The sequence below is a fragment of the Argiope bruennichi genome, chromosome 5 (assembly GCF_947563725.1).
Source record: "Argiope bruennichi chromosome 5, qqArgBrue1.1, whole genome shotgun sequence".
NCBI lineage: Eukaryota > Metazoa > Arthropoda > Arachnida > Araneae > Araneidae > Argiope > Argiope bruennichi.
This window is the reverse complement of record NC_079155.1, coordinates 61604269-62180984: the sequence shown is the minus strand read 5'-3', so window position 1 is coordinate 62180984 and position 576716 is coordinate 61604269. Positions and strand designations below refer to the sequence as shown.

Sequence of the window (576716 nt, the reverse complement as noted above, 5' to 3'; positions counted from 1 at the left end):
AATAAGATTTACCTTTATAAAACATACCATTGTTTCACAATACAATTGAAAGGCTTTTTAGGTCTTATGTCGATGATACTTCTAACCGAAAATTGTTCTAAGATTTTTAATCATTCTATGAAGATTTTCATCAAAATATAAGAATCGGCTAAGTATACACACTCGTTGAACCATGCAAATTCTTTCAATTTAAAGAATTCTCTTTTTTTCAAAAATTAATTTTCTCTACAACATTTAAGTCATTTTTGAAATCGAACACGAGGTCGAGAATGCAAAAGTGGATGATCTTCGTCAGTGAATTAAGAAAAGTGTAAACCAAATAAAGAGTAAGGGAACACAAATTACAACAACACATTTCCCTAAATAAAAATGGTAAAAAATAAACGAAGCATGATTTATAAAACAATGGTAAATATTACATAGTATTAAAAAAAACTTTTATAGTAGAATTTAAAGAAGTTGCAACGAAACGATACATGTTTAGTATGTTATTATTCATAAAACTTGATTGCTTCGCTATTATAAATTTTTATTCCGTTAAGCATGTTGTTCATTTCATCTTGAGTATCTTTATCCTTTAATGAATTCCTTAATCAAGAGTTATCTCTACTTATGCTCTTTTACTTTTTGTATCCATATCCCATAGTAAAATTGATTTATTTCTCTTTGTCTGACTTAAAGTTCTTTTCGCAATTTTGGAAATATTCTATTTAGATAAACTTTTAAATGACTGCTGAATTTTTTCAATTCTGTCAAAATCGTTAACAGGTAAGCGTTAATTCTAAGAAGTGTGTTGTCATCCAAAAAATTGGCCATTTTCAGAAAACATTTCACATTTTTAATATAAATGGTGGCTATTATCTGAGGATTTATCTCGATAATATTTTAACTTTCATTCGAGATGAAACATTTTAGATACATTTTATTACTATTGCAAGGGATTTGGTGAGAATTTTAACTGTCACGCTTGTTTTCTTTTAACACTTGTGCTATCATTTAAACATTTTCAGTTCCATTGCGGCTAAATTGCCTTAAGTAAGATTTCAAAAACATTGAAAAACTGAAAAAAACCAAATGGAAATCATATTATTAATGGAAAAATTGCTATTTTCTATATGTGTAGTAAGTGAGCAGGGAAAAAAATATGTAAATTTATTCTGTGAAAATTGCTCTAAATATTTTATACTATAGAAAAGCATTAGTAAAGCGGTTTTATTATTATCCCTTTATTTGTTAGTTCCTTCTTGTTTTTTCCCTTTTTGATCACAATAAAAATACGAACACTTTTTCATTCCATTCACTTCATTCTGAGTGTGCTTGTGTGCTTCAAATAATTCTTGTCTGTATCGCGTTCTTACTTTATTCTGTGCCCAATCTCAATTAAAACTATTTGCTTTGGTTCCCTCTTGTTATTTAAATCTGCTATATTTATATTCATAAACATCAAAAATCGGAAGCAATGTAGCGGGTGGTTTAATTTATAAAGGTACTGTGATATTCTTTAACTACTTTTATTGGATATTACTAGGCAGCTGCAAATATCGTTATAGACTGAAGTAGTATTTGTTTTGTTTAGTATAAAGCAACCTTATAATTGTAGGATGTGAAAAAATTATCTTTCACAATTATATTCAAAGAATCGTTTATTAAAAAAGAATAATCCTAAACAGTGAAATTAGGTTCGAATGAAGAAAGATGGTGTTGTGGAAGCTATGCTATATATCAAAAGCGATCATAATTCTCATATGAAAACGACTTATTATTTCTAATAGCGAATCTTAGAATTTAGAGAATTTATTCCGAGTACCAAGACGGGGTGCAAAAAAAAATCACATAATTTTGTAATTTTCCCTAAAACATATACCATTAATTTAATTAGAAGCTATGAAATTTCTTCTGACGCCGGGCGCTTTCAGCAAGCATTGTTAATGTTTTGTAATTATTAACATAATATGGTTCAAGAGTATTCATTTGTATTTTTCTTCTTCCTAGCATCCTGTTGTTATATAAATTGCTGACAAAAATTTTGGATTTATTAATTAAAATTAATCCTCCTTAAAATATCAAACTTTTTCACTCGATGTAAATTTGACTGTGATTGGATATTGTGAAGGAATTTGATAACATTATCCAAATAGATAGAGAACCATTTTACTGTAAAACTCAGATGTTACTTTTTCTCTGATATGTGTCCTGATTTGTGAGATATTATCTCAAACTTCTAAAATTCGCCTCTATGGGAACAGCGATCTGACCCAGAAAACTTTTTTATAGACAGGCATTATTTTAATTTCAGAAGTTTTCTTCCTAAGTAAGAATATATTTTCTCTTTGATAAAGATGTTATACTATATTTATTTGTCTTTATTTAAATATGATTCTTTTTAATATATTATAATATCGTGAGGTTTTCATTTGAAAATATGATTCCAACACTCAGAAAATTACATAGAGCACTTCTAAAAGATTAAAAAAAAATCATTGCACCATAATTTAGATCAATAATTTTACTAAAGAAAAGTAAAACTTTTAGTGCCCGCAAACAGATTATTTTCAACAAAAGATTTCAATTTCAGATTATAACTATTTGTATATGAATATGATAAGTCAAAATATAACAAACCACACGGATGTAATTTAGCCTAAAGTCTAAAATCGTATCAAATTTTGTTTCAAATATATCAATAGAAAATGGTATTACTCCAAAATACATTTTCCGTTTTCCTTTTTTACATAATAAAATTAAAAAAATCGTCATGTTTGCAACAATGCCTTTAAAATCCTTTTTGCTAATCATGTCCAAAAAAATGCTGTATGCATTTTTAATTATTTCATTAATTTAAACGTGTATTTTTTTTTCTTCTCTTAGAAAATATATTAAATGTGTGTATCTAATTTTTTTTAAAAAAATTTTGGAAAAAAGAATGAAAGAAAAAAATAACTTTGAATTTCGGGAAAGTATAAAAAATATTTTATTATATTGACAGCCTGTGAAATCATTTCCGAAAACTTAAAATTTGCAAAATAAAAAAAAAATTCATTAAAAAAATGTTAACCCCTTAATTTTCGCATTCTTGCGTCATATGTGTATTTAATAATAAATTCCCAAATTTATAAGTTAAAATCAAATCAGTTTAATATTAAAAAAATTATACAGAATACATAAACACATTATGCATTTCATGAATACTTAATTGAATGAAAAGATACCACATTCCTGAAACATAACGAAAGAGAAAACAAAACAGTTAAAAAGTTAAGGGATCTTTTATCAATCCCAAACTAGGGAGTTTGGTAGCATAACACGAAAATATAATCATTTTTTGATCATTAGTTACAAGAAATTATTCTTAAATAAAAATAAATAAATAAATCAAGAAGAGAACATTACTAATTTTTTAACATTATTCTTATATAATAGTTGAAACGTTCTTTTTAATTTAATTTCATGGAATTTTAATTATAACATTTATTATACAATTTTAAAACTGAAATCCTAACCTAACTATAACTTAGTAATTTCCCTTTCTTTTTTTCTTACAAACCTTTTATTTTAACCATATTTGTATTTATAAATGATTATAAGTTGGTTTAACTTACAAATCAGAATAACATTCGAATGCTAATGAAATAATTTTCAACTTAAAAACTTAGTAGCATAATAAAATTACAGCTGATGGTATATTATGGGATAAAGGCGTTACATTACTTGGAGTTTCAACTTATTTATTGTGAAGTTTTCACCTCCACATTAGCATTAATTTGAATTTAAATATCATTTCTACTTTTACAAAGAAAAGAAAGCGAAAACGGTTCCATTTTACATAGGGAGACGTTTCCGCGAGAGAAAAAAGTTTTGATGTAGAAAGAGAAATGGTCTCTAGATATTTACTACGGTTTTAATTAATAAATATAAAAGATCTATTCAAGTTTTTCTATTCCTCAATTCTGGAAAGAAAGCACATAAGAATTTGAAAGAACCGTTGATATTTAGAAATTCATGCAAATGATTGCAACACGCAAACTACTTTAAATATTGGTAAAAATGAGGCATCCACTTTTGTCGATATTGACTTTAGTTCTTCAGTTAACGATCCAAAGATGTGATAATTGACCATGAAATGAAATATTTAATAATGATTGCGAAATCAACTGCAAAAAATGCTTTATGACGGTGCGGAGTTATAGGTATATCGTTTATATTAAAGAGAATGGACGAAATACGCTTCTCCAAGTGACTCTACTATTCACAGTTGCAGGAGAAGAGATAATGATACCTTCCACTTGTATTAGGAAATTGCGAGATTCAAAACCAACGTAAATAAGAGCAGGTTCTATACGAGGTTATAAACACCTTCCAACATTGGATATTAAATAATTTCTAGTATCGTGTGGATATCGTTTCAATATCAAGCGTTGGTCATTTGCACTGGAAGATGTTCTTATGTTCATCTATTTTTTACATAGTCTCGTAAAAGAAAGTCTGTGAAATAGAGTGAAAAGAAGTCTCGAAAATTAGCAATATGCGGTTCGTTTTGGACATATAGTTGCACAGCAAGATTCAATTTACAGTCGTTAATGAGATAAATAGCCATTTGGTACATCTCATTTTTTTAAAAAAATGAGCTAAATAGAACAAGACGACAATACCTCTTTGGCAGCAACAACTGCAACTTGTTGCTGCCTATCCTTCAATTGACTCATTGGAAATGGCAAATGTTGGATTATGTTTAATTGGATCAAACATTTCCCACACAATATAGTAAAAACACTTGCATCTGCAACCAATGAACCATTTGACTAAAACATCGAATCTAATGTTTGAGTCAAGGTTCCAGGCACGTGCAGCGCCGGCTTCAATTGAACCAAAAGTTAAAATAACTTGTGTTTAAAAATCAAGACATTGAGCCAAATGTAATCAAGGTTTTTCTATATCCAAAAAACGTGGATTTCTAGTTTCTTACTTCGAAAAACAATTGTTAATTAACTTCATATCATATAATAGAGCGTGACTGGTGATTAGTTTTTTCTTAGAACCAATTTAATTAGCTCTGGTTACGTTCTTATAATCACAGTGATGCTACTGCTTTCATCAATGACGGTTTAATTTAATCGAAGACCTGTTAAAAGTTTACTACAAAAGGTTTCCATCCTGATTTTGCATAAAATACTGCAAGTGAAAATGCCGTAGGTTTATTCGCAAATGGAAACATTATGCATTATAAATTGTAACAGCAAAGTGGACTCAACAAATATTGACTGATTTCTTAACATATAAGACTCGAAATAATCTAATATTTCTTCTGGTAAGTAGATTTGAGTTCAATTATTTATTTTTTCCAAGGTATAAAACATTCTTCTATGCATTTGAAAATTTTGGAGGTAATTACTAAAGTTTGCTTTTTGTCAAAAATATTTTAACTAATCTGAAGTTGCTTATCTTTGCTTGTTACTCTTTCTGCTGATTCCTTATTGGGTCCTTTTTATCACCAACTGTAGTATATACATACAGAAAATAGAAAAAACAATTAGAAGGAGCAATTAACAAACATGAAGAAGAAGTTTTAGAATATATTTATTTTTAGAAATATTTAGGGCCAAGGTAACACTGAGAATAACGATAATTCTTTAATATACTGAGTGTTAATTGTTTTTTTTTCTTTTTTTAGCGCTTTCATTAACTATTTTCCTTTCAAATGAAAATGTGGCAAAAATTATTTATTAGTGAATATTACCCCAAAAATATTAAGCTGTTAATCTTAGAAACTGTAGACCTGAGCACTCGAATACTACAACCGAAATTCAGTTAACGTTGTTGTTTCATTCAAACTTAATGATCTGAACTCTTTCAATTCTTTAACATTAAATTTGCAGCAACTGGGTAAATGCTGTTATTCTATAAGCGATTTCAAGGTTTAGGTGAAATTCTGATACCTTAGCACTGCTACATTACAAAAAAAAAAAAAAAAAAAAATAGCACTGTTACAATACTAAAAAAGCGCTGTTACATTATTAACAAATAGCGCGGTAACATTAAAAAAATGAATAAATAAAAAGAACTCTTTAATTTTCATCGTCATTTTCAATAATTTTTATATATTTCATTCATTAATTTCCATTTAGGATTGCAATTTCCTACTTGATCAATATCAATAGTTTTCAATATTGTTGACTGCTACTTTGAAAAATCGATTTTTTTTTTTTTTTGCCAAAATATTAAATATTTTTTCTTAATTTCTGAAAAGGTTTCTTCCTAAAACCGTTTGAATTGTGTTTCTTTGAGAAATCACATTGATTTTTATATTTTCAGAAAAAACGTTTTAATGTGATTTTTTCATTTTTAAAAGCTATTTTCTCAAATTCTAATATAATAAAGTAGGAATTAGAATTTTCCTACGAAAACACATATAAATTAAAATCATTTGTTCAAATTTGGCATGATAATTTTTCAATATAATCTGCAGTTCCTGAACTAGAGAATAAGTAATATGTGCATGTAGAATTTATATGTGCATTCTATAGTTGCTTTACTGCTTCACAATGCGAAAAAAAAAACATTTGAAAATTTCATGCTATTTATCAGTTAAAGCCCAATATTTAAAGATTGGGTTACAGCTCATTTTGTAGTTCAAAAGCTAGGAAATATGTTTCTTAAATCATCTGCAAAATTTTGTACAAATTATTATCTAAGTTTTTGAAATAGAAGGTTTTTGTCTTACATCTGTTTTTGGTTAAAAAAAAATGGCATTTGGCTGGTTATTTTGAATTCGGATATGATTTTCCAATCTGTTTCATGCAAAAATTCAAAAAAATATAAGCATTTTACAGCATTTTTCAAACCTTTCATACTGAGCATAATGACGATAAAACTCATTTAAGCCATCTCAAATTAATGAACCCGACATTTATTCACCTGGATTCATATGATTGTATAAACACTTCTATAGCTTAAATAAGGTTTCTTTGCCATTTTATGCTACGATGAGGATATGATGAGGATATCTTTCAGAAGTCATTAAAATTCTAAATTATGGTTTGTATGATTAAGAGCAGGATACTGTGCACCAGAAAAAAACTCGGAACACGTGAGCAAATGAGACGGGAAAAAGCAACGGAACGTAAAAATTCCACTTGTAAAATAGATTACATGCTTCATCTGCTATAAATCCGTGAAAGAACAAAAAGAAAAAGTGGTTCTTGGGGTAAAACTCTCTGAGAAATTTCACATGACATACCGGCAAAATCAGCATTAAAAAGTCCAGCCATTTCAATAAATTTAAAAATTAAGATGTTTTGTAGAATCTGTTCACCTTACTACTGGAACATAAGGTCACCACCTTCCCCTCGAAGGAGGGCTATTTTTAAAGCTACTTTTTTCTGAATGGTTGTAGCCTGAATGGGAACGTTCTGACCTGTCTTGTCTATCAAATCGGAGAAAGTCAGCGTGAAAACCTCAGAAAATTATTTACAACTTTTTTCTCTCTTCGCTGCTTTAATTCGACCAGCCATGAAATTCAATTGTTTTTATCATCAAACATCCGGTGATTTTTTTTTCCTCGTTTATTTTACTACACTAATATATCATGAATACACTTGATTCGAAAATAGTGCTTCATTGATTTTATAATTATAGCTATCAAAAGAGTGAACGTAAGGGAAATATATTGATTTTTTTCAAATCTTTTGGTCTTTGGTTTATAATTTAATTTAAGCGTAAAAATTATTCTGAATGTATGAGTTAAAAGCCGAGTTTGTATCTTCGACATTCAAATTTTTGTAACGCAATGATTGATATACAATTTTATAAATTTTGCAAAGTTTAACATTTTAACTGGTTTATTAAGATACTTTTATGTGACAATCAAAATTATTTCTTCTTTAATAATCAAAATTATCTAAATCCTTAATTTCTTTTATTCTTCTTCAACAAATACATCTGTAAAATACTTACAAGAAGAAATAACTCAGTAAAAAAAAGATTATTTAAATAAGTTTATCTAACTTTACCAATCAGGTGTGACGGACTAGTTAGGCAATTTCAGTATGTGATTTCTTATCTGTAATAGAATAAAAATACATTTGTCATAATTTAGAGTAAACTATTCTTAAAACATCTTGTTTTTTACTTTTAAATACAAATTAAATTTTATAATTTATTTTTAGATCAGCTTGAATTAATTTTTAAAAATTTACTTTTCAAAATTTATATATCCTTATTATTATTTTTCTTTAAATAAGGTTAATCCATATAAATAAGAAATGGCTGTTTCATAATGTAATTCCTCCTTTAAATATAGCATAGTTAAATCCTAGTGCAAGCTCCTGCTGTCATTAATACAATTAATAAAGTTACCAAATTGTTAGATTAGCCAGGACATTTTCGGTTTCTGATTTAATGAATGAGTTTGAATCCTTCCCAAAATATTAAAATATCTGGTTTAAAGTTCAAAAATATGTATACTTTAGTTTATCGAATAAGCTGTCAGCATACATACATAACATAGTAAAAGATTTTTTCATAAAAAATAATTTTAAAAAATTGTTTTTCTAATTATTAACAGGACTTGTAATATTTATTTGAAATATACATTAGCAATATCCTGAATATTAAAATAAGTTAATTTTCATTAAATATATACCAATATAAAAATTATACTAAATTCATATTTCAATAATTGACTCTAGCATATTTGCTTCTGCAATTTTTCTTTTTTCAATAAATTTTTTTTCATTCATTTTTTCTTATTCAATGAAAATTAATGATGCTGTAAATTTAGAATTTATGTATGGGATAAAAATCAACGTCTAAAGATTTTTAAAGGCAATCTGTCCCCACTCTTGTCCAATTAGAGGAGGGTATTGCAGTTCGAGAAACAGGAATGTATGTCGGTATACAATTCAGTCAAATTTCCATATATCGAATTGCAAGATTAATGGAAAAACATTCGATATGTAGAAATTTTTATATATAAAAATGCATACTGCAAAAGACAATCATTCATAATTATTTTATGATTAAAGAAGAGTTCAAAAAGTTGGAGTGCCACCGAAGCTTATTTTTAAAAATATATAAATAAAAAAAAGAAAACGAAATTTTTTTTTTAAATTCTTAATGTCGAAATTTCCTAAAAATTATATAGATAAAAATATAGATAAAAAAACGAAAAGATTTTTTTAAATTCTTAAAGTCGAAATTTCATAGTTTTTTGCCATGTTTTCGTTCTGCATCTTACTTTTTCATATCTAAAGATTTCTATGTAGGAGGCATGCTCATTATATTTAATATAAACAGAATTTAAAACAAACAACCTCACCTCATGTTAGAAAAACATTCTTAGAACAGATGCTAAAAATAACATATGACTCTAGCAAATGTTTATTGTATAGGGTGCGGCACAAAAACACGGACAAAGTTATTACATCATAGAATAGAAGTTAATTAATTTCATTTCAATTTTTATTCATTTTTTTGTCTACCACTTCAATTGTAACATATTTTATAATGTATCTTTTAGTTTATATACTGATTTTTGGCTTTTTTACAGTGAAAAGATATGCTATTTTAAAGTTGGGAAACGAACAGTATGAAGTCATTTGATTAATGTTCTTCGGCAAACAATGCCTGATGCAATATATCGTTTCAAAGAGCTTGGCAATGATGGTCAAAGTCCAGGAAGTGAACTAAAACGTATAGTGAACACTGTCAGTAGCCGTATGTTATAAAAAAGCGAGTTCAATGAAATTCGAAGGTTTCTATGAGAAAGATCGCTCTTGAACTGAAAATAAGGGACCGATAAGAGCAACGAATAGCAAAATCAGAGCTTGGACTGAAGCCTTATAAAGTCCAGAAAATTCAGCTTCTTACTGAAGAAAACAAACTGGTGCAGCTCCAAAGACGTCGAAAACTTTTGGAACTGGTCGCATGTCAGAACTCAGAGAAATTCCTTTTCACTAATGAGAAGCTCTTTACCGTCCAAAAGTTCGCAACTCCTAGAGCTATAGGATCTGGTCTGTAGACGCACCAAACACTTCAGCAATTGGTGAGCATCGCAAAAATCCAAAGTCGGTCATGGTCTGAGGCGAAATTTGCGAAAGCTGCAAAATATCTCTGGTTTTTGTGGATGAGGGAGCTAAAATAATTCAAAAAGTTAACCAGTAGGACATTCTAGAAACTGTTATATTTCCGTGGGCCAAAACGCACTTCGGCAATGTAAAGTTAGAGTTTCAAGAAGACTTTGCATCAGCTCACAAGGTTAAAAAGACAGAAAAGTGGTGGAAGGAACATTTTTTGGACGTGGCACAATACTCGCCGAATTTTAATCCCATGATTAAAGTGTATGGTCCATTTAAGATTATAGGGCTTGCATTAAACTACATAAAAGTTTGGACTCTCTAAAGCAATGGCTTCTGCTGGAATGGGATAGATTAAAGGAAGAAGACTTGCGGCCCATTGCTGAAAATTTCAATACGCATTTGCGCCTCTGCATCACTGCAAAAGCCGGCCACTTTGAAGTCAATTAAATTTATTTATCAGTAAAAGTCTACTCTTGTTATTATTTGTTATATTTTGATAATTTATTAATTTTTAATCAAGTTACATTAAAATTTGTTTGTCAGGGTTTTTCTGCCACACCCTCTATTTCCGTAAACAGTTTGTTTACGGAAAAAGAGTTAAACAATTTGTTAAAATTTGTTTTAAATTAAAAGTTTTTAATTTTAAAAATTTTAAATTTTAACAATTTGTTTGTTAATTTAACAAACAATTTCTTAAAATTTGTTTCTAAGAATTATTGTAGCAATTAGAATTGATGAAACATTTTTTTTTCTTGCTTATTTTCTTTCTTTAGAACAAAATCAAACCCTTGCTTTCTAACAGAATTGCTGTTCGTTATATAGAAATTTTATTTTAATGCATTTATCAAATTCTGTATTTATCTATATCTCAATATATTTTTCAAATTTGATATTTATTTGTATTTCAATGTATTAATTCTGTATTTAACTAATGTAGAAAGTATTTTTAAATGCAATTATTTTTCTATTATTGAGATTTCCGAATACAATTCCATCTTCAGAGATTTTAGATGTGAAGAGTCCCAATGTACTTACATCAATATAAGTAAAATTTCAATATTGTGAATTTGAACATCAATTAGAGAGATAATTTAATTTTTTCAGGTTGTCTGCACACCTTTTTCTAGTTAGGAATGGGCTTCATTGATTGCGTGTTAGAAATTCTTGCTAAAATGTGAGCGTCTTAGAGAAATAGAATAATCTTTGAAGAACATTTTAAACATGTCTGTTTTAATAAGTTTGAAGATCACTGCTATCCTATACTACACACCTAGAGCACAGATAGCTCCCAATTGTCTTAGCTAAAGAATATATCACAAGCAGAAATTGCACGCTTTGAAATATAAAATGTCGCACAATTTTGTATCACATGAATACATAGCTTTTGTAATGTGTGTGCGTGTGTGTGTGTGTGTGTGTGTGTGTGTGTGTGTGTGTGTGTGTGTGTGTGTGTGTGTGTGTGTGTGTGTGTGTGTGTGTGTGTGTGTGTGTGTGCGTGCGTGTGTGCACTCTTGCGTGCTGTGTGAATATTCTCATGGTGCCTATTCTATGAATCGTAAATAAAATGATCTGTGTAAAGTACCAAACTTTCTAATAGTAATCTTGGTTAGCAATACTATTGCCGATTAATAGCAATCCATTCTACATAGTTTAAAATAGCTGTAGCTTTTTAAGTACATGATTTCTTAAGAAATCATTCATTTTAAAGGTAGGTCAGATATACAGAAATAAATCAATTTTAAAATAGATTTCGGGGGTCTCTAGCACAAGGAGCAAATATTACTGGAGGCTCTTTGCTAGCTAATTAAGTAAAAGAAAATGATACAACAAATAAAATGAAAAGCACTAGTTTAAATGAATGCAGAATTACAATAGCACAATCCCACTGATGCATGAAAGAATATATGAAGCAGTAAAGTTTTGGTCTGAAATTTCTTTAAACATTTACTTTAAATACTCCAAAGGTTTATTGTTTATATTGTTTCCTATTTTTCAGGGTGCGAGTGGAATATTATCTGTCATTCAAGCAATTGTATCATTATGCAACCGTGAATTTTAATTCGTTTAAACTTGTACATTTACTGGTTATTTCTTTTCTTTTTCTAATTTGATAACAAACAGCTGTTGTAACTGTCATCCTTTGTATTTGCAATCCAGTTGCATATTTTGAAAATAAAATATTTCTGAATGCGAAAATACTTCAAATTTTGTGAACGATCTTTTGGGATAACAGGTATTTACGAAGGAAAAACCCTCCTCCCCTATGCATTCACTGAATGATCATTTCAATTCCAACTTTCCAATAAATTAGACACATAAGAACGGGAAAAAAATAGGCATTCCAAATGAGAATGAAAACAACTACAGCACCATTATGTATAACAGATTATATGTCATTTTTCTTTTCTTTAGAAATTCTATTTTCAGAAATTTAATTTAGAATTTATTTATTTATTTGAGCAGTAACAAACAATAGTAGAGTAGTAAAATATGTTCTTTGTTTGGCTGGTATAAAATCAACAATTGTTATTCAAAGTAGGTATAAAAGCTAAAAGAAGGGTCGTAATGGAAATGCACTTTCAAGTGGATAAAAATAATTAGACTGACAACCATCTTTCATTTTCTTCTAGTGAAGCAAATATCAACTGTGACTCGGAAAATCAAATGACTTTTCTATTAAACTTTTAAAAATCATGCATAACTTTAAAAATATTTTTTAATTTAATCGAGAATTTTATACATACCTTACATAACACTTTAATAAACTAAGAAATTCTCATTTTCTCGAAGCGTTTCCTATCTGTGAAAAACGGTTTTGATCATCAAAGGTAATTTTTAAAAATTATGAAGCGTTTCTGTTGCAGGAATATCACTGCAAAAGATATAAACTAATGTTTGGTCTTTGAATTTTCTAATTAATTTCATTCTAAATCAGAATTATTTTCATTCATCTGTAAGTCATTTATCAGAATCAATATAAGCAAATATTCTTTACTCATAAAAAATTTATTTGTTTATAATAGAAGAAAAAGAAGCAATTTTTACCAAAAGCAGTTAAGGGTTTAAAGCTTTTTGGGTAAAAATTATTCCTTTTTACCCAATAAGTAGTAGTTATTGTAGTTTAGCTTGTTAATCTCAAAATTTTGTTTTCCTAAATAAAATATCTCTGATTCTGAAGTACCAATGAGCCCTTTTCAAATATCCATTCCTTGTTAATACCCTGCTGGACATAGAAAAATTTGCAAATATGCCATTTAATTTAATTTTTCTATCTTATAATAATTCAAGTTGAGGAAGGTAGCTTGCTTTTCAAAATCAAAGTAAATATTCTATAATCAATGGTAATTCAAAGCGACATAACGAGAATAAGTATGAATGGCCTCGTCATTGATGAAGATTGTGTTTTAGAACGGTAGGAAGATCACTTTGAAATTTAACAACAATCCTGCCCAATTTTAGATTTTATTATCCAAAATATTTATAGCTGATGGTTAAATTTAACTCTTGATCAAATATATAATCTAATTTTAAATATATTGGGTTACAATCAGGACTGTTTAACTAGGGATGATGCACATGGTGAGAAGCCTTGCCACCAGTCGAGGTGATGTAGCACTCCCATCATGCCAAAAAAAAAAATCTTTGGGAAAAAAATTTACTTTGAAAAAACTTTCGCAATTTTTTTCATTCTGGCAACATTTTTTTTTTCACTAGAAACATTACATGATTTACTACTTACACAAAGATAGATGAGCATTGGTTGCCTTTAGACATAACAACTTTAGCACCATAGTCACCAATATCTTTGAAGACAGAAAATATCGTTGCTTTTGCCAATTGTATTCCAGCAAATCACAAGATTTAAAAATCGATATGGAAAATATGCTTCATGCTTTTATAACAAAGCAAGATGTATCCTAAAAATATTATTAACTAAAATTAACTAAATTAATTAACTAAAAATATTATTAAAACTGCAACAGTATACTATTTCTCGAGTTACTTAATCGAGTCGAGTTATTTCTTAAAAGTTACGAAATATTACATTCGCCACAAAAATGTTATGAAATGAATAGATTGATAAAAATTGCAAGCATTCTACTAGTACTAACAAGTGCATGAGAAAAAGCTTGAGTACTTTACCAGTTGTTAAAATACTATGCACACTATTATGGTTCAGAATAGACTTCATAATTTCATAATCTTAAGAGTATATAGAAGAAAGGCAAAAAAATTAGATTTGCATCGCATAGTAGAAAGGTTTCATATAATTAATACTAAAAGCCGAATTCAACTGAACCAATGTCATTAGACCCTACTATCATTATGGGTTAGATTTTTATATTTTTCAAGGAAGCATAATAAATTTTCCCATTTGTGTGATTATCTATTACAATTATATTTGTATATTGTAATGATAAAGCCCTATATTTTTTCTTTTTTAATATGACATGTACCATTAGATATCTGGAAATGGACGCAATACTTGCAAAAACTTAAATAATTTTCTCACTTTTAAATATTTATCATAAGCTGTAATCTTGCTACATATAAAAATCTTCGGATGAATAAATTAATTAAAAAGATAAAATGCTGTTTAAAGTAAGTTCTTGAGATAAACAAACAACACTCATTATTGTAATAGAATTCAAAGATATATAATTTGACTGTCGGTTCCTATTACTAGGTTTTGTTTGAGCTTGAGTTAAATTTAAAACAGCTCTAACTAAGGAGATAGAATTATGGAATTTGAAGTTAATTTTATTAGTGGTGGAAGTAAATATTTCTTTTGAAATATGTTCTACTGAAATAATGAAAAAAAATATTTCAATATAGATTTTTACAATGTTTTTATACCCAGTTCACACAAGTTATTCAAGAAAATAAATAAATATCTTGCGAAAATTTAAAAGGGTGATCATTCTCCCTACAAGAGATCGTGCCACCACCATTCGCACTCGGACTTTATCGGGTGGACTCTTAACATCATTTCTGTATTTAACTGTATGTAGCGATACTATGAGAAATTCTGTCCTGTAAATGCTCCTATTGCAGCCAACTTGACTGGTCTTTGACTATTGATAAATTCTTAGTTTAATACAGTATAAAAAATTACACTTTACAAAATTTTAAAATATAGTTTCAGCTTTGTATCATTTTGTAAAGTTTATTATTGCGTATGCTAACTCAACTGCAAATTATGTTTTGATGACCTTGTAAACACACTGAGTTTTAAAAATTGTATTTATTATTCAAGCAGACTTTTTTTTTCCCCGACAAGTTGAAAATACGATATTTTTGCGGAAATAGAAGTTCTTTATTGGAAATTTTGAGGTTTTATTTTAAACAAATAGGATAGTTTTTTCCACTCTAAATTAAATATTTTCATTTATGCAATTGCTGTTTTTCTTTTTCTTTTGGAAATACTAAAATTTATTTCCGTTCGAAAATATCCTGTAATCCTGTTTTAGAGGGTGAAGAGTTAACAAGTATATATTTTTTTTCATCTCATTCTGCCTTCTTATATCCGTACTTTAAAATTTCCGGTTTCGAAACATAAAATCTGCAATTTATCGGCTTCCAGCTGACAAGTTGACTGTTGAACTCCATCCGCGGGCCTTTTTGTTTCACTCAGAATTACCCTAGATACTCAAGCGCTGACGTTAATTAAGATTGCCTTCCTGAAATCTGTCAAGTTCAAATTGCAGTTCCGTTAGGAATATCGCTTGTGAGGTCGAAGCAAAAATCTAGCAAGTTTCAGGGTATTTTTTGTTTAGGGCAGGTGGTGAACCTTAAAAGAATCAAAATAAACTAATTACTAAAAACTTTATTTTTAGACACTTATAACTAATCGTCTATTCGATTTCCAAAGTATTGTATTTGTTATTTCCCTGAAAATATAGTTCTTTTTCTGTCTACTATTCCAATTAAAGTAGTACATTTGGCAAATATCTGTATTAATTAAATATAAATATTATATTAAAGAAACAATAGTTTTCTTTAGAGTGAAAATGATTTTAATTCATAGAAAAAATACAAAAAAAAAAATGTAAGGAGGTTTTAATACATTTCTTTACTTTTAACAGAAATAAGTTGCTGAAGAAGGAAGGGGCTTGTAAATCACTCGCGATTAATTGTTTAAAATAATCTTATAACTCCATAATATTAAGGCATATGAAGTAGTATTGTGGGTATATGGTAGTGAGAATTTTTTTAAATTAAAGTTTGCATCGGTTTTAAAATGATTAATTTGAGCATACTGTATGTGAATTGGATTTATTTTAATTTAATCCATTACAACATTTCTGCTTTCCAGTTCTATGTTAAAGAAAAAAAAGTCAAAATTCAGGAAATCGTTTTGACAAATACAATATTTTTTAGCATATTGATGATAATATTTAGGCTGTTTTGGATAATAAATGAAAAAAATTATATAAAAAATATCGAAACTTCCTTTTGGCGAAATGTGCATCCTGTCGGTTCAAATCTTACTGTGTTATAAAGTGTTCAAAGGAATCTACACAAAATTTTGAAAATGCAGAATAATTCTCACTAATTTTCAAAAAAATTCATCATGTGAAAAAATTGGTGACATAATGAAATGAATAAAACAAGATGCGTTTATATTCAATACCATTCATTTTTTGCATTTTGTAGCATTTTTTTTTAATTCAGGGATAATAATAATAAAAAAAAGAACGCCCAAAATTTGTCTATGCAATGAATGTAATTTTATCATAATATTGTTACGTACTTTCCTACTTCATAATTTTCTATGTTGAGAATTAATATCGAGTCTTTTGAATTAAAATAATTTTAAAAAACTTATCCAGCGATTAATTTTAAAGGCCAATGAAGTAGATTTTGTTCAGTAATCAATTATCCTGGAAAGTGAGGAGGTATTTTATTTGACAAATTTCGGAGATATCATCAAAATATCAGTGTCGTTTATTTAGGTGCAAATTTCTGGAATGGTCTTAAAAAATCAGAAGATTAAAGGTGTAATGGAAAACGCGAAGTACTGAGTTGCCATCATAAACTTAACAGAAGAACAATGAAATATTTTTGTTAAATCACAGTATTTAAATGCTTTAATTTTATTCAAAAAACGTATAAAAGTGCTTGCACAGATACATAATTGATTAAGTGATCTTGAAATGAAATAAGGGTGTGAAAAAAAGAAACAGTTTTCTAAAGAGCAGAAAGAAGTCCGTATTAAAAAAATGTTAATGGGCCTAAAATATTCAGCAAAACCGCTTATTTTAATAAATTTAACACTTATCAATTAAAGCAACTATCTTTAAACCAACGAAATTTGATGTAACTATCTGAAAAAAAATAGATTAGAACATGAAATTAAAGAATTTATCAAAACTGTTAAATATTAAGAGAGTGTGATAATGCGGATAAGTGTAAATTCTTCAGTGAAAATCGAAAAAGTGAAATCAATTGCGGTTATAATCCGTAAATTTATATTTTTTATGTATCAGCAACATTGGCTCATCATCTAAAAAATGAAGAGTTTCGATATTTTTTTTTAAATGTCTTAAAATTTCTATTAAATAAAAACTTTTTTAAATTAAAATGTTTCCCCATTTGACATTACTAACTAGTTGTTGTTACTTGTGGCACTTTACAAGCCCTCTAACCAACAGTCAGCGATTTAATTCAAATGTGCAGTGGCTTCTGAGAGCAAAGCCCCTGAGCACCCAAGGGCAGAAGTCTGACTTCTATCTCTACGAAGATGAATCACACATTCGCTTGCACAGCCCCTTTTTACAGGGGGTTCTTTCACACATCTTACAGATAGAACACAGTGTAAAGACCAACCATGCCTGAAACAGGACTCGATCCCTGGATGCCCAGTTGACGGGGAAGACATGTTACTCCTAGGCCAGGACGCCGGAACTAACTAGTGTTTAAATATGCTAAATCAGTTCTACCGTTAGTTAACGTAGAAACTCGTTTTAGAAATGCACTTAAACATATATTTACTTTTCTTCTCATGGACAGTAATTATTATATGAACAATCCATAACGTTCAGAAATAAATAATGTTTTAAAATAATTTGTAATAAAAAAGGATATAAATATTAAAATGAAGTTATTAACAAATTATCTGAAATTAGAAGAAAAAAGAATCGGAGGGGTGATTGAAATCGTGCCGGTTACCGAATTTTCTATGATTAGCGGCTGGCTGTTTAGAAATGCAGCTTCAACTATACAATTTCTTCCTATTTACATATGGCTTCGATAAACACATTAAACGTTTTTAATAGTGATTTCAAACTACAGCGAAAGAATGCTGTGGTAAAGCGCTTTTTCGAATTGAATTGAGATTTCATGAAATTATTATAGGTATTCACAACCAAATTTCGGTTCTAAAATGTGATTTAAAAATATTTTTTAACTCTAATTTTAAGAGATAATTGGTAGCGATACGATAAGTGATAAATGAAGAGAATAATACTGTCTTAACAAAGAAGTCTAGAAAATTTTATGAAAAAATAAATAATTTGTTATGATATCAAAGAATATTGCAGTTGAGGGAGTCGGAACTGACTACAGTCAAAATGTTCATTACAAATTTTTCTCTCTAGGATCAATTATTTTTCTGTTGAAATGACTAATGATCTCTTTGAAATGATAATGACTAATGATTTCTTTGAAATGATAATGACTAATGATTTCTTTGAAATGATAATGACTAATGATTTCTTTGAAATGATAATGGTACATAACAGGAAATTTCGAATATTTACTTCTATACTAAACATCACGATACTTTAATTGTATTAAATGTTGAGACCATTAGAGCATGTTTAAAATGAAATCTAGAGCATTACGTGGAAATTCAGAAAAATCTCGAAATAGAGCATTTTGACGATAAAAATTTTATATGAATATCGCATACGAAAAATCAAAATGGATCATATGACGTTTCTCATAACTTCAGAATGCTCTTTAACCACAGGATAAATTCACCTATTCCACAAAATAGAACGAAAACAATACAGACAAAAATAGATTTATATTGATACTTATGAATAATTTTTCAGGAAAAAAATTACTATTCTGAAGATATTAATCAAGACTTTACTTAGGTAGATCTTGTCTTTTAAAAAAAATTTAACTTATGCAGTTATGATCATTTTGTTAAAAACTTTTTTATTTATTATCAAAAAATAGAAAAGCATTGTCTTCATTTGAATTAGATGTTTGAAAATTTTATTATTAATTGTATATTCAAATACTGTCATGCTCTGAATAAATTAATCTTTAAATTTTTAATATTTCTCTTCTTTTTATGTTATCTTCTTTTTTTTTTGCCTTCCAAAAAAAATATGCATATTTTAAATAATTAATTTAAAATAATCACCCAGCGCTTTATTTCCTAAAACTAATCACTCGTTAATAAGATTATTCGTGTACATATTCAACAATCTTGAGAACAATTCTTTTCCACTTTCTGCCTCTGAATAAATCAAAAGTTGCATCTTATTAAATATCATTTAGTTCAAGAAGATTTAAAAGTTTTAAAGTTATTTATAAGAAATCTATTTTTTCTCTTAAGAACGAAATCTTAATTGTTGCTAAACTTCTTCGGCGCAAAGATTTAATAGAAACTTAATGTTAGAAATAAAGTAAAATTTAGTGAACACGTTTCACAGTTCGTTAAACTTGCGTGGGTTTCTTTATTGCTGGGCTAAACCATAATCAAATCAATTTCCCGCATTTCTTTCCTATAATTTCCCGCCATTGTGTAACGTTTAAAAGAACGAAAAAAGTCGTCTGACAGGAAGGAGAAAAAAAGCGCACCTAATCTTTTAATAACATCACCCCCGCTATCCCCCATAATGGTCGGTCAAAACTCCTGTAGGAGAGAATTAAGGAATCTAATTTCAGAAAAATTCGTAAATCTCTTGAGTGCTCAATATCCTGGGTGACCAGTTAGAAAACGAGCTCTTCGTTCCTTGTTCGAACCTTTTATTCTTTGCTTTGTTCTATTTTTTTCAATAGCCCTCCGCTGCTCGCTTGAACTGCCTCGCTCAAAAGTTTTACCACCTTCAAGTTCAAGGCCGATTGTTAAATCACACGTTATTTCATTGTTTTCTGTTGATGGTCTGAAAAAACGAAATATCCGCTAGGCCTTTGTTGGACCTCATACGTGTAATATAAGAGGCTTAAATTCAGACCTATACCTCAGAACAGCACGGTAAGTGTCTAATCTGGAAATTGTTGCCTTTGCCTTGTTTTTTCTGGTTAGTTTCAACTTAATACGGGAAGTCGTGAAAAATATTTACACCTGAAAACAAAAGCTTTGAAATAATCGATTTCTAACGGATAAAAAACTTTCAAATTTTCAACCGTCTTATAGAATGGTCAGTTGCGTCTGGATTGAATTAAGTTTCATTGAATGAAGTTTTACTTATAATTCCATCTGCTGTATTTTATCAATGATGCTTCAAACATACTTTCATATAATAAAAGTTTTGATGGCTACTTTTAGAGGTCGATTGATTGATTTGTTAGATTACAATCGCACTTCTTAAAGTCTACTTTGAATAATAACCGGAAATGTTAAAGTTGTCTAAGATTAAAAAATTTTTAATACGAGTTTGAAATGAATTATTTTTAAAAAATAAATTTATTTTTTGAATTTAATCATTAATCCTTGAGGAATGATTGGGATTTTTAGGGCTCTTAATGCTTGGATTGATTGCATCTTCTTATTTTTAAGATTCACTTACAAATGGTATTTCTTTTATTGGTTGATGAATCATAAGCAATCCGTGTGCAAGATTTTGTGTTTTTATTAAACAAAAAAACTTTTATAAATATTATGTTAATCAGTTTGTCCATTAAAGATTTTAGTCCGTCATATTTGCCGAACTCAATTTTTAATCTAGGATTTAAAATATCATTCAGGATGCATTCAAATTTTCTTGCGGATCGTTTTCATTAAAACATTATCTTGTTCAATAAACTATATACAAACGAGTATTTTCATGAGGTTAAAAAAAAATCTGACTTTTCGCCAAAATCTTTAAATTCTGAAACTTTAATTTTTCAGGAAAGTGAAAAATCTACCAGCCTTGGAGCTAAGATGACGATGATTCATCGAGCGGAATTAGGGGGAATAAGTTATTTAGCAAGTGGTGCGCGCCATTGATCAGGGTGTAATTTGCTTTGGGGTCCTATTCTATTCTCGATAAATGGTGAATTTCCAGCTAAGCAGACGATGTAGTTGCCTAAGAAATCCAAGCTAAGAATGGTTATAAGCAAGTTGATTAAAAAAACGTTTTTTCTAGTGATCGAATAAATAAATTTGTGAAAAATGTTCATTCTGGAAATGATCAAATATTAGAATAATACCAATACTTAATCAAGTAAAACCGACTTTTACTTGATTAAGTTTTTTTACTTAGAAGTAAAATTGGTCAGGTTCTTTTATATTTCATTGCACTTACTTAGTTATTAGATTATTCAAAAAACACCGAGCCGCTGCTTCAATAGCATTGTATACAAACGTGGATGCCGAGTAGTCTGGAATCATAATAGATAAAGATATATATTTTCAAAAAGTTAATAAAATAAAATAAAACAGATTAATCTGGTATAAATCATTAATACTCTAAAAATATGATGAAATGTAAAATTAAACTGTACTCATAATGTGCACTGCAAACGACAGAGAAAGATCTAAATCCGCCACTGTTTTCTTTGACCCTGAATTCGTCCCCTGAGTTGCACCAGCAGCAATCTGTGTTTCATGATTGGCATTCAAAATTCTGTTGCATTAAAACTTTATTATGTATGAGATATTGGCAAACATTACATTTGACAAGAAAAGTCCTCTTAAAGAATAACCATTTATTAAATTTAACACAGAGCATTACTCAATAGAATAAATGAATGAAACTTTTAAGAAAATTTGAATAAAAGAAGAGTAATCAAGTATGGATCGAGTCTTTTTTTTAAATGATTCCTGATTGTAGGATTTAATTCATTCCTGATTGTAGGATCCAATTATGTACACCCTACCTCTATGGGGAGCTCGAGTATTAAACGATTTAATCCCTTAAAATGCATTTTTATAATGGAATGTTAATATAACAAAATAAATCAAACTGTTTCATTAATTTAATTGTTCAAATGATTATCTTTCAGTTTTAAAACTCTTATTCAGAAATTGTCATCTAAATTTCAATATATGTCGTTATAATATATCTGTCTTATACATTATCTAATATTTCACCTTTCTCTCAGTATAAATTGAAATATGATAAATCCAATCCATTCCACCTGGCATTTAAATGTAGCGAGGAAATGTTTTTTTTTATATTTAAAGTTTTCATAGCGCCCATTCATAAAATGCAGAAGTTTTTATTTTAGTTTTATGCCATAATTTGCAAGAGTAATTTTAGTGAAATGGTGGCATTTGTTTCAAACGGAGCTATAAAAACTGAGCTACACAAACTATTTGCGTTTTCTCACAACATAAAGGTAACTGTGGATGGAATCTCACATTTAACTGCACAAGATATCATTACCATAATCCTTTTCCTTCCACAAGATATAAGAGGCATTACAAAATGGAAGTTGTTGAGTGCATTTAATATAAGTCATATAAATATGAATTGATCCTATTATTTATTCCAACCAAAAATTAAATACATAAAAATTTTTTTAGCTTTTTTCTAACGGTATTAACAGTAATCTCTTTATTAATAAGATAATTAAATCCAAATTTTAAAAAATCATAATTTTGAGGAATTTTTCAAAGACAGGCCTCGAGCAGTGATTAATATTTTCTACGAATACCTATAAGTATATACCGTATTATTTGTAATCTAAAGTTATCTATATAAGAAAGTTATGTACTAAGAGATATTAAAGACACTAGCAACAAGAAACAAAATATTGATCTTGGTGTTATAAGGGCCTCAGTTTTACTGCTACTTAACATGCCACATCGACAATTTTATCACATTCTTGTAGAACCTTGTGAGTACAAGATCAATGAGCCACACAGTTTCGCATTACTTTTCTTCAAAAAAAAAAAAAAAAACTCGAAGTATTTCCTGTCAAATAACTGGATTAAGGTAAAAACAAAATTTTCTTTTTTTTGTGTGTGTATGTGTATTTAACACTTCAATTTAACAGCTTTTTTTTCAATGTGAACCGCCTTTTTAAGATGATGTGCTCTGTTAGAAACCTAAAAATAAAAATTAAAGCATCCAACATTACAAATCTTTTTAACGTAAACACGATAATTTCCCACTTAATGCCTCCACTCCTTTAATTCAAAACAAATGGAGTTTTCTTTGTCTCGAGAGGAGAAATTAGCAAGACCATCAGGGACAATTTAATTTCAACCTTTTCTCGATTTGCTTTTCTTCTCTCCCCCACCCAAAATTTAATTCTGGCTTATCCATAGGATTTTATCCAGGAAATTGAATGTAGTCGTGTTTGAAATGGATCTTTTATTTAGATTATAATAGACAATCACCATTTTTTGTTATAAAACTATTTGTTTTAAGGATAAAACAACAATCAGTCTATGTTTTTTTTTAAACAAATGCCGCAGAACACTAAAGAGGACAAAGCTTCGGGGGGAAAATGATTGCATGCGGTTATTTTTATCTAATTAACTATAGTTGATTCACTATTGTAAGTTTTACTTAATATGGCTGCGTATAGCTCATTTTGGTATATGGTTGACTTCTCAAAATTGAAAATCAATTTAGCTGAAATCCATCTCTGGTCCAAAATTTAATTTAGCAAAATGATAGCGTTGAAGTTTTTATTGTTGTGTTTTATACGAAAATGGAAAAAAATGTATATTTTGAAATGCTTTCTCGATTGCATATCTTCTATTGAAAAGAAAAGAAAGCAAAAACTGTATTATGAATGCAATTTTTCCATTTTTAATTGGGTAGTTTAAATTATCCACACTATTTTTAATGCATTTTTTTTACCATATTAAAAATTAAAGAAATAAAATTCATTTTCTCCACAAGAACGAAAATTTCTGCGTCATGTGTGTATGTGTGTGTGTGTGAGAGAGAGAGGGGGGGGGAGAGTAAAACAATTCATGAAGAAACAGGCGTTAAGCTCTTTGAAAAGGCTTATCCTTCATAATTTTAATGGAATAGTCCTTTTTTGTTGCTGTTGTTAAAGATCGGATGAGAGCAGTGCAGCGAACAGAGTATGAAAGCAGAATACTGAGCAGAAAGAAAGCACTAGAAAGTATTTTGAATTTATATAGTTTAAGAAGTAAATTTGCCGATGCAACATTTTGGTTCTGAGGGGAAAAATCATAGACAGCAATTCGTAACTTAAAGATATAGCAAAGCATATATATATGTAAACAAAAAATAACATGGGATTTAAAATGTATTTTGATAAATATTTTTTAATTCAGAAATATTTATTCAAAAATGAATCGGTTTTAATTGACTCATATATCCCTTATTATACAAAATAATTGAATTCTAAGTAACTGTTTAGTAAAGCAATAAAAAGAAATTGTAAAAGGTCTTTTATTCTACTGAAGAAGCAAATTTGTTTATTAATTTTTAAATTACATCGATTTGCTTTATTCGCTTGTCTTTGAAATATTTTTTAAAAATTATTTTTCATTTAGAAATGAATTTAAAATTAACTTTATGATATTTTTTTAAAAATTTTAAATTATAAAAAAATGCATGAAATAAATTTTTAATTAATTATGAAATACATTTTTCAATCATTTGTATATATTTATTATCTTAATTGTTTTGTTACTTTTATGTGATATAAGAATATTGTCCTCCGAAGTTCATTGAAGCTCTTTCACACACTACACAGATAGAACACAGGGCAAAGAACAACCAGACCCGAGTCAGGACTCGAACCGGAAAGCCCGATCACGGGGGAAACGCGCTATCCCTAGGCCAGGACGCCAGCACTGCATGAAATAAAAATAAAATATTGTATTAAATATTCGCAAAAGGAAAAAAAAGGAAAGCAGGTCAAATTTCTAATTGCCAATTTGCAGTAGGAAGATTCTATATTGGTAGCAGTTTTAGGAAAAGAGATTTTAAATAAAATCACTTTCTCTTTATAAGTTTATATATGTCATGTTGCCAAATATATTAAGTGATCTTGCTTATTCCGTGCTATATATTCAATTTAAATTTACATTATTATTTGCTTATTTTCCTCTTGACTCAACCGATAATCAATTTTTTTATGTTTTTTTTTATTTCCAAATAAAAGTGATTTTTGCTGCGTTTGTGTTGGATCATCCAACATTATGAAAAAAAAGAAGTATTTCAAGTGACCACAAAGAAGTATTTCAAGTCTGATTCTGCAGCTTCAGAGGAAATGGCAATTGCATTTGATTTATCAAATCCTTATCAAAGTGTAATATATTTTTTATTCAATTCTTGTTGCTTTCATATGCAGAAGCATATTTAAAGTAAAAAAAAAATTAACAAAAAATGATTTTTTTTTCTAAAATTCTAAATAAAACTATAGAAAAAACCTTAGATGAATTGAAAAAAACTTTAGATATTTGAGAAACTATCACCAAATATTTCTTTCAAAAATTTTCAAAAAAATCGTATACATTTTCTCCGGTCAAATTGCTTTATATTAACAACATATTTATTTATTCTGCATTTCCTGTTTGCGATAATGTGATTTTATATAGCAGTATTATGAAAACGTATAAATATTGTTTTATAATTTTTTTAAAAAATTTTCAGATAAGAATACAATAGAAAACTAATTAAAATATGGGCATTGTGTTTATTCAAATGGATCTTAACAACATGTGATTTCATAAATTACGCAAATATTGTAATAATTCTAAGATTAAGAAGCCATCTAGTATCCAAAACTTATGACGACAACGGGAAAATTTAGCGAACTTACTGGATGCAATAACATTCAGAAATTATCCATCAAATTTTCATGACTTTCTTATTATATATGAATTAGTTTTTTAGTTTTGTGGCAATAGAGACAGAAGCCAACAAATGGCCAAACAAAAAAAAAATCCTCTATTTATTATGCACTTTTCGCACTTATTTAATTCTATAACAATTGATATTTATATAATCAGAATGAGTTTATATAACGCCATTCTGATATTTTTGTTCGATTTTAAATAATAATTTAGATGTCACTGTTTCTACAACTTGAAAAAAAAAAGTGAAAGTAGTAAAGATGATCAGTTGATGTAAGTTGAGGTCTAACTTTAAGTGTAAATACACGCTTATTTTAAGTAATTCAAGGAATGCTCTAAGAAAGCAGCTATATGGAAGAAATATATCATATTTTTCACAAATATAAATACAAAACTGAATATATTAAAATAAAAGTTTTACACTGAACGGAATTATTTCGTTGTCTGTCGATGGTTTCTCAAAATTTAACAAACTCGTTTGACTGCTCAATATTTTTCACCTCCTGATGTATAATTTCTTCATGGCAAACTATTTTCTTTAATTATTATTTATAGTCATTATTATTTTATTATTAGTTTAATTATTATTTATAGTTTAATTATTGTTTTGTATTTTATTTAATATTATTAATTATTGACAATTTTCTTGTAGTTAGAATTAGTTTATCAATGGAGTGTATTTATTCTAAGTTTTGCAACTCCTTTTACAAATGAATCTCTCTCTGTCTCTCTCTCTCTCTCTGTGTGTGTGTGTGTGTGTGTGTGTGTGTGTGTGTGTGTGTGTGTGTGTGTGTGTGTGTGTGTGTGTGTGTGTGTGTGAATCCTTTTTAGATGAGCAATTTGAACTTTTTCTGATGCCATTTGAGCATGTTTTTAAAAGGATAATTTTTTTTGATATTTCCGTCATTTATTTATATGTCTGAATTTTGAGTTTAATTAAAAATATTCTAAGTGGGGTGAAAAAAATAAAGAATTGCGTAGTTATTATTATATCTTGGAAGAATATAATGCTTCTGTAATGAGTATGAAAAAGTAAAAAATCTCCGACATTTTCAAGTAGGAAGAAGGAGCCGCAAAATCATAACAATTACAATTATAATAAGACATTTTTAAACTTTTGGTTGCCATTTCAAAGCCATATTTTGGGGTAAGTCATTTTAAATTGCTAAATGCTCTATTGCAAAAACTTCTCACAGAAATTACTTAATAATATCCCTTTCGTGCGTATGCTTCCACTATTTTTGTTCGTTATCACTATTAATGTATTACTAATAATATAACTGAAATTAGAATTCATAATTCTTTGATTCCTTCTTTTATTTCCAAATGCCCTTTGAGTTTATTAAAAGAGTTTATTATTATTATTTAAATTTTAATTGAGTAGAAGTAAAAGAAAATAATTATTAATTTTTGGGTTTATTTAGCAATGGTAGAAGAATAGCAGTTATATTTTTCAGTCTTTCTTTGTAATACATATTGCGAAACAGTTTTATCTACTCGAAAGTGTCATATCAAGCTAACTCAACTAAGCTGTCATATCAATTAGAATCAGCAATATTTATTAAATACTAGCCGCCTTTGACGACCAGACAATAAATCTAATGATTAATGTTTAAGAAGAATCAGGAATATCGATACTTCAATGGAAAGGTTTCACGTTACGTCATTATTTTTTCACAAATAAAACTGTGCATGCCTTTTAACAGATAGTTTCACTTTATGTAGATATTTTCCCCTTCAAGTTGCGCAGTAGATTCTGAAAATAAATTAGAAATCCACGCTTGATAAGTATTACAAAACCAAAAATTACCTCCACATTTAGAAAATAATGTAACAGTGCCCATCTTTTATATTTTTCAAAAGAGACGCGGGAATTGTGCTGTAAATGGTAAGAAAATATTAAATCGCAGGAGGCGTCTAAACAAAATGCTCAGGAAACCAACAAGTAATATTTTCCCCAAAACAGTCCCATACTTTGTAATAAAATTGATGAGTTGAAGGCTGGATCTTAGGACCATAACTCATTTTTTTTTTATTTGAATTGCACATTAAGTTCAAAGTGTAGTAAGGAAATTTAAATATGCAATTTGGATGACTTTTTCCCCCGACCGATTGAAATCAACATTCGAAATAGGATTACAATTTTAGTCAAAATATCACATACCAAATTTAATTTATTTTTGAAATTTTGAATACTTGTGTTTATATGAATTCAAAATTATAGACCGACATTCAATGAATCCTTTAACATATTTAATTCAAAATTTCATATAAAGCTACATTTTAGATATTAAAGCAATGTAGCAAATTTCATTTATATTAGTCATTGTTTTATCTAATTTATCGCATTTACATTCATGCGGAATTGCATGGATGTTGACACTCCATAGGTCTGACCGTTTGAATTAAGAGATACCAAACTTGGCACATATATGTAGTGACGAGCGCCTGTTGGCGAGCGCCATCTGCTGGTTGTTAGACGGAGTGCAGATCAGACGGATCTGGACGACAGTAAAGACGTGTGAGATCAGACAGATCTGGACGAGAGAAAAGACGAGTCAGATCAGACGGATCTGGACGAGAGTAAAGACGAATCAGATCAGACGGATCTGGACGAGAGTAAAGACGAGTCAGATCAGACGGATCTGGACGAGAGTAAAGACGAGTCAGATCAGACGGATCTGGACGAAAGTAAAGACGAGACGAGACGCGACGTATTCGACGAAATCTACTGAATGTTCAATTCTTTTATGTTAATGTATATATATCCTAAATGTCCTAATCGTCCTAAATGTAATTAAATGTGCGTTCTAAAATAGTAGTGATTTCTCAGTCCTACATATATATCTTTGAGGGTGAAAATATGTACCTGGATGCTTTTCGGAAATTTTAATTAAGCGAGATTTTGGCATTTTTCTGCGATAATGTCCGAAAAAAATATCGCAAAAAAATAAATTTTACACCATTCCAAAATTTAAAGAATTGTCAATAACACCCATTTAATAAGCGTGCGAATTTTTCTTGAATGTTGGCAAATTTGTTAAAAATGCTTTTCAGTAATTTCCAAAAAATAGTCTATATTATTTTTCAAAAAATTCAAACCATTTTTATTGTTTCATTCATCAAACATTTAATCACATTATATATATATTTTTTACAATGCTGAAAACAAAAGAAACAAAACTTTGCTAAATAACTGTGTAGTTTACAAGACAGATTAAAAGGTGGTTGCTGTATCACGAAATTTAAATTAGTATTTACATTTTTCACATCACGTTTACGTGTTGAAGCATTTACGATGATGCTATGAGGTTATCTTCATTAGAAAGGTTCGTATACAAAATAAATGAAACTTAAGTATGACAATTCAAATAACATGTCCTCAAAATCAGACAGTTAGGAGGAATCATGGACACATTATATCTTGACGATTTATCTTATATCAAATACAACTAATATTCTCGGAGAATCAGCTGGTCGCCTGAGGCGATAAGTTAATAGTATTAGCAAACGTTTATTCTAAATAACAAAAACATACACAATTACTCTTCCTGCCGAAATTATTCGAAAATGTACTTTTTTTGGCACTTCCTTTTGCTCTTAATTTGTTTATAAAGATTATCAGAGTTATTTTCTGCCCCCACTATAGATGATAACATAATTACACGGGTCATTCCTAATTGGTTACAGAGCCATTTGGATTCGATTTAATAAATATAATAATATCATAAAGCATAAAATTTCATAAAACTAAATTTGAAAATTTAAATACGTTATAAACATTGAAAATCTGTTATGATCAACTGAAAAAGTGTTGTTATCAATGGGAAAACTTCAAAGACGAAACATAAAAATAGGGTTAATATTATATATTAAGAGTCGTCTTATATATAAAACTACTTCCGCCTAATTAAATAAAAATCATTATAGTCTGCTCTAAAACTGGAAATGCAGAACTGCACAACTGATACATTTCATCAATTGAACTCAAATTCGGTTGAGCAGCTACCGTATACATGCTTTAATTCCATTCTTCCGCGTTCTTCATTTTTAAAACAGTTCCATTGTTATAGAATGTCACGTAAATTCGAAATAGAGCATCTGGAAGATACGCGACGGCCATCTGTCTTCTCCATTCATCTTCAGTGCTTCCATTCTTTTTTTTTAAAGAAATCGATGTTTATTTTATGATCGATAAAACGTGACAGGTACGTAAGGGGTCGTTGTGTTAATGGTAAATTTGCTTTATGAATTCATGAGAACACAATAAACTGGAAATCTCGATGTAATAACTGCGATAAACGCTTTTGTTTCTCTTATTTTGTTTTCCATTTTAATCTGCATGGTTGATTGTAGTATTGTTAATCAATTTTATTGTTAAATGATATGTAAGTTCATTGTTTGATCAGTGAATCTTTCAAACGATAGTGATAAACATGTATATTCAATGAATGGTATGATTTATGATATGTTGCTTGATAGGACTCATTAATGAGATTAAAAGGTACAATAGGATTGACACGGAGATTCTCAACCCCTTTTGGTGCATTATCTCCAAAAAGAAAATTAGATGGCCTGGATTATTCAGGGCTACATCAGGTTTTGTTTTCTCATTCGAAATTGAATAAAACATTGACATTTTCCCGCTTCTGATAAAAACATTCCAATTGCCTCTTTTTACTTGTTGTTGTTTCTTATGACACTTGCCACGGCCAATCCCGCTGTTCAAAGCCATCCGATTTAAGCCTAAGGGGGAGTGCCTCTTGGTCGTAGAGCCAACTTGGGCCAAGAGTACGATTTGACTACTCACGCCTCACTCATTCGCTTGCACAACCCCTTTTTACAGGAGGGCACATTCACACAACTCACAGACAGAAGAGGAAGAACAACCATGCCCAAACCGGGACTCGAACCCGGGAAGTCCATATCACGGGGAAGATGCGCTACCCCTATGCCAGGACCCCGACTCTTTCTCCTAAAAATAGGAATTCCGGTAAAATGTTTTGAAACATTTTTATTAAAGATTCCTATTTTAATTCGAAATATCGTAGCATTATAATGTTTCAAGCTTTATTTATTTTTTATTTAAAAAAATTTCATTATTTAGCAACTTTTTAATATTATAAAATAAAAAAAAATTGTATGATATTATTGCAACATGTAAATGTCAATCCAATAACAAAAACGATGATAAGTTTTGTTATAAAATTTTCTTACAAATATGTTTGTTAAAATATATTAAAGAAAAAATTTTATGGAAATAAAATTGACATTACAGAATAACATAAATATTACTTAAAATTATTTTGGTATAAGTAGTGAAAAAAATAGCTTAAGCCGAAGCTACTGAAGAAAAGCACGAAAAGTTTTATTAATAGTCAATTAAAAATCCAGTTAAAAAAATTAATTTTAATGAGCACCTACTGCCAAAATACTGCCAAATGAATTTGATATCTCTACATCCAGCAATTTACTCTGTAACGAGCTTCGAATTTTTATTTTTTATCATGTATATCGCAATTTACAGATAGTAAGTCACCCTGGCAACATGATCAATATAGTAACTAGATATAATTTTTAAAAATGGCTTCAAAAACTTCTCTTTTCCAACTTTTCCGACATATTCTGTACATAAAATAACAATATTCCTTTCTTCTCTACAAATAATTAAGGGGAGATTAGAAAGAAATATACTTTAGAAATCGTAATTTACAGATTAGGAAGAAATATATTTGGAAAGGTGAAATGTGCATCATCTCTTAATATCAATATTTTAAATTTTAATTAATTAAAAATTAAGTTAGAATTTTGTCTTTTTTCATTATAAGTTTTGAAAATGTTATTACACAAAAATAATTTTGAAGTCATTTTTTAAGCCATTTTTTTAAAAAATTATCTTTTAAATAATATCATTTTAATTTTCATTTCAATGAAACACATACCAGTATAAATCGTAACAAATTTAAAGCAAAGAGAAATCTATTTGAGATTTCACATAGTTTTTATAGGCTGATGCAATATATACGAGTCAAGATTTTCCTGCAAAAATAGATTTCGTTCAGATAGCTATGCTGCATAATGCTTGATAGATGCTACAAGTCAAATACTTAATAGAGCAAATTCCTTCCATTGCTCAAAGTTATGAAAAAAAAGACTTAATTTATTCAGTTTGGAATTAACAATCAGAATAAGAAATTTCAGTGCCATGAAAGACATTTTATAATGATGTTGTAATGTCATAAAATTATTAAGATAATACGGCTTTAACTTTTATCACAATTTCCTGCTTAAAAATACTTTATTGGTTGAATGAAGTTTCATGAAGTTATGCATAAGAGATTTAATTAAAAACGCAACCGATATTCCTGGCGATCTAGCTGACAGACAAACATGATTAGTTAATAAAATAATTGAAATGTCGTAAGGTTTTTGAACGCAGTTAATTTTCTTTATGTAGTTTAGAATTGAATACAATTTTGTTTCTTTCGCTCTGGCTAACAGTTATGAATCGCCCAGTAACAAACCATTCCAGGAAAGCTAAGACATTGCAGATTTCCAGTTCTTTATCTGACTTGATGCGTCTCCCACCCCAATAAATAGAGCATCTCGGGTTGAAGTTCAAGAAATCTCGTCGCATTTTTTGTTCTTCAAAATAATAATAATAACAGAAAAAAGGTATGAAAGATGAAACTAAAAAAAACCAATAATTGATGCAAAAGGAAAGAATATTTTCTATTAATAAAAAAATAATAGCACCCTAAAAGATACTTTTGAGAGAAATAATGGAAAATTGGACTAATTCGAAACATTTGATCACTTTAATTTGCCAAAAAGAGAAATTCATAATATTCAAATAAGTAACGAAACTTCATTACTATCATGCTTTAAAAAATGATCCTTCAATTTATTATTAAAATCCGTTAAATAATTCTACAAATGCTAATTTTTTAAAAAAATTAAATCTGGTTTGCATTTTTATGTAATTGCTTATATGTGAATTCTTTTCACAAGTAAAGAGAAATGGGAAAAACCGGGCTATTTAATTTCAATTTGGAAGCAATTTGCCTTTTTTAATTTATGGCAAAAAGTAAAAATACAGATAGTTTCAGATGTCTGGAATGCCAGATAATTTTACGAACGGTCCAATTATTTTATTTTATTTAGTTTTATTTATTTATTTAATTATTTTGTTACTACTTTAATACAAAATTCTATGTCAGCGTATGCGTTAAAATGTCACCATAATTCTTATTTCATTATTGCGTTGTATTATATTACTGACGTTATTTATTTTTCAGATATTTTACTATTTGCTTAGTTATTATTTAAAAGACTTTATATTTTATGTATTTTCTGGGCAGATGGCGTGTTGAATGATTTATGAAAAATTTCCTATAAAATATGAAAAAAAAAATCCAATTTTATTGAAATAATACATTTCAAAATACAAATGAATCATAATCACTGAGTTTATGTTGAGATTGGAATAAAATTTGAATTCCACTTAATTATCTTTATAAATATTTTGCTAAAAATTAGTTCCCACATAGAATAAGGGAAATATTAAACGTCCAATTACATGAAGGCAAAATATGGGAGCTTTCTTAACGTTTTCCGAAACGGTGATTCCATATGGCATTATAGTAATCTAGTTTAAGTGATAAACAAATGTCATCGTCTCTTTATATTGTATTTTCAAGTTCTTAAGATGGTAAAATGATCTGAATACTTATCAATAGTTAATAAAAAATCTTAATAAATTAACTGGATGATGTGAATAATTTTAAACATGAAATATTATTTTAAAAAATTAATTTTAAATAGTTGTCTTTGGCGACTAATTGGTTTGTGAGGAATATTGTTATGTTTCAGTTCAATTAAGTCATTTAGAAACACTGAGTTTGGGTAAGCGCTAGAAATGCACACGAATACAGACCGATATATGATCCGCTTTTAGATAAATTTGATCGTATATTTTTTTATAGATAGTACGATAAAAATGATTCTGCCAAACTATCAGGTATTAAAGCCGTTATTTTAATTATCTGACATATGTTATCAGGTATTAAAGCCGTTATTTTAATTATCTGACATATGTTATCAGGTATTAAAGCCGTTATTTTAATTATCTTACATATGTTATCAGGTATTAAAGCCGTTATTTTAATTATCTTACATATGTTATCAGGTATTAAAGCCGTTATTTTAATTATCTGACATATGTTATCAGGTATTAAAGCCGTTATTTTAATTATCTGACATATGTTATCAGGTATTAAAGCCGTTATTTTAATTATCTGACATATGTTATCAGGTATTAAAGCCGTTATTTTAATTATCTTACATATGTTATCAGGTATTAAAGCCGTTATTTTAATTATCTTACATATGTTATCAGGTATTAAAGCCGTTATTTTAATTATCTTACATATGTTATCAGGTATTAAAGCCGTTATTTTAATTATCTTACATATGTTATCAGGTATTAAAGCCGTTATTTTAATTATCTTACATATGTTCTGCTCAGTATATGCATGAATTTTTTTAATGGAGACCAATGGCGTGAAATCATGGTGATATTAAAAACGCATTCATTCTAAATTTTGAGGTATCGTAATTTCGCTTGGTAATTTGTCTTGTGAACGACATTAATACTAAATAGAATTCTTTTTTATCTTTCAACAATGAAAGAAAATTAGGAGGTTAAATATTTAATGAAACAATAAAAACGGTTTGAAATTCAAGGCAATAATATTTTCTATTGTTGGAAATTATTAGACAAAAAAAGTATTTTAATTGTCAAAAATTAACGAACATTTTTCACGACTATTAAACTGGAATCATTAAAAAGAATTTTTCTACTTTTGGAATAGTGCAGAATTTTTTATTTTGCAATAATATTTTCTGAAGTTATCGTGGGGAAAAAATGCCATAATTCAGTTAATTTTTTAATTAATTAAAATTTCAAAAAATCGCACATTCCTACCCATCAAGATCTCAATATTCCAAATTCGGCATAATGATTTTAATTTCTTATACCTCTAATCTACTGGTTTTCTTATCCCTCCATTGATAAAATTATCTCATCCTTGCAATTTATCATCACATGCATGATGAATAAGTTTATTGCTAATGATGAAACTCAGGGTACGGTTTGGTTCACTCCATATCTCCAAAAGTGCTCAGAAGGTATGTGAGATGTTATTTTCTAACGAAGTGCAAAAAATGAGATAAGGCGTATGCCCATTCATTATTCTCCAGTGAAATCCCAATCCAAATTTGAACATTTTCCAGTCCAAAATCCAAATTAATACTCTCAGTCAAAATTGCTATTTGTTAATAAAAATAAATTACACATCTATATTAATAAAAAAGATGAATGTATGAACGAATTAGCGCTCTATAGGCCAAACCATTTTTGACCTACTGGAGAAAGAATACCAACCTAGAGAAATAAATAAATGATCAGTCAATGTAAATTTGTCATGGACAGTCCCGAATTTTCCACATGTACCAGATCTGACTCAATTTTTAATATAATGTCCTAGTTTGTCCCAAATTTTACTTATAAATAAGAAATAAATACTAAAAAAGTAGGCTCATATAAATAATTTCAATAACTCGTATGGAATTTTTCAAAATTTATTATTAAACTCCGAAGTGTTGCTGTGCATATAAAATGATCACATGTCCCTCATTAACAGGGGAATAATTTAATTTTCTTGCTGTGTTTTGGTTTAAAAAAAGTTCCAAAAGTTCTGGAAAATGGTTCGGTTTTTCCGGAACATGGCCTGATGAAATTGACTTCACGTTCTTTACCTCTTCATAATTTCAAAGAAATTGTCCAATTTTTATCTTTTCTAAAGAATTTTTTTTAAAGATTTTTATATCTTTTTTTATTATAAAGCCATGATGAGAGTAATGTAGCGATCCCAGTATAAAGGCACAAAGAAGGGCAGAAAGAGAAAACGAATATCTAGAATATATAATTTTTGAGAGCTCAGACACGGTATTTCAGCGCCCTTTAAAAAATAATAGCCCTTGCAACTCAGAAGTTAAGATGAAGCCGGAGTTCCAAAGATACGGAAATTATTTTTAACGCGTATACTAATTAGAAATTATTACACACACACACACATATTATATTATATTATATTATATTATATTATATTATATATATATATATATATATATATATATATATTTGATGTGTACAATTCATTGAATTATTTAAATAAATTATTGAATAAAAAAAACTTATTCACTAACTAAACTTATTGAATATACACTAAAAATCTATAATTTAAAAAATGTCTGAACTTATTAATTATTAAAACATAGAACTTTTGTTTTGCATTTCGCATACTTATAAATATGATGATATCAGATAGTTGAAAAATAATTCAACAACACATTTTCTATTCTAACACCTTCTTTCAAGATCAAGTTCGTCTTTGCGCTAAAACTTTCCCACAAGTCAAGAGTGACTAATCAATTTTGTTCCTGACTTTTATCATCCATTACATTAAAATTAAACAGGAAGAACTATGGATAAAAGCAAATATTCGAACTCGGCACAACAAAAATGCGTATAAAAATGGCGATTTCTACATTTCACGGTGGAGAGGTTTCAAGCATGCTTCCCGAGGATAATGTTTTAAAGAACAAAAGTTGAAACGAAACCGAGTGAAGTGCAAATGAATATAAGAAAAAAAAGAATCGAAGAATCGAAGGGAGGAATCCAAATCGACCTTTCTGTAGGTCGTTTACCCGGCGGCATCTGCCGATCCGTGAACTTCTTTCTACAGCAAGCAGCATCCATAGTTTCTTACTTTGCTTTTTTCTTCCTTTTTTTGCATCTAATGCATGAATTATTCGATTGATACTACCAACAAGATTAATAAAGAAAAAGTTGCGAAAAATGTAAAAAAAATTAATGCGCATCTCTTGCCCAGAGAAAATTAACGGTGATTGAAAAGTTATCCTAAATTTTGAATGAAATGGAATTTGATCATACTCAGATGATATACATAAGGCGCACAAGGCACTGCAGTCAGTGATTGATTTAGGCATTTTGAGGCCCTGGTTAATAGACATTATAAGGACTCATAATATCCATTATGATATGTTATCTCTTATATGTTTATAATAAACTAGTCTATTTAATTTCACATTTCAATGCATTTTTATCTTTAACAGTATGATAATGATTTGTTTTAGGCTAATTTTTTTTTATTAACTTTTAAAATTGTATTTATTTTCAAGACTGCCTGGTATTCCCGATTGTGTATAATATTGTTGAAGACGTCGGTGGTTATAAATATTGTATTAACTAAGTTAATATATTGAAGCATATAAGAACCTAACCAAATAGATATATTCCATAAAGTGTCAATATTATCTTAACATTTTATAAGTCACATAATTTGTATTTTTTAAAAAATTATTTATTTGTAAATTAGAAAAATTTTAATTTTTTTAATTAATCTTCCCTATGGCATCACTCAGTTTAACAATTCTGCCAAGTCGGAAATTGGCAGTGACTGTAATTATGAAATCATTCGCATATCTCGCTGAGGAAATATTAATTAACAACGTAGCACACTATAAAAGAATATTTAGTTATGTATAAACATGCCAAATTATGTCTATCACGTGACACTCAGCTGACACGAAATAACCCCACCGAACTTCAATATCTCTTATATGTTTATTATAAAGCTTTGATTTAGTTTTATTTATATTTGCATTCCGTTTCAAAGCAACCCTTGGCTGTTTGGTGGCTATTCTGAGCGGTGATTGGGTAGCGGGGACAGCTGTTGATCCAGCATCACCTTCTCCAGGTTCCCACGCCAAGTTAGTGTTAGTTGCCGGATCTACTCTGAATGGAAAAAGGTCTTTCAGAATTTACTGTTTTAACGCAAAGACCTCTATTTTTCTCAAAAAATTTTATTGAATTATTCGCAATGTATAAAATTGAAGTATTTTATAGAACCGTAAAGTGAAGAAATGTATATTTCAAATTAGCATTTCGTGTGCGTTTCTTAGATGTTAGAAAGCTTGTATCAGCAGATCAACTGTATAGATAGAGCAGTTCAGTGCAATTCTAAATTGCTAAAATACTGGATAAGGAGTAGCATTTAAACTAAGATAATGACTGAAAAAATGCTATTTTGTTATCTTTACAGCAATAATTAGCTACTAGAATTATCCGAGACAATCCAGATTTCAAGTGTTTGTTTTGATTGAAAAGATACCCCAAATTTAACTTAAATGAGTTCTATTTTTCTGTCTTTTACTTATCAATAAAAATCCATATTTAAATTTTGGATTCAATTTTTTTCATTCTCCTTAGCTTTTGCAGAATTTTCCTTCCGATTGTGTGTGTGTGTGTGTGTGTGTGTGTGTGTGTGTGTGTGTGTGTGTGTGTGTGTGTGTGTGTGTGTGTGTGTGTGTGTGTGTGTGTGTGTGTGAGTGAGTGAGTGTGTGTGTGTGTGAGTGAGTGAGTGTGTGTGAAGAGGAGTAAGTATTATAATTTTAAAAAAAATTCGAACTCAAGATTCTTAGTCCTAAAAAACACATTTGAGGGGGGGGGGGGGGATTAGGCTTGTCTGTTTATCTGCGAACTCTTAAAAACGCTTTGAATTAAAGAAATGTAGTTTGAATGTTGTCTTTATTTTAAATTTTGAACGAAATCTATTCGCGAGAAATGTGTCGGTCTGGTTGTTCGAATAGAAGAGATAACGATAAGTTCAAAACATAAAGAGCTAGATAAATAAAATTTGGTACACAGATTTACAGTCGAAAGTGTAGTTTTGCATTGCAGCCAAAGGATTCACCGTCTGTCTGTCTGTACTTTAGGATGCCTGTGAACGTTAATTATCTAAATTGGTGCATTTCTTAGTTATCACTTTACAACTTTATTTGTGAAATTAGTTATATAGTTTTGAATCTAATGTCTAGATTTTTATTTTGAATCAAATCAGTCAAAGTATTGATGTCTGTTAATCTATAAATTCTAATTCACAATAACAGGGATTAGTAAAATCTGGCATGTGATCCTGCTATTAAAATTGCAATTTTGTATATTTAAGCTTCAAATGATCACAAAAATGCTTTTCAAAATGCATATTCAGTTGTTTTTTTCAATAAGTTACGTCACGTATGGGACTCTAAAAATAAAAATGCTAAGACAAATCACTCATGGCTGTGTCCAAAGTCCATAGTTTGATAAAGGGGAAAGGGAGGTGACAGACACCTTTTTTTTAGGCAGTTTCAGAGAATATTTCTGCGTGACCGCCCTCACTGGTTTTTATGTCACAAATTTCTATTTTTCAATATAAGAAATGTGGAAAAAATAACTAAAGGCAATAACAAAATATATTATCGATAATTTTTTTGTCTTTTTATTATTTATTTATTATTTTTATTCAATTATTCATGCATTGAATTTTTTTCATTGTTTCTCTTTTTCTTTATTTACCTTACATTTTTATTTGTTAACTTTAACTATTATTCCTGGGAATGAATTTCAGAGAAACTGGCCACTTTAATTCAGAAATCGCCATTTTCTCATCTGTTGACCTGTTCTACCTGCCATTTTTTAGAACATTTGCCATGCATTTTTAAAAATATTACTTATACATATATTTTACACTTTGAAGAATTAATTGCTATTCTGTGTAATATCTGCACATTTATCTACATAATCCAGGTAATTCCATAATATCTACATAGGCAGATAAATATTAGAATAAAACACTTTTCGAAGGTATTTCAAAAATTTACAATTTGGCAATGTCAATAATATCTACATTTATTCATTTACTTCTATATAAAATGCACTAAAAGAATATGGTAAAATATTTAATCGAATCTTAAACATTAAGCATAAGTAACTTTCAATAAATTCATTTGGTAATTTCCTTATAATAATTTCTCTTAAAACATTATTTGAGGTTGGATTAAAATTAGATCTCAAAATGATGCATTCAAAATTGTTGACCTTTGTTAAATTCAAATTGTTGAAGTATACAATATTATTTGGGATGTTTGGTCTTAGGTTCTACCACAAAATTGAAGGGAACTAACTTTTACGTCACAATTACGGACGGAATCAATACTTTATTGAAAGAATATGCTTTATTAAACAAGTTATAAGAAATCTCATCGAGTTATGATGCATGAAGAAACTATGTTACTTTTCTTCATCTTCAAAATGATGTTGTTCTTTAAAAATCAATCACATTACTAACTTTTTAATCATTATAATATTAATATATTTATGTTTATAGATTGGCATACTATCTACAAATTTCTACATATGGCATGCCTGTCGCCAAAATTGTTGGAAACTTTCTACAGGACAAATGTTGGTAAGCTACCAAACAGTCTACAGCTACAGAATTCTGTATGTAGCTACTTCCTTGGTTTTCCAACATATTACTTTTAAATTTTTTAATTAAGAATTAAAAAGGCATATTATTGCACAAAAATCATCTTTATGCCGCTTTAAAATTTAAAAAATAAGCTTTTTGGTGATATCAGAGTAGAATTTTTAATTTTTTTAAAAAGTATTTTAATCATATTTTATAAAAATATTTTGCGGCATACTGGGATAAGGGTAGCGCGTCTTACATGTGATCTGGGCGTCCTGGGTTCGAGTCCCGGTTCGGGCATGGTTGTTCTTCATCTGTTTTATCTGTGAGATGTGAGAATGTGCCCCCCCCCCCCCCTGTAAAAAGAGGTTGTGCAAGCGAATGTGATGCGTGAGCAGCTGAGACGTACTCTTGGCCCTAGTTGACGCTACTAAAACAAGAGACGCTCCCTTGGCTAAAAATCGCTAACTTTATCGGCGAACTTGTCCATGGCAAGTGCCATTAGAAACAACAATAATATTGTTCATAGTGTTAATAAATGCTATTATAATGTGATAAACTATATTAAATCCATGTTTTTGAGTATATGTTATCGCTTTTACATAATTAACAGCAAATTTTAAAACCTAAATAAAAATGGGGGAATCAAATCTAAAACATAATCAGGTTGCAATATTTCAGATTATAAGTTCAAATCTCCTATAGTTTTTTTTCTTCCTTTAAATAAAAAAAATCTAGAAGTTTTAAACTTTTTTTTTACTTATATAGCAGTAAAATTTAATTGCTATATGCTATGTCCATTATTGTCTAAAAGTGCTCACAATCGACTCGTTTTTCAAGAAATCCAATTTAAAATAACGAGTGCTTTTTCTTTGTTTTGTTTTTTAAAAGAAAAAAGTAATTTACAACTGATGAGTCGGAAGTCACGTTAATAGGTCTGAAAGTCAAATACATTCCAACATCTTCTCAATTAAAAGAAAAGCATCTAAACGGCCTGTTGCGCAACGTTTTTATTTATTTATTTTTTCTCTCCTTCGTGAGTAAGCATCAAAGTTTAACAGCTTTCAAGGCATGTACTAGAAATGGCGAGAATTATTTTGATAGCCATTAAAAAAGCTTTTAAAATCTTGACCTAGAAGAATCACGATGCCCGAATCCTTTCTCCCTCTTACACACATGGTTCACGAGTTCACTTCCTCAACCTCTGAGTTATGGGAAAGGAGCCGTTATGTTAACGGTTCCTATCCATATTTATAAAGAATTGAACAAACGCTGGTTGTGTTTTACAGCTATTAACCCTTCAGAAGGCGAATATGGTTAATGAGTGACAGTGGGTCACCATTTGTTTCATCAAGTTCATCACTAATTGGACGCTCCTACCGTAACTGAAAAACCTTTTTGATTAGGGCACTTTCCACTAGGGTCAAGGTAACTAAACCATCACCTTGAAAACTGAGTATTAGGATTATGTGGATGATGGAACTTGAAACAACTCATCTTTTAATGCAAGAATAATGCCAATGAAAGAAGACTATGCACTATCTTATCACATTCGTCCATGCCTATAACCATGACATCTGTTTCCATGAATGGATTTGTTTCACCGTAAAATGTTACAACATTATAAAATTTGTTCGTGCTACGAATGAATCTCATAAAAGAATTTTTTTCATCATTATTGTTATTGAAATTCCATGATTAAGAAGAACGTGAAATTCAGAAAGTATTTTCTGGTGAATGTTTTCAACAAGAATTAAAAAGAAATTTAAAAATACTATTTGCGTATATTAAATAATTGATTTTATTAACAGTATTCCTGTCAGTGATAAGCTAAAATGATCATATGGCGAAAATCCGAATATCAGGAAAAGAATTTAACAGAATTTAGGAGAGGGAATTTAACAGAAAAATGCAGTAAATAGTGGGGAAATCAAAATCAGGGATTTCCCAAGTAACTGCGATACTCTTTGTAATGTTACAAGAAATTAAAAAGCTACAAAATAAAAATAATAAAAAAAAGATGCGTACGTGATTATCTTTTTATACTTAATTACTTTGAAATTATATGATTTAAAACCTGCCAATTATTCTAAGAATGGGAAACCAAAATCGAAAAAGAGCAATAAGATAAGCATTTTAATGGCTAATTATGCTAAGAGAAAACTGTATACATTATGACTTATGAACAATTACTAGAGAAAGGCCGTTTATTCGAGACTCAGTCTGATTAATGAGTAGAAAGGTAAATAAAAAATGAAATTTTCCGAGAATCAAACGTTTTATCATTTCTGTGGGTAGAAATTTATTTTGTGTATTTTTCAATAGACTAATATCAAATTTTGAAGCTACATGTTATTTTGCATTAGTATTGATCCTGAAATTTTAAATCAGTGTCAAATACTCTGGCATTAACAAAACTAGCAATCTTCCATGCCACTCCCCCGGAAATACTTTTGACCATCGATAGAATAAATATATCCTAAACCCTACACACTGCAGGTCTTCCTTTGAATCGATTCTTGAATTCGCCTATCTACAATTTCGATAATCACAAACTAACTTCTTCCTCCCCGCCCGAAGGCGGCATACGGAAAAATTAAATAATCTGAAAGCCACAATAGCACTGGTAGGAATTATGGTTGAATCCAAAGGGCCATCACCACACACTGTATAACCTTTCCTGTAATAAGCACGTTCGGTCATCTGCAAGGGTAGCTAACCTCACACTTTGTTGTTTCTTATGGCACTTGCCATCGACAAGCTCGCTGTTACGAAGACAGTGATTTTAAGCCGGTGGGGGAGTGTCCCTTGTTTTTTAATAGCGCCAACTAGGGCCAAGAGTACGACTTAGCTACTCACGCATCACTCATTCGCTTGCACAACCCCTTTTTACAGGGGGGGGCACATTCACGCATCTCACAGATAGAACAGATGAAGAACAACCAAGCCCGAACCGGGACTCGAACCCAGGACGGCGTCCTTACATAGGATAAGAAGCGCTACTCCTATGTAAGGACGCCGGCTCCTCACACCTTAATTATACCTACCAAGGTGGCGAGAACTGACAACCACATATCCCCAAATCTAAGGTGCTTCCCAGTGGAACCTCCAGTTTCGATGAAAATATTTGGAAACCAGGACTTTGAGTATAGTTGAGACTCATGAGGCCCAATAAGAAACATCAATGGCTCAGAAGCCATGCTGTCAAAATATATGATGCAATCAAAAGGGAAATGAGGAGCAATTATCGCGAAATATAAGTAATTTCTTGAATAATGATAAACATCAGGATCAAAGTGATATAACTAGCTCAGACGAATAAGACAATTTTAAATAAAGACTATTTTAAGGTGTTTCAGCTATTTCTGAAACATGTAAAAAGATACTATTCCTGAGAGAGATATAACGAATTCCATGTGCCTTATCATGCACATCATCTATAATAGAAGGATTACAACTTACATTGTATAAATTACAGAAACAAGTACTGGAATAGGAAACGAATCAAGTGAACCGCTATAAGAAGTTGCACCATTGTATATTGCTTCATGTTCATCTATCGGTTCACTTAGTTTATTTTCCATTTCCTTCCTTGTTTCTGTAATTTATGCAATAATCACTTGTCAGGTAATGGTTAAAAAAGATCTTATAATTTCCTAGTTACATTCGTATTCTTTTTTTCAATCATATTTTTTTAAATCGTGATTATTCAACTCATTATCAGATTAGTTTCATCTTAAAATTTGATTTAAAATTGTATTTGCCATCTTCATATTTGCTCACACACCTTTGTAAAACTTCATGTCAACTGCGGAAAAGCTGAAAATGATGATCATGTTTATTCTGCGAAAGTTGTAACTTCCTAACTGTTAAAAAAACAGATTAGAATCGTCAGTTGGGTAAAGTTCAAGACGATAAGGAATTGAGAATTTGGTGTTCAAATAATGCAGTTGAAACTACAATTAATTAAGCTTTTCACTACAAAAAATAAAAATGTTTTGAATTCGATGTTAGTCCAAAAAAGAAGAAGAAGAGAAGAGAAACTGAGTTGTTAAATTCGAATGGTAAAGCGTCAATTTAACAGTTTATTGTAATGGCATTGTGTAGCAAGAACCTCTTAAATTTTTTTTTTATTTTCTCCTGTTTTATAAGTGCAAGAATAATCGAGTGTCTTTTATATTTAACGATTTTTTTACATTACCAAAATGTGAAAGGATTTGGTTTCTGTGAAATTTTGCTTAAAATTAATAAATTCATATATGAAAGCATTTAATATGCTCCAATAAGTTTATGGAAATTATCGGTTGAGCCTGTCCCAGTACTATGATGATGATGATGTCGTGTCCGCGTTACCACGAAAAGGGGTTGCAGTAGCTTCTGAGGGTAAAGACCCCTGAGCACCCAAGGGCAGAAGTCTGACTTCTAGCTCATATGAAGATGACACTCACACACATTCGCTTGCACAACCCCGTTTTACAAGGGGTGGGGTACATTCACACACCTCACAGATAGAACACAGAGCAACCATGCCCGAACCGGGACACGAACCCAGGATGCCCGGATCACTAGAAAGACACGCTTCCCCTATGCCAGGACGCCGGCGTCTTAAGACTATGAATCATGAAAAAGTTTTAAATTGACCTTAAAACCTCACAACAAGGATGATTTTAAAATTGGGCGTCAGTCCTCCACGTTATCATTTGATCCAATTAAAAATTGTTCAGTTTTAAAGTTTTTCTTACTGCTTTTTACTATATATCATAAACACTGACAAGTCATAATAAATAATAAGATTTTATCTAAAAGTTTATAAAACAATGTTTTAATTAATACCATACGTTTGGCGCAGCATAATCAAGAATGATTTATGCGTCACTAAACTCCACTAAGTCAAATCAAATCAAACCCAGGTGAATGAGCCCTCTTCATGTCGAAAAAGTTGATGTAAATAATCATCATTTTGATCTGCATGATATTGGTGAAGATCAGACATCAGCAGGAGCTCATTTTACATCATTCTGACTTTAGATGCATAAATTAAAGTAAAATGTGCTCATTGTTATCTTTCGACTGAGGAGAAAACAGAGTTCCCAGATCATTCAGAATATGGATCAAAATTTTGTATTAGGTGTTCAGTATTTGACCCTGTTGACCTTTCTTTTGCTCTTAAGATTGAAACCTACTTGAAAAGGGTTTGAAAGAGCAGAGAACACAGAAGAAAATTCGCTCCAACAGTGTTAGGCGACTCCGAAACAGAATTCTCAGAAGCCATTCCAGAAATGTCAGTTACGTTGAGAGAAGTATAGAAGTACAGAAGGAAAATATTTTGGAACCGGCACTCTCATTAAAAAGCAATCAGCGATTTTTTTTCTTCTAACAAATTATAAACGAAATTAAAATAAAAACAATTAACGATTGTTCTAAATGGAATATTCTGTCTTTGTTACAACAATGTAAAGGCAGTGTGTGATATATCGTAGAAACTCTTTGAGGTTCAGAGAATGGTTTTAAATTGGACTTGGATATGTAATATTTTATAGAAGTGATTATATTTATCTTAATATTCAAATGTGCAAGATGCTAAGTCTTTTTATAAAACACTGAGGTGGGAACGAAAGTTGAATCATAATGGCCGTCATTCACCACAGCATATCCTCTTCCTCAAGAAATAAATCGCGTCATAGGAGTGGAGGTAGCACAACCCTATACGATTTCCGTATCCACTAGCGAAGTGGGTATATACCACTATACCAGAAACTTCTCATTTCCATATTTGATATGCCCCCTGATGCGATAACTTCAATGACGAGAGGTTTTAACTGTAAATTAAAGGCAATTTTCATCTTGATTACTTATTTGCTTCTTTCTTAATCCGTTTTCAAGCTGGTCTTTCAATGAGATTTGTATGTCAATTATAACAATTTAATGTAAAATTTATAAAAGATGAATAATATTTTGTGTCAAGATTTACAGCATTTCGAATAGTTCTACGAAATTTAAGCTAAATGGCATTGATCTGTATTCAATGAGAGCTATTTTTGATAGAAATACACTGCGTAAAAAAAGTAGAAGGACAGTGTCTTTTTACCAATTAATATCTCTTATTTTCTCCTAACTACCAGATATTTATGCAGATTTAGTTTAATGATCCTTGTTTTCATTTTAGGCAAAAATTAAACATCTACCACTAATATTATTAAGAAAATTAGTATATATAATTTCCCATGCGTAAAAAAAAGTAGAAGGACACTTGCTAATATATTTAATTTAGTAAGTTGTTCTTTATTTAAATAGTGATTTCGTACTTTGTTTATCCTTTTCTGTCAAAAAAATCTAATTTGTTTAAAAGTTACGTTGTTTCTCCGTTCTCAGAAATGCCTAAAGGAATCAAAATATCAAAATGATGGTAAAGGTGTCAGAGAGATTGCTCGATTGTTGCAAGTGAGCCTCAATACAGTTTCAAACTTTATCAGAAATCCTTATAAAAATGGAAATAAAAAGAAGACTGGTAGACCGAAGAAGTTAAGACCACGTGATGAAAGAAAACTTGCTCGTGTGCTGAAGAAGAACAAAGGAAGTGTTTCAAAGGCAAGAAACCAAGCAGGACTTAATCATGTGACGAAACAAACAGTTTACAACTATATTAAAAGATCTAAAAAATTCATTTTCAAAAAACGGAAACATCATCCTAAGTGGAAACAAGCTCACATTGATAACCGTTTAGCGTGGGCTAAGGAGCACATGTCCTGGACTACAGAATGGACTTCTGTGATATTTTCCGATGAAAAGAAATTTAACTTAGACGATCCAGACGGATATCAGCACTACTGGCGTTGTCTGGGGACTGAAGGCGAATACTATTCAACACGACAAATGGGAGGAGGGAGTTTAATGGTTTGGTTGGCTGTTGGATACGGAGGAAGGACAAGTCTGGTTTTCTTAAATGGTAGGCAAAAACATACAGACTACATTCAAGTGCTGAATTCTGAGCTTCTTCCTTATGCCTCTGACATGGGGGGTGAAGAGTGGAAGTTTCATCAAGACGGAGCGTCCATTCACACCGCGACTGGAGTCAAAAATTGTTCCTAACAAATATATTAGGATATTTACCATGGCCAGCCAAAAGTCCTGACCTTAATATAGTGGAAAACATCTGGGCAATGCTAGTTCGTCGAGTTTATGCTGATGGAAGGCAATTTGATTCGCAAACTCAGCTTCGAGAAGCATTGAATGACTCGTGGGACAATTTTTGTTAAACTGAAATTCAAACTCTATACAATTCACTTCCAAACAGAATATTTGAAATTATAAAGGCCAATGGGAAGACCATTCCTTATTAAAGTCACTATTTTTTCATTCATTATAATGCTGTCCTTCTACTTTTTTTACAAAGTTTCAAAAAAGAGAAACTATTTTTGTTGCCATTAATATTTTATGTTTGAACATTATAATTCTGATGTTAAAATTGTATTTTTGAAATATTTGTAATATATTTCTAATAAAAAATTTTAGTAAAAATAAAATATTTTTCGGTTATTGTTACAAAATCAAGTGTCCTTCTACTTTTTTTACGCAGTGTATCACGAATATAATGTTGTTGTTGTCTTGTCCATGGAAATACAATAAGTGAGGAAAGAAAGTCTCAGATATTGTCAAAAGTCCGGAGAACCACTACCGCCAGCTTTGGTGCCTCAGAATTGTAAAGGATCTCCCGAAGTGGATCCATCAGCAGTAACCAGCCAAGCTTTAAGATATCTGCGGTAATAGATGAGCACTCGAAGTTGTGTCTTGGTGTGAGCTGAGTTTCCGGACAGTTCTTGCAGTAAATATAGGTTCTTGTCCCATCAGGAAGAATCCATTCCCTTATAGTGATTTGTTCTTAATCTAGCCAGTAAAGTTGTTACATTTCTAGGAAAATCAAAGTTAGTGATTAAAGGCTTCCTAGAGGGCTGATTTATAAGTCTACATCTGGCCACAGCGTTCGCATCTGCAAGTGTGATGGTGGAACTAGGTTGGACAAGATTGCTTTCCTCTTTGGCCAAAGCATTCGCACTCTCATTACCCTCGATGTTTACATGTGCGGGTATCCACTGCAGCACACAATATTTCCTCTTGCAATGAAAATATAATGCACGAATATAATGAAAGTAGGAAATATATCTTTGTTATAACCCTATTATTTATCCACGACACTTTCCCATTTTATACTTACCATCTCTCAGAAATTACACTCGACTGTTTAAAGTCGATGATCAGCCACCAGCTCCTCAGTGTCAAGCTATATCAGTGTTTTTCATTTTTAACCAAAAATATGGGTTAGCACGCTTACTAGAGGCAAGCATTCGCCTTTTAAGAAGCTTTGATACAGGCCGCTCTCAAACTCAGACGACTTTCAAAACTTTTTCGAGTTACAAGTTACAGCGGCTCAATGAACCAACATTCCGAAGCGAAACTGTGAGTTTACTTTCGCAGTAAAAAAAATAAATATTGTCATTTATTAGATTTATCATACGTTCTTAAATAAAAAATAAAATACGCATTTAAATTTTTGTTTTTACTTTATCGCATATTTTTCTAAATCACCTAAGCAGAAAGTGTTTATATTACATTAAAAGTATTTAATCAAAGATTTTGTTTGTTTAATGCTCTGTCACACGAGTATTTGTTGAACAAAATGCTTTGGCGAACACCCAGCGAAACCAGCCATCTGTGAAAGAAACTAATTGTTAATTGTTTGGGAATGGAGGTATTAAAGAATTAGTCAATGTTAGTTTTATTATCTCTATTTAATATTTTAGTTTTGTAATGTCTTATAAATTATAAAAGTTTTTAAAATATAAAGCATTTTTCATAGTTTTGTTCGAGACCATACAAAATTTAGTTTTTAATGAAAATATCATTTACGTTATTTAATATCAATCCTAATAAAATTAATTTCATTTTGATAAATCATCAGTTATTGTAGAATTTATGCAAAATAATCATTCTACTTGGTTTCAAAGTAGTATCTGAGTTACGCTTTGCTTCGTTTATTTCAAAATTTTCTGTATTCAAATGTGTATAAAATTAAGTTTTTCCCATTTTCAAATATGTGTGTATTAAGTCAAAAAGCGTTGTTCCAAATTGTTTGAAAACAAAATCGGAACAGTATTTGTTAAGTATGCAGTTTTGGTAAATATGCATATCTTTAGTTTTTATTCTATCGAAATATCACATTTTATCGTAATTGGTTTAAAATTCTATGCATTTGCTTTATATTACAAGACATTTACAAAAATTGCACAAATGCATTTTCAACCTTAGTTTCTTAAATGGAACTTAAACGGTCAGGAAAATGGCATAGAAAATGAAATTATTAAAAACAAAGATAGAAATTTGATTTTAGATATGCATAGATTCTTATGGATCGGCAAAATTGAAATTCATCATTTAATGAGCACGAAATAATGTATGCATTTAATTATAGAACTGCAAAATACTCAGTATAGCACAAATATATTTTCTATCGGATCACATTTTTGCTTTTTCACAAGATATTGATTTTAAACACATATCAAAAAATTTCAATTTATTCATAGTATAAAAAGAAAATCTGTTATCTTTACAAATTCATTCATTTAAATAAATAAAAGATACAAAATAAGATAACATTATGGAAAAAGGCAATCTTCTTGATATTAAAAAAAACTACTAATTTCTTGGTGTGAATTAAAGAATTTTAAAAAATCATAGACAAATCTAATTTCTGATTTTTGTAGAATATACAGACTGAAAATCAATGCAATGTTGTTGTATATTCTATTATTCCAAACTAAAAAAGTATCACTATGGTTCCGGAAGCTATTTCCCCTGAGGTAACCCTATCCCATTATTTCCAAATTAAAAACATAAAACATGATTTTTAAACTGCGATTAAATCAATTTTCTATCGCTTTTGGGAAATTAAATACGAAAACAAGTTTTGAAACTTGAAATTGAAACCTTAATTGAATTTTGGAACAAAATAAACATAAATTGAATTTAATTTTCCTGTTTTGCGCAAGCAATGTTTATTTGCACTCAAAAATATCATCAAAATTCCTAGAATGTTTTTAAACAAAATATATTAAAATAAAAACTAATGGTGTGAATGTACTAAAATATTTTGTTTAATACGATTTCAAGAACTTGTATTAAACCAGTTTGCTACTTTAAATCATTCCTTTTCTGTTGGTATTTTAATAAATAAATTTAATGCTGTGAAAGATTTGTAGTTTAAAGAAAACACTTTCTTATATATTTACTTTCCATGTTTATTTAAATTATTTGTTTTATGCTTGTAATTTTAAAATTTTGTAATCGATTTTTAATTCTTTTACTGATATTTAAAGTTTTTATTTCAAAAGCTTGAACATCAAACACATATTCCTATTGAAAATTGTTCATCGTGTTTATTTTATCGATAGTAAATTTAATTTCTTAAAAATAACTTGATGTACTTAAAGAAGTTTTACGTTCATTTTATATATCTTAACTTCTTCTTATTAAGTTAAAATATTTTTATATCTTAACTTCTCCATATTTAATGAAAGGAATTTTTCACTCATTTATTGATATTTTAGAATTCTAAGGTTTTGTCCTATAATATATTTCTGACGAAAATACTCTAAAGTAATATTTTTAGAATTTATTTATCGAATAAATGATTAATTTTAAATAAATTTTTAATTAAATGAAATATGTCATTTATTAGTGAATTTAAGAAAGAAATTATTCCAAAATTTCATAATTTGAATTATTTAATACATTTTGAATAAAATCAGATGCTTAAAAATAATAATATAATAATATGAAAAATAATAATATGAAATAATTTTTAAAATCAATTTTTACTAATGTGTTTTAAAAATTGGAAATTATTTTATAAAATATATGGATGTTAAATTAAATTAGTTAAAGCTTGAGGAGTTAAAGTATTTAAAAAATTTTAATCAAAATGGATATCATACAAAACAAAACTGCAAAATTTTCATTAAAAATAAAAAATTTACAATAAATGTTATTTTTCTGAAATTTTTTCTAAAAGTATCTCGCGCTTTTATAATTAGATTTTGATACCTATATTTCTAATTAAAATTAAATTTGATTTTTAACCTCTTAAACTGGAATTTATTTTCCGTTAGCAATATTCAGTTAAACAACTTTTTTTTTTAGTTTTAAAAAGAGGCACTGATATAGATATTTGCTATTTTTTTACATGGAAACAATTTCTGGCAACAGCAACTTGTCATTGTCAGTTTTTTTCAAAAAAGTTCCTGGCAATACTAGACTTATTTTTATTCTTCAAGTGGTTAATCTTCAATGGGGCATTCAGTAATAAAAAAAGATTTTAAAAATATTTCAGTTTTCATTATGATTATTTCCAGAATATTTGCGAATTATTTTGCGCTATCCATTTCAAAACTACAAAGACTTAAACATGCATTTCACTGGCCTATTACTAAAATAAAAGTTTACTCGTAAAGGCAAAGAGCAAAAATATGCCACCGTTTAAAAGTAAAATCCCTTTTAAAAAATAAATATATATAAATGACACAAAAACCATTAATTAAAATACTACACATATAGTGGCCTCTTTGAGATCAGTCGGGCAAATCTAAGTTTGTTTTAACCTTTGTTTTCTCGATTATATGAATAGGTTACTCTCTTCTGTTTTGGAAATACCTTTTTCATACTAATCTAACTCAATGTCCATGAACATGTGACAGCCTTAATGATCACATGCGATTTCTGAACCGAATTATAATGTCTGTGAAAGACAATTTCAATTTATTAAATTTGATCAGCGGGAGCGATTTCGTCTAAATTTTCTCTCGTACTTTCTAATAAATGCACATGCATATTATCACCCGCATGTCATTGGTGAGCAGTGATTAAGAAAGAGTCAGTTAACATCCGATTTTGGTGATTCATCACTGGGATGCGGTTAATACACAAGCACCAAAACACTTAATGTTTATTTTGAAGACATTTTCCCCAGTCGATTGAAACCAAAGTTTCATTCAGGCCTACATTAACAGTAATTATACAATATTAACACTCTTCATTTTTCTTTTTTAACACTTTTATGATTTTTACACACTCTGTTGATTTTTAATATACTCTACTAAATTAAAAACACAAGTAAAAGGGTAATGTATCTTTATCACAGCTAATATTATTCAAAATCTCGAAGTTGAAGTTTTTGTAACAATTTGATCGTCTGAAGGAATGACATGCTTCTTCACAGGCTCAAATTATTTGTTTATATACAACGGATTTCACGAATCTCCAAACAAAGGAAGTCTAATAGAATCAAATCTGGAAGCAAATGAGCCCCCTATATAATAAATATTACAAAATTTAATCCATACTCCTACTGTTTACAGCGCATTAAAGTCAATATCCGCATACAGCGACTTATTTTCACTTCAACGTCAGCCCCCCTTCTCCCACTCAGCTATAAATACAAGACTAACAGCCTTTTGCATTTGGCTGGTGCCGCTCACTCGCCATTCAAGACGGTGCATTATTTCGACGTTTCATTTATTTATTTTCCAATTTTGATTGTTAGAAACATCCGCAGAATGGTGAAAAGATGTAGATCAACTTTTCGGGGAAATTCAACTTAAAACAATTATTTATATATATGGAACAATAGACAAGCCCTTCTATTAGGAGAATAATCATGCATCGGATTACTTTTCCGAGTGTAAAGGGTTAAAGGAGACGGATTGCACAGAATTGGATTACTGAGAATCTACCGTACTGTGTACACGAAGAAATAAAAAGATTCAATTTTTGAAAAATAGATGATGATGTTTCGAAGTACTGCAAGATTCTGCTGTTCTCGTAAATTTTTAGCCAGATTTTCACATACGAACAGTAAAATTTAATGTTCAAAAAATCATTGGAATAGACTCTATTCAATAGAGAAATAAACTATTAAAACTTCTGAAGAGAAAATTCGAATGTCATATACTAAAAGTCTGAGAACCGCTTTCTTACACGCAAAAGTTATAAACCGAATGCTACCTTAGCATCGATTATATAACAATAAAAGCTAAACTTTCGCATGAATTTCTTTTAGAAAGACCACACCTGTGGTAATTTCATAGCAGAGCAATTACTCAAGAAAGTATATAACTCAATTTGCATGCAAAATGAGGTAAATTCAAAATTTTAATGATGTAAATTTTTTAAAGAGTGCAGAAACCGAACGAAGAAAGCCTTTATTTAAGTATGCAATTATAAGTATCCCTGTATTCTATACGCCAGCGCATCATTATCTTTTATTACCGTTGTAGTAGTTAGTTCCGCTCTGGAGGTAGGATGTGTTTCCTGGCTTGTACTCGGAGATGTAGGATGGTTTTTCGCATATCTTTCATGGTTAGCTAGCTGCACAGACCCTCTTGATTACTTACGCGAATGAAAAGTTCAGCAAATTGATATGTGGTCTTCTTCCTGAATCTGTATGCATAGCTTAGGATCATTAAATGAAATATAAAAGTGGATTGGATATAAAAATTTATAAAAAGAGATATTTGAAGGTATTCTTTGTTAGGTATTTAAATATCTGAGGTCAACTTGAAATTCGTGATTGGTATTGAAAAATTACTCCTATATGAATAATCATATATGCTTTCTTCTTGCATAAGTTTTAATATTTTCCATTATTTTATTTATAGTAGATCCTTTAACCTTATTTTTTTATATAATTGCTTTCTCTCTGACTTTTCAATTTATCATATAATGTAAAGTTCTCATTTTTATTTTATTATCAAACTAGCCGCCTTTGGCGACCAGCCGGTTCGCCAATCTTAATGTTCGTTTAAATTTTAATAATTAAATATTTTGCGCAATTCCAACTTTAATAGATTCTTCATCAAAATATTTTAAAACTTGAAATTTTGATAGTCATATAATTCACTCATAATATTATAAAGGCCTTTAGTCATAACGTAATATGTATCTCTCTAATTTTCTGTTACCTCTCGTAGAATTTATGTTTTAAATTAAAGTGGAAAGAATTAATCTGCAATTAATAAAATAATATTTTTTACTGAAACAAAGCATTTTTTTAATAATATGATTACTGATAACAGACTCACTGAGCGTTTAAACTTTAAGGGCACTAAAGAATATCTTTCTTAATTTATGTAATATCTCAAGAATTTGTCAACAAAATTTTCTCAGATTCATCATGAACAGATCGATTCATTGACAATGTTTAATTTTAAATGCATCAAACACTAAGAAAATAAAATGAATCGTTTAAAATAATCGGTCGAAAACAGGTTTAAAAAAACTAATTAAAAAACTATGTACTTAAAACTATAAGCATATACAAAAAAATATATAACTAACATAAATACAATTTAATTACAAAAGCATGCAACGAACCTAAAAATAATTTAAATCATCCGTTGATAATGGTTGTCATGTCAACAATCAGAACACAATGCGCATGCGTGAATTTTCAACGCCAGTTACGGTAACGGAAATGCGTGAATTTTTCTGCGCCAGTTGGGGTAACGCTATGCAGATTAGACATTTTTAATTTCCTTTATTCTGTGTTATTTTAATTCAAAAGTACTTCAGAATGAATCTGAAAGATGGATTAATTAACAATGTTTCATTTTAAATGCATAAAACATTAAGAAAATAAACAGAATCGTTTGAAATAATCGGCCGAAAAATGTTAACCCTAGCCTCATTACTGTTGGGGGAAAAAAACTGAAGCCTTACTCATTTGGCGGTGGGGAAAATTGAAGATTTTTTTGGCGGGAAAGTTAGTTTTTAATTAATAATTAAAATTCTAATTAAAAATTCGAAAAAAGGGATCCCAGGTGCACATTCCCGACCTCTAAGGTATACATATACCAAATCTGGTAGCTGTAGGTCAAATGACCTGGCCTGTAGAGCCCCAACACACACACACACATTGAGCTTTATTTATAAGTATAGATTACCCAATTCTTCGCTTTTTATTCATTTCATTATGTATACTACACATAATTATTCGTTTACTATTTACTTATTACTCATTTATCATTTAAGACATTGTCAAAAAATTTTCATTATCATTGTTGTCAATATAATAATTTTTTAACTTTTTCTATTATGTTTATACATTTCCATATCCATTCATTCAGAATTCTTATATTCAAGACATTGTCAAAATTTCCTTTCCATCATATTGTCAGTGTGATATTTTTTTTTTTTTTTTTTTTCTTTTTAATAAAATCCACCCAATTTATACAATTCCTGATAGGAGTAACATGAGCTCTAAAAACGAAGGTCTGTGGTATGTTGCGTTAAGTACTTGAGATTTCGTAGAATATAGAAGGCATAAAATCTATAAGTATTTTTTACTATTTTAAAGATGATTATGTTGACGATATAGCCGAAATTCTAAAAATTTTACATTCTCAAATCCCGAAATATTCGATCTCCGAAATGTAAGATTATAATTTTGCTCAAATTTTATTTTAGAATACATATATTTTTCAGAGACTAATTAGATTAATTGTATTGCGATTGAATGAAGAATACTTTTGAACACCGATAATTTTAAATATTAACAGCTTAGATTGCATATATCAGAGGTTTCCAAATTTGTAACACTTAAACAAGAAGCACAAATATATATGCTAGTATCATAAGCTTTAAGACCCGAATCGGAAGCATGAAATTATGTTAACTTTTCAAAAATGTTAAAAGGCACGCCATATTACATTCCTTTTTAAACCTTTTTTCTTGTGTGTGTGTGTGTGTGTGTGTGTGTGTGTGTGTGTGTGTGTGTGTGTGTGTGTGTGTGTGTGTGTGTGTGTGTGTGTGTATGTGTGTGTGTGTGTGTGCGTGCGTGCGTGTGTGTGTCTGTGTGCGTGCGTACGTGCGCGCGTGTGTGTGTGTAAATATTTTAATATTTGTAATATTGAACATAATGTAATGTGCCATTTGAGATATTTTATCATATATAGTTTGAGTATAATGGTTGTATAAAAAATAATTCTGCCCATTTTTAATAGATGGAATTAATAGTTGGTAAATAAACTTACCCGATTTATTTCAGTTGCTTGTCTGAAAATAAATCGGGAAAGTTGTATTTAAAAAGTGTAACAACAGCTTTTAAAAATTTGGTACGTGACTTTTGGTTAATATTTTAAATACAGCATTTCCAGCTCATAAAATATGTCGAATTTTATACAAACACAAACGGCATTTGCTAGAAGTTATATTGCTATTTCATTGCAAAGGAAACTGCAACATAGAGGCATTGGTTGCTATTGGATATTTGGATTGATCATGCCTTATCGAATACAACTTGTGAAGAGTGGTTACAGATATTTAAAAATGATACACATGACAAAGAACATGGTAAACCAACAAAAAAAATCCAAAGATTTAGAAGCATTATTTGATAAAACCGCCAAAGGTGAACTATATAAGAAAGTAGGTATATTTCAATAAAGCTTTGAAGGAGAAACGTCCAGATTACAGCGAAGAATATGATGAGGCGATTTTTCAATACGACAATGTCCGCAGTACAATATTAGAAAGCGGTATTACAAATTATGTTTGAATTTTAAGAAGAAAAAATTGAATAGCATTTAAATTAGTATCATTAAAAAGATATTTGTTTGCTTTTATCATGGCTTATGAATCCTTTCCTTGTGATAATCACTTTAATATTAATGGGTGACAAATTCAGCAAAATCGGCGAGATTTATTTTTGTTATTTAATTGGATAAGAATTAAATGATTTTGATGTTTCAAAATAACACAGTTGTTCCGGAAGTGGACCCCAGAATGGCATCTGTAAATTTCATGTCGTTATGGTTCTTAGTATTGAAAGAGAAAGTTCTTGTGGCAAACAGACACATGTATTTTTTGCTGTTTAAGTTATTGAATGGAAACAATTAATCTCGCATTATGAGTATAAAAAAACAATAAAATTTAAATTCCTTTTTGTGTGTGTGTGTGTGTGTGTGTGTGTGTGTGTGTGTGTGTGTGTGTGTGTGTGTGTGTGTGTGCGTGTGCGTGCGTGTGTGTGTGTGTGCGTGCGCGCTTCGAGTGTAGCAATTTCTTGTAGCAATATAAAACTTTTTTTTACTTTCAAAAACAAGCATGCACTTTTTCTTTTATATTTCCGTATCATTTTCCCGATCACAGGCAAATTCACACAAAATCTGCTAATACACCCAAGACGTTTCATTAGCACTATTTATTCAATATTTAAGATATTTGTTATAAAAATTCGCATTTGTCTAAAACGATTTCATTCTTCCTAAAATAATCGTTTTAATTGCATTTCAGTTTGATTTTAAAAAAAGATTTACTCTTTTTTTATATAAATATATATTATATATAATTGCTTCAAATATATCAATAACTTTCTTGATTGTTCGGTTATTCAAAAGCTATAATATGTTCTTCCCGCATTATGGAAGAAAATTAGAAACAGTAAGACAGCAGTGTAAGAAAAATAAACATAAAGATAGTTATGAAATTCAATTATTGAACATATTCAACATTACTATATTTTTAATTTTCACAACGGGAACATAATATACAAAAATTTTACTTCTTCTCTGAATTTTAATTACTTTTTTTTTAATTTTACGAGATTAGTTTGGTATGCGATTCTATTTTAAATTTGCAGACCAAAAAGAAAATTGTGAAAGGCAATTATGGAATAATTGCATTCAGTCAACGGTTATTAAGTTTGCCATTTTCAGTTTAGAAACATCATTTACATATTTTTCAATTCTTCATTGAACTATGTGAGTTTTATTTATTTTATTTTTTTCATTCCTCGTGTGAAGACGAGTTTGGTATGCGGTTCTTTTATGTGCAATCAGTCAAGTGTTAACCGCTCAGTTCATCCATGGGCTTTTATTACCACTCAAAATGAGAAGAAAAAAAATCGAAGGTTAACGTTCCTTCGCTTACCTTAAAATATTTCATCTTCGAATATTTCCTTCTTACAAAAAAAAAAAAAAAAATGGCAAGCGGAAGAATTGAAATCATTTTTTTTAACTGAAAATTCGAAATAATAGACATTTAATACTGATATGTTAGTTGTTGATATGCAGTATTCTTTAATACAAAATCAGATCTCCTTTTGATTTTTTTTTATTCTCCTATTTAAACGTTGAAATTTATTTCCGTGTAGGCATCAAACAAAATTTACAACTCAAACCATCAATTTTTGATATTTAATTTAGTTACATAAACATCCCTTTTAAAGTTGGGGCTATTTTGGGACGGACCTCGTAATATTGAACCGTGGTCAGATGGCGATCAATTTTTTGATATTTTCCTGGATAATTTAAATATCGACATCAATGTTTTCGATTGTTTATGAATGTACGTGTTATTCGAAACTTCTCATCATAGGGGAATTTATAGATCATAAATAAAAGCATAGATTTATATAAACGAAATTATTAACAACAAAAGGATATAGTAAATATAAGTTAAATGCGAATAATAACACAATCATTATTCAATAGTCTTTTAAATTTTTTTTTTCATATTGTGAAATTTAAAAGTATTATTTTATTGCTTTCTTATTGTAATTTTTTAAATTAAATTCTAAAAATGCACTTAAAAATAATTAATTCTGAAAAGGTTCTGAAAATTCACCATCATTTTCTTATGATCAATTTGATTATAACTGCTTTTCAATCGCCGATAAATATTTTCTACCTACTCAAATTGGAATGCAAGTACGAAAATTTCGCAATAAAATCTTTTTTTTCTTTTTTTTTTTTTTTGACATTTAAATAACATAAAGAGGACCGTTCCGAAAAGCTTCCTTTAAATTTGAATGTTGAATTACAAACATTATATGGCTATCAGATCGAAAATTGTAGATAAATATAAGAACTGGAATTTTTGCGTATATTTATATAGTCTTTCCATTTAGTTATTGTTTTCCTTTTATTTTTCCCACAGAAAAAGATCCTTCTCTGTGATTTTTCCTATTATTTCCTGTTTTCCTATTATTTTTATTTTAATTTCTAATTTCTATTTACAATATTTGAAATGTCAACAAATATTGGTTTACTAAAGACTGCTGCGGTTAAGTTTCATTTTCTTTTTTTCCGAAAATTAATATAACGCAAAAGATAGTGTATAATTCAGTATGTTTGCTTTATAATATTCATTTCAGTCTCTTGCACCCAGGGCGTAGAGATATAATTGAATTAAATTTGTGCTTTAGTTACAATTTTAAACATTCCGTTTTAAAAATGATTTACACTACTGTAACTTTAACATGTCCATGTATGTTTCTTCATTTTCAGTTACAATTTTTATTCGTTTTCATTCATTCTTTGAGTTTGTCTCTAGAATATCTGAACGTTTCTATAAAATAGATGCTTAATGTAATCTTTTAATTTGTTTCCAGGTATTTTGTCTATTCCTTTGTATAATAACAATAATAATTTAATTAACTTTTACTGTAAATAGCTTAGAATTTAATTCTATGTTACATGTTACATTCATGAGAATAAATTAGCATGTGTTAGATTAGAGTCTTTTAGTTTATTTTTTCCCCTTCTTCAAGTTGTCAAAGTTAATCTACCTAATAGCTAATTCTGACACAATTTTCACATATTAATTGATAAATATCGACGAATATAAATTAAATATGTTTTTCTAATCTTTTTGCTCAATTCTTTTCTGTATTCATCTAGAAAAAAATCATTTAATAGGTTGAATTATTATCTAATAATTTATTTTACTTCAGGTTTGAAAAAATAGAACGTATATCTGGAAAATAAATGGTGCTCTTCTAACTACAAATAAACCCTGACAAATGAATTTGTTAGATTTCTATTTACAAGTCTTGTTGTGTAAATCTGTTTTATATGTAAAAAAACTAATACATTGAAGAAGACTAATTTCTAAACGTTTCGCAGGAAAAAATACTATATTATAATTTGATTTTTTAAAATAGGTGACTACATTAAAAAGTCTTTTTTTTTTTTTTTGCGAAATTATGAACTTTTTTTTATTTAATATTCTTAATGTTTAAGCAGATTTTTTTATAAAACCGTTAGAATTTTGTTTCTAAATCTATTTTTTGGGAAGTTACACTAATTTTTATATTTGTATTTATATGTTTTAATGCTAATTTGCATCTTTAGAAGCCCTTTCCTCAAATTCTAATCTTTTATAGAATTTTCTTATGAGAAACATCATGAATTAAAATCTAATGCATAATTTTTATTCAAATTTTTTATAGTAATTCTTCTATAATTCTGTAGTTTCTGAACTATAAAATAAGTAATATATTCATTTAGGAATATTTCATAGTTTTTCCTGTGCTTCACAATGTGAAAAAAATAGGAAGTTTCGTGTGATTTATCATTTGAACACCAGTATTTAAGGAATGGATTGAAATACAGCTTATGTTTTAGTTCAGATATAGATATATATGTCTTAATATGTATATAGGTTATATATATATATATCTTAAATTATCTGCAAAATTTTAAGCAAATCCTTCGATAAACCTCTAAACTAGAAGATTTTTGCTTTATACACTTTTTAGCCAAAAAACGTCCTTTTTCCATTTTTTTTTTTATTGCGATTTAATTTGTATATTTTGGTTTCATAGATGTTTTTTCAGTTGTTTTTATGCAAATATTCAAAAATATAATTATTTTCGAACGTTTTTGAAAAAATTCATTCCAAACGAACCTTAAAAAAATATTTTATTAAAGGAATTTCTAATAACATTATGGTTTGTTAATGTGTATTAAACTGCTTTTTCGCTGTCCACTAATTTTGCTTTTTACAGCTCTTATATGCCATGTTATCTGGGAAGTTCTGTAAAATTTTGAGATGTATTAGTTTAAAACCCTGTTTTTAGGTCAGAATATTATACTGGAAACAGTTTTATCCATTTTTGACGGAAACATTGCTATAGAAATCCATGTTGTTCGAAAGTTATAATTAATTAATCTCTGTTAATAATTAACAGGAATAATTTTAAATTAATGTCTGCTAACAAAACAACATTGCTTTTATATTGTCTTCCACCATATAATTTAAACACTCACCAATCCACTGCACATTACTGAATGGTAATCAGACTTCACAACACCGCAGCAACCATTAATTAAATAAGAAATTCACGGGAAGCCGGCAGCAGACTTTCCCGCCCTCTTATCAGAAAAGCCGCACGCTGATTTCCCAGTTCTGCTTTGTTGCTGATGCAAAAATCCCAAACAGACAAACCTTTTTTGCAGAATCTTGTAAACTGCGGCAACAATCGCCGTGCATCGAGTAATGCCTCGTTTATGACATTCCAGCTATAGGGATGTAATTAAACGCCGTATTATCCTTACTTTTCCGCTGGTAATTTGTAAAACAGTTCTACGAGAAAAAAGGAAACATTTTATTGCTATAATATGTATTCTGTTTCATTCATACAGATGGGCTGAAGTCTCTGAGCCGTGTTTTATGGATACAGAGAGTGAAGCAACTCCTTTCCCTGGGAAAATTAATGTTTTGGATGATAAGACAGATGAGATCGTGTTACAATGAAAATGTTAATTTATGTGCGGCTTAATCCTCCGTGGATTTTAGTAGGGGAAATGCCTGTTGAGAAAATCGGACAACGCTTCGAGGTTTAATAAACTACTTTCACATAGAATTAATTATATATGACGTTTCGGATGACAAAAGATTGCAGCAGAAACACAAAGAAAGAACGTTTAAACTTTAATATATAGATAAGCACCCTATGTATGAATATTCAGTTGCGTGGTCATACTGTTATACTGTTCCTGAAGAAGATAAGAAAGGATAATTGGAAATTTTGGAATCGTTTATCTTTAAATTATATCAATGTAATGAGGCTCTTATTGATGATTAAATCAAAATCCACAAATATTGATTCTTAAATTACAAAGAATTCTACAATTTCATAGGAATCTACTTCTCAAATTTCACAGAAATAGAGTTCATCAGATTTTGAACAGATGAGCTGAAGTCTAAATATTCTCTATCTGTATATATAAAGTAAATAGGCAATTAAAGTATCTTTCAAAAAATTATAAACATGACGCACATTCCCTTCTATAATATAGAAATAATTAGAGTCAATAAATATTTCTAAAATGATTTGTTGAAAGGAGGTTGTTGCGGATTGTACATAGACAGCGCTCCCGCCTGTTATTTACTTCCTGTTTGTAAACATCCACCCCCATGAACGGGGACTTGCGTGGCAGGCACGGACCCCAGCGGTAATGGAATTTACCCTGAGCTTTAAACTCTGTTGTTATTGTTAATAAAAAAATATCTAAAGGCACCGACCACAGTTGCAACATGGTGCATCGGCCGGGAAACGAACGCGGGCCGCCCGCGTGGCAGGCGAGCATTCTACCACTGAACCACCGATCCACCATGTTGCAACTGTGGTCAGTGGTGGTGTTAATACAAAAAATATCTAAAGGCACCGAGAGTTGGAATTTCTTCATTAAGCACCACCACTGACCACAGTTGCAACATGGTGCATCAACCGGGAAACAAACCCGGGACGCCCGCGTGGCAGGCGAGCATTCTACCACTGAACCACCGATCCACCATGTTGCAACTGTGGTCAGTGGTGGTGTTAATACAAAAAATATCTAAAGGCACCGAGAGTTGGAATTTCTTCATTAAGCACCACCACTGACCACAGTTGCAACATGGTGCATCAACCGGGAAACAAACCCGGGCCGCCCGCGTGGCAGGCGAGCATTCTACCACTGAACCACCGATGTACCATGTTGCAACTGTGGTCAGTGGTGGTGTTAATACAAAAAATATCTAAAGGCACCGAGAGTTGGAATTTCTTCATTAAGCACCACCACTGACCACAGTTGCAACATGGTGCATCGGCCGGGAAACGAACCCGGGCCGCCCGCGTGGCAGGCGAGCATTCTACCACTGAACCACCGATGCACCATGTTGCAACTGTGGTCAGTGGTGGTGTTAATCAAAAAAATTTCTAAAGGCACCGAGAGTTGGAATTTCTTCATTAAGCACCACCACTGACCACAGTTGCAACAGAGGTTAATAATGAATTTTTGTGTTTATATTATTATTATTATTATGAATTGTTCTTTTAGTAATGACTTAGTAATAAATCATTGCTTAAGTAACTTTTATAACTCAAAAAGCTTTATTATGAGAATGAGATGACCCTCCTCATTGTTTTTGATAGAAAAATAATTTCTTCAAAAATAACATATTTCTTTTCAAAACAAAATAATGAATTGCATTATAAATCAATGAAATCAAACTAGGTTTATAAAAGTTTCACGCTTGATTCATCATTCATTTTATTTTCCCCCAATTTCAACACAAAAATCGACATTCTTTAGTATGATTCATAGGATAGATGGATTGTATAAAATTGAACCTTTATAATTTTTCCAGTAGTATATTTAATGATTGAAACAAAATAAATTATTATTATTTATGATCATTTAAATCTCTTTAAAAGTCAAACAGAAAGCTGAATTGTGCTGTGATTCAGAGAAATGCGTGACTCATCCTACAGATATCGCATACTTTTGTGAAAATGCATGAATTTTTATTCAAAATTCTGTAGCATACATAATACTTCAGCACTGAAAAAAATTAAATTTTTATATTCATAGTTTTAAAAAAAAAATTTTAGATTTCAGCAAAAAAAAAATGTATTTGTTGAAGATTGATTACTTCTGCTTTAAATTTAAGTTCGAATTTATGAGCAGATAGCAAAAATAATAATAATAATGCATAAGAATTCATAAATAACAAATTAAATAAAATGCTTAATTGAAAATTTTGGCTATCATTAATCCTTAGGGATTAGCTGGTCGCCAAAGGTGGCTGGTTTTACGTCAAATCAGCAAATATTATGTTTCTTCCAAATAACATTCTCAGAAAAATTTGTAATAATATGCGAATGGGGTAACGTGAATCACTTTATATAGTGAAATCAACAGAGTATTTCCGGTAACAGATCAGTTTATTTTGCTGGTAACCTGTAAGTCTCCGGACATAACAAAGATAATCAGATGTCGATCACCCCTGCCCCATGGCGGTCAATGTATTTAAGAAATAAAATTCGAATTTGAAAAATATAATTTATGAAAAAGAAGGTAATCAAAGAGAAATACGACTCTAGAAAAGTTGAACATTTAAAATAAGCATGTGCTAACTTTTTTTTTTTTTTTTTACTAATAGCCATCTTTGGTGGCTAACTGGGTGGAGGTTTACCTGGAATATTGGTTAAATTTAATTTGATCTTAATTAATTCTTTTATGCATAGCTTAACATTTGTGGTTCCTTTAAAAAAATGTTTAACTGAGTTAAACGTCAAATTTCAAACTGAGAAATTTCAGAAATTTTATTTCAGTTATCATGTCCCTGTTCTATTCAATATGTACGTGATTTTCTTAATGGAACCGAATCAAATGTCAAAACAGAAATCTTAACTGTATGCATTATCGAATATCTAGTTACACGTTGTTTCATGATGCGCTATATTTTCACTTTCTTGTTCTTTAATATAATTGATTCTAACCTTAAATTGGTACGGTGCAATTATGGTGTGTAGTTTAAGTACATCCAACAGCCTGTTAGCTGTATTAAAACACGCTGATAAAAAATTAAAAATTAGCTGGGGAAATCAATATAAGGGGTTAATTTCTTAATATACTTAATATCTTAGTAGATCATCAGATTCCTCAAAAGAACAATTGTCTGAAAAGTCTGGAAAAAAATAAGAAAGTAAAAAATCTTTTTAAAAAATTGCCAAGGAATCCAATATATAAACAAAATTTACAGTCCTAGGCTTTTAAAACGGGAAACAAAACACGCATTTAAATATTTGACGAAACAGTTTCATTGCCACAATAAAAACGATTGTTGTAAATTTTACATAAAAATGTTTTTATAAATGGATTATATATATAAATAAAAAGAATTATATATAAATGAAATATATTAGAATTATGGTGAATTTGGACACAGTAAAATCATTAATATACCATTAAAAGTTTTTTTTAATTTTAAAATAATTTCAATATTATTTTTGTGCAGTAATATCATTGGAAGTTACCGCGGGAAAACATCAAAATCTCACTTAGACTTTTAATGAACTAAATTAATTAACTAATCTCAAAGAATCGTTCCAAGATCTACATTATCACACTCCAAAATATATCTGTACCGAATTCGGTAGCACTACATCAAATGGTCTACCCTGTAGAGCGTCAACACACACTGATTCTTCTTTATCAAAGTAGAAAATAGAGAAATTAAATAATAACGATTAGAGAAATTAACAAATATTAACAGGAACTTGTGCACAACAGTGCACTACATTCAACTTAGATTCTTTTCAAGAAAATACTATTTTAATTTTATACAACTTTATTCAGATTACATTACGGTGAAAATACTCTATAATCATTTAAAATAAAAAAAAAGTAAATATTATTGGCTCTATGAATGATTTGCAAAACAAGCAATTAAATTTAAGAAAGATTAAGTTCCTTTTTTTTTTTTTTTTTTTTTTTTTTGCATTCATTTGTCACGCAAAGAAATTTATATGAGAGCATTTCACTTTATGATTGCTTTTGAACGTATTTCATCACGGGTCCTTTCAGACTCCATCAAAAACTGTCATTATGCAGCTCTTTAATTCTGTAAGTTCTCATCTAATGTGCCTTCCTCTTTTCAAAAAATGATTACACTTTTATAAAGTAAATAACGGAAGAAAAGGTTCTCGCAAAACGAATGAAAAGCGAACCCTTTCATTATGCAAACAAATCGTTGTCATAAATGCCACTCAAAAACGCATTCTCGTGACTGCTGTGTTAAACGCCTGTATAATTTGAGTTCACCTCTTCATGGTCAACAACGTGAGAGCACCCTGTTCTCCAAAGTGAAAACCTGCAGCAACAAAATTCGTCTTCCCGGTTGACCATCCCCGCAGAATGTTTCCACTGCTTTCCCCTGCGTGGTCAGTGGTCCGGCAGAAATGCCATGCGGGCGCGTCGCGTGCGTTTTGTTCGTCCCAGTCACGGAGGGATGCGCTTGACCTTCCCCACAAGCACGCGTCCATGCTTTATAACGGTAACAAAAAAGGTCGGAAAGTAAAGGGTTCTCGTTGTTGTTTTCCCCCTTTTGTGTCGAAATCTAAAGAAACTTGCGCTGAAAGGCGTCGGGCATATGTTACGCTTTTCAGAAGCGAAATGTAAGAAAGTGTGGTTTTACAACGTTTAACAAATGTAGGTAACAATAACGTCGTTATATTTCCGGAGAAGATGGTTCAGTTCCTTATTTTTGTCCTCGACTGGACATTATTTAGAGAAACAAAATGCTTCGAAGCAATAAGAAAACTATGTTGTTATTTCTAACCACAAAAAGTCTGCATAGTTAAATTGATGCTATAATCTGGAACATATCATTTTCTATAACAATTGTCAAATCTAAGGAAAAGGCAGATAATACGCTTTTCAGAAATGAAGTATAAGAAAAAGAAGTTAAATAACTTCTTTTACAAAAGAGTTTTACAAATGTAGGTAATAATAATATCTTTATATTTCTAAGAAAGTAGCACGATTTCTTATTTTTGGCTTCGACTGGACATTCTTTATTATACTTCGAAGCATGCGTTGTATATGTAACACTGTATTATTGCTCCCATCTGGCATTGAATTATCTGGAATATATCAAAATTTTGCATCTGTTTGCAATTTTCAGAAAATTAAAAAATAGAAAGAAATCTATTCGGCATTTAGTACTTATTATGAACAATGATAAAAAAAAAAAAAAAATCTTAAGAGTACGCTAAGATGAGAGAATTTTAATTTAACCGTTTCCCATTCTTTTAACTTAACACTTTCATTCCAAATGATTCACAAACATTTCTTTTCTGCCACCGGAATTTATTTCAAAGTTAATCATTAAAAGGTAGAAATATAAAGTTCAAAATTCTGTACAATATAATAAACTTTGCTACTTTTTATGAAATGATTTGTGAAAATAAATTGATTTATGAAAATTATTGGGGAAAAACATTAAAATATATCATAGCTTCATTATAATCTTTTTTTATTAAACTCCTCTTAAAATAAAATAATACAATTTCAAACAAAATTCTGTGTACATTTAATATTTCTCTTTTTGAAGATAGGTAGTAAAACAGTCTCCCAAATATAACGCAACTTTGCAAGATTTACTCACCAAATTTGTGGTTTTTCTCATCTAATATGAACAGGATACGCGATATACGGCATATCACCAAATGTATACCAATGGTACACCAAATATATGCCATTGGTATACATCTAGTGTTGGCATGCCAATGATGTCACGTTGCTGTCACCGGTAAGTAACGACCTGTTTACTAATGGCACTGGACGTAAAAATATTACGAAATTCAGATTCAATATATCAGTCCAAATCGGATTTAGTGAGGCATTTCGCTTTTTTCAACTGAGGAAACAAACACGAAACAGAAGTAAATGAAGTGTTTTCATTAATAAAATGTCCAGGGTAAAGATTAGAAAAATAATTAAATTTCAAACAGGTAAACTAATAAAACAGTTCCAGGTATATATATATTCGATAGTTTCATACATATATATATAACAAGATTTCCAGAATGAAATATGGTTGCATAATTATAAACCAACCATTTTACCAACCATTAGCCAATGGTAATGGTTTCCCCAAAACTTTCTCGCATACTCTCTAATAAACTTGCCATGTCAAAGAACGCCTAACTTGGCATTGGTGTACAATTAAGAAATATTAGCCTCTGGCGTGAATTTAGCACTTTTACTAAATCTATCGAGTCATGCTTGGCGAATTTTTGACGATTCATCACTGACATTAATAGTATTTAAAAATCGAAATTATGTTTTAGACAAGTTTTCCTCAACCGATTGAAATAAAAATTTGACACAAAACCACAAAATCCTATTTCAAATTTGATATATTTAAGTCATTGTGTTTTTGAATTAACGCGTTTACATGTTTCTGACCGAAAGATGATCAACTGCTTGTTGGATTTGGCTCAACATTTGATAGATGTTTACACTATAGATTTAAATCTATATGCTACATTTTATCTATCTAGCTTTCTACATTTCATAATTATCGTATTAACTTATATTCGAATAGCCGGACGGACGGACTCTGCAAATTTTGTATAGGTTGTATACGGAATTTCAGCCGTCCAACTAAAAATGTTTTTGAGTTATCTTTGTCACAGACAGACGGACGGACCTTTTCCAAAAATGTGCTTTTCGAACTCGGGGATGCCTAAAACGTGGAGATTTGTCAAAATTTCCAATTCGAATTTCTTAGCAATTACTATACTTACTCTATACTACATATACGAGAAAGTAAAAATCCAATTACTACAATACAATATATGATTTTCTCTCAGACTACTTTCGATTCATATTCAGATTTAAATTCCATCATACACGGGAATTTTTTAAAATTTCTGTCACTATTCCAAGCCGAAACCTTAACAAAACTGTTTAGATTAATCCTCTTAGCGACAGAAAGACCAAGAAATATGTTGTCCCAAATGTAAATCTTAGAAGTTACATTAGAGCAAAACTAATGCGATAAGGAAACAAGAAAATATAAAAGTGTTCACCTTAGAGACAAAACTTGAATGAAGCAGGGAGGCAAGGAAGTACAGATGACCCAATTGTCAATTTTATGGGTCACTATAATGGTAAATTTTAGCACTACAAGAAGGCAAGGATGCATAGATGCCCTAATATCAGTCTTGGGAGTCATCATTAAGGGAAAACTTTAATGCAACAGGAAACAAAGAAGTATAATGTCCCAATCGGGGAGGTCTATCGGTCCCTCTATTGAGGGTCACAATAGAAACAAAACTTTAGGGCGACAGGGAGGCAAAGAAGTATAATGTCCCAATATTCAGGCTTAGGAGTCACCATAAAGACAAATTTTAATGTGTTTATGCCCCCTTTTTCTAAATGAAGTATGATAAGGGGAAAAAAGATCATATTATGTTCCAGCTGGTACATATTCTACGTCACTGAACCTTTTTCACATAATAAAATAGAAATCAGTTTCAATCATTCCACTTAATTTCACGTTTGATTTGAATTTATTATACAGGGTGGCCAAGAAATAACTTTCCCTGTTTGGCGACATCTGCAGCTGAAACGAATGAACGAAATGAAACCACATTTCATATGCAGATTATGAAAGTCACAAAAAGATGAATTCCGCAGAAAGAAAGAAAATTAGTTCTAAAAGCTGCCGCTAAGAGAAACACTGCCGCTGCTGTCACGTACGAACGAGGAAATTTGCATATCGGAATGGATTATGCAAAATTCCTAGTACATGCGAACATGCACTAGGAATTTACAAGGTATTCATGACAACAGCGCCATGAATTACTTGTAAAAAGGGAAGAGCAAACTACCTGCTAGCAGTTCGTTCTTGATTATTGATGTGTTCTTGACTTATTCGTAATGGATTGTTGATGTGTTCTTAATATAGGTCCAACTTACCTCAGCGAGCTTTACTCGTAAAACTGTTCTACACTAGACAGTGTAATACCGTGGCTGCTCTTAAGCAAACCTGCATGTCTTATGTGCAGAACGTAAAACGAGCTGTTATGAACATCGAAACTGACAGTTTACACGCAGTGGAAAACGTCATACACAGTATGCAAAATATTGTACACAAGGAAGGTCAGCATACTGAAAATGTTGCACGGTGTTTAGGAGACTTTAATATTGATGAATAAAAAATATTATTTTCTGTGAATTTCATTAATTGACTCATAACTGTACTCCAATAGCACCAGTATTTTCCCTATCGACGACTGTTGGTACTATTTTTTTTTTCTGCGGAATTCATTTTTGCATGCCTTTCACAGTCTGTATATGAAATGTAGTTTCTTTTCGTTCATTAGTTTTAGCTGCAGTTGCCGCCAAACAGGGAAAGTTATTCTACTGCCATTTTGTATTATTGTTTTTTTTTTTAAACAAATTGAAGTTGAAAAGTTCAAGTCGTACTTCGCAATTCTGAATCCCGATAAGCTGACAAGAACCTGAATCAGTATCCGACTCTGTAAACTTTCAAACCAAGTCAACAAAAAAACCGTGGCCAAAGTTTAACAATGCCCCATAATCAAATGCAGGACAAATCATGGAAAAGAAATCGAATGTTGACTATACGATCTTTCGATCACAAAACCATGAATGTATATTCTTAAGTCATCGTAGAAACAGCTTCTTCCGTAAAAAGATATTACGATACTTCGAGCTATTTATTTTTAGAAAGAAAAAAAAAAAATAAGGCAATCTTTCAGAAACCTAGAATTCTCTAAATTAGGAAGTCTCGGGGAAAGAGAAAAAAAAACATCCTCTCCATTGATAAAGAATAATACACGACAATTACGGCGAATCGCCTCACCGTTACCAAATGCCTTTCTACCACCGTTATAAATACAAAGAGCTTGGCTCCAGCGATTCCCGTCCAGCTAATTGGGTAACAAGAAAGATGCTGAATGAAAACTTTTTGTAGATGTTTACGAATCTACTGATGCGGTAATCTTTACGCGGTCAGTGCATAGGTATTTTGGGCATGTCATTGGCCGCACTGACCACACATAGTAAACTTTTGTCTAACTAATGGAATAAAAACAGGGTTTTGACAGAGAATAACACTGAGTGGTTACCGTACAACTATTGGTTTAATTTAATGAATCAGAGAAAATCCATGAAAAGCAATTACATCACCAGAGTCCTTTTCAAGTTGGAACACATCGAGTTAGAAAAGAAGCGTTAAATAAATAAGCGTAAGAAATCTCTCCATTCGTTATAAACTGATATCACCTTGATTGCTAAAAATCTATAAATTTTGAGTAGCAAAAGTATCTGACTCTCTAATATACTCTCTAATATATCTGACTCTCTAATATAACAAGTGTTGTGCATTTCAAAAAGTAATGTATTGAAATAGTGGTTTTGGAGAGACTTTAGAAATGTGCAGTCTTTTGAAGCACATAAAAAATAAAAACAAACTCTCTGGCATTTTGTTCTCATCTCTTCATCATACAGGATGGCCTAACTACAAAAAACTATTGTAATACAAATTAATAAAAAAATATGTTTGAACATGTTTCAATACAATGTAAAAACGTTCATGGAGTTTTTAATAAAACCACCTACACCAGTAAGTTTCAATGTGAGAAAACTTGACAGTTCGAAGAACATGAAGATGGCATCCAATTCCCTCCAAGTATTATCCAATATTGTCGGTCGTCACAAAAGATACAGACTCTGCGATCCTGACTATGAGTGTATCAATATCTTCAACTGGCGTTCTCCTTTATGTAACTCCAAAATAGGCATTACGCAGTAACAGCAGAATTTGAATTCATGGAATTAAAGAATACATTGAACTTTTTCTTTTCGATGGTAATCAAAAGAAGAGAATCGATGTTTTTGATGAAATCCTTTTGATAATAAACGAAATTAAAATGACTATTTCTGCAATAATTCCTGAACTAAAAAAATTTAGAAAAACGAATATTTCTTTCATATTAGAAAAAATTAGGAGACTCTAATGACATATTATTTTTTATCATATTGAGGAATAAAGACAAAACAGTGAGAGTGGTAAATTATACTTCAAAGCGACTTCTTAATTGCCAGTGCTTCTGTAGTTCAAAAATTTCACAAAAAAAGGTTTACAGAATTTTTTTTTTCTGGATCTTTTTTATAAATGATATAACACTTTCAATTGCATTATCTTCTCATTTTCGATTTATAATTGAAACTGCTCAACTTGAATTCATTTTTTTGTTTCATCCAACTAAAACAAAATTGCGTTGTCTCAGACTGTAAATTATCCAAATGTGGGTGCTATTGCCAAGGATTGTCTGATTTTGCGCCCACATAAGCTGAATCTTCTTATGAACGATTCCTCAACATTTTCGTTTTCCCTAACTTCTCATTTCCGACCATTTCGATCGTTCATCAGAACTGCTCGACTTAAAATGGGTCTTCATCAGAAAAGTTCATATATACAATAAACAGAACACATGTACGACTATTAAAATAACATTGCTTTTAATGTCTGAAAATTTGACGGCATCATGGACATGATATTTTATCTAAGCAATTTAATTAAATATAACCAATATCTCCGCCAAACCAACTGGTCGTGAAAGGCGACTAGATACGAATAAAAAAATGAAATTAGAAAATAAATAAATCAGATATTTACGTTTTTAAGTATTAAGATATCATTGAGCTTGATTCTAATACGCTAATTCATATACATAAGCAGGTATTAGTTTATTAAACTTGCATGGTATTAATTTTTTACCTTTTTGATATTTAAAAGCTTGTATTTTTAAAAAGTCGTGAATATTAAGCTATGCATTGGAGGTTTAATTGAAAATAAATACAACCAAAATCCTGCCTAAACAGCTAGTCGTCAAAAGCTTCTAGTATTTCATAATTCATAGAATCTGAGGGTTTTCCCCCACTTTTTGCAAATTTATTTATTTGGCAAAAGTCTAATAATATGTTTTTAATCAACCTGACTGCGGCCTCCTCTCATCCCAACAGCCTTAAGAAATCAGGGATATTCGGGAATTTCGCAGGTGTGCACAAGCGCGATCAAAAATAATCCACGTTTTCAAACATAAAGTAAAAAATCGCCGAATTTTATCTAAATATGTTTTTCAAAAGTATAATTTTCTTCGTTTGTACTATAGAGAGATTGGTAACAGGTATAGAAGAAAATATATGCTAACAAACTTTATACTAATATTTCATATTTCCAATGCTGATTTATGCATAAAATTTAAATCATAGTTTCACCGTTAATGATTTAAGCTCAAAAAATAAACATTGGTCCATAGTGGAACATGTGTAAACTTATAAACTTGTCATGTTAGAAATATTAACTGTGACTTAACAATATTGTTAAGTGCATTAATTGCAACATTGTAAAGTTGCATCTCATAACGATCTTAAAATGATAATAAATTGCATATTTATGATCATTACTGAGATTTAAATGTGCTTAAAGAGAACAAAACTACTATTTGTTTCAATTCTTAAACTACTTTCAACAGAGACAAATGATTCTGTCAGAAATTTTATTACATAGAATTGCTTGGTTATATTTAATTTAATTTGATTAATTTCCCTTTTTGAAGTAGGGCGACAAGTATTTTGAAACGAATTTCATAATTTTAGACAATGAGCCGGAACCCTCTCTTTTTCAACTTCTAAATCCACTAGTGGGAAATTTGATATTTCGAATCCGAGATTCTACCAGGCAATCTTTATTTCGAAAATATTTATATTTTCCCTTAAGTTCATTGGTGATTGTTGTTAAAAAATACATTTGTTGTTAAAAAATACACATACAAAATTTGTTGTTAAAAAAGCATTTGTTGTTAAAAAATACACATACAAAAGTTATGTTTCAGATGTTATTTAAAATATCTAAGTGAATTATTTTAAAAACAAAAGAATTTTCGTTTAAATTTTTTCTTGTGATCTAAATACAAAAAAAAAATTAAAAATTAACAAATAAATAAATAAAACTTCATTCAAAGAATTGAAAATGTAAAATTGCTACAAAATATCTTTCTAAACAATATTATGAAATTCTTAAAGATATATTGTTATTTTATAATTATTTTCAAAGTAATATATAATTTAAGTTATATGTAAATTATATAATTCAAGGCTTTTTGTGCTTAAAAATAATCAGTATTATTTTGAAGCACGGGAAACAGCATAAATTATACCTTATGCAGCGACTTAAAAAAAATTAAAATATCGTTAAATAAGAAAATATTCATAATATATATAAATTTTTATCAGTCTTTTTTTTTTCAAATCATATAAAAAAGCATCTACAAATACCATAAAATACAAGAGATAAAATATAACATAAATAAAAAATGTTATATCTTGCATGTTTTGATTCAATACAAATATAGTACTAAAATTCATGTCTGAAACAAGCAAGATATAATATCAATGAAAAATAAACCTATGTTTTACAATTAACGAGCAATTGCATGAGTTTCATCATAGTAGAGTATTTTTTATAAGAAACATGAATGAGTAATTTATATATACTTTTCAACTAAATTTTATACACAAAAAATAATTTAATTTATATAAATATATAATTTATTTCATTTTGTTCTCAATATATTATTTTTGTACAAATATGAAAGAAAGATCCAAACCACAAGTAGAAGAATATACAGAAAAGATTTTTGGGTATGTTTTAAATTAGTCATAATCAATGAATATTGTTAATAAATATTTTTAATTCAAAATTTGAACAAATTTCTTTTCTTAAAAATAAAATTTTGATATAGAAAAGATAGGAAAAGCTTTTTTCAGCAAATTCCCAAAAAATATCAATTACTAGTTTTGGAAACAACTGTACAATATTTAAGTTGGCATTGTTTGAATACACAATAAATATAATTAAATATTTTAATACAGTTGTATTTTGAATCTTCACTATCATTTATCTAAACATAATAAGAGAATGTTCCACATAAACACTTCACAATTCAAATGAAAAATACCACAATATTAAAAGTACAAAAGTTGTTTTTTCAAATGTAGCAATACAAGTTTTTACAATACAATTTCCATTTTAAATTTTGTTCTTTGTAAGCTAAAAAAATTATTACTTTATAATTAATTACTTAGAATCCAGCATCCTCATTTGAGAGCAATAATAATTTCATTTTCATGGCTAATACAATCATTCACATTAACTTGTTTATTTACTCTTTCTTTAACATATCAATATGTTTTCCCAAATTGTTAAGCAATTTAAATGGATATATAACACCCATTAGCTGATAAATATTTAAGACTTAACAGATTTAAAGTAAAATACATAACTGTATTAACAATGAAGAGTTATATAGTAGAAAAACTAAGAATAAAACTCAAATAAATTCAAATCAATAATGATGGAAATAAAAGCAAAAATTTCAGCTGCCATCCATCCAGTTGAACACAGTCTATTTCACAAATAACATACAAGAGCAAAATGATGTAAAAACAAGAAGAGATAAATATATTTTATTCATTAATTTTATATAATTGACATTTTTGAGGAAGTAACATTAAAACTAATAGTCTAGATATTTTTTTTAATCTATTTAAAATTCTTCTCAATAAGTTAAGCCAATTTAATAAATAACTTTAAAAACATATTTTCTAAACAACTAAAAACCATCAATATAGATAATTTTTCTATTCCAACACACAATATGACTAGAACTTAAAAATTAAATTAATTAAGCTTAAATGTTTTACAAAACAAATAATAAGAAAAAAATAATGAATTTTAGATATTTATCCATTAGCTTATGTAACTTTTTATTTAACTTTTTTCCATGTCTTTTGACATTTTGAACAATAGAAATAATTAAAGGTACTAGTGTATTAACGACATATTAGTGATTAATCATGAAAAAAATATTAAACATATCTTATTTAAACCAATGATTAATCAACAAAGATCTTATACCTTTTGCAATCAGCAATTATTTACCATAGATGCTATGTTATCAATTGACTATATTAACCTAATGACAAGTGGTCAAACCTGAAATTCATCAAAAGATATGCATTTCAGCAAAAAAGTTCCCAATATCATGAGATTAATGCACTAGTACCAATAAAAGTTTGACATTATGAAAATAACTGATTCAGATAATTTGCTCATTGTTCTTGATATGAGGATAATGTTTAATTTTGTCACACTTTACATAGTGACAGCTATGTCAAAATAAAATAGATTTTAAATGTGTGCAAGCTTGGTCAAATGAAAGCTATAAGATTAAACATTACACCTAACATAATGTAAAAAAACGTCATTATTATTCTCATCAAAAACTTAATTATTCTATACCACAACTACACCAAAAAATGATATTAATTTCTTAAGAGTGGTCTTCTTTATACTTTATCTTCAAACATCAGCTTTCAACCTCAACATCCCAAAACCTGAGTTAACAGAAACATAATAAAATGAATTTCAGAATTCAAGGAATTTGTTTAAACTACAAGTATAAAAGACCAATGATTTGCACACCAAATACCATCAGTATGCAACTTCATCGCCAACACTTAAATACTCAAACGAACCAAGAAATAGTAAAATAAAAACTATTTAACATTATTAGCCACCTTGTTCATTATAAAGATGGAATAACGCCAACACCTACTCCTCCCTCATGTGCACACATTGATGCAATAAAATCCCACCGATCTTTTTCTGGGTTGTAAACTTCGACAGAGCTGAGATTTGTTGTTCCATCATATCCACCAATAGCATACAGTTTTCCACAGTTCGCTACAAGGGCAACTCGACTTCGCATCACATTCATTGGTGCAATGTAAGACCACACTCTTGTAGCAGGATTGTAAACTTCTGCTGTAAGTAGGAATGTAGAGCCATCATATCCCCCACAGATATAAATTTTACCATTTAGAGTGGCCACTCCCAACCTGCATCGTCTTGTTTGCATAGGAGGCATTAGCGACCACTGACCACTTAGAGGATTGTATCTTTCAACCTAATAAAAAATAAAATGTCTTCTTCAAAATAAATAAATTTCATTATATTGGTGAACTAATTAACTCACCCAGCATTACTCAGGATTAAAAAACCCTTTGTTGTATAATAATTTTAATGAAGATCTTCTTTTATATAAAATATTTATAGTATGAAAAATCTTTTTGTTGTCTGAAATATTTTTAATTAAAGTTTAGAATATAAAATAGAGCCAGAATGATTTTTAAAAACCAATGATAGCTAATTTTCTCTGTAAATCTGTACTAATAATAAAGATTTTGTGTACGTGTGTGAAAAAATAGTGACAGAGTACTTAAAGTCTTATAGTGCCTAGCTAAAATGAGCCTATATACTCTCTTATTTCAAAATTAAATTTTTTAAAGTTAATAACAATTGAAAAAACTGCACAGAAAATAAAATCGATATTAATGAAAAGATAAAATTTTGAATTTTAAAATGGTATAAAAAATATTTTTGCAAAATTTTGAATAATTTCTAATTAATTGAAAATTTAATTAATTTTTGAACTTTGAAAATTGTTTGTATGTTGTTCTAAATAATCAGTGCACAAAATTTGGATGAATTCAACCTGGTTGTTTAGGAGGAGATGTGGAATATACTGCATACATAGCCAAAATGGCTTTCGTTTATTTTAAAATTAAGCATTTAAGTAAATAGTACATTTAATGCAAAAATAATGACAATGACCAATAATCTCCCACCTTTCTCAACATTCATATGAAAAAAATTTGATTTCAAAAAATTAAAGACAAATTTTTAATTATAAGTGTTTCACATAATTATTGTTAAATCATTACATTTTTAGTGTTTTTAACTATTAAATAGTTAATACAAGCAAAATTATAGTAGTTGTGTGTGTGTGTGTGCATATGCATGTGTGTGGACAAAAAAAAAGGTTAAATTGATTCTTTTTAATACTAGTAATACTTTTTTAAAACCAATATAATTTATAAATTCATAAAATTTCTTACTTTCCATAAAAAGTAATGCTATTTATGATTACATGTTGTTTCAATAAAAAGATATCAGAAAATATATTAAATGTCTTTATGATTATATTTTAATAAAAGCAAATAAATTTATATGATTCATTTATATTTCCTCAAAGAAGAAAAAACACATTTGATATAACTTAAATATTTGCTTCATGAAGGGACACATAATCTGAAATACTTTCAGAAATATTAGGATAATGCATCTTAAATAACAATGAACAGAGAAAATAGAATAACAATTTAAGAAACTGTCAGAAACTAATGAAAGCAACAAAAAAGTTCTGAAAAATTATGAAAATGGCTCAAATGTTTCAAACAGTGTAATCCTTGTTTGCAGTGAAATCCTTTTTTCAATAAATATACTTTAAAGTTGGAGAATTTCTGAAAATATTAAGGGCAATAAAAACTTTTTTAATTTGAAAAAATCACATTTTTAATATTTTTAATTCAAACATGAACTCTGAAAGGTTTATATCTATAACTTACTAACTGGATATAAGGAAATATTTCAATGTGAAATAAGTTGATTGTAAGTTAATTATATGATTAACAGGTTAATTACTATGCTCAGATATTAAATGTGCATCAAATTTTTAAATTTGTAAGCTAAAACTGAAGACGTTCATAGACATTTGATACAAACATTATATGGAATGCATAAACACAACAAGTTTTCAATGCATTAATGAATGTATCAAAATTGCAAATCATTCTCAAAGTTAAAAGTGACATTTTGCTACATAGTATTGGGGGGGGGGAGGGTACAGAAGAGCATAAAATAATTTTCCTGCTTTGGGGCATCTGCAGGTAAAACTTATGAGTGGAATAAAATCAAATAACATAAGCAGACTGTGAAAGACAGAAGAAGATTAATTTTACACAAAAAACAGCAGAAAAAGCTGCCAATTACAGAATACATTTCTATTCCAACAGGAAAAATCTTTTGCGAGATTTATTCAAAAAATCAATGCTAAATATCAACTCATACCACATTAGATGATCATTTCTTATCTACAAATAAGAAATAAATATTAATTTTTGGTTCTGATAGGCATATAAGCATTCAGAAAGGTGGGGGGAGGAGAAGGAGAGGAAGAAACATCATTTAAAAATGAAGTCCAGCATTAGTTTTTGTTAATTGCATATTGGCACTGATTAGTTAATGTATCGTTTATTGATGTCATTATAAATCATTTTATTTGATTAAATATTTTATATCAGTTCCTGGAAAAAAAATATTCACAAACAGTATTTGGAATTACAATAATGCCAATTTCAGGGTTTATCTTTGGTATGTTTCTAGCAGTACAGAAGTTATAACACCATGACATCAATGGCTGGATTTAAATTTATTTAAGCGTTTTTAATGAGAACTAAATATTAGAGCACATAAAACAAGACAAAGAAATCAAAATTGAATTAAAAGCAATGATAACTGAAAAACGAAAGTACAATGAAAAAGAAATTATGAAAAATCTACAGCAAATTATATACTCAAATTTTCAGCAGTTGTTGTGGGTACTCAAGGATACCCTGTCAAGTAAATTTTAAAATTTTATCAATAACTAGAACATTATCTCAAAAATTCCAAATGTCTTTTCAGGTTCAATATCTTTTACCAAGCCATTTTATATTAAAAATTAAGAAAATTATTATCATTATTCATCTTAACTAGCTTGAATAAGATTTTATCTCTACTAATAATAAAGATGTTTGTTTGTTTGCTGGTGTGGTCTATGTGCATGCGTCCATTTTACTCTACGAATCCCTCTGTTTGACTTGCAGCTATGAAACTTGAACATTTGTACCTCAGAGAGTGGGAATACACACCTCAGAGCGTGTTTCTTTAATTTTAATTATAAATTTTTAAAATTAAAAATTAACATGAATTCCCGAGTTGAGATAACTTTTGAATATGTAGCACAAAAATGAATTTTACGCCATATCAAAATTTAAAAAATACTGTCTTTTAAATGGCAATAATTTAACAATTCAACAAATTTTAATTGAATTTGGGGAATTTTTTTAAATATATTTTTCTTTAATTTCAAATAACAGATTACATGTTGCCTTGAAATTCAAACAGTTTTCATTTTTTTATACTATCTGATTGCATGATTTTCTTCCATTGTTAAAATTTAAAAAGGATTTTTTTATATATATATATATTTGGATAGTTTTTAAGATGCATAAAAAAGTGAAGCTACAATGCTGCAAAATTTAAAAGACATAAACCAGATATTTATGTTTTTAACAAAACTTTGATGTCATGGAACTGTCTGGATGAGAAAGGATTAGGTACTGAGTAAGTAAGAAAATTTAAGAAAAACAATTAAAATAACACAGATTTAATGTCAAATAAAATGGTGAAATCATGAGTTTGAAGCTATGTCTAAAAGAATGATTCATTTGAATAGAAATATAACCAATATTCCTGGCAAATCTGTCGGTCACTTGAGGCAACTAGTTACATTATTAAGGAAATTTTAATTATTAATATTGCTTCACTATTTAACTGAAATTTAATTATAAAAAATACAGTATGTAAGAGTTAGCTATGTGTTGAGGACTCAAAGGAACATGTTGGATAAGCATTCTGTCATTAAATATATGTATACCCAATATTATGCAGTCAAAAAATCTATTTGTTACATAGTGATTGGAAGAAATACAATATTTTTTTTTATTTTTTGCATTTGCATTCTTTTATTTGTGCATATTTTTTTTATAAATAACCTTCATTTGTGCCTTGATTAGATGGAAACATAAAATGATTAAATTTGTGGGATATGATTTAACATATAGATGTACATATACAATTCATATTTTCAACATTATCAAGCAATTCTTTAAAAAATATGAAACCCACAATAATCTTTGAAAATCCAAAAGAAAGAGAAAAAAGAAGGAAATAAATCCTAAAAAGTCAAAACTAGAATATTCTGATGTTAACATAACCATGAATGATTTCCTTAAAATTAAGTTATTACAAAAACAGTTTGTTTTGAAAAATAAAAGCATTCAGTCAATATAATATCCAGTTTTATAGTTAAAAAAGACTTTTATGAATTCTTTAAATAAAAATATATAAAAGTTTAATTTCATCAAAGTAATAACTTACAGAATCAAAAATAGAAAGCCCATCATGACCTCCTAAAGCATAGATATGATCTTCAAATGCTACAACACCAGCAGCACTTCTATGCTTAGACATACTGGTCACCATTGTCCATCTAATGAACAAACATGTAGATTAATTAAGAAACAAGCATTTATTATTTAAATAAAATAAAATCAGAACATAAATGCAATACAGGCTAAATGAAAAATAAATTATGGAATATATTTAAAATTATTCATTCCAAAAAAAATTCTTCCAATAAATTTAATATTAAAAAAAAAAAGCTCTGAATAAAATAGTAGTAGCATTATTTTACAAAGAAGAAATCTAGATGTAAAAAAATTTATTCCATTTGGTAATTCATCTCCAGTGAGCATAACTGTTAAAATAAAAAATTTCCAATTACATCAGTTATATTGTTACAGATTGATCTATGTGGAAGGAAGCTAGCTTTCCTGGATATCAAAGCTACGACTCTTTGGGCCAAACATATAGCGCAATTCTATCTCCATGACATAAAGATTAACTAACTTTCTTGTTGGTAAATAGAATGGACTTTAGTACCTAAGAAATAAAACAATCATATCAGAGAGTAGAGCTTAATCTCTTTATGGCTCTCTGTTTCACAAACTTATATGTTCTCAAAAAGAAGAAGAAAGGAAGCTGGAAGAATAATTGATCATCGTTGCAACTTATTACACTGAAATTATTATATTTTTAAAATATAGTTTTAAAAACTGGGACATAAACAACATAAAAAAATATAAAAATAACATAAACATAAGAAAAAAAAGAGAGAGATTTGGTTCTTCAAAAAATTTAACAAGATATCCAGAAAAAAAAAAATTGATGGCATATAAAACCATTCTAATGGCCATTCAATAAGTAATGTAAGAGATTTTTGTATAGAAAATGATGCAAGGAAATAATTAATTCTGGAAACATATATCAAATTGTAGCCCTTAATAAGTATGCCAAATATACTAATAACATTATAAAATAAGGTCTCAGAAGATTCAACAGCAAACATCAGTTACACTACCAGTGAACAACATTGATTTTTTCAAATATAAACAAAATTGTATTTCTTCTTTTCATTGTACAAAAATGTTATATCATAACTCTTCATTTAATAACCCCCTCTAATTTTTTTATTTTAATTATTTCCTGATTAAAAAATTTAATTTATTTAAATACAGTATAATAATTATAAACAAAAATTAGTCAACTTCTTGCATTCATGATTTACTAATTAAAATGAAAGCAGCTAATAATTTGACATCATTTAAAAAATGAAATATTTTATAAAAGAACAAATTCACAAGAGAATAGATAGATGCAATGTTTAATTCAAAATGGAAAACCATAAAATAAAATTTAAATAAAAAAAATGAAACTGCTATATTTAAAATTGCTGCATCTATAATTTTGTTTTTGTGCGCTAAAACAAAATGTTACTGTAAAAGGAAAGAATTGATTTAATAAGAATTTCAGAATTCTTTCATAAAAATAATTATTCTTTTAAAGCTTTCTTTCAAAAGACACAAAGAAAAATACTGTACAAAATAAATAAGAGCATAATTCATTCAATTTTGCCTAGCATTGACTAAAAAATTAGCTCATATTTATTAAACACATATCATTTATTAAATAAATACAAATTCCATCATATTTCTTTGCTAATTATCAAAAATATTGCTGTAAAATTTAGAATGATAGAAATTGTAATATTAATTATTATATTATCATTAATTGGCATTATTCTATAAAAATATCTTTAGTCATTCATATAAATGAAATTATACAGAACTTACATATTTTCTTCTGGATCATAACACTCAACTGTATTTAAAGAAGATATGCCATCATATCCACCACATACATATAGTCTATTAAAAAGTGTTGCAGCTCCCACAGCACTAAAATAGTAATTATTTTGCAGAAATCAATTTGGATACACTTTTTGATATGAACATTTCGATTTATTAAATGAAGTATATTCTATAAAAAATATATGATAAGAATTCTTTATAATGTATGTTGTATATCACTATATATAAGAAATATTTTCAAATGAAATGCTTTTAGCATGAAATTAACTCTCCAAATTCAGATTTTGAGCTGAAGTAAATCAATTTGATTTTTAAATTATCCTATTTCAGTACAGATAGATCTTATTATTTACATCAGTTTATATTTCAGAAAATTACTATAATGATATCTATGTTAATAATAATTGCTCATTTATTTAAATAAACTGTTTAAAAAATTCATATTAATTTATTAAAATGCAAACAATTATCATTATTTCAACAATTTATCTCTTATTTTTCATTATTTTGTAAACACAATATTAAAAGTCTATGAATTCATTGTTTAGATACTGATTTAAATGGAGTTTTTTAATCTATAATCTCAATAAGACAATCAAAAAATTGTATCTTCCCAGACTTGAAACATACTTGAAACAAAAAACAAAATTTCATAAAATAATGAATTGAGCCAAACATCTACACTGAGAAATGAAATAAATATGATTAATTAAATAATAAAATAATTAAGTCTATACAAAAAAATGCTTGAGATATTAAAAATAGATTAGACGATAGATTAAAAGAAAATTAAACAATCTGAGAATACTAAATTTGATTTCCAAAACACTGAAATCTGAATTTCTGTGGAAGAGTATCATACATGTGCTTTTCAATTATATGAATTTTTGTCATATCTTCTCTTTCTATTTATAGTTTAAAAAAATTTAAATATTTTATGCATATTTTATAATAAAATTTTTATTTGAAGTGAACCTCAAATCATTTCCATTATTGTTGCTTATAATTCATTCTGTCTTTTTTTCTGTTATTATTGGCAATCAAAATATTAAGATCTGACGTATTTTTATTTTTTTTATGTTGGATAGAGTTTAATAAAAGATCAACTTTTAAAAAATGAGTAGATTTTAGTAGAAGATATACTTTTAAAAAATAAATAGATTTTAGTAGAAGATATACTTTTAAAAAATTAGTAGATTTTAATAGAGGACATACTTTAAAAAAGTTTTTGAAATCCTATTGTCTCTTCAATTAAAATTTAACTTCTGAATTCAGTAATAATGAAATTTAAAGTGCATTCATATTTTTAAATACTGCTATGCTTTCCTTGACACAACTGCATCAGTAAAAATATGAGCAAAAAATTTTTAAAAAATGTAAAGCACAATGAATAAAATGATGTAAAGGCTACTAAAATAATATAAGGTTCATAAAAATCTAAAATTATAACATTGTTTACGCAGGAAGTAATTAAAATCAACTTATACAAGATTGAAGATTAATTGAAAATTTTAGCAGCTATCTGTCATGGTGAAGTAAGTTGTCACCAAAGACAGCTAGTTTCTACTAATAATAGAAGAGAATGTACATATACTAGTGCTCTACAAACTAGACTATTTGAACTTGAGCCACCAAATTCTGCACATATATCGATGGAGAGTGGGTATGTGCACAGTCTAATAATTTTTTGAAAAATTAATTAGGATTATAGTTAATTAAAAAAAAATTTGCCCTTTCCTGAAATAACTTTTGAACATAGTAATGACTAATATAATTTGTACATAATCTAAAAATTTAAAGTTTTCTTTTCAATGAAACTCGGTTACTGAAGAAAAAAAAAAAATTCTATTTTTAATTATTTTTTTAATATTTTAAAGATCTTTTATAATAAAATATTTTATTGCTGAAGTGACACTTAAATATTTTTCAAAATTGCTACAAATATTTAATTCTTGCTTTTCCTCATTATTGATAATTGAAAGGTGAAGATTCAGTTTATTTTTTACACTTAGAAACAATCAATCAATATTATGCTAAGCATTCAACATTTGTGGCTGAAACTAAGTACAATGCATTACTTATCTGAAACTCTTCATTCACCGAACTACAAACGATGTATCAAACAAGGGGTATTCTTCGTGTTTCTTATTTTATCTCAAAACTGTTTTCATGGTTTGAAAAAAGTTTCCAAACCATTTCTGTTTTTAAAAAAAAACAATAATAAATGACTAAATGTTATTATGCAAGTTGAAAATACATACTACCCCTCACTTATTATATTTTTAGAATAATATGTTTATAGAAAGGGCAACATTTTATTTCTATCTTTAAAAATTGCAATAGAAATAAAATAATATTTAGTTAATGAAAGGCAAATAATTATTTACAGTTTATTATAACAAGCAATTAATATTTTGATAATAACCAAATCGGATATATGTATATTGTTCACGAAATTACATAATAATATTTAACAGTAAGGAACAGTGCACAAACCTTCTTTTACAGTTCATAGAAGCAGCAGTTGACCATTCTCGAGACTCTGGGTCAAAAACTTCTACAGTGCTTAGACGTTCTGAACCATTGTATCCTCCAATGGCATATAATTTGTTATGCATAACAGCTACACCAACTCTACTTCGAAGCATATTCATTGCCTCACTCATCATCCACCTTCCAACTTTTGGATCGAACCTCTCAACTGTACTTAAAGAATCACCTTCAGTAAAAGAGCGAGAAAAAATTGTGATGAATATAAGCATGAATTTATTGCTTCAATAAAAATCTCACTGTCCATTAACAACTGTAAAGGAAAAAACATTAAGAATTTTCTTTGCAACTGAAACAACCAGCAGCAATACAAAACATACTGTTACAAAAAATGTCCGATGGACGTATGATGGCAGAAGTATGACATGCGGGTTATAGTGAAACGATACTGTATTTTACAACAAAACACGAAGCACAAGTGACAAAAATATAGCCGAGGAACACACAAAAAACAAAATCTCACAACACAAATAGATAAAAAACAGCAATAGCACTTGAAAACAAATTGAGAATTTGCACCGTAATCAATACTCCAAACAAACAAAACAAAAACAAACAAAAAAACTATCCTTGTGTAAGCGTTTTATTTTTTAATAGTTTGTTTTTCAGAAGAATCCTTAAAAACAAAATTGTTTTCAACAGAACCTTATTTTTGTAATCAATATCTGAAGTCATTGAGCTGGATACATTAGTAGTGAACAACAGGTACATAAACTATGTACAAGTACAAATAAATGCCTAGTAGTGTATATCAGGTATATACACTATGTACAAGCACAAATAAATGCCTATAGTAATGCACATACACTACTAATGTAACCTGACATACATATTAGTGCAAATCTCTTTTTAACCACGCCATCAACTTGGCAGGAAAGTTGTATTACAGATTCGTAAAACTGCTCTCCTCTTCAAAGACTGCACGCCCCAGCTATCTCAAATATGTTTAAAAACTATGATCAATAGCCTGGTATGGAGCTAATCAATTTACGTGCATGACTTTTGATTTGACATTGGAAGACCTCTGCATTCTTTAGCACAACACTGTACAGTTTCTTGACAATATTATAAAAGTCTTTCCAATTCCATTGCGGTGTGAAGCTCTGACTTCATCTTTTTAAGTTATACATCCAGGCTTCATAACTATATATAAATGATCTATTAATTTTAAATGATCTGTTTAATTGTTTTGATCTACTTAAAATTTTGATTTTGATTTGATTTGTTCGCTGGACTGATTGCATTCGGTAAAGAGAGCATATCATTCAGTCGCCCGAAGAGCAATCGTAACGTTTGACCAAAAAGTAACTCTAATGGAGTCCATCCAGTTACTTCATGCATCACATTCCTATGGATCAGAAGACAATGTGGCAAATACTTATCCCATACAGTCCGATTACTTGAAGTAAATGAGGAAAGACAATTTTATATCTTTTGATTATACCTTTCGACCATGTCATTAGACTCAGGATGTAACATCGTCGTTCAAGTCTTCAACATACCCAAAAGTTTGCAAAGCTCAGTAAAATGGGAGAAATAAAATTTTGTACTCTGATCCTAATGTTATACCATAAGCACACCTTAACGTGAGATCCACCTTTCAATGAATTCCTCAGTTTCTCTAATTTTCTTGATGGAAGCTGCTTCAGACTACTTGGCAAAATAGTTCATAATTATATCAGAACATGCTGATGACTCTTTGAAATGGCAAGGAAAGTGCCCAGAATATATAAAACCATTCTTTCGAAGAGTGTATTATAATTTAATGATCTTTAGCTCTCCTTTTAAATATTATTTCGGTTCCATAAAGATTAAAAACATGGCATGCTCAGTACCATAATTTAACGTCCACACACAAAGTCGATCCCAATGAAATCAGCTGGATAAACTTAGAATTCTCATGCCTCCAGAATGCTCTCCATTTGGGCTGTCATAATTCTTGCAGAACTTGAATTCTTTTCTTAGACAAGAACTTTCATCATTATTCTACGATATTAAACGCCATACAGAGGGGGGAAAACAGTATCGTTTTGTTTCTGGACTCTCCAGAGCAATTACTTGCCAAAATAGTGGATCTACCGTTTTTAGATTTCATCTCCAGAAATTGTCTAATAACTGGATTTTCATGCTAAGGTTTTTTTTTTTTTTTTCTTGTTTGATGACAGATCCGCAACAGTCCTTGTTAAAATGTTCATGAAAACATCTGTCTTTCTTCTAGTCATTTTTAAAATGTTCATGGAAACATATGTTTTCCTTCCAAACTCTTTCTCGGTATTGAAGCAATGGTTGCAACTCTTAATACAGGGTCTCTAAGGCAAGGTTTTTTCATCTCCATAAGAAGTTCCTCTGAAATGCTATGAAACCAATGCTTACAGATAGCGTTAAAGGTTGCTGAATGGATGTCGAATCAATGACCCAGTTATGATGACAAATATTTCAATATCTCCAATAGAATTCGAGTTCCAACGCTTGTAGAGTATGAGTCACGGAAGCATTAAAGCAAAAGAACACAAACTCGACACAAAGAAAAAGTACTCGAACACCCAGCAAGAAAATAAAATTCTTTACCCTCACTTGTGTGCTTTCTAAAAGAATGACATAGTATTTCAATAACAAGGAACATTTAGATATATTCACGATTTTCAGTGAATATAATAGATTGCAAAAAGTATTCATTTTGAACAATTTTTAAAGTATTTCAATAAATACATTAATTGACATTTCTTTTAAACTTAATGAATGTAAAAAAAAGTTCTATTATTATTATTTTTATTTATTCTGCCCTTTTAATAATTTCTTATCATGTGTATATTATCTCTGAAAACTATAAAGAAAATCTGACTCAAACACTAGTCAGAGAATGGAATTATTACCCATGTCTATAAATTTGCCTTTTAATATCAGCAGATTTTACAGATAAAAGCATGAAACTTTCTGCCCTTCTAATTGAGTGTAAGAAAAACATTTTACTCACTGATAATTTTTCGTTAGGAGAACCGCACAAAAATTTAATTTTGTTAACTCGTTATTATTTTTCTCTTCAAAAGCCAAAATATGTTCATAGAATCAGGATACTACTTTGCATAGGATGCATACTTAGAATACTACTTATTTGATGAAGTTTTCCAGTCGGAAGTATATGTTCTATTACAATAAAATAAATGATTGTTCTACTTTTTTAAGATACCTTACACACTGTCCGTGACTGGGTATGGAATCTTCTAGAAATAGAATTTTCGCCGAAATTTTAGTACTTTTGAGAATATTCAAGTTTTGTCGCCAAGCTCAAAAATCACTAACAGACATTCACTCGCCGTCATTATAATATACGTAAAACTCTCTTCCTTTACTATAATACTAACTGCGCAGGGAAGCAATATTACAGATTCATAATAATATATTCAAAACGTGCACAAAATCTCTCAACAATATGGCATTTGTTAATCTGTATAAACTGTTCGTTTCTGTATCCTGAGACGACCACTTTTCGACGATTCTCAGAAACGCGGAAGGATGTGCGCATTTCTGGAATTTATTTTTAAACATCTTTTCCTTTCATCTTTCCTCTCACCCTTATTTTGACGAATAAACCCATTTTAACGCATGCGCACAAGCTTGGAGGTTTTAAAATCCGTTGACCAAGCAATACAAGAATGTATGTAAATCCTGTAATTCAAAAAGCGCAATAACTTTAATGCATATATCTTTAAAATACATATCTGTTGATACGTATATCTTCAAAATTTGAACCCGACTGGTAAAAAAAGGAAACTCCAAAAAATTCATACACAACTTTTTTTATTACTACAAACACAAATCGCTGCACGTTAAGTCACTATACGTGGAAAGCAGAATGTGAAGTACACTCCCGCTTGCAAATAATCGTGAAGATATTTCGTCTACGTTCTAAGAAAATTAAAAAAATTGTGGGAAAACATTCCCGCTGGTTATAAAAGACTCTTGCATATAATTTATCATAAAATCAAACTCAAAATTTCAGGATTTTTTTTTTTTTTTTTTTTTTTTTGAGAGAGAGAGAGAAAGAGATTGCAGTTTTCAACAACAACAATGATAATAATTTTAAAAAAAAGACCATAGAACTTTTTTACGAAAAAATCTTGCTAGTACCCAATATTTATTTCAAAGTAATAAGATTCAATTACGCTTTTTTTTTATATAAAAAGTTTTTCATTTTTACGAAAATACTTTCAAACGGATTAAAGAATAAATAAGATACAAATAAAGGCTGAGCGTGAAGATGAATGTAAATACTTTTAAACTGGTCTCGAAAATTAATATCAAGAATCAAATAATCGGAAATAGATAAGAAAGATGTCATCCCAAATGAATTAAAAATTAAATACAAAATTACAAAGAAAAGTATAAGATGCTTCATTTATTATAAAACTTTCTTTGCTTTGAAATATATAAAATTTATTTAATATTTTTATTTATTCTAAATTAATGTTAGCCACCTTCGATTACTAGCTATTCGTTCGCCATCTATATTTATAAAATAATAATAGGGGGGAAAAAAACCAAAGAACCAATCCTCCAGTCTTAACCACTGTATTGATTTCAGCAATTTTTATATATACTAGCCACATTTAGCATCCAATGGATTCGTTGAAATAACCGATTACATAAAATTTCAATTGAATTTTTTGTAGCCAACTTAAGTCTTAATAGCTTCTTCACCGCAGTAAGTACTTTTAAATTTCGAATTTTAATAGTTATGTAACTCGCACTATTTTAGAAGTTTTACACATTTATATTCATTGTGTTACACACCTCTATAATTTTCAATCATTTCATCATAACTACGAAGTTTAGTTTGAAAGGGAAATGATTAAATTCCCTTGCCCGTGATATATTTTGGATGCATTAAAATTCAGAAGGAAAATGCATAACATAATGAACAGAATGATATAAACTTTCTAAAATAGTATGTTACGTGTCGAACATAATTTTTTTTTTTAAATTATTTTGCTGAAGAAGCCCTTCAAACCAAGTTACATAAAATATTTGAAATTTTTAGTAACCATTCATCTCAGCAAACCAAATGGTTGTAAAAGATGACTAGTGAAAAGTAAACCTAATCTCCATAGCTTGATCGACAATACTGAAAGAAAAAAACGAAGTATAAGAACAATGAAAATGATTAGAGCTTCATTAACGAGAAACAAATTATTGTTGCATAATATACTTAAAAACACCTTTAAAAATTAATTAAATCTACACTTAAATATTTAAGGGAAACAAAATTAAAATCATTGGAAAAAATTTAAAAATCGTTAAAATGGTTTAAATTAGTATTGTGCAATAATAATCTCGGCAATTATCGGGGAAAAGTACGTAAGTTTCGCCTAATTTTTAATTAAAAACTTAATTTCAAAAAATATGTCTCCTCCAAAATATTACAAACCATATTCGGTAGCTCTAAATCCAACATCTGGCCAATGCATGCAAAAAAACCCAAACATTATCTTATTATTAATAAAGATATTACAAACATTTAAATACATCTATTGCAGATTCGAATTTATAAAATTCATATGATTTCACTCCTACAACGAACATCGAAACATTTCGGAGCTAATAATAACTTTAAAATGTCATGTGATAAAAGCAGAATGTAAAAAGTATAAACAAATGATAAAAGCAAAAAGAGCGAGGTAAAACATATACGTGATAAAACGAGAAGGAATTTCATGGGTTTTTTCCCTCTCTCTTTGTACATAATTCATTTACGTTAAGTATTCTTTAGTTTAATTTTTTTTAAATTGTTTGGTTTATTTTTTAATTAAAAGGCATAGTACTTGTTTTAACGGTGCTTATTTTTTTCAACTCTTTTTAAAACATTGTGTCGAACCCCGGCAACTGACCTTTAAATCTGAAAATATAAAAGATGTCTATAAACAAAATTTACTAAACGTTATCGGAAGATAAATTCTATACGCTTATGAAAATAATAATGGAAACTTAAAAAGTATTAAAATGAAGAATGGCATTTTAATATAATCATAATCAAATTTAATATCTCTACTAATAGTATAGATGCATGTATATGTTGCCGCTCTAAAGGTTATTTACGAAAATAACACTTTGAAATGAATGCACAAAATAAATCTTGCACCCTTTCAAAATTACAAAATGTCTTTTTAATACCAATTTCTAAGTCATGCACTTTTTTTAGCGGAATCCCCCCCCCCTCCTTAATTTCCACCAATAGATTAAATTGTTGTCCTGAAATTGAAACAGTTTTCATAGTTTCCTCAAATATTTCGCGTGGTTTTCTTCAATTGTTGAAAGCTTAAGAAGAAGGATTCTGTTTCATATCTGCGTAGAGTACAAGGGTCTCCCTTAAACTTTCTCGCATACACTCTAATAAAGATCTTTATTCACATAAAATTTTTGACATTAGGTAAAACCGTGAATGCTTTGCATGTCATTGGCAAACAACAGAAACGAAATATTTATCTTCAGCGTGAATTCAGCACTTTTACTTAATTACCTTGGTGTTTTTTTTCCCCTTCTTCTCCCCCCCCATGAATACCTTGCAGGTTTTAATAGAACCCGAAAGCCAAATTTGTGTTTTAGACGTGTTTTTTCGAACCGAACGAAACCAAAATTTGACACGGAATTAAAACTACAATCATGAAATCACATGCCTAATTTGACATATTTAAAACACTGTGTTTTTGAGTTTTCATACGTATGAAACAACAGACTGACTAGAAGCCAATCCCTTGAAGAATTTGGTTTCAAATTTAATAGGTATCTAAACTTTAGATGCTAAATCTGCATGCACAATTTATCCAATTAGATTTCTTCATTTTGTAGCTACTGTGTAAACTTAGATTTTGACAGCGAGGCAGGTAACCTCTGAATGAATTTCTGTCAAAATTGATAGAAATCTCCAAATTTGGAGAAAAGATCATACACAAAATTTCCTCTAGCTCAAAACGTTTCTGTGTTCTTCATCGCAGACTGACAAACAGACAGACATAATGCCAAAAATGCGTTTTTCGAATGCTGGGAGGTTTCAAACATGGAGATTCATCGAAATTTCAAGTTATGATTTTTTGATAATTACAATATTTTCTCTATGCTTCGTATACAAGAAAATAATAAAAATATGGAATTATAATACCACAAAAATTAGAAAATAATTGAACCCGACAATTAAATTTTTTTATACCATTATGAAGTTACGCACCTGGTCTCCAATAGAAAGATTCATGTACACAATCAGCATAATGTATTCAAGGCAATTAAAATAGCACAGCTTTAATGTTTAACAATTTGGTGGAATCATGCACATGAAGCTACATCTAAACAAGTTATTTGAAATGAAATATAATTTCAGTTAAATGCCTAAGATGATTAGTAATGAATATAAACATTTTTCGTTTCATCAATTTATTCTTTTTTCAAGCACTATAGATAATTGTCTTCATACCACCAGAGGAAAAAAACTTAAGGATATAAATTTATTATTAATTTAAATCTGCAAAAAATTTCGAAAACTTTAACAAAATCTTTCAAATATAGAAAATATACAATCTATTTAATCCTGTCACTGCACAAGATGCCAATATTTTCACTAATCTAAAAATTAAGTTGTGAGAGAAGAATAATTAGTATTCCTTGCATTTAAATGGCATTGTTTGGTATTGCAAAAAAAAAATATTTTTCTTGCAAAAGCAATGAAATTAACAAACACAACAAATATATTCCAACTTTAAGTAGTAAGGGAAACTAGTTTCTAATACTTTAAAAATAATTGCAAATTGTATATATTTTCAACTTGTTTTGACAAATTTTCAATGTATTTCGACATATTTTTATCAAATTGTCATTGTTTTACATTAAAAAAAAACTTGTAAAGGCTGAAAATTCTTTTCTTACTTAACTAATAGTGATTGATGGAATACTCAAAATGGAAGTATTAGCAATGTCTTTTAACCACAATTTAATTAAGCAATTTCTTAAAAGTATTAATTTTGTCTTTATATTTCTGTAAAAAATATGAACTAAAAATAATTAACTTATTAAAATTAGTGAACAAAATAAAAACTACTAAATGACTGCAAAGTAGAAGGTTTAATAATTCAAATATATATGAATGAACATCTTTTTAAGTTTCTTCAGATTAAATTAGATGTACTATTTCGGTTGAGTTTCAGAACTGGATAAGCTGGCTTTACAGATAAGAGCCGTCTTTCAGAATCTAAATAAAAACCATAAAAGCATTGGTAATTATTCTAATTCTGGTATTTTATAGAGATAATTATTCAGGAAGGAGCATTATGCTTAATAGGTGACTAAAGGTGTTTAAAAATTATCCCAATAATAATGAATAAAAAGAAATCTGAAATCTTTGGAACTTAATATCAAAATTCACTAACTAATTAAGAATTCCTTAAAAGATTAAATATGGTACTTTTACATCTAATTTAAATCTTAATTAATGTCTTACCTTAAATTAGTTCATGTTAACTTCATTCTAAAATGTTCTCTTATTTCCTGATCCAATTCTCCTTTTTTATTTAATTATTTCCAACACACACTCAAGAAAACTGATGACATTTGCATTTTCTCATACTCCAAGTAAAGGGATAAAAATATCTAATAGTCATACATAAGATCCAAAGATATCCAAAATTTCCTTTCCTAAGTCTACATGCATCAAAGAAATCCCTATCAGAATCTCATAGTAAAATAATTGGAGGGTAAAATGTCTTGCTCCTGTATCATGATGTAAACAGACTTCAATTCCCTGTACAAATTATACTTTTGGCATAAAATAAATTAAAGTTAATATCAAAGGTTTTCAGTCATGCATCAGCAAAATTATGTTTATATATTTTATATATAACTTTCACCCATACTCTCCAATTGAAATTTCCCCCCATCTCCCACATTAAAATTGTGGGCCTTAGGTAAGCAGCAAATACTTTGCTTGGCACAGGCAAACAATGCTTAAAATATAGATATTTGACAAGATATTTGAATATAGATATTTGAATCTAATATTTTTAATGAATCCATGCAAATATGTATTTTAGATGACCATTTATTGAAAGACTGACACCAATATTTGACAAAGAATTACAATTGCAATCCCAAGATCATATACCAAAATTCATTGATTTAAATCATTGTACTTTAATGCATGTGAAAATACACACTGACAGATACTGGCTTGATTGATTTGGTTTGAAATTTGATACATATTTATACTTTAGATAAATCTATGAAGCAAATTTATCCATCTAGCTTTTTTTGTTTTCTAATTTTGTGTTAAATTATATTCGAACAATTGCACAAACAGACTTTCTTTGATTAAATTTCATTAAAAATTTTATAGAAATCTAAAAAATTGGAATAGAAACTGTATATAAAATTTCATTCTTACAGCATAAAACGTTTTTGAATTATCATGTTCATAGAAAGACGGACATAATGGCAAAAATGTATTTTTCAAAATCTTCATGCTTCAAACCTTCTTGTCTAAAACATAGAGATTATCAAAATCTGGAATTTAAATTCTTTGATGATTACCATAATTTCTCTATACTTCATATATGAGATAGTAAAAATGTAAACAAAACATGCAATTTGCAGCTCAACTTTGTCTCCAATAAGCATTTTCACATTCAAAAAAATCAGACTGAATTTGCAAGGGGCCATGGAAATATTTTCTTATTTCATTGAAAACACTGTTGGTCCTTTTTTGTATTTTAAATTTTAACAACTTTTTTTAAAATTTAGATTATGTTTTAATACATTAAATAGTGTGAATCTTCAACATCTCTTACCTAAGATGAGGTGAGTAATCATTAGCTATATCCAAACAATATATATTTTCTTAAAGAGTAACTGAAGCCTTCTTTTCCTTCACAAAGTAATGAATCATTTGAATTATATGCTTTCAAAAAATAGTCTCCTATTGGATGAAACATATTTCCTTTGTTCCTCTAGGAAATACAGCTATGCTATGCAGTTGCTGGCTTCCTATTTCTACTTTTTCATATGTTAGGATATTATTATTTGTCATCAAAAAAAAGGAATTCCAAGGTGAGATATTATGTTGTTACAGTTTCATATTTTAAGCTGTTACAATATTCTCATCTCATTTTGATCAAAAAGATTTCTATACTTTGAAAAATGTAAAAGATTTTAATCTGGCTATTGCTGAAAATAAATTATTTGGCCTTTATTAATTATGTTGCCTGTTTATTAATGCCAAAAAACATGTGTGACCCATAATGTATTTATTACCTTGACTTTCAAACAATGTAATTCTAAATTACACTGTTACCGTAAATTTGTATTGTATAATAAAAAACAGTATCTTTTCCTATCAGAATTTGGAATAGAATCAGTGTTGATGAAATTGCAGTGGCTAAATCATACACGAGATCTAAATGAATCATCAGCCTGTCAGTTATAGATGAAAGCAGAAACATATGAGAATAAATTTCTAATTAATCTCCTCAAATGTAAATTTCCAATCCATAGAGGAATGAGAAATGGAAAATTTACTTCAGGTTCCCAAAATATATTTACTTACTCACACTTACAACAGTTTTTAAGAATAGAATGGAAATCCCTTGCAAAAGGCTTTATGACAAGGGTAAAATAAGAGATGGCACATACAAATTGCCACCTATCTCTCAATTTCAGAAAATATCTACAAGCAAATAGCCTTAGTTTCACCTAAATAAGAAATAATGCACCTTTAATTCGGCCATAAAATCAATACATCACAATGGTCTAAGGTACATTTTTGCATTTAAATATCTATATCTCATTTTTGGTTCGAAACAGAAAAACTAGTTTTCACAAAATAAGATTATCAATCTGTTTATAGTATGCACCCCATTAATATCATTTCTTAATTGTATCAAAAAATGTTACAAGGCAAAAAGTAATGTTTCTAAAACTTATTTTACAATAGTGAAATCAGATAAGTACTTTTCTTCTGCAAAGTAAGAATTTATTTGAGATAGTAGCGTATTAAATAATTGATGGATGATTTTTGTAAAAAACTTTCTAATTTTGCCCCAGCTATCAGTACAGTCAAAAGTGACCAACAATAATTATATATATATAAATACTATGAATTAGTCGTATTTTATTATGTTGGATATTGTAGCAGAGTGAGGATATTGAAAGTATATTAACAAGGTTAACTACATATATCTAAATATAGTTAAAGTGCATTAGAGAGACAAAAGAGATACAAAAATTAACTTTTGTCTTAAGAACTGACATTTAACTAAGAATATATATTATAAGAATCAGTCTCTTCAAAAAAAAAAACATATTTCCTATACATAGTAATACTTAGCAATATGGTGTGTTGAACTACAATGAAAGAACTGCTGAATCTTTACTAATTTTTTATTGTTTTTTTTTTTTTTTAGGTAAGAGTATTTTCCCATTTGTATTCTCTTATATTTTTGTAAATCTACTAAACACAAATTTTTCTACTATATAAAAGATTGATATTCTATAAGGTTTTGATTTTTTTTTTCAGATTGAATCAAATTTTAACAAATGGTTACTTGTCTTTAATCCTTCAGTCTATTATCAAAATAATCACTACATTTCATCAAAACAATTGCATCTTATTTTAATTTTATTAATATATTTATTAATGTAAATGTGTAAAAAGAAGATTGATGGAGTTAAATCACAAAAATTTCAAATGCACTATCAAATCAAATCTGGTTTTAAATTCTAACTTTTCTCTGATGCTAAATTCTGTATTTTGCAGCAGAAACAGTATTCCTGTGTGAAACAATTTTACATAGAAATACTGTGCGATTAACCTTCAGCCTCAGACAGACAAGTGCATCTGCTAAGAAGGAATGGTGTGTATATATATATATATGTATGAAGGGACTTTATACCATTTTTAATAATTATATTCATCTAATATTACATTAATTAAATTATATGCAATTATATTTATCTATCCATTATAAACTAAATGAATTTCTCTAATCAAATGAACATTAACATAGAGTTGCCATATTATTAGACATGCAAGGAAAAAAATTACATTTTTTAATAAATTTAACTCTTTCTTCCATCAAAAGAACATTCTGTTATTAAGAAATCAGTGCAAGAACTTTTTCTATATATTTATTTTTTTAATAAATAAACAAATTAGCTTCCTTCACAGTATTATTATTTAAATTACAGTAAATATGCACACATAGTATCATCTATCTGCAGTCAAGAATACAACCATAAATAATAACCTACTTCTATAAAATCACATTTGAATGATTTTTTTAACATATCAATTGTATATTGAAAATTTTGGAGACTTACATAATAATTCTAATCAGCTATCAAGCATCTTAATAAAATTTTAGGCTTCAAAAAAAAAAAATCCTGTCGATACTGCTACGTTCAGTGGTGGCGGGGTGGTAGGCTGTACGCAAGAAGAAGAAGGCTTCAAAAATATATACTAGAAGTCCTAGAATAATGTTACTTAATCCTACACTTCAATTTAAGGAAATTATTTGTAGTTTTGACAAAATATTAGAAAAATGGTACATATTTTCAGATTAAGCCACACTGTATTAACAATTGTCAGTTTTTACAACGAATACAAAGAGCAATGGTAATGGCATGGAGTAATGCTTCAATATTGTATAGTAAATTTTGCATTTTTAGGTAGAATTTGCAATAGTCACATGAAATCCACAAAATGGTGATTAGGTTCTTATAGATCAAGAAAGTTTCATAAACTAACAGTTCATAATTACAAGATTTAAATGTAAGATTAAGAATTTAAAACATGAAAATTAATGCTGAGCACAAATTTAAAATAATTCCTTCAACCTGCATCCCACTAACTAATCCCTTTATCTTTTGTGACAGCAACACAAAGAAGTTCAGAATATTAACCTGCATTGGTAATAACCTAATCTCAAATTTTTGGTTCAATTAGACACTGTGTTTGCCACCCCCATACCTAGACTACAAAATAAGAAATTAGCTAGAAAGGAGTAATAAATTCTACCTGATTTTGTGAGTCCACCAACAGCATAAATGCAACCTATGATATCTGGACAGCATCGAGGTCTTGTACGAAAACTCTGCAATAGAGGCCTACGCTCTGGCATAAGATGATAGTCTTTAGCTTCATCCAATAAGTCTCTGCATTGATGGGAAGTTCTTATGAGTTCTTCTGTAGAAACATGGTCTGTCAAATACTGAGGAGTTAGTAAAGGCATTCGAACTTCAGTCAATAATTCTGGCAGATAAGCACTTCTATTTGAATCAGACTTTACCCAAGTTATAACAGCTTCAAAAACCTGATAAAATACATTTAATTAATTCATATAAATCATTCAATAAACAGGAAGTAAAATTATTTGAGAATATGCAACATGGACAAAAAAATTAGACTTCTTTATAATGAGTAAGACTTGTTTTTTATTTAATGCATAAAAGCAAATTATTTTCATGTAAAAACATTTCTGTAAAATATTGACAATAAATATAAAAAACATTAAAATAATATTTGTCTTAATTTTTAATAAAATGAAATTTTAGGGGAAAAATGTCTTTGATGCATGCATCTTTGGTATCCAAAACATATTAGTGAGAAACAATAGATATTTATAAATCATTATTTTGCAAAATGCATATTAAATATGTTTATTCATGGAAATTAATGATAGAAAATACACAAAAAATATATAAAAGGGATACCATTATCTCTCTTATATATTTGATAAAATAGAGTAATATATGAACAAATGTATTAGGCATGCTTACTTGTAAAAATCGCAAGGAAAATATTTTAATAAAAATACTTTTAAAGCATTTGAGCCTTTTTTTTTTTTTTTATTTTTCAAATTACTATATTTTTATAATGGCGTGACCATTTTTTACAAATGAATATTCATACAGAAAGTACTTGGTTTTCGTATATCAAAAGAAAAGATATGAATGCATAACATACTTAAAAATGCATTTTTCTATTTTCTATTCAAAAGTATAGTCAAAGAATATATTTATTTAATTACTAAAAAGATAAAAAATTAATTAAAAAGTTGATTATCTATTAGCATACGGTAATCAAGTCAATAAAAGTCTGCACATATCAATGCAGTATTTTTTTACATCATACGAAGAAATGAAAATGGAAATATTTGTATTTTTTAAACTCAAGATTTTCCAAATACTCAATAAACTAATCTAAAAATCTTCACAATCAATATCTTAAAAAGCATTTTATAATTCAAAAAGTTCCCATATATTTTTATTCAACAAAAATTGTCATAGATTGTAGAACATATATTCAATTAATGTACAAGAATGTTTTATATACTATCATATAATTCATATTTGGACGATATATTTTTCTAAATCAAAATGTAAGAATTTTAAAATTTTACAAAAAAGGAAAAGCAGGTTTTTTTTTTTTTTTTTTTTTTTTTTTTTTTTTTTTTTAAATATAGAACTTTAGTTATATTCAAAATACTTCTGATATATGGATATTAAAAGAGAATGAAAAAATAAGCAATGGAGTCTATAAGTCCATGTCTTGTTCTACAAATATATTCAAATGAAAAACCATACATTACATAGAGATAATACAATTTCAAAGAAAAGTATCTCATTTTCAGACAAATATAAAATTGTAACTAATTCACATTTTATCATCAATTTTGAAATGTTAAATGATTAATTGTAAATTGAATTGAAGAACCAGAATTGAAATTAATGTCCAAAAAAATAGCTAGGAATTTGCTTAATGAAATCAATATGTAATTCTTCAGATATTTTTTCATTTTTGAAATAACAAATTTCAAACATAGTATTTGTTCATCAAAAAAAATACTAAAGGAAGCACAAGAAAAAAAAACACTTACTTGTTCTTCATTTGCTATATGCAGCTCATCTCTACTTATTATGTCTTTAATTTCCTCAAACTTCAAGTTCAGAAACTCTTCAGAGCGTGCTACATCACTGAAATACATCTGAATATAACGATTAGTTGCTTCAACAAGTGATGTACAGCCCAGAACATCTGCAAAGGATTGAACACCCAAAACATTATTTGGATGCAATCTGAAAAAAAAAAAAATTATTATTTATTATTATTATTGACTCCACTGAAAAAAAACTATTTACAAGTATCCAAAAAGTATTTAATAAAAAATTATCATAAAAAATAATGAAAACTATCAATGACAAAAAAGTAATAATTCCTTATAACAAGAATGGATCACAAATTTTATTTTTGAGATATATTTACTTTTTGAAACTATTATTTCTAATGAAACCATAAATTTTAACAGCAGATAAATGCGCATCATATTTATCTATTAAAAACAATTTGCTTCTTGATATAATACAATTCACAAGACAAGGTATATTTACTTGGAGCTTCATAATTATTCAATCATTAATACTAATTCTTATCTGTGGTTTTCATTGTTTGGCCCAAACTGAATCTTTGAAACAAATATAAAATATGCCTATATCTATACTGAAAAATTTGTTGAAAGTAAAATTAATATATAATAAGTTCTTTTGGTAAACAAGCAAGAGAGAAATTTCTTTAAATTACAGATTTATTCTTTAATATTAGATAGAATACATATCCTTGAAGAGTTTTCAAAAGTGCTTCTTTAAGACATAAACAGAGCTCACAGAGAAGCAGAAAACAGAACAAGAGATTGTTACAATATATCAGATTTCAGATAGTTTTGAAAAGAGTATATACCCAAATATTGCTGAATAAGAATTTACTTTAACCATATGATACTGCAACTTAAAAATGGACAGTTAAAGTTACAAAAATTAGTTTCTGAGATGTGCAAGAAAGATAAATGTCCCTGCAGCTTAGAAATTACAGCACTTTTTTAAGCTTGAAATGGTTAGTAAATAATTAAGCAAATAATTTAAAATTATTGCATATAATCAAGGACAAGGAAAAGAAAATATCCACAAAACTAGTTTCTGTATAATAATAATAATATAATACTAACATAACTGATAGTTTTAGAAAATTATTTTTAAAATAACTTTCCCATGATAGTAAAAAAACCCAATAAATCAGTGATTAATACAAGCAATATAAAAAATAAGCAAAAGCTAAGTACAATATACCAAAAGCTTAAAAACATTTAAACAAATTGCCAAAAATCTGGGATGAAATACTAAAATTCCTTAGAAGGATTTAAATTATACAAGTTATAAAATGAGGTACATTTATATATCACAATTTTCAGATGAAATCATAAATTCTATATATATCAACTAAACACACACACACACACACATATTATTATTATTATGTACTATGATATCAAACTCTCCAATCTCTTATAAAAAATAAAATGGATTCCAAAATTAGTGCATAATACTTGACATGCAAATAAACATGGACTTATTCATTATAAAAAAAAGCAATCAAGTAAAAATTTTTGAAGAACTAAACAATTTATATTGTTAAAATTTTAAACAATTTGTATTGTTCTATATTAAAAATAGTACTATAAGTCATTCAGATTGTTTCAAAATCATCACTAAGTGCATTCCAAAAATGTAATTTTTCAAAAAAAAAAAAAGTGAAAAATTTCAAATATAAATATTTACAGCTAATAAATATTTTTCAAACTTCAAAAAATTTTCTGTCTGTATGCCTATTTACTTTTTTTTTAAATTGATTTCACGAGATTGAAATCTTTACCTTTTCTTTAAAAAATCACAACAAGCATCTCTAACTTTAAGAAGTTGCAGAAACGATGATCCCACAAGTAAAGATTGAACATTTGAGGTACTAATGACAACTTTTCCACTGTATGCAAAATCTATCAATAATTCCAAGGCACTAAAAAGAAGAAAAAAATCAATGAGAGTTGTAAAATCAAATTAAGTTCGTCCAAACAAGATATTTTATACAAAAAAGTCACTATATTCTAATAATTAAATAGGTATTCCTATATTAACTACATGAACAACACGTTGTTGGGGAATTTTTGGCTCCCCAATATGTCTTTGGAAACATATAAAATAAACTAAAATAACACTTTTAGCAATGAATCACTAGTTACAATAAGTATATCTTTTGCATTTTCTTTATTAATTATTGGCATGTGATTAATACTCTTTAATTACGTTATTAGGAATTTATTCTAATTTTAAGTTTCATAAATGCAACTTTAACCAACTATCTGAATTTTATTTATATTATATATATGTGTGTGTGTGTGGATAAGAAATTCACAGATAAATTTAATATTTTTTAGAATATAAAATTCTTTTAAAGAGAACATCAAAATTGTGTAACAAATTAAGTAAATATTGAAATAATTTAAGCTTTTATATCCAAATACTACTGTAAGCAAGAATATTACTGATCTGAAAAAACATTATTTCAAACATTACAACTAGTTCCATCAGTATGTAAAAAACATCACACAAAAAAACAATTTTACAATTTAAAATACCTGAAAAAGTACAAAAAGTATATTTTTAAAAAAATTAAATTTGAATAAATATGAAAAATGAATGCTAAAAAAATACAAAAAGGTAAATTTTTAAAAAAATCAAATATATATAGTTTTTATTTTAATTGGCAGAAATGATTAAAATTAAATAATATGCCTTTGCTACATAATATTAAATGATAGAATATTAATAATATTTTATATAACTTTTCTTTGAATGCAAAAATTAAATTTCAGCAGAATTTCTTTAATTTCTGTTTACATCAATTATAAAATTAAAATATGGAAGTTAAAAACTAGCACTTCAAAATAATATCCTCTATCCCTCATTTTTTAACCCTCCCTTTTTAATAATATTATATCTAAAGATTCATAAGTCAACCATAGGCATAATGAAATGTAAACTTAAAAAGACTACACAGGTGTATAAAATTAAAGTTCATCTATTCAGAGCAGCTTATAACCATAAATCGTCATTAAAAATTTATCAAATTTGAAATGTGTCTCAATGAGTAGAAGAAAAATAAAAATTGACCCTTTTAAAAATTAGAATTGCTGCCAGAGGTGTGTTATCATTTTATTCAGAGTTTTAAAAATTAGAATTGATGCATAAAGACATACATGAAGAATTTGTTCAACACTGTCGACTGCATTTAAAAATACTATTATTAATGGCAGAGCAGATCAAATTCATTGAAATATTGAGGCGATAATGAATATTCAAATAAAAATAAACTTACTCAGGATCTATTTCTTTTATTGTAATTTCTTCTTGGGTACTTTCGACCATATCATTCATAAACATTGCATGAAAATATGGTATAGTACCAGCTAAAATAATTCTATGAGCATAAAAATGTCGATCTTCAACCTGAAAATGTCAAAATATGTTTCATTATAATTTTCTGCTTCAAACTTTATTCTTTTCTAGCTTGATCCTACTATAAATACTGCATGTACAAAATTTTAAAATTACAAAATATAAAACCTTAAAAGCATACATAACTTGGGAAAACTTTTTTTTAAAATTTCAAATATGCATTCATTAGAAACAAAACATTAATAATAAGCAGGAAAATAAGGAAGGAAATGATTATTTTCAATGGATTTCCAACTCGGGCGGCTGCTCAGTAGAAAAGAAGCTGCATATACATCAATAAAAAAAACCTAATTTGTCAGTTGCAACATAAATAAGTTTGTTAAAAATACAAATGCTATGAATAAAAAAAATATTATATTAATTATCAACCATAAATGGTTAGCTTCATTAATATTGTGTTCAAATGTGGATGCCAGGTAATGTGGAAGAAAAAATAGATAAACACAGATACATGTTCACAAAATAAAAAAGTATTAACTTAAGATAAATTATTGGCATGTTTAAATGTTGAGAAAGAAAAATTAAACTGATTATGTAATCAAAAGAAGGATATAATGAGCAGGGTCTAGAGTCAATGATATAGTTTAGAGTCACAAAATATCTAAATCAAGAAGTGATTTTTTTCATATGTATCAAATTTGAAAGCAAACATATATTGCAAAGCAAAATTATAAGCAAATTTAATGAAACTTTAAAAAATAGGTTCAGTCTGTTTCTCTCCATTTATTTTCATTGTCAACTGTCACTGTGTCATTCATTTTCACTGTCAATTGTTGATACAAAAAAAAGAAATATAGATAATTATTGAAAACGATAAATCATCAGGTTTATTTATATATTAAAACCAAATCTCCAATTCCGCTAATCCTTTTTAAATTAATGCAAAATATTTTTTGTTTTTAATATGCAATATTAATTCTTAAAAAAAATCAAAACAAAATTAAATGAAACCATAATTCTATGTAAGAAGCATGGTTGTCAAAATTAAAATCCTAAAATAAATAATATATATAAAAAAATTTATTCTGTAAGTACAGTTTATGAAATGTGTTTATTTCTTCAATTGAATCTAGAATCTCACTTAGCATTATTATTATTAGGCAAAATGTAGTTTCAAACAGTACTTTTCAAAATATAAAAAAATTCAATATTTTCTTTCTTTAAAGTTGGCCTTTTTGAAATATAGCAACTTTTTTTTTATCATAACATTCAGAGCAAGAAGACATGACTTTCCACATTAGTTTCAAAATGAGCTTGAAATTTAGGAAATGACAAATTTAAGATATTGTTTATTCTTCCATGAAATTAGAATTAGTTCACACTTATTGAAAAGACAGTTGGTTTACTGAAAATCCTCGATACAATCTTGAATAAAAGAATAACCAAAAAATAACTACATTAAATAATATGTTTGTTGAGAAAATGTCTATCGGCAAAACTTAATATTTTTTCACACCATTTAATCAAGATCATTAGAGTAAAATTATAATACTATAATATGATACTTTTGCATAAATTGATGTCTGTGTGTTGCAAAAACATACATTATTCTTTTCTTAGTTCTACTATTCAGTCTTCCAGATATTAGATTCCAAGATATTATCATTCTTCATTCATTATACTTAATTTTACTAAACATGACAGTTTTAATTTTATCTAATGCATGCTTAGTTCGTTTCAGGGTATTTATATGTCAAGAAACAAAAATAAATATTTTTATTCCATTTTGAGTTAACCAAAAAGGTTATCTTTATTTTAGAATTTGTCATAATCCATTATCTAGCTCAATTAAAATTACCTAGTTGAGCCACATATAGAACTCTGAATGATTTGTGCAAATTTTATGTCACTGTTTACTATTTTGTAAGAATGCTTGTGACAGATAAACATTCATCTAATAAAGCATTTAATATAAACATTGTTGCTTTATTTTAAATATATGAGATATTTTACTATAGCTACTAACATTCTATGAATATGAATAAATGCCTGATATATTTGCATGCAAAACTCCAATGAATATTCAGAGAATATTGAATAATTTTTCTCAAAAGAATATATACACTGAAAAAATCAAACACAAATATGTCATCAAATATCCGAATTAAAACTCTCATTTAAGTATAAGTTTTCACGTTTCTTGGGCTTTTAAATTTACACATAAATTTTTTCAGGCATTTGGATCTTCCATTTAGAAAGAAATTTTGAAAAATGGAAATATTAATAAGATAATTGTTACAAAATGATTAATGAATCAAGCAGATAAAAAATTAAAATTAACTCTCACATACCTTTAAAGTCACATCACATAATTTTCCCAAGCGTTTAACTTCTTCGAAGATTGGGAATGAATTACCAGATAAATCTTTTTGTACAAATGTAATTCTATCATCACCTGCCATGATTAGTTTCTTTTATATCTTATTGCATGTCTTTTAAACACTATTAAAGTTATTTATTTATGATTATATTTGGACATAATGAAATACAGTTGTGCAGCAACCTTTTAGATAGATAGTAATTTGACCGAAATTTCTCAGTGTTTTCTGTTTTTATTGGTTTCCGGTATCTCACGTTCCAAACAAACAAGCGCTGTCATCAATGGAAAAGAAACATAAACAAAGCATTTAAATAGCTACTTGTGACGTAAATACTTGAAAGGCAATGAAATTACAACGGAAATGACGTCATGTCATTGATGTTGGAGGACCAAACAATATTTATACCCACCATGTCTTTTCAGGGGAATTTATCACTAAATCTAAAGACCTTATCTAACTGACTAACAAAAAATTCAATAAAAAATTAGTATTCTAAAATTATGCACATAAAATGAGACACAGTCTGTGAAAAATTTGGTAGCCAAAGATTGATGCACCAAAACAATGGCGAAAGACTGCAAAGCTTCAGCAACATGTGATATTATTTTTTGAACTTATTTTTCTGTTCTTTTTAATTTCATTTGGTTATTTTTCTCTTTTGAGAATTTGATGAACGATGAAAATTGGAAAAGAATAATAAAAATGAAGACAGAAAGGGAATCAATAAATAGAATATATAAACATTGAGCTGCACATCAAACAGCCTTTGGAAGCCACAAAATACGCTCACTAATCGAAAATTTTCAGATGTATTCAGATGTATTTTTTCTAATGGTTCTTGCCATAAACAAGCCCACTGATTTTAGAAGTCAGTGATAAGTCAAGGTTGCGTCTTTTGTTTGTTCAGTAGCACCATCTAGGGCCAACAGTCTATCTAAACACATGCCACAACCCTTTTTACGGGGCGGACTTCATTCATGCATTTCATTCACAGATCGTAATTTTAGACCGGAATCAGAAAACGATCACCGCTGACCAGTACTCTCAGTGGTATTACTCTCGACTTGGAGGACTTGTGACCACAACAGTTTTATACGTGCGCCAGCCGCCACACACGAGGAGTCTTTGCCCGGCGGGGTTCAACCTCGCAACCCATTCACGCGAATTCAACGCCCTACCAACCAGACTATCCCGACCCATAAACCGAATATTCATATGTTGATTATCAATAATGAAAAAAGAGCCAGAATGAAATATTAGAAGTAACAACAAACGTTATTTGAGTTTCACTTCATCAATTAAACACATTGTTGTAGAACATGCTTAGAATATTTAAAGGTTAAGGCATATTTTCACTTTTAACCTTTTTAAGGTGTAAATGATACTTCATACACTTGAAATAATGAAAGGTCATTTTCATATTTTTACGATAACCATAAGCTTGCTATTCGTGATAGATAAGCTTGTTATTTGTAATTTGTGTTGCTATTAATAATTTTTTGAAAATAATAGTTCTGGAAAGATTTCCCTTGTAAATAAACTTCTATTTCGTGCTTCCCACCAAATCTTGTAGTTTTGACTGACAATAAAACTCATCTCCTCCCCCTCAGAAAAAAGGAAAATTCCATTTAAGTACAATTTATTTTTTAAATATATATATTAATTTTATAAAATATGGAGATAAATTATTTTTTTAAATATATAAGGATAAATACTTAATTAAAAACTTTCGTGACCAATAATCCAGGTGAATCAGCCGGTAGCCAAAGATGGTTAGTATTAAAAAAATTATTTTTTCATTTAACAGAAAAGAATACTTTCAATATAATTAAATTTTAATAATTTTTCAGAATTAGCTTAAAACTAAATTATAACAATGCTTTTTATTGTTGCAATGAAATTCAAACCAATCTCATTATCTATTTTTTTTTTACTTTTTTTTTATATATATATTTTGATGGAGGGGGAAAAATAATATTATTTTTAAAGCAAAATTTTCATTTTAGTTTTTTTAGCAACAAAATAATAATTTTAAACTGGTATTTTTTCTGAATTTTGAGTGATGTTAAAATCTGTATGCACTGAATATAGTGGCTGATACAACCGAGCTTAAACCATTATCATAGAACAATGTTTTGAATTAGAACTTCGAATTGTCCTTATTTTTATTTGTTTATCTTCCATAAACATCCTTCTTTCGCTTCTTTCGTAATAAGATTAAAATGAATCTTTTTCTGAGATAATGCAATTGACATAAAACAATAGAATTCATCCGAATAAATTTTTAAGCCACTTTTTTATGATATTCGTTATTTTTACTTTCTCGTATACAAAGCATAGTGAAAAAATTTTGATTGTTAAAAAATTCGAATTCGAGATGTTGATAATGTTGATCTCCACATTCCATACTTCACTGTGTTTGAAAAACGTATCTTTGGCATTATGTCTGCAAACATGATAACTAAAAAAAAAAAAAACTGGTGAGCTAGAAGGGTGAAAATTGGTATATGAACTTTAAACAAAATTTAGCTTACTGTCGCAGTAAACAGACGGACGGACATTTCCCAAAAATGAATTTTTCGAACTCAAAGGTGGTCAGAAACTTAGAGATTCGTCGGAATTTCGAGTTGGAATTTTCTAAAGATTAATATACTTTCTCTATACTATGTGTACGAGCAGGTAAAAAGCTAGGTAGATAAAATTTGGTACATAAATTTTAAACCAAACCTGTTCAAGCCTTTACTGTCTATCGATCTGTATTTTTGCACGCATGTAAACGTAATAATTCTTAACTCAATAAAACTGGTATATAATCTAATGACTACAAACTATAGTTTCGTCTCAAATTTCGGTTTCAATCGATCAGAATAAAGGCGTCCAAAATACATATTCGCACGCTAAAATAAGTAAAAATGCTAAATTCAGGCCAAAGATCTATATTTTGTAAATATTGTTCACCAACATCAAGGTTTCGGGATCTTATCTAAGATCCATAATTTTATACAGAATTAGAAAGATAAAGCCTTTATTGGAGAGTATTCGAGAAAATTTCGGGGAGAGATCCTTTGCTGTTACTTTATGGATTATATAATGAATTTATGAGTCGTTTCAAATCATTTTAATATTGTTATTAAGTACCACTCTTTAACACATTACCATACTCGCAGTTTTTTTTATGATTTTTTAAATCAGTTTGTCACAATAAAATTATCACATATTAAGTATACTTCTCTGTTTCTAACGAACGATATATTTATAAGCAAATCAAAATTTCATTAATGAACTATTTATTATTGCATTAAAAATTGTTTATGGTTTTTAATTGAATTTAATAACATCATTAACGGTTTTATTTAATATCTTGATTCATTTTTAAAAGGAATAATAAAAATTTATATTAGCATGCAAACGATTATTTTTCACACTTCTAATAATATTAATGGGATAATTCTAATAATATTGAATTTTGTAGAAATGCACAGAAAAAATATTTATTCATATGTCTCATTCTTTCTTCTTAATATTTATCTTAATTATGATTATACTGAATGGCGATAACGTTCTCTTAATTGTGATATACTCTGTAATACTAGGAGTGAAAATAACATATTTGAAAAGTATTCTATTTTATCGTAATTAATATAAATAAAGCATTAACATCTTTACAAGATATAATTCGTTTACTATAAAGATTGAATATTTCTAAAAGCTTTAAAATACTTTTAATAACATTCACCTGGATGAGATGCAATATATATATATATATATATATATATATATATATATATATATATATATATATATATATATATATATATATATATATATATATATATATATATAATGATATCTCTTAACTTAAATTAAATCGTAAATAATTTCCACATTTTTATTTTAATTAGGCCCATATTCACTTCATTCTAAAATGTTCTCTTATTTCCTGATTCAATTCCACCTTTTTTAATTTAATTAATGCTACACGTAATCTATAAAAATGCTTACTGTTGCAAGTTCTTACGTTCCGAGTGAAGGGGTAAAAATCCTTAATGTTTACCGCATTCTTTTAAAGATACCTAAAATTTCCTTACCTAAATCGACACTTGTCAAAGAAATCCCGATCTGAATTTCATAGCATAAAATCACTGAAAAAAAAATTTAGGATTTTTTTTTTCTGCTTTTTTGCTCTTATGTCGCGATATAGACTGACATATTTCTTACCATTATTTTTTCTATATAATATGCCTCCCGGGGTGGAATAAATCGAGTTTCAAAATTCAAGAGTGTCTTCTCTTCATCTGGTAAAAAATATGTCTACATATATAAAGCTTGTTTAATTTTCATTATATATAAAACATGGAATTAATTGTGATTAATTCCATGTTTTTAAATAAAAATAAACTTAAATAGAAAAATGTTATATCGAACTTACTGGGTTAAAAATATTAAGGCCGATCTCGTCACCCATTCAGTATGTCCCTATTTCTTGAAAAGAATATATCGATAATTTTTTCTTAAGTGGTAAGCACTATTAGCGGAATAAATTTTTATTTTACATGAAAAAATAAGGTTTCAATACAAATAGATGGTAATGTGAATGGATCTGTCCACATTAATAAAATATTTGAAAGCCAATTTTACACAAGAATACTAAGCAACAACACTTCTCAAATACGTAACATTTTTTTAGTATTGTTTTATTTTCATTTTTGCAAAGAAGATTCAGAATGGAAAGAATTAAACTGTGTTATTTTCGTAATCAAAAATAAAGTTTAATAATATTTTGTTTGCTATTAAATAAAAAGATGTTAGAATTTAATCTTAGATGCAATAAAAATATATATTGAAAGAATTTTTCAAAAAAATATCTTTCTCTTACAATTAATTGTTTAAAAAAAGATGATAAAATAGTATTATTTTAGTTTTATTTAGTAAAAAATTATTTTGTTGTATTTCCTCCTGAAATAAAATCTAATAAAGGAACATTTATATTAGGAGGAAAAATTTATGTTTTCTACCAAAAGAATTTATTTCTATAATTAAAATAATACAATAAAAGATGTTAGAATTTCTTTAAAGTTATTATTTTTTAAAACAATAGTTATTTTTTTGCCAATATTATATAAAATTTTAGACTCAAAAGTAGATATTTATTATCCATTATTATTATTTCACATTGAAAAGAAAAACAGCTGAAAGTCAAATATTGATTTAATCTTATTTTCATATAGAATATAATATTCTAAGATTTTTCTCCGGGAAATTCAAAACTACGTGAAGTTTATAATATGTATAAATGTTTTCCATTTCTTAGTAGATAATTTATTTGGAAAGGATAATTCAACAAACAACCAAATCTTTTTTCTGCAGTGAAAAAGGGGAAAAAAATGAAAAATATGATTATTATTTCTCATATACAAGAGTAGACAGATGAAAAAAATTGCAATTATCAAAAATCTCGAATTTGAAAATTTAATGAACCTCCCTGCTTTGCACCTCATAAAATCCTAAAATAGACTCTTTTGGGATTGATTATATTTGTCTCTATCTAGGCATAAAATAACTCAAAAACATATAAAGCTAAACGAATGAATTTAGGTATGTAGCATTAACATTAAATATGTAATGAAATTTATTATGAATTATGAAGTTATGAGTGAATTATTTATGAAATGTTTGTAATGTTATTTATTAAACTACGTCTAATCTAAAATTTAAAGAAGGGCGCATTAATTTTGTGACATGATATGTTTCGAAGATACTGAATAAAATTTTCAATTTTCAATAAATTTCTATTTTATTAAAGATCAAATTAAATTTTGAAAAATCTTTCCTTAGAACCTACTACCCAAGAAGTAACTATATGCTAGTAGGATGTTCTATGCCAACCGATATGTTTCGTTGAATGTTTTGTACCAATTTTACTATCTCGTATAAGAAGCATAGAGGAAATATAGTAATCGTAAAAAAATTCGAACTGGAGATTTTGACAAATCTCCATGTTTTGGACCTCCTTTAAGTTCGAAACATTTATTTTTAGGAAATGTCCGTCAGTATGTTTTCTGTGACAAACATAATTCACAAGTGATTTGAGCTAGACTGTTGAAATTTGGTATACTAACTTTACACCAAATTTGCAAATTTCTATCACATTTTAAGTAAAAATCTATTCAGAGCAAGTTCTTCTGCCCGGTTGTTCGTTTATAAGTTAACACAATAATTACAAAACGAAGAGAGATAGATAGATAGATAAAATTTGGTAGACGAATTTAAGAGCCAAATCGTCTGTCTGTCTGTACTTTCACAATCATGTAAATGATGTAACTCAAAAATGCAGTGACTTAAATATATCAAATTTGGTATGAGATTTTGTGACTACAATTGCAATGTTGTGTCAAATTTTTGTTTCAGTCGGTTGTGAATAAAATGTCTAAAACATAAATTCGATTTTTAAATATTATTAACGCATGCCATGGATTAATAGCCAAGGATGACACGATAAATTCGGTAAAAATGCTAAATTCAGGTCAAAAGTTAATATTTCGCAACTATTGTACACCAGTGCTATTTAAAGCGTTCTCTAGCATGATAAGTTTATTAGGAATATGCGAGAAAGTTTTGGTGAGACAACTCTCGCTGGTTGTATTTTGCAATTTAAATATCTATGTCTACTTATAGATATCATCATGTTAAAATATTTCTTAAAAAATTATTTTTCATCATATTTCAAAAATATAGCCTAACTTTAGGGAAGCAAGATTATCAAAATGGCAGCTGGCCTCGGTCTTATAGCTTTAAGAGGTTTGGTCAGGTAAGCTACCTAGATACATAGAAATTGCTCTTATCTAATCTTCCAAGACTGAAAAATAAATACATTCATAGACTGATGTCATACCAAATAACACAAAATTAAATTACCGGTCCCTAACATTGTCCACACTCAATTGGGATACTGTTATAATGTAAAGTGTAATTCAGTATTTATCTGGACTTTTTTAAAAGTCTAGATAAATACTGAATTATTTCTTTGCCCTTTTAAGTTTTTTTAAATTACAAGAGCTATTAAAACTCTATTGACAATAAAATGGTGATTTATCCACTCGAAACACGAAATAATTAAGTTTAATATAATAGATGGCTAATTTATATTTTCTGCGAGTTCCATTCTAAGCACTTGTCGGAGAACCCCTATGTAACGCCATTGATGGAAAATATTTATTTATACAGCAAAAAATTAAACTTTCATTAATAAAAAAAAATCTTGCGCCTTCTAAAAAAAAGATTAACATTCATTCCACTATTTCCGCAACAAATAACCGAAAAATGTTAAAAATTACAAATCTGGTCCCTTCCTATCTTTCACTATCTACCCGACCCCTAAAAAAAATGGGAGAAGAGAATCGACTCGAGTCAAATATCCGGATCCTTGATAGTTATGCGCAACTCACAAAGAATTTTCAAAAATGATGACAGAATAACTGCGCATGCGGCTTTTCACAGTTCCCGCGGCTATGACTTCTTTCTATACTCAATACTCTTCATTATGGGATTCGAAAATCCTTCTTGCTTTTGAATATGCGTTCGTCAGAAAAAGGGGAGGGGAAAATTGGAAGGAGACGTTTACATTTGGCAGTAAGGAGAATGCAGATTATTTGTGGAATTAGGGAGGGGTAGTAACCGCTCATCTTTCAGCGTACCACCCTCAACGAATTCGTCGAAAATAGTCTCAGGATCCTGAAAGGATAAAGGATCAGTACCAGTTTGGTCAGTGATATAGAATCACAAACAATGACCGAAACAGTCAAATTGTTCGTTTTCGAATGAAAGGAGCCAAATCGTCTGTTCGTTTTGAAATCAATGGGACAATATGGTGAACAAACGGTTTTGTGTCATATCATTCAACTGAAACTAATTTTCACATCACTAAAAGACATCGGAATTCGAGAAGGTCATACAGAATATCTAGCGAAAAGATTTTTCCTATTGTCCGTTTTCCACCCTGAGTCATGAGATACTCGACCCTTCCTAAATCCTTTATGTGGAAATGACAGGAAGGGTAAGAAAATTATACCCCCCTGGATGCTAGGACCCCCCCCCCCCCCTTCGAATGTAAGAATGAAGAAATAATGATTGAAGAAGAAAATTTGTGAATTTTTGGAAGGGGAAAACGATGTGTTTTCTGCATTGCAATCTTTGCAATTTCTGCGTCGCATAAGAGAATTGTATATCAGCGTTTACGAATTCATTACAATGTTACGAATAAATAAAGACTCATTACAATGGTAATGAATGAATTGAAACTGTGATGTCATGGTATATAAAGGAGAAAATATAAACGATGCTTTTTTAATTAGTTTGTAGCCGTTATTTGCTTGAAATTCCAATTTTATCTATCATCTTAAAATAAATTAAGTATAAAAATAAAAACTGAAAATTATCTCGTCGGATAGTTAAAAAAATTAATGAATTATTTTAAACTATAAGCAACCATTTTTAAATTTTTGGAAATTTAAAATATAACAGATGTAATTAAATCAATTATAAACTAGGCAATCCCGGCAGTCACCGAAGGCGGATGGCTAATACTAAAGTTAATGATTTATAATAATATAAAATATTTTCTAAGGCTAGTTTAAATTTATAATCAAAATTTATTCAATTGTATATCATAAGCTAACATGGGAATAGAAAATTTGCAATATTAATCAGAAAAAGAAAACTATATCTTACTAAAAATGCTATTTTCAAAAACCTTTTAGCAATTTTTTTTTCTTCTGAAATTTCGAATATATTCTTTCTTTATCTCTAAAAAATAATTTTGTGCTCATGCGTCAGCCAGCTGTTGATACATTAAAGCTAATATTTTGAATTTCTATAAAAAGAACGCAATTTTTTAAAAACATTTTTTTTTATGCAAGTAGCAGTCGCTGAAATTCTTGAAGCTAAATCGCGAAATCAAGGCTGAAAACTCTGAATTCAACTTTAATTTGTTACACACATTTATTTAGCTCATAAATAAACGCAGAACTATGAGAAACTAAAAGTTATATGTACAGATCCGACTTTAAATGGAGTTGTGTCCATTGAAAACAATATAGTTAGTTAGCTGCCCTGATTTCCTGTAAACTTTCATGGCATGATGAAATCCCCTCTTCTTGTTATATTTTCTAATTTATGATAAATTTAAAACAAAACTTTGGCTTGGAAAGAAAAATAATGCATGTTGAAGATTTCTTTGGCATACTTATTTTTACAACTTTTAAAAATTTGGCTTTTTTTTTTTTTTCTTTATTTTTAATGTATTTTGTTTGTACAGAGTTTTGACTTTTCAATAAAAGGTGAAAAAAAAAATTAATTTAAATCGAAAAATCTACAAGATTAATCAAACTAGATCTCCAAGATCCGGCTGTGAAATGAAGACTATGCATTCATTTCTTCCTGATTAAATTGGAACCATATATATAATTGAAAGATTCTAAATAAAGAAAATAATAGATTATTTCTTAAATTCTTAATAATTTTGAATCCTTTGTAATGGTTCATCAGGCAATATTTCCTTTTGCCCTAGTCTAGTTAGGCCACTGAATTGTGGGGAGATTACACTTTGACGTAGGGTTCTTTAGAAGTGGGCCTATTTGAGAATAATGGGCCCAATCGGCTAAAAGCCGGCTTTGTATACGCAAGTCCCACTTTGTGATTAGTGGTAAGAATTTTCGGACGATCTGACATTCACAACTATTTCGGATTATTTTATCTCATTTGGGACATTATTATTGTTAGTTATCTGGGACTTCAATAACTGCCCGAGATACATAATTTTTTTTATTCCTTCAATTTCATCCTATTAAATTTTAATTATTCCATAGTTATAAATGAGAAAGAAAAACCCAGCAAATTTCAACTATACATGTTAGTGAAGGGTCGGTCCTTTTCATTTGGTCTCTCTCTACGCAGATTCGGGCCTAAAACTGAAATGGAATTATTGTCCGAAATTATTTTAATAATAATATTTTCAATGTTATAATTTTAATAATAATTAAATCAATTGTTTAACGAATTATCATTAATAAAAATATAAATTTCATACGATCCATTATATTAATATTTTATCTGAAATAGCTTCATTTGTTTATTTAATTAAAAACTTTGTTAAAAAATAACCAAAATTCTGCTTTTTCTGTACTTTAGATTATGAAATTTAAGATTACTTTACGATATTTCTCGAAATTTGGATGAAAAAATGCAACCCTTTTTATTTGTATTATCCGATTGTGGGTGATGTCTTTCCATTAATTTGAATTTTATTTGCAGGTGGCAAATAATTTATTAACTGAAACGCTCAGTGATGAAATTTATTTTCAAATTTCTAATCAAAAATCAAATTTTCAGTGCAGACTAATTCCATATTCCAAAGTAGGAACCGGATTATTAAATAAGCAATTATCTAAAGGCGCTGAAATTTTGGAGATTTCAATCCTTTCAGATTTTTTTTTATGTGTATTTCTTTCTTTCTGCGCCCCTTCCTTTTTTTTTTTTTTTTTTTTTTTTTTTGTGTGAGGCAGTGAGAGATTTTAATTTTGCGCCTTCACTGAATGATAAAGACCATGCACTTGAATTTATTCAAATTAAAATATTTAAATTCAATTCAATAATTAAATTCAAATTAATCGTATATTTTTTAAATTTTGAAATTTTATTCTAACAGCAATCCCAGTCAGTTATCGTGTGCAAGTTTCATATTATAAACAGAGGTTTTAGATATGAACTTGTAAGCAGGCAAGCTTTTTGTCTAAAAAATATAACTTTTCACATTTTAAAAAACATTCATTCTATAAATAAATATTATTTAGATGGCGTTAATAAAGTTTGATATTTTTTTGGTATTTTATTTATTTATTTGGTATTAAAGCACAGTTTTAAATTTTAACTGCGCTTTTTTGTATACGCAATATATTGAAACCAAGTTGAAAGTTATGTTATCCGTAATTAAATGTTTTGGTATTTCAGTTTGTCAAAAAATAAGTTTAAATTTTTTTTTATTGAGATTAAATTAAAATTAATAAAAAATATCTGATTTTGAAAGTTGAGAGGGTGGAGGAGAAAAGGAGATTTTAAGATATATATTGCCTAAAGATCCCTGGAAAGCTTAATCCGGGCTTTCCAAAAGATTTTTTATTCATTATCAAGGAATTTTAAGCAGCTTTCGGAAATTGTTGATAGTTAAGTATATCAATATTAAAAAAATTCTCTATTGACCAAACGAATTCATTTCTAAACAATTTACTAAAATTTAACCAAAATACAAGCTATCTCAATATGCCTTGATACTCCATGAAGTAAGTCCAATTGGCAAAAGAGAAAATGCAACAGTATACCAACTCAAAAAATGCAGGTTCGATCTTAACTGGTTAAAAAGATATGATTTTTTTTTTTTTTTCATTCTGTCGCTTGCATGTTAAATATTTTTAAGTTTTGTATAACCCCAGTTAAAAGTTATCATAAAATTCAATATTTTATTGAATTTTATTCTTGTTTCCAAATTTAGATCATCATTTAAAAAAAAACTTAATTCTAATTTAAATCCTTGACAATTCTAAAATGAAACTATAAATATCCGTTTCGTTATATCTTAGCGAAATATTGAATCAGAAATAAATGCCTGCAAATAAAGTTCTATGCTTTTTTATTTTGATATTTTATTTACAGTCCTACCAATTAACATTAACCATTAATTATTCATGCTATTTCTAATATTTATTTCTGTATAATAGTTAAAAATTCCGCAATAATTTCGGAATTGATTTCTACTTTAGTAACTATAACTTAAATTTCTATACCAAAAACCCTATTATTTCAAAAAATATTAACTCCCCATCTCTCCTGAATCTATTGATATATTTTTAAAATAAGTGTGGTGGGGAGGGAACAAATAAAATAGTCATCCAGCTATAACCATTGAACCGATATTGATAATTTTTTTGTCATACGTAAGCTCATGACCATTATATACATCAGTAATCGCTCGTCCCTCACCACTCTTTATTTTTGACTTTTGAGAGAAATTAAAAAAAAAAAAAAACACTATAAAAGTGAAATCTACGATCACAAATTTCAAGTTATCATGTGAGAACATTATTATTTTTAAGTCATAAGTTATAATTTAAGTCATTAGTCAGTTTAAATCGGTTTGAAACAATCACGAGACTTCTTTATCGGTCTCTATCCCTCTCTTACTCTCTCTCTCTCTCTCTCTCTCTATATATATATATATATATATAATGATAATTTTTTTAAACTTTCATTTTTAATTTTTCTAGTTGGCAAACAAAGTTTTGGAGCTTGACCGATTTTGAGAAGGAAAAAAACTCTCGTTTTTCTAAATATCGACACATGCGTAATTTGATAGTCTCGTGATTGCTTCAAACCGATTTAAACTTTTTATTGACTTAAATTAATTGAGACAATTCGTAAGAATTCAGAGAAAGAATAATTTGAAAATCAAGTTATAACTTTAGTTGGCGATAATGACAACCTTCAGCATTATTTTCTAGTCATCCGAAAAGCGAAAAATTGATGCCTCAAAAGCGATAAATCGCCAATTTGTTGCCTACGCATTTTGGGGCTTCAAAAATCTCAAACCAAAATAACATCATGTTCTCACATGATAATAATACTTACCTTTATTCATATTATTGGAATCATGCTTTTCCTTAGATGAGATGTATTTCGTAAAATTTGATTGACACGACTAAATCAATCTTATTAATAAGATTAATATTGTCTTGTCAGCCAATTTTGATGAATACATTTTATCAAAACAAAAGAAAATAGTATTTTAAATTATGGTTGTATCATAATGGTATAGCATTCTGGTAAGTTATACTTGGTAAGAGGCGAAAATTGGTTTAATCTAAGAGTTTTCAGTCTACGTTTTATTTTGCAATAATTCTCAAAAATGAAAGCAGAGGAGGCAAACGATCCTTGATGGAATAAAAATTGGCGAAATCGGTACATTAAATATTTTATTAATGGTTATGATTGGAAAATCTATCAAGGTTTTTCTCTGCTTAAATTGTATACCAAAATAGTATTTTTGCGATCTTTCTCGAAAATAGATAATGATTAAAAGAAAGTGATAACTGATGACATGTTTAGGTGTTATTGTCTATTAGATAAAGATTGTAGTAAACAATTCAGTGTTGTAGCTGATGGACCTATAATGATGACATGATGACTATATAAATAATGAGTGACTAGTTGATTGCCGAAGACTGCTAGTTAATTTTAATTTTATTTTATCAAAATGTATCAGTTTTTTTATCAAGTTTATAAAAAAGGAAATGATTTTTGTAAATGTGATATTTTAGGATAAAAAAAAATAATATTTCTTTAGCGGCATGTTTTCTTTTATTAAATTCTGAATAAAACAAAGCAATTTATTAATTTTTGAGAAACATTGAGCCTACAATTTTTCCCGTTTTGTCAATGCCTCAAATTTTTTAATTTTTTTTTTTTTTTTTTTCTAATAGAAGAAAAGATTATTTTAAGTTACCGATACATTCGTCTCAAAAGAAAACAAGATTTACAGCTTGATATAGCACTCAACAAAGTAATTCAAATAACATTTTTGGTTTATAAAATGAAAAATAATTCTTTACAAAGAAATATTTCTTAAAATTTTGTTTAAGAAATATTTAATTTCAATAAATGTGATAGTATGTTTTGACCAGGATAAAGTTCTATTATGATGTTCAAATATTTAAATAAAGTATGCTATTTAAAAATAATAAAAATTTTCAATAGATGATTTTACGTTTAAACATAAATTTTATAGGAATTGACTCATTGCAATAATTATAAAATCTTGGACAAAATAAGGTTTTGTTTGTTAATTTAATTTAGATTTTGCTTTGAAACAACACGAGGCGTTATTTTGAAACGAACATCGTAGTAAATTGAAGTCATGTTTAATGTGTTAATGTAGCGAAGTTGAAACCTCTACCGCCTCCTTCCATAATCTACGATATTACTTGCTGGATCCGGATTCATTCACTTTGTAGATACGAAACCATTCTGGAATGATCTAATCGCTATCGCCATGATTCTATCAACATATCTTGGTCGAGGAATATGCTAATAAGATTTGGATTAAAGGTTGGTGTACTCAATATTATTTCAGAAAATATATTTTTATTAACTATTTTCTAATGCTTTTTTATTATTATGCTAATGCATTTTAATATTTTAATTTAGAAAGTAGCTAAAATTACTTTTTTTCCATGGCATTCAATCAACCATTTCATTATAGACGAGAAAAATCCTAATCTGGCTGTAATGAATATCTTAAAACATCCTTGTTACAAGTTTTAATATAAATGTTAATATATTCTCAACCGTGTTCCTATTGACTATACTTTTCAATATATAGCTTATGTTCTAAGAATAAAATTATGTTTTTGTAACAGAGTAGTGTTTGCAGGCTGGATAATATCTGTAAATTTAGAGATGTAAAATAGATTCTATATGTTCAAAACGATTTTAAAAGATCAAAATATTCTATTTTTAAATGCCGAATGTTACACTTTTTTTTTTGAAAGGTGAGTTGTAGAAAAATTGTATGGATGTGAACCTGCGCCATTGGCCACTCTGCTTCAACTGCACTTCCCTCCATAATTAAATGCTTTATTTCAGTTAATTTTTCATCTTCTCTGTAAACTCTTCTCTTTTCCAGAAAAAAAAAAAAAAAAAAAAAATTTTTTTTACTTCACAGATTTTCAAAATTTTTTTTTAATTTTATAAGTTGATATAATAAAAATGATGTATTCCTTACAATTAATAATTTGATTAACTTACTAATGAAAATTATTGTGAAAAACAAATTAAATTTACAACTGCAGTAAATAAAATACAAATCATTAATATTTTCTTTAAGATTGAAAGTAAAACAAAATAACTATCTTATTGCTTATGAAAGCTACCAAATACCAATATTTGTGTGACTATATAATAATGAATACCTTTTCTACTGGCATACTAAATTTTTAGCTGTCTGATTATTGATAATTGCTTAAAAAATGCTAAAACTGAGTGAATAATTAATTAGTAGGAAATGCTTACTCTATTTACTTTCGAAATAATGTTGATCCAATTTAATTGTTGATGGTGAATAAATTAGAAATGCACAATATGAATGTCTTATTGATATAAGAGGAAATATATAACGAAATATAAATGTCTGAGAATTGTATTTATTATTAATATAATGAATAAAAATCACTAAGTTAATGTAATCAATAATTTAAAATCATACTGTAGAAATTACGAATTTATGATATATAAATTCGAATTTATAATTAAATTTTAAGCAATATATCGGTGAGTATATAACCAGGGTACGGTCATTTTGGAAGTACATATTGTTAATTTTTAAGAACACTAAAAATAAACTTTTTATAAAAGTTGCTGAATTTTGAAGCAAGCCGAAAAAAATAAGTTGTAGCTACTTAACATTTTGTTGTTTCAGCTAAGATTATTCAAGATAAGGGGATAGCACTATGTATGAAAATGTGATCATGTTAATGCTCATTTTATATCAACAGGTTTATTTTATAAACTTTTGTACTGTCCATGAGATTTTTATTTTTAATATATTACTAACTAGCCGCCTTTGGCGATCAGCCGGATCACCAATCTTAATGTTCGTTAAAATTTTAATAATTAAATATTTTATGCAATTCCTACTTTAATAGCTTCTTCATCAAAATATTTTAAAACTTCAAATTTTGATAGTTATATAATTCACTCATAACATTATAAAGGCCTTCAGTCATAACGTAATATGTATCTCTCTAATTTTCTTTTAGCTCAGGTAGAATTTATACTTTAAATTAAAGTGAAAAGGATTAATCTGCAATTAATATAATAATATTTTTTTACTGAAAAAAAGTATTTTTTTGGAATATGATTACTGAAAACAGTCACTGAGCGTTTAAACTTTATGGGCACTATCTTTCTTAATTTATGTAATATTTTAAGAATTTGTCAACAAAATTTTCTCAGATTCATCATGAGCAGATCGATTAATTAACAATGTTTAATTTTAAATGCATCAAACACTAAGAAAATAAAACGAATCATTTGAAATAATCGGCCGAAAAATGTTAAGTCTAGCCTCATTAGCGTGGGGAAAAAACTAAAATCTTACTCATTTGGCGTGGAGAAAATAAAGATTTTTTTGGCGGGAAAGCTATTTTTTAATTAATAATTAAAATTATAATTAAAAATTCAAAAAAAGGGACCCCAGGTGCACATTCCCGACCTCCAAGGTATACATGTACCAAATTTGGTAGCTGTAGGTCAAACGGTCTGGCCTATAGAGCGCCAACACACGTACACACATTGAGCTTTATATAAGTACATAATTAATTAATTAACTGTTTTTGCAACCAATTTGTTTGATCGGAATATTGATTATTTAGCTGTTAAATACTTAATGGAAAATTTTTTCTACATTCGGTGTTTGATAAAATTGAAAAATATGAATTTAATTTTATATTAAATTAATTCACCTTTTTCTTCGATCGCTTGCAAAATGAAGTATTTTAATATTAAATGTTTTGAATTTAATATCTGTGTATTGTAGAACTAAACAATAATAATAAAAAATACCAGACGAGAAAGTTTCAATAGAACCTACTCATCATTTTACATATTGAATAGAAGTATAATATGATGCTTCGAAAACCCCGAAATATAGACTAAATTTTCAAAAATAGTATAGAAAAAGGTTAATATCATTTAAAACCAGCTAACTTCTAAAATTTTTCAAATAATGCGTTTTGTAAAGAGTAAAAATTCCTTGAAATTTTTTCTTAATTATAACTTTTAACCCTCCGGAGACATGTTTTTCCATAAATCAGATCCGCTTCCAAATGGTCAGAAATTTCACCCATTTAGTCTTATTTCGACCTCTTCGGTTGTTTTCAATATGAGTTCAATGAGTTTGTTCTTATTATGTTTTTTGCTATTGAAAATGGCGAAGACATCTTTTCCACCTTTACCATCCCTCACCATTAATGACTTCTTTAACAGTGACGCATTAGAATATCAGCAGGTTGTCCGGATGGAACTAATTTGCGTTGACAAACGAATTCCTTATCTTGAAAACGATTTAAGTTGAAAGGTATGTTGTTTTCAAAATGGAATAGATTTTTTCTTAAATCATTATTACGAATGCAAAATTTTATAAGCACTTATTTTCAAAAGTAAAACAAAATCTTTTTGAAGATCTTATTACAAAAAGATATGATTAAACTTTCTTAAAACATATCGATTCGCATCAAGTAATAATAAAAAAATTGGCGCCCCCCCCTTGTTATATATTTTTTTAAAAAACAACTTCTTAGCATCAAAATTTATTCATAATTTAAATACTTAGGTAGAAATCTCATTGCACAAAATAGAAATGGGCATCTATTATGATATCAAGAGGGTTTTGTTAAATTTATATTTTGACATAAAGGTGGCAAGATTTTCTCTATTCATAAATTTTTCTTTGCTTTTTTAATACTGAATAAAGCTAAGAAAGAAATTTTGTGCTCCATTAATTAAGAAACAGAATTTTGTTTCATATTTAAAACACATCATAATATCAAGTGCGTTTAAGAATTAAATTTAGGAAGAAATTCATTTCCAATAAATGTTCAATGAAAATTATTTTATGAAGAGATTTAGGAATTTATTCTTATATGTTTTTTTAAAAACGGCATTCATATTTCATTCTATTTTTTAATAATAGCAAGTTTATTTGTTCTCAAAAATTAAGGAAATAAAAAAAAACATAAATGAATTTGTTTTTAGAGAAATGGGGCTATAATTATTTCACAGTAATATATAAGTGTTGACAAATAATTCGTAAATCTAATTGAAAAAACAGCAATTTATGAAATTTTGCGACTTTTTTGAACTTTTTTTGTCGTTTATAAAGATAAACGACCTTGCATAATATACTTGTAATGCTTGTAAACACTTAATAAATTTTCGCTATCACCTGACACTTTTTTTTTTTTTTTTTAACATTTTACAAAAAGGTATCAAGGAGTAGACAAAAATTTCGTTTAAGAATTTTTGATGTAAATGTTTTTCGATTGGCATATTTTCTGTGAATTGCGAGAAGCAAAAATCAATGAAAAATGCTCTCTATAAGACAATTGCACTGAATGCTATTACAATTTACTATTTTTAGTAAATAATTAACATATTATTTAAAATAATTAAAAGTAGAAATTTTTATCAAAATTAAAAAATTTTATACGTAGTATCATTCATGTTCAGGATATTTTTAAGTTATATCAGAATTTTCCCTTTCTCTTAACAAATAGATTTGTTTGGAAAAACCAAGCTCTCAGTGAAAATCATGTTGAAAATTTGTAGAAATACATCTGCAGTAGATAGAATACCTGATAGTTAACATGCATTTGTGAGAACGTTTTTGTAAAAACTGTGCAATTGTGTTGTAGATATTCCACCAGTATTCATTCCCTTGTATAATATAGCATTGAACACCTTACGAGTGGGATGGGGCTCGAGTGCACTACACGTAATTTGATAACTTCAAAAAAGTTAGTGAAAAATTCCTCAGTTTTTAGCTCAAAATTGAAATATCCCACTGTTATTGATTGAAGGAATGTGCTTAAATTAAATTACATTTCCAAGTTTATGTAAAAAATAAAAATATCTGTATTTAAAAAAAAAAAAAAAAAAAAAAAAAAAAAAGGTTGTCAGAGAATGATAGAAGTACGTACTCCTCTGCAAATGACAAAGATAAAAATTAATAGGATTCTATCATTAAGATGTAAAAATTTCTCCTTTTAACGCAAAAGATATATTAAATTAAAATTCTCTTGTAAAAAATAAAGCATAAGAGAGACAGAGTTTGAAATTAATATTTACTTGAAATTATATACTTGCGCTAGACTTTATTTCTAAAAAGTATAATGTGTAGCATTATTTTGGCACATTTAAATCTCTGAATGCCTTTTTTTTTTTTTTTTTTTTTTTTTTTTTTCGTTTTTATATGATATTATTAATGAAAACACAAATTGTGACATCGAGTTTCCTTTGTTAAATCGCTATAAAGGAAGATATGTAATAATCAATTTAATTGTAGAAAAATTTGAAAAGTCTCAGTTTGAAAAATCAAGACCACCAACGGAAAATTTTTTTTTCCCTATCCGAAATGCGTTAGGTTTTCGGAAAACGAATTCAGATCAGGTTTAGTTAGGAACTATAAATCACTAATGTGAGAGAAAAGTTGGGGAACGAAAGGGAGGGGCAGTCAGTCACTGATAAAATTCCGACGGTCTTCCCGCTGTGGTATTCGGACCTCCCTCCCAGATGAGAAAGAAGGGGGAGAAAAAATGCTCGTTTTAGCTCGTGAAGCTGATATTTTTTGAAATAAGCTTTTGACGAAATTTTAGATAAGCTATTCTCAGAATAATTAGCTGTTTAGAGAATTGAAAGAAAGAAAGAAAGCCGAATTGCGAAATTAAAGTGAAATTACTGCTAATCCTGGAAAAAATATTTTAAGACATTTATTAAAATTATGCCGGAAATTATATGGCGAATAAATTAATATCATTACAAATGTTAAAATGGTTTAAAGATAATTTTATGATAGAATATTTTTGGAAGACATCACAGAAAATGTCAAAATCCTGATTAATTTCTATAAACTTTTGGAAGATGATATAGATTTCTCTCTCTTGATATGATATAGATTTTTCTTACATTCAAAACAAATAAGCTTATGAACTTGATATAGTTGTCTAGCTTAAGCACTAAACTCAAACACAAAATACCAATGCTATTAGCTTTTAACCATACTTTCATATGAAGTTTTTTATCATATAAAAAAAATAATGAGCATATAACTGACTGTTAGTGTTTTACAAGACAGAATGATGAGACTATAAAGTAAACTGACGAGCAAGAGTATGCACTTCGGTGAGTATATTTTTAATTATAAGTAATTAAACAAGAATTTTATATTTTATAGTGACATCTTATATAAGTATTATATAAAAAATCATAAAAAATTTTACCACATAAATATTTTTTTTAAATTATTTTTTTTAATGATACCAATTATTGCTACGTTGTTCTTAAATTTCACCATCTTTTAAAAAACTTTCTGCATAAGTATAAAATCATGCTTTGTTGTAATGAAATACAAATAATTTCATTGTTCCGTCTAATGTTCCACTTCTGCTAAACAGCTTGATGCAAGAAGTTACTTTAAAACGCCAGCTCTTATCCATAAATTTTTCAAAAGAATACAGCTTAAAAAAAAAAAAAAAAGCACGTTGTTTGGTCCTTTTTGTAAGACTTGTATACAAGAAGAATTGTCCGGGGATTTCTCCCCCCCCCCCCCCGTATGATATTCATCGTTGTCCCCCGAGGCCCCTTCTCACCCAGGGATTCTACCGACAATAAAACTCCGAGAACTCAGTGCGGCACAAATGAGATTGTGTATTTAACAACCTCATGTGTGAATGTGGTGATGACCTCATGTGTGAAAGTGGACTACATGCCACTGGCTAATCTGGCTCCAAAATCGTACAGCCCCGAAATCGTCCGAAAATTGTGTAAGGATCCTTTATATGTTGCACATACATGCGAATTGTTGAGTTTGAAAAATAAGCAGCACATGTAGATATTAAATTGAGAAAAACGCGTACGTGTAAATAATGTATTTATGATGCGAATTGAGCCATTCTATAATCTGTAAGTGATATCAAAACACTCGAGGATTATGTAAGCCCCAACTATTTTTGGAAATGATTAGGCTTTCCAGGAGATGAGAAAAGGTGATAAAGTAAAACAATTCATATTTAACGCAATAAATCAATCTTAAGCAAATAGCGTGAATTCATTTCATAAAAAAAGAAAGAACTGTTTGCTGTTTAACTGATAAACTGAGTTAAATGCTTCAGTATCATGGAGCATTTATTAGCATTTTTCGAGTATTGATTTGTGGGATAGATAGTCGATTGATTTCAAAATTTGTATTAGCTTACATTTTAATTGCTCTTACGCTATTGAACAAAGATAAGTATTAGATTTTTCGATTTATTAATAACAATGCTTTAACGTTCTTATAAACAATGAATGTTTTTTCCCAGTATGATAGAGGGGGGGGGGGTACCAGTTCAGGTGTCGTCCTCGTCATCTGACAGCGGTTCACAATTACGAGGTCCGTTCCAAAATAGCCCTAGTGTTGCTTTAAAACGGGACCTTAATATAACTAAACTAAACTAAATTCCCACCATGATATTGCTTTTAATTATTAAATATTTTTTTTCTGCAAATTGCATGATGCAGAAGTAGTTACGTGCGAAAGCACTGGCTGATGCAGTCAAGCCAAATATCGAAAACAGATAAATAAAGTCTAAAATATAACCTCTTTAAAAAAAAAAAAATGTAATACTAGAAATAGGAGCGTCTTGATACGCTTGGAAGGAAAGAGGAATATCAAATTTTTCAAAATTAATTTACAGAATGCAAATATGCAAGTGATGTGCCATAGTGCACTATAATATTAGCGAACCAAAAAATTTTGGAGGAATTCATTAGCTTTGTAACAATTCGATTTCTTAAGATCTAATTCAAAATCACTTAAATAGTGTAATGTTCTTTTTGTGATTTATTTCGTGTTTTCGATGCTATAAGTAGTTGTTTTTAAAGCAGTAGAATTCACTTTCAAAGAATTTTATTTCTATTCTTAGAATCTGATTTCCTTACACTTCACAAAAAATCATTTAAAAAATTACCCATGGTTTGTGTGTATGTGTGTAATTTAGCTAGGCCATAGGGTGCAATTTAAGATTATCTTTTCAGTCACGGACCTGGAGTTTCACTGAGTTCTGATTTCGGCAATAATATTTCTAATTTTAATAAAAGAAATTTTTAAAAACAGTTTTATTAGTGCACTAACTAGCAGTTCGTTTTTTAAGAGAGGGATTTAATTTTTAATTTATTATTTTGAAAAAAAGAATCTAGAAATCAATTTTTCTCGGGTTCATAGTTAATAGATTGAATTATAATTAAGTTTCGAAAAAAAATTGGGTGTCCCATAAGTTTCTTTCCTATTTCTAATATGAAATGAATACACAATATTTACTGTTTAAGATATTATTTATTTTGTTATATAAGAACCCGTTTGCTCTATTACCTTCTTCCATCTCACAGGAACCCTCATTATGCCTTCTTTCCAAAATTGTTGTGTTTTGGACAAGAAATAATCCTCGAGGAGCGCTTTTATTCCCCTGAGGGATTTAAAGATCTTATCGTGGAGAGAAATTTTTAAGGACAGAAAGAAGTAATAGTCAGATGGAGCGAGATCTGGAGAGTATGCAGAATGCGGTAAAACATCCCAATCAAACTGTAAGAGCTTCTCTCTTACGACTAATGCGATATATGGTCTCACGTTGTCATGATGAAAAACAACGGCTCGTCGGTTCATTAATTTTGACCGTTTTTTGCTATGGCACAAAATTACGCCTTTTCAATCCCACCAAAGGACAAACGAACTTTTAGTCAGATAAAGCCATTCATAGCGCGATGAGAAAGAAACTTTTTGGAACCCTAATATTAAATTAGTGAACTGTCAATCTGAAATAACAGAATACAAAGCCTAGAAATTCTGGCACATAAAGAAATGGGTGAAAAATCGATTACAAAATTTCATCTTTAAAACTTGAAACAAATCAAGTTAAATAAAAGCCTATAAAATTGGTTAAAATAAGAGAGTTTAAGTTGATAAGTAAATACAGCCTTAAATATTTCAGAAAAGAACTGAAATGATTACCAACAATATTTTCGAAGTAAATAAGAGAGTACTTGAGGAAATATGATTATTTATCGTAAATAATTTTCAATTGCATCTACGAAATATAGGAAATTTTTTCTTCCATAATTTCAAAGTTAGATATTTATGATGGCTTGTAAAAGAATTTTAAATGAATACCTTTAAGATTCAGAAAAATTTTGTTAGTGCAGCGTGCTGAATTCCAGTTGTTCGTTTTTTGTTTCTTTTCCCTTAAAAAAAAGTAGATAATGCGGCTTTTTCCTGAAATTGATATATTTTTTTTTAAATAAGAATCTTCTAAATAACAAAAAGATGAGAAGTATGCTAAAGCACACTTAAAAATAAGTGCAAAATTTAAATTGTCTTAAATTAGGGGTAAAAACTAACAATAATGTTATTCATATGAAGCATAAACTTCAGGATTGTAACACTATATAACATGATATGCATTATATAATTAAAAGCATCCAGATATGTTTATGTTATGTTTATTATAAATGTACGTCAATTACTACTATAAAGTGTACCCACTTTGACTACAATGACGGTTGCGATTCGATAAGTGAAGCTATTCACTGATTACTTTCTCGTAAACGAAACATACCAAAAGAAAGCATTGTGATCGTCAAAAAATTCGAACTCGGGATTTTGACGAATCTCTACTTTCAGACCCCCTGGGTACAAAAAAAAAAAAAAAAAAAAAAAAAAAAAAATTTTGGAATCAAGTCATTATCTGTCTGTGAATATTATAATTCAAAAATGTTTCGAGCTAGAAGAATAAAATTTGGCATGCAGGTTTTACATAAAATGTGTAGATTTTTTTTCTGTCAAATTTGGAATGAAATCCATTCTGTGGATGTCTATCTGTCTTTCTGATAGCCTGAATACAAGTCCGCATGATAATTACAAAACGCAAACAGCTAGATAGATGAAACTTAGTAAACATATTTAGAATCTAAATTTTAGATCCGTAGAAATGTATCAAATTTTGAACGAAATCCATTACCAGGAAATCTGTCTGTCTGGTTATACGAATACAAATCAGCATAATAACTACAAAACGCAAACAGCTAGATAGATAAGATTTAGTAAACATATTTAGAATCTAAACTTCAGATCCATAGAAATGAATCAGGTTTTGAACAAACTCCCACAAGCCATTTATTGACTGTCGGTCTATATTTTCGTATGCATGTAAACACAATGACAAATAAATGAAACTTGTTATGCGATTTTTGTGATTATAATTGTAGTTAATATGAAATTTTAGCTTCAGTCAGAGAGAAAAAAGGCGTCCAAAATGCATTTCAAGTACTTGCGTATTAACTGCCTCCCAGCGATTAATCGTTTAAAAATTGCCTCATTAAAGATCGCACACTAATGGGATCTTTCGTAATTATTAGCGACCTTTGGCAACTAGCTTGGTTCCCTATATTTTTGACTCGTTAGTCTGTTAAATATTAATATGGAATATATATATTTTTAAAAATTCACATTTAATAAAATCTACACCCATGTATTTAACTTAAATAAATCAAAACAAATTATAATGCGTGCAAATTAAAGAGTGTATATACTATGAAATAAAAGAGGAAGTGAAAATCTTACTGCGGAATTAATAACCACAGAAAGCACTTTTTTTTAAACCTTAACACCTTAACTTTAATATTAGCAAAAGGCGCTATTGAATATTTTAGTGAATTAATTTTCATTTCAACCTAATATTAAAAATTAATTTTTCTCAACCTATTGAAATAAAAATTTGACACAAAACTACACTTGCAGTCACAAAATCCCATACCAAATTTGATAAATTTAAATTATTGCATTTTTGAGTTATCGCTTTTATATGGATGATACGATAGATGGTTAATCGTTTGACAGATTTTGTTTGAAATCTGATACGAATCTATATTTTAAATGCCAAACAGTGCACCAAATTTCATTTACATAGCTGTTCGCATTTTGCAATTATTGTTTTCATGTGCCCAAGCAGCAGGACAGACAAACTTCCTCTGAATGGATTTTGCTCAAAATTTGATAGAAATCTACAAATTTGATGTGAAAATCATATACCAAATTTCATCCGTCTAGCTCAAAGAAATTTTGTCACAGATATGGAAGTCTAAAGCATGAAGATTTGTCTAAATTTCGAGTTCAAATTTTTTGATGATTGCTATACTTTCTCTATACTATGTACACGAGAAAGTAAAAAGGTGGGTCCATTTTTACTCATTGTTGCTCTTTAATTCAATATAACTGGATATATAAAAATGTATTATCCCGTTGGCACTTACAACTCCTTTCTTGTTTTAGCGTCTGATTTTTTTAAAAAAATTAAATTATAGAAATCTTTATTGAACAATTTTCTGAGTATTTTACACAAATTGAGAATAATATTCAATGCTACATTAACATTTTAATATCGACCGATTATAGTTTCTGACTTTTATAATTTAAAATATCAAAATGCTCAATTTTATCAAAAAGAAAGTTTTCGTGTTAGTTCAAAATTCAGACGCATCCGTTTTCCAAATTAAATTCAGATTTTAAATGAGTCGACATAAAATTATTTATATGCATTGAGCATTGATGCAGCGGTGTAAAGATTTTAACTCCCCGAGCATTCTAGTTATACTGAGTATAACTTCTCAAAAATCTATCTCTATTTCACAACATTACTTCAAAAAATATCTGCTTCATGCGATATATTGTTCCAAAACGGAACGAGCGTTTTTCTCGCCCCTCCCCTCCTTTTCCCCATCTGCAGGAGTTCTGCTTCAGTACAGCTGTGAACCACGTTTCTTTGTCATTGATTGACCGCCGCCGCCCCTACTTCGTTCCCCAACTCTTTTCCCACATCAGTAAATTGTAATTCCAAACTACGTTCTCAGACCACAGTCCGTTTTTCGAAAACCTGTTACATCTCGAAGGGGAGGTGGAGGAGATAGAAAAAAAATTTTCATTAATAATTTTAATTTTTAAAACTAAAAATTAAAAATTCAATAATTAAATTGAATATTACAGGTTCTCCTTTATTTCAAGATTTTTACAAGAGAAACGATATTTTACAAATTTTATAATAATGAAAAGAAAAACAGAGAAAATATATGCGGTAATTATTACGTATCGAATTCACGTTTTTTTTCGACGAAATTCAGGTAGGTTGGTTGTTTGATTTAAGTTTAATGGCACAAGAACCAAAAATAAGCTATACTGCGCCAAACGAAATTCAGAACGTCTCGTGCAAATAAAGGATTTTCTTTCGATCGCATATTAATTTTCAATATCTGCGTCTCATTTGCTTTTTTTTTTCAAAATTTTTTGCATTAAAAAAATATAAATTCTATATCTTAATGATGAAAATTCAATTTTTTGTCTTTTTATGATTTGCAGAAAGGGATATACCTCGACTATTTTTTGACAAACTTTAAAAAAGTAAATTCATGCGCTTGGAATACAAATTGCATATAGGTTGAAAAATATCCTTTAAAGGGATTCAAATCCTACAATTGATAACAGTGAAAATTTTCAATTTTGAATTCACAATTATTCATGAATTTTTCACTAAATTTTCTGAAAATTTCAAAAGAATAGCATAAATATTTAGTAAAATATGAAGTGCTATTAAATTTATTCCAGGTAAAGGCATTTTTCATTGTTTATTTTATATTTTAGCGCTTCAGTCATCTATATTTTGCAATAAAATGAAGTAAAACATTTTTATTAATTTTATTTTTAAATATTTCATTGCGTATCATACTTATATTTAAAGTTATAATAATTTTCTTTTTAAGGATATTTTTTAATTGCTATATTCCAAAAATTCTATTCATGTTCATTCAATTTAATTTTTATTTGTGTATAACGTATTTTGTATATAATAATTCTGTTTGTTACCAATTTACTTCAAATTTTGAAAAACGTTAAAAATGACAAAAAAAGTACAAAACATACACACACACATTTATTTGTAGAAAATTCCATTAATCTTGCATATTTAATAAACATTGCAAGGAAAAAAAATTAAAATACATTTTATACCAAATTGTAATGGAAAATAATGTGTATAATATATAAAAATAGCACATAGGGTGTCGAAATAAAAACATAATGCATACTAATAGCATTACTGTAGCAGAACTGCTGGTAGGGTGATATATTTTTCTCCTAATCAAAAGCGAAACAAGTTGAAGAGATTACCTATCGGTATCAATATGAAACACAGAACTGATACAGAGTGCCTGATAACTCAGGTGTTAATGTTTCAGGTTTGCGTATCTATTACAAAGTATCAGGCAAATACAATATCAAACAACCCTATCTTAGAACTTGTATGGTACTTTAAAGTTACGGGTAGATTAGATACTTCAAAATTTCTTTTTTTATTTATTACTATTATTACATTCCTGTAATATTTCAAGACCTACAGAATATCTGCACCCACATGGTCGAAAAATCCTAGGGGACACTAGGAAGGCGGCTAAACATTTACATTAGATGGCTGGTGCATTTACGCCACTTTTTAAAACTAATTTTGATAAAGGGGTGAAAAACCAAAACCATACTTTGGACGCCACTATCTCTTGCTACGACACAGACGACTTCAGATGCATTTTAAACAAATTAATTTATTTTGTTAATTCTTTAATGCAAATAAAATATCAAAATAAAGGAAATGTTTTTCGGCGAGAGATCAAATATATCCTACAGTTCTATAAATTAACAAAAGTTTAATACTTCCCTTTGCAAAACGCTTTAGAAATTAATTAATTCGGGTTCCTAAAAAATGGTTACAAGGTGCTTTTTTTTTTTTTTTTTTTTTTTGTGCAAAATATTTAAAAACAAAAATGTTTGTCTTATTTTCACAAACTTTTATTTAACTTCACTTGTTTCATTAAAAAAAAAAATGAAATTTGTAATAAATTTTTCACTCATTTCCTCATGTGATAGAGTTTTGAAACTTTATAAACTCGTGTATTCTCGGTGACAATACAGTATTTTAATATTTTCAAAACTTAATAATCATCGAACAGTTAATTAATAGACCACGTTGGTTAAATATCAAAAAGCATTAAAAGAATGCTTTCTCGTAGTGCCTGATGTTGTATGAATTGAGTGGAAGATTTGTTTAAAAACCTGTGGTCCAGCTGGCCAATCTTGTCGATAAATCATAATCAGTGGGCATAATGTTAATTATATTCTAGGGAAAGGTGTTTCCCACAAAGGCCGTCACTCAGATGACTGCATGACTCTCACATATGTCACATATGCATACCAGCCTCAAAACTATCAATCAATGGCCTTTTGATAGGGTATTGTGTTACTAATAAGAATCAGTTCTGGAAAGGTTACAACATTATAAACGTTATCCACAAGTGTGCGGTTTGGTGAAATTGTGCATAATTTTTAATGAAATTTGAATTTTTCTGAATAATTTACATATCTCTTAAATGAATTTGTGTGAAAGATGTATAGAGAAAATCAGAGACGAATGATACCGTTTCTCATGTAAATAAATACTATCGAAGCAATAAAAATGTCTGATATTTTAGATAGTTAGCATTTCGATTTTACTGAAATATAACTACTTTCAATAATCGAAAACTATTGGGTATCAATTGTCGTATTTCTGAAATATCCAGTTCAATGAATTTCAAATGTTCAATCAATTACCTTAAAACCACTAGAAGTGCACGTGGCTGTAATAATAAAGTTAAGATTATTTTTTAAATAAAACTTCATCATCTAAGTTTTTTTAAAACAATTTATTGTTTTTTATTTTGAATTATACTTTGACTTGAATGAATGATTCAGACAGCTGCTACGACTCGAATTTATATATAAATTTAGCCATGTAATTTAAATGAAAATGAAAAGTTTGCTAATATTAACCCTACAGTGCATCGTATCACCATTTGGTTACACGTTTTTATTTCCATTTAAAAGCTTCATATTATTCTTCCAAAAGACAGCAATGAGTGTTTGGAAATCGTTTTTTAAATAATTTGTTGATAAATGTTCGTGGAAAAAACAATGAATTCCATTCCATGAATTCGGTACTAGATTTAGATTTTAACTGGAAACTTGGAAAAATACTAAGATGGAATAATTGTATGAATAGTTCTACCATTAAAAATACTATCAAAATATCTTTTCCTTTTTTTTTTCTTTTTCTTTGTAAAAAATATATTGATAAAAGGGGAATTTTATTTTTATTTCAGAATTGTTATATGGTGATTTGTGCCAATGGAATCTTGTTTAATTCATAATCTAGGTATGTGGCATATTTTAATTTTTTAAAAGAAATTTCACGAAAAAAAATTAAATTTTTTGCTTAATTTTCTTAAATTAGATGTAGTTATTCAAAACATGTATGTTGCTTTTTGTAAGAAAAAATGAAGTCATGCATTTCAGGTAAAATTAAAACTATTTTCATTAGAATTAAGCATCAAAACCTAGTTCAAATACCGACGTATTTTCTCGTTGTACTCGCCAAATATTCTTGCCAACAACTTTTAACAAACCTACATAAATCATTCCCCAGCCCCTTTTGATCTATTGTACTTTTACGGTCTGTAGAAATATGTTCCGGTACTGAAATGAGTCCCAATAGTGTTACCGTCACCGTGGGAGGGGGAAGCAGATTAACCAGGGCATCTTTACATGAGTCTAATGGGACAAGAAAATAAACAGACAGTTATAATAGGCCACCTTGAAAGATATCCATCTTCCTTTATCATCCAAAGGCTTTCTTGGTGGAATGGTCACTATTCAGTTAGTTGTCAAGGTACTTATCACTACTTCGCAGCTTCAAACGCAAGATGCAAGACCCTTGTATCCACGAATTCCCCCCCCCCTCCCCCTCCTCTGCGGTGTAGGGAGCGGGAAAAGTCCGATCTGGCCAGAGGCATTTTTCCTAGTTCTCAGAATTTAGAAAATGGAAAGATTTCTTAAACAGTACCTTCGAGCTATCCCATTGTACAGTAGAATTCCAGTCTTTCCTAAGCCCCGTTCCTATGGCTATTGCTTAAGGGAAATTTTTAGAATTATTCAGAAAATTAATAGAATTCTTAAGGTCTCTCTTTGTGAACGATTTTCAGCTGTAAAAGAATTCTGTAAGAGAGAAATTTTTTGTTCATTGCTCCAAATAAAAATATTAGTAACAAACTCATATTTTTAAATAGGTAGATTCCTAGAAAAAAAAAAGGCTTGTAACTTGTTTTTAGGAATTGAAAGAACTTGAGGCCTCAATTCTTTTTTCTATTCTTTTTGCTATAATTTAGAAAAATGCAATTTTGCTTTTATTTAATTTACAAGGACACTGGACTCAAATTTATTCAAATAAAAAACTTCGTTTAAATTTTGGAAAATTATTCTAACAAAAATCCTGATTAACTGCTTTGTGCAAGCTTTATACTATATTGTTTCAAATTCTTTTAAAAAAATACCCAATCCTGAATTTAAATAACAACTAAATTGTTTAAAAATGCTCATTTTTTTAAAATTTTGTACGTGAGATATTGAAGTTGATTCTTCATCTGAAAGTAATTAGAAATTAAATGTCTTGTTATTTCAACCTGTATACTAATTAATCTTATATAAAGACTAAATTAAAACCAATAAAACAAATTTCTGGTTTTTGAAGTTGGTGAGGGGGAAAAGCGAGACCTAGAAATTTGTATTTCCTAAAGGTCCTAGGAGGCTTATTCGGCTCAAAACTAAAATTTACATGAAATGAAAATTCAAATTATGTAAATGACAGATTTTTCCACACATTTCAAACTGAAACCGTATTTATATTGCAGAATGTAAGAGGTGTTTTTTGTTATATATATATATATATATATATATATATATATATATATATATATATATATATATATATATATATATATATATATATATATATATATATATATATATATATATATATATATATAATCAGTTTCATTTTTTAATCCTTCTAATAGTAAAAATTATTACAATAGTTTTCTTTTTAATGTAAAATAATTCTGTAAAGGTTAGGGCACGTGCTTCTAATTAATCGGCAGGACGCTTTAATGGCTCCAAGTAGGGTTTTTTTATTGTAGGGGTATTTATTGTCCGAAATATGTTTATTTTTCTTCGTTTGTTTATTTATTTATTTTTACATGAAAGATTGATTAAAGAGATATAAATGAAAAACGTTTTATCACTGATCATGTTATGTTACAATAGAAACATTTCTTGCGCCTAAATATTAAAACAAGGGGGAATTTTTTTTTTTTCAACTTTAGGCTAATTACTTCGAAGTTAAATGCTTTGAGATCTCCATTAACTGGGTTATGAGAACGATAACTACAAAATTTAAATAGTTAGACGAATAAAACTTCCATTTAAAGTACTCAGATTTAATATCTAAAATATATATATATTTCTATATAATCTAATATATTTATCAAACTTTGAATCAAATGTGTCAAAGGGTTTACTGTCTATATATCTGTATTAAAGTATATCTGAAAACACGATAATCAAGAAATGTTATGACTAGTTAAATGAAATTTAGTATCTGATGTGACTAAGATTATAGTTCTGTGTCAAATTTTGGTTTAAATAGGTCTATGAAAAAAATGCGTCCAAAATATAAACTCGGTTTACTCCATTACACTGCGAAGCATAAAACGCTCAATTGCGGAGATACTGAAAATAAAAACCTGAGTACTGGATGCATTCACGGCCTTGTCTAAAATAAATAAAACAAATTTTACGTCACGCAAAAAGTCATTAAACAAATTTTAATAAATATTATTATCAATGGGAGGAATATACCTATTAATAGTAATTCATTTTCTTAAATCCAGTAATTAAATTAAACGCAGTTACCTTCATGTTTTTTTTCACAATAATTTTTTTTTAATGTTACTTTATTTTTATGACAGCAAATTGCCGAAAATCAAATTTCGTATAGTTAAAAAGCAGTGAATAGAACTGAAATTTTCTGAGCTTTAGGACTTAAGAATGAATATCCGTCTTTTACGGACAACCAAAACTCAATTATGTTGATGCTAAAGATGGGAAAATGAATTTTGAAATATCAATAAATTTGAATTCATATAAATTTATTGATACTATCATTTCTCAAATCAAGCGATAAGCGAAGATAAATTTTTAATACTTGGCACTGGATAAGCATACCTCGATCTATAAAATTAAATAAAAGATGTAAAAAAATTAAGATATAGTAACTGCCACTAAATGAGAGCACTTCGGAACTAGGGAATTTTGATAGCAATAACTAATTGATAAGAATATCTGAATCGGGTAAATGTACCTATAGTTTTATCGCATCAAGGGAAGGTGGAGGGGAGCACTTTACTTCATGATTATCAATAATTTATTACAAAAATAACAAATTAAAAAAAATCATTAGTTATTGCTTATCGACAATTAGTTCTTAAAAGTACGCTTATATATTATATATTGTCCGTAATTTAATTGTTTCCTTTTTTTTCTCTCTCTCTTTTAATTATATGAATCATGCTGCATGCTACGTTTCCAAAATAACAAGTAATTGGCTCATTTCAGAGTTCGTTGGAGGGTTTTCTTCAACATATTCGCTCCTATTGGAACAATCAACGTTTATTTTATGATATTGCCTACAAATCGCTCACGATTCTTGAATATTTTACAAAGTATTTATTGTGAAATTTTCAACTGTGCGGCATTGCTGCATTGACTCGTGTTAGGTAATCTTCCATACCTGTTAGGATTTTCAACTATGTCTTTAATACTCAAATCAGCGCTTTTTTCCTTTTTCTTTCCCTTCCTTCGCATGCATTAACAATCGGAATTATTCGAAATTATATCCGAATTTTATACTATATTACTTTTTAGGATTTATGAAATGAAATCGTAATCACTTCTAAAGATCACTGATTATGAGGGTGATGACATGTTTGAATCAAAATAATTATAAAACTACTTTACTTTATATGACGAAAAAATGCAACGTTACAACTCAAATTATATTATACAATTATTTTAGTTAGTTTTTTTTTTTTTTTTTTTTTTTTTAGTTTAGTATACCATTTTTTGGTATTACTTTAGCATTTTCACTGAATCTATCATGTCATCCATGGCAAGTTTTTTGGCGATTAATCCCTGGCATGCAGTTAATAGTATCCGAAAATCGAATTCGTGCCTTAGACACGTTTTTCTCAATCGATTGAAACAAAGATTTGATATGAACACTTTTTGAATCACATATGAACATACACACATATTTTGATCTGAACACTTGTAATCACAAATTCCCCTGCCAAATTTTACATATTTAAGGCATTGCGCTTTTGAATTATCATGTTTACGTATTACTAAATTTTTACTTTCCATCCCAGTCATATCGAATTTCATCTGTTGTCGCGTATATAAAAATAAGAGGCAAAATTTGTTATCACGCTATGTATCTTAACCAATATCAATGTATTTTCAGAAAAGATATATGCACCCAAATTAAACAGTAATTTGTTAATTTTAACAAATGTTAAAAAAGAAACCAGATTTTTATTGTTAATTTTATAAAAAGTGACATGCGTTTTTTGGTAATTACACACATTTTTTTTTATTTCTATGATCATTTACATTTTTGTCAAAGCCAAATATGTTTTACAATAGAAGTCGAAGTGTAATGAAATGGATATTAAAATTATTATGTTATTGCAGAATTAACTATTAAAGTTTCAAAAATAAATATTTAAAATTAATTATTTAAAAATGTTCAATAAAAACAATGCATTATTGTAAAACAGTAAATATCCTATGATTAGAAAATACGCAAATTCATATATGCATGAATGTGAAAAGGTGCTTCAATTTTTCGACTAAGGCGCTTAAAAAGTGCTTAATATTTTGGAAAAATTTCTTACTACGCACTCTGTAATATCTTTATTTATTTATTTTTTTTCCTCTGAGCTTTTACAAGCTAATAATCCCCCCAAAATTAGTTTTTTCATCAGTTACATGCATTGTCTTCTCTTAATGTGTTATATACAAATATTCAATAAATAACTATTGCAATTTTTCTTTATTAAAACACCTTTATCCAAAGCCTATTCAAAATTTAGAAGCACTAACTGCAATTATACAAATTTTGTCATGAAGAGTTATTGAAAGAAACATTAAAGAAGAAAAAAAAATTGCATTCTTCAATTGAATAGTTATAATATTTTATGTCGAATCTAAAACATTTAGGGGCTAATTTATTTAACAAGTTTAATGTATACTTGAAAAACTATTTTTGTTTAGCTAAAAGAATAGCCAGATCACATATTTTTGTTTCTTATCGTAAATTGCATTTTATTAGTGAAATAATTGCACTTTAAGAAATTAGATTACGAAAAGTAGATATTTTACTGTTAAATAAATTACTGTTTTACATACTCCAATGATTTATTGTGAATTCACATATTTTAGCTACAACCAAGCAACTCTTTTTAGAACTTTAGTATATTTATTACAAAAGAGTGTTAACAATAGTTGTCAATGTTTTATTAAATAAATTTTTAACCATAAAGTTTAATCAGAGTAATATAATAATGAAATAAGGGTAATAGATTTGTTTTAAATCCTTTCAAATTCATTTCCAAATAAACAAATAAAATGGCGATTCTTTTCAGAATTGTTAAATGAATTCTGAATAATTACCCTATGGCCAATTCATGTACAATACAAATGTTTCAAATTTCTTAAGCGGATTTTTTTTTTTTTTTTTTTTTTTTTTTTTCATAAATCCTGACAATTTTAGCTGAAAGGCATTCAATAAAAATGCGACATTTTTTCATTTGTCACAATCTCGGTTATACTGACCGAATTAGTACAAAAATTGTGAGACGAATGAAATGCATTTGAATGAGATTGTCTGAAAATGTGCCGATTTATTATCGTCGATGTCCATAGCATTAACTTCTTAATCGACCGATCAAGAATTATGGGCAAAATGTGACATCATATTGACTATTTTGTCAAATATAATCATTCTGCCGACTTAAATAGTTAACTGAATATTTCGATTATTAATTATCAAATGGTTTTTAAATTATTATATTCGTTAACACTCAATTCTGCGAACATTTTTGAAGCAGTGAAGATTTTTATCCCCGAAAGTTTCAACTTCTCAACGATGGTGGGGGATGGGGGTGGGGCAAACGCTGACCGATAGGGGTCCCCATATTAACGCTAGCCCTGGTATAAAATAAGGTGTAGATCACGATTGCTACACAATTAGGAAGTGCGCTCTCTGAACTTTGGATTTTGTTTCATGTTAGAAGAAGGATTTTAAAGAAAGTAAGTAATTTTCATGAAGTTTATTTAATATTGAACAATTTGCTGAGAAAATTTTATAAAATATTTGTTTATTTTTCTTATAGAAAATTTAACTTTTAAACCAATATATAAACCACGTGGCTTTATCGCATGAGATTTTCAACTGAAAAATAATCTCTCTTCGTTGCGCTAGTAATTATAATGTATAGCCCTAGAATATATTGGTATCTTTAAAATTAATGATTTTATTTTTTTTTTAAAAATTTCCTTTTCCCAAAATGCGCGGAAATTGTTTCACCCCCCCCCCCCTAACATTAGGCCTAAAAATCATTCTTTTCACCATGCCTGTCCTAAGTTGACATGAATTTCATACAATATATGCGAAATAAATTTTCAAATAAATTTTTTGTCAAGATTGAAATAACCATATTGGGATTACTGTGCTTATTTGTACAGTTTTACAAAATCTGTAACATTATGATATTCATTTATGGAATAGCATTAAGTTGCTTATTTTTTTATAATTGCATTTCGATTCTATTTATTCCGCAAATAAATAAATAATAATAATTTAAATTGCTAAATGGACTGTAAAATGATTTTTAAATAATTATATAACCCTTTCCCGTAATTTTTCTTCTAACTACAGTGGAACTTCAGTAATCTGAGTGTCTGTAATTAAAATTTTTCAAAAGCCTTTTTTTTTTTTTTTTTTTTTTTTTTGGTCCTTTTCAATTTTCTATAACGTTTAAATCTTGTCTATAAGCCAAATTTATTTTCGCTGGTTTGAAATTAAAATTAAATATTGCATTTATTTTTTAAATTTATTAATTATTTTTGTTTTCATTGTTTTTTTTTAATATTGTGTTCTCAGCAATCGCGATTTCATCTTACTTTACAGCATAACAATATATTCAATGGAAAAAATTTCACATTAAAAAAACTTGTGAATTTTATCGTACAAATCTAATATTCAAACTACTGTATACTTTTTATATATTAATATAACTTATTTGTTTGTAAAAATATTGACTTATTTTGATTAAAGTTTTTAAATCACAGTTATTATTAATAAATTATTAACTTTAGTAGAATTCAAAGATGGTGAAACATCTGTTTTAGTTAAGTCTGATAAATATATGTTTAATTTTTTTATGTATTTCTAAATTTAAATTAAAAATAGGTTTTAAACATATTTCCGCCGTAACATCAAACCCTATTATGCAATCAAAATTATTTTTACATCGTTTTAAAGATTTAAAAATATTGTTGAAATTCGTTTAATTATTTTTTTTTTTCGGTTTAAGTCTTAGTAGTTTTTGGAAAATTAGTTTTGGACTGAATTTGCAACAATGACTTTTAGTGAAATAAAATTCAAAATAATGTCATTTTTTCATTCATCAAATTGTTGAGTCACGCTATTGTTAACGTTATCATAAAAAAAAAAAGTGTTTTATCTAGCTTTAAATTCAAATTCAAAACTTTGAAGCAATTCATTGAATAAGATTCTTTACTTGATAAGTGTAGTTAAATTTTAAGGCAACATGATATATTTACTCGCTAGCTTCAAAAATTACTATTTAAAAAAATGCATTAACTATTACTTTTTATTTTAATTTTATTTATAATTACAGAGTTGGTGTCTTTTTATCTTCGTGAATTTGTTCCTTTATTTGTGAAATCTTCATTTGCTTATAAAAAATTAGTTAAAGTTTTTTAATCATAGTTGTAATTAATTAATTATTATTTAATTTTAGTAGAATTCAAAAATGATGAAGTATCTGTTTTAATTAAGTCTGATAAATGTATGTTTAACTTTTTATGTATTCCAAAATGTTAATTAGAAGTTTAATTAAAATAAAAACAGAATTTAAACATGTTTCCATCATAACATCAAAGCATATTAGTGAATAAAAATTATTTTTACACCATTTTAAGTATTTAAAAATGTTATTTAAATTCTAATTTGATTTAAATTAAAGTTTTTTTTTTTTTTTTTTTTTTTTTTTTTAGTTTTACTGAATTTTGGAAAATTAGTCTTGGAATCAACTTATAACAATGAGTTTTTATTGAAATAAAATGAAAAATAATGTCATTTCTTCATTAAATTGTTGTCACGTTAAACATGTTAATGTTTTAATATGAAAAAAAAAAAAAATGCTTTTTCTGCCTTAATTTAAAATTCAAAACTTCAAATCAATTCATTGAATAAGATTCTTCACTTGATAAGTGTTGTTAAATTTTGAGGCAATGCGATTTATAGTGTGGCTAGCTTCAAATGTATGTGTCTGTATGAAATGAAATAAATATGATATTTTCTAAAAAATAAATATGAGAAAAAATTTTATGATCTTAATATTATTAATTAAATATATCAGTTTTATTAGACAAGCATGTTTTAGTATATATAGGATATCCATTCTAATCAAGGCCCAACAGCTAATTTGTAGAGCTTTATTAATATTCGTTGTAGTGCAAATAAAAGAAAAATTTAACAAATAAAAAAATACATAAATCAATGGGATTTGGGAATCAATGGGAATCAAATTAATCTGCTAAAAAAATCATATAAAAGATTCTACACTATGAATATTGTAATTATGAAACAAACTGAAATCATAGAAGTATTTTGGCATGTCTTGTTAAGGTTGTAAAACACTACTTAAGTAATGTTTGACATTAAGTTTGTAAAATTGACAACTGAGATAATGATATCAATTGTGATGATAATTCTTCAAATAGCGCATTTCTTTTTGAAAAATATTTCAAAAATTTTGATTATCAAATTATTGATACAACATAATGATAAAACTGTTTTTGAAATAACATAATGAAATTAACAAATCATAATGATATTACTGAAACAGGGAAAGGAATAAAGATAAGAAAGGATATAATCTGACCAAGAGGTTAGTAACTCTTGTTAAAAAGCTAGCTTTTTAACCAAAGATATACAAAAAGTATACTAAAAACAATAACAACAGAAAGCAGGAATTTAAAAGCATAATGAAACAATGAAAAAAGGCTTCAATTTTATAATAACACTATAAAGCAATGTTACATATTATTTATAAACACATAAGTAAATTGGACATATTTCCTAAAATTAGAAGCTAATTTCATTGGAATTATATAAATATCATTAAAAATGATTTTTCAAAAAAAAAATGCAAAAAAAAAAATTACATAATAGATCATCTTTATTTTATTTATTTATTTTTATAAAAATGTGATTCTATGACTCATGTTGTTATTCACAACACACCTGCATTGAAATTGAATGAAAATACAAAATTCTCTTTCAGAAACTTAGGTTAAGTAAATTAATGCAGATTAACTCAAATCTTTTTGAAATTAAACTTATTTTAATACATTACTAATAATCCCTGTTTTTATTTAACAAATTCCAAGTTGTATCATTATTTAAGAATGATATTTCAGTATTGTAAGTTCTGTTATTTTATTTTTTCATTAAATTTTTTAAAATTACAAACTTTTTTCACAAGTTTTTTCAAATGCTGCAAATATTATTCGTTTCCTTTTCCCTTACAAATCTGTCAATTTTATTTTCTGTTTACTCAGAGAAAGAGAAAAAAAAGTGCATAAATGTTTTACCGCATCCTCTGATCTGATATTGAAATTTAAAAAAAGCTTAATAGTAGCACATGTAAAGTCTTCCAAATATATTTAAATATATAGCAGAAAAATAGACATTTCTTCCGAATAAAGCTTTAAAAAAATATGCATACAACATCATATAAATCGCCCAAGTAGAAAAAAAAAAGGAAATTCATTCAGCTAGTAGTTTCTTAATTCATAGTAAATTTTCCTAAAAAGTAAACCTTCCCTTTTACCTAAAAGACACTTGTAAACCACATATACATACGGCAATGACATAACTATTGTTTTCCAGCCTTACATCACACATCACCAAATTGTTGATATGCGCACGCTACCTGCGCGAAAACAGCAGATACTAACCTACATTTCCGGCGTCACGTGATAAGAAATGGCCACTAGACATTCAGTTGAAGTTTGGATACCATCAAAAACGGTTGGGTTGGGTGATGGTCTCTGGTAGGGATGTTTACATATAACTACTCTAATGAATGGGTCAAATTAGTTTCTTTTCTGTTTTGAAAATGTTCAAACTATTAAAGTTATGTTTGACATTAGAATTCAAAAAAAACTCAGATACATTTCACACAAATTTCAAAAAGCATTTTACTTGATGTATTTCACTTGTCATGTGACAGCTCTCGACCAATGAGAACGCTGTATTGAAAGGTCTAGGATGAAACGTATTTCACTAATGTGGAACCATTGTTGCCCTGTTTGGTGTTGATTTGTACGTAATCCATTTTAATTGCTAATAATATTGAATACAGATTTTAAAGTTTAAGTTAATATACTTCAAAAATGTCCAGCATCTGAAACTGCAATGTTATTTTCCACCATTGTAGAACACATACACAAATCTAACCTGGCAATGGCTGAAGTAGAATTTCAAGGACAGTACTCATGCAGAATCTTTGAAAATTACAAAAAGTTGATCTGAAGCCTAAACGAAGAAATTTTTCCAGGTAATATTCTAGGATTATTGCAAAAATTACTCTAAACAATGCGTATTGTACCTGATATTTTTTGTTAATCAGCTGCCAGAATAGGCTTAAGAGTACAGAAGCTGAAGTGAAAATATACCCGCCATTTTCTATCCTTTTTATCAGTGTTATTGGAGCTCTAGAGTATGAATATCTAAACATTCGGCAAAAAAATTTCGTGTTTGCTTTCTTATGTTAAATATTTGCATCCAATTTTCGGCCGTAGGCTTGTTGCATCGGAATATTTTTTTATAATTTATAACGTTATATTTATTGTTGTTGTATTGAACTCGTTGAAGTTCTACAGTAGATCAAGTTATTTGGTATCGTAATATGCGCCTGAAATGCGATCGCCTATAAAACACGTGAGTACTTATAATTTAAGTAACAATTTTTTGATCATATTATCCTTGTTATATCTAGTGCAATAAATGTTGCTTTAACATTTCTTTAAAAAATGAAATATCAAACAACTAAAAAAAAAACAGGCTTATCTTGGAGCGTTGTGATTCTAAGATTGCACTTGCATTTCTTTTTATAAATGTCATTAGTTGATAATGGTTGTGCGTTTAAGAATGATCTTTTGAGAATAAATTAAAATTATATTTTGCTTTATTTCTTTTGTTGCCACGATATATTAGAGGTAAATGGAAGGAATTGTTTTCGAAAACTATTACCGTTAAAATTAAATTAGATGCCATTTTATCTTAGAATCTTGTCGTCACATTGATTTTGATTGTTTAGATGCATATGAACCTATTTTAAGATTAAATTAATAAAAATGTCGGTGATGAAATTTTGAAATTCTAAGATCTTAATGTATATCAATGCATTTTGAAATTCTTTCATTTAAGTAAATAGAGCATAAGAACAATTTGTGATTTGATGTGTTATCATCTGTTAAGCCTAGAGTTATTTTTCCCACAGTTTGAGTTGTAGAAATAAGTATGACAATTTTAGATAGTATTCAAGCATGTGTATTCAAATATGCTATTGTTAAATTATACTGTGAGAGGCATATAGATTTAGTCCCTATGGTTATCTGTTGGAAATATGGTACAAAATCTGCTTAAGATGTTTCAAAAGACTGGTTATTTTGTTTGATAATAAATGCATTATTTTACAAATAGTAGTTTAAAAGCTTTGTTATTATGCAAATTGTTGATTGCTGCAAAGCTTGTACACTAAGATCTGTAATCATGATTGATGTATATGACCATTTTTTTTAATAAACATAAAAATTCAGCATTTCATGTACAATTTACTATGTAAATGCTAAGAATCATTCACATTGCAAATGGAAATGGCTATTTTTGTTGTTGTTGAGAGCTATTTATATTCTATTTCATCCTTATTACATATACATATTTCTTAAAATGATTATTGTAAATGTTATCTATAATTTCATTCATTATGACTTATAAAGTTAAATATAGATAAAAACATTTGCCAAAATATAAACTGGGTTATTTTTATTGGTTTAGCTGAAAAATGTTGCTTACCACTTGCCATTCAAAGGCAAAGATTTGTGGTATTTTTTCCCCCTCTTGTACTGTGAAGAAAAAAGTTACTTGAGGAGTACGTTTTTATCTGTGATGCTTAATTTTGGTAATTTTTTTTGTTTGTAAAAAAAAAAATTATTTCAGGAACTAGTAGTATATTAAATGTTCAGATAATCAATTGAAAATTATTTTTCATGTATATGAATTGATATAAGGAATTATCTTGCATCTGTTGTAAAATTTTGAGTTGTTTGTTTACAAGTTTGACAGATATTATAATTTAATGATAATTGCTGAATCTAACTTTTAAAGTTAAGAATAATAGAAATGAATTCATTTAGAAATATTAAAATTACTATTGAATGCTTCACAAGTGACAGTAGAAGGTGATTCTGAAATATTTAGCAGTAATGTAAAGCCTGGTAGTGAGGATCTAAATAAGTAATTTCCTTATTATGTTGTTATTGAGTTAAGTATGAACAATTGTTTAAAAAAACAGATAGATAGAAAAAAATATGAAAAAATATATTAATTTAATGCTCTATTGTAGCTGTTTAAAAATACAGCAGTAATGCAAAAATCATATTAGCAGTGCTTAATTTAATGAATTTGGAAAAATTGGGTGCAATGTTACATTTTTTTTTCAGCTGTAGATTTAAAGTAAAGTTCTTAAGGGATTTTCTGTATCTCATATCATTGAAATTAAAGAATGTAATATTTTATTTACAGTATTCAATGATTTTAATAGAGTTGGGCCATGCTATTTGGATACAATGTTATCGTAGCAAAAGTTATGAAGAATCAATTTTTTTCATTTAAATTGAAATATGTAAATATTTAATAATTCTTGAAGGAGGTGTAAAAATTATTATATTCGATAAGTTTATGCATAATTAAATAATTTTAAGTATGTGAGAAAATATGCAGACCGGCAGCCACACTGCAATTTTCATGTATTTCTCTATCACTATGCCTATAATTTTTTTTAAGTCAAAACAAAATATAAAAAAATTTATTAAAAAAACTACTAATATTATAAAGAAATGTAAGCATCTCATAAAATGGTATGGAAACATATATGGGGAAAAAAGGTTTGGGAAAAATTAACTAATTTGTTTATGTTATTGTTCATATTTCTTATTAAAAATTTTTGAATGAGAAATGCAAAATAAGTATAAATAATAAAATTTACGTTTTGATGTATATATATTTGCTTGAAATGTGTTTTGTGAAACTATGCATGCGAAAATGTGCCCTGTTTCATTCTATAACATAATATCCCATCTTACATGACTAATAACAAAAACTTTTTATGATAACTTAAAGTAAATTTAGATAATTCATTTTAACTTAGAATATCCTAAAAACTGTTATCTTTATTACTAAAGTATTCATTATAAAAGTAATACCACACATAAATAAAGTCGATATGACTCAATTTCAGCCCAATTTATCATTTTTTGGGTAATTGAAATCTTTTAATGTAATATTTTTATTATCTTAAGTTCTTTGTATAAATTATTCTATTATTCAAGTAATCATAGTTATTTATATATCAATTTGTGTTAGGCAAAATTTATTATTTTGTGTTACACTTTTTTCTTTTTTTCAAACCTCTGCCATATCAGATAAGAAAGAATCCAGCAACAAACATAAACTTTAACATTAATAAAATAGGATTTGCTTATAGAAATATAACTAATAGCTCATATTCTTCAAAAAATACATAGATTTTTTGAAAATAAGATTTTTAATAAATGGAGGCTAATTTTGTAACCATATTAAAATGGAAATCTGTAACATTGTGTCCCATCTCTCCTTACTATTAAATATCTTACTGAATACACAACAGTAACTAGTTGTCTCTCAACTAAATTTTAAGTAGCACTTTTGTTGATAACACATTTAATATTTCTTCTAGAAAGAAAAATTTATGTATATTGTGATCATGGTAATCATCAAATAACTAATCATATCTTACCAATCCTAGGAAAGGGTTAAAAGTAGCATTAAAATAATTTTAATGTTATTGAAGTGAGTTAATGGTTTACTTATCTGTTTAAATTGTTTGTGAAACAGAAAAAAAAAAAAAAAAAAGCCTGATATATCTTGTAGAAGGACGCCATTAATTTGGCCATGTGAACCAAAATAAAATTTTCATAGACCTACAATCTTGATTGCTTTTCATATTATTAGTCCTTTTTTAATGCACAAGTGTCTTGCTTCTTCTGGTATGTCATAACTTCTGGTTATGTCAGCACTTGAACTAAAAAATGGGCTTGAATCTGGAGTTCAAAAATCCCACCAGTCAAGTAGTTATATGGGAGAGTTGAATAGTTTTATAAGAAGCTAGCTCAGACAATGGGATATCATTTTGGCAGATATGTGATCTCATTTCTGTATGTTTCATTATGCACTTAAATGTGAATGGATATGATTGTTTTTAAAAGCAGTCCTCATTCCTTTCTATATGTCATTTATACTGATACATGTTTTTTTTTTGTGTGTGTGTGTGTGTGTCTTGTATATGCAAACACATATCTAAATCAGTTTATCATTAGATTGATATATTATAGTAAGTTTATAAATAATAACTGACTTTATTTTTTTCTGATAAATTGAAAAATGCAAATTTTATTATGAAAATTTTTAAACCTTTTTTTATGATCAGCATGAAATTTTGAAAATTACACATAAAAAAAGAATATGATAAAAAATCATTTAAAATAAATGTTAGCCGTATGCGTTCAGCTTTTAATTATTTTGCAATGGAGCTAACTTTTTATTGTGTACAATTTTTAAAATTAGTAAGTTTTTAAATGATTTTGTTGAAATGGAACATTTGAACTCACTGTAAAAAAGGTTGTTTTCTTGCAAATTTATAATTTTTTTTCTTTCATGCTATTTTTTGAAATGCAAATCCATCATATTCTAATTCAGTTACTTATTGCACGGTTCGATACTTTCTATGCATATAAGGATATTTATTATCTAATAATTGGGTGAATGTAAGACCTGAGTATTGGCATTTAAGGCCTGAAAAATTGATATATTTTACTTAAATATAATTTTACTATATTTTGTAAATATCTTTTGTTAAATTTCACATGGCAACAAAACTAGGAAACAAGGTAAAGCATGAGAATTTATCAATCTGGAAAAATCATGGAAATTCATAAAAATATCTTAAAATCAAGAAAGATTTCTAATGAGAGCATTTCGTGTCAAACATATGTTTAATCAGTTCTGTGCATCTGGAGATTAATACTGCCAAAATAATTACGCAGGCATCAAGCAGTGATAGCTTTCTTTCAAGGGTATGGTGATTTTTTGGAATTTTATTATGTTAAGAAGAATGATTAGCTGATTTATATTGTTAACAGCAACCCTAGTAACTTTTTTAAAGATCAGTTTTCGCTTTTGAAAGAATACAGAGAGAGATTAAATTTTGGTTCAACCTGCTTTTAACTCAAAATCTTACAGTGATACCATATGATTGATTGTTAAAGATACTCCTTTCTCATGGCAGCAATAATGTTAAGAATTTTCAATCAATAAAGATTGTTTTGGAGGACTGAAAGGATAAATTCATTGCAAAACAAGTTGCTGATGACAGCATTCAAGCAATAAGTAATTTTGAAAGGTCGAAACAGTGATTCTAAGTGTAAGAAATACAGGAATGAAAAATGAAAAGTATAAAGTGAAGGGAGAAAAGGAATTAAAGTGAAAATTTGGAAAGAAAAAAAAGGAAACCAAGACTCAGCTGAAAGAATTAAAAGTAAATAATAATTATTATTCTTGACACCTCAAAAAGAGAGTTTAATTGTTCAGGATGTAATTACAAACCTCCAAGTTTTTACAAAAAGAAGCTTTGGATTCACTTAAAGCAGAACGGGTTATTTTAAATTAAATATTTTTTTAATTTATATTTTAGTAATTGATATTTCAGTTTTCAAATTACTAATTGGTTATTATTTATAATTTTTATTATATTTAAATTAATATATAATTTGCACTTGGCAAGCTTTTGATACTTGAGTTTTATCTTTATATTAGCATCTTATATCTAATATTATTTCTAATAATAAATAGAAATAAATTGATAACTTTAATTGATATACGATAACACAAGCCTTTAATTAGAGTCAATAATTTATGATTTGTTAAAAGGGGTGGATTAAAAGTAATATTTTGGCAGTTATTCTTTTTCATTACTTTTGCTTGCTATAATTGTTATTTTTATATTTATACTGTAAGATATAATTCTGGTATTTATGTGAAAAGCACTATTAGTTATTGAACTGTTTTAAAATTTTAAACAAAGATCATAATAGCTTCTACTGTTAAAATTATCTAACTTATGTTGCAATGAGTAGTTTTAATATTCCTTAGAATTATAATATATTGTTTTGGAAGCAAATTTTTTTTTTTTTTTTTTTTTTTTTTTTAAATTTCAAGAATTTTTTTAGTGTTAGAAATGTAATATACTGTTTTAATAGAGTTTTTTTCTTTATGTTTATTCTATTTTTTAAAAAATTAAATTTATTAAAAATGTATTTTCATATTAAATAACTAAGAAAAGAGTTATTAATTTATTTTGTACATTTAACGATGATTCTGATTAGGGAGAAAGTCAATAATCATGTCAGGAAATGGAATTTTTGTCCAAAATTTCTTTAGCCGTCCTGTCTTTTTTTTGCCTGCTTAAATTTTACTTAACCTTAAGACACCTTTTCAGTATTAAAGACAATATAGAAGATTAGTAAGAAAGAGAGACTGAGTTAAAAAATATTTTTATGTCATAGCTATCTTGTGTAGAAAAATAATGCTGTGCATTTTGTGAAAAGTAAGATAAATCTGCCAAATCTTTATAACTTTTATTGATAACTCTTAATGATGAATTCTTCATACTAATAAAAAAACATCTCCAATACTCAACCTTGCAATAGTTCCGCTAATGGGAAAGTATCCTACTGTATGTTTTTAGTTACTAATGTATTTTATAGTAAAACTAATATTTTAACTTTTTATTAATGTTAATTCCTTGAATTCAAATAATAAATCCAGTTCGTCATGAATTTTCTTGAGCAAACTGGCAATGACAGACTGCATTCACCAGAAATTATTAAGAATTGGTGTCTTTTACGAAAAGATTTGATTATAAAAAAAATCTTTCTTATGGGAAAAGAAAAATGGGAACTTTTCATAATTTTTTTTAAACTAAGAAAATGTTATTGTCTGTCTGATAATAAATTGCTGTTCATTTTTTAAGAATTAGTCATAATACTTTTCAAAATGCCGGGATAAAAAATTGTATTAAGTGTCAACTTTTCATCAAAAATATTTTTGATTTAAATATTAATTCTGTAGGTATCTTTTGAAAATACAAAATAATATGGCAATCTCTTCAAAGTTGACTTTTGAAAGATGGTACTATAAATTGAGAAAAGGTTTGTCCTGTCAAACCTGTAAAGATCAAAAATTGAATTAGCTAAGTACTGATAAAATTTTATGTGATCATAACTAATAGATCAGTTGGAAATTATGGAATTTGCTTGTTTTCAGTGCGTGATCAAATTCACTTTTGAACATACAACTAGGCTCAGTTTATATATATATTGTCCATGCAATTTGGTATATAGACAACAGCTTTTTAGTTAACTCTTCAAGCATTGTATTCTTGGTTGATCTGAATCGGAATGACCAAATTTGAACTTTACATATTCACCTATATCTGAATGTAAAGAATTTCAGCAAATTATCTAGCAGTTCAATAAATCATATTAAAATCTGGCTAATCAAATTAATTGGCTTAGGAAGAATTTTCAAACATTTTTATCACATTTCTATTTAATAATAACCACATTTAGGCTTGGCATTCTCCAATTTTCATGAAATTCTTAGAGGCTTTTCATAAATGTCAAGCTTAATTTGGGATTCCTTGCATTTCTTCTTGCTTCCAAACAAATTAAGTGATTTTTCAGGGCAAAAGAATGAATTATTATCTGTTGTACTACTATATTTCTCATCTTTGATTTATAATTTAATAGTAATAAAATAAATAGTACTTATGAAAGGTATTTCAAACCTATATTTTTATTTAATATTATATATATTGTTCAGAAAAATTTATTTCCTATAAAGTGTGTGGTTCCTTGATAATTTTGTACGTAAAGGATGCATTATGTAAAAATTTAAAATGATGTCATGATGTGTTTATAGAAAGAGAGAGAAAGGGTTGTTAATCTAAAATTATTTTGAGAATTTTCAATTTTTTTTAAAGACTTTTCATGGGCTAAGACTTTTTTAAAGCAGCAAAAATGTTTATGAACTAAAAATAACTTTTAATTGCATGCGTTGTTTGAAAATCATAAAATGTATCTTAATGAACTAAAATTGCTTGATTATTAATTTAAAATAAAATGATTTAAGGAAACTGTTTATAAATCTTTTTTTTTTTTTTTTTGTAATTACTTCAGTTAGGTATAAAACTAATGCGAATTACAGGATATAAATAACATTCTTTTCACACTTTTTACTTGTATTTTACAGGATATTTTTGGTTGACCTTCTTTCATCATCTATTTGGTCACTCATTGCTTTTGATTTTCAAAAGTAACCAGTGACGAACACATTTATTTCAAAAAACATAAATGAATTTAACATGAGGTAAGTTAATGCCAAACTATTCCCTGTAGGGCTTCAAGCTAAAACAAAAATATATTAAATATTATTCCAGTTATGCTTTTCAAAAATAAAATTTGGAATAAAATGACATTTTGTTATACTTTTGAAATTTTTTGTGACACAAATGTAGACATCAGAAATAGTATATTTTCAAATAGTTAAAATTTATATTTCTGGAAAATACATCAATATTCCTAAAAATCAAAGTTTATAAAATGAAAGAAAAAAAAGTCATTAAATCTTTTTGTTATTTTAAGCAATTTCTTAGTAAAATTTACCAACTATTTTTATAAATATAATGTAAAAGTATTTATAATCTTATTTTCCTTCTTGATTTAAATGGTTGATGAGCTTTTGCATTTTATGTTGTATATTTGCAAACACTGGGAAGACACTGCAAACACTGGAAAGAGAGCTAAAGTTGTATCATTGATTAAATGCTATTTTTGTTTATTTTTTATGAAGGCAAAATATTTATTTTTGATCCAAGGATGAACTTTCATTTATTTTACAACATTAAAAAAATATTTTTAATTTCAGTTTTTTAAAAAATATAAATGTTGTAAAGGAATAATCATTTAATAGACTTGTTCTATTTTTCTTTCACTTCTGTTTACTTGTGTTGAAATTTTTTTTTTCAGCTGGAATTTAAAAAAAAAATAAATTACAATACATATACCCATGTTTTTGTATTGTGATCAAATATTATTTTAATAGTAACATTTTAATTCAACTTCTTTGATGTTTTGATTTACTGTTCAACTAATTTAAATCACTCCAAAATAATAACTGCATTAATATAATAATTCCTCTCATTACATTTTAAGTAATTGGATAACATCGTACTGATTTTTTTTCCCCTTATGGATATTGCAGCTATCTCCCCCCTCCTTTTTCATACATAAAACTGATTTTAATCTTGTATTTAAAAGAAAGATAAATTGGCATATTGCAGATGATAAGTGGAATTATTTTGCATTTATAATACTAGTTAAGGGCAATCTTTCTCATGATTAACCAAACAGTAATTGACATTAATTTCATGCCACTTAACATTATATTGTATCAGTATTACTTATATTCAAAATAAGTCTTTTTGTAAATTTTAACTTGTAGGAATAATGCTGTTTAAAAATTGCTAATCATTATTATTTTTATAATGTCTTAAGCAGATTTTGTTACAATAGTCAATTAAATGGTAATTATTTATTGAAATGTTAATAAAACTGTATATGACATATCTATTTTGTATAAATGTTGTACAAATTGGAAACAAATTCATATAAATATCAAATATATTATATTATGTTGTTGTTCATATAAATATTTTACTTTAATACAAAAATAAACCATACATATTTTTATGGCCTTTGTCCATTAAAATTCTTAAGTATAGTAAGCATTCCAAAATCAAAAGATAGCTTTTTTTTTTTTTGCTTTTAAATGTGTTTGATAATTCAAATTTGTATTGATATGAAAAGACAATTTCTTAATTTTAATTGAACCTTCTTAATTTCTATACATACTCTTTTTCTTTTAATTTACAAAGTACAGTGGAACTTCACTTAACGAGCATAATTCTTTCCTGAATCTTGTTAATTATGCAAAACACTTTAAGAGGAACAGTTTTTTTCCACAGGAATCTATGTCAAATATAAAATAAGTCAATGCATCCCTTTCCAAAAAAAAATGTACTCAAATTTATAATAATGTAATTTATTATTTATATAATGTACACTTTTTTACAAGAAAATTATCTAAACTCATTTGTCTTTGGCGACACTTCAAAATGTGGTAAAAATGAGATATACCATTATTGTTAAGTGAATTTGTAGTGTTCATAGCTAATGCCTTATAAAGGCAATCTTTCTCAATGTAACATGCAATAATTTACCAAGCTTTCAGCATCTTTTATTTCACTGGAAGATTGTTGCTCTCTTGATTCTATTATTTCTTCCTCTTTTGTCTAGATCACTTCCACAACTATATACATATATATAATGATTTCAGTATCTTTGTATGCACTTGTATTGTTTCTGTTTGCAAATCATTCAAGAATTTTTTTAAGAAACAGAAATAATACGAAAAAAAAATCTTTTAATTGTTGACCTCTGTTACTTTGTTATCATATGCATGCAAATGGTTTGTACATTTGACTTATGGAAAGGATATGCAAGCGTTTTATTATTGAATTCTCAGTAGTATTTTCTATAATACATATTTTGTTCAAATTTGCTGATGTGTGAAGAATCTTTCTTATAATTTGTAGTTATGTCATATGCAAAAGGTAGACAACTTTTGAACAATAATTCTGTAAAAATATACTGGACATAAGGTGTAAAAAGAAAGTTTTGTTAACTCATGATATGTTGCTTATTTTTTAACACGGAAATTATATTTGTTGTGAAAATAGTAAAAAATTTGCTTACTTAATTTTTTCCATGGTTTTTTCCCCCACCCATTTTATCATCTCATGGTTAAATATAAGATGTAGGTTGTATTTAATTTAATTGAGCTTTGAAATTATTAAACACATGGCCTCTGAATGCCAAAAAAATATTTATACAAAAAACAATTTGAAGTTAATTAAAAATTAAATTTTTTTGCTGGTAATTTTGCAAGGAAAAATTATATAATCCTCTTTTGAAAATTAATCAGAAAAATGAATTAGACATTTTTGTTTGTTTCATAACCGAGAAGTGAGTGGTAAATGATCAGTATTATTGCTTTATTAATAAGCCTTCCATTATTGTGACCTTAGGTTTTCTCTTAATAATTAAATTGTACCTCAGATTATGATAAGATGATATTCTTCCATTTAATGTACTTAATTGTATAAAATCAAATTTCAGTGAAAGAAATGTACATGCTATACTTAGTACATGTTAATACTGATGTCCTCCACAAATATACCATTTTTATCTTATTTTATTATAAATAGCTTATTTGTATTTCACATTCATCTGAGTTCAGTGAAGTAATCAAGGATACAAATGATTAGACTTCTTTTTGATTGGGAAAACAGAAATGAATCAGTATTATAAAAGCTATATAGATGTATAATTTAGTGAAAATAAATGACTAATGATGAATTCCCACAATTGGTTCTAATAAAAAAAAAACATAATCAGTGTAAAAATGTTAAAATTAAAAGATTAAAAAAACTTTCTTTAAATGAAAGCATTGAATTATGAATTTTATTAATATTTGTTTATTCAGATAAATCTCATTGTTTAAAAAGCTATCAAGCCAAGTTTTATTGTCTCTATATTTTTTAACACTTACTCAATTTGTTCTTATCCTATATAGATTATCAGGTAATGATGATTTCTTATTGCTTTAATAATTGATGCTATCACCCCTTTAACCCTGATTCCACCCTATCGACCATTACATATTCTATGCTGGTCAGCTGGTTTCTGACTCAAACGTGGCAGATGAGATGTTAAACGAGTTATCATCAAGTATATTTTCACTTTGCATTTGTATCCTTCGTTTGAAATAGAAACTGGCCTACCAGTTTAGAATTTGAACAGCTAATTTGGCTGTGTTAATAGTGAAAGGATGTTTAAAAAAAATTTTTTTTAACATTCTGCAATCTTTTAGCTCTGTCTTTACTTTTCTCAATTTCTATTAGATAGAAGTTAAGCTTCGTCATGCTATGAGAAAGTGTAGATGTTTTATTAATTGTTCTTTTTTCATTTATGAGCTAATACAACTTCTGTGACACTAATCAATATGGATTTCATTGTTTCTGTTGGATTCATCTGTCGTTCTTTTAATCATTCGCAAATTATTTTTAACTATTGTTATGTTTTAATTGTTCCATATGTGATAGTTAAATTGATTTGTAATGAAAATAGAGCTTGTAATAATTAAACCATAAAATTAATTTATTAGGGAAAGTAAATAATGGATTTTCAAAATACATGAAAAGAAAGCAGTTTTCTCTGCCAAAATATTTGATTCTTCCATAATTTAATATATTTGTTTGTTTAATGTTTGTAATTATGAATTTAAATTTCCAGATTCTCTTTGCAGGTGTATACTCTATAGAAATAAAAAAATTAAGCTTTTTTTTATGTTTAATTTAAATTTCTGTCTTCTAACAAATTTTTTTTTGGAATAAATGAATTGGAATTTTTTCAGTTTGTATTTTTTTTATCCCTTTTCTCTGTTCTGTAAAAATTATGAATATTTCATGGTTATTTTGATATAAGATACATAATAAAATTCTAATGATATTTCTGACTAACCATTCCTTAGAAAGCTTAAATGGAACTTTTCATCAGTCGGATGAATATAATTTTGTAAAAACTTTAGTGAGTAATGGAGTCTGGAAATATTGAATGAATAATAAAAAATTATATATATATATATATGTGTGTGTGTGTATGCTTGTTCTCCTGTTTGTTAAGAGTTGCCTTCACACCAAACTAGAATTTTGACAGATAAATTAACTTAATGGCACATTATACAAATTCTTATATTCTGATTAAATTTTTTTCTAAGAAAAATTAAGATTCTTATTCCTTTTGCACCATTAATGTACAAGTAATTTTGATATAGAGAAAACTAATAACTTTTGGCAAGCAGCTGTTTCACAGAGGATATTGGTTATATTTAATTTCATATAAATTTCTTAGATGTATTCATATAATTTTCCTGCTTCCATCAACAAATAGTTTTTAAACAAACAAGTTGTCAGGTATTAAAGTCATGCCATATAATAATCTTACATATGTTAGTTTATTTTGTGCATGAATCTTTTTAATCTGCCTCATCTTAGTGCTATTAATAAAAAGAAATATTCAGCTTATCCGTCTTCTAAATTTTGTGGTATTGTAACTTAATCTTTACATTTGTCTTGTAAAGTACACAAATATTGAACAAAATCTTTTTTCCTTAGCTTTCAACAAATGAGAGAAAATCACATAATTAAATATTTGCAATAATGAGAACAGTTTCAATTTCTGTTGTTGGAAATTAAACAAAAAAACTTTTTTAAAAATCATCAAAATTCTGGAAAATTTTGCATGACTATTGAATTGTATCATTAAAAAGACAGTTTTAAAAATTTATTTTTTATGCTATAATATTTTTGGAAGTTATTGCAGATGAATGCCAAAATTCAGCTTAAATTTTAATTAATTAAGATTTTAAAAAGATAATTTCCAAGTGTCCTCCAAAATATATTTGTCCCAAATTTAGTGGCTTTAGGTCAAACAGCCTGGCTGTAGAAATGTAATGTACAAATTACTAAAAATTAATATTTTCATAAGATAAATGTATTTGGATGTTTGCTGAGGATTTAAACATTTGTTTTGGGAAACTGCCCCTTTATATTAAGAATTAAGAGAATTCTGTTAAAATAACCACTGCTTCTTCAAATCTTTGTTTTAAATTTAAATTATTAATATATTTTATGTTGTTATTTCTTCAGTACCTAAGTACTAAATTAAACTTTACAATTGATTTTTTCTCTCTTTTCAGGCAGAATGGGTTCTTAATTCTTAATGTAATGATTTCACTTATGTGACATTGATGACTGAGTAAAATCATATTGATTTAATCAGTTTTTATGTTCACTATTATTTTGCATTACATCTTCTGTGGCATCTTTTTTGAAAAGAATGGTTTGCAATAGGTTGGAACTAATGATGACTCAGAATTTTTTTATAATCCCCTGTAAGTTTAATTTATAGAGATTTCATTTCATTTTATTTATTTTCAATTCATTATTAACATTATGTTTATTTTAAAGGTTTATTTCTGAATTTTATTTAATTATTGACATTAAAGGACTTATAGATTTTTTTTAGTAAAGAATTATGGTACAGTGCAAGGTTTTTTATTTATAATGACTTAAGTGAATCATCCTGACTATATGAATTATAAACAAAACTTGAAATCTTTAACTCCTGAATATTTGAGGTTTTTCTTAGTTTTAAATTGTTTCTCAGTTTTAATTATAGTTTTTGATTAAGAAATATCGGTGTATGTTCAGAGGCAGAACAAAGTTCAAGTTAATGTGATACAAATTAACTTGAATTAAAATTTTGGACTTTAATAAAGCATCTCCATTCTGCCCATGAATATTATGTATTATTTTCACATACCTAATATTCTTCTTATATATATATATTTAATTAGTGTTATATATTTAACTATATTCTTTTTTTTTTTTTTTTTAGTCCTAATACTCCTCAGAAAAGTCCTACATCTCATTCGCCAATGAAGTCGAAGAAGAACAGCGACAAGTAAGTACATCTTGGTAATTTCAAATCAAATACCTTATTTTGGATATTTCTTTTTGCATTATTAATTCTCTATTAATATTTTTATAGGATGGCGACAAAAGACAGCTTGTTTGTGGTAAGTTAATTTTACTGTTGATTTAACCGTTTACATATTTGTTGATGAAAAATTAATATTTCTTAATATAATTAATTAATAATCTCTCCCATTTTCTATATATATATACACTCCTACCTTCAAGAATATTTTGTTTTAATTTAGCATTTATTTTGTGTTAATATGAGCATTTGTAACACTTCACTTCATTTCATTCCTTTCCAGGATATGAATGATGAAGCTGCTTTAGCAGTGTTTGAGGGAATGGATCTTGGTATGGAGCCAGTGAATGGTGTTGTGCAGCCTCCAGTGTACCCACCAGAAGGAAAACCTCATCGGAATACTAATGCTTTGCAATTTGTCTACAAGAATGTGGTGAAAGCAGTTAGTAAGCACAGCTTTGCTTGGCCATTTCAAACACCAGTTGATGCTATAAAGTTAAAACTTCCGGTATGTATTACTTAATACATGTTCATAAGTTTTCTAATTGTTACCTTAAATAAAGAAATTATGTATCAGATTATTTTCCCTACTAAGGAGATTTTTTTAGTATATTCATATATAACTTTATCTTATAATTTACATTAACTTTATGAGTTACTATTATTTATGATCAATGTATAAAAATTTAGCATTGGTGCTAAAATACCACACTTAGTTACTGAAATAAAAAAAAATAACAGTAGCAGCTTTTGTTAAAGTATTTTGCATGCCCTGTGAATTTTATTTTGTATCTGCCTTCTATTAATTGATATGACTGTAAAATAAATCTTAAATATAAATTTTTATTGTGAAATTCTGTATGAACAAGAGTATTACATTTAAAGTAGGCAGTGTAAACATTCTATGCTCTTATACTAGAATTTTAATATTTCTCTTTCCTCAAAGCATTTGTGAGTTTATATGTATATATATATATTATTCCTGTACTTCTTTTTTTGTATTATTTATTGAATTGTGTCTAAAAGTAAAAAGTGTAATTATGAATTTTTACATTTTTATTTTTGATCATAGGATTACCATAGCATTATCAAGCATCCGATGGATCTAAATACAATAAAAAGACGTTTAGAAAACTATTATTATTATGATGTTAAGGAATGTATTAGGGACTTTCAAATTTTGTTCTACAATTGTTACAGATACAATAAGCCTGGAGAGGTAAGTTTTTAATTAGAAATTATTATTTATTTGTTTTATTCATGCTTTTATTTAGCATTTTAAGTTTAAGTAGCAAATGTCATTGTAAAAAATAGTATAATGAAAATGTCTGTAAATAAATAAAAATATAAAGATATTCAAATTAATTAGGTCGTATAACGCAGTGCTAATTTTGATACATCTCTACTAAAATATAACAATTTATATATATATTATATAGAGAAAGTTGTAGAATATTTAAAACTTTCCTTGTAAGCAGTATTTTTAAATCATTTTGTGTTTTAAGCATCACCTTGAATTGAAAAATCTATCTTTATCTGGTTGACATATTAAATTTTTGACTGTGATGTATTAACACAAAAATTGTAGAATTTGTGCTCTCTTAACTTTCCCCTCCATCTTTCTTCTCTTTTAGGATGTTGTTCTGATGTGTCAGACTATTGAAAAGACCTTTGTTAGTAAAATGGCTGAGTGTCCAAAAGAGGTTTGTGAATAAATTTTGAATTCTTATTTATTTATTTATTCATTTTGTAAACTTCCATATAATTTTGTTTTACAAATTTGAAATTATGTTCTTTTGTAAAAATGACTGACTTTTTTAGGAAATTGAAATTCCAATTCCTGCCCGCCCATTAAGTGGTAAAGGAAAAGGAAAGAAAGGAAAGGGTGCTGGTCGCCCTAAAGGTAAAACTTCTGCTTAATTGATTCTCATTTTTTAAAAATTCTTTTCTCCATTTAAAGAAAAGCATAGATGTAAAATAAATATTCATTTACTAATGATTAAATTTCAATTCAATAACTTTCTTCAACTAATTCAGTTGAAATTTATTCATAAGGATAATAAATAAAATGGTTCAACGTTGGACATGTTTTTTCCCCTTTGCTTTTTATCTTTCTTTCTTTTAGTATTGAATGCCTATCATAATATCTTATAATACAGAATTAAAAAAATTAGTGCATTATGATTTTTAAAAAAAACGGCTTCAAGAATAAATCTAATTTTATATATCCAGTTATATTTTCATTATGTGTAATAATATTTATAAATGTGCAAAAATTTCATTACTGGGTAAATGCTAGAATTTCATCAATGGTTACACATTGAATTTTGAAGCTTAAATTGTCTGGATACATACATGGAATTAAGCCTTGTTTTTAAAAAGACATGCTCTTAAAATATATGTGGAACGGGGGATTTTCATATGTTATTAGTAATGGAAGAAAATTCTGGATAAAATATTTATAGTTGCAGTAAGAATGATCACAAAAATGAAAAATTTGAAAGTATTTTTTTTAAAACTTAATGGAAACTTTAAACTTAGTAGAAACTTAATAACAACTAATTTGTTATCATAGAAAAGAATAATATATATATATATTAGAAATATTTTTTGGGCTATTATATTTTCAGAAATTGTTCTGAAAACTGTCAGAATTTTATAAATTTTTATAGAAATGAAATTCAAAAATAAGTAGATGCAAAATATACATAACATCCTCTAAAGTATGTGCAAAATTTTATTGTTGTAAAACCATGATTTACTTTAGAGTGTGATAGCACACTAGAATCCTTTATTATATAATATAGATAAAATTTATATATATATATATATATATATATATACAATTTATACATATACAATTTATATATGCATATGTTTATTTATATAATATGCTTAGAACTTCTCCATCTCAATGAAATTTTCTAAATATAAATTAATTTCAAAGTTTTTTTTCCTTATTTTTTTTTCAGTTGGAGTGAGTAATGTAAGCACACCTGTGAATTCCAAGTTGCCAACTACTGTACCTAGCAATGTAAAGAATTGTATAACAACTGTGAGTAGCTCTCAGCTTGCATCTGTAGCTCCTCCTACAAGGACAACTGCCCCTTATTCCATTCCAGGAAGTACAAATACTACTACAGCATTATCAGCATCACCATCTATTTCCCCGCCAACTCTACGGCATTCCAGTTACTCTTCAAATGAAAATCATCATGCATCACATCCCAAACAGACAGTTTCTTCAGTAGAAAACACAAAACCTGTAACAAGGACTCCTGATGTTGTGGTCACATCTGCTCCTTCTAAAGTATGCTTTTTAAAATGGTTTATACAAGATTGTCCTAATTATGTATTAGGCTACCACTATGATACCTATCATAAAATACTAACTGAACTCAGGTTTTGCATTTTTAACTTGGATAATACCCCTTTTCTTTTGTATCATGAAATATACTTTGAAGCATTGAAGAATTTATTTTTTCTTTCTAATATGTATTTCTTCAATAAAGTAATTGATAACTATATATGAAGGTTTTTAAATTGACTTAAAATGGAAATATACTTTGAAGCATTGAAGAATTTATTTTTTCTTTCTAATATGTATTTCTTCAATAAAGTAATTGATAACTATATATGAAGGTTTTTAAATTGACTTAAAATGATAATAAAATGTAAACTTCCCCTTGAAATAATTTTCTTATTTATATTATCAATGAGCTTACTTATTACTAATATTTTTATTTTACTCAGTTGAGAATTTAGTCTGTAGTCGTTATTTCTTGTATTTTCTTATAATATATAAGCAGCATTTCTGAATTGAAAAATAATCTCTTTAATAGATATGGTTCTACTTCATATACATAAAATATTTCTAATTATATAAAACTTATTTTGCTGCTTAAGTTCCGTGAATCAACTGTTTTAGTTTAATTTTATATTTGGTGTTTTTTAATATTCAAGCTTCATTCTTCTAGGCCAAAAAAGGTGTGAAACGGAAAGCAGATACTACCACACCTACCACAAGTACCTATGACTTATTGCCTCCTCCTGAGAAAGCTCCCAAAATTTCAACTCGGCGTGAAAGTGGCAGACCTATTAAGAAACCTTCTAAAGATTTACCGGAAACCCCAGCATTAAATGAGGTATAGTTTTAAATGCTTTTGCCTGAGAATTATGTATTGATACAACTTAATTTATTGGTGGTAACTTAATTTCAAATGTACTTCATTTCATATTTAAATATTGCTAATGTATCTTGAATTGAAATATTCATTGTGAATCAAGCATTAAATTTTATGTAACATTTATGTGTTATAATTTCAAATTTTGAAGTGCACACTTTAATTAATATTAAAAGTTTATTCAATTGTTCCCCTCTGCCCTTAATTTTATTTTACATTTAGAACTGATATGTCTGCCTTGATTTTGAATTCTATTTGAAATGTATCTTGATTCCCTTCTTGAATTCTTACTGAATGTTTAAAAATACAATTTGTCATGCTACCTCAATCTTTAACTAGACCTAAAGGTTTAAAAAATTTATAATAGATTAATCATATAAAATGGATTAGCTTATGAGATAATTTTCTTCGCTATTTTATTTTTTTCGTAATAATAGCTAATTTGGCATATTTGTGTGTAGCTTGTAATTTAAATTTTGATTTTTCTTCATATATAATTTTCATAAGTAGTGGTAATTTATTCAGCCTGAGAATGAGAAAAAATTTTATGAAAAATATTTTTTTCTAATGTGCTATTTAATTTTTATACCTTAGCATTAGTTGTCAAATGCTTTAATGCATTATGTTGCCTTAATATTCAGAATTTTAATAATATTTAAATACATTGGATTTTATCCATTCTCTTACCTATTAATGTTTTGCAAAAATATAGTGTCTTCTCAGAACAAATTTCCTTGTTCCAAAATACATTTGTTCAAAGATAGGTAAAGAATGTCAACAACATGAAATGCTTTCTTCTAGCAAATAATGCATTAAAATTATAAAGTGAAGAATAAACACTTATAAATTGATGTAGGACAAAAGTAATTTCTTGATATATCTAATGGGTAGATTTGCTGGAAAAGAATAAAAAATTTTATATAAAACCTTTCTAATATATTAGTTATTTTGCTATGGTTCTGTGTTATTTTAAGAACAGATTTCAGCTATTCTCTATTTTATTATAAAACAGGGTGTTCTTTTGTATTGAATTTAAATTTCACTGGAATATTATATTACCAGTTATAGAGCATGATTAGCTAATGCTATTTATATTTCCTACTGTTGTCATCAACTTGTCAAGCTCTATTATAACATTTAAAAAATAATTTTTTGAAATTGAATTTGATGCAATGATATGTTCTGTTCACTTCTGATTATAAGTAAAATTTTAAACTTTTAAGATTTTCTAAACATAGTGATTTTTGTTTGTATTAATTTATCATTGAGAATGTGATTTTTCTTTAATATGATTGCATACTAATACCTTTTCCCCCCCCATTTATAGCCTAACAATTCAAAATTGAAAAATAAGAAATTGTCTGAACAAATGAAATATTGTCACGCAGTTCTAAAAGATTTGTTTGCCAAAAAACATGCAGTAAGTAATTTTTTTTTTGTATTTTGAATAAATAAAATATTAAAATTATTTATTATTTGTATGAAGTTATCTGTATCAAAATTTCTGAATTTTATCTATTGGTTTAATTGTACCCCTTAATTTTCATTTATTATCATAAAAGATCAGTTCAACCATTTAATAGTTTGATCTTTCTTAAATACAATAGGTGACTGTGTGTTTAATTATTATTATTTGCTTTTTAGGGCTATGCCTGGCCATTTTACAAGCCTGTTGATGTGAAACTTTTAAATCTTCATGATTATTATGATATTATAAAACAGCCAATGGATCTTGGTACTGTGAAGGTAAAAGTTTGAAAGCAAATTTTATTATTTTTTTACAGTAAACTTCCATGTAACATTATTTAATGGATATTATACTGGAAAAAATTCATGTGAGAAAAGTTGATTATTTTTTTGTTTAGTAATTATTCAACAATTCCAAACAATTTTTTTTTTTTTAACAAGCAAACATTTTTTGAATTTGCATGAATTCAGGTTATACAGAATATTTTCACCATGTTGTACATGAGTTCTTTTTAATTTAGTTATTTGTTAACTGCTGTAGTTTAATTAAAAAAGAATATGATAAAAATAACTTCATTCTATACATCCAAATTATAAATTTTGTTGCTTATTTATGCTATTCAATATATTTAATTTTGAGTGAGCTTCTATAATAGTTCTTTTTGAAAATAGAAAGTGAGAGGATCTTTGAATCAGTTCTTGTGTATTAAACAGTGAGTAATTGTTACTGTTTTGAGAGTTGAAATATTCTTAAACTCTTTTTTATTTATATTATTAACAGATTTTTTTAAAAATAAGTTGACAAGCAGTACCCAAAAGTTGTATGAAATAAAACTTATTATATATATATAATAATAATAATAATAATAATAATAGTAATTTTATCCTTACAAATATTGTTATTGAATTTATTTTTAGAATTTCTATATTTGACATTTATTTGGAGTATTTGTGCTGTCCAGGAACTTCAATGACTAACTTTTGTCAGCATCAAAATTTAACCTAATTATTTGAACTAAAAAGTTCATTAATAAAAATTAGTTTAATAATCTGCTTTCTAAACTTATTCAGGACAAAAACTTCTTTACAGACTTGTTAAAGGAAATCTTTCCATGCAGCTGTATTTAAAAGTTAATTGTTTTGATGTCAAACACATATACCAAAAACTGACAATCAATAAGCTTATAGAAATGCTTAAGTATATCATTGTTATAGAAGTCTAACCTGGATAAAAAGGGATAGACATAGATAGGGAAACAAATAATAAGTAAAATCAGAAATTTAAATATTGGCTAGAAAAGTTTAGTTTCTGAAAGACGTATTGTTGTTGAATGCAAACACATTTATTATCTCTCCACTACTTTATTCTTTTCTTTTTACAGTTAGTTGTAGTCTTCCTTATTGGCATTTATATACAAAATCTTTCTTTCAGGCTAAATTGGAAGATTGCATTTACAAAACACCAGAAGAATTTGCTGCTGACGTCCGATTAATATTTACTAATTGTTATAAATATAATCCACCTGATCATGAAGTTGTTATCATGGCTAGAAAGCTTCAGGTAATGCTGTTTATTTGATTGTCCATACTTAGCATAAAGTAGAATATTTTGTAAATATATATATATATATATATATATATATATTTAGTTTTATGTAATATAACAAAAATATTTATATTTATTGAAACAATAAGAATAATTACTCTTATCTTGTTCAGTGAAAAAAAAAATATTTAACAAAATTAATAATTGAACTCTATTTATGCTATTCACTTAATTTATATTGTTCAGGAAAATTTTCACACTGTTGCAGTTTTACATGAGTTAATAATATAATTTGAATGGTTTACCATTGCTATTATGAAGATAGAAAGATTTGAAATTCTCTTCTCTTATATTTAAAGGAGAGGGAGGCACTACATTTGTTTTTTAATCTTAATTGCCAAGATATAAAAGGGAGCAAAAATCATTCTTTTAAATTTAATCTTTGAAAGGGTAGTCAGTGGAACCCTTTATTGGTTCAGGTTTAATGAGTAACTTGTGAAATAAAGCATTATTAAATTATTACATTTAGAAAAAATTTTATTAAATTAAATTGTGTATAAACACAATTTAATTTAATAAAAAATTTTTAAATTGTGTATAAACACAATTTAATGAAGGAATTATGATATTTTAAAATTCCTGAAGGCATAAATAATTAGTCAAAAAGAAATTAAGAAACTAATACAGTAGTGCATTGTTTTAATATGATTTCTTAAAAACTTTTAATAAATTACTAATCACTCCCTTATATTCAGAAAATCGATTTTAATATTGAAAGTTAAAGCAAAATCTTTTATGCATGCTTAAAATAATAGAAGTATTTGATAAATATCATGTTGTTGTGATTTAGATTTGAAATTGGAAAAAATTATTCACTTTTTTGTACAAATGAATGACTTTATAAAAGAAAGGTTTAAAATTCTTTATAGGATGTTTTTGAAATGCGTTATGCAAAGATGCCAGACGAACCATCTGCAACTGAATCTACACCAGCACCTCCAGCTAAAACAGAAGCTCGTAGACGATCACGTTCAAGTTCTTCAGATTCAGGATCTTCATCCAGTGATTCTGACGAAGAACGAAGTAGAGAATTGAAATTGCAGCAGTTGCAAGAAGAAGTAATTGAGCATTTTTACTTAATAGTTATTTATTTAAATTGTTTTATATTTCCAATACTTTATAATTCCAGGCATTGCATTAGAATTCTGAATTTTGGTACTATCTGTATTCTTTAAAGTTACCCTTCATTTTACGTTTTGTGTTGATCTTTAAGGCAAATAATGATAAATATGAATGTAATAGTATGTAAATATGAAATAGATAATCTGCCATAGCCTTTTATCCATGTTATAGTTCTGAAAATTGCCTTGTATTAAATATTTTTATACAAATCAAATTTTGTTCGTAGTATCTCCAATTCCGAAGTAGAGTTTTGATGTTAGAGCTCCCCTCTTCCCTCTACATTGTTTGATAAATATTTCTAAATTAAGTTTAATAAATGTAATTATTTTAATGTTCTAGTTATCAGTTAAAAGTGTAAGTTATTTGCATGTGAGATTAATTTCTGTAGCATGGTTTTGTTTATGTTGTAAATATGAAGATAATCAATTTTAAATTGCATTTTTTAATAGTATTAGTCAGTTTTAATATATGTCACAGTAGTGATTGTGATAAATTAAGTTTGAATATTATGGTATTATTTTATTCTTCATATGTTCATTCATTTAGTTGCAACATGGCATTCCTATTACGGTTGCAATGCTACTAAATGATACATTTTTTTAAATAATGATAGTTATAAACCTCTTAAAAAATTTGCACTGATGTTAGTTAGGTTATATACATTATTGAGGCCACAAATGTGTAATCAGCATAAAATGATTAAAAGTGGTTAAAAAGGAGTTAAAAATTTGATTGCTTTTTTTTTTTTTTTTTTTTTTTTTGTGCTGATATAACTATGAGTTTTCTTTTGTAGGCGATGAGTAATAAATGGAATATACTATTGCTAACTTTTGTAGAAGATGTGTAATAAAAGAAATATTTCATCCTAATCTGTAATATTTTCCTTCTCAAAGACAGTGGAAAATCTCACATAGTTGATGCAATACAAGAAAATTTAAACAAAAATCTCTATAGTTCAAGTGGAAGATGTTTGCATATCATTTATTTAAAATCCTCAAATAAACATTTAAAAGTAGAAAGATATTTATCAGATGAAATTGTATCTTTAACTAACTGGCTTCGTATATGTTCTACTTTTTTTCTTTTTTTTTTTTAATATATAATACAGAAAAGAAAAAAGGACAGGAACACTTATAATGTAAATGTTGAAAAGGGAAATTAAAAAAAAAAAAAAAAAATATTGGTTTTACTTTGATAAGTAATATTTTAAGGAGGGGGGGGGACTTTTTTTGTTTTAAGTCTCAAGTATACATGATTCATTTTTGTTCTGTAATCTTTGTCTCAGAAATGGTAGAGACAAAATTCATCAGCATGTATAAAATATTATTGGAAAGCTTTATGAAATTTAGTTATGTTTGTTGAACATATTTTAAGTTCATCAGCTTTGTTCATTTATTTAATCACCACTTTATAGTTTTATTCTGTGATGAAACTGCGTGTCATCTGACTCTGAAATTTTCATTTAAGAAAATTATTGAATGATGATGATCTGCATTCTGAGGACATAAAAATGCATAATATAACTATACAAATTTGCAAACTTTATTGAAAAATTAATTTGCTACATTTTACTGGACAGATAAGACAGATAATTTGTTTAAAAACAAAACATTAAAAAAAAGGCAGTATTTGAGAATATTTTTTTACACACTATTACATCTATAATATGTTTTGTAGAATATTCTTACAATATTCAATGATATGGATTGTCAGTTGTTTATTTGCAGAGTTATTAGTTTATGATCCTGTGCAAAACCAGATATAAAAGCATTTATTTATTTATTTTTAATTTTACTTAAATAGTAGTGTGTTCACACATTTTAGTTTGTGTAGTAACTTTTTAATACTCACTGAAATCTTGAGTAACAATACTCAGCTTCTAAGGTGAATAAGCTAAAAATGTTTCTGTCTTTCTTGTACTTTTCCTCTAAATGGTTCCTTTATTGACTTCAAGAATGTTATTCTTAATGTTAGCAGTTGTAAAAACTATTATATAAACTAATTTTTTTTTTTTTTTTTTTTTGCAGTTGAAAAAAGTAACAGAAGAAATTAAAATACTTGCTACTAAAAGTAGAAAAGAAAAGAAAAAGAAAAAACACAAAAATAAAGATAAAGATAAGAAAAAAGAAAAGGATGAACCTGTAAGTGCACCTAATGCTAAAGAGGAAGGAGAGGCCTCCAGTGTTCCAGCTACCATGCCTCCAGCTGCAGCGTCTCCTGTGTATAATACTTCTACTTCTGCTGCTGTTGATAAAACAATAGCAAAACCTCAGAAACAGAGAAAAGCTAGAAATAGTGCACCAAAGCCTGCTCCTCCTCCCAAGCCTGCAAATCAAAATAAAAGACAAAGGACCAATAATAAAGCTAGGAAAGCAAAACAGCCTCCTCCTGCTGCAGCTGTACCAAGCCCACCTCCAATACCACCGCCTAAAGATGTCTATGAATTAGAAAGTGAGGAAGAGAATAATGCCAAACCAATGTCTTACGATGAAAAACGACAGTTGAGTTTAGATATTAATAAACTTCCAGGTAAGACTTAATTTTTTCAATTATTGCTTAATATAATCCTTGAAAATTGTCATTATCTTTATAACTTAATCTAATATTTTTTTCCCCCACTTAGGTGATAAGCTTGGCCGTGTTGTTCATATTATACAATTTAGGGAACCATCTTTAAGGGATTCTAATCCTGATGAAATAGAAATTGATTTTGAAACTCTGAAACCCTCTACACTCAGAGAACTTGAAAAATATGTTGCTGGTTGCTTAAAGAAAAAAACACGTAAGTCTGTTATTAATATAAAGTTCTTAAAATTTGTAATAATATTATATTGAATATGTAATCATTATACTTTATTTATGCATAAGCATGCACTAAGTATAAATATGTTTCAACCCATAAATTATTATTATTATTTTTTTTTTGTAAGGCAATGTGTGTATTAAAAATATTTAGTTATATGTTAGCATTTGGTCAGTCTGCATTGGGAATAGACACTTTAACTATTTATTGTAGCACTTTAACGGGGGAGGGGATAAAGTGTTTCATTTCAAAATAATCTGGAGTATCTTACACATTCATTTAAAAATAATATAATTTTTGTCATAGACAATAGTCATAATTTAAAAAAAATCGTTAAAAGACGTTTTTTACTTATTGTAATTTGTTTTTATATATTTCAGGAAGAAGTAAGGGAAGTAATAAAACTAAAGAAATGGATGTTAAAGAAAAGAAGCAGGAACTTGAAAAACGTCTTCAAGATTGCAGTGGGCAGCTTCATTCAGGCAGTAAAAAAAGTAGTCGCAAAGGTTTGAATTTCTCACATCTTCATAATTCCTATTCTCTTGTTTTATTAATAAATTTGCTATGTTTGATTATTTATTTTGTTATAATTAAAAAAGTGCGTATTTTTCAGATATTGATCCGGGTCCTGTTGATGTAGTTGGTATTCCTGCATCTCGTCTTAGTGCTAGTAGCAGTAGTTCTAGTGACAGTGATAGCAGTAGTAGCAGCAGTTCAAGTAGTACTACCGATTCAAGTGATTCTGAAACTGGTATTTTTTTAATTTTAATTTAGACACAACAAAGAATGTGATTTCATTTGCTAAATTTACTAAAACTAAAATTGTAACATAAAGTGATAATAATTTAAAAATTCATAAGTTTATGCTTAATTTTTTTTTCTTTCAAAACTTGAAAAGGCTTTTACAGTTTAGATATTGGTAAATTAATTGAAACCAGCAATTCTCTGCAGAAATATCAGCATGCATGTTTGTTCTTTTGAATTGGTATAATATGTGTGTTGAGATACAATTAAACTTTTGCATTAATATAAAATCATAAAAATCAAATCATTCCATTTAAAATTATATTCCCATGAAAAAAAATTATTTCAAACATATAAGACTATGTATATGAAATTATTTTTATTGACAATCATAAGGTTACTGATTTTTTTTTTTTTTTTTTTTTTTTTTAACAAACTGATTGTTGATATGTGTAAAAGATAAATTTTGGATATGCTTTCCATTATTTAAGATTTTATCATATATATATTTACATAAAAATTATTGAACCAACCATATTGTTTAGCTGCGTAGGTACAAATATTCTTTTCATATACCTTTCAGAATATGCTATGTTTGATAGTTTGATAGTAGTTCTCAAAAAGATTTAACTTTTCTATTATTAAAGTCAATATTTTAACACTTAAATTTTGTTCCAATTCAGAAGATTTCAAAGGTCGATGGTGTATAGATACCAAAAGATGCAAGAGAGTTCCAATCAAATGTTGCAATATTAGTTCATTGTTAATTAGAGAATTTTTTAATAAAGCTTATAAAGGATCTGAAATCTTATATATAGTTTAAAATGCGTTTGCTTTTGAAAAAACATATATACATTTATTTTATAGATATTTCTGTTCAAATGCTGATTATATTAGCTTAAAATTTTTTAATTGCCATTTTTCTGCTTTAGTATTGTGTGACTCAAGACTAAATATTTAGATATGTAGATCATATTCAATATGTGGAAAAATGCTATTGATGTGGTATGCTATTTTCTGTTAAGTGGTATGCTATTTTTTCTATCCTCCCCCAAAAAAAGTCATTTCAGTATAATTTTACTTTGCAAAAAAATTTTTTTTAAACAACTCGAATGTTTAAAGTAGTTCTCAAATTCTCTTCAAGTATATGTATAAAAAGATTTGTATTAATGTGCTTATTAATACAAATTAATAATACATAATAATAATAATAAGTCTTGGGATTGTTTGATTATCAGATAAATTAGATTGTATAAGAAATGAGCATATTTCCACAAATATATGAATATGCAATTATTTCTTAAGGTATAATGATTCTTAAAAAGTTTGATTGAAATTATTCAATAGGCCATTTTAGCAGGTTTCCTCCTTTTTCAATCTATATGTGTGTTTTCTTCCGATTACAAATTATTATCTCGTTCCAAAAAACTCATCTGTCATATTATTATTATTATTCTAAAGAGTGGTGTGTGTGTGTGTGTATGTATATATATATATATATATATATATATATATATAATTATTTTTTCTTTGCCAAATCTAATTATTTTTTCTCTCTTTTAGAATTGAAAAAACCAAAGATAGAAGAAAATCAGGTAATATATCTCTAATTACAGTAATATTTACAAAGTGAATTGCTCAAATTTATAAAACTTGTAATAGATCAACTATTGATTATTTTTCTGCTTTTTTTTATAGCATTCAAATCTTGAACCTCCCTTGCTTAACCCTCCTTCTGGACCTGTTGGTGCATCCTCACATGGTCCTCCATCTTTAGGGGGTCCTGTCAATCCATATCCTCCTCCTCCTGTGATGCCTGTTGGAAATAACTATGTCCATCCTCAAAACTTAATGCCTGCATTCCCCTATCCTCAGATAAAAAGTAGTCCCCCTGAGTTACAGCCAACTGTTGAACAATCATCAGCAAATGCAGTTTTTCCAGTTAATCAACAAGGTTTGATTACTTTTTCTTTGTGCTTTAATTTTCTTGATTACATTGTATTCATATATTATTTTTTTTAAAAAAAAGCAAGCTGCTCTTCCAATACATCCTGATTAATTTTAATTTGTTGTCTTAGCTGCTGCTGTTCCTGCACGGCCACCTGTTGTAGCCAGTCATAATCTTCCACCTCAGCCATCTAGGCCAACAGCTACAGCCACAGCTGCTCCAGTAAAAAAAAGCGTAGTTGCACCACAGCCTAGGCCAACAGGTACTAAATATTCAACGTTTGAAAAAGTAATGATAATACATTGAGTATTAAAATTGTTTGAAGAATGATTTATTGATATATTTATTATGATATAATCTCAAATTAACTATGTAATTATAATTATAATGTAATTATATCTTTAATTAACTATGTAATTATAAGACTATTTAATTAAAGTACCAATTATTTTCTACTAGCCGCCTTTGGCGACCAGTCGGTTCGCCAATCTTAATGTTCGTTAAAATTTTAATAATTAAATATTTTATGCAATTTCTACTTTAATAGCTTCTTCATCAAAATATTTTAAAACTTCAAATTTTGATTATTATATAATTCATTCATAACATTATAAAGGCCTTCAGTCATAACGTAATATGTATCTCTCTCATTTTCTGTTAGCACCCGTAGAATTTATGCTTTAAATTAAAGTGGAAAGAATTTATCTTCAATTAATATAATAATATTTTTTACTGAAACAAAGCATTTTTTTATAATCTGATTACCGAAAATAGAGTCACTCAGCGTTTAAACTTTATGGGCACTAAAGAATATCTTTTTAAATTTATGTAATATCTCAAGAGTTGGTCAACAAAATTTTCTTAGATTCATTATGAGCAGATCGATTCATTAACAATGTTTAAATTTAAATGCATCAAACACTAAGAAAATAAAACGAATCGTTTAAAATAAACGGTTGAAAACAGGTTTTAAAAAAACTACTTAAAAAACGATGTACTTAAAAGTATAAGCATATACAAAAAATATATAACTAACATAAATACAATTTACTTACAAAAGCATGCAACTAACCTTAAAAAAATTTAAATCGTCCGTTGATAATGGTTGTCATGGCAACAATCGGAACAGAATGCGCATGCGTGAATTTTCTTCGCCGGTTACGTAACGCAAATACGTGATTTTTTCTACGCCAGTTTGGGTAATGCTATGCGGATTAGAAATTTTTAATTTCCTTTATTCTGTTTTATTTTAATTCAAAAGTACTTCAGAATGAATCTGAAAGATTGATTCATTAACAATGTTTAATTTTAAATGCATCAAACATTAAGAAAATAAACAGAACAGATTGAAATAATCCGCCGAAAATTTTTAACCCTAGCCTCATTACTGTTGGGAGAAAAAAAAACTGAAGCCTTTCTCGTTTGGCGCTGGGGATAATGGAAGATTTTTTTGGCGGAAAAGTTGGCGGTGGGGAAAATGGAAGATTTTTTTGGAGGGAAAGTTAGTTTTTAATTAATAATTAAAATTCTAATTAAAAATTCGAAAAAAGAAACCCCAGGTGCACATTCCCAACCTCCAAGGTATACATGTACCAAATTTGGTAGCTGTATGTCAAACGGTCTGGCCTGTAGAGCGCCAACACACACACACACACATTGAGCTTTATTATAAGTATAGATGTTGCATTTGTATCACAATGAAAAAAGTAAACTTTTGGCTAGAATGGACTTCATGATTCTGAATTTTGATTAGATATGTGTAAAACATCTGAACTGATACTTCATTTTCACACAATCCCACCATATGTAATTTTTTTATCTGACTAATTTTATGTCACAATCTTCCAAGATATATATTTAATTAAGAACTTCAATTTTTCTCTTGTTATGAAATAGAGATTTTTTCTGTATTGAAAAATGCAAAGATTTAGGCATTCATGATAATTCTTAAATATTTAGAAAATGCTTTTACTCTGCTCTTGGATATACTTAAGATAATAATAATAAGACAAGACTTTAAGATAATAATTCTTGGTAATACTTAAGAAAAAAATGAAGATCATAATTTTCTAAGATAGACGTAACTATTCAATTACAAGGATTGCAGAAATATATCTTTAATAAAATGCTTTCATAGGTTAAATATCATTTTTTTTTTAATTTTTATTGTTGAACATGCATTAACAGAAAATGGAATAAAAATTGCTGTACAAATTATGCGAAATTACATTAAAATAAGGTATACAAAACTATGCTTATTTGTTAATTATTAGATATAGCTTAAATTAAAAGAACTTTCGGTACTTAAAAAGTTTTTCTCACTTAAAGGTAATGTTCCAGTTTCTACGCCGAGTGTGACAACTCCAGTCTCTCAGGCTCCAGTGCCAACTCAAGCACCTCCTGTTCCTTCCGAGCCATCACCCAATTCTCCTAGCACACCGCCTAAGCTGACGCCTGCTGCTGACATGCGGGCAAGAACTCCCCAAATCTCTACCCCTCCTTTGGACCCTACTCCTCCGCCACTTTTGTCAAAGCCACGTGAAAGAAATTCTGAAATTGAACACAATACTTCATCCAATACATATGTACCTTCTAAAGCACCAGAATTAACTGCGCAGCCAGGTATGGATTCTATTAAGAATTGGTGCATTGTGTATACTTAAAATGTTTTTGATTATAGTGGGCAAAAGCAAATATTTATCCTTCTAAAATAAATACATCAAGCATTAATTAAGATATTTAAAATATAATTAAGAATGCAGGTTTTAAAATCACTTGTCATGTGAAATAAAAAAAAAAAAAACTTTGGGAATTCCAGAGAAGTAGACTTATCAAATACTCGGCGAGATTTTAAATTAAATGGAATTGGAGGAAGTGTAATATTTACTTTCAAACCTAAGCTCTTGGAGGACACCATTTGGCATTTTTGTTTGTGCTTATATTATTTAAATGATCATAAATAATGATTGACAATCTTAAGTATAACTGTTCAGCAACTGATTATCCTATGTGAACCTATCATATGTTAATTCTGTAATTAATTATATATTCCTTTCATTGTGTGGATTAATTGGAACCTTCTTTGGAAAAACTGTAATGCTTACATGAAGGTGCAACAGGATGCTTCACTGAGTTCCCATGAAATATTTTTAACTGTATTTTGGTACTTCCATCTGCATTATTATTGGGACTTGAATTTTTTTCTTGCTATTTAATTTACTGCTTGCTATCATTAATGAATTGAGGACATCCTTTGAGAATCAATGCCTCCCAAATGCCATTTTTCAGGTTTTGTATAATTTTCAATTCCATTAGTTAACTTTTCCAACTGCTTCTCACAGTAATTGTTAACAGCTTAAATTTTTCTTGTAAATGACAAAATCTTGTCTTTCATGTAAATTAGAATAATGAATGTATATTCTATTCATTGCCTATATAATTATTTCAAATGTATATACATTTTTTTGGATGGTGGAAATTCTGTCATTTTAAAGAATATTTTGCTTTTCCTTAAGTTAATGTAAAAATGAATGCAGCTTTTTTTTCCTTTGTTATTTGTTATACTTTACTAAACTATTGCTATGATTTTACTTTTTCCAGTATTATTTCTATTTCCACAGTAGATTCTGGAGTACTTTTAGTTTTTTAAATAATGAGTTGTTTTGTTAACTCCTTATTTTTCAGCATTGTTGAATAATCTTGCAATTTGCTATAGTCCGACATATTGTATTAAAAGCATTATTTGTATTTTTCTCTAATAGCTTAAAATGTGTTTAACTTTTTTAGCATAATTAACTTTTTTCTATAATGAGTGCCAGTGAAAAAATAATTTAATAATTATAGTTTTAAAGGCAATTAGCACAAAAATAAATGTATTGTAAATAAACTGTAGAATTCTTAAATGGTGATTAGAAATTTACACCATATGTCGACAAACACTAATATATAATAGTTATTTTCTATTTTTTTATGTTTTTAATCATTTGAATACTTTTAATTTCATAGTAAATAAAAGATATTTTTCAAAAAAAAAATTTAAATACTTCTTCTACCCTAATTATTTCTTTGTTATTTAAACTTCATCACAAGTTATTTCCTACATTTTCTAAATAGTTGCTTTATGATTGTTGTTTTTAATTTTTTGTATTATTTGTGCAATATAATATGGCATTGAAATAATACTTTGAATTAATATCGATGTGAGAATTGTTATAGACATGGAGATTCTTTTTCTCCTTTTAATATCTAACTGCTAGACAAGAATTTTTTTTAAATCTGCCATTTGATTTTATTCTTTGAGTATATAGAAATTCATGCCTAATATTAAGTCATCATTGTTATAAAATAAATGACATTTTATTATTTTTGAATAAATGTATAGTAAATATATTTCTGGCTATTATTATAGTTATATATATTAGCTTATATAGTAATGAGTTATGTTTTAGTGTCTAGTATTAATTTTTAAATTCTCTCAGTTTAATATTTTTAAATGTAGTTTTTAAAAAATCATCTGAATTATGATAAGCAATTTATGGTAAATTGCTTATCATAATGTTCTTTTTTCATTATTTTAAGACTCAGTATTATTAATTCATTTTTAAATTTCTTAACTCTTCAATGCAGTTTTCTTATATATTATTTATGAACTCATGCTTATAATTCAAAGCAATTATGCTTTTTACTTAAGATTTAAGTCTTTTTCTACTGTTAAGTTCTTTTAAAACAAAACAGAAAGATTAAAAAAAAATGATTTTCTGAAGTGAAAATGAGTAATTTCATGATTTTTTTTCCCCCATAATAGGTCTGCCTAATTACACTGTGGGTAATCAAACAACAACCAATAATAGTGCTGTAACTAATGGTGAGAAAAAAATGGAGAATCGACCTTCTCCGGCATCTTCCGTTCCTGCAACTAAAAAGGTATGGATCATTTTTTTTCATAATTTGCTTTGTTTGTTAGTATTTTTTATGACTTATTTTAGTCTTCCCCTCTGTATGTGAGTTCAGTCTATACAGAGATTCAATATATTGTTTACATCTATGAAACGGCATAGACATGTTATTATATAATATTCATAGAACATTATATAGTTGAAATATCTACATGTGTTCATTAGAGTTATTGTCAATTCTCATATAACCCTCATCACTTTTATGTATTTGCAAAAGTAAAAGTGGAGAGGTGAAAGAGATGTTTATATTTGGCATAAGGTGAACTCAGATTTGCATAATTAAGGGGTGTAATAACAATGGATAACTTTCTAAATTACCATTAACGAACATAATTTTCCACAATTTTTATTTATAAGAGGGACTAGAATCGTGATAATTATTTCTGTATTATATTTGGGTTATTCTTCTCCCCCCTCATAGTTAAACATCTGATATATATATATATATATATTAATTTTTTAACATTAACAACATCTAACAAAAAAAAAAAATTTCAGAATTGCAATCATCTTTTTGTCATTCCACTAATTCACTGAGTAAAATAGTTTGAAAATACTTGTTTCAAGATCCTGAAATGAAGAGTAGCTTCTCGGGTTTGAAAATAAAAACAAAAAAATGGAGGACCATAATTTAATATAAATCACAATTTATAACCTAAAACTATTTAATAATATTTATTTTAAATTAAGTTGATAAAACTATCAAATTAGAATTTTTAATAAGAAGGATGGCATTGCATTTCACATATAAGTTTTGAAATATTAAATGGAACTGATATTTTCAAACACCAGCCTTGACCATGAATTAAATTTTAAGATAAGGGGGGGGGGGTAAAGATTTTTTCATATACTTTATACTGTTTCCAAATTCTGGTAGTTTTTAATAGTTATGTAGGTTTATGAGCCAAGATGGATAATTCAAGAAAATTTTGCGGGACATATAAACTGTTTGTAATTTATGATGATAAAACAGATTTTAAAATTTTTTCATAATTTATAAATTTTGAAATTTTTTGTTGAAATCAATAGTTTAAAAGATGATGCTGATCATCCCTTTATAAAATCTTGCTATAGATTTATATTATGACTTATTTTTACTGTAAAATGTTGACTTAAAGTGACAAAGAAACATTTTTATAGCTAATCAGTTGTATACTTTTTAATTTTTATATTTTTTATTCTTAAATAATTAAATAAACCAAAATTGTTGTATCACACTGTTAGTTTTCATATGAAAATCTCGATAAATCTTTGCTAACTATGTTGGTATTGCCATTTGTTCAATTATTTTAATGCTTTTGTCCATTCTGTAAAAAATTAAAGTTGCATCTTGCTACAAATTCTTGTTCCTCTATCAATTTTCTTTCCAATTTTATAAATTTTATATTGTGACATAAAAAGTCTTTTGTTTCTAAGAAGTTTCAATTTTTTTTTCTTATTTTAAGCAATTAAATGATTGAAAAATAAATTTTATAAAGTGAATATGAAATTTCTTATATTTCTTTTCTATTTTTAAGGTTGAGTCAAAACTAAAAAATTATGGATCGTGGTCGAGTCTGGCTCAATCTGCTGCCAATAGTCCTAGTACGAGCAACTCTACTACAACATTGAAAAGCAATGCAACTATGGATAGTTTTCAACAATTTAAAAACAAAGCCAGAGAAAAGGCAGATAAGGTATTGTTACACTTTCTTTTGAATTTTAATGCACAATTTCTCATAATTGAAGTAATCTGAAAGATGTAATATTTATAAAATTAATTAATTAAAAATTTACAAATTGATCTTGTAGAAATTTCTGCCACTTGATTTACTTCTTGTTGACTTCTTCCTTTTGTTCTTAACTGTCTTAGCAATTTGTCCTCAATTTTGTTGTGGTTTTAAAAGTTCTGTTCTTAGCCAGAAAATGACACTATTTATTATGACACTAATTATTGGTCTATTTTTGTTCTACATTTTACAAACATAAAACAAGATTTACTGCATTTGATTTTGTAAAGCTTCCTGAAATTGGTGGTGTTTTTTGAAATGCTTTTTAGGAATATTGGTTTTTATTTTTATAGTTACTATTAAAAGATGGGGATGTAATTTGATAAATAATATTTAATATATTAAAATTTAAATTGCATTTAAAAACTTCTGAATTTATTCCAGTAATAGAAGCAAAACAATTTTTTTGAACTATAACATAAATAATCTTTTCAATCAGAAATCTATCTTAGAAACAAAAGTGGATTTTTAATCAGCAGTTAAAAAATAACATTTTTTAGTTTGGTATGGTTATGTTAACATCCCGTTTGAAGCAACACTAGGGCTATTTTGGGACGCACCTCGTAATTTTGAGCCGCGGTCAGATGACGAGGACAACATCTGAGCTGGCAACCCCCTCTCCACACCACACCAGCGGGAGGACGTTTGGTTGTGGCGGATTTAACGTGCAACAGGACTCCCTTACACGACGGTTCTTCGGTGGAATTGGGTCACAAACCTGAAACCCTCCTGGTTCCGAAGCTGAGACCTTACCACCAGACCACCACGACCCCAACATTTCTTAGAATAACCATATAATATGCACTAATGGAATGAACATATGAAACTGCAATGTTAAATATTCACAAATTTTGCTTATAATGGATTTTGAAAATTACCTCAAAATTATTATAAATCAAAGGCAAATAAGATGCATACCAACTTCAACTTTGTCATTGTACTGATTATCACATATCTTGGGATTTTCTATGGAAACGTTACAAAAATGCTAAATATGTTTTGCATTTTGTAAATCTAATTTTTTTCCTTTATTGATTGCCATGTTTTTTTATTTGCATCTTGCTCGTTTTGTTTCATTGATCTATGGGGAACAATGAAATCTTTTCTGCGACTAATTTTTATTGCTAAATTGGTGATAGCTCGGAAGGAATTTATAAAAAGAAGTTTAAGATTTTTTTTAACATGCATTACCTGGAAGTATGTGAAAGCAAATGGTATTGTTTTGGTTTTGGTTGGAACAAAGATTAGGCTTTTAGGTTTCGAGAACTTTTTTAAAAATCTGATTACTTTATTGTTGGAAATTCCAATTGTTTTGTATTTTTCTGGCTAATTCTTGTTGAAAATTTTAAATAGAATTTTATTAGGGTAAACCATTTTTATTTCGTTTCGCCATGTAATTTGCAGATTTAAAATTTAAAAAATATTATGTAGAATATGTACCATCATTGAATATTGCTTTGATTTAAGACAGACTGTAATGTTATTTATTCTCTTTCTCATATTCTCATCATCCTCATCTATTGAAGTTATTCAAAAATGTCTGTGTTAGAAATTTACTGAGAAAGTTCCTATGAGAAAATTTAAAGATTTTGTTAAAAAAATTGAAAGCTGATTAAAACTCTTTATATTCTATGAACTTCTTACAAGCATCTGCTTATTTTGAACTCACTTTTATGTTATACTTCAACTTTTAATGTAAAATTGAAGCTGAAAATGCATTGTCTTTGTGCAGATGATGAGCTGACCATATTCATTTTCAGCTTCTAGCAATGGATGAGGGTAGAATCAATGCCATAATTTCTAGAACTTAACCTTTCCCCTGAATTGTGAACAATTATTCTGAAACATTAAAAAAAATCCTTTTTATTATTCCATTGTGATCTTTGCAATTATTATTATTGATATTATATCAAGAAAAATGTAATTTTGCTTCATCCCAGCATTTAGTCACGTTAGAATTTTTAACTTCTGTATGGTGAGTTTAAAAAAGGGGGGGGGGGCGGAGGAAATTATCTTACCTGATTTCATCAGCAATTTTAATAATTTGTGACTTAGGAATAAAAAAGGATTTTGGATTTCTTCAACTATTAGTTCTCATTATCTCATCTTATTTGTATCACTAAGAAAATCAATGTATAGATTTCATTCAAAATCAGCTAGTACAATTTTATACATGTATTGATGCATGATTTACCTATGTGTCATACTTGCATAAAGATATTTTTAAATCTAAGCTAGATGTATGTTAATCATGATGCAATAATTTGATACAAAAATCGATTCAAAATATTGTACTAACTAAAATGAATTACATGCATGCATACACGCACACACAAAAGTCTTTCCCAAAAGTAGTGTTTTGATTGATTTTTTTTTAATTAGAGAATTTAAATTAAAGAATAATTTTAAAATTAAAAAAAAAGACCTGTGTAATGATTAAGAGAAAAGTGAAGGAGGAAGCATTATATCGAAATGCCTATGAAACTTTATTTTACTTTCTGTCATATGCTTAAAACTTACTGTATGTACAATTTCAATTTTTTATTAGATGTTCGTACGTGAAATTATATAAGTATTCAGCAATTAATATTGTCTTTTATTTATTTTTAACTTAAAGTTGAGAATTTATATTTGTATTTTTCTTTCAATAGCAAAGGCAGCTTGTTGAACAGCAAGAATTGAGACGGCATCAGAAGGAGCAAGCTGAAAAAGAGCGAATGCGATTAGAACGGGAAAGGCAAAGGTAATATAATATTAAATATAATATCTTTTATATTATATATCAAAAGTTTTCTTTATCTCTCGCTCTTTTTTTAAAAAATGATTACATTCTTTTACTTTTATTGCTAAATAGTCATGATTCTAGGTATTTACCTGTCTTCCCATAAATGTATTTAAAATTCTAGGAAACATGTTATATTTTTGTGTAAAGTATTTTGTTTTAAACTTAGTAGCTTTTATTGTATTGTATTGTAAGATATATATTGTAAGATAAGGAAGAAAGTTACATAATCAACAAAATTAATCATGTGGACTTAGCTTCAATTAAAAAAATTAAATCAGCTTTTTAAGGCAGGAGAGTTAATGATTTGCTGCAGTGTATATTTCCTAGTAGCTATATCATCCCATGAAAATCATTCATCACAACTATCTCTATAGCTATTATATATATAGTCCATCTGTATAGGTCATTTTTACATAACTCACCCCACTTTGATTTTTTCCAGCTGATCTGTTGAAAATCTCAAATAAGATAGTTTATAGTATAAATTAAATTGGACTAATTGATGCATAGAAGCAAACATGCATGTTAGAGTAATGAAAAAACTGTTGTTTGTGGCCATGTTGTCAGCATGAAGTGTTCTATACCATTAACTGTGGCTCAGTGGATTTCATTTGCTGGTCTGTCTTGACATTGCTATAACAGTAACATTAAGTGATATAACAATTGCTTAAAATCATCTGAAAATTTACTGATAGTTTTTTGAATTGATGAATTTTTATCATTTTAAAACTAATGATAAAAATTAAATAATGATAAACAGAAGACTTGGAAATAAGACTACTATATAAAAAATAATTTGGAGGGGTAATATGCAATGAACAAGAAAAGCACTTTTTAAATTCTTAATCATAATTTTGAAAAATGCTTTTTAAAATATAATGTTTTAAAAACATTACAAATGTGCATCAGATTAGTAAATGAAAATAAAATATTTCTATATATTGTTTAGTAAAAAGAAACCCTTTCATTTTCTATTCTACCTCCATTTTAATCAAATGGAAGCAATCAGTGCATGAGCGAAACCATAGGAGAATTTTATTTTGGAAAATAGGCAATCAAAAATTTATTTTAAAATGGTCACATTGGGTATTTTTCTTTTCAAATTTTATTTGACTATAAAATAATGCAATAAAATTTTAGGATTTTGCAAGTATGAATTTATATGATCTTTAAATCATGGTTATTTCATTTTTCTCTCTTGCGCAGCTTTAACATCTATGTAGAAGGGATTGAGCTTCTTTGTATATGTATATAAAAGTATTTATCCAACAGAAGATAATTAATCTGATGTCAATTTTATGGCTATTATAAAGACTGAATTTCAAATTAATGTTTTAGTATGACTATTCGTATTCTATCATTTCCATCATTTTCTGGCAATTTTCTTTCTTGATCAAAAAAATCTATAGTTAATAAGATAAAGAAAAGATGTTAGCGTTTTTAAATTTATTAAAAGCTATTAGTGTTGCAATTTATGAGAATGGCTCTTAAAATTGCATTGTATTTAATGTATTAGAGCTCAAGAAGAAGAAGAAGCTCTGGAACGAGCCCGGCGAACTCAGCAACAGCAGCAAAAGGAAGCTGGTGTAACTAATAAAACTCAAGAAAACACACGATCTCCTCCAGTTGTTACAAATACAAATTCTCCTGCTCCTACTCCTTCAACAGCACTAAGTGAAAGGGAAGAGCTGAGGAGGCTTGAACAAGAAAAGCGAAGAAGAGAAGCAGTACGTAAAAAGTTTTTATTTTTATTTTTTATTTATTTTCAATTTTAAAACAGATTCTTTATCATTATATCTATATTTATATATTTTTAATATAATTAAAGTATCAGTTGTAAAAATTAGTGTAAGTTTTCCTTTTAAAGTATCTAGCATTGCAACATGTTCTATGCAAGACATATAATGCATATTTCATTAACATTTATTTAATTTTCCTACAGCGAGCAAGTCATATTGATATGAATCGTCAGAGTGATATTATGGCAACATTTGAAGAAAACTTGTGATTTTTAAAGAAAATTAAGAAAACTGTGTTGTCTGCTTGTTAATTAAGTCAGGACATTGTATATATTGCTGAAGAGATGCTCCTAAAGTGCAACATCTGTATTCACACATGGATGACAATTGAAGACATTTGGAGTCAATTTGTTTACTCTGAAAGCATATTTTGTATGCCTTGTATGCAATATTTCATTCCTTATCATCAGGGTTGCCAAGCCCACACAGTCAGAATGAGACATGTAGAAATCACTTTGTACAGTTCATCATTCATCATGAAAGACTACATCATACGAGAGGTAGTAGTGTGACAAAGAGCCATATGTATTGCATACTCACTTTGATGGGTACAGTGTGCTCATCTTCAATTTTAGCAATAGAGCATAAACGAAATGCTGCAACAAAAATACTATCAACTTTTGTACTTGTGAATTTCAAAACTAGAAGTGTATTTGTGTGGATTTTTTTTTTTTTTTCAGTTAGAATTAACAAGTCGTGTTTGGAAATTTAGGACCTATAAAATTTTAACTATTATTGGCTCAAAAGAATGAAAAGACAACTTGTAAATGGCGCCGCACACTCATTGCATATTTGTTACTTTTGTTGCCAAAGGTGTTTTTCCTTGGTAAAGATAATTAACATTGGTAATAGTGTGTACTAATGATTAGGGGCCAGTATATTTTAACTTTCCAAGGCAGTCATTTCCAAACTACTGTGAAAGTCAAAATGCTGAGGGAAAAAAGCACAGTCTTTCCATTTGAATATTTCCACAGCAGGGTGATTTTTCCAGTACTCTTGTATGCAATCAAATTAATTTATTGGCAATGGATTGTTTGTCAGCTTCTGTGTATATTTTGATGTTAGTGTGAAGTATTGACATTGAGTAGAACCATGTCCAGGATTTTTTTTTTAAATTGTTGCATTATCTTGCAATTATAATTTGTTGTCTGACTACCTCTTGTCTATTTATTTATCATAAGATTCATAATGAAAAATGCATTTATTTTATCAAAATCAGCATCATAACTGTTTTATTTGTGCTGTTTGGTAGATAAGTGTTTTTATCTCATTGTAATTAAAATACATTTGTTATGTGTTGTCTTGTTAAGGCAGTGTGCCATTCTTAAAATTGCTTGATAAAAAGTACTATTATGGATTCTAGTTTATACATTTTGTTATTTCAATACTTAAATATGCAATCACACACTAATCCTTCTATATCTTTAAACTATGATATCTTTGCCTACATTCATAGATGTGTAATCTTAAGTCTTTTTCTTTAAGAAACTAGCAATGTTAGTAACAAAGTAAATAATATATAAAATTGTCTTTAAATACTTTTTTTACAGATGTAAACTTTTATAATAAGGTTATTTAATAGTTTTAAAATAAACAAAAATGTGAGAATTCTCTAACTTTTTAATTTATACAATGTATTAAGTGATTGGAGGGGTAAACATAATTATTATTGCAGTGTGTAACTAAATTTAATTGAATTTGATCCTGGAAATTTAGGAGGGGAAGTTATATGACATTATCACAGTTGAATGAAGAATCTTGTTCAGTTGCAAGTCAGCCGTGAGAAAAGATGCACAGTAAATAGTACTAGATTTAATTCAATAGTGAGATAAAACACCTTGAAAATTACTAATATTGACTTAAGAAAATACATGTTAATGAATGGAAATAGTGTTATCACAGAATACTAATAATGAACACCTTCAGTTTTTCTTGTTTTTATGCTCTGAATTAGGAATTCCCCAACATCAAATTGTGCTGAAATCAGTTGATTGATCTGATTTTTTCCCCTTCCCTTCTGCAAATTAGAATAATTGATTTTTATTTGTAAAGATTCATTTACAAAAGTATTAAAGTCTTATTCTTGACCAGTTGAGAAAATGATATTTATTTTGTAATCTAGATATTTTGTCCTTTATTATTATCAGTTCTCTTGAGATTTAAAAGAAATGACACCCCCACCCTCTTTTTTGTTATTTAGTAAAGAAAATTTTTGAAAATTGCCAAATTTAATATATTTTATGTACTTATAATTATGGATTTCCAGAAAATAATAGTTATAATAATCTTATCTTAAAAGGTGTGTGATCATAAATATACAAAATGAATATTAATTACTCACGATAAAATAATTATATCATGACTGGTAAAAAGTTTGCTAAATTTTGGTACATATGGATTGTAACATTGACACTTAAGTGATTATATCTCAGTATATGAGATACCCAGGCTGTGTTTAAAGGCAAAGAAGTTATGTTAGTTGAATTGAACTTTCTATAGCTAAATAGCTTTGCCAATTTTTTTTAATAAGTTAGCCATTTAATTAATGGTTAATATTGACAATGCTGAGATTCTCAGGGCTTTTAGTATTGGATGACTGCACAGTATATTAGCAATAATGCATGTAATTTTTTCCACTATGGATTGAAATATGATCAAACATATTCTGCAAAGTTGAGATTTGCTCTCAAGGTATCCTGCTTAAATACAAGTTTATTAAAAATAATCACAATTTAACATCCATATAACTTAAAGTGACTGCTCTGTAATTAGTTCAAAGCTGTGAATAAGAACTGAAGTAACAGCTGACTTAGGGTCTAATTTTTGTTAATTTTTAAAAAATTAATGTTAAATGTTATTCTTTAAAACTTCTTTACTTGTTTTAATAAATTTGAATTTAATATTTACCTTCTGTTATATAATATCCCTCCACATGTTACATTTCTTATATGTGTATCACTCATGAATTCTGGTTTATGGTTTGATATTTGAATAATTCCAACTTATGTGAGATTTTAAGAAATTTCAGTGTAATATTTTTATTTATATTATAAGCATTCAAATAAAAAAAATATTTTCAGCAAGTTAGAATAAGCAAAAAAGGTGTAATAAACTTTTGTAATAAGCATAGCCTGTATTGTATCGCCTTATTGCAAATGTTATAAATACAGAGCAAAATGTAAAGGAAAATCAAGTTGTGAATTATTTTTGTAATATCATCTTTGTAGGATTTAAGTTGAACATTTTAGGACAAACTTTAAAGTAGAAATCTATTTTATTTGAAAGATTTAACTCATTTTATTGAAAAAAACTGTAATGGATTCTACACTTAATGGGTTATAAAAATCCTACAGGGGGGGAAATGTTATAAATTCTTGTACCCTGCGATTGACAATAAATTTCTATTGAAATGAATGTGTTTTGTATTTGTTGTAAATGTTTCTTTCCTTTGCAAGATTAATGCAATATTTCCTTCTTGTATCTTACTTTTGTATAATTTTGGTAAAGGTTTAAATCCCTGTGAAAATTGTCATTCAGTGCTTTATTCTGAAATAATACTGAAAAAATTCCCTTGTATGTGCAAAATGTATACATAATCGCTGTCTGTATTTCAAGAAAGTAGTAGTACTTTCTTCTTATATAGCTTTCTGATAATACAACCAATGTGTTTTATAGGTAAAAAGATTACTTCTTAATTTACATATATTTTTAGAAAGACTGGTTTATCTAAAATATGACAGACAATATACTATATTTTTTGTTATAGTATTGATATTCCCCCCCCTTTTTTTTTTAATGTTTGCCTTAGTATCTATTAGACATGCTTCTATGAATCATATTTGAAAATTATTGCTAATATAAAATTTATACTAAAATAGATTGGTAAAATTAAATTCACATGGATTTTTGAAATCTTTCTTGGGGGGGGGGGAAAAAAAGGAATTCAAAGATTAATATTTTTTTATTGAAATATATAAATGTGATACTTACACTCTTTTGATTATATAATTTAAATATTTGGCATTTCATTTTATTGTTCCCTCTTTTTTTTTAAATAATGACTTAATTTTGTCTATCATTTAAAAATATTGGTTAGCAAGATGCAAATAAAAGACAATGTCTCCATGAATAAAAATGCCTGTATAAAAATTATTCATTTGTAGCTTACAAATCTAAAATTATTAGAAATTAATTATTTTATATTGTAAAGTAATAGGTTTAAAATTATAAATTTTCTATAGTAATATCCAGTCTTTGTGGAGTATTTTAATACATTATCTTTCAGTTACAATTGGTTGTATTATCCAATTAAAGCTATTGAAAATTGTTTTCTTGCTTTTTATATTCCTTTTGTTGAACATTTGTTTATAATGTACATTGGATAATAAGTTTTACCTTTTTTTATGTTTGTATAAATTAATGGATTGTAACAAAAAAACGGGAAAAGGAAAATTCGACAATAGTGAAAGATGATACTGATAAATCAGTTTGCAATTACTGAAATTGCTGATGTAAGAGATTCTTACATTTTTTATACAGGAACATTCATAATATAAGTTCATTTGTTAATTTTAATGTCATGTACATAGTTATGTATGTATTCATTAAAGTAAAATCAATTTTCATTGTGTTAAATAAAACTGTCCTTTTTCTTAATAATGGCATTTAAAATTTTCTTTTATGTCTGAATAGTTACACAAATTAATTAAATTTGAAACACTACTGCACATATTTTGTAATAAAGTTTTTGAAGCGTCATTTGTAAGCTACAACGAATCTTAAGTTCAAATCTAATATTTTACTTTCTTCATTATTTATAGTATTTTAAGACATCAGAAAAAACATTGGTAATAAGATTTATGATAATTTACTAGTGTGTTTTAGAAAGGAAGAAAAAATATGTTGCTATCTGTAATGTTATTTATTAAAAGCATAAGATGTAAACAGACCTCTTCAGCTTTTAATTCTTTTTTAAAATTTTAATCGTAATTCAATTTAAACCGTGAGAAAGATATAATTACATCAGTTATATTGTTTTTATATTTAAAAAATGGCATTCTTTCCATTTATCTTTATGCCTGTGTGTAAACTTTTTTCTGGGTGGGGGGAATTATTTAACAATATTTCTTTTTCCATCCTTGATAAATCTCTTTTAGAAATGTTAAGGACACCGCATGTCGTCCTTGTCATCTGATCTAGGTTCAAAATTACCAGGTCCATCTCAAAGCAGTTTTAGTGTTTCTGTAAAGCGGGATAATAATATAATTTTAAAAAAAATCTACATCTTTTATATCTACATTTACGCATGTAGATATAAAAGTATAAATCTAGCATTGGGGCTTCAACATTCTTTGATATTTCAAAATCAACCTCTTTCCCGTCTGTAACGCATCTAGAGCGTTCAAGTAAAACTTTTGCAGGGCGGCCGTAACGCGCTTCAAGCGTTCTTCTACATTTAAAAACTTTTTAACGTTTAATACGCTTTGTAAATGTTTACTTGTTTGAGTTTTTATTTTTTGTTTGTTTTAATGCGGCGAAAAACAAATGTTGGGGAGAAATTTTCGTGGACAAGAAAGGGTGAATCTTTTGTTATAAATTTGTGAACATTCCCTTATTGTGATTTCAATAATCTATTGCAACTAAAGACAGGAATCGCTTGTTAATGTTCATTTGACTCTTGAAAACTCATATATATGATATCAGGGTGTATTTCGACAATATTGAATAACAAGTGCTAAGTTATTTTTAAGACCCTTCTGCCTATTAAATGTCATATATTCTTAGTTGGCATTAGCATAGAGACATAACGCAAATAGATTTTGTATATCTATCGCATTGCTAACGAAGTAAGCGCAGGGGTGTTTGTTCTCCGGGGAAACCCCGGAATTCCGGGGATTTTGAACTTCGATACCCGGAAATTCCGGGGATCATCGTTCAAAAGGAAGTAGGAATAATAATGAATTATTTATTTTGATCTGGGTAATTTTGTTTGCTTTGAAAGCAGAAAACGCAAGGTCAATGTATGTGGTGAAAACTTTTCCTTTCTTTCTCCAAAGGCAGTGATAATGCGTGAAAAAGGGGGGGGGGGAACTTCCTTTTTGTTCTTTCCTTATTGCGAGTTATGACTCATTCTCCCGGTGCTCGGACATTCTCTTCTGGATTCTTTTCGGCAAGTAGGCGCGGCAGAAAAAAAAGGGAGAGACTTCGTTCGACCAGATGTGCGATCACGTGACCTGGGTTCAAAGGTCTTAATTTTGCAAAATTAATGGTTATTAATTTTGCAAAAAAAGTAATTCATTGAACTTTTATAATTAGGTCATTCAATACTTCATAATTGTAATTTTTCATTTCTCTCCCCCCCCCCTTCTCGAAACTCCAAAATGTCGGTAGTAAGTCCGTAAAAGTTTCAGGGGATTTTTTGGGGTCCCACAAACACCCCTGTAAGCGCTAATGCCAAAAATCGCCACTGTATTGTTACTTTGTTTAGATAAGAGTTTTATCATATCCTGTTGGTTGTGGAACATTTCGACAGCGCTTCCGTAAAGACGCTAATTGTTTAGAATCTCGCGAGAAATCAAAATGACGCTAACAGAGAAAAAATTGCTTCGGGGATATATTAATAGAGCTAAACTGTTGTTGGTAAATGCATCCTATTCGTTTCAATAAATAAATTCAAGCAACGGCTTCTTGATTTTACTTCTATACAAAATTAACGTATGCATGAAAAAATTCGAACACGAGATTATTCTTTATAGCCAGGCCGCCTCGCTAAAAAAAGAAACGATAAATGAAATTTTATATTTGATTCTTTGCTGCAAAGCAGTGAATATCTGTCCAATTTCGAATGAAATTCATTAACATGAATTCTATTTATATGTCCATGAAAATGTGAAAACGGAGATAGATGAAATTTATGAATGAATGAATCTAATCCCACTAGATTGATGAAGTTTGGCATATCCATAAAATAGCAGAAAATATTAAATCTGTATCAAATTTTTGACTAAATCTAATCTACTAGTTAAACGATATCTAAATCTGTCAACTAGATATCTAAATTCATGTGTATGTGAACCTAATAATTGTCTCCCCAAAAGCTAAATAAATAAAATTTAGTTAGTTGTAAAATAATTAATCTATGTTAAAGTTTATATTAAATTGTCAATTAATTGACTTTCCATCAATTACTAAATTTATGTGTAGGTAAAAAAAATTGTAATCCAACAAGCTAAACGCATAAAATTTGTTAAAATTATAATCTGTTTTAAATTTTAGACCAAATCTGTCAACTAGTTGATCGTCTGTCGATCTCTGAATTCATATGTATATAGCCATAATAAGCCTGCACCGATTTTTTAGAAAGTAATCTAAAATTAAGTTTTTAATAATTTTAGGTGGCTAAAATTTGCTGTTTAAAACTTTTTATATAAAGATTAAATTAAAATAATTTTAAAAATATTTAGTTTTGAAAGTTTGGAGGGGAAAGGAGATCCCAATATTTGCTTTGCCTCAGGGTATTTAGAATGTTTAATTTGGCCCTTAGGATAGAACACTGTAACTAGAACTATCAAATTTAATGCAAATATATTTTAAAGGGTGAGAGTCCATTTTTTTTTCTGAAATTTTAATTAATTAACAATTAAGCAAAATTTTCGCGGTTTTTCCGTGAATAATTTCCTGAACTCTTATATCATTATCAAATTTAAAAATTTATCTTTCTAATGACACAAAATTATTTGTATATAAAAAATTTTTTCTACAACTTAGTTAATTGTCTCTCTCTCTCTCTCTGTGTGTGTGTGTAATGATATCTCTTATTCTAATTTAAATCGTAATTAATTTCTAACTTTTTATCTTAATTTAGCCCATGTTAACTTCATTCTAAAATATTCTCTTATTTCATTTTTTGGTCCAATTTCACTTTTTTTAATTAATTAATACTACTCACTCTCTGTAAAGCTGCTGAAATCAGTGGGTTCTCACACTGCGAGTGAAGGCATACTTTGAAGGTTAGAAATGTACACCTCAGAACGAATTTTTTAGAACTTTTAATTAACCCTTTCAAGGGCCATGGAAAGTATGCTTCCCACCAAATTTATCGATTTTCAACAAAGTTATGAAGATTGACATAAGTTCAGACACATTTTTCAATAAGACAGAAACTTAGATGCTTCAGTTCTTTACTCACACAAAATGCCGTGTTTTGGTTTGTTACTTAATTATTAATTAATCAAATTAAATTTATCCAATAAGTTAAATGAATTATTTTTCATAAGCCAATCTCAATTCTAAAAATATTTTAATATACTACAACTAGAAAAAAATGGCCTTTTAAAGGGTTAATTAAAAATTACGCCAGATTTTAATGTTTATTTCACAAAAATCTTCCAAAAATACTCCCGCACAAAAATTATTTTTACACCATTTTAAAATCCAAATTATCTTTTCAATAATGCTAATTTAGTTACTGTAAAATTCTTTAATCTTATATTTTTTTACATATTTAATTAATCTTTAAACGTATTTTTATATACATTTCACAACAATATTTTCATTATAGCGAACGAAACCCAAATCGTTTTCATTGTTTCAACAAATATTGATGCTTCATTTTCTTCCAACGTTTAAAGCGAAAGAGGATTCTGTTTAATATTTATGTAGTTTATAGAATGAATAACAATAATGAAATTAAAATATTGATAAATTTAGAGCGATATGATGGAGCTGATCTCCAGTAAAAAAATTCATATTCGCAATGAATAGAACATATGTAAGACTATTAAAATAGCATTGTCTTAATGTCTGACAATTTGATGGAATCATGAATATGATGTTTTATCTAAATGATTTAAGTGAAATTAAATATAACCAAAATCTGCGATGAACCAGCTAGTCGCCAAAGTTAACTAGTAATAAATAAAATAATTAAAAAAAATGTATGTATAACAGTAAATATTAATTTGAAATAGATTACATTTTTTACTTAACAAAACATCTCGGCAGGATTACGAAGTAAACAATTTCCTAATTGCTCAAAATCCATTCAACATCTTTTGCCGTATTTTGTGGATAATCCAATTTTGTGTTTGAGAAACCTGTAAAAAGGATTGTGTCTGATATGTTTTATCGTATTTGAATAAAACCATTGAAATTATAAGAATCCGGAGAGTAAAAGTTTTTTTTTTTTTTTTTTTTTTAAAAAACTTACTTTCTCTTAAATACAACTGATACATAGCTGAATTTTGCGCCTCCTGATAATGGGGTCCAAAACATTTGCCCTCTTGCTCCATTCTTAATAAGCCACTGTCAGATGAGGCTAAAAGAACCACAACAGATTCAATTCAAACCTATTCGAAATTTTAAAAAGGGGAAAATAGACCAGAAGGTGGATTACGAATTTTCAGATTCTTTTAAGCCTGAAGGGCAAAAGTTGACGAACTAATGGCAGCTTCCTTTGATGATATGTTCCTCACTAGTGTGATACCTCTAGGCAGCCCTCAAGGAACGTCTAACAGTAACGAAAAGTCATTACAAGCTCTACAGTATTCAATTATATCTAAACTTTATGCTAGAAAGATCTTTGAGAGAGATTTTTTCGACGCAAAAAAAAAAAAAAATCTCTCACAGTGGATTCTTTTTTCTTTGGGGATTTTCTATGGTCAATTTCAATATCATCATACAAGCTAGATTTTAGAAATTTGTATTACCTAATTTCGGGTTTGAAAGTAAATGATAAGTAATTTCAGTTACATTTGGATCACAAACCTTTGGAATAACAATAGATTTAATTCAAGGTGTATGATCACCATGAGCTTTCCATTGTTATCAATTGCATTTATTGCAATTGATAACAATAAATGCAATTCTATTAAAGTATCTGACTAGGTTCGGAGGAAATTTTTCAAAAAATAAATAAATTAATGTTTATGTGATTTTTTTTTATTATATGGATATAAGGATTAAATGATACATAATAGATGAAATTATTTAAATATATATAGCTTTTGAAGAGAAAGCATATCTTGATGAGAATGTTAACATTTATTTACAAAATCTAAGATTATTCTAGAAAAAAAAATTCGCCACAGTTTCTTATTTTTCATTTTGACATTACATGTGTAAAATATCTTAGAGGTAACTAACTATTATTTAAAATTATATTCAGAAATAAGATTTTTGTGTGTAATATCAAATTATCTATGAAATTTTGAAATTTTTTTCAGCACAATTACACTAAACAATCCTAAATCCACTTCTACGGCATTTAACAGCATTCAACATCGATTATTACAAAACGAAAAGAGCTAGATAGATAAAATTCGGTACTCAGATTAAAAACCTAGACACTTATCGAATTTTGAGCTAAGTCCAAAAAAGGGTTGACTGTCTGTCGATCTGTCCTTTCAGAAACAAATAAACGCAATTAACTTGATATATTTAAACTCAGGTTTAAATATATCAAATTTGGTAAGGAATTTTGTGACTACAAGTGCAGTTTTGTGCCAATTTTTTTCAATTGGCTGGGAAAAACGTATCCAAAACACACATACGATTTTTTTGATGCTATTAACGAAGCCAGGTATTAAGCGTCAAGAAACTCGCCAAGGATGACACGATGGATTCAGTAAAAATGCTAAATTTGCGCCAACAGTTAATATTTAGTAACTATTCTATGCCAATGCCATGTAAGGCGTTCTCTGGCCTGATAAGTTTATTAGAGAGCATGCAAAAAAGTTTTTGGGAAACCATTCCCGCTGGCTTAATGTAGTAAAAAGAAGGAAATAATTTTTTTTTCATCAAGCTTAAGAAATAAAATTTAAATCAGACTTATAAAGAAATAAAACGCGATTCATACATAAGACAGAAAGCCTTGTATATGAATTGCAAATTCAAATATATCATAGAAGGGGTTAAAATTTTAATTTTCATACAGTATTTTGATCAGAATTTCATACTTAATTTTGTTTTGACATCCATATTTTTGATGAAAAAAATAGATTAAAGTAATATATTAAAATTATTATGGAAAACAAAAGAATTGGATTAATACTATGGCGAACTAAAATATTTGCTTTACAACTAAAATATTAAGTAAATAGATTATGTTCTGAAAATCTAAAATATTAATAAAAAATAATTTTTTCAAATGAAACTTTAGATGTTTTTTTACTTTATAAAGTGAAAGCAAATCAACGGATCGTATAATAGTTTGCTGCTGGAGTGACTGCGTTTGATTCCCAGATAAGAGGATTTAAGTGCTTTACATCCTTTACTAAGCCGCAATGTTTATCATAAGAAATATAGATTAAAAAGTGAAAAATAATAAATATAAAAGAAATAAGATTTTTCAAAAATGAAACTCCTTTCTAAGTAACGGATAATACTTAGTTGAAATCATATTAATTTTCAGTATTTTGGGAATAAGAGCGTAAAAATATTTTTTTCACCTTGAATTCGATTTGCGATGAGCGAGGATAGAACCTGGAACGTTGTGATTCGCAGCCCAGTAACATGACCACAATACAAAAGCAATTGTTCGGGTAGAGTAGCTGTTAACTGGTTTATAAGTTATCACCACAGACTCTCCCTCCAGTGAGTCGGAGGTTAGACGAACGATATGGCTGTTGAGTGGTGATGTATTAGCTGTTGATTCTAATGCGAATGTACCCATCTGAGTAGCGCCAAGCGTTATGGCGAGCGTGTGTGGGTGAGTGGTTGCTGATGCTGTTGCTGCGTCAAGTGAGTCTGACGACTTGGGGTTGCTGCGACCTTTTTGCGTTGCTCTGTCAAGTGAATCTGACTAGCGAACCACTACAATAAACCAATTTCTTAATTGTCTTCCTTCCTCAAGCAGACTCGAAGCGAATACTTTTCTGATCCATGAACAGCAAGCTTACATGGTTTATTTCGCACAAAAAGTTTATATTTTTTGCAATTAAAATACTGAAAAGTAAAAAACGGAAGCATTTCCAGAAGTGTCTTGAATAATAGCTAAAATATATTTGCATATTAAAAGAACGCCTTTGTTGCTGGCACAACTACCAGTCAGTCTGTGAAATGTTTAAATATCTTTGTTTAATAATTAAAACTAGTTTTAAAAAATTGAATCTGAAAAATATTTAATACCATTATATCGCATTGGTGTAATTTTTATATTATCTTGTGCTTATTTTTAAAGAGGAATTTTGGAGCGGAACAATGATAACAATTTCAAGCAAAATTTTATTAACTTAACAGCAGTACAAAGTATACTAGCAGCAAAGTTAAAGTTTTTAAATCATGTTAGTTTCATGCCAGAGTTACTGGGAATTTATGAACCAAATAATAATTGTTATAAACAAATATAAGTGAATACTTATATTTTCTTTTATATAGACCTAAAGATTTCTTATGACCAATTGCAAAACACCAAAGGAGCCCCCTAAATAAAGAGGGCGAGAAGCTTTCACAAAAGTAGTTGATTCTTGCTTTCAAACTGAAGGAGTGGTACCATGATAGGGGATTCTAAAGGCCAATATTACGCAACCTCAGTTCCCATCTCTACGATGTCACGAGGACGCCCGTTTAAATCATCCCAAATAATTAGGCAGGGCAGGCATAACTCCTTTATGATTGTCTCCAACTAAAATATTATTTTTTATATAAACTAGCTCCCTTTGGCAAAGATATTAATAAATATACTCATGTAGACCAATTTTTATACAATACGTCTTATCAAAACAAAAGAACAGATTATCTTAAATTATACATGCATAGTAATGATAAAATTTAGTAATTAATTAGCCATCCTTTTTAAATTGTATGAAATTTTGAGAAATCGATCCAGTTTTTGTGGTTGGGGGCTTTATTTTCTATTTTACAATGTTTCTTGTAAATGAAGACAGAAGTTTCGGACAAACCTTGATGACGTAACTAGGGCTCACAGCTTTTCTTATAAAATAAAAAGGGGCGAAAGCAGTAGAATAGATATTGTTACGGATTCCCCTACTAGGAAGTCCGTAAAGTCACAGGGTTCGCCTGTAATAGGTGTATGGTGTGAAAAAAATCAGTTGGCCTTAGTAGAAAGCAACGACAACGTTTATTAAATACGAAGGCACTGACACAAGGACGACGAATACATAGAGACGACAAATATACCCAGCCGAGACAACACAGGACAGCACACAACAGCAAACAATAGCCCACAAGTAGTGATCGACCTCAGCACACAAAGCGGCCAATCAGAATTCAGCAGGAGAGGGGATCCTCGGAGTTTCGCTATACGGTCTCACTAAACGGCTGAAATTCTCCACTGTCTCCTCGCTTTAGTTGTATACAACTGCCACTACTACACGACTGGCTACTCCTCATAGTTCTCGATGCTGCTTCCACAATAAACATAAGGGCTCGGTACGCAGCTCAATTTAGCACTCGCTTGAGCTTCATTCAGTGCTCGACTATTCCGCCATTGCTCTGTTATCCTCTCGATGACTCATTACTTGTCTCCGATTCCAACGCCGATTCCCATTCATTGCAACTCGAGGCTGCATTTTTATAGTTCCCAGGAGGTGAGCCGAGAACCTTCTAGGCTAATGAGGCGTTTATCAGTTCCTATTGGATGGATCGTTATAATTCTCGAAGTTTCCAGCATTATCTATGTTGCAGCCAAAGCTTCCAAATGGCCGCCAAGCTGTGGGATTACTGGTTCAGCACCCGAGTGGCATCCAATACAGATGACTGTAAATCGGTCTTTCCGGTGATAGAACTAACCGTGCTGGAAAGCAGCATTACAGGATTGTAACAATATTTTAACTGGTGGTCGTAACAGTGAAAATCGGTAAAGAGTTTTCCACAGAGAGAATGCAAAGTGAAATATTGTTTTTGAAGTTTCTTAAAGAAAATATGTGGTAGTAAGACCAGGCATCAAATGATGACGCATGTAGCAATCATGAATTTTTATCTGAAATAAAAATTCGGTACAATGGTTATTGTAGAGGCCCTGGCTCTTTTCTTTAGAGATGCATAATCCACGATTTTTTGAATAACAAATAAATTTGCTATTGTTATTTTTAAATGTTTGTTCCAAATATCCGTTATTTCAATCATATTATTAATTAAAAATTATTACTTAATATTAAATATAAAATTTATTAATTGTAATTAATACTTAATTTAATAATTTAAATAACGTGTGATTGAATTAATTTATCTAATTCAGCTTGATTCTTAAATTTGATTTTTTTTCAAAACTATTTATTTAATTTCTTTATTGGAGTAAACCATTTTCTGAAAAATTTGAATAAAATATATATGTCATTTCTTTAAATTGTTGACTTTAGTTCTATATTCTACCAATAGATGGCGGCAGCAGTAAACGGAATATATGCAAAGTCAAGTCACAAGCAATTATAAAGAATGTGTAGGGAATAGTGCATCATCAAATGCGAATATCGGAATGTCAAGGTTACGCTCACGAAGTGGAGCGGCGACTTCACACTTTCCAGTGAAGTCACCGTTCCGATAAATTTCAGTGATATGCAATTCAATGATATGATAATTCCAATAACCGGTTTGTTCACTTTTCAATCCATTCACAGATTTCTCCTTTCCTGTTTTGTTCGTGAGCTTCCATTGGACAGTTCGTATCGATTGTTATTTCCCAGTGAAATCATCGCTACGGTAAATTTCGGTGATATCGTATCGATTATTACTTTCTATCGTGATCCAAAATCGAAATATCCCCAGTAAGATCATATCGAGGATTTGAATTACACCCCTCTTTGAAAAGTATTAAATCACTGGTATTTGTGACTTTATGATATTGGTTATGTAATAAACGCTCGTAAAATATTCGTCACCCCTACTTTTCTTACCCTAATTATTTTAAATATTTAGAAAATAAGACATTAGACAATTGTCGAACGAATTAATTATTTATAAAAAACATTAATTATTATTTTTGGAATAGTACTTTTTTAATGTAATATTTAATTAAAATTGGCTGGTCCTCTAATATTCACTTCTTGTAGAATTTTTGGAAAGACCGTGGTGTACCAGTTAGCCTTGACTGTTCTTCCAGCTTAAAAGCTTTGACAAGTCCTACACTTCGGAAGAAAATTGCATACATTATTTTTTTTATGGCGTGTTGTCTTTTCACTATTGTGAGCATGGGATCATCTGGAAAGACCCATACTTTACTTTCTCGACGTATTGGGAAGTCAAAAAATGGTGTGTATATTTCATCACCGTCGAATCGATTTTCGAAATAATGCTGAGACCACCATCTTGAAATAATTTAAAGATTTCTTTACTGATTCTGACACGCTCGCTCTTCTTTTTTGTGTTCAGTTAAATTATGGGGAACCCAACATCAAATTATTTTTTCATGGGCAATTCATCATAAATGATTTTATTAATGGGGCGTATCCAATGTTATGTTTCTCCTTCATTATTTGACAGGCGCAACGATTGTCATCGATTAACATTTTCCGTATGGCAGACACATTATCTGGGATTACTGCTGACAACGGCCTTTCTGTGTGTTCTTCATCCAAAAGAGAGTTGCAACCTCTGTGAAATTCTGTAAACCATTTGAATGCAGTAGCACGAGATGGACCTTCATTTCTAAATGCTAAATGTGGATGTTGAATACATTCTTCTTGATTTAATTTCACTTTAAAATCATAGCGAGATAAAGTTTTCGCGTCAACTCCATTTTTCCCTCTGTCTAAAATTTATTCTACGCTAAACCACTTGCCATTGGCCCATACAAAATCGTCTGTTAGGCTAAAATTGCTCTCATTTTCATATCTAACCGTTAATTTTTTTTCTGTCACTTATCGTCTGCGCATATCTCAATACTTTCAGAGTGATCGTCGTATCTACAAAGTTTAAGATATACTTATTTTTTTATTATTTAGAGGGACTAATTACAAATTTAGATGAATACATTTATTTCAGAAATGCAGATTTATTCAGAACAGAAAAACTTGTATATGTAAATATTTGTCTCGTATTATAACATTCAATCATCATGACTTCAAAAACATTTGCTTATCATGCATAATATTCATTGGTCGACTGTTGCAACGTCGATTTTACAAAGATCGAAAAAGAAACTGAGCATTTAATATATTCCGAAGTACTGAATTTAAAGGAAGAAAATAAAAATATTTGTTCGTACTTTTGTGCTTTTTTATTGAATGGCATATTCAATAATAAACTATGTTTTGATATGCTGTTGATTTTTACTGCATGTAATCGGCATATTTTTATTAACTGCAATGTAATTTATACTCCAGGAATCTATTTACAGAACGTTTAACGGAAAAATTATGGGATCTTTACTTATTCGAAAATGAACGAAGAGAATGAGACGTACTAGAGGTGATGCAGAAATTCACATTTTTGGAAACCTCATGATAGTTTACGAGCAGTTAATACAGAATTTAACATTCCGAAACAGATAGTGTAGAGACTATTTTGAGGTAATAATCCACATCCACGCAATATTCGTTCATTATCAATTACAAAGATAATGACACAATTGATGTCTAGAATTTTATAACTGGGTCCTACCTTAAGTCAAATCAAATCTTTCTTTTCTGATAAATGCAGTTTGGTAGACGGATGTTGCTATAATCGAATTGAAAACAACACAATTCAAAACTATAATTTTTGGAAGGGCGCTAAAAGTTCATCATCAAGTAAAAGTTGTTTCTAAATGTGCGTTATGGCATTGTCAGAAATTCTTTTATTGGTACAATTTTTTAAAGATGTTCGCTAAAGGGTAACGAGTTTTTTTAAAATTAATTTTGACTGGCATTATGTCTGAACTAAGAGATGAATTAGCTTTGACAATACACGCTGTCTAAATCTTTGCCGACAAATTCAAAAGACCTATCTTTACATTACAAGTGATGAACTCCATCGCATATGCAAGTATTACCAAAAGAATGCACAGCTGCCGAAAGTGTTTATTTTGAACTATTTTCATTATTATTTCTATTATTATTTTTTTTCTAGAACTTCAATTGAAGCATTATGTGGACATTTTTTAAAAATTTAATGGAAGCAAATAAATGCTTTAGTATTTTTTGATTCTGCCCTTTTAAAAACAACCAACTACGTTTGGAACAAAATTTTTTGAAAAATTCTATTTTTTAATAACCTTTTATAATTTTTAGATGCATTGTCAATCATAAACACCAACATGGTGAAAAAGAATTTCAAATATAATATTGTTTTTGTGAAATAGGGGAATTTATAATAAATTTGACCAAACAGTTCTATAATCTATGCCAAATTGTAATGCTGCAATCGTAACTTTCTTCGCACACAAGTTATTGGTGATAACGATCTACGAAATGATATAAAATGTAAGAAAAATATTGAAATACAAATAAATTAGAGAGAAAATGTGTATAAATATGCATTTTTCTATTAATTTATCACTGAATTTTGATATAAAAGCCTATAAATTGAAAAGTATATTTCATCAATTTACGATTCCCCCCGCCTCCCCCTCAAGTCTTGTAGACCGCCTCATCGCGGCGAGGGGGTGTACCTGGGTGATATACGTCGGGAGTTTTACTCCTGGTAGGCCATTCCATTATACCCAGCTAAGGTCTGCAGGCACCGGAGCTGAGTCAGTCTTCTACCCTTGGTGCTCCAGTCTTTGACCACAGAAGCTGCTTATTTACCCCATCCATGGGTATCAGTCCACTGATGCTTTTGGACTTTTTTAGGGTGCACAGTATCATGGACCTGATCTAGCCCTGCTGATCTTGGGGATAGGCAACAACAACAACACATTTTTTTTGCCTTGCTTCTATGTCCATATTATTTGAAACCTCTATTGTAACTTCCAAGTAGTTATCTATATTAAATTTCGAGTTATCGTGTTAACGATGTGGGATTTTCATGGTAAATAAAGTTTTGAGAAAATTGCTGTTAAAGATTTCCTTTAATTGAAGAAGAGAAATAGTTTCTATAGTCACAAGGGTTTAAAATTTCGCAGAGTGATAGATTCGACCTTTGTTTTTCTTATTTTGCAAGCGTTTCAGATTTCGTTAAGCAAAAAGTATTTTCCATGAGTTTTTAGCACAGAATGTCTTTTGACTCATTAATTACACTACTTCCAATTCTCAATTTTAAGCTATTTATACGACTGTATAACTTTATGTAAACTAAAGCGCAAATATAAATGAGCCGAAATGTTTTGATTTTAACTCTATAAAATGCTGTTCGGAATTCCATAACATGCCAATAGATTACTCCTTTTATTTTATTATTTTCGCTGCATGCACTTACACAGCAATTGTTATTTGCTCAGTTTCCTAAAAAATAAGCCTTATTATGTTGTGGGGGGTCCTACCACCTTATCCTTTGAGTGACTTGCCGAAAGATGTTGCTCGTTGATACTTGCATCAACCATCAACACCTTTCGGGCATTGACAATGCAAAAATTAAGAAACACTGCAATAACTTCAAAATGCATATCTTTTAAGTTGCTTTTGTTGATATGAATTATAATTTCGTAATCGTTTTGTATCTATCCATGTTGCAATAAGATCGGGTTCCTTTTCCACTTACTCTGTGTTTTTATACGCATATATACTCCATATTTTTATCCGCAAATATTTTTAATAATTTTTTAAGAACTCCAACCCTTTCCCATATAAACCGAATACAGTCTAATTTTTTTCAATATTCACACCATAAATGTCCTTTATTATATGTAAAAATGGAGGAAAATGACAAAATATTATCAAGTTAAGGCAATTTCAGTTTCGGATTGCTAATTCCGGTTTAGTTTAACTTTAGACAGAGTATACACTTCTAATACATTTAAGGGAAAAAAGAAAAAATCGCAATTCAGTGTTTTTAACATAGTTAGATACTTTAATACTCATGATGAGCATACTATCCTTGAAAATTACAAAGGAAATCTTGTTAAAACACCGGCCAGTGGTTGGAAAAATGTTCCAAGTTAATAAATTTGCTTTTTAATACTTCGGCAACTCTCAGAGTCTGAAGAGTGAAACTCTATCTCCTTTACATGAAAGTAAGAAAAACATCTTATTCACTGATATTTTTTTTTACTTTCTCGTATTATAGGAAGTATGGAGAAAGTATTGTAATCTTCAAGAAATTCGAACTCAAGATCTCGAAAACGTGCACATTTTAAATCTCCTCGAGTTAAAAAAAAAAAAAAACATTTTTGTGTTTATGCTTATATATTTGGGGCAAAAATAACACAAAAACGCTTTGAGCTAGATGAAAGATATGTAGTATATAGTCTTTACAGTGAATTGTAGATTTTCATCAAATCTTGAGTGAAATGCAAAATGAAGATAGCTAAATGGATAAAGATTTAGCATTTAAAGTACACAGAATTAGCATTTAAAGTATAGATATCTGTAAAATTTGGAACCAAACAGTGAAGGGGTTAATTTTCTGTAGGTATATACTTTTGCAAGCATATAAAAAGACGGCTCAAAAACGCAATGATTTAAATATGCCAAATTTGGCATGAGATTGATTATTTTCCAAATCCAAATTTTCGATTTAATCGGTAGGAAAAAAAAAAACCGGTCTAAAAAAAAAAAAAATTTTAATTTTAGGGTATTATTAACAGCATATCAGGGATTAATCGCCAAGAATTTCATAAGAGATTCGGTAAAAATGCTAAATTCATCTCAAAGATCAATATTTCCTAACTAATTATAACATTGCTCGTCAACGCCAAGCAAGGCATTCGCGGATTTACCAAAGGCCCAAAATTTGGTGCGGGATAATACTTTAAATTGGAGAGTACACAAGAAAGTTTTGAGACGAAACCCACTGGTTTGCTGTGGGGGATGTATAAAAATTCAATTTTGCTAATTTTTTTTATTCTTCTAAAACAGAAACTAAACTATTTTCAAACATTTAGGTATCTTATTTGATAAAACTTTGTAACTGGAAGTATATGTCTAATTACAATAGTAAAAAAATAAATGCTTGTTCCATTTTTTTGGGACACCCAATATAAGAAATTCAAGGATAGAGCATTTTCTTTTAGAAGTTTACGAAACATAAACTCTACTTAGTAATCTGTATTGTTTTAATGAAGATTCAAATTATTATGTTAATTATCTTTTCTTAATAACTGCAGTAATAGAGATTCGATTAGATTATTGGTATTTGCTTATTCGACAAAATTTAGCTTCTACTAATTTATGAAACTATAAAGTATAAAAGAAAAATCAAGATGTTTATTGATATGGTTTTGAGGGATGAAATTCAGAACTTTTCAATGCAATTAAATATAATTAAACTATGAGAAAAAGAAATAAGTTGTATAAGATCAGAATGAATACCTTTAAAGACTTACTTTAAAAATGGAAATATAATCCTTAACCCCTTCAAGATAGCACATTTTTTTTGAAAACCATCTCCAGAAGCTGATTTTTCTACACTGACTGATAACTGATACTTATCATAGCACATACCTGTCTAGTTGGTTTGGAAATTCTTTGCACATATGGTGTACAATCCATCTCGAATGGGATAAAATATCATGCAACTTACAAATTATGAGGGATATTAAAAGAGTAATTGTCATCTAAAATTATAATGAGAATAAAAGAGACCTAAATAATTTAAAAATAAATAAATAATGGTTTTATTTTAAATTATGAAACGTCTGTTCATAGAAATGAAAGCAGATTACTTAAATTTTAGTGACATGAATAACTTTATTATTTGTAATATATATAGTAATACAAATATAATGTAAAATGATAACACAAATAATAGTTTAACCCATTAATCATTATAGTGTAACTTTAAAAAAATCAATTGAATTTATATAATCAATTTATTGAACAACTATAAATTTATAGTACTATTTGAGTTGTATAGTTCCAGAAAGGGTTCTGTCAATTATTTTGTCCATAAATATTTAAAATAACTGATAACTGATCTTTTGTTCAATTAATCTTTAAATTTTTCAGAAAAAGAAATTTTAATTCCGTATTTTAGAAACGAATTTATCTCTAATGAGACTAGCTAACCTATGTAATGCAATTACTTAGCATTACATATGAAATGAAATAAAATCCATATTAAGAAATACAAACTTTTTCAAATAAAAAGTCTGTATTTTTAAAAAAAACTTTAGATATGAAAGATCCAATTCAAATAAAAGGAAGAGGAAGTACTATGTATATATGCATAATTATGATAATTCTTTTCCATGCAAATTTCAAACAAGGAAAGACTTCAACTTTAATTTTTAGGAATTAACTTCTATTTTTTCCAAATCCTTAAAAAAAAAAAAAATAAATAAAAAAAAATGCAGAGTTGGTTTTTTTTTTTAGGGGGGGGGATTCCTTGTTCCAAAAATATAAAGTCGGAGTATGAATTTTAACTTCATGTTTCAATATTTGATACTTAGTGGGATCTACATTACTTTACAAGTAATATTTCAATAATTGTCATTAGTTGGTTTCCTCTAAAGTGTTAAACTTCTTAAAATAATAATTTGTTGATATAAAAATATTTGTAGATAAAAATAAATTAATTTTTGTATTATATTACCATCATCAAGTTGTTCAAAGATTCTCATCTCTGAGGCTCAATTTTATACATAAATTGCTCATTTGTAAATAAATTGGAACAAATACAAATTTTTCAATTTTTTTTTATATAAAATTTATAAATAACATGTATTTCTAAGAAATATAATGTCATAATTTCAATGGAGAAAGCTATCACATAGTACCACAACTACCTAGTTATCCAATTTGAAAATTTCAAATGTTTTCCTTATTTTTAATAATATGACAGTCTGTTTTAAAGTGAACAATTTATATACAAGTATATAATGTACTTTTGGCAAGTAAGCAGGAGAGGAATGTCTTTAAATCACAGCTTTATTTTCATGAGGCAAAATGTTTACCTTTTTGAAGATTTTAAAAATTCCCTGTTTAAATCATGACAGTATCATCTCCCAGCACCAGTAGAAAAGAGGTCACATACAAATGAGCAAATATTAGTGTTAAGTAAGTGACTTTCATTTAATATTGTAGCTAAACAGTTAAAGTTAGAGAAATTTCTAAGTTTGAATTCAAGTGTTACAAAACAATTAATTCTAAGAATATAGTTAATTGAATCTGTGATATGCACATAACCAATAAATACTAATTTTATTTTAACTTTGCTAGTATAATTCTTAATTTGGTATTTCTTTTCATAAATGCATTGATGAGAATTATATTGAATTGCAAATATGAAAATTACTTCGGGACTTGACAATTTGTTTAGCAAATAATTTACGAAGAATGTTCATCATAATTATTGTAAAATTTCAAATATCTGTTGTATTATTTTGGGATATAGATAAGAAAGAAAACCAGAAAAACGAAATCATATATGTAACAAAACACAAAGTTTAATGCTGAAGAAGACACATATAAAGATAAATTTGATTCAATAACAGTCACTGGTATTAACAAATCTGAAATAATGCATTGCAAATCAATTCAAATATACACATTCTTAATCATATAGTTTAAGTTGATAAGTTCATCTTATATATGAAATAATGAAAGAAAAGCATGTTATAAATAAACAAAAACTGCAAAATGCTTTATCTGCAGTCATCACAAAACACTGTAATATGTGTTAAATATTTTCATGTTATTCTTTTCACATGTATACTATATCAAATACCTTTTTAATGAACTTAAAGAAAAAAAAATAGCACACTTGTTAAATTCTTAAAATATTAATAAAAATGTACATTAAGAATCCATCTTTAAAAAAGTTCTTATATATTTTGGTGCACATAGCATATGGGAAGTTTTACTTATTAGCAGTTTCCGAAATAACTGATTTTTCTAGAGAGAAATCGTAAAATTCTTCAAAAGGTTTTGAGCTTTCAATGGCAGATATACTTTGAGCGACTGTCTTCCATATCTGGTCTAATTTAGATGATGCATATAAACTTGGATTAATAGAGAATGGCACGTCTTGTAGAGGCATGATAGGATGATACACTTCCTCTTTCTTTGGTGAGGCTTCAGGTATGTAGTCAGGAAGAAAACTTTCACCAAATGGATTTTTCTAAAATTAAAGAATAAAATATGAAAACATGCATTGTATCAAGAATACAAACAATTAACGAAAAAAACAAAACAATTTTTCATTAATTAAAAATGACAAATTAAATTAAAAATAGATAATGAAGGTGAACTGAAATATTAAAATATTAAAGCATATAAGCCAAAACTAAAATATTTTCATTTTAACATTCCATGTTAAATTTTCCAGCAAGATTTGTTGGAAAATTTACTATGATTTTAGTATTCTGTACCAAATTTTTTAAAATAAGGACATTCAGTATGAAAACAAAATATGGACATCCAGTATTGTTATGAAAATACATACTTGTATACAGACACCAATACATACTTGTATTATTGAACTGATTTCAAAATTATTAAGGAATGGATTAAACATTTATTTTTTTTGAATTAGCGCAACAATAGTTTCTTCAGTATTAGATTTTGCAGTAAAAGAATTCTTAACCTTGATTTCAGATCAATCATTTAATTATATATATACATATATATTCAACTAATTTTCAAAAGTATTTTGTTTTAAGAATGCGTCAATAAAAAAACAATCAATTTTCTTTTTTTTTCAATATTATTGCTATATTTAAAAAATATATATATCAATGTGTGATTGCACTTTCCTATCAGTGATCAGCTTCACTTTCAGGTAATAGTGTCCAAAAAACATTTGTAAATGCAGTACAAGTCTGTTACTAGCATATACGTATCAAATTGTTATTAACGCATTCCATTATTAAATTAATAAATGATATAAAGATTATAAAATAAAATTATGAAATATTTCATATAGAGGTAAAAAGGAAGATTAATTCTCTTCAGTCAGTTAAAAATCAGATGGCAATTAACATAAGATTAGCATATTAAAGGCTTTTTTAAAGTAGCTTCGGTACCTGATTAACTCTTCTCAAATATTTTTGAAACATTCAGAGATCCCTTTTTCAATAAATATAATCAATTTTTTTAAAAAATAGTTATTGTTTTCTGTGGTGCCTAGAAATAATGAACAGTAAAATTACAAAAATTATAAAAGATAAAGAAAAAGAATAAAACAAGCAGAAGCAAAATGAGAATTAAAGAATATAGTAAGCAATAACCAATTATTCCTGATTATATTGAGAAAGATCAAACAGGTTAAAGGGAAATCTATACCAGAACATGAAGGGAGGAAAGAAAGCGAAAACAATTTTTAAATTTTCCTTTCCAAAATTTTATTATATATCAAATGGGAAAACTGCCATACAAATTAATGCATTCAAGGTTGATTATTGAGCTAAATAGATAATGTAGGGGATCAGCTAGCAGTTATGTGAAAGTGAATGAGAATTTTAAAGGTTTTTATAACTAAAATTTATTTTGTATCCTGATGAATTACTGCAGACCTATACCTACAACTAACAAGTTTCAAGTACTGTTAATATCTTAATGGGAAAACATTTTAGAGACAGATGCTTTTAAACTTTATATTAAGATTATGCAGAGCGCTTATATAATTTTTTTTTTTTATAAAAACCAGAAGGATTTATTTAATTATTTTTAATTTCAATTGGTACATAATATATAACAGTTATATTCAGGAGTATTAAAGATGAAAGTAAGGAACAGTGCAAAATATTATTTTTGTCTCTCTTCCTCTGTTAAAAGTATTTACTTAATTTTTTTTGTAACAACCAGAATAAATGTAATTTTATATTTAATATAATAATAATGCATTTCCAGTACTGAAGGATATTTATTTAAAATGAGTCAGATGACACACATCCTGTGCTGTTCTGTTCACAAAGGAAAATTTGAAAAGCCAACTTTTTTAAAGTAGCTATCAGAGTGCAGTATACTATACTATACACCAGATAATAAACACACTTTCTTGAAACGGTAATTTATGGTCATAGTATGCATAATAAATACAAAGGGAAGTCCATAAAAAATTCTCATATTTTTGAGAAAGTGGAGTTACTTCAATGCTTACTGAATTATACATTTATTGACTTCCATGCAGTAGTGTGTAGTTCCATGTAGTGTAGACAAAATGTTTTTTAGAAAAGTAGAGAGAGTTCAGGATTGGAAATAAAAAAAGTAGCAATGCTAAATTATCTTGAATGGCAAATTAAATTAACATGAATTGGTAACAAAAAATGTTATAATACATGTAAGATGTAAATAATAAATAAATAACTACACAATTTTTGAGACATTTGTTGTATTAATTTTTTTTTTTTATAATTTGATTTTATGAAAAAAATATTCTTAGAAGTCCTATACTATTACAAATTTGAAGTAAAAAGAAACACAATTTTATGCCAAAATTGCAAAGAAGTCCAATGTGAAATAATGATCAGTGATATTATACACAACATAATTAGCATTTTTAGACCCAAAGATTCATCGATAAAAAAATGCGATATAAGCTCATATTTTCTAATCACGCCTTACGATGGACACATGCATATTAATGTTGAAAACTACATGTTGTAATTTTAAAAATTCCTTTAATATAACTTACTGGAGGATTTCGTTCAAGAGGATTTAGCTCTGGTTCTCTGGCTGGGCCTTGCTCATTTGATGTTGGGCCTATCATCACAAAATCATCCGAATTTGATTTTTCTTTTTCTGTATCAGCATTTGATTTCTTTTTCCCAAACAGGACATTTTGAAATACGTCAAACATCTTGGGGACTAAATACTGGAATAACAATGCCTAATTAGTACTACCAGTATTACAAAAACTGAGCATCAAATTAAAGCTTTTGTGGGGAATCCTGAAAAAATTGATTCTTCCAATACATCTACTTAACATTTTGTATTCTATTCTCAAAGAAATATTTTCTCAAAATAGAGCCAATATGAAGACAAACTGATTTTTTTCTCCTGCTCTTCCTTGTATGTAAAGATTTTTTTAAAAACCCTATTTACAACTGTCTGCTGATAATAATTCAAATTTCTTTTAGTTCCACTGTACCTCAAAGGTGAAAAGGATCTTTTTAATAACATAATGCACTGTATTCAACAATAATACAGTTAAAAGTATTCTCTAGTCAAATGTTATAAAGAAGTTTTTAAATTAATTTTGGAATATTAACAACTCATGAGAACATTTCAAAGATGAGTAGCATAAAGAGGAAAAGTTGAAGTTGCAAACAGCCAGATATAGACACATTTTGATAAAGAAGAAGGAAAAACAGATAGGAGAAAATTTCTTGTTCTTTTTTTTCAAATGAATGTGAATGTTTTAAGGTAAATATTTGTAAAAACTTTTATTGAATACTTCAAATATATAAACTATTAAAACCTTATTGATTTTCATATACAATTTTATAACCGCTTCAAAGAAAATGTTTATTATTCTTATATCAGAGAATAATTCAGGAAATAAAATTAAAGTAAAATGATTTATACCTACATATCTATTATTTTACAATAGAAAAAGAGAATATTTCATAAATGATAATATGTGAATTTATGAAAGTAGATTTTTCCCTATCAAGTCAATAAAATATTACCCAAAATTATTTAAACAATATAAATTTATATTGTAGTGATATTTTTTTGGGGAATATTAATTAGTTCCTGATAGATTATATACAAGGATAAGGATAATAGATTATGTACAAGGATAAATTCAGTAGAATCATCTGATATCTTTTATTTTCTACTAATGTTTACTCAAATTATTTCAGAACAGGAAATATTGAAATTGAAAAAGATTGGAGAATTGTGTGTATGTAAAGGGGGGGGGGGAGGTGAAATTAAAAAAAAAATAATTCAAAGTATTTACTTATTGGATGTAGTCCAATTATTACAGTCACTTGTCCATATTTGAAAGAGTTATGTTAGTGAAACAATACAAAAATTTCTCATCAATGAATGCAATCATACTACAGTCAAATGAACGGATATGCAAATTAAAGAATAAAGAGGTTATTTATAATTAAAAAATAATAACTTAAAATAACAAACAAAATAAATCTGGCAAAGTTTAAAAACGCATGTATCAGCTAAGTCAAATTAAATTCCTTCTCTCTCTTTTCAAAGTTATGTACTTGAAATAATCACGGATAAATTATATTTCCTCTCCCCCTTCAAACTGATTAAAATTTGTATATAATCAACATATATTGATTGCATATCTGATTCAAGACATATATTTAACCTATAAATTATAAGGATAATTGTAAAATTGATTTGGAATTTATAAACAGAATAAATGAATAAAAATTCATTTCTCTCGTGAACGTTCAATAACTATTATGAGGATAATTCACTCTCATGTTGATAATGTACAAGTATACATAAACTAACTATTCATATTGAAAATTTACAATTCCGAGTGAATTTTATTAACAATTCTATTAAATTCATCAGCTGAAAATTCTATCATTAAATATTTGCTTACATTCCATCATTCACCATTTCTAGTTACTAAAAGAGCTTATAACTAAAATAGCTTTATAGAAAAATAGCTATGCATTATAGATTATTATTTTTTTTTATTGCAAAGAATGACAATTTCTACACAAAGGTTTTCATTATAGTTAGATAAATGTTTTTATTATAGTTAGATTTTTCTTAATGTTAAAAGTAACATTTTTATTTTATATTACAGTAATGGAATAAATAAAAATAAGGAAAAACAATTGAAAACTAAGCATGCATGATTAATAAATGCCTTAAGTTTTTAAAAGAAAATGACAGGTTTTAAATAGAATGATTTTGAAATTGAGAAATTTAATCAATTTTTTGTCATTCTCTCGCATGAATAATTTCTTTGAAAATGCAACTTGTCTTCTGAATTAGTATTTTTTTTTCCAATTAAACTCATTAACAATAACAACAAAACTGAGTTATCATTTCTATAAAGAGTACAAACACTTTACTTTCCTATTAATTTTAACTGAAATTATATTTAATAATAAAGACCTTTTAAAGAGATATAAAGATGCATCAAGAAATATAAACATAGAAATAATTCTAATTAAGAATTTTAAATATGGTGAAAGAAACAGTTCTCAAAAGTTTATTTAAAAGTTCATTTACAAACTTAAGTGTTCAAAATTTTTTTAAATAATACAATGACACGAATTATTTTAAAATTAAATTTAGTTACATAATAAAGCCTATTCAAATCTATAAACAAAAAATCTTTATTAATTTAAAGCTTTGGATTGAAAACTTGTGAATTTGTTCAGACATTCTACAGTTTTATAACGCATTTTAACTAAACAGTTATAGTCATACAAAATTTATTAACTTCAACAATTTATAAAATTAAATTAAGAATATAATAAGCTAATTTAACATTAACAAAGTGAATTCCAGAAGTTTCATAAAATAAATGCTTTAATCATAAAAATACCAAGAGCTTATTATTTTTATAAAGTGCATGTAAATAATCATAATTGAATGTAAACAATGGCCATAGTAATCAATGAATTTCCAAACTTACGCAACACTGCTTTTTTTACTGTGTTAAAAAAGTAATACGCAGTGGTATGAAATTCTTCCAGTATAAAATATTCAAAAATAAAAATCATTAAAAATAACAATCATTAAACACATTACCTCACACTGTTGACAGTAATCGTTGCGTAGAAAAATGAAACTGAATTGACAGGACAGGACAACTCAGTTAGTCACATAAGTAAGATAAGAAATCTTATTACGACGGCTGAGTGAATTCGAAAAGTTATCGATAGTAAAAATTTAAAAGTTTTTAAATAGAAATAAGTAAAAATCAAATAAAATAGAAATATATATGTTTAAATATAGATAAATTAGATGACATAAAATTATAATTTATTAAATAAATTAAAATTATCCTGTGACTGTAACTTTTATATTTTGCCGCTATTCAGAAGAAGTACATGCGCTGCCGTAAGGACTAGCAAGGTACGAAAAATAGCTTTATGTGTTGGACGCCATTTGCATTATAGTATATCAGAAAAATGAGCGAATTTAACTCTGTTTCTTCGAATAATTACGATGCAAATTCTGCATTTGCTGATGCAGTACAGAGAGCACGACAGGTTTGTGTTATTTTTTCAATATTTTGATATCTGATTCAAATATTTTGATGACCATGTGTTTTCGGAGCCGGCGTTTGATTATGTTTTAAAAAATCATTTTCTGATTTTCTATATTTGTTATAATTAAAGTATGTTTTTTACTACTAAGATAACAGTGAAAAAATATTTGAATTTTTGGATAATATTTTCATCTAATATAGCAATTACTGGCATTTGCTTTGTGCTTGCTCTAATACCTTATTAGTAATTATTAAATTTTTAATTAACTTTGTTGTATTTAGATCGCCGCTAAAATACATTCTGGTGTAGAAACAACAGGAACAAAACGTCCAATTGAAGAAGTTGGAGCTACCCGTAAGTTTGATTTTCAAGTGCGAACTAATAATTGCTTTTTTGTTTATATCTATTGTTTATACTTTAATATATGCACGTTTTTTAATAAATCTAAAATATTTGTGAGAAAAAATTATTGTGAATCGTGAGATAAAAAGATTCCTTAATCTTGGAATGTAATTTTTGATAATCAACATCTGCTTGAATTATGAATCATTTTTAGCTCATTTGCATCATTTGGTTGAAACTGCAATTGGACTTACGTCAGGCTAAAATAGAACACATAGTGTCCTTTTCGCTAAGATCAAAGTGTAGCGTCTTTTCTTATCTGGCAGTCTATATGTTCGTATGCATGTAGCAAAAACACACTCAGATAAAATGATATTACACATACAATATACAATACAATAATATATACATAGATAAAATTATATTTGGAAAGTTCTAAATTATTATGTCTAAAATCATAGTTATGTCAAAAACTGAATTTGTTTGATCAACTCTAAAATTTCAAGACATATTCATTTAAAAAAAAAAAAAAAATCTTTCTATGTTGGGATTTGGGAAATAAAAATCTTTGTACCCAACAACAATGATGATTCTTTGAACTGGCACACAGCCTTGTATATTTTCCTCTTTTGGTGTGACTGATAAATGCCTCTTTACCCATATTATTAAGGTTTATTACTTCTCACAAAGCAGTCGGTACACAATGAATGAATTTTTGTGGAACTTCTCAAACCCATTCAGCAAAATCAAGATACATTTTTTTATCCGTCCAATTTGTAATAATTTTGAGCAGCTCATCGTTTAAAAAAATTCTCTAATCTGCTTTGAATATGCTTACAATTTCTCAAATAATAAACTCAAGAATATTTGACTAAACACCACAGCACTGCTTATGCCGATTGAATATTGCTCATGCCCCCAGAGAAATGCATTCTATTCTTTCACACAGTTACAAAAGTCTCATGCATGTTCATTAACTGCAAGTTGGGAATCTCTTGGGGGAAAAGAACAACATCCTCACAAATCAAAACTGGAATAATCTATATGGACAAAAAGGGTTGAGTTTTATTACACAATCATATGATATTTCATTTTTAGAAGTTATGGCTACAATCTTGCAAACTTGGCATTTTTTTTAATGAGGAAAAAAAAATTAACCAAGAAACATAAAATCTTATGGATTTTCTCTATTTCTATGAAAATTTTCACATTAGCCTGCATTTTCCCCATTTTTTTAGATGATTTTTCAATTCCCTGTGTTTTTATGATTTTCCCTGTTCTGGTGGTGTGGCAACCCTAATTTAAGCTCAATTCTTAAAGGTCATTCTACAGTAGAAGAGACATAAAAAGCATTTAACGATAGCACTATTGAGTTGGATTTGAGGAATGTGTTACAAATTTCAGTGGGCAGACAAGCGGTTAACAGGAAATTCTGCATAATTCAGGAGCAAATCAGAAATGAGTTGCTTTAAATAAGCAGCTGTGATTTACAAACACTATAATACTGTGTTTGAAGTAGAAAGAGAGCAACTGAGAAGAATTTGGGCTGTATTTAAGTCTTTATTGGTTATTTAAAGATTCTCCAGTTCATAAAAAAGACTATATTAAAAATTCCTACACACACACACAAAAAAAAAAGTCATGTAAATTTTATTCCTATAGATGGCTAGAAAATATACTAATTAAAATGTTAGACATTTGGGATGATATAAAAAAATTGTAAAGAATAGTGAAAGAGGAAAGTTTCCAAAACTTGGTTGTAAAGCAAATGTAAACTATTAAAGATAATTTGATATGTGCTAAAATAATTTTTTTTTTGTCTCAAATGATAATACCATTTTTAGCTTTTTATCAGTCTAGTTAACCTGTTAAATTAATTTTTGATAAAGATATATATAAAAAAATCTGGTTCTATTGGTAACTGTTACATTTAATGTTGTGAAAAAAGTATTTGGAAATCATGATTAGTGTTTTTAAATTATCAAAATGTCATTTTGAAGATAAACCCTTGCCAACTTCTTTAAGATTAACCTTGTATTCAATGGAGACAAAATTTTAAAACACTTAAATTTTTTTTTTTTTTTTTTTGCATTTCATTGTAAATCATAAAAATATTTTAGAAAAATCTCCCATAATTCCAAAATAGCTAGGTGCTTATTTTGTCCAATCAAAATTAGTTTCAAATTATGGCAAATTGAAAAATGTATTTTCATTTACTGAAAATGTAACTTATAAATGAAAAGAATGCAATTATATATGGAATTTAATTCTTTTTAAGTAAAGTAGTAATATCAAATTCTTTAAAATTTTCAGATATGATCCATCAGAAACAGTTAATATTGACATTTTTTTATATGGTTATTTGGAAAACATAAAACTTTAGAAAACATGGTGTGGGGCATAGTAGACATTTTTTATATTTTCTTAAGGACAAGCTGATAAAGAAAAGGGTTTTTCTTGTAATAACTGAATTGAAATTGAAAGGTTAATCTTTTATAGCTTACTTAATGAAATTTAATTGGCTATCTGGATTATTCTGAAAATTCAATTACCTTGAAATCATGAAGGAACTAAGATTGGCTGTAAACAGGTCCAAGACAAAAATATTTGGCTTATCTAAAAGATCTGAACAATATCAAAAGAAAAAGAAATTCAACACAAAATGTGAAATGATCTTTTGATGATTTTAATAAACTAAAAATAAGAAACGGTATAAAGTGCAGTTGAAGAATTGAAAAAAAAAAAAAGTTCTGAAGAATTACCAGATAAGGACAATTTTACATATGATATAATATATGTCTACCAATCGAGCAATATTCGCTGCTCAGCGAAAAAAAGTATTAAAATGGGAAAATATTAGTTAAAAGTTAAATACAATGTTTGAAGAGCTTTAAGAACTTTAATCCCCCCCCCCCTTTGTAATGGTGCCTAGTGCAATATATTCAAACAAATGCTGTAAACTATCCAAATTCTTTTGCTAAATAATACATTTTTTAGGAACTGTGTTAGAAGAATTATTTATATAGATTACTTTTATATTTAACTTGAATATCCTGTATAATGAAGCACTACATTTATTTAAATAAGTTTTTTTTTGCTTATATAATTTACTGTTTAAAAGCTTCACATAATTCCCCATTGCATTGAGAACTTCAGAAAAATTAATTCAAATAAGTTATCTTTTTTTATTAAAAGAATCATTGCTCAGTTTTTAATAATTTTTTTTAGGTTTTGTTCAATTTTTAAAAATGTATATACATTATAATTTTGATTATGCTCACTATATTCTTTATGGAATTCAAAATTCAATTTTAATATATAATTTTTTAGAATTACATTACTCTTTTAACTTTTTTTTACTGCTCTTACAATACTATTAATCATACTGTTAAAATACTAAGTATTTAAAAAGGGACTATAGATACATAAACGAAAAAGTAAAATAATAATAAAAGCAAACCTAAAGAATGTAATACAGATTTTTCACCAGCATTGACCAAACATTAGGAAACATTTAGATTATCAACTGAAGAATACAGTTACCATTTTTTGGGCAGCTATTGCCTTCAAAATTTGGTATTTGTGTCAAATTCTTCAATTTCTTGCTCTTTGCTTGTAAATTGCTCTTTTTTACCATGTATATTGAAATTAAAGTAAATTTAATTGCGTATTTCTTGTATGAATCTTGTTATGAGAATGTTAATCATTTATCAAATCTAGTTTTTAAAATGCTGTGTTATTCAGTTTATTCATTTCTTAAATTTAATTGCTTTAAAAATTACACCAAACCTAATATTTCCCTCTTAATCATTGAATGATAAGAAGAAGCCAGTAATTTTTGTTCAATTATTACTGATTTAAAGTTTTAATTTAAAAATTAATAATTGGAACTTAATCAATTTTACTTTTTATTGCAATGATTTCTATTCATTGAACTTTTAACTGTTTATACAAATTTCAATTAATAACTTATTGCCTGTTATTTCTTTCCTTTTAGAAGGAATTCAACTCATAATGTGATTTGGCTATAATTTTGGTGCAGAATTACTTAAATTTTCAAATTCTTATTAATTATATAAGTAATTAATGCAATATAAACAATATCATTGGATTTTATTTCTTAATATGTTGTAATTAATTATCACTGCTTAATTTAAATTTACACATGTATAAGCTGAAGTGAAGTAGTACCTAATTATGGATCAATAGTGAAATTTTAGGTAAAAACCTGTTAAAGTAATGTATTTCCTAATTTATTGTTATTTTTTCTGTATTTTCCGAAAGAATGCTTTAAAATCGCAACAATTTTATTTATTTCAGTTGGTCTACCAGAAGCCAAGAAATTAGCCGTATCAGATGATAATAAAGGTAATTATTATTTAGGAATTTCTTTTATGGGAATTGTCTTAAAACTCAGCTAGATATTTTAAATGTCATAAAGTTTCGCTTCTATTTTGTATAATCTATAACATAATGATTTGATGTACAAAGAGTAATGAAACTTATTTAGACCGAAACCAAGTTCTTATGAATTTATAATTGGTAGTAGATTTGTTAAAACAATGTTTAAAAAAAAAAAGTCACTGTAGATGCTGATATTAAAATTTATATTTTTATTTAGGTATTGCTCAACAGTTATCTTCTATTCAAGCACAGAGGTATTTAAAATTTTCTTTTGTTTGTTTAAATAAGTTTTAGTATTTCAATAATTGCTGAAAAATTTTCTGCATTCTTATCTTAAAAATGAAAATTCTTATAGGTCTATCGGTGCTATTGCAAATGCTATTACTGTAGAAGAATGGAAGGTTCCAGATAAAATGGTGGGCCTAAGTGAGTAATTCTTTTAACCATAATTTTATTATATACTTTATATATTGATTACAATTTGTGTGCACTTAGATAAAAACACTTTTGTAAAGTGCTTATATAACTTGAAGAAGTCTAGCATCTTTTTTATTTCTTCAAAAAGACTAATGTTATACTGGAATTCCTAAAGGGTAGGTACGAATGCAGCATATCTTTCTCCTTAGACCAAAAGCTGCAGAAACAAACAAAATTAATATAATATTTATTTAATAGTGCAGTAGCTAAATATAACCAAAAACTTCATTGATTTACAATTTGAAAACAGAATGTTAGATAGTTAACTTGGACACAGTCAAAACAATGAATTTTTGAATTGATCAGGAATAAGAATTCAGCTATTGTATTTAATTTAAAAATAATTTGCCATGTATTTAATTGTTGATGAGATATTATTAAGGTAAACAGCTTGATAAAAATGTTCAATTTTTGTTTAAAATAATTCTGTATATACTGAAATAAAATTTTTCTTTAGTTATTGGTCGCGGTGGGGAGCAGATAACCAGGTTACAAGCAGAATCGGGATGTAAAGTACAAATGGCAGCTGATAGTGGTGGTTTACCTGAGAGAATTTGTACTTTAACAGGATCAAGACAATCAATAGAGTAAGATATTTTTTAGTCAATGATTTTCATATATTTACAAGAGAATATTTATTTATTAGAAATGAATATTAAGATTCTTTTTTTTTTTGTTCTTGGTTTAGAAAGGCTAAAGAATTAATAACTGCTATAATAAATCGAGGAGGGCCTCCTTTACCAGTCTTAGATACAAATCATGTTCCTGATGGTCACACTATTGTTGAAATGATGATACCTGGACCAAAAGTGGGACTAGTCATAGGAAAAGGAGGAGAGACTATTAGGAATTTGCAGGTAATTTTTCTAAAAATTTAATGTTATATTGGTATTCTTGTTTACAAGTTTGTTTTATGGAGTGTAGAGTATTCTCAGTCTAAGTATTGTAATTTTGTTATTTTAAAATTTATATTTTTGCTGTAAATAAAATTTTATTCAGACATTTTGAATAACAAATTCAAAATTTTGAAAATGGTTGAAACTGTCATTTTTTTTTTTTTTTTAAATATGAAAGACAAAGTCATATTCTGCCTGCTCCTCGCGCTGTTCTGTAGATTCATGAAAAATTATGAATCTTATTATTAATTTCTAAGCATGCTCTTAATTTTCCCTCAAATCAATAATCTTAACTACTAGAAAAATCATAGGCCTTTGAGTTGTAAAATCTTGTAATTAAATGTTGAGCAGTTTTCAGAACTTCTCCTGTTTACTACTGAAGTGAAAACTATATTCCATAGCTAAAATGTAACTAAATATTCTAACATGTTTTTCCCCACCACTTTGACACCTTTTGACCTTTATGGTCAAACCTTGCTTGATAAACACCCCACCTAATGAGTAATTTGCATAACAAGCAAAATAAAATAGGGGAAAAAATTATGGTCAAACCTTGCTTGACAAACACCCCTCCCCCCCAATGAGTGATTTGCATAACAAGGAAAATAAAATGGGAAAAAAATTTATTTATTGAGCGATGTTCTAGTGATGAGGTGATACTGTGATGTCACATGCTGGATTAGTCTGCATTAATACATATTAAGATTTTTTTTTTTTTTTTGGAAAGAACTTTTATATCTACATGGAAGAAGTTTAGGCCGGATAGTGTTGCAAAATGCAACTCCGAGAAGTTTGAGCAAAAGAATTAATAGATGAGATTTTATTTGTAGCCAAGGTTAGGGCTAGAGGCGGAGTACAACATCGATTAGTTGGTGGAAGTATGTAGTCAGAACTTCCCAAAAACTTATGGAGCTTTGTTGCATGTTGTATCAAAAAGCTTTTGGTCAAGAAAGAAAGAGTTATAATAACCTTCAAATGAAAGACAGATACTGAAAGCATGGAAAATTATTGAGTTGTATGCTGAGAAACATCCTGATGAGGCAGTAGCAATGAATTGTAAAAATGCATTTAATAATAATGCTGAATCTCACCCCCCCCTTAAATTTTGAAGACAAATATGTTTATTAGCATGCTTTATAAGTAGAAAATTACATTATTATAAATTTGTTGAAATATTTTTTTCAAAATGGAATGCATTGTTCTATTTTACATGATTTTCTATGGGAAAAAAATTATTTCGCTTAACAAGCATTTTAAATTTTATGTAAGATATGGGAACAAATTATGCTCATGTCGCAAGATTCCATTATATATTGAAATGAATAACAGCTTTTTATATAAACTAAGGTAAAATTTTACTGCAATAATGTATTCTTTTTAAATGGGTAATAATGGGGAAAACTTTTTATTTAATTTTTAATGATACACTAGCTGTTGACTTTTTAATGAAGAATGCTTCTTTTAATATTTGACACAAACTGCAGACATAAGTATATGATTTTGATTGGACAGGTTAAAAAAAAATATTATTATTGAAAATTTTAGGAAAGAGCTGCTGTCAAAATGGTTTTAATTCAAGATGGACCACAACAGACATCACAGGAAAAACCTTTAAGAATAACTGGTGAACCTGACAAATGTGAAGTAAGATTTCTTAAAGAAATTGTGTAAATATGTATTATAATTTGTCAAATTAAAGTATATATGAGATTTTTTTAATACATAATTTTTATTTCCATTTTGTAATGATGCTTGACTAAATTAATAATTTGAGTAATAATCAAGTTTGTAAACTGAATTATGAGAAAATTCTTGAAATTAATATTCTATAGTTTTGTGCCTGAGTGTTGTTTTATTTTAAAATATAGTCCCTTCAATTTTAAAAAATGAAATATTAGCTTCTTATTAATCTAAAGTATTTATGTATAACTTTCACACTGATAATTTTTTTTCTTTCCCTCAGTATGCTAAGCAATTAGTCATGGATCTGATCACAGAAAAAGAACTGGAAGTGAGTATTGATATTTAATTTTTTAAATTATCAATCACTGCAATTTGACAAATTCTGTGCTATTGCGATTATTAGATGTAGCATATCTTAATCGTCTAAGGCTGAAATATATCTATTCTATTCTGCTTTCGATTGTCCCTCAAGGGATTATTTTAAATTAAATCTGATAATATTAGAGTACTATTTTAAATGTATAAATTTAACAAAATTTGTATGGAAAGTGTTAAATTCATTTTATTAAAAGCACATGGCCCCTCAAGATTTGTTATTCAATTTTCATAATTTTTCATCAAAATCACCCAGAAATTAATTTAATTACAATTGTTATTCACATTTTTCTCAAACATAGAATAAAAACTAAGTTATATATGTTTTTTTGTACTTAATTATTTTTTAAATTTAAAAAAAATTACAAAAATGGGAAAATGTACAAATTTTTTATATATTTTTTACATATGAGAAACATTTTATTCAAATCCTGATCAGTCTTGAGAAAATTATAAGCATATTCTTGTTTTTTAAAATTATTTGGTTTCTTGTGTTAGAGTCTTCAAAGAGGAGGCTTTGATGGGACTAATGAATATGGAAGTTCTGCTGGTGGTGGCCCAAGATCTGGCAATACACATGAAGTAAGTTGGCTTTTTTTATTTTTTATTTATTTATTTTATTTTTTTGCTGCTGTTTAATATTCTTTGTTTTATTGAGTTGTAGAAAATTAGCAATGGAAATACTTCAAGCATCATTTTATTTTGACCATTTTATATGGACTTCATATGTTTTATTAATACTGAACCATATGTACATCATTTTATTCTAAGTTAATCAACTCTATATTTATAAGGATAATTAGAGATCTGATGTACAAAAATGGTTCTGTTACATTTCAAAAGAATAGTTAATCCACCTTATGTGTAAATTTTTTAAGCTTGAATATTGTCGGATCTTAATAATTGCCCATATCAGTATTAAGATATAATTTTATCATTTATTTATGATGTGTATGATAGCACAGTATGAATTCTACCATGTTAATAAAGCACTAACTTTGCAAGTCACCATAAGTGTAACATATTCATAATGTTGTGGATGTTAAATTTTTGTCTTTGTTTTACATGTAATGAAATTTAAATTGATTTATAATTAAATTTAAATTGGAATTTAGCATAAAGTTTATAAAATGGCATGCATGCTAAAGAAATTAGTTAAAATGCTTTACAGTGCCAATCATTAGACCTTGAATTACTTAATTTGAAATGTAGTTACTTCTGGGATAGTGGATGCACTAAATTAAAAATTTGTTTATTAAATGTTAAATTTAAAATAGTTAATTTTATTTAAAAATTCATTAGTTTTATGATTTTAACTAGGTGACTTTCTAGCCAGTTGCTGCACAAAACCCATTTTTATATAACATATTTTAAAAGCTTTTCAATGATGCTAGCTGTATTTGCATATTAACTTTTTTTAACTTTAAGAATTATTTAAATATAATTTAAAATATGTTTATATTGGAATATCTTACATTGTTTTAATTATTGTAATTATGGTTGCATGCATTACTTTAATATTAAATGTATTTTTTTATTTGTACATTATCGCTGCTATGTAATTAACAATAAATTTTAGAAATAAGATAAAAATTAATGAATGAAAGCAAAATCATTCTATGACATTTCTGGCTATTGGTTTACTTCTCTTTATTTATAATTTTTATATTTTATTTATATTTTTCAATTCTTGTGTTGACCAATTAAAGCATTGATCAGCTTTTTTTAAAAATGTCCTTTAGCTTAGCCATAGATTTTTTTCATTTAATATTGAGATAAGCGTGATCAGGTAATGTTTCCTGAAATATTGCTTATAAAACTAGCTTTTAAATGTGTAAATTATTTTATGTAAATATAAATGTTTAATAAAATAAAATTAATAATAATAATGTTAATAAAATAAAATTATTGTAAATATAAATGTGCTGAGTTTCAAAAATAACATGATAATAAGGTACATTGTACTTCATTTGACTGAATCGTCTGAATGTTTTATTTTTATTTGTTATAGATAATGGTTCCAAAACAAGCAGTAGGTGTAGTTATTGGAAAAGGAGGTGATATGATTAAAAAAATTCAACAAGATTCTGGTGCTCGTGTACAGTTTTTAAACGTAAAAGATGAAGGCCCTGAAGATAAAGTCTGTGTTGTTACTGGATCTCCAGAGCAAATTCAAGCTGCCAGCACTTTCATCAACGACCTCATCCAAAGTGTACTGGTGAATATTTACTTTTTCTTACAGTATACATGCATGGAAACTTCTCTGTGTCAGATCTTTGTGTGCCCTTTCCTGCATATCATAGATCATGCTTATGCATCATGAATTGTGTTCTTACCTATGGTAACCTCTCTGTAATTCGGTATATATCAGCCTAGAAAACAATTTAATGCACTAAAATGCATTTTAACAGCAAAATTTATGTTCATGGCATAAAATACGTGAAATTAGGCTATATATGATAAATATAATGGCTAATATAATGTGATTAATGACTAAAAAAGCCAAAGTTGCCATATTCATTGTAACCATCAATAAATGGTAAAAAAAAATTACCAAAAATGTTATGTTAGTGCATTGCCTGTTTTTGTTATTGACATGCTGTTGAGCCTAGAATTCATCATTGGCATGAAATTAAAGCAATAGTTTGTGTAGATAATACTATACTCTATTATAAGATTTAATTTAAAATTCTTTTGTTTGCATTGTGCCAATGGAAGTTTGAATGTAATGACTTGGTTTCCAAGTATTGCTTTCCATTTGCTCTTCTGAAAACCCCAGAGTATAATAAGCATAATAATGCAATGCTTACTTAGAATCTGCTATATAAACAGAAAAGGGTGATGGGCCATTGGTAACAAAACAAATCAATATATCAAATTTCTCTTTAACAACAACAAAAAATTCTGAATTGGGAAATACATTTTTATTTATTAATCAAATTATTCATTCCGTTTAGATGTCAACAACTAAAAATGAATTTTTGGGTCTTGCCAACTGCAAAAACTTGCACATGTGTATAAGCATGATATATGTTTTGGCTTTTGTTCCCTCTCTCATTCCTCTCTAGATGTTTTTTCCCCTTCCTCCCCTTTTCCATCCATGCATGTAAACCTTTTTGCTCCTCAAAATGGCAGTGTTTCTTAAAAGGTGTTAATATAATTCTTGTTATTAGCTTAAAATATAAATTGAATAGATGGTTTATTATTTTTATAATTGTTGCTGCAAATTAACATTTATTTTTTTGCTAAAATATATTAATTTTGATAAAGGTTTTCGCTTGCTTGCTTTTATAAATTTAAAGCATCATACTATTTTAAGAATGCTGTCAATTGAGGTTACAAAAATGTTTTACTGTAATTGTGATATTTATTGCTATGATATTAAATGTTATTCATTTTCTAATTTTGTTAGTATCATTCTAACTTTGTCTCTGAGATCTAAAGCATTTTGAATAAATTTGATTATAAATTAATATTTTAAAATTTCAAATCATATAATTCCTGTTGATCTGTAAAAATTTATCAAATGCTTGGAATTTTTTAATTGGATAATTTTCCAAACTGTTATTATTTAATTTATTAATCTGGCAGGCTTTTATTTATTATTTATTTTTAGTATTTTAATTTTCTAAGTGATAGGGCAGTTTTAAGTCTTTTTTTTTGTTTACTTTTAAAAATGCATAATTAATAGTTCATTGTTGATACATATCTTATACCCATTGTGCATCAAAATAGATGAATTCATTATAATTTTTATAGTAGCATTTATATTATTTAGGAAATGTTTTATAATCCACTTGTGGTGTTCATATCCTTCTTCATGTACATCATGTTGATTTATCCATTTAATATTGATATATATATATTAGATTTAACTTTAAGCATGATATCAAGAATGCTTTATCAAAACTTTATTTTTTAGTCTGTTACCATCAAGTTGTGATTGGAGCTAAAATTTACAAATTGGACATTTTTATATATGGAATGTTCATGCATTGATGAATTTTTCTGTAATCATTTTTTTACAAATTATTGTTTGCTGTTGTATCTATCATTTTGAAAATTTACTTTTGAATCAGTGAGTAGTTGACAGAACTATAGGCAATATTATTATTCCAAATCAAACAGGGTTTAAAGAAGATCCAATTGTAATTCAGAGTTTATATAAAAATTTAAAATATTGATTATCAAATTTCTACTTGATAAAACTATTTAAAATTAAAATTGTAATAAGTTATAAAATCTTTCTGTGGCTTTAAGATGCTTGGAAACATCGATTACATCACTCATTTGAAATTTGACTGTTTTTTTTTTCATATTGTCAGTTTCACTTGTAACTGACTCACTGGTTAAAATAGTCAATGATAACTAGAAGTATAGATTTAATGTAAGAGGCGTGAGAATCATCAAGAAAGTAATTCTCGTGCCATGAACAAATACCATTTATTCTAGAAGATTATTTTATATGCCTAAGGAATTTAGCATAGGTATTTGATTTGGCTCTTCACTATATTTTATATTAAGTACGTCCATTTTTTAAAATTCTCTTATTTTTCTGCCAGCTATGTGACAGAGTCTTTTTAATTCATTATAAGCATTTTTTCATCACAGCATTGTATTTATTAAAATTATTATTTACAATATTTATAAAATTATGTTAATCAGAATTCATTGCCAAATATTTTAGCATACATTTGATACCAATAATTATCTGAAAACGGCAATGTGTGCATCGAGATTACTAAATGGTTATCCCATATTTTTGATACACTGTTGCTACACTGGAGAAATGTTATTTGATGTTTACAAAATATTACAGCTATTTCCTCCAAATAATTCACTTGTTCTCCTTAGAAATTATCCAGAATCAGCTGTTCCTATTATTATGTGCCAGATGTGGCTGCCGTAAAAGAGGAGATCCTGATTTACATTGGAGACACTTCTGTGATGTAGGGATATGAAGTTGGTGCGACAATATTACAGATTTTTCAATACCTGGGATGTTTATATTAAAATGTAGCTAAGCTGTTCAGGGTTGTCATGCCACCTAGAGAACCTGGAAAACAGGGAATTTAAAACTGGGAAGATATAGGGAATTTTGTTTGTTAGTTATTGTTTTCCCACCTTAAAAATGCCTATCTCTAGTCATCGTTTCAAAAAGTGAAACAATACTGTTCATGATTGTCTTGCACCTTCTGTGCCCCCCCCCCCTTTTTTTGTATAAATCAGTCCAGTTTGGATTTAATGAGCTAATTGTTGTTTTCCCATAAAATTCCTGAACTGCAGCTAATGAGCATGCATGAGACTTCTGTAATTGTGTGAAAGATTAGAATAGGATTAGAATTTCTATGATGAGAATAGTAGCATTCAATCTGTGGCCGCATTGCGGTGGTATTTAATCACTCACACTTGAGTTTATTGAATGGTTTGTTTATTATTTGAGAAATTTTGAATTTATTCAGAACAGATAGGAGAATTTTTTTTAAACAATGAACTACTCAAAATCCGTATTTAATATGAATTGGACAGATAAGTATATTCAATCCTGATTTTGCTGAAAGTTTTCAAGAAGTCCCACAAAATCCATTTGTTGAATACTACTGACTTTGTAAGAAAGTAATAAGCTTAAGTAATATGGGAAAACAGGGGCCTTATTAGTCCTTCCAAAAAAAAAGGGCGAAAAATTCTGTGCCAGTTCAAAAAAAAAAAAATCATAATTAATATTTGTATCTAAAGGAATGAAGGAGAAGGTGATATATCAAGTCTAAAAACCTCCAATTTGTCTGAAAATAAACTGATTTTGAATTTTTTTTTAATTCAAAAATTTATCATTTACAGCTGAATTTTTATGGCCATTAAAACTTATTGCCTCACATTCGTCCATTAATGTATTCAATGATACATCGGAAATATTTTCATATATGTCTATTGAAAGTGAAATAGCTAAAAATAGACAATACAAAAATGTCGTATCTTATTTGATAAAGATTAGCCCTATGAAACAGATAGCTAAAAATCTGCAGAAATTTATACCTAAATATATAAACTGACAAAAATGAATAAATATTTAAAAAAAAAAAATCTGGCTTTGTAATAAGCTTAATCATTAATTTGTGTATTTTATTTCACCAAATCCTTAATTTTGTGACTTAGAATTAAAGAACATGAGAGGTAATGTACCTCCTCATTTATTTATAAACTTTTTGCTAAATTCTAGATAATAAATAAAGTTAAATTGTTTTTTTTTTCTGTATGTAAATATAAACCTTTTTATAATAGGTTATTTCGAATAATGTTAAATGTTGCTTCCTTTCCTTGCTTTTTCCGCTCCTTAAAATCATATCCCATTATAACTGGTACATGAGTGCAATTTGCACAATTCCTTTTATCTTGAATATATGTACAGGGAAAACACAGGAAATTTGTTTTTCCAGATTTGAGTGGCAATCCTGTTGCTATATTTGATATAATGAATATTTTTTTCACATTTCTTTGTGTTTCACTTTTGTATTCTTTGTGTTTCACTTTTTTGTATTTTTCTTGCTTTTTGAAAAGAGAATCTTGAATTATTTGTGCTTCATACTTAAATTTTGTTATATGTCGTAACATAAAATTTGGCTGGAAATATATATCAAAGTCTTTTTCTTCTTCAGGTCAGAGATCAACAGAATGTGGGACGAGGACGTGGTAGAGGGCGTCCTGATGGTAGTGGTCCAAATTTTGGAAATAATCCTAGAAATAGACCAGATCTTCCAGAAATTCACTATGCTGTTCCTGCAAATAAGTGCGGTCTAGTCATTGGAAAAGGTACATTAAGAAGAATTTTATATTTTAAAAAATTTTTCATTTACATTAGTTTTATTATAGCTAATTGAATAATTTTAAATGTTCTTTATTTATATTCAGGCGGTGAAACAGTCAAAAACATAAATCAAGTTTCTGGGGCTTATGTGGCACTATCTGCCTTACCTCCACCTAATTCCCAAGAAAAGGTTTTTGTCATTCGTGGTCAACCTCATCAGATAGATCATGCGAAAGAGCTTATTAATGAACGGATTGGTGGTGTTGGTACAGTTGTAAGTATCTGCTTGGTTTGTTTAGTAAAATGTGATTGCTGATAGCAATAATCTGACTGTAGATTTATTTGCAGAAAGTTCTGCTTGTAACTAATTTAATCTAGTATGTTAGGAATAAAGAGAGATAACTTACGAGGATACTAATATAAGTTCTCAAAATATAAATATATCATTTAACCAAAAGAATATAATTTATGAAATCTGTTTGCTAGAATAGATAAGATTTTTGGAACTGAAGGAAGAATATAGTATTATGTTGTGTTATTTTTCACTTGTAGAAGGAGGAATAAATGATGATGCGAGTTAAAAATTTGTTAATCCAACTAAAATCAAAATTCAAATTAAGTGAAAATATGTAACCAAAAATTAAAAGTGCAGTTTAGCATAAATTTTATAACAGCATACATCAGAGTTCACTTGACATGGCCATGTTATATATCTTAACCAAATCTGAAAATAAACTAAGTAGTTGCCTACATTAAAATTTTTTTAAAAAATGAGTTTTTGATGTTTCTAGAACTTTTTTTCAATATCTTGTGACCAAACTTTGTTAAGACTAAATGTTGCATTTCCCAAACAAAAATTTGGTTATCAGAAATTTTGCCAAATCATAATCAGCATATTAATGCCTTTAAACGAAATGTTTTGAATTCAGAGTTGGCTTATGGGATATTTTGATGATAAGAAAGAGTTAATATTTACTGATTTTTTTAAAAATAATTACTGTCTAAATGATTATATATTTTAACTGTTAACTTGAAAATGTTATAATTTTACTCGTTTTCAGATTCAGTCACAAAATCCTCAAAATCAACAGAATTTTAATCCACAATTTCAACAGCAACAACAATTGTAAGTACTAAATTTTTTTTCCATGATATGTTTTATAAGGAATATTTTATGATCTAAAAATCAGCAACAGAATTTGTACAATGCAATATCCTTTCAACATTTTTTATTATTTTATTTTAATGAAATGAGTAAACTAGTTTATATTTAAGCTTTAAACATATTTATACAATATCATTAAATCATTTTTGTAATCAATAATAATATTTTTATTATAGTCAGCAGCCACCTACTCAATCTCAACCTTATGCTCCTCAAGGATGGGCAAATGCTTATCAACCATGGCAAGGTCAAAGTGCTCCTACAACTGATCCTAGTGAGTTATTTAATGTTACCTCTTGGTAGTATTCCAGTTTTATTTTCTGTTTATATATAACTAATAACTTATACTCCCATCAGATGCTGCTGCTTGGGCTGCTTACTATCAATATTATGGTCAGCAGGCTCATCAGATGCAACAACCAGCTGCCCAGCAAACTTTACAACCAGGTGTTGCTCCGACTCCTGGCATGCCAACCCAGCCTGACCAAAGCCAAACCAATCCCCAGCAACCACCAGCAGGTAAGATTGTTTGTTTGAATTATATTTGTGTAAATTTCAATTTAAGATATTTTGTATTTGTTTATATTAAATCCTGGTGGAGAGACAAAGTAAAAGGAGATCAAAGACAATAAGTTTTATGTAATCATCCATCCATTCATTTCTGATTGTAGAGAGTTGATGAATTCTTAAAATGGTTTCTGCAATAATTATTATGCAGTATCTTTGTCTTATTTTCTGAAAAAATAGTTCTTTATTGTTATCATTTCCATTTAAAAATTATTTTATTTCATACTTGAAAGGGAGTTATGATTATGTTCTTATTTAATAGCTTTTTTATAGTATTTAATGGGTATCCTGAAAGTATTTCATTTTGAGAAATTGAAAAGTTAATTACGGTTTGTCTTATCTCATTAATTTTGAAAGATACTTTTTATAAATAATTTAACAATGTTGTCTTCTTTTGTTTTTCATCACAGCTACTCCTGCAGCTGCTGTTCCTGCTGCAGCAGCTCCAGTTGGTGCAGCTGTTACTCAGCAACCAGATTACAGTGCTGCTTGGGCAGAATACTATAGGTCTTTAGGCATGTTCAGAGAAGCTGAATTAATTGAAAACCAAGCTAGAACACAGATGGCTGGGACTGTTATGAATCCTCAAGTATGTTAAAATTCTGAAAATTGGAAGATTTCCTTTTTTTATTACAGAAATTTTTTTATTAAAAGTATTTGAAATACGAACAATTTTTTTTAATAAAAGTATTGATTTTGTTAAAAGTAGTTATTTTATGCTTTCGTTACATAAACATAATTAAATTTTTTTTTTATTATTATTATTTCGCTCATTTAAAGAGCAGGCTACAGGATAGAAAATTGACTTTGGGTTGATATTTAATATAATGGTAGTATTCCAGTATATATATATATATATATTCACACATACACACAGCATTTGAAGCTTTTGGCATAGCTTATATATTAATAAGTTGTTTCCATCATTAAGCAGCTGATCAGTGTTGCTATCAAGTTGCTGAGTTTGTGAGGTCAAGATTTGGTTCTTGGTGCATTAAAATTTTTTTTTTTTTTAAATCTTGCTGAAATTATTCAACTTAACAATTTACAAATAGTTCTATGTTCCTCATTTTTAATGCAAAAATAAATATGCATTCACCTAATGCCTGAATTATAATGGGAATTTAGTTTTATTGTCTTTAAATGGTAAAGTAATTTTAAGTATATTAATTACATCTTAAAGTCATTAAAGGGTTTTAATTTTTGAATTTTAATAATAACAAAATTATTTGTTCTAATCTATGACATTGTTTGTCTCAGGAAATTAAAAAGAACAGTTACTAATTTATTAAATACTTCAGCAAACTTTTTACTGACATTAATAATCAAAAAGATTTATAGAAGACATGTTAAACAATTGAATAAACAGGCAGATGTCCCCAAATTTCCATAATCAAATTTGATGAAAGGCTAGAGAAATAAAGCTTTTTTTTCATGAACACATTTATTTCAATGTCTAGATAGCATATATATATATATATATATATATATATATATATATATATATATATATATATATATATAATATAAGAATCAAATCAATAAACTGTTATCTGAGCACACTAGCCAAAACTTGAAGGAAAGAAAATGGTGGATGTGGTTGCATCTACATTTTGAAAATATTTCCTTCCTACAGCTCTTATTTAAAAAAAATTATGAGCAAATATGTCAGATTTTATCCTTTACATGATAAGATCTTTTATAATAAATTATCCTTTATTTAATTTTACATAATGCAGGTAGTAAAAATTTCTGAAGTCCAGATTTAAAATTGTTATTTAAAATTATTTGAAAAATAAAGGGCATCCACATTTATTTTTTCTGTTTATAATTTAAAGTGTTTGTAAAATATTTTTGAATAAAAAATTGAATATAATAATTATATACTGATTATAAGCCCTTTATTTTAATGTACTCATTATAATCTTCAGTTTTATTTACATAATTTTGGGAAGAAAAGTTAAAGCCCAACCACACACACAATACCCTGGTGGATATGAACCAGTATCTAGACAACTTCGCTGATTGGCTCAACAAAGGCTACAATTTACCGTTATATAAAACATGCAAAAAAAAAAAAAAATCCTCAGAATTTGTTGGCTATTTCACTTCAATGTTTTTATGAATGGATATCCTAATGGTATGCTACCATCATATTAAATCTCATCTTGAATTCAATTATTCAGCATGTAACCTCCTCTTGTTAGCTTGTGAACTGTTATAGTGTATTTGAATATTTTTTTTATATATAATGATTTAAAAAGCAATTTAGAGTAAAAATCTTTTCTTTAAAAGTTGTATTGTTTTATTTTTAAAAACTTAATTTTCCACTTATCGTGGAATTGTACAATTGAAGGTAGCTCTAAATTGTTGTAATTTATATTTCCAAAAACACTAATCTAAACTAAAACTAGTACAGTATATTTTTCTGGTTGAAAATAAGTTTTTATCATTAGCTATAGTTTGTTACAGATTTATCATCATAAATTTGCTTAAGCAAAAAATCTAAATGTGAAAATATTTTAATGATTCTGAAAAATGGCTGTAATGTTTTATAGTTTATTTCAAAATTACAGATGTCTATTTTCTTGAACTAGCTTGTAATGCTTAAAAAGTAAAGTTTCTGTAAGTAATAAATACATTCCATAGTAAAGAATATTAACAATCAAAAATTGATTTTTTTTGCATATAAATTCTGCTGTAAAAATAAACCAAGTAAAAAAAATAATAATAGTATAAATCATACAAAATATAACAACATATGCTTTCTAATGTAAATGTTTCTAATGCCAATCTGATCCCTTCCCCCCATTATAGTTTTAATGCAATGGCCTTTTTAAACATAATTTTTAAAGTTGATACAATTGCATCAAAAACTATGTAATTAAAATTGATATAGTGTAACTTTGGTTTAAAAAGATGGATTGGTATGTGCATTATTGCAAGAGAGATGTATATCATTTTTTAAAAAGGACATACCCAGATGGTTATCAAGCATACAGCATTCAATAAATAATTAGTTAATTTGTGATAGTTAAGATAAATGGTGTCATCAGGTAATGTTTAAATATTTAAAGAATGGTAAGTTATTTTATCAAAGTTCAAGAAAACATTTCGACACTAATATAGAAAAATAAAAAAAATTTCTTTTCATTCTTTTGCTTCTTAAACTCATTTATATTGTAAGTTTATTGCATTTTAATTCAAAATTTGACATATATATGTTTTAACTCTGAAATATTTGCTCAGAATTGAATAATTATGGCTTATTTCTCTTGAAAGTAATCACTTTTTTTTTTTTGTTCGTGTTAAATTATGCAGTATTCTTAATGACCATTCTGATAATAATGTAATCCCATAAGATTCTGAAACAAGATTTGTTTGAGATGTCCCTGTGGATTTTAAAATTTGTAACTCATTATTACAAAGTTAAAAATATATAATTTAAACCTTGCTTAGGATTAATCTTTCAACATTTTAAACTCATGGTGTTATTGTGAATCCTTAAAATTTTAAAACAAAATGTGCTTTGTGGCATATCTTGTGGCTGTCTTCGAACAATGTAATTTCTTGTCCATTTCAAAGAAAGAATTTTAAGTTTATGGATACAATGGTAATCAAAAATTGGTAACGTTTAACAGGATTGCTAAGTCACCTAGAAAATTGAGAAAATACAGGGAATTTAAAAATTGTCTTAAAAAAACAGGAGAAATGCATAAAATTTGAAAATTTTCATGAAAACTGGGAAAATAAGGAGAATTTTAAATTTCTAGGCTCCCCCCCCAATCTAAAAAATCCTGATCTCTAAAGATTACAAGAATAAAAGATCATAAATATATCTCCATAACAATCAATATCATTCATACTTCTATAATTCAGAAACTCACAATGTTTCTACTCTCTCTCTCTCTGTCTTTATTATTTTTTTATAGATCAGTCCAGTTTTCATTTGCAGTAAAGTTGTTCTTTTCTATAAGATTCCCAAATTGCAACTAGAGCATGCGCTTGACTTCTATAACTGCATAAAAGAATAGCATACATTTCTCTGGTGGGATTAGGAACTTAAGTCTGCAGAAGCAGTGTGGTAGTGTTGAGTCTGCCAACCTTGTATTTTTTTAATGGTTTATTATTTGTGAAACTGAGCTTATTTAATGTAAATAGATTATTTTTTGTAAAACAATGAACTGCTTAAAATCCGTATTCAGTATGAATTGGATGGATAAAAAAAAAAAAACAATGCTGATTTTGCTGAATAGGTCCGAGAAGTTCCAAAAAATCCATTTATTTTGCTCTGCTTGCTTTGTAAGAAGTTAATAAATCTAAGTAATATTGGAAATTATGTAATTACAAGTCATGCTAAAATAGGAAAACGTACAAGACTGCGTGCCAGTTCAAAAGAGTCATCATTGATGTTGGACTTGGTATCCAAAGCCCCGTTTTGATGGCCTGTACCTGCCTAGAGTCTGGTGCATTTTGCTTTCTTTCCTCTCACTTGTGGTCTTTCGAGGTTCTTTGTGATAGTTTGCAAGAAGCTCTGCGATCAATGTCCATAGACAAGAGTGGGTCTAAAATGGGTTAATACGGGTTTTGCGACCATATCCAAAGAAACTCCTGGGAATAGGAGTTAAGTGGAATATCGGATAAGATGACAGTTAAATATGAAAACATCAAATTTATTGTCTGAAAATGAACCAATTTCAAACTTTTTAGTTAACACACAATTATTTTAAAGGTGATTTTTTTGGGGGGGGGGGCATTAAAACTTGTTGCGTCACATTTATTATTAGATGCATTTAATTATATCGGAAATATTTTCACATATGTTCATTGAAAGTGAAATAGCTAAATGTATGTTCCTTGGGCTATAGAAAAATGTACTTCATTTGCATTGATTAGTTCAACGAAACTGATGGCGGAAAAATTTGCATAAATTGATGCCAAAATAAATAAATTGCCAAATATAAATAATAAAAAAAAAAGCAATCTTGCTTTATAACGTTTTTTTAAGTAAACAATAAATGATTTGTATCAACAAAAAAGTTTCGTGTTTTGTTTCATTTGTGTCCCTAATTTTGTGTGATTTACAGTTAAAGAGCATGGGAGGTAATATATCCACTCCTTAATATATAAATTTGGTTTTGCTAAATATTAGATAATAAATCAAGATAAATTCTTTTCCTCTGTATTTAAATATAAAGACTCATTCAATATGCTATTTTTTCAAATAATGCTAAATTGTTGCTTCTTCTCATTCTTTTTCCAATCCATTAAACCATATTCCATTATAACTAGCACATGAGTGCTATTTGCACATTTCATTTAAAGAAATGTTAAAAGGAATGCTTGCCACAATAAAAATATTTAAAAAGAAAACTATATATTTAAGAACTCATAATATGCTAATTAATGCATAATTGAATGATTTTTATTGTTAGTTACAAGCATTGAAATCCTTTTTCTTGGATTTGATTTACCAGAATAGCATTATGGTAAGGTCTAGATTTTGACTCTGCAGGGATTCGATAACAACAAATGGTTATACAATTTTAGCAGATACTACATCTAATGGAATACTGTAAAGAAGTTTGTTTCCTGATTGCTGAATAATTGAATTTATTGCTGCTGCTGCTGCATTCTTAACGGCTAGGTAATTTCTTCTAATCCTCACTGTAATCCTACAGTGTCCACACTGTAATCCTACAGTGCTTGATTTATTCAAAATATCCATATATAAATCTAAATTTATGTTAAATCTTTCTTATCTTATAATTCCTTTCTTGTTTATAACGAGTCATGCACCATTCGTAGTGATCATGCTCATATTGTAAGTCAATAATATTTTTTAAAAATTCTGTTGAAATCCTGCAATTCCCTAATGATTTTGCTAAAACTGAAATTACAAAGCATACTCAAGCAGGACTTCTTGAAAATATCCATATATATTTGCATATCTCTCTTGCATTATATATATATATATATATATATATATATATATATATATATATATATATATAATATTTGTTTATGATGAATCATATCTTAGTCATAGTCATGATACTCTAATCCCACAGCTTTCTGAAATTAGAATTATTTAAATACCGATGTACCATCCATACTTTTTTGCATGTCTCTTTTGCATCCATAGTGCTTTTTTTGTTTATTATAAATCATGCACCATTCTTAGTTACTGTAATAACACAGTGTTCTGAAACAGAAATTGTTAGAAATATCAAATGTCCTTTGTAAATTCTTTGCACACCTCTTTAGCATCCATTTTGCTTTTTTTTTTTGTTTATGATGAATCAATCAGTTATTGTGCTGATATTGTAATCCCACAGCGTACTGAAACAGGAATTGGAAAACATCTCATTGTACCTTGGGTAATTCTTTGCAAACCTCTTTTGTTTTTATCGTTTTTTTTTTTTTGCTTATCATGAATCATGCACCATTCTTAGTTATTGTGCTGATACTGTAATCCAACAGCATTCTGAAACATGGATTATTAAACCTTTTGATGTACCGTTTGTAATTCTTTGCACATCTCTTTTCTATCCATAATGCCTTTTTTGTTGATGATGAATCATGCAACATTCTTAGCTATTGTGCCGATTCTGAAACGGGAATTGTTAAATATATTATGTACCATTGTAAATTTTTTTGCACATCTTTTGCATTATAATTCTTTCCTTGTTTCTGATGAATCATGCATCATTCTGAGTGATCATGCTGATACTGTAATCCCACAGCGTTCTGAAACAGGAATTGTTAGAAATATTGAAAGTCCTTTGTAAATTCTTTGCACACCTCTTTAGTATCCATATTGATTTTTCTTTTGTTTATGATGAATAAGGCACCATTCTTAATTATTGTGCTGATATTGTAATCCCACTGCATTCTAATACAGAAATTGTTAAATAAATTCTTGAAATTTTTTTGCACATCTCTTTTGGACTATAATTCTTTCCTTGTTTTTGATGAATCATGCACCATTGTCAGTGATCAAGTTGATACTGTAATCCCACAGTCTTCTGAAACTAGAATTTTTAAAATACTGATGTACCATCCATAATTTTTTTGCACATCTCTTTTGTATCCATAATGCTTTTTTTGTTTGTTTGTTTGTTTATAATGAATCATGCACCATTCTTAGTAAAAGTGCTGATACTCTAATCCCACAGCGTTCTGAAACAGGAATTATTAAACATACTACTTTACCTTGAGCAATTCTTTGCATACGTCTTTTATATCCATATTACTTTTTTTGTTTATGACGAGTCATGCACCATTTTTAGTTATTGTGCTGATACTGTAATCCCACAGTATTCTTAATTAGAAATTGTTAAATATATTGATGTTCCTTTGTAAATTTTTTTAAACATTTCTTTTCCATTATAATTCTTTCCTTGTTTCTTATGAGTCATGCACCATTCTGAGTGATCATGCTGATATTGTAATCCCACAGCGTTCTGAAACAAGAATTTTTAAAATACTGATGTACCATCCATAATTTTTTGCACATCTCTATTGTATCCATAATGCATTTTTTGTTTATAATGAATCATGCACCATTCTGAGTCAAAGTGCTGATACTGTAATCCCGCAGCGTTCTTAAACAGGAATTATTAAACATATCACTATACCTTGGGTAATTCTTTTGACAGGTATTTTGTATTCATAATGTTTTGTTTATGATGAATCATGCACCATTCTTAGTCAAAGTGCTGATGCCTTAATCTCACAGCGTTCTGAAACAGGAATCATTAAACATATCACTTTACCTTGGGTAATTCTTTTGACACGCATTTTGTATTCATAATGTTTTGTTTATGATGAATCATGCACCATTCTTAGTCAAAGTGCTGATACTGTAATCCCACATCGTTCTGAAATAGAAATTGTTAAATATATTGATGTACCTATGTGAATTTTTTTACACATTTCTTTTGCATTATAATTCTTTCCTTGTTTTTGATGAAACATGCACCATTCTGAGTGATCATGCTGATACTGTAATCCCACAGCGTTCTGAAACAGGAACTGTTAGAAATATCAAATGCCCTTTATAAATTCTTTCCACACCTCTTTAGCATCCATATTGATTTTTTTTTCTTTTTTCGTTTATGATCAATTATTCACCATTCTTAATTATTGTGCTGATATTGTAATCCCACAGCGTACTAAAACAGACATTGTTAAATAAATTTTTGTAAATTTTTTTGCACATCTCTTTTGGACTATAATTCTTTCCTTGTTTCTGATGAATCATGCACCATTCTGAGTCAAAGTGCTGATACTGTAATCCCACAGCGTTCTGAAACAGGAATTATTAAACATATCACTATACCTTGGGTAATTCTTTACACACCTTTTTTGAATTCATAATGCTTTGTTTATGATGAATCATGCACCATTCTTAGTCAAAGTGCTGATACTGTAATCCCACATCGTTCTGAAACAGGAATTGTTAGAAATATCGAATGCCCTTTATAAATTCTTTCCACACCTCTTTAGCATCCATATTGATTTTTTTTGTTGTTGTTTATGATCAATTATGCACCATTCTTAATTATTTTGTTGATATTGTAATCCCACTGCGTTCTAAAACAGAAGATTTTAAATAAATTTTTGTATATTTTTTTCCACATCTCTTTTGGACTATAATTTTTTCCTTGTTTCTGATGAATCATGCACCATTCTGAGTGATCATGCTGAAATTGTAATCCCACAGCGTTCTGAAACAGGAATTATTAAACATATCACTATACCTTGGGTAATTCTTTACACACCTTTTTTGAATTCATAATGTTTTGTTTATGATGAATCATGCACCATTCTTAGTCAAAGTGCTGATACTGTAATCCCACAGCGTTCTGAAATAGAAATTGTTAAATATATTGATGTACTTATGTGAATTTTTTTACACATTTCTCTAGCATTTTAATTCTTTCCTTGTTTCTGATGAATCATGCACCATTCTGAGTGATCATGCTGATATTGTAATCCCACAGCGTTCTGAAACAGGAATTGTTAGAAATATCGAATGTTCTTTATAAATTCTTTCCACACCTCTTTAGCATCCATATTGATTTTTTTTGTTGTTTATGATCAATTATGCACCATTCTTAATTATTTTCCTGATATTGTAATCCCACTGCGTTCTAAAACAGAAAATTTTAAATAAATTTTTGTAAATTTTTTTCCACATCTCTTTTGGTCTATAATTTTTTTCTTGTTTCTGATGAATCATGCACCATTCTGAGTGATCATGCTGATATTGTAATCCCACAGCGTTCTGAAACAAGAATTTTTAAAATACTGATGTACCATCCATAATTTTTTGCGCATCTCTATTGTATCCATAATGCATTTTTTGTTTATGATGAATCATGCACCATTCTGAGTCAAAGTGCTGATACTGTAATCCCACAGCATTCTGAAACAGGAATTATTAAACATATCACTATACCTTCGGTAATTCTTTACACACCTTTTTGGAATTCATAATGCTTTGTTTATGATGAATCATGCACCATTCTTAGTCAAAGTGCTGATACTGTAATCCCACATCGTTCTGAAACAGGAATTGTTAGAAATATCGAATGCCCTTTATAAATTCTTTCCACACCTCTTTAGCATCCATATTGATTTTTTTTGTTGTTGTTTATGATCAATTATGCACCATTCTTAATTATTTTGTTGATATTGTAATCCCACTGCGTTCTAAAACAGAAGATTTTAAATAAATTTTTGTATATTTTTTTCCACATCTCTTTTGGACTATAATTTTTTCCTTGTTTCTGATGAATCATGCACCATTCTGAGTGATCATGCTGATATTGTAATCCCACAGCGTTCTGAAGCAAGAATTTTTAAAATACTGATGTACCATCCATAATTTTTTGCACATCTCTATTGTATCCATAATGCATTTTTTGTTTATGATGAATCATGCACCATTCTGAGTCAAAGTGCTGATACTGTAATCCCACATCGTTCTGAAACAGGAATTATTAAACATATCACTATACCTTGGGTAATTCTTTACACACCTTTTTTGAATTCATAATGTTTTGTTTATGATGAATCATGCACCATTCTTAGTCAAAGTGCTGATACTGTAATCCCACAGCGTTCTGAAATAGAAATTGTTAAATATATTGATGTACCTATGTGAATTTTTTTACACAAAATTCTCTTGCATTTTAATTCTTTCCTTGTTTCTGATGAATCATGCACCATTCTGAGTGATCATGCTGATATTGTAATCCCACAGCGTTCTGAAACAGGAATTGTTAGAAATATCGAATGTTCTTTATAAATTCTTTCCACACCTCTTTAGCATCCATATTGATTTTTTTTTGTTGTTTATGATCAATTATGCACCATTCTTAATTATTTTGCTGATATTGTACTCCCACTGCGTTCTAAAACAGAAAATTTTAAATAAATTTTTGTAAATTTTTTTCCACATCTCTTTTGGTCTATAATTTTTTCCTTGTTTCTGATGAATCATGCACCATTCTGAGTGATCATGCTGATATTGTAATCCCACAGCGTTCTGAAGCAAGAATTTTTAAAATACTGATGTACCATCCATAATTTTTTGCGCATCTCTATTGTATCCATAATGCATTTTTTGTTTATGATGAATCATGCACCATTCTGAGTCAAAGTGCTGATACTGTAATCCCACAGCGTTCTGAAACAGGAATTATTAAACATATCACTATACCTTGGGTAATTCTTTACACACCTTTTTTGAATTCATAATGCTTTGTTTCTGATGAATCATGCACCATTCTGAGTGATCATGCTGATATTGTAATCCCACAGCGTTCTGAAACAGGAATTGTTAGAAATATCGAATGTTCTTTATAAATTCTTTCCACACCTCTTTAGCATCCATATTGATTTTTTTTTTGTTGTTTATGATCAATTATGCACCATTCTTAATTCTTTTCCTGATATTGTAATCCCACTGCGTTCTAAAACAGAAAATTTTAAATAAATTTTTGTAAATTTTTTTCCACATCTCTTTTGGTCTATAATTTTTTCCTTGTTTCTGATGAATCATGCACCATTCTGAGTGATCATGCTGATATTGTAATCCCACAGCGTTCTGAAACAAGAATTTTTAAAATTCTGATGTACCATCCATAATTTTTTGCACATCTCTATTGTATCCATAATGCATTTTTTGTTTATGATGAATCATGCACCATTCTGAGTCAAAGTGCTGATACTGTAATCCCACAGCGTTCTGAAAAAGGAATTGTTAGAAATATCGAATGTCCTTTATAAATTCTTTCCACACCTCTTTAGCATCCATATTGAATTTTTTTTTTTGTTGTTTATGATCAATTATGCACCATTCTTAATTATTTTGCTGATATTGTAATCCCACTGCGTTCTAAAACAGAAAATTTTAAATAAATTTTTGTAAATTTTTTTCCACATCTCTTTTGGTCTATAATTTTTTCCTTGTTTCTGATGAATCATGCACCATTCTGAGTGATCATGCTGATATTGTAATCCCACAGCGTTCTGAAACAAGAATTTTTAAAATACTGATGTACCATCCATAATTTTTTGCGCATCTCTATTGTATCCATAATGCATTTTTTGTTTATGATGAATCATGCACCATTCTGAGTCAAAGTGCTGATACTGTAATCCCACAGCATTCTGAAACAGGAATTATTAAACATATCACTATACCTTCGGTAATTCTTTACACACCTTTTTTGAATTCATAATGCTTTGTTTATGATGAATCATGCACCATTCTTAGTCAAAGTGCTGATACTGTAATCCCACATCGTTCTGAAACAGGAATTGTTAGAAATATCGAATGCCCTTTATAAATTCTTTCCACACCTCTTTAGCATCCATATTGATTTTTTTTGTTGTTGTTTATGATCAATTATGCACCATTCTTAATTATTTTGCTGATATTGTAATCCCACTGCGTTCTAAAACATAAAATTTTAAATAAATTTTTGTAAATTTTTTTCCACATCTCTTTTGGACTATAATTTTTTCCTTGTTTCTGATTAATCATGCACCATTCTGAGTGATCATGCTGAAATTGTAATCCCACAGCGTTCTGAAACAAGAATTTTTAAAATATTGATGTACCATCCATAATTTTTTGCACATCTCTTTTGTATCCATAATACTTTTTTTTTTTAAATGATGAATCATGCACCATTCTTAGTCAAAGTGCTGATACCGTAGTCCCTCAGCGTTCTTAAACTGGAATTGTTAGAAATATTGATATACCTTTTTCAATTTTTTTGCACGTCTTTTGGATTCTTAATGCTTTTCAGGTTTATAATGAATCGATCACTTTTCTTAGTTATTGTGCTGATACTGTAATCCCTCAGTATACTGAAACAGGAATTATTAAGCATGCTACTGTAGCTTGGTTAATTCTTTGCATACTTCTTTTATATCCATATTGCTTTTTTTGTTTCTGATGAATCATGCACCATTCTAAGTGATCATGCTGATACTGTAATCTCACAACGTTCTGAAACAAAAATTATTAAAATAGGGATGTACCATCTATAATTTATTGCATATTTTTTTTGTATCCATAATGCATTTTTTGTTTATAATGATTCATGCACCATTCTGAGTGAACGTGCTGATACTGCAATCCCACAGCGTTCTGAAACAGGAATTGTTAGAAATATAGATATACCTTTTTCAATTTTTTGCACATATCTTTTGGATCCTTAATGCTACTCAGTTTTGTTTTATGAGGAATCATGCACCATTGTGTGTGATCATGCTGATACTGTAATCCCACAGCATTCTGAAACAAGAATTGTTAAACATATTAATGTACCTTTGAAGTTCATAATGATAAGACGAGCGATAAGCTGATGAATGTAGCTAATAGCAACCCAAATGAAAATTTTGGAATTATCAGTTGATCAACACAATTTTTCCTCAATTTATTATTTTTTTGTTATATGGAAATTTTATTCAATATATTGAAGTATATCTTAATGAAAATCCACATTTTCTCTTTAAAAAAATTCTGGAATACATATTTCTTTTTCTTGTTTTACATATGTATACAGATTTTTTTATTTATATTATTTTGATATTTATGATTTGTCAACTTAACTGAATCCATTAGGGCTTATATTCATTCATAAGGAGTAAATTCATTTCAATTTTATCTTGTCTGAAACCAAAAGGAATTCTATTACTTGGCCAATATGAATGTGTACTTGGTAATGGTCATGTAAAAACTTCCATCATCTTTTAAAGTAGATTCTTTTAAATACTTTCAAATGTTCTAAAAGAATTATTGATATAGTTATATTTTCTTACTATGAATATTGTTTACTGTATACAATTTCCTTGTTAGAAGTTTATTTAGAAACTAAATATTTTTTAGAGAAAATATTAGTTTTTTTTATAAATATAATATGACTTCTATTTAATTTTAATTAATTTATTTCCATTTTTTTTTCTCCTGCTAAACTATGTTTACTGCTAAATTTTATACTTTTTTATAGTATATCTTTTTTCAGATTATCTTAATCTACACTGATTAAAACTTGTATGGGTATCCATTATGAGCAATATTTAAATCGCTCTTCTTTATTGAATTTGAAAAATTTTAGATGGGGGGGAAAAAAGATTTTTTTAATGCTCTCTTATCATTTGCTTTTGCATTTCTAAGTCATCTTAAACAAGTAATATAAAAAAAATTATTCAAATCCTACTTAGGTAAACAAAGAATTCCTGTGGCCGTGACGAGACCCAGACCTTCGCAACGTCCTTGAGTGCTTTCCTTTCAGATGTTTTTTCAGGGGGCCAAACACGTGAAAATCACAGGGCGATATGTCCATGCTGTAGGGCTGATGGTCGAGCTGCTTTCACTTGAACTTGGTCAGTTCCGCGTGTGTGACTCTGGAGATGTGTGGACGCGCATTATCATGGAGCAGAACCACACCCTTCGCGAGTAGCCCCGGACTTTTGTTCTTAGTGGACCTGCGTAGTTGTCAGAATGTCTCACAGTACACATTGGCTCGAGGAATTCAACAAGTGGCAGACCTTGGATGCCGAACTCAAGGACGCTGTGTAAGGCTGGGGCTGGTCACGGCCACAGGAACTCTGGGAACAAGGAATCCTTTGGCTCGTTAATCAATGGGATCGTTGTGCTTAGGCCTATGGTGTATACTTTGAATAAAGTCTTCATTTATACCCACATAGTCGTTTTGTATCTTTTCATTTGAACACCCTTTGTATAATGTTTATAGAGATTTTTTGAAATTGCATTTATTCCAAAATGAGGACATGTGCTTGAGTTACACATATGCACGTGTATATACAATCTATATTTATGCTATAAATAATTGGGAAAAAAATATTCAGTTATAATTGAACAGATCTAGTGCTATGTGTGTTTGTTCCTTGTTTAGGAAGAAAAAAAATAATGCATCCCTATAAACAGAAAATATTACTTCAGCACTTTTATTCTCCCGAAAGATTGCAGTTTTCCTAGTAATTGTCTGAAATTTTTGCATGATTACCAAACATTAGCACATTATTGGCTATTAGTTGATCTCATAACACGTGAGAGAGTGATTGTGTTATTTGCTATTGTCAAATAAAAGGAATTCATACATGATCAATTTAGTCTTTTGTAATTCTATGTATACCCTGTATAAACTGCATGCCATTGGCAAAGCTTAGGCTCAATTGCATGTCCCTGGCAAACAGTTAAATTTTATTGACTAATATGATACCTTCAGCGATTAATTGCTAGCATATAGGTAATAACCAGTACCCTCTATATAAAGAATATACATAAACTGAAAGATAATTGTACATTGCAGAAATTAGTTGTAATACCGAAAATATTAATTCAAAAGAATATTGCAGTATGATATAAATATGCGTTTCATTATTTTGAGTATTTCTCAAATATTCTTGGAGTGATTTGTCACTGCTCATTTTGTCTTCCAATTGAAAATAAATATTTTCAAGAATTTTTTCTTCCAAAATTTTACCTGAGAAATGGAGTGGTGAATGTTTTTGAATGCTTTGAATTTACTATATTCTTATATTTATTTTTCCTTAGACTGGACAAACTTTCCCACAAGGACAGCCAACAACAACAGCTCCTGCTCCAGCAGCTGCTCCTCAGCCTACTCCGCAACCTGCTGCTCCACCAGCTCAACCTCCTCCAGCTTCTGTTCCTCCTGCTGCTCCTCCAGTACAGCAGCCACCAAGTGGGGCTCAGCAGCCCCCTGCTCCTACAGGGGTTCCTGCACCTCCTGGTCATCCTCAACCATTTCCACCAACTGGGCATCAGGGGCAGTGGCCTACACCTTTTGCCCAACCCTTTGGGCAACAACAACCTAATGCATTTGTTGGATATAATTACCCAAATTATGGGCAACAGTCATTTACTGCTGCAGCTCCACAATAAAAATGTAAGTATCTTTAATTTGATTTTATGATCTTAAAAATATGTTTTTCACTGCTCATTAATATATACATATATACATGACGAAAATGTGTTTCATCTCTTCTTCAAATCTATTTATGGGACATTTGCTTGAATATTCAATTTTTTAAAAATAATGTTCTGTTTATTTTAAGAAAATGGGGAATCCTTAACTTTTGGAATTTCACATTTTATAAATTGAGGGAGTGGGCAGTAAATATAATCTTGCTCTACTCTTAAAACAAAAATTTTCATATTTTCATTTAATATGAATGTTTAGAATTGCTTTTTTTTTTTTTTTTTTTTTTTTTAAGTTCTTCAGTATTATTATTATTATTATTATTTTCCTTCTCATATTTTTCCAGATATTTAATAGCAACTTTTAAATGTTCTCAAAGAATTAGGGTTTAGTCAATTATTAGTGGCTAAATTTCGAAATTTTTTTTCCTTTATAAAAAATGATGCTCCCCTCTTCCTCATTATTTATTTTTATTAATTGAATTTATTTGAATTAATTTTTATTAATTCAAATAAATTGAATTTGAATTAATAAATATTGAATTTATTTTTATTAATTTTTTATTATTACTTATTTGGGAAATAGGGCATTTAAAGAAAAAGTGAATCCAAATCTTTTCAAAAAGAAACTGTATTTTTAGTAAATTTGGTATAATCATCCTCTAGATTATCTCTATTTTCTTGAAGTTTCTTCTTTGGGTGATGATAGACATATAGTTATTTAATTCTAAAAGATTTTTTTTTTAATGTATGTAAGAAAATTTTGCTTAGTTGCAATATACATTTGAGATCTATATTATAGCTTCATTTCTGGTATATAAATATTACTTTATTTTTCAATATTTATTTATTTATTGTTTTGTCATGTGTTATATATGTTTGTTAAAATCAAAAATTAAATTTATAAGCATTTTTTAAGGATCATTAATTAATAACTGTATTTTCTATTTTGTTTATTTCTTCTAAATTTATTTAGCAGATAAAAACTCACTCAACTAATGAATCTATAATTGTTTTACTTGCAGAAATAATGATGTAATCAATATTTAATTTGAATTCCTAATTTTTCTAATTATAATAAACCTACATTGAAAAACAATTCTGTAGTTTCTTTCTTATTACGTGTATGATATAAATTAAAGATTATTGGTAAATTTTGGTCCTCCCCCCATCTGCTTCTAGTATATATAAATATGCTACATATTTTGATATAAATATTATGGTTACTTATGTTGAATTATTTGAAAATATTCTTCTAATTTCTGTATTTTATGTATATTGAAATTACAAGATTTGTGCACTATTGGTACACTTTAACAATTCTTTCATTAAAAAAAAATATGTGATGCTGTTTGTGATACTATTTCTTAATCAAAATTCTACTTATTTTTTAAAATTAAAAATGTGTTAAAATTTATCTTTTGCTTTAAATTTTAGAACCGTGGTATTGATTCTACTATATGTATTGATTAGTCATTGGTTTCTTATGTGATTTTATATTTGATCTAATAAAATTGTTCTTTTTGTGATGTTGTTACCAAGAAATTTCTGGAATTTGAATTATTTTAATATTCAAGGAACTGGGCTTTATTATATAATTTTGAAATATTTTTTATTTGTATTTTGTATCTTGGTTTGAAAGCTGAATAGATTATAATTACATTTTTCATCATCCATATTGTGTATACTTTAATACAAAAGGTAAAATAAATTTATAAAATATTAAAGAAGTAGTTATTAATGTAACAAAAGGTTTGATTTAAAAAAAAATCAAGTACTTTCTTATGGACAATAGGAATGTTTTATATGACTATAGTACAAATTGTTAGTTATGTAGAAATTTTTACTCTTCTCTGAACTTTCCAATTTTGAATTCTGGTTTGAATGGGGAGACCTTCATTTGGTTGATTGATAGTTGTAAGTGGATTTTTTTTTCTGGTTCTGACAAGATACTTGCGTTTCAAGATAGTTTTCTTTTCTTGTACTTTTTTTATTGGCTGTTCTAACGGGTAAGATTTTGATTTGTCTAGACAATTTTTAAGCTTCATTTGTGAGTATTCTTTTTTTTTTTTACTTGTGAATTTTTTTTTTATTGTGATAGTTATTCTTTGTATTTGATCAAACAATATATTTTAACTGCATTTTTTAAAAAAAAAATGTTTTCTATTAATTTTCATGATATATATGTATTTTATGAAGATTCTAAATATTATTTAATATGGCTAATAGTGTTTTTTTTAATCTAATTTTGTTTTGAGTCCTTTTTCACTCTATGATAAATTTTAGGCTTTATAATTATTTATTATGTTTGTATTAAGTCTTTTCTATTTTCATTATTGTATTTTTGGATATACTTTTGATATATATTGATCAAGGTATAAATATTTTTTTTGAGTTTTAGTTATCATTGCATGAAATGTTTTATTGGTGGTTGTAAAGTTGGCTGTTTTTTCTTTGTATGATATTGTACTTAAGGTATCTACTTTGTCAATATTTAGCTTGCTTTTTTTAAACTTTTAATATAATTTTAATCTGCTCTTCAGATTATATTATATATTGGAATGTTGACATTCATGTGATTTCTGTGACAATTTTTTTCTGAATTAATTCCTTGTCCTTGTTCTGAAAAAAGGTTTGATGGATTTTCTTTTCTCTTTTTTTCTATTATTCATTATTGGTAGTTCATTTATTTTGGTTGCTTTTTTTGTTCTGATGAGGCTTGTATTATACTACAGATGATCAATTACAATTGATGGCATTGCTTAGGGCCAACTCAAAATTAAAGCTCCTTCTGGTATCCTTTGCACAAGGCGTTCCAGATCTTTCTGGGAGCCTATTTCTATCTGTTAAGGTAAGATGCGGTAAGTAGGGTCGCACGTTTAACAAATGGATTGCTCACCAGTAATTGACTAATCTCCTTCCCTTATAGGTATTTTGTTTTAAATTATGTGTATGAAATATGCAATTTTTTGTTGTGTTCTTTTGCAGAGAACCTTGCTGATATAAATTTCATTTTTGTCATCTGATGCTGTCCTATGAATATGAAGTTTTATCCATTATGTCATGTTGTGTGCTCAAAATGAATAATGCTTATGGAAAAAGTAACAGAATGTCATAGTGTATCTTATTATTCTTCTGAAAATAGTGCAAATTGAATACTTTGTACATTTTATCTATTTTTCATGCTTTCTCTTACTTACCAGGGACTAGATCAGAAAACAGATATCAGCAAAATCAAACATTCCCAGATTACCTTTTTAGTTTTATTTTGTTTAGTTTTTTTAGATTAATAGCTACAAGTCTTGGGCTCTTAATGACTGCTACTACTGACTCCCCATTCAGTTAAATGGTATAATTTGGAATGAGTTGATTTATTGCCTTTTATGTATATACAATTCTTGAGCATTTGTCCATCATGATTGTTTTCATTTTTAAGTTACCATCTTGTGTAGTTCATTCATGTATAATAAAATCCATTCCATGATTGTGTTGTTTATTTTTATGCTTCTGTTGTGTGTTAACAACTTTTTTTTTATTCCAGCAAATAATTTGACAACAATTATGGTGAGAATTAGGAACTATTTTTGATTTAAATACTTTTTTTGTTACTTTGTCATGTCTTGATCTATGATTTATATTGTTTTAATACAATTTTAGTCAATTTGTTAAGATAAGTTACTTAAGTTTCAATAAAAGTAAACTGTGTTCATTAGCATTCATTTTTTTAAATGTCTGTTCTAATGTAAGCTTTATAAAATGGATGAAAGAAAGAAATTCTTGATAGAATTATATTTAGCAAGTTACCAATAATTGTTCCTAAAATTTCTAACCAACTAACTAATTTAAATAACTAAAAAAAATCATACAGTATTAAAATGAAAACTTTTAAATTAATAAATGACAGTTGAATTTTCTTTTATCTCATGTATTAAATTGTTATATATGAATTTTTGAAATATAACGATGTTATGAAGAATTTGTCTGAGAACTACTTAACTTGAATGTATTTAGTTTTTAATTCTTATCGATATTTAATAGTTATGTATCATTCATTTATGAGAAATTGATTATTTTTGCTTGAAATAATGATAAATTATACTTTAAGAGAACTGAACTGATTGTTTGGAATTTTTCTAAGTGAACTTATTTATAGTTTGATCATAATTTAGTTGCATATTTTTATTATTTTATCTAGAATCATTCTGGCAAAACAGTTGAATTATCTATGAATTAACTGAATTTTAAAAAACCTGATTGAAAGAACTTTCATTTATTCAAAAAATAGTTTTTTCTTTCAATAAATACACAAAGAATTTTATAAACTGTTGCTGAATTCTTTTTAATTTGAAATCTTATTTTAATGCAAGTCATACTTCAAGAAATAGGAATTATCCAGTTATATGCTTTTTAAATGACATTGTGATCACTTTTTAGGGAAGACAAATGATATCATCTTATAAATCATGCTTTTCATATTTGTAAATTTTATTTCTTTGGTCTATATTTTCTATAGACAAAAGTTTCTATCGTACTTTTCATATTTGTAAGTCTTTTGTCATATTTATTTTGATGTGCACGCAGGTATCACTGTATAAAATGTATCTAGAATTATGTGAAGTTAAGAAACTAAATCTTCATGGGACCATAAAATTTAATTTTAAGAATTTGATGCATCTTTTGTCAATAACAAATAGTGACATTAAAACTCAATGGTTAAAATTTAATTAGATTCTCACTGATATATAGAATTCTATTTTTGGAAGATAAATTTCATCTGCATATTAAATGGAATCGAATGTTTTTTGTAACTGGCATGAAATTAGAAACAGGCTTAGCTAACATATAAAAATCTAAAGTATTATTACTAAAAAACATTTAACCTTCAAGAATTTAAAAAAATTTTTGTTAACTACTCCATGAAATTTTTTTTACCCATATCAAATTAATCTATTATCTGCAAATATTCATGTTTAAAAAAGTGCCCTCTTTTTGTAATTTTATTTTGAAATTTTATAAATGTTTTTTAATTTTTCAACTTTTTAGAAATAATTATTTTAAGTCTTTTGTCTAATTTTTGTAAAATATTTTGATTGCATTTGAAAAATAAAATTCTTACTGTAATCAAAATTAATGCCATGTTTTTTTTTTTTTTTTTTTCTGAAAAGTATATTGATGCTTTTAAATCTGTTTTGAATTAGTAATTTTTATAACTTCGTATATGTTGAGTTTTATGACAGGTCTCCTGGGGACATCAAAGAATGATTAGAACATTCCTTCTAAACAAAGTATGTTTTATAACAAATGATTGAGCTAAAGTATTTCAGAAATTGAAATGATGCTTATTGTTAATTTTAATAAAATTTCTACTTTTCCAAATTATTTCTTTGATTATAATTTATTTATATATATATAAAGCCAGTGTACCTAAACAGTTCTATTTCCTTCATACAGTCTGTTTTGACATGTATAAAAACGATTATTGACAACAGAATAAAAGATATTAAAATGGTCTTTCATTTCTTCAGATTATTAAAATATAACATTGAGGTGGGATGGTTCTGCTATTCCTTCAGTATTTCTCTTATTCTTTTAGTAATGCAGTGAATTTATATATATAATAACTGATTTTTTTTTCTTTATTCATCATTATTAGCTGCTACTAAATACAATATTGGCATAATATTTATACTAAAAGGTGAATAGTAAAGTATTAACTAGTGATAATATTTATTGAAGTTTAAATTTTAAATATTAAACTCAAAACTTGATGTTTAATTTTTTTTAATGCCTGTTTACAGGATTAAAAGTGACTGATAATAACTGATAAAGACAATTATATATAAAACCTGAGACTGAATGCCTACACTTTGGTTAAAAGTTTCATAAATATCCTATTTTTAATGTAACTCATTGAGAAAGTATAATTTAATGCGAAAATATGTTACGAAAGTGTAACAATTTTAAGATTTTTTTGTTTTCTCTTATTGTCTGAGTTCAATATAGCAATTAGTGTAAGAATAATTATAACATGCAGATATTAAACAAAATTTTTCATTATTTTGTTCAGCTATGTAGGAATGTGATTCTTTCATGGATCCACAGTTTTCATAGAAGTAAAGAATCTTGCATTGTCATTTCAAGGGAAATCTGCAGTATTAACAAGCAAGCATTCTTTTTTTTATTAGCAGTAGATATGAAAGCAGAAATAATTTTATCTCTGGCATTACCTAAAATATCAGTCATGCAACAAATAAAAACCAATGACTTAAATATTATATATTCCTATTCTAAAAATCTTTATCTAAATTAATATTTATGTGGCTATGATACTTGCTATTGGAAGTAAGAAATACCAAGTAAAGTTTTTATGTTCGAATTTAAAATTAAGTTTCTGGAAAGTATTAGCCTACCGTTATTTTGAGAATTTTTAACAAACTGAAAAAAAGTGAGATTTCACTCTCAGCATTTATATGTTTTCAGAGAATAGTTTTTGCTATAAAAATTACAAATTACAGAAGTATATTATATGCTGTCCTCTGTGCATTAAAAAAAAAAAAAGAATTAATGTAAAAATTATTTGAAAAACGTTGAATCCTGATATAATATACAAACGACTAATTACATATACGCACGCGCAGATAAATAAAATAAAAATAAGTATTGATAACAGAAGAGAATATGAAATTCAATAACTGCTCCAGTGTATCACATTCTTTGAGAACAAGTTTATCCCCCCCCCCCCGTCTGAATAGAAATTCTGAGTGAAAGAGAAAAAGCAAACGGAACAGAATTTTACGGAAATCACTTAGATCATTGTTAAAATTAATACCTAAATATGTTACGATACGATCGAAATGATCTACAACTAATTTCCAATTTTCAGAATACACTTAATTTTGACAATACTCGGAAATTTTATTTTTGACTTCCACATCCAATACAAATTTGGATTTATTTGATTCTTCTAATATTTACAGTGGGTATTAAAAAAGTTTCCATGCGTAGCTGGAAATGAAAGTTTAATTTTTGACACAAAATACTGTGCAAGGAAATTTGAAATTTGGTTTTAACACAATTTGGTTATGAATATTTTAAAGGGGAAAATTAAATATGTAAATTAAAAGAAACAAAATATAGAACAAAGTTTCTGTGCGGTATTTACATAGTACATAGAAGATTGTTTTCACGCTGACTAACATACATTTAATGATCGGTAGGCCCTCCTTTTGGCTTTTATTACTTCAAGCGTTGTGACATCACTCCCACTTTTTGTTGTTGTTGCTCTTGGAGAAATATTGTTCTGAATGGCCATTTTGAATTCAACCTTGTTCTTTGTGTCATATTTTTTTTTTTTAAATTAATGACTGATTTCTTCCCATAAATGGTTTTAAAATGGTTAATAAATTTCTTCCCTATAAGGTTTAAATCGGAGAGCTGTGAAGCTGTTTAACATGATAGAGGCACCACTCTAGACAAATCTTGGAGGTGTACTTAGGATCGTTGTCCTGTTGAAATGTAAAGTCAGTTCCAAGAGACAGTTTTTCTGCATTGGTTAAAAATGTTTTGTTTTAGAATGTCAAGATACATGCACTTATCAACATTTCCTTCTTTAAAACATGAATTTCCGACACCAGCCCCCCCCCCCCCAACTATGATCCCGCTGCCACCGTGCTTCACAATCCCACATAAATTCTTACTTAGCATCTGTTGCTTTGGTTTCCACCAGACCATAACTCGACCACCTGATCCATGGATATTAAATTTTGATTCATGACTAAAAAGGGCCGAGAGGCTTGCTTACATGCTTCTTTGCAAACTCGGGACACTTTTTTTTTTTCCTGTTGCAGAGACTAATAGAACACATCCATTATAACCTTTTTTTTAATAACATTTCTCGACATCTGAAGCATGATTAATGGTGCAATCAACCATTATATCAGTTGCCAGTTGAGGTGCACTAATCTACGGATTATCTATTATTTTGCACCTTACGCATGATATTTCTTTTATGCAAGCGATTTAACATCGGAGGTCTTCCGGATTGATTTCTATCCTCAAATGTTTGCAGCTCACTGTATCTTTCAATAATATATTGCACTGTAGACTTTGATTTGTTAGTAATTTCACTAATTCTTTTCATAGATAATCTATCTTTTCGCAACCGAATCATTAACTGTCGAATGGCTTTCGGAGTTTCCATTTAACTGAATTTAAACAACTGTTTGCTACGTGTGTTCTTCACTCTGACAAACTTCGAATATTTATTGTGAGTCAGTTGTAAAACACGTCAGGAAGAATTTGCATATTGCGTACGGAAACTTTTTTTTTTTTTGCATGACACTTTATCATTTATCTTAAAAGTTGCAAAAAGATTAGCTGCGTTTTGTAAAAAGATAAATTTATTATGAAACTCCCTTTTAACGATTCATATTAACCATAAGTTAGTTTACAAAGATAAAATGCAAAGATTAAAAATTATACTAGTTTATTTTTATTTTGTCTTCCGTACGGAAACTTTTTTTACCCGCTGTATAAGGAAGATAATTTGATAGTGAACATTTAGATTTCATTTTCCTAGGTCCACTCTACTGCAGAATTAATTTATAATAGTTTTGCCTGAAGATCTTTCGATTCAAGTGCCAAATTATTGTTTCAGTTTTTGTACTGTGATGCAAGTAATCGCAATCTAGAACTCGAAGCGCATAAATCTAAGAAAAGGCCAAAATATAGTTTTTTTCCCTCCTCCTTGTCAAATTACAAAATCTTTTCATCCTAATTTTTCCCCTTTACTTTTGCAAACGAGTGATTTCTTTATTTTACAAAACCGATTAACTAATTGCACGGCATTAAAAAATGCCAATGATGAGCTACAAATCATTCCTGCATGTAAAAATTTCAATATTCATGCAGGAACGAATATGAAACCCTACTTTGCCTTGGCAAGATTTTTGAGAGCATTAAGGTGCACGTGGCATCTCCGGTCTTGCACAGAAATAGTTGTGAGTTTGTGACATAAAAATATTTAATATTTTGTTGAGAAAATGAATAAGAAATTTGCTTGATCAGTTTTCCTGCTTTTCTTTTTCACACACACATCCTAAAAACCATTAGACAATATGGCCTGTTCGCAGTTTAGGGTATCCATTCCAATCGTCCTAGAACTACTTTCTAAACCATTTACTATGTTGATGGTAATCCAGTTGGAAGAAAATTATTTGCCGGTGTTGTGGCCTAGGGATAACGCCTCTTCCCCGTGATCTGGGCGTCTCGGGTTTGCGTCCTGGTACGAGCATGGTTGCTCCTCACCCTGTGTTCTATCTGTGAGGTGTGTGGAAGAACCTCTCTGTAAAAAGGGGTTGTGTAAGCGAGTGTGTGAGTGTTCGTATGAGCTAGAAGTCAGACTTCTGCCCTCGGTGCTCAGGGGCCTTTACCCTCAGAAGCTACTGCACAAACTTAGCTTAAATCGCTGATTTCGTCAGCGGGCTTGTTATTTATGGCAAGTGCCATAAGTAACAACAACAAAAGATTATTTTGTTAAGGATTAAATCTTATAATGTTAGTATTTTGAGTAAAGATACATACTGTTGGGAAAAGATTATGGTGCGTAAAATTTTTTAGTCTTTTTTATCTTATTTTGTAAAATATTCTGTAATCAAAAATTTCCTCAGACTTCTCTTCTTTATCCATTCATGAAAAATTCGAAAACCGTTTTAAATCCCCCAAATAATGGGTGACTCTTGCTTTGAATGGCTAACGTTTGGTTTAAATTAAAGAAATTCATAGTCACATAACAATGGAATGGTTTTGTTTATAACATGAGTGCGTCTAGGATATTCCACTAAGCATGGCAATAGTCATGCTTAGTGGAGTTTGTTAGACCGAGAGACTATAAAAATTCAGACTTCATACTATTTTCAACAGCACATTTATTAACTTGGATAATTTTAAATGTATATTTTGTTATTTGAAACATTTTTCCAACTGGAACCGTTGCCACAAGTGAGTTGTCTCAGCTCTGCTTCAACATTTGGATCTATCTGAACGACTGTCGTTACGATAGTGGAAAGTTGGAAACTGGTTGTATTCATAACGTAAATTCCATCATTGAACATGTAATATGATTTACCATTACTATGCTTATCAGGAAAGCTAAAACCTGCTTTCTTATCAGACAATTTTTTTATCCATATAATCTTAATGCCTATCGGTGGGATAAGCATACTTTTTAATGACATGGAAATTAGCTATTAGGCAGTGATTGGAATAAATAACCTATACCACGCATATAATATAAAACAAAAATGAATAAAATCTTAAAATGTGAATTAAATGTCAACGTAAAAATTTAAAATGTAATATATTTTTTTAAAAATTTACACTTGGAAAGGAATTAAAAGGGAAATGCATTAATGCTGCAGATGTGCAGCAATTCAGTTGCACAGTGAAGACATCTTGTAAATCTAATATTAAGTTAACCTAAGTTGTACAAAAATATATAAAATAGCGGGGGAAAAACTGAAATCCAAAGATACTCCAATCAGCTAAATAGATTTAGTAAGAATTGTTTATAATGTAGTATTTTCCATACTTAATATTATCCATAGCTTTAATATATATATATTCTTTAAACAAAATTGTTAACAAAAAAAATATGTTGAATAAATTTTCAAAAAAAAAAAAAAATCTTTTTTTAATTTTATTTATTATTATTATTTTTGGATATTACTTATTTTATTTGATGTTGAGGGGTAAAAATGTAGATAAACATTACGAAAACATAAATTCTCATAGTTTATTACGCTCGAATACAAATCAATTTTAAAAATCGACGTAATTGTAGGCATTAATGGTTATTTATAAAATCTGCTAGTTTTTTTTAAATGAGTTATTAGCACATTTGTACGGCATAAAGTCTTACTGGAACTTAGTGATAATATGTATCATTAAGTATACATATGATAATATGTAATTGTCAAGTAATATTTAGAAAGAGAACATATTCATTTTCATGTTTCAATTCTGAAATAATCCGATTTGAAAATTTATAATGATTTTATCTTTCAACAGAAAAAGCGTACAAGAATTCAAATTAATGTTCATATTATTTAAATCATTAAAAAAATACATATTGTAAATAACAATAAATACAGTTTCGGGAATGCATTATTCAGATTTTTGCTGCATAGAGCTGGAAAAAAAAAATGAAATAGTGTACACTGTTTGCTAACATTATTCACAAGAAGTAGATTATTTGGAGGGGGTGGGGGACTTGTTAAGTTAGGTACAAGTTCCTAACTTTGAAACTTCATGCACGGGATATTGAATTGGAAAATTGTATAAAGAAAATAAGTATTGGATAATAATAAAGAATATAAATATTGGAATTATGTAAAGAGTTGATAATTGAATGGAATCTCCCGCAATTTTAGCTAAATATTGAAAGTGAATTAACTGTTTGACAATGGCTACTTTCAATTGAAACTAATATTTCATTTTGCTTTTGAAACAAACCCGGACTATTTAAGTAAAATGCTTAGTTTAGTTTGGCAATTCTTGCACTGTGGTTCTTAATACCTCAGTTGTCTTGGGATTCCCCTTCCCTTCTCTGAGGAATTTCTTTAAAAAAGAAAAATGTCCAAATCTTTTGTTTAGGAAACATGAAGATGCGAGCATTCTATCTTTCAATGATCAGTTATGTCTAAATGTCATCCCTTAACGTTAATCAGTTAAATATTTATTCACGAACTTTGAACGAATTACAAATACATTATGATAGCGTGAAGATTTAAACCATTGTTGAAATTTCCAGTTTTTGAAAAACCAAAAAGGTCTTTCTAAATTTTCTGTGTAATCGCATATGTTCTTTAATTCAGTGAGGGGCAAGATTTAAAATATGGAGCATTTCTGATTCGGAAATTATGTTTAATTTATATGCCATATTTAAGAAGACTATAATGTGTATTTGAAAATATACCCTTTTATATGAAAAAAAAAAAAAAAAAAAGTCCGTTTATTTGATGGATTTTGTCAATGATTCAGTTAAAAAGCGAGGAAAAAATTATTCTTAAAATTTTAGACATATATTTATCTACTCACACAGTTATCTGAAATTTCTTTGTAATCAAATTATGTTGATATTAAGAAACAAAACCTTGTTTTTGAAATGAATGTTTTTCTGTTTCAGAAATCATTTAATTGTTTTTTGTAAAGTGGCTATTTTTGGACTTTGCTGCATAAAAACGAATTAGTAGAACATTTTCGTCTGAATGTTTGAAAAATACAAATTCTTGCTGCATTTCATTTCTTTTTCTTCCGTTGTGTGATTTGTACGGACTAGCGTTTGACACCATAAATTGGTTTGAACCTTTCATCATAAAAAAAAATTACACACTCATTTTTGTTATGTTATAGGTAAACGCGAAAACAAACTTATTATGCTATTATTCTTATGCAAAAACTTTTTTTTTTTTTAATTAAGAAGAACTTTCTGTATGCATAAATAATTTCGAAAAGCGTAATCAGTTAATTTTCCCTTCTATAAAACAAAATGTTTGGGCGATTTAAATTAAGTACAGTGATATCCATATATAATCATATGATGTTTAAAAATCGTCATATGATTAGTTGAATTGATGTAAGTCTTGGAATATTATAAATGTGATTTGGAAACACTTCTTTTTAGTAGTAAAATTTATTAACACAATATCCAAATTAAAAAAAAAAGTACATAGCATCTGAATGACACACAAACATTTCTTGTTCTTTATGTATAAAACATCACGATTACAAAACAAGTGAGTATTCTTATTTGAATAAATTAATATAGTAACGACAATACAACAAAAATATTCATGTTCTGACTAGTAGTGTACAAAATAACAACATACACTGAATTTTTTTCGCATTCTAGAGTAGAATTCTTTAAGAATCTTGTCATTAACTACATAAAAAAAAATATACTGGCACTTCTAAACCTCATTCAAAAATGATAATTGTCGATAGTTGGCAGGTTACTCTAAAACATTTGCGAAATGTAAGTTCGGCAACGACTTTCCATGTTGCCATAATTAAGCTGTTGAAATGGCAAGGAATGTTGAATGTCATTTTATAACAAGGTCAATTATTTATCAAACAAAATTATCTTATAAAAACACATTCTATGCCTAGTTATTGATTTTTCTCAAGATATTTGTCCAAAAGATTTAATTCACATAAAAATAAATAATTTCCTTTAGATTTTTCTACCATATTTTCCTCTCTTTAAAATATCATCTTAGTAACTGCTCGCGTAAGAGGAAATTTCGTAGAATTGTCACACGTTGCATTCCAGTCGTCATTATTCAAATTGAAGATCATGATTCCTCCATATCCTTCATCTTTGACCCAATGGCTCTGAAAAAATAAACAACATTTAACTAAAAATTAATGGATTTTTTTTTAATATGTATGTTTAAAATTTACATTTGACATCAAAACCATTCAAACATTTTTGACCCAGGGTCCGATAATCTGGTTGTCGTGGCTGGTTCATGAGTGCTTTCAATAAATAGGCAAATAGAAAACTTAACAGATTTATTTCAGATTCGTTCGAGTTACTCTGCTCCGTAACTCCTTCTCCTCCAAGAGCCAACACTCGAATGACATCACTCTTTTTAATTACACTCGCGCTAGTTGCCTAGCGCCATCTATGAACGTTTATTTCCTAACGCTTCAAAATCCAATCACTACACTGGTATAATTGAATAAATATTATAATCTCTTGTTCTTTGCTTTTTCACTTAGAAGAAAAATTACTGCTAATGAGGTTTTAAGTGCCACCGATATCTGTCGTGTATGTAGCCCGGTAACTTTAAATTTGCAGTTGTGCTTTGAAGGCCTGAACGCTGATATGGTGTGAAATTTGGAGATTGAGAATACAGATGAAATGTTATTCTAATGACGATTCAAAATTAGTTTGTCCCAAAATAGCCTATAACTTTTTTTTAAAAAAAGATGTATTAATTTAAACTGAAAACAAAAGTTTAGTTATATTAGGGTGTCCCAAAAGTTTCTTTCTCATCGCGCTATGAATGGCCTTATCTGGCTCTGCTTGTGCAAACATGCAGGCTTATCTATTAGCCGTCTATGCCACAATCTCTTTTAAGACTTTCATCCACAGCATTAACATGGGTAGAGAAAGGCAAAATTTACGGTATGGAGACGGCATCACTGGTGACTAGACTTGGATTATATATGAAAATGTGCATAGAAAACGCTCTTGATGTGAGTACAATAGGCCTTCAACTGTTGCAAAGCCGGGACTATATCCCAAAAAAGTTCTTTTGTCCATTTAGTGGGATTGGAAAGATGTAATCTTCTACGAGCTCCTTCCACGAGGTGAAACAATAAATTCTACGAAATACTGTCATCAACTGAAAGCTGCCATAGCAAAAAAAAATTGCCAGAATTAATGAATTGACGAGGAGTTGTTTTTCATCATGACAACGCGAGACCACATATTGCGTTAGTCGGAAGGGATGTTTACCGCATCCTGCATACACTCCAGATCTCTCTCCATCCGATTATTACTTCTGTCTGTTCTTAAAAATTTCTTTTCACGATAAGAGCTTTAAATCCATCAGCTGAATAAAAGCGCGCCTTGAGGATTATTTCTTGTGCAAAATGCAACAATTTTGGAAAGAAGGCATGATGAGGTTTCCTGAGAGATGGAAAAAGGTAATAGAGCAAAAGGGTTCTTATGTAACAAAATAAATAATATATTAAACAGTAAATATTATGTATTCATTTCATATTAGAAATAGGAAAGAAACTTATGGGACTCCCTAATATTAACGTTCCGTTTTAAAGCAACATGAAGACTATTTTGGTAAGAACCGTGTAATCTTAAAACGTAGTCAAATGATGAGGATGACATCTGAATGGCAACCACACTCTCTCTCATACTTCTTCAACAAAGTTAATTTACATTAGAACTGCTTATACTGCGATTCTTCGATGGAATCGAGTTTCAACCTTGGAACCCTCCATCCCAAAGCCTTTCCACGGGTTCACCAAATCATCGGAAAAAGATATCAGTTTCTATGAAACTCCTAGTTAATATATTTATAACCAGGAGTTTAATACTATTTCTTTCGTCGACATTTTTTCAGAAATGAAGCGTAAATATAAAATTTGTCAGTCTTTTGGTGTTAACAGTCCAATATTAAAAATCTGTCTTAATAATAAAAAATAATGTGTGACTGGCATCATTAAACACAAAACTGCCAAATTGGGCCGATATATACTTTTATGTGCATCTAGGAGCGAATTCTTTTAAAATTTTAATCGATAAGAAAATTATCAAAATTTTGATGTCTTTCACTTGTAAATTCTGGACAAAAATGATTCCTACATACCAACTTAAAATTCCAAAAATCAGTTTTTAACGATACAAATTTTACTGCTAGATAGTTTTCATTCTAGTTTAAATAAATTTCCAAAAATATTTTATTTATTATTTTTAGAATAATATTTTTCTATGTTGCGATGAAATTCAATCATTTTCCTTGTTTATGTAAACATTTAAATGTCTTTCTCTTCCATTGCAGAAAGCAAAATACATCTCATAGGGAATGTTCTTTTTTTTTTTTTTAATTTCATCAATTTTTCTGTGAAGTTTATTAAAGAAATACTGTTATAATAAGTATATTAAGAAATATAATCAATAAATTCAAGAATAATACATATATTCTAATTCAGTGAATGTATTGGACGTAAAATGTGCCTTTTTAATGCTATTGCTTATATTACGCACGTTCATGTTAGTAAGCAGAACAGATGCAAAGCTACTCAAATTCTGTATATTACAATTATAAATGTAAAATTATTTTGTCACTGAGTCCATGAATATCAGGACAGATATGAAAAAAAAAAAAAAAAAAAAGAATATATATCAGAAAACAAGCTGGTTGCTAAAGACGGCTAGTGAAACAAAAAAGTTGAAACGTTAATTCCATATTATTGATTACCTTTTGCAGTCAACTGTCTCATTGGTCCTTTTCAATAATGCTATTTTTTAAGACTTGCAGCTTTCATAAATTTTGTCTCAAATTTCGAAATAAAATCTAAAGTATTTCTAACGGTTTGAAATCTGTTTACCCACATCCTGTACATTTCGAAATAGCTAAATGCAATCTATTTAATTCCTTCACATTCAAAATATCATATAAAGTTTAATCTTTATAAGATATTTGTAGAGATAAAGCACAGATCTTTTTTTTAATTTATTACTAACCACTTTTGATGATCAGCTGGTTCCCCAGGCATATTGGTTATATTTAATTTCAGTTAAATTGTTTAGATATAACTTCATATTCAGGATACAGTGGAATGTCAAATATTAATGTTGCGTTCCTTTAATTGTCTTATATATGCTCTGTTCATTTTGTGCATGAATATTTCTAATGGCAGTCATTCCTATGACAGCAGTGTTTAAAAATGTAAAAATCTTCTACATTTCGCGTTATTGTAACCACTTTTTTTTTATTCCTCTTGAAACCTACACAGATATTAAACAAAATCCTTCTTAATCAGCTTTTAATAAAGGAAGAAAATCACGTGATTAAATATAGATAAAACATTGAAAATTGTTTGAATTTTAGGGTAACAATATAATTAATTATTGAAAATTAGACTATAATTTTTTTAAATGACCTAACTTTATGAAAAATTTGCGTGACTATTAAACTGGTATCTTAAAAAAATAATTTTTAAAATTTTGAAATTTTATACTATTTATTTATTTATTATTCTTTCAATTATATTTTTGGGAGTTATTGAGGAAAAACGCAAAAATTAACTTAATTTTTAATTAATATAACGTTTTTAAAAAAATCGCCCCGAGGTGAACATTCCCATCTTCCTAGATATATATATATATAATATACCAAATTTGGTTGCTGTAGGTCAAACAGTCTGGCTTATTGAGCGCCAACACGCACAGACAAGCATTCAACTTTATTATTATTCGAAATTTTTATTTTCTCAAAAAATGGATTATCGAATTTTTGGTATTCACCCACCGATTTTGTCATGGCTCTCATCAGATAAACCACATTCACCTGCATCAACAAAAGTTAAATTTAGTTATTAAAAATAGTATATTTTTTTAAATTATGTATTTTTATTCAAAATTAATGCTTTCATGAAAATTCGTATAATTTTTGCTATTAATATATTATTTGCAGAATTTTAATAGCAGATATTACGCTTACTTTAAAAGACACGCTGTGTTCGTTGTCATAAGCAATCCAGTTGTGTCCAAGGTAGGCGAAAGGTACCTTCGTTGATACATCAAAGATCTGAGTTGCTCCAGCTTTCAGAAATCGACAAACCTGAAAAGAATTACAGTTTGTTAATAGATTGTTTGCAGCCTGATTAAACAAAGCTATTTTATTTTATCATATATATCATATTTATATATACGAAGTAAAAATCCTTAGACAAACTTTAAGAGCAAACCAAATATACACAGATGAATCACTTTTGTATCGCATCATGTAGTCTCGAACCTTTATTTATGACGCTAAAACAATCGCTGTGTCAGTAGCAAAATGAAAAAATTAGCATGTCAGATAAAATCTCTTTAAATAATAAAAGAGAATGGGTATATGTTGACGCTCTGTTGGGTAAACCATTACTCTTAGAACCAAATTTAACCAAGTGCGCTTAGATATCAGCAAAATTAATGTCGTTTGCGCTTTTGAAGAAATTATAGAACGAAAAATAAATAAATGGTAATCTAATTAAGCGACGCATTCTAATCAAAATCCAATAATTTTTGCTGGATGACCAAAGATGTATTTGTCCTTACGCTGCTTTATAGATATTTTTTTCAATACAGTTCTTCTTCACTGATCAGTTATTGAACATACACATTTGAACTGATCGACCAGTTGCGGAGTAATTGTAAAGAAGATATTTCCTTTGTTATCTCACCAAGCTGTTAATATAAGTCTTTGTTAATGAAGATGAGCTTCGAATTTTGTTTGTGTTGGTGCCACGATCTTTTCGATTGACATTTTTGTAAACTATTTGTTTTCCATCTACAGTAATCACGCATTTCAAAAATGGATAATTTAATTGCATTTTATTGATAAATCGTGCATATCAATGCGTTTTGGTAAGGTAACTCTTTTAGTTCATGGGGAACCTGAAATTCGTAATTTTTTTCCCCCACGGCAATATTATTTTAGCGCTTTTGAACGCTTCTATGGGAAACAAAGTTTCAGAACAATCTCATATGTATTCTTATGAGGATCGACATTGCGTATTGCCTGTATTTAGCTAGCATCACCCCTGGATGACAGAGAAGTTGCTCATCTTTGAATGATAAAGCACCGAAACGAAACTTCGGATATCAAATTTGTTATTAGTATTCATTTAATGTTTCATTCGGTACCATGTGCAGCGCCTATTTTCTTATGAGCTTGAGAAACATCTTTTCCTTTGCAAAAGTAAAAATGTTAAACGTAATGAAAGTTTGTCCTTCCACCTTTTTTAAAAAAAAATTTATATAAAAAAAACCCTTATTTATCTGATCGATACGAGACTTACGCAGATTGCCTGTTTAATTATTATACCAATTTCAAAATAATAATACGTGTTTAACTTTTCGAATATTTAAAACTACATAAAACAAAAATTCTTTCTTAGATATAAGTGAAAATTGCAATTATTTAGTTGGCAGTTTTCTAAATAAAATATAGGTTCGAATTGTTAGTCTGCAATTTTGCACACTGTCATCAGGAAGTACCATATAAATAAAAGGTTCTATGTAAAACAATTACATTACATGCTACTTTTTCTTATAATATAGGGTGTTCATTAATTATTGTCGGGGTTTCCGTACCTCATAACTTTCGAATAAAAAATATTACGCAAAAACCGATTACGTATTCGTAAAGTACAACTCAAAGAATTTTATTAATGATATTAAAGTGTAAAGCTTGAACAATTTGCACTTTGTAGGCATTCAGCTGAAGGCGATTATGTATTCGCAAATTCGCTGAACAAATTATGACTTTTGATAATCGTGCGGGTTCTCCGAGCCTCATATTCTACAGTTATGTTTATTCACTTTTTCTGACACATGAAAAGTGGATTCGTCACTGAAGAACCATTTCCGAAGGTAATTTTCATCATCCTCAATTCGAGTCAAAATTTGTTCAGCGAATTTACGAATACATAATCACCTTCAGCTGAATGCCTACAAAGTGCAAATTGTGCAAGGTTTACACTTTAATATCATTAATAAAATTCTTTGAGTTGTAATTTACGAATACGTAATCGGTTTTTGCGTAATATTTTTTATTCGAAAGTTATGAGGTACGGAAACCCCGACATTAATTAATGAACACCCTATATAAAAGATATGTTTAAAAAATAACTCACTCTTGTAGAAAAAAGTTTTTTAAAAAAAGCTATTTTATTGGAAAATATCGCCTTCAGCGGAACTTTCTTTTTATGTATCAGTTACGTTTTGATTTATTTTTATATTCATCCTAGCAGAACTTGGGTTGATTCACTTTTAAAACCGGAAACCCTTGAACTATTATTAGGGTTACCCTTGGTTTCTTTTCATCGGCAGTTCAGTGAACTTAGGCAGTTTCTAACAGCAAAATAAAGATAGGAATTATTTACATACAGTCATAATGGCCAAACTTATCTTTATGTAGTAAATGGTGAATAAAGATTGTTTATTTGTTAAAATTATCTGTTCCTACCAAAAAAAAAAAAAGAGTAAATGTATTGATTATTCCAAGAAATCAATTTACAATTGTGTTTTTTCGAAAAGAAAAGTGAACTTTTAAAAAAGATATGCGTTATTAATATTTAAATTGCCATAAGTATTTGTTCTTGGACTTTTTAAATCAGCTTGGAAGCTTCTAATTCAGCTAATCTTTTTAATTCAGCTTTAAAATTTTGTATTCAATTTTTCATATGCACTAGAACTCTGAAAAGCTGTACAATTCTGTACAGCAAAATCTGTACAGAGCTTAATGGTAATAGAATAGTTAAAAAATTTAGAGCTTCAAATATTTAGTATGTAAATTTAACTGAAAACTGATTTCATAGAAAGCTGCCTAGAAATTAATTCAAGAATTATTAGTTTTTAAATTCCATAAATTTTATTCCATTTTATAATTCATAAACTGTAGCTATGGATTATAAAATATATTGAAAAATAAATAATAATAAAAAGTTTTAAACATATTTTTTATCAGTGCAGCAAATAGAAATATCTTTTGTCAAAAATTAAGCAATATTTTAAATAAAGTGAATTGTTATTATAAGAAAAAAAATACTGGATATTCATAATATTTTAAAATATTTTATAAATGTTCCTATTTAGTTAGAATATTTCTATCAGAATCTGATGCTTTTATAGTTTTGTTTTGACATCTAGATTTTTTATTGTAAAGTTAATTAAATTGAAAAGAAAGTAAAGACTATTAAAAGGTGAGAAAATTTTATTAGAACAGAATTAAAATATTTACTAGAATTAGAATAACTATTTTATGTTAACTAGAATGTTTACTATTCTAGTCGAATAATAAATATTTATATATATTACACTCTTAGAAATCTAGATTATTAATTAAAACGTAATTTTATTTGTAATGAAATTAGATTATGAATTTAAACTTAAATGAAGCCTGTCCATTTAATTTAGTAATTTGATTGTATTACTCTGCCACCAAAGTGATTGTGCTCAATTCCTGTAAAGCATAAGATGTTTACGTTTTTTTTTTTTTTTTTTTGAACATTGAATATCATTAGATATAAAAGCAAAAAATAATCAATATTAAAAAAGAGCACTTTTATCAGTATATTGAAAAAAAAAAAAAAGGAAGTTTTCTAATAAAAAAAATCTGATAGACAAAATGGAAATTATAAAAACTTGAAGAACAGGAAACAATTATAGAAAATTATACAACCACTATAAATACCATACGAAAAAAAATCTTAAAAATTTGTTAAAAATTAAAATAAATTACAAATTTTGTAACGATTTTGATTTATTTAAAGTTTGACTCTTTTTTTTTATTTCCAAATTTTTGATAAAAAAAGGAATTTTGCTTCATTAATACACTAATAAAAAGTGTTTAAATTTTTTTAAATATATTGATTATTGTATATTAAATATATATAACATATATTGATTTTTTATCTCTATTTTTATTTTTATCAATCACAGAAGAAGTTAATACTTCCAAAAATTATCATGAAATCTAAAGTATTAAAATTCAATTTCATTCACAGCAGATGAAAGGGAATCAAAATCATTAAAAAATTTGACCTCAAGAATTCCCACATTTAAGGAATTACTCTCTCCCCCCCACACACACGGATCCAACAATACTATTTTGGAGATAATGTTTATGAACTCAAAAATAATAAAAGCTGAATGGATAAAATCTGGTATCTGATCTTAGTCCCAAATTTGTACATATTTGTCAAATTTTGGACATAATCAGTCAGTAAAATCTATCCATATGTATATAAACACCCTAATTCACCAAGCAAGATGGATGAAATTTGGTATATAGTTTTAAAAGTTTTAGCAATAATTATAGATTCGTATTAATTTTTGGAACTGACTGTCTATTTAGCTGTCTGTTCGTTCTCACGTGAATGCGTTAGCTAAAAAAAAGTAAAATGCAAAACAGATTAATTTTAGTGCATTATCTGTACTTATTTATATTACGCAGTTAAATGTACCATATTTCATAAACATGTGGTAAAGTCGAAAAGAGAAACAAAAACCTTTAATTATTTGCTACATATAGTTCATTTTTCACTTCTTTAAAATTACAGAAAATAAAATGCTCTGTCCGATCATGTAGCGAGAAGTACTGACCTGGGGATATGTGAGCTTTCCTTTGCCAAGACCTGGTCCGAGAGCTGGAGCGTCGATGGAGTGCAATTGCGGGGATTGCAAATGGTACGAGTGAGCATGAGTTGGTATGCCGAGCATTATCTTCTTTCTTGGCATGCCGCGAGCTTCCCAAAATGCTGCAGCCCATGCCTAAAAACGACAAACACATTGAATGAATTCTTGTGTTACCTTTTCGAATAAAGGTAATAAAGATTCAATGGCTAACAGATTCAATTTTATTACAATGTTGTAAAAATTGTTTTAAAGCTTAAAATATATATATACTTTCAAAATTTGTGAAAATTAGGAGAAAAAACTAAGTTGTTATCAATAAAAAGTTATCAATAAATATCAAGTTATCAATCAATCAATCAATATGAAGTTAGTTATCAATAAATTCAAATTTTAAAATTGTGTAACCATGCATAATCTTCCAGGCCATGCGATAGCATATTATATAGTTTTGTGCCATGAAGTTAAGCTTGATTCTAAATTAAAACTTTAAAAATAGACCATCCTGAGTTATAGATCTTTGTCGAATTTTGGATCCAATCAGTGCAACGAAAATATCCAACATGTATAATCAGTTTATTTCACTATATTATGAGCACAAAACACGCCATATTGTGTCAAATCCAACCATGGATTGACTGTTTGTCGATATGACTAAACATGTAAACTCAGTAATTCAAAAACACAATGACTTAAATATATCAAATTTGCTATGTGATTTTGTGCTTACATGTGCAGTTTTGAGTCAAAGTTTTGGTCCAATCGGTTGAAAAAAAAACGTGTCTAAAACAAAAATTCGACTTTTGGATACTATTAACGCATGCCAGTGATTAATCGCTAAATAGCTCGCCAAGGATGACTCGATAGATTCAGTAAAGCTAAATTTAAGCCAAAACTAATATATCGTAACTATTCTACGCCAATGCCATGTAAGGCGTTCTTAGTATGACAGTTTATTAAAGTATACGAGAAAGTTTTAGGGAGACTACTTCCGCTGGGTTTCTGTGAGGCTTATTAAAAAAGTCCCATAAAATTATATTTGCTTTTCAATGCAGAGTTTTATCATACAAAACATCCCTATTATTGTTTAATTTTTGTTCGATAATGAAAGATATATTAGGAACATACACAGGACTATTTTTCTTTACGTTTTGATATACCTTGTAGTTTTTCCCATTTCGGTCGACTTGAGTTGCCATTGAGTATAGATAGAAAAGTGCCAACTTGAAGAAGCTACAAAATAATCTTAAAGGTTTGAAAAATGATTCTTTTCTACTTACACCATTAAGATAGTAAATCATTCGGTTGTCGCTGTTCCTGGTGAAAAGTGGACTGTGATGCGCCGTGAACGGGTAGCTGGGACTGTACATTTGGAAATCGTAGGACATCAGGTTCACGAAGTCAACTGCTCTGGAAGGAAAGGAAAGAGAAGAAATGAAAGGCAATTTTTTTTTTCTTTTTTAAACACAAGAAATTTTGAGTTAAATTGAATATTAATAATGTGTTGTGATGCTAGTTCTTGTCTTATATTTTTTTTCTCTTTCGTTTTGAATGAATGAAAATTGAACAAAGAAGTAATCCTCCCTGTAACCGTCTGATTTGAGGCTCAGCATTGTCAAGAAATAACTGAGTTCATACTAATTAAATAATTTCTTAAACAGTGCTACTTACTCTTAAAAAGTAATAACCGTCGGTTTCATTTGATTAGGCTTATAAATTTTTAATAGACCTATCCATAAAACATTAACAAAAATCTGGGAATAAAATTAAGTTATCGTTTCAAAACAAAGTATTTATTCATCTATTAATTATTTTTAATTACAATATAGATAGATTGACTGGTTCAAATCATAAGATAAAAAGGAAAATGTAAATTTCAACATGTGATCGTTTTTAATATTGTTAAAAGTGGTCACATAGTAATTCATATTTGCTAAGCTTACTTTCAAAAATAATTCATACAATTCTCTGTGGTAATTTTCATTAAAGTTCTTGATATTTATTCTCTTTGGATATTCAGCTGGGATAGAGGGAGAAATCCCTACCTTTCTCTCTCTATCTCTCTCTATTCTTCACCAAAAAAAGTTAAAATTTTATTATTATAACCGTCCTGCTTCGTAGAGTGAAACTTAAGTAATTTGAATTGCCATGATAATAATAAAAATTCGAATTATCCAAAAACTCAAATTAAGGGGAAAAAAACTGAATACAGCATGAGAAGAAGACAATTTTTAAACTGAAACTGTCGATGATATTTTTTATATTAAACAGTCAAAAAATAATAATTTATAAAAAAATCAATAAGTAATTTAATAAAAAAAAGCAATGGTAATAATAATAGAAAATTTTTATAAATAGTGATTTCTATAAATATATGAAAGATTTTAAAGCGTAAACCGTATACAGTACTTTGAAAATCAATAGTTCAATCTTGAAAACTAATAATATAATTCACAACAACATTTTTCTTGTGAAAAAAAAAATCCATGAACTATTTTATTCCTTTTTTTTAATTGAATGCATTTTGCAACAGAAAATTCCTATAGCAAATTAAGGACTTCAAAAATTATTCACTTAGACTCTCTAAAATAATAAGACCGTGTATTTTTTAATTAAATTAAATGTTCGGAAATGGGAAAAAAATAATACAATCTTTTGTTTTGAGTTCGAAATAATCAATGTAAATTTGAATTCAAGATGACATTGCAATATTAAGAGGATAATAAATTCAAAGGATCGTAGGAAAATTCTAATCACCGACGAATTCGAATTAAAAATATTGAAACTGATTTACACAGTTTTCGTCGTTATACTAAGATGCGTAAAAATTGCCGTAGTAAAAAGTCTAGGGAAAACGCCCATTGATTTTATTGATTACTTATACAGATTTATAGATCTATTTTTATGATCTTCTCCCCAAATCGGCATATGAAATATATAGATAAAAATAAGAATTAGGTTCTGATGAAATTTTACGAAATACGAATGTTTCAAATGAAATAGAACTGGTTGTTATTTCCATGGCAACCGTCGTTCTTGTGACGTACGATCATAAGACCAAATGAAATGATTTGAAATTTTGATGACCTTCGAAATGGTCTTATTTAGTCAATCCAAAAAGAGTTTTTCTGAATTTCTTATTTATTTTTACAAATTTTCTTTCTATAGTTCTTCATGGAAATATCTGTTGCCCAAAGCAATCACTATAATGCAATAATTAATTCTAAAATTCTGAAGAGTTAGCATTTTTTTTTTCCCCTGTGATATTTTGTAAGTAGGTCTATTCTTTGAAGATGGCTTTGAAATGCATATTTGAAACTGAATTATGTAATGTCGAAGTCACATGATAAATGTAACTGTTCATGTCATGAAATATTGAACTGCATATTCTATCATGGCACATTCTATTCGTTTTATTTACTCCTGCAAGATCTATGATGGTTTCAAAAATTAAATTGTTGGGAATTTAATGTGGAATACTTTTAGTTTTGCTTTATTATTTTATATTATCATCGCTTTTTAAGCATATGCTGTGGCGATTTGTCCACAGGGCTGAAGAGCTGCAGCACCCCTTGAAATTATATTATAAAGTTGCATTTTTGATTTTTTAAATCTGATTTACTAAATTTTTGCATTTTGGGAATTAGATGCTTTTGACTTACTTCGTCACTCTAAGTGTCCGTTTGTCAATGAAAAATTGAAAAAAAAAAAGTAAAGTGAAGGAAAGAGAAAATAAAACAATGAACAAGAGGAGGCAGGCCGAGACTAGTCGGCCGATAGCCCCTGAAAGCTTACCTCGCAGACAATTGAAGACTTAAAACCAACTCTACTTTTTTAATTCTACTATAAAACGTTCTCTACATTTGAATTTTGAGATATTAGAGCTATAAATTCCACCAGAATTATTTTGAATTGCGATTAACTAATATCGCTTTCTCTCGCTTTTTTTTCTCACTCCCATTCAAATTTGTCTTTGTTTTCCCGCTGTTTTCCTTTCTCTCTCATCTCCCTACCGCCCTTTTTCTTTTTGGCTGTTTTCTTGATTTCGGTTTCGCTTCTTCTTTCCTTGACGGAAACGTATTTGATTTATTGGATATTCAATTTCTTTTCTTCGAGATGGCTCTTCGAAATGATATACAATACAGTTTTCTCAAATATTGTTCAATTGAAAATCTTTGCAATGAAGGATAATTTGTTAATAATTATTACATGAAAAAATAAAGATTGCAGTTCTATTAAAAATTGTATTTTAGTAGTTTCCGCTGTGCGAAAGATCTCGGAAGAAAAAAAATACAAGTAGAATTTGAATATTGTTCAAATGTTTCCAAGTAGGAAAATCCATTTACAGTGGAAATTTCATTGCTAAATTTATTCTAAATATTGTTGGACATATGAGTATAATATAAAAAAATGCATTATTTTATTTCCCATTTTACTTTAGGGAGGAGATGGTGTATGAACTGTCGATAATGTGGATGATTTACATTATCTTCCTAAAAAAAATAGAAAAGCTCGAAAATTTTGAAAAGTATTTAAGCAAAAGTAAGAGCAAATTTCAAACCTGGTATGCAAATTCGTGATAAAAATTTTTTTGTGAATTTTTGAGATTGTAAACCTCCATTAATTATGTGAAGAATATTTTGCAACTGACCTTGTAATTTAAGGCCATGGTCAGGTAACGAGGGCGATACTTGTGTCTGTATCCCCCTCTAAAAGCATGCATATCAAACCAATGGGAGAATGTTTTGCTCTCGATGAATTTAGTGTGCTGCTTATTTTTGAGATGACAAGCCGCCATTACTTTTTAAGTAACCTTGTAATTTAGGACCGTGGTCAGATAACGAGAACGATACTTGTGTCCATATCTTCCTCTTCAAATATCCACGTCAAATCAATGGGATGGTGTTTTATTTTTGATAAATTTAGTGTATGCCTTTCCTAGATACACATATGATTTTCTACAGAATTTTATATCGAACCAGCTACCTTCCGGTCACGAAGCTGAGATTCTGCCACGAATGCACCTGACATCATGAATATGAACTGATTCTATTGTTTCAAATTTGAAATAGTTATTGATTTGCATAAACAGTATTTTGCTTCCTATTCTATGCTGTTAAGAATTTATGCCTTTTATATCGTTATTCAGAGAATTGTTTTTCTTTTTTCATAGGAATTAAAATGTATATGAATAGCTTAGAATTGAGAAAACTTTTATTTAAATAAAAATCTGTTTGTCAATCTTGTACATGTACAGAAAAAATCAACTGTAAGTGTTGAATGTGTGGCGGATTGAGATGCGCGAGGATAGAACCTGGGACCTTGTGGTTCGCAGCCGAGTAACATGACCAGGATACAAAAGCAATTGCTCGGGTAGCGTAGCTGTTAACTGGCTTATAATTTTTTACCACAAATGTACGAAAATATGTTAAAAAGTTTTCAGTAAAACGGATAATCCGAAAATTTTATTAATTTTTTTTAATCAAACGCTTAAAATGCGTTTATAATTCTAATTAAAATTACCGAAAAAAATTAAAATTTCTGTTTTCTAGAATATGAAAATGTTACAGCATCTAAACAGTAAAAATAGAAAATAATGTATCGATAATTTTTATGGCTACATTTAATAAATTTTAGAAGAGCAGATACTGATTAAAGAGAAGAAAAAATTATGGATTAATATTTTATACATTTAAAATTACAAATTGATTTTTAAATAATTATCATCATTAGGTTTTTAAGTCTTAAAATGAATTAAAAAATATTTTTTACAATTTAAAAAAATGTTTAAAATTATTTTTGAATTTGAAATTTATAAAATTATTTGAAATAAGTTTATCTAATATATACAACTTAAATAATGTATGTGCTATCCATATATGATATTAAAACAAGTGGTATAGTAAAAAGAATATAATAATTAGATTCATAATCAAAACAAATTATTGTTGATGATGTCGTGTCCGTGTTACCACGGAAAGGGGGTGCAGTAGCTTCTGAGGGTAAAGACCCCTGAGCACCCGAGTGCAGAAGTCTGATTTCTATCTCATATTATGATGAAACTCACACATTCGCTTGCACAACCCCTTTTTACGGGGGGGGGCGCATTCATACACCTCACAGATAAAACACAGATGAAGAACAACCATGCCTGAACCGGGATTCGAACCCAGGACGCCCAGACAAATTATTGTCCTATATTCAGATTTGAAACTGTACAATAATTATAAAGGTAATTTAAATTTAAAGAATGTACAATCAATGGAAATTTATAAAAAATTACATGTGATGGAAAAGTGACGCGTCAGATGAATTTAATTTGATAAATTCAGCTAATAAAATATAATTTTTGTACAATTAATTAAATTAACATTTAAAAAATAATTCTTTGCCGTGACCAGGATTCGAACCTGGGTTATTGCGGCCACAACGCAATGTACTAACCACTATACGATCACGGCTACAGAATGATATGAGTAAGAAGACTTGGCATCCGCATAAAGAAGATATTCGCTCTACTTTCATATAAAAAAATGAAGGTGTGGTATCCAAGCGTGACACACTGATAGTTTCCCAGAGGGGGAAAAAGAACGGCACGAGAAAAAGTCTCAAAGAAAGAATCATTTAGATGCAATTCCACCCCTCCCCTTTACCTTACAAGAGTTTTAATACGCTTACAGTAGACTCCCGATTATCCGCGGTGCGGATTATCCGCGCCTGCCACACAAAGTTTTTTTTTTTTTTGACTGATTTTTTTTAAAAAGGTGCAGTTTTACAGTTATGCTTTTGTAATTACATAATACATTACAGTATTAAAACAGTACATATGTATTAATTTTTCTGTGTATCCTTGACGCCTCTCGTAAATACAAAGCACTTTTCTGTTTTCATTAACAAAATGCATTTTAGGTTAGTTTTGAGTGATATACTAAAATATTAAGCGTTAGTTAAACATTTCCTGCTGCTTATTTTATGTTTTATTGTACATAAAACGATTTTTCAAAGTTGGAATGACTGTTTTCTCTTTTGCTATACCCGTTTTTAGCGTTTTTCGGATTATCCGCGATTTTTGTTATCCGCGGCGGCTGCGCCACCCAATTCCGCGGATAATCGGGAGTGTACTGTATTTGTATTTTCATGCCATTTAAAACCCTTTAGATAAAGCCAAGACTTTGGAAGTATAGGAAGAGAATTTGAACATTATTACATGCTCTCGTCTCTTTTCGGTTGGGCAATTATTGATTAGACAAAGTAAGCAATTTTGCCTTTTTAAGGATTCTGTATCTTCGGATAATTCTTTTTTTTTTTTTTTTGCGATAATTCAGGTTAATTTAATTTTGTGCTTTTATTTAATTTAAAGTGTTATGCATTGAAACTTTATAAAATTAAAATTAAGTATAGATTGAATGTTGCAACTTTATTCGAAGAAAATTAGTTTCGTTTTTTCAGATAATGTAGTTTTTTTTTTATTGTTAATGGATTAAATTATGAATGAACAGCTCTGGTATTTGGCATATGTTAAAAAACTTTTGTAATAACATTTTTTTTTTTTTTTCATTTTGCTTGAAATTATTTTTAAGTTTAATTCTTTTATATGTCAGACATAGTAAAGAATTCTTGTAAAAGTGGCCCTCAATTAAACATTTCATTTATTTACATTTACTATACAGTACACTCTCGAGTATCCGGTTCGCGACTATCCGGCCTAGTTTTCTTTTATCGTCATTAAATGAGGAAGGCAAGGAGTAGCAGAAGCAATCATTCTATTAAAGACTTTTTCAAAAAATAAACATTAGGATTAACTTTTTAGGATTAACTTTAGGATTCTTAGGATTAACTTTTTATATCCGTGTAATCATTTATCAAAAAAAAAAAAAAAATCAGTCTGAGTCAAGAATTAGGCCTACGATTTACTTTAAATTTCATTTATGTTTCCCGCATTTAAGTTAAGCATTACAGAATTTTCCATTAAAATGTGAACAGTTTATATCCTTTAACTTTCTTCTTTAATAAATTCTTGCAACTTGCTGGGCAGTATATAAACATATATAAACTACCAGTACAGAGTATTCTATTTTAACTCGACATGTTACCGGGATCTGCTTTTATGTTTAAACGGGCCGCGGCTGCGTTCACATTCTACATGGCTTTAGATAAATGGAAGACTTAGTATACAATAAGAAGTAAGAAAATATGTATTACGTTATACGTTTGATATAAAAATTTTGTCTTCTTGTATTGGTGGGCAAAGAAATGAGTTCAAAAAACTCCGGATTATTCGGTCTTTTTGTTATCCGGCCTGCCCTTCCGCCACATTAGGTCAGATCCTCGGAAATGTACTGTATTTGTAACTTAAACCTGCTTATAGAGAGATTGTATCAAAACAGATAAAAATAAAATGTGTTTTTAGAAAAGTGAAAAGGGGTTTCTGAATACCTAAAGGGTCCTGCAGGCTGTAATCCGGATCTGGTTGCAGCACTATACAACGATTATTAATTGAATATTTTGTTTATTTCACAAGCAGAATATAACTCTTGGAATGTTCAACATATATGTGTACGAAGTTGGTTTGCTTCCACATACTCTTGGTTTTAATCACAGATACCCTTGTTTGTTTTCATTTGGTTATACTAAAATCAGTTTTTAAAAATATCACGAAAGCTATTGTGGGATGGATCACATAATTTTGGAATATTATCAGATTACAAAAAAATAACAAACGATACGTCGCTCCTTCTTTAATTTCCGCATACACCAAAATTAGAATAATTCACCCGTAGCATTAGATACAGTTTTTAATCCAAATGAATTACACTTTTTCCTGGACAAAGTACAGACAACAACAGCTTACGCAATTTTATTGGCACAAGTTGTTTGCTTGGCTATCCAAAGCTGACCTCTAAGTTTATATTTAGAAATGTTATCGGATAAGGAATGGAGGGAGGGTGAAAGTTTCAGCATCGATTTTACACGCTCAAATAACAAGCTATCAACATTAGATGAAAAGTGAAAATCAAAAAGCCGTAGAGCTGTTTACACGTTCACATAACAAGCTATTAATATTAGATGAAAAGTGAAAAAGCTGTAGATATAAAAATCTATAAAATGAGCTGTGAAACATAATGATAAACAAGGAATAAAATTAAAATAAATGAAATGTTAGAAAAATACTTTTCATTTTTAAAAATAATTTGTGCGAAATTTTTGAAACTCTTGTATTTGTTGGATAGAAGAACATGACTGTTAAAATTTTCAGATTAATATCTGCAACACTTTTTGAAAAATTTGTCAGTATAAAAACAGGTCGTCGAAATAAGCCTAAAAGTACTTTTTTATCAGTCAAAAACTGATTAAAAAATTTTTTAAGAAAATTGTTTTAAAATTTCAAATGGTATCATAATGACCGATTTTCAAAAAAAAGTAATGAAAAATAAATTTAAAAGTGAAATAAAAGTCTTGCTTTATGACTTGCTTCATTCACTAAAAACATTAAATAGTAGTAACATTCGAGATTGGAACAATAACCGGAGAATAAATTCAAACTTAATAATTAAGGCAAAATATTAATTCCAAATGTTTTTTTTCAAACTTAGTTTTCAACACTTTTTTTAAAATAAACCATTATGGTCTCATTTGAAATTGTAGAGCACTTCTTTTAGAGTATATATATATATATATATATATATATATATATATATATATATATATATATATATATATATATATTCTAATTTCAGATTACGACTGATAAAAGGTATAGGCATTTTTCGACGACGTTTTTTTCTAACAAAGTTGAATTTTTCAAATAATAATAAAGATATTGATTGGAAATTTTTACTACTTATTTCTTCCTATATAAATTTCCGAAAGCTTAAGTTTAAAAATTTCTTTCAAATTAAAAAAATAAACGAAAAATATTTTAAATTTACTTCTCATATAATTAACTTAGAATTACGTTTTATAACTCGTTTTATTAGTCTCTATAATATCTACAATTTTTTATTTACAGTTCTCCACTCATTTTAAGTTTTTTTCTCTTTTTAAGCGTGAAAAACTAGTGTTAAAATTTCCGCCTCTTATTCTATCTCTAAGTAAAGACTTAGAGTTCAGTTTCAAATAACCTTTCAACAACATAACAAAATAGCTATTATGTGTCGTTTCCAGTTTCGTCATTTTTCCGAGACAATTCAACTGGAATATTTTCTAGAATCGAATTTCGAGCCAGAAATCTTCATTTCTTAACCCAAAATCTTAACTCAGGCCATCTTGGCCCCTTAAATTTTCTCGGAGAAAGAGGGTTATAAATCACTACTTCATTATTTTAGCCATTTTTTTTCGTCATTTTAATTTTCACGCTGAAAATCGTAACCCAATAATCAATTGCCAATCTTTCTTCATCCAAAATGAAGGAAAACATGCATATCCAGTTGGCACTACAAAATTATCTTTTCCCCTAATTTCAAACAGACTGAAGTGAATTTTTTTGAAATCCTTTTGAAATATCCAAATGAGTCGGATCTTTTCCAACTTACCCTTAAACCTTTTTCTGTACGGTTTTAATAACCAGATTTAAATTGCTTTTCAACTAAATAAGGTTCATTTGGTCTTGTTTTATACTGCGACAGAGGGAGAAAGGCATTGGAACTGGCAAATATTTGTTAAGTAACTTAAAAGAACTAGCAAAGTACTTTCTCTATTAGCTCAAATTCAAAATCCAAATTCAGCCTGTCATAAATAGAGATCTTCTGCCCGAAATAGCATCATATTGTAACACGATAGAATGCATGATATGTACTTACTTAGCCATTTCCGGGATGTCATAAGATGTGTCAATAATCGCTACATGTGCGGCAACTGCGCAGCTTATGAGGAGATTTCTTTTCGCCTGTTCTATTACAAATCGAAGTTCCTAAATTATGGAAATAAACTAGGGATTAACTATTTTTCTATTGGAAAAAATTAAAATATAGAAATAAATAATCTCTTATAGTGAATTATTTGAGTTAAGAAAGAAAAGATATATGATACAATCATTTTAATCCAAGACCAAAACAGTTTCCAAAATTCAAACAATCCATTATTTATTTATCCCAAAACCAGATATGCAAATATCCGAGACGGATAGGGTGCACCAAGATGAGCTGAAATCACTTAGTAATTCTGGGCCAGTAATATTTACAAGGTATAGTAGATAGTATTGCAAAAGACAGCTTTGTGGCGGAGATACCTTTCTTTCGAAAGCTGAAACATAAGAAGTACAATGCCTCTAGAAAATGGAGTTACTAATCGCACAGCACTTGTACACGCAATGATATTCGATGAGGCGTATTCCTGGACACGTATTCCTGGTTCTTTGGACGTCTACACCTGCAAGGATACTTTCTAGAGAGCGAGAAAGAATGAAATCAATCATGAAAGAATGGTTAGGACTCCAAACAATGAACAGATCTATAACAACCCAAGATTGGGTATAAGTTGCGGCGCACAAAATTAAGGTTTTCCTCAAAAGCACATAAAGGATTCAGAGTAAAAGAGATATGTGTCATCTAAATTGTACACTTGCTGCTCTTCATGATGATCCATTAGCACTCATTGCTGTAATTGCCAGAAGTGTCAGACGAGCCTCCGAAATTGTAGAATGTTCAGATTTTCATGTGTCGAAGATGTGAGTTCTGCAACCAAGCTCATCTGTTACGTAGTTAGCCTTTGTTATTACTGATTTTGCAACTTTTATTCTAATAATAAATCGCATATTTATTTTCCCGTTCTTTCATTGCGTTTTTTTCGGGGGGAGGGGTACTGCTATAACCACATGTCATTACTAACCTGACGATTCCGACTCATTTAAATGTGTCCTACCAAATTTTTGAATTCGAATGGCGCTGAAACATTCTGTATAAACTAATTTTTTTAAATATATATATAAAAAAACTAAATTGTATGGCTTTATATCACTTGTTAAATCTAATAATAAGAACCTAAATTTCACTTAGCATTAACTTACCTTTAGCAACAAAATGAAATAAAATCGTTCCAACGGATTTGCTCCGTTCCAAGCAGGGAATTCCCAATCGAAGTCTACACCGTCAAACTTATATTTATCGAGGAAATGAAGCAAAGAGAAAATGAATCTGAAGGAAGAAAATGGAAATACATATTAAGGAAATCAAATTTTAAAAGTAGAAATAATATACTACAATATTAATGTTTTTAATAGTTAAAATTTATTGACTGAGAATAATACAAAAAAAAAGTTTAATGTGTCTTCTCTGAAGTATCATGAAAATTCATAATTCAGCTAAATTGTACTTTTGCTTCATTTTATTATAAAATTTTGATACGATAAGTTTATGAACTGGAATAGCTTCTAGAAATTATGAGATTCATGGCGCAAAAATTGTTCAAAATGCATTATAAGTATATGATTGGTTCCAAAGCTACCAAAATTAATAATTGATTACTTAATTATACATTGTGAAAACATTTTTCAAAATTTTAATTAGACTTTCAATTAGAAATCAGTAGAAATTTTAACGCTTTCTCTTCATTAATTTTGGAGCATATTGTTGCACAAAAACCATTTTTATACCATTTACGGATTCTAAAAATAACCTTTTCAGAGATATTAATGATTTTCTGAATACTTTTTACCCAATATTAGTAAATTTAAAATTTATTTTTAAATATATGTTACAACAACACTTTCCATGGCATAAGTTATAAACGTTTTTATATGCGCGATATTAAATACATCTTTTTTTTTTGTACGTAGGTAATCGATGTTTTATAATTAAGAATAAATTTTTAAAAACAAAGACGAATGATCATGGTACGTTACAAAAACACTATAATGTTGCGATGCGTCAAACAAAAGGTTTAAACTTTATTTAAATTTTTCTTTCGTAGTAGATAATATATGATTCTTTAATATTTGAATATATTTTTAAAAAATAAGAACACCCAAAAGTTTTTTATTTCACTATCCGGATATTTTAAAATTATTATCATCCTGATTACAAACTGTCTTAATTATTTAATGGGAAACAATAAAAGGAATCATTTGCAGATAAATAAAAGGAAATTCAATGAATCATTCGCTGAGGAACAAGTATAATAAATCGGACATTGACGCAAAGGCAATGTCAAAAAAACAAAATTGCCAACTTCCTTACAGGAAGCGTTCTGCATGTTGGAGTTTGAAAGTATCCTTTTATCAAAACGGTACAAAGATGATTTTGTCTTTGTTGCGGTATTGCACCTTTAAGTAACAAAATCGTATACAGATTTTGCGGGCAATTTGTCGAAACAAAATGTAGGAGTGAAAGGAAAAGCAGCGACCGGCTAATGGTTTCACCGTGAAAGCACTGAGAGAATGAATGAGGGCAGTCCATAGAAATTTATCTGCGAAGCTAATAAGCTACAAATTCAGCAAACAATGGTTTGGCATCTTCTCAGTAAGCTGCATATGAAATAGTGTAGAATCCAATGTGTATAACTCGAAATAAGTCGTTATCCTTTAACCAACCGAGTAACGTAGAAAACCTTCAAGCTATAAATAACAAACTTTGAACTTCCTTCTAGAATCTTATCTTTATATCATTCTTCGTTGAATAGTTATAAAGGTGTTCCAAAATTAACGCAGGATTTGAATTTTGCATTTAAGAATTGGCACGCCTGTTAAAAAGAAACATTTGACAGTTGATAATTTAAAGTTAGTAAAAATGGAGTATTACACGACAGAACAACGTGTTTTCATTGTCGAACAATATTTCAAAAGTAATGAAAGTCTAGTGGCCACAATTCAAAAATTTGAGAATTGCCCCCCTAGATCGTGTGATTTAACACCATTGGATTTTTTATGGGGTTATTTAAAGTCAAAGGTCTATAACAACAAGCACGTGTTCATTGAAGGAGAAAATTCAGCGCTACATCAATGAATTCACCCACATTTATGCAAAATGCTATTGGAAAATTTCGGCATAAAAGTACGTAAAGCCGTGGACGCCATTTGCTGTACACGTTATTCCGTACATAACCCTATCCTGTGTACTTTACATTTCAATAAAAATATAACAATTTAAAGAAAGAAATTGTGTTTTTTATATACAGGGTGCGGCAGAAAAACCCGGAGAAACATAATTTTAATATAACTTGATTAAAAATTAATAAATTAACAAAATTTAACAAATAATAATAAAAGTAGACTTTTACTGATAAATAAATTAAATTTTTTTTCATAGTGGCCGGCTTTTGCAGTGATGCAGAGGCACAAACGCTTTTTGAAATTTTCAGCAATGGGCCGCAAGTCTTCTTCCTTTAATCTATCCCATTTCAGCAGAAGCCATTGCTTTAGAGAGTCCAAACTTTTATGTCGTTTAGTGCAAGCCCTAGATTCTAAAATGGACCATGCACTTTAATCTTTGGATTGAAATTCGGCGAGTATTGCACCCATTCCCCAGATAATCCAGACATCCAGAAAATGTTCCTTCCACCCCTCTTCTGTCTTTTTAGCCTTTGAGCTGATGCAGAGTCTTGTTGAAACTCCCATTTTACATTGCCGAAGTGTGCTTTGGCCCACGGAAATACAACAACTTCTAGAATGTCCCTCTGGTACAGTTTTTGATTTATTATAATGCCCTCATCCACAAAAAGCAGAGATGTTTTGCCTCTTGCTCAAATTCCGCCCCAGACCATGACCGACTCTGGATTTTTGCGATATTCAACAATTGCTGAAGTGCTTGGAGCGTCTACAGACTACATCCTATAGTTCTAGGAATTTCGAGCTTTTGAATGGCACAGAGCTTCTCTTTAGTGAAAAGGAATCTCTCTCTGCGCTACTTTCGACCCGTTTCAAAAGTTTTCGGCGTCTTTGGAGCCGCACGAGTTTGTTTTCTTCAGTAAGAAGCTGAACTTTCTGGACATTGTAAGGTTTCAGTCCAAGCTCTGATTTTGCCATTCGTTGCTCTGATCGTTCCCTTATTTCCAGTTCACGAGCGATCTTTCTCATGGAAACCTTCGAATTTCATTGAACTCGCTTTTTGATAACTTACATTTACTGAAAGTGTTCACCATACATTTTAGTTCACTTCCTGGACTTTGACCATCATTGCCAAGCTTTTTGAAACGATAGATTGCATCAGACACTGTTTGCCGAGGCGCATTAAGCAAACGAACGACTCCATACTGTTCGTTTTCCAACTTTAAAATAGCATATCTTTTGCTTGGCATTGTAAAAAGACCAAAAAATCAGTACATAAATAAAGAATGCATTATAAAATATGTTATAATTGAAGTGGAAGACAAAAAGAAATAAACAAAAATTAAAAAGAAATTAATTAACTTCTATTCTATGATGTAACAACTTTGTCCGAGTTTTTGTGCCGCTTCCTGTAATTCAAATCTTCCGTTAACACGTTGTTCTATTGCATAATGCTCCATTTTTACTTACTCTACTATCAGCTGTCAAATGGTTTTTTTAATAGGGTTGCCAACAAATTCAAACCTTGCGTTCATTTTAGGACACCCTTTACTTGTTTATAACTGGTATAATCATTTTGAATTAATTACTCTGAATTGTTTAAATGAGTAAGATCCGACATAAAAGAGAAACTGTAAAAATAAAGGCCAGTAATAAATACCTTTCTCTGCCGTAGTTAGTAGCTACCATGTGCGAGAACCCACCATTGGACTTCTCTCCAATTGACAGCAGGATCTTCATTTTGGCGTTCTTTTTCTTCAGGGCCATCGTCCTGTTGAATCGATCCAGATCGTGGATGGTCCTTGGGAGCATGAAGTCGTGGCGGACTTCCACGTATCCGACTATCAGGTGGGTGCATAGCGTAGCATCGATATCCTCAGGCTGAAGTCTTTTAGTGTCATTCTTTTCGATTTTATAATAACAAACGACATGTTGGCTGGTCGCTTTCTCTTCTGTAAAAAGGAATGGAGGATTAGTATATTTTGTTATCAATTTTAAAATGTAGATTAGTTAAAATAGAATCTTTTCTATTCAGTGTGTTTGTTGTAAGTAGATAAGTCAGCCATCTAACTCCCCGACCCGCCAAGAAGGCACACGGAATTAAACAATAAAAACTGAATGGCCGGACTGCCGCAACAGCAACATTGGCGGGAACTGTGGTTGAGTCCTAAGGGCCGTCACCGGCCACGGTACAACCCTCCCCGAAGGAAGTACATCCCGTCATCGATGGAAGGAGTCAGATCCCCCACCTATTAGTGTACCTTCCAGGGTGGCGAGATCCAACCACCATGCCGGAAGCATCTCATCCTCATTTCGAGGTGCCCCCCCCGGGGGTTGTTGTAAGTAAATAAAAAGAAATAGCATCCATAAGAATGCAAAATGTCGTAAACAAAAAAGAAAATAAAGTTTTGGTGAAAGCTTAAGTTGAATTATATATCAATCATAAAGCTTACTGGATAAAAATATCCTAATGGAAATTTTGATATATAGAAATATAAATATCACTACATTTTCACAATTTTCTTTAAAAAAAAAAGAGAGAGATAGAGATCTATGCATAATTAGTTTCTTAGGATAAAAGAACGCTTAAACCGCAGAAGAAATTTATTTTAAAGTTTTGCAGTTATGTTTGTAATTTGCAAATAGTTAATAAATTGCAAAAAGATCCATGTCTCTGTACCAAAAGCGAAATAAAGTTTTTATTTGATTTAGGCCATATTTAATTATATTTTTTACGCCTTTTATTAAACTGATCTTCTCTCTTATTCTTATATATTTCCATCAAGGGTTTTGTTCACGGAAAATCTAATACTAAGCTAAATTAAAAATAAAAAAAAATCGCAAAAGTTAAAGTAAATAACAAGTTAGGAAAGGGATACTTAGAGCAGAAACACAGAAAACATATTTTACGAATATACTGCAACTACAATTACAAGCATTACATTTGTTCGTAAATAATTTTCTGGTCCCCCGAACATTTCTATTTCACTAAGAACTAAAATAACATTTTTCGAATTCAATTTCCTTATTTCTCATGAAAAAAAGCCATTGACTTTATTTTATTGCAGTAAGTGCCTACAATTTTTTTGATGAAATGATTTTGTTGTTCGATATATATAGACATTTTAAAAATATTGAAATTATTAAAAAGTACAAACACTTTCAAGTACACAAGGGAAAATTTTGTAAAATTATAAGAATAAAAAAATTTGATTTTATTTTGATGAATCTTCATACTTTGCCTATCTTCATCCGAAAAATACTTTTTTGAAATTATATCTCTCTGTCTATATTTCTATCTGTGAGCAGGACAACTATAAAATTCTTTGGTCCATATGGATGGAATTTGGTGTGTGATCTTTAAATTAAGTTTATAAATTTATAATCAAATATAAGATGAAAACCATCCGAAGGAAATTCTTCTATCTGCCTCTTCGAGTTCGAGGGAATACAATAGTTACAAAACGTGAAGATCTGGATAAATAAAATTAATTACAAAGTTTTATCATCTAAAATGTAGATTCATATCAAATTCAGAACTAAAACCACCAACGTGTTGATCGTCTGTCGGTCTGTACATTTACATATATGTAAACATACTAATAAAAAAATGCAATGATTTAGATAAATGGAATTTAGTATGTGATCTTGTTAATAAACTTTTAGTTTTGTATCAAATTTTAGTTTTAATCGTTTGAAAAGAAACTTTCAAAATGCATATTCGTTTTCTTTACTATAATATGAAGTATGATACGTTCATACATGGAACTGTGTCACTCTGCGGAAAAGAGGGTGCACATTTCCCCGCGTGTTGTCATTCTCCCTTTTTGCCCCAGTCTTTGATTCCTTGAATAATAAAATTCTGAGCACTCGTAGCGTTCATGGCCTTGCCCATACTTAAAATTTTTATGTGACCAAAGGGAGAAAAAGAACGTTATTACGGAATATGCGAGTAAATTTCCGGCCTACTTCCGATGATATATTTTAGAATTTATTGCCTCATGTGCGTCGATTAAATTGACGCTTCCACGTGTTATGTCAATTGTTAATACAGCCAAACCTCACTTAACGAGCACCTCGCATTACTAGTGGTTCTAATATTATAAGCATAACGATTTTTACATGATGCATTGGGCATAATGAAAGAATGCTAGATTAAAATCTATTCAAATTAATAAAAGAGAAAGTGAAAAGGCTTTCTCATGATTTTAATATTGGCAAAAACTTGTGAGTGAAGTTTAACGAAACAATAAAATTAGTTTTAATTTCATTACGATAGTAAAAGGCATTGGTATAACTTGTATTTAAAATTAATTTTGAAAAAATTATTTAAATTTAAAAAATAGCAGGAAAATAAAAATGGTATCACTAAAAAATCTAATTCTTTGAATTAAAATAAAAGGTTTCTTTTTCTTTTGCAACAATATGCTTTTAATTTATTAAGGACAAATGTTAAGGTTTAATTTTTAATTAATTTAAATATAATTAAAATTTTGAAAATATTTTTTTTACCAGTAAAAATTAACTATGTGTCAAATATGGTAGCTCTAGATAAAGCATTTTCATTATATTTATTCTTTATTATTCATTAGTTATATTTTTAATAATATATATATATTTATAATAAATTTATATTAAATATATTTACTTATTTATATTTTCGCGGATTACTCTTTAATTATTCATTAATAATGCGCAAGGCCTAGCGGGGCATCGAACTTCCGACATTATTTTTTTTCCAACATTTTTTTAATTGAAAGGATCGCGCATGGTTCTTTTAATTGATTGAATGGATTCAATTTAAAGTCAAGTATCGATTAAATGTTAAAATATAATTCTTATATTGTTAATTAATTATATTTTTCTTATATTAAACTTATATTATTAAAATAATATAAGTTTTATATTACTTTGTTTAAAGATTCTAAAAAAAATGTTATTTTATAATTTTAATAAATGCCCTAAATTAAATAAATGTTGTTTTATAATTTTAAAAAATATCCTAAATTAAATAAATATTATTTAAATTGTATTCAAAAATTTATTTTATTTTTTAAAAACTATTTTGTTTAAAATTGCTTTCAAATTTGATTCTTGATTTTTTTTTTTACATAATATTATTAAAATTAAGATTCTAGAAAGGACCTCGCTGTTAATATTTTGTCATTTTATCAGTATTTGCTACATAAAAATACTTCTAAAGAAAATTAAATTCAAAAAAAAAATCTGTTTTGGAAGTAAGAGAGAAGAAAACAGGACCCCGTGACTTGCATTTCTTGAGAGTCCCTAGAAGTCTTAATCCGTCCTTGATATCTGAACTATTCTACCTCTGCATTTACAAAAGTGCAACTTAAAAGCACCATTTTGCTAGAACATTACAGTCAGTTAATTAGTCTTAATTAGTAACTGGCGTAATTTTGTATGAAATTCATCGGAAATAAGCATCTTCTACCATACAGGCATTGTTTCATAAAAATATAAATAATTCATTAATGTCTTTATTTTCTGTACGTAATAACGTTCCCTTTACGTCCATTTAATACTCATCATTATATTAATAAAAGGTTTCGGAAGCATGTCTTTACACCGCATTCAATCATTCATCAAGTTATAAATATTCATACTTCCGAAGTGAAAAAGAAATGACAGGAACCAAAACACATCCAATGGCTCAATCGGCTTACCGGTACTCGCATTAAAACAAGTCTCCTTTATGCTAATGATCTAATGTTACCTTTCCTCTGTCATAAGGTTCGACTCCGTTTACCTGATCAAACAGGGCCATCACGTTCATCGACGCCACTTCGCTTCTCTTCATCGAAGCAAAAAACATCGTCTGCGACCGTCTAGAGGTTAAACATGGGGAATACACCCGTGGGGAACGCCCAGAGCTCAAGCGATACGGATGTAATGGATACGCGACCGTCCTTGCCGAGGTCAGGGACATTAGAACTTCTTTTATTTTTAATTTCATATCTAGGGAAATGTCAAAACAAATCGTTTGGGTCTGCCGGACGAGATAATCAATGGAGTTTGATGAGGCGGAGGGATGGGTGATTCCTTGTAAGACGTGAGACAGATATTATATTCATTATGATTTAGTTCAACATGGATCGTTTTAGGGAAAAGTTAAAAAAAAAAAAATCATATCTATTACTTCTGTTGCCAACATTCTTTTTCTCAATGGATAAAACTCTTACAGCGATGAATGAAGTATTAGCAGATAAGAATTTTCACCATGGCCTACAGATAAGGTGAAACACAGTTTACATGCAGCTTTTGCCGTAGCATACAGCTTGCGATAAAACAATATTTGTCTACAATATTCAAGTTAAAATTTAAATAATGCAAATTAAATTATGTTAATGGAGTCATGATTTAATCTTATATATTATTTCTGTTACCAATATACCCCCTTTTTTTTCAGTTTATATAAATACTGCAGCTTAGTTTAATTTAGTTATATTCATGTCTTACTTTTTACCAACACTAGAACTATTCAGCGGCTGAGCGATTGAGGAAGGAGCAAGGACTGTATGTAAACCCCGGGTGCCAAACTTAGAAAGCGCCAAGAAGACAAAAATTTAGTACGTTTGTGTAGCTTAAAAAAAGATGACGACAGAAGGAAAAATTGCGCCAGTCTTTTATAGGGAGGTCAAATAATAGGGAATGGCACGCTTGTCCAAGAGCTTGTACCGCACTAGTGGTAGAGTGTTTGTTTATAAGATGGTTTTTATTGCAACAGCTTATACGGCTTTCTTTGATGGAATCGAGTTCCGAACTTGGAACCCTCCAGCTCTGAAACAAGAGCTTAGCCTCTCTCATTATTGAAAGCTCAGTAAGAAGGATACTGTTTTATATCTGTGAAGTTTACGAAGCAAAATTGCATTACCGTAAATGTTAGAAGACAAATGAATTGGACAAAGGAATATTTTTAAAGAGCTAAGTTGTGACGGACTTCACTTGTAAGAAAGGTGCATATACACAATGAATAGAATAGAATAGGTGTTAGTCCATCAAACTATTATAGTTTTAAATTCTGTCATAATTTGATGCTTAAGAATATATTCTTAATCGAATCTTGAATATTTATACACAAGAGATTTAACTGAAAATAAACAGAACCAGTAGTGCCAGTGAATCAACTAATCGTCAAAGCTGAGTAATACAAAGCATATTAGGTGCATTGGCAATGACATTTCTGATGTGATATTTGAAAAAAAAATAATAGGAGAATTGAACCTTTAGTCCAAAACATTCTAACATGATAATTTTTTAGACTCAGAGCCGTAATTACTCTTGTCTCCAGGTGTCTCTCAGAGCCGAAAACTCTTGTCACCAAGTGTCTAAATTTGTGGCGGTTGCTAAAAGAAAAGTAGGGAAGATCCATTTCGAATAGGAGGAATCCGTCGGCGGTCTGCAGTTAATTTTATTCTTGGTGCCAATTTGAAGTGGTAAAAAAAGCTGTTGATCATCGTCTTCTCGCTTTTGATGTAGTTGTATATGTCTTTATATTCGCTTAGCTTGCTTTAGAACAATTTATTAAATCTTTTTCTGATTAAAATGCAGTTCGTTGTTTATTATTTTTTCCTTTGTTTCATAATTCCTCACTTTTGTTTAAACAATAATTTTTAAAGGAGAGACTAAAATCGCATACGTTTTGCATAACGTTGCAGTATTTTACTCCGATGACTGCTTCTTTACTGCCATACTGCTAACGGGTATCAATATTTATTGAGAAGGAAAGTTTATTTTTCACACTACTGTTTGAAATGACAGTTATGGAGAAAATATTTTATATGTAATAATTGAGTTTCTTTTATTATAAGCCTGGAAAAACAATTATCTGGCCATCTGGAAAATTATTTGAAATAAACTGATATCTTTTTCGGTAGAAATAATTTAAAGCGATATTTAAAACAAAATTTAAAGAAAAAAATCTTTATTTGGACTTTCCTTTTAGTCTGGAGCCTATGGCGCGAGCCAGAATGTGCAACTGAATTATTTTAAAAATCTGAATGTTTTTACAAATAAACGTTTTTTTTTTTTTTTGGAAAATATACTAAATAATAAATTTTTGTATAAATATAATTAAAATATTTTAAAAGAAATGAAATTTTTGTTATTATTACTGAGAATGCATATTTTTTTTCTGAATGTGCCATCAAAATATTAATTTTATTCCCTTGTAATAAACAGGGCAACATCTTATTTCATAATACAAAAATAAAACACTCAAAAGAATTGATGCACTTTTTTCTTTCACACTTTTTTTTACGCGAATTTCGCCGCGGATACGGAGAAATTCCTTACTGGGTGAAAACTGCTTGATCGTGATTTTGATTGGGAAGATTTAGGAGCTTTCCTCTAATGATGACCCTTCGATAAAGACAATAAATCAGCACAAATCAGCCAATCTTGACTTGAAAGAATTTACGGCCTTTGTCACATTAATGTCACGATTGAAAAAAAAAAAAAAAGACTATTTGTCGAAAATAAATTCTTGCATCTGTTGCAAAAATCAATCTGTTTTTGTCATTGTAATGACTTTTTTACTCCTTGACTTAAAAGGATGATTTTTTTTTTTTTTTTTTTTAAGATTCAAGTGTGGTAAGTTTATTTAGCAAAGTTGATTTTTGAAAACTATTAACTCCTTCAAAAACATTATGCAGTGAGGCAAAACCTGTTAATATTTCAACCATACTTGACTATTTGTAAAATGTTAATTGATTTAGTATACATGTTAAAAAATATATTTTTTTAATTAGTAGTCATGGAATCAAAGAAATAAAAGGAAGTAAAATTCGCTCATGAGAAGGTTTGTTATTTCTTATTGAATACTAGTCGCCTTTGACGACCAGCTTGTTTTTCTACAGTGTTAATCTTAGCTATTAAGCTATTAACATGAAATGCGTTATATAAAACTTCACCTTTACATTTAACAAGATATAAAAATATCAATTTCATGGGATAAATCATTACGCGTACATACTGAAAAATGTATATTTTAGTAAACTAAGAGCGGAAATGAGAATCCTACTTTTGGAGTTAAGATTTGGTGCAATTATGCTGTTTTATTTTTAACAATATTAGAAGTTTGGGATTGAATTGTTTGATGGAAAAATGAAATTTGTTTAAGTTTTGTAAAAATAGAAAATACATTATTTGAAATATAAAATTATAGAGATAAAATATTGATTAGACAAAATATTGTACGGAAATGAAATTGATATCACAGAGAAGATAACTTTTTTGAATTTAAAAATCATTTAAAAAGGATTTTTTAAATAATATTTCCGGAAGATATACATAACTGAAAAAACAATCATGTATTAAACAATCAATTATTGATTAATTAAATTAATTTTTATTTATTTTTGAACTTTAAACAGTTGGTAATGACCTTTCTCTTATCTTGAATAGCATATGTGCGAAATTTCATATCAGACGAAATCTGTAGACTGCATCAAAAGACATATAGATAAGCATTTAACTTTATATGTGTAATAATTTCAAAGTAGCTAGACTCTTAATTTCCTAATTGTTCGAACTTTGTCTCCATTGTTTTGAGATCTGTAAATTCCTTTTAAAACAATATAAGATTGAAATTCTTTCGCACTCTTTCATTCTTTCTGCTTACCTCCTTGTTCCGACACTCTGTTTTTGCCATAATTTGAATAAAGAAATCTTGAAAAGTTAAAAATTATATTATATCTATGAAATTATAAAAAAAGCGTTAAAAATCAATCAATTTTTCATTAGTCCAAGTTTTACATTTGCGCCAATAATGTAAAACTTGGAAAAAAAGTACATTTTTAGTTTCTCACTCAAACTAATTAAAAAAGCGTTAAGAAATTTGACTTCGAGATTTTAATTATTTTCTATGTTTTAGACTTCCTTGAATGTGAAAAAAAGGAAACCATTTCCAAATTTATATTTGTTTATCAGCATATGAAAATAACAACTGAGATACGCAAAAAATCACATGAATCAAATCTCCTGTATATTATCATAAGAGAATCATAGGTTTGTATCAAATTTATCAAATTAATCAAGTGAAAGATAATCTCTCTGTGTGTTCTTCTGAACACTATTACTCAATAACGTATCAAGCAAGAAAAAGGAAATTTCACATGGGCCACAGTACTAATATTATAAATTTGTATCAAACTTTTGGACCAAATCTGTCAATGGATATGTTGCCTTTCTGTCTGTATGTGTTTTTAAGAACTTAACTCCACAAAAAAAAACTTTTATATCAACAAAAATTAGTAAGGTTAATAATTCACGTAAAATGAAAATATTCTAAAAACTTTAAATCATTTGTGCTATTCATTGAACCACAACGCAATGAAAATCTTGGATACATTTATTTGTCTGGCATCTATCATAATTACAACTAAAAACAAAATTGTCAAAATATTTTTTGAAAGTGTAACTGAGTTATAAAACTGGCAATATTGAATAATTTTTGAATTTTAAGAGGCTTAAAAATTGTTTGCTTTAGTTAAAAGTTCCAAAATTATCGTCAGTAAATATTTAAAAAAAACCCTTTCAGATTGCCATTGGTAAAAATAATTTTTGTTCGCTTGTAACTGAAAAAAAAAAAAAAATTGTTGCTGTTGTCTACCGAAGGCATTAGATTGCATGTAGACAAAATCATTTTTAAAACAATTATGACTTATTTATATAGAAATATTTAAAAAAAATGTTGATAAGAGAATACTGCCTTTTTTTATTATTTATAACAAAAATGCAAATAATTATGCATAAACCAATGAATTTTATCACTCAGATTTATTTCGTCTTAACACTGTTCCAATTTACGCGAATTTGAAATTATGCGGTTCCTGATTTTTCTTTCAAGCGTTGAATAGATCTTTGTATTAGAAAATGAAAAATTCAGAAATAAAATTACAATGTTTTCAAGTTTTTTTACAGTTTGAAAAGTAATGCTGAAACAAATCAATTTCATCTGGAAATTATTAATTTTTGCTAATAACTACATTTAAAAATTTATTGGAATCTCAAATTGGTGACAAATTATTCGGAAACAAATCAATTTCATACGGAAATTATTATTTTTTTTGTTAATAATTACATTTAAAAATTTATTAAAATCTCAAATTGCTGATAGTCAATGAGCTTATCGAAATGCAAAATATATAGAAATACTAATACAGAAATCATCGAGAGAAATCATACCTAGATCTACCAAAAGAACAAATCTCATATGGAAGATGGACAGATAATTTTGACTCATTATAAAAAAAGAGTTTTTTTTTCCACATTTTAGAAATTGTTTTCTTAAACTTCGCATATATTCCAGCGACAAAGTAAGGAATAAAATATTTTAATTTGCTATGTATAAATTTCACAAGTGGGAAAAAAGCTATTGTATCGTCAAAAGAGTTTATTAAATTTTATGAAGTCATTGACACGGAAATTGTTTCTGGAACATAATTGTGTGTATTTTAATGCATACTATTTATCTGCATTTATATGCTATTGTGCGTTTCCTAAGATGCACTTTTTTTTCTATATAGCTTTTCCCTTAGACTTCGCATCGAATTAAAATCCGCGTTTATTTATATGCAAATTATTTATAATTACACACTTTTCATCATCTACAACAATGGAATAATTTTATGATATTATTTATAATTACTTTCCTGATGTGTTTAAAAGGATTTATCAGCGTTTTCTAAAATTTATTCCGTAAGTGCACATTTAGCGTATGAATCTAATGATCCATTATCTAATTATAAAACGTTTCAAATAGTTTTCATCATTATAGAGATAAGAACGAAAATAAAATGGCATGCAATCTTTTCTCAAAAAAAGTAATATCTTTCGCATGGGAAAAATTGCAATACAACATCTAAACGAAGCAATTGCTACGTCAAAATGAACTACGACGTATTTTTAAAAACTAACTGTTAAGACATGAAGAAAGAACAGCTGATATTTTTTCCTTGGTTATTTTTAATGTAGCACGATGAGAAATTCATATATTTGGGCAGCTGGTTTTTCACGACAAAGTGTGTTTTCATTCTCTTTTTGAATACAACCTGATCATGCTATAGTTTTTAAGAAATCAAAAATAAATTTGAATTTTTCCAAGACAAAATATTTAACTAAAAATGAGTAAGTCAATGAAATGAATAAAAATACAATGTATTGACATTTTTCTGAATGAAATTCTTAAATTAATCTGTCTGCAATAATTAAAAAAGAAGCCGTATGAATTTTTGAATATTAAAATGATCATTTTAAAACTTAATGATCTACTTTGATGTACGTTTTTTACTATGTCATAATAATCAGAGTATAATATATATATATATATATATATATATATATATATATATATATATATATATATATACACACCAAAATTTTATTTATCATTTATGATATGAATAGCTTATTATTCTTCGTTCCCATGCAAAGAAAAAAAACTCTGAATGTTGCTAAGATTTAACCCAGCATTCCTAAACATAAAATTCTAAAATCTCTTTATGCTTTTATGTATTTATTTTTGGATTAAGTTGGTGAAAAAAAATATTAAAGAATTTTTACCAATTAGGGTTAGTATTCCCATTTCGAATAATGATAGTTTCAGAACAAGTTTGAAATTGCCATCTCCAAATTTGTTTTAAGAAGATTACAAAGTTGAATAAAGGTTCTTCATTGAAGTGAACTTCAACACCATTTGGAAATACCCAGATATCTTACGGTTTGCAGATCAATGATACCCCGGAGGATCTACAAGCACAATGCAATGACCTGCACTGGTGGATGGTATTTCCAGGAACAGGTGGACTTTCGGAAAAACCCATACATTAAGACTATGATTTAGGACTCAGTCAAACCGCTAACCGTGCCACCAAGTTCATATCAGACGTCAAAAGGGAAAATTAAATAATGATACGAAGTAACAATAAACTAATTTCTTGTTTCTAAGACACTTATAATCACGACTTGTGTTGTTAAAGTTTGATTAAAGATTTGCGGTACGTACATAATACAGATTAATGCTTTTTCTTTTTTTGCAAATAAGGGGCTATTCTTATTTCTATAGAAACTTTGATGTCTGAACAGAATGGGGAGGCAGTGTTTGAGGCTAGATTCAAATTGCGATAACGGTATGCACGCAATTTATCCTCCCGGGTTTTCCAAGAGAATTCGATGTTGACCATCTTTAGAATATTGATATTTATATCTTGATCATGATGTATGAAAAATATATTTTCCCTTATCTCCTTTAGAATTCATTCAATTATAGAAATCTTCAAAAAGGTTCTGCACTTTTAGAGACTACATGAAAAAAAGTGTCTTGTTAACATTTTAGATCCAAGAACGAAAACTGAGCTGTAAAATTATTTTAAAGTTGTGAAGAAAGTTCTGAATTTCTATTGGAAGGATACGACATAAAATTAGGTATCCGCTTGTGTGGAAACTCATGACAAAGGCACTTTTTAAACTGTTTTATCTAAAAGCTTTGTCTTTTAAATTCCTCAAAATATTTGTTTTCATTTAAGGTAATTAGGGGTGAAAGACATTTTTAATAGTATTTAACTGCTGAAAATGGAATTGCGAATAAAAGAATAAATAGATTATTTAAAATTTAATATTTATTTTTATTCTATTATAATACGATTAATATTTATTATCGTTCTCTTTATCATATACTAGATATTATTTTAGAATTATTATTATTATATTTTATTATGAATTTTCTTTTTTCTTTTAATGGTATTGTTATAATAGATAGTTTCGAATCACTGCAGTTTCTTGATTTTCCATGAGGCTCTAAATTTTGGCAATAAAGGATTAGAAAGCATATAAATGTTACTTATAACACATTTTGATTAATTAATACATCTCAGATTAGTTAATATAAATTTTCCAGTTCATTTACTGACAAAATAATAAAATTTGCCCATGTCAGCTGAATAACTGATGACAATAAATTATTATTAAAGATAAGAAAAAGACAAAAAAAAAATTCTCAGAATTGAAAATTAAAAAAAAAAAACTACTTATGCTTTAGAAAAATGAAGAATAAACCTTAAAAACTTCATTGAGAAGAAAAAACGATTTTTCATTTAAATTTTTAATAACAAATTTTAAACACTTTTTTCACAAAATGAACTTTTTTCAGAAGTTTTTATTTTCAAACATTGTAACTAAAATACTATTTAACACGGATCCATATTATAATACTATCTGGAGAGGGAATCAAAATATAAGTGTAAGAATGAACCACTATAAATTTATGCAGCTTTCAAACTTTTTTTAAAAAAAGGCCAGAATCTCAAAAAAAAAAAATAAATAAATCTATGATCTTACATAATAATCCTTATAATTTGCAAGAACCTTTGATTCAGTTACAAGCTAATATTTTCATGATTGCATCTACAGGAAACAATCCTAAGCAATTATTTATTTTTCACCAAAAGTGTTTGAAAAAAATTCAAATTTATTGCAAAGATACAATTTATTGCTTTCACAGATATTAAAAAAATTAAATTATAAGATTTTGTGTATGATATATTAAGTTTTAAGCGCAAACGTCAGTTAAAAATCGAAAATATTGTTTCAAATATCATTATTAAACGTAGGTAGATACCTTAAGTATCTTTCAAATATATTTCATGCCGATCACATAAATTTCAGCCAGTTTGGAATTAGAATACACCAATTCGTGTCTCTAATTATGAGCACTCTACTGGCTAATTAGAATGCTAACATTTTCTCTGTTTCTCTGTCAGTTTCGTGGTTACGAATTGCTAGTGTTAAATGCATATTTAAGCTAAAAACTGTCCTAAGTTTGTTTGTTATCATCCAACTTAGCACAATATCTTTTCAGTCATTGATTATTTTTATAGAAAGCTTTCTTACTTTTGTCTTCATATTCCAGTAGCTTGGCGAATTTTTCCGATCTTGCTTGTTCTCTTCGCTCCATTTTCTGAAGTTTGGAGAGAGCTCCTACTGTTAACATGAGGGCCATTGCTCGATAAAAATAAGAAGACACCATAACTGACGGACCTATTGAAACAATCATGATATTTATGTTGTGCACAAAAGTTATGTCAAAAGTATGCTTAGTGCTGTTAAGTATAACAGTCGAATGTCAATGCATCAAAAATCTTGATATATCGAACTTTGGATTTTCATTAGTAAAACTGTTTCTGTATATCGAACAAAATTTCTAAATATCGAATAAAATTTCTATAGGCCATATTAAACATACCTCCAAAAGACTTATGTATATGCATTAATGTTAAAAAGCACTCATAGAATTCGTTCATATTCAATAGTATTAATTGAATTCTACTAATTTTTACTAATGAACGTGATATTAATAATGGCTGATTATCCCACCGATTTAAATGTTTAGGAGAATTATTTGATCAAAATGAATCCAAAGACGGTGACAACAACGACGATGATGAAGTATTTGAAGAATCATCTAGAAAATAAATTACAAAAAGATTTTAAACTGTCCAGTATGGATTGAGATCTTTTTTTTGTCCATATGTTCCAAAAGAAATTTTTATCTCTCGAATTTAATTGAATGGCTTTGATAAAAGTTAATATTCAAAATTTTAATAGGAGTTACTTTGTTTAAAAATAAATAAAAATTTCATTTCGTTTTTAATATACGAATAAATACTTTTTAAGTAGATTGTAGACAAAATTGCAACTACATATTGGTACAATTTTTAAAATAAATTTCCTTGATAAAATAATTTTTTTATTCTTTAACTTTAAAATTTTTAAATATGCGTAATTATTTGCAAGAAAAGAAATGATGGAAAAATTCAAAATATATTTTCTGCATATCAAAATTTCTATAAATTGAATTTTTCCCTGAAAATTTCATGTTTGATATGTCGAGACTCGACTGCAAGAATTCTTAAGCTGGTAACAAAAATTTTCTCTCAGCAATAAAATTTTTAAAAAATGAATTATATGAAGGTACCTATCTGAATAATATTCGTAATGTATAAACATAATTTAAATTTTCGGTACTTAACGTATTAACGCCACCGCAGCTACAAATTTGGCGGTTTTTAAGTGCCGCCAATCACTTTCGAAATTCACCGCCACCGCAGCTACAGATTAAGCTTTTTATTGGCGCATTAACGCAAAAATCGCCAGATCTGTAGCTGCGGTGGCATTAATACGTAAGTACCAAATTTTCTATACTTTTGTCTCATACATGACAGTCTTTTTTTTATTCGCAAAGGTGAGTTTCATATGAAATTTTTTTTCTAAAAGTACTAGAAGTTTAAAAAAATTCGACTGGATTTATTCCCATTTTTCTTGAGAAATTCACATGTATTTAACTACTTTTCTCTTCTAAAGATGGGATTTTAGATATGGATTGGTATAAGGATTACCACTAGAACGTCCGGAATTTCGATTACCTTTAAACATCCGCCGGTGTCGTTTCGACATCACGATATAAAATATATAAAATAATTGTAATAACGAAATAATTGTAGGACTACTGTTCAGTTTTATTATTTAATTTTAAGACCTTTTAATATTATTTCATGTAATTATCATATATTATGACCCTTTATATCATAAAAAAACTGTAACAAAACAAATTACTTAATCTTGTAAAATGAAATAAAACAATAATATTCAAAAATATTAGTATAGTAAGCAAAATCGTAATTTTTGTGAGAATGCAAGTTTTTGAATCATCATTTATCGTTTTTATGCATAATGTTTTGTACATACCTCATTTTCAATGGTACGGTGGTATTCCATTTTTCCTGTACATCATGCATAATTGTTAATTAATTTAGCAATTTTTGCATTTCAGCGAATTTGTAATTCCTTTAAATTCAGTATTTATTACAGGAATATTATCAATTTCATCTACACTTTCTTCAGATTCTTCTCTGTCAGTTTCACGCAATCTTATATATTCATCGGAATCTAAATTAAAACAAGACAGCTCACCACCACACGATACATTCTCAGAAAAGTCTCGCAACAAACCAGCAATTTCATCAGGCCTTAGACCTTTTCTACGAGCAATCGTTTCAGGGTGTCTGTTCTGCACAAAGTTCGAAAATCGAATGAAAATTTTTTTTAAGAGCAGATATGCAAATGTTATGTAACGAAATATTTAGACACACCAATTTTAGTGTAATTGATTCATTTCCGCTATGAACCCAATAACACTGCATTCAAGGTGAAATAAATGTGCAATAGTATTTTGGGAAGTTGTTTTACTAATAGTATCTACTTTTTATCGAAAGACAGCTATTGATAATGATTAATTGCCTTGGTGTCGAAACGACACCAGCTCTAGATATATTTAGTTGTGAAATTTCTCCTAATTAACCTAACAACTAAACGGTTTCTTTGTAATCACCGTGGAAAATGATGAAAAGTCACAAAAAATTTTCAAATTCCCTTAAAAAATGAGGGAAGGAGAACAAACTAAACAGGTTCCGGTATCCAATCGACACTGACGGACGTTCCAGTGTTAGTACACATATATGTATATGAATTGCCACGTATACAGATTGTTACATATTAAATCAGTTAGTAAGATCCTACACATGTTAATTTGGCATTTTGGTGAATGGGATGGTGGTTTAGAATTCATTCTTGTCGACTAACCATGTTTAAAATTATAAAAATCTCTCAAAAATATCCTTTATGTAATTTTAATAGGAGAAGTAAACATTCGAAGCTACCAAATTCAAACCACAGTGAGATGAGATTAGTTGTATTACATAAAGTGCATTATACATTTGCTTTTCATATAGTCTAGGACTTTTATGCAATATTTAAATAATGAGGAACAATGACTGGAACAAAAATGCGTAATTCAATAAAAAGTACTGTTATAAATTGTATTCCGCAAAGACTTCACATTTACATGTCGTTACAGTTAATTCGCAAAAGTTTAAAATAGTCACCTTCTTTACAGAAAATTCCTTGATAGCAGCCGCTTTATATTTCCTAATGAAGATAGCCATTTTATTTGTCATTAATTGTCATTTGAGAAGAATTCAAAATTATAAATCTTCATTAAATAGCCATTAAGCTTCTTAAAAATGTAACATAAATTCAAAATATCAATAAATACTCTTAAACATGGATGAAAATAGATAATTGACAGAATATATCTTGCAATCGGCTGTCATAGTTACTCAAATTCATCTTAGTCAATATTTTTTGTATATGGAGTGCATTTATATTTATTTTAATTTAAACTTCTGTAATTTCAAATTAATTCTACTTCGCAAGCTATTATCGAAAGGACACTCAAAATGAAGCAAAAATCTAAATAACAGCACTAAGTGAGCACTAAGTATTTGTATAAATATTAATACAGATTATGTTGTTTATATTAAACATTTGGGATTAAAATCATTCAATGAAAGTCATCATTACTGCTATGGGAACACCGCAATGACAATGACTAACATCATAAAAAGAAAACACTAAACAATTTTTTGAAATGTTGAAGACAAATTGGAAATATTAAGTAATTATTAGGAAAAGAGTTCCAACTACGACTCTGTTTCGAATCGATATTTGCATTTTTAAATTTTATTTTCAATGAATTATAAATTTTTTAAATAAAAATAACATTAGCAAAGGTTGTAATAAAATTAACATTTTGAAATAATATTCTTCCAAAGCAATCAAAATTATATAAACAAATTTTATGTGACATATTTTTATCATAATTAAGTTTATTATATACCAAAAGTGAGAAATAATAAATACATTAATAGAATTTTTGAAGTAATAATTTACAGTGCACTAGTATTATTATTTAATAGACTGATTGCAATTTTGTAAATTTTTCATATAATATAGATCTACCTATCCAAAACTGCAAATGATGTCTTGAGTTATTTTCTATATATTCTTGCACGTTGAAAGCGCAAATTTTTTTTTTAAATAACACCACATCTGATTTTTTTTAATACAGACATAACATTTTAAGCCTTTCTGTTGAAAATTTGTCGTTGCCAGAATTGCTTAGAATTTTCATGTTTTTTACAATTACTTTTTTTTCAAATGGATTCATTTTCCTGATACAATCATTGAGAGAGATATTCCCTCCATTTTTTTTTCTAGAATTTTTTTTTATTATTTTGGTGCTTCCGAACTTTTGGATATTTCGGAAACAAAGACAATTCCTGTGAATGGCGGTTTCTTAGAAATCCTACAAAAATTAACCTAGAGACAATCTTGATACATTATATCAATAAATTTGCTTCGATTTCCGCAGGGCATCCAATACCTTTTGAGAGTAGTTATAAAGATTTATATATCTTATTCCGCAGATAATGAAGAAATGATGATCGCCATTAATTGATTTATAGAAATATCTAAATTTTATCCATGCTTTCAGCACAATAATATAGCTATTCGAAGATACAATGCTTTCTTTTCTTATCAGCACTTGAACCTGGCCATCCCAATAGACGAAGACGGATTACAAATCTCTTGATTCCAGAGAAGAGAATTATAATTAAAAAAAAATTAAATCTGCTGTAGCAAATTTCAAATTATCATGTGTGAACAATTTTATTTGATGATATGAAATTTGAAAATAAAAATTGAACGTTTGTCATCATTCAATCGTTGTCAAATGAAGTCATCGTTCCTTCCATAAAGTGCATTGATAAATTAAAACATCAAAATCATTTCGAAAGGAGGTATTGAACTTCGTACAATAATCATTCTGCAAAGATACAGTTAAGAAAACTGCTAGACGGTTTTCATTCAGAAATTGATCTGAAACGTTCGTGATTTGGGAGATTTTCTCATATTTATGGTCCGATCAGAAAAAAATTCCTCCAATTTATGAGTTTCAACAAATCATACTCTTTATTTTCTTTCCTATTCATTTTAAGACTTCAAAAATTCCTAACGAAAACAACAATAAAAATTTGGTTACTCAGGAAAAGGCTCTGCTACCACCATAAAACATAAGGTTATAATAATATAACTTTTAAAATTTTTTTGAAATAGTTTGTTCTGTATTTAAAAAAATCGGAGAAAGCTTCAGATATCCTTATTCGAAGTTTTCATATTACTTGAGACCAAATTAGAAAAGGAATATTTGTGAGGCATGGCATAAGGAAACTTTATATTTCATTTACAGATTTTATGAATGAAACTGAAAAAGAAAGTTCATAGCTCATTTATGGATGTAAAGAACATGATTTTATGAAATACTAAGAATGTGAATTTTAAAAACACAGTAAAATGATTATTAGCAGTATTCAATGTGAAAGGTTACTCGAGGAGTCTAAAAGTTCATTTTCTGCCTTTTCATGCATTTTAATGAAAATTTAGATATATTTGATGGAGGAGAAGCGCAGAAACTTCATCAAGCTGAAAAGATGATGGATAGCCATTACTAAAGAAGAAAGAATGTCAGTATGATGATGGAGTAATGGCAGTCTATTGAATGCTTGATCATGATACCAATGATGATGCATTGACACAAAAATGTCCTAGAAGAATGAAAGAGAAGAAAAAAATGGTTCCTTAGCCATAGTCAGTTAGTACTAAACACCAATGGAGCTTAATGGCAATTTATGGAAGAGTGTGTGGAGTGTTTGAACTCAAGGTTCTTAACCTTCGGGCATGATAGTTAATCAGGAAAAGTTGTTTAAAAATGTCATTATTTAGCAATATGTTGTAAATTGTAAAATGAAAAATATTTAGAAATTATTGAAGCTTAATTGAAATGCAAAAATGAAACTAAAGTTCAAAAGTTTTTGTATTGTTTTGTTTTCATCTTTTATAATCCTCAGTGTATTATTTAATAAAAATTTCGAAAAAACTGGCTATAATGATACTGAAAACTGCGTTCATTTTCAGATTCATGAAAATCACTAAAAAATTTTAAGAAATAGAAAATTAGATTTTTTTTTCAATTGCAGAATATAAAACTAAAATCCTTTAAAATACTAAGATATTAGCTCATTAAAAATTCTTGAAAGAACTTAATTTGATCTTAAAATAACTTTATTACATCATTCTGATTTAAGATCTAGAGATTGTTTTTTGGTTTATGCATTTGTGAAACATGTTTCTGTGTATTATCTCTGTTCAATTATTTAAAATAGTGAATTTCAGTTTATTATAAGTTTAAAAATGTTATTATGAACATGTGTAAATTTTCTTTTTCGAAGGCGTTGTAATATCCTCCTTTTCTTTTTATCGAACTGTAAGTTGCATGGAGTTATAAAATATATTAATGTACAGCATTTTGAATGTTTGATACTTATGATAATTTGAACAATTATAAAATTACATGTTCTTGGAATCCCTATTTTAGATAATATAGTTTTGAAAGAGAAACACCGAAAAGATTTTATAATTAATACATAAAATATAACTTTTTTTTATTTTTACTTTTTTTTATTTAAAAACTGTAATTCAGTGCTTATTCGTTTTTTAAAGCATGCGTGTAAATAAGAAGAGGAATACTAATTCATTTAACATCAGAAATATACATTTTATATCATTTCAATATAGCTGTATGGGAATAAATAAATACAATTTATTTTTGGCAAAGAAAATTATAATAAAGATCGCTTATTTATCTTGGGTTTTAAAATAAAGTAATATTAATTTTTCATAATATTTAGAAATTATAAAGTATATTAACTGAAAAAAATTATAAAAATAAAAAAAACGCATTTAAATACATTTTTATTAGTATAAGAAAATATCTAGATTATTTTGATTGAAAATCAAGCAATATCATAAAGAAATTGTGTGTGTCTGAGAATATGTAGGTGCATGTGTCTAAACTCCAATTCATAATCGAAATGTCAATTTCAGTAATTCTGTTAAAATATCGTGCGTTTACAGTTTCATTTGAGCACCCATGTTTTTGATAAAAATCGATTTGATTGAGGTAAAAAATTAAGATTAAAATTATAAGAGTAAAAATATTTATTCCGAGAAAAAGAACAAATACTTATCAATGAAAGCTAAAGTGTTTAATATTAACTCAATATTAAATTAACATATTAAGTAAGAATTAAAATATTTATTCATAAAATTGAAGAATATTAATAGAAGATAATTTTCTTCAATATGAAATTTTATATAATTTTTTTTTTGGATTATTGATGAAAATTTAAAAAAAAAACTGCATGATATGATAAGCTGGTTTCTGTATGAACTTGCAAACTTACAATTCCGGCTTTTGATACCGAATAAAAATAGGATTTTTTAAAAAGAATAAAATTTTTTCGATTATTGTTTGATGAATGTATTAAAGATTAAAATCTAAGAAATAATAAATATAAAGATATGTTTTAAAATGTTTTATCATTGTCATAAATATTTTTTTATTAAAATCTACCTATCAAAACAAAAAATCGTAAAAGTGTCAGACATGAAAAACAATAGGAAAATATAAAGTCATGGTGAATATGAGAAATAAAAAACAAAACCAAAAAAAAAAACTGAAACATTCATTATACAATAATTAGAATGTATTATAAATGTGATTACAGTTCTAATTCACTTAGAATATTTCTCTGTATGCCTTCGCTTTTGCAATTTTTTTTAACCTTCGGAATTTTGGTTAAAAATTAATTTTTTTTAATAAACTTTTTAAGTGCTTTACAATTTTTTATATATTATAAAACGGGAAAAATTTATCAATGTATGTATAAACGTATGTTAATGGCATAAAGTTATTAGTTTAAATAATTTGTAAATACATTGTTATTACAATCACTCGCTTATTTAACACACACATCTAAAAGATTAATTTTCTTGTTACTATATAGTAACTTACTAAATATAGTAACTAAGAATATTTTTTTAAAAAATAATTTCGTCTTTTTTATTTTATTTTCTCTTTAAAAGTTTTTCCAATAATTATTCGTTTTTTTATGAAATTGTTTGAAAATTTTGAAATAACTATTTTGTTCCAAGTTGAAATGGTTTGAAGAATAAGTTATAAATTGCACACATATTACACGATAAATGAGATGCATCTTTTAAAAGTTCTGATTTCGAAGTCAAACAATTACATAAAATTGTTTGACTTCTAAATAAGTTTCGGAATGATTAAAATATCGTTCAGTTGAAAAAAACTGAATGATATCTTATCATATTTTTGTAAGCAAAATAAAAATCAGTGCACTAATAAAAGCAAACGATATTTAACGAATCAAACGTTTCTTCAGATGCAGCTGTAATCTACTTCCATCTGAATAAATAAAAAAAAATGTCCTGTAATGAATTCATTTGCTTTTATTCTTCCACAATCAATTAAAGCTACAACAGAGTACTTCATTTAAAAAAAAATTCAATGTCACGTACAAATAGCGATAGAAAATATGATAATGGATTTTCGAAAAATAAACAAGAATAACAAAAATGGAGAATCGTGAATGTTAATAAATCTGTTATTCAATGAACTGGCTTTTCAGTAGAAATAACGTGACTATTGCGATGCTGACTGAATACATATTAATATTATGTCAATGTAAAAGCGTTTACACTGATATTTTATTAGAATTCTGTTTTTATTTATTTTTGTTTGAAGAAACTACATTTGAAAAAAATGGTGGATTCTGAAATAATTTATTTTTATTTGATTCTAAAATAATACAAACTGGATGCAAGTTTAAAAACTCGGTCAAGTTGAAATAATGAAGTGGATTACACATGCAAACATAAAAAAAGTAATATAAACTGGTTAATGAGGAGGTAGAAACAGTCAGAAGTAAATAATTCGATAAAGTTAATTGAATAAAAAGAGATTCGGAGGCAAAATGTAAAAAAGTAAGAATAAAATTCGCATTGTAAATCCGGTAAAATAGCAAAATTGCATTGTACATTGATACAAAATTGTGCTTAGATTAAATATAATAGCAATAAAAAGAAAACGCGGGGCAATTTTGAATAAATTAATTCAAAATATGGATATTTCTTTATTTTAACATTTATCAATCTATTTTGTAGTGAATTTAGTTATAAAATAATTTATTATTTTGATGGATAACTGAAAACAGGTTCTTATTTTACTTAAAATTTTTATTGGATAAAATAAAAATAAAGGATTCAATGCTGAAATTGAGAACAAAATTTAATTTTCTTTCAAATTAGATGAATCAATCAATCTTTTCGAAAAGATCAAATATTGTAAAATGATTTATTCAAACATTTAATAAGGCAGTATTTTATAAATTGTAAATAACTAAAATAATTATAATATAGATAAGAAAATGGTAAGTGTTTAGAAGCACCGTTTTTAAAATATTCAAGAAACATGTGCACTTACATTTTATATGATGGTATATTTTTATGGTATATTTTTTTTATTTCCCTCGAAATCGATATCTGTTCATTTAATTTGTAATACAGTCTATTCTACATTTTAGTTTAATACTAAATGATAAATAAGTTCTTTGCTTTATTATTTTTGATACTTATTTCATAGAATATCTGGATGAAAGAAAGGAGTTATATTCTCAGTATTACTTTATAGATTTGCACTGTCGAGTAGAAAAGATAAAGTGTCTTACATTAGTTAAAGTTTCGGAGTCTTTAAGTTTCTAATCATTAAAAAAATGCGAATATTATCATGGCTATTTTATGAAATAAGAGAATTTTTTTACATTTTAAAAATTTTTTTATATAAATTATTTACAAGATTATGAGTAAAAGAATATGAATTGCTTGTCGTGAGACATAATATTCTTTTATTTATTATTAGTCAAATATGCTATAAAAACGTTTATTATCCCTTAAAAGATTTGGCGTGTAAGCAGATACAGTGGCTCAAAAAATTGAGAGTACACCTTACGTTTACTTGATAAATGCGACTTTCAATATAAATAACACATTAACGGGAGGTGTAAACTTGCTTTTATTTTTACACATAACAAATGGTTTAATTTGGAGTAAAAATAAAGAAAAATCAACGAAAAATTTCTAAATTGAAAATTTTCAGAAGCATTTTAAATAAACATAAGCAGAATTTTGCCTCAAAAAATTGAGAATACACCAATGAAATTTTTGCAATATCACGCATAGAAACAAAGTGTCACTATTAAATTGCATGTCTTTTGGCTCTTATAATGGTCTCTAAACGTCATGGTACCGATTCAACCAATTTTTGGTGGTATTTGAAGATATTTTACCTCATTCTTCTTGCACCACTTGTTTTAAATGGGTTTTGTTTCTAATTTTGTATTTTTGAACCACTTTTTCGAGTATAATGAAAAAAATTTCAATTGACTAAAAAATGATCTACGATTGTATATTGAAGAAAGGTTATTGTATTTTAAAGGACAATAAAGTATCACAATGAATTTTACATTCAGCATTTAGGAAATTTATTTTTGATATTTATTTAAAGTTTAAAACGTAAATTCCAAAATGTATTCAACAATATTTCTGACTTTTGCCAAATTTTAAATTATTTAAATCTTATAATGTTAAAGTGTAAAGTTTCGGCATTTTTAAATTAACTTATTTATTATTATTTATTTTTTTATTTAGATATTATTCGTTTATTTCCATTATTTATTTTTAATCTTTTATGTTTATGCTTTGTTTATATTTACTTAATCTTTTATGTTTAACTATTGGTAAATTCGAAGCCTTAAATATTATTCTTATGAGCGTTTGAAAGAATATTTTGTTTCTAGGTAATTTCTTTAATGTGCTATTTATTCATAAACCTGTGTTTTTATTCTTCATAGATTACCTTTTTGTAAATTTTGATGCCAGAAATTAAGATATAATTTTAATGAAGGACGAAAGAGTGTCTGCAAGAATTTTCGCTTATGAAGAATAATATTCCATTAAATTTTTTGTTTAAATAATCTATACTCATTTCAGAATTGCAATATTTCGAGAATCAATTTGTATAAAATTAAAATAATGAAAGCAAAAAAGTAAGATAACAATTACAGAATTCAAAGAAGATTCTTACTTTTCTAATATAAATTTGAAAATAAAGAAAATTTTTATAATTTCTTCTTTTTAACGCCAATAAAAGAGATGAAGGTGTGCATGCTTAGTTCAGAATTATTATTAAGAAAAACTGAATTTTTAAAATGAGAGTGATTTCTTTTTTATATATAATATACAGGGGGAAATTTTAGGAGATATTCACTGAAAAATAATTTAATATCAATATTTTCAACAAGTTATTTGTGTTTTCCGAATATAAGAGAGAATAATATGCTTCGAATCAAAGGCAAAATACGATTCAATTTTTAATAATCTAAAACTATACTTTAGAAAGAAGATTATTTTTTTAAAAATTTGCTGCCCAGGTTTTTTTATGTTTTAAAGTAAAGAAATTGAAACATACTATATAATGTAATTGAACTGCGAATATAATTGAATTGAAACATATATATATGCTGTGAAATATATTATATAATATACTCTGACTATTTAACCCTTTGCACTCAGAAAAGTAATTCGATGCTCTTTATTCACTTAAGACAAGGACTTGTCCATAGCTCTGAAATATATATATATATATATATATATATATATATATATATATATATATATATATATATATAATTGTTTTAATTTATATTTTCTCTAATTATTTTCCACGTCTTTTTACCATTTTGTAGGTATTTTTAACAATTAAAATTTAAAAAATAAACAAATAAAACGTCAAAATGATACACCGCTTTGAATGGAAAGTGAGAATCACCATCTGAGTACAAGAGGTTAATATATTTTATTTATTCGATTCCACTTTACCCACATATATCATATTATTTTAAGGGTTAAAATGTCTCAAATAGCTTAGTACAATTTTTGAAGGCACTGTCCTATTTCCTTTGGATACAGATTTTTGAATAAAGAAATGAATTACCAAGCGTTAAAAAAAGTATGCTCATAGTTTATTTATTCAAGAAATTAAAATATTTTTATAATAAAATACCGTTATCAATCAGAAAATATTCGTCATACTAAAAAAGATGAAAAAACTTATCATCGGAAATTTTCAGACTTTAAGCAAACGACATATTTACTGATAAAACTGCATCTTTACTTGTTTATAAACAAAGACCCGCTTGATTGATTTCAGTAAGAAAGTCAATAAAAAGGGAAAGCAAACTAAGAGTATATATATATATATTTAAAAAAAAGACTTATACCCTTTCCATGCAAAAAGCGATTAAACCCAAACTAATCCCACACAATCCTCCAAATGTGACAACCACGTGCAATCCATCTACTCCGTGACTACCAACTCATTCACTTAAACACACAGTTACAGAGGAAAATTAACTGATAACATACTCACCGGGTAAGAAGACGACTTGCCGTACCAATAACCCAGGTATCAGTATGTCGTTCCTCAGGATCTCACAAACCAGAAGATGAAATCGCTCCTGGCCCACACAATTATGCAAGGCGACTGGCTACGACTGGTGAGGAAACTGGTCTAAGATCCCCAGTGGAAAAAATTAGAGCAACCTGTTAAAGATATAGTGGCATGTTGGAATTTTAATAGTTGCTCGCGGTTTCTATGATATACTGAAAAAAAAAACGGACGGGAATAGTAGTGATGACGTTTAGTACTTTTTTTCGGGTGGTGGACTTTTTTCATGCATCCCCGAGGCTATAGGGTATGCAAGGCTTTTTATAAGAGCAGAGGTCGTATTGTCTTTTATCTTTAAACTAGGTGCCGGGTTCGCTAATTTAAATAGTATAAGAATAGAATGTTATCTGAAATGAATGACATAATTTGTTTATTTTTTAATTTGTCCATCCATTTGGATTAATGTGTCAAAAGTTTTTTTTTTCTTTCAATTTGTAAAATAATTATCTTCCAAGTTTGGCAACTCATTCAATTTAAATTTTAAGATTTATTAATTTAAGTTGAAAATAATTTTTTTTTGCTCATGTAATGATTTAGACATTACACAAAAGTGTTGAATTAATGTAGCGATTATGTAATAATCGTAATGATTTAAAATAGTTTTTAAGATGAAATATACGAAATTTGAAAATTAAAACTTCCTAGGAAAAATATTTTTTAAAAGTCCATATTGAAATCAATATCCAATTTAAAAAGCAATAATAATAATAATAATGTAGACTATTATTATACTTCTTATTTAACTGCAAACGAAAGAAGTGAAATTGATTATGGGAAAAAGCAATTCCAATTTAAAATTTTTTATACATCAAATGTTTATAAATAGTGATTTAAATATATAACGCTAAATCGTAAAAAAAAATAACGATAAGAGTTTATTAAAATATTGGCAATTATGGAAATTTGAGAAACTGGGCGACAAGTAAATGCATTCATCGAAAATTTCAATGACAAATTTATTGAACACTAGCCGTTTTTTATGACCAGCCGGTTCGCCAGTTTAGTATCAATGCTCCTAAAATGTTCAATTAAATATTTCATGTAACTTGGTCTCATAATAGATTTTTCAGGAAAATAGTTTAAAGCTTCAAATTTTGATAGTCATATATTATTACGTAAACCTTAAGCCTTTCTGTTCATTGTTCTATGCATCTCTCTCTATTTTTCTCTAATTCCCGTAAAATTCAGTTTTAAATTAAAGTGGAAATAATGAAATTACAATTAATATTAAGACGTATTTTAGTGAATTTCAGCATGTCTTTAAAAAAATATGAGATCTGGAAGAAGAGTCGTTCAGCTTCCAGTTCTCATATTTTTCAGCATTGAGATTTTATGGGCACTACAGAATAACTTTCATAATTTATTATATCTCAAAGAATTATTCAATAAAAAGTTCACGAATTAGTTTTATTTCCAAAAAGGTTTAAAATGATGTTAAGAATAATTTTTTATTAAATAATATACTTCAAAAATTATGAAGTACTTTGGTCCTAAGGAATCATATTTCTTAGGACCAAAGAATTCCTGACACTCCAACTTTTAAATAAATAAACATTTCTATTTTCTGCGATCAAATCTGACCGATTTATTAAGTTCTGAATATTACAATTTCAAAAAATCAACATTTTTATAATATAGGTTAGAGAAATCCTGGGAGATGATTGGCTTCTTTGAGACGATCGATGAAGTAATCTAAAATCGCCCGTTTTTATAGAATCGTGCTATTCAAATTTTCATAAATCGATCAGCTTTAGTGATTGATTTAGTTGATTGGAGTACACTCTTTTTTATTTAAAATATTAACATCTCAAGAATATTTTGTTAAATATGATTCACAGGGCAGAGGATATATGTAAAAATTTAAAATTAGTAATTCATTAGCATTTTTTGACTCAATTTACATAAAATATAATTATTTATTTCATTTAGATCATTTTGTCAGCAGATGTATGTCTATAACTAAAAGTTTACAAATTAGAATTGAATTAATAATATAGGTATTGTTAAAGATCATAAAAAAATGTTTCCTAGCCTTTATTGTATTGAAAATATCATATTTCATATTTATTTCATTTCATACGGACACGTGCTGAAGATTACACTTTTATATATTTAATTTGATTTAATAGTTAACTTATTTTTAATTTGAGCTTTTGTCAATGTGATGGCAACGCTTGATAAAAGTTATTTTTTTCTCGTTGACGTGAAACGTGCACTTGCAGCATAAATTTTATTTTTATTTTGTACGAAATAAATTGTTGAAAAATATGATTAAATTATTTGTTAAAAAATTTATTAAAAATGTAAATTAATTTTGTTGGTTAAAACATTAGCATCATTAAAAGCATAATTTTTTGATCTTAAATATGATGTAAAAATCAATTTTGTATACTGTAATATTTTCGGAAGTTATAACGGAAAAACATCAAAATTTCTCTTAATTTTTTATTAATTAAAATTCTAATTGAAAATTTAAAAAAATCGCTCTAAGGTGCACATTCCAACCTCCAATGTAGACTTGTGCCAAATTTGGTAGCTGTAGGTCAAACGGTCCGACCTGTAAAGCGCCAACATACACACACACACGCACGCACACATTGAGCTTTATTATAAGTATATAGATGGTAATACTTAGAGACAAAACATAATTATACATTTGAAATTTAAATTTGAAAACACGCTTTTTTTATCCCCTCCTTTTATCAATGTAAAGTCAATAAAGGGTTGACGGGAAAAAAAGTATTCATTAAATTATTCCCAAATATAGTTTATAACATTAAAATAAATTTATTTACTTAAATTTAAAAATTAAAAAACTTCTAGTATAAGTTAAAACACGTCATCTAATACTATCTAAACAAACAGTACTTTATTTACATCAAATTAAAAATTGCTTAAATATTTAAAACCTAAGTATATCGGTTAACAGTATTTTTAAGTGTGAAAATAGGACAGTAATCATTGTTTCAGAGTATTACAAATATTAATGCTTTTTTTGTAAGTCTTACATGCATTTGCGACAACCCCATTATTTTTATTTACATTTCGACATCACTCTTATTTTTAAAGGCATTTACATATTTTCTAAAATTTGAAAATACTTGTGTTCCTCAAGGTTGTCCAATGAATATATTAAACTCAGAGACTTAACAAGCATCAGTAACTCCAAAAGCCAATTATTGCCGCACTCATCGCAGAGGCTACGGTAGCAGGGGGGCAATTGTCCCCCTGTCGGCAGCGTCTCGCCCCCCCCCCCCCCTCCCGTCGGCGAGAGATTCAGAGTTTCGTCGGTAAAAGTGTTTACCACTTCAAGATGGTTGTAGAGAGATGCGCATTATCGAATATGATTATTTAAAAACTGCCTTGAAGTTAATATATTGTAAACAGTCGAAGTATCCAAGTAACGATTAAAGTGCTTTGTCTATATTTGGCAAAATAATCGATAGGGTGGTAGATCAATAGTATGACGTATTTTGCAGACAATTTTTGATAGACTAACTAAGAACTGAATGCAATGGATGTCGAAGATGTTAAGTTCGCAGATTTTCAGACATCTGATTCAAATGTCGTTCATTCAGCTTATAATTTGTACTACTTTTGACATATAACCGATAAGCTAACAAGTGAATAAGATATCGACAAGGTGATAGGCTCATTTTGTTTGCAATTTTTGATCGGTCGGCTATGACCTCAACGCTACGAGTGTCGAAGACGTTAAGTCTGCGGATTTTCAGACATTTGATTGAAATGTCGTTCATTTAACTTATAATTTGACAATATATCCGACCGAATAAGATATCGCATACTGCTGACAATTTTAAGGCGGCCGACTGTGAACTGAATGTGATGAATGCCGAAGACTATACCTGCAGATTTTCAGACATTTGATTGAAATGTCGTTCATTTAACTTATAATTTGACAATATATCCGACTGAATAAGATATCGCATACTGCTGACAATTTTAAGGCGGCCGACTGTGAACTGAATGTGATGAATGCCGAAGACTATACCTGCAGATTTTCAGACATTTGATTGAAATGTCGTTCATTTAACTTATAATTTGACAATATATCCGACCGAATAAGATATCGCATACTGCTGACAATTTTAAGGCGGCCGACTGTGAACTGAATGTGATGAATGCCGAAGACTATACCTGCAGATTTTCAGACATTTGATTGAAATGTCGTTCATTTAACTTATAATTTGACAATATATCCGACCGAATAAGATATCGCATACTGCTGACAATTTTAAGGCGGCCGACTGTGAACTGAATGTGATGAATGCCGAAGACTATACCTGCAGATTTTCAGACATTTGATTGAAATGTCGTTCATTTAACTTATAATTTGACAATATATCCGACCGAATAAGATATCGCATACTGCTGACAATTTTAAGGCGGCCGACTGTGAACTGAATGTGATGAATGCCGAAGACTATACCTGCAGATTTTCAGACATTTGATTGAAATGTCGTTCATTTAACTTATAATTTGACAATATATCCGACCGAATAAGATATCGCATACTGCTGACAATTTTAAGGCGGCCGACTGTGAACTGAATGTGATGAATGCCGAAGACTATACCTGCAGATTTTCAGACATTTGATTGAAATGTCGTTCATTTAACTTATAATTTGACAATATATCCGACCGAATAAGATATCGCATACTGCTGACAATTTTAAGGCGGCCGACTGTGAACTGAATGTGATGAATGCCGAAGACTATACCTGCTGATTTTCAGACATTTGATTGAAATGTCGTTCATTTAACTTATAATTTGACAATATATCCGACCGAATAAGATATCGCATACTGCTGACAATTTTAAGGCGGCCGACTGTGAACTGAATGTGATGAATGCCGAAGACTATACCTGCAGATTTTCAGACATTTGATTGAAATGTCGTTCATTTAACTTATAATTTGACAATATATCCGACCGAATAAGATATCGCATACTGCTGACAATTTTAAGGCGGCCGACTGTGAACTGAATGTGATGAATGCCGAAGACTATACCTGCAGATTTTCAGACATTTGATTGAAATGTCGTTCATTTAACTTATAATTTGACAATATATCCGACCGAATAAGATATCGCATACTGCTGACAATTTTAAGGCGGCCGACTGTGAACTGAATGTGATGAATGCCGAAGACTATACCTGCAGATTTTCAGACATTTGATTGAAATGTCGTTCATTTAACTTATAATTTGACAATATATCCGACCGAATAAGATATCGCATACTGCTGACAATTTTAAGGCGGCCGACTGTGAACTGAATGTGATGAATGCCGAAGACTATACCTGCAGATTTTCAGACATTTGATTCAAATGTCGTTCATTGAGCTTTTAATTTTCACTACTTTTGGCAATATATAACCAACAAGGTGAGATGTGAATAAGATAAAATATGTCGCATTTTGCCAAAAAATTTTGATAGGACGACTAAGACTTCAATGCGATGGATGTCGACGACGTTCAATTCAAATTCTCAGTAATCAGATTTAAATGTTATAATGTTCATTCAGCATATACTTTATATTATATTTAGCAGAATAATCAATAAGCTGGCAAGTGAATAAGACGACACCTTTTTCTCGACTAATCTTTTCCCCTTCGGCGAAGATTTTATCATAGATTATGGGAAAAAAATTATTTTCATCGAGCACTTCGATTTCCTGCCAGTGGAATTATTAGAGAAATTGAAGCTTTTATATTGTTCATGAATAGGACGATAGAGTTGTTTTCCATAATTCATCATTCAAATTGAAGTTCTAAAGTTAATCGTCATCTTATTCATCTCATTGTTACTTCCTCGGTAACGAATTTGTAAATTTATTTTATTTATTTGTCTGACTAAAATCTAGTTAATGGTTAAATTAAATTTCATCAAACACTCTTTTTTTTTTGACACGATTGCGCATACGCATGCTAAAAAAGTATTTAAAAAGTAACTTTATTGTAGCGAAATTATGTGGCTTCATTATAAATTACTGAAGTAAGTAAATTGTACAATTAAAAATTAAATTTATTTACAGTAAAATATCTGTTTTCTTTCGCAATCTAATTTATTATGCTCCAATTATTACACTAAAGAGGTATTACCGACTACAACTGACGACAAAAAAAAAGTATTTATGGTACGGTAGCTTTTTAATTACACTAAAAGAGTTTAACCAAGTATGCACTAAATTCGTTAAATAAATTACTTCCTAAATTATTCAAACTTTGCGTTCAATATTATGACTGTTTAATCGGGGAATGTATCGGTTTTATTTTTTTTCCTTACAATTACGATTAGCAGAAAAACTATATGATTTCAGATGTTTCTAAATTTTTAATAGATTTTATATAAAGATGTCTTGATAAAAGGATGATAAAAATTGTTATTCATAGGATATTCAAATATAACACATTAACTCCTAGACATTCGAAATTACTTAACTTCCTAATTAGATAGCTGATCTTATTTATGACACAATTATTATTATTTTCATCCCTAGAATAATATAAAGGAATTTGAGGTAATGATGCGTTTTCAAGTGATTTTTGAATTTAAATTACTTAATACTTTCACTTAATTGCAGATTTAAAATTTAGTAATTCCATAGCGAATCAGACTCGTCATTGAATACAAAGGGGTTAAGAAAAACCAATGCATACAACTGAAGAGATAAAACTCACTTTGGGGAAGGAATATTAGCTTGCAATAACTTCGAATTAAAAAAGTATTTACCCATAAGAACGCATGCCTAAAACTGAAGATAGGGGAATTCATATTCACTGTTTTTTTAAGCCTAAATATATATTGAAAAATAAATATATGGGGGATCTAATGTTTACGCTGTCCATTTTTAATAAGAATATTTTTCATATCTTACATAAAATTCTAAGTTTGTACACATATTTACAAAATATTTTCTCAAGTATTCTTAAAAAACGACATCATTGTATCTTTTCCGCATTCTATATTGATCGTGTCAGAACTATAGTAAATTTTTTGTTGTATTAAATGTAATTTGTTGTATTTTTGTTGTGCACTTATTATTCTCAGATTCGAAACACATCTGGATTCCTGCTCGTTGCTGCAATCCTGATTTAACAAATATTTTAGGAGGAACTACGCTAAAAAATCTACTTTTGGTGAAAACATCGAATATTTTTTATTATTTTAGATTTCTGAAAAAGTTTCTTTTATAAAACTTTTTCTTTGAACTTTTTTTTATATACCTTCTGATATAAAATAAGAACATGCATTTGTTCATTTAGCATGACACGTCATTCTGGCGCAATCTGTGTTTCAATCTATATTCAGCAACCTAGAAAGGAATATAACATATTTTTTTCTAATTTCAGATCTCAGAGAAATTAAATCTTAACAGTCTCATAAAGAAATAGACTCAAATATTGAAAATTATTTGATGGTCAGTTAAAGAAACTGAGAAATTTTTTTTACGAATTCCTTTGTAGTTTTAACAATGAAAAAAAGGATCAGCATCTGAATAAAAAAAAAACGAAGCTAAATAATACGTGATTTTCTTTAATTAAAGGTAACATTAATAATTACGAGTTATTTTGAAGCCAAAAGAGATATATTGTGCTTTTCCTCAACATACTTTATATAAGAGAGAGTAAAAAGGTTTAATGAAATTTTTGAATCTTTAGTTTCATTTAAAAAAAAATTCGAATAACACAAAAATCATTAAGTTTAGGTGGACTGCATACTAGTAACTTAATAAAGAAAGAAATAGTAAGCATTGAAATTAAATTTCAAATCAGATTAATAGATTTTTAAATTTCAAAAGGTGATTTCAATAAGTTTAGAATCGTTATTTAATCATGTAACAGAAATTCAGTGTCATTTTGATTTGAAAAAGAAATTATTGAAGGCAGGCTGCTGCAATTTCAAGGGAAAAAATACTTACTACTGAAGCTTGAGAACATTTTAATTTGCACATAAAATAATAATTTTATTTATAAGAAATATTTATCTACAAGGCTTTCAATCCATTATTCTCAAATTCATGCTATAAATGATCCATTAAAAATCGGAACTCGAATGGAAAATTGGCATCATCATTATAATTTAGATTCTTACGGAAGCAAATACTTTGTTTTATAAATAGCAGACACATTAAAATAAATTATTCCTGAGATTCTTTTAAATTAATTAGGATACGCTCGAAAGTTTAAACATCCAATGCTCACACTCAGATTGCACAGCCATTGCATAGACAAATTGTACCTATTCGGTACATTTAATGCATGCCATGAGGATTTGAGCCATCAATCTTTCTGACAAATAATCAATTAAGGAAAAATCTTGAACCTACTAATCAAAACCATTCAAAGCAGAGGTAAACTCGTCTAACTCATGAATTTCAGTGACGCTTCAACAAAAGGTCAGATGGATAAGTTGGGCTAATATCCTGGTTTAAGAGGTGACCATTTCTGACAAAGCGATAAAATCTTTCGATGCTCCTGTGAAAGAAGATCTTTGTTTAAGTGACAACTTTGTGATGGGATCTTTAGTTTAGGTGAAATTAAATTCTTTTGTAAAAATTAACGATACATTCAGATGCCATTAATAAACATTACAACTATTTATTCAAGATAAAACTGAATGTTGTCTACTTTTTAATCTTTCTTTTATTAGCGTAAAAAGATGCCTTTTTTTAATCTATAATTACTTATTTCCCTTTTATTAATTCTTATTTAAAAGAAATTTGTAATTAAATTCAGCATTAATGGTGGAGAATTCTTTCACTGCATGCTATTACTTAATTTATAAATTTTCAGTTATAACTCTTAACCCTCTAAATGCTTAGCTCGCGATTTCCGTGGGTTGGCAATGAGTCTATTTTCTATTGCATCCAGCGTTTTTCGCAGCTTAGTGTGGTTATTTTTTAGAATAACAGATTTTTATTATATCATATTATCAATTATCTTTGTTTGAAAAATATTTGAACTGATTTGCATCTATCGCATCTAAATAGTGATTTTAAAAAATTCCGCAGTCAGAGGGTTAATGTTCGTTGGCTATTAACTCTTACTCATCATAAAATCTGTTTCATAATCATTCATTCATCATAAGAGAGCATTGATATGCTTGGAAATGGCCATTGAAAAATACATGAAAATATTTTATCCCTAGAATAATCGGGTTGTCAAGTAGTGAATAACTTTTTCCTCGTTTGTACTTTTATACTACCAATTTTCACATTGTTTTATATTCTGTAAGATTATATATGGTTATAATATTCTGTAATATTATTCTCATTTAATGAATATCTAAATGATATATTAGTTCTAAAACAAATTTCATGAAGGATATTGAATCTAATACTGGATTTGAAAAAGTTGAAAAAAATATCACTATCTTTTTGGCTAGTAAATGCAAAAATAAACTTCAAGAAACAGACAAACTTCTTACTCCCATTAATCAAGTTTTACACATCTGGAAACTCAAATGATACCAAGCAGACACCATAAGTTTTAAATCAAAATTCAAATTAGATAATACATCACCTAATTAACATAGAAAATATGCTGCTTCTCAGCCGGTATTCAATTTCTCATGCAACCAGCCAAAGTATTTTCACCGTAATATTCCCGTATAGTTTTTAATATGGAATATTTTGTGCCTTGCATCTTGTACAATGAACAGAATCCAGTATGCAATTTTGGACATCTTTACAATGATCGATGAGGTCTAAAATTTGACAATAATTTTGAAATCAAGATGAGATATGAAATATCGTTTGTTGAGTTCTGTTACACTTTTTGATTATTACGATCACACACGCACATATAAAAAGATTAATCTTTCTCGGATTCTATCAAAAATTTCATACATGTCTTAAATTTTGGTGTACGAATTACACGCGGAAATTTATCCTGTTAGTATAGTGTTTTTGTGTTATGATTATTATATAATTGCTCAGATAATCACCTTTCTGATGGATTTCATCCAAATTTTAATGCATGCAATCATTAAATTATTGCCATAATTATCCATGTAATCATTAAATTATTATTAAATGATTGCAATCATTATGCATGCAGTCATTAAATTATTTAAATGATTGCAATCATTATGCATGCAGTCATTAAATTATTATTAAAATCCAAATTTTAATGCATGCAATCATCAAATTATTATGAAATGATTTCCATAATTATTCATGTAATCATTAAATTATTATTACATTATTGCAATCATTAAATTATTATTAAAATCCAAATTTTAATGCATGCAATCATTATGCGATGAAGTCAAAGCTAAATCTTAGCCTTCAACACAATGCATTTTTAAATTATCGAGTTCAGAAGCACAATAGAATTTTCTGTTGAATGATTTTACACAAAATCGAATATAAACCAGTAATTTTGGCATAGAAATAACATAATAAATTCCATTAATCTAGATTTCCGCTTTTGAATTATCTTCTTCACAGATAGATAGACATAATTATAAAAATGTTTTTTTCCCCCGAATTTGAAGAATTTTTAAAGCGTTGATATTCATCAGAAGCTTGAGTTCAAATTTTGTGATGACTGTAATACATTTAACTTCCTGTATTTTGTATAGAAAAAAACTTTTGTAAGAAATATTAGATCATGAAAAGTAAAAAGAATATTAAGGAATGGTAGATTATGGAATTTATTTCATTTTTATATGCGTCTGATTCTAAAACGCAGATGAATGTAAATTTGAATGAAAAATTGTCTGTGACAAAATATGCAAGTACAAACGCCTTACGTTAAAAATTAATAAGTTTTATTAAAAACATACATCAAACACCATAAAATGTTCAAAGGATTAAATATATGTCGATAAACATCAAATATTTGTTCTAGAATTCATTGAAGGAGATTGATTCGCTGCTACTTCAGAGCAATCTATTGATATAAATTCTCATAATAGCTTTGCAACCATTTGCCAATATTTGCCAATTCGAAATCCCTAGCAGTTCTGACTGAAGGTGGATCATTTGGATTATCCTCCCTGAAATAAAACAAAAATCAAGGGAAATTTTAGATATGATTGCATTTATTATAAAATTAAATTTGTTTATTATTTCACTCTGAACTATCAATACTTATATTGAGACAATGCACAGTTGCTTGTCTATGAATGAAAGCTAAAAAAAACCCGATGAAATGAAACAAGAAGTTCGCTTTATTGTTGAAAAATATCGGAAAAATACCGATAATTTTAACAAGGATGAACTTAAAATATTGATTTATCAAAGTCAATTTTAAAAAAAATCAAAATTTTGGTAGTAAAAATATAACATCCAAATGTAAAGAAAGAAGCTTTAAAATAGCTGTGCGTGTGAAATACTTTTAATCTCTTACTTTTATGTTAATAAAATCAATATTGGCAAGTTAAAAAATATAGCTGGAAATTGAGAAATTAATGTGGAAATTTTAAAAGCTTTCACGCTTTTAAATAATAAATATTCGATTTTTTCAATTTTTGTTATTTTTTTTCTTTATTTATTGTAGAATATGTCAGCGAAATCTGTCATGCTCGGTAGAGTTAAAAATATATCATTTGGTCTGAATCAATATCGAATGTGCAAATACCAATTTCTGTTTTTACGTGAAGCAGCTTAGACAAGGTTTTTAAAGTTTAAACGGATTGATTTATAATATGCGGATAAACCTAAGCAACAATAAATATTAGCTATTGGATCATAAATTTTACGTTTTTTATGCTGGATTGTAGCAAAAGTCAATGAACTGAGGTTTGCAATTTTTATAATTTTATATTTATACTGATATATGGTCGGTTACAGCTATTATTTTCTTCCAGCTTACTTTTTATTTTGTACGGGACTGCATTTTTATCTGTTAATAGATCATCATTTAATTACTCCGATTTTAGTGAAGAGTGTTGATTTGTGTAAGTGAACATTATAAATAGAGAATATCCCACTGTAAGGAAACGGAACTTTTGATGTATATATTTACGTCTAAGGTTTACTACAAATAATAATTTTTTTTATATATTTATTCAGCACTTTGCCAATGTGCTTGAGAGTTTTTACTTCGATTTTCGTTAGTTAATCTGTTACAATCATATCTAATATATTCTTAAATGGATAACAACCCGTCTAAAAGGGCACATTTTTAAATTTCATGAGATTATCGTAATCTACTTTTAGCATGTATGCCTCTTAATGTGTCATTCTTTCTGTTATAAGATTCGCTTTAAAACAAAGGCAAACAAAAGCAATCTTTCAAGCACAAATTTCTGAATTGAATATATGAAATGGGAGATTGTAAGTATATGCTTAGAACTTTGGTTAAAGTACTAGTTTAGTTTAGATTAGTTATATTAACGTCCCGTTGTAAAGCAACACTAGGGCTATTTTGGGACAGACCTCGTAATTTTGAACAACGGTCAGATGAGGAGGACGGTACCTGAGCTGGCAACCCCCTCTCCACACCACATCATACCAGGGGAGGACGTTCGGCCTGACGGATTTAGCGAGCAACAGACCCCCTTACACGGCGGTTCTCCGGTGGAATTGGGTCTCGAACCTGAAACCCAACGGCTCACAAACCGAGACCTTACCACCAGGCCACCGCGGCCCTTTGTCGAAGTACTGTACAGAACAGAAGACACATAGCAGAGAAATACTAGCGAACACTATTTGAAATTGTCATATTTAGTCCATATATTCTAAACGATTTCTTCAACAGAACATCGACATGAGCAATAAAAAAGCTATCTTGATATAAAATGGAAAATCGGTACATGCTCAATACATTCATGATGCATACACAATAGATGTTAAAGATGAAAAATGTGTTAGTGATTATGATACTTCATCACAGTTACTTTTAATTACAAACTACGAGATTGTATGAATAATTTATTTCATTTTATTCTATCGAGGAAACATGTTCATACCTGAGATCGAGGTGATGTGCACCACCATCTACTATTACTGCAACCAGAGAATCAGAGATGTTCTTCAAGATCTGAAATACGAAAGAATTGCATCTATAACTTAACTTTCATTGAATTTCATTGAGTAAGGAATAAACATATATCAGTAAAATTTAACAATATGATTTTTTTATAATCTGTTAGTTATTTTGATAATAAAGAACCTTCGAGTACAATATTTCATTTTGAATAATGTTAAATTGATTTAAGTAAGTATTTAAAAAATTATGGCAACATCTCATGATTATTTGATTCCCGTATTTAATGCTATTTAAATTTAGTTGTATTATCTACCAGTAGAAGAATTTATTTGATTTGATATGTCACATTAATATTTCTCATAAAGCTTCGAAGTGGAAATCTCACTTTTGAAAAATACAAAACGACAAGGGCGAAACGAGAATCGTATCTTAAACTTTCATATCGCAACAATGATATTTGAGCCTGAGGAATTCTAAATTAAACCTGATCCATGCAATGCAAGTAATTGTTGATAGAATGGAAATGAAATTAATACATTTGATGTCACGATGAATAATTATGTATTTCTCTAACTACATGTGTCAGTTATACTGTGGCGTGCCACGTCCTTCTTTCTTTTGAAAGATGAGCAGTAGATTTCAAAATAAAATTGGGCCATCACACTTAACGTTCATAATATGACTATGAATCGACTCTGTTGTAATCAATTAATTCCATCAACTACGAAATGTGATTTTTCAGCAACGAAGAACCATTAACATAATTTTATCTTGGATGTAATTCAATATACATTCCAAATAGATTCAAAACTATATTAATAATTTACAACTCAAATAGATTTGTTTCAAAAATGATGATTCACGAATAAAATTTCGTATATTTTTTAAACAAATAGCTATTTTAGCTCATTGGATTGTTTTAGCTAACATTATTATTCAAGCATTTGAAAATTAATTCGATTTTTGAGAGAAATAACAATCTGTTTTCTTTTATGCTATTTCGAAATTCAGAATGCAAATTTAAGTGAAACATATTTCTACTTAATTTTAATATCAATATTTTTATTTTTAAAATATTAAAAGCATATTAATTTATAATGCTGTAATCTTTTGACATTGATGATGATGACTTTTAATAAAAAAAACTATGGAAAAAATTATTTCTGTAAAATAATTTGTGTAAAAATTGGTTATAATTATAATATATTATACCATTTCTTTATATGTGCTTAGTTAAATAAATAGTCAGAATTCAATAAAATTACCTTTATATCTCACTAAAAGTCTTGAGAATTACCACTGACTATTTAGAGAAAATGATTGTACAGAAAGAAAAATAATATATAGTTAATTTTAAAAAATAGACCATATTTTAAAATCGCACGTATATTTGAATTAAAAATTGTGGTTTCATAGATGAATAACGACTATATTTATTTATAAAGTAGGGACAAAATACAATAAATTTGCTTCATTTTTAATACTAAATATTCCAAATTCGATAAAATTGAATTCCGAATATTTTTAGTCTATCGCTTAAATATACATAACTGTGAATCAGAAAATCATTAGGATTATCTGACATTTTTGTAGTCTAGTTTTTAGTCCCGAAGTATGCTAAAAAATAATATTTATCAATATTCTATCCACAGAATACTTGATCTAACATATTCAGGAATATTATTTTACTTTTTATTGCAATGAAATTATTAGTATTTCTGGCTATCAGCAGAAAAAAAATGTGCATCATTTTTTGATGTCCTGATATAATGATATGCGAAATATTATGTAATCTTAATTTCCCTGTGTATATTTGTAGTAGCTATCGATTATTAGAAGATTCGGTTTTTTTGGTGTTTATCGAAGTCTTGGTGGCATAAATGTGCAAACAAATATTTTAAATATCTTAAATATAAAATACAAACGTTTTCTGTGATATTTGTGAAGTAAAATATTTGACTCCCTGCCGACCCACAGCAGGAATGAACTCGGAAACGTCTCATTAAAGTACACGTAATTTAACATATTCAAATCCATGGTATGTAGGTGTGTATCTTAGTTATTATTTTAAAGTTTTTTTTTCACTCTGGGAAATATCTTGAGCTGTGGTACGTCTTCCTGGTTTAAATATTGAAAAGGATGTGTTTCGAAATTATTGCCCGACAGGCGTCAGCCTTTCTTGCTGCTTTTCTGAAGAAGGAAGCTTTTTGGTTCCGGCTTTTTTTTAAAGTTCTAATACTTTACGGGTGTGTCAAATAAACACCCTTTTCACGAATTACATAGAGTTACAAATAATGTGCTTTGATCAGTGGTTTTCGAAATGATTTTTTTTAAAAATTTTTGCTTTGTTTTCTACTATTTGTGTACATAGTAATCAAATCATTTTATTACACTGTAACGCGAATTCAAAATTTTTTAAAAAATAGCCTCATTCTAAGTCAAGCTTTACAAAAATCTTTATTTTTTTGCACCAGAAAAAGAATTCTGATATCCTATTTTCATATGAAGAATCTACAACTTCAGATTAGAAGAAGAAATACAAAAATACACTAATGAATTCTATAACGAAAATTTAATTATTTTCACTCGAATATTTCAGCTGAGGAACCATTCTACTTGTTGTACCATTTTCACTTTTTTTTTCATTTTGATAGTTAAAAAAATATATATTATGAGTTACAAGAAATATAGATTAATTTTTCGACAAAAAAATAATCTTATAGTATAATTTTTCTTGCTTCTCAAAACAGTGAAACGAGTCCTTTTATTCAGAGAATAACAATAAGTTAAAATAAACATTCGATAAATTTTATTGAAGTGATTCAAGTCAAGATGAAGTTTTTTTTTCAAATATTTTTTTAAATCTAAAAGAAATTAAATCAAAAATTTCCTCCAAATGAATCCTCCATGAAAGTTCTACACGACCTCCACTAAGGGAAAATGATACTTATAGTTTAAATCAACGAATGGCTTTAAAGTTAGTGAATATTAATTGGAGCACTGAAAATAAAAAATTGCAATAAATCTAAAAGCTATCAGTATCATTTTTATGCAGGAATAAAAAAAATTACGAATTGAATTCTAATTCAAACAATCATAGCATGACAATAATGTAGACTTAATTCTCTTATCTTTGTTTAATTTTTTAAATTTGCTTTTAATTATATAGTAGCGATAAAATGCAAACATAAAATGTATTTTATATCGTTGTAATGCGCATGTGAATAAATACAGTTACTAAAATAATAAAAATATTATTGTAATATATTATTAAATTTGAAAAATTAATTTTTAAAATTTAGTTAAACTAGTGAGAATTTTTTTTTGTTTCAAAACAGTATAAGTATGGTTTCCAAACAATAATTTGTTTGGAATTTATTTAATAATAATTTCGAAATTTCTACTAATTATTTATTGAAATATAATTAAAAATTTTGAAAAATATTTTTTGAATGAGTCTCAACTACTCAAGAAGTAACTATGTGTAAAATTTGGTAAATCTAGGTCCAATAGTCTACCCTATAGAGTGTTTTAAACAATTTTTTCATTTAGATTTTTTTCATTTAGATTTCACAGAGACTGTGCCGGCTTATAAACATTATCACATTAAAAAATATACGTGAAAGTATGCGTTTATTAACTGGCGACAGATCGAATTTATTCTTATTTAAGAAGACGTTTCTGTAAAATACAAGTGATATTTGGAAATCCTGCGGCGTATGACTTCCTCGTGCTTCGAAAAATAACAGACAATGCAGTGAGTGATGAAAATGATAATAAATAGGTTATAAAAAAATCTTCCGAAAAAGAAAATTAGCAGCATTTGAGATAATATGAAAGGGGTCACAATTTTCTGGAGAATGTTACAGATAATCTGTTTCAATTTTCAAAAAGGTGTGAAAAGTTTTATGAAATCTGTGTTTTTTATATGAAACCTATACAAAGCAGGATTACAGACTTTTTCACAATTTAGGACATGTCTTTTCAATAAAAAGGATAAAGGGAATCAATAAAAGGCATAAGCAAAACTCAGTCTGGTTTTTTTTCTTCTCATTTTTATGACTTAATTTATAAATTTCTAATTAAAGAAATAAATGAAACGATGAAATTTCGTTAAATAGATACTCGAAAGTAATTAAAAAACTATGTTTCTTACACCACCAGGGGCCCATGGATCCAAATTTCCATTACTGAACACTATATTTGATGAGGAAGAGATATCTGTAAAGAAAAATAGCGTCATTAAATTACTGAAATTGGCTTTTATGCATTAGTAATATATATTAAAAAACAGTCGGAAAAAACTACCTGCTCCCCAGTATTGCACATCTAAATAGTCTCTTCTAGGCAGTACTTTGTAAGTCTTATAGCAGTACTCGTCTCTCATTTGTGAAGTGAAAGGCAAAACCGGAAACATATCCACAGTACCTGATGTACTTCCTTCTAAATTGATTTCTGTACAGGCCTTTGAAAATATACGTCAGAATAAGAATTCAGTAGATTATTCATTAGAAAATATTTTTAGAATATTTGGAACCTAATTTCAATAGGAATATTTCAGCTCTTGCGCAAATACTTTTTAAAACTTTTAAAGAATTAATTATTGTCGAGCTTTAAATCAGAATTAGAAATGCTCAGATATTTTAAAAGCAGGAAAAATAATTATCGAGTACCTGATTAATATTATGAGATTTATAATTATTAAAAAAAGTATTAATATTATAAAGAAGATTATTCACAGCTAACGAATTTAAAAGTTGCAAAAATAAATCTATAAAGATAAAAGCAGATGCCATGCTTTAAAAATTATTAATTTGGACATAATTCATATAAAATATTTTAGCTTATCAAAGTTATCGTATCAAAAAAAATTTCAACAAACTTTTTTTCTTGCAATAAATGAAGAAATTTATTATAAGCAATAATTTATTTGTCTTAAGAAATCTTTTCCATAGCAAAAAAATTTGTTTGTTTGTCCGTTTTGACCAATCACTAAAGTATCAATTTTGCATGGCTATAGTGTTTAGGATATACAGAGTGATTATAAATAAAGTTACGATTTCAAAAATTGATAATTTAAAAACTACTGGTCAGAATGACTTGATATTTTAGCAGAACAATCGTTAAGAATGGAATTTTGTTTAACAAAGGAAAAAATAGTTCTAAAATGTGCCGATAGATGTCGCTGTCAAGGTTCACATTATCTGGAGATAAGCGAATTACTTATACGTGACATGCGCACTGCAGACATAGCTCTCATAAAAGTGCAGACCACCAGCTCTTTGCTCGAAACTCCACCAGGGAACTGCTCTGCTACGCAGAGCAGCGCCAGTTCAACTTCCACCACCAACAACCAAGGACCACATAAAGTCCCTGGCATTCATCAAGACCAAGGCTACATTACACCAATTTTCCGCCACTACAGGAGATAGCTTCTAGCTGAAGCGGGCTCTCCTTAACATCCCACCTGACTTCTTTGCTCGAATGCTTCATCATGACTCTGATTATGAAGGATCACGCTCTGCTCTTGAAGCTTTTTTATAAGAACGATGAATGTGCACTTACAATTATCAAGAAATTTAGGACATTAAAATCCATAAAAGTGGGTCCTGTAATCACAGATAGTCTGCGAAAAATGATTGCTAAACAGACAGATTCATTGACGTGAAATGGAATAGAGGAAATAAACCAGTTTCAGCTGCGCAGTGAAAGATGTGGCTACAGCATTGCAAGAACAGACTAACAGTAATGCTGGAATCAGCAGTGCACGGGGAGTTGGCCGAATACTGGATATGCCGATCAGAACGGCGCGTGAAATCCCGCAAAACATCTTGCGCTGTTATAAGTACAAGATAACTCATATGCAGCAATTACTACCTGCTGACCTAGAAGCACGTGAATCTTTTGCATTACGATTTCTTGCCCGGGTGGAAGTGGATAACGGATGGCCATGGAACATTCTGTGGTCTGACGAAACCACTTCCATTTGCATGGTTCTGTAAATACGCAAAATTGCAGGATATGGGCGACAGAGAATCCGTTCCAGCTACCGCCATTACCACTTCTGTCTGAAAAGGTCACTGTGTCGCACGGAATACCGGCAGCGTTTACTGTCGGTCCGTTATTCTTCGAGAAGATCCCACGTGCGGCTCCCGTTACCTGGACCGTTACTGGCAAGCGGTATGATGCACTTTTGCGTAACCATTTCCATCTGGAACTTCAGCAGCGTCAATGTGTGGATCGCACAATATTCATGCAAGAAGGCGCTCCTCCGCACATTGCTACTCCTGTGAAGCAGCTTGTGAGTGCTCATTTCGAAAATGATAGGACTATAAGCCACCATTTTCCAACAGCGGGGCCGTCACGTTCCCTCGTCTTAAACCCGTGTGATTTCTGGCTTTGCGGATACCTGAAGAAAGTTGTTTACAGTGGACGGATTAAGAATCTAGCAGACTTGAAGGCGAGCATCACACATCACATCCATTGTATCAATTACAGATACCCTCCGATCTGCTGTGGAGCATGTCGTTTTGCTCTTCCAATTAGTAGCGGAACAAGGTGGAGGGCATACCGAACAATTTTGGCCTTAACCACCCATCAGTAAGGTGTTTGTTCCATGAAGATTTTTTTTTTGTCATTATTACTGTTGTCGCTATAAACATGTATTCTTGCCTTATCGCAAATAAATTTTTAGTAAAGCCCTGATTTTTTCCTTTTCATTAACAATATTTCTGTATTTAACGAATCCATTTTTGGTCTTTCCTAACAAAATTACATTGCCTCACGATTGTTCTGCTAAAATATTAAGACCAGTTTTTAACATTCTGACCAGTAGTTTTAAAATTATCGATTTTTAGAATCGTAATTTAATTACAATCACCCTGTATATGCATTATTAATATCATTGATGACAAATTTATAAGTTTTGTGAGAAATTTCATTAAGCAATTTGCAACTAATTCCTACATAAAAATAACAGGATTTTTAGAAATTTAGTTAGAGACTGAATTATAAAGTAACAAATATTATGAATATTCAGAAAGGAAATAAACTTTAGGATATCTGAAAAAAACTTCTTTATTCAGAAAGGTTATTTCCCATAATAATAATAACGTTATATTAATCTATTAGGGAATTGATTTTGAATTGGTATTTAAAAACGAGATCGTAGAATTCAATTTTAACCAGTTTCAAATTAAAGAATAAGGCTAATATTTCTGAATCACTTTCATTTATCTTAATAAAGCTTCTTCTTTAAAAAAGCTATTACGTAGTAAAGTTTATATTTCTTAAATTTAAATTATTAGTAGCGTATAATAACACTTTATTAATAATAGTGAATATAATATTTTTCAAACTGAAGTAAAAAGGATGAAAGAAAGAAGGTGATCTACTGAAAGCAAGTTAAAAGTTTCTTACCTCAATTATATGAATTTCTTTTGTAGTCGTTAACTCACTCACCCCTTTACATGATTAAGTACTGTAGTACAACTGGGAACGAACCATCATTTTATGGTTTTCAGTTGTATTATTGTAAATTGGACATCCATAAATGTATGAGAATCAGTGGCATCGATAGCAAGCCACGTGAATTCTTGGATAGTAAAACTGTACTGGCAAATGGAATAATAATTTGAGGAATCCGTTCTTTTACTTTCTGTATGTGTGTGTGCTCTAAATATCAGATTATGAGCTAATCATATTTAGTTTCGTATAAAGAGTAGAAACTGTTTCGGTGTAAAAATAGCTTTATTCTGAAACGATGTAATATTAAAATTGTTTCTTCAGCGTCTTGCGATAAACACTATACATGAAAATGCGTAATTTGGCGATGGTTTATTATTATAAAATAGCGTTCTATTAAACATAGTACATTCTTTTTTATTCATGGTAATTTGATATAAGAATAATATTTATTCAATACCTGATAATCCCATGCTGTAGCATCAAAACCGAGACCACATCCAGTCGGATCGGCACAATATATATATTCTTGGTAGATATCAAAGCATTCCACAGTTTCTGATGCATTATAGTACAAAGCAACTGCCTGACAGAGACCATCTGCTGGTCTTGATGCTGATTGCAGACGATTACACATCACCTACCGAAAGGAATTTGAAAATAAATTTCTGCATTAAACTATAAATCATCATCTAGATTAAATAAACAAATGCTTTAAAATCTTTTGTAAAGCTTAAAGATTAATTTTTTTTGGAACGCTTTAGTCAAATCTGTTTTCAAGAACGTCTGCTATCGTCGACAATTCAATTTAAAATCAAGTCTTCAAAGCGTCTCAGATGATGTACTATTTCTCGAGTAACAGACAGGTAAGCAAGCTGTTGAACATTTTATTATTTATGATATTACGCCTCCAAGCGATATCACGAGTTTTCGAAATTAAAAATGATGATCACGGAGACAAATTATGGGCTTTTAAGAAAAATTATGGACTTCAAAAGAAATAATGAAGATATGGAATTTTTAATTTAATTCTTCCAAAAGTATTCACCTTGCCGTCATTGGGACACTTAATTTCCTTACAAGCGATGGAAGATTTACGATTATACAGCTGTCTAAGGTCAACAGGATGATGAAGGAGCCATGAGCGCAGGCAGGTCGGTTGAAAGAAAATTATTAATGTGTTGCAAAATAAATCAAATTTTTGAAAAATACAAATTCTAAGAATTTTGAAATATTAGATTGATATAAATGTTTTTTTTTAAATATAATTGGTTAAGTATCTATTTATGTCATTAAGTCCGTTTTTTTATTTACTGAACCTATGAATGTTGAGTGTCTACTTAAATAACGCTTTGTTCAAACTCAGATATCAGCAGTCATAACTCAGAATAAACAAATAAATGACAGTAAGCAGCTGTATAGTTGTAAATTTTATAAAATCTCTAAAAGATGAATCTAAAATAAATTTTAACATGTAGATTAAGTTTAAAAAAAGGACTAAAATCTGGATTGAAATGAATGTGTCTCAAAATGCCTAAATCTTCCATTGCTGACAAGGGTGTTGCGACCCCGTGATCTATTGAAAATGGTTTGTTTTTGTATGCCTGACTTACCTTTAAAGTTCCACCTATGATTTTAGAAATCTCCTATGTACGAATATAGCTGACTGCGACAACATTCTATTTACATACAAGTACATAACATTAAAATTTGTTCAATAAATTTTTATGTGACCTGAAATGCATTTTAATTATTTTTATCTGACTTATTCAAAAATGATTGATTATTTCGTTGAAAATAGATGCTGATATTTTGGATAGAATCTTGGAAAAATCTGATTTTGGCAGTTTTACGTAAGTACTGCCGTATATGTTATACAGATGCAGTTATATAAGTTTTTTTATAAAAACATCTGGAAAAATTTCAGCAAGCGTACACTGATAATTAAAAAGCATGGAAAATGCAGTTCAGAGTAATATCACGGACTTTGAATTACCAATAAAGAGGTAGAGCGTGAATTTTTTGTTGAAGTCATGATCTTTAAACAATATTTAAGATATGAAGTAATTGTAGGGCCACGAAAATGAGCATATAGGTTAGTATCCATACCATTTAAAGAAAAATAGTTCTATTACAGTGAGGCTTAAGACAATATTTATTTAAATATTGCTATTTTCAAAAAAATGTGGTCATGTTGAATAACAATTAATACCAAGAATATATATACATTTTTTCTGTGATTCAAGCAAATCCTTTGGATATTGTATTTCATCTTTAGTGGGTCCATTTATATTGCCTCTTATCTGCTACTTAACTTTTTTTTTTATTTAGAAAACATTTGCAAAAATTTCTCGGCTGTCTTTAAATTGAACAACTGATTATCATAAAAGAGCATCTTGTGATTCATTGTTTATTTAGTAAACCATACTTTGAAGCAAAATATCTTTTGGCATTCCATATTTTCAGAGAAGTTCACATTTGAATAAAAAATTTTCGGTCTCCAAATACATAATAACTTTTCCCAGAAATTTTCAGAAATTGTTTGCATGGTCTCTTTATTATAAGCAGATAAACACACACACACACACACACACACACACACACACACACACACACACAAACAAACAAACAAGAATAATGTCAAATGAACAAGGGCTTTGCAAAAAAAATATTTTGATTTGTAAGAACTAACATTTATTGGTAACAAAAACATATAAACGCAAAAAAAAAAACCCCCACCTTTTTTTTTCTAATAAAACTTGGTAATTTTTTTTTTATGAAACTAAATGTCGCTTTGAATTACATGCATTTACACGGCATTTTTAGGACATTGAAAAGTATGCGCAGCATTTAAGCGAAACAGTATGGGTAGCGTTACCTTGACTGGAAAAGCTGGGAAGTTCCCCATGAATGATGCTGCGTAAGGATAATCCATCATGGCTGCAGAGACAAATGCATTTCGAGCCCACCTGAGTAGATGCTGATAGTCTTGGGCAGAATTCAAAGGTTTGCAGAGCCTGAAAGTTCTTGCGATTTCCTCGTAACCTGAAAAGAAAAATAATAATAAAACACTGACATATGTATTGAAATTAATAGTAAAATGTGAAAAATTGTTCAAATACTAAAAAAAAAAATATTGAATGGACTAATTTTCAATGAATAATTTATTTTCAATGAATGAACTGTTCAACTTTGCTGTTAATTTTTTTTATCACGTGATAACAGAATGGGAATGGGATTTGGGATGTCGAAAAATAGCAATTGGCCGGAGAAAGATATAAAGACAATGGATCGTTGGAGGTTATCGATCATAAGAATCAAAGCTAAAAAAAGTTAAATATCAGAAAAAAACTCCTAATTTAAAACTTTTGAATTTAGATTCTGAATTACAGTAACCTGTTTTTAACTCAAATCGCATTATTGAAAATATCTCTACAGAAAAATTATGAAACGATGATTATGATATTTCGAACGGTCTGATTAATCAAGGCATTTTATGTGACCAACTACGGTTTAAAAATCCATTTCTCAGTAGTCAGAATTTATATTGTAAAATAAAAATGTTTTCACGTATTTACTGAGAATTTGAGATGGCGGATTTTAATTTTATTTCACCTGCAGTTGGATCAGTTTCAGGAAGTAAGCAAATATGCGATTGCCTAATAAAATAACATTACGTTTAAAAATTCTAAAAAAAAAAAATCTATTTTCAGCGTTTTAAATAATTAAAACAACATTAATGCCTGCGAAAAAGGTTTAAATGAAATTAATAAAACTTAAGGAAAAATTCCATTTAAAGGAAAGGAAGATATAAATAGGAAAAAGCTTTTTGAAAAAAATCGAACGAATTACAAATGTTAAACACTTATTACTTATCAAGCTCTTCAGAAGAAATGCTCCATAAAAAATCTTCTCCATTATAAAATCAAATAAGAGCTAATTTTTGAACTCAAACTACAATTATAAGCTTCTAACACTACATTTTTTTTGTGGCAAGTGAAGAAAAAGATTTTTCTAATTCTGAAATTAATTAAAACTATTTGACATTGACAATGTCATAAGACATTTCGTTGAGCTTTCAATTATTTCATTCGAGCAGAAAGTTTTAAATTCTTTTAAGTTCTTTAATACTTTGATATCATTGAGAAATTTTCATTAATAAAAACCAAATGGATTGTAAAAAACAAATCGCTTGTAATTGTAAAAAAATAAAAAATAAATAAATGTCTTTTTTAATTCAAAATTTTTCTATATATTTTAAACATGCGAATTTCTTTTTATTTGAAAATTATTAAACAAGTAATATTTTATTATGTTTAACTTCTTGGGGGGTGGGGTATTAGCCATTACCACAAACGAGTTGATTCCACATTGAAGTTTGTTCCAAGTGCGAAAATTTTATAATTGGCTCTGATCAGTAGATATGCATTTCAAAACAATTAATAGCTAATTTTTGTTTCCAAAAGTAATTTTAATAATAAGTAGTGTTAATGTGAGTTAAATAATTCTAAGTAGAATAGATTTTGTTGATTTTATTTCGAAAAGACAAAGAACTCTTTCTTTCATCTGCTAACATCATAATTTATTTATAAAAGCTGTTTTAATTAGAAACGAATTTTCTTCCCTCATATTACATAATTTCTTATTATAAGCAGAATAAACTAAAAAGGGAACTCATACATGAGGTTTTTAATTGAAAAGACACAACAAGTGATTCAATGTTATAGTATGGTAAGGAAAGATGGTATTAATATCGTTTTCTGACAATGATATGCTCTCAAGTTATTGCGAGGGAACATCAGTATTACAAGATCTACGCTATAGCAGAAAAAGATAACTTTACATGCATTTATGAGGTTTTTATAGATGCTACATGGGGATATTTAATTGCAAAAAAACATAAGTGCAATCATTTGCCATCACATGTCATAAATTTATGAGAGATTGGGCTTGATTGGATTATTGGGTTTTATGGCGTTCTCAGTATAGCTAATCATATCTTCGTATGGGAATAAATCCAACAGCTGAAAGAAAATTACTCAAATGAACGACATATTACATTCCAGATTTATTCCATCTATTTATTAAAGTTAAAGTTTAATAACACATCTTTTCGAAAACAACACTTCATTCGTAACTCTTTAAGTAAACCACTTTTTTGTTGTTGAATTCTTCTATTTCTTTTTAAACTATTACATATATTTTATTCGGCAATTTTATTCTTAAAACAAACTGATTGATATTATCAATGTATACTTTTTTAAATATAAAATAAAATTAAAAATAAAAGTGCTTTAAAAATTTTGTTAAACATTTACCCGCTTGTCCCATGGCTGCCCATTTGTCCACTTGAGAAAATGCCGATCGAACTTGTGCTTCACAATCAGGTGAAATATCGTGGAAGTCCTATCGTAAAAATCAGAAAAATATTATAATTTAAAGTAAAAATTTTAAAAAAATAGTAAAATAATTGTTGATTATCGAAAAATAAGAAATATATACAAATAATTATCAAAGAGATAATAAATTGGTGATATTTTATTGATAGCTTGGTTAAATAGCTTATTTCAATCAATATAATTGATTTATCTAAGAAAATGTTCAATGAATCTTTTCTACATTTAGACGCATTTATCTTTTAAAAATCTATTCGAAAATATAGATTTTACGATGTAGATTTTGGCGAATCTTCACGTTTCGGACCTTCTTTAGGCGAAAAACACATTATTGACATTATATCTATTTGTTAAATACGATAACTTAAAAAACTTTTGACCTAGATGGATACAATTTAGTATAGGGACTTAAGATTAAATTTGTAGATTTATATCAAGGTTCGAATGTAATCCAATGACAGCACATCTGTCTGCCCTGCTGTTCAATCACAAGTGAATTCGATATCTCCGAAACACAAAGAATTTAGAATATAAAATTAGGTGCGCATGTTTAACATCTAAAATGGAGATTCTATTCAAATTTTGAAGCAAATCTGTCAAAGGGTTGGCCATCTCTAAGTTTGCACTTTCGCATGCATTTAAATGCAATAACTCATAAACGGAATGAATAACTCATTATTAGATTTGCTGATTTAGTTGATTTAGATCATTGTTAGATTTATTGTTGATTTTTCGTGTCAAATTTTGATTTCATTCAGTCAGTAAAAAAGTCGCCCAAAGTATATATTCGCACGATAGATTCAGAAAAAATGTTTGATTTACACCAAAGATATACCTTTCATAACTATTGCGATGAGGACATTCGTCCATACCAAAGATTCATAATTTTATGTGGGAAAAGGGGAATAAGATCTTAGTTGGACTATATGCGAGAAAGTTTCCGGGAGAACACTTCCGATCATTTGCATATGCGAAGTTGAAAATATTTGACCTAGTAACAATAAAATCTGAAGCATGATAGCTCGTTACTTTTCATATTCTCCCCTTTACGCCTATATCAGCCATTTCTGAGCCCTAACTGCGAAATGCCTCTTTTGATACTGGATATTCGCCAAAAAAGCTGCAAGTGCCTCAAAAATAGCAACCATAGCTAAGATTTTGATGAAAAATTGCAAGTTTCGCCGCTTACGGTTTCTGTATTGAGTGAGATTTTTGGTTTTCATCGAAAGCACAGAAAGTAACCATTATGTAATTTCCAGACATTCTGTAATGCAGACGATTATACTTAATTGGGGCAAATTGGAGGTAGGTAATTTTGGCCCAATCAAACAGTGGCTTGATTTAAACGTATTGGACATGAAAGTAAACAATAAGGAATTTTGTTTCACTATTTCAATTATTATAAGAAAATTAAATTTGTAAGAAAATAGTTTTGTTATTTATTCCATGTCCACGGATTATAAAAATAAAATTATTTTTGCTCATCTTTTTTTATCATTTTTTTTTTTGGATATTCCCGTTTGTCTTTTCTTTAACGCCAATTAATCGCGTATTTGATTTCTTTGAAAAAAGAATCAAGTTTTGTTAGGCTTTAGAACACTAGTTATGTGACTTGACTTGTATTAAACGTTTTAATTTTAGTTTAATTTGGCAAAGTAGTTTTACTTACAAGTGTACTGTTTTCCTTTGGTATTTTGACAAGGATTATAATTTCGACGAAAAGAAAATTTTTTTAAGTGTTTTATGTACTAGGAATGATAATGGTAAATTAAAATTGCACCTGTTTTTACAGTAAGCAACAATACCAACAAAAAAAAACTGATTAATTAAGTCAGTAAAAGATATATGCATTTAGGAATGTAATCTCTGCCCACTTTAACATCTCTTTCATGCGTCAGATTAGAGCATACGTTATTTGAAAATGGAAATTTTACTGTCCAATTAATGGGTGTAAGAAGTTCGCCCCTGTTTAGCGTTTATATTATACATTATTTAATTAGTTTTGTCTATGTTCTTTGCGATTCTACTTAAATAAACAGAATCAACTATATCTTATAACTTTGAAAGAACAATTCTTGTATATTTAAAAAGTTATTTCGCGTATCTCGGAAATGGCTCCAATGATTTGGATCACATTTTATATTCAAATAAAGTTTTGCTTTTTAAGTTTATCTATACAGATATCTTTCCTGAAGGAAAACGAGATTTTACAAACAAAATAATTTTATTACTAAATATTGGCACGTAGCTATGCATGACCTACATAAGCTTATCAGTGATGGAGTAATGGTGAGGGCTTCGCACTTTCATGTATTTTTCTGATGTTCGATCCGCGTTTGCAATTCAATTAGATTTCGCTTATAGCTTTAAACTTTTCATATAATAGAATTTTATTTACAATTTTATAAAAAAAAAATTCCGCGTAAAGAAAGCTTGGTCTCCCAGATGCTAGTATTTATAAATTCCAGAACAATCAGTATTATAATACTATTTATAAAGCTCATTGTTCAGGAATTTTTTAAATGCCGGACTCACTTTGGTCACAGCTTGAAAGAAAACATCGCCTGGCACTTTCCCGGCCACTTGGTAAAGCGGAGCACTGGCAGCTATAGCTCCATGTATAATATTAGGATATTTGAAGCGCATGTAAGCAGCCAGCATACCCCCATAGCTGAAAAAAACACACATATGTATTAATAATAAAAGATAATTTAAATAAATAGTAGCAGCAATTTATAAATAGTAACATTGTACAATGGATAATTCGTTATTTATTTTAAAAAATGGTATAAGCTATTTCTTTAAAAAATTCGCTCTCATTTAGAAAAATATTTGTAAATTAATTTAATAAATTGAATTGCCAAATATACACAATATACTAATAAATACAAATGTTTTTAATTTCCCCCAAATTTGTAATTATGTCCATATGATATTAGAGTGGTATAATTTTTCTCAAACAATATTATTTATACAGATCAGAACTGATTGTAAAAACATTTATTTTTCGCTTAAAAGCAATTTATTTTGATCAAGTATGAATATTGTTACCCTCGTTATTTGATTTCATTTCAAAAGTAACCTTCTTGTTTGGATTTAAAGTTACAAGATCTTGTTCGTTCTACCATTTGACAATGGTGGAGCTTCTATGAAGAATTTAAAAGAAAAGATGAAACGTCATATCCGATGTAAGAAAAAAAAGTTTTACTGGTTATATCACGAATTTACAAAACAGATGAGTAACTAGAATTGAAAAAAAAATGATAAATATAAAGCAACAGGAGTGAGGTATAGTTTAAGAATATAGAAAAGATAAGCAGAAGGTTATAGAAAAAGAGATAGACAAGAGGCGCGTCTCTGTTATGAAAAGAGCCAGGCATCATTTTACTCGCTTTAAAATTACAGAATGCCATGATTTCTGGATTGGACTCGAGGGTCCAGGTGTGCGTCCATCACGAACGCCAGGTGATGATGAATATTTCATCATTACAGAATAATTTCCGACGTTTGTTTTCTCGGAAGAAGAAGAAAAGCAAAAGCAAAACTCACCTTCCTCCAAAAGCGATGATGGGACATTTGTCTGCCTTGTGCGTCTCTTTGAACCGCTTGAGAATGAAAGCGTAGTCAGATACAGCTTGGTTAACACTCAAGAGACCAATATTCTCCCCTTTGAAACTGTCATTTCCGAATGGTAAAGATTTTCCATAGTATCTCTGCAAGAATTTAGAAATATGCTTAATCTTACTAATATGTAGAATATTTTAAAAACTTTTGGTACAAACTTTAAAGGATGATAGACCGCACAAATCACTATGTAGTAGCTAATTTTAATTGAAACAGTGAAGATCTAGAAGGCGTCTTCCAACCAAGAAGATCTCATCTGATGGTCGGCACGATCACCATTTTCTAATCGATTTTGATGATTTTTGATAAAATTTCCGTAGTAACAATTGCCATGCAAGAAATCCCTTGTGGTTTCGCTAACATATTGGAATTATTATAATGATGACGTGAAAATTATCATTGACAGCGTTTTTTAATATTTTTGTAAAATCTTTCATAAAACGTTTTTAAAATGAATCGAGTTTCTTTCATTCTTTCTCTGTTATTCGTCTGTTTCATTGTTTGAAGGTACTGAAGCTACGATTCCTAAAGTAGCCCTCTTTGAATTATGACCATCCATTGTATGTTTTTATACTTATCTTGATGTGTTTCATTAAAATTAATTTTTTTGTCCGGCATTATATTTCATTCCACTGGTGTGATATGGAAATTTGAAAAATGAAAGTCAGTTCATTTGTCTTTCCCGTCATCTAACTTCGATTCAAAATTGTGGGACTTTTCCCAATATAGATTTTGTGCACATTTGCATTATATTTCATCCCACTGGTGTGGTTCGGAAATTTGAAAAGGAGGGTCTGTGTATTTATCATTCTCGTCAGCTAACTTCAATTGCAAATTGTGGCATTCTTCCCAATATAGATTTTGTGCACATTTGCTCGATGAGATTAATCTAACTTAGCGAAATCCCAAAATGGCTGCCTATTTCTGTATCAAATATACTAAAAAAAATTATCTAGTGAATAATACTGTATTACTAAAAAATAGTAATACCATATTTTTAATGTATCAAACATAAAGATTCACCCTTGATTGGCCAATGAAACTCCAAGCACGTAGCGCGGAACATCACACTAAGTCGATCCATTCGTTTCCATGCGTCAATTTGTTACCACTGCAATTTACCATCCAATGGGCTGTAATTCACTGCCTCGATCCCTCCGGACTCCCCGAAGTGAAAATCTAATAAATGTTACCTTCTTCCGAAACTCAGACACTATTATCGCTAATGATACAGCACGCTATTATTATTTTTTCTCTCCTCCATCGAGTTATACCTATACTCAACCCAACCGTTTCGGTTAGTTGAATTTGGGGTTTAAAAAGCGATTCGTGGGTTATTTTGGTGTGGTGGGCGCCCGACTATCTTTTTCGCCTTTTCACTGAGTGAAATGAGTAATGAACTCCTGCAAGTTTTTGTTTCCATGGCAACCGCGACTCATCCAAAGTCGAGCATGAGAAGGAGTTGGCAGATGTTCTACTCTCCACTACACCCACGTTCCCAGAAAGTTTACGAGGTAAGATATTCGATTTGTTTTTTTTGCACTCGTTTTATTGAGTGGAGTTTATTCTTTGGAATGTTAACATTCATAGAGATTGTAAGGTTATTTGTACAACATCTGCCGTTTTGGAAATTCTGAATAGCTAGAAATTTATTTCACCGTTCGATTGAAAATGTTATATTTGTCGTGTTATGCAACTCAAAAAAGCCGGGAAATATTTCATGTTACTGTTTGGTTTTTAAAATAGAAATTGGAAATATTCAATATGGCTTCCTCAATATAACTGGATGGATCTGAGATCAGATCTTATAGATCAGTATACTCAGAATCTAGTAATTTAAAGGAAAGTATTTGATCCTTTGAAACTTAAAGAGAACTTAATGCATTGAGAGTGCATTTCTAATTCTTTCAAGTGATGCAAATGTGGCTAAAAATAAATTTTAAAAATATAAGGCTTATTCATAGCGAAGCAGTTTTAATTAAATGATAGTACAGGATACATAATACCAAAACATAAAATAAAATACATCATACCTGACAAGAGAGAGTTAAAGAATGCGAAAAAGTATATGCCATTTAAAAAAAATAAAAAAAATATATATTGGAGAAATTCTTTGCCGGAAGTATCTAAATTGCAGTGAATAAGCTGGATAATATCATCAATGGTGGTGATGTATAATATCAATGTATATATGGATTGCTGGATAATATCAATGGTGGTCCTTTGAATATTTATGGACTCGAGACCTTCTAGCTGAAACTGGATGATTTTCAACATAGCAATTTTCCCCATTTATTTTTTTTTACCCAATAGAATTGAAAAAAAAATTAAAATATTTTTTAATAATAGCTACAATTGCCTTTAATTTTTAAAGAAATTGTCTTCGCTGTGCTACTGGTATGTCATAATTCTACTGATTATGCCGTTTAGGTATATTGCATAAGTCAATATTTTTGCTAATATTTTGCAATACGAATGAAAAATTATTTGATGAATAGAAATAATTTCATCAATATTTATAATAGAAGGTCGCTTTCTTTCTTCTCTATCTTTGAAAGTATTAGATTATTAAAAAAAATGAACTTTAAAAAAATATTAGTGCATAAAGAAACTGCAGTATAAATACGAATTATTTTCCTTTTTTGCATTCGAAAAAGCAATGAGTAATGACTTATTAAAGTAAGTGATGTCAAGGACATATTTTTTTTTTTTTTAGCTTCTTCATAATATTTCATATTTAAAAAGAGGCATAAACATTCAAACGTTTAATCTCTGTGGCTCCTTCTCAGACTGGCGCTCTGGGCAATGCCTCTTCCCTTCCCTTCCCATCGCTGTGCCTCTAAGAAAGTAATAGAATTTTTTAAAACCCTTAACTTTGCATTCATCATTATTTTATCCGTGATTTTTTATGTCCTTTGTTCACTGTAATATTTTGCTAATGAAAGGTTACAGGTATCCCATCGACTCTTTATAAACCGATTTAAAGTCAGTCGGATAAAAAAAAACGATTTTGACAAGTTTCCTCTAAGAGTAATGCAGTTCAAAGGAATTCTTTTTATTTTATATGAATTATTATTTTTTCCCTTAAAGAACATTCGATAATCATACTTAAATATTTTATAATTCTGTATAATGGCATTGCTATCAGCTTTTAGTAATTTAGTTTTTTCAACGTTGTTTCCTTTTTATGCAATTCAATTTTATTTTCTGAATCAAATCATGGATATTCATTGGTTTCTGAACTTCAGTGTAAATAAATTGTTTTAAATAGTGAAGTGAACTTATCTTTAAAATACTTTTTTTTCAGTTGAATAAATATAATACATACTATAAATTATTTATAAAAATTATGATAATTTCTGTATTATAAAAATTTCCTTTGTTCGAATTATGATTAAACTTGAAAAATTGATCCGAAAATTATTTGAATAGTGTGCCTTTTTATATTAAAAATCTAATTATCATTAAAACTTTCATATATTTATCTTTTAATTTCTTCACTTCTTTTTAAAATAATGCCTAGTAAATTAAACTTTATTACAAACAGTTAAAACACAACATTTCTACATTTCCCTTTCTTGATTGCCCTCTTATTATATTTATTTATTTTGTAGAATACAATAGAAATATAAACAGATATATTTTTCACATTAACTTCATTTTGAAGCAATGTGTAAGGAAAGATAGCTAGCAACGCGAACTACTTCAAAACTTTCACTTTTTAAATATCTACCGCAAACCTACCTGAAAGGGTTTTAACCTAAACAGAAACAATACGCGCCTGATGCACATATTTTTAGCATGATGAACTTTCTGTAAGATTATTTAAAGAATTTTTAGGAATTCTTTACTGATCCTATGTACTTAAATTTATATATCAAATTCTCCCGAAATCTTACTTTTGAGGCATTACTTAACATGAAGTTTTGACCATCTCACCCAGCATATAAGGCTAAACTGTTCAAGTCTTTAAAGACAGAATTAACGGCCTAAAGTGAATATTATATAATGATGCGTCAAATATGATGCAAGGGTTTTTTTTGTATAAGCTATTTCTTCCATTATATCTCTTACATTTATTAAATTTATTGCTCATCAACTTCACAGAATGGCAGAGTACCAATTCTATCCCCACAGGAACCCCGGCCTTATTTTATCGATAAAACTAAATTACTCTTGTAGGATTGCTGGAAATACATTAATCTTATTAATAAAATGAGAGAATAGGATCGATTGCCTTTTAAACTATGCATTATTTTTTGCAATTATCTTAATTTTTATGACAGAAACCTCTAGTTTCAATCATGAATTTTGTAAGTAAAAACTCTATTAAAATTTTCATTCATTTCTGATATTACTTTCAAATTTCTCGCAAATTAAAGCAATGCAAATTTTAAAAAAATAATTTTTAGTTAACGGCATTTATTTAAAATTCATCTGATGGTTTTCGATTCCTTTGTTTTCAAGGTAATTTTCCTTTTTTAATAAAAAGCAAAGAGTAAAATTTCAATTAAAAGCAAGGATTGTTGCGAAATTATGCCTGCAAAAGTTTAGCTGGTTGATTACGGATTTTTCTTTTATTTTTGAAGAGGAAGATATGTATGTACGCGTATTCTTTTTCGCCGCATTCTTTCCCATTAGTACGTGCTACGTTTACTAATGAAGTTTAAAATACAGATGTAGTGCTGACGCACCGATTATTAAATTCGCTCAGACTTTTTGTATAATGTTTCCTCAATATATTTTAATTAAAACTGCAAAACAGCCAAATGAAATGCTTTCAAACTTTCTTTCCTTTTACATTTGCATTTGGAAAATAGAAGAGAACATGATAATATTAATGCAGATAAATAATAAGGGCAGATTGCATTGAGTATTAAAAGAGATTAATAGGGAAAATAGGTAGTATTAGACATTGGGGAAAACTGAGAGCATTAAGGATTGATTTTATGAAATAAAAATGTTTACAAGCACATAATAAGATGAAGTTTAGCGAAAATCTTATATCTTATGCATGATAGTTATAGAGATGTTTTTGAGAAATTAAATTAAATCTTTTAGAGAATATTTAATTTATTATGAATAAAACATTTTCATTGAAGAAATATCTTTTATATTAAGTTAAGCATAAAGGAATATCTTTTATATTAAGTTAAGCTAAGTTATTTTATATTAAGGTTAAAGTAAGGCTTTTTTATATCAAAGCCAAAAAGAATAACTTATTACTAGAAAAATGATTACTAAATGTAATTTCTACAACATCAACATAATTACTAAACTAACTATATATTTTATTTTTCAATATTTTGTTAAATGTTTTCCATTTTTTAAGTCATATTTAAGGGAGGTGGGAAACTAAGAAAAAATTATTTTAAAGTTTGTAAGAAAAAAAAAAGCCAGTTTAAATAAATAAATATTCTTCTTTCTTTGTGAATTCAGTGAAGAAATATAAACGAACTCAGTGACCTAAGATCTAAACATTTCAAGGATGAAAGAAAACAACAACAAAAACAAGTTGAAGAATAATAATACTCAGTAAAAAACGAATAATTGCATTTTAAGAATTCATAACACTTCCTCGCTGCCTCCATATGTTATGTAAAAATTGGATACCGGTTTTTCATCTTTAGAGCATTTTTTTTATTGCATATTGAAAGACGAATTCATAACTATTGAAACTTGTTTTGAAATTTTTTTCTTGTATTGGATTTTATACAGCTTACTTAAGAAGAAAATTACTATTGTTTAAATAAATATAGTAAGCTACAAATTTATTAGCTATTCCTCTCTTCGAATCAATTAACCATTTAAAATTTCTCCAGCTTTGAAATTTTATATATATTTGGTATTGAGATAGATTTAAGAAAGGAAATTAATTAATTCATTCGAAAAAATTAATTTCTTTTGTTAATTAAGTAAAATAATCTATATTCAATGAACAAAGCAAGATAGAATGTTATGGCTTTAGGTAAGAAATGGAAACAAAGGAGTGTGCTTCATCGAAAAATGTGAGAAAAATTTATATTCACCTTCTTTTCAGCGTTAAACACTGGCACACCGTTGTTTTAAAATAACAGTAATAAACTGTTAATTAATTTGATTAATTAAATTAATCACATTACATGATCAACCCATTTTGTGGTTTTCGAAGTTATTAAGAGCAAGCAACTATATTCAGAAGCGGTAAAATAGCTTATCATAGGTATTTAAGATTGATGAATTCGATGGTTAAGTTGTATTTTTTAAACTTTTTCTGAGGGCCTTATAAAGATTTAAAGAAGTATGAAAACAATTTTTTCGGCATGGTATGCATTTAAAATAAATAGCATATAATAAAAAAACGGAAATTATAGAAAATTTGAATTATTTTCATTGTATATATTAGTATAATAATTTTTTAATGTCTACAATGACGAATTTTTCTAGTATCTGTTTATTAATAGTTCCCTCAAGCGACTAACTAGTTTGCTGGAAATATTGGTTATATTTGATTTCAGATAAATCGTTTAGATACAACTTTATGTTCATGATTCTGTTGAACTATCTGATATGAAAGCTATGTTATTTTAATAATCTTTACTTATTTTGTATACATGAACATTTCTATTGGAGACAATCCTTAACATCATACCGTTACTAAAAACACGTGAATGTCCGGTTCATCTTCCTGCTGGTGTGGTGCGGAAGTTAGGAGATAGGGTTCCAGCTCATGTGTCTTCCTCGCCATCTAACCGCGGTTCAAAATCATGGTCTGGGTCCTTTAAAACGGGACGTTAATATAATTAAACTAAACTGACCAGTTCATCTATCTTTTAAATTTCACGACATTGTAAATTCTTTTTCTATACATTTTGTGAATTAAGCAGATATTAAACAGAATCCTTCAAGTTTAGCTTTCAACAATGGGTGGAAATCTCGCAATAATTATATGATGAAATGATGAAAACGGTTTGAATTTCGAGGAAACAATATACTCTATTGTTGGAAATTTTTCAAAAATTTATTTTTGAAAATTGTCAAAATTAATTAAAAATTCACTCTGCTATTAAATTAGTATCATTAAAAAGACAATTTTTAACGGCGTTAAAAGGTAAATTTTTTGTGCAATTATATTTTGGAAATTATCAAGGAAAAACGCCAAAATTCAATTTAATTTTTAAATAATTAAAATTCTTAATGAAATTTTTAAAAAATATATCGCTCTGATGTGCAAATTCCTACTCTCTAAAGTCTATATGTGCCAAGTTTGGCAGTTCTAAGTCAAATGGTCCAGCCTGTAGAGCGCCAACTATAAGCCAGACTATTTGACTTTGAGCTACCACATTTGGCACACAGAGACTTGGAGAGTATAAATGAGCACCTCGAAACAATTCCTTTTTAAAGTTTTAATTAAATATTAAACAATATTTTGGAGGTTTTTTCGCGATAAATTTTGAAAATATTACAATTAAAAAATAATTTTTAAATCATTTTAAAAATTGAAAAGTTATTTTTTCAATTAGATATATTTTTTGTCGCATAAATTTTACTATACTTAATACAAAAAAATTTAAAATTTTTAAACCTCTTTTCTAACAAGAATACAATGGTACACTAGGATTCTGAACGAATATTGAACACATCACGAATGATGTTGGAAAAAATAATAATGAAGCCATGAAAGAATTCCAAAATTATTAATAAAAATCAACATTGAAATTGTAGATATGGTTTTGGTTTAGTTTTACAATCCGAATTAGCATCGAAATTAATATTAATAATGAAACACATAAAACAATGTAATTAAAGTTATGTCAATACAAATCACTATTGTCAAAGAAGATTTCAGTAAATCAAGCGATATACAGTGGTGGCCAAAAGTGTGGACATTTTTTGAAAGTTTCATGTTTTTCAACTTTGCGTGCTTGTAGAATATATTAATTTTCACTTAAATACAAATGTTTATAAATCAAATTGAAGGTAATTTAATGTAGAATTTAATAACAAAAACCATATTACAATATCTGTATTACAAAACAAGTTAAGCTCATTTTAGTAGAACAAACAAACACAAATCGTTTTGAATAATGATGTGTTTTGTAATAAAAGCGTACTAGCCAATCACAAACACTGTTCTGAGGACCAATCAAATGTCTGTAACTGTAGTTTAGGTTATTTGGATGGTAAAAGAGTTATTGTTGTAGAAATATTTTGCGGAATGATGCATACTAGTACAATTAAATAGAGTATTACTGTTTTTGAATATTTTAAGTCCTTTTTTTTTTATTTGAACTAATTTTAAACAATGTCACCAACAAGAGAACTGATTGGACATCTACAAAAAGAAGCCGAATTGTCATATTGAGAGAAAATGGCCTCTCTTATGCTGAAATTGCAAGACAAGTTGGTGGTTCAGTGACTTGTTCTGGTGTATGAAAGTTCTGTTTATGTTATGAAAAAACGAAATCAGTGGAAAATAAGGCCGAATCAGGCAGAAAAAAAATGCACAAGTGCTACTGCCGATAGAAAAATTAAACGGCTATGCCTTCAAGATAGAAAACTTTCATCAGATGCTATTAGATGCGAAATGAATGCAGTAAGTTCAAGAACAATAAGAAGAAGGTTATCAGGATTTGGACTACAAGCTAGAATTCCAAGGAAAAAACCATATTTAAATCAAAAGCAATGCAAAAAACCAGTTAAGTGGGCAAAAGAACACATTAAATGGTCAGAAAATCAATGGGAGCAAGTAATCTGGAGCGTTGAGACTAAAATATCGCTCTTTGGTAGTGATGGTAGAAAATACGTGAGACGTAGAGTAGGTGAAGCGCTTCATCCTGATTGCATTGTAGCAACTATAAAAATAACAACAAATGCCATGATTTGGGCATGTATGTCTGCAGATGGTGTGGGCTGAATTCAAGTGATTGATGGCATCCTGAATGCCAAAAAATACATCGAAACTGTCCTGGAACCAAAATTGATACCTTCCATCAGGGATTTCTTCCCCAACAAAGCACCATTTATTTTTCAGCAGGATTCAGCTCCATGCCACACAGCAAAACTATGCTAAGCATGGTTTCAAAATAAAGGCATAGATGTATTACCATGGCCAGGAAACAGCCCTGATTTCAATCCAATTGAAAATGTGTGGCGACGTTTGAAAATTCTTGTACGAAAAAAAACGTTCATCCAATAAAAGACAACTTATTGAATCTGTAATTGATTCTTGGCACCATGTGATTACGAAAGATGAAACTCCAAATGAAAAGACACTGCGTCTTAAAAAAATAAGGGTTATCCTACGAAGTATTGATTGTGTATCACTTTAAAAAAATGCAAATCTAAGATAGATTTGACTAAAATGAGCGTAACTTTTTGTGTAATACAGATATTGGAATACTGTTTTTGTTATGAAATTCTACATTAAATTACCTTCAATTTGATATATAAACATTTGTATTTAAGTGAAAATTAATATATTCTACAATCATGCAAAGTTGAAAAACATGAAACTTTTAAAAAATGTCCACACTTTTGGCCACCACTGTATATCTACTCAATTCTGAAAAGAATCTGTAAAAGAATTAGTTTTATATCTAAAATATTGTTAATGTAAAAAATGCCAAATTTTACATTGTTTTGAATTAGAAATTGGATTGCACTATTAAAAATATGGAAATAACAAAATACATCCAATTTTACGAATTTTAGGGGAGCTGATAGAAAATACTGGAAATGCATCGTAAAATGAACAGAACGACGTAAAGCTTCGGAAAAAGTATGAAAAATTTCCAAGTTTAAAAATATTTTACTGAAGAAGCTATTGAGATCCAAATTACGTAAAATATTTGATTAAAAATTTGAATAACCATTAATTCCAGAGAACGAAAGGCGGCTAGCTCTACTTAAAATGTTTATGATGTTTGGATATCGGTGCTCTATAAGACAGATTATTTTTATCTAAAGGACTTAAGTTGGTAAGATATAATATTAATATTTGCAGATTTTAATTGATCAAAAATCAAACGAGATTTTTCATTTTTCCCGCAATAAATCTCAAAAATATTCTTCCACAAAATCTATTTTTTTATATCATTTAAAAAAATTTAATGTTTTTTTAATGAAATAAACTTGATTGTACAGTTTTTTTTAATTTTCAGAATTAAAAAAAATTTGGCTAGTCTTCAACTATAAATTTCATTGTAAGTAGATGAATTCAAACCATTTTCATTGTTTCATTAAGTATTTAATCGCATAGTTTTCTTCCTTGTTCAAATCTGAAGAAGATTCTGCTGATTATCTGCTCAGTTTACATCAGAAATTAAAAAAAGATCAAATGATATTAACACAAAAGATGGCATTCAATTCGAAACAAATTATCCAGGCAGGGGCGTAGAGACCAGAGGGGAGCAATGGGAATGTTGATGTCCCGGAAGCTATAATTACGGATGCCATCGAAACAAAACATTGTTGCGCTTTTATTATTTTCTTAAAATGAAAGATTATGAAGGGGCGAAAAAAAATGCCATGCCCAGGGCGCCATGTATATTTACTAAACCACTGATGAAAGAATTATGTTACACTCCGGGCTCCTGTAACTCTTATTATCCCATTGTACCTACAAACTTGCGGTTTCAATACTCAACTATAGTAGGCAAACTTTTTATTTGTTACGATAATTATGTACATCAAGTGCAAAATTTTCCTCTTTTTGTCTGTAAAAAAAAAAAAAAAAAAAAAAGTGAAAAAAAAGTTTTAAAAAAAAGAAAGAAAGAAAAATATTTTTAGAATTTTTATTTTTTTATTAGCATTACCATTCTTTCAATATTATTTTTTTATACATTTCATTCTGTATTTAAACATTTTTTAATTCTTTTTTACAACGGAATTTATCTAAACGGAAACTTTTCTGAAACGACAAGACTAATAAGGCAATTCTCATTTTTTAATAAAAGGTCCTTTAATTTGCACATATGTAATTCAAAAATTTGATTTGTACGAACTCGTATAGAAAAATATTATTGTTTGAAATAGTTCGCCATTATTCATATAAAAAATATAAGCATAACTTATAAGCTCCACATTAAGCATTAGTACTTAGTAATTGCATCTTCGTCTAATCAGGGATAATACTAATATTTTTCCATTTGCAATCCCATAAAATCCAAAAACCTTGAGAACAATCAGCTTCTTTAATTACTTCTGAGCAATCGATAGAGTAATAATTTTGATAGAACATCTTAGATCGCCGATTTGACGCCTCCGACTTTTTCTGATGCGCGCGCATCATCTTTCCCTCCATTGCTGAATAAAAAACAGCAAACGTCTTATTCGTATTGAGGTCTACACCAGATATTTCAGTTAAGAAATTCATGATGTTAACTTCGCTCCTATTATTGAATCCATACGTTAAATTTGTACCGTAATTTTCATTTCGATTGTTTTGAAAAAGTTTTCAAGCAAGTCTTTAGTTTGAAAATAAAACACTCTTGCGCGGAGAAAAGTTATATAGCTTCGGCATGCTGTGTCAGTTTGTTTAACTATGCTATGTAAACAAAAATTTGGTGCCAATATTTTTTTTTTCTTCCCTGGTTTTTTTTGTTTTGTTATTTGTTTGGAGCTTGAAGAAATTCTTTGCAACCCAATTTCGAAACTGATGTTGCTGTTTTCAGTAAAATTCTTCTAAGTTTTAATAGTTTCAGACAGCTTTTGGAATTAACTATTAGAAATGTTTAAAAATGTACGCAATTTGGTAAATTAGCTTACATATGCAGCTTCACCAGGATGAAAATTAAAAATCTGGTATCTGATGACTTCAATTTCAAGGTAAGTGTTGAGGTAATAAATAAATAAATAAAAATAGAATTTTAGTTAAAACTTTTTCATTTTATTTCTCTAAATAATATAAAATGAATCTCATTTGTTACAAATAATAATTATTGTTGAAATGAAAAATAGAAGAAGTCTTGAGAAAATATTTAGTACATATATGATTTAAAATTTTCCGCCTTTGGTGATGAATTAGTTGATCAGATTGAATTTCAATTAAATTAATTCATTCATATGATCATGATTCCTTTCAAGAAATACTTTTTGCCGTCAAATTGTGATAGAAATCGAAGCATTGAAGTAATCGAAGCTTTAATAGACTTGCACATAATAATGTTTAATGTGTACATGAACCTTTCTAATGCTTTTAAATCCCATGATATAAAAGCATCATTAGAAATGTAACTGCCCAAATAATTTCTCTTCTAATTATATGTTACTTTTAGCAATACGGTAGTTTCACTTTCTTTTTTTCCATGTTAATGACATGGACAATAAACCGAATTTTTCTTCTTCAGCTTGAAAATCACGTGATTATATGATTAATGAAACAATGAAAATTATTTGAATTTCATTGAAATAATGGAAATGGTTGTTAAAACTATGCAGAAAATATTTTCACATTTTTTAAATTTAAAAAAATGAATTACTAAATTGATATTATTAAAAAAAATAAGTTTCTGAATTTTAACGATGTATGAAAATTATTTTTATGCTCTAATATTGTGAGCCAAAATCTTACCAAATTCTTAATTAATTAAAACGCTAATTAAAATTTTTTGAAAAGAAATAGCTACGGAGTGCATATTCTTAGTCTCTAAAGTATGTTTGTTCTAGATTTGTTAGTTTTTGGTCAAACAGTTTGGCCCATAATGATGCTAACAGACGCACACATATTGACTAAAAGTGATAGTTTGGAATTCCTGAAAGGAACAGTTTTCATTCCTCTGATTTAAAATTTATCAATCGTCTGAAATTTTTTCCAAACCTTAAAGTATTTGCATGTATTTTGCACAATTAATGTATACGAGAATTAAGGTATAAAATGCACTACGCCTAGATATTATACTATACTGCTGATGAAAAATGGAAAGTTACTGCTAAAAGAGCATTAAAAATGTAATTCGAATTTAAAAGTTATTTCTTTTGCATTTGATCATAAAAAGGATGCAAAGACAATTGGTTTAGTAATTACTTTTTGTACATCAGTACTAACCAGCAACTTCACCACTATTTGTCCACTAAACTGGTAATTCATTTCGATACAAAACAATCAACTAGGAGAGAAAAATGAGTACTGTTTCCGATAGAAAATTCAGCAATTTTAATTAATTTATAACTTTTAGATAGACTCTTTTTCCTTCCTAAATTTCTTAATATATTGTCAAAAGCGTTGATACCATGAAAATTAAATAGTTCTAATAATGATTCTCTCTACAGAAATCTTTAAAAAAAGCAGATTTTTTTTCAAAATGTGTATTAAAAATTAGAATATTTTCTTATAAAACTATATTTACACCTATCAAAATTAAAACTTTGATGATTTTTTATTTAATACTCTTCTTCCATCACTGTATTAAGCAATTAATTAATAGCAAGTTTCTTCAACTTCTTTAATTATTTTTTCTAATTAATTATTTATTTATGTAGTTATTTCTTTGCCCTTTTTTCAGATCACACCTCCCTTTGAAATGAATACATCTGCAATCATTCCAGAACAAGATTACTATACATACGATGGAGAAATTGTATCCAAAGGAGAAATGGAATTCGTTTCTCTCGAAAAGGCAGTAGAAGCTGGTTTGGTTGTCGCTTTGTGTATATCAACAACAACCAGCAACCTCATCACCATTTGCGCCATTTTGAGCGTTCCAAGACAGAAAGTTCTGGACTTTTACCTATTGTCTCTATCCATCACAAACTTGCTGGTTTCTACTCTAGTGATCCCTTTTTCTATCGCAGCGAAATCGAATGTCTTGGGATGTTCCAGCTACATTCTCTGCAGCATCAGTGGCTACATGCACATCAGTTTATCAGCAGTCTACATGTATACATTCATGTGGATATCAGTGGACCGTTATCTGGCTGTTAGAAAATCGCTGCGCTATGAGACCATTCAAACGCGAACTCGGTGTAAATGCTGGATTCTTTTCACTTGGGTTATGGCCACTTTTCTTTGTTGTCCACCACTTTTAGGAGATTCCAAAGGTCATTTTTATGATGAGAGTTTCATGTGTCTATTGGATGTTAACAGCATGCTGCCATATAGTATTACTTTGGCATGTTTGGTTCTGATGCCAAGTGTATTGACTCTGTGTTACACGTATTGTTATATTTTTATCGATCCTTCTGCTGAAAGAAAAGACGATCCAGATGGCTCCAATCATGACCATATAGCGACTTTTATAGTAACAATTGCGTTTGTATTATTATGGGCGCCATGGGGAATACTGAGAGTTGTGGAGCACATCTGTGGGAAAATTTTAGCTGGATCAACGACAAGATTCTGGCTACTATTCATAGGGCAGCTGAATACATCTTGGACTCCACTGACTCTTTTAAGTTCTTGTGGAAGATGTCAATTAGGGCTAAGAATGATGTTCAAACTTTGTTTCAAAACAGATAACAGTGTGGCGTTATAACAATTGTTTAAAAATGAAAAAAAGTTCCTACAAAGATTATTTTTGTAATCATTTTCATGAGTTCTCATTCAGTTATTATCAACTTTTGTATAATTTGTGACTTACAATTCATTGTCATAGTTATTAAATATAAATATATATCTATTACAGCTATGCCACTCTGTATGATCATTAGATCTTATGTAGTACAATGTACTACTGTACTAATGCGCAAACTTTAGTGCTATATTGTAAAATCATGTATATTCCAAAGTGCAGGAAAAATAAAAAGAAGAAAATATTTCATAATTATTATTTAAAATAAATGTGAGAGAGCTAAAATTTATTGCCAGTGTTATTAATTTCTTTTTAAACAGTATTTCTCGAAATTACACAATTGGTGCAACAGAACAGAAATATATTAAAGGCGGGTTGCTTTACATACAAATATAAGTGAACTTTAATTAGTCAGATAGAAAGGATAAAGGGAAAAAAACCCAAGTTATTTGGAAGAAAAGTAACTAATTAACCTACAAATATATCGATATAAAATAGTATATAAAAATAAAGGCATTAGACGAACAAAGTTATTTTAATGAATTTACAAAATCCAGCAAATTTGTCTAAATGCTGAACGACTTTTTTCTAGTAATGGCATCCTGATGTGTCTCTGTGTACGCATGACAACTTTTTTGTGTGTGAATTCAACAACACACTGCCATTATAACTATCAGTTTCCAAAAGTAATTAGTTGGATAGTTTGACAAATGCTACATGAGCAAATTATCTGTTTTCAATATTTGTTTCTATTTTGAATTTTACATTTGTATCATGTTAAGAAGTAGGAAATATTCAAACTGGAAGAATAAGAACAGTGTATTTTCTAGTTTCCGTAATTCAGAAAATTGGCTACAAAAATAATTTCGTCCTCGAAATTATCAATTTAATCTCTAAGCTTTCGTTTTTCATGCTTGTTTCAAAAGCTGATACTGTATGTTTATAAATATATTTTCTTAACATTTTGGCAATAAAACGTTGTTAAGATTAAAGATTTTATTAAATAAAGCAATTTTGGTTTATTCAGTTAAGATTTAAGACCTAATTTTTTAGATGTGAAAAACAAAATAATTGTACGTCAAAACGATTGACGCTACGGAATTTTTTCTTTTCTTTTTTTTCTTTCTTTTTCTTTTCTTTTCTTTTTTTATAATAAATGCATACTACAAACATTTATTTTGTCGAAAGATTTATGGGTATTTAGTTTTAGAATTTCACTTTAACTAATAGTTGTTTACAAGGCAAGATTTAGAAATTAGACAGCTACGAATAAATTTAGTATAAAAAGAAAATTCTATGCTTATAAAAACTGACAAAAGATATTGGTAGAATATTAAATATTATTTAAAAGAAAAAACAACAGTCCGAATCCGTGAAGTTTTTTTTTTTTTTTTTTTTTTTTTACTAGCCATAAAGTTAAAGATGTTATTTACTTGAAGCTTTGTTTTTCGTAAAAATACTTTTAAAAATATGAATATATACAGATTTTAGATAGATATTACAGTAAATAAAATATAGAATCTCTAATATGGAACTATCAAATTCGTATCATTTTTGAGCAATTTACCAATTTGCTGTTGATGTTTGGTTTGGTTTGGTTTTGTGTGGTTTACTGGCGCAAAAGCCATATTTGGCTATACTGCGTCAAAAAAATTAATAATAATCCGCCAATTAACTGCAGAATTAATTTTTAAATGTTCTCAATTTCCTCTTTTTAAAGTCAAACGATGACGCATATCACATACAAATGGTTGCATAGTAAATATAAGAATTCATAATAAAGCGAATAATCATAAGCTTGAGCCTTATAAAATAAAAAATTACACATCGATCTCCCCAAAATGAATAGAAGTGTATACATGTCGAATGCCCTTGACTGGTTAAGGCAACAAAAATGTGCAAATGTTTTGCGCGTGTATATTTTAGCACTGAGTAGATAAAAACACCGATTTTAGTTTCTAGCGCAATTAATTTATCATTAGAACTTTATTATATAACACTGTGATTTCTTTTTCCATGACGTATGAAATAATTTTCTTTTTCCAATATTTTCAGAAAGTGTAACAACGTATAATAATGGCATACTTTGAATGAACAATTTTATGATTAGTTTTTAAACGTAGACATTTCTGTATCCACAAATAAAATTCTTGAAATATCTTTCAAATCTTTCCATTAAAATTTTAAAGTCAGTAGTTTATTTTGAGATGTTGCTTATTAAGAAGAAAAATAAACTATATATTGAAAAATGAATGCCATAATTAAAAAAGGAATTTCCTGCAAATCCTAAATCTCAGTTTTTTTTTGAAATTCTTAAACTTTGGAATGATTAATTGAAAAATCAGTCTTAACACATTTTCCGCTGATTATGTTAAAGAATGGCTTTTCTTTGTAAGTAAATTATACATACCGTACTTATTGTGTTGATAAAACATTAACATTCAATCTCTATATTTAATCTAATATAAAAATAGTCAGGTTAAAAATGTTAAAAAAAAAGTCTTTATATTTAAAAGTTTAGATTCTTTTATATCGTGTCTTAGAAAGTCGTTTACAAATGTTCGTTTAAAAGTAGGTCAAATTAACAAAAATAAATCATTTTAAAAATAGAATACGGGTCCTCAAATGCCAAGAGAGACCACAACAAGGGATTCTTTGTGGATAAATTAAATGAAAGAAAAATACACATTAAATGAAGCGTTTTCTGCAAGTTAGATGGAATATATGTTTACAATATCCAAACAGCATAGTAATAAGAATAATAACATGCGAAGCTAATATATCTCCGAACAGCAAGTTTGAACATTTAGTTTACCTTCTTTAAAGAATCAATGTTGATTCTGTATCTTACTTGTCATTGTATCTGCTATTATATATACGATTTGTAATATCGATGTTTGTAGAACTACATTATTATGTTGTTGTACATATGTATTCCATTAAGCCTGGTTTGAATACATTATTTGTTTTAGCCTTCGCTTTATTTAATATACTGACAAACAGCTTTCTCTTTGCGTTTGCAGTGCCCTGTTCTAATATAAAAATGGCTAGATTCTGTATACCTGAACTACTTAAAGATTTTAAACAATCTTTTGAGACACCTTGTATGTTGTAATTTTTATAGCTTCTAAGCTGCAATTGGGTGACACACTGATCATTTACCAATTATATGTCAATTTAGTATATGCGACGTCACTTTGTGGTTGAATAAGTAGACCAAGATAGTATTCCACAGTTATTAGTTTTGTATCTGGGCTATGAACTATTCTCTACTATTAATAAAAATGTATGCATGCGTTTATTGGCGCTCTTTATGTGCCGTTTGGCCTTAAGTTACCAAACCTGACTTATATATACTTCAGAGGGTGAAAATATGCACCTCTGAGTGATTTAAAAAAATTTTAATTGAAAATTTAATTGATTAAAAACTAGGTGAAATTTTTTTCATTTCCTTGAAAATTTCTGAAAATATTACAATCTTACATCATCTCAAAGGTTGAAAAAGATTCATAATACTTTCCAAGTTTTTTGTTTCAATGATTCAATTTTTTGCCATTGATTTTTTTTCTATTTTTAATTAATTTAAAAAAAGTATTTTAAGCATATTTTCCAACAATATATTTCATTGTTAAAGTTAAATTCGATTCTTCTTCATTATTGTGGCTAAAATTTTTTTTCCCTGATTTTCTTTCCATTGTTGATGACCAGGATATGAAGATTCAGCTAATTTTTTTCCATGTCGAGTAGATTTCCATAAAAGGCATGCTTTTAATAGAAAAGTTTGGAATTTTGTTTTACATACAATTAAGGTTCAACTTCAGAATCAAGCAATTAATTTTTAAAGTGCGCCCACTTTTTAAATATTGCTGCTTTTTACTGCGATGCAATCGGATGGATACAGGCATATATCAGCATATACAAAGATATAGGAAGAAAATTTTACCTATTGTAATTGTACAGAACATGTACGACTTTTAAAATAGTATGAGTTATATGCTTATAAAAATATGAGGTTTAAAAATGTTTTCCAAGGAAGCTATCAGACATAGTTACATAAAATATTTAATTTAAATTTTTAGCACTAGTAATACCAGAAAACCAAAAGCTTTACTTGCTAATAAACTGCAAGCAAAAATTTCGTCCTAACTTCCAAATATGGAAATAAATAAAATTTTGGTTGGAAATATATCTGTCAGAAAGATTCAAAAAATATTTCCCGCCAAAAAATTAATGGAAATTAAATTTGTCATTAAATTTTATTTTAGATTTGTTCTTTTTAATTTGAAAGACTAATTTTCTTTGTTTTGACAAAAAGAATTGTTAGATTAATTTATTTTATCTTGTCTATCGTTTATGCATTTTTTTTTATCTCAGTAAGAACAGTTTCAGATAGCTTATTATTTTATGGATTACAACTACATGCTTTTCCTCTGATCGCCTTGAAATTCACAATACCCTGTCTGAAGTTCTAGCACTTATTATTTGCTCTTTCCATTATCACAAAGCAAACATAGCAGTCATCAAAAAAGAATTCCCAAATCAATTTACATAGAAACGTCGACAATATCGCCAGCCTATGCATTACAATGCATCTTTAGATTACGTAAAACCAATTGTTTCCGCAGGGTCTCAGAATTTTTTATTGATTTTTAAGCTTTGGATTGTGAAATGGTAAAAGCATTGATTGATGATTTCGAAAAACAATTTGTATTTATAATAGATTTTTAAGAATTTCTGGAGCATTGAAGTTAAATCGAATGGAGACATTCGAAAAATGTTTCAAATCTAAAATAAAACCATATTTCAGTGCCCAGATTATGTTTTCTTTTTTTTCAGGTATCTAATAAAAATGCATCAAAATATGCCAGGTGTGAGAAAAAGTGGGTTATAACTCATAACATTAAGACATTTGAATAGAATACAGTTATTTTTTGCAGTTATACAGTTTTTATACAGTTATTTTTTGCTATTGTTTATTCATGCACGATAAATATTATAACAGTATACGATTATAGTTCTATGTTGGCTTAATGTAATCAATCCATTGGAGACAATGGTTGCTGTAAAAAGAGAAAAACCACCAAAACTTCAATTTATTAAAAATCGCAAAGAAGAAAGATTGGATGCATTATTTTATAGTTTTTCCTTCCCCACCACTTTTCTCGTGTACAAAGAGAAAGAATTGTAAACGTCAAAAAATTCATATTCGAGATTTTGGCGAGTATCCACGTTTTAGATCTTGTTGAGCCCAAAAAACAGATGTTTGGAATGTCTGTCTGTGAATTCGATAGCTCAAAAACATTTTGAAGTAGAAATTAATGAAGTAGAAGTAGAAATTTGGCAAATGGTTTCTACTCCAAATGTGTAGATTTATATTAAGCTTTGAATGTATTCTATTCAAAGCCAGTCTGTCTGTTGTGTGAGTGCAAATCAGTAGGATAACTGCAAAATATGCCAGCGAGAAATGACTCCCCAAAATTTCTCTTGTTCTCTCTTACAAAGTTGCTATCCCAGAAAACGCCTTGCACGGTATTGACATTCAATAGTTAGGAAATAACAACCTTTGTCGCGATTTTAACATTTTTACTGAATCTACCGTGTGATCCTTGGCGACTATTTTGGTGACTAATCACTTGCATGGGGTTAATAGCATATGAAAATCGAATTTGTGCTTTAAACGTATTTTCCACAACTTATCGGACACAAAGCTACACTTGTAGTCTCAAAATTACATACCAAATTTGATATATTAAAGACATTACGTTTTGAGTTATCATTTTTACATGCTTTTTAAGAACAGATCTACAAAGATTCAATCCTGTGATAGATTTGACTCCAAATTTGAAGGATGCTTACAATAAATGTTAAGGTTTTGTGCCGAATTTTACTAATCTACTTCTTTTCATTTTGTTGTTATTCTTCTAGCTTATATTCAAATAGACGTATAGACATATTTCATCTGGACGGATTCTGTTTATAATTTGATAGAAATCTACAATTTTTTTTAAATATACCAAATTTCATATATCTAGCCTAAAGAGTTTTCGAGTTATTTTTGTCACCGATAAGTAGGCTTTTCAAATCCAGGAAGGTCTAAAGCGTGGAGATGCATCAAAACCTCGAATTTGAAGTTTTTACGAGTACAAAGCTTTCTCTATAATTAGTACACGAGAAAATACAGAAAGTCAATTGGATAAAATTTGGTACCCAGAATTAGTTTAAAGTATTCAAAGCGTAAATTTGCATCAAAGTTTGAACCACTCAATCGAGGAATTGACCATCCATCGAACTGTACTTTCGCATTCATGTAAACGAGATAACTCAAAAATGCAATGACTTACGTTTATAAAATTTGATAAGTAATCTTATTATCAAAATTGTAGTTGTGTGTCAGATTTTGGCTTCAATTATTTGAAACAAGGCAACAAAAATTCGCTTTTTTCCTTGTTACATTATGGAGCCCCTAACATTCATGTGCAAAACTCTGAAAATTAAAATCTGAACATTCCTGGCCTTATTTAATGATCCCAATTTCATGTAGGTGGGAGGGGATAGCAAATATAATTATGGAAGAGTAAGCTTCGGGAAGAATACTGTGGCTGGTTTTCATGTACGTTTTCAGTTCTTGATAATTATCTTTTAAAATGTTGCCATAATGGATCTGTGGTGAAAAGCTTATAAGCCAGAAAACAGCTACGAAACACGGGCAATTGCTTTTGTCTTGTGGTCTTGTTACTCGGCTGCGAACCCCAAGGTTCTATCCTCGCTCATAACAATCTTCCACATTGGTGACCTCGGACAATGAGCCTTCAACCTTCGTACAACTGTTGTAGCACCGTCTACCACAGCAACACAGAGTCGTCAGACTCACTTGACGCAGCAACACAAAGCCGTCAGACTCACTTGGCGCAACAGCACCTACTCACCCCCACACACTCGCCGTAACGCTTGATGCTACTCAAATGGGTACAGTCGCATTCGACTCAACAGCTAAAATACATCACCACTTAACAGCCATATCGTTCGACTCACTGGAGGGAGAGTACTGTGGTGAAAAACTTATAAGCCAGATAACAGCTATGAAACACGGGAAATTGCATTTGTCTTGTGGTCTCGTTACTCGGCTGCGAACCAGAAGGTCCCAGGTTCTATCCTCGCTCCTAACAATCCGCTGCACATCACTCAATTCCTTTCCGAAAGACATCTATTTTACATACATTAGTGAAATTTATTATCAAAATGATTCCACGCAGACAAAAAATCAAGTATATCCTTCATAGTTATTAATTTAGTTGTTATCCAGTATTAATTTAGATAAGTAATATTAATTTAGGTGATCATAATTAATTCAATTCTTGCTTCAGATTGTTTTAAACGTACTTTAGAATAAAAATAATTTTGGAACTATACAGTTGATAAAAATTTTATACTTAAGAATGCTTAAAAAATACCTATATCATATTCTATTACATGATTATTTAGAGTGTATTTAAAAAAATATTACTAAGTTTGGAAAGTTTCTGCACTTACGTGTTCTGCGAACAGCACTAAAGCGTTGAATTGTTTGGCAGCTTTGAATATAAATCCAGTATTTTTCCAGAATCCAACAACGTCTCCTTCATTTCCAGCATAGAAGAAAATGGGACCTCTACCGACATCCCACCAAGTTGCTGTGAATAGAAATAAAATATCAGTGTGCACAAATAATAATTGTTGCTGTAATTTTTTCATGGAGAAGAGGAATATAGTTTAAATTTAAAACTCCTTTTAAATGTAATAATAAATTACACGCAAAAGTAAACTATATGCGTTACTCTTTTTTTCCAAGAATTTTTGTTACTAGAAATATTTTTTTTTTTTTTTTTGAAATTGAGATAGAGTTTAAAATGCTTTAAATAAATCATTTTTTGTGTTGATGAACTAATCTATTATCTTCTAAATATATGTAATTCTAATGGAATAATTAAATTAATAGACTCAGGGTCAGCAATTAGAAAAGAAGTCTTCTAAACTCAAAGTTAGCACATTTCAAGATAAAATAGAAGGAAAAATGAGAATTTTAAAATAATAAAAGAGCTATTTTAGGAAGATTGCTCACATCAGAAATTTCAATTGCTTTCATAGTTCACTTAATTATATGGATCTATAATTTAAAAATTGGATTTTCAGATACAACGAAGTCACTCAGTTTATTAACTAATAAAAGAATTCTAAATGTCTCGAGACTACTTAAGACTCGAATTAGCAAACGAATACCCATATTTGTAATTGAAAATAGTAAATTTTCAACAAGATCAATCAAAATTTGTTTGTGAGAATTGATAATCATTCAAAAGTAATGCAAAGATTGCAGAGTTCCTAGATATAAGTAGATAATGCCAATTAGTTCATAATTTGAAGAATCTAAGCTAAATTATGATTCAAGGAAACATTATTTTTGTTCTAATATTTCGCGAAATTCACGTTTTGTGCAAGCATTTTACGATACATGTAAACTTAAAACTATTTTAATGGAATCGGTGTTGATTTCAAAAACTTTAGTACACTAAACATAGAGTTTATACTTTTATATTGAAAATCAAGAACAACATTTACTTCAATAAAACTTTTAATGCAAACTTTAAAACATTTATATTTATTTTTAATTTTTATATTTTATTTATTTATTTATTTCGGTTTTATGTTGCAATTCGTTAGAATCTTCAGCCATTTTATAAACATAATAAAGTCATAAAAAATAATGTGTAAAATATATGCATAGATTTGAATTTTCTACAATAATATTTATCAACAAAATTATATTTAAAATATTTTGCATAAAAGTAACTGCAATTGATAAGTGAAAGTTTAATAATAGTAGAAAAATATGATAAAATTTTTGATATATCTTGGGTAAACTTTTCAAACATTCACCATTACGGAATACATTTCAATGTTTTACCATAATATATTCTTTTTAATGAAGCATTTTCCCCTAAAAGTATGTTGGAAAAAATAATAAAGGAAAAACATTCTTGAAAAATATCAAACGAAAAAGTGCAATTAGCCTTTAAATGATGCAATTGTTAAATATTAAATTGTTTACTTACCATTAAAAAGATAACGCTGCTTATACGTTTGATTTCCATGGGACAAAAAATTGAAATGATCTATTTTCTGATCAAAATAACCTTCATAATAATCATAATCCTCTGCATATGATTGACCAATTAAGATCAAACAAAGTGTTAACGTATAAAGAATATACATGATTTTGAAAATAATACTCCTTTCTTCAGTCACTAAACTAAAATAAGAGTAAAGATGGTAGAGTTTGAAAGATAGCTACATATCAACACCCGAGCGTCTAGTTGTGATAAAAGATTTCTCAGATAACAAACTGTGAATGACTTTATAGAACCTGGTAGAACAGGATATTTTTGGATGATAATATAACACTATTTATTGATAGTTATGTAAGATCTGAACTTTTAAAATACGTTAGAAGTTTTCTTTTTTTATGTGCACAAGACTTTGGAAAGGCAAAACAAAGGAATTCATTGTAGTTCAAACAACGAATGTAACAATTTTGAAAGTCATTTTTTAAAAAATCTAATCTAACTAGATTTCTTTCTTTTTTTAAATATTATATTGTTAAGAATCGTTCTTGAGAACAGAGAATTCTTAAGAATTTCTGCTGTCTTCTTTGTTGACTACTTTCTACGACGTGAGCTAAGGCTTAATAATTATATTTCCGTTACGATAAGAATGATAACAATCAGTCAGTCAGTAATTAATGGCGTTTGAAAGTAAATGAATACCTATTGGAATATTTTCACAATATCTTTTGAATAAAATGTAATGCTGCAGCATTCTAGATTTGTAATTTATATAAGATAATTAAATATGCGATTTTAAAATTTTTCTAAGAACTTATTTTGTTTAATATTACATGAAAATTTGTCTTCTCCGCAGTTACTTATTAAGCATTTTTCAATTGAAAATAAATTGCTGACGTATTATTTCGAAGTGCGTGACTACGTTCTGTATAATTTTTTTTTGAAAAACGTTCTAAAATAGTTATATTTTTGAATTTTTGCATGAAAAAGTTTGAAAAAATATTATTAACCCAAAATATACCAGTTAAGTAACAAAACTTTTAAAAAATTTGAATAAAGGACTTATTTGGGGGTCTAAAAAGAGGTATAAAGTAAAAATCTTCTAGATTAAAAGGTAATCAAATAATCTGCTTAAAATTTTGCAAATAGCTTAAAAAAAACCCTTTATATCAAGTTCCTGAGCTAAAAAGTAAGCCGTATTTCTATACATTCTTTAGTATAGGTTTAGGTTTATTATGGAATATTAATTATTAATTATTAATATTATAATATTAGGTTTCAAATGGAAAGTAATATGAAATTTTTCATTTCTTTCGTATTGTGAAGCATTAAGGCAACTATAAAATATTTCTAAATTAATAATTTACTTATTTTTTCATTCAGGAACTACAAAACATATTGAAAAACTGTTATACCTAATTTAAACAAAAAATATGCATCAGATTTTAATTTATCAAATTTTTTGTAAGAAAATGCTATTAAAGATTAGAATTTGGAAAGCATCAAAAGATATAAAATAATATTAAAACGTATGTAAATGAAAATAAAAAAAATCATATAACCTCTCAAAAAATAGACTTAGAAACAAAATTCAAACGGTTTTATAAAAAAAAATCTGATCAAACATTAAGAATATTAAATAAAAAAAATTTCGTAATTTCGCAAACAATAGACTTTTCAAATTGTCGCCTACCTTAATACTTTTTCTCTTTATAACTAAATTTATTTCGTCCATGAATTAAAAACATGCAGAAAAAACTGTTTATGTGTTTCACAATTTTTATATTTCATTTTATCAGTCCCGATTTATTTGTAATCATTATAATTATAAAATATTTTATAAGATATAAAAAAAACTTTGTTTATAACAATATTTGCAGTGCTGAAGAAAGATTTCCTGACAGAAGAGATGACTATCACTTTCAAGGAGTAGGGAATATCAGGACTAGTAAAAAACTTTTTTAAAATTAAACTCTTATGTATGTGCATTTAAATCGTATGAAACATGAAATGTATAATTTGCATTCAAGATTTGTAATTATGGTACAGTAATTTTATGATAATTTTTTTTATTTTAAAACGTAATTACTTTTTTTACTATTATGCAGTAATATACTAGTACTTTTTTTTTTAAATTTTGTTATTTTTAAACGGATTTGTATTGACACCATTATATTTTTAATAATTAATTAATTTATTAAATTTTCGATTATATGCTTTTTTATTTATACTCCGTTTTACTCTCGTCCTTTGAAAGATGTATTAACGCAGCTTTAATGCAGTTTTTTGTACTTTATTGTTTATTATTCGCTGCATGAAATTGTAAAATTGCATGAAAAATGTTATTCAATTAGGGAAAAGATTAGGGATACCAAACCAGGCGTCTTTCTCTTTATCTGACCGCGACTCAAAATAATGAAATCCGTCACAAAACAGACCTTGATGTAACTTCAAAAGAAGATTAATCTAATAAAGCGGAATTATATTTTACTGAATTTAAGCACCAACAGGATTGGAAAAGCTATTCTTCGCAATAAATAAGAAATTTTTTTAAACGTGTTTCATCACTCATTTTATATAATCAAAATAAAATGCATTCCACCTGTTTTTATATGTAAAATTAATGTTTGTAACATTTCTCCATCCGACGACATTTTGATTAAAATTTGTTGTTGACTAAACAATAATAATTAAAAAAAATGTTTTTTGTTTGAGACTTGGTTCCATAAATCTTCTAGAAGTAGGTACATCTTATTCTTTCAATACTATCATTTACAGATGAAATATATTGATAAAACATAAAAATATTTTTACATCTAAGTTGATAATTTTTCCACTCACCACTTTTGTGTCTTAGTAATAAATATATTTATAATATGAATAGCGAAATTGCATTATATTTTACTACACTTTTATTTACATCGAACTATAGGAAGTCCACTTTCCTAGAGTTGGTTGTTATCCAGATGAAGGCTATGTTATTATTTAATATTCACAAGCACAGATAAAAACAAATTTCATTCATCAGGCTTTTCATTCTTCCTCGTTCACAAATTCATGAACAAACAGGTAAAGATGCAATTCTGCAAATATTTATTTCGAAATTTTAAAAAGATCTAAAATGTCGATATTCATAACAATGATTAAAATTTTGACGATTACAATACTTCTTCAAAGTATACTTCATTTATTCAAAAGTTAAAGGTTACACACACATATACGTGCAGAAATTCTTTCTTGAAGAACTTTCCAGGAAAAAAAAAGTGAATTTAATTGTCATGATAATGTTTTCCCTTCTTGAACCTTAACGACGTATTCGAAAATTCGAATGAAAATAATTCCTACACGACTTACAATTGACTCATTGCTGATGATTTATATAGTCAAAAATTTTATCAATTTTGTATGGATTTTAAAAATAAAAAAGCACTAAGGAGATATGTTATCATCATGATTATCTTTCTGGGTATTTAATCTGAAAGTTTCAAAGCAGAAATAAATTAAACGGATGAATTACTTTCACATAAGAATGTGGTTTGAGGGCAGAATTATTCTAGAACGCTCAATAGAAGTAAAAGTGATTTTTGCTAAATGAATTATTAACATTTAAAAGATGGACAGTCTCCTAAAGGTTGAATAAAAAACAAAAGATTCAGTAAAACACGCCCTATACTTCAAATAAAACAAAGCTTCACATTTCAGGCAACATCATAGTATAATAGTCTCGAAAAGGCACTCGTTTTATAAAAGCACATAGTGACGTGAGCAATATCGAATTATTAGATATGAAAATTAGACAACTATAAAGAAGCTAGAATATTTTATTGCTTTTATGATATTTTCAGTTTAATCTATGTTTTTGTTTGAATAACAAACTCCATGCACTCGAACTTATTTAAATTGAAATATCGTTTGCAATATTTTACAATTTTGTTTGAAATTATTTTCATATTTAATTTAAATAATTTTTTATGTGAAGTATTGATATCCTTTCTCTTGGAAGTTATCCATCATTAAATATTTTATTTGTTCTATTCCTCATTGTATCTGATACCTACAAATTGCTTATAAAGAAGTTAAAAAACAGTAAAAAGATATTTGTTTTTGGAAGTAAGAGAGTTAAAAAAAGAGTCCCAAAATTTGCTTTGTCTAACTTGGTTGAATCTTATTTGGGATGTTAGACAATTTGTGGTACAATCTAGAAATTGAATTAATCCACAATAATATTAAAGAGTATTAGGAAATATTTGCAAGAATTATGTTTGATTGCCGATGCTCCACTAAACGAACAAAGTTTTATACATTTAAAGAATTGTTGTAGAATGGAAATGCTATTAGAGAAATTTGATAATAACTATCATTCGCTAAATACAGATTTTAAATCAAATAATAAAATTATCAGTGCTATGACGAAGCAGAAGCATTCCAAAATTCTTAAACACATTCAAATGTTTCATTGAATATATTTTCCATTATTCTTACATGTCCGTAAAATAATTTAGTAATATAGTTTGAGAAGTTATTTTAATATTAAGTTTCACATTATGAAATATAATCGTTATGTAATGAAAGTCTGAAATGAGAAAACAACATACATTATAAAATTTGCTTCAATAAATACTTTAAACATTTAATCAGTAATTTGTCATTTTTAAAGGAAGTGAAAGAGGGCGTTTATTATTAAAATATTTTTTTTACATTTAGGTAGTTCGGAAATTTTAATTTGAAATAAAATAAAACTTAGAAGTAGTAGTTTATAAATCTTCCTGGAAATTCAGCGAAATTGTAAGTACAAAATACAGAAAAAATAAAACAAAAAATACTAGTGTTTCAATACTTCATTGTTGAAATTTTACTTTCTTTTTCCGTTTTTGTATCCAAATAAGCCCAATCACAAAATTTTTCATTTTGTTACTTCTTGGTTAATAGATGCTCGCTAAGAAAGGCTTTTTCTAAAATTTAATTACAGTTTTAAATAAAAATTTATCAAAGTGTAACATTTTTTTCCCAATGACTTCAGAGCATATTATTGTACAAAACCTTTTTTTTATTACTCTTTAAAATTCCCACAACAATCTTTTTAGGGAAACAAACTTTATTCGTATATAATTTTTTCTCTACTTTTAATATTTGTAAGTATATAATATATATTTACATAATAATTTCATTGTTTTAGTCCATTTTTGTACCATCGCATGTTTCGATAATTTTAGGTACATTTTTTTTTATGTTCATGCTATCGCTGCTATATAATTACGAATATTAAAGAGTAATTAAAAGTAAATTAAGAAATTTTAAGATTATCTTTTAAGAATAAATTTAAAAAATAAAATTAAAGTATATGAATCAAATCTAAAATATTATCATGCTACGATTTTTAGAATGAGAAATTCGAGACTCCTTTAAATCTTTTAAAGTTGTAAAGGCAGTTTTGTTTTCATCTCTTTTAAATGTTTTTATTTGATATAAGTTTAAAGTATTTCTCATGATTATTATTTTCTATAAATTATGTTCTGCTTTGAATTTATTGAAAGATAGAATTTCAAAGATAATTTATAGTATTACAGCAAAGATAACAACTTCCACCTTTCAAGGTAGAGAATAGGCTTTTAATGGAATTGTTTTAAATGACAGTTTGGATTTATACCTTATTAAAAGAGATAAATTTAATTTTCCATTCTCGAGTTTATTTAATAACATTTCTATGATTAATACTTGGAAAGTTATTTTGCTTTTAAGAAGTTGAGATGTTTTACTGATATAATAAAGAATATAAATTATGCCTCGTGTCTTGAGAAGAATTTCGTTTCTTTTTCCTTCGAATTTTAATTTCCAAACTTAATCATCCTTTTAAATATCTTCCTTAAATTAGATTAGAGGGATTTTACTGAACATGATATGCTTGTATCTTTGTATTATCCGTAAATTTCATCATCCGACACGCATGATTAAAAAAAAATTACTAAACACATTCTACAGGGCCGATCATAGAATAGATATAGAGCTGTCAAATTTGACATGCAATTCTGAAATAGCAGAGACTTCGGAATAAAGAAAAGATTAATCAAATTCTTTTTTTAAGATTTCTAATAAAATTTAATTAAAATTCTTGTGTTTTCATTCTAACTTTGGTGCATATTATACCACAAGAACCATTTTTATACCACATTAAAATTCAAAAATAATAATACATTTTGTGAAACTAATAATTATTTCCATGCTATTTCTCCTCTAATTTCAATTTGAAAACTACTTTTAAATATATTTTACAGCAAATAATTTCATTGTTTTGTGTATGTGCTTATACTTATAGTGATTTATACTTATGTTTTAAAGATATATATAAAACATTTTTTGTCAGCCTGTTATATAATTAGAAATAAATCATAAAATAAAATAAACGAATCAATCCTGAAAACCTTTATGACACGTTGATGCTTCAGACCCGAGGTTCGAATATGCACCCTCTCTCCTCCCCATCAACAAGTTTATCCTTCAATATGAATTGATTCCCCCACCCCTTCTTTCTGCAATGCAATTTAAGTATAAAATGAAACAGGCTGCTCCTAACTTTTTACCATTAATTAAATTACTGCCCTTACTAACAGGAGACAGCGTTTATCCAAATTAATAAACCCATTAACTTTTTCATATAATTCTATTTTTAATGTTGGACTCTAAGAACTCTGTGATGCCCGATGAAAGGAAATAAGATAAGTTCGCCTTTAGAATAACCTTCCCTTTTTAGAGGCATCTGCGAATAAAACTAATTAACGAAATGAAACCAAAATTTACGCGCACATTGTGGAAGACAAGGAAAGATAGATCACCATCCTCCCCCTCAAAAAAATTAGTGATGAATGTTGCTGATAGGAAAGATCATGGCACTGTCAGAATCGAAAAAAGAGTCAATAATTACAATGAAGGCACGAAAAATGGATAATGTAAAATTTGATGGATACTCCGATGATAGAAAAGATTCACGTAAAGAATTGGATTACGCACAGTATGAAAATATCAGAAAGTAATATTAAGGGTCCCTACAATATTGTTTTTGTTAAGTTTCCCTGAACTTAATATTTGCACTTTTTGACACTTTTTCATCATTGATTTTCCCTTCCCATGCCTTCCATAATTTGTAAAGAAATTTTGTTCTATTCCTTTCATCTTTTTAATTGCAGATATCTCCAAATATTGAAGTTATTTATGGTTTTTAGAGTTATTTATGGTTCAGAGAAAATGTTGAAAAGAGTTATTTGCAAACAACTGAAACTGTGAATAAAACTGGTTTAAAAAATAGTAGAGACTTAAAAAAAAATCACTGTCAAACTAATGTAATTTAAATTTTAAGATACGGTAAAAAATAATTTTTCTCGAATAACATGCCTAGAATTTATTGCAAAATGCACCATACAAATTGAAATAACAGCGATTAATCATCTCTCAAAAATCATTTATTAAATGAGATTGCGCAAAGCACTATCAAGGCAAGGCGCAATCATTTCTTACTAAGAAAATCTGTATGCAGGCATATGCGACATAGGAGTAGGAGAAAACATATTATTTTCTACTTTCTCATATGCTAAATATACAAAAAAAAAAGTATTATAATTATTAAAAAATTCGAACTCGAAATTTCGACGAAAATCCACATTTCAAACCTCCTTGAGTTCGAAAAACACGTTTTTTGGAATTATGTTTTTCTGTTTGAGAATACAATAACTCAAAATCGCCTTGATTTATACAACATTTGATGTACACTTGTAAGTGTACATCAAATGTTAAAGGAGTAGAGCGTCTGGAATAGGGGTAGAGCGTCTTTCCCGTGATGTGGGTTCGAGTTTTTCATCTGTTCTATCTGTGAGATGTGTGAATGTGCCCCTCTCTAAAAGGGGGTTGTACAAGCAAATGTGATGCGTGAGTATCTATGGCACTAGTTGGCGCTACTGAAAAACAAGAGACGCTCCCCCACCGGCTTAAATCGCTCTCTTAGTAACAGCGAGCTTGCCCATGGCAAGTGCCATAAGAAACAACAACAGTTGTAGGTTTCTATCGTTTTGAATGAAATCTATCCACAGGAAATCTGTCTGGTTGATTGTTTGAATATAAGTGATAAGGTATCTACAACATTTAAAAGCTAGATAAAATAATTTAATATACAGACGTAACATCAAAGTTATAGATTCGTTTTTAAATTTGAATAAATAGATGACCACTTGTCTGTTTTGTGTGTGCGTGTAAACGTAATAGCGCAAAAGCGCAACGATTTATTTAATGTATCCGAACATGTCAAAAAGGTCGATTTTCACCAAAATAACATTAAAAAAATCCCTTTATTGGATAGACCAGTCTTTGAGCTATCCAAAACAGGTTTACTTTTATCTCAACGTTAATTAGAAGTCAAGATATTAATATTTTCGTAATAATCGGTAAACCGGAAGTGGACATTTAAATAACCGAAAGTAACGATTTAAAGGGCCAAAAACATGTTAAAAATTCGTATAAACACAAATTTAGTTTTGAATACGGGACATTTTTTGTACTGCAAAATGAAAAATACCAATGAGTGTTTTAACGGTGTTTTGTGGAAATTTGTACCTAAAGATGTCTTTGTTGAGCTCCGAACTCTCAGATTAGGGGCATTTATATCTGTAATACATTTTAACGAAGGTTTTATAGGATTACTGAATGTACTTAAGGCTATTGGACTGTATAATAGTGCAAATGCAGAAAGAGTATTTGCTGAGCTCCCCAAAATCAGAATATACGAATCTCGGCGGCATTCACTGCCAAACACAAAAATTGCCAGAAAAAAAATGATTAAAAAAGGAAAATTATTAAATTTTGAGGAGGAAGAAGGTATAACCTATAAATGTGGTGAATTTTAAATATGTACAATCATAATTTATTATTAAAGCATGTTAGTATATACTTTAAATAAATTTTTCTCATAATTAATTTTTTCTTATTTTTTGTTCATTTCAAATCAAATACCTCAAAATATATTTATTATATTACTATGAAATTTGGTGGACTTTGTCTTTATACTATTTTCTAGGGAATGAACTAAAAGAATTCAGATTGAGGAAATGCTTTTTAATTTACAGCCTATTGTTTGAACAATAACGTCATAAATTTACTAAAAATTTCATGATAAATTCTTCGACTGGTTCTAAAATTTTTATTTATTATTATAACCATACGATTGTAGCTCATTCCCTAGAGAAAACTATGTAGTTTATTTTGGTATAAGTTTTGTTCGGATTAGAGTAATAGTTCTTGGTGTAACCAATTTGAAGTTTTTAAAGAATTTGCATAAATTTATGCTATTAAATGCCAATTTTCAAAAAGTTTTAATATTTATTTCAAATATTGACATCCTATTACTAATTTTGAATAATCTTAAACCCAGAAATATGGTTAAAGTATGTCTACACCATGTTTTTCTAAAAAAGTGCTCCGAACGTGTTCGGATACCTTAAATGAATTTTGATATGTAAGTTTGCTACTAAAATAGTAGATCTCTGACAAATTTCGATTTCACTGCTGGAAAAAAGGGAAGCCAAAATGCACATTTGATTTTCTTCACTATATTACACTCATATGAGATATTCTAAAAATAAAATTCTGAGCACTCACAACTTTGCACAAGATCCACATTTTAATGCAAAAAGCAGATAGATAACACCAGCTATATGAAAGAATGAGAGAAATTTTTGGAAAAATCATTACGGCTATTTTTCTTTCTTTCTTCCTTTTTTTCTTGTCGTCTGAAAATGTTTTTGAGTTTCTGTCTAGAATGTTTTTGTTCTGTGTCATTACTGGATGTGAAATTCCAACCTCTGCTTTAGTCTTTAGCAACAGAAACAGTTTTTTTTTTTTTATTTTTAAGTTTGAAATTACCGATTTATTGGAATGCGTATAAACCTAAACATAAATAAATAGCAAATGTCAATGAGCTGAGGTTTGCAATTTTTATTATTTTTATACATATGATAATTCGCTATATTCTGACTTCACAGACCATATTGAGACTTATTGCTAATATTTTCTTTCAGCATTTTTGTTTTTAATTTTGTATTCGGTGTTGCATTTTTTTTTTTTTTTGTTAGTAGATCATTATATATTTCGATCCGACTTTACTTTTGATTTGAGTGTTCATGAACTTTACGACTAGAGAAAATCTCATTCCAATGAAGCAAAATTTCCAGTATTTTTTCTCTTTGATCACTTTTGTCTAGTGGTTATGTTACCCGGCTACGGACCCTAACGTCGCGGGCCCACGAAACCCACGATAACAATATTTTTGGAGAACTGCATTATATTTGACTAGGCATCAAATTTCCCTATCGTTCTAAAAGCGTTCGAGGAAGAGTTAAAGGCTGGTTAATTTTTATTTAAAAAATAATATACCATTCACAACATTGTTTCCCAAAGAATGAGCAAAATTTTCAATTCCGTATCAATGATAAAAATTTTTTTTAGAAATAATAAAAAAAAATATTTGTCAATTTTCTTCTATTTAAATCCATGTATGCTAATAAGAAATTCACGAAATCGCGCTCTGACCTATTTATTTTTTTATTTCGAGTAGGTTTTTTTTATGTTGTAACTTCAAATTTTGATTATTATGGTTTTAATTACATATAGGCTAATTTTTTTTCGCGATGGAAACCTTTGATTTCTCATTCTTAGAAGTGTTTATAAAATTATGCATAAGTGACTATTTCTTTTGAAGTTTGTGCACTTAGTATTACATTGAAACTCATAGATTTCTTACAATCGTGGTCTTTATATCACGCGCTAACCGAAATTGACTTCCAGTTTTTATGCCAAAAGGCTTATGAATTAAATTGCTGAGTTGAAGAAGATTTTTAACTGTCCAATACGTTTCTACGGAGATTTCCGGTGAATCTATCTATAGCGTCTACAATTCAAATTATCCGTTTCCGTTCTGAGTATCGATTTCATTTTAAGCACGCCCAGCAACAAAAATAATCTGTGGCCTAGAATTGAAACTTTTATTTACCTAATCATCAGGTCAAGGTTGTCAGTTTCCATGCAGAACTGAACTGAACTACGCTGCGTAGATTCGTCAGTTCTTGTTTACAATTTTCGTTTTATCAGATGGGTATTGTTATGACATTGAGTACGTTATAAGCAATTTGCAATTCGTTTTGAGGGACGCACATAACTGGAAAAAAATGGATTCCCTCCCAAATTGCGAATCATTCTCATTTTCATGTTATTTAAATTTCATCCATCAATATATATTATTATATTTTTCAAATGAAAACCTCATTCCTTCAGTCGTAAGTTAAATTCCTTTTTATATTTTGAATGTAAACATTTTTTTTACGTCTTATTTTCTTTTGATTGTTTTGAGCAAATACTTAAGGAATATTCCACAAATATTTTTGTGAATGAAAATATTTTAGTATAATATATTCATTCAGATAATTAATAATTTTTTAAATTTAAACTTTTTTTCAGTAAATTTTAAAAAATATACTTGTTGTGAAATTTTTGATAATATATCTTTTCGTATTTTAAATGGGTATTTTAAATTCCTTTTTTATTTAATTGATTTATAAATTAGTTTTATACATTAATCGTAAATTTCTATAATACTTGTACATTTTTCAGAGTTATATGATCCTTTAAATTTTATTATTTATAATATTTGCTTCAGTATTTACAGAAAATGTGTTTATGGTGTAAAACTCTAATTACTATAAATTTAATGCTTATTATTTATTTATTTATATATGGCTAATTTAAGTAATTTATTTTCTATAGAAGCATCGTATTTCAAATAAGTTATCCTTTGAGAAATTATATCTTGCTTTGATTTAAAAGTTATCTTCTAAAGAATGTCCTTTAAAGATAATTAAATATTATTGCCTGATCACTTGATTTCTAATTGAAATCATAAGTAATGTCATTTATAGTTTATAGTGTAGCAAGAAAAAAAAAAGAAAAATTGTTCTTAAATTATTTTATATATCAGAATATTTCAAAACTTTACATTTCATTCAATATTTTAATAAAATACATAGTATAATATCATTGATTTATATAACTGGTTTCAATACTTGACTTAAAAAGAAATAGAATAAAAAATAGGATATTTTTGCAGAAGATAATGCTTATCTTGTAGAAAGATTTATTAGTATTGTAATTTGAAAATTAGATTCACTTCATTATATGATACTGCCTTATTAAAATATTTAATACTGTACAGTTGATTTAACACTTAATATCTTTACAGACATCACTGACTGTGATCTTGATTTCAATGATACTTCTTGTTGTAGCAGCTTACAGATTTAGAAGAAAATTAAAAACAAAAGGTAAAATTTCCACATTCAGTGAATCCTTTACCATCTTTTTATATAACATCTATTAATAGTACCTTTTAATCCATGCTATTTTTTTCATGTACATATATTTTAAAATTATGATAACCTTCTGAGCTACCCGTCTGCTTTTTTAATTTTAATCTTCAGTTTAAATGGATTTTTTTTTATTTATTTGCATATTTTTTAAAGTTTTCTTGTTCAAGATATTCTTGAGATATCAAAGTTTGTGCTCTGGGTGCTCTTAACTAATTTGAGTTTTCTTATTTAGAATAATTTAGTACCTGATAGAAATGCAATTAGGAATTTCAGCATCTATTTTAGTTTGCAAATGCTTATCAAATAACATAAATGTGGGGGAAAATATTCACCTGATTTTGGATAAATGCCTTACAGTTTTGCATATCAGCATCCATCATCACTAATTGTTTACATGATTTATTCTAACAATTACATCATATTTTTTTTTCCAAATCTATTCTGTGTATTACAAAAATAACAAAAATGCTTAATATTTTAGTTGATATAACACTATGCATTTTTATTATAATGCAAGAAATGCTTGTTTTTGTATAATACTACATAATTGATAATTGTCTATTTACAAACTCTAATCATCTTCATATTTTTAACACATTTAAAATTATAATTCAATACATTTTTTTTTGTTCAAAATTAATATAAAATCAATATAATAAATTTTTGACTGCCCTTGAATTAAAGATTTTATGCTCTCAAGAACTATGCCTCTTGAATAACATAGCTCTTTTGTTTACCATGCCAAATGTATGGTTGAATACTATAAAGTCCACTTTGCATGAGCTTAAAGTTATTGGATTAAAATAATTGACTATTTGACTCAGGGTTATTATAATTAAAGGAATAAAAAAATGTATATCTTAAAATATATAAAATACTAAGTATATTTTCATATGTAAAGTAGACTGTATTTATTCATAGAACATATGAAAATATTCATGCATGTGTAATACATTCAGTAGTATTTTATATTCATTTTCTTTGAAAATTCATCTTTTTCTCTTCAAGGTATTTTGTAAACTAGTTTAGACTGTGTTTCAACTAGATAGCTTATTAACTTGACAGTAGCCCAAATGCACCAAATCTTGTAATTTTTGACTACTAAGTTTATGATGTACAGAATACTTGGTATCTACCTAGCTTTCACTCTCTGATCTATGCAGACTCAATTACTGAAAGGTTTTAGAGCAGTATGATAAAGAGGCATCATCTAGAGAACTTGCATAGAAGGACATATCTTCATGACATCTAGTTTTTTCAGCTAATGGAGAATTACAGTATAAAAATCTTTTTTAACAATTTTAACATTTGAGATTTTTTAAAATTAAATTTATGGATATTTTTTACATATTAAGTATTTAAAAGACAATCTGCTGTCTTTGTTCTTGTTTTGTAGTTCACATTTTTTTTTTTTAACTAGTTGATACTGTGGCTGCCAAAGTAATGGGAGGAACTAGACCACGTTTTCGGAAAAGAGATAAAGTTATGTTTTACGGCAGAAAAATGTTACGGAAGGTAAAGAGACATTTTTCATCATTTTCTTTCTCTTGTATTGCAACACGTGGAACTGCTTGATTGTTTATTTCAAAATTTATATAATAAAATTTAATTAAAAATAAAATAAGGCTTCAAATTTTGTGATTGGAATGCCTGAAAGGCTTGATTCAGCTTTAACAAATATAACTGTTCTTTTAATTTATTATATTAATAAGCATATCAGTTATTTAAAATTAAATCATTAAGATGTAATAATATTAAAAATGAAATTTATGAAAAAAAATCTCAACTTTCTTTTTAAAATTTTAGTTAAGCATTTTATTATTAATTATATACTTATTTATCATTCATTTGTGATGTCATTTTTTTGTCATTAGATTGCATTGATTATTCAATTATCAATGGATTACCAATAAAGTTTTTTTTTCATAGTGATAATAAAAACAAAAATAATAATTGTTAATACTATTTTCTGATTGAAATCTTATAAAGAAACTTGTAAAAATAAATACATAAGTTGATTACTTTTCTGATTTTTTAGAGTAAAAAGATTAGATTAGATGAGTTTAATTTGTAGCATGGTAAGATAATACTTGATTAATTCTGCCATTAGTTATGTTATATTTTATTTCATTGCACAAAAATTATAATAAAAATGAAATTTGAACTTTTCACCCCTTTAATAATTGTATATGTGAAATAGCTTTGTTACTTTTACTGCATAATAGAAAGTAGTAAGATTTATGCACAAAATTTAACTTGGGAAATATCCTTAAAATATTTTTGGAATGAATATTTTAAGAAAAAAAGTTCTCTATAAGAATGCCTAGCTTATTTATTAAAAATTTTATGGTGTATTTGCTTTATTTTGCAATATGATACTTTTCATATCTCAGATTATATTTCAAACTCATATCCTATATTATAAAGTGACTGATGAACAACATTTTTTTTTTTTTTTTTGTTAAATAATTATCTTTAGCCACCATATGAATTTCCTACTGCAACTGTGTGCATACTATTTATTGTAATTAAATTTTGATTGTTAATAATATTAACAAAATCCCCATTTTATAACATTTTAATCAAATTTTGCTAATTAAAAATCTTATAGAATTTTATTTAAAATGAATAAACTGAAAGGTTGAATTTTATTAAATTTTTTGTTTAAAAGGCAAATGTAAATGTGATATTAGAAACTTCTTTTGTAGAGTTCATTTTGGTAAAAATTTTAATTATACATTGTTGTCTAAAATATTTCCTATTTAAATAGGTACAAATGTTATCCTCTCAACCAGGAAGTAGAACTCGAATAAAAAAAAGACAACTTGTCTTAAAGTTGGCTCGAAAGTAAGTAATTATCCTTAGCCATAAGGCAAATTAAGCATTAATGATTAAAATTTATGCTTTTCATCATTGATAATTTCTTTTTTTTTCATGATTTCTTCTATTCTGTATTAAATAATCATAACAATTTGGTACTGGATGAAATGCTGATTTATTTTTAAACTGTACTATTGAAAATATTTACAAACAATAATAATGAGTTAACTAAAAGCAGTACGTTTGTACATAGGCAATAAATATAACGTTTTAATGAATTTAAAATTAGAAGCAAATTTAAAATCCTTTTCATCTGTATTATATTTAGATATTATTGCCCTGGACTAATGTAAACAAGTTTTATTGTTCATAATATAATTTCTGGTATGATCAAGGCTAAATATTCTGCATCTTTATTGATAAAAAAAATTATAAGAAATAAAATACTGTTCAGTTCTTTAAAAGTACTGATTAAAAAAAAAGTTCTAAAAAGAAAAAAGGTATCTTAAATTAAATTGAATAAACATCCTAATTTTGATTGTATAATTATAAAATAAGCTTCAATATATAAATTTGAAGCTTTTTTTTATGGAAATCTTTTTTTAAAGACCTATTCTTAAATATATATATATATATATATATATATATATATATATATATATATATATATATATATATATATATTTAAATTGGTGAATTATTGATGTTGGTATCTGTATAAAAAGATTAATAATTTTTCATTCACTAGATGTATCTATAAACTAGATTTCAGAAAACAATATATTGCTATATTTAGAAGAAGAAGGGAGAAAAAAGAACCCTATTGTGATTTATTCATGATTAGATGAAATTATTTGAAAATTTATATCTTAACTGATAATTAGTGATTATTACAGTGTATTAATTTATATATTTTCCCTATATCCTCATTAGAATTTTGCCTCTGAAGCGAGAACAACCAGGAGTATATTTAAAAGTTATGGAACCATCTCAAGCTTTTCTTGAAGAAGCTATATCTGAGCACTCAGAGCAAAGGCTACCTCCAGATGTCATGTATATGTTGAAAAGTATTAGGTTTGTAACTTCATTAGCTTGCTTTTGCATACTGGAAATAAGTTTTTATTCATGTAAATCTTTCCTGGTGGCAATTTTTTTTAAAAAATTTTAAAAAAGAATTCCTTATTTCATCTTATATTTAAATTATTTCTGTTTAATTTTGGATATAGTTTTGTAAATCAATTTTTTATCATTTTTTAAAGGGGGATTTTCTATATATTTTTTAACAATTAGACAAATGAAATTATTTGACATAAGTAGAAATATCAATACTTTAACATGGCTCTAGATATAAAATTCTGTTACATATACTATATTATTTTAATAAAATGTAACATTTTATTAAATTTTTTAATGTATAAATTTTGCACACCCATTTGAAAATATGGCTATTTTTCATTTAAAAGGCTATGTGAAATATTAATTTTTAATTATATCATAGGATTAATGAATTTTAAATATAATTAAAAGTAATTAGCAAATGCTTATATCTAGATATATTATCAACGATTGTTTTAGTTTTAACACCTCGTCATTCTCTGTTTTTGAGAGAAATTGCAAAATAAAAATAAATGTCTTCCAGATTACAACTAAACTGATTTTACCAATTAAGATATTTTGTTGTTTTAAGATAAGATCCATTTATCAAAGTTGGATAACATGAATAAATTAATACTTAAGGCCAGTTGGTTGCAAAATTGGAGCATTTCCAGAGTGTATTCAATCAATAATTTCTTAGTTTAAAAAGATTCAAATTAAAAATGTGAATGGCTATTAATTATTATGTTAATATTATCAATCACATAAATTTAAAATATGATTGAGAAATAATTTTTATTTCCTTTTCAAATCCATATTTTTTATTATAAGACATCAACTTTATTTTAAGAATTTGAGAGCTTTCATTACAGTCGGGAGGTAAATAGACTTCATAAAGCACCAAATCTATTTTTATGATTTAATAGCAAAATTATTTATATCTTGTTCTGAATCTGTATCTTATAGTTGTTGTGCTGCAGATCTTTTAATATTATTGAAAGTGATTGCACCTATACCCTATATAAAAATATGAAATATATATATAAAGGTTTCAAATGGAATCAAAGTCCTTTTGAAAGCTAGCCTTTATATATGTCTAAAAAAAACAGCATTCTTTTAGAATTTTAGTTTTTTACATGACATAACGACAATTTTCTGTGCTATTTCTGGATAGTAATTGAAGCAATAGATTAAATTTATTTTTCTTCTAAGTAATCTTTGTTAACATTCAAAAATTGTAGTTTTCTGTTTAGTAGCACCATAGTGTTATGTGACATTTTCATTATTCCAATTTAGAATGTGGTTTTACCAAAGAAAAAAATAACTATTTTCTAATCATTCATTAACTTAGATATGGTGTTGAATCAAAATGTTCATTTCAGTATTTTGTAGTTGTGTTTGCAAGCTGTTCATTTCAATAATTGAACAGATTCAATATTAGTATAGCATATTCTCCTCAGAATCATAATTGAAACAATAGATTAAATATAAAATATTCTTTTTCTGCATTCACCTTAGATAATAAATGATTCATTATATTAAGTGAAAATGCTGTTTTACTAATAATTTTTATCCATATATTTATAGAATGTTTGGTTCCTTTGAAAAACCATTATTTTTGGAACTGTGCAAACACATCGAGACCTTGCACATTTACTGTGGCAGTCTTTTGTTTTCTATTGGTGAGCCTGATGACAGCATCTATGTTGTTCAGAGTGGAAAGTTGATTGTATATGTTACTGAAAATGTAAGTTCTTTCATATTTTATCTTATTCTGAATATAATAAACTTTGTCTCAAATGAATGTATTCTAAAACCTACTACATAACGAAGCTATTTTAAGACTGAAACAAAATAAATGTCAAAAAAGGAAATTTGAGAAAATATAGAACCTTTCTCACTTTTCAGAAATAATATGAGGTTTTGGAAATATTAATTTAAAATTTATTGGATTATAAAACATTTGGGCAATGTTTCTTTATGATATATTTGTTGTCACATAATAAACTTCTATTTTTGAACTATAAAACAGATAAATTTTTTTTAAATGTGAAAAAATATTTTAAAATTTTTTTAACAGAATATTTTTATTTTTCTAAAAAATTATAATCACTTTCATATATTTTTATTTATTTATAAAGGGCTGTAATTTATTAGAGATATCTTTGAGGCTACCATATTCATCAAATTCCAAGCTTATTATCAGTTTGATTTTTGAAATGCAGTTATTGATTCCAATATAATATTTAAAGTTTAATAAGAAACAAGATTTGCTTATGATTAGATTTTTGTTTCTACCATATAGATAATTTATTGAATCTAAAATGAACTGTGCAGTTACTTTTGTTAATAAAGAAATATCTTTAGAATAAAGTATAAATGTTATTCTTTATTGAACTTTTATACATTTTGTATTCTATTTATAAATTTCAAACATTCTGATATACAAAGATCACTATAATATGAATTGGAGTAAAAAATGTAAATAAAGCATTATTGTATTTCTGGATATTTTTTATATGATTTGATTTTTGAATATTTAGGGACTAATTTTAATTAAACTAGCTTTCAAATCATTATTCTTGGGAATTTTAGCCTTGAAAAAAGCTTTTGCAGATGAAAATGTGATCAGCTGCCCACTCCCCCCCCCCTTTTTTTTTGTTTCTCAAAATAATGTTGACAGGGAAAAATATTTTAAAAATCTTGCCCGTATTTAGATTATATTATTAAAAAGCAACAAAAATTCATACTTTTTAACTTACTTGTTGAACTATATCATATCAACATAAGATAACCTTTATTTAGTATTTGAATGTTTATATTTTAAAATCTGCTTTAACGAAATAGAAAAAAAAAATAATGATAATTTCTTGAAATCCTGTATTATGCAACATTAATTTTGCTTTTCTCCCCCCCCCTTTTTTTTTTAAAAGTGGGAAAAACTATTATAAATGTTTTTCGGAAAATATATTGAAGAAGAAGAATTAATATTATTATTTTCCTGTGATGTATTATTAAAACTATGCTAAGATTTAATGAATATTTACAAGTAGAAGCATAATGTTGCAAGAAAAACATGTAGAATCCCATTATAGGGATTTAATATGCATTTAATTCTTTGAAAAAATAAAGATAGCAATTTCATAGCATATTTATTAATTTTATAGCTTAACTTATTACACTTATTTGTATGTATTTTATAGGATGGCAGTGAACTTGTGCTCAAAGAAGTGACTACTGGTGAAAATATTACTAGTCTCTTAAGTGTGATGGATGCTTTGACTGTGAGTAGAATACATGAATAAAAATTAATTTAAATGTATAAGAATTTTAATAAATTAATAAATATTTAATAAGAAATTTTAAGAATATAATTTAAAATATATTTAATTTTAATCTACTTTTTTTTTGAATAACCATATTGTAATTTAATTTTAGGGTTGCATTGCTCCATATAAAACAGTGTCTGCTCGAGCATTGGAAGATTGTGTTGTTTTAAGGTGTGATATTTTGATCATTAAAGTTTTTTTTAAATTTGCCATTTAATTAATGATTTATAAATGCACTTATATTTTATGTAACATTTTGTATTTCTGATTCATTGATTTGTATTTGTTATAGTACAATTTTTTTTATATTTGGGTATTAAATACCTGTTTCATTTAGATATCATTTTTTGCCTTAGAACCTAAATAGAGAGTTTACCTAGGGTAATAAGGTAAACACTATTGTTTCTCTCAACTTTAAAGAATTAAAAAAAATAGTAAATCATTTTCTTAACAAAATGTAGCTTTATTTACTTCATTTAAATGAAAAGGATTCCTTTAAATGTCTTGTTGATGTGCATTTTTACAATATTTTAGATTCATGGTTAAGCCCAGTTAATTAAAAAATATCAATGTTATTTGGCATCATATGGAGCATAATGTAAAACATCCACTATAATTATGGTAAAAATATTTATTATTAAGTTATTTAGTAATTGGATTCTATCAGACCACTCATTTTTTATATCATTTTTCTGATAGTAACTAGTTTAATTTTAAACTTTTGAACTAAGTTAGTCTGTATAGGTGTGCCATTTAGTAGCTGGGTTGACATAATCTTATTAGCCATTTATACATTATTTACAGCATACTTTTTTATTTGATAAGAAATAAACTTTATTTCTAATCCGATAAATAATTTCTCAGTTTAAAATGGTAGAAATTTAATTTTTCTATTTTTTGAAAATAAAATATGATATATAAAAAAACTGATTGTATAAATATTTTCTTTTCATTCAAGGATTCTGGAACATTGTCTTAATAGTTACAGTTATATCCCTGCATTGCCTGCTATTAAGATGAAATACTATTATCTGAATTATATTTTGTGTTTAAAACTGCTTGTTATGCTTATACACTTGCAAACATAAAGAGTAAAAAATATTATACAGGATGACATAATTAAATATTGAAATATAGATTTTGTAGAAAAAATGTATTTGCCTTCATTTTGTCTATATTTTTATTGTATTGTATCTATTTTGAAATTAAGTAATGATTGGTGTCTTTAAAGTTTTCTGATTTTGAAAATGATACAATATGGAAACATTTTTTTTAATGATTTTTATGCTTGCAAATGAATTTTCAAAAAACACGCACACTAATACAATTCTAATTTTTTTATTAATTTTTTATTTTTTTATTACATGAGAAGAAATAAAAGGATAATGTATGTCTTTTTCAAATATGGGAAATTTGCATTCTTCTGGTTATTACTATATTGACTGAATGATATTTTTTTTATGAAGAAGTGTTGTTAGTTGTGAATAATTTAAATTTAATATTCTTAAATTAATGCAAATGGTATTTTTACATTTTGAAAATTTTGAATCATTTAAAAAAAATTTTACTTGTTTGGTGAAAATTAATCTGAATCTAATCTGGTCTATTGGATGATTATCTAGATTAGTTACTTACTTTGGAATGAAAATTTGTTTATTTTTCTCCATATAGAGGAAATGAAAAGATCAGATTATATGTAAAAATCTCTACGAAGCGAATTATAGTTTATTCCTGCTTTTCCTGTATGGGAATTGAGCTTTATTTTGTAATTGGGCCAAATATTACTTTAAATTTCTTTCTCTTTATTAATTAAATTTCACAAATAATAAATCATATGTACCAATATGTTTTAGGCTGAAAGTTGAAGCATTTCGATCTTTGTTGGAAAAGAATCCAGAATCATTGGTTCGAGTAGCACAGATTATAATGGTTCGTCTTCAAAGAGTTACATTTACTGCTTTGCACAATTACTTAGGACTTACAAAACAATTAATCAAATCTGTAAGTTCCCCTTTTCAGTATTTGTAATTCTATATTTTTATTTTAAATTATTAAAGTCGTCATATTTTAATTTATAGATTGACTTTTTTTCTGCCATATTATTAAATATTATATAAAACTTAATTTATAATTTTAAGTCATCAACTGTGACCAGAAGAAATACAGCATCACCAAAAGCCAGTCCTTCTAAAGCATCGTCTAGACGACCTAGTCAAGTTGCTTACAAACCTTTTGGAAGTGATATTAGGAATGTTGACTTTTCGAATGCATTCCCTGGTATGAAATTATTATTGATTGAAGATATTATATGAAAATTGAAATAATTTACTATGCTTTATTTGAAAAAAAATTTATCCTATTAAGTAAATCCTAAAAAAAAAAAAAAAAAAATCCTATTAAGTAAATTAAGCAGAAGTGAGTTGATCACTTAATGTAGTAAGAAATACGAAAAAAAAAAAAAAAAACCCCACACTTTTTTTGGTATTTTATTTAGTATAATCTACCTTGTAGAGATATTTTTTCAAATATTTGGAAGTACAGTTTTTATTAGTTCTTTTACTGTTGGGTATTACGGCTACTGCAAAATAGCCATAAAATTTATTTACATTGCTTTTTAGTTTGAGCTAAGATTTATAATTTTTTTTAGCATAATTGAAATTATATCATACAACATTCAATTCTAAATTTTAGATGCTTTTTTATAATAGGATCAAATATTTTGCTAAAATTTTCAAAATTGTTTGTGATTTTTTATCAAAGAATTTAATTTTCAGAGTTGTTTTATTATTATTTTGATGTCTTTTCTATTTGAAAAAAAAAGCAACTTTTTGTAATGTCTAAATATTTCTCATATTTTACCATTTCTCTAAACAGGCTTTTTAATTGAGTATTAGTTAAATGCAGTTATTATTATAAATAATTTGTAAACTCAAGAAATGTAAGAAATTAGTTTATGTTCAGGGAGCTTGCATTTAATCCATTTCAAATTTTTTAATATTTTTTGAAAAAATTTAAATGAAGAATATAATTTTTTAAATTAAATATTAGAATTTTTTCTAAATAATTTTTTTTATTTTAAAAGTTTTTAATATAAAAATGATTGTATTTATAATTGTATTATGGAATGTTTCTTACTTTTGAAACTGGTGGAAAATTATTTGATTAATATTTATTTTCAGATGTAGATACTTCACATCAACCACAACAATCTAATTCAGTATCTGCTGATGCAGCAGCACAAAGTGTAAGTATTTATTATGAAATATAAATGAAACTCTCATCTAATTATTTGAACTACATAAAATTGCTTAGTATAGAAAAAAAGAAAAATAATTATTTTACTTATTTTACTTTTGATTTCAAGAATTGCAAGTTTACTTTATTACATGTATTTTATAGTCGACTAATGAAAATGAGCTACCAGATAACAGAAAAACTCGTAAACGAAAAGCCAGCTTTTACTTTCCTCCTGAACAGCAAGGTCCTACAGCAGTGGAAGAAGATCTGCATGCACTTGCTGTTCTTGGATTTGTGCATCAATTAGGATTAGAGGTATTTAATTTTGCCAACTATATTACATTGAACATTATATGATTATTTAAATAATTTGTTTCTTATTATTGAAATCAATATGGAAGAAATAAAATTTTTTATGAGTTTCATTCAGTGCTGGTGGATTTATCTTTTTTGTATGTGAAATCAATAATATATAAGGAACCCTGCTATAATACTTTCATTCATTTTTTCAAATTAAAAATTTTTGTAATATGAAAATAACCCCCTCCCCCCAATGCATTGCATTTAATTAATTCCTCAGTTAAAATTCACAAGGAAAAAAACTATATATATACGTATATAGTTTTTCATTTTCATGCTTATAAAAATAACAAATATCATAGAAGCAATTACTGAACTCCACAGAATTTTTTGATAGACATATATGCTGTTTATTTGAACTACCACAATTCTTGTATTTAATCTTGTATTGCTACCTGAATTCTTGTATTATAGTTATAGTGTCTCTTAAAGGCAATCTGCTGCATATAATTTTAAAATATGAATCCTTCCCAGGACCTGTGTTTTGATGAAGGAAGCCATGACCTATTTTATGCATGCATGCATGCTTTGCACATCCAGTAAATGTAACTAAAATCAAATAATTAAAAAAAAAAAAAAAAAAAAAAAAAAAACTAAATTTTCTGCACCCTTTGCATTTAAATTCCAAGATAAGACATTTCTGAAAATATATTTATTGTATAGTAATATTTTTTCATATTATATTTATTACAAACTAAAAAAAAAAAAAAAATGCTTATCTTCTTTAAATTTTCATTTTCCATTTTAGGACTTTGTTGAATGTTTATTATTCTTATCATTTTAAATCAATAATTTGTAGAATATTCTGAGCAGTTGTATAAAAAATTTATTTTAGGCATTTTTGATCATATTTGCTATAATTAATTGTAGACAATGATTTGCCATAGAATTTTCTTCATACTGTCTGTTTGAATTTTTGTTCACCATATAGTTCTTTGTTTTCATATTCTTCTTATTATATATTACTCTGTTCTTATATTATATTAATCATAATTTATTAATTTCTAATTAATTGGAAAAGAAATTCTTCATACTTTCTTCAGTCATATATTGAATATTTATAGGATGACAGTTATATCAAAGATTTTGTAACCGTGAAAGAACTACCAGCCAACACATATATCATCCGGGAAGAAAACTTAGAAGATGTTGCTTTACTTTATGTCATTGCTGGATCATTGACAGTATCGCAAAAAACTGCTGATAAAAAAGAAGAGGTAAATAGTTGAATAATTTTTTTGGAGAAAGAAATGTTCATGCATCATCAGTTATGTAAACAGAATATGTTTTAATAAAATTTAATGTTTTGTAGAATTTCTTATTCATTGTACACAGTGGAGAAATAATGGGTGCCCTTGCTGTTTTAAGTGGAGAGCCATCCCTTTTTACTATTCGTACAAGAAATTTCACACAAGTTGGAGTACTTAGCAAGAAAAATACTTATGAGTAAATAATTTATTACTTCAATTTATGTTTTAAAAACTTTTTTAATAATTATGTTATTTTATTTATCTAATTTCTCTCTCTCTCTCTTTTCATTAGTATTCTGAGTCAGAAACCTCTAGCAGTTCTGCATTTGGCACAAAGTGTAATAAAACGTCTTTCGCCATTTGTGAGACAAATTGATTTTGCTTTGGATTGGATAAATGTAGAGTCTGGAAGGGCCATTTATAGGTACAATAAGATTTTTTTAAATTATGAAATTATATTTATACCATACAACTTTTTAAAAATTTTGTTGGAACTGTTACTTTTTTTTATATTTTTATTTATTTTTAATGTTGGAATTAAAGAATAGGAAGGGTATAATTTCATTTCAAAACATCTTAATTCAAGACCTAAACTATGGCTTCTGAATTGAATTACATTAAAACCCTATTTTTTTTCATTATTTCTGATTGCCTATGTAACATATCATATATTAATATTAAAGTAAGCAATTTGATTTTATTTCCTTGTACTATAGATATGCAGAAAAAATGTCATTTGTATTTTTATTTATTTTGAAATCATTTTCAGATAAGTGTATTATTGCTTTTTTTGTGTGTGTTGCATTCAAAAATGTTTTGATGAAGGATATATAATATGCATAATATTTGAAATGTTTGTATCTGTATTTGGTAATTATCCCGGAGAGAAAGGTCAATGAAATCTCAAAATGTCTTCAGTTTTTGTTTAACAATGTTATAATATGCATCTGATTTATGTATTTCTTAAAATTAAATATAATATAAAATGCACTTAAATATGTGAGTTTTATATTAAAATATCCCTAATTGTAAGAATGCATTAAATTATTAATGAAGTATCAGATATGTAAAATTATTATTGTAAAATGCTACGCTTTATTTATATTTATCACTGTTTTATTAAATTAATGCTTCAACCAATAAATGCTGCAACATTCAATCTGATCGAATTTGCTGAAAAACATTAATTTTTTTTATTAGGCAAGATGATATCTCTGATTGCACATATATCCTTTTGAGTGGACGTTTAAGGTCTGTTTTGAAAAGACCAGATGGCAAGAAAGAATTAGTTGGTGAATATGGCAGAGGAGATCTTGTTGGAATTGTTAGTATCTAAAATTTTTGTTCTGATTTCTGTGTATATATGTGAATAATTTTTTTGCAGTATTATATTTTCTGAAGGGTTATTACTTTCTCCTTTATAAATAGTGTTAAAATGACACATGAGATACTTTTATAAGTTTATATATATTTTCCCAAATTCTCTTTAAACAATGAGTAAATTTATTTTTAATTATGGTTATTATTATTTTCTGATGTAAATAAAAAGTAAGTGGAGAAGAAGTTAGTTATGTTTGTTTAAATGGATGGTTAAATTTCTGTTTGATATTCACTTTAATTAATTATAATGAATAGTTTCAGAAATTTAACTTAACTAATATGTTTAAGAAACTACGTCTTCATTTTAAGATAGTTGATCCATTTAAACAATTCTAAAGAGTATTTCTAAGTAATTCTAAAGAGTAAAGACTATTAATATTTCCAAAATTTGTAAAGGCATTAAAATTTGTGAAAATGAAATGCTTTGTTGAAATTGTTAGTTTGATAATGGTTTTTAGTTATTTTATATTTTATTTAATTATAAAAAATTAAAGTTTGTTTTCCATTTGATCCAAAGTATTCTGTCCTCTTTAATAAATGCTTTTTTGTGCGGAGAGTTAACACTCCTTATTAGCTTCATTAATTTAAACTGATAAATTGATTTTTTTCTCTTATGTAGTATCTGAAATATATTAGTTTCTTTTATTCATTACGACAATTCTTTTTTATAGCAGTATTATGCATTTTTTGTGTGTGATTTTAATGGTTCGAAAAATTATTGTTTCTAAATTTTATTTTTAATCTTAAAAAAACATTTAATATATTCTCATTAGTCTTTTATCCTGATTTCCACTATTATTTAAATATTTAATGATAAAAAAAATGAATAAAATTTTAAATTTTGTTAAAAAAAAGTTTTATTTTAGCTTTTTTAAAAAATTTCTATAATTAGAGGGAAAAAATAATTTGCAGGTGGAAGTATTAACACAGACTAGAAGATCAACAACTGTCATGGCTGTGAGGTGAGAGATTCAGTGCAACTTTTATCTAATTTGTTATTATTATTAATGTCAATTATAATTTATTCTTTAAGACTGACTATTTTTAAACTGATTAGTCATTAAATAATGTTTCAGAAATTCAGAGTTAGCAAAACTCCCTGAAGGATTGTTGAATGCCATCAAAATTAAATATCCTGAGGTATTTTTATTTTGTATTTGTTATTTTAATTTCTATTTAATTTTTATTAAATTCATTTTCTAATCAGAATTTTATATCTTTGAATTTGTACAAATTATTATGCTTTTATTCAATAAAAATATTTAGAATAGTATAGTCTAATATTAAACCTTATAGTTCTGTTATTCATATGAATTTTTAATATTAAAATTTTATGGAAAAGGAAATTTCTAACAAAAAATAGTAATAGATTTTTTTTAGTAAGTTATTTGTCTCTATGTATTGTATAATGTGAAGTATTTATAATTTGTATTTTCAGTTTTATTTATTATGTTTTGTAAGCACTATACTACAAAAAATGAATTTTGGTATGGAAGTATAGACAAATATATTTTCATAGGTTGTTACCCGTTTTATTCATTTACTTGGACATCGTATACTTGGCTCCCTTCAGAAAAGAATTCCTTATGCCAGTAAGTAATTTTCATTTTTTGCTGTGTATATTTTTGTATTAATTATTAAGTTGCTGCATAGGTTTTTTTTATTCAACTTTTACACCTAGTGTAATTTTATAAAGTGATGAAAAATGCAATCTGTAAATAGTTTTTAGCATTACTGTTTAAGTTATTTTGCTGTATAATGGTATTCGATATACTTCCGCATATTTTCAGAACTATTGAACAAAATTCCCAAAATTTTACACTTTAATGTTTCAATTACTGCTTTTTTTTATTGGCATCATTTTTTGTTTATGTTTTTCTATTCAATAAGGTTAAATTTTTACTTAGAACTTTATTTAAATTATAACACATTCTTTTCAGTTTGGAAAGCGTACAGTTTTTTTTGTGCTAAATGGCCATTAATAGCAAACAAGAATTATAGTCATCAAACTTTTATGTACATTTTCAGATATATGTAAAAAAAGGCAAACTTTATTTAACATTAAGATATCTGATTTTCAGTTACTAATAATTAAATATTCATTTCTTTCAAATGGAAAAGTTTTATTTGCATTCAAGCTAATTTATTCTGGAGAATTGGAATTTACATTTTAAATTTGGTTTTGTCATTTCAAAACATTGTATTAATATTAATTTTAATATGGAAATTAAAAATACTTCATAAATATGCACTTTTAGGGATATTTATTTTTCTGATAAAACATCTTTGTTTGATAGTAAGATGATTAAGTTCAATAATAAGCAATGCTGAGATTTTTTTTTTTTATGAATTATACATTTTGTACCTTACAACAGAAAACAGAGTAAAATCAGAAGTAGAATAAAAATTTCTGTTATAAAAAATATTTTGTTGGTTTTTAAAACATTGAACATAGATATTATAATTTGTTTTAAATATTCCTTTGTCTTTCTGTTGCAGGTGAAAAGGCATTTACAATGGATTCTAGACCAACAGGCTCAAATTTTGCTACTGTTGCTATTCTAGCTGCAATGGATGATGTACCCCTTACAGCTTTTACTTTAGAGTTAAACCATGCTTTAACTGCTATTGGTAAGATGCATTTTTATGATGTAAGATAAATGTATTTAATTTTATTTTTATCATTATTTTTTAGAATGTATCTAAATTTTTTTCTAGGACCTACTCTGCGACTTACATCTGACATAATTAAAAAAACTCTTGGACCTACTGCCTTATTAAGGTATATTTCTTTCTTTCTTTGAGCTTGAACTTTTTTGTAATTAAAATATGATATTATACATACAGTAGACATATACATTAGTAAAATATTTTATACTGTAGACACTGCTTAATGTCATCACAATTAATACATATTTAATTTTTATATTATCAAAATCCTCTGGTCCTGAGTTGACATATTAAAATGTACACAAAAGTTTTTATTTAGTGTTATAACTAAGTCATTTAATATTATCAGATTTGAAGTAGAAAATTTTCCAGTCTTTCATTTTGAATCACCATTACCAATTAATATTCTTTGAATTTTTTACTTCATTTGCAAAGAAACATCTGCGAGTCATTTTCCTTTTAGGATGAGGTTCACATTCTTTTATCTCAACTAGAATGGTCTCGATTGATGTAAGCGGACTGCTTTGGCATGAAATCTGTCAAATAACCATAATTTACTATTTGATGAACTTATTTGAGCTTTAAACACAAAACTGAAATGCTTAACAAGCCTGAAAGTTTATCTAAAATGATTCAATGCAACACTGTAGTGTATTTGAAAATTTATCAGCCTCTTTCTAAAATTTTGAAAAACTACAAACTTTTTAAGAGCAAGACCAAGCAATAAACAAATGATTTGGATAAGGAAGAATGTGTTGAAGAAAAGCCACGTGAAATCATATTTTGAAACTCAGCATGCTGCATAATTCAACAACTTTTTAAAAATGTGTGTAAATGAACTATTAAGGAATAATTGTTGATAAACAACAATGAATGAATATTTTAAATCATTATTTTTGGAAATATAGAAGCCCTGGGGGCTTTTCTTTACTATTTTTTTTTCCTTGATGTGATAGAAATATAATTAATTTTACCCAATTTTTTTTATTGTTATAAATTAATTAATGTTATCAAAATTGCTAAGTCCTGAAGTGATTACATAAAGCAGCAGCTACTGTATTTTAAACTTTTATAAGTAAATATACTGCTAATTGTGATAAAACAATTTCCATTAATACAATTTTTAAAAAGCATTTTTTTTTAAAATTAAAATATACTTAACAGAATTGTGGTAAATCCAAATTTTATTATTAATATATTAATTAAAGGCTTTAAAATTATTTTTGGATTGATTCGTGATTAATTTAAAGTTGATATTCTCATTGAAAATGTGCTTAATTTTTCTTGAAATTCTTTTCTTTTTTTTTATTAGTGCAAATGAATACAGATTATGCAGCTGGCTTGCACAACAAGAAGACCAACATAAAATAGTTTTGTATCAGTGTGATTCATACTTTTCACCATGGACTCAAAGATGTATTAGACAAGCCGATTGCATAATAATTGTTGCATTGGCTGATGCTGAACCAACTGTTGGAGAGGTAAAGAGTCAAAGTACTGTTCTGTTATGATAAATAGTTCTTAACTGCACATAAAAAAGTTTCAATTATAAATTTAATTTATTTAATACTTATTGTAACTAATTTTAATAATAATCATATTACATTAAAAAATAAAGTCAGTTTTTTTAGATGGTTGAATTTTATATTAATTTTAATGTATTATTCATATATTCTCTTTGTCGATATTTTTTTAATAAATGTATTGAATTATGGAAATCAAAATATTAAGTAGTGAAAACTTCTTAATTTCTTTTTTTTAATTCATTTATTCAGTAAATCATTATATTTCTGAAAGCATGAATTTATTTTATTATTTAAAAGTTTCTTATTATACAAATGTAAACAAGGGTGATTTGGTATACCTGAGATATTGCTATAAGCATGGCTTGAAATTGGAAGAGGTGAAAGAATAGAATTAATGGTTTTTTTAAAAATCATTTTTAAAAGACCAGAATTTTTTTTTTTTTTTTGTCTAATTATATTGAAAAATCTAAAATCTGCATTTCATTTTGTAAAATAATTTTTATGCTGTTTGTTTAATTGATCTAAAAGTAAAAAGTGCAAAATTTCTATAAATATTAACTTTTTTTGCTCTGAATCATAGAACTAAGGGACAATATAATTAGTATTATTTTACCGCATTTGAAATTTTTGTATTGATAAATTATTAATTTTCAGATGGAAAAAGAATTGGAGCATTTTGCTGTTCGTACTCAGAAAGAGCTAGTTCTTCTTCATAGAGATGACAGAATCAAACCACGCAAAACTGTTGAGTGGCTAAATATGAGGTCTTGGTGCTCATCTCATTATCACATCCGCTGTCCTAAAAGAATGTTTACTAAAAAATCACCTATGCGATTGGTGAGATAATTTTTAATATAATATTAATTAGTAAAAATATTGTTTTTTCCCCTTTATTTTCAAAACCACTTTTATTGGAAAACTTATAAAAATACAGTATTAAAACTTAAATATATGATTAGATAATTGTTATGATCTTATTTACCAAAAAGATGTATTTTAATCTTCTTTTTAAATGTTCTGTATGTTTTAAATTTAGTCAATGTTTTTATTTTTATTTTAGATATAAATGTTTTTTTAAATTCTTCTTCTTGAAAGTTTTTAAACTTTATTTTTCTTAATATTTAGGCAGATGTATATAACAAACTTTTTGTCAATCCTCCCAATATCCATTCCGATTTTTCTCGACTGGCTCGTTTCTTAACTGGCACTTCATTTGGATTAGTACTTGGTGGAGGTGGTGCAAGGTATGTAAAATATGTCTTGCTGCCTACAATTTTAAAGTTTTGTTTTAATAATTACAAGTTGCATTTAATCACTAATGTACTTTTCTCTTCTGTATAAAGAATTATTTTCTTGAGAGTTTGTAAATGAATACAATTTATGAATTTTCTTCAGGGGTGCAGCTCATGTTGGCATTATAAAAGCTTTACGGGAAGCTGGCATACCTGTTGATATGGTTGGGGGAGTCAGTATTGGGGCTTTCATGGGAGCATTGTGGTGTCAAGAAAGTGATGTGACAACTATGACTCAAAAAGCAAGAGAGTGGTCATATGTGAGTATTTTTTTTAGTAATTAATTTGAAACATTTATTTTCTTTCATTGATCAAGATACGAGTTTAAAAAAAATCTTTAAATGTTATGATAAGATATTTGAAATATATTAATGTGTGTTTGTTTTATATGGATAAACTTACTTTATAAAAAAGTTTGAAAAATTTAGCAGTTTGTGCTATAGAATATAAATTATGGCTTTTCACTGAACTGTGAAGTTTTGAGAAGGTTGAGATATTAAAAAGGAAAAAGAAAAAAATAGTTTGCCAAATGCTACATATTATTTGAATAAGATGTAATAAGGCAAAAATCTAATATATTACCACTTCCCATCTTTTATTTCATTTTTTTCCTGTTTTGTTTAAATGCACAGGTTTGTAAAAGACTGAAATAAAAATAATAAATGATCATTGAAAAAAATGTTATGATTTTTTATATATTTACTCTATACTTAGATGGTAAAGCAGAATATATAATGTTAAATTCATAATTTTTTACATTTATTAATAAAATAGTTTACTATGATTATAAAAGAAAATTGTTTTCTGCTTAGAATTTTTTAAAAAAATATCTTGGCTGAAAAATATGTGCACTGATTTTTCCTCTTTATATTTAAAACTATACATTAATATAGTTTAACTATTCATATATAGATATATAAGTTTTTTTGTGATATTCTTCAGATAAAAACTAAGAATTTTATTTATGTTTTATAGAATTCATGTTTGAATTCTTATTATTATTAGAAATATTAAATATGTATCTTTCTTTATCATAATTCATATCAACTTCCATAATTCTTAATATTTGTTATTAACTTTAAATAGTTGAATTAGTTTGAAATTTGAATCTTAATCTATGTTTTGATACTTTTAATTTATTTTATAGAATGTAAAGTTGATGTAAGTTGTTACTTTTATGGCATTAATAACAAATTTTCATTCTTTAACTGTAGAAAATGAATTCTTATTGGCGCCAAATACTTGATCTTACTTATCCAGCTACTGCAATGTTTACAGGTAATTTGTTTGGAAATACATAATACATTTTAAAATTCTGTCGATTTAAAATATGAATCTGATTAATCTAGATTAGAATCCAAAGAATTCTATTTATAGTGCTAGATGACTTTTAAATAAAATGAGCAAATATTGTGAAGAAAGTTTGGAAAATATTAATCTTCTACATTTGGATAACATCAAAATGCATAAAAATTTTTTGTGTAAATTCCTTCAGATAAAAAAAAAGACAAATTTTTTACAAATTGTTGCCATATCTAACTATCAGAACATTTTAGGAAAACTTTTGCTGCGATTTTTTTTTCTTTTTGTTGAAATAGCAATTATATGGATAAGTAATTTTGTGGCATATTCCATTATTTTTATGTTCTCGTTCAACTTTAATAATTCCTATAGATATCTTTAAAAAAATGGCAGTACAATATATTGAATTTTCAATTAAAAAAAGTATATAAAAGTATATAAAAAAAGTACAGTATATTGAATTTTCAGTTTTTCTTGCATGAAATTAGAGGGGTTTTTAGTTATTACTATTAATAGAATTCAGCATTAAAATAGTGAATTTTATATCAATAAATTTATATTTTTTTCTATTGACATTTGTTAATGGATTAGAATTAAATTCCAAATGGTTTTCATATAATTATCAATTTAATTTCGATTTCATACTTTTTGAACATTTGTTCTGCTTTATCATTATATAATTTTGATTATATTATTATTATAGTTTTAAATATAACTTCATGTTAATATTTCTTCATTTTATAAAATATTTTAGTAACATATTTCAACATTGTTTTAATTATTTAAATGCTATGAATTTTTATTATTTTTTATTTTTTTTATTTGGATTTCATAAAAATTATAATTAAGTTTTATTGTAATGCTTATTTAATGCTAAGTTTTATTCTATCATTAATAAGTTTTATTCTAAGTGTTGACGTGTTTTTTAAAATGCAAAACTACATTTATATATTTTATAGTTTACACAAGTAATAGATTGTTTTAAATTTTGATTAGCATTTTAAAATATCCTCAACAGTTCCTGATTTGAGTGAGTAAAAAATGGTTTTTAAAAGCAAAATGTACTAAATAGCAAATGATATTAAATAGTACAATTTTTTTAAGTCACACTTATATATAATATGATTTATCTTTATAAGAAAAATTCTGATGGAATATAGCATACAGTTATATGTATCTTCTACTATTTTTATTGTACTTAAAAGTTATTTTTGTGAGTGTTTACAAAAGAGTAATTTTTTTTGTCAGGGTTGTTTAAATAAAGATAATTTTGTTAATAGAGTATGTATGTTTTAGGATATATTTATTTGTGTTTAATTTATAATTTTTTTGTTGGTTGGATTAATTCTGATTTACAAGTTAAGTTTTGCAACTTTTCAGGAGCTGGATTCAACCGAACAATTCAAGAAGTTTTTGGAGAAAGACAAATAGAAGATCTTTGGTTACCATATTTTACTATTACTACAGACATTACAGATAGTACAATGAGAGTCCACACTCATGGTACAGTTTTAGTGATTTTTAATTTTTTTAAAATTTGCTTCTTAATAGCTTTTACATTAGACAATTGCAAATCTCAGTCAATGGTATTGAAATTTTTAATTATTTGCTTTATGAGTTTTTTTTCCTTCCCAAAATTGTATTATTCATGTAATAATTTTTTGGTAATTTTATGATTAATATAGTAATCTGAATATAAATTATGCTCTTGACATTTAAAATGATAATATAGTTTTATTATTTGGCAGTTTATAGTTATAAGTTATAGTTAAAAACTTATTACTATTAATTGACGTTTAGTTTAGTCACTCATTGACTGTGATTTATTTGCAATTCTTTCTTATCAAATGAAAATAAATACTTTTATTCATTTATTATATATAATTTGCAATATGAAAGTTTTTTTCTAACATGAAATTAGACTTTTGCTTATATCTCATTTTTGAATTCCTTTGCTACCTATTATTGCATTTGCTACTTGCAAGCAAAACCCTTACTCACTGCAGAAAGATATATAATAAAAACATTACTTTACTTAAATATTAATGTAAATATAATTTTTTAAAAAGTTCTCATTAAGGCAATATTTCAATTAGATTTTATATTTTTAATTTATGCACCTTTAAGTTAAGAATGAAAAACATTTTTCGAAGGTTAGTTTCCCAATTTTCTTGATATACTGAAATTCTATAATTAATATTTATTTTAGCTGCTTTTATTTATATTTTTAGTTGCTGCTCTGATTTTTCAGAGCATTAATCATACACATTTTTTCTAGAATTAAAAGGCATTTTTTTAAGTCAAGCTAAGCACTAATTTATGTGATTGAAAACTTTGTAGCAATCATTTTTTCTTGAGCCTTTCGCAATATTAGTAAATCAAATATTTTGTTTTCTCAATTAACTTGACATTTTAAAGTAATTTATTCTAATCTAAAAAAATTAAAATCTTTATAACTCAAGCAGCTTTGTTTATGCATTCATAACCCAATTTCTAAGTGGCTTTTTTAACTTTCTGCACCCAATTATTTTCCCCAAATATTCTAGTTGCACATATTTGTATCTCAAATCATGTTCAAATTTTTTCTAATATGAGACTTTATTTGTTTGTATTGTCTATTATCTACTTGTTGATTGATTTGTTTTTATTTAATTGTTTGTTTTATGGGAAGATTACAATTCTAATTATCTTTTTGCATTATGATATGCAAGAAGATGTAACAAATGAGGCCCACTCTTTCATCAGCAATGAATAGTTAAACATTGTAAATCACTGGCTGAAGTTAATATCCACTATTCTGCTACCCTTTTTTGAAGCATGCTCTTTAAATAGGGTATAGAATTATTGAAATTTTTTGTATCCTTGTTTTCTTCATTTCTTACGTTCTTTATTTAAAATATGAATCTGTTCTCCTAGTGTTTTCATTTAATAAAAAGGAAATTATTTTTTATAAATTCCTGTTATATTGATTATTCTAATCAATTTATAAATCCCTGTTATATTGATTATTCTAATCAATTTTCAAATCCCTGTTATATTGATTATTCTAATCAATTTTCAAATCCCTGTTATATTGATTATTCTAATCAATTTTCATGGTTTGACAACTAATATAATACATGCCAACTATGACTAATTTTGAACCTGCTGTAATGATTGCTCCAAAGGTTTCCTTACATTTTAGTTACCTTACGGATATAACTGTTTGGAAAACTATATAATCAGTTTAGAGATAAGCCCAGAGATATTTAAATGCCAACAATTTGCATTTTAATATAGTGATTAAAATACTTACTCCTTGATCCTTTTACATTATCATTTTTATACTTATTAATTTCCATTAATGATCTTGAATTTATGTTCCTTCATTTAAATAAAAAACTGTCAAGGGACATTCTTTTTGTTAAACCTTTCTTTTCCTTTCTGAACATCATTTAGTCGTATCAGTTTTACATCCACATCTTCAAGTGTATCACTTTAAAAAGAGAAACATTTTTATTTGCACATAACACTTCTTACACTTCTGTTTACTTTGCCATCTATTTTTGATCAGATTCTTAATTTTTTTCATACATTTCATTTAGTTTATATTTCATACTACTGACAGTTTGATCAATGATTGCTGTATTTTACATTATCCATTTAATTAAAATTTTATTATTAAGTACGTTTACTAATTAACAGCAGAACTAATCCAAGTTTAACATTATATTACCCCTTTTAAAAATAAACAGATGAAAGGAAATAATTGGATACTTTAATGAAGGCAGATATATGTGATAAAACACATAAAGGTAGTTTAAGACCTAGTTTTATTTTGTCTATGAATACTTATTAAATGTAAATAATCTTATTAGTCTAAAATTCAGTAACATCTGTAAGTATAAATAACATAATTTCTTACTCATTTACTGTTAAATATAAATTATATTAGTTTATCTGTGGTATAAATTTTTCATATTGTATGTAGAAAATAATTTAGTATAGGCTTTTAATTCTATTTTGGTCATAAATTATTTTTATTAATTTTATTACTACTTTTTTTCAGTTTTTGTTTTCTACATTTTTAAGAGCCTTTTGCTTGGCATGTGGATGAAGTTTGCATGCATTCATTTCCTTTCTTATCTTTCTAATGCATGGATTTACATTCATTTTTAAAAAATTTCATTTTAGACCATATTTGTTATTTTATAAATAATGTTTGTATTTCAGAATTAATACAAAGCTTTATTTTACATATTGTATTAAATTCATTTTATGAGTAACAAAGAAAATATGTAAAAAATGTTTTTAAAAATATCAAGCAACTCTTTGTTAAAATAATGCTGCAGATTATCCAATTTATCAAATTAAATATGAGTATTTAATTTTAATAGTAAAATTTTTTTTGTCTTGATAATGTCATAAAAGGTGCATTTCTCTTCATTAAAAAAAAGTTATTAAACAATTATTTATATCTGTACATGCTCTTTCAGATTCAGAATAGCAGATTTTATTATTATGTCCACTAAGAAAATTTTAAATAAATCCATTTTTGTAATACTTTGATATGGGTAGTTATGAATTGCTTGCAGGTAATATCTAATAAAAATGGATTGTGTGTTCTGTAGAAGCAGAATATTTGGTTTAATGTAATTTTAATGTGAATTTAATAATTAAATTAAATTTACTTTATACATTGAAAACTATTTGTGATGTTAGAAAGCATTTAGTACTGATTTTCATTGTGACAGTCTTTATTTTTTTAATGATATATGAATTAAATAATTAAATTAAATTTACTTTATACATTGAAAACTATTTGTGATGTTAAAAAGCATTTAGTACTGATTTTCATTGTGAAAGTCGTTATTTATTTTTAATGATATCAGTATTATTTGAATATTCTTGGCTTAGGTGGATTTTTAAGGCTGTTAGTTAAGTACTATAAATTTTCTGCATGATTATGTTATTATCATGAAATTTTATTTTGGTGTGTGGTATGTTGAGCAACTACTTACTATGTGAATCACCACAACGGCGAACTTAATTATTAAAGCAAAGAATTTAAGGAAATTTCAAGTGTTATCATTTCTTTAAGTTAGATTCTTTAAATTTTTATTTTTATAATTATTGTAATTAATGTTATGATAATATTTTTTGGCAAGGAAGTTGCTCTGAAATATTCCATAGAATTTAGGTGCCAACAACTTTATTAAACATATCTTTAAATGATACAATATGATAATTTGCAAAACTAACTTTGTTACGTATGCTAAAAATTGCAATTTCCAGCAAATGAAAAAAATTCTTTCTTTATATTTTATTCTGTATTATGCTTCCTTAGTCCAGATTATCTTTAGGATTTGCTGTTTTTAACAAAACTAAATTAAAAGCCCAAATTTTAAATAAATAAATAAAATAAAAATATCTAAAAATTTATTATTTATTTCAAAATGTATGAGAATTCACAAATCTAAATCCATTGTTTTTATGTTGGGTAATAAGCCTAATAATTAAATATACCTTAGTGTATTGTGTCTGTGACACTAAATCCAATCACAAAATATTGATGAAATATTGAATATTGCTGGTTCATTATTTACTGATATAAGGGCTTAAAAATTTGCACATTCTTTTTAATAAGCTAGAGTTTTTAAGTAAGATATTTTGGGTAATAAGTGAAATTTAAAAGGAATATAAATTAATGATTCAGGTAGCATTTAACTATAATTTCATTGCTGGAAACTATTAATGGACATTCAGATTTTGTATAACAGCAATAAGGAAAGTTTCAATATTTGATGTATTTATTATTCACAAATATAGTATGGTTTTGGGAAAAAAAGTCATTTATTGATGAGAGAAATTAATTGTATATTTAATCATGAAAGAAAATCAGTTCTGATTTCAGGTATAATTTCTCCTGACAAAAACAATTTGGGGTACCTAAGATTACTAGAGTTAATTGCAATGTTAATGTGAAATTAGGGTATTCCCACTCCTTTAGAGGAGCTGTTTCCAAATCTTAAACCATTTGTATCATATTCGGCCTAGGCATTTGAGCGATTTGTTTATGATTAAAGAAGTTGTTCACTCCTAAGTTCAATTGATCTGTTGTTATTGTCTATTAAAATGAATTTGTGCTTGTTGTCACCTGTATAAGGAGCTGCAGATTATCAATGAATGTCATCCCTGTATCTCTGAACCATTAGAACTCCATTTGGAAGTCTGTGTGCTCATTATTAGGAATTGTGACCCAGACCATTATTAATCTTTTGATAATTTTATCTTTTCTTCTTACTTGATTGTGTGTGTGTTTTTTTTAAGTTCCACGTTTTATTCAGATAATCATTTGCTTATTATTGGCATGAACTAGAAAATAAAAGATTCACGAGAGAAAAAAATAGTTTTAATCATTTCTCATTCAGCTAAGTTCTTCTCCCTGCATACTATATAGTGGATTTTCTAAACAATATACATAATTATTAGTAGGGTGCTTGCAGGCTTACAGTGCAATCAGTTTTGACTAGTTTGATTTGAAACTTTGGTGTTAGCAACCGAATGAAAATATCTGTGAAGAGTGTCATTCTTATTTCAGTGTCTCTTGATGAATTGTGCTTAATATCTATCTTCATTTTAAATAGTTGATTTTTTTTTACAATCTTTGGTATACACGTGATATAAAGCAGTGATGATCTTAAACAGTTAAATCTTTTAAAAACTGTTTTTAGCTGTACATTTCAATATTCTTCCTCTTTCAAAACGAACACTCAAAATGAAGGAAATCTAATATGTGCAAAAACACTTTGAATGAAAATCAAAGGATTTCGAATTACAGTTAATTTGACATTTCAAAAGAGGTTATGATTTCTGTCAAATCTTTATCCCCTCTCCTTTTTTTATTGCAAATGTTTTTCCCCCCTTAAAACATTAAGTGTTTCTTGGGTTTTCACCTGATTTTGTTTTTATTCTTGTTGTGAGCTGTAAAGAGTTTTCAGACGTGATTTTTTTTCTGTCGAAACACGAATTTCAGTGCTTTTAGAATCGAATTTTATTATTATTGAGGTCAATTAATTTTTTTTTTTGGTAGTGGGGGGGGGGATAATTCTTCAACATCTTTTTTAAGACTTCAAATACTTTTTTTGTATAAAGTTTTTTTTCTTTTTATTATTTAATTAAACATATCTATTTCACAGTATATTATTTCATGAGGTTGAACATTTTTTTGTTTTTTTTGTTTCAATCCTTTGTCATGTCTGACTTTTAAAAAAGAGGTTTTTTTTTTATACAATAGAAAATGAAAGAAGATTAAAAGATTTGAATGCTGTAAGTTGTTTAAATCGCTGAATGCATTTAAGTTCTGCAATTAATTATGAAATTTTCATGGATAAATTCTTTAAGTGCTGAAGAATGTCTCTGCTAATGACTTAGAATTAATTACATTATATGAAAGAAGTACTTTATATTAAAAGTTATTTTTTCAGAACAATATTGATTTTTTCTTCTATTTTGTAGTTATTTAAATAATTGTTTATAGGTATACAAATAATTATATTCAAAAATGGAAACTTAATAATTGAATTTTTGACTGCACCAAAATTTTTGATTGGTAAACATTGAGAAGTTGCTTATTTTTAAAGTAAAAAATTAACTTCAAGGTGAATATTCTGAATTTTTTTTTCATATTTTATTTGAAATGGGGTATTATTATTATTTTTTTTTTTTTACTATTTTTTAAAATTCACTTTTTCAAAAGCTCAGCCTTTTATAAAAATTGAAGTTATTAATTCTTTTGTACTTCATTATTGCAACTGCACAACTTTTCATTTTTTAAATATTTGAAAAGTTCATTTTCCCCATTTACAATAAAACAGTTTTTTTTTTAACTTGACTATGCTAAGCAAGGTACCTCAATCCCTAGATTTTACTACTGTACTTTGACTGAGAGCTTGCAATTACTTTGCACTATGCTTAACTATTGATGTGTTTGTTTTCAAAATGATCAGAATTATTTGCTTACAAGATTTTCAGGTGATTTGTTTGTTTTTAAGTTTTAATGCATGCTGCAAAGAGTTTCAAATGAGGTTTATTAAGTTTTGTTTTTTTCCTAAGTACAAATTTTGGGACATATTATGTTATTTTTCTTGATTCATATGCTGTTTTTCTTGTAAATGCTTAGATTTTGCATATTATAGTTTTGCATTAAGTTGTAAAATTATTTCTGGCTATAAACATACTTTACTTCTTAACATACTTTACTTCTCACATACTTTAATTCTTCAGAGTCCACTAACAATTGATAAATAAATAGTATGTGCTTTACTTTATTCCAATTGATTAAAAGAAATTTTTTAATTATTGATCTTTGACAATATTGTATTTTGAGTATTTTAAGATCATGAAGTTGTGGTCTTACTTGTTAGATAATTAATAGATTGTACAATTAGTAGATCAGTCAAGTTCCATGCATGTGATGTCACATGATAAACATTATTCCACATGGGACCTAAAGGTGTACCTTACTGTTTACAATATGACAATGCACTTGGGCATATTATCTATTTACACTGTTGTTATATTTTTTACAATATTTTTGAGTTAAAAAAATGTAATTATTCTTCTCTTGGATTTTATAATTAGGAAAAGGAAGGGAGTATTATACATAATGTTTTTTTTTTTTTTTTTTTTTTTTTTTTTTTTTTTACCTTACATTTCTGAGTTATTTAAAATCATAGGCTGTGAAAAATAGAAAAACAAGTTTTTAAGCTTCCATTGTACTGTATAGCCTTTTTTTTTTTTCACTTTCTTTTTTTTTAAGTTTGAAAGATTTGATTATAATTCAATTACTTTTAATTTTTTGTAAGTAAATCTTTTAAACAATTTATATAAAGGCAAATATATAGGCAACTGAAAAACCCTCTGTACAATTTAAAATAGAACATATTCTAGTAATATTAACAAATGCACATTGTTCATATGCAAAATTATATATCACATATAGATAGAAAATTATAGTAATTGTATTGAATTAAGTGTAAGAACTTATTTCCTACATCTACTCACCAAAAAACACTGATTTAATTTTCTAATGTATGAACTAACGTAATATTATTAACAAAAGCAACAATTTTTTTAAATGGTAAACAATTTTTTTTAGTTTTAGAAGTAGTAATTTCACAATGCATAATGGTCTCAAAGCGTGAACTGGTTTGGGTCACATTACATGTTACATGATCATGAATTGACACCATAAAATATTTTGTTTAAAATTCAGAATAAGTTTTCTATGCTGTATTCTAATTATTTCGAATTTGGATGTCTTTCCAAATCTTTTGATTTAGTTTACCAGTGCTCTTCAGCCGTTAATGTATGTTCGAAACCCTATTTCATCTAAGAACTATTGTAATAATGGACGTTGCATGATAAATCAATATAGTTAAGTAATTATTTAAGGGGGGGGAGGATGCTGACACATGGGTTGCCCTTGTCATCTTTGCATGATAATAAATCAATATGGTTAAGTCAAGTGTGCAACACTGATATTTCAGGGGTGAGGGATGCTGACACATGGGTTACCCTTGGCATCTAATCATTCTTCGATATCATGATTTTTTTTGTTTAAATTATAATCGTCTACCACCATTACTTAAATTTTTAATTTTCAGTTACATTTTGACATGATTTGTTAATAATACTGGAAATAGCCTGATGGAAGCAAATCTTTGTATGCATAATATTATGCAAAATTTTATTTAAATGCCTGGCTGATAAGTGAATTCTATTGACTTGCTATTAACATTTTTTTATGAACAAATTCTTCTGAATTGTATATTTCTGTTTAGGATAGCCTCTGTTTTTAAATTTGTTTTTCAAAATATTTGACCAAAACTGAATCTTTAGACATTAAGAAGCATATTTTATATCTTCAAATATTCAACTTTATAATTTTTAGATTTATCATGCTATAGTTTGAACAGTTCATAAAGTAAATAGCAAAAAATTTAAAATTTAAAATGTAAGAAGTAAATGCTAATAAGCATATGTATTTTCAAAATCTGTTTAATTTCATAAGTTAATTTTCATAAGGATGAAAGAAGACTTGAAATTTTATTTGTTTTTGTTGTCCATCTTAATTTTTTTGCTGTAGAAACTGTGTGAAGAAATTTAATTTTCAAACTTTTGACTTTAAAATGGTAAAATCTAGGTCAGTTCTTGAAAAAGTTGTAGTTTAAATTAAATTTATATGGATTGATATTTTAATAAAATTTTGCTTTCTGTTATAATTTTATGTAAATGTATTGTGTACCTTTGAATATCCTTGGAATTGGTTGATAAAATTCTTAGTAACGTGATCTTTTAGTGGAACTAAGTTTTAAAAAATGTCTTACTGTGTACTAATCATTTTTCTCTTTAAATGTTATTTATACTCAATTGAGCATGCTATATATTTTTTTCTTCTCTTTTGACTCTTTCTCTCCTTCTTGTTTGTCTAAAGCTTCTTGATATAAATTGATATCTTTTTTTCCCCTCAAAATTCTTTTTTCTTATACTTCTTATGATATCTTGTGCATTTCATTCTTTCTTCTTATTTTTTTTATTATTTAAAAGAACCCATCCAGATGTGCTTTTTGAACCTTTTTGATCATAAGTTAAACTTCAGCCAGTGATTTTTGAGCGCTTTCTGTGATTTACAGGATCACTGTGGCGCTATGTTAGATCGAGTATGTCCCTGTCTGGTTATATGCCACCTATGTGCGACCCATTGGATGGGCATTTACTTCTTGATGGGGGTTACGTCAATAATCTTCCAGGTTAGTGTTCCTGAGCATGTTTATTTTAACATTTTTTTGTTACCTTATATATACTAACAGGTGATCTGTGGCGATATGTGCGAGCTAGCATGACTGTAACAGGGTTGTTACCACCTATTTGTGATCCTATTGATGGTAATCTGCTGGTTGATGGGTGCTATGTCAATAATGTACCAGGTATTTATGCATTTAATTGACAGCCTCAAAGAGGACTTAAAAATTAAGAAAATCAATATTGATTAAAATTAGGTAGCCAGATCTTAGCAATCCTAAAGATAGCTATTTTTTATTTTTTAATAAATGTGATGTTTAATAATCTTAAAAATTAAATTTATTAATAAGAATGATGATTAAGATGGTATAAAAATAGGGATCCAAATTTCTTAATTGTAAAGTAGCTCAAAAACGTTTCAAAACTTCTGAAATGCTGCAAAACTTTTTTAAAAAAATATGTTATGCTATTTTTTTTGGTGAAAAATTTGAGTACACACTCTTATTTGCCTAAAATGTTTTTAAATTAATTAAACAATTCTTAATTCAGGATGAAATTTGAATATTTTTATTTGAAATAAAAAGTTTATGTCGTGAATGTTAAAGATTGTAATTAGTCTACATCCTCATATGATTCACAAATTTGATTAGAATACCTAAAATGAAATTGTTTCTTCAAACCAGTTCCAAAAACACAAAAGCCAATATTCAATATTTAGAATATCATATATAAACTATAAATAATTCAGTTCATTAATGTAAATATATTTTAGTACTTCTTCAATTTATTTGCCTGCATATAAAAAAATTTTGATACGAAACTTTTATAATACAATCATTTTTCTAATGTCATAAAATGTAATTATGGCATTATGAATAGAAAGTCAATTAAAACTTAAAATATATTTAAATCGAGTTTTAATTTAATTGTGAAACAAAAGTTCTTTGAAGTCATTTAAGAAAAATTTTATAGTGCTTTTTAATTATCAAAGAAATTTTGTTTTATATTGGCATTTAATATTGATGTATTATCTTTGTAAAGTTTGAATCGTAAATGCATTACATAATAACTTTCAAACAAAATTCTGCATAATGTATTATGAAACTGATAAGCATATTCAGCTAATTTCCTCAATATTTGATATAAATTTCTTGCATCTTTTGGCATTACTTAATTTTAAAAATATATAAGATAAAAATTCTACATTATGAAATTATTTAATTCACTCGGATCATTTCTTCATTACAAACCTTTGATTTGTGTGATGTTTTTAAACAGCACTTTTAAAAATTGCATAAAATTAACCTAAATCAAATATATCCTCAGCTGATGTGATGCGAGAGATGGGTGCAGAAACTATAATAGCCATTGATGTCGGTAGTCAAGATGATATAGATTTGACAAATTATGGAGATACTCTCAATGGTTGGTGGTTACTATGGAAAAAATGGAATCCATGGGCATCACCTGTCAAGGTCAGTGGAAAAAAAAAGCATTTTTAAGTATATATTTATTTTCTATGTTGTGTATTTTGAACTTGTCTGAATTTATAATTTTGATATTTAGGTTCCCAGTTTGCAAGAAATTCAATCTCGATTAGCATATGTTAGCTGTGTGAAGCAGTTAGATCAAATTAAAAGAAGTGATTACTGCACATACATTCGTCCTCCAATTGATAAGTACAAAACATTAGCATTTGGCAGTTTTGATGAAATAATGGTTTGTACTCTTTGGATATTTTTAATAATTATTTTATTATTTATATGCAAGCCTTTGTGTGATTATAAATATTCTGAAACCCAATATTATTAAAGATTATTGAAGATGTCATTCAGTGCTTGAAATTTCGTAAATAATTCTTAAATACCCCTGCCCCTTTTAATTCGAATTGTTTAATGTTTTTTTTATTGTAGAAATGAATAGGCATGTAAAATAAAGCAATTTAGTTCTCAAATCAAAATATATATAAATGCAAAATATAAAATATGCGAAATTCTTGAAATAAAAGTATTTTGTATGTATGCAAATTTTCATGAAAATTCATTTGTATAGTCCTTATTTGTAATTATTTTTGTATAGCATAATTATTTGTTTGAACCATGTGTTTTCATTTCATTTTTCTCTTTCATGAATAGACATTGATTTTATTCCCAATTAGATTTAAAAAATTTAGGTAAACAAAATGAAGTACAGGGTGGTTATAATTAAAATTCCCCTGTAAACAGCATCATATGACGCAAACGGGTGAACGGATTGCCACGAAATTTAGCATAAAGACTATACACGAGATGCGCTCACGAAAGTTTGGGAAAAAAAAAGTTCCAAAATGTCCACCAGAGGGCGCTTTTTCCGGAAAAATATTAATTTTAACACAATAAACAACCAAAACATAATACAGAAACAATATCATCATTTATTGACTAGTTTCTGATCACATTGCCATCGAACCGCATTTATTAAAGGTAAGGAAAAAAATACATTACAGCCGGAAACATCGACATAAAACATGACAAACAAACAAACATTTCTTACCCTACCTGTTTTGTATAAAGCTTCCTCTTCATCGCAATCTTACAAATCTCCACATTTTTTTCCTACAATTGACAGCTTTTCCCGCTTTTACATTTTATTACTCAATTCTTGTTATGGATTGTTAATATTGTTTCTCTATTCCGAATTGGTCGTTTAGTGTGATAAATTTAATATTTTTCCAGAAAAGGCGCCCTCTGGTGGACATTTTGGAACTATATATATATATATACTGTGAAATTGCGTGAGAGCATCTCGTGTATAGCCTATATACCAAATTCCTCTGCAATCCGTTCATCCGTTTGCGTTGTAGGATGCTGTTTATAGGGGAAGTTTAATTATAACCACCCTGTACAATAAAATACATCAACATAGATAAATATATGTATTCCAAAGATTAAATTCTCTCGAGCTAATGACAGAAAAATATAATAAAGTAATATTTATCTAATCATGGTTCTAATAAAGTGTATAATATGTAAGTAGTAAGATGATTACTTGTATTTAAATGTAGTAATAAAATCTTGTATTTAGAATACTAATAAACTTAATATCAAGAATTCTGAAACCCAAGTCATTTAGATTAAGTTATAATGAAAACTGCTTGATGTTGTGAAGCAAAATGTAAACCCTGTGAAAATGTATCAAACAGAAGTAGAATAATTTTGTATTGGACATTTAATTCATTCTTTACTTATAGCAGTTCTTGAGCAAGAGTACAAGAGCTATTTACAAACTTGTTAAAATTGTGTAAAACTTTCTGTTATCATAATAAGGACTATATAAGGTTTAATTACATGATGTTTATTAGAAATCCAAACATTCTAATCATTTTACTGTTGGGAATAAAGACTGGAAATTATCATCACATTTACTGTTAATTATTATTTTAATAATGCCTATCTTTGTCACAAAAAAGTGTTATATTTCACTGATAATTTTCTAATTTAAAAAATTGTTATACTGTTTTTATTTATTTTTTTACTTGAAAAAAATCTAATCTAAGCTATTAGCCTTAGATATTTGAAAACATCAGTATTTAATCTGGCAAAATTTGCTATCTACAATAATATAAAAATCCATTTTTTTTTTTTCAAATCAATATGGAATGATTTAGTAAAGGCTTTGTATACATTACCAGGGCCCGACTTAGCCTAACTGGGGGCCTGGGGCAAAAACTTCTTTGGGGGCTCCCCTTTTCTTCACTACTTTAGTAATGAAGAACCGATTCATTACTGAAGAGGAAGAAAATGTAAAATAAACTTTCGATTCGATTTGGGGGCCCCCTCTGATGTCGGGGTCCTGGGCAACTGCCCCGTATGCTCCTGCCTTAGTCAGGCTCTGTACATTATAACATATATGTTATAATCAATTAGTATATGGTTTGGCTATTTCTTAACCATAGAAGTAGCAAGTTATACAATGAAATAAAAAATGATTTTTATGTATGGAAGATAAAATGTATTTGTTTGCTCTGGAGAAATGTTTAGTCTTCATTAGTAAAAATGGAATAAACAAGAAACATGTATTTATTGTTGACACACTTTATAAAATTTATAATTGCTCAGTCTGCATTTTGAACTAGTTTAACCTCTGATATTAAAACGTCTTTATTCTCATGCAATGAAATGTATGTAAATAGTTTTAAGAAAATAGATGATACTTACAGATAAAGAGATAAAGGTGAAAGAAGATTATGTGTTCTTTAAACAATTGATTGCATTTTCTTAGATGATCCATTTTCACATAACTGGACATTTTGTACCAATTCACAAGTTACATATATGCATACATTTTTAAAGATTTATCCAATTTTGCATTATCATTTTGCAGGAAGTAGGATATAATCATGGGAAAGCTTTATTCCCTTCCATGAAGATGGGGCACAAATCACTACATAATTTGCTTCAGAATGAAATTAATAAAGAGAATGAGCAGGTAATTTTCAAATTTGGTTTTGCTATTTTTAATTCTATTTTTTATTTTATTTATATTAAAAAAAAGTAATAAACTAGGTTCTTTACAATTGGTCCCATTTTTAATTTTAGGTGTTATTTTTAAAACTTTTCCTTTAATTTATGATTTTAGTCTTTTTCAAATTGTTTGTGTGATATATTTTTAATATAAAAAAATATTCTTATAGTGTTTAATGAATAAAGTTATAACAGACAGTATATTTTGTTTTCCATTTCTATTTATTTTAGCCATTATTGAAATACAATATTGTATCGATTGTACTTTTTTTGTGAATTGCTGTTTGAATAGATGTTATATGTGCTGAAACAGATCTTGCTATCTTAAAAATAACATTTGTTTGGTATATTCTTTTCTCTTTCTTAATAAAATGTGTTTGTAATCTCTGGAATTTTATAATAATTATCATTTAAAAAAAGTTGTTTTTACATATCTTCCATCTGTCATAATTGATCTAAAGTGTATGTCAGTTTAAATTATTCTTTTTTTAATGCTAAACCTATAGTTGATTTTTAACAAATTTGTTGGATTTTCTTTCCTTGAGTTATTAATAAATTGTAATGAAATGGTTTTTTTTTTTCTCTTTTTATATATTGTTTATTTCTCTTTCAGGCACGATCTTTAAGAAATGCATCGTTTACTGATCTTGCCGAAATGGTGTGTAAAATAAAGAAACCACTTTACAAGAGTTATGATGGTAAATTTTTCCTTTTTTATAGTCATTACTTGCAGTTAGCATTTCATGTATATATATAGCTAAAATTTTATAATTTGATTTGGTTAATTTAAAAAATTTTGCAGCTAATAATTGTAGAATATGAAATATTTACAGGTTTATTTAGTATAAATTTATTATTATTTTTATTTTAGTATCTGATGATGAAGACCTATATGAAAGGGATGTGGGTTACATTTCTGAACCAGAGCCAAGCTTATTAGGTGATACAGACAAGGTATATAGTTTGCTGTCATTTTATTGATTAATAGAATGAAAAAGAATATAAATTAATTCATTTTTCTTTTTCATTTTAAAACAGAAAAGAAAAAGCAATTTGATCAAAAATATATCATATAATGTAACTTATTTTCTACTCAGTCTCTGTTATTATTTTATTCTTTATTATTCAATTCATTTTGCTTTAGCAAGAAAGAAGCAAGCAAATGAAATTTTAATTGTGAAACTCTTGATGATAGTAGAATTTAAAGTCTTTGTAATTTCTTTTCTACTGCTAATTGTCTTTTTGATATGTAATAGGATTGAATGTACTTTAAATGATTGAATATAACTTGAAGGTCATAATTCAAATTTAAAGGTATAGTTAAGATATTCCAAATCTATCTATTGTAAAAATCATGTAACTCTATTTTCAGTTGTCAGGTCTGTTTTGAAAATTTGAAGTGGTGAAAAAATTATAGTGTGATGATAAATGATGATTTAATGGAACCATTTTACTCTCAAGAAGAATATCACAGAAGCCTTTTTATATATCTAATATTTGTAAATTAATTTTAAATATTTCCAGCTTGCCCAATTCATGATTATATTTAATTAAGATATCATTGTCATTTGAGTGAAAATTTTTCTTCTTCTGCTATATATTATAGCTTTGTATTGGAAAGTACTGTTATTTGCAAATGCAGCAAAAATCATCACCAGTCTTGGGGTTTTAGTAATATTTCTTAGCCTACTAAATGAATAATCTCATGATTTGTTCACACATTTCAGAAACCTTCATCTGGGGTTGTGAAATGTATATTTACTTATATGTACTAATATATTTCTTTCTTATCTGAATATGTATTGCTATTTTAATTTGGTTATTTAGCTTGAAATTTTTGTCCAAGAAAACCATCAGCTGAGTTTATGGGCAACTGCTAATCTGTAAACATCCACTCAGTTTATATGTAAATTCTCTAGTTAGAAAATAACCAAGTAATTATGGTCAAAAGTTAAAGGTTTCTTAATATCATCAACAATCTTTTACAACTTTCTTAAATTATGCATATATTGAAAGATATTGTCCTTTTAACAAGGTAAGAACAAAGATTGATTTGATTTTCTTTTTTTAAACTATTTAATCATTGATTAACAAATTAATATTCTTATGCTTATACTGTAATTATATTGCATAAAATTTCTCCAGAAAGAAATTTTATCTTGTACTTTAAACTGTAAGAAAACATATTTACTTGGAAAACATTTATCCAAGCTAATATAGCCATTGTAGAGGCCTTTTGCAATGAATATTTTTGTAAGAATCATTAATCTGTTGATGTATGAAGCAAAAGAAGTTACCTATACAAAATTTAATACTAAAGTAATAATTATTTTCATGAGTATCATAAATTATTCTCCTATGGAACCGAGAGAATATGTTATTATGAGATCAGTTTTTTAAAAAATTTTTGAGTGCAAAGTAAATAGCAAAAGAGCACTGTAATTATTATATTATGATCTTTCAAGAATTTGATGAATGCATACATTTTAGACTCTTTCCAAGGCAAAAATATTTTTGGAATTGTCCATCTATGAGCACAATCATTGAGAAATAAATATTTATCTTGGTGAAATTTGCTATGCAATCTTTTATCCAAAATTGTAAAATTGCAAATTATTTGTGTAAACATAATAATTCAGTAATGGAAAGGACTAGATGGATGAAATTTGGAATATGATTTTATCATTTGAATTGTTGATCTATATAAAATTTTAAAACCAAATCTATCAAATGATTGACTTTCTGTTAGTCTGCATACTCGTGTATGCATGAATATGATAACTCAAAAATGCAACGATCTAGGTAAATGAAATTTGTTTGGTTTTCGGCTGTTTGAAATTTTTTATGCAATCTATCGAAAAGAGCACAACTAGAATGTCTACTCGGTTTTCTTCTATATATTGCAAAACATGAATAGTACCGTGTTCTTCCGAATTTGTAACAGTAAATTTTCTGGTTGGGAAGACAGTTTTTACAGATATAATAATGGATGCCGAATCAATACCCCATGTTTTAGCAATAAATTTGGCGAGGTTGACAACAAAAATGAACAATAACGAATATTCGTGAATCTCGGCCATAGCTCTATTAGAACTCCGAGTTCCAGCGTTTGTTCTCGAACGTTCGATGCCCTGTCACGGACGCTACCATAAATAAATAAAACGGTAGACGGTGTCAGTAGTTGAATTGAGTTGAAGAGCATAGTCGAATAGATTCTTTCTCTGTAATTTCGATCTTTAATGAGTTCACTCTACATTCTCCTTGTTGTTGCAATTATTTAATAACTATTTTCTGCTTGTCTGTTTTTAATTTCTGTGAATGCTCTTCTTCACTATTATCTGTTTCCGGTGTAGAATTAAATGCCGTTATTCGTTACTGAACAATCTTGAATTTTTCCTCATATATCCATTAAACGAGTTTACTGTAATTGTGTTAGAATATAAGAAGCTTGAAGATTTAGCACTTAACATAATTAACGATGACTTATTAATTGTGCTACTTTTTTAACTTCATTCCTATTTATACTTGTTGTTTTTGGAAGAAAAATTTAAATTTTTCGGTTGCTAGGTTTGGAGTAATTTGAATGAACTGAAAATGTCATTTGTCAATTTTTGACTGTCGTATGCTTTCATTTCACATAGTCTACCATTTATTAAATATGTATGAAATTTGCTTCTTGGTTAATTTTATGTAACATTATATGAATTGCTTAGTAATATTTAATAATGTGTATTAAAATTATATCAGTGTGGGGAATTATATGAAAACTATATAATGTGCTTGTTTATGTAATACTTATATTTGGGGATATATGCTCTCTTGTTTATGCTTGTTATATATATGTTTGTTTATATAATACCAAGTTTTTGCATTTAGTGACTACACCATTTGCTCAAATCATGGCATGCTTGAATGTATTCAAATCTTCTTTCCTTTATTTCAGGAAGAAGATACAGAAGATTATTCATCTTCAAAGCATGATAATGTTGGGTCTCTGTCTGATGTTGAATATACAACAGAAAGAGACTTGTGATTTGAGCTTTCTTAGGTGTTTTAAATTATGATTGATTTTAAAAAAAATTTATGAAAGTAGTAGGCATTATTTGCACATTGCACATGTATATAAGACTGTTTGTATAATATGCTATTATTCCATTTGTCAAAGAATGAATGAAGCATGTTTCCTGTAAAATACTCTATGCCATATTGAATCCAAAGAGTACTCATGAAGGGCATTGTGGGATGTAATTTATTTTTTAAGAAAATTATTGTTTTCTGTAATTATTTTCTGTATATAATAAAATTTTGGTTAATATTTAAAAGTCTTACTTTATTATGTGTAAAAGCAAGAACTTTTAAAGAATATTAGATTTCTGTTGAAATCTAATATTGCTTAGGAAAAAAAGAGATAAATTTAATTGCTTTTATAAATTTATTTTGAGTGTATTGAAAGTTTTTAATTTTTTATAGAAACTTTTTAATTCCTTTCTTAATTTCTTTTTTAAATGAAGCTTTGCAGAATAGGAATAAAACTGACAATTTTGCTAACAAAAATAAACGTATTTTGCAGCAGTAGAGCAGTAGAATTGAAATTGACGGATGGAAATGAGGAAGAAATTGATTTAGTTAAGTTAGAAGGTTTTTTTTTTTAATAAAGGTACAGTCTTTTTTATTTTATTAAAAAAGATATCAAGAATTTACATTACCATAAAGGACAAATCAGCTTTTCATTTAAATCCGTAATATTGGTATTGTTTTGTTTTTCAGTTTCCAAAACATATTTTATTTCTTACATGTCTTAAGCATAATGTATTGAATAAAATGCATTATATAAATTCATAAAAATTCAGATTCTTGCTATGTTACAAATCATATAATCAGCTTTCTTTCTTTCTTTTCTTTTTTTTTTTTTTTTTTGCAAGCAAAGATGCCATATGAATATAATTAGTCTTGATATCAACATACATTTTCTCGAAATTATTATTAGATAATTTTTTTAAAGTGTTGAATTCTTTTTTGATATATAAAAAGGGAAAAACTTTGCTTTGTTTTAAAGAAAAAAATAAGAAAAAAATTACATCTGAAATAACACATAGTATCTTGTTATGTTGGGATCGATTTGACACCTAATTTTTGCAAAATGATATTTCATCACTGTGGTTTGAAATTACTATTATTCTTAACAAACAATTCCGATTTTCTTCTATTTTGAACGTAAATAATTATTATAAAAATTGAAGTAAGATTCATATACTCTTACACACTCTAGAAGCTTCCTTTGGTTGTGGTGATCTGGCAGTAAGCGTTTGGGAAGGTTTGATTTTTTCTCGTGATATTGAATGTGTTATGTAAAACTGTTTGGGGGGGGGGAACCCTTTTTTTTTTTTAATTGTTACTTTCAGGTTTCTGAATATACAAAGAGGAAGTATTGTAATTGTCAAAAAATTAATTAGATATTTTAAGAAACTTTCATGTTTTAGACCTTCTTTAGTTTGAAAAACACATTTTTATTATTCCTATATCTGTCTCTATCTGCCAGAAAAAAAATTCTGTGAGCTATACGAATGAAATTTGATATATGATCTTTGCATTAAATATACAGATTTCTCTCAAATTTTGAGTAAAATCCATTTAGAGGAAGTCTGTTTGTCCAGCTGTCCGAATACAAGCTAACGCTGTAATTATAAAACGTAAAAAGATACAAAATTTGGTTTTGTGCAACAGCTGAAGTGTATGAAGATACATATCAAATTTTGAACCTAATCCTAGAAGAGGTTGAACGTTTGTCAGTTTGTACTCTCATACATGTGGACGCACTAATTTAAAACCGCAAGAACTTGGATCAATGAAGTAGTAGTTTTAGCATCTAAAGTATATATCTTAGTTTGAAAAATTTTTTTTATCAAATCCGTCAAAAGATTGACCGCCTGTCAGTCTTTACGCGTATGCATGTAAACGCGATTAGTCAAAAATGCTATGACTTAAATATATGAAATTTCCTATACGATCTTGCGACTACAATTGTAGTTGTACGACAATTTTGATTACAATTGGTTGGAAAAAGGAAAATTCGATTTTCTGGTGTTTATGAATTAAATGGATCCCAAGAATCAATTCCAAACATAATCACGCTGATAGGCTCTATCGTAACTTCTGTTTACCAATGAGTGGTAAAGGTATGGGGTGGCTGGGAAGGGGATAATGTCTTTATTGGAGAATGTACGAGAAAGTTTCAGGGGGACCATATTTATTATGAAAATTTGATTTTGATATAAATTAGGAGATAATAAAAAAGATTTAATTCAAATTTTTCTTGCGAGTAATTATTTCGAAAAAATTGTTTTATTTCTTTCGAAAGACATTCCATATTGCAAAAAGCAAACAAACTCAAAAATATTTTTAGGAAATAGTAAATTGTAGGAGCAGCAAAGAATTAAAATGTTTCTAATTCAATTCCAAAGTATCTCGATATTGCTAGAAGGGAATATTAATCAAAATTTTTTAAAAAGTCTTAGTTACGTGCAAATTCACATTGCTCCATTTGATAACTTTTCGGTGGAATGTTAAGTAGAATGAGTGTCCTACCAGCCTAAACAAGATAATTGATTCATTTGCACTTTTAATAAATCAGAATGACATAAGATTATATTACTTTTTCCAAGAAATTTAAATATAAGTTGAATATTAATTGTGGATGTAAATAACATGAAAATATATGCATAGGTTATTTAGAATTCTAAATTTCGAAGGAAAAAAGTGCATTTAATTTTTTGAATTAATCATATAAACTATAAAGCATTGCAAAATTGCTCACAGAAATTATTAATAGGTTGGAGGAGATTGGAATTGTCATAACGCATATAGATCAATAATTAGAATGAACGCTCAGAAAATGAATTACGCAAAATCTCTTTATGATTAAATGTTGGAAATATGCATTTACAAAAATGAATGACATACAGTATGAAATACATAACAAATAATATTTTTCAGTCAAAATTAGAATCCGCTTCCCACGTGCAATATTTTCAATATGTTGATCTTTCTATATGCAAAATATTACATTTGTAATTTTTGGTACATTTTTTTTCTTCTTTTCTGAAATGATCTCCGTGTGTATTCTGCAATTTGCATATGAAATTTGATTTCATTTCGCTCATTATTTTTAGTTGCAGATACTTTCGAGCATATAAATTCATCTCCGCATGTATTCTGCAATTTGCATATGAAATTTGATTTCATTTCGCTCATTATTTTTAGTTGCAGACACTTTCGAGTATATAAATTGATCTCTGCGTGTATTCTGCAATTTGCATATGAAATTTGATTTCATTTCGCTCATTATTTTTAGTTACAGATACTTTCGAGCATATAAATTGATTTTATAGTCTCCCTAGATATTTAAACTTCAAATAATTGTAGTAATTTAAGGTGTCTTGTTTTAACAACATTGTGCTTACTTGCTCATTATATGTACAGGGGTGTTTGTGCTCCGGGGAAACCCCGGAATTCCGGGGATTTTGAACTTCGATCCCCGGAATTTCCGGGGATCGTCGTTCAAAAGGTAGTAGGAATAATAATGAATTATTTATTTTGATCTGGGTAATTTTGTTTGCTTTTAAAGCAGAAAACGCAAGGTCAGTGTGTGTGGTGAAAACTTTTCCTTTCTTTCTCCAAAGGCAGTGATAATGCGTGAAAAAACTTCTTTTTTGTTCTTTCCTTATTTCGAGTTATGACTCATTCCCCCGGTTCTCGGACATTCTCTTCAGGATTCTTTTCGGCAAGTAGGCGCGGCAGAAAAAAAAGGGGGAGACTTCGTTCGACCAGATGTGCGATAACGTGACTCTGGGTTCAAAGGTCTTATCTCTCCTGGCGTGGCGCCAATAAGTAGAGAAGGGGGATTTTTCGCCGTATTAGCTATTTGTCATTGATCGCTTCGCAACTTTTTTTTCTCCGCTGTGTAAAATTTTCGTTTCATTTATTGATGCACGTGTAAATTTTTCGTTTCGCTTATTGAAATATTTTTTTATTTATGTACGCAAGAGAATTTCATTTAGAAATTTCAGCATATGAAACAGAAATTACCCTTTAAAAATTCATATCTAATTAGTTTTACAGCATTAGATCCAGAGCTAAGAGGTAAAACCAGTACAATATTAGCTTTTGAAAAATTATCATCTTTTATGTCCCATATTTTTAGTGATAATGAAAAGTCAAAAGTAGGAGCTGAAATAAGGTTATACCAGATTGATATTGATATCACCAAAGAAATGCTCTACACATCTGATGAAAGTGGAAATCAAGTCAAGTGTACAATTGATAAATATTGGTCTAAAGTTTTTAATTTAAAAGATGATTTCACAAATGATTATAAGTATCCTACATTGGCTAAATTGGTCAAAGCCTGCCTTAGCTGCTTCCATGGCCCATTAGTGGAAAGTGCATTCAACTTAATGGATACACTTGTCACTGACTATAGAACCTCTCTTAAGATTGATTCCCTAGATGCAGTGCAGACTATTAAATATGATTTAATGGCTTCTAAAGAAACCTCATGTGAAAAATATGGCTCAAAAAATCCAATGACTGATCCAATTCACAAAGATATCTTACTAAATATGAACAGAAGTTGGAAAACATATCAAGAGGACTTAAAAACATGTATTTCAGATGAGTCACCTATAAAAGTCTCTGAAAAACCTTCTACATTAGCTAGAAAAGCAAACTGCTTCTACCTCTGCATGTGCAGTTCTCGAGGAAATTTCTTCAACTGTAAATGAGGAAAATAAAAGTCAACCTTCCTGCAATTATGAAGTTCACCACAAAAGAAAGACAAGCCCAAAAACATCAGAAAATAAAAAAAAAGCAGCAGAAATTAGATAATTTTTTTTTCAAAGAATTAATTCAGGTAATTTAAAATATTTGCATAAAATATAGTAGTTTATATGTTTGAAAATTTATGGTTATTAATTTTGCAAAAAAAGTAATTCATTGAACTTTTATAATTAGGTCATTCAATACTTCATAATTGTAATTTTTCATTTCTCCCCCCCCCCCTTCTCGAAACTCCAAAATGCCGGTAGTAAGTCCGTAAAAGTTTCAGGGGATTTTTTGGGGTCCCACAAACACCCCTGTATGTATAAACAGCACTGGTAGCATCAGTGTTGTAATGCGACTGTCCATCCGTCCAAGATCTATTTTCTACGCCGAATTCACTTTCTTATTCCTTATGTTATGTATTGTTGGGAATCTGTAATATTGCTTCCCTGAACAGTCAATTTCCAAGTAAAGAAGAGAATTTTACCGATAGTTCTAAAGGATGTTGAATAAATGCCGAGTTTATGGCCCCCGACCTTGGTGGCGAAATCGGCAACATTTTCTACAAATATGTAGGTTCCCGAATATTCGAAAATCCTGGCAATATCTCCATACGATTGAAGTTCCAACATTTGTTCTAAAATATTCGATGCCATATATATTTGATGAGGAATATTGTTCGCAAATGAGAGGTGCAAGTTTAATCTAGAGAATCCAGTTAACCGAGTCGAGTGAATTCCCTCAATGCATTGTTGATATGCAGGTAATTTTCTCAAGCTCTTTATGTTGTTGCGATTGTTTCATAACAATTTGTTGCTTGTGTGTTGTCGATTTGTGTAAGTACTGCTTTGTGTACGATTCGTTTGTGTTCCGCGTTTCCGTGCAAAATAAAGCGTCCTTATCCATTCCTGAACTTGTTGGACTTATCACAGCACATCCACCGGAAAAGTAGTTTTCCGTTATAATATGTAAACGATTCTAACATTAAGATATGACGGGGCATTTTAGGGGAATAAAAATATGTTATCAAAGAAACTGAAAAAAAAAACACATTATCGTCAACTTACTGATATCAATTTATATTTCCGAGAATAATATCTTAATTTTTTTTTTGACTTAAAAAAAACAACCTTGGTGAAACAAAAAAAGAAAAAGAAAGTGTAATGCTTTATGATTTTATCTAAGAGTATTTTTTAAAAAAAGAGGCAGAATTTTCATTTTAGAATTTTATTTTAAATAATAGAAAAAAAAAAGTCATATTTAAATACTTATACTGACTATAAAAAAGGTTTGAATTTCAAAGATTTAATAAAATTAGAAGCAAAATCGGATCACAGTTAAACTGATATAGTTAATAAGATAATTTTTTAAAATTTTAGGTAGCGTGAAAATGAATTTTATCAATAATATTTTCGACAATTATCTCTAAAAAATTTCATTATATTTTTGCTTAAATTTTAAGTAATTAAATTTTGAAATAGTAAGTAAGTAAGTAAGTAATTTCGAAAGTAAGAAAGAAAGTTAATTTTCTTTAAGTAATTTCGAAAATATCACACCGAAATGCATATTCTCAATTTTTAAAGAATGTTTATACCAAATATTGTAAATCTAAGTCGATTGGTTTTCTTTGTAGAATGCAAACACTTACTTTTATTATTAGTTAGGATTTATACTAATTTCTAAATTCACTTAAATAAGAAGGTCAACAAAGCAGTTCTAGAAGAAAAATTTATCAACCATTTTTGTACAGTGAAAATCAATTTATGTGGCATCACACAGTAAACATAATATATCGCTAAGCATAGTTTCCTTTTTGTTGTAAAATATTTTGTTGCGAAGCCACACGCCCTTTTTCTTTTTAGGAAAAGAAACTATAAATTCTAAATTTGAAGTAATACATCATTTTTGACATAGTATTCCGTGAATATGAATTAATATTCTATTATAATATATGCATTTGCTATGGAATATTATTATTATTATTTTGCCATTGAAATAACCATGTCACTTGTTATAATAAACTGTTGTAATTATTGGATTCCAATATAACTATACTGCTAAAACACAAAAATATGTATAGATTATACAAATATATGCAAATTGATTCGTAGTACGATTTGGAATTTTATTGCATAGTACGTAACATGTTTCTTTTGTTTTAAAAAGTTATCTTTTAATTCGAAACCTCCAAAGAATTTATTAATAAACGTCATATTATTCATGTTCTTTTTTTTTTCTTTTTCTTCTTTTTTTTTCACTTTTCTTCTATTCTTCAGCTACAAAGATGGAAGAATAAAAAAATCCCCTTACCCTGTATACGAAGAATATATTTGAAGATAGACAGAGAGGAGTAAATATTCTGCAGTGTCACAAATCCCCCATCTCCAGAACTCGACGTTCCACCGTAAATTACTTCTGAAATTAATTCGCAAGGAATGTAATTAATCTTTTTGTAAAGAAACTTTTTAACATTAGAACAACCAAAAATTGTCCGCCTGAGGAGGGGAAAAAATTATCTTTTTTCTTTCTCTTTCCTTACCCTGCCATGAGAAAAACAGCAAATGAACACGTCAAAAAAATTAATTATTGTTTTCCGTAGCAATTCCCAACATCCCGAGGACTTAAGAATGTACGCCATTTTTTTTTTTTTTTTATCCGCACGTTTCTGTTTTAAGAGAACAGTGGAGGCAAGGAGAAGTAGAGTTTTCTTCTTCTTCTTCTTTTTTTTAAAGTTGATATGTTAGGGGGTAGAGCAACAAAAAAAAAAAGAGGGAAGAGCCACTGGAATAAATTATAAAAAGCTTTATGTGGAGGCAGCACAAATGAGCCGTATGCGGAAATTCATTAGCATGAAGCTACTCATTACAACGTGTGTTCGAATTTTCCCCCTGGGGTGATGTTCCAGACGATGAAAATAAAACTGCAGAAAAAAAAAAGTTTTCCTTTTCTTTTCTTTTTTTAAATACAGATATATTTGTCCTTAAGCTCAATTTTCGTATTATTCCTTTGGTATTCTTTTCTTATTTTCATTATTTCTTCAGTAAAATATAAGGAAAAATTTTCCCAAGCCTATTTTTTTTTAATGTTCTATTGTTTAGTAATTTCTTCAGATACGCGCCTAAATGTTATACATGAATTTGTTAGCCATTGAATGGAATCTGGTTTTACGAGAGAAAATGCAGCAAGTTATAAAAATCCATTTATTAAGAAAACCGAACCACTTTTCCAATTCCATATCTCTTCAAAATAATAGTTATCCATCATTTCATAATTTCTCAATTACATGGTATGTATAGAAATTCTGTATCTATACTCCATCTTAATTGCAAAATCGAAATACAGATACTTTAATCTGATTTGCATTAGCTCAATTTTTTAAAAAAAATATATAAATGAATTTTTCGGACTATATCCATGCTTTGGCTTACGAAATTTGGTTTCTTTCTGATGATAGTGCTCTAACGAAGACGAATATTGTTTAAAAACCAGTGTTACAAAAACCAGATAAAATGTTTTGTTTGTCATCATAGGCTAATTATTTTTATTTAACTTTGCTTTCGAACTAATAATTCACACATTTTGAGATTGCCACAGCTTTACAGTATATAATTTTAGATATGAGAACCATTTAATTTCATTTTATTTGTCCAACTAAATTAATTTATGCACTTCTAATATATGTCAAATGAACAGCGTTAATTTAATTTCGAAATATGCAAATAGCAAATAGAATAATAATTTTAAATAACTCTGAATAAATATTTAATCATATGATTAAAGAATTAAACTTCCATATTTCGCATTTTATCATTGGATGGAAACGATTTTTAGATGAAATGCTAAACTAAATGTTATAAAAAAGTTTTTTCATGTATATATCTTGAAACAAAATATTTATGAATTAAAAATAAGATATTTAATAATTTTTTCGGTTCCGGAAATCCATTAAGTTTTAAAGAAAAATACAAATTATATCGAATTATCTTTTTAAAAACGACATTTAAAATCAATTGATAATTAATGGTTATTGATAATAGTGAAAAGAGAATAATTATTTATTAATTGCTCATCAAATATTAACTCATATTTTTTGTTTCTAACTTACAAGTAATTACAACACGAAGAATAAAATTAAATGTTCTATTTATCTTTTCCGTTTATAATTAATTGAATAAATCTCGCTTTTTAGTTTTTTACACAGCTGTCAAACTCTCAACTCCGCGCGGGAAAGAATTTTAAACATTTTTTTTGTTCGTAAAAATTCAGTATAGTGCTAATTTAAAGACTGTGAAAATTGCTATCTCAAATCTAATATCTTGATTTCGTTTTGATTTCTGTAGACATTTTAGCATTTCTTTGTTTAACAATTTTGAAATGCCTTCTTTTTTTTATTAATTATTTTAATATATATATATATATATATATATATTTATATATATATATATATATATATATATATATATATATATATATATATATATATATATATATATATATATATATATATATATATATATATATATATATATATATATATATATATAGAGAGAGAGAGAGAGAGAGAGAGATAAGCTAGAAGTCATTTTCAATTTCAACAGCAGTTTCATAACAACCTTGGGAGTTTTTCTAGAAGATTGGAAAAGGTAAGCAATATTTCCTCTTGTTATTCTAAATTATGATAAAAATACGATGTAATGGGCTTATTTTAGCAAATATCCATCATTCTTTATGATTTACTGTGGTTCGATTATAATAAGAGTTTTATTCTATCAATTCATTTATTCAGTTATTACACTTCAGAGAGAAGCAAACAGAGTTGGAATATTTTGTTACAATAATTAATGAAATTTAATTCTGTTTGTTTAAATAAATTGTTTGAATGAAGATACATATTTTCTAATCTTGTTATTTATTTTATTATAAATTCTAATTTTAATTATCTTTGAATTTTCAATGCAGTTATCAAAAGCTTTAATATTAATTAATTGTTTAAAATGAATGAGTATCAATTAAATAGTTTTTTTATATCAACTTTTGTGTATCTACTTTTTTAATTCATTTAATAGAGTATATATTCGAAATTTGAAATAACACAGTTATGATAAAATGAGCACTTTTGGAAGTCTTTGTAATTCTGCTATTTTTCTTATCAGAGCAAATATTCGAATGATTTTTTGCAAATAGACTAACTACTATAGTTTATAGTTTATTTAATAAAATTCTGTTATTCTTCTTTTTGTTTTAATTAATTTATTATGTTTTTATTAATTTTTGTGAATTATGCAGTGTTTCTTTTCTATTAATTTTTTGTGCAAATGCATTTAATTTTTTTACTACATTTTTACATTACACTTTTTTACTAAATTTTTTAATTAAATTTATTAGAAATTTAAATAAAAGGGCTTATTTTAGGAAAATTAATGCAAGTTCCCGAAAATTCTATTAGAAAAAAAATAAATCAAATGTTTGCTGATTCAAATGTATTTACATTTTTACCACACATTAAGCTTTTGATGAAGAAAATAACAGCATGAAAAAACGAAGAACATGTAATATATACGTATATATTTTATTATTTTTCCTCAATATTTTTTCCTTAATATTTTGCTTAAAAACATTAATAATTTCAAATGTTTTTTTTTTTTTACATGAGACAATTAAGTAAAAGCTATATCATATTTTGATTCAATTCTAAAGATAGTAGTTAAGCAGTAATCAGTTAAGATAGTTTCTTTTCGTTGAGTTACAGAATATCCCTATTTCAGAATTTCGATACTTTTATTTTATTTCATTAATATTTCATTGTTAAGCTTCATTGCTGTTTTGATGTAAAAATGTCTCAGAAAATAGATGTATTAAAAAGTAAAAAGAAAATTTAAACATATTTATATAATACATTTGGAAATAAAATGGAAATTTAATATTTACGCATCCGTAAATATTAAATTACATATTTATTTCAGATTTTAAGAGTAAAATAAATTTCCAGTAGAATAAACTGATTCGGAATATCTTCTTATGTAATAATCACTAAATCGTTTGAAATAGAATTCAAATTATGGACGCTTGTTTGAAGATGATGCACTTAAACATTTCATGAGAAATTAAAATAAAATTTTCTACAAAACTTTTTTTAGGAACGAGAAAAAATAACAACTTCATTAAAAGTCTTCCACTTCAGGTGGAGTGGAAAACTGTTTTTGAATAAATTTGAGTTTCTCTAATCATGACATAAAATTAACCCTTAGCAACACGCCATTATGTAAATACAAAATAAAGAGCCATTTCAATTAAGTGTATGAAGTAGAAATTCTATGAATTTATTTGAATGCAGTATATTCGCATTTTCTATAACGCGATTCGAACAAAATTTGATGCGACATTCATTAGGATTTGAAACGATTAGAAAAAAGCCCCTAAAGGAGTGGGCGTTAAACGGCTTGAATTGAAACGTGATGTGGTGCTTGAGTAGGGAACGATTAAATTCATTATCATTGGCAATCGATTCACCAACTACAGTGAGTTCAGGTAACGAAAACATCTTGTTTGTGGCATTTAACAAACTCTAAAATTTGTAAAATCTGGCATGTGTTGTACTTAAAACGAAAAATAGAGCAATGAATCAGTTTATACTCATTTTATATACAATAAGCGGTCGCACCGATCTAATTTTGGAATTTGTAGAGATCTTCGGGGAAGAAAATAGAATGAAGAAGTGATAACACAGCAGTTACATGCTACCATTGTTATGTGAATATGATATCATTTGAAATAATTACAAAAGGATAATAATTAAAAGAAAGCTCAGTTTTCTCACAGGAGGTGAATTTCTACATCTTTTTTTTTTTCTTTCTAAATCACACTTGATATAGCGATTCAGAAAACAGAAGTACAACCCCTTAAAGTTACCGATATCAACTTAGAAACGTTGTGCTTCTCTCATGCGCGCGCGCACACACACACACACACACACACACACACGCACACACACACTTTTGCAAATGCGTGGGTGAAAAGAAAACATTTTTGAAATTTAACTTCGATTTAATTCACCACTATAGCCATAATTTGTGCAGGAGATTGACGATAATAATTTGAAGTCTATTTACATAGAGCTGCAATAGTAAAGTGACAGTAATTTTTCTCCCCAGTGATTTAATAAGAGATTTTGATAGGACCTTCTTTGACCTGTACAGACTAAGGAAAGTTAATTTCAGGTATCTTTAAAAGAATATGCAACTGTTAGGGATTTTCTCCTCCTTCGCTCGTAGCGTGAAAAAAATGCAAAATAATTTTAAAAAAACTGGGAATTGGATTAGGAAATAAGAGGACATTTCACATCGAAATTAACATGAGCTAATTTAACATAAAAATTAGGAAATCAATTAAGTTTTAAATTATCATTAAATATATATAGTATGGTAATTGCATATAAAAAATCTTTAGATTTGGGCATCAAATGATCCGACTGAAAATGTTGTTTATTTTAAAACGATATCAGACGCTATATTTAATTCGGAATACAAATACAAATCCTTATATTTTGTTCGAAATTTTTACTATTTAATTTATTGCGTAACTCTTATTGATTTATTGCATAGAAAAACTTTTTACTCAATAATTTTTCATGTTTAATTAACAACATGGTATTTTGATTTTTCCTTTACACATTAACCAGATATAATGCATCACCCTGGAAACATGGTAGTTTTTCGAAATGAAGTCCTTCAAACATTTTTGATAAAATTAGTAAAATTACTTTTATGAAAAATATTGCTGTTAATAATTATTTGTTAAGAGAGCTTCATTTTCAATTTTTTTTGTCTTCCCATTTGGTTTTTGAAAAAAAAATATATATTTAATATTAAAAACAAGTATTTCTATGTGAATTTTTCCTTTGAAATTCTATTTTTCGAAAAATTATTGATCAATCTTACATTTTTAAATTTACTTATTTGTGTTTATCGAATAGAGCTTTATTCGTCAGAATAGAAAACAATACAATTCATGGAAAAGAGTTTATTTCTGTTGAAATCTACTCAAAAATATAATATCGTTTGCAAAAATCCACAAATTTTGAATGAAATTCATTGAAGATTTTGTTTCAAAGATAGCTATTTTGTTTCACTCACATGTTAAAATAATATCTAATGATCATTTTTTTAACCTTTTGTGCACAATGGAAATCTTATGTCGTTTCAACTCATTGATTCAAATTATTTTACGACATGAAGAAGAATTTTATTTACTTCTGTTAGCACTCATATTCATGCCCAACTCAAATTTATGTGCTACTTTTAATTAGATTTAGAGAAATTCTTAATTATTAAAGGTCAGCATACAAATCGGTTGTGTTATTTCACAACCAGAATATAGATTCACCAAGGAAAAGTCTTTCGCATGCATCTTGATCTGGAGAAAGCAAAGAATTATTAGACACCAATCCAACACTTTTGAACTGTTACAATAGCAAAGGATCCTGTCACAGAAATTATAAAAAAGCCGAGAAATTATACCAGAGGGGAGACATAGGTAATTGAACGAAATTTCTCTCCGGTGAGCTAGCTCTCTTTGAGTTGTTTATTACTGATTTGATGCTTGTATATTACTGTTTACTGCAAGCGCCGTTTGTGTATTTTTCCGTATTTTACTATTGCATATTCGTGTTTTTGTCAATAATAAGTTATTATTTGATACTGAACCAGTTGGACTTCCCACCGCACAATCCAAGATTCAGATTTCGGATTTTTTTTTTCCGTAACAATATGATATCTCATGCTTAGATACCCGTCATGTATTCTTTTTAATTTGCTTCAGTAGTAGGATAAATTAAGTTACGTTTCTCGACCGATAGCTTTTTAAATAAGTCACTATGGTCATTTCGTTTGTCTGACGAATTCTTTTATTGTGTGAGCTCTAAACTCTTTTCTGAAATCTTTAAATACACTGTAATAAGGGCTGGTTTGGTGCGAATGATATTGCATATCTATTCATATATCTGACAACTTGAGTTTTAAAATGAAAAAGTGATATCCAAACTTAATTAACTACTGGGAAAATTCTAATTTCCTCAGAAATAGCTACCGAATTATTGTATAAACCAGTTGTTATATTATTTTTATCTTTTATATATAATTTAACTCTCTCAATCACAAAATAGGTTTTTATTTTAATTTTGATCTTTATTTATCATATCATTATCATTACATTGGTTAGTTTCGTATTTGATGAGTATTCTTATAAAATGAATTTATTTTGCAGGTTTAAAGTAAATGATTTTAATGATCAATATTTCTACCAAACAACTTCATTTTGTTATAATTAAAAATTTAATCAGAAACATTCTAGGTTCATTAAATATTCTTTTTTGAATGCATATATCCTATTGACTTACAAAATGAGTAGATCGGAAGTTCATCATTAAAAATTAGTTTTCAAATTAATATCGAGTGAGAAACAAAATGTGGTATGAAATGTTAGAAAAATATTTACTTTTTAGTTTGGAGGTTAATAGGAATCCTTAATTAAAAGTGAACTTTCATTTATAATACAGAAAATCTTTAGAAGGGTTCATTTTAGGATTTTCTATCCTAATCATCTTTTGGAATTTTGCTAATTCAGCAAGATACTCTAGCTTTAATTCATTATTCTTTTCCTTAATATCTTGTTTCAAGAAAATAGATTTATCGATTTAAAAAAGAACAAAAACGAATCGCTTTATTCCTTGCTATGATTAAAGAAAAGGCATCATGGTCGATATTTTTTTCATTATGAATTAGGCAGTTACTTTATTAAACTATAATAAATTATGTTTAATATACTTCTAAGGAAAACATTTTATTTAAAACATCTTTTAAGTATCTTTAGGTATGAACTGTATCCCTTCCCCTCTCTGGATAGGGACATCACATGCATGTGTACTTATCAGTCACCGATGAAGGTGTATGCCTCTTCAGAGAAGGGGCTGTTCGTGAGTCACTCATAAAAAGGGGCTATTTACGCAGATTGCAATACCCATATTAGCAGGGAGACACGGTCACATAGATTGTTCTTTTTAGTTATTCTATGCGTACTTTATTTATTTTTAATTGCAAAGTAAAATGTGGCATTTGGTTTTTGCAATTGACTATTTTCTTTGTTCATATCATTAAGAAGTTTGAGCGATAATATTTAGTTATAAAATATTTATATTTTAACATCATAATTTCTTAGAATTTTGAACTCTTTTTGCTTTCAAAACACTAAAGATTTTTTAATTTAGTAGTGCAACATTTTGAAGTAGTTATATAATTTAAATTCTTCAAATTTAGTGGTTCAACATAAAGCAATTGTTTTTTAATCAAATTTTCTATTTTGCTGCCAAATTCCATCTAACACAAAATTTGGCATTTAATTGATGTAATAATTGGAAACAATATTCTATTCATAGTTTTAAAAGAAAAGGCGCCAATAAAGACTAAATTTTGAATGATTCAAAAAATAGTCAAAAAGACAATTTTTAAATGTGACAAAATTTTGTACCGCTTCTTTCACAGTATAATGCTTTGCCGATTATTTGGAGAAAGTACTCGCATATTCTTTGAATGATTTCTAATGATAATGATTTATTTTTAAGGAAAAAAGCCAACGTTTTAAGTGTTTTGAGGAGGGCTATTCTCCCATTACTATTTTACATTTTCTAATTTGCGATAACAGCGAAGTTACCATATTCTTTTTCTGTACTCTATTAATAAATTAAAACCTGAGTTTTAACCGAGCTTTCTTTAACAATCCATAAGTAAAAGATCTTATATCAAATTTAAAGGTTAAGGGAGAAAACGTACAAAATTTAGTAATTTCTAGAGCCAAATTTTAAAAAAATTAAAGGTAAAACGTGAAATTCCAGCATTTGGGCATTTTTGTCTTGAACCTCAAACAAAATAACCCGAACACTTACTAGATTTTTTTAAACGCTTATGCATTTTATTTTTCCCTTTCGCCTCACTTTATTGCCATTTCTCTGTACAAGAAATTAGCAATTATAATAATTCTTTCTTTCTATATTTTCAATATAATTTTTTTTCAGATTACTAAATTTACGTCTTCTATTTATTTAAGTAAAAGTCTAATAAAATAATACTTTATTGATTAAAATTTAAATATGTACAATACAAGATTTAAAAATTTTCATCTCGTAAATTTTTACGATGAAGAATATTGCAGCTAGTTTTTCTCTTTCCCACTTCTTTCATTTTCTTTGCTATGGATTCACTACTTTTCAAGTATTCTTTTAGAAATTGACTGAAATGTTATTATTATTATTATTGCTCTCGTATGTATATAGATTCAAAATCTTGGATTGATGAAATGCCAACATTAATGTGAGTATTACTTATTAAACTTTTCGAAATGATCAGATAATTGTTTTTCGGCTTATTTTCGATGACCATTAGAAAATTGGAAATTAATATGAGCTATGCATAATATTGAAAGGTTTCGATTTAAATTAATAAAAATAATTTTTTTTCCTAATTATTTAGCGTTGATTTGCAAGAATTCAAAACAATGGGAGATTATTTTAATTTGTTAATAATAAATTTTCATAGGCTTTCAAAATGAATTTGAATACTATTTTGCTATATATTAATTTAATTAGAATGTTCTTATTATTTATTATACGACTAGTTAAGATTCATTTAAAGTGACTTCATATAATTAATAATCTGTAACTAACAGAATGTTCAAAAAAAAAAAAAAAAGCTGAAACTCATTTGAGCTTTTATTTTACCTATTGGAAATAAGTAGGCACTGTTAATTGCAAATTTATTCAAAATAAGACAAAATTACTTTATGTTAAAGAAAGAATCATGCTTTTTACTATCTGAAAGTTGAAGATAGAAATTCAAATGACACGTTCGAATTACTAAATTGAAATGAAATGCTTCGTCAGTCATTTACTGATTAAAAAGCAATGTTAAAGATGGGATTAGTGACATAATAGAAGTAATACAAAATGTCTTTAAATTCATTTGCATGAAGTTATACTTTCATTGATGGATGTTAGAAAATTTGTCCTTGTGGATTGAGTTATCTAAAAAAGCATAAAGCATAAAACTATTATTCACTAGATAAACTTTGATTCTTAAACAACGCGTATATTTTAATGTGTTAATTGATTATTATCATCGATAATAATCAATTAACAATCGACTAACTTTTAACAAAATTACAAGGATCCTCCTTGATTTCAGAAAATAAACACTTTTTTGCTTCACAACAAATTTATTTTATTTATTACGATGAATTTCTACCAAGCTGTATTGATTGGTGCAATTTATAATTGACTCTTTTCGAAAATTATATTACTATTAATGATTTTTTTCTGAGTCACACATTTTTCATAAACCCTATATTTTAACAACATCTAAGAATGTTTCCGATCCGTTTTTCTAGTTAAAGGACTTCATTTTCACTTTTGAAAAAAGGAATGCTTCAAACCTCTCTATACTTGATGCTGAAATTTACATTTCACGAACTAAAATTTTTAAAAATATTATTAATTCTGAAATCTTAAAACAATTCTTCTTCTAATTTTCATTTTGCTATCATAAAATGTTTATCCCCGCTTTTCTGTTTAAAGTCCCGATTTTGCAAAAATGCACAATAAGTTAACTTTTCCATGTATTATACGAAGCTCACAGTTTCAAAAAATAATGTATGTTGTTATGCAGTTGCTGGAAGAAGTTTTGAATCATATTTCATGAATTTTTTTCTCTTTAAGTTAATTCCTGCTAACATAATATACCTGAAAAACGCCATGTCAATATTTCTGGAATCTGTGTTACAAGAATGTACGTCCAAAAAAAAAAAAAAAAAAAAAAAAAAAAAAATCGTCCCAATATAGTTTTGGAATTCCTTTTATTTTTGGCCGGAAGATTATAACATCATGTCTCAACGCAAGATGATATGTAGTTAAATGTCTTATGCAGTTGCTTTTATTATATGGTTTAATTGTTATATCACGTAAATTTGTAATACCTCTCAACAAAAGTTTTATAGTGTATTTCAGCTAAAGTTAAGTAGAATAAACAACACAAATGTATCAATTGACTAGTTTATTGTGCCCAGGTGTATTAGAAAAATGACGATGATTACAATGAATTTGAATCAGTCACTCATTCATCATGAGAAGAAAAACACAGAAATTAATATACATATATATGTTTCATAAATTGTTTTTTAATTAAATTATAGCAATTCTAAATATTAGAATTTAGCTCTAAGCTTGCTTTTATTAAGAAATGAAAGATTTTATAATAGTTTATTTCTTTAAAAAATCCTTATTTATATTTAAGCAATATATACAATTATACTGAAAATAATTATTACAATTTTGGATTCAGGATTACTTAGTGAAATTGGAAAGATAAGAGGAAATTCAAATTTATTAATAATTTGATAAAGTTAATGTTGATATTCATCTCATATTGATTATCTACATTTAAATTAATTAACTATTAATTTCTAACTATAATTGAAATTAATTAACTATTAATTTCAATAACCCATAAAGAGATTCTGAAATATGTAACAAATACAGTTTTTAATCATAAACTTTTAAGACATTTTCCCCAGAATTAATTAATTAATTTACTATATAGAAATATGTATCATATTTTCACGTAGTAGAAAAGGAATCATAATGTAAACACAATATTATTAGAGTCAGAATCAGAAACAAATTTTTCTTCTACGATGAATTCGTGACTGAAACAGACAATAACAAGTAAATCAAATGTTATTCACAAATAACATATGCAATCACTGGCCACAACGCAATTATGAAGCTCTCCTTTGTGATGCTGTATACAAATCAAAATAAATACATCATGTTCCTTCGAAGAAAGATGTCCTTGATTTTCTTAGATATCTTTTATACAGATTAAAACTGACTTCATTGATCATGTGTCCCTATGCTGAGAGTTGGGAAGGTAGCGATTAAAATCATCGCGACACTTTTATTTACTGCCGTGCTAGATGTCTAATCTTTGAAGCACAATTATCATTTCTTCCAAGCGCATTCAGCCAGTGTGGTTTCCTTTCTTTGTGAAGCACTCCTCGTCGATAGAATGTTATATTTCACCCCCCTGTGTTTCAATGTCTGAAATCATTTTCTGCATTAAAAAGTCGTTGTAATTCGCGGGACTTTATAGATGAGATATGTACAGCCTTTATAAAAATATTTTTTATAAATTTAATAAAGGTTTTTCTTGGAGGAAAAAATATAATGAAATTATCAGATTTTGTTAAACCATCATCTCGATTTATCAGTTAGGTTTTCTAATTTCAGAATAATAGAACAAGAAAATTATAAAGTTGAAAATTTATTTAAAGCTGTAATTATTTAGGTACTGAATTCTTTGAAAAACTAAACCTTGGGATAACTCTCATTATAGAAATTTTGTAATGAGCCACATTAACATAGTTACAATAATTTAACATTTTTTTGTCAGTTTCGAAATATTTTTTATAAAGAAATTGAAATTATTTAGGAATGTTTAATATATATGATTGTTATATCTTATATCAATTCGAAATGCGGTCTGTTTTAAATATTCTTTCGCTTCTTGAAATACGCCAATTATATTGTCTCAATGGAATATCTGACGAGATGATAATCTTAACTCAGTTTTTACATAATATATTAATTTTTAAAGAATATTTTTGCTGATAAAGTGGAGTTACCCTGAATGACATGAGGAAATTTTTAGATATTTTAAAAATGAAAAACATTGACTTCTGCAAAAATAGTTGGGAAAACAGTTTTTCTCTTTGTTTTTAAATAAAAATCATAAAACTATTTTAAATGTTAATCATAAAACTAATTTAAATGTTATTAAATTTTAAAGTAGAATTTGGAAGCATAGGATTACCCAAAAATCTTCGTCAAATTAAGAATAATTTTTATAAAAATCTATTACTCTAGATCTGCTAACATAAGGCATGCAATCTCATTAAATTATGTGGAAAAATAATTTAATGAAATGCAGATCATTTATATAAGCATATATGTAAAATATGCACATGCAGAATATGAGAGAACATCTTATATAAGGAGGAAAAAGAAATTTTTTATGCCCATAAAAATGAAAAAGAAAAGTATTTATAATTGTCAGAAGATGAGAGATGTACTACGTACAGCAACTGGCATGATAGAACCTACATTTAGACGTGAACATTTTGAAAGTTTTGCCTGTCTTGTGAAAATCCTTTTACTTGCTGAAAATTATATTTTTAAGTAAGAAAAAAAATATTTCGTAAAAACAAGCATTATGTAATTATAATGCATCTTTAAATATGTTGAACATATATGCTCATAATAAAGTTTTCACCATAAGTATCGAAGTTTATTTGTGAAACTGCCGAAGACGTGAAAGTAAATCTAGAATCCTAAAAGGCTAAGAATATAAAATAGAATAAAAATACAGAATACTAAAAGAAGACTTTGGGTTAAATTTTACTTTCTTAATTAAGTTTAATTTGTTAAAAAAATAAAATATGAAGCCGAACACAAATCTGATATAATTTTTTTTATCAAAATAATTTATTATATTTTATCTGTTTCATTCTTTTCGATTTTTTAAATTACTATTTTTATTCTGTAATTAAAATTTATCAGGTATTAGAAATCTCCTCGTTTTATCGTATTTTTAAAATCGCATTATTCTGATTTTAAGTGGCTTTTTTTTTTCAATTTTGAAAACAAAGACTTTGAGATTTTCATATTATTTGAATAAATAAATAAAAAGTAACTATAGCTTTATTAAAAAACAAACTGAAAAACAATTATAGTTTAAATTTAATTTCGGGAAAACTTTAAACTTTTAACGAGAAGGGTAACTGTAACTTTATATTCTGCGAGTTAAATGAATAAAGAAAAGAAATGAAACAGTCATCTTAAGATATCTGGACGATCCTATGCATCATACTTTTTTTTCTTCTTGTGGGAGAAGGGGTGAAGATATTACGCCTCATTTCTATCTACCCTCGACTTAGAAGAGCTAAGCTCGACAGCATTTCCTAATCGGTGTGCTGTTAATTAACCGAGTTCAATTAAAATTGCCGGAAACCACGACCGGAGAAGGCCACGACATCCGTTTCTCAGGCCCATCATCTTCACTTGACCCCGACTCAGTACTGGGCAGCGGAAGGAGGCGCCCCTCCCCCGCCGTCCACTTCGTCGAGCCACGACGCAGGGCTCGGTGGGAATTCGGGGAAAGCGAGATTTCGACCGCCGCCGCTCAAGTCCGTGGGCTGGGGCACCCCCAGTAGTCGGGGCGGCGGCAGGCCGGAAAGGTGTCCGTTCTGGGGGTGGTGGTAATCAGAGTAGTAGGAAGGTGGGTAAGGACTGTGACTGCCAGCCAGGTAGGGAGGCGTTCCAGGCCCAGGGTAAGCATGACCCCCGGGACCCAGGTAGCCATTGGGAGGCGGTGGCGAAGGGCGCATGGAAGAGTCCGTCTCGCCAAGCTGAGAGTTATTACCCATGGGAGTGCCGAACGTGTCTCGTAGATCGTCATCTGCAAAACAAAAAAGGAAGAGGTTTTTATGAAAATTATTTGTAATAATGAAGTAATTACAATTTTACATAATCAGGAATATACAATGGAAAAATAAAAGTTGAAAATTACATAATCAGTTGGACAACACAACAGTCGGCAAAAAAAAAAGAAAAAAAAAAAGAATAATTTTTTATAAGAAAATAAAAAACAATTATTAACTCGCATAAAAAAAATTATCCCTTTTTTCGAAATTCAGGTTTACATCTCAAACAGTTTCTTAGTTAATTTTAAATGACAGGATAAAAATATAAAAGAGTGTTGAAAGGGGAAAATAAAACGTAACTTTGATTCTGATTAATTATCTTTTTAAAGACAATAATGTGCGAGAAAAGATCTAATGATCTACAAATTTAGAATTCTACAGATATTATATATATATACAACAACAACAAACAAATGGAATCTTTTGATATAAAAATAATTAATGGGTATAAAGCTGAGCTAAAAAATTAAATTAGTTTTTAGGTTTTTGGTAAATCGAATTAATGAAATAATTACAATATTGCTAATGGAAGAAAAACACTACAAAGTGGAAATCTAAAGAATACTGTTTAGAGACCATTTGCGGAGGTGTGAGAAATGAGAATAAAAAGTAATATTAAAAAAAGGCTAGAAACCTATCTGCACGTGAATGGGACTGACGGCTTGTTTTCATGCCACAAAGGATTTGAAAAGGAAGCCTTACTCTCACTTTACGTACTTCCGCAAACTTTTGAAACCCCTCAAAAGCAGTAAAAATAGAACCAAATGGCACAAAAGAAACACTTGTTCCACCAAAAGCGAAGCCAGCGATGGGCCCGTTTTCTTTGTTATAACGGTGACTCGTTCCTTTTCGCTTCCGTATTCTTCCTGCTTTGTCAATAATTGTTATAATTCTAATCCATGGCTTATCAGTTGTTGATGGTATTATATAATAAAACTGGTATTTTATTTATGGGAATTCATTCTATTTGGTTGTAACTATGGATGTATATAATTTTTCCAATTGTTTCAAACATGAAAGAGTTCAGAATAAGATTGATTTAAAACAATATCTGTTAGGAAATTATAAGAAACCTGATTTGAAAGAATCCCAAATTCAGTAATATTAATAAATAGTTAAATACAGTTATATAATAATAATAATTTCCACATAAGTTAAGATTTAACTGTTTTCACGAAAAGATATAGAAAATAAACTATTTTTCCAGAGAAATTATTCTTATAAATAATTGGTTATGCACTGGATCTGAGTTCATTCATTTTTTTTCAAATCAAATTATACACGCTTAGGAAAATCAGAAAAATATTAAATGCTAATCAATTTTAGGCTGTTTCCTTGCGACTCTAATTTTACAGTTAGTAAAAGATTACCGAGTTCTTCAATTTTTATTTCGAAATACATATTGGGGCTATTTGGATGGACCATATATTACTGCTTTACATTTATAGATGAACAATTAATTTTCCTTTTCTTCCTTAATTGACAAGAATAAATAAACACACAAAAAGCAAACTATTAATTTTATTTTTGTTATCAAATGTGATTTCAAAACACCTCTTTTACAAGTTTTTTTTTATTTTATGTTTATAAAATATTGTTTATCTTCATTAGGGGTAAAGTCAAAGGTGTTTTAATGAAAAAAATACAGATGAAATTTATCTAAGAACTATAATTCTGAAAATATATATATATATATATATATATATATATATATATATATATATATATATATATATATATATATATATATATATATATATATATATATATATATATATTAGGTGGAATAAGTACGTATTTTCCAGAATTAAAAAAAAATCATGCACGGTTTTTTTTTGTATAATAATCTAATATATATATAATTTTTTTTAAAATTTTTTTACACAAAGTACTTTTAAAGTTTTGAAGAACTTAAATAATTTGGCATAAATATAATTATTTGCGGAGCTTATTTTTTCGACTGAATAAAGAAAAGCAAACATGTAATGTATGAAGTCGGATTCTTTTAGGGGTCAAAGACATGATCTAGTTTTATCTAGGGCATGAGTATTTGACAGATAATATTACAATTAACAAATCTTGTATACTATAGGTATTATCGAAATCCTTAACTCACCTCTGAAATCTTTATGTGACCGTAGGTCTATCTCTAGCGAGTCGTCACCGCCTCTTTCTATACTGCTGTCTGGGGAGGTAGGAGGCCCACTGCCTACAGCCTGTTTAAGGTGACCATTCCTGAAGTATTCCCCCCATCGACTCTTTCCGGCATCTTTCTTGAGCCTCTTCTCCTTGGCGCGCCTGTTCTGGAACCACACCTGGACAACTCGCATGTCCAGGCCCGTGTCTTGGCTCAGTTGCTCCCGGACGTGCCTGGCAGGTTTGGGACTGTTGTTGTATGCCGTCTTCAGGGTTTCTAATTGCTTGGCGGTGATGGTGGTTCGTGGCCGCTTCGTTGTCCCCTCTGTTCTGGAACAGGCAAAGTTGTTAACGACGTTCCAAAAGTCACTTAAAGGGGGGGAGGGGGCAGATCACTTTTGTAAAATTCAGAAAATAGAAATCAAATTCTGAATGATTTTTTTTTTCGATATGGTAACATTTAAAAGATTGACAAAATAGTTACTATTTCCACTTTTAATGGCTTGTTTTCTATTTTTCAAGTTTCTGCGGAAAACTCTGAAACTTTAACAAATATTTAGATTTAAAAAAATTTAGAAATTAATATATATATCGATTAATGAAAAAATATGCAATATATTTTATGCGATAAAACTTTTTTAAAAACATACTTATATTAGTAAGAAAAAAAAAAGGGAGTCTTACTTTAAATTTATTATTTTCCCCCGCCTAATTTATAATTCATTATTACAGAGAATATGAAACCTTTAACTCCGTTTTCCTGAAATTCAATGCTATATGATATCATTATTTTGGGTTTGAAATTTTATTAAATTAATCTATTAACTGATAATTAAGATTTAAAAACATTAAGAAAGGGTATCGTCGTTAAGAAAATACAAATTTATTAAATTTCAAAATGGTAATTCATCAAAAGATAATATGCAAAATCGATTACGAAATTTCATTTGTACAAGCATGACATAAATCAAGTCAAATAAAAGCGTAAAAAATAGCCATAAAATACCATAGAATCGGTATTGTTATAATATTTCTTAACTTTCTTATTTCCAAAAAATAGTATTTGATAAATAAATAAAAGAATAGTTATTTTCAGCAATATTCTTTTATTGTGACATTCAAGAACGAATATTTGCATTGGTTTATTTAAATTATTAAAAATTAAAATAGTTTCGCAGCCAGTTTTATTATTTTGGTTTAACAACTGATTTTGCAGCAACTAATTTTTTTTATTTTATATTTTCCACTGTTCAGTTATTAACTCTAATCGCAAACATACATGTAACGAAAAATTTATTAAAGATAGGATGATTGAGACAAGAAAATAAAAATCAATTATGATGCATATTTTAACTCGACAGATCAGTCTATTTTCTAATCGTTTGTTTGTTTTGCAATCACAACCAAATGTGCTATTCCATTTTTTTTCAGCTTTGTATAAAAGTTTTTTTTTGAAATAATAAAATTGTTATATATTTAAAGGTTTTTATTTTTTAATTCCATTTCAAGATTGCGGCTTTGCAATGATTTAAATACTTGGTGAGTCGATAGACAGTTGGGCACAATAAAATATTTGGGTTATTTTAATAATACCGAAACATTTGAACGCATTTTTTATTCCTGATTAAGTCAGATATTTAATTGCTAGCTTTTTTGCAACATAATAAGAGTGATGAATCAATTAATTTTAACCTACCTGCTCACGTACCTGACTTTAAACTGACTGAAATCACGTACCTGAAATTTTAAACCGAATATTTTACAGTTTGAACGCTGCTTCTATCTCTCTTTTTTATTTGCACTGAATGTGCACACAAAAAAAGTGTTCAGTGGAGTATTTATTGAACTTAGAATAGGGATTATAGACTACAATCAATAAATGTTATAATCTCTGTTTTGTGCTATCGTTTATTTCTTAATATAGAAAATATTATGAAAAAATAAAAGATACATCTATGGAGGTGCTTAGTTCCAATGATGAAGGCCACTGTTTAAATTATCAGAGTAGTAGTGTGTTTTAAGATTTTGAAAAATTGATAACTGCAACAGCTTAAATATTTTTTTGGAAGGTGGTAATTATTTTTACCTATTATTCAAAGGATATGCAGAGAACACATTCTTATTATTAAAGGTAATATCAAAACTCTTCAACAATAATAATCAGAAACAACGTAATTAAAATTGATTTTAAAATGTCACCTTATCAGAAACCCTTACCGCGTGCTTTGGCGGCTTCGTAGTCCGCTTTGCAGACGAGTTTGTTGTCTTCCATGAGATAGAACTCATCGCCCGTATTCAGTTGTCGCTTGCAGAGGATGCATGCGAAGCAGTGCAGGTGGTACACGTTGTCTTGCGCCCGTCGAACCACCTGCGTTGGAGGAATGCCCTGCTCGCATCCAGCGCACTTCGTACCGAATCGCCTGTAAAGAAATTCAATCTTTACCATCCAAAAAAAAAAATTATTAATTATAATCTTAACTGTAAGAATATTGAGTTGTAAAAAAAATAAAATGCATTATAAATTTATGCACTGTTATATAACAATGTTTAAAAATGTATTTTTAGGTGTTATTAGGTAAAAATGTTTAAAAAACATACCATCATTACACAAACCCACCAGAATTCAAGAACTAGAACTTTAATATATCTATTAGTGTCCAAAGAGGTAGAAACGATATTCCTAATCTTAATTTAGTATTATAATTAAGATTTCGGAATTTTCTACAGAAAAAAAAATATATTTGATTTCAATCAAGATATATATTTAATCTATTAATTTATACTCAATATTTTAACTCTTCGGTCTCTATAAACCAGCGGGAGTGGTCTACCCCAAACTTTCTCGCATACTCTCTAATAAACTTGTCATGTCAGAGAACACCTTATATGGCACTGGAGTACATGGTTACGAAATATTAACTTTTGGAGTGGATTTAGAATTTTTATTTAATCTGTGTCATCCTTGGCGAGATGTTTTTGCTATTAATCCTTGGCATGAGGTTAAAAGTATCCGGAAATCGAATTTCTGTTTTAGACACATTTTTGTCAATCGATTAAAATAAAAATTTTACGAAAGACTGCACTTGTAGTCACAAAATTCCACATCTCTCTCTCTTTTTTTTTAAATTATTATTCAAGTCATTGCGTTTTTTAATTATCGCATTTACATGTTTCTGAAAGCACAGACCGACAAACAGACCGTCGTTGGTTTTATCTAAAACTTTGATTGATGTCGTCTACACTATAGATGTTAAATCTTTGAATCGAATCTTTCCAATCTCGCTCTTTTCGTTTTCTAATTATTGTGTTAACTTATATTCGAATTGCCAGACTTACTCTGAATAGAGTTTTCTCAAAATTAAATAGAAATCGGCAAATGTGTTGTAAAGACCTTATACCAAGTCTTCGAGTTATTCTTGTCACAGACAGACATGTTTTAAAAATGTGTTTTCAAGCTTAGAATGGTTGATTTAAAACATGAAATTCGTTAAAATCTCGAGTTCGACTTATTTTTGTCAATTGCTATACTTTCTGTATACTACGTACACAAAAAAGTAAAAAGTGAAAATTCGTAAACAGATGGCGTGCTATTGAAATCTAGACTACTGAAAGGATATGTAAATTTCGTTCAAAAATATTTGGAAACAGAAAGAAATTTTAGTGACGCTTCCATTAAAGTTTATGAAATTTATTTATTTTGTAAAATTGAAACGTACATTTTCATATACGGACAAGATGATTTTTTCTTTATAATTGCCATTTCTAACGAAATATATATATATATATATATATATATATATATATATATTAGATTTTTTTTTATTAAACCTCAAAGTTGATTTTTAAAATTTTTAATTAAATTTTATATCGTTCTTTGAGAATTATGAACAACTTATGACAAAAATTGTCCTTCGGCGGCTTTTAAGTACGACTATGAAATATCTATTAAACTCGATACTAATTAACATTAGCTTTCGGCGGTTTTTCAAAATCGTCTATCATTCTTCGAGAAACTACGAAGTTTCAAAAATTGTTTGGTGCTACTGATTTTTTAAAATTTTATTTAAAAAGAAACATCTATATCTTAAGATAATTTTATATTTGACATGTTATATAAATAATTTTTAAATTAAAATATAAAACATTTCTTCTAAAAATATGCGTTTATTTATGTGTTCATTGTTATTCAGTTGAGTGGTAATATAAACTAAATATTTTTCGCATATGACATTTACGACATGTACTTATCAACAGTTGATTTGATATACAATGACTGTAACCATTGTCCATTATCAAATATAGTGGACTGCCGTGTACCGAAATGAAAAACATTATGACTAGTAGTCATACTGTGGTGATAACAATTCATAAAATAAATAAAATAATTTTTATAGTCTTAAAATTTTTTTTAATTCAGAGAGACAAATGTGAAACTTGTGTTGTCATATGAACAGTGAAGTTGGAAGTTTTAACTACATAACATTTCTCCATAAATATATTCAGTTACATTTTAGGGATATGTATAAATTTATCTCATAAAGCATGTATTTTTTCCTATTACAAGAGCTACATTTCTTGTGTTGTATGGGAGTCTTTCAAAATGTGTATAAATTTTGTTCATAAAATTGGAATAAGATGAGTTTTAGTGAAAGTTTTAGGGCAAATAATTAAACAGCCAATTTTCATATTATCAAAGGATATGAATATTTATGAAACCTGAAACCATGCCGATATCAACAAGTTATTAAGAATATGTTTACAGTGTGGTGAAAAAAGCTGAAAAATTTCGGTAATTTAAAAATAAAATTTCCTTTCATTAGCTAACAATATTAAACAATATAGCCTTTTGTGTATTAAATTTAGTCAAATAAGTTACATGTAAAAGCATTTAATATAGACATAATAACAGCCAGTAAATATTGCATCTTCTTTTAAATTAAATAATCATATACTGAAAACACAGAATATCATTTCCCTAAAAATAATTAAAATGCAGAAACGTAATCATACGAAAGTATTCAAAAAACTTTACCAAAGGAAAAAAGGATCAACGGCGTGCTGATTAATTTCTTGTAAATTTGCGGTTTTTAATTTCTAATATTTTTTAGCTTTTGCATTTTTTTAAAAAACAGTTTCTGGTATATTTTTAAGTTTTCGGAATTCTGGATTTTTTTTATATATATATAGATAGATATATAGTAAGATTGTTTCATAGCATAATTTTCTGCAATAAAGAAAATGGCTTTTTTTCTAAAAAAAATGTTATAAAACTGATTATTTACAGTGAGAAACCCATTTCTAATATATTTTCGTGTACATCATTTTGTAATTACACTTTATAAAGTGTCTTACTGATTAGTTTTGAGTTGTTGACCATTTTTCATAAATATATAATCAAATTTGTTGCTTTATTTTTATTTTTAGAAAAATAAAAAATAAATATCTCATGGATTGGACACTTGAATCAATAGTGTAATGCTTTAAAATTACAAATTATATTAATTTAAAATCCTTTTACGTATATAATTTGAAAATTTTACTTAGATATTTTAATTTATTATTAAGACAAGGAAAGTTCTTTCCTAAATTTTATTAGCTCTTTTAAGAAATATTTTGCGTTTGAAATAGTTTTTATAGTAGTATTATAATTCAAGCTATAAAGAATATCATTTTTATTTAGAAAAATAGAGCAATATTTTTCGGGAGTTTCTTCACTACCAGTAGTGAGCCGAACCAAAATTTACGATTAATAAGACATATTACACATAAAAAAAATTAATAGTGTAGAATACTCTACTTTATAGAAAATATTGGAAATATAATGTTAGGTTACATGATAACAAAATTATTTCCACCACAAAGGAATAGGACTGTGAAAATTGATAAAGTCATAACTTATTTATTTTATGATTTTATCTTCCTCAAAAACAGAAAATTCTGACATCTTAGGAAGTAAGATCTTTTTTTTTTTTTTTTTTTTTTTAAATCCATAGCTTGAAAGTTAGGTCATTGATTTAAATTGTTGTAAGCGATATTGGGCAACTAAACATTGAGCAGCATGTTTTAGAGCATTTGATACTTGTTCTGGCCGCTAGATGGCAGTAAGATAGTTTCTTGTCGTTTCTAATCATCTGTTGGCAAGTTCTTCCTATCAATTACAACCATTTCATAAATAAATATTAATGAAATGAATATTTATTATAAAAAGATAAGTTTTAGTATGAGTCTAATCTCGATGATGATTTTTTTTTAAATTTACAACTGTATTCCATCTTTTTTTTATAATTTTTGAAACATTTTATCATATTTTAACAAAATATGTTTTGACGAGTTTGAAATGTTGAGTGTTGAATTAAGCACTTAAGATAATTTACTTAAGTTGTGTATATTTTTTATTAATTCATTTATAAAGAAACTATAATCAAAGAATTTATTACCAATTTTTATTAACCTCTGGTCATTTTAAAATATTCTTGTTTATTACTTTTCATTTTAAGACATATAAAAGTTGATCATATATAAAAAAGTATATGCATAACCAAAGATCAATATTAAAGAAGTTTCCTCCAAATTTTCATTTAATCGAATTATGCAATACAAATTGTTTGTCCAAAGTCTCATAAAACTACATTTGGAAACGCTGTATTTCACGGAAAAGAAAAGGTTAAATCCCTATTAAGAAGTTAATCAAAAGATAAACCATCTTTCATCAATTCTTTTTTTAAAACGTCAAATTAAATTCATGCACCCTTCAATTTTGCTCAGCTAATTTCAATTTTGCTAATCCTTATGCCCCCTTAAAAAAATAAATAATTCAAGGCTACTTCTATGAAATGAAACGATCATCTATAACTTCCATTCGTCCAAATTTACGCATCTCGGCTCACAAAAAAATTACTTTATGAAACTAAATTTAAATTTCATTATCTCTTGTAAGACAAAAAATGAAAATAGTAATTACTTTAGAAACAGTATGTTCTCATCAATATTTTGCAATTAGTTTTTCTGTAAGATTAGTTGCAAAGGAAAGGAAATAGTTCAATGAAGTTTGAGAAAGAGGGGAAAAAATATATTGAAGCCTCAAAAACAACCTAAATTAAGTTCGACTAAATTAATGCCTTATTTTAATTAGATTTTCTAAGCGTCGAATTGAATAAAGAGTTTTTGTTGATTTCTCTCTCCCTTTCTATTTTTGATTCTGGGATCTTGCTGAACAACATTAGAAAAGAGGAAGAGACATTTTTTTTCACTTAAAGAAGAATTTTAATTCAGATTATTTTACTTCTTTCTCAAATCCACCTTGCACTTTAATACACTGTTGAAAAAAACGCATTTCATTTGGCTTTCTTCCAAATTGTTGCTTTCAGAATCTTGATTATAATAGGAATTCCTATATTATGTATGCATTTTTGCTTTATTTAAATAAAAACACAGTAAAATTTAAAAATCGCCATTCATCGAACTTCTGATTAACGAAATTTTCAACAGAATGCTGCTTCTGAATGACATTTACAACTTGTTTATTATCCATGCTACGAAAGTAAAATCTGTAAATGAAATTTTTCGGACTAAATTTGGTTTTTCGTTGAACATTTTGATTTCTTTTAATTTTTAGGCTTTTTAAGGATTTTTCATTTGTCTAATCCCCTCTCCCCTCAAAAAAATTCTCTATCGACTATCATGAAAAATGGCAGCATGTGAAAATCATTGGAGCTATTGAAGAAAGTAAGAGCTGCCTAATTTTCTTCTAATGATAAGGACATTGTGATTGTTGCATATTATTCCATAGAGTATCACATATTGCTAAATTTGCGAAGTATAATGAAAAAATTACAGCGAGTGATGGAAATGATAATGATACTAAAAAAAAATTCACACGAAAACATGCTACCTATATTTGATATAATACAAAGGGGATAATAGTTTCTAGATTATGTTACAAATTATGTGTTTTACTCTTTACAAAAATATCGATATTTTTATGCTTTTTATAATAAAGAAAGATTCTAGGTACAGTTTAGGATTTTTGCAAACATTTGTAAAGTTTACGTTTATAGATAAGTTAGTTTTTTTCAGTTCTTGTTTTCCCTCGTTTTTATAATTTTACATACTAAATTTCTCGAATTTTCTTTACAATAAATGGTTAAGTAAAAGGATGAGACTTCGCAAAATAGAGACTCGATTATATCACTATATTTCAAGGGAAAACCTTAAAAATTTTAATCTTACATTTAAATTTTGCAATTATCCAAAAAATAAAAATGCTTTTACAATTTTCGGCACTTTGAACATGCATGTAAACATTACGCATGTAAAATTTTATGGCATATTGTTGAGAGTACGGATTTAGAAGAAAGTTTAAAAGAACTTAAAGTAGAAAAATTCTGAAATTTTTCATCCCTTAATTTAATTATTAAAAGGCTTTTGTGTAAAGCTGATATTGATTAAAAAATTTATAAAATTATTGAATGGGATCAATGATCTGTCATATAAAAAGAACAACATTTTCACCACATCAAAAAAAAAAAAAAAGATGAATTAGACACATTATTATTAAAAATGTTCTTTAAAATTACCTATTGAACATATATATTTTTAGAATTGATAAATTTTATAAATTAAATAACAAAAAAAACCCGATTTAAAATATATTAACAACAAATCAATGATTTGAAATATGCAATTATTTAATGCAACACTTTAAAAAAAATGTTTCGAGTTTTCCGCGAAACTCACGATAAATGCACTCACTTGAAGAAGTCGTCTTTGCAGAAGACCTGTCCATTTCTGGCAAAGCACTTGTCGGCGAGTTGGGCTTGGCAGTCGATGCACTTCAGGCATTTCCCGTGCCACGAGCGCTCCAGAACTTTCAGAATGAATCTGTCCAGGATAGGCTGTTCACAACCGGCGCACTTAGGAATAGTTGCTGAAAAAAAAATTCATTTCATTAATCACTGTTGATTCTTATAAAACAGTTCTTTAAAAAAAATGATAGTTTTTGACAGGATGAAAATAAACCTGCTTGAGTAATATCAAAAACAAAGTAAGTTTGGGTTAAAGCCAATACTATTGCACTTAAAGTATCTCATTCATTTCAGCATATAGCTTCTTAAAATTTAGCTCGTTTGTTATGAATTCTCTGGAATTTTTTATAAAATTTTTCGTCAAATAAATTTTTATTTTTATTTTACGGAAAAAACTGCATTATATAAGCTTTTAAAATTAGATGTCCAATTTACTTTGTTTTCATACTAATCTTCATTTCATGCATTCATATATTGATGTAGAATGTAACGACGAATGGATTCAAACTTTTGTTGCACTGTATTTTCCACCATTAGCAATAAATCAATTAATTAAATTTATATTGAAAGGAAATAATAAACAATCTCACAATTTCTTCTAATAAATAAGGTTATTCTAATGTAAGCTTTAATTAGCGTACAATTCACCAAGTAATTGTATCTAATAACTATGACCAACAAGACTAAGTTAGGTAATATTAAAATATCGTCCATTACAAACAAAAAAAAAGCTTATAAAATAAGTATTTTAATTATAAATAGCTGCAAGCTTTAATAAGAAATTATAGCTTTAAAAAATTTTCAAATCTGAAAAGCCCTATAAGTAGCGTATTCTCAATTATAAAAATCAAGTGTAAAAATCAATAAACGGATGAATAATCAAAATATCTGGATTATAATTTATTAAAGAAGCTAAAAATTAAAGTATTAAGCATAGAGTTTTTGATTTTGAGAATCTTAGAGTGCATTGTGCCACCAACATCACCAAAAGCGATGTCAACGCATCTCCCTCCTTCCACTCAAACACACACATTTAGTTCATGTAAGACTATTGTGGATTTCCTTATTCTAAGACAAGAATTTTATTCAATGAAAAAAATATTAAAATAATGTTTTAAAATTATGCAAGCTGAGAAATTAAAAAAACAAAAGTAATCAAAATGCTAAAACCTTTGGTGTGTAGGCAATGTGATTCGAATTTCTTGGTGCATTTTTTTTGTGTGTGTGGAAATATTTACTTTTTACATCCTGCCAAAATAAAAAATAAAAATAATAATAATAATAAAAAATTAAAGTAGATTTGAGTTTTTGATTCGAAGCATCGAAGCATGATAATGTTTCAGATTTGATTCAACTCTACTTATAAAATTTGCTCTAAACTATAAAGCAGCGGTAGGGTGGAATCCCTCACCCTAAAATATCCCTCCCCTTTAGTACCATCTAAAAGCTCATGAATTTAAATTCATAGACTGAAATAATAAAAAGTGTTGCTGAAAAATAATTTTTTTTTAAATTAAAGTAAAATTTTATTGAAATAAAATTAACATTGCCGTAAAGCTTATTTTGTATATTTTAAGCATTTAGCTATTATTCCGATCTAACCTGGCCATAATTACTAGGTTTTGACTATCTTCAGGAGTCAAAGGGTTAAGTAGCATAAACATGGTATTATTCAATAATACGTTTCAGAGTAAACGGGAAAGAAAAAAAATATTTCTAAAGAATTTTAGTTACAAATTTAATTAAAGACATTGCAAATTTTTTAATAATATGGAACTAAAATTGCTACAACGAAGCTGTCTATAATCAAATATTCACTTGCTGCAGTGCGTGATTAATAAAAAAGAAATGTCATTATAATTTTTATCAGAATATTGTTCTTTTTTGTAAATTTAAATTAAATAAGGTTTTCATGAATAAGAAATGTAAATAATGTTCTGTTGTTCCTATCAGACTTAAATACGCTATTGCTTTCGGTGAGAACTAGTATTTTTTACAGAAACTTTTCTCTAAATGAAATCAAAACTTTCTTTATAGGATACATATACGAAATTAATACTTAATCATTATTTTCTATTAATTGCATTCTGATTATTTGATATTTTGATAATTTTGTATTTTTCAACATTTCCCTTTGAGAAAATGGTTGGAATATTTTGAATAGATCCTTTTGATCCACTTAATATTTCGAAATTTATTCCATGCTGTTGAATGATAAATGTATGTAAAACATTTCAGTACCGAATTTATTTCGCATTATTAATTTATTATAAATTTCGCAAAATTTATTACAAAATCATATTTTTCACAATTTCGAAAATTTTCCTCTTTGAGTGAAAAACCACTTCAAACCACAACAGGTTATAAGAAAAAGCAGTATATTTAATTCCGATGTTTCAGATTAGAATGCATTTTATTAACTGATATTCTCGATGAAGAAGTATGTTCTATATTTAATGCAGGGGATGCTTCATAATAAAAAAATATTTTGCATAGTCAGAGAGACTGTCTAATTATCGAACTTTGGACAGCTAATAAGCCTGTAAAACACTTATTTGCTTTATTAAGCACTCGAGGCTTCTTAAGCTGTAAGTCGCGACCTCAAATAAGGCCAAGAAAACTCTGAAAGAATTCTTCAATATTCGTAAGCAGAGACATATTCTTGACTTATTTAACTTTACTTAACAATTGTAATTAACTGAATCTGCACCATCAATTTTTGCAGTATCATCAGAGACTTTCTGCAAATGCCACCCGGATCATAATATTTTTCTTCAAATAACTATATTAACATTTTGTCTTCTTGGCATTTTCTAAGATCAAAACCCGGTGAATTCCTACCACCTTTGCCCCCTCCCCACACACACATTACTAATTCCATTGAACATTGGTTTCTTGCAAATTTTTCCTCAATCCAAAAGCAGTTACCAATCAAGAAAATTTATAAACCTTAATTTAAACTGAATTTTTTTCTTCTAATTACAATACAAAAAATAAAAATAATTAAAAACTAGGCAGAGCTCCAATAAATCCTCTTAAATATTGATATTAACTCGAAATGATAGATGAAAATAATAATTAAGTTCGGCTTTTCTATTATTATTTAAAGTTTCATTGCTGCTCTTTCAGATAATAACAGAACTGCTATAATTGTAATGTTTTAATTTACAGTCTTTCCCAAGATAAGTTGTAAATTACTTAGCATAATATGTACAATACAGCAAGACAAAGATTTCTCGTCTAAGTGCAACATTTTTCTATTAAGAAAATGAATTTAAATTGTAAAAAACTCAAAATGAAGAATATAAACTCTTTTTAGAGTAAAAACAAGAGGCAATTTCCGCAACAATTATTTCTAAAGGATAAAATGAATAGCATTTAGGGTTATACTTTAATTCCAAGTTTTTTATATTTTATAAAAAATATCGATTTTTTTTAAAGTACATTTCGTGAAATGTGGACAAATATTTCATACTTTGTCTAGGCATGCTATATTCAGTCAACAATTTTACTTATTTATTACATTTTGACTTAAATCAAATTAGGTAAACTTCTACGTACTTCTAAATGAATAACATAGTCTAACGCATATATCATTAATATAAATTTCAAATGAAAATATTTCTTCTTATTTTTCCGGCACCTGCTAAGAAAAAAACCTGACTAAATATTTTAGAGAGATAATGCCAAACGCTCCATTTTAATTATAATTTCGTTTTTTCTATGCCTAAAAGGCATCGAATGAAACTTAAAAATTTTCAGGTGAAGAAAATAAAGCTATCCTCTAGTTTGAAACATTGTAGCATCATATTTTACATTTCATTCAATTAATTTGAATGCATCAACCATTGCATTCTGCGTGTAACGATTTTTATATCTCGTAATGTAAGGAAAGAATGCCTGCCTTTCTGTCTTATATCAACAATTTCAAATATTAGTCTCTCCACCGCCCCCTTTTTTTGAATGAACTAATGTGGTATCTTGTAATTTATAGATTGTATACCAGTCTAAAAATATTATGTTAAAACTTGTTTATTTTATTATTAGAGAAAGAACCTGTAAATGCGTTTAACCAACCGAATAATTTACTTTTATTTTTGTATTACTATTCGTTCAAATAATATTTTGTCAAGTCATGCGAGAAAAGTCTTCTACTTAATTTGCAAAACACGAGCTATTTTTGTTAAAGATATAAACCAAAATATATTAGAATGAAGCTTAAACTTAACGACTGTATTGTTTACAAAAATCTTCATAACTATAATTTTTTTACAAATACAGACTTATTTGAACTGTTAAATTATCGCACTATTTAAAAAAAATTAACAAACGATTTGAAAGGATTGGTTACATTTGAAATAATTCATCGTAATTGAAACTTTCTAGGCCAATAACAACCACAATCTACTTTATATAATGATTTGAATATAAAAAAACAATAAAATTTAAACAGTACACTTAAAAAAATTATAATTCCGAGTGGGTCTTCAGAATATTAGAACATTTGCATTTAAATTGATAGTTACAATTACACATAAAAGTGAAATATATGTTTAAAAAGCAATTATAAATATTTTCTTATTTTTTATAATAATTTCAAACGTCCATGAAAGATTTTTTCCAAACAATTCTTGTCAGATAAATTATTTTTTCTCAATTTAAAAAAACATATTTATAGTTATATGAATAAGAATAATATAAAAGGTTTATATACATGTATATTGAATGCAAAAAATAATACGAAAGGACACTGGAAATAAAGTTTTCTCTCTATTTCTCTAAAATTTCTCTCTACCAGACAAAAAATAATGCATTAGCAAAAATATTAGAAAATGACTAAATAAACCTTTTTCCTTAATTTTTTTAAAATTGAAAACATTCCTAAATTACACAACTTCTACAATAAATAAAACCATTACGATACTTTACATTTTTATTATATAATTTACCTTTATTTAAGAAATTTAGTGGGATATTTACATTTGCATAAATATTAAGGTAAAGATTTTATCATCTTTTCAAAGAAAAAATTCCTTTAAAATTAAAAAAATAATTTAATTTTAAATGATTTCTTTGCGTCCAGATTGTATTTAAGATAACATTTCAATAAAACAGAACAAAAAAAAAAAAAAACTATTTTTTTTTAGAATTTAGATCAATTCCCATTGCAGACAAATGGGTCTACTCGGTGAAATTAATAAATATTTATATCAAAAGCACTTTTCTCCCCAATTAATTGCACGCACTAAAAACACTAAAAAACAGATATTAATTTTCTATTATCATCAATTGTTTACATTTAAAAAAAAGCGGAAGTAATTTCAACGAAAAGCTTTTAAAATAAAAATGTTTAACAGCAACAGATTCTGAATTATTAAAAAAATGAATAAATAGACAAATATCAGTGACAAAAAAATGAACTATGCTTTATTTTTATAGAAAAACAATAAATATTTTAATCTAACTAAGATGACAATACAAGGATCTCATTAACATCACAATGAACATTGTGATGTTAATGAGATCCTTGTATTGTTAATGAGATCCACATTTTTCTCAAATAATAACAATTTTCGAAACGAGTTTAAATTGAAATATACTTCTTAAAATAAATGTTAGAAAACATTTTATAAAGAAAAAATATAAATTTTAGTAGAAATATTTTAAAATTACTTTTCATTAGATAGAATTTAAAATATTAACTGTTAAAATTTCGGGATTTGACACATTTAGATTGTAAATTTTCACCACAACAAATTTTGCATGACAGAAATACGCTTTCACATATCAAAATACTAATGCATACATTTTTTCAAGGCATATAAAATGCATTCATCTCTTACGAAACTTACATTGAAAACAGATTACATGCAGAGAATAAATAAATTGTGAATATCACCTGTCTAAAAAAAATCATTGTATGAGATTTTACGGTTTTATAGTTGAAACTCGAAGCACATTAAAACCCAAACTCCCATAACTAATCAAGTTATATGCATATATTTATTGCATTCAAAAGAAGTACACACACGGGACAGAATGAAATCATTACTTACGAAACAGCATGGGCGGACAATATGGTTTTATGTCCTGCAGACTTGTGGCCAGAGACCCCGCCGGAGGGGACCGATGGGGATCCGGCCGAAGTCCTCGTCTACCCCCTGCAGTCATCACCATGTAGGAAAGTTTTCACTTACTCAACACTTCAGCAAATAATTCATTTATAGCAGTAAGTGTTTTGATGAAATGAAGTCTACTTGAGGAGTCGATTTTGAGCTGCTTTATCGACTTAGCTTTTTTATAGGCAAATAATTTTTTCTGTGTTTATTTTTCGGTTTTAGAAGCAACACTTCCTTCTTTAGTTCGTCGCTTAGTTAATCAGGAATATATATTAAGCGTCACAGGATTTGCAAACTTTTGAACAACAATGTTTGATTAAGATGCGAAATTTTAATATACTTGTTATCAGTGCAATATTAAAGAAAAGTCAACTATTATAGCTTTTCTTCTAGAAATATTATCTTTTCTTCTTAGTGAAAAAATAATTTTGAAGTTCTTAAAACTGCAAGTTTTGTTTTGATTCCAGAAGGTTTTAATGACGATAAAGAGATCAAACGAATTTGTATCTTTATTATATTCTCAGTCTCAGCATTTTCTTCATGAGCAGTTTTTCAAACAAATCAAAACTTTACCTTGTCTTCAAGAAAAGAATTCATTGCTTCTTCTTCTTCTGAGATTAATCGCAACACGTACCAGACATTCATTGCAGATACCGGAAATAAAACAAGAAAAAAAAAACTGCTTAATAAAACTAAAAAGAAGCAGAAAGCAAGTCTTTTGGTTTGAAGGATGAGCTCTCCTTTTCGAAAATTCAATTATGGAACAGGAGGCGACACTTGGCGACTTGAGGAGGTCAATAAAAATCGCTGGGACTAAAAAACAAAATCAGAACGGTGGCGATTGAGATGAAGGCGCCTGTTCCTCTGCGGCCTGACAGAACAGTGCGAGTAGCGTGGATTGCTGTGCCCGTGACGTCACTCGCAAGGACCCTCCCCATTCGACGGTGGACGGCCCAGCGCGTTTCCACGGAAACCAATCTGGATGCTCTTCTGGATTACGAGTTGCTCCGTGAAGTTGGAGAGCACTTAAGGAGCTATACATACCGTGCTTTTCTGTGAATCTGGTTCGTGAATATAAAGGTTAAAAATAAGTAAAAGGAGAGTTATTACTCTTCGATCAGATACTACTGCCCTGAAATATAACAGGTGGATAGTTTACGAAAGATTTAAATCATTTTCTTTGAATCTACTCAGTTTTTAATTACACACTGTTCAGTATGATAAACAATTTTAGTTATTTTTAAAAAATTAAGATTCATAATACATAAATAAAAGACTCAACCAATTATCTAAATAAAGGTGTGTTTTTTTTTGTATTTTTGGCAGGAAATTTTTGTAAAATCATAGGTAAAAAAATTTAATGATTAAAAAAGAAAGAGTATTTATTAATACTAACATTTGTATTTTTTTTCTTTGAATAGATAAGTGATTTGAAAATTTTGTTGGAGTATATATTTATTACCAAATAAATTTATTTTAAAAGAAAGAAACAAATGAGGGCTAATTAATAAGAAATAGATATTTATAAAAACTTTAAGCTACAAACTGTTAAGTATGACTCAATTTAAGATAATAATAATCACAAATATATATATATATATAAGTAACCAATCTAAAGTAAGAAAAAGTTTGAAAACGAAACTAAAATGAAAACGAAACAAAACAGTTTCGAAATCGCAACTAAAATTTATTACCTATTTAAACTAAAACCAAAAAGGAACTTCATAGTATTTAGAGAGCGCAATTGCAGCTACTTCTAAAACACAGATGAATTGATACAAAAGTATTAGAATCAAGTTAATAGGAAAAACAAAAATCAAATAAAAATTAAACCAAAAAATTATTAAAAAAATATTAAAAAAGAATCCGGCCTGAAGACTTTTTCAAGGGTCACCCTCAGGCAGGGATTCAAATAAAGGGATTTTTTCTGTGAGGACATACAGACATAAGTCTAATAATGATTCCTCGTGACCCGAAAATCCCCTGAAATTATGCTCAAGAGATATACCATTTTAACAGAAAGGAAATACAAAATAACAAATTAGAAAAAACCACAAAGTAAAAATACAATAAAAACAAAACAATAAAAACAAAAACAGCATTAAAATTAAAATTAAAATTAAAAACGAAAAGGCCAGAACATACCATCCAACAGTGAAGGAAACTTTAAACAATCGATTGTGATTTCCTGTTTTTAAAAGTTAACGGTAAATTATGTAAACAGAGGTAGGCACCCAGCGCCATCTATTGAGTGATCCAATATGCAAGTAAAGTTCTATTTTTATTTAAGCCAAAAGATTAATCCCAAACCATACCTTGTTTAATTAAAAAATTGACATTACAGTAATTTCTAGGAAAATCATTTTTAATTAAATTTTTAAGGAGGATATTTGATGCTTCAATATAAGAATTTTTATTATTGCAAACCCTTTTGATCCTGTTAACTTGTGAGAAAATTAGATTTTTGAAAATTTTAGAGTTTAGATTGGAATGGTAGTTACATAGTTTTGTTATTTTAAAGTTGAAATCATCCCTTTTATCGTATATACCAACTATTGTTTTATCATTAGCAATTTCGATTTTTAAATCCAGAAAGGTAGCCTCAAGTTGATTTATATTTGTATCTTTTAGAATTAAATCTTTTGGATAGCAATTAGTAATAATATTAGTATTGTCGAAGTTAATCAAAAGTAGGTCATCAATATATCTCCACCCGTTTATTAAATTATATTTAATTATTTTTTTCTCATAGTAATGCAGGAAAATATTAGCTAAAGCACTTGAGAAAGCTGTCCCCATTGGAATGCCCTTGACTTGTTTATAAAAATTAATACCATTAAACACGTAATTTTCAGTAATATTAAAATTACATAACTCAAGCCAGTTATTTTTAGGAATGATATTTTCATTTAAATATTCGTCATATATGAAAGTGCAGACCTTTATTAATTTTTCATGAGGTAGATTAGTGTATAAATTTTCGAAATCAAAAGTATTAAGTTTATTAATGTTGTTATCTTTAAGAAAATCCAATACTTCTTTGTTACTAGAAATAATAAAGTTGTCTTCATTTTTTATTTTGTCCAGGATAATTTTTAAGTATTTAAAGAAATGTTTACCCGTATAGTAATTATAACTACCAGTGCTACAGGTTACGAATCTGAATTTTAATGGATTTTTATGAAATTTAACTGTTGGGAATAAATAAGGATAGTTAAGAGAGCAAGTCTTAGTTTTGGTTGTATATATATTGTATATATATACTTTTGTATATATATATATATATATATATATATATATATATATATATATATATATATATATATATATATATATATATATATATATATATATATATATATATATATATAAAATCTGCAGCGTATAAAACTGATATTTTCTTCTACTAATTCAAATGAACTCTTTTTTTAATTCCAAGAGTCTAAAATATTAAAGTTGTTTATGCACGAGAAATTTTAATAAAAAGAAATTATTCATTTTTTTTTAAATTTTCAAAAAAAGTAATTAAATAAAATTTGTTTCAGTATGCAAATAATCATAGAAACATAAAATCCAGATTTTGACAATCCAGTTGCTAGAATAAAATATCCCATTATGAAGCAGAAATTAATGCGCAATGAAACGAGATAATAATAAGATTGAACAGAGTTTAATCCTAAAAGTCGCTTAATGCAAATTTCAAATTATTTTCATTTAATTGAAGTACAGCGTGTGACTAGAATAGATGATATTTCATTTATTTCAAATCTTCATTTCCTTAAATGTGCTGAAATAATTGAATGGAATTATTTAATTAATCTTTTATTTTCATTCACTAATTACCATGTTAGGAACTATGAATAATTTTATTGCAAAATTTGGTCGATGTAAATGCGCATAACCACAATTTTTTTTTTTTTTTTTTTTTTTTTTTTTTTACAAAAGCGATTTAATTATTTTTTTCTTTGGTTTAAACTGAAACTGAAATAGTTTGTGACAGTTTATTAAATAAAAAAAAAATCTGATGTGATATAAAATAAAATTTCTTATTGTAAACATTTGACTTTTTTTTTTTTTTTTTTTTTGCTACCCACTTCTACTCAATCTCAGTCTTTCTCACATAACTTTTGATTTTCTTTAAAAAAATGAGTTCATTATATTTATTGCTTTATTCATATTTCCCAAGATAAGAAGTTTTGTTTCATTTCAATTTTGCAAATTATTAACCTGTCTAACATGTCTTTCAGTCTTTGAACATTTTTGTTTTCTTTTCTTTTTTACACAGGAGGAGAATGTCTAAATTTGTATTTATATAAATCCAGAGAAGTACCATTCATTTGTAAATAAACACATTTAATATTTTTTCTGGATAAAATATTATATTTTTCAATGAAATTGTTTTGGCTTTTTCTTTTGAAATGCAATTGGATAAGAATTTAAGTAAGAAATAATTGGTTTTAAGTTATTTAAATAAAAAAAGAGAGATAAATACTACGATATGCAGTTTGAACAACTTTGAAAAGAATAGTTGATTTCTAATAGCAAACATTTGATTTAAAATACATAAATTAAATGTATTTTTATGTATTTTTTTAAAATGCATAAAAACGAGTTTAATCTTATCTTTTTTTTTACAGTAATATTTCGAAATTCCGTATTTATGGTTTTGGGTATGTCATGATTTTACTACTGATGTCATGATTTTATACAATTTCTTTATCTTTTTTTATATTTGGAATAATATAAATCAATAAAACCAATCAAATAAAACAAATCGTAAAGGAAAGCAGCATTAATGTTGCTTTTACTATGATGCAAGATTAAAGAAAGAAAATTTAAAGAAAGGTTATAGATAAGCGTACGAAGCAGCATAATCTTCTTATAAATAAAGTTCGTTACTACTATGTATGTATATATGGAAGTGTATATGTATGTTTCACATCTCCTTTTAAACAGCAGGGTCAAATTCAACCAAATTTTGTGCACATTATACAAGACACTAGAAAAAATGCTGTGAACTTTTCAAAATGCAAGAATTAAAATATTCAATTTAATGAATTAGAAAATTAACAAAAATATTGTCTTTTTATACTTTGATTTACTATATTAACGTTTTTTTAAAATTCATTTTTCATTTTAATACATCTTTTGACAAAAGTTTTTATTGGTTTTAAAGTAGTGATTTAACCATGCTTAATACTAAAGTCAATCACTCAAACGAAGACAACCTTTCGTATACTTCAGTATCTGTGAACACATTTTGCAATACCAATAAAAAATATTAATGACTTATGGAGAAAATTAACCATCGTTTTTTTTAAATCGTCTAGTTCAATTGATATTCTAATTTTAATTGAGGTAGACATCAGAATTCAATAAAGATGTTAAATGATAAAATTATTTTTGCGCATTATAATGTTTTATGAAAAGTAGTTTTAACGATAAAAATATTAAAGTTGAAAAGATATTACTACCGAGCAAACGATGGGTATTATAACAAATAAGCAATGCATTAAATAAACTATTAGGATAAAGTCCTCAAATAATTAATGCTTTATCGAAAAGGAATTTCTCTTTTAGCGCATACATCTACTTAGAAATGAATATTAGTTTTTAAAAGTTATTTTATTTAGCTTACAAACAGTTAAGACATATTGCATTTTCTAAAAGTCTGAACATTGCTCAAGAATAGGTTAGAATAAGTTGTAAATCTGAAGAAAAATCTTTAGAAGCAGTTTCAGTTGTTACAGAAACTTTGCATAGTTGAATAGTGACAATGAGGGGAAAGAGAGTTAGGTGTGCACATTTTAACGACAACACTTTCGAAAACGTTAGAGTGGTTCTTTTTTATTTCAATCAATAAAAAAATCATAGTTTTGCTTAATAAAAATGATAGCTTTTTCCCTCTCATTGATTAGTAACTTTTTTTTTCTGAATTTGTATAATTACAAGCTATGATGAAGAGTTTTGTGCTTATTGACACTGTAAAGAAAACACCCATAAATGTATAATTATTCCTATATTTAAAGATTAATTTTTATTTTTAAATTTTAAAGATTCAATAAAAGCTTCAGAAGCCCTCCTTTTCACCGGCAGAGAAAAATTCTGCTTCTCATCAGCAAAGTAATACTACCGATTTCATAAAAAAACTATTTAAATATTAATAAGAAACCCTAATATATAGAACGATACAGCAACATAACTTCTGTTGTTAAAATCTGACGATTGTAATTTTGGATACAGCAAATTAAGGTTCAGATATGAATTTTAATATGTATCTATATGGGAATAACGAGAAAATTTGGGTCAGTCTTAAATAATAATTTATCATATAATATACAAAGCATAAAGCATAATTGCTTCACATTATAAAAATAATAACTGAGAAATCATGTATTATAATGTTAATAGAGCCATAAAAGAAAAATATGAAGAGAAGAAAAACCAAGAAACGGGAAAATTTACGATGAATTCTTGAATTACTCTGTGTCAAGGTAAACTATTTTAATCTAACAGGTCGAATTTACTTTAACGTACTTCAGATTCCAAAAGAGCTTTTAAAAAATGCATAGATGCAAAGTACCTTAATTAGTACACTATTAGAATTCGGTAGAGAATTTTTAAAAAAAATGGAAGTTAAAATTTTTTAAACTAAAGGCTACATTAAGGAATGATGTCATATAAATGATCCAAACATAACGTGCTTACTCTAATCGTCCAGTAGCTAATTTCTGTACCAGTTGGATTAAAAATCTAAATGAATAAAGAATTATTATGTTTTATATTAATAGCCAATAAAAATACTACAGAAAAATGTGGAGGTTTAAATTTCTATACAATCCGCTGGTCCTTTTAGTCACATTTAGTAAAATATTTCTGACCTATTTACTTTTTAAATAAACAAACAAAAAGTTTCACGCTTCTGGAATTAAAGTTGAGTAATGTATAAAAATTTAAATATTACTATTTCAGACGCTTTTAGATAATTTATATTACAGCTTTAGCAGGCTGCATTTGTTCGGGGTTCATTTAAAATAACAAAACAGCAACAACAACAACAAAAACCCTAAATAATTTCGTCAGTTTTAGTTGCAAAAAACAAGAATTTTTTATTTTTGTTTCAGATGTTAGTGTATTAAGATTATTTTACCAAATATAACTAATAAAACAAGAAAATAGCATTAAAAATTATCAATATATTTCATAATTCATATGATTATTCATAAAAAATAATCACTTACATCATAAAATGGAATTATTTGCATTATATGGAATCTTTTTCCAGTCCGAAGTATATATAATATAATATAAGAATAACTAGCAATCGCCGTGGCTTAGTTGGGAGAGCATTTCAGTTGTATCCATTTTTGTAGTATCCAATTCCGTCAATGCCAATGTCATAGCAAGTGAAATGCAAATTTATATTCCTCGTGTTCCCAAGTATATGACACTTAAGAGCCAATAAGAATACTAATAGTTCTCGAGTGAAAAATTAAGTTCCTTCAAAAAATTGAAACAGGTTATTCAGCAACGAATAATAGGAAACGCAACTGGCTGATAAACAAAGGAGTACGGACGAAAAGGTTCTGTAAAAAGTTCTGTAAATTAACAAGTACTGTAAAATCAAACCAAAGAGAATAGTTCTTAATCTCATTAATATCTAAGAGTGGTAACGAATAATTAAAAATAAGCAATCAACAGGTGCAGTTTCTAATTGTTTAATTTATAATAGCGGAACTTAAAAATTCTGCTGAAATCAAAATTATTTGGTGTTTACAATATAAAGTGGTCATAAAATCTTCCCTGATTACACTTGAACTGGAAGAAATATTAATTACATAGTAAAAACTATATATAGTTCAAAAAATATTATTTTAATACTTTAACAATAATATTAAAAAGTATTCTATGGATTCATAATCGAGTCAATAATCCAGCGCACTTCTGAAAAGGATGATCAAATAAGAAAGATTATGAAAAATGCAGGTTTACATGTTTAATAATGTACAAAATATTAGCAGTTTTTTCTGATGGTCTGACACACACACACACACACACACACACACACACACACACACACACACACACACACACACACACACACACACACACTAAACTTTTTCTAATTTTTCATATGGTTTTTTCGATATATTGCAAAAACGTTTATAAATAAAAAGTAATAAATTTGATAGTGAATATTCTTGGTAACTGGAAGAATTTCAAGGAAGTTTTTCATTTCTCGACATTTATTGTCCAATATTTCGGTTGTCATACTATATATATCACCGGTGATCCTAACTATGAGCGTATCAATACCTTCAACTGAAGTTGAAACACCCTATCCCTTACATAAACCCAAAAATGACAATGAACAGAACGTTCGATTTGAATTCATGGAATCAAACAACGCATTTCACTTTTTCCTCCGTTGGTGCTATTTTGATTAAAAGCGAAAGTCAAATCACTATTTCTCTATTCATTGCCCTATTTGCTGAACTAAAAAAAAAATTAAGGACACGGTGATTCCACAATGAAAAGATTTCAACGTTGCATTTGCTGGCGTCCTGGCATAGGGGTAGCGCGTCTTCCCCGTGTTCTGGGCGTCCTGGGTTCAAGTCCCGGTACGGGCATGGTTGTTCTTCCTCCGTTCTCTCTGTGAGATGTGTGAATGTGCCCCCTTATAAAAAGGGGTTGTGCAAGCGAATGAGATGTGTGAGTAGCTAAGACGTACTCTTGGCCCTAGTTGGCGCTACTGAAAACAAGAGACGCTCCCTTGGCTTAAAATCGCTGACTTCGTCAGCGAGCTTGTGCATGGCAAGTGCCATTATAAACAACAACAACAAAGATTTCATAACCTGTATATTAAAGCAAGAATTTTCCAATCCTTTCAGATTTTCAGTTTAGGTATTCAGAATCTGGAATTCGTTCGTATGCATGTATACAAAATATCTCGTAAATAAACGTAAAAATTGAATTATGTGAAAGAAAAGGTATACCTAATTCAATCTTCAACACAGATTTAATGTAATACAAATATACAATAGACAAACAATACACCAGTGTAAATAATAACATATGAACTTTGGACATCAAGTCATTTGAACATTTAAGTCCAAAGATTTAATGTTGATGCTATGATATACTTATCATATCTGTGCATGTTATCCACTCAACTGGTTTGTTGTACTATTACAAAAGTGCATTTCATTAAATCTGAATTGAAAATTTTATCTGGTTTATCGATTTCTTTTCCATAATTCACGTACAAAGAAAATTTGAAGTGGCCCATTCCGAATTCGTTTTTTATAGCGAAAAGGATTTTTTTCTACGATGTATGTCTAACCTTTGTTTATTATTTTTATTTATTTGTTAAAAATTTCTGAAATATCTGTGCAAGCGAAAAGCATTGATCAATGCGTGTCTCTAAAAACTGATAATCTCTTTAAATAAGAAGGATACTTTTTTATCCATTTTTATTTTCGTCATAGAAAATGAATTTTTGTTCGTCTTTGGTAGCATATATGAAAGTTATTTTTGTTGTATTTGCCTGTGAACACTCCTTGTTTTTACAAATTTTGTTTAGAGTGACAGAAAGTTAGTCAAATAACTAACTTACTCCAAGTAAATGTTAAGATTCAAAATTAAATAGAATTGATACAATTTTTTAAATAATAATGGGTTTTCTTTAAGTTGGAAGGGTTTCTGGAAGACAAGAAAAATGTTGTTGTTGGCAGGTTTTTAATTAAGAGAAGGAAATTACTAAAATAAAATTTTAAAAAAAGAAAGTTTCTGACTTCTAATACTGTTTCTCTAATTAAAAAAAAATGTTTTAATTTAACAAAATAAACCCTGTGTCCTAATATTTTTTAAAAACTATATAATTTCACACTGAAAACAAAAACTATAAATTAAAAATGTTTTTGGCCAAAAAATAATCAAAAAGAAATAATCAAATTCAGAAATTAAAAAATGGTTATAAAAATCAAATTTAGAAAATATGTAAAATGATACAAACAAAACGTACATTTACGTTATTGTAAATTTTATATAACGTACAATACGTTATATATTACATTTTTGAATAAATGTAATATTATTGATCTTTGTTGTAAAAATTATTGAAATTAAACCAGTCTGCTGGATATGTATTGATTATTTAATTACCAAAGATTCTATGACTAGAAGAGTGTCCTTCTTATTATAATTTTGACTTTCAAAAACATACTTTCGTTCTGTATCTTTTTTTTTAATTGGGTGACAAAGAATTGTAGTTATAAAAAATGTCATAGAATACACAATATGAATTTTTGTGTTGAACTTTTTATTGAATCATAACATTTATAATCCATTGTCTTGTTTAGCTGTCCAGAAAATATAAACTATTATGTCTGTAATATTTAAATAAATTTCTACCTTTCTCGTCATAAAATGATCCGATTTATCAATGATCGATGCAGGAAAAATGGGCGGAACCCAGCATATATTAAAGTGAGACTTCAAGCCGAGCATGAAGTCGCTATTGACGTGAGGCCACCAATTTATCTCCGAAACTTCTCATTTAAGCGGGATGCTCCCAAGGGAGAGGATTATTATCGGTTTGCCTAGAGCAGCTGGATCATTAACTCTCTTATCGTGGACAGAAAGGCGACGAGGAATCAAGCCAAAAACGCCTAAACTCGTTTACGAGGCGTTTGTTTGTTTGCGCCTATATTACCGTTTCCATCATTTCTGTGTTGTCGACGCATGTTCTCTCAGCCGATGCATTGTGGACATCATTTGGACCACGTCAGTATATTACCGGTTGTCATTAAGCAAAAGCATTTATCATCTCTGAATCCAGTTTTCGAAACTTGTCCACCAGATGAAAACATTATTAAACGCCAATTAATTTAGAATAGATTAAATATGTTACGATCCCCAAGCATGAAATTCTGCAGACCCGTCTGTAGAATATTGCGATATTTATTTTGCCCCTAAAATTTGATCATAACAAGACCAGATCGATATTTTATTGGCAAATTTCTACACCCCTTGTTGGAATTAAATGAAATTTGGTACCCACGTTTCTTAGCAATTGGAAAGTATTAATGAGCTATTAACAGGTTTCTACAATCCTTCAAAGTGGTCGAAACGGGTATTAAAAGATTTTACATTTTTCGTTACACCTTCTAAACAATTAATTGCACAAAAAATTAAACTTACATCATCCTAAAATTTTTTAAAAATTAACTTTTAGTGACATAAGTTTCATTTCTGTATAACTATTTCTTTGGTTATACTTAATTGTGTTTCAATCTTAATTCAAATACATTTTATTTCTTTTTCCGTTGGAATATTAAACCCATTTTCTGTTTAATTACATCTATTTCTGGCATGGTTTTGCCAATATTGAAGTTAAATTCCTTTCTTCCTAAATTTTTATTCTCTCTCTTTTTTTACATATTTTTACAAAAGTTGAATTGAATTTACTAGTTCCAATGTTTATGCAGTTTATCATTGTTATGTAGTTTCTTTTAATGCGTGCTTGCCGTAATTCATCTGTAAATGCTTCCTTTTAAAATTATTGAAATTTCTTGAGGTTTTTTTTACTTAATTTCTCTCATATCTTAGTATTTTTAAAATTTTATTGTGGCCAATTATGTCTATATAAGAGCTTGTAAATGCGTGTGAATGTAGATAATAAAATTTTAACCAAACCAAAAACATTTCCACAATAAATAAACTCAGTCAAAAAATACATTCCCAATCGTTCCATTGTATTTTACTTCATGAAAATTGTTTATGTGAGGTTCTCAAAATTTTGTAATTGAATTATATTAAATTCTATTAAAGATTTTAAAATGTCTTATTATTATAATCCTCCAATAATCGAATTAATTTTAATCATTTCAACTTATGGTAAAAGCTTTAGCTGTTTGCCAAGCCATTAATGGCCTTTCAATTCCAGAAAAAAAAAGTGACAGTCAGCTTTTATGTCTGTCAATCCTTAAAAAGTTATTCATTCATTTCACTGGTAATTATTCATAAAATAACCAAGAGAAGTCCAATTAGAGTAAAATTAAATCAAAAGACCACATTAGTTTTGATTTCAAGGCATTCAAGTATTTTATGGAATGGAAAGCTGATTTCATTCTCTAAAACAGTGGTGGAGCCAGCCCCATACTTTGAAAGAATTGCAGTTGAAAATACTATTACATATTACTAAAAAAATATCGCTTCATATTATGTACACCAAACTTATAAAAATAAAAATTATCAAGAAACTCTTAAGGATTTCCTGTCTTAAAATCCCGTTTCTCCATGTGTAAAAAATAAAAGAGAAAACAAATCTAAGTACCCTGAATGGTTATTACTTCAGCCTTACTTGGAATTTATAACAATCCTTATTGCCTCTCCTATAACCGAAAAATGACATTGACCATATTCTCGCGCATTGTTCGAAATATCCAATTCATAGAAGACAATAAAAACTAGAACAAGTATGATCAACAATCAATATAGTCTTTCAAAATTTTTCTCAAAAAAAAAAAAAAAAAAGAAAAAGAAATGAAGCATTTTGCCATTTGCCATTTTTTTGGTCACTCAGTTATTTTAACATATATTAAATTTGACTTCTTGGCATTAGAAAATGACAGCCTTTTTTTTTTCTGATGAGAGAAATCACTACCAATAAATATATAAAAAAAGACAGAGAGATTAAGTATCTGAGACTAAGAAGCCTTTAGGTTGCCTTTTCCTGACAATGTTAATCTTTTAAGTTAAAATGAAACTCTTAAAAACGCTACTATGAGCCTAGGAACACCATATTTTCCCCACATTTATGAAAATTCGAGAGTGGGAACTCAAATCTTAACATAAATAATCCAAACATTGACGGTAAAAATATCTTTTATCCGCATAATTTAGAATAGTAAATAAGTAGAGTGTTAAGGTTTAAATCTTTTATGCGTTGAATATAAAAACTATATGATTTTGGAGTATATACGTTTTGCTTTTTTTTACAAAAATATAGATCAAATAGATACAGACGAAGCAGGGGGCCCAGAGGCTAGTAATAATTAAAAGAAAATACAATAGAAAGTATAAATATGGTCTTTCCGATTTTTGTTATAATTCTTCAATTAAAACAACTTAAAGCAAAACGCAGTGATTTAAATCATGAGGACAGATCTTTTTTTAAAATGTAAAATCATATTTTACATGTAATAATATCAAAAAACTGAAGAAAATACTTAAAGATTTATCATGTGTAAATCAGAAATTTAGCATTTATCGGCTACTATCTTTAAAGGTATTCTCAAATAACTGTTTTTTCGTTCGAAGAATTCAGAAAAGAATGGGAATTAAGAGATAAGATATTAATATTTCTTCTATGTCAGATTAACTTTCTTAGTTTATTTTCGTATTAAAATCACATAAAAGTTTCAAGCGTAATAAAATATAAGTATTCTAAACAACTATTGCATTTAAATTTAAATCAAATTTAAAGCAGAAGGGCAAAAATTTAATTTATAAGAATTTTTACTTCCATAAGACATGCTTAATATGTGGAACGTCATTTTAAAAAAGCAATATCAAATTATAAATTGAAAAGCGTTAAAGAAATATTATCTTAACATATTAGCAAAAGATATATAATAAACAATATATAAGAATTAAAAAAAATTCTTCATTTTATTTCATAACAAAAGTTTTTACTTTAATTATAGTGATTTTTTTTTCTCTTCTAATAGTGTTTAGTGTATCGAAACCATCAAGTAAATATTTATTTCGCACAAGACAAGATTTTCTTTACTTTTTTTCAATAAGTCCTCTTAACTGAATAGTTTTCTTTGCTATCTCATTAGACATCTTCTGCTTTTGGAAGATGTTAATGATGACTCTTGATTGAGATATTTAAGAATTCTGCATTAATTATATATCAAATTATAACTTCTCTGAATGACAGTTTTGAATTATAGTTGAAAACTATGGCTGTTCAATGCAGGATCCAAGTATCTAAGTATCCAATATTTCCGCGCTTGTTTTTTTTAAATTAAAAAGTGGACAAGCATTTGTATTATTAATTAATAATTGTAACCCATTATACTTCTGTCACATATCAATTTTAATGTTAAAGATTATAGGGATAAACTTGAGTTTTGTCGGAAATCAATAGTTATGGAAGAAATGAACATTATTTTAAAAAAAATTGCTTTCAGGTTTTATTTAATTAATTTAATATACCTATCAACATAAGGCAATAGTGGTGATAAATTCTGTGAAATAATCAATAAAGGGAATAGCAGTAACTGTTACTTCCGTTGTTGGACACTTCACAAAGTTTTCCGTTTTTGCTACAGTAATTATTATCCTAGCAAAAAGGGAACTTATGTGGTCAGTCACTCAAAACCAAAAAGCATGGCTTCTCCATTTTGAGAAAGACAAACACATTGTAGAGTGCACTCATACGTCACACGTGGTTCATGATGCCACCGCACGTGTCTTAACTCGATTTTTGACATGCGCAGGGTCGAGACCTTTTATTCTTCACTGTCTGTTGTCCAGGTGAACGGTCACGTGCCGGGTTAATGTGGAGGTCGGAGTTGTGGGAAAGGTGGGTGACGCCCTTCTGAAACTTGTATGACGCACGCGTTACATTCGCGCGCAGGTGAATTTGGGAGCTCCCGACGTCACTCACACGGATCATCATGGTTGTCGGAAGTCAAAGAATCTAATCCTTACAAAATGACAGATTTTTCACTTCTATTCGTAGTTGACAGATATGTCTGTTAAATGTATAGCTAGAAGCATTATGTTTCATCAGAATCGATGGTGTTGAGTTGGCAGATAAACCCTTCAAAAAGGAATTCGAAACTGAGAGAACTGTGTTCATGACAAGAATAACTATGTTTTGGAAGATGCTGATCATTACTCATGTTTTGTACAGTTTGAACAATAAATATGTCACTGTGATTCCCGATGCATGCCCACAAATAATTTTTTAAAGTTTTGATTTCCATAGTTATAATGGATTATATTTATGATTATCTACTCTCAATTATAGTTTTGTAATTGTATTGCGTGGAACTAAAGGCAAAAATTTTAAAGCTCAAAACGGAATTTGAATAAAGACTGCAAGTTTTAAAGCTATAGAGGAAGAGTTTGTATCAACAATTTTACGGCATAAAAAAATGTGATAATACATGCATTAGAAATTAGAATTTCAATTGCTGAAATGTAAATGTATAATAATGCTTCAACTTAATTACAACAGAATTTTAAAAGGAAATTATTTATGAATACTTATATCGATTGCAATTTGATTTTAAAATTTCTTTTGTTAATTGAAATGAACAACAACAAAAAAAGACAACTGAACGGAAATTCTAAAGAGATAATAAAAATCCACAACCGAGAAAGGACATTCTTCAATTTCAAAAAAATGCGAACCGAACAATATTTACAGCGATTTATTCTTTAAATAGAGTATATAAAGTATATTCTATATAAAAGTATATTCTATATTCCCGTATTCTCTATATAAAATAGCCGATTATTGTATGTTTGTATCGTCAAAAGTAAAATCCTAATTGCCTCTGAACAAACATAAAGATTATAATTCTTCAATAGTAATATGATAAATAATTTGTTTATCAAATCGTCATCGAATTTCTTTATTTAAAAAGTATTTTGCCAGCTCTATTAATGTGAAGTCATTGAATTGATTGGGCTATAACAGATTTAAAGAATATTTTACTTAAGGGGGAAAAAGACTAAATGTCAAAAATGTAGATTTGATAATACTTATTTCTCTAATAATTTAACAGCATTGGTTATGGAGAATTATTCCAATTAGATTAACCCTATCGACTTTTCCTTGTAATATTTTAATACTTCTCTCATTTTGTTCATAGTATATCTTTAATCCTCCTCTAACACTTATTCTTTATAGTAGCTTTATTTTTTCACTAATACTGTACGTTATCTTGTTCATTCATCCGGTTTTATTGTACTCCAGATATTTTTCATTATAGTTTTTATCATTTTTTGTTGTGTTATATGTATTCGAATTGTCATTTGTATGTTCCTTTCCAATTGATTGCAGTGTAAATTTCAGTAATTTTTCTTTTTGTTTTTTAATACAGTCCATCTACAACGATACCAAACAGGAAATGATCCACATGATCTCTAGAGAAAGTGTGGTGTGAGATAATTTAATAGCAACACAATTAAAAGCAGTTTAATTAAAGTGCGTGTAATATGCCTTCGAATTGTCATTTGTATGTTCCTTTCCAATTGATTGCAGTGTAAATTTCAGTCATTTTTCTTTTTGTTTTTTAATACAGTCCATCTACATCTATACCAAACAGGAAATGATCCACATGATCTCTAGAGAAGTTGTGTGATATTAAGTGTTGTGTGAGATAATTTAATAGCAACACAATTAAAAGCAGTTTAATGAAAGCGCGTGTTTGGATAAAACCGTGGATTGACATATTATATTTTCCGAGATAAATGAAATGAAACAATTACTTAATTGGCAAAAATTAGTTCATGTTTTTTAAATTATATATACTTAATAAGAACAATTTCCATATATTTTTATTGCCTTTTTGCTACTAAAAAAACAAAAGAGAAAAAAAATTCTTTATTCAGCAATTTCAATTTCGGGTGCAAAGTTCCTTGGGGCAATTTAAAAAATGATTTTAGGTAAACAATTCAAATGATATTACTAGGAAAGTAAGGGGAAAAGAAAAGTTTCTAATCTATTCTGCATACGCAAAGTAGAAAATCATGTCCCTGGCTGCATCGGAAGAAGTCGGAATCAGTGGAAATTCTGCCACTGGAAGAGTTATGGACCCTTCCGGTACCATCCTCTCTCGAATTTTCATGAATATCATTAGGATGGAGCCTCGCTATTGACCATCAGTCATGGGCCCAGATGCTCCCGAGTCATGAAACCGAATGAAAAGCAATTGACCCGCCGAATCCATCTATCCGATATCGTGGTTGCTTTTCATCAAGGTGAGCTCGTCTACTTGCCCAAATTTTATTATTCTCCTTCCGAATCCAATCATGGATGACTGCTGCCTTGTGGCTTTAAAACCTGCTGATAAATAGTCCTCGTATTCATGAGAGCCAAGGCAAATATATAACTTTGCAAAGTGACCAATTACGGAAGTTGGCCAATTACTCAAGGAAACTATTTGAATTATCGATGGCTTGTGTATTCGCATCACGCAGATGCATCGAAGGCACGATCTGTGGTGAAAGATTTTCGAAAAATTTATTGGTCTTCTGAAGGACTTCGAAGCAAACTTCTCATAATTGAAAGTTTATGAAGATCGAAATAATGCCAATATCGATTTTAAATTTAGGAGAATGTTGAAAACGCTAAAATATGTATAATAATCTAGCTACCGTCGGACATTACTTTTTTGCTTTCTTCCCGGAATTCTTGGATGTTAAACTATTAACGTGAAATATATTTAGTTAAAATTTAGTCTTTTTATTTGATGAGATTTAATATAAGTTTAATAAATTCTGTCTTCTATTAATTATTGCGAATGCAATTTTTTTTTAATGGCGCAAGAGCCAGATTTGGACAAGTTGCACCAATATTATGGTTGAAGTTATTGGCCAATTGGTACGACTTAAGATATCAGTAAATATGAAATGCAAAGTTTAAAATGCGATAATTTTACTGTAGTAAACAAGAATAAAAATGCAAAAAAAAAAAAAAAAAAAACCCTCAATATTTAAATAATACGATAAAAGCCCATTGTTTTCAGAAATGTAAAATATTAAGCAGGGAGTTTCAACCAATAAGTCACTAATGCTCGGAGATGATGCATTAAATACGTGTATTCGGTGATGATTAAACACGGGGAGTTCTACAAATAAGAAAGAGTACGTAGTATAATATAAGATTGGAAGTGAAAATCCTACTTTAGAGTTAATCTAAAGAAATTAATTTTTACATTAATTTTAACATAGATAAAATAATGGTTGGAAGGAAAAATGGATTTCATCATAATAAAAATCAACGAAAGTGGTCTTCCCAAAGTTTTCTCGCATACTTTCTAATAAACATGTCATGCCAGAGAATGCCTTATAGGCGTACAATAGTTATGAAATATATGCTTTTGGCATGGATTTAGCATTTTTATTGAATCTATCGTGTCATCTTTGGCGAGTTATTTGGCAATTCATTCCTCTCACGCGTTAATAGTATCCAAAAATCGAATTTTTGTCTTAGATACGTTTTTTTTTAGCCGATTGAAACAAAAATTTGACACAAAACTTCACTTGTAGTCAGAAAATTTGATATATTTAAACCATTGCGTTTTTGAATTATCACATTTACATGTTTATGAAAATGCAGACCGACAGACAGTCAATCCATAATTAAATTTGTCCCAAAATTTGAGAGTTGTCTACACTATAGATGTTGAATCTGTATACCGAATTTTATCTATCTAGCTTTCTTCCTTTTATAAGCATCGTGTTAACTTATATTCGAATTACCAGACATTCTGAATAGATTTTACTCAAAATTTGACAGAAATCTGTAAATGTGGTAAAGACCATATACCAAATTTCAACAGACTAGCTCAAAGCGTTTTTGAGTTATCTTTGTCACAGACAGACAGGCATTTTCATAAAATATGTTTATTAAACATAGGAATTCGTCAAAATTCGTCAAAATTTCAATTTCGAATTTTTTGACGATTCTATACTATGTATGCGATTAAGTAAAATTACTTGCTAGAGATAGTACAATTAATTTTTCAAAATTATTAAAATATAAAAAAATATGCGAAAACGAAATTGATATTGTTAAAGAGATGATTTTTGGAGTTTTAAGACAGAGTAAAAAACATTTTTGTGAGGTAATATTTTCTGCTGCTATACTTGGAAAACACCAAAAAGCCAACTAAAATTTTAATTAGATTATATTTTGATTAGTCTCGATTTCAAAAAGTTAACTAAAAGTGGCTTTTTTCTTATTTTTGAAGAGCACCTATATCCAAAATTTCATCAAGATCGGACGAAAATTACACATTTATATAAAAGACATACTAGCAGATATTCATCTTTATTATACAAAGATGAAACTATTCTTTTCATATAGAGATCATAGTCTTTGTGTATCTTTATTTCTTTTAATACAAATAATTTCCATATGTTTAAGTAAAAGATTTAAGAGAAACATATAATTTGATCAACTTCTTACTGTAATTTCTTTAAAAAATATTAATGAATTATATAATCAACAAATTAAAACATATCAATGGACAGGTTTTAAAGCCAGCAACTGAAGTAAAAAAGTAACTAGAAGTATAACTTTTAAAAATATTTTTCCATTAGTTCAGTACCAGATTTATGAAATTATAAGATATAATTTTTGGATTGAAAACTCCTGCTTAAAATATTGTATGAACATATCTTTGATAGAGAGATTTAAAAACATAAAATATAATTGTTGAAAGAAAAAGAATCAACAAAAATATAATTAATAATGGATTACTATACATATATTTGTAAAATTAATAATGCATTTTTCTTTAGTCTCTTTGTTAAATGATGAAACAATTAAAATAAACAAAATGTAACATTTCTCTCTTCCCTCAAAAATACGCTAGCAATTAGAACACATGTTTAACATTTCATGACCGTTCAAAGAAATGAAACGGAATTACAGTCGGAAAACATTAAAGATTTGTTGTTCCAATTAATTATTCAGGGCTTTTTAAGAAAATCTATCCTCTTATTCTTAAATTTAAAAATTAAGTAGTTTTACTTTAGCGCTGAATAATTAAAGATATCGAAAGAGATAAAAGTAATTTATTTTATTGCAGAATGTACTTTATTTTATTGTGAACAATATAATATTTAGCTAAGTAGTGAAATGAAAATGTTGTCATTGCTTAATATCATTTAAATGTTGAAAGTATTTGATAATAGAAAAGATTATTTTTGCTTTTACAGTTCTCAAAATAATAATTGTCTAATTGAATATTCTTTAATGCATATTTTATTTTGATATCCGTAAAGAATACACCAGTACCTGCAACTGATATTAGATTCATGAATGAATATTTTTGCATCTTAAAAAAAAATTCTTCTCAGCATTTATTGAATTATATTACTTGGGGCTTAAATTTATATTATCTTGATGAGTTAAAAATATATTTGCAAGTCTAGCAATTGTCATAAATATTAAAGACACTTTTTCAAAAATGCTTCAATATACGAAAGATATAACTCATTCAGTATTCATGGATTCTTTATGAATGACATACTTCTCGGAATGAGCATTGAAAGTTTTATTACCATGCCTTTGAATTAGAGGAAGATTTAACATTTCCTTTTAGATGCCATAATTATGATAGAACTAGCCGCCTTTGGCGACCAGTTTTTCACCCAGATTATTAACTCATTAAGCTGTTAAATTATTAACATAGGATGCATTTTTTAAAAAAAATTGACCTAGTTATTTAATGTGACTGAAGCACATGAATTAAATTAAAACAGTTTACTGCAATTTACAAATCGTATATATTACGAAATAAAAACGGAAATGAAAATCCTACAATGGATTGTATGATTGGCAAAAGCACGTGCTTGAATGTTTTGATGGAGAGTTTGAATCCCGAAAAACATTTTTTCTCATAATGTATTAAATTGAATGAAAAATATTATTAAAATTAAACAAAAAATTGTACGAAAATGAAATTTATATCATTAAAAAGGTATTTTATTTTTAGTTTTAAGATTAAACAAAAAAGTACTTTTTACAAGAAAATTGTTTTGGAAGATACGAGTATAAATTTCCTAAAGCAAGTCATAGAGATTACGGTTAGACCTAAGATTAATATACGGGCGCCAAAATTGAAAATTTTTCGAGCGATGTTTCGCCAAATATAATTATGATAATTTTTGATTGCAACTTTAAAAGCCGTTTGTTAGAATTTTTGGTATACACTCAGGATTGCAGATCTTTAGAGAGTTTTTTTAATGTGCTTGGCGAGAAACCGTGCATTAAGTTTTATCACGATTATTTATCTGACAACGGTTAAGCCTACTTTTGTATTAGATTGAATCTTTTTTATTTGAAGCCTATTTCTTAATTTCTTTTATATCTTCTTTTCTGTGTCTGAATGTTCTCTTTAGTGACATGGCGAACTATCTTCAGAACACTTCTAATAATATTTTGCAACTCCACTGATTAGCTAAGAGATGCGTTTGATTCAGTACAGTTATAAAAAAGTTCAATGAATAAAGCAGTCTGAAATTCATATAACGTTAAGTTTATATTTGACTGTTGCCATTCTATAATTAATAATAATCTCGATTTCGGTTCCACGTATGCTAGCATTTTATATATATATATATATATATATATATATATATGTGTGTGTGTGTGTGTGTGTAGAGAGAGAGAGATTTTGTAAGAATAAAAAAAGTAAAAAATAAATAAACAGATCCAATCTTCAATAAGTACATTTATTTTTAAAATTTTAGTGAAATTATTTAATCCGAAATAATTTTCGAATTCATTTTTGGCAATCAGCATTGCAAAATCTTAAGGAAGCCTTTGAAGTGTACATTTTCGCGATTCCATTGCAGATCAGGATCCCTAATTTAAAAAACAACAACTATTTTTTAAATAAAAAAAAATCTATCTTAACTGCGATATTTGGGACAATATCTATAACTTATTCCAAAATTCTCAATAAATAAACTGCATTTCAACAATATTACTTCAAACAAAATATCTAGAGCGAATTATAAAGGAAACAGCTTAGTTTATTCCACACATAACGTCTGTCCCTTTTAACATTCGAAATATACAGGTTTATGAATGTTTGAGTAAAGTGAGTCATGGCTTTCTTGTCGGAGAACGGCCCATCTCTCACGAATGGATGAATGGTCGTCACCTTCACTATTTGCGGTCTGCATCAGTCCGACAGACGTATCATCACGTTCACTATTTACTCGGTAACCCCTCAACCCCCTCAGCACTCTCGTCCACGCCACGCATCTGTCGCCTTTTTTTGGACCCGCAGCATATGGGAGGTTGCTCTTTTGGCCAGCTCGAATTAAAAGCTCGTTCCGATCCCCGCACCCAGTTTGTACTATACATGACAGTGATTAATTTGATCGCTGCCTTGCGAGTGATTGTGTTTGAAAAACGAATAACTTTTAAGAAAGTAATTACATGTTCGAATGCATAGATCATAAAACGTGCTTCTAAGATAATATTGCAGTTGATGCTAAACATTAGAAATAAATTATTGTTTTTAGACGTTAGATTGATTTTTATTTCATTCCTTGTTGTTACAACTTAATAAATGTATAACGAGATCCATTTAAAGAAATGACAGCTATTCGAACTTGGCTGAACTTTTGAAAGGAGAACAAGAGTATCTGAGCAATCATGCTTGCATTATTAACCAAATATCATGTTAAGGTATTAATTTTATTACTACTAAAGGACTTTGTCAAGATATGCTATACTGTATAATATGGTGCCCACTCTAATCGTCACTCATTATTGCCCTTTTAGAGACAGACATACAATCAAAATTGGAAACATGCTTTAAATGACATTAGGAACGATTTTTTTAGTCAATAAAAGGATAGCTGAAAGAAATAGCGAAATCTAAATTTATATGTATTTTAAGACTTTTTTATCATCTTAAGTAAAATATTCTTGTTTACACTAACATTTAAAATAAAATAATAATAATAATAAAATAAAATAAAATAAATACTTCACTCCTCACAGATAGTTTGAGTTATAAAGAATTAAATTTCGTTTTTTAAAGACAAATCAATGACCACTTCGAGAATACATAGTCAGTTGATTGGATGATCTTCCTTGAGGCCTCCTGCGAAATAATTTAGTATTGGGATATTAAAATTATTCGGGAAGTTTAGGTCGAAAAAAGGTGGAATTCTTATTTTTAGAATGTAAGTGTGTCAAGAATATTTTGCTAAAAATTACAAATAGAATTAAATGAAATAAAGTATAACTATTTGAGTCATTTAAAGCATATTTACAGCTGGATCTATATATCTAACGCTAAAGGTATAGAAATTAGCTGACAAGTCATGAATGGTTAATATTCTGTGTATTCTTAAAGAATCCAGTCACATTTAACACTTTGCTACTTAATTAATATTATCAATTATTAAAATATTAAACTTGATAAGTTAAAAAGAATTCTAAGTAAATATTGATTTATCTCATTATTATAAATAATTCTAATAATTTATTAATAAGGCATGTAAATTCAATCAAATAACTGAAATCTAAGCTGAATGCAATATACTGTAATTCTAATTTTTTAATGAAAAACTGTGACTATTTCCTACACGATGAACTTAAAACAAATCATATTGAAAGGGAGAATTAATAGGATTTGTTGCTTTTATTAATCATTCCTTTAGAATATTAACTACTTTACGCATTTTATTTTCGTAATAGAGAATAGAACATATGATATGTATAATGTATATTTTATAATTTAAAAAATTATAAAATTCAGGTTAGATTAAAGATTAAAAAAAGCAGTTTGAAAGAATTAAAATTATTATTTTTAGATAATCAAGGAATAGATGCTTGAAAAAAAATTATTAAATAATCAAAAAGAATTTTAAAAATATTGCATTTGCTACATTAAAGAATTTCGAATACATGGAATGTTGAGCCCTATATTGTGAATTCTTACTATGTATAAAAAAGGCAATAAAGCTAAGCTACTTACAATATATGGTGAAATATTTTGAAATTCAACCTGAAAAAAATTTCCTAAATGTGAGGAAAAAACCATCATATTAGAAACAGACAAAAGAGATACTTAACTTTTCGTTTTTGTTTTGTTTGTTTTGTCAATTTGGAACTTTAATTTAACATATTATGTTTGGACCCGCTTTTTTCCATTATCTATTTTTTAAAATGAAATTTTTCTGAAAATTTCCACTTGCTCCTTTAGTTGAAGGAAAAGAAAATGAAATTTTATCATCAGTGTGAGAAAATTCAATGAAATATCAACATATCGATAAAGATATGTAATTTAAACTATAAATTATTTATAAAATAATTAAAGGGGATTCAAAATTTAATCCGAAAAATCGTTGCATGATAACGCTTTAAATTTCGTCTTTGTTTGTTTTATTTTTAAAATTTACTATTAATTCTAGAAAAACGATAACATGCTTGTACTTAATAGTATCATTACGTGCTAGATTAAAAACAATGCTTGTAGCTGTAATATATTTTGTGGTTACTGAAGAAAAATTTTTGATTAATTTTGAATTAAAATTCTATCTAAAGTTTTGGTAAACATTTTTTTTTAGTACGTACTTACTAATTAAGAAGCAGTGGAGGCTAAATTTGGTTAACTCTGAGTTCAAAGATTTGCCCTACAGAGCGTTTTGAATGATTTTTTCACCATGCATAACGCATAGATCTATTTACAGAGAATATATCAGTATATAAAAATGTTAACGTTCTAATTTCTTCCTGAGTTGAAGAAACAAGGCACTTATACTATCAGTACTGAAAAGTTCAATAAATTAATGGAATTTAGTAATTGCACAATGAAATTTGAACTTTAAGACATTTATAATTCTGCGATGATAGTTCTCGAAAACTTCCTCGATTACTCTCTAACAATTATCTTGTTCCTCTCTACCCCTTATTCCCGCTAAAATTTCAAATCTTTGGCAGGTCTGAATGCCACAGCCATGTTTTTATTTTCAGAGTCACACACATGAGAGTTGTGTGCTTCGTAGTAATTTTCAGAAGAAAAAAAAACTGATATCGGTATATTAATTGCATGGCATTAACAAATGATGGTTACGACATATCTATCTGAGAATTTAATGTAGTATATTTATTGAATATAGAGTGCGATCCTTAACGATTAATCGATAACATGTAAATAATATTCAAGTACCAGGAAATCGAATATGTATTTCAGTTTTCTTTTGCCGACCAATTGAAACCAAAAAATCGCATAGTAGTAGAACTGTAGTTATAGATCACACACCAAATTTCAATTATTTAAGCCATTGTGTTGCAAAAGTACAAACCAACAGTTGGCCAACTCTTTAATGGATCGTGAACATATTCGCACTTTATATGATAAATCTGTATGCAAATTTTATTCATCTAGTTCTTTTCGTTTAATTGTTAACTTATATTCGCTCAAAATTTGATAGAAATCTGTAAATTTGTTACAAGCACCATGCACCAAATTTTTTCCAACCTAGGTCAAGGCGTCTTTTAGTCACCATTTTTACAGACACATGGACAAAGTGATAGAAAGATTAACAGTGATTACAAAAACGTGTTTCCGGAATTGGATCTGAAACATGGAAATTAGTCAAAATCTCGAGTTCGAATTTTTTAACGATTTTAATACTCTTCTTTGCATACTCTGAATAAGAGGCAGTAAAAAAAAAAATGGAGATTTTAAATCAACTAAAATATTGTAGCCAAATATAGTTTTAACTTTCAATAATAATGCCATATTTATTTATTTATTTTTGGAAATTATTAATTTTATGAATTGAATCCATAAAATGATTTAAGATTACATGGAAAGCCCAATGAAACCATATTAAATTTTACAATTTAAAATAGTTACTGTTGTTTGAACTTCTATGCCGGTCTATGAGAATGAACCTAAACAATTAAAAATATCTATTCCCACAACAATATGATTCAAATATGATAATTGTTAAAACAATAATGAAAGCCTTAATGGTTAATCAAAACACTCTGAAATTTTAGAAACATTTTTATTTTTTTCAATTTTTATTTCGTAATAAAGCATTCATAAGAAAAATCGGCGTCTTAGAATGAACGCAGAGTTTATTATTTTCTTTTATCTCCGTCTTACCCAACAGAGCCCCATCTGCAGAGATACTGTGCTGAATAAAAAGAGGCGAAAAAGATAAAGTAGCAATTAAAACATTCCGATAGAAGGCGTGGTGGAAGTCGGTAATGAAGCGTTTCGTCCATGTAGGAACTCTGTTAAGGAGGAGCTGAAGAGAAGAAAGAACAGCAATTAAATCCCTGGCGTTGCAATAAAAGACGCCATTAACATATTCATGATGGAAAACAAAAGCTGAGATGCCACTCTTTTGTTTTGAAAGAAGATCGGAAAAAATCGTTTGGGCTTTCAGCAAAAGATGGAAATAAAAAAGAACGACTCTTCTGTTGCGAGTGTTTTAACTGCTTCGCTGATTCACAAAAAATGTAAATTCTACTGTTTTTATTATTATTTTTGAAAAAAGTGCTTTACGTATTATACAAGGAGAAGATTAGAATGGGGAGTTGAAAGAAAAATGTCTTATCATGATTTGCATTTCTAATAAGTAGCATTTTGTCATTCGCTTTTTTTTTTTCAATGGATATTATTTTAACTAAATTGCAAATAATTCTATGTTTACAACAGAAATGTGTGTATCATTGGATGTTTAATTTAAGAAACATTGGTTTAGAATTATTTGTGTTGTGTTCGTTTGAAATGATCGCATTTAAGGCCTTTTTTTATTTAGTGAATACCAGAAATGGAAAGGGGACACCAGATGAAAATTTTAGAAAAATAATAAATGGAAATTTTTTTTACACTTAATAAATAACAAAATGTCTGAATACTCTTTGAATAATAGAGGCCAAGCCAAGGAACATTCTAGTACCTCTTTATTAGCATTTATTACATAGTATTAGCATTTATTACATATATTGCTAAATATCATTATAAACTTATGGGCTTTCTTTTTATATCACATTTTTAGAATATAGTAGAACCTAGATCATTTTAGCCACTATAAATAGAGGTATCTGTTTAATTTGGTACAGGAAAAAAGAACTGTGATTTTCCTTTTTTTTCAATGAAATCCCTGAATTTTTGACAAAATGTTGTCAAAGTGATTGTCTTGTTTGTAAAAAATCTTGTTGTGAATGCTTGTAAAAATTCGGGGTAATTTTCGTAATGGGATTTTTTTTTTCTAATTCAAAAGTTTGTTTAGATAAAAAATAAAAACACAAGGTTTTTTTTAAAATTTTCATGAAAATGTGATACTATAAATGTATTGGAACAATGTAAGGCGCTGTTGAAGGAATAGGCCCAATAATTAAATCTAACAATCTTAATTTTATATTCTTAAATCTTAAAGACATTCTTAAATTTTACAAGAATCATATTATTACAACTGACGCTTTGATTTTATTTCAATGCAATTCCCAATAATATACTGGGCATAAGGATTCGCTTATTAGAGAAGGAATATTTTTTCATCACTGCTGTAGGATATTTCCTCTTCTACTATTCATTTTGTATTTTAAAAGATGAAACTGAATTAGATAATTTTTTGTATGTTATGCTTATGATTATTATACGACATACGTATATAATTTATTAAAATATTTGAAAATTTAGATGTTAAACTTATTTCAAATATATCTTATATGGGCGTTTTGTAAGTATAAAGAAATGATTAATCATCAATTTCTAAAGATTTGAAATACATTATACACTTTCCTTTTACAATGAACAAAAATTAAGAAAACATTTAGTCTAGCAAAATTATGAAATATCATAAACATTAGACTATTTATGGTATTTTTCAGCTAATGTTTGGCGATAAATGTCTTTGTTCTGGTTACAATTTTATTCAAAATCTCGATAAAAACAAACACAATTTTTTTAAACACTTAAGTAATTTTATCAATTATTTTAGTTTGTCAAGTAATTTTTTTTATTTCACATAAACAAAAATAAGCTTTGAAAACATTTCCTCGTTTGCAAACTTCTAAATTTTTAATTTGTTAAAAAAATATAATCTCTTCTTATACTTTAATATATGAAGAATTCTTATCATCTTATGAATCTCATTTATGATAATGAAAAGGAAGTCGATTCTTGTGTTTGCCACAGTCATATGACAACTGGAACAACTGCGTATAGATACCATTTGATATCTATACTCAGTTTGTCCTCTTATAATTCCTTCCTGTCGGAACTTAAACGGATTCTAAATTTTGATTGGCGTGACTCCTTTAATGTTTATAACTATATATTCATGAATTGATTCCTTGACGAATTTATTATTAGCCTTGAAATAAAAAAGCAATTTGAAATGAAGTAAACTTACCCGGTTAGTTCGATTTCATTCAATGCATAAAAAATGTAAGTTTTTTTTTTTTTTTTTTTTTTGATGTTACATACATTTTTACATGTCAAATAATAATTGTGAAAAGTTTATTTTTCATTTCGCATATTACTTTCAATTTTTTCAAATTTAAATTTTCTTTGGGAAATGATTTATTTAAATTACCTTTAAGGCCTTTAAACATTTTACAGTTTCGAACTTAACTTAAATCTAACCTTAACTATTATAAATGATTATTGGGTTAAAACTATCTAATATTAACAAAATAAAACCATTTTCTAAAAAAAACGAGGAATATTTTTTTATTTAAAGAAGTATTAAATGATAGATTTGTCACTGAAACATTATGGATTTTTTTTTTTTTTTTTTGCATTGTTCAAATGTGTTTGAAGTAAAAAACGTTTTACGAAATGTCAATAAAATATTATGCGAAATGTTAATAAAATGTAATTAAATGTTTTACGAAAGGTTCTATAATAGTGTTCAATTATTATATGTTCAAAGATTCTATGATAACTAGAAACTTTTTCCCAAATCATCGTTTGGATTTAAAAATCATTTATTTAAAGCAGAAATTATAATCGGATATAACACAGTCCTATTTAAGTCGTAAGCTTTGATTCTAGGCCTGAATCTTATTTAAGCATTGCACCATTTCTCCAGTAAAATGTATAACGATATAAAAAAGCAGGTTAAAAAGTCTAAAAAAAAAATACAAGAAGCAAAAGATGAGGGCAATACAAATTTGAAGAGAATAACAGCATAATATTTTTTGGATATTACAATAGTTCACTATTTAATTTAATATAATTTGAAATATTGAATTAATATCGTTTAATATTGGACAATAAAAGAATAGCTTAAAAATTATAGTTTAATAATTAATAGTTTTCAACAAATCATCGTTTGGGTTTAAAAATTACTTAGTTTTTTTTGCATAATATTACGATTTATTTATTTATGGATTTTTGTTTACAGATGACAGAATAGTTGATGGCAGCTTAAACATTCTCTTGCTAATAGGTTGAAAAGTTTTAAAACTTTTCAATCTAAATTTAAATAGAAATAAGAGTTTCCAAATACAGCTCATTCCATTTTTTTGCTATAAATAGTGCATCTGTTGCTAAGAATAGATAACTATCTTGAGATTTAAATAAATAAGACCTGCCTCTTGCAGCTTTTTATTTAAAATGAGCTCCACAAAACATGTCAGACAAAAGATCTCAATCAGCGATTTGGGAAGAAGGAACAGTACTAAAAGAAAAATCTGATGAAGTGTCATTGATATTTCTACTAATGTTTTGATGAATATATTTCATAATTATTTGTAAATAAATGTGATGCCTATAAATTTGTGTTACAAACAAAAAAAAATATATATATACAAATATTTTGAATGGTCACCACAATGGGGATCTAATCTGGGTTCATATTTTGTCTTATATGAAGCTTGATGAACAACCAGCAACATAATTTTTCGCTTTAAGTTTAACATATTCCAAATTTAAAGTTTTAATGAAAGAAAAAAAGGAGGTTGAAAGTTTCTTCAAGCCAAAATTGAAAGGTAGGCTAGGTGTAAGAAAAACATTAAAACGATTAAAAAATACAGAAGAGGAAGGTGGGTAATCTAAGTCATTGGAAAAAAATAATCCGGACACGGATTTGACCTAATATTCAAACTTACTGAATAATTTTTGGATCAGTGAAAAAAGATTTGCCACCATTCCATTTGCAATCAGTGCAGATAATTTATCGGAAATTTGTGCATAACCAAACCTTTGGAATACTTCTGTGGTCTCTCACATTAAATGAATTGTCGTTTGGGAATTACTACACACACATACACACACAAATACATATATATCTTCATAAAAGAAAAATAATTGATCAATAGATTTTGGTGTCTGATGGATCGCATTGTAAGCTTACTACAGACAAGATAAGCAAAATAATAAAATAAATATTTATAAATTTTAGAGAGAATTCAAAAGCATCCAATATAGATCTGTAATGATTCATCTGACAGAAATTACTATTAAGAAATTAAATCAGTTTTATTTAATATGATGTAATGATACTTAAACCGAAAAAGGTAATACGATTTATAACTGTTATTCGAACAATTTTCAGTAGTTAAAGGAAAGAAGCTCCCTTTCTTTATTCATAAAAGAGTCATAAATCAGTGTTACTTAATTTATCATAATCTAAATAAGAGTAATTCAAAGTTCTTTTTTTCACTCTTAAAAAATCATAAAAAAAATGCATCTAAATTACATCATTAGGATTCTAAATCAGATTTTCATGTTCCCATCTAATTTATCCATTTTGAATAAACATAAGATATTTCACCGAATTTTAAGCCTTCTGTTGTTTTGAAAATCTTTCACCCGGTCTCCAATTCCTCTCTACTCTAACCGGAAATCGGAACTTCCGAGCGTAACGCATCCCTATTCATGGTCCAAGGCCTTGATCCTGTTTCCGGGAATAGGCAGCTACCATGAGATTTACATAAGCAAGGTACCACTTCTCCGAGAAAGTAAATAAAAAAAAAGAAAAGGAAGCTGGAACAAAAGGGATAGAAGAAGTAAGGATACAAGGGAGGAAAAAAAATAAGAAAAGGCGAGAACTCAAATTTATGGGGAGAGAAAAGTTTTCGGAAACGGATTTGGAATGTCTCTACTGGATCGTTTGTCAGGAAAAGCTGCTCCTGCAGAAAACAGTGGAGATTCCGGCGCGAGCCAATGAGTGGCGCGCTGAGCCTCCCTCAAGACCAAATCCCAATTTAGAGAGCATCGATTCGAAGCGGGAGAGGATGCAAATGAGAGCCTCATCTCGAATTCGGACATGCAGACGCATTATTCAAATGCTCTTAAACGTACGAATAGCATTAACTGTGAACTCGAGAGGGCGATGCTTCTTTTTCCTTCCCCTTTCCCTAAGAACTTTCCTACGCTTGAGATTTTTTTGAAATCTATTTTTGAGCTATAAGTAGAGAAGAAGAGTGGGGAAAAAATGGTGTGGATCCGGGCTGGAATTTCGAAATAGTTTTTGATGAGTGTTTTGGCGCAATAAAGATTCTAAATGCTTTGGTTAGTTCGTCCCCCTCCCTTCGCAAACCCCTCCATCCCTTTTCTACGCGACAGTTTTATTTTAAATACCCCAGTGCCTGGAAATCTTAAGTTTTTCTGCATTTTTTATCGACAGAACTCTTTACTTAATTTTTATCAGATGTCCATTGAGAATACTTCGAAAATTTCATTTTTCGCTTAAAAGAAAAGTAATAAATGATAAATACTTGTCGATCCATTTATTTGGTAGATGCTCTAATTTTAATGCTCTTGACTGCTTTATTTCCTTTCTGTTTTTGAAAAGCGGTTGGCATAATTTTTTAAGTAAAGTTAATTTTTATAGTTTTGATATAGTTTAAATTACATATAAATTTGTAATTATGCCTTTTTGATTTTTTTTTTCTTATTTTGAGAAAATAATGGGATTTGTCTTTAATAATAATATTTTTCTTAAAAGTTATTTTGCTCAATTGTTGTATTGCATTTTCTTTCTTATATTGTTGTTTTATTGGGGTTTTTATCACTGTTTTGTTGTTTGTGCTACATTTAGCTGTGAAATTTTAGACGATGTTTTAAATTTTATCATGTAGATTTTATCATCAATGTTCACTTTAATCGGATATTTGATATAGCAGAACCTAACCAAGCTTTTGTGCTATCAAATTCATTTTTTTTATGTCTTTCTCTCTTTCTCTCACTCACCTAACCTTCTCTATATATGCTTGTGTTTCTATTTTAATATACTTTTTTTAAAATTAAAAAAAAATTAATCTTATTTCAAGTCATTTTCTACTACCAGATCTATTTTAATATTTTTGAACTAATGAAATTTTTTAGTCTTCTTATACCACTGCTCCATGAATTAATTTAAAATACATCTTAGCTGTAAAAGTATCGAATTTAAACAAATATTAAAACATTAATCCAGTATTAAAAAAATTATTATAATTATATAAATACATTTCCTTCTTATGAAATTTTGAAACAAAACTCTGTATTCAGTTGAACGCATTTTTCTAATATCCTTCGTCCATAACTTGATTATCATTGAAATCGAAAGCCATAAAGATAATAAGTTTAAGAAGTATCCAAGTTTACTAGTCGTAATTCAAATATTATTTTTAAGTTTATAAATTTTTAAAACCTGATAATGAATATAATCGAACTTATTCTATTAATTATATATTTAACACCCTTTATAGAAATATTTTTTTATATTCAAGTAATTCATAATATTCACCTTAACAAGAGAAGGGAGTTCGTCCATTGCGAGTTCAGTTATAAATATTCAGTTTGGGACTAAGAATCCTTATTATTATTGAAAAATGAATACAAAAATTAGTTATAATAGGATATTGATTTTCCAATAAAATCAAACCAGGTAATCTATTCTGCACATAGAAATAGTTATTCTTAAATATCATTTCAGTATCATTCCTTTTTAATGTGGGGAAACGTCGTTTATATTACATAAGTCATTTTAATTAATTAATTTTGCTTAGAATAATTCTATCTGTATTTTAATTAGGATAATACACAGTAATAGTTGGTGAAAGCATGCCTCATGCATTTTTTTATGAATATGGCATTATAAATTTTATTTGGGAAATTATTAGTTTTGAAAACCAACAGGTATGATCTCTCCCAAGATTTCTCGCTACTGTCTAATAAACGTTTTATTTGCCACTCCTCGCGTAAAATTGTGGGCATTTTCTTAGGCCGGGCGTGTCACAAGATCTCAGATATTTATTTTCAGAGTCCTTTCTTGAGAGTTTCATGCTTCATAATATAGGGACGAAAATAATTATTTTGCATTAACCCCATGTCATTGGCTAAATATAGTTAGGAAAATGCCTATTAACCTGCGAACTTTGGCTGTTTATCTTTGTGATATGATTTACACATAAATTATCAGAAAAAGGAATATTATTTTGAGTACCTTTTATCCCAACAGGATAAACTTTTCTATAGAATTACAAATGAAGCCACAAAATCACATAATAAATTTCATTTATTTAAATGATTCAATTTTTGGATTATCGCGTTTTACATGCGTGTAAAAATACAGGCTGACAAAAATAAAGGTCTACTCCTTAAAGGATTTGGTTCAAAATTTGATGCGGGTCAAGATTTTAAAAATTAAATTTGCATACCAATTTTTATCTATCTAATTCTTCACGTTTCGTGGTTATCGGTTTTGCTTGTACTCAAAGAGACAGACTTCCTCCGAATATGCATAGAAAACTGAAAATTTGGAGTAACTGTCGCGTATCTAATTTCGTCAGTGTAACTCAAAATCTTTTTACTTTATCGTGTTCACAGAAAGATATAATTCCAAAAAAAATAATTTTTCGGATTGAAATGATCTGAATCGTGGAGATTATCAATTTTTTAATGATTACAACTATTACTTTTTGCATACTTAGTATACCAGAAAGTAAAAAATTATTATTTTTTGCCTGTTTACAGTCAGAACTCTGGGTTGCATTGTCATTTTTGCTATTATATGACCTATTATACGATGGCATAACTCTTATGAGTAAGATATTGCAAAATCTAAATATAATATGAATCTACTGTTTAACAGAATTAAAATATTACAGGATATTTCCGTTGCATTTTTAAAAGTTTGGCGTTTTATTTTTATATATACATTTTGTTTAGAATATTGGGAAAATTATTGAATATTGAAAAACGGCGTGTAAAAATAAATTCATTTCAGGTAATGAATCATTACTCTAAAAAGCAAGTTTCCTCATATTGCAGCATATGATATCTGTAGAATTATTTTTATGGAAACAATTATAGAAATTCATTCTCCTCATTTCGTGAAACAAAATGTTATGTTTGATGCTAGAATTACACTATTTATTATAACCGTCCATCATTGTTGTCTTTAATAATTTCCGAAAACACAAACGATTTGATGTGGTATATGCAACATGGTCAACATCCATGTTAAAGGGGGTCCTTGCGTAATGCAGCAACAGATGGCAACTCGCTGAACAGCGCCGGATGACACGCGATTAACACGTGCCAACTCCTGTCAGCACACGCGGCACACCCATCCCTAGGGTTACCATGTTTGGCATGGGATCTCATTTCAGATCTTAATTTATTTGCAAATAATTTTCAGTTATAAATTCTAGTGAAGATTTAGAATATGCAGAGTTGCCATATTAGCGGATTTCCTGGCGAGAATCTTCTCCAGTAAACATGTATGGATAGAAAGTGGATACTTGGAGAACGCAGGTACATATTCTGTAACTGCATTCCCAAAATTGAAAACAAATTATATAGTTTATCATTGATATGCTTCAAGAAAACGCTGCATCGAGATTTTAAAAGATATCAAACCCAATGCAGATATGTTTTATGAAATAATTGTGTTATTATTAAGACTAAGGAATTAATTGTAGTCTTTAATGACATCTACTATACTTATTTTTCTGATTCTTTTCATTTTATAAATGATTATTATTAATATTAAAGAATATTATTATTAGATTATTAAAGAATAATAAATCTATTATCGCAAATTAGGATTGACAGTTGAGCGTTTTGAATAGAACCTTCAGATACTGGATGCAACCACCATCGGAACTGGTTGAGTTTTGGCGACCGATCCGGTACCAAACCGAAAGTCACGTAGTTAACAACGGAGAACTATTGTTACTTTTTCTAGAAAATGATACTATCGGGCAATTTTTTCGCTATTTAGGGCATATACATTTGTTACTCTTTGTTCTAACTTATATATTTAAAACACACACAAAAAAAATGAATTAGAATTTGTATTGTTAAATAAATCTAAGAGAATTAAACTATTAATTTACAGAAATCCCAGCTTGAGAGAGACAGCGAAACTTTGGAATATTAAAAGTTTTCATTAATATTGAAGTTTTGTAACTACTCGTAACAAAATGAGAATTATTTTTAAGACAATAACCATAAATATTTTTTTATCAATTATAGCAGTTATGAAATAGACGCTTAAAAGAAGCAAATTATATATGCTTGCTACTAGGAATTCAGGAAAATATTTAAAACACTTAAAGAATTAAAAGCATGATTTCACCTCCTTACTCTTTCAGCACTGTCATATTTTTTCAACTAACGTCGACAATCCAATTACCAAAATGGGAATTAAAAAAATATGATGTAGTAAGAGTGAATTTTGTTGTATACTTCAATATTTCATAACGACCAGATTTAAGGGGAAACTACGACTGAAAAGGAATTCTTTCAGTAGCATTTATTACAGATATTTTTCATTAAAAAGCTTACATTAAAATTTGCATTTAAGTTTTATTGTTTTGATCATTTGTAAGTATCATCATCAGATTGTTCTAAGTGTATTCATAACTTTTCACACTAATAAAGAATTTATAAAATAAACAAATAAATATTTGTTTTAATATTATTTAAGAGAAGACAAAACATGTTTGTGATTTCAAGAGCCTCCGTTCTAAAAATCTTTAAATTCGGCATCCTGATTTAAATTACAAATATCCTATTAGTTTAACATTAACATTAAAATCTAAAACAAAGAAAAAAATCTTTTAATGATAATTTTTACATTGTTTAAAACGTCTTGGTAAAAAAAAATATTTAAATAAAACATAACAAATAGTTAAAAACTTGAGTAGAATTCAAGTACTCTTATCTTATAGGATTTTTTAAACGCTTCATTGACAATTTCCTATTAATAATTAATCATCACATTGCTTGCAAACCTCTAAAAGGCCATACTTTGTAGAATAAATATTTATTCATAGAAAGCATTCATATTTTAGAATAAATATTTATTCATATTTTAGAATAAATATTTATTCATATTTGTATTGTAAATATTTATTCATAGAAAATATTTATTCATATTTTATCCTAAAAATGCCCTTACAAACTAGCTTTCAAAAATATCAACATTATAATGGAATTTCTATAGCATTTTTCGCTTCCTACTTACATTCAACAATAGAAACACAATCATTCAAATTCTAATTATCCAGGTCAACAAACAAAGCTAACTCAGATATAAACATCGAAATATAGACTCCAAACTATAATATTTTAATACATAGGTAAATATAAAAAAAATATAACTGCTTTTGTAATCATTAAATAAATACTTTCTAATGAAATTTCAATTTTCGCCAAAAAATAATCGTAATCTTTCATAAATTATCCAATTATTATGATATTGTTCGAATTAATCCAGATAGTTGGAGGTCTTCTGTATACTATAATAACAAAATAGTTTGCTATAAATATGTAACATTATAATTTGTTTATAGAAAGTAATGTCACTATTTTTTTTTTTCGAACTTGTATCTAACAACAGAAAATGTGTTGAACCGGAAACGACGAAGACAGCTTGATGTTCTAAATAGGATGTAGCAATCAATTCTCCCGCTTCTTGTTCCTAACAATAAGAGCGGGGCTGCAGGGCATCTCATAGCGAAATGATCAGTGTACGATAAATACCCAGCCCCCTTGCCAATCAACGGCACAGAAACATGACCGATGTCTGACATGTCAATTCGTGCCGTAATCGCACCCTATCCTTGACAGTCGGTGGTTTTCTCTGACCTCCTCTCTGATGTAACGCTGGTCAAAGAGGATAGATAACAAGGGTGGTTCAGAAGTTCGAGAAAAATAAGAGAATATATAAATGTTGATTTTTAATGGTATTGGTTGTTAATAGAAACACGTATTGTTGTAAGAAAAGCTAAACAAAATCATTGCAAAAAAAATCAGGAGGGAAATAATAATCTTCATTTTTATCAACTGTTTCTTAAACCTAACGCTACATATGAGCTCTCATAGAATAATATTGGAGTTGGAAAGGTTCTTACAGAAATCTTGGATTTTTCTATTTTTTTAAGCATTATTAAGGAATTTTTTTCGAATAATTATCTCATATTTAATTTTCTCTTTTTATTTATCAATCATTGTTACCCTATTTTGCATCAATTATCCACTTTGGAATGAAGTCAAAATGTTTTTGCCTTGAAAAGATCGTAGGTGGATAAAGTTTATGAAGCTATAATCCGCAGAAGAGCTCCCTCCTAACTTACGGGAATGGATCGGTTTAAATTTATAGAATTTAATCACACAAGAGCCAATTCTAGCTATACTGTACCAGACATATGGCTAATAGATAAAAGAAACTTTTTTCATTTAAATAAATATAAAATTGCACTAAAGTATGACAAATATGTATATAGCTTGTGGGAATCCTGAGATTTGACAGCGGATCAAGAAAAATGTGAAAGTAATCTTGGTAAAAAACATAAATTATAAAAAAAATTAAAAGAAACTGTTTTCCAAGTTTGTAGTAAAAGTGAAAGGCATGCAAGTTTGAAATTCTACTGTGTAGCAGAGAAAATTGTTTCATTGTTTAGTTAGATTAACACTCTTTTTTTTAAAGCAAACTAAGCTATATGGGTAGCAGTGAAAGAAAATTACTAAGATTTCGATGTTAAAGAAATAAAATTGATAATACTTTTCATGAATTTTGAACTTGTGGAAAGATTACACATTCATATATGCATATTATCAGCAAATATCACAGCATGCTTGATGAATTCAAGACATGAAATTATATTTGTCTCCATTTGAATCTACTTTTATAAAAAACAACTACATGAAGCAAGACAGAGGATTGTATTGAAACTGCCTTCCATTTGAATAGCTGGTTATCACGTTGAACAACGTTAAAGTTGCAAATTAAAATTGTTTATAAGTGGATTTCCTTTGTTAGGACGTGGAGATTATTAAAAAAAATGGAATAAAATTTGAAATCAAAAGTAAATACTAGAAATGTTATTAAGTTAATTTGAGCCCTTAAATTCTTAAGCTAAGTCCTTAAATTACGTGGGATGGAAACGTTGGGAACCGTTATTCTATAGTAATAGACGTATGAAAGTGAACAAATGAAATTTAAAATTTTGCTTCCGTGAATTGAAAATAAAGAAATAAAAAACTGTCCATACAAATTTAGGATACTTTTTAAAATTTTTTGTATAAGTCCGGCAATCCGATTATAAGTCAACAGGATAATTACAAGTAAAAAGAACTTCATGAATAAAATTTGGTCCACAGATTTACTATCTAAAATATAAATATGTTTCAAATTTGAAATCAAATCCGTCAGTAGTTAGACCATATGTCGGCAGAAGCAAAAAAATGCAAGAGCGTAAAGACCTTATAACTTAAATATGTGTAATTTGCTATGTGATTTTGTGATTATCATTATTGTTTTATGTGAAAGTTAGGTTTAAATCGTTTGGAAGTAAGGTCCCAATATAGGCATAGAGACTTCCAAAAGGTTCTGGTACTTGAGTATTAATTGCATTCCAATGATTAATCGCAAAAGATCGCACTCTAATAGGTCTTCAGTAATTATTGTTCCCTAATTTCATACGGTTAATAATACGTAAGTACATTTTTTAGAAAGCATACGAGAAAGTTTCGTGGAAACCATTCTACTCCTTAAATAGATCATGCGACGAATGAGGTAAAGAGCCTTGATTTTGAAATAAGAGAATATTTATTTTAGAAACTTATTTCACCACATATCTGCATTAAAAGTGCACATTTTGACTAAAGGAATTTGCTCTAAAGTCGGGATTATCTGTAACATCAATACCATAAGATAACATTCATGGAATGGAACTTAATTTGAGGAAGTATCATAACTTCTTATGTCATAATCACTATAGAAATTTTTTTTTTATTTGCATCATGCAAAATATAACATAGTATAAAAAAATAAGATTAAGTCATATGGAAGCACAAAAGCGTTGACAATTTCCTCCAATTTTTTTTCCATATATTTACAAATTTTTATTTTTCTTAAATTTTTATCATTATTTTATTGCTTTGATTAATTATTGCTCCTTTACATAGGGAGGTTGTTCTCAAGTACTTTTCAGTTTTACAATTTTGTTGCAAAAGAAAACAATTAATAATTATTGTTTTCGTTTGCATTAAAATTAATTAATATTGGTTTAGTTATTCATGTAAGCATATTATATATATATATATATTAAAGTTTAATTTAAAATGCCATACATAATGATGAAGGCAAGTTAAATTGCTAATCTTTCAAATATTTGCACGGGATTTCAGGAAACAAAAAGTAATTAAAAATTTCCTACTGAAGTTAGATTCTACAACACTAAGTTCAAATGTATTCAAAAATACAGCTATGGTACAAAATTTTGATATCAGCTAATGCATATTATTATGTAAATAAATATAAACAAAAAATGATTTTTTATTTTATAAAAAAAATGGTCCGATAAGGCAAGTTTTCAAAATTTTAAAGATCTAAGCAATCAAGAGCCTTGTATAATTTTTCGTAATTAATCATACCAAAAGTAATTTTAAGGTAATTTGTATGATAGTCATGAATATTAAATTTGCAATAAATTCTTTGGAAGTGATTATAATGAATATTTAATTTTTCTAGTAGAAAAATAAAAACAAAACTTTAACACATTTACTAAACGAAAATAACCATTTTTTTTCATTCATTATAATAAGCTTTCTGAATTAAAGTATTATTTTGGCGAAATTCAATATATATATATATATATATATATATATATATATATATATATATATATATATATATATATATATATATATATATATATATATATATATATATATATATAATTGGAAAATATTTTTCTATTTTTATAACATTTATTTTCTCTTCCAGCTTTTGTTTTTGTTAAACTCTCTAATCTCAGAGTTTCAATTTTCAAGGTAATTATATGAAAATTCATAGCCTTATTTCACATACTAAGAAAATCACAATTTTTTGATAACCGAAATTGAACATAACGAATAAATCGCATTAGACTTTGTCAATATTTTGAAATTATTCAAGCTTTAATTTGAAACTCTACAAGGAAAAAAATATCCAAATTGAATTTTGCTTCTTAAAATTCATTTTTTTTTTTTTTTCGTCTGCCATTTAAAATTTTTTTTAACCTAAATGGAAATAATGAATATTGTATTTAAACTGAGTTCGAAATTTAGAAAATTTCTCTGTTTTTACCTCGAATCTTTCGTAGGTAAAGAACACAGCTCTTTTAACATTCTACCTGAGACCAAACGGAGATATTAACTCTTTCCCTCTAGAGCAGTTATTTCTTCTTCAATCAAGTCTTCGCTGCTTTATTCAAGGAGCTTTGCTTAACCCTCCCCCTCTGGAAAAGACTCGATCCCTGACAGTGACGGATCTCCTCCCTCTTCGCTGAGTGGGGGGTTGACGGAATAATGCTAGCAAGAGGGATAGTGACAAATCATGCCTTCTCCTTGAGGGCTACTTTAAATTTCATCTAGGTTTAATACGATTTGCTGCCTCCACACCATTCAAAATGCGAAGTGAGAATATACGCTAGCCATCCATCAAGGCATCCCCTAATGGCGTTGTTTTCCCCTTTTATTTTACTTACTTTTTTTCGAACACCCCTTGTTCAAGAAGAAGCCCCCCCTCCTCCCTCTTGCAGATCCATTTTAAGACTTTCTTCTCTCTCAAGCAGCTTTTCGTCCCTTTCCTTTTCGTTCTTTTTTTTTTAAAAAAAAGTATCAGCAATTTTTGAAACTGTGATGCTCCATCAATTGAAAGCCGTTGGAGATACTTTGTTCTAAAGCCCTGTTAGGGAACAGAATGATTTTTACTCTGCTTCTTCTTTTTCTTTGTTGAACGGTGTAAAAAGTACGAAGCTTCGAAAGTTGATTTTAAAGATGTTGGATGAGAAGTTACTTTCTTAAGCATGCTGCACTGACAGCAGTAGGAATTAGGTTGAGAAAAATGGATCTCTATGCAGCATGTTCGATTTTTTTTTCTTAAGTATCCAGTAAGTAATGTGGATATAAAACAAAAATGTGAGAAAAAATATTTATTGTGTAATGAAACATCACAATAATTCTTTTTTCCCCTAAGATAAACATTCTATAGTATTTTCAGAATTGTTTGTAAAAGATTTTTAATGCAAGATTTTAATAATTATTTCAAGGCGGATGTGCTCTTGTAATGCAATGTTAATGTCTTGAAAATATCTTTGGTTACCTAAGGTAAGAAAAAAAAAACGAAAAAAAAAAAAAAAAAACGATAGATGGATATATAACTACTGTGGTAAAATCTATTTAATTCCCAGAAAGAAACCTCACCATGAAGGGAATATGCTCATGGTGATAAAATAGAATTGGAGAATGAAGAGAGCTATCTATAATATAATTAAATCAAACCATAGATCAAACTGTCAACTGTTTGCTTCATTCTGTATATTTAAAGTTTGTAATCTGATATTTTATAGAATATTTGTGCATTTTTAGACAAAATATAAAACGGTTAACATTTCACATTTCCAAAGCATCTAACCGATCCAAATAAAAAAAATCAAAAAGGTATGAAATACATATCTGAATATTTTAGATGAGAAACAAAATTAAGTGTAACTAAAAATAAAATTATTTCTTACCTTGATGTAACTAATTGCTTCATATTTTATTTTGTTTTCTTTAATAAGGAGGACACGAACTCGTATGACTTATTTTACGTATTTTGAATAAGAGATCTTTAATGACATTATTTTATGATTTTTCTGCATAATATTTGTATTTCTGTAGAATGCACGTCTTTTTAATAAAAACGTCATCTTAATCATCTTTTCGTACTCTGTCCAAATAGCATTTGTCATTCTACAGAATATTTAGGGAAGGTACATAAGAGTTTCAAATAATTCTCATATTATATAGTTTGCTTTAAAACAAAATTAAAGCTATTCTACAAAATGCTGGCGTTTCATATATTACCGTTACATAAGTATTAATCTATATGCAACAGTAGTTGTCCTTTTTGGTACGATGCTTCCACTTTCGGTAAGTAAAAGTTAATTTATTTGCTTTAATATGATACATTAGTTATTTTAAAGGCTTCAAAATAGAAAAATCTTCTTAATTCTAGTTTCACGCCCTTCATAAAATTTCAAAGTTCATGGTAACGTTACTCTTCTCATCAATTTTATCATATTACTCGCCGTTTCTGATATTCCATGCTACGTAGCGTGACATCTCTTCACCTACAGTCTCCCCCCCCCCTTCTTTCCCTCAGTTTCTTTAGTCACGCAAGCTGGAAAAGAATCCCGGGACAGCTAAGAGCATTCTATCTAGTTTTCTTTCTTTCTTTTCTTTTTTTTTCAATCTATTTTTCTGTCCAGGTTCGGGAATATCCTAATCCCGCGTCCTCATCCGTTGGGATTCGCTGCTCAATCAGTGGCAGAGTCGCGTGATTTTCCGGTCTTAGATTAATTAGCTTGACTTCCTTGTTTGCTCTGGTCCGCCAAAAGGCCCCGTTTTAATTATGTTCGGGAGAATGTGGGATCCTGCTCTCGTGCACAAAGATGTGCCCTGGAGAATTTTTTTTCTAAACTTCTGAAAGGAAGGGGGATATTTTGCTGGTAGAACTGATTTAACTGTTTAACATCACATATTTGTTTAATGGGTTCTGAATCAATGATTTTAAGATAAGATGGTTCGTTGATTAAGTTGGAAGTAATTTCGAGTGGAAAACTATTTTTAAATCATCTTTATTATTATTTTAACTTAAAAATTAAACAGATAGTCCATTTTTAATTTTATTTTAGTCAAATTTCTATTATTCAAAGAACTTTTTGTTTACATTTAGTTCGTCGACAACAACAAAAAGTGCATACAATTCCTGAATATTTTAATTGTATCTAAAATTCAGAAAAGAAGTTATGAATCAGTTAAAAAATTAAATTTGTAATGATTATTTCAATAATCTACTTTAAATGATAAAAAGGAAGAAAAAAATTTCAACTTTTTCTTTACAAGAATAGACTTTAGGGAAATTTCTTATAAACAAATAATTTTGCTATATAATTCAGTTAAGCTCCTTGTTGAAATATATTCACAATGTCACTATTTTTTGTTCTTCTGTTTTATATATAAGGTATTAATGGTAATCGAGTTAAAATAGTTAATTTCCAAACTAATAAAGATGATTATATTATTTCAATTAGAAAATTTTTCAAAAATGTAAAAGATTATTTCTTAAATTCTTTGAGGCAATAAGTATTTGTTGAAAACTTATGAAATCTAAATTTCGATACAGTCCCCCTGCCTTATTAAGTACTATTCGTCTTTGTCAAACAACTGGTTCAAAGAAAATATTATTTACGTTTACTGTGAGTTAACACTATTATACATAAATTCCTGTTGATGATTCCAGCAGTAAAAAAAAATTAAGCAGCAAATCGTCACTTCCATTAAAATTGTATTGTCTTACACTCTCTCTATTCATTTCACACAAAATTCATCCTAATAGAATCAAATCCTATAACATCAAAATTTTATTTAAAAATATAACTATCTGATTCATCTGTCATCTAATTTTCGTGTCACTGTAACTGCTTCTCTGTATAATACTCGTTTAAATTACATATATATTAAACCGAAACCTTTTTCGTTAATTTTCTACAATGGAAGAAAAAATCATGCGATTAAATATTTGATTAATTTATGAAACAATGTTAATTTCAAAGCCCTCCAGAACACACACACACGCGCTCACGCACACACTCACTCACTCACGCACACACACACACACACACACACACACACACACACACACACACACACACACACACACACACACACACACACACACACACACACACATTTGGATACAACACCCTTTTTAACAGTACAAAAATGTATTATTCTTCTTTGGCTAAAATTGACCAAATTGCTTTGAATTTAATTATTTTAGATCAATTAAGAGCCCACTCACGATTGATTGAGGGAAGTTATTGAAATTTTTAAAGAGATGGAAAACAATGAAATTCGAAGCTTCATTACTCAGTTAATTTTGATGGTTGAAAAGTGAAACTTTTTTTTTTCTTTTAAAATATTCCATATCCAAGATTATTTTATTAAATATGACTAATAGTATTTTATGGAGATTTAAACTTCGCCATTTTGTCAGTTGATCATTTATTGATTTAAAAATACAAAAATTAATTCTTTATTTATTTAACGTATTTTTTCCCAATTAGAAATATATGTCTACTTCTTATGATTTAAAAATCAGCTGTTGATCTAAACTTAGAGTGGTTGCTCGATATATTCTATCAGATTAAAGCGATTTCGGAAGCTAATAATATGAACTTTCTATTTATTTATTTATTTAATAATTTTATAGATAAATGTAAATAATTTTAAAACTGCAAAAAATAGGACAAAAAGTATTAATGTATAATATTTATGAAATTATATTTTCTGTGTTCACTTCAACACAATAATTTAAAAATTTTCTTTTGTAGATAGGGAGGAAAATGTAGGGGAGTTAAGGAAAACGTTTATAGCATAAAATAAATTAAATAAAAAAAATTAATTTCATTTCTGATCCTTAATGTGAATTTATAATGCAAATAGAATTATATTTACTATTTTAAAATCATTTTTATTATTCATGGAATTTCCAGAAATAAACACAATTAACAAGTCACAATACGAATGTAATGGAGATATTTGTCAGAAATTTTGTTTGATTAATGACTTTATTGAAGACGTCTTTGATGCAGGAAACTGCGCGTTTTTTTTGTTCTTTTCTTTTTTGATACTGTGAAAGCTAGCTATTTCATTTTTCTTTATCGCATCTTTTCCTTAGTCAATATAAAATAATTGATATTCAACCCAAATGGAAGAAATAAAGTGAAATGTTTGGAATGCATTAATTCTTTACATTATGATCTTATAACGAATAAGTTAAACCTTTCATTTAAATCAATAATTTGTCTGCAAAGCAACTAACTAGCAAACTTGCAATTGGAATTAAAATGGAATTATACTTTCAAACTTATAAGATTTTGTGATATCGCTATACTTACTATTTTACAAGCAACCGTTAGATAGAGATTGAAATATTTAAAAAACAAATAACCTTTAGTAATCACCATTACATAAATAAGGAAATATATTTTTTTATTGGAGTTAATATTGCAGAATGTCCATAAATTAATCATTGGTTTAGCAATTTCTATAAAAGTTAGTTTTAAATAACTCGTGGGAATGATTTATATCGACATATACTTAACTTATAAAAGATTTAAATTGTGGTACATGATGATTGTTTTGATCTTTAAAAACTACGAAAATAGCGTCACCTAAAGAAATTGTAAAAATACCCAGTGATGCGCATGTTTAAGAATACTGAACATTTTTCAAATTATAAATTCATTTAGAAATATGTTCCCAAGTTGCAAAATAAAACTGAACAAGAATTTTTAAATAATGTACTTTACATTTTCTATAATTTTTGACTTATCTAAATATTAATTTATTGACTTTCCATACATTTTCATCTTTTACTTTTTTTCACGGCGTGAATCTTTTTTTTTATTGTATGAAACATTGCATTTATACGGGATAAAAGGATTTTCATGTTTTACTAATGAAGAATTAAATATTTATAAATAGTGCTACAATGAAGACTGACGTTTAAAGTAGAAAAAAAATTATCATTTATTATTAATAATTTCAAAGAATAAAATAGAATTTAACTGAGCAAACGCAAACACATATTTATAATTTGAAATAGAAAGGCATGACACATTTAAATTACCTCTAACTCTCTCTTCGTCAACTTTTATATCGCCATCGACCGCTAAAAAGTAATTATCCAAGTTTGAAATCAATTTGAAATAATAGAAAACAAACAAACAAACAAAAAATCAAATTGAAGAAAAAAATTTATAAGACTCGTAAATAAGGTTTAAAAAATTGTTTTTAACAATGTCGCTTTTCGATGTTTTGGTTGTCTGTCTTAAATTTAATTTAATAAAAAAAAGTCTTGTCTGCTGTGATATAGCTCACTTCCGAAATTCTACATATGAGTGGAAAAAACAGTTTTTGATTCATTAAAAATTAACTATGCAATTATTTGTCATGAATATTTAATAAACCTTTCCTAATGTTTCATATTGTTTAAGAGCAAAATTCGAAGAAACCATATTCGTTACTTAATAGCATTTTTAAAGACGAAACTTTTTTTTTTTTTTTGCCATTTCAATGTTATTTATTTATATTATTGTATAAGGGCATTAATTCTCGGGATACTCTTAAAAAGTTACAAGCCAATTCTTTTCTGAATGTATGGCAGTACTTTAATTTTTTTTAAATTTTTAATTACTTCTGAGAGTTATCCACGAAAACATGCAAATGTTGTTTCAAAAGCATCTGAGATAAAAAGGAAAAAAATCTACATTAACTGCAATATTATTTTAAAATTATTTCAAGGAATTAAAAAAAAACTGGTGGTTTTTAATTTATTCACTTAAGATAAAGCTATTCACAAACATGATTTATCATAAAAATAATGATGAATATAATAAAAAAATGATGACTTATTTTGCCACAGTTTGAAAACTTTGCTAAAAATGTCCATCAAATTTCAGAAACTGGGAATTAGATTCGATTCATGAAAGCAAACATTCGGAATTTTTAAAAGTGCATCTTATTTTAGAAAAAAAAAATTAGTAAAAATTCAAAATAATATTAGAGTCATTTAGTTCGTTATTGAAAATTTTAGTACAAACATACACCAAATCTCGAAAATTAAGAATTGAATATCATTACTAAAACCGAATACTCAAACAATTCAATAAAATTTACTGAAAAACAAATGATTATTCCATTTCAACGAATTTAATCTAAGCTAAATGAAATATAAAGCCTAAATGTGGAATTAAAAAAATATGAAACGTACATAAAAATTAATGGTACATGATTTTGAACACTCAAACGGGACAGAAGAAAATTCCGCATTTCTTATTCTTTAGCATTTTGTTCAAATTTATATAGAGATTACTTTTTTGACACTTTTTGTAAATTTATGCAAAGGAAAAATATCGAAGGCAAAAATTTTGACATTACCATTTTTTAAAAACATATTCAACATTTTCTTTTCTTTTTTTAAAATTTTTTCTTTGTTCTCTTTGGCTTCACATCCAACTTAATAAAAAGTTCAAGTCAAAGTTCATATTTTGACGAATTTCATCCAATATTTTATACCAATCCATAGTTTTGATGTAAAGACCACGTGCATAATTTCATTTATTTAGATCGTTGTATTTTTGAGTTATCGTTTTCGCCTACAAACACAAAGAGAATATAAAATTCCGAGTTGAAGATTTAAAGAGAGAGAGAGTGAGAGAGATTTGATACAAATATGCAATTTGAGTCTCAGGATAACAAAATAACTTTTATCATTATCTCATTTCTATCTTTTTTTCTTTATTATTATATTGATGAAACACATGGATATAATTCTAAGGATGTGCTTTTTTGACAAAGGGAGACCTGACACGAGGATATTTAAGAAAACTCTTAGTTCTAATTTTACGTTTGTAATATGATTGCAAAACGGCTCCATTGAATACCCAGGATTCCTATTAGGCGAAGGAGCTCCCTCAATAATGATTATATATCATTTGTTTATCTATCCCACCTCTTTGTGTTTAATTTATATTCAAAATACCTTCTAAATTTCATGTTAATAGGTCTGTAAATGCCCATCACTTCTAGCACAAAGCGAGCTTCTGGATCGATAGGAGTAATTCGTGACGCGCGAAGTGGCAGAGAGGTGGACATTTTATGGTAACCTCACCATGGGCAGAGCCCGAAAGATGGGGCATGCGCCAGGAACGCCCTGCCTTTAATTATACTCGCTCCTGTCCTGACTTCCGTGCAGCGGGGCCTTTGAAGCCCTCCGAATCGTCTTTAATCAAAGAGCCCCGGTCCTTAATTGGAATCCCGGATTAGAAACTACCTTTTCTTCGGCGTGTTCTTTTTGTGTTGCCCTCCTATTATTAATTAAACCTTACATAACAAGAGAGAGCGTCGCGGGACTTACGAGTCGGATCTCTTTCCCCGGAAAAGGAATTAGTTATGTTTTGGAAAGGGGAAAAGTATCTTTTCGAAAGGAAGGCAAAGGGCACACACAACACGCCTTTTGCCATTTTATTAGCAGCAGCAAACAGATGACGAAGCCGACTTTGCTGACTGATCCGATTTCTTCTTTTCCTCCTATTCAGTTTGCCGAGTTTTGATCCCTTTCTTCTTTCCCCTTCGAGGAAAGGCGCACTCGCTGCTTGTTTAGTTTATTGACTTCTTTCCTGCTAAATCCATGCAGTGGAAGGCTTTCTCGGAATTCCATCTTCAAAAGCGGATGATGGAAAAATGGAATGACGGAGTAATTTGAAAGGGGCCGGGTATTCGTTTGCATGAGGGAAAAGGAGAACGCATTTAAGATATTGTGAAATAGGACTTCACATGGTGGCGGGATATTGCCTCCTCGCCCGACTAAATATAAACGCAATGGTATTACTCTTTATTTTGTTTTGCATCCATTCGACGTTTTCATGTTGAGTAGCGCTTTCATAAGCAATGGAGAAATGATACTAATACTTCTGCCGGGATATTCGCCATCCAATCATCTCAAGATAGATTTCGAATTTTAATAATTTTGTGGATGGCAGTAGTATTTTGAGCCGGAGAAAACAAGTTTTGTGAAAGTCAATTCAGAGTTTGGTTTCAGTGTCGGGTTTCTTCAAAGGAAAATTAATAACTTTGCTTCGCATCCGCAGATGCATAATTTTTCTTTCAATTACTAAGTTTTTTTTTTTTTTTCTTTTCAGTTTGGTGCATAAGTTTAAAATATCTCTCAAGCACGCAAATGCTATTTCCATCAGTTTGATTATTGAGCATAATAAATTTTTTTTAATCTATTATTATTTTCTTAGAGTTACTATTTTAGAGATTTTCATTATAGCTAATCTTCCAAAATAAAAATGAAAACAATTCAAAATTCAAATTATAGTTATTATTATTATTTTCCTTTTTTTGAAACTCCACATTTTTTCTCAGATTATCATTTTGTACTTTATCAACAAAGGATTCATATAAACATTGTGTGACGACAATTTAAGTAAATATTTATGACAATTTAAAAATAATCAAAAAATTAAATGCTTATCTTGTGATAAAACATTTTTTATGTATTACTTTTTTGCAATGTTTATACATGAATAACTTTTGAATGGCTTATATTTGAAGGATTTTAAAAGAATACTATTACAGTACTATTTCATTTAAAAATTCATCCTGAAAATGTATGAAAAACCAAAATTAAAATAACTGTAGCTCTTAAGCTAGCAAATTTTTAAAGATATACCTATTTTTACAATCATTCGTGAGGATTTAATGAAAAGTATTTTGTAAATAAGCAAAGGAGAATTTATTTACAATTTTTTCACAAACGAGACATCTAGTCCATTTAGGAGAAATCCTTTTTTTAAACACAGTACACAACAAAGTCAGATTACTGAAATTGAGAAATATCGCATTCATGAGATGTGAAGTATATGTTTACTTACTTTTACCTCATAATACATAATGGCGACATACATATAAGCCTACATGTAAATACATAACACTTATGATTAAATTTTTCATTTTCGCTAAGAATGAATCTTAAAATTGTTGCTGTAATTTATGGAAATAAGGGCTTTTTTTAAAAAAAAAAAAAGCCATTAAACATTAGCTTTGGGAAAACTACCCGTAACACTTAATCTAATATTTGAAAAAAAAAAAAAAAAAGATATTTTTCTTAGAAATTTAAATTTTGCGATTCTTATTGTTAAAAATAATTTTTTTTCCTTTTTGAACAATAAAGGAATATATTTTATACCAAATAAAACTTCTTAATTATAACTGTAAAAAATAATAAATATTCTTAGATAATTGTTCTTACAGTAACGTTATTTTTTGAATGACTCTCTTATTCCAATATATATTACTTTAAAATTTATTGCAATAATTTTTAAAGATTGTTTCAACGAGTGAAATGTTAAGCTTATAAGATATTTAAAAGCCATATTTCAAGTCAATATCATCCTCATCCTTACTTTAAAGATTTACAGGATAGAACTCACAAGAAAAATTTCGGATGCTTGGGTTTCATCTTCATGGATAAAAAACGCAGTATTTTTTAAAAAGAAATGCTGATCTCAATTATGTTTAATGTTTGGATTAATTTATATTTTATATGCAGAATGCCTACTAGGATTGTGGCCAAAAAAGCAAATTTTTAAGCCGTCAATATAAACTTCGTTAAATAAATATAAACTTCCTGCTTGGAAAAGGCTGTAAGTGTCATAAAGAATTATATTTAATTTTCTGTTAATCAATAATAGTACTTCTTAAAGAATTACAAAGTCTATATTTTTATACAATTTACTTATAAAATTATTATCGTTTATTAAAATATAGTTGACAAACTAATCTATACTTATATATAAAGCTCAATGTGTGTGTGTGTGTTGGCGCTCTACTGAAAAGACCATTTGACCTACAGCAACCAAATTTGGTATATGTATACCTTAGAGATCGGGAATGTGCACCTGAGGTCCCTTTTTTGAATTTTGAATTAGAATTTTAATTATTAATTAAAAGCTAACTTTCCCGCCAAAAAATCTTTTCATTTTCCCCAACGCCAAACGAGTAAGGCTTCAGTTTTTTTCCCCAACAGTAATCAGGCTAGGGTTAACATTTTTCGGCCGATTATTTCAAACGATTCTGTTTATTTTTTTAATGTTTTATGCATTTAAAATTAAACATTGTTAATTAATCGATCTTTCAGATTCATTCTGAAGTACTTTTGAATTAAAATAACACCGAATAAAGGAAATTAAAAATGTATAATCTGCATAGCGTTACCCACACTGGCGTAGAAAAATTCACGCATTTGCGTTACCGTAACTGGCGAAGAAAATTCACGCATGCGCATTGTGTTCTGATTGTTGACAAATGTTATCAACAGATGCGGATTTGATTTAAATTATTTTTAGGTTAGTTGCATGCTTTTGTAATTAAATAGTATTTATGTTAGTTATATATTTTTTTGTATATGCTTATAGTTTTAAGTACATCGTTTTTTAACTAGTTTTTTTAAACCTGTTTTAGACCGATTATTTTAAACGATTCATTTTATTTTCTTAGTGTTTGATGCATTTAAAATTAAACATTTTTAATTAATCAATCTGTTTATGATGAATCTGAGAAAATTTTGTTGACAAATTCTTGAGATATTACATAAATTAAGAAAGATATTCTTTAGTGCCCATAAAGTTTAAACGCTCAGTGACTCTGTTATTAGTAATCATATTATAAAAAAAATGCTTTGCTTCAGTAAAAAAATATTATTATATTAATTGCAGATTAATTCTTTCCACTTTAATTTAAAGCATAAATTCTACGAGAGCTAACAGAAAATTAGAGAGATATATTTTACGTTATGACTGTTGGCCTTTATAATATTAAGAGTGAATTATATGACTATCAAAATTTGAAGTTTTGAAATATTTTGATGAATCTATTAAAGTAGGAATTTTGTAAAATATTTAATTATTAAAATTTAAACGAACATTAAGATTGCCGAACCGACTGGTCACCAACGGCGGCTAGTATTTTAAATAAACAAACAACGAACAGTCTTTTGCAACCAAAATTGATTGTTAGAAAACATTGAAATTTTATTATTTTAAATCAAACAACTGTCGCCTTATTTTGGAGGAAGGAAAGGAAACTCCTTATTTTGATTAGTAGATCTTCTTGAAGGTGGCCATTGAAATAGTTCAAAATTGTGTAAAATAGTGATAATCAAACGTTTATAACTTGGCCAGCACTGAAGAATGGAACTTTATTTTGTTGAAAATATAGTATTATCAATATTTTACTGAAGAATATTTTTAAAAAAGAATCCAAGGATAGTACAGTTTTTAAAACATACAAAATTATAGAAGCCAACTCAAACAGTATACCTGTATATTAATATTCTTATAGAATCATTTGTAGTCTTTACACACACACACACACACACACACACACACACACACACACACACACACACACACACACATTTATATATACAATTCGTATGACAAATCACAAGTTGTCCTCTGGGTATCGTTTCAAGAACGTATTAGGAATAGCTGGGAAAAGGTATAAAGTTTTTCCATGCCGAATGAATCTTTGCTTTATATCAATGTCGATGCCCTCTGCTTTATACCAATAAAAACCAGCGGAAGCAGTCTTCACAATACTTTCTGTCACACTCTATCATAATGGTGTTATCACAGAGAATCCTTTAAATGACTCTGCCGTACAGTAGTAACGAAATATTAACCTTTCACATGAATTTACCATTTTTACTGAAGCTGTATGTGATCCTTGGTGATTTTTTTGGCTATTAATCGCTGGCATGGGTTAATAGTAATAGAAAATTGAATTTGTATTTCACAAGCATTTTTTCCAGCTGATTGATACAAAAATCATGCACAGGTCTATGCTTGTAGACATGAAACCTCATACCAAATTTTATATATTTAAATCATTAGGCTTTTGAGTTATCGCGTTTACATGTTTTTGAAAGTACAAACCGACTGATGGTCACCGTCTTGGTGGATTTGGCTCAAACTTTGACAAATGCCTATACTATAGATTTTAAATCTGTATACCGAATTTTGTATATCTAGCTTTCTTCATTTTGCAATTATCGTGATAATTTATATCTAAATAGCTTGATAGACAGATTTCCTCTGAATGGATTTTGCTGCAAATTTGAAATAAATATGAAAAATTAGTGTAATGACCGCATACCAAATTTTATTCATCTAGCTCAATGCATTTTTGAGTTACCTTTGTCACAGACAAATAGACAGACAGTCGGGCTAACATGTATTTAAAATCTATTTTTCGAACTCAAAGAGGTCTAAAATACGGAGATTCGTCAAAATCTCGAGTCTGATTTCCTTTTACGATTACAATAGTTACTCTATATTTCGTATATGGGAAAGTAAATGAGTATTGCAACCAAATTTCAATTGCAATACCGCATTTATAAACAGACAAATCAAAATTACCGCAATGAATTAAATAAAGACTTTTTCTAAAGTGCATAATCAATTTGTAAATTGCTTATTTTTTTAAAAATCTTCAATGAATATGCAAAGATATTGACAAAGATTTTGAGAAAATAAAATCAATTGAAAAAGAAAAGGAAAGCATTGTATTAAAAAATTATTAATAAAAAAAATGAATGATTTTTAGGAATCAAGTAAATTCCAATCTAACCAGATTGGAATATTAATCACGTTTAGAATGATTATAAGATTTGATGTTTTATGAATTTTTTGAAAATTCCTAACTTATGCTACTCAATGCGCTTTTATTTCCTTATCATACGTTTAGAAACTATCAAGCGTTAATGAATTTTTTAACTTTTTAATTTCTGTCATAAATATTATTTTCTACTGTTTAATATACTAACGATAGACTTTATTAGGTATTTTATTAATATATTTCATAATTGGAAATTCTTTATTTTTTTTCTTTCAATTTCACTACTGGATTATCCATGTGAAATTAATTCCGAGTTAAAATGAATCGATTAATTAATTAATAATTAATTTCATATCCGGAAATATTAGAATCTTGCGCGCGCGAAGAACATAACTGAACAAGAAAGCTGCTTTCAGAATCGGGGAGAAAAAAGCAAGCATTGATGAGAGAGAAAGAAATAAATTTTGATTATATTAGAAATAAAAATTGATCGCGTTAACGAGCGTATTTTGTAAAGTCATAAGATTCATTTTTATTTAAATAAATTTCAGTTTCATCAAATTTTTTTTTAATATTTTAAGTGTTAAAAAACAGTATATAACAAATGCAAACCCGCAGTTTTTTGAAAAGTAGTATATGGTGTCAAATTTTCCTTCACTATGTATGAATTATATTCTCATTCCTGATTGTATCTGTACAGAATCCATATAAAATTCTTCGATGGACGATAGCAATAAGAATTTTTACTGCCAAAATTATAATCATTCCTAGATGATGTCTGTATTCTAGCTAAGAACAATAGAAATAATACCATGTCATATTTTATGATCATCTAAATAACTTATCTCTGGCAATTGTTCTGTCTGTTTCCCATTAAATGATCAGAACTCTGGATTACTTTACATCTTTCTTCCATTTATGTAATCTTTGTTTCCATTTTAGGTTTAATCTCTAAGATTACTTTCAACAGAGGATATAAGTATAATCCCCTCGACGCTCATGTGCAGTTAGTCAATATTTCTTCTTTTTATCAATGTCTGTATTACCTGATCGTATCATAGGCAGGGAGGAAGTAAAACCTCCAAGTTCACAGCAAGTACGCACGAGCAAGCTCCCTCCCTCCACCAGACTTTCACTTGTTATGACTTAATCACATACATTTTATATTTCGAAGTCTAATGAAAAAAATACGATTACGATTGATTTAACACATTTTTTTCGATCATTTGGTTCCAAAGTTAAATACTAAACTACAGTTCTCGTTATATTTACCTAACCAGTTGCGGTGTTGAATTATTGGGTGAATAGAGATAGGAATAAACAGACAGATACATCTTCACACTATTGACAGATTTGTTCCAAAATCTAATATGCATGTATATTTTGATGATGAAATGTACCAATTCTAAATTATCTGGCTCTTTGCGTTTTTAAATTATCTCCAGAGATTTTAAATTTACACAGATAGACAGATTTCACTTCAACAGATTTTATCCAAAATTTAAATTCGGCGTTTCGAAATTAAAAACTCGGCGTTTCAATCACATATCAAATTTTATTCCCTTAGTTCAATGCATTATTTAATTCCTTTAATTCAATATGTTTTTGAATTTCCTCCTTTTAGTTCAATGCGTTTTTGAGCTGGTGTGTGCACAGACGGACATAATTCCAAAAATGTGCGTTCACGACTCAAAGGGGTTTAAAATATGAAGATTCATCAAATTCATGTCCTATTTTTTGATGATTACAATATTTTTCTTTTGTATTTTTCACATGGGAGAAAGTAAAAAGAGAAAGAAATAACTCCACAAAGAATGGGGATCTATCCATTTATTCCGATTCCCTTTACCTCCAAGGGAACTTCTTCGAAGCCAGGCCACCCCACTTACCATAGCGGTTGCGCAGATAAGTGCTCACGGCTAGGCAGAAGATGCGGCCGCAGATAATCATCATAAAAAGTCACGTGCCTCCTGGAGATAAAGCAGGCGGCCGTAGGAGGTGCGCACCCATCACCAGCCCGGAAAACTGCCCACGCCCTGATAAAAGCACTCCACCCTGGGGACCCATCCCTCCCCCTCTTTTTTTACCTTTTCTCCGCTGGCAGCACGTGCCTTGCTTTACGTGTCATCCCTCAAGGTGTTGTCAGGTCCCAGCCTTCGTTCTACTTGTAGTAGGCAGAAGTGCATGTGCCTGCATGTCCGAATGATGTCCAGATAAGTATCGGCGGGCTGTCGTGTCAGAAGAAAGAAAGAATTGGACAAGCTGATAGGGTAATGTTTCGGGAGAAGATAGAGTTCGGAGGGATTATGGAAAAATCGACTGGAAATGAGGAAATTTGATTAGAACATATTTGGTTACTATGTCGCGGAAAATAATTTAGTGTGATAATATATGTAGATATTCAGATTAAGTCGTTTGGTGATCGCATCAATAATCTGTAAATACAAATGGGCATTGACAGAAGATGATTGCTTGTTCCTCTCTCACGAATCACACAATCAATTTGGTATTTAAGGATTTCTAAATACAGCTTTGAAAATTTTACTTTCTCATTTAAATTTAGATTGGTGTAAATTATATTATGTTACAATAATTTTAAAATTATGATAAAAATACTAGCATAACGCAGAACAGAATAATGTGTTTTTAATTGCAAACAAGAGGGCTGATGTGAATTGTTTTCAGGTCCAATTCAAATTTTGGATAGTTCCAATCTTTTTACAACCACGTTATGTGTAATTTTGTAGACGATAAATTAGATAAAAAATAAAACAGAACAAAAAAATCATCATTTTATTTTTCTAAACGCAATATTTAGCGCTCATTTTTCACCCTATTTGTAGCTTTCTCGATCGATATCTTTTTGATACTGTTTCATGACGATTGTACAAAAGAATGAGCATATTTTATATTTCGGTTTAGATAACTCTCTAATAACACCAATTCTTTTGTTTTGAACGATTCAATATATTGGATTATTCAACATATGATTAAAAAGAAAGGAGAGATAATTAGAAATAATTATTAATATAATGATTATTATCTGTTGAATATCTTATACAACAGCTTTTATCATAAAAAGAACACTTTTTGATCGACATGCCAATTACTTCTTATTCGTAATGGCGAAAATTTTAAGGAGGATACAGGCGTAGGATACAGGAGGATTTTAACGTAATACAGGCTCAAAAATTCTGAAAGAACAAAGAAGAAATAGTAATTATATGAACACAATGTAATTCGGAATAATCTCATACAATTATCCTTTCTTTTATATAAAATTATTATAGGATTTTTAGTAAACAAATTTTTAAAAAACCTGTTTATTCCCACTTTTATAGCAACTATCTAATTAAAATCAAGTGCAGAGTATGATAGGTTAAAATACATAATCCTTTCCAAAACGTTATCCGTAATAAACTATCGATTATTTTATGGGAATAGGTTAATTTTTTCCAGGAATCACCAATAAATAAATAATTGATTAAGCAATCTTTTTTCTCCAGGAATTTTGCATCTTCATTTGACAATGATTTTTTTCTGTCTGTGGAATTAAAAAAAATTTAAATCTACTTAAAGTCTAATGACTCTCTCTCTTCTTAATCTTTAGAAGCGATTATTAGCTTTAGTAACTATAGAGAACCGGAAGTTTCTGGAACTCAACCTGATATGAATGCTAGTTTAGACAGTCTTCTGGACATCCTCTCCTTTCTTTAAAAGATCTCTCGTCTTTGGCTTTCTCAAAAATAAACACACTTCTCTAAATTTCATGGTATTCTTGATTTAAAAGTTCTTAAAGTTCCTTAATCGGCAGATCTTTCCCATACTCTATTATATCTCTACAAATGCCTTCCGCATCCAATTCTGAATTTCTCAGAATTAAGTAGTTTCCACCATAATTTCAGAAACAACATTGCAACAATTACAGGGCTGACACCAAGCAGAATTTCTGTCTTTTAAAAATATAAAGTGGCTTTTGAATGAATATGTTGCTTTCAAATTTTTATCTAAAATTTTGTTTTCAAGGAGTTTTTAATATCATCATTGAGAAGAACAGGTATGCTTAAAAATTTTAACGGAAAATCGCTTTTCGTTGAATCAATCAATCGAACTTGGTTAAATCAACAAAAAGATATTTGAAAGCAGAAAAGTAATCATATATCAAGGAAAGTCTTTAAGCGAATAAACAAAATCATTCGGACGTCTCAGAGCATTATCGAAACAACAACAGGCCATTTCATTGATTTGTACGCTATCTTTTATATCTGAAAATTTTAAGAAAATATTTTTTGAAAAGAACTTACATAACCCACACCTTTTATTCTACTATATCACTGACAGCCTTTATTCATTTCTGAATTGCATAATTAAATTTAGGGTCCTCAGACTCATAGCCAAGAAGCAATTTAATCTTTATATAACCAATTGAGTTAGCTATAGAAATTCATACCAATCTATCTAATATAGATATATATCCAGAACCATCCCCCCCACATCCCTGTCTTTCGATTTATACATAAGTTCTGGGATCTGTACTAATAATAAAGGTGTGTGTGTGTGTGTAAACTCTACACCTAGACTCTTGTGTGTGTGTGTGTGTAAACTCTTGACCTAGAACTACCAAACCTTGACACAGATAGATAGACTTAGGAAGGTAATAATGTATATCTTCTTGAAATCTGCTTAAAATTTTACTTAGAATTTTAATTAATTAAAATCAAGCGAAAAATTAATATTCTTTCACCGTACCTTTCAAAACTATTACATTACAAAACTAATTTTTACACCATTTTAAAATTTGAAAAGTTTTCGTCTAAATAATACCAATTTAACTGTCATAAATTTTTTTCCTGAACTTTGGCAATTTTTAAAATTATTTTGTTATATAATTTTCAACAATAAATTTCATCGTTGAACTAAATGCAAACAGTTTTCTTTGTTCCATCAAATACTTATCCTTGATTTTTTTCCACTTTTAATAGCTGAAAGAGAAATATTCAGATTAATATCTGTACAGCTGCAATTTATTTCATAAATTGTAAAGTTACAACATCGCAGATGGTAGAGTAGCTCATCCGGTCTGTAACAACTGGACTGCTCTATGATATCATGGGACTTGACTTTATTAAGATGGCCCATATAAAGCAGTTATAAGGCAGCTAAAATAATGCGGCTTTTATTCTAACATAATTTGACGGCTAAAAAATTATCAATTTCTTGGGTCGAGGTATCATGAACATTAAAGTATATATAAAAGATTTGATTGAAATAAATATAGCCAGTATTTCCGGTGAACCAGCTGGTTACTAGATGCGGTTAATATTAAATAAAACCATTTCATCAAAATCGAAAACAGATATTTTTAAATAACTCTAAAAATTTTAAGCGAAAAGTCCTCAGCGTTAATTGACTTATCAGGTTTATCACATGCTTAAATACATATCTCTATCAAAACTTGAGATACCATCTATTGGAAATCTTTAATCCTGTCTGCACTTGTTGAAAATATAGAGTTCATATCTTCAAACTTTTTATACATTTCTATAATTGCCTCTTAAATGATAACCAATTTGAACAAACATACTTCACAAAACAGCTGAAGTCTGTTTGCTCTTCCTCCCGTTTGAATATGCTAACTCAAAACCATAAATAGCTATAATCAAGAAATTAATATATAAATTTATCGTCACAATTATAGATTTGATTAAAATTTTGTATAAACTCTATCATTTGTCAATTTTTATAGTTACTTGTATATGCATGCGATTATTTGTAATGTCTTTGAAAAGCAAAATTTGGTTTTTGGTTTTGCCACCAAAATTGTCGATTTGATTAAAATTTTGGACCCGATCTGTCGCAAGAAAGAACTATAGTATAGTAACCAAAAACTATAGTATCTCCGTATCCTTTACTATACAATGAAGCATAAAAAGTTGGAAATTCTATTAATAGGGGAGAAAGTTGAGGAAGTTGAAAACATTCATTCCGGTTCTAGTCGCGATCGAATTTCCCATAAAAATTTCTTAGAATCTCCGCCTCTCATAATGAAAACTTTCATACTAATAATTTCAGAATTATTTGAATTTTTTATCATTATTTAGCATTATTAAAATGTGTCCCTTTTCTTTTTTATTTTCAGTAATTAATTTTTCTGAATATTTTATCTTTATTTTAATTTTTTTATATACTAAGTATACATGAAGAAAGTATTGCAATGGTAAAACAGCAAAAGGGGTCTACTCGAAACTACTGTGCGCCTTGAGGAAGGCTGTGAACGAGTGCTCATATTTTTATTTTCAAAGTACCCGCATATGAGAGCCATGTGCTTGAAAAAAGCATCTGACATAGAACTGCAACTGTAGACATAAGATAAAAGAATTTCATTTAAAAAAATCAATATGTTTTTAAGTTATCGCGTTTGCATTTATCCAAAAAGGCAGATTGACAGACGGTCAACTTTTAGACAGTTTAGAAGGCCACGGTGGCCTAGTGGTAAGGTATCGGCTTGTGAGCCATGGGGTTTTAGGTTCGCGACCTGATTCCACCGAAGAACTGTCGTGTAAGGGGGTCGGTTGCACGTTAAATCCGTCATGCCACACGTCCTCCCGCTGGTGTGGTGTGGAGAGGGGGGTGCCAGCTCAGGTGTCGTCCTCGTCATCTGACCGCGGTTCAAAATGACGAGGTCCGTCCCAAAATAATTCTAGTGTTGCTTTACAACGGAACGTAAATATAACTAAACTAAACTAAACTTTAGACAGTTTAGTTCGCAATTTAGTACGAATCTACATTTCAGAAATTAAATTTATGTACCAAATTTCATTTACCTGGATCTTTATGTTTTGTAGTTAACGTGCTTACTTGTACTCGGAGAGCTGGGCTTAAGCCCATGACATTGGGTGACGGTCTGAAAGCATTTTGCACAAAGTTTGGTATAAATCTACAGATTAGGAGTAAACACCCTATACCAAATTTTGTTAGTCTGGCTCAAAGCGATTTTGAGTTATCATATTCACAGACAGACAGACAAATATAATTCCAAAAAATATGCTTATCGGACTCGAGGAAATCTGAAATGTGATGATCTGTCAAAATCTTAATGCCGCGCTTTTTGATTGCTCTTTATATTTTTCAATTACGAGAAAGAAAATTATTTGTCTGCTAGATTTTGAGGAATCTTTTAACACGTTACAGACCTTATACCTTATTGCGCGTTCTAAATGTCCCCGAGTTCTTAAAAAATATTTTTGTTATTCTGTTTGTATAACTATAAATACGAATATCTTGCATAGCTATAATGATGATTCCGGCGGTTTCGGGAGATCAGATGCTTGTCACTGAATGGCAAGTATAGTTTTGTCGATTTTTTTAGAGTTAAAAATAGCATTAGCTGGATGCATTTGAAGTTTAGTAAATGATCTTTGCATTCAAGTTTTGAGCTGTGTGGAGTGTTTAATTGAAATTCATCAAAGAAGAATCTATGTCAGTTCAGTGCTGAGCATGCGATTAGAATTGCTGAAGAGTTAAACGATGAATTTCATTGCATTATTTTAACAACATAATCGTTGATCTGTATAGAATTTTAGATTTCATCGGTTCATGGATGGATCGTCTTTCGGCTTGTCTACTTGAATATATTTGAAAGTGAAGAAGTGCGCAACAAGTCAGTAAATGAAATTTGGTGTATGATTTCGACATTCAAACTATAGATGCGTGTTAAATTTTGGGGAAACATCGATGGAAAAAGGTCTAAAATGCACTCTCGATTCCCGCTCTTTGCGGCTCAAACTCCATTTTGTCATCTAGTATACAAAAGAGTAGATGGGAAAATATTTCCACTAATGCTCCATGTGTTTGTCGTTTTTTTTTATTATTATTATTTCAATATTGCCACACGATAAACGTAATGGAAATTGGAAGAAGTTATTTTATTCCTATGTCATGATTTTCTAAATTTTTTTTAATTTTAAATTTTGAAAAATTTAAGAAGTGAAAACAATTTTAGGCAAAGCAACAGTAACAAAACTGGGGTTAGATTTGTTAAATGGGACAAATAATGTTACTAGTAAATTTATTTTCCTCTAAACAAAGCACTTTAAGTTTTTCTCCGTATGTTCGCTTCTTGTGATTTAAAGAAATATTCAGCTACAATCTAAGCACAAAAAGTTTTACATTTGTTTGTATACACACATGAAAATAGCCAAGGAATTTTATTGAAAGTAGCCGCATTTATCAATATATTGTTCACCAAGAAACTGACATTTCTGGCCGATCATTTATTAATTCGGAATATATTGCTACAATTTCATCTTATTATTTAAAGAGTGTGAAATATATGATTTAATGGAATCAGTTTATAACGTATTACTACTAGAGGAAATTAAAATGTATATATGTTACCTTAAAGTGTATGATTTGCTAATTTATAGAACTTCTAGTTATTTCTTGTAATAACTTGCATGGAACAACATATTTCATGCTTTAACTATATAAGTAGCGACCTGTATATCGATGGTTAAGCCTAGTTTCTCACTCGTTCTAAGTTTTTGTTTGAGCCAGAATCTTGATTTCTTTTACATTTCTTTCCTCTAACTGGATGGAATTTTCAGTGACACGGTGGACTTTTTCCCAAGCATTTCTAATAATATGTTATTGCTCCATTAGCTCAGCGAAATATTTAATTAAGCTGTTGTAGTTGCTGAATTGTGTAGCTATAAAAACATTAAATCAAGTAATCTCACGATTTGCTTACATTTGACTGTTGCCATTCCTCAATAAGAAATAAGACCAATTTCTGTCTCTTGTACATTAGCTATTATGTGAAGATATAGATACAGACGTGACATTCTTTCTTTTGGGTGATATGAAGGTTGAATTATGAATAACTGAGGTCAGGACCCAAAGCCTAAAAAGCTGCATTTTAAAGTTATCTTTTTCTTTTCCACATTCTGATTCTACTTTTTTAAAAAAAATACTAGTTCTATCTACCTTAAATAACCGGAGCCTTTGAATCTATTTCGATTTTAAGCATCAAAAATAAACAAATCTGCCAACCCATGCTGCTTATGGGTGAAATCTTTGCTCCACCACCGCAAAAAAGTGCATTCCGGGCATGCATTTTTTAGGCATTCCTGCTCCGTTTTCGAATGCTTCTTCAATTTCCTTCCAAAATGCCCACTTTGGAGGCTAGTGCAGGGCCTCTTCCCATTCTCCGACTTGGAAATCCCACTCTCTTTCCACCTTGAAAGCTGCCGTCTAATGGAGGGCATTTTGGAGATATCCGAATGATGACTTCGATGACTCAGCTTGGGAACGTGACGCTACCATTCTCGGCGAACGGAATACCAATTCGGAGGAATGGGGGAAGGGTGTAAAACTGTAGATGCAATCGAGGAACTTTTGCCAGAGTGGAATACATCAGTCGGGTAATGGACGTCGGGTTGGTCTCCGAGTTATGAATTTGGAGGATTTTTCGAAATATTATCTTTCACCAGTAAATTATGCTTATCCGAAAATTGCTCCAAATCAGATTCTAAGCGTGGCATGGTTAAACGGCGAGAGATTTCATTTTCTCTCAAACATCTACAATTTTATCTCTATATCTATAACCCTTCAAATTAGTAGTCAATTTTATTGCTCATCCACAAAAATAGTGACGAATGAATTTCAGAGAATAATATATATATGATATTTTTTAATCTAATTTAAATCCAAATTAATTTCTTAATTTTTATTTTAATTTAGCTTATATTAACAGCACCATAAAATTTTCTCTTATTTCATGATCAAATTTCCACTTATAATAATTTTACAGATGCATGGTCGAAGAAACTTTGAAATTTTAACGTCGTTTTATTTCACCCCTGGAGGCATAATTTTTACAGAGAAAACATCAGCGCATTGCGATAAGAGCAAAAGAGGTGAAAATCTGTCCCTTCAGTGATTTTACTATAAAATTCTGATAGGGATTTCTTTGCCATGTATCGATTTAGGCTAAGAAATCTTAGGTATCTTTAAAAGAAAGTTGTAAGCAGTAGCGATTTTATCATTTTGCTCAGAGAGTGTGAAAATGCTAAAATCAGTAGTTTTATAGAGCGCGTGTAGAATTAATTATATAAAAAAAATCAGAAATGGATCAGGAAATAAAAGAACCTGAATGTATGTTATTCAAATTCCTATTACTGACATTCAAATTTATGTCTTTTTACCAAAATGTTATCAATTTTAGGAATCATTCTATTGTAAAAATTTTAAAAAAATGTGTAATAGTATTATTTAGTCAACATATGTCGCTGTTTAGATTTGCTTCGTTTTGAATTAATTCGAAATTGCTCCTCTTTGATAGTACAAATCTATTAGAAATAATTTTATCTCATTACGAGTATTTCTCTTCTTATCCCGCACTTTCTTTTTCTTCAGTAACAAATTCGCAAGAAAATGAAAGAAACTTTTTTCACCGATTAAGTTCAAGTCCTATTTTGAGTTACTTAACATAAGAAGCAAAAGAATGTTCTAAATGTCAAAACTCGCCTTCTAAAATGTTACTGACATACTGAGAAAATTCTTCATCCATCATTGTACATGGTAGATAGCTCATATGATTAGTCTGTCATCATGGTATCGACCATTTATGAGTAGTGGCGGAGCAAGAGTAAATGGCCTCCAGTGCTTTGACAATTTCTTACTACCTCTCAGCAAATGTGACCTTTAAAAAAGCGAAATAAAAACATTAATGCGTTTTTTGTGACGGTTCCAAAGAACTGACTTGAGGGTCATCTATAAATTCTTTATCATCTACCTACGCCTTTTGTGATTTTACCATGTTAGATATTTTTAAATAATATGCCTCCATTAGTGCATAGCTAACAAATTAGTTCGTAGTAATAAAGAAAATTGATATTAAAACATATTATTGTAATTCAAAGTCCCATAGTAATGATTATGTGCTTCTGCCAGAACTTTCAAAAATGCTGCCTCCTCAATTGTATATTACAACTTTTGCCAATGTTTCATTTTTTCCATGATTATATTGCAATTTTTTTTTTGTGTACATAAATTAGCAATTTTTATAATTTTGTAAGTCGATTTAAGAAAAATATATATTCCTAAAAACTAGTACTTAAATGAGTTATGTTAATGAAAAATATTATACAAATTACGAATTTACAACTTGATCTACGAATTTATAGTTTCTTAATTAGATGACGCATCTTATTTGCAACAGTTTTTGCTATTTCACACTTGCTATAAAAATGCTAAATATAGGGATTAACGTTTTAAATTAATTGATAATTTCACTTAAATGCAGATTTTAATACTAGTAATTTAATAGGCCAATGCATACGTTCAAGCACGTCATTGTAAGCGAAGGAGTTAAATGCATCACAACAGTACAGAAATAACAAATTCTGTTATATTTCCTAAAATAATTTCTTGCTGAATTTTATTTATTCATCTTTAATCAGTCACAAGGCTTATTCTTGAATTGGTTTTTATTTACTCAATAGTTCATACTAATCCAACTCTTAAGTCTGTTCAGTGATCCTTTCTGAACCTTTCTCCTTACTTTGTGCCCTCGGCTGGGGGAGTGGATCAATCCCTCCAATCCTTTAGTAGGTTCCTGTTCTTAATGGTATAATGATTGTACTCTAGATAATTACACAGTACAATATTTTTTTTTTATGCAACGAGTCCCAAATGTACAGCTATGAAAGAAAAAAACGACCGAAGATTTTCTTGATTTTGTCATTTTCATACACATTAAATTTTACGGAATAAATAATTACTGCATTTTTTTGCAGAGCACAAACGTTTGGTAAAAGTTGTAAAGCTATGATTTATCGCAAACTTAGCCTTTATTTCTATATTCTTGGTTATCAGTTGCATGTTTCTGAATTTACCTCGAGGTATGGAGCTAATTGCTGAGAGGGTTTGGTTTGATTATATTAACGTCCCGTGTGAAGCAACACTAGGGCTATTTTGGGACGGACCTCGTAATTTTGAACCGTGGGCAAATGACGAGGACGACACCTGAGCTGGCACCCCCCCTCTCCACACCACACCACACCACACCAGCGGGAGGACGTTTGGTCATGACAGATTTAACGTGTAACAGACCCCCTTACACGACGGTTCTTCGGTGGAATCGGGTCACGAACCTGAAACCCTCCGGTTCCGAAGCCGAGACCTTACCACTCTGTCGACCCAGCTTTTTTGTTTGAGATCTCTTACTTAATATGTGGTTTAATGAAATAAAAGTTGGAAAATAAGTATTAATCGGTAATTCTTTCTACTATTTAACTAAACCATCTGAGTGTAAATAAACCACTCTATTATACAGTTAGTGATAAATTGATTTTTCTTATTAGTTAAATCAAAGTTCCATGATTAAATCATTATGTAGACCAAATGTGGCGTCATTTTGGTCAAACAGATGCTTTTTATAATTAATTCCTAAAACCTCAATTTTTTTTTTTTTTAACAAACTTGAACAGTAGTTATCGTATTCAGATCATTATTTATAGGATGTATTTATAACTTTTTCCCTTGCTGTGTATAAATGAGTTTGTTATTGGATATGAAATTGTTTATGGCAGTATATATTAAAATCCTTAGAAGTGACTGAATTTAAATTTAACATTGCGGGCTATTTATAACCGCGATATGCAATAGCTATATAATCATGAAAAAAAAAAAATCTTTAGAATAACTCGTAATTTTTTTAAAAATCCTTTTTTTTTCCACATCTTTTACACTAATGTTTCATTAATTATTTTTGCTTCTGTATTGTTAAAGAAGAACAAAAGATTTCAATCCCAATTTTTCATTTTTGAATTTATATTTTGATTTCTTTTAAAGTACTTATAATTATAGAGATAAATATATTATATAATGAGAAAATAAGAAAATGGCATATGATAGAAAATGTATGCGTAGAATGAAGTATTATACAGAAATTTTATGAAATGAGATGCTCTTTGGAAGGTGTTAGAAATATGTTAAATGACCACAAAATTGTCCATCATCAGTTCATCAAGAGTTAGAAATTTATTCCATTGAATTCTGCTCTCACATTAAAAGAGATAAACATCGTAAAACACTTCGAAAAAAAAATAGTATAATCTAGTTATAGAATAGTATAATCTATTACAAACGATTTAAGAGTTTGCTTTCTTTTCCAACCTCCCTTTAACTAATTCTAATTCTCTTTTTAATAAGAATTTTTGCTCTCACTGAATTTTAAAAATCAGTTGGAATCCAACTCACTCAAAATACCAGAACATTCGACGTTCGGGAAAACGGGACAAAAACCAGCTGAGCAGAGAATATAAAAAGGAACAGAAAGAACACAAACATCCTTAATAACCGGTGCGTGTGAGAGAGTCGTGTGTGACCACCGATGAGCACGAGAATTCGATCATCAAGTGGCAGACGACATCGTGCAAGGAGCCAAAGAGAAAGAATGCCACCTTAACACGAAAGGCTTTCCTCCTGAGATTTGAGAAGTCGCTTGTCAGGGGTGTCCGACATGGTACGGGCCATGTCAGTGGGCGGGGCGCACGACCCCCCTTCTCCTCTTGGCCTCCCTCTCCCCTCGAATCTCCAGAGCTCAAGGAATTTTACGATGGTAACGATCGATCCATTCCAAATACCGTTGGTGAGATTCGTATTCACTTATCTGTTGATAACAACGGTTGCAGTTACTATGTGGCTCTAGGTACACTAGTCGGTGGTTTTTGTTGGGTAACTGACTTTTCGTTGTGGTGGGGATATTGAGTTATTTGAAATAATGTTTGGTTTAAAAAGATTCTTCGTCATTTTTTTCTTTTCATTTGTTTGCTATTGAAACCCTTGGAAGGATTTTGGCGAACGACACAAAGCTATGAATCGAAATAAACATGTATTTTAATGCCTGTAAACAAAGATGAAATTATTCATAACAGTCATCATTGGGGGAGAAAAAAAAAAAAATAAGCTGGCTCTTAAACAATTTAAATGTTTTTAAGATTTCTGTTTGAATTATTTCATTCAATGTTGAAAAATATATTTGATATAATTAAACAGCAGCGAATTCAAATACTACGTAATTAGAAAGGATTTTATTTCATCTACTCAAATTGAGATTCTGAAATGCTGACATTAACGTAAATAATAGATTTCTAATATTCAATATTTAAAATAGGTACCTATGCTGGCGCTCTACAGGACAGATTATTTCATCTAGATGACTCAGATGTTCTTTGAAAGGGAGGGAGGATAAGTATGTTTGAAATTTGGATTAATTAAATATTAAACGAAACTTTCATTCTTTTTTCTGCAATAATAACCATAAATATTATTTCCTAAAAGTGATTTTTACGCCACTTTAAAATTTAAAAAATTATCTTTTTAGTGGCAACAATATAATTGTAGCACAATTTTTCCTGCATTTTGATAATTTTTGCAAAGCAATTTTGGTATAATTTTTAATAAGAGTTTTTATTTTTACAATAAAAATCAAATCATTTTCCTTATTTGATTAATGCGTGGTTTTCTTTATGAGTCGTAAGTGCATAATTAAAGATGGATTACTTATTTTTAATTATTAAATTATTATTAAGTTATTTTAAATATTTACTGCTAATTAATATTGATAAATGCTGTTGGTTAATATAAAATGTTGATAGTTTCTTTCACGGTGCATCCAATTTATCAAAAGACAAAATAAATTATCAACTAAAAATTTGATTTTGTTTCTTCCAAATTCTGTGAACGCCGCTTATTTGATCAACATTGACGTTGTTATTGGCTTAATATTATCAAAATCCTCTGGTCCTGAACCGATGTATTCAAACGAATATGAAAAGATGTGATCACTGCATCGCTTAATATTATCAGATTTGAAGTAGAAAGTTTCATTAAATTATTATTCCTAAATATCTTGCTCCACATGTGAAGAAACATCTGGAAGCTATTTTCACCATGGAATGGGTTTCACATTTTATTTTTATTTTATTTTTTTATCTGGGCTAGAGCGATCAAAATTGGTTTAAAGGAAAGTGACAGTTATTTTGAAATCCATTGAACATTTATAAATCACTTTTGGCTGAAATTGAAATATGAAAATAAAATAGACCAAAAAGAATTGATTGGAGTGTTACATACAAAATTTAAATTTTTAATAATAATGAAAGTCAACTTAAAATGAGCCTAAGCAACGCTGTGACGTAATAGAAAATTTCACAGTTTCTTCGTTAGAAAATTTTGAAAAGCATGAGCATTTTGTGAGCAACACTAAACTATAAACAGTAGTTCTTTAGACGAATGAAAAGTTTGTAAGAAAACTTTCCAATCAAAGACGAAATGCAAATTTAAAACGACAAATACAAACAGTATATAAGGGTATTGTTTCTACTTATAATAGAAATGAATGTATGTGTGTGTGTATTGGAATTCTATAATCCAGAATATTTGGCCTACAGCTACCAAATATGATACATACATTCCTTGGAAGGTGTGAATTTGCACCTTAGAGCAAGTTGTCTTGAAATTTTATTAATTAAAAAATTAAGCTGTATTTTGGAGTTTTTCCTTGATGATTTCAGAAAATAGTATTTAAAAAATAAGTTTTACACTGCTTCAAAATTTTAAAAACTGTGGTTTTAATAATAATTTAATGTCAATTTAATAGTTGTGTAAATTTTTCTTGAATTTCGGAATATATATATATCCCAATTTTAAACATTATATTACATTGTTGCTCTGAAATTACCTTGCCATTGTTTCATCAGATATTCAATCGCAAAATTATTTTCTATGACTGAAAACTGAAAAAAAGAAGGATTCTGTTTTGTATCTGAGTAGTTTTCAAGACTAATTAAAAAATAAAATTAGAGTACTACGAAATTTAAAAAATAGATGAACTGTGCATTTACATTTTTAATAGCACTATAATGCCATGAGGCTGGTCTCCATTAGAAAGATTCACGTGAACAACAAATAGAAGTTGAAAAAGACAATTAAAACAACACGACTTTAATATCAGACAGTTTAGCAGAATCATAAATATGAAGATATATGCAAACGATTTATCTGAAATGAAATATAACCAATATTCTCAATGAACCAGCTGATTGCCTGAAACAACTAGTTAATTAATAATTGGAAATTGGCTAAAATCAATGAAATTTTAATGATTGTTTTTGAAATAATTCATAGATTTATCCAAGGTAAGTGCTTTTTCCTTTTGATGAGATAAAAATTATAATTTTTTTTACCCACTTTGCTTATTGTTAACAATTGATTAATGTTATCCAAATTATAAAATCTTGGAATGATTGTATTAAACTTTGGTTACTATATAACGAACGATTATTTGACGTACATAAGCTACTGTTATTCGTAACAACTTTCCATTTCTATGCTTACTCAGTAATTAATATAATAGCATTTATTCGCTGTCTTGGTAACAGCGGGCTTGTCCATGGCAAGTGCCATAAGAAACAAACAATAACATTTATCAATATATTTCAAATTCATTCATATTTCATGGCTTCTAGGTTTCTTTGTTTTCGATTAATAGCAGAGCGGAAAGGTCAGATAAAGAGACTTATCTGATCATTAAAAGAGAAATTTAATATATACACTAAAACCTGTAAAGTAAGGATCAGATAACTTTTTTTTCTGGGATATATTAAAATCCGATTATTGGTTATGTTTAGTTTAAATTAAATTTTTTATGCTTAATTTAATGTTTAAGCATCTCCCAACAAAGAAAAAGGTCGCCTGATAAAGTCGAATTCCGTGATAACCTAGTTCCATTAAAAATTACCATGTCTAGATTATCTATTTTACATTATTTTTGACAGATAATTGGCAGAATTCTTAGATTTCAATAATGAAAGAAAATCGCATTAGAAAAATGTTTATGAAAAATGAAAACAATTTGAATGTTATTGAATCATTGCAGTTTTTCAATGGTGTGAAATTCAAATGTGTGCTTTAGTAGGTTTCCCATTTAAAAGCTACATAGTGGCTGTTTTTGAATGAACCTCTTCATCTGACTCCATTAATAACATGAGCTTGCAACTTCTTCCGATAATTCCTTAATAATTGAAAATTAGGTGAATTTTTTTTTCTTCTTGAAGTTATATGGTCTGTTCATGTTTTCCATTATAAATTATTTTAGAAGAAAAACAGAAAATCAGATTAATTTTTTAAAAAATGGAGTATCTGTGAGACATTCATCTGAAAGTGAATTATCTCATATCCGATTCGAAGCGTTTTGATAAAGCAAATTCTTTTAAGAGAAGATAAATAATTGCCCGAACCCAAAAGACTCCATTAATAACAATAACAAAAAACAAAATCGTCTTGAGTTAAAGCAGTGTGCTGTCGCAAGTCAACTGAGGAGTGAAATCTTTCTTCGAGTCGTCGCATTTTTCAGTCCCGCTTTTAAATATACGACGAAAGAAGGACTTAAGACGAAAGGGGGAGAAAAAAAATCGAAGTAAAATAAAGCAAAAATGGAGATTTTTTTTCTTTTTGTTCTTCTTTTTTGAAAAAGAAAAGGAAAACGGGGAGAAGGTCGACACCTCATTACAATACGTTAAGCGAACACGCCGTGGTTTCCACTTCTAATTTGCATGTTACACGGCGTGTGGATCAGGAGAGCGCCGCCATTGGCTGAGACGCTTGCGAGGGGGCGTGTCCCTTTTATCCGCGGCTTAAGTGTTTCCAAAGAGCGAGCGTGGGGGGGGGGAGAGAAGAATATTTATAGGGGAAAGAAAAAAAAAGAAGAAAAGAAAAAGGAAGGAACGAAAGACAGAGGAAAGAATTGAACAGTTCTGGCGGAACGCCAACGTGGAGGAATTAGATTTTTTACTTTTTCCTTTTTCAAAAGCTTCCTTTTTATTTTGCTGCTTTTTTCGTATTATTATTCTTGAATGTTAATCACGTCGAACAGCCAGAGTTACAAGGGATTTTACTTTACTCAGCGCGGGGAACACAATTCTTTTTTCTTTTTTCCTTTCACTACTGTAAAGCAGCAATGAAGCAGCGAATAACAGTGGAGAACATAGCGTAATTATCGATGCTTTTAAGTCCTCCGCGTTCCATGTTTTCGCGATGACTGTTCTGTTCTTTCTGTTTTTTTCCTTTTTCGCGAATAACAACAAATCGAGCCGATATGTTGCTGTATTAAAAATAAAAGCGCTACTAAAGGATGATTATCTACGTTCGCATTTTTGTTTTTAATTATCAGTTTCAGAGGCAAAATGTACAGAAAAGTGCCATCTGATTTGCTACAGGCTGAAAAGGAAAAATGCCACACTGATTCAACCATTTCATAATAATGTAGGAACAGATCAATAATTGCAATGTGAGAAATCTAAAATTTTGTGCTGGTTTTAAAGAAATCTTTCTTTTTTTTATTCGTTCATTCACAGATTATACAGAAAAATGCTTTTAGATTTCTGTTACAAAACTAAGAAAGATATGACAACGCAGTATGTCAATTTCATAATAATGTAGAAACAAATATCAAAAACATATTTCATTTTTCACATCCAACTTTTGTATCTGTTTTAAAAATTGAATTTTATTTAATAACGTTTTTGTTTATAGAAAGGATTTATTCATAATCTTCTGCTAAGTCAAAATGTATATAATTTGCAACTTCGATATTAAATTTCCGTTTTTATTAATTTTAACAAAAATAGTGAATTGGATCATGTATCATTATTGAATGACATTTCAGTCAAGATGAAATTTATACGAACTTTTAAATATTTCTTTGCCGGAATTCACTTAAATTAACCTCTTAACTGTTACGCTCCTATATTATACAGGCATCGAATAAAATTAAGATTAAACCATTCGAAACATTCCATGATGCAAATATTATACAAACGACAAGCACCTGAAGTGCTTTATAAATTCGTACTTCAATCAGAAGGACAACATATTCCCGAATGGAATGTATCATCTAATTAATAGAAAAATAGCTAAGGATTAAGAATAAAAACTAAGCAAACTAAAAAAATATAAGAACAAACTAAACTATAAGAACAAGTTGGCTTGTTGCTAATTCTCACTCCCTGAGTATTTTTCTTAGGATCACTGAATATTTAGCTTTATTATTTTAGCTCACTAAATATTTTTCTTAGGATCACTTAATATTTAACTTCATTATTTTAGCTCACTGAATATTTTTCTTAGGAACACTGAATATTTAGCTTTATTATTTTAGCTCACTAAATATTTTTCTTAGGATCATTGAATATTTAGCTTCATTATTTTAACTCACTGAATATTTTTCTTAAATAAACTATGTCGATGAACTTATTAAGTATGCATGATAAACATTATGTATAAATATGATTTATCGAACTTTCCTTCGAAGGAAGAAATGGCAACACCTGTGAGTACAGTTGCCTATAGCAACTGATTTCTGCGAAAAAGAATATTCTGATAGAAAGCTTTGGTTGTTAACCTTCTTGTAAACATATTTTGTAAATAATCCCCCCCCCCTTTTTTTTTCTTCCGCTAGTTTTGTATGTGTTGAGTGATAAGAAGACATAAACACGTTTGATACTCAACAATTGTTGCCAAACTCTTTCCTTAGACGTCAGTTTTATATTCAAAGCGATGGTGGAAGAGAAGGTTTTATTATTAAAATGGAAACGAAAAACGATCAGAATTTGTGTTTCTCGATTTGTCGTTAATTTACTATCAGAATTGAATATCGAATATTTCAATGATAACATAAGGTACAAAATTAATCTCTGACTGATTCTTAACAATTTGACGGTCCTAAACAATGAAATTCATGATTTATTTAAGGATTCGAATTATGATATAACATATGCTTTATAATGTTGTCAGTTTTAGAGTATATGTTAAGTGTTGTTGACATAAATACATTTGATATTCAGCAAAAGTGATACCTGAAAATGATGTATCCACAAATAAAAATAATATTCAAAAACCATTGTTCATTAATTTTTTAAAACCATTTAACGACTATACTTTAAATGTTTTTAATGATTGGATGATTGATTTTTGTAGTTTTGTGTTACAAGAGAAAATTTGTCTTTTCCAAACATATTATACTGCATTTTTTAATGTTTGACTGTTATAAACTCTTAACATATTCGTTTAGTGTCATTAGTTTGATCTGTCAATAATTGTACTCCTCTGTCTTTAATTTATAAACTTTAAATATATATTTTTGGTATATAAAAGGAACTAAGAATCATAAAAAAAAATAATTGTAGTTTTTAAATTTCATTTTTTTTTTTTTTTTTTTTTTTTTTTTTTTTTTTTTTTTTTTTTTTGCATTCAAGCTGTAAGCTGAATGCAAGAAAAGTATTAGACGGGAAATTGATGTTTGCATTTTTTTTATTATTTCGTTTGTTATTTAATTATTTCAATTTATTAAATGAAGAAACTTAAATAATTATCTAACTGTGAAAGTGATTTTAACGATATACCGAAAGAGTTATGCTAAAGTCTATTTAACAAAAATACGTTAGATTCGATTTTTTTTTCATTATTTATCCTAATTAAGTTCCTAATTTATTTCATTATTTTATTAGGAAGTGAAAAAGTGGCATAAAAAGAATATTCTAAAATATAAAGCTAGTTTCTAAAATGAGAAATGTTGTAATCAAGGGGGAGGGGATCACGAAGTGAAATGCATTTATTAAAACAAATTTTGGTTTATATTTCATTTATATCAATGTTTCGTTTTGAAGCAAACTTGGGCTATTTTGAGCCACCATCAGATGAAGAGGATGACACTTGAATTTATAACTTTTTTTTCCTAATTTCAGCATCACACCTTTGGGATGGAATCTGTCTCAGATGATTTAATATACACAGATAAAACATGCTTTAGAAAAAAACATTTTTTTTTTTTTTTTTTTTTTTTTTTGTATTGAGTGATTAAAAGTTTTCTTTTTTTTTTTTTTAGGTTATGTAAATTTGAATATACAAGTGCAGTTTATGGAAATCTTAAACTTAAATGTATGAAAGCCTAAAAAGTCAAATATATATATATAGAAAGTTCAAATATATTATTCTGATAAAATGGATAATCGGATAACTGATGACAAAGTAGAATTAAGTTTTTTTTAAATTAAGTTTTTTAAATTAAATTAAATTAAAGTTTTAAGTTTTTAATTAATATCTCTATAGATTATATAAGGGGAAGGAAATATATGAATAAATTGCTTCAATTCGATTTTCTTTCCTACAACAGGAGTACGATATTGAAGCTAAAAGAATTAGTAAAAAATTATGTACAATTAAAAGATAGATTTTCAGGGCAGTTTAAAAACATTATGATGTTCGATTCCATTGCAAGCGTTATTTACATGGAAAACAGAAGTATGAAATTATAAGAATAACAAGATTCTAATATATCTATCGCAGTTTGATGCATTTTTAAAAATCATTTAAAGAAAGCATTTTTAAAGGAATTATGGAAATAATGCAACAGAGAATAAATAGAAACTAAACACAACCAACCAATAATGCCGGCAAACCATCTGCTCCTGGTAGTATGTCACACTAATCGTAGTTCAATAATTAATTTTTAAATCGTTAGGGATAAGCATATTTTTCCAACTGGAAACATGCTCTATAAATAAATTATCAAACTTTTCTTGAGTCTGAATAACCTTTAGGATTATTTAAAGTGCCAATTATGTATCCTGAAGCTTTTCATATATCATTAATTTGAATCGTTATAAACCAAATTTAAATAACTAAGCGCTGTATAAATCAAAGGGAAAGTTAGAAAAGATATACTCACATTTTTTTTTCTGAAATCTGATAAATAGTTAGAAACTTTTTATTTTTATTTTTAAGATCCTATATCTAATATTTAAATCAGTTAGAAAAATCAATGAACCACTTCTCCGAAAGCGAGCCAACCTGGATCAATTTCCTCAATTTTTGTTTCAAGTTTATAACTTCTAGATATGTTATCGATAGTCATCTATCCCCCTTTCTTATTAGTTTTGAAACTTCGTTATACTTTCTCTTTAGCGTAAAACCCATTCGAAACACTTGACCCATTTCATCAATTTTTATTTCATGTGAAAACTCTTGAATGGCATCAATGATTGCTTGTCCCCACCAACACTCATTTTCAAAGGAAATCTGATAAAACCTTCGTTGTAATTTTTATTTCATTCGAAAAGTTCATGGTTCCTATATATTTTATCAATAATCTCCAGTCAAATTCTATTCTTATTTTCGATAGATATCGCAAAATAAAATCTTGACAGAAATATCTAGTCTCAACAGCCGGACCGATTTTGCCGACTGATTTCACTATTTTGAGGTCATGTCTGACCAATAAGAATGGTCTATGTTTTTCGCGGAAGTATAATTGAAGAAAATTCTTTTGGTATGGTGAGATTAACTGGTTTGGTATGGTGGTTATTAACTGTTAATCAATATTTGTTAACATAACTGAACACAGTTATTAATACGGCGATGGAACAGCTGGTCGCCAAAAGGGACTGATTCAATATATTTAAAGAATGCAATTATGGTCTGATTTATAATAATTTGATTAATTTTACTTGACGCATGACATAAAAAGGCAGGCTTTATAATATTAATAAAAGTTAATAAATTTTTGATAATTATTACATAATAATGAAACCATAATTTCATAAAAGATTTTTTTTTCGAAACAAAATGAATCAAACAAATGATTAACTGCGCAATCTTTTTTTTTTCCAGGTTTATTTCTAAACTATATTCACTTTCGAAGAACAATCTAATTAGAATGTTCTTTATATTTCATCCAGTACAAGTTCCCTTTGAGGCTGAAGATAAAAGATAGAGACGTTAAGTAATTAAACAAAATTTGTTAATTATGAAAATATTCTGTCCAATAAAAAGGGAAAAGTCTGCGAACCAAAGAATTTGTATTTATAACGAAAGAAATGTATTAGTATAATAATTTTTTTGCAATAAAAAAGAATTTCAATAAAGTGAATTTAATTAACTAGGAAAATTAATTTCAGAATTGCTAAAACAAATATCAGTTTTTGGAACCTTGCCATGTAAATAGTATTTTTTTTTTTTATTCAGTGTGCTTTCTTCTACTTTCATTTGCTTTTAAAATATGTCATAAGAATCCTTTGTATATTATTAAGCTGAAAATATTAATATTAAAAATTCTGTATAATATTCAGAATGCGTAGACATCTTTTTTTTTAGCGGCAACTTATTTTTCCGACAAGGATTATTTAGGAGAACTATCGAAACTGACAACTGAAGTGCAATTTTTGCTATAAAAATGTGTAATTTGGTGTTCTTTAACTGAAATGAATGCAAACAAAATGAACGCAGCAAATGAAACAAACAATCATTAATAATTAGATGAATTCGATGATAGCTATAAGCTGCATAGTCCTTTTGTTGGTATACAGCAATAAGTTACAGAGACAAAAGGAAAAAAAATTGACTTAATGTCTTCTCGTTGTCTTAAATCCTTGTTAAGGAAAAAATTGTACAAATCAATAAATGTGAAGTATAGATATGGTATTCTAATGTTCTGTTTATATGCATGATTTTTGGTGTTTTAAAGGCCCCATTTTAACCCTTTCTAGGGCCGTGGGAAGTATGCTTCCCACCAAATTTATCAATCTTTGTATGAAATTATGTAGGTTGGCATAAGTTCTGACACATTTTTTTAGTAAGTCAGAAACTTAGAAGCTTCAGTTCTTTATCTCAGACAAAATGATGTGTCTGGATTTTTCATTTAATTATTAATTAACCAAATTAATTAATTAATCAAATTAAATTTATCTAATAAGCTAAATGAATCCCTTTTCTTATTCTAATTTCGAGCCTGAAAATATTTTAACATAATATGACTAGAAAAAAATGGCCCTTTAAAGGGTTAAAACAAAATCACCATGAATCTTTTTACTTTATCGTATGCGTAGTATAGAGAAAATATAGTAATCGTCAAAAAATTCGAACTCTAAATTTGGACGAATCCCCATGTTTTAGACCCCCCTGAGTTTTAAAACACATTTTTGAAAAATGACCCTCTGTCTATCTTTCTGTCTAAGACAAAGTTAATTCAAAGGCCCTTTTAGCTTAATAAATGGAATTTAGCATACGCTCTTTACATTATATTTTGTGAAAAATCCATTCAGAGGAAGTCTGTCTGTATGGCAGTTTGAATATAAGTTAACACTATAATTACAAAATAAAGAGAGCTAGATAGATAAAATTAGGTACAAGACTCAACATCTATAGTATAGACACCTATCAAATTTTGATCCAAATCTGACAGTGGGCTGACTGTTTGTCAGTCAGTGCCTTCAGAAGCATGCAACCGCAATAATTAATAAGCACAATAACTTAAATATATCCATTTTGATATGCGATTAAAATTGTAATTTTGCATCAAATCTTCGTTTTAATCACTTTGGAAGAGTTCTAGTTTTTTTTTTCAGTCGTGTCACTATTTTAAGCCAAATTTTTGCTCAGTAACTTCTGAGGGTAAAGACCCCTGACCAGCCGAAGGCAGAAGTCTGACTTCTAGATCAATTGAAGACACACACTCGCTTGCACAACCCTTTTTTACAGGGGGTCTCATTCACGCACCTCACAGAGAGAACACAAGGAAGAGAAGAACCATGCCCGAATCTAGACTCGAACCCTGAACGCCTAGATCACGGGTAAGACGTGCTGCCCTTAGGCCAGGACACCGGCGCCAAATTCTATTTTCGGATACTTTTAACTTCATAACATAGATTCATGTTTTTTCTTCATACTTACATTTGAACTTGTAATTTAAATAAATAAAAAAAATTATGAATGCATTAAGTTTAACATGTTAATTGATTGATTGATTGAAATGAGATGAGAACGGGATTTTTGGCAACAAAGGCCGTTATCCCCTAATGCCAAAAAAGTATAACATGTTATTCGAAACAATCTGCTATATTACAGTGTTCATTTTACAGTTTATCTATTATTACTTATATTTCTTTGAACTTACACTCAGTTTTGCCATGATGAAATCGGGTCCGAGATTCCGCTATATGACATTGTCAGCATGAGAGCAGATAGAAAAAAGGCTCTAATAGTTAGTCATAAACAAATTTTTTGCATGTAAAATCGTGTTCTTTCAGGATATATTTCTATATAGATATAGATAAAAACTTTTTTATATATAAATACATAAGTAAATAAATAAAGCAAATTGGGCTACTCGAATCGAAGACCCGCAACACACACATCATTCATATTATCCTGACTGCTATACTGCACTGTCCACGTTTCAAAGGGGAAGTTGCATATATTTATTTTGATAGTTAATTTTATGTGTGTGTGTGTGTGTGTAAAATCGCGTTTTTTCAAAAAAGACATCTATTTAGATAAAATTTTTAAAAAGTAAAATCTTATCTAAACATAAAATTTGATCCAAATCGTTAAAGTCGTTTTCGAGATACACGAAATAAATAAATTTATGTATATACAAGAATTGCTCGTTTAAAGCTATATGATAAAATATAGGCATTTTTTTTACAATCAAGTTATTTTTTATGTGTTTTATAGCTGCAAAGTAATCACATTTTGCATCGATTTTAAGAGATATAGGATGACGCAGAATTGCCTAAAAAAATTAGTCTCCATTATGAAAATCTGGCAACTTCCACTTACTTGAGTACTACTTAGAATATCGCTCGACTAAACTTTGAAATCTACGTGATATTATCTCTTTCCCTAATTTCTTTATTGTGACAAAAAGGAAGCAAAGAGAAGTATGATTTGTGATGAAAACTATCAGAACGAAATTGAAGAACACCAGACAATAGAAGAAAAAAAATCGAAGCTGAAAAATTCGATTGCTATAGAAAGTAGTAAAATCGGAAGCACTAAAATTGTCTCAATGCATGAAGTAAATATATATGGAAATATCCCAGATTTTGTAAACATTGAAAATATTCAATTTGATGATTTCATGTATCGGAATGCTATCTCCTCTGCAGAAGGCGTATCTAGACAAGTCGGGAATTTCACAGGTATTTGTTCAAAATTTTCATTTGTCAAGTTATTTAATCTTTTCCTTGAACATAAATCATCAAATATTCTTCCTGATTATAATATAAAATTGCAAATAGTAATTTAAATTATTGCTGCATTAAATTTAGGAAAATCGTTGCCTATTTTATAGTAAATATTTGTATATTATTAGCAGTTTTGGCTTAAGAATATCTTATTATTTTTACTGATAATATTTATTAGCGCTTTTAGAAGTAAAAATAATTCGGAGAATTTATAAAGCATAAATTTTATTATATTGACAATACATGCTCCTTACAAAGAACATTAAATTTTACTGAAGTTCTTTAAATTGAGGATTAATATTGATTTCCTTTAACTGCTCAGAAATTGTTTTTTGTATTACTTTTATAGCATAAATAAATCTTATTTTAGTAATATTGTGATTTTTTTGGAGAGACAGAAAATAATTTGAGAAAGTTATTTAGTATCATTCATTACGTAGACATATAAAACACACATATGCACGCATTTAATCTTTTACTTCAATAAAAGTTTTTTACGTAATTAAAAAATATTCTAATATATATGCTATAATCAGAGTTAAATGAATAAATCTCGCCAGATAATGTGTATATAAAATATTGATTCAAAATTTTATTTCAAAAGAAATTTAAATTAATCAAATTTTAAAAAATCAAACTGAAAAATTTGCTAATATTTTCAAAAGGATAATAAGGAACTATTTTGATTGAGAGTATATTGGGGAAAAAAATTATTTCGAAAGCATATTTAATTATTTTCGGAAATAGTACTACAAAAGAAAATATACAATCAAATACAGTTAAAACGTGGAGCACGTAAGTAGGCTCGAGATAAAATAATTGCTGCAGTATGACTTATATGTGATATTTCAATTTCTTTAGAGCTACATTTTATCAATTATCTAATTAAAAACTTATTTCAATTTTTAGAATTAGTTATCGTTGCGATTCAGTTAAGGATCAACAGGATATTTGAGTTATTCATAGCTTTTGAATCTAATCGTAACGTACATAAATTTTGATCCGTAATTTTTGGTTTTGATAATTCGATGCACAAATTTAATTAGTCCAAAATTACAAGGAATTCCAATGTTCCAAATGTAAATGTCCTCGGATTATCTTTATTACCTCAGATCTTTAGTATTCAGAAATCGATTATTGACTTAAAGTTAAATTCTTTTCAGAGATGCAAATTCTATTAGATAGTCTGAATTAATAGAAATACTTAGTTGAAAAGTCTATCAGCGGCCATGCCACAGGTGCTGAAGCAATATATGCTTGCAGGTGCTTTAAGGTTCGATGAGCTTACTCTATTTTTATATCAAATATACACAGATTAGACGATATGGCTGCTTAATGCAAACAATCTTTTATAGGTATAAAATATTTAAAAATTTCTCGAGTTGTATTTGTGATTATTCAACTAGATATAAAGATGCATTTCGAAACCTTTCTTTCTACTGATATGTTTATATCTCGGATCATAATGCCTAATTTGGATTTAAAAAAAAAAAAACATGATAGAATTTATCTTTGATTACAAGGTATGTGAATTAAATGTTTTGATTTTTAAAACTCCAGGGAAAAAATACGGAAAAATTTCCGAGTACAAGGCTAATAATTTCATTTTAACGTGATCGGGAAAATGCAAGGAAAGGTTTAATATTTTACGAAATTAGACATTTGTTCATATTTGGTTTAATGAATATTGGTATTTTGGGGTTTCAGATCGGTATTTGTGTAGGTTGTACAGATTAAAACAGATAACGAAAGCGGCACAAAATATCAATACTTGGAAAGACAAATTTATTTAAATTTTATTCTACCGAAAATAAAATTTGTACATTATTTGTGACTAAACTGGTCAAAGAAATAATATTATATATATAGCCAGTGGGAGTGTTTCTCGAAATTTTCTCATGTATTTCTCAGCAAAAACGTTATATCCCTTATGTTGTATAAAAACTGTGTATGTTGAGCTTAATAGAGAACACCACGAGTGTTCAAAGTCCTGCATATGAGCGTTTTGTGTTTCATAATGCTATGGAGAAAACCACATATATATTTTGGTTGACTTTTTGCCAAAAGATTTAAATCAAAATTTGACACAATTTTTATTACAATATGATATACCAAATTGCATTTATTTAAGTTCTTGCTTTTTGAAGTATCTCTATTTATATGCATGTGAAAATACAGTCTGACAGGTAATCAAGCCCTTGACAGATTTGATTCCAAATTTGGTAAGGTTCTACACTTTAGCTGCTCATCTGCGAACCAAATGTATCCATCTAACACTTTGCATTATAAAGTTATGTTCTTTTGCATTATATAGTAAATGCTTCTATCAGATATACTTTCTTTGAATGAATTTCATTAAAATTTTGATGGAAGCCAACATATTTGGAGTTAAGTTCATGGATCAAATTTGCTGCTCATTGTCAAATTTGTTACGCTCTCATTGCTCTAAGTCGAAGCTTTTTGAGTCATCTTATTCACACATAAAGAGGCATAATTCCGCAAATGAGCTCTTTAGATTCGAGGAGGCTTGAAACGTGGTAATTCAAGATCTTGAGTTCGATTTTTATTTTTTTATATTTATTTTTTTACGATCACAATACCTTCCCTTTTTATACTTCATACACGAGAAAGTAATAATGAAGCAATTTTTTAAAGGATTCTTTGTTTTTGCATTCAAATCGTTTGATTTATTGAACATTTAATTAAAAAAAATTCCAATTTGTTACACTGAAAAAATTTATTTAAATTAGACATGTAAACATTAATACGTATGTCTTCATAGTGATATGTCGATTTGAAATGTTCAATTTACATGACATTTTCGGGAATTCATCCAGAGCGTAAAATCAAGGCAACTAGATAGGTGTACACAAAAATTATGATTGAATCAGAAATTTTAAATTAGAAATGGAAAAAAATTAAAGGAAATGTTAGTTTTCAACTTCATTGTGTCTTTGATTGGGAGTTGTTATCGCACACATACCATTAATGTGAAACAGACACTTTCCCACTCCACAAAGTCAATCAAATGACTGTGTTCCCTCCAACTGTGTGTACTAAGAACAGCAATGCCCCGTGACTAAGTCAACACGGGTATTGCGCTACGCTATCAAGCACTCACTGACCACTTTGTTTCTAACTCTATTGATCGGCTGCAAATTGCGCGGACAAAACAGAATAAACTTTGAACGAGGTATAACGAGCATTTTGTGAGCTGCGGGATTAGTTTAATCCGACTTCGTGCGAGACTTGTTTGATCGAAAATCTATAATGGGTGTGGGGGATAATAATGGAAAAATTGAGATTTGCTAATACATACTTCTAGCGTAATATTTTATTTCTCAACTTTTGCTGCACTCGAATATTTTTATAATCTGTGTATTTAATGTGAAAAAGTGTGTGCTAGTTCTATAGAAAAAAATTCACGGAATGTTACAAAACATTTTAAATTTTTTCTTGACATTCTTAATAAAATATTTAAAAAATTGACGGCATTGTTTTAAAAAAAGAAATTTGATTGTGTGCTAACATTTTGTTTATTTATAAATAAGTATTGGTACATTTTTATCGAAATATAATTATTTGAATAATTTTATGAAACTGAAATTCTAATTTTTTAATTTAGAACAAAAATTTTCAGTTCTGTTCTGTTTTTTTAACCCACGGCAGTGAAATCCATACATACACTGAAACACAAATACTACAAACTAAATATGGATTAGCAAATATAAAGGCCGTATTTATTAAAAATTTAAAGGAATGGTACATATTAGGTCTTAATTCGAAGGGTGATATAAAAAGAAAAGTTCAAATTCTTTAAGATTTTAGTTGATATAACGACCCTTTATTCACTTTTGTTTGATTAATAACAATTTCACGTTGCTAATTTATTATGTGAAGCTACATTAAAATTTACTGAAATACTATATTCAAGAGAATTGGTCACAAAATCGGTTTTTTTTATTACCTTTCATAAGGAAAACTACTTATAAACATATTAAATTTGCAATACATTTGAAATTAAAAAAAAAATAATAATAAAATTATTACCAAATGTAACCAAAACTTTGCAGAAAGAACTGCAAATGTTTTGGTGGCACGAGACTTTTCATATAAAAATTAGTTGAAAAAATTCAATGTAAATATTTTGGCAATCAACATCTTTAAATAAAAAACAGATTTATGTTCCAAAAGCTGTGTAGATTTATTTATAGATTATCATAAAATATTCAATTGAAAAAATTGTAGCAACGAGAAAAATTTAGTTTTTGCAAAATTCTTTGTACAATTAAGATAAATAATAAAAAAATATATGTGCTGCTACTTTATGAGAAAACCTAGACATCATCTTTTTTTTGTATAAAAGTATAATTTTATCGACTGGATTAAGAAGTAATAATTCTAATTGAAAATCGTTTCATATTTATTACTTATATTCAGAAAAAATGGTATCAATATTATTTTGTAATTTGCAAATGACATTAATGAGCTTTAACCCGTTCAATAACGTGATCAAATATCCGTGATTGCGAAATTCATCGTTCATGGCTCACACCACATATGAGACGAGCCTTTTCGACTTCGGCGGAAAGATATATATGATTTCGTGAGCCGTGAATTGAGAATCACGTGATCACGGTCCTGAATGGGTTAAATCTCTTGAGGGATATATATATATATATAAAATCACCACTGACTAGGATAAAAAATAAAAATTTGCTGCTACACATGTAAATACCTTTTAAAATTCATCTATTTATATTTCAAGCTTAAAGAAATTTAGAAAAAATGTTAATTGATTATTTCTATGTTCATTCGTTTTCTCATTAAATTTATTATAAATCTATCAACAAAACTTCATGTATATCCTAGTGATGAATGGGAAATTACTTTGCTCAATATTGGCAAACAAAAAATATTAACTGTTTAAATAAAATTGAAATCGATAATCTTTATTTCTTTGAAAGGTGAAAAAAAATCTTTTTCGATTATTCGTGTTTAAATAAGCATAATTTCCACTATAATTTTTTATTCTTTCTTTTTAATTTTATATTTCAGCTAATTGAATAAATTATTTTCTATTATAATTATGCAGAAATGTCATTAAATGTTTCACTTAATCATTAATTACTTCGTATTAAGCAATGAAAATATTCAACAACAATTACTAAATTAAATTTTTGAAATGTGACCAGTATGGCCAAACTATGTTATTAAATTAAAAGCGCAAATCTTTAAAATTTATTTTCGATGAATTTTTTTTTTTTTTACGTTAGAGCTTTAGTTCTTGCTGCTTCAGTAAGTATTTAGGTTCTTATTAATTAGTTTGATGATGATCCTTATTAATGAGAACTTGAGTTCCGGTTACAGAAGGATGGCATAGCTAGAATTCAACCAATTTTGAATTTTAGAATGAGATAAATTTCAATCAACTAAGAGGGGGTGATAAGAAAAATACTTAGAATAATTTTCTGATATAGCCATATGAGAAATTCTAATAAAATAACATCGCTGGAGCTGTCCAATGTTGATAAATGAATGTGCTCCCTAAAAGTATAATTTTTTAAAGAGTAGTGCCAATCTTTTGTTGAAAATTTTTAATTACATGACAATTATTCACATTGAAATTTATTTCATTTGTGAATAATCAATTGTAATGAGTTGCAATTGTAATTAGTTGCCAACTGTAATCTGGAAGTGACGAAAATTTAAATATGGATCCTGTATTAATTTAAATAGCTGTCTGTATTTCAAATTCATATTAGAAAGTTTTAGGCTGCATTCCTTATGCATTTAGATAACAAAATTCGCTTATAATATAAGAGTTATCGGTTCCGGTTGCTGAACAATTTTTGATTTAGCATTTCATTTTGCGGAAATGAAAACGTTTTCGGAAGTAAAATATATCGTTCTTGAGATTAAGATTGATTTTTATGAAATGATGTGAAGTATTTTAAATACTTCAAGCACTTTTTTTGTATAAATTTATTCATTTTATTGGTCACTTAATCATGCTTATTTTACTTCTCTGTGTTTATGCTTGGCACGGGATTTTTTTACAAGTTTTGTTTGTTAATTTATGGCAATTATATTTAAGACTCCGTTAACAGCCTATCCAGACGGGAACATCTTTAGTTATTATATAAATGACTATCGTTAAAATATAAATTACTAACGAAACCACTATGTAAATTAATGATCTATGTATGAAAGAATCACGTATGACAGTCTGATTAAAATAATACCATGAATATTTTTTTCATATATCCTAGAAAGCAGTTTTTGGATTCCTTTCTTTCTTCAAATTGCCGATTTAATTGTGGTGATATAGTTATTAGCCTCATCGCTAATGACGAAACATCATCATCAATATTATTACTAACCTACCTTTTGGTAGGTCAGAACCAACTTCACTATTAAAGAAACCCTCTTTCCATAAGAAAAAAATTGACAAAATAGAAGTGGCAAAAAAATAAGAAAACGGACAGTTAAAATGCAGTGTATATTTAAAGAGTCCATAATGAATGTTTTAGCTGCTAGCGAAGATATGGTGGAATGAGTTCATGGATAAGATGAACCACTTTAAAACTAAACAAAGACTTTTATTTTACGTCGACATGAGGAAATTTGTACTGGACGTTACTGCAAATATGGCCTTTATACATGCACAGATACATATTACAGCTACAGCTGAGATATGGGTATAAAAAAGATAGTTGGAATGCTGGAGGATAATCAATAAGATTCGAATCCGTAGATTCCCACAAAGGCATTTAACCCTTTGCGCTCGAATGGCGACTTTCATTCACCATTCAAAACAGCGCATCCTTTTGACGTTTTCTTCATTGATTTAATTTTGATTATTAAAAATACCTACAGAATAGTAAGAAGATGCAGATTAATGAAACGGGAGAATTCAAATATATATAATTATATATATTTATTTTTCGGAGCAATAAACAAGTCTTCACATTAGATGAATAATCATGCATCGAATTACTTTTCCGAGTGCATAGAATTATCAGTTCGTGATGATATCAAGCTTTTGTTCTTGCAGAAGCCTCAAAATCTCCATCATTCATTCCATGGATATTTTATTTTTTAGTAATATTTTGATAAATGGGGGAGGTTCTGGGCTTGGTGAAATGAAAGATTTTTTATTAAAAGAAAGCCGGTAAAGTAACTCTCGTATTATAATCTGTGGCAATCTGTTCATTTAGATCTGCAATATTTCCTATATGGCAGACTGTTCCCAATGATTGCAGGAATTTTCGTCACGAAGTGCCTTTAGTTTATAAAGAACAGACTAGGATGAATTGAATTTTTATAAAAACTAAAATTATAAAGTAAAAGTTTAAGTTAATCCTCGCAAGTGAAGAATGACGCATTATTTCTTGTTGCTTATTCAATTGTGCTTTTTAATAACCCTTTCTAGATCCAAAATTGTTTCTACTCGATAGTCATTTATCTTTACCCGACTAAATTCAGGTAGACTTTGTTATCCTTTAGACTGTGACAATTTAAAATGTAGCAAAGCATGGCACGCTAATGGATGCTAAACGAGAGAAAAAGAACTGGTCCGAACAGCATTTTCCATAATATGTTTCAAGTTCTTCTCACTATGATAATTGGTGGAAACTCGCACATGATAAGCTCGAAAACGACGTTGTCCTCTTTTTTAGCCACTTGTTTCAACAGGAGAAATCATCCCCCCGCACAAACCGAGAGGGCTGGGTCGTTTATGTAGTCGTCCGTCGTGGCCATTATAGTGGGTAATGGCCATCTGCAGAGTCCCCTGGGCCCTGACTCGCAGTCGCTGTAGGCGTTCACCGGTTTCAAACTGCGCTGTATTTTTCATAGTCGAAGAGGTGCAGGGGGGGGAGGACGCCACTCCCTTCCCCTTCCCAGTTCACGGTCGTGGTCACCGATCGCTGCAGCTACACCTGCTTTACGGTGGATGAGCAAAGTGCTACATTCTGTCTCTTTGTACGTTCTCGCAGCCGTTTGTCTTTTTCCTATTTAACTGTTGGGTTTAAGCAGAGGTGAGCAGACTTTTTCAGGGTACGGGCTACTTCTAATTTTTTTCAAGGTGTTGCGGTTCATCCAGTGATGTAGGTCTGCGTTATTTATTATAACTTAATAATAATTGCCTCAAATAAAATAATATCAAATGATGCATTTAATAACAAAAAATTCAAAATAGATTAAAAAAATCATTTTCATGTCAAGTTAGTTCTTGTAGCTATAATTAGTAGAAGACTTCGGCTATATACTGTCCACCAATATTTCTGTGTATAATTTCTAACTGCTCATTTTGCACTGGATTCTAAGTGGTCGTCTGTGAGACAGGAACGATATGTTGATTTAAATATATTCATTGTTGAAAATGTAGATTCACACAGGTAGATAGAACCAAAGAACGATGTTAAATGATATGCAACTTTTTTAAAATTAGGATATGTCTATTAGATTAAAAAAAGTTATTATTAGGTTCTGAACAATGTGCTTTCAACATTGTCATTTTGAAGGAGAAAAACTTCGTTTTCCTCATGAAATAAAGAGAATATAATGTTCTATAAATGTTTGTTTTAGTATGCGCGTCTTCGGTCTTAGTAAAGGCGGTCACCCCAAAATGTCTTGGTGGTTCACCAGTCGATTGCTATCGACTTAATTCCCAGCCCTGGTGTTAGGTGTTGTGAATGTCTGGCTATTAAATATGTTTGATAAAAGATGAGAAACTTAAGGAGATATAAAATAAACCGGTTTATAAGTAGCGTTTACTAACAGAGTCAGATTAAATCTTATCTGAGTTCGACTTTTACACCCCTATTGAATTTCCAAAACCAAATTATGTATATAATATTGATATGAGTTTAATCTATAAATAAGCAGTTTTTAAATAATAAATATTATGATAAACGGAAATAAAAAAACATTTAATTGGGCATCATCTTTATGAGAATAGGTTTTGGTAACTCGTGAATAAACCAGCCGGAAAAGTCTCCCCAAAACTTTCTCGCATACTTTCGAATAAAGGTGTTATCCTAGAAAATGCCTTGCATAGCATTGGCGCACAAAACTTATGAAATATCAACCTTTGGCGTGAATTTAGCATTTTTAATGGATCTATCCTGCGATCCTTTACAAGTTTTTTGGCTGTTTATATATGGCATGCGGCTGATAGTTTCCGAAAATCGAATCTGTGTTTCAGACACGTTTATCCCAAAGGACTGAAACAAAACTTTATTTATAGTCACAAAATCCAGTAACAGATTTAATATATTTAAATCATTGCGTTTTTAAATAATCGTGTTTCCATGTTTAAGAAAATACAGACCGACAGACAAGACAATCAACCCCTAGTTGGATTTGACTCAAAATTTGACAGGTGTATAGACTATAGTTGGTAAATCTTTGTACCGAATATTATGTATCAAACTCTCTTCATTTTATAGTTCAGTGTTAATTTATATTCAAACAGACAGATAGACAGACTTCCCCAGAACTGATTTTACTCAAAATTTGATAGAAATTTACAAATTTGGTATAAAGACCGTATACTAAATTTCAACTGTCTGTCTGAAATCGTTTTTGAATTTTCTTTGTCACAGAGAGAGAGAGATGGATATTTTCCAAAAATGTATTTTTCGATCGCAGGGAGTTCTAAAACATGGAGATTCTTCAGAATTTCGAGTTCGAATTTGTGGACGATTACTATACTATCTCTATACCACGTATACGAAAAAGTAAAAGATATGTTAAGTAAAAAATAATATAAACGGTAATGATGAGGGAAATCTTAGGTGCGACATTCCTATTTATTTAATCCCTTTAATACATGAATAAATAGTTGATATGTATAACGACAAATTATTTGTTTAAAAATTACAATATTTATAAACGTAGAAAAAAGCTATAATGTAGATACTCTTTAAACAGTGTTACTGGCTTGTTCTGATGAATTTTACGAAATCTTTTTCAATGCAACTGGTATTTATTTTCAAACATTTTCCCTCAAGATATAAAAACTGTATCGACTAAACTATCGATTATATTCGCAAACGACTAAATATCGATGACATAAAATTCAATATTCTATGACAGATATATTTTCACAAAACTATAAGCCGTAGACATATTTATTTTAATCATAGAATTCGCATTAATTTCAAAATTGTTTTAAATAACTTGCTACTGAAATTGGATTTATTTTTTCTTTTGTACATCTAATATCAAATGCGAAGATAGCTTTTGATAGATTTATTTAGCATTCTCTTTTAATATTAATTTCTAACATAACTTGAGTATTCATGTGAAAATTATTGAGATAGAAATTAGCCAATTTTTGTCATTAAAATATATATATTTTTAAATTGCTCACTTAAAAGTAAGGGTAAATCGAAATTGCAAAGATGTTTTAAAACCACTTATGAGCAAAATTACAAATTTATATTTTGGTCAAAAATAACTGATATTAACAATACTAATGGTGCATTTTAAATATGTTAAATAATCTTTTATGAGGTTTATGGTGACCGGATAAAAATAATTTAAATTCAAATTTAAACCCTTTCAAGCAACGCAATATTTTTTGCAAGAAAAAAAGGAAACAAGAAGATCACTAGGAAAGGAATAAAAGAAGATAACACATTATATCTGAAATCGTATTTTAATATTTTGAATGCTGGTTTATAAAACTAAATTCTGTTTGAATGTGTTTAGTAAATTACATGAAAACTATTCTACAGAACCTATCGATATGTACCTTGCTTTTCTCGTGTTATCATTTTACGCACTTATTATAAATATTTCTTAAATTGAAGAATATTATTTCGAAACTATTCTCGATAAATAATAAGGAATTGAACCTTTTTTCAAAACAGATTACGATCGTTTTTTGACACTATTCTAAATAAATATTAAGGAATTAAATATTTTTACAAAACGGGTTACGCTTATTTTTTAATACTTGATGAATATTATCCAAATATTGCTACTTTTTTTAACTGTGTGGAATCAGGTCAACAAAAATAATTTTTCTATCTTTTAATTCCTGATTTATATGCCAATTAAAGTATCATTTGACTGTGCATACCGTTTCAAAACGAGATTTCTGCGAATTCGAACATGGGGGCGTTTGTCAGCGACGACAGATCCTTCGTTGCTTTATGTAACACGTTGATGCAATTAGAAGAAGAGACCGTTCAGCATTGCGATGAGATTGCGATTGCTCTGCACTGCCCCCCTACCCCCTTCTGGAATCACTCCCCCGTGTTCCAGATCGTCTGCACTCACCGACCGATTCCCTGCCTCACGTACCAGGATAACACGTGACCACCCATGCAGAACGCACGTGAGCCATTTATTCGCCCCGTGCCCGAAGTGTGTGTGTTGGATAAGCAAAGAGAATAGGGCTTTGTGCACTGGCACTTTTTGTTGCTTTCAAGACGGTGGATTAAGTTGTTATGCCTTTGAAAACAGAAAGTAAGCCATGCTCTGAAAGCGATTCTAACAGCGACATAAAAAATTTGTGTTAATCCTCATTTGAAACATTTTGAAAGGTGGGGTGTAGCAGTTCAGTTAGGGTGAAAATGAATTTTAAGCGGCAGCAGACATTGTTTCGGGTTAAAAGTTGATATTTGGCCAAAGACACATAAATTTGAATCAATTGCATTTTTGATATTCCATACTTTTATACTTGATAGCATTCACAAAATAAAATATATTCCCATTGGTCTTTGAACATATATATATATATATAATGGGTTCCTTTAATTTACAAAGCATGCACCATAAAATCCACAACGCCCTGTGGCCTTGTCTTATAGCTACATTAATTCCCTCAGAACTGTTTCTGTTGCACGTTAAATCCATGAAGGCCAAACGTCCTCCCGCTGGTGTGGCGTGGTGTGGAGAGGGGGGGAGGGGGTGCCAGCTCAGGTGTCGTCCTCTTCATCTGACCCCGGTTCAAAATTACGAGGTCCGTCCCAAAATTACCCTAGTGTTGCTTTACAACGGGAAGTCAATATAACTAAACTAAACTAAACCAAACCAAACCAAACCAAACCAAACCCACAGAACTGTCAATTTAACCTTTTTGTATCTATATTTAGGTTATATAGAACTGACAATAAACAGACACAAAAGCAAATCGAAATACAAAAATTAAAGATATTATAATCATGGAATATTCCTGGCATAGTGTATGAGGAATGTCCCCATTATAGTTGAATGGTCAGTGAATGAATGTTAAATGTCAATCTAACCTTAAAACTGTGGATATAAGATAGAACTTTCCAACTATGGAAAACAAGAAAATAGATATAAAAAATGAGTTAAAAAAAGATTTACCTGAAAAACCTAAGGATAGAAAAACAAATGCAGCTACTAATTTAGCCATTTATATAGACTAAAAAACAAAAACAAAATGTGATAAAATATTTTCTTTGAGTGAGTGGACCGATATATATCTATTCAAATTTATAATTGCGTGAAAATGATATTTTGCTCAATAGCTCCATAGCATGAGAGACTGGTTATCAGAGTAATGCGTCGTCGTTTTTCAGATATATTTTAAATAATTTGTCTGAAAGTCTCTAAAAATTCAAACTGCTTTATTTTTTTTATAGAGGGAAATGGCGGTTTGTTATTAAAATTTTTCATAAGCACATTTCTGTTAGAATGGTTTCTTTATCCGATTGTTCTCATTACATAAATGTTATATTGACAATTAAATTTAAATAATCAAGATTTTATTGCAATTTCATTTTAATGTATTCAGCATCTTAAGAGGAGAAAAAAGTATATATTTTTTGCTATTCAAAAACTGAAAATGTGTACAATGCTAATATATATATATATATATATATATATATATATATATATTATAAAAATTTGCCATTTATCTTCCGATATACTGATAAAATTACTATTATAGAAATAATTTTGATGCAAAATGCTTCAACAACTTAAAAATTTACTGCATTTTAACGAATTCTTTAATTTAAAAATATGAATAATATATTTCGACAATATTAACTATTTGTGGTTACGAGCTTATAGAAAAACAAAGACAAAATTTTTCTTTTAATTTATTTTCATATATATATATATATAAACACATGTGAAATTGTATTTAATTTAAGCCTTCAAAATTTACTAAACATATTTTGAACTACTTTGATTTGAATATTATAAAATATTCTCTCCCTACAATGGTAGTTTTATATTTATATATTCTTCAGTTAAATGAATATTTATCGTTGTTAAATATTAATAAATTTTGGAGCAACACTAACACATTCGCCTAATACAGTGCAAGCGAAACTCAATAAAGCTGGAAATTCCGAGATGAATGGAAATTTTTTCTCATTGATCCTTCTAATCAGAGGAAGTTGAAGCTTATGAATAATTTATAACAAGAGAAGAGTTTGGAGAGTGAAAAGTGCGAATGCTTGCGATTTTGAATTTTGGAAAGTTTATCTAGAAATATTTTTTTATAAATGTTTTTTTGGGAGGTTTAGGCTATTCTGTTTAAAGCGGTATGCAAAAGGAAAACTTTGAAATTTTATTAATATTGTAAGGTAAGAGTATTTTTAACTTTTCATAGAGTTTAAATGTACTATTTATGAAGAATTTCCATGTTATAAAGGAAATATTACTGATATGGAATCACTCTCATATGTTTGAAATTGCGCTTTAACGCAATTCTTACATTTAATATATGCCAAAACTTAGAATAATAGTCTTTCTATTCTCAAGCATAAACGTTAATTATTCTTAAACATATATATGATCTTACTATTACACAAAGCAGAAGATAGTGATTTTAATGTTAACATACTTGAATAAAACAAAACGCAATAGTTACACATTTTTCAAATATCTGGGCATATAAAAACACAGGGAACATTTTAGCTCCGTCCTCTTCTTACAGTAAAAGTTTAAGACAAAAAGTTTTATTACAATGTTTACAATAAATACATAAAAATTATAAGAAGAGATTCAAATTTTAAATGAAGAGGCATGTACAATACATTTATTAATATTTAGACTTTGTTGATGAAATTGCTTTTGATCCCTTTTTAGCTCTGATATTTTGGGACTGGTCTCCATTTAAAAGGCTCAAGTACATAATAAACAGAACTTAAATAAGACAATTAAAATAGCACGGCTTTAATGCCTATTTAATTTGGCGAAATCATGGGCATGAAGTTATATCTAAATGATTCAACTGAAAGCAAATATAACCAATATCTTCTGTGAACCGGCTGGTCGACAAAGGTAATTAGTTCTTAAATATATCTAAGATAGAAAAAAAGATGATCAATCCAAAACGGATGTGGGGATACTCTTAAATATATACTAAACGTTTTAGCATTCATTAAAAATTGTTGTCGAATATGTAGAAACACTTATTATACCTTTTGGTTGTGAAATGTCAACTTACAGTGTTTATATTATTTTCATCAGTTCATTAAAGTCTAATCATATAATAACTCCCACCAGAACCTATCTTTGTTCTTATAGATTCTGCATAAACATATGACCTAGAAATTGTTTTTGATAATAATACAATTTGATTTCATTACATTAAAAGTTCCTTAATATGATAATGTTTACAGACTGGCATACTGTATTCAAATAGAGATATCCTTAATGCATTAGGGTTCGATGATACAATTAATCTGACATTTTGTATGAGAAATGCAGATTTATCAGGTACATAAAATTGTACTTAAATATCGTTAAGTATATACAGACCAAAAGTATCAGTTTTCGGTTTCAATTCATGCTGGTAGGTAATTTCCACGATCATGTTCGCTTCAGTCGAGTGATATTAACCCGATACAAAGTATCAATCGATACAGTATCTTCAAATTTTAATCCGCCGTTCTGCCTTAGCGACTCTATTAACATACATTATGTCTTAAAAAAAGACTTGTATGTATTTCCTACCGTTATTTGGAATAAAAAGATTTTTAAAGCAGTTATTAAACTTTGCGACATTTATTAAATACAGAAAATTGACGATTGTTTATAAATAAATAAATGCATTTCACTTTAAATATTTTTGTTTAATTCGGAACAAATAAGTAATGCAAACAATAGAACTTTTATTAATAAAATAAATTGAACACTGAAATAAAAAGGAAATATTTAGCCTAAATAGATTTTTTCATAATATAAAGATTTAAAAATATATATATACTTATAAAGTACTTTTGTTTTTTATTCTGAATACAGTTGTGTTTTGAAATATTTAAAAACAAAATGAAAATTTGCTGCTTGATTATCAGTAATTAAAATTTTATTCAAGTCCTTTTTTATTTAATAATGCTTGGAAAACAATGGACAAAATTAGAATTAATAACCAAAGCTAATTGTAACGACCATTTTTGTATAGATATAACAGTACTCATAGTAAATAATTAATTCTATTTAACAAGTACAAATGGAAAAAGTGAATATTAGGTTAAAGTATAATGAAGTATTAATATCAACATGTAAGTGATGATGCAAAATCGAGAATCAACCCAACTCTAAGGTACATAATAAATATGTGTTGCAACAAGCATACCATTAGATCTAGATTAAGAATCGGATTAAGTCTTCCGCGCCTCCTCAGATAATGGAAATCTTAAGGATCTCTCTCTCTTTATTCCACTTTCAAGAACAGACACTTTTTATTATTTTAATTTTACGCTTTACAGGTCTTTTTAAGTAAAAATTTTGATAAACTGCAATAGCAAAACATTTAACTGTTTTAACATCACCTTTTAAAAAAGTTGATTTGAATATATATCGCGCATATAAAAGTGTCCAATATGCAGGACAGGATTAAGTCTTGTAATGGTTCTTGGGTACTGCAAAACTCCTGGTAAAAATCTCATTCCATCTTCAACTATCTTGCTTTTCTATTCAAACGTTCAAACTTATTTTGTTATTAAAAGCTATTTTGTAGTTATTATGTTCAATTTTTATTGATTTTGATTTAACTTTCTACTGGTAGGTTTCAAATAGAAAATTTCGGTAAACTGAAATGCAAAACTTTTATTGCACCTCACTATAAAAATGTCAAATTAAAATTTCAATTTCATTTAATGAAAATAATTTTAAAAAAGGACATTTTTTTTTGAAGTGGGCAATACAATATTTAATTTTAGGATCGAATATTTAGAATTATATAAGAATATATAAAACTTGCAAGTTATAAGTGGTAGGGAAAGTTGTTAGAATATTATTCCAATTTTTAAATATCGATTCGATTTTAAATTACCTAAGTTCAAATTCACAATCGATTTCATAATTAAATACAATACAAATGTAAATTATTCCGAATAACCTGCCCCTTAGAATTTTCTAGTATCCTAAGCAATTACGATTTTTCGTATTTAATAATTTTAATTTTTTTAATCATATATCTCTGCCTAGAGATACCAAGTATAACAGGTAGTTACTTTTTGGGCAGTGAGTGCTCTTTTTCCGGGTGTCTCGGAAGCTTAGTTTGATCTTATTAAGCATTTTGGCACTTTTCTCAATAAGCTCGGAACATAGTTTAAAGTGGTGAACATATTTTCACCACTTTAAAACTAAGCTTTTCAGTGATGCCAGTTTTATAATTCCGTATAATCCAAATTTTAAATTAATAATATAAATTTATAAATGTCTTAAAATATATTTTGATTATGATAATAAACCAAGGTTAGTATAATATCTATAAATTAAATCCGATATATACGATAATATTTTTTCAAATGTTCTGTAAGACAGGTCTTTAGAGTTAGAGCTACATAATTTAATCAGAGTAATGTAATTATTCACATGAAGTATTTTTAATATACTGAAATCAATATTTCTTTAGAAAAATATTCTTATTGAAAGCCATATTTCTTTAGAAAAATATTCTGAACTAAAATAACTCAAGCAAAAACTCTCAATAAATTTAACTTTTTCTTATGCAAAGAAAACGAATAACAATAAAAACCTTGATCGCTTATTTTCATGAATCTTCACATTTAAATCTCTTTTAGGGACGTTTTAGTTTTCTTTATGATAAGGACCTCTTTCTTTAAGTACAAAGTTAAAGAAAATAAGCGGATATGCAAAAAAATGTACTCTCCCGACACTTTCTCGGACACTTTAATAAATGTACTTGTATATTATTAATCGCATGTCATTGGCGAATGAGTGCTACGAAAGAGACTATTAGTATGCAATATTTGGTGAATAATCGCTGGAATGAGGTTAATACATAAGTATCAGAACACCGAAAAAGTATTTTTTTTTTCACGACCGACTGGAATCAAAATTTAACACAGAATTACAATTGTGGTATCATACAAATTTATTATATTTAACCCAGTGTGTTTTTAAATTATTGCGTTTATATATGCTTTTGATATTGTAAATATAGACATTCAATTCCTTGAGTTCTGAAACATTAAAATCTCTTTCTAATTTTTTGACGATAATAATATTTTCTCTTTGTGTATTCTTTGTCGAGAAAGTAACCAATACGTAACCATTTCAAGGGAGAACTATCGGCTGATGATAGCACAATTGATATTTCCAAACATTTCTTTGTGTTTACAAAGCGAAACCAAACCATAAAGGACGAGGCAGTTTATCTAATGTTATATTTTTGGAATGTTTATAACATCGTTAATTCTTTAAACCTTTATATAAACAACCGTAAATGATATCCATTAAAGCGTCATTATTGAAGGTCGATACGTTAGCGTGATCTAAAGTCACGTAATACAAAGTCAACAAAAGAACTCACGGAAACAATGCTTCTCTAAAGACCCATTTAAGGCTGAATATGCGTTTCATAGATATTTGGATCATATCTGCAAATGTTTATTGTAGCTTAAACAGTAGAGAAAATATCAATAATACGACGAGTAGAATAGTACAGAGCGATCTGCCGGTGGCCGTTTCGAAAGCTAAATCAACAGTATAAAATGTGATGATGAATTCACTGTCTGAAATCGAGAAATGTGTTTCAAAGGAGTTGTGGAGTTGTTTCAAATTGAGCGAAATAGTTCAGGTCACGAAAAGTGCTTTATGATACTTGCAATGAATGATATCAAAGAATAGGATCTTTAGAGAAGTTTTTAGAAAGCATTTCGGATAAAATGTGAGAGAGATTCTTTAACAAAATTGCGAACTAAAAAAATGTAATTTTTTTAAAAATTAATATTAACAATCTGCAATTCTATAATTTTTTAAACAATATTTAACGAATTCTTAATGTACTGATATAAAAGTTTAGAATAGCACTTTTTATCTCTTAGTGCATTTTGATAGCGGATTCAAGCGGTAAAATTATTAAGAAAACAAAATTATAAATATAATATTAATTCCATTTGTTAATAGAAATTCATTAACTTATATATTAAAAATTTATTTGTATTTATTTTTAAAATTTGCAATGAAGCTTTTCGAATCAAGATAATATAATGAATTAATTTTTCATACATATATCAAAGAACACTATCTTTTCGTGATCTCGTTGCAATTTAAGAAAAATATGTAATTTCAAAAAATAACATTTGGAAGAATTTAAAATACAGTAAGAATTAATGATTGTGATTTATTTAATACGAATTTTTTTAATGCTAATTTCGTTTCACCCCAATGCTTAAATATAAATCTAAAATACACTGGACATTTCACATAAAATGAATCGCATATATTTCTAATTATCCTAACAGACAATAAGAAATTCAAATATGTTTTGCTTATATCAACATGTTTTCTAAATATTCAAAAATATAATCCCCATTTAAAATTTAAAAAAATATTTGAAAATAGTTCTCGTGTAATTTTAAAATGGATAGCTAATTTAATTAATCAAATTAAAATCCATATTAAATGTGGTTTATTTGTATGCTGGAGATTCTAATAAAAAAAGAAATAATTGAAAATACGAATATGATTACGGAGGCAAAAAAATTTATATTATAAGCAAATATTTTTTATTGCAATATGGAGAGACATTCACCCTTTTCTCTTCCAAAGGACATTTTCCACAAAAGGGTCGAATATTTTTTAATAATAATTTAAAGATGTTGATTCTGTTGTTATGACGATTATATATACATGAAAAAAATTACGATATAATTTGGAATTTTATTTCGCAATAAAACTTCTGCATAACTTTAAAGTTAAAATTATGAAATATTTTATCAATATGGACTCATTTGAAACAAGCCAAATACTTAATGTCAATTTAATTTGGAAATTCATTACATATCCAGTAGTTGGTAAAATGATTTGATGTTATAGCCAAATATATAAGACAACATTCCATTGTATATTAGATGACAAGAACCATTAATCTCTCAAGATGGCGGTGACATCACGTGATTTCATTTTTTATGTACGGATATTGGCAACGTATGTCCTGATCAATATTCATACATCAGATTATCTGTTAATTTAATAGCCTATATTCATTGAATCAAACGGAAATTTTCCCATCTATTTAAACTTCATTAGCTTTTTAAAGGGATAATACGATGCCTTTATTTGTCTCATTCGTATAGCTAGGTCGACGAAAGAAAACACAATATGGATTGCAACAGCAATTCAAAATAAAAATAATAAATTAACTATTGATTAGAGACTCATCTAGAGAACTCACCATACCAGGTACTTTAAACAATATTACAGCTAACATTTGCATTTAATCTAAAATTCTCTGTCATTATGATAATTAAATATTCCAAAATACCAAGGAACCAAAGCTTAAGGTAAGCAGATACTTTCATGAATACAATTGTTTTAGTAATTATGGAATAAAAAATATATAGCAATAACAGAAAATAGAAAATAATTCAGTTTAAGAGAACTTAACTTAGAAAATAATATACATTCGTAATAAAAGCCTGCAAATTCGTAAAAATGAGAATAACACTGATATCATAAAATCATAATCAATTTATTTTTCGATTAGCAATGAATTCGAAATTTACAATATGAGTTAAAATAAATGAACGATTAGGTAGCTGATCTTTTCCACTCAAGGCCATCATTTTCATTTTAATACCATTTGATAAATATATGCTGTGTATATAAGTTTTGCTAACATTATTGAAAGTCCTATCGAGAACATGTAACAATATTTAAACTACATATGTTTATATAATGATATATTAATTACACAAACGTATTATAATTTTTTAAATTGCAGTTAAATTATTTGCCTTATTCATTAAATTACTTACATTACATTATTACTTAATTACATTAAATTTGTAATAACTTAATTAAATTATTACAAGTTTACATTATTATTAAGTTTACTGCATTTTTTTTCAAACTGGAATATAAATATGTATTATATAATTTCAATTTATACAGGATTCTTGTAATCTATCTACTGTTTAAATGGAGAAATAAGTAATTATTAATCCTAGTAATTTTTTCCGTACATTTCCAGCTAATATTAAACGATCTCGAGATTTATAAAACGAAAAATATGTAAAAAAATATTGATTTTAATGAAAATTTCAATTAGTCGGTTGTGTGCTCACGAATCCTTATTCGGAATAATTATACCCACTTACCCACTAATTAAGTATAAAAGTATCCTATATAAATTCCATAAATAGCAAAATAAAGGGGGGGAAAAGGCTGAATTTTTAACAAATATGTTAAGAATTGTTCTTATTAGAGAACATACAGGGTGTTCATTAATTATTGTCGGGGTTTCTGTACCTCATAACTTTCGAATAAAAAATATTACGCAAAAACCGATTACGTATTCGCAAATTACAACTCAAAGAATTTTATTAATGATATTAAAGTGTAAAGCTTGCACAATTTGCACTTTGTAGGCATTCAGCTGAAGGCGATTCTTTCAGTTGTACTTTACGAATACATAATTCTTTGAGTTGTACTTTACGAATACATAATTCTTTGAGTTGTAATTTACGAATACATAATCGCCTTCAGCTGAATGCCTACAAAGTGTAAATTGTGCAAGATTTACACTTTAATATCATTAATAAAATTCTTTGAGTTGTAATTTACGAATACGTAATCGGTTTTTGTGTAATATTTTTTATTCGAAAGTTATGAGGTACGGAAACCCCGAAAATAATTAATGAACACTCTGTATACTTGAAGTTCTTTCCACCACACCGCCACTTGACCTCTGTGAGAAGAAAATCACTGTAACTAGTCCCGTTTCTGTCAATGGAAAAACACTCTGAAGGAAGAAAAGTCATCAAAACTTCCCTCATCACCAGGAAGAAAGAAACTTTCGGCCATCGGCATCAGGGAACAACTTATCCTTCTCTTCGGATAAGCCAGAAGTTCGTCGATCTATCAGTAATGTTGTTTTCCCACAAATAGTCCGGAGGGACATAAAGGATTTACCCCCCCCCACTCCTTCATTCACATTTGCCGAAAGGAATATGCCGTGAATATTTTATAGCTATGTTATAAATTTAGCATTTGACAAATAGCAGAGATATATATAAACTGTTGTATGCTTGTATGGATTATGTTACTAAACCATTTATCAATAGTAGACTGAAATATATATATATTTTTAATTTCACCGAAAATCTTTGAATTATTTTAACCCTTTGTAGGACCGTGGGAAGTATGCTTCCCACCAAATTCATCATTCTTTATATGAAGTTATGCACGTTTGCATAAGTTCTGACAAACTTTTCAATATGACAGAAACTTAAATGCTTCATTTCCTTATCTCACACAAAATGGTGTGTTTTGATTTCTCTGTCAATTATTAACTAAATTAATTAATCAAATGAAATCTAATAAGCTGAATGAAACGCTTTTTTTACGTCAATCTAAATATTAAAAGTATTTTAATATGCCATGATTAGAAGAAAAAAAACTTTTAAAGGTTTAATTTAGTAATTTGTGAATGGAATGAGCTTACTTGTTATTGTGATCACATGATAAACGTCATTGTTGACTTAAGAAGATTCACCAAATACCATATTATAAGCAGTTTTACGTTATGTTGCAATGTCACAACGTTTTTCTACCTATTCGTTGAGGAATAGATTTCAAAAATCAAATTGGTGAGAGCAGTATAAATATGAAGCGACTTCATCCGAGAAATATTTCAAAGATATCAGTAAATGTTACTGTAGAATTTGCTAATATTCAGTTTTGGAATAAACTGAATTATTAGTTACATCACTGTCCTGTTTGGAAAAACAATGGGAGGGGGGGGGTTGAAAGGAATTCGATATTTTGAAACGCAATTAGATGATTCTGGCACCTCCGTCTTTATGCTTCCGCACCATACAAACAGGATAGTGTTTGCCTTAGGACATACACAAAAACTTAAGTTTTTGACCCTTCAGCTCAGAGACCTTATGGAATGTCACTGTAGTTCTACTTTGAACAACGCATTAAAATGTTTTTGTTCTGAATATGCCCTATTATCTCAATTACTAAATGATTTATCGGTACATCACTATCATTATCTATTTTAAAATGTATAAGATAAAGGAAATGTGAATTCAAATAACGAAATAAGCGAAATGAATTTTAAATAATATCGATGAATTTCTTGAATTCAATTTTTATCGAGGATGTATAAAGCCTTTCATTAAAAAATTTTCAAAAAAATTAACTATCTCTACTTTCTCTATAAAATTTTATTAGAGGAGGAAAGTGTCAAGAAGGCGTAATCTTATATGAATTAATTTTTGATTTTCAAAATTTCAAAGTACAGAGATGGTTGAAAAATACTATGAAATTATGATATGAGATAAAGAATTTAAACCAATGGGATGGTTCCCCCGAAACACTCTCGTATAAACTTTCTAAATTTATTTGTGTATTATTAATAGCATGTCTTTGTCAAATAATAATTTCGAAATAGCGTATTAGCATGTAATATTTGCTCGGTTAATCGCCGCAAAACGGTTAATACACAAATACCAGAAAAACAAATGGAAAATTTTGACTACTTTTTTTCTGACCAAATGAAATCGAAATTTGACATAGACATAGAACTACTATTATAGTCCCAAAAATCCCATACCAAAATCACACGCCTTATTTTAATTCATCGCGTTTACATATTTGCGAAAATATAGACAAACGATCAACCCTTTGACGGATTGGATTTCAAATTTGATATGTATCTATATATAATCTAAAAGATAAATTTGCGCACACAGTTTTACCTTTCTATCTCTCTTCGTTTATAGTTACCATTTTACTTATATTAGGGGAGCCGGATAAACAACCTTTCTGTCAATGGATTTCGTACAAATTTTGTCAGAAATCTATATAAATTTGGTGCAAAACTATATACTAAATTTCAAACCGTTTTCGTGTTATCGTATTCATAAACAGACGCAGCTCCAAAAGTGCATTTTTTTTCAGACGGAGGAAGGTCTGAAACGTGAGAATCCGTTAAAATCTCGAAATGGATTTTTTTTTTATATTTACGATACTTTTTTTTAAAAAAAATTCGTGTACGAAAAGGTAAAAAAAAATATATATCTTTGAAACTTTATATTTCTTTTTCAAAATTTCTAGAAAAGAAGTATGTTTTTTTTAAATCAAAATAGTTGGAAGTGAAAAGAATATTTTGCATATTTAATTAATTTAAAGATAGTTCCAATTTAATTAATTTAAAGATAGTTCCATGTTTAGATTGTTACAAAGGAAAACTACTAAAGGAAGACAATGGGGAAAATATGATGGGCATTTAATTTCTTCAGCTGATTGCCATACGCGTTTTATAAATAAAATATCAACTTTATCAAAGGCGCAAAAAAAAAAAAAAAAAAAAGAAAGAAAGAAAGAAAGCGAAGTATATATATATATATATATATATATAAGCATTGCTTTTACATGGACAAGACTCCATATTGAGCCATTATAAAAGGTCCCATTTATAATATAATACTGCAAATATTGAAAATGTATTGTTTATTTGTAATTTAGAAAGTAATTACAATGTAGTGAAAAAAATCATTTTACCATATGATTTTTTAAAAATAAAGATATTTCTTCAAATGTATTTTTTTTTAACTCTCATCGTATTTAAATATAAAACATTGCTATACATCATATTATCCATTGGACAATGTAAAGCAAGCATAAGTTAAATAGTCACTAAATGTTACTTCATCATCATACAGAATTAATAAAATTTTCCCATTATTGAATAAAATGTCGAAAAAAATATCTTTGATAAAGTATGACAATAATAAACCAACATCATACAGAAACAATAACTGGAAAAACAGAAACCTTTTTATCAGCTTTCTAATTTTCAAACGCATAAACATAAAATATTTTACATCCATACATTAAGGGGCTTTACTAATAAATTCTTATTTCATTATCTCTTTTTATTTCCTGCATTTTACTCAACATTATTGAGAAAAAATTTACAAATTGCATATATTCTTGGCATCGCATTTCTTGGGAAAACTGACAAAAGTATTAAATATTTTTCAAATCATTCTTTCCTTTCTTTTGTGAAATATTAAGCTATAAAATTTGTTGTTTGTTTTAGAAATATCATAAAATGCCGAATAAAATAGAAATCGCATAAAAATTCCCGAATGATGAACAACAGCTATTTTTTAACATAATAGAAGATGACAGGGAAACAATCCCCACGCCATCTTGTATCACTTCCGTTTAGCATCAAAACGAAAGTATCTCACTGAAAATTCAGTTTGATATGATGCATCAAGAAAAAGAATGAAAACAAGAGTTATCAACGTTCAGAAACAGATCGGATATTCGAACAGGAAGAATAATGATTCGATAGGCTCTCGAGATTGCAAACGAAACGGGTGGGTAAGTTTTAAAGATTTGCTTAATAAAAAATTCGCTACGATTGAATTTTGCGATACAACTGGGATATATTTTTCTATGTTTATTTTTTTATATTTATTGGATATCGCTTGTTTATATTTTAGATTAATTTATTCATACATTATATGAAAAATAAACATTTTAAATTAGGTAGGATTTTTTTAAACTTAATATTTTTAATGTTTGAACAAGTTCTTTATAAAACCATTTGAATTTTGTTCCAAGCGTGTTTTTTGTGAAGATGAACTGATTTTTATATTTGCATTTCATATATTTTAATACATAATTATATCTTTAGATGCTGTTTTATTAAATTCTAATCTTTGGTTTAATTTTCTAACGAAAAACCTCATAAATTAAAATATAAACCATATATATATTTTTTCAAATATATGGTTTAAATTTTAATTTCTCAATATGTTCTGTAGTTCCTCAACTAGAGAATAAGTAATCCATTCATCTAGAAATATTTTATAAGTGTTTCAGTGTTTAACAATGTGAAAAAAATGGAAAATTTCACATTATTTATCAATGGAAACCCAATATTTAAAGAATGGATTGAAATATAATTCATTTTTTTACTTCAAGAGCTAGATAATTTATTACCTAAATTTTCTTCAAAAATTTAAGCAAATCATTCCTAAAACGTCTAAACGAGATTTTTGCTTTATACCCTTTTTTAGCACCCCCCTTTTTAAAAAAAATTTTTAAAGGTTTTTGTCAACTAAATTGTATATTTTGCTTTCATAGATATTTTTTCAATCTTTATGTAAACACTAAAAAATATAGCTATTTTGGTGCGTTTTTTAAGAGCATTCACCCTGAACGCAGTCTTATACCTTAATAGAATAGACTGTTTTCTTTTATTCTCAATTATAACTATATGAACATAATATACACTTATATTCAATGAATAATATTATGCAAGTATATAAAAATAGTGTTTAGTTATATCATTTTCATGATTATACCTTGATTTTTTTAAAGAAAAAAAAACATACTAAGTTTAAATGATAGTCTTATTTTACAAGACTAGTTTTGAAAGTGAAGCATGAAATATAATTTGATAAGTTCAACAACAATATTGTTAAAAAGCTCCATAAAATCTCTAAAATATTATCTTATTTTCAAAATATGAAAAGAAAACAATTGCTATTATCAGAAATAAATAATCAACAGTCGATAGACATACATTTTTCCCTTTGTATATAAATTTATAATTTGTTTGATTATAGAAGCATTTAGAGTGGTGTCATATTTTAAATTAGAAAAGTTTGGTTCTTTTAAAATGTATTTTATCAACTTAAGTAATAATAATACTAATGTATATACAAAAGTCAGTAGTATTAACAAAAGTCTGAAGGCATTAAATAAAGATAGGTTGCATTTTCAATCTAGCCGTGCATAATCGGGTATACTCTAAGCATATGAGTCTCGTTTCTCTATTAGTTTTATTTTATATTTATTAAATATACTAAGAATATGTTGAATCCTTTTACAAACTTTTTCAAAATCAGGATATTACTTTTATGATTTTTATAAAACTTGCTTCCACCAAATATCCGAAATAATAAAATCTTATCAATAATCGATTTAATAAAAAAATTTAATACATATCGTTAATGTTAGATAAAAGAATAACATGGATCTTTTTTATACTATTTATATGTTTCACAAAATACGTGCATTTACGGACAATTTCTTAATTCTAAAAGTAAAAAAGTACTGAATGCTAGAATATTTTTTCGAATAATAGGATAGTGTCTGCCTACCTTGTTGGAACTCTAAGGCCAAACTGTTTGATATGAAACTATTAGATTTGGCTCAAATTATGTATCGAATTAGCATGTATTGAATGGCTTTTCGGAGCGTTCTTTTTAATATTAATTGTAATCAAATAAAAATTAACTGATATTTTGGCGTTTCTCTGCAATAATTTCTGAGAGTATTATTGCACAAAAATAACTTTTACACCGTTTAGAATTTGGAAAAAAAAAAGTTACAGCCTTAATATTCATACCTATTCGATTATTCTGAAAATAATTTTTCTTAAATTTTGATAAATTTAAAATTTTTCTCAATTTTCAATATTATTTTCATTGGTTGGTGCAACTCGGACAGTTTTCTTTGTTTCATCAAGTATTTAATCTTATATTTTTTCTTCCATTTTTGTGAGTTAAAAAGGAAATATTATATTTATTATTCAGAAGTTTATATGCGCAGTAAAAAAACAAAATTAAATTGCCTCTTAAGACAGCAAGAGAGAGTACCTGGGCAGTTATGTTTCCAATGGAACTATAGTGTCATGGGACACATTTCCATTAGAAAGATTCGTGCATATAATAAGCAGAATAGGAATAAAAACTATTTAAGAAACACGTCTTTGATTATCATACTAATGGAGTGTTTAAAAATAGTTGAAGCAATCATGAACACCAAGTTATGCATAAAAGATTTAATTAAAATTAAACGCATTCGGCGTATTAGTTGGTCAACAAAAGAAATATATGTTGCAGGGTTTAGTCGCAGATCGATGATTGGAATTGTCACTACTTCTTTGGGCACGCAATTCTAAACAACAAATGATGCCACAATTGCAAAACAATTAATTCAATATATGCAATATTCTGACCAGTATCATAATTGACTCGTATCTAAGTAAACGCTAGTACATATGCTAAAATTAGATGCAGCTAAATTCAATATATATATATATATATATATATATATATATATATATATAATATAAACTTGATGCCATATATTGAAGGAAAAAAAAATACTTTGAGCTTTTAAATTCCTCTGAATTAATTTGAGCGCAATGTTTGCTTTGTTTTTGTTTAAATTAAACGCATCTTCTGGGAAATCGAGAAATATTTACAACTTGATATAAAATTAAACTGGTTTTCTATATTCTAGTATTTTTATGGAATCAGTATTAGCATTGTTTAATAATATTGTCGTAAAATATAATTAATGGATTATATTAGGCTATAAACTAATTAAAATATTATCTGTATTTGATAATAACAGAAATAAATACTACAACACTTTAAAAACAATGTGCATTTATGAAAGATTTTCTTTAATATTGTATACGAAAATTATGTACTATCAGAATATATTTCTTAAAATAATTGTTTGAAATACAATAATATAACAATAACAAACTTAATCTTTTGAAATGAAATCACCGTAAAGAAGTGAACAAGTTTCTAGTACTTCGCGTTAATTCCTTTTTCTAATTCAAACAAAAATTTATAAATCAATTTTAAGATGAAGGAAATATTTCAATTATTTGAAAGAATGTAATTATAAAGATGCACATGTACGGGAAAATGCATAAAAAAACTGTACTCATTAAGTATTTTGAAAATTAAAATATTAAAAAAATATTCTAATAAAAGTAAAGAAATGTTTTACGTTTTCAATCAAAAAAATTTGATTTTCTTAAAAATTCAACATATATCTTCCAAAAATGCCTGACCTGTAACAAATTGTTTTTGAATCAACTGTTATAATTTTTGTAACAAAAAAAAAAAAAAAAAAAAAAAAAAAAAAAACAGGATCGTTTCCAATCAAGAGATTCAACAAAATGATCCGATTCCGGATTTCAAACACGTGCAAAAATGTTAGATAGTTGCTTATTTTAAAAATAATATAGGATTTATTATCAAATCAATGAGTTTTTATTTGTTGTCCCAATAATTACTTCAAATAAAGGAAAATTGTATAATTACTAGTTAATTAGTTTCTTTGAGAATATATAAAAATATTTCGTTTCAAAATTGTCTTAATACGATTTTTAAAACCAGACAAAATTGTGTAAATTTCGTGGAAGGTAACGGCGATGAAATGAATTTCCTATGTCTGACAATTAAATATAAAAAAGAATATAAAGATGCATACCTTGAAATGCTTTTTCATAAAAGTAATATAAGTAAAAAGAAATGAATATTTTATTAAAACTAATTGTCTTTTTAATTTAACAAAATTCATTTAAAAATACATTTATAAAAGAACCTAAACCTTTTTACTTCACCAGACATAATATTGTAATTGTATTTCTGAAATATGCAATGTGATTGGAGTTTATAATAATCAAAATGATTATTTACGTTTCCGTCTAGAATGCATATTCAACAGTTTTTAAAACACATTAGATGATATTAGAGAATGTACCGTAAATATATACCATAATGTGTGTATAGTCAACTGACCGAAATTCATCTTCATATTTGGGTTATAATCTGGTAATCATATTATTAAATACAATTTACTTGTTTAGTTGAAAACTACCAATCAAAATTTCTTTAATTTAAAATATTAATTTGGTTTAACAAGAAATTCTAGAAAGAGATCACTTGGTAACAAATATTGCGTATATAAATTTATCATAAGCAATTTGAAATTAAGTAAATAGCAGTAAAGTGAATGCGAGAGTTATAAACAAATATATATTTTGTAAATATAAATTCAAGGACTCTATTAAATAAATAAAAATATAAACAAAGTTATTATTTTTATTTCAGTTAAGTAATCCTTAAGCATCATTTTATTTATTTTTATAAAAAGAAATACTGAATGACTCAAGTTATTCATTTCTAAACAGTATAAAGCCATTGCAATCACTTTCGAATGATTTTATGGTAATTCAATCTATTTATGTATCTTTCTTTAGATTTTTATTTCAAAAGACCGTGATTTATAAGGCGTAGAAATTTCCTTAAATTTTTCAAAGTTCTAATGATATCCTTCATCGAAAACATCTATTTGCTTTAAAAAGATTTAAAGATGGTAATGTTTTCCTTTAGATTTCATCAAGGAAGAAACAATCATTTTGAATCTAAATTTCCTTTGAAACACTGGTAATTTCAATATTAACAATAAAACGAAATCAAAGAAAATGATAACGAATCGGATTAAATTTATTTCATTAATTTTGTACTTTTAATGTACAAAATTTTTCCAAGTTTAATATCATCATATTTTTTTTAATACATTAGCTCTCACTGTACAAAAGTTATACTCTTCGAATGTTTTAATAGAATACATTACAACATTTATCTAAAATCAAAATAGCTACTGGAAACTGAATGATTTCAAAACCAACACTTTTTTTAGCAAGATATCTCTCTATGCAGTCTTAACTTTTTTTATGCATATTTTCACGAGTTTATAAAAATGAAAAAGAATAATGAAATTATACAGAATATATTTCCATATTATATTTCATATTATTTATTTTTGATTCTCTTTTATTAATGTTTGAAAAGTATTCATCAGTCTTAAATTTACAAAGATGGGAATCTATACTATTAATTATCAAGGATCGAACAATATTTTATTTCATTTTCAATGGCGGATTATAGATCAGACTAAAATTTTAACGCTTTTTTTTTTTTTGAAAAAAAATGATTAAGCTTTGTTTATCCAGGTAATTTTCGAAAGTTTTATATTATTCAAATATATATACATATTTCGAAAGTTTTATATTATTCAAATATATATACATATTTCGAAAGTTTTATATTATTCAAATAATCCCACTAAAAAATCTATATATATAAAGGAATTTTCTAATACTTAAAAGATTTTAAATATTACTTTTTTTTTAAAAAAATCCTTGGATTACATGTGTATTATGGGGTTGCAGATATATTTTTCGTCTTTTTTTACGAGTGTTTCATTATAAATTTCAAATTAGACATTATTTAATAATTTCAATCTTACAACGTCGCGTGCTTTATAAAAATTTTACATAAATTGTAAACTAGGAGTATATTGATAAGAATCAGCCAAATTAAGTAAATTATCTGACGTGAATTCACTCTTTCTGAGCTATTATATCTGAATTATTTAATGCAAGTCGAATGCATATCGCACACGGGAAAAAAAAAAAAATTTGTTTTGTATCTGCAACAGGGACAATCGCAAGTTTTCTGTAAACTGATAACTTAAATAAGATAAAATTGAGATTAAAATATTATATAGAATACTTTGCATTCCATTCTATTTATTAAACCTTCAAGAAGAGATTGAATTGAAGTATACTGACTAATTTACTAGTTCCAGTAAGTGAAAAATGTAGAAAGATTTTCAAGAATATTAAATTGGTACAGATGTGAATACATAAATTTAAGAAACGAATTAGAATCTAGTTTTTACATGAAAACTTTTTTGTCAAATGATGAATTTTATTACCAAATTTTAATGTTCTACTGAGTGGTAAGGAAAGAATTTATTGCTGAACACTGATTAAATAAAGTTCAGTAATTTTAATAAGCTATGAATACAGATTTCAGTTTAAAATGAATCATTTCATCTAAAGAAGTAATAAAAATATAATTCTATTAATAATGACAAGAAAAAAAAGTTTATTCTTTTGGTAGAGATTTTCAATAAAAATTATTTATGAATAATCTTAAAAATTGTACGTCCGGGTAACATGTTAATATCCCATTATGAAAAAAATATCTTGTTGGTAATTAATTTCATTCACAAATCAATATAAGAATGCATTCCATGTTGTTGTTAAACAAAATCTAATATTCTCCCCAGAAAGATAAACATGATAAACACATAAATTTATCACATAATTCAGAAAAGAATATTTAAAAGTACACACTCAGTGGCAAGGATCTTCTGTTAAATGATACAAAAATATGAACTTACTAAGATGCTTATTCCTGGTATAATTATTCGGAAGATTAGATCCTCAAAGGAAGAAGCTTAAGATTTTATACCATATAAGGGTCATAACAATAAATGATTTTGCACCAGATTATTTCCGTACATGTCTCGTCAACTCCTGCATGCAGCTTAGGCGCTTGTAGCTGAAAAGAACTTACGACCAGAGGCTACTAGGACACTGTCACCAGAGCACTTTGCTTTCTGAGCGGCGTCTCAGAAAATCCGATGCCTAGTCCAATCGGAGGACGCGAATGCAGATTAAAAACCAAACGAAAATAAAAAAAAAAGTGAAAAAGAAGAAATCAAATCACTAAGATGAAGAAGGTCCCAGAAAGAAAAGTTAGCAGCAGCAGTTTATCGCCGGAGTCGTGTTGGTGTAGTTTTAATTCTGAAATATCTGGAGAAGAGAGGAGCTGAAAACGATAATTGCGGGCCGTTGAAACAATCGCACACACTCAATCATTTCGTTTGGTGGCGAGAGCGAGAGCCCTTCTTTTCGATTCGCTTGCGAGCCCCCCCTTTCTCGCCCTCCCGTGTGTTGTTTGGTCTCTTTTCCAATAGATCGCTAATTTGATCAAGGTCCCTCTGTAATAAGCGAGTTCAATTTGGCTAAGTGCATGCAAGAGCCACTAGATATATCCGGACGGGGTGGGGGTGGTGCAGCAGCAGCAGGGGGGAGGGAAGAGGTAGATCCTTGCCACCGCGGCGGGTCTAAAGTTAATTACGGCTTGGGCTGCCGCGGATAAAAACAGAAAAACGGTTTTAGAGTCGGGACTGTTGCAAAAGAGTGAAAGGGAAAGCAGCAAACCTTCCAAGGCCTTGTTCCTGGCCAGCAGGGCAAGCAGGAGGTCCGCATTGGGTGGGTTGCCGTCGGCGCTGACCATACTGGACATGCCCGGCGGCCACGAGCTGCGACCGATGGTGATGATGATGGTGCTTGGTGCAGACCCCTTTCTCCAAAAAGCACAACAACCTCCCGTTCCTTTCCTTTCGCTGCTGGGGCCTTTTCGGAAAAGCGCTTTAATTTTGGTAAGTGCGCGCCGCCGCCGTTTCGCCAATAAAAAGGGATGTGTCACCAGCCTGGTGAGGGACACTTCTTCAAAAATTTTTGCCGGGGTGGGGAGACCTGCTGGCGGGGGACGGCGGGTTGCGCGCGCTGGCGGCTTCCACGCCCTGATTACTTATGCAGGCGCTTGGCCCCGCCCCTTCCCCTGCCCGGCAGCCAGTGGCGAGGCGCCAAGGTACCTGTCAACGCCTGCACCTGAGGCGCATATGGCGAACCATTTATTCCGAAGGTACAGTGACGGAATTGTTGTCTGCCGTCTTCCGATTCGCTTCTGAGGTGCAGATGAAGTTTCCGTCTGAGTATCCTTTTCGATCGGAGTAACTATTTTAGATAAACGATTTGTCGAATTCTGTTTAACAGTTTGTTTTCAGAAAACAATGAGAGTAATCCCTTCTTTTGCTATCTGCATTTTAGTAGTTCTGTGCTATTAATTTATTAAATGACATGACGCTTTCCAGACATACTATAATTCATTCGAAGATTTAAGCGAATAATAGGATACTCGTATTTAATCGAACATTTTGTTTATATCTAAACTGATTTCTTAATCGATTTTTCTAAAGAAACTCTAAAACGAAGGTAAGGATTAACATTTAATGGATATGTTTTAAATATTAGGGAGTAAATAATCGTGTAATACTTTTTTAGAAGTCATAATATTATTAGTTGTACAAACACTACGAATAAATAACACGTTTAAAACTATTCATTTTTTATTCTAATTCAAAAAATATTTTTAAACTAAATTATTATGGGATAATATCGGATTATGAAATTAATTTTTTCTATTAGATAATATAAAGTAAATCAATAAAAGTAATATCAATTAATTTTAAATAAAAAAAAGGCTGCTTGCTGAAATATTAATTGTTATGTTATTAATCTGATACCATTTAAAATCGGTAAATCTTTTTTTTTTTCATTTGCCGATAAGATTTTTTTATTAGTCATTATTTTAATTTATAAATGGAATGCTAACAGCATATGTTTCGATTGGAATAAACTATTACATATCATAAAAAAATTAAAAATAATGTAAAATTTACATTTTATCATATAAATCCGATTTCTCAAATCTAATAAAATATTTTCTTTTACGCGTTTATTTATTTCTTTTTAGAAGTCTGTTTGAAATTTCATTATTAACAAGCATTCACATATAATATCTTATATGGGCATAAAGATTTCTCAACTCGAATATAATATATCTCCTCCCCCTCAAAAATTTTGCGAAGGTTAAATAAAAACAAAATTAAATAATACATTTATGGAGCAATGAGCAAAATCTATAAACTAAACATTCTGGTCTTTTTTTTTCTTCATTACATTGATAATGTAAATAGCCGAAGGGATCGTATAATTTGTATCAGTAAATTTTGTAAAAAAAAAAAAAAAAAAAGGTTTTAAGTGAATGTTCAGTTATGAATAATCCTAAGAAAAAGCATTGTGTATACTTTAAGAAATAGTGATTAAGGTTTAAACCCAATAAAAAAAAACATACGAGGCAGGATCATTTTTCTTTTCTCAGAGAAATTATGATTTACCATTTATATATCAAACATTCTGTTAAAAAAAAAGTGAGATGGAAAAAAAAGTCGTCTGACAGTGACAAAATTTCATAGTTGAAACAATCGCTTAGTACAAAATTTCTTAAATATTTTCCGCTTGTGTTAACACTTAAAGCTGATTTTTTCCTCCGATGTAAGCATTTCGATAAGAAAATAAGACGCGAATGTAATAATCATTGATAAGTAAAATAATAAGTGAATTAAGCTTTAATAATAAGTGAAAAAATATTAGATTCAGATAAATTTTTCAATATTTTGATAAAATATCTTATACTCAGAAAATTTCCTAATTATTTTTGATTGTCAATAATAAAAACGTGACATTGACTTAATATTAGCAAATATGCGCTTACTGATTATGTTTCTAACATCACTAGTGATTATAACTAAATAATAAAAAATCATCATATATAAGATTTTGTGAATGAATAAATAATTTGACATGTCGTTCAATCAATACCTATTCGAAGGCTTGGTAAAGATTTAGTAAAAATACTCGGAGCTTAATTTCTCGTCAATACTATAAAGTTTTTTTTAATTTTGAAAGCTCACTTACAGATCTGCGTTGAAATCAGGAGGCGTTCAAACAGAAATATCAATATTAATTAAAGTTATTTAGTAATAAATTCGTTCGAAGTTAAGGAAGTATAAACGAAATAGCAGATATCGATCCTTGATAGCAGCTTTTAACGACAAAAATACATCAGAACGATTTGGGTTCAATACCAAAATGGAATTCAAAGTCTGTCGGAACAATAATTCTCATAATTTATTAAACGTTATTAACTCCTCTGTTGTGCGTTCAACTCTGCAACAATCTCTGAAACAATGAAAAAAAGTTTTATTTGAATGTACTACAATCAAATAAAATGATTGTTACTAAGTCCTTATTATCACTGAAATGAATCTCTGTTCAAAAATAAAAGAACCGAGCTAGATCTACTAATCAATAGGGGGAACAAACGTTCCTTCTTGAAAATTTTATTGGAAAGGAATAAATTTTTCAAGAAGTCTTGATATTTATATTCTTGAATTCAGCTGATTTTTCATGCGATTAGGCAATTGACAAAGGAATCAATTCTCATGACTGGTACACGAAAAACACAAAAACCATGCCTTCTAATATTTAACTTTATTATTTTATGCTATCTCGATGTCTCCAAGATATTGTTAAAAGCTTGTAATATTGCTTACCGACGCAATCAGTTTACTAGTAAGATAGAGAATTTTACAGATAACTAATTGATAATGAATGGATACCTGGTTATTGACCCACGGCCTTGAAGACCCTTTAGTAAATAGACGACGAAGTGGGCTAGAAAGAGGAAAACTCCAGAAACTTTGGCGATATATTGATTGATTGAGTGAGTGATTGAAAGAAGATTGAAGTACGAAAATACTATAATCTTCTAAAATATTCGATGCCTTGTCAAGAGACTATAAAAAGCGAAGCGCGAAAGCAGGAAAAATCAGTCAATATCAGTAGTCAAGTCGAGGGAGAGAGAATAGTTGAATGTAGTCTCTCTTCCGAGTACTCTTGATATTACAGTTGTTTAATAACGAAATAATACTTAGTTCGCTACAGTAATATAATTTTAAAATGCAACAATTTATTAGCTAAATGTTGCACACGAAATGTTATTTACTGTAAATGTTGCTTTTTGAACGTTTCATCTGCGTTTTTACAGCTGCATCGCACATATCGGATTTCTAAGTACAATAAAGAGTCATCAATTGCTATTGAACCTATTAGAATTTCCGCTATACAATCCATGGACGGATCTCGATTTTCCATAATAATATGCAACATATTTTAAAATGCAAAGGACTTGAAGTAAAAAAGAAAAAAAAAAATACTTAAAAAAAATTCTTAAGTTTCTCAGTCGGTCATTCAAAATATGCCAATATATTTGTTATTATATTTGGCACTCCATATTGGAGCAAATAAGTATGTGCGTGTGGAAGGGGGGGGGGGGGGGAGGAAATAGAGAATGTGGAAACACCGGATTTTAATATTAAGATGAAAGGCCATTAATGCGAAAAGAGAAATTTAAATTTATAACTTCTAGCCATTAAAAATCCTATAAAATGAGCCATCGAAATTGAATTTGCTTATTAAATCAGATGTAAATTGAAAAAAAAAAGTGTAAATTAGGCCAAATTCATTTGATATTAAAAAAAAAAATGTCCAAATTTTTTAAAATGTACTTAAGTTATACTATAAAATGTACTTAAGTTATTTGACAAAAATTTCAAATTGATATATGATTATTTTTTGAAAATTGGGATTTGATTTTACAAGGAAAAAACACGGCAGTTGGAAAATGCCGGCAACTATTTTATCTGTCCATATTCTTAGACAAGAAAGAAAAAGAAACTCCTATTCTAAATTTGTTGTTTTGCGATTCTAGAAGATATTATAATTATCAATTAAAAAAAGCAGTGAAAAATTTATAGACATCGGAAAATTGAAATAAAGCTGTAATAAAGAAGCTCATTCGCAAAATAGCAAATATAATAATAAAGCTGCTGCTATCGATTTTCGCCATATCAAAATTCAATCGAGTAGATTATATATTGTTCAGAAAACATTCAAGCGCATGCATAATGTAGATTAAAAAGATAATAAAACAATAAATTATCCTTGAAAACAAGGTAGTCAGCAAAGGCGAGTTGCAATGAATAGAAGCACTGGAAGATGTTAAATCGCGAGAATACAATATTAATGGAGAGAGATTAACACGAATATGTCATTGAAATTTAAGTTCATTATTAAAAAGTTGCTTTCATATTTCAAGGTACAAAAGTTGCATTCGGTTAGTGAGCTTTCTTCTTCCGAAACGGTTTAAATTCCGCTTCAGAAATTGAAATTTAAACGCTTGCCGACGGTCATCTTCCATTGACCTATCCTTACCCCTCATCACTTGGTGGACATGGACGAGGAGTGACCGAGCAAGAACAGCAATGGACTTCTGACCTATTCGACCATTAAACGTCTTCCAACTGACTTTAGCTTTCAGATGGACACAATGCCCGTCGTTTGCTAGGCAAAACGACTGCAGAATATTTAGAGAGTAGGGAAGGGCGCGGCATTTGTTTTAAAAGTTGGAAGTAATTTCTAGTTAATAATTTTTGTTCTATTTATTTGTATAAAATGATTAAAATAAGAGAATGCATAATTAAGTCATAATAATATAACTTTTATTTTCTAATTAACTTTTATTATCTGATGTCAAAAGATGATTACTAGTATTAACAATAGAAATAATAGTTTTTCTTCATGTGATAGCTGCGTAAAGAGATTGTGCGAATGATTCAGCATATTAAGATCTGTGCCATTTTTGCTTGAAACGTACATCAAAAAATAGTTTGAAAAATACCAATTAACAAATATACACTATAGTTAACAAAATTGTCCATTCATCTATGTATATCTGTTCTGGCATTAATTGAAAGAAAATTGCAAATCAAACGTAAACTATTTAGATAATTAACTATCTGTAACGAAAATTTGACAATAAAAAACAGACAAAAAATTTTTATAGTTATGATGGAAAATAAGATGATTATATATTAAGTATCCCATTATTTTTATAAATTGAGAATAATTATTTTTGTGGACTCTTAATAATGCATTAAAATACATATTGGCTTTTAATATAAATTTTCATTTAATTGATCTTAGTAATCACTTTCACTAATCATTTTAAGCATATTATGATCACTGATTTTTTTTTTATTTCTCTAGCCAAATCTGATTAAAGACCATATAAAGACCTTCCTCAAAAAACGGTCATTTTTCTTCAAACAAAATTTTATCTATAAAATTGTAAGATATTTTGATATATATATATATTATTATTATACTGCGAGACATATTTAATCTTTACAACAATTAGATTAATTTATTTTAATTCTCTACAACAATTAGATTAATTTATTTTAATTCTCTACAAGAATTAGATTAATTTATTTTAATTCTCTACAAGAATTAGATTAATTTATTTTAATTCTCTACAAGAATTAGATTAATTTATTTTAATTCTCTACAACAATTAGATTATTTTAATTCTCTACAAGAATTAGATTAATTTATTTTAATTCTCTACAACAATTAGATTAATTTATTTTAATTCTCTACAACAATTAGATTAATTTATTTTAATTCTCTACAACAATTAGATAATTAATAATTCTTACAATGAACGAATGAGCGAATTGATATTTATATGCAATGCTATAAAAACTTCGCGACCAAACTATATGGAATTATTGAAATGCGATTTCTATTTTCCGAAACTAAATTGGTTGAAAGGAATTTAAATAGAATGTCTTGCAAAATAATTAAATAAAACACTGAAGGATAAATAGAAAAAGTCGTACAATTGTGTTTTTACTTATCTTTCAAAACGAATTTGCAAATTACTAATTATAGTCCATTCTTATATGTTTGATTATTTGCCATGAGTTGTCTTTACAACAAGTTTGTTGGTCTCTATAAAATTTTAAATTCAGTTATGCAAAAAGAAGTAAAAATGGCGTATTTGATTATCAAAATTCACTGTGAAAATTCAAAACTAGCACTACTTCCTCATATACAAAGTATAGAGAAATTATTGTAATGGTCAGAAAATGTGAAGTGGGGATTCTGATGAATCTCGATGTTTCAGAACCCACACACACACACTGCAATAGTTTAAATTAGAAATAGTTTTAATTCAATATTTGAGCTTGTGATTACTATTGTAGTTGCAAGTCAAATTTTGGTTTCAATGGGTCGGAAAAAAGGTGTTTAAACTGTATATTCCCACGTAAGATTCTGAAAAAATGCTAGATTCATGTCAAAGATTTTTTTTAAGACCACAAACGCCAAATAAGGCATTTGTGGCTTTACAAAAGACCTATAATTTTATGCTAGAAGGGATAAGAAATTTATTAGAGTATGAGATGAAATTTCAAGGCGATTTCTCTCACTAGTCTTTAACTTATTGAGAATGTCACGTACTTAATACTAATTTTATTTATTCAAATACTACATACGAAGAATGGAAACTTAATTGTAGCCACAATAAATTACGATTGATACAACAAAAGCTCAATAATGAAACGGTTATAGTCCATCTATGTAGCCACCAACGTCGAGTGCAATTTGCTTCTAGATACGATATGGAAACAATAGAAAATCTGATGCATTCTGTTCATGTTCGAATGGAGCCAGCTATTGCTTTAAGAATCGCCTGAAACAGTTCTGTGGATGCAAAAATGGAGCGGTCTATCGGTTTAAGACTCCTTCGAACAGCAATGTTAATTTTTGGGTGGAGCGGTCTATTGTTTTAGAAATCTCCGGAGCACTTGGATGAAACGATCTATCTCTTTGAGAATTTCTGTTTAACTGAATAGCAACCTATGATTGATGTATTTTCTCTTTAAGTCTAAGAAATCTTTTCCCATTATCCATACGTAACATACTTATACGACTGTAATTCTGATTTGATTTTTTAGGTGATTCTCAAATATTCTTGAAAGGAGCCTTTTTATGATATTCGTTACTGAACTGCTCAAAAGATTCTTAAAATGATAGTTTCATTTAAGCCATCGATCGAATTGATACTTAGTTCAAGCATTTTTCGACTTTCACATTGCTGCGAGAAATCGGTAAATAACATGACGATATCAACCAAATTCAGTGATCTCCCTAAATACTCTAAGCATACTCTCTAATAAACTTGTATATCTAGAGAACGCCATACATGGTATTGGCGTACAAGAGTTAGTAAATTATTTTCGCTTGAATTTAGTATTTTTATTGAATCTATAGCGTCATCTTTGGCGAGTTTTTTTTGATAATTTATCCCTGGCATGCGGTTAACAGTATCTGAAAATCAATTTTGCGTTTTAGACACGTTTTTCTCAATTGATTGAAATAAAGATTTGACACAAAACTGCTCTTGTAGTCAAAAATTCCCATATGACATTTGATGTATTTAAGTCACTGAATTTTTAAATTATCTCGTTTACACGCTTCTGAAATGGTAGATCGCCAAGCAATCAACTCGTAGTTGGATTTAGCTCAAACTTTGGCAGGTGTCTACGCTATAGCTGCTAAATCTTTATTATTATTATTATTTTTATATTTTATTTTATCCATCTAGCTGTCTTAGTTTTATAATGATCGTGTTAATTTGTATTCGAATAGCCGGACAATTGGACTTCTTCTGAACAGTTTTTAGTCAAAATTTGGTGTTAAGACCGTTAAACCAAATTTCGACCGTTAAGCTCAAAGAATTTTTTAGTTATCTTTGTCACAGAGGGAGATTTTCCCAAACATGTGTTTTTCGAACTCGGGGAGGTCTAAAACGTGGAGATTCGTCAAAATCTCGTGTTCGAATTTTTTAACGATTACTATACTTCCTCTATACTACGTATACGAGAAAGTAAAAAGGTGTAAGAGTTTTAGCATCAATGTAACTACATGGTTGATATTGTAACATTCCCCGTTTGCCAGTACTAATGAGACATTTACAGGCAGCTGTGTTGTCGCTGTTACTTATTAAACTCTTCGAGAATAGCCAGATGGTGGATCTTTTCACTTGGGTGGTCTCGCATCTGTTCATTAGCGACTACAGTGAAAGACCACATGTGGAATTTTTCGTCCAAGAGGTATTGATAGTACCTTAAAAGAGAAAGAGGTGTCCAAACATCTGGAGGCTAGATGTTTCTCTTTGTGAAAGGATCTTCCCACGACTCACTGGTGTCGCTGAGAGAGCATATTGCTGAACCCCGATTGGCCGAAAGAGAGCTCAAATGACCAATGTAAATTAAGAGGCGGAGATTGTCACCGAAATAAAGCGCGGAGATTTTTTTTAGGAGGAGAGAAGAAACGAATTTCAGGCGGACTGTTGGACTACGCCTACGAGTTCGGAGTCCGAGAACCAACTGAGTTTCAAGAAAGCCTTCGACTTTGACTGTTGTATCTCCTACTCCTATTTATTTAACCAAGATTAGAACAAGTTGTTCTGTGTAATAGGGATGTAAAATAAAGAATTGTCTGGAAATTCTACTTCGTTATTTGATCAGTCTAGATCAAGACATTAAAATATTATTAAATTAAATATCCTCTTATTTGTAATATGTTTATAATTAATTGCAATAAGAGGCTTTATTGATAAAATACATTTAGTTGAAAATGCTATGTAATTAGGTGAGCATATTTGTCAGATAACAAATTTGATGTTCTGTGCATCATTTAAAGGTCTCTCCCCCCCTTTTTTTACAGCTTTCCTAAAAATTCCTATAATACCAATAAAGCATTTCTTGACAGGCTCTATTTTATAGCAATAAATAAAATCAAGTTGCCAAATTTGTGTCATGGGTATTAAAAAGCAGTGGTTTCTTCGATCCAAAACCGTTTCTCTAGGAATTCCAAGGTAGAAATTCGAAGTTTGGAATTCTTACAATTCTTGTGCTTCCCTCTCCTCTACTTTTTCCTAAGTAAGCGAGGGCTTTTAGTTTCACCCTCCTTTGTTTATGTGCTCTCCGTAAAGCGCCCCTTTTTTTTCTAGTGCCGTATCTCTAAAAGCAAATAACAAACAACAGCGTAGAGGAATCGCGCTTTTGGAGGATGGATAAAAGAAAAAAAAGAAAAGAAAAAAAAAAAAAAATTCCCAACCCATTCATTTTCGCAGCACCCTAGAAGAAGCAGAAAGTTTTTGTTTTGCGAGACATTTTTATAGAACCTTCCAGTTTTTATAACTTTGGTCCATTTCTGGAGGGGGTTTTAACGTCCCGGACTCATCTCTTTTTCTCCAATTGCTTTCTTCTCTGAGGAATTTACTTTTCCTGCTTTTATTTCAGTCAGCCTTTTCTTTTCCTTTTCCTTTTCCTTTCCTTTTTTTAGAGCTAGTTTTGTGTAGGATTTAGTAGACGCGGACCATCTGCAAGAGGATGTACAAGTGAGGGGGAGAATTTTGTGTGATTTTTTTTTTTGTATTTTTTTTCTTCTTGTATCTATTTTCTTTCTTTTGACAGTTTCATTTTTTAATCTAAAATGTTATTGAACTTTTCTTCAAAAAAAGAATAGTTCATTTTCGACTTCAAGAAGTTTCTGTTGTAATTAAGATACGGGTATAAATTGTAGACTTAAAAAAAAAAAAAAAAAAAAAAAAAACTTTTGAAACATTTTGTTAGAAGTTTTTGAAGCCTGCTGACTTTTTTTTTTTTTTTTGTCGGACGTAATACCTTAAGGAGAAAAGAAAAAATTTTCGAAAAATATATAGCTAGAAGACGAATGAAACAGCAAAGTAAATGACAAGTTAAAAAATATGGATAAAAGTTCTTATTGAGAGATCCTTAACTTCGATATAGGAATGTAAAAGTATTTTCAAGATTTGCTTTAAAAATTGCTCAAGTCTTTTTAGTTTTAAAGCTGGGATTATATCTTTTCATTATTTGTTTTGATGATGTATTTCAGAATTAAAAAGAATTAATATTGTTTATGAAGATAATGAATTATACAGTTAAAATATTAAATATAATGCAAAAATCTATAGTTTGAAAATGATAATCCAAGCATCACACTTAAGTACACAAATTTATAAAGTGAACTGGAGCATTTGTTTAATGAATATTGCTTTATTTTCATCATATAATAGATTTTGTCATTGGTTTGAAAAAATTAATTAGCCGTAGAGTAATCTATACTTATATAAAGCTCAGTGTGTGTGTGTGTGTGTGTGTGTGTGTGTGTGTGTGTGTGTGTGTGTGTGTGTGTTGGCGCTCTACAGGCCAGGCCACCATTTTCCTCACTGCCAAATGAGTAAGGCTTCAGTTTTTTTTCTCAACAGTAATGAGGCTAGGGTTAATTTTCGGCCGATTATCACAAACGATTCTGTTTATTTTCTTAATGTTTTATGCATTTAAAATTAAACATTGCTAATTAATCGATCTTTCAGATTCATTCTGAAGTACTTTTGAATTAAAATAACACAGAATAAAGGAAATTAAAAATGTCTAATCTGCATAGCGTTACCCCAACTGGCGTAGAAAAATTCACGCATTTGCGTTACCGTAACTGGCGTTGAAAATTCACTCATGCGCATTGTGTTCTGATTGTTAACAATGTTATCAACAGATAATTCTTGATTTAAATTATTTTTAGGTTAGTTGCATGCTTTTGTAA

At 28.1% G+C, this 576716-nt stretch overlaps 9 protein-coding genes and 3 non-coding genes across 25 annotated transcripts; 4 read left to right on the top strand and 8 right to left on the bottom strand.

Moving 5' to 3' along the window:
* Positions 1 to 63140: 63140 nt before the first annotated feature.
* Positions 63141 to 63211, bottom strand: Trnag-gcc (transfer RNA glycine (anticodon GCC)). Its single transcript has one exon. It is a non-coding gene; the product is annotated as a tRNA-Gly (tRNA).
* Positions 63212 to 63321: 110 nt separating this feature from the next.
* Trnag-gcc (transfer RNA glycine (anticodon GCC)) lies at positions 63322 to 63392 on the bottom strand. Its single transcript has one exon. It is a non-coding gene; the product is annotated as a tRNA-Gly (tRNA).
* Positions 63393 to 75819: 12427 nt separating this feature from the next.
* On the bottom strand, positions 75820 to 106596 carry LOC129969341 (kelch-like protein 18). The gene is made up of 9 exons (XM_056083877.1): positions 106261 to 106596; positions 103830 to 103960; positions 102330 to 102470; positions 100504 to 100702; positions 98643 to 98937; positions 85541 to 85763; positions 83027 to 83131; positions 81213 to 81324; positions 75820 to 77076 (listed from the first exon to the last, which is right to left on the bottom strand). Exons 1-9 carry the CDS (start codon positions 106369 to 106371, stop codon positions 76696 to 76698), a joined length of 1698 nt encoding a protein of 565 aa, XP_055939852.1. The 5' UTR covers positions 106372 to 106596; the 3' UTR covers positions 75820 to 76695.
* A 38924-nt stretch (positions 106597 to 145520) lies between these two features.
* On the top strand, positions 145521 to 190387 carry LOC129968475 (bromodomain-containing protein 3-like). Of its 5 annotated transcripts, none has more exons than XM_056082391.1 (27): positions 145521 to 145808; positions 145924 to 146043; positions 160445 to 160510; positions 160598 to 160625; positions 160830 to 161054; positions 161619 to 161765; positions 162181 to 162249; positions 162368 to 162449; positions 163519 to 163856; positions 164524 to 164691; positions 166058 to 166150; positions 166375 to 166476; positions 167630 to 167758; positions 168673 to 168861; positions 170953 to 171454; positions 171549 to 171707; positions 172109 to 172234; positions 172342 to 172479; positions 174036 to 174067; positions 174171 to 174426; positions 174551 to 174682; positions 176749 to 177042; positions 179225 to 179343; positions 180893 to 181051; positions 183796 to 183887; positions 185446 to 185656; positions 185872 to 190387. In XM_056082391.1, exons 3-27 carry the CDS (start codon positions 160485 to 160487, stop codon positions 185935 to 185937), a joined length of 3882 nt encoding a protein of 1293 aa, XP_055938366.1. In that variant the 5' UTR covers positions 145521 to 145808; positions 145924 to 146043; positions 160445 to 160484; the 3' UTR covers positions 185938 to 190387. The 5 variants fall into 5 exon arrangements, with proteins under 5 accessions (XP_055938366.1, XP_055938365.1, XP_055938364.1 ...); XM_056082390.1 differs by adding an exon at positions 159744 to 159938 and having other exon boundaries at positions 145521 to 146043; XM_056082389.1 differs by having other exon boundaries at positions 145521 to 146043.
* A 17740-nt stretch (positions 190388 to 208127) lies between these two features.
* On the bottom strand, positions 208128 to 214204 carry LOC129968651 (uncharacterized). Its single transcript, XM_056082759.1, has 3 exons — positions 214184 to 214204; positions 211334 to 211513; positions 208128 to 208819 (listed from the first exon to the last, which is right to left on the bottom strand). The coding sequence occupies exons 2-3, from the start codon at positions 211496 to 211498 to the stop codon at positions 208559 to 208561; spliced, it is 426 nt and encodes a 141-aa protein (XP_055938734.1). The 5' UTR covers positions 211499 to 211513; positions 214184 to 214204; the 3' UTR covers positions 208128 to 208558.
* A 367-nt stretch (positions 214205 to 214571) lies between these two features.
* LOC129968650 (far upstream element-binding protein 1-like) lies at positions 214572 to 250542 on the top strand. Of its 4 annotated transcripts, XR_008784437.1 has the most exons (20): positions 214572 to 214853; positions 215135 to 215207; positions 219516 to 219563; positions 219817 to 219853; positions 219955 to 220025; positions 220534 to 220663; positions 220765 to 220933; positions 222518 to 222616; positions 222936 to 222983; positions 223529 to 223612; positions 225042 to 225248; positions 229684 to 229837; positions 229937 to 230106; positions 230894 to 230958; positions 231174 to 231271; positions 231355 to 231516; positions 231975 to 232153; positions 246671 to 247025; positions 249793 to 249918; positions 250046 to 250542. XR_008784437.1 is itself a non-coding variant. In XM_056082755.1 (19 exons), exons 1-18 carry the CDS (start codon positions 214773 to 214775, stop codon positions 247019 to 247021), a joined length of 2226 nt encoding a protein of 741 aa, XP_055938730.1. In that variant the 5' UTR covers positions 214572 to 214772; the 3' UTR covers positions 247022 to 247025; positions 249793 to 250542. The 4 variants fall into 4 exon arrangements, 3 of the variants coding, with proteins under 3 accessions (XP_055938730.1, XP_055938732.1, XP_055938731.1); XM_056082755.1 differs by having other exon boundaries at positions 249793 to 250542; XM_056082757.1 differs by having other exon boundaries at positions 214573 to 214853; positions 225042 to 225242; positions 249793 to 250542.
* Positions 250543 to 259793: 9251 nt separating this feature from the next.
* On the bottom strand, positions 259794 to 310395 carry LOC129969287 (acidic mammalian chitinase-like). Of its 2 annotated transcripts, none has more exons than XM_056083788.1 (9): positions 310292 to 310395; positions 297874 to 298020; positions 284627 to 284918; positions 280993 to 281119; positions 279788 to 279897; positions 270269 to 270398; positions 268959 to 269126; positions 264310 to 264429; positions 259794 to 260449 (listed from the first exon to the last, which is right to left on the bottom strand). In XM_056083788.1, exons 2-9 carry the CDS (start codon positions 298007 to 298009, stop codon positions 260318 to 260320), a joined length of 1215 nt encoding a protein of 404 aa, XP_055939763.1. In that variant the 5' UTR covers positions 298010 to 298020; positions 310292 to 310395; the 3' UTR covers positions 259794 to 260317. The 2 variants fall into 2 exon arrangements, with proteins under 2 accessions (XP_055939763.1, XP_055939764.1); XM_056083789.1 differs by lacking the exon at positions 310292 to 310395 and adding an exon at positions 310143 to 310180.
* On the bottom strand, positions 275378 to 275449 carry Trnah-gug (transfer RNA histidin (anticodon GUG)). Its single transcript has one exon. It is a non-coding gene; the product is annotated as a tRNA-His (tRNA).
* Positions 310396 to 321149: 10754 nt separating the features above from the next.
* On the bottom strand, positions 321150 to 363642 carry LOC129969501 (dipeptidyl peptidase 2-like). Its single transcript, XM_056084101.1, has 11 exons — positions 363399 to 363642; positions 361840 to 361979; positions 339746 to 339909; positions 338732 to 338867; positions 336119 to 336206; positions 333679 to 333845; positions 331261 to 331440; positions 327645 to 327801; positions 327493 to 327557; positions 323317 to 323387; positions 321150 to 321399 (listed from the first exon to the last, which is right to left on the bottom strand). Exons 1-11 carry the CDS (start codon positions 363556 to 363558, stop codon positions 321294 to 321296), a joined length of 1434 nt encoding a protein of 477 aa, XP_055940076.1. The 5' UTR covers positions 363559 to 363642; the 3' UTR covers positions 321150 to 321293.
* On the top strand, positions 337434 to 354298 carry LOC129969502 (G-protein coupled receptor 52-like). 3 transcript variants are annotated; one of them, XM_056084104.1, is made up of 2 exons: positions 337434 to 337501; positions 353305 to 354298. In XM_056084104.1, exons 1-2 carry the CDS (start codon positions 337466 to 337468, stop codon positions 354271 to 354273), a joined length of 1005 nt encoding a protein of 334 aa, XP_055940079.1. In that variant the 5' UTR covers positions 337434 to 337465; the 3' UTR covers positions 354274 to 354298. The 3 variants fall into 3 exon arrangements, with proteins under 3 accessions (XP_055940079.1, XP_055940077.1, XP_055940078.1); XM_056084102.1 differs by lacking the exon at positions 337434 to 337501 and adding an exon at positions 341236 to 341334; XM_056084103.1 differs by lacking the exon at positions 337434 to 337501 and adding an exon at positions 351495 to 351628.
* A 10862-nt stretch (positions 363643 to 374504) lies between the features above and the next one.
* Positions 374505 to 415675, top strand: LOC129968551 (neuropathy target esterase sws-like). 3 transcript variants are annotated; one of them, XM_056082560.1, is made up of 34 exons: positions 374505 to 374719; positions 375679 to 375760; positions 377226 to 377320; positions 378576 to 378652; positions 379559 to 379699; positions 381308 to 381467; positions 382924 to 383004; positions 383159 to 383220; positions 384903 to 385050; positions 385188 to 385326; positions 386229 to 386293; positions 386449 to 386601; positions 387711 to 387863; positions 387959 to 388092; positions 388189 to 388320; positions 389097 to 389220; positions 390189 to 390238; positions 390353 to 390416; positions 390796 to 390868; positions 391776 to 391907; positions 391995 to 392058; positions 393259 to 393427; positions 394127 to 394309; positions 394598 to 394716; positions 394868 to 395024; positions 395979 to 396042; positions 397447 to 397569; positions 406920 to 407036; positions 408178 to 408326; positions 408418 to 408570; positions 411214 to 411318; positions 411967 to 412051; positions 412225 to 412307; positions 415297 to 415675. In XM_056082560.1, exons 1-34 carry the CDS (start codon positions 374612 to 374614, stop codon positions 415384 to 415386), a joined length of 3834 nt encoding a protein of 1277 aa, XP_055938535.1. In that variant the 5' UTR covers positions 374505 to 374611; the 3' UTR covers positions 415387 to 415675. The 3 variants fall into 3 exon arrangements, with proteins under 3 accessions (XP_055938535.1, XP_055938534.1, XP_055938536.1); XM_056082559.1 differs by lacking the exon at positions 406920 to 407036 and adding an exon at positions 406743 to 406859 and having other exon boundaries at positions 374507 to 374719; XM_056082561.1 differs by lacking the exons at positions 406920 to 407036; positions 415297 to 415675 and adding exons at positions 406743 to 406859; positions 412726 to 413333 and having other exon boundaries at positions 374507 to 374719.
* A 20227-nt stretch (positions 415676 to 435902) lies between these two features.
* Positions 435903 to 565918, bottom strand: LOC129968939 (LIM/homeobox protein Lhx3-like). 2 transcript variants are annotated; one of them, XM_056083302.1, is made up of 5 exons: positions 565713 to 565918; positions 447639 to 447813; positions 441105 to 441307; positions 438868 to 439212; positions 435903 to 436726 (listed from the first exon to the last, which is right to left on the bottom strand). In XM_056083302.1, the coding sequence occupies exons 1-5, from the start codon at positions 565795 to 565797 to the stop codon at positions 436341 to 436343; spliced, it is 1194 nt and encodes a 397-aa protein (XP_055939277.1). In that variant the 5' UTR covers positions 565798 to 565918; the 3' UTR covers positions 435903 to 436340. The 2 variants fall into 2 exon arrangements, with proteins under 2 accessions (XP_055939277.1, XP_055939276.1); XM_056083301.1 differs by lacking the exon at positions 565713 to 565918 and adding an exon at positions 453748 to 454636 and having other exon boundaries at positions 435904 to 436726.
* Positions 565919 to 576716: the final 10798 nt, after the last annotated feature.

What these genes read in the sequence shown, in the direction of transcription:
- LOC129969341 (XM_056083877.1), bottom strand. Translation starts at nt 106,371, where the DNA reads ATGGCAGGTGATGATAGAATTACATTTGTACAAAAAGATTTATCTGGT. An exon ending in ATAAAAGAAATAGATCCTGA is followed by an intron (nt 102,471 to 103,829) that starts GTAAGTTTATTT and finishes TCTTCTTTTTAG; the next exon opens with TGCCTTGGAATTATTGATAG. An exon ending in TCTATGAACTGTAAAAGAAG is followed by an intron (nt 83,132 to 85,540) that starts GTTTGTGCACTG and finishes TTACTATTTTAG; the next exon opens with TGCTGTGGGAGCTGCAACAC.
- LOC129968475 (XM_056082388.1), top strand. An exon ending in TGCAGCAGTTGCAAGAAGAA is followed by an intron (nt 168,862 to 170,952) that starts GTAATTGAGCAT and finishes TTTTTTTTGCAG; the next exon opens with TTGAAAAAAGTAACAGAAGA. An exon ending in TTGCTTAAAGAAAAAAACAC is followed by an intron (nt 171,708 to 172,108) that starts GTAAGTCTGTTA and finishes TATATATTTCAG; the next exon opens with GAAGAAGTAAGGGAAGTAAT.
- LOC129968651 (XM_056082759.1), bottom strand. Translation starts at nt 211,498, where the DNA reads ATGTTTGACGTATTTCAAAATGTCCTGTTTGGGAAAAAGAAATCAAAT. An exon ending in CTCTTGAACGAAATCCTCCA is followed by an intron (nt 208,820 to 211,333) that starts GTAAGTTATATT and finishes CTTTAATTTTAG; the next exon opens with AAAAATCCATTTGGTGAAAG.
- LOC129968650 (XM_056082755.1), top strand. Translation starts at nt 214,773, where the DNA reads ATGAGCGAATTTAACTCTGTTTCTTCGAATAATTACGATGCAAATTCT. An exon ending in AGATAAAATGGTGGGCCTAA is followed by an intron (nt 220,026 to 220,533) that starts GTGAGTAATTCT and finishes ATTTTTCTTTAG; the next exon opens with TTATTGGTCGCGGTGGGGAG. An exon ending in TTTCAACAGCAACAACAATT is followed by an intron (nt 230,959 to 231,173) that starts GTAAGTACTAAA and finishes TTTTTATTATAG; the next exon opens with TCAGCAGCCACCTACTCAAT.
- LOC129969287 (XM_056083788.1), bottom strand. Translation starts at nt 298,009, where the DNA reads ATGGTGTCTTCTTATTTTTATCGAGCAATGGCCCTCATGTTAACAGTA. An exon ending in ACTAACTACGGCAGAGAAAG is followed by an intron (nt 281,120 to 284,626) that starts GTATTTATTACT and finishes TTCTTCCTTCAG; the next exon opens with ATTCATTTTCTCTTTGCTTC. An exon ending in ATTTCATTTTGTTGCTAAAG is followed by an intron (nt 279,898 to 280,992) that starts GTAAGTTAATGC and finishes TCCATAATTTAG; the next exon opens with GAACTTCGATTTGTAATAGA.
- LOC129969502 (XM_056084102.1), top strand. Translation starts at nt 341,242, where the DNA reads ATGGCAACCGCGACTCATCCAAAGTCGAGCATGAGAAGGAGTTGGCAG. An exon ending in GTTCCCAGAAAGTTTACGAG is followed by an intron (nt 341,335 to 353,304) that starts GTAAGATATTCG and finishes CCCTTTTTTCAG; the next exon opens with ATCACACCTCCCTTTGAAAT.
- LOC129969501 (XM_056084101.1), bottom strand. Translation starts at nt 363,558, where the DNA reads ATGTATATTCTTTATACGTTAACACTTTGTTTGATCTTAATTGGTCAA. An exon ending in CTACAGCATGGGATTATCAG is followed by an intron (nt 327,802 to 331,260) that starts GTATTGAATAAA and finishes ATATTTTCAAAG; the next exon opens with GCCTGTACAGAAATCAATTT. An exon ending in ATCCATGGGCCCCTGGTGGT is followed by an intron (nt 323,388 to 327,492) that starts GTAAGAAACATA and finishes TTCGTATTTCAG; the next exon opens with ATCTTGAAGAACATCTCTGA.
- LOC129968551 (XM_056082560.1), top strand. Translation starts at nt 374,612, where the DNA reads ATGGATTCCCTCCCAAATTGCGAATCATTCTCATTTTCATGTTATTTA. An exon ending in AAGAAAATTAAAAACAAAAG is followed by an intron (nt 375,761 to 377,225) that starts GTAAAATTTCCA and finishes TTTTTTAACTAG; the next exon opens with TTGATACTGTGGCTGCCAAA. An exon ending in CTTGGTGGAGGTGGTGCAAG is followed by an intron (nt 394,717 to 394,867) that starts GTATGTAAAATA and finishes AATTTTCTTCAG; the next exon opens with GGGTGCAGCTCATGTTGGCA.
- LOC129968939 (XM_056083301.1), bottom strand. Translation starts at nt 453,868, where the DNA reads ATGGTGATGACTGCAGGGGGTAGACGAGGACTTCGGCCGGATCCCCAT. An exon ending in TGCAAAGACGACTTCTTCAA is followed by an intron (nt 441,308 to 447,638) that starts GTGAGTGCATTT and finishes ATTTCTTTACAG; the next exon opens with GCGATTCGGTACGAAGTGCG. An exon ending in CGAAGCCGCCAAAGCACGCG is followed by an intron (nt 439,213 to 441,104) that starts GTAAGGGTTTCT and finishes GTTCCAGAACAG; the next exon opens with AGGGGACAACGAAGCGGCCA.